General features: G+C 44.5%; 1 protein-coding gene across 1 annotated transcript; it reads right to left on the reverse strand.

Annotated features, from left to right (window-relative positions):
- Nucleotides 1-62352: 62352 nt before the first annotated feature.
- QSOX1 (quiescin sulfhydryl oxidase 1) lies at nucleotides 62353-415860 on the reverse strand. The gene is made up of 12 exons (XM_069232081.1): nucleotides 415576-415860; nucleotides 272069-272163; nucleotides 268700-268748; nucleotides 243118-243217; nucleotides 234366-234456; nucleotides 230251-230396; nucleotides 156251-156385; nucleotides 145282-145411; nucleotides 79246-79368; nucleotides 77246-77399; nucleotides 65695-65871; nucleotides 62353-64930 (listed from the first exon to the last, which is right to left on the reverse strand). Exons 1-12 carry the CDS (start codon nucleotides 415799-415801, stop codon nucleotides 64098-64100), a joined length of 2259 nt encoding a protein of 752 aa, XP_069088182.1. The 5' UTR covers nucleotides 415802-415860; the 3' UTR covers nucleotides 62353-64097.
- Nucleotides 415861-471858: the final 55998 nt, after the last annotated feature.

Below are 471858 nucleotides of genomic sequence, written 5' to 3' on the forward strand. Positions count from 1 at the left end.
GTAATATTGTGAGAGCTACAGTGGCTTGTGTGTCGCTGAGGCTGGACTCGGAGGCCTTGTGTCCCAAAGGACCAGGTGTAAGCCTCTGGGCCATCTGGTTGAATAAAGTAATTTAGTTGTCTTGTGTTGTTTGTCCACTCACAGGTCTATTCATCATTTTCAATGTTCGAGTAGTGTAATATTCGTAACAATTACTGGCAAGTGATACTTACCAGTCTATTACCTGGCAATATGTGTTCAAAAGCATGACCCCCTTTCCTGGCAGACCATGATCTTCTGCTGGCTTAAATTTATTTATACCAGGTGTGATAGGGGCAGTTGGGGCCCTGGTTCTTTCAAGATGTTTTTTTTCACTCCGTACTGTTTTATGTTCTCTCCGTGATACTCTACTTTGGTGGAATTGGTGAGTTAGGTCAGTTGGTTGAATGCTTCTGTTGGGACGTAACGTCCTCCACATGGTAATGGACGTGCACCCCTACCCTGAGTCCCCCAACTGTACTCATGTCTGGATCCCTAATGCTGGTTATTGTTATAGGCAAACACAGATCATGCATGTGTGCAGTGACATAGGCCTGTCTCACAGATTGCAGTCTTTTTGGACCAGGAGGGGCGTCCAAAGTGTTACACTCATAGTAGTAGTGGAAGGCTACTGCCTTCACCAGGAGTTAAGCAACACAGTAGTAGTAGCATAACGCTTAGTGATTAGTAGGAGTGAACAGGTCCTTCTTAACTCACAACACTGGAGGGAGTACTACAAGCTCACTCAGTTAAAGTTACACCGCTATGTACTTAACTCACCCTTGGCTTCATCAGTTTGGTGTGTAGCGTTGCTCAGCACATGAGTGGAGTATCTGCGCTGGGTGCATTTGTGCCTGAGAAGGGTACAATACAGGGATCATGCAGTGCGTGCATGTTGAATGTATGTGCTTGATGTGTGTGTGCTTCTGAGTGGCACAATACATGAAGGATTAGCGCTGTGCAGTGCGGGCATGGTAAATTTATGTGTTGGATGTATGTGTGCCTATGAGTGGTACAGTACAAGTAGGATACAGTGCTGTGCTGTGCATTCATGTTAAATGTATGTACTGGTTGTAGGCCTGTATAGTGAAACATGGAATGGAGGAAGAGTAATATCCCTAGACAGATTTGTGCATTGCTGCATTCCTGTAAGCTGGGTGGAACACCCACTGGAGAGGTGAGGGCCAGGCTTCTCCTATACACTTCAAAAGGTACAAGGAAGGGGCAGGGCACATTTCATGAAGGAGAGGGGGCTAATAAGAGAATCATGAAAAGTAGAGATGGGGCCTTGGGCTAACCTTTTGATACACATATCACTGTGGCTGACATCCAGGCGTAAGCTCTAGTCATTGCCATAGACTATGCTGTGGTGATGTCAACATTGGAGCCACTCCTGCTGTGATAGACTACTTTCAAGGGGAAGAGAGTGTGGAGCAATTGGATCTTCAAAAGAAGCAGACCCCCAGCATAAACCTCAAAGAATCTGACTCTAAATCACATTTTGTGCCTGGAAATGGATTATAAGAAAGGGAGCCTGAGACAAAAAACAATATCTGCCAATCAGCCAGACAGGCTATGTGAGGAGGGCGAGGAGGGGAAGATCTGCAAGACTTCTTCCTGTGACCAGGAATGGGGACAAGCCCTAATCCAAAACCACCTGCCCTGGATCACAAGTACCTGCCTGCTTCCAAAGACTAGTGTACCCTGTGAGGAAGAGGATAGCATTAGAGGAAGCAAGGTCCAATGGGGAGCCCTGTTGAGTGGACTCCCTTTGGGAAGTGCCAGAAGACAGCTTCTGCACCAATCAGGCCATTCCCCATGTGCGGATGAAGTTGGCAACCCTCGTATTTCATAGGAGGGCCACTGTGTATTGAGCCATGTGTATCGCTGTGCTGATTGGACTGGAGGCCGTTGGTGGAGCAGTGCCCCCATATACCAGTAAGGGATGCCGCAAGAGGATTGCCGAACTCTAAGGGCTGTAGCCCTTGTGCCATGGTGAGCCACAACCCTGTATGCCGGGAAGGACCGCTGCCAAGGACCTCACTGTGCTGAAGCGGCCACCGTTGAGGATTTCGCTGTGCCGAATGGGCTGAAGCCTGTGTAAAGAGAGGGTATTATGACCCTGTATGCCAGAGGGGGTCACTAGGAGAAACTAGACATACAACCTGGTCCACAGTCCTCTACCGGAGAAGTGAGGCTGCTGGTGGAATACCTATGCGCCCTCAACAAAATGAGGGACTTGCTTCAGGATTTTTGCATTACCCCACATTGTGGGACAGATCAGACACTTGCCCTGCAAGGAGGAGCCGCAGAGAACCTCCAGCCACTTTGGTGTCATGCTCATGTGAGAGGAACTCTGCACCCCTGAGTACAGCACGCTTGGGCGGCATTTGGTGAACTCAGCTGATTATTATTTACCGCCATGTACCACCTTTTTAGTTCCTGTGGAAATCTATTTTTCAGTGCGACTTCGTCTTAGTTATTATGGCCCATGCATCACCTGCTGGTGCCCGGTTCTCGAGTTGCATGGGTGGATTTGTCCACTGTTTAATGGCCTCCCCTCCTGGTCCATGAAAATGTCAGTACCCTCATGCCTCGGGTTGCCTACCTATATGCTGTTGGTGTACCCTTGGGTTCCAGTGGGTGTCAGTTTGAGTCGTCTTAGTAACACTGCTCTCCTGATGGTAGATGGTTTGATGATATGAATGTACATTTATGGGCAACGGTGATGTTTTTCTTTAGATGTTGGCTTTAGTATTTATTAGACACTTCTTTCCTTCCAAAGTGGTGTGTTGGAACTAGTATCACCAAGGGGTTCTTGAGTTGTGCATGCGTGGGTAGCTACAGGGGGTTGTCGGTTGAAAACTTCACATTCTTGCTATATCCTCATAATATATGGACCGTGACAAGGCTGAGAGAAAAGGTGGTACACCTCCGATTACTTACCAGTAAACCTCATTACCTGGATCCCTACTCATCTTTACCACAATCCTGACGAGCCTGCATCCCACCGTACTGTGCGGTTTGTCTTCAACCGCTCTGCTTCTTTCTGGGTATTTAAACAAGACTTCTGACTGAATTATTAGGTATTTATGTCCTGACAGGAGGGAATGGCTAGATGTTTTTGTGAACTTTCAGTGCCTAGGGCAGCTTTTCGTTTCCCTGCTATGCCTAACCCGCCTATTGTAAGGACTGATAGGAAAAAGTAAGGCTCAATGTAATGAAGGTTATCAGTAGGTAATCGGAACAATATGTGTGGGGTACTTTGTGTCATGAAACAAGTGCCACTTCTACTGATGGAGTTTTCCATCTGCCTCCCAATAACCAGAGTTTGACTGTTTGCTGCCAGCCCACTCCCTTGCTGTGCAAACGCCAGGGAAGAAAACCCAGAATGAAGCCTTCTGCCTACCTTGAGCAACAGTTAACATTCAAAGGTAGATTGCATTTTGGATGGTCCTGGATTCATGCTACTGTTCCCCAAAAGAGGCTATTTACTGCCCCCTTCTACCAGCAACGCGCAAAGCTAAATGAAGAAGCTCTTCTCAGTAGTAGAGCAATACGTTTGTTGGGAGCAGACACTGCCTGTTATGGTTTCGTATCAAGACCAATGCAAATCTAAGATTCTTGAAGGTGCCATGCTGCTGTGAAAGGAAAAAACAACAGTATTATTCACTGTGGAGAGGATCATGAGGTTGAAAGTAAGAAGCAGATTGATCGCTGTAGCATTCTTGGAGGTCAGCTCAAGTGTGCTGCCCAGGATCCGTGATAATCTTCAGCCAAAAACGAACCCAAAAATGTTGCCATCATCATGGAAATGGGAGATGCTGGAAGCACTCCATGGTTGCAGTGTAGGGATGCTGCCATTAACCCTAGGCCTTTGAGTAGTTTCCAGATGGCTGAAGCTGCTCATGTTGATTTAAAAAACAGTTGAACGACTCTGTAGACCGTACGGTACTGGCCTAGAGTTTGACGTCACTTTTGGACCATAAACCTACTTGGCGGTTTCCCTGTTCAAAGTGGCAAACAGGTGAGTTCAGTGGTTGCTCCCATCTGACAATGCTAATTACAATTAACCAGTTAAAAAAAAAAAAATCAGTGTTGGAGATCATTGTGACTTTATGTTTGCACGAATAATCGCAAACATCAGAATGCATATGAGTGAAGGGGTTAATCACGGTCATCTCCAATACAACTGCTAGGGTTACTTATAACTAGCTGTTCATGGACATCTCTGCACAAATAATGTCTGAAAGACAGAGGATAGACGCGGTGCAAACAGCTGAGTGTGCCATCCCCACTTCGGTTTCCTCTCTCATGCTAGTTTATTATCAGGGCCCGTCTTGAGCGGAATGCACAAAGAATCCAAAAGAATCCATCCAGAGCTGGCCCTGGAAAGAGTCCGTTCCTAACGAGTAGGCGGCATGACCATGCAGTGAACCCTGGATGCAAGACAAGTCTGATCTATCCAGCATGCTCTCCAAGAAAGGGAATCCAACTTGACCCAATTGCATGGATTTCTGAACTTTAAGAATGTACCCCAGCTGCCCGATAGAGGCCTGCTGCACCACTGTCGAGAACAACGAATGTAAGATGCATAGGCCTAGATTTGCGGTTAACCTATGACATTGCTGACTAAATATGGAGCCATGTGCTACCCACTTCAAGGCTAGGGATAATTCTAACACCCAGCAGTAGCACTACTAAATTGCCCTACTGGTGCTGTTGGCATTGCCTGTGTGAAAGCCCTCAACCAGCTTAAAGAGCCCACAGAAACTCACCCACAGCACAGGGAGGCCCTGCTCACTGCCGTTTGCAATTGAAGGAAAACATGAGGAATTTGCATGACCCTTAGTAGATACGGATTCACGGCGCTGCTAAAAATGTGGTCACTTGGTTGAAAGGTTAAAAAGCAGCCATCAGAAGGAACCTGCGCACATATCCTTCCGTACATCCATCCAATGACAAGGGCTCTCAGTAGAGGCAGTAGCCAAAATAGACGAGGGTGCTCAGGGGCTACTGGGGTTCAACTGTGTCAGTTCAAGGCTGTTGAGTTTGGTGTCCTTGGCCCCCTTAGTTTTGCTGCCACAACTGAGCACCAAATACATCACTTAAGTGGTTGTTCTTCAGATAGCTAGACAGAGTAGTTCAAAGCATTTTCAAAGAGATATTGTGAAGTAGAAACTCATACCTCACTAAATGGTGGTACAATTCGAGACAATGCTTTTACTTTAAAAAGAAAACATACTTTATTTTACAGACAGCTAAATACTAGGCATAAGAATATACATGAGCATGGACAAGCAATGAGCAAAGGGTGTCTAGAATTAATAAAAATGTCGTTGCCCATAGGCTTTCACACATTGTCACAATCAATAAACCACTATCTATGGACTTTGACAAATGTTTATTTCACAAGAAACTACTTTCTGCCTGCAGACTTTGATACTTTTTTCACAAGCAATAAGCCACTGCCTATTGGCATTTTTCAGAGGGTCTTTCACAATCATTCACCAATTGCCTAAGACCTTTGACAACATGGCAAATTAAACAGAGTTGGGCGGTTACTAAAGTTTGGTGGATGTCCCGTCCCATTTAGAGGTGGGAAACCTGTATGGTTTCCAACAGCAGACGCTCCGCTGTCTCCGCCTTCTACTTAATGTGTTCTTTTTCACTTCTACTGATACAAAATGCACCAGGATCTTTCACTTATTCAGATTATTAATGCTACTTTATTACAGGCAGATAGTTGTATGTTAAAATAAGCCAGTGTGTTAACAAAGAAATTTACTTTTTTGGACTACGAATAGTTTTTCATATAAATCAGTTGATCAGGAGATAGGCTGAGAATGGCAATTTGTAGATATTATTGTTTAATTTTTAATTCCAATTACTTATTTACTATTCTTTTGACACAGTAATTCCTACTGTAAAAATAGTTGGCATCTTTTAGTTTTTCCATGTTTAAGCTCAATGGTTCAGTGTAGCTGATGGGCCTTATCTTGTGTACTGTTTATTTAGCCCTTGAGAACACGTAACTTTAAATTTCTTTCCCTTCCCTTTTTTGTGGTGTGTCACAAAATCCTTAGTAACTTTCAGTTCTTCCGTATTGAAGGTCAATGGTTCCATCGACAGGGAAATGGCAGTAGCCATGGTAGAGTCTACATTAGCTCCAAACATCATAGGCACAATGACCACGCCCTTTCAACTGGCCCACAAATCACATGTGAGGATCGATGAAAACTATCTCTCCAGGCATTAACCCCTTAGCTGCTGGGCCTTTTCCCCCCCAGTGCCGAGCCCTTTTTTGGCTATTTGGGGTAGTTCGCGCTTAGGGCTTCATAACTTTTTGTCCACATAAGCTAACCACGCCAAATTTGCGTCCTTTTTTTCCAACATCCTAGGGATTCTAATGGTACCCGGAGTTTGTGGTTTCCCCTGGAGGAGACCAAGAAAATAGCCAAAATACAGTGAACATTTTGTTTTTTCCAAAAAAATGGGAAAAAAGGGCTGTCGAAGAAGGCTTGTGGTTTTTTCCCTGAAAATGCCATCAACAAAGGGTTTCTGGTGCTGAAATCACTATCTTCCCACCTTTCAGGAACGGGCAGACTTGAATCAGAAAACCACATTTTTCAACACAAATCTGGCATTTTACTGGGACATACCCCATTTTTACTATGTTTGGTGCTTTCAGCCTCCTTCCAGTTAGTGACAGGAATGGGTGTGAAACCAATGCTGGATCCCGGAATGCTAAACATTTCTGAAAACTAGACAAAATTCTGAATTCAGCAAGGGGTCATTTGTGTAGATCCTACAAGGTTTTCTTACAGAAAATAACAGCTGAAATAAAAAAATATTGAAATTGAGCTGAAAACAACAGCCATTTTTCTTTATGTTTTACTCTGTAACTTTTTCCTGCGATGTCAGATTTCTGAAAGCTATATACCGTTTTGTCTGCTGGACTCTTCTGGTTGCGGGGATATAAAGGGCTTGTAGGTTCATCAAGAACCCTAGGTGCCCAGAGCCAATAAATGAGCTGCACCCTGCAGTTGGTTTTCATTCTATACTGGGTATGCAGCAATTCATTTGCTGAAATATGAAGAGTGAAAAAGGGTATCAAGAAAACCTTTGCATTTCCAAAATGTGATCAAGATAAGGTTTTGAGAAGCAGTGGTTATTTGCACATCGCTGAATTCCGAGGTGCCCATACTAGCATGTGAATTGCAGGGCATTTCTCAAATAGATGTCTTTTTTTACACACTCTCTTATATTTGGAAGGAAAAAATGTAGAGAAAGATAAGGGGCAATAACACTTGCTTTGCTATTCTTTGTTCCCCCAAGTCTCCCGATAAAAATGATACCTCACTTGTGTGGGTAGGCCTAGTGTCCGCGACAGGAAATGCCCCAAAACACAACATGGACACATCCTATTTCTTTTGTAGAAAACACAGCTGTTTTTTCCAAAGTGCCTACCTGTAGATTTTGGCCTCTAGCTCATCCGGCACATAGGGAAACCTACCAAACCTGTGCATTTCTGAAAACTAGAGACCTAGGGGAATCCAAGGAGGGGTGATATGCGGGGCTCGGACCAGGTTCTGTTACCCAGAATCCTTTGCAAACCTCAAAAAGTGGCTAACAAAACAAGTTTTCCTCACATTTCGGTGACAGAAAGTTCTGGAATCTGAGAGGAGCCACAAATTTCCTTCCACCCGGCGTTCCCCCAAGTCTCCCGATAAAAATGATACCTCACTTGTGTGGGTAGGCCTAGCGCCTGCGACAGGAAACGCCCCAAAGCGCAACGTGGACACATCCAAATTTTTTGAAGAAAACAGAGGTGTTTTTTGAGAAGTGCCTACCTGTAGATTTTGGCCTCTAGCTCAGCCGGCACCTAGGGAAACCTACCAAACCTGTGCATTTCTGAAAACTAGAGACCTAGGGGAATCCAAGGAGGGGTGACTTGCGGGGCTCGGACCAGGTTCTGTTACCCAGAATCCTTTGCAAACCTCAAAAAGTGGCTAAAAAAACAAGTTTTCCTCACATTTCGGTGACAGAAAGTTCTGGAATCTGAGAGGAGCCACAAATTTCCTTCCACCCGGCGTTCCCCCAAGTCTCCCGATAAAAATGATACCTCACTTGTGTGGGTAGGCCTAGCGCCTGCGACAGGAAACGCCCCAAAGCGCAACGTGGACACATCCAAATTTTTGGAAGAAAACAGAGGTGTTTTTTGAGAAGTGCCTACCTGTAGATTTTGGCCTCTAGCTCAGCCGGCACCTAGGGAAACCTACCAAACCTGTGCATTTCTGAAAACTAGAGACCTAGGGGAATCCAAGGAGGGGTGACTTGCGGGGCTCGGACCAGGTTCTGTTACCCAGAATCCTTTGCAAACCTCAAAAAGTGGCTAAAAAAACAAGTTTTCCTCACATTTCGGTGACAGAAAGTTCTGGAATCTGAGAGGAGCCACAAATTTCCTTCCACCCGGCGTTCCCCCAAGTCTCCCGATAAAAATGATACCTCACTTGTGTGGGTAGGCCTAGCGCCTGCGACAGGAAACGCCCCAAAGCGCAACGTGGACACATAAAATTTTTTGGAAGAAAACAGAGGTGTTTTTTGAGAAGTGCCTACCTGTAGATTTTGGCCTTTAGCTCAGCCGGCACCTAGGGAAACCTACCAAACCTGTGCATTTCTGAAAACTAGAGACCTAGGGGAATCCAAGGAGGGGTGACTTGCGGGGCTCGGACCAGGTTCTATTACCCAGAATCCTTTACAAACCTCAAAAAGTGGCTAAAAAAACAAGTTTTCCTCACATTTCGGTGACAGAAAGTTCTGGAATCTGAGAGGAGCCACAAATTTCCTTCCACCCGGCGTTCCCCTAAGTCTCCCGATAAAAATGATACCTCACTTGTGTGGGTAGGCCTAGCGCCCGCAACAGGAAATGCCCCAAAACAGAACGTGGACACATCACATTTTTTCATAGAATACAGTGCCTACCTGTGGATTTTGGCCTCTAGCTCAGCCGGCACCTGGGAAAACCTAGCAAACCAGCACATTTTTGAAAACTAGAAACCCAGGGGAATCCAAGATGAGGTGACTTGTGGGGCTCGGACCAGGTTCTGTTACCCAGAATCCTTTGCAAACCTCAAAATGTGGCTAAAATAACACGTTTTCCTCACATTTCGGTGACAGAAAGTTCTGGAATCTGAGAGGAGCCACAAATTTCCTTCCACCCAGCGTTCCCCCAAGTCTCCCGATAAATATGATACCTCACTTGTGTGGTTAGGCCTGGTGCCTGCGACAGGAATAGATCACACAACGGTCAATGTTGGTCCTTACGTGAGGCAGCTGTTGACCCTGGGGTGATCCATTCCTGACACAGGCACTAGGTGTAGGCACTCAAGTGGGGTAGTGTTTTTATCTGGACAGGTGAGGAGTCACTGGGTGGTAGGAATGTTGTGGATCCCAGCATATTCCTGTAGTTTGTGTGACAGAAATGCGAGAAAAATAGAGGTTTTTTTCAACATTTCAGCTTTGCAGGGTATTCTGGGTAAGAAAACTTTGGGGAATCCACACAAGTCACACCTCTGTGGACTCCCCCGAATGTCTAGTTTCCAGAAATGTTTGGGTTTAGTGTGTTTCTCTATATGGCCCCCGAATCCAGGACCAAAAACACAGGTGCCTGCCTTACAAAACCAGTTTGTTTTGCCATAGACAATTTTGATGTCTCCACAATATGATTTGGGTGGTGGAATTTGGGGCTGAACTAAATTGGTGAGCTCCCAAGAGAGCACTCTCTCTCTGCTTGCCGCCGCATTCACCTGCTCTCTGGGTTGGCCTAACCCACTATTACCCAGTTGCACGAACAGCTTGCGAAGGGACAGCAGGACTGTCCTCATCACCTCCCTCATAATGTACTGGAAGAGGAGTTTTCGAATGGGACTCCTCTGACTGAAAAATCACTCCCAGAGTCTGCGCCATTGTCCTATCCCTCAGATGCTGTCTCAGTATCTGATGTCTCAGTCTCTGATCCTATGTCAGAGCGGTCCTCTATAACCCGAGTGCAGGCAGCAGTCATCCATCAAGATGCCATCTCTGCTATTGGCTAAACTGTTGCTCTAAAACACTAGCCTACGTAGACAGTCACAAAATCGATGGTGTGTGTGAGATACGTGCAACAGTAGAGGCCACCTTACCTGCGCTTCTTCCCTCAATCAGCACGTACTTTCAAGACACTCAAAAAACACCTTGTCACATACCATTCGTCACAGTCTTTAGCACCTCCTGCGCCCAGTCCAACAATCATTATTGGTGCTCCCACTCCCTCCTCCTCGGATTCCCTCATTACCACCCAGCAAAAGTGCCCTTCATCTCTCCATAGACTTTACTAATGTACTCAGCTATTTACATAAAATACAGATGTGCTCTTTGCAGTAGGCATATAAACCTTCTGCGCTTCTTTATGGCACTAAAACTGCCACTAGACAAGTCGGACCCTTCTCCCCCCAGGGAAACCACACACATATTGACAAAAGTGATATATATATGACAGCCAACCACCTCAAACTCAACTCAAGCAAAACCGAAATAATCCTCTTTGGCCCACACAAAAACACCTGGGACCCCCCATGGTGGCCCACCACGCTAGGCCCTGCACCCACCCCCGCCAACCACGCACGCAACCTCAGCATCATCCTAGACTCCTCCCTCTCGATGACCCAACAAATCAACGCTCTTACCTCCTCATGCTTCAACAAACTCCGTATACTGAAAAACATTCAAATGGATCCCCACAGAGACCAGAAAAACTGTCACTCACGCACTCATCAGCAGCAGGCTTGATTACGGAAACGCCCTCTACGCCGGCACCACTCTAAAACTCAAGCGCAAACTACACGCATCCAGAACTCAGCAGCACGACTCATCCTCGACCTCCGCCGACACCAACACATCTCTCCACACCTCAAATCCCTCCACTGGCTCCCCATTGACAAAAGGATCACCTTCAAGATCCTCATCCTCGCACACAAATCACTCCACAACACAGGCCCTGCCTACCTCAACGAGAGTCACATTCCACACCCTCACACGAAACGTCCGCTCAGCTGACCTCTCTCTCGCCTCTGTCCCCCGCATCAAACACACCACCACCGGGGGCAGATCCTTCTCCTACATTGCACCCAAAACCTGGAACGCACTCACAACCCACCTTCGCAAGACCCAAAACCTACTTCTTTTCAGGAAGGGCCTCAAAACCTGGCTTTTTGAACAGTGAACCTCCCAGCCCCTTTCCCTCCCCCCGGGCTCCCCCCCCAGCACCTTGAGACCCTCACAGGTGAGTAGCGCGCTTTATAAATCTCTTTGATACAGATCTACCTATATATATATATATATATATATATTTATATATATATATATATATATATCTACATAGATATATCTATAGATATATCCATGTACCTAGATATATCTATCTACATAGATATATACATAGATATATACATATATTTTTTTTTAGTAGTTGTATGGTTTCCTTGGGGGCCAAAATGGCCCCCAGGGAAACCCTACAACATCTAAAAAAAAAATTGCCCCCACAGGGGGTCACCCTGCCCACGGGCGACCCCCTGTCATTTCATTGTTTTTTTTAAACAAAAAAAATCCCCTGGGGGGGGCACGATCGCGCCCCCCCCCCCCAGGGGGCTCCTACCTTTTTAAAAAAAAAAAAATATATGCCGGGGGGGGGGGGGGCGGCCCGTTTTCCGGGGGGGCTGCCCCCCAAAAGTGAAATCCCTGGTGTCTAGTGGGGTTTCCTGGCCCCCGATCGCAGCTGTGCTGCGATCGGGGGCCAGAAACAGTTTCAGAAGGCCTCGTAAGAAAGGGGAGAGTCTCCCCTTTCTTACAAGGCCTTTTCAAAGTGTTTCCTGGCCCCCCCGATCGGGGGAGCCAGGAAACCTGAAAGTGTTTCCTGGCCCCCGATCGCAGCACAGCTGCGACCGGGGGCCAGGAAACAATTTCAGGAAGGCCTCGTAAGAAAGGGGAGTGTCTCCCCTTTCTTACGAGGCCTTCCTGAAAGTGTTTCCTGGCCCTCGATCGCAGCTGTGCTGCGATCGGGGGCCAGGAAACACTTTCAGGAAGGCCTCGTAAGAAAGGGGAGACTCTCCCCTTTCTTACGAGGCCTTCCCGAACGTGTAAAAGGCCGTTTTCCCCATCAAAGCAGGAAGCGGCCGCAAGGCTGCTTCCTGCTTTGATGGGGAAAACACCTTTGCAACGTCAGCGCGCCTCGCGGCGTGCTGACGTCACAAAGGGGCGGGTGGGGGGCGGGGGGAGACACGGTAGCTTCCGTGTCTCCCCAGGGAAGAAAAAAAAATAATAATAAATCCTCGGGTGCGACGCACCCGAGGATTTATTAATGCCCTTCCTGGTGTCGGCCACTGGTCGTGACCCGCACCAGGGAGGGTGTGTGGGCGTCGGCCAGTGGCCGACGCCCGCACCTAAGCGGTTAAAGCTTTCTTCAGCTTCACTGAAATGTCTCTAACAGAGTATTGTCAGCTCTCAAGTATTGGATCTTCCATAGATTCCTGTGCGTGAATCATTCCCTGTCATCGATGTGAGAGTCCCACGGTACCGTCTAAATCAGTGGAAGCAGTATACGTATCTTATAATGGCGAATTACATTGATTTTAATAGTTTATCTACATCAATTATCAAGAACCAAACTCCAGCCAGTCAGGCTATAGCACTCTCTAGAACACTCAATGCAGAGGCATCTTCCCTTGGATTTTCTACTGCACGTCGTGTGAAAGGGAGTCTCCCTGAGCTTTGCTCAGCTCTTTAGCTGTTACCCTGAGTTTGGTCATCCAGAATCACTATTGTGTAATTTATCAGAGCTTGATATTAACATGTTAGAACCATTCAAGAAAGTACTTTCCAGACCCTGTGGGACCTGGGGAAAGAAGAGGCTACGCTCTGACGATCCTCACAAGGAGTGTTATCTATTGTCTTTATCCTACCCACAAGGTAAAGGACTGTAAAATCTGTTGGACTTTTTTCATCTAAAATTCTCAAAGAGAGAAAGGAGAGGCTTTTATTGTGGCTACAAAAGGTGAAATCAAGAGCAAATGTCATTTCTGATGAGGAGGAATGTGAGAATTCCATTCCCTCACAGGAAAAGTCAAAGAAAAGGGAGAGGTCGCACCAGGGGTCAACAGAGCCACATAGAAAAGCCATAAAAAAGACTCACCATGAGGCTTCAAAGGGCCCTTTTGAATAGTGAAAAATGAAATAAAAACCTCCTCAGAGGCCACAAAGTCAGAGCCTACCACTCCCTCTTCAATCCTGGTTTTACATCCAGGGAAAATTCTCCTTGGAGCCACCCATGGTGAAATCTAAGCTAGCGATAAAGATCTCAATGACAACATCGCTGTCAAATGCAGTAGAATGACATCAACAACCACATCGACTACCATAGCCCTGTCGACAACAACAACCTCGTCGACGGCCACCTTGCCGTCACTATCGATAACATAGTGAACAAACACCCTGTCGACGAGACTGTTGACTATACAACCGATGACCAAAACACCATTATTGATGACAAAACCATCAAAGAAATTGCCAATTTTACACCTGAAGTCTGACCTGAAGCAGCATCATAGACTATACCGTCAACGATGCATAGACCAATGCACGGATATATACTCCCAGAACATACTTCACCTAGCAAGGTGTTCCCCTTGCCACCAAGTCATTTATTGGATGTAGAGAACTCAGATGAGAATGATGGAGCATTTAGTACAGCTCACAGTCCTTCAAAACTTAATGTTAAGTACCAGAAAGATGATGAAGGGTACTATTATGAACATGTCTACAACAGACAACAATATATAGAAAAACCTTGATAATATGTTGAAGAGTTTCAGCATTTTGCTCCACTTCCAACTCAAGAGGGCATGGATCAGGTTCCTGTGGCTCTACTGCAAGACATTCAGGGCATGTTACAACAATACTAGAAACACTATCTTGAACCTGCAAAGTCAACCTCTCTGATGCGTCCACAGCCTCTAGTGCCAAGATCACCTGATCCAATGACATTGTCTGCAGCTCCAAGAATGACCTGATGTCTAATATTGCTGGCCACCTGGGGATGAACAGTCCTCCTCGGATGATAACAAAGAAGGTGAAATCACAGCTAATCAATCTGTGCCCAAAATGTGGGATGATTCACAATCCCACACCTTCACCTCCTGGACTGCAACCAAGGGACTCCCCACCGGATAATATTGGTGGTTTCCATACTCTCATGGAGAGAGCAGCCAAACAATTTCAACTTCCTATATCAATCAGATTGCTTTCTATATGATTTTAAAGAACAAACAAGACTGCAAGAGCGATTCCAGTTGCTGACTACATCTGAGAGGAAGGAATAAAAATATTGAAAAAGGATTGATAAAAAATATAAAGCTCCTGAGGCTTCTCCGGCATGTCTGGTTGGACACCCGAAACCAGACTCAGTCCTAGCACAAGCAGCCCAGTGCTGGTCAAAAAACCCTTCCACTCCAACCTCAACCCCTCCAGCCAAAGAAGGCAGACTCCTCAATAATATTGGAAAGGAATTCTCAGCCATGTCAGCAACAACAGTCCGTGCGGCCAACTCGCTGGCAAAACTAGGGAGTTATGACTGCAAAATGTTGTTTAACATAGCCATTAATGTTGATTTTTTGCCAAAGGATAAAAGACCTGAAGCAAAAAAGATCCTGCAGTAGGGAGAGATATCCTTATCGGAGGCTATAGAATACACTAGGAACATAGCCTCAATAGGATTCTGTCAGCTTGTAGGATCAGCAGTCCTTGTCACCAACGCTTCCTAAAGGCCAAAGCATTTAGACAAGAGGTACAAACCAAAATATTGCACATACCATTCAAAGGGGACACCCTGTTTGGCAAACATGTAGATGACACCTTACAAACAATAAAGGATGATTCAGATACTTACAATTTTGAAAAATACCATTTAGAGGGGCATGTGGAAGAGGTGTTTATTCATAACAAGGAGGATACCAGAGGTATCAGAGTTATCATCTCTTTTGACCATCTTACCAACAACAGCTACCATACAAAACAGCACTGGCATCAGTCGACTCCCAACAACCACCAAGGAGAAAGCAGGCATCTCAGGCAAGAGAAACTGGCAGAAAACAGTGATGATGCTGTAGTGCCGGTTACGTCCCCCACGGAACACCACCCTCTGGGAGCCAATATTTCAACATTTTCTTATCAATGGCAAACAACTTCAGATGAATTGGTGTTGAATCTCATAACATATGTCCACACATTGGAGTGTACCCAGATTCTGCCCACCACTCCACCAAAACAAGCACACCCACCTCATTTCCATCTACCTCGAAAGAAAGTGCTATCCATGCTAAGCAAAGGTGCCAGAGAGAAAATCCTACCTTCTGAAAGAGGAACGGGCTTCTACTCTCGTGTTTTCCTCATAAAGAAATCAGGAGACTGGTGACCCATTTTGGACCTCAGAAAATTTAACAGATAGCTGAAATACCAATCTTTTCATATGATAACCCTTCAAGACTTCCTACATCTCCTCAGTCCCCGAGATTATATGACAATCCTAGATCTGCAGGATGCCTATTTCCATATCTCCAGTCACCCAAAGTATTACAGGTTTCTGAGGTTCACCCGGCACTCACAATCAGTTCAAAGTCCTCCCTTTTGGTGTCAGGTCAGCCCCTTGGATTTTAAAAAAAGTGTCTAGCCCGAGTGGCAGCCCACTTAAGTCAAAAACGCCTCCCGGTATTTTCTTATTTCAACGACTGGCTCATAAAAGGGCCATCTGTGCACCAAGCGCCGAAAGCTACAATGACCTGTATTCAGATGTTTTAATCCTTGGGTCCAACAATCAGCTGTCAAAAGTCTCTGCTACATCCGTTCAACAGAATAATATTTCTGGGAGCATTCCTAGATACAATGCAGGACAAGGCATTATTGTCAGATGACAGACAGAGGAAAGTCATAATATTAGCACAAAACCTACCAAATCGAAGATCCGTTTCTGTTCACCTTCTCAAATCCCTCCTAGGTATGATGTCATCAGCCATCTTACTAATACCTTGTGCCTGGCTAAGGGTGAGACCTTTTCAAGAAGGATTAGATAAACAATGGGTTCACAGAAGGGTCATTCGACAATATTATTGACTTCACACCAACTATGATAAAGGCCCTTCCTTCGTGGACAGACTCAGGCAATCTCTCATTTGAGCTAACGTTTTTACCCTGAATCATATTGTAGTTCACTAAATAACTGCCCACTATTCTGATTCAATACACCATTATCACTATACAGAGGGGATACATTTATATATTACAAATTAAAACATCAATTGATCATTGTAGACAACTGTATTTTTTTATTTTTAATAACTGTTTATGTTTTTGTGTCTCCCTATTAGACTCATATCAAAAGGTGGAATTGCATAATGAACACAACTGTACACATAACTACATCACTCTATTCCCGACATTATACAAATAAACAAATAACCAATAAACTAACAAACATCCTAAAATCACACAATTAAAATGAATGAAAATAAAGAAAAATGATTTTTAGCACTGAAATCAGTCTTTTTTTAAGTAAGCTGCTGAACCTTCTTCCTGCAAGCAGTCCTATACCGTGAGGTAATGATATTTGGTATCGTTTACTTTAGAGGTATTTCCTCCCAATGATTATACACAATACCATTTCATTTCCATTGTTCCATTACTCCAAAATTTCAAGAACATTCCTCCAAAAAAAATAGTTGATGCGTTTCGGCCTTTCAACTTCTGGCCTCCTCAGGACATCAGACATGGGGAAAGTTGTATATCAGCTTTGGGGAAATGCTTGAGCATTTTGGACTCCAGTGCCTCAGGACGGACTAGGTTCAACTAAGGGTTTAACAAAACATTGCTTGTGTGCATAACATTTTCATTGGAAAAGTTCATAATTTTGGGGTTGTCTTTACATACTGGAATCTTTGTTGACTTAAAATCATTTAAGGGGTTAAAAGAACATTCAAACAACAATGGTATTAGTATAAAAACAAAGATGTATTTTTTTGAAGCATTTCTATTGGTGTAGTATAGCATCTTCACGTTGGAACCTTTATTGACTGAAAATATTGGGACTTCTTTGGATGCACTCATTAGAATCTACAGTCCTTTTCTGGACACGTGCAGAATATGTCAGGGTCTGAATTCTACCCCTTCTTGCAAAGTTGGTCTTCAGCCCACATTAAATAGTCATCCCTTAATATTTCTATCGAGAATCATCACTTTCCGCAGCTTTAATCCCGCCTAATATTCCTTACCCAGCATGGCCCCACTGCCCACAATAACAAAAGGACTCGGGCAACTAGGAGTTAACTTGCAATCCATCTTTTGCCCTGCTAAAAATTATATAGAAGAATGTGTGAAGTCTTACCTCAAGTTCATTATGGGCAGTTTTCAGACCGCAGTAGGTATTTACACATTCAGAAATTCAAAGATAATTTCATAGTTTTCTGACCTTTAGCAAAGGCATCCCATAGGTGCTTTGAAGGTTCTTAACGTATTCATTAGTAGTATTGAACAAAACTTAAAACAGCTATGACAAAAGACAATCGGTTCATGGGCTTCAAAAGCAAATTCTCTAGGAGTCAATGCTTGTAATTACTAATTAGTGATTTGACATTCAATATACAGTTTATACTTTTGCTACAATTCCACCATCACATTTTTTGCAACCTACATAATCAAACTATTGCGTCCCAATGCCAAAAGATCCTAACAGCAGCATGACGACATCCTTGTGAACATAGAGCATTCTTATAGTAGAAGTCAGAGGTTTCACTCATTGCTTATTGCTGTTGTGGAACTGAGTTTATATCATGGCAGTTTTAATCTGTGATCAGTGCCGTGGGTATGATAGCCTAAGGTGGCCCATCAGCAAGGAAACAAAGGTGTTCAGATGGAGCAACACTTGTTCACGAGTTCAGCATACAAAGTGTAGATGTAGAGCCATCTTCCTCACGGTCAGTAATTCAAAAGGTTTTTGTAGCAGCTGCAGAAGTACTGCCTAGTGTAGACAGTATCAAAGGGAGTTTAAGCTTCAATTAGTACCACTGTCTTGTTCAAATTTCATGAGAATATCTGCAATGGATTGATTGTAACATTCCACCCTCCCACTGCTGGAGGGCTGGAAAGTGACATGGAGCCGTCCTCTTTACTTCGAGTATCTCTTGCATCATAGACATCTTCCCCTAGTAGTGACTACTCCTATTGGAGTCAATCAAGTCAAGCAATAGAACCATAGAAGATGGTGAATCATTGAGAAGGTCACTATTTCAAATTTACAGTAAGGTATCAGCAAACATTCCACCCACTTGGCAAACAGACAAGTGATATTAAACATATATGTATTTTCCCTGGCTTACACTCACAAGAATGATGAAGTCAGACCCAGAGACTATTCATTGTTGCAAACAATCCCTCTGCATGAGAGCATAGGGTAGAACTGCACAGAGACATAGTACTCTCAGCGGCACACTAATATATCTAGCAGAATATGGAGCCAAAATGTAATGTCCCTTAAGCTCTCAAAGGTCTTCTTAGATCGTTGGTGTCCAACACCTATTGTTGAGCGAGTGTGGTCTAAAATGACAGCTTGGATTGATGTCTGTATTACCTAGTGGACTGATACTGAGTGGCACTCCAATGTGCAATTGACATTTCTTTCCACTTCTTTGTTTGAGATTGTACCGCTAAAGCTTTTTGAGATTCTACTAAGAGATGTTCCATTTAAATAAACTCCAATATAACACACTATAATTTGTTAACTGATCTGCTTGGTCATTTCCACCCTCATGATGTTCCTTTCGAGTACACCCCATTGCCTTCTACCAAAAGACTGTACCAAGTCATCAATAACGTCAAGCAGCCTTGAATGTTTCAGGGGTCCAACTTTGTACAAATACTACAGCCCCATTTCTCACATATTGCACCACTGAAAGTTACCGGATAGTAATTTACCTGTTTGTTTCCACACCAGGCTACCAGTTGATCCCCTATCTATTTGGAGGCAAGAAAAGTACTGCCAGTCACCAACACAGTTGGCTTCCTCAAAATATGTCTTATGTGGGGATTTTTTGTAGACCTGGAGATTGCCACGTGAGCCACATTTATTTTTGCTCATTTACTTCTGAGAAACAGTCATGAAGGTAAGCCATGCCTTGTCCAACTTAGTTGGTGCTATAGGATGTGAAGTATAATTTCTCATTCCTCCAATTGTTTGATAATTTCCAGTAACAACTGAAACAAAGCCAGTGGCAGTTGGTATGGTTTACCAAAGTAGTTCGATATTTGACTGTGAAGTAGCAAAATGGAGGCTTGTTTTGAGAGAATCTTTAGAAAATGTATCTTCAACTCATTGGACAGGCCCTGGACGTTGAAAGTAGCTTTCCTGGAAAATAAGGAACCGGGTCCATTCCCATATTATATTGCATCAGTTACAAAATGCAATTTGATCTTTCTGGTGTTGGCCTTCAAAGTGCACTCACAGCCAACCCCCGTAAGATGAATGTAGCCACATTTGGTCGGAAGCAGGTGAAAGGAGGATGTAGTTTATTGGTAATGCAGCAATCAAATTTGTTTTTTCTTGTAATAACTTGGTAACTAGTTGGAAGAGGGTGGGCAACTTCGAGCCAGTTGAATAAATGAGCGAATTAAGAATACATCTGAAGTGAATCAGTGGCTACAACAAAGTACACTGTTGTAACAGAAGCATGGAAATTCCACCTGCAAGATGCGATCAGTAGAATTGAAGGAAAATACATTTTCATGTCTCTGCGAAAAGCAAGATTGAAAATACACCTGCTTGTGGATGACAAGTTGTTTCATACTTTTGCTGCCAGGATAGTAAAGGATCTTCCACCAAATCAACATCTCTTGACTTCTGTTCCCTGGGCATGGCCATTGGGCACAGTGGGATGTAGGGGGGCCCAAGTTAGGCCCCCCTATGCCAACTAAAAAAAAAAAATAAAAAAAAATTACTTACCTCTACTTACCGTAGATGGGTCCCCATCCATGGGTGTCCTCCAGGGGTGGGCGAGGGTGGCAGGGGGTGTCCCTGGGGGCAGGGAAGGGCACCTGTGGACTGCTTCCATGGTCAGAGACCATGGAAATGAGCCCACAGGTCCCTTAACGCCTGCCCTGACCAGGCGTTAAAAAATGGTCCACCTCCTCCTGTACGTCAAAATGACGTGAGAGGATAAATAAGGCGCACATGCCTTAGAGTCATTTTTTGCACGGGAACGCCTACCTTGCATGTCATTAGCGCAAGGTAGGATTTCACATCCAAAAAATGACTCAAACTCCATAACTTTGGCGTGGACGGGTCTAGTGCCAAAGTATAAATGTAGAGTTAAGTTTGCGCTGAATTTGTGTTAAAAAAATGACGCAAATCCGGCGCAAACAGAGTATAAATATGGGCCTAAATGACCAGGCATCTATGATTACCTTGTGTTGGAAATCACCCTTTTTGCAGAGTTATCTACAAAACATTTTGTCTACCTCCTATTTTTCTGACCTCTTTTTGTTAGCTTTAGGTCTCTGGGCACTGAACCACTGCCAATCAGCGCTAAAATGCATTTGATCTCTCCCCTGAAAGTTGGTATATTTGGCACATTTAATTTACCTGTAAGTCCCTTGTAAAGTGGTATACCATATACCCAGGTCCTGTAAATTGAAGGCTACTTGTGGGACAGCAGCGCAGATTGTGCCACCCACAGAAGTTGCCTTTCAAACCTGTCTCAGGCCTGCCACTGCAGTGCCAGTGTACGCAGTTTACTGCTATATTGTCATGGCATTTCAAACTAGTCGCAAAGGCCCAAACTCCCCTTTTGTTACACCTGTCACCCCTAAGGTAGGCCCTAGGTAGCCCTATGGGCAGGTTGCTCAGTATATAAAAGGTAGGAAATGTATTTCTATGTTTTGCATGTCCTAGTAGTGAGAAACAGCCTACTTCGTTTTTCACTACTGGGAGGGCTGCTCCTCTCATAGGTTAGCATTAAAAACTTTTAAGTGGTAATTTCAGATCCAAAATGAGTAGTGTTGCCATGTTTGGAAGGGTAGTGAGAAATCCTGCTTACTATTGCATTTAGATTTTGCATTACAATTCTAGAAATGCCACTTTTGGAGAGTGGGCATTTTTCTGCGCTTATAACTCTTTGTCTTTTACAGCCTGACTCCAATCTATGTCTAGGGCGGAGTGACAGTTACACGTTATGCTTACTTTCCAGACAGCCACAACACAGGAGGGGCTGGGTGTGACAGGAGAGGCATCTGCATCCATCCGCATACTGACAGTCTTCCTGTGCTGGGAGAGGAAGAGGTTGTTCATATCTTACATGTTAGTAGGCTGTGTAGGGCTGATTTACCATCTACTGATGTCTGGAGCCAGGGCTGGGTTGAAAGTGGTTGGTATTACACTTGAAAGGGTTCATTTGAACTCACCCCTTCCATAAAAGACATTTAAGAGTATAAGAACAGGGGCTCTGACCCCATGTTTTCAGAGCATTTTTGGAACTGGGGCTCAACATTTGCCAGAAGGACTGCTGCACAAATGACTCATCTGGACTGCTGTTGCCCTTCTGGGTGGCCTAAAGGACTCACTGAATTGCTTTTCTGCTTGTTGTTCTGCTGCCAGCTGCCCCTCGACTGTCTCCTGCCAGAGGACTGACGTTTTGCTAGGAGGAACCTCCATCTTGACTACCTGCCTTGTGTGCTGGCCTGCTGCTTACTAACCTCACCTCTATGTACCACACCTAGGCCCATATTTATACTTTCTTAGCGCCGCATTTGCATCATTTTTTGATGCAAAAATGGCGCAAACTTACAAAACACAGTTGGATTTTGTAAGTTTGCCCCGCTTTTGCGTCAAAAAGCAGCGCAAATGTGGCGCTAAAAAAGTATAAATATGGGCCCCTGTGTTCTCCAGGGGCTTCCTGGATGGCCTCTGCTCCCTCATTGTCCCTGTGCCAAGTGGGGCTGCTGTGGGGCTGTGAGGCTGACTGATCCTCAAAATAGCACATAAGTGTTGTGTATTCTCACTTTATTTGGGCCACTCAAGTTGCCTTTGGCAACGCGTAATGAGGGCTTTGGTCGCTCACCCCTTTGTGGAACATTAGCACCTGGTGTGCGCTTCATTTCTTTCCCCTTTCAGTGCATATGGAGCACTCCATTTGGGGCCAATTTGAATTAAGAGTACTGCCCCCAGTGCGTGGTAAGCGCTTGAGATTAACTAACCGGCGTGGGACAGAGCGGGTCCAACTTTCCCAAGGGTGGAGAGTTACCGCTGCTTCAAGGGAAGCCCCCATCAGTGCAAACCCACCAGGTTGCCCCAGTAACAAGGAAGGTTACGGCAATGGCCGCTGTGCACCCTCTTCCCATGGGCAGGGCCTGACCAACAGAAGATACCCCGCACCCACAGACTGGTTGCACCACCTGCTGCGCCGAGTGCCACTGAGGATTCCCCTTTGGTGAGGAGGAAGCTTGCACTGCCCTTCTGTGCCGCGTCCCAGCACGTTTCCCTTCCAACAATGCTGGCCCTGTACATGAGGTACACCAACTTCATGCAGTGCATGGCACTGCCTTGCTGCCCCCATGGTGTGGACAGCAAGGAAAGACCAAGGGAGGTCCCCCAGCCATCCGCACTTGTTTGCGGCAACTCTACAGTCCCCGGTGGTCTCTTCCTCGTGGCACCCAGGTACGGTGGACCACCTGCTTTCTTCTTCTCAGGCAGCTGCACTGCGCGATCACAGGCAGCTGCCCTGTCACCTAATTCAGCATGCGGGGGGCCAAGTGAGGCCTCCTGCCTTTGCGTTTAACTATGAGTGTTCCTTCATTGGACTGTGTTTTGGGGCACTGAGCCTCTGTAGTCTTGCGGGGTGAGACCTTGCAACAGGCCCCCTCTTTGCTGTATCTAGGAATTTACTAGACATTACCGGAAAAGGCCCAATAGGACCGTAGGTGCTCCTGGACTCTATATTACTCCCTACAACAAATGTTTAATTCTGCTATATATAGGGCTGCGTCCATGATGGCTCTGCAGTATCTAATCTATATGTATTATTACTGCACTACATGTGGTCATTTGTGTAATTGTGATGGCATCTGGGGATTTAGGTGTTTTCCCTAACCATACTGCTACATGTCATGCCCTGATGTCAGACTGTATGTTGTGTAGATACTTGCACTGTCAGGAAAATTAGTACTAGTCAGCAGTGGTGTAACATGCACAGGATTTTTGATATATGTTGTTTATGACCTATTGTACCTATTTCCAATATAAGATCCATATGTTATTATATAAGCATGTCTGAAGTGTCTTTTGAGTTGAATTTATTGTGTCAATGTTGAGAGTGTGTTGCGCAAACGCTTTACACATTGCGTCTGGGGAAAAAGCCTGACTGCTCTATACCAAGCTACCAAGGGAATGAGCACAGGGTACCTTTGGTTTGTAATTTACTTGTCGTGACTGAGCTGTCATGTGCTGAAACATCTGAAGGTGTTTAACATATAGTTAAATAAGCCTAAATAGATTGCGTTCCATAGTCTGGTTTGGACAAGTTAAATGCTTGAACAATAGTTTTATTGACCAGAAGTTATGGAGGGCTACATGACTAGGCCTAGGTGCAGATTAATCTGTAATCCCTCAATGTGCACAGTTTTTTTTGTCTCATTAAGTGACATTTTTCAGTATATGTTTGTGTTGGCTCCTCTTCCACTTGACTGTTCGCCCACTTCTGAGAGAGAGCACAAGATGGGAGTTCTTGTCAAGGCCTCTTTAGACAGCCGTGTCTCTAATGAGGCAGCTGCTTCGTGTCCTCGGTTGACTGAGGTGGCTTTTCTTAAGCAGTGACAGCTGTTGCAAGAGACTCTGGATCACACACAGGCAGAGTAAACAGGTGCTCACCGAATGGGCTCGGTATGCTGATGCCACTAACAGGATTGTCTTGAGGTCATGTGGCCATGCATAGGCTTCCCCAGTCTGCTTGCAAAGTACAGCCCAGGCCTTGATCTGGTGATTGTGGCTCAGGACATGCTGTGGGTTTGTCTTTGGTGTAGCAACTCGAATCACACTGCAGCTTGACCTGAGCCGTGTTGGCACAACGGCTTGTGTTATGCTACAACTTGTCTTGCACAACGCTCAGGTCACGCTGCTGAGGATCACAGCTCCAACTCGAGTGCATTTTGGTGATATTTGGTTGCACTGTATGATTTCCTCCAGAAGCCCCAGGGAGAGTTTCCTCCAGGAGCGCCAGCGGGAGAGCCTGCTGCCTGCTGACAAAGGACATGTAGATCCTCTTCTGCAGTCTTCCTCTTCTAGTAGATCCTACTAAGTCGGGGTCACACTACACTTCACTCCTCCTCGAATGACAGTCTTCCTGCAGAGTTGGCAGACTCCTTCCCTCTCGCAGCAGGCAGGCTGGCTTCTAGTCACTTCAGGACAGATGAACAGCTCTTGCTGCAAGGGATAGACTCAGTGATGTTCTCTCACCTTTGGGAAGCTGGTTGTCAAGCAGACACCAGCTGTGATTGCACAGCAGTCCTTTAAGTACTCTGCAAAGAACTTCCTCTAGGAATTGGAACAACAAATGGGTGAGTGGATCCCAATGTTATACAGCAAAAGCACATAGGAGATGTTGATCCTCTCTCTGTACTGTCAGAACTGGTTTGAGGGGGTTTGTCTTCCAGGTGCCTTTTCCAGGTGGATGCCCAGGCACAGCCTTGTGTACAGAGATGGTTTGCACAGGAGGGCTCTCTCAGGCCTGAAGTACCCATAATAGATGCACAAAGAGGTATGAGGTTTCTACACCTACAGGGAGTGCAGAATTATTAGGCAAATGAGTATTTTGACCACATCATCCTCTTTATGCATGTTGTCTTACTCCAAGCTGTATGGGCTCGAAAGCCTACTACCAATTAAGCATATTAGGTGATGTGCATCTCTGTAATGAGAAGGGGTGTGGTCTAATGACATCAACACCCTATATCAGGTGTGCATAATTATTAGGCAACTTCCTTTCCTTTGGCAAAATGGGTCAAAAGAAGGACTTGACAGGCTCAGAAAAGTCAAAAATAGTGAGATATCTTGCAGAGGGATGCAGCACTCTTAAAATTGCAAAGCTTCTGAAGCGTGATCATCGAACAATCAAGCGTTTCATTCAAAATAGTCAACAGGGTCGCAAGAAGCGTGTGGAAAAACCAAGGCGCAAAATAACTGCCCATGAACTGAGAAAAGTCAAGCGTGCAGCTGTCACGATGCCACTTGCCACCAGTTTGGCCATATTTCAGAGCTGCAACATCACTGGAGTGCCCAAAAGCACAAGGTGTGCAATACTCAGAGACATGGCCAAGGTAAGAAAGGCTGAAAGACGACCACCACTGAACAAGACACACAAGCTGAAACGTCAAGACTGGGCCAAGAAATATCTCAAGACTGATTTTTCTAAGGTTTTATGGACTGATGAAATGAGAGTGAGTCTTGATGGGCCAGATGGATGGGCCCGTGGCTGGATTGGTAAAGGGCAGAGAGCTCCAGTCCGACTCAGACGCCAGCAAGGTGGAGGTGGGGTACTGGTTTGGGCTGGTATCATCAAAGATGAGCTTGTGGGGCCTTTACGGGTTGAGGATGGAGTCAAGCTCTACTCCCAGTCCTACTGCCAGTTCCTGGAAGACACCTTCTTCAAGCAGTGGTACAGGAAGAAGTCTGCATCCTTCAAGAAAAACATGATTTTCATGCAGGACAATGCTCCATCACACGCGTCCAAGTACTCCACAGCGTGGCTGGCAAGAAAGGGTATAAAAGAAGGAAATCTAATGACATGGCCTCCTTGTTCACCTGATCTGAACCCCATTGAGAACCTGTGGTCCATCATCAAATGTGAGATTTACAAGGAGGGAAAACAGTACACCTCTCTGAACAGTGTCTGGGAGGCTGTGGTTGCTGCTGCACGCAATGTTGATGGTGAACAGATCAAAACACTGACAGAATCCATGGATGGCAGGCTTTTGAGTGTCCTTGCAAAGAAAGGTGGCTATATTGGTCACTGATTTGTTTTTGTTTTGTTTTTGAATGTCAGAAATGTATATTTGTGAATGTTGAGATGTTATATTGGTTTCACTGGTAATGATAAATAATTGAAATGGGTATATATTTTTTTTTGTTAAGTTGCCTAATAATTATGCACAGTGATAGTCACCTGCACACACAGATATCCCCCTAACATAGCTAAAACTAAAAACAAACTAAAAACTACTTCCAAAAATATTCAGTTTTGATATTAATGAGTTTTTTGGGTTCATTGAGAACATGGTTGTTGTTCAATAATAAAATTAATCCTCAAAAATACAACTTGCCTAATAATTCTGCACTCCCTGTAGTTATCATCTGCCAAACTGAAGTGTGAGAACAGGGAAAGACAAAAGGCCGGACTTCAACCAACAGTCTCCTCCTGCTTGCACAAAAGAATAAGCAGTCCCACCTTTCATCCCCACCATCTACCAAATGGCAGTGCTTCAGGAAGACTAATCAAGTAAGAAGAGGTACAGCGGGGCCAGAGCTGTTCAAGCTTCTCTCACACACAAATCAGATAGAGTATGGACAGCAGTGACAGTGTGGAAGCAGCATAGGCTTCACACAATGGAGAGAGGTAGGTTGCAGGCTTCTCTCACACTGACCAAGCTCAGCAGAGTCAGCAAGACATCAAACTTCACATGCAGAGACTGTATGCCAAAGGCTTCTGCTGCACAAGCTTCTCTCGTGGAGAACATACATCAAGGACATGAGCAGGAAAGTCTAACTCTATTCTACAGTAGTGGCAAAACAAACTTCACATACACAGAACGTACATCCCAGGAGGCAGCAGTGCAAGCATCCCACGCACACACAGGATGTGTACAGCCCGGAGAACAGCAGCACAAGCTTCTCTCTGCACCGGCACTGAATGGGGCAAGGCACTGCTCGTTTCAACCCTGTATAGCAGGAGAAGGATGGAAAGCAGAGCTCTCTGGGCTCTGACTCCAGCACAGCAGACAGAGGAGAGGAGCAGGAGAGTAAAGGGGGGTCTACGAGAAACGGAGGTGAGGTGGGGAGTGTCGTTGGATGAATATCTGGTTTATTAAGGCTATCACAAACATTATTACACACACAAGTAGACGTTAATACAGAAAACACAAACATACAGTGAACATCAGTAGCCACTAAAGCAAACAGAAATAATAGCACACTCACTGTAGATATCAATTTAGACACGGAAAACAGCAATCCGAACATACACAGACTCGGATATATCTATATACATAAAAGCTTAACGCCGACAGACAAATAAGTTAAAACATTTGTGGACAAACAAAAGCGAGTACTTGAAAAGGTAAAGATGAAAAAACACAGATGCACACAGCCGGACATAAGAACATACAAAACCATAATAAACATGCGAAGAACAAACCGAGAAAGACAGACGCATGACACAAAACAAGTACGTACACAAAATAGAAAAACATGCGCACAGACATCAATACACGAGCGGGAGGCAAATAAGGTGGAGTTAGTGCATCCTTGCACGAACCAATGCACCTACACACGTAAACACACATTCGGACACTGAGGCAGACAATTACGCAGCAATAAGATAACAGCCACTTCCTGAATTCACAGGCTGCTACGAAAAGATGGAGACGGAGCCAGACGACGCATCCATCAAGACCTCAACACATAGCCAGCAGTAATGTCCGCCACGCGAGGCCATCCCCTGAGCAGGTGGCGTGCTCGGCCCCTTCCCCCACCCGCGCCGCAGCCCCTCGAAGTAAGCATGCTAAAACACACGGCATAAATCGGATTGCCCTCTCCCTGCCTTAATAAAGTTTATTAGCAGCCGGCCTCTAATCCCCTCGAAGCCTGAGCCGGCCTGAGCGTGCGCGGTGCTGGGATTAGCGGAGCGGGCTTGCTCGCTGCTAATGCCGTGGGGCTGCTTACGGAGGCCGAGCAGCTGGGCCTGGCGGGCCGAGGGTGGCAGGGCACCCGGCAGCAGCGGGGGTGCAGAAGGGGCCGAGACACAGGGCTGCAGACCACAGGTCAGGGGGTGAGGCACGAGCAGCCAACTGCCTCCCTCGTCCCAACCTCCCAGTACTAGGTGGACATGAGGACACTAGCTTACGTATGTTACTACACATCCGTGTAGCGCCCAATCTTCCACAGGTGTAGTACCGCAGCGCTCCTCGATGGTCCCGGAGTTGCTTTAAAGATGGCTCCATGGTTCCAAAACCGAGACCGGTGTGAAATCGTATTTCCTTGCATCAGTGTTAAAATAATCGGATTCCGCCATATTCACATACTCTATCTAGCATTGCCCACTGGTAGTGCCCGTCTCTGACGCGGAGCTGTCTTTCCATCTTGGCCCCCGAGGCGCCAAACACGAGGAACATGTTCCGCTACAACCAGTGATCTTTCCGCTTCTATTTTAAGTCCGTTGTTTCTAGTTCCCACGATCTCAACATAGGTATTTGCTAAAGGTATTTGCTATTGATAAAGATATATATCTTATATTGTAAGATATAGACATGTGGTCACTCTCGATATTTATGTATCTTAGGGTATACATTTGCATCATGACTTCTGTCTGAATGCTTGCTCCACTAACCGTTGTTAGGAGACCGGTTGAAAATGTGACTCAGATTATTATTTTTTTGTTATTAAACCCTTTCTGATTCCAACTATTTGGCACGTGTGGTTGATGTACCGAACGATGGTGCATCACTGTCAAATGAATGTCTTAACCTTAAAGTAGTATTTCAGAGGTTGACGACAGACGACCAATTCATTTATAATGACTTGTCAATCAGTACCCTCACTTTAGGCCCAATTTAGATCATGATGGGAGTTCCATCGTCCAGCTGTGATGGTAGTTCCAAGTACTCCATCAAGCTGACGGAATTTCAACTGCCGTACTTATATGTATGGCGACTGAATCTCCGTCTGAGTCAACAGAGTGGAGTCCATCGTTTAAAGGGTTTACCGTGGCAGACTCCAATGCTGGCTAACAGTAACCCGTCCCCGTCATGGCGGTGGGATTGCGCCAAGCATATTTAGATTTCACTCTCATGCTGGCGTTCTGGCAGGGGATTCTTGACCGCAGGAGCCTACTGCGGTAACCAACCATCATTGTACTACGGCTGTGGCTATTGGATGGATGCCAGCAGCACACACCTGATGTACATTGGCCAATTGTGAACACTTGCATACCACACTATAAAACACACACCATTTCAGACCATGATCCTTTGCCATTCCACTACAGAACACCATTTTGCTGCTGAACTTGCCACTCAAAAGTCAGGTTAGTTTTTTTTTTTTACCTTCCCTCTGTTAATTTGTCATTTGTCTCCTTTTTAATTTTTTTCATTAACTTGGGGGGCACTATTTTGTTTATTTGTGGTTACTCATAATGGCAGGGAGGAGAAATCCCCATTTTACAGAGGAAGAATTGTCAGTCATGGTGGATGAAATCATTAGAGTAGAGCCACATAGATCCCAGGTACAAAATACAACCTTCAAAAGGCAAATATGGCCAAAATAGCTGACAGAGTGAATGCTGTGGCAAACAACCTGCGAAAACAGGAAAGAATTAGGAAGAAGTGGAACGGCCTGCAGGGAAGAGTGTTTTCGCTGGCCTCCAAGCGTCACCTGGAGGCCCAGAGAACTTGTGGTGGTTCTCCCAGCCCCCTTACAACTTTTTCTCTGGCAGAAGGTCTTGCAGATCCTACATCCTGAAGGCTAGAAAAGAATCCCTGGTGGAGTGGAGACTGGTAAGGTAGACTTATGTATGTCTCACTAAACATAAATGTAGTTTTTGTTTTCCACCTTTGTAGAACATATAAGTACAGTTTTAAAAATCACAAATCTGTTGTCATCAAATTATTAGCATTATGGTTCGATCACTCCTTTTACTACTGGGCAATATGTGTTCTGTTCTTCATTCATTGTATTTGCTTTTTTGTTTGAATGTATTTTGTGTTAGATAAGATAACAGATTCAAAACCCCATCCATTATCCCACGAAGACCTGGTGCTTGCAAGTTTTTTTTTCACCTTTTAACATATTTCACAATTTAGTAAATGTGTGTACATTTTCACTGCATATATGTAAGAACTCCACGGCACTTGGAAAGTGGAAATCCTTTATTCGTATAATTTCTTGTACAAAGTAGTATTGCGATAACCCCCAGATAGAGCTCCTCACTCTCCAGCTTCCAGTTCCCTTCTCCACTTCTACAATCTAGAATCCATCTCTCCTCACATTCCATTCTCATCCTCTAAGATCATCACTACACCATCTCCCCCCCTTACACATCCTAATCATTTACAAACACATATAAATCTAAACATGTACTAGTTACAATTTACCTAAGAATAAAATTCATTCAGCGACTGCGTTCACAGTCTATTCAACTTTGCACAAATTCCCCATACTCCATTCTCTCCCATCTTCCAACCTAACTATAGAATTAAATACTCTCACTACCATCTGTGGCTCACAAAATTTACTCTCTCCTTTCCTTATTACCCACACTTTTTCACTCTCACCCAATCACCTACCTCTACCCCAATGTCCTTCACCTTTTTTCTAGTTTCATAATTCAACTTGTTACGTTCTTGAAAATCTAGCACTTTTTTCACGCAACCACCAAGGAGATTCTTTCGTTGCCGGTTCCTTTCCTTTAAGGGCAACAAATGGTGCCACCCCTGTCACCGAATGCGGTGTTACTCTATGTGCCCATATCATCTTATTCAATTCCTCCTTCCAGTTCAGCCCACTTGCTAGAGATAGTTGAATATTTTCCATAATGATTTACCCTCTCTACCAATCCATTAGCTTGAGGACGGAACAATGCAACCTTTTCATGCTTAATTTCCAATCCAGTGAGGAACTCAGTCATTTTCTCTGACACTAATTGCACCCCATTATCCGTAACCAAGACTTTAGGTGCACCTTCCTCCAAAAATGTTTCTCTGAGGAACTCAGTAACATAGCTAGTTGTGATGTGTTCCATGTTCCTAACCATAAACCATTTACTATGGTAATCCACCAAAACTAATAGGAACAGATTTCTCCTACCAAGTTTATCCACAGGGCCAGTAAAGTCCAAAGCCAATTTCTCCTAGGGCCCCGCTGGAAACTGTACACACCCCAAAGGTGGCTGTCTAACAGTTCTTGTTTTGTCACCATTTCCACACGCTACACACTCACTCACAATTCACTCCCCATCCTTGTCGATCCCAGGCCACCAATAAAATTGTCTCAACCTCCTCTTCGTTAAACTTCTTCCTAGATGGCCTTCATGAACAATTTATATCAACCTCATCCTTAACTTTGTTGGTGGAACCACTTTCCCTTGTCTCAATATTTTTTCTCCATGAACACTAAGCTCATCTTTTACCTCTAGATATTGTTTCAAACTCTGTAGATCACATCTTACTTGATCAGAACCACTTATAAATGTCTTTAATTCATCATACTCCTTATAACCCACCATAGCATGTTCCCATTCTTCTTGTTTTAAAGTAAGTTCACTGTCTATTGTAAATGCTTCTACTTCAATCTCACTCATCATCGAAACTTCCTCAGGACACTCATCAATCAGCACGCGCGACAAGCAATCAGCCACAACATTCTTCTTACCTCTCACAAATTCCACATCAAAATTGAAATCAATGACATTAATCAACCGTCTAGAAATTTTGGGCGTCATACTCCCTTCCAAACCCCGACCACATTTGAAGACCTGAAGCAGAGGTTTATGATCCGTACGAGCACAAAAGGCAGTCCCCACAAATAGTATCTATAATGATTGATACCACAAACAGCAAGCTAATGCTTCCTTCTCAATTGCAGAGTATGACCGTTCTGCTCCCTGTAATCTACAAGACGCAAACCCAATGACTCTTTCCTCCTCGTCTACTACCTGTATGAGAACTGCTCCCAACCCTACACTATCTCTCAAAAGCTGTTTCACACTCTGTTTCCCATTCAAACACAGCTCCTTTCTTTAAAAATAATCTCGTGGGTTCAACTACTTCTGCAAAATCATGCACGAATTACGAACAGTACTCTACTAACCCCAGAAACGATTTAAGTTGGTCCTTATTGCTTGGCCTCGGAGCCTCACTAATCGCTCTCACAATGCTCCTTTTGGGTTTTATGCCCTCAGCAGACACCTCATAACCCAAATAGTTCACGCAACTCTTTCTCAGCTGACACTTCTCCTTCTTTACAGCAAACCCATGAATCTCAATTCTTTCTAACACCTTTTCAATCAATTCGTCATGCTCTTCCACAGACTTTCCAACCACTATAATATCATCTTGGAAGCACAACACATTCTCCAGGCCACCAAAAATATTCTGCATAACGCGCCGAAACACAGCTGATGCGGATGCCAGCCCAAAAGGCATTCTGCAGTAACGATAGGCACCTAAAGGAGTTACAAAAGAAGTCAATGGGCGTGAATCCGGGTGCAAGTTAACTTAATGGTAGACTTCCGACATGTCTAGAACGCTAAATACTTTGCCACCCCCCATCATGCTTAACATTTCTGTGATGTTCGGCAAAGGTTGTCTGTCAACCCAAATATTCCTGTTAAGGTCCCTTAAGTCAATGCACAAGCGAATCTTGTTTCCTTCCTTAGGTGCCACGACAATCGGTGCCAACCACTCAGAGTATTCTATTGGCTAGATTATTTTCTCCTCCAGTAATCTGTCAAGCTCTTGTTGAAGTGTTATTCTCACCATAAACGGTATTGACCTTACTTTGTGGACAACTGGAACAGCGTTCTCTTTTAAAATTATCTGGTGCGTACATTTTTTCAATTTACCTAATTTCTCGGTAAAGACTTTCATGAACTTTTCCATTAGTCTCTCACACCATTCCATTTCAATTTTTGGAGTCCCTATATAGCCTACATTCATTCTCTCCACAACCATAACTGGTTTGGTTGCGTTAGGATTCAGTACAATGTTCAAATCCTTCTGATGTCGCCATCCTAATAAATTCGATCCTTCATGAGTCACTTACACTTTTCCATGTACACCATTCCCCTGGAACACAATGTCCATCCATTTAATTCCCACAATGTTGATCCTCTTTCCACCATACCCAACTGCTTTCACATCCGCAGTCTGTAAATCTTCAATTTTCCCTTTCAAAGTTCCTTCATATATGTCTCTAGATATTAAGGTAAATAAACTTCCAGAATCAACCAACATCCTTACAATTTCAGATTCCAGCATGATATCACAATGAGGCTTTTCTAATTTATATGAACTTTCCTCCTTCAAATTTGTACTGTTTTTTTGACTCAACACTCCGCAAGTTGTCTTCTGACATACTATTAACAGTTAGTACAATTTCTTGTTTGTGTTCCTCATGTATACGATCTATGCTCAACAATGTCCTTTTCACACAATATGAAGATATTGTAAACTCACGGTTACACAGATAGAGACCACTTTCTCTATTAATTTTCCTTTCCTCTTCTTCGTATTCTGTCCAAATTCATTTCTCTCTTTCTTTCTTCTTTAATTTTTCTTTCTTCTTGCACCAGATCCAGGTGGCTGATCCAGGGGTTGGGAGTTATTGATATTGATTCTTCTCTGCCCCCTGCACAGAGTCCCTTGTCGCCAAAATATGTAAGAAATCCAAGGCACTTGGAAAGTGGCAAGCCTTTATTCGTATAATTTGTTGTACAAAGAACCCCCAGCTAGAGCTCCTCACTCTCCAGCTTCCAGCTCCCTTCTCCAATCTAGAATCCATCTCTCCTCACATTCCATTTTCACCCTCTAAGATCATCACTACGATATATTTTGCAAGGTACGTTCAACTTACAATCTTCCAAGTGTTGCAATGTCAAATATATTGGACAACTACTACTACCATGATGCCTTGTTTTTGCACCTGGAAAATATGTTCGCAATGTGATGTTGGTCTTTCTCTCTTTACTTCTATATATGCACATATGTCAAAATGTTTGGCATTTCTCAAACCACCTTTTATGCAGTGAATAAAAAGGAAAACGTGGATTATTTCATGTAATTCTTTAATGTTGTCACTTTCTTGCCATTTCACTGGAGTAATGTAATTGGTTTCACAAATCAAAGTATGTTGACTTAAAGAGTGTATATCATAATATGTTGTATGCAGAATATAAGTAGTCATGACAATAAATTTACTAAGTAAAGGTGGTATGAGGACCAATGCCATTAATCCTACTAAATTGTATAATAATCTGAACTTTAGCCTACTATGCCCTGGAATGGTTAACTTCTCATTTCTCCTCTATACTGAGCTGGGTTGAATATGTAGTATAATGTATGTATATTTTCTTAGTAATCTTTTTCTTTTCAGGACATCTCTTCACATGCCTTTTGTAAGTTTGCATGTGTTTAATTTATAATGCTTGAGTAATTACCAAAAAGCCACTGAAAGTCTAAATATCCTATAAATACCAATGTACTAATTTTCTTGTTTCATTTGTAACTCAAGACACAATTGATGCATAATCCAGACTTTCACAATTTGTTTTCTTGTAATTCATATTAGATCCTACACCCAGAGTATGTGGACAGCCATCTGCCAATAAGGATACTTTCCCTTCGGACCAGGATCAAGCTTTCACTGAGGTCTCCACTCCTACAAGTCCGGATGATGTGGAGCATCCTTGTTCATCTGGTCTGTCTGGGCAGACAGTTCCAGTGACTCTCTCTCAGCCCACACCTACACTTCCCACCCCAGCGGTTACAATACCTCAGCCAATGGATACCTCCGCTTCTTGCTGTGGAGCCAGTACCACCACCACCTTCAGTTCAGCCAGGACCCAGTGAAATGGGGCACACTGGTTCAAGGGCAAAGGTTAGTGGGGGTAGGGTATATGGGAGGTCATCTATGGGCCAGCAATGTGAGGCCACTGGTTTCATTGTCACCCAGACCACAATTGATCCCTACATCAGTCCCAAGAGGCACAATGTAGAGATGCAGGCTCTAAACTCAAGCTTGAGCTCCTTGTCTGGGTGCTGTTCGATATTTACCACCATAAGTGCAGTGCTTCCCCAGCAACAGCTACCCCTTTCTGTGCCCCTACAACATCTGGGCCCACTACACCTGCCGAAGCCACAGAAAGCGAGGACATGCCACAAGCAGAAACACCTGCAACCACCTCAGTCCCTGCAGGTGTGGACTCTCCCCTCAGGAGGGGACGTTCATCCGGACTACCAGAAGAGGATAGCAAGACCTCCACCACCACTTGCAAGAGAAGAACAACATAATTTCCTCCATTGTGTGACTACCATTCACTGTGTGGACTACATTCCGGGCACACTTACCTTTCAGATGGCAAATGCATTTCGTACATTGAACTTGAGACAATTATGCCTCTAAAATATTCATTCACCATGATTGACTCTTTTTTTGATTTTTCACGCTATTTGGTTTTTATCCTGTATCAGTTTACTTCTGTTTGTAAAATACATTCTTAACCCAGAATCAAAGACTGGGGTTGTATTTCTTGTAGTGTTTACTTTTTATTTCTTTCTTCCATCATTATTTTAAAAATGCAAATAATAAATAAAATTCCTCCCCTCCCCCCCAAAAAGGTTACATTTAGGTAACATTTCTCCCATGTTCAAAAAAGTGAAATATAACACCACCACACATCTTAATCTAATAATTTCATGCACTAGTAAGAATAGTTTGTCAACTGGAAAAAACATTAGAACACATGCATAAACAAAACAGTCTGGGTCATTTTTCTTTTTACAATTCCAGACCTTGACACCGTGGAAGAACACAATATAATCATATAAAACAGATTTAGTAGGCAAACTATTATTGATTCTTGTCTTCAGCTGGAGCCAGACCCGATGAAAGTTGGTTGTGGCATGCCACCAGATACTGCCACAGTGTATTGGAAGGATCCTGTGTCCACAAAATGGAGTACTGCCATGAGTTTCACTATTGGTGTTATTGATGTGGGATTCCTTTTGTGAGGCAGAAGATCTGGCTCCAGCTGATGACATAGATTGAGAATAGTTTGCCTATTCAATCAGATTTTTTTGATAATATCCCTTTCTTCCATTGTGGCAAGGTCTGATCACTTGAGGCTGTCGTTTTCTACCTCTTCCTGGGTTCATATGTCTGCATTTAAGAAACAAGCATTTGCAATGCAATGGGTCTCGCATTTGCTCGAGTTAGCTATTAGCGTTGTAAACTCCTAACGGGACTTTTCTTGCCACATAAACAGAAAATGAAAAGATAAACAGTTTCACATAAGTGAGCCGACGGCAGCCATGAGCGTGACGCAAACACACAAAAGGAAACAGAAGTTAGCTTGCAGTGAAACATATTGGCAAAAGTGCAATTATCTATGTAACAGGATCAATGTCATGAAAAGCACGCGACTAGTGCCCAGCGAGAACATGCTGCCTACGAAACAAAGCGAAAAAGTAGTCCAGAAACCATATGGAAAACATGGAGCCTCATATGTGTTCAGTAGTTGGCTGGTGCGCAAGCAGAGGGCTAAACACCTGAATAGGCATGATGTATGCATGCCTTTCACTAATCAAATCAAGCGAATTTTAAAAGGCAAGCCCACAAACCAACCAAACTGATAGGTGTGGTTACAAGCCCGTAGAGAGATAACAGGGACAGAGCGCTTTCTGCGCTTGACCCTAAAAAGACTAATGGCACTTTAAATGGGCAAACAATACTTTGATAATCCACACACATCCCATGTCGTTGTAAAATTCCATGTTTTGTGACATTGATGTACACTTAGAATAATTTTTTATATGTCTGATTTAAAAAAAATATATTTGTAAATATATTTTAAATGTATTATTTACACATTTCTTTTTATAAAATTCCGTCAACGGATGTATAAAATAAACCACATAACTATCACATTTAATCACAATAACGGATTACATTATACTTTTTCAAATTTTTCATAAAACAGTAATGTATGCATTTTGCTTAAGTAAACAAACCAGCCACCATTTTGAGTGGTGGTGACGCACTTAACACTTAAAAATTCACTGGTTCACATTCTAAAATGGATGCCGCCTGACCTTGCTATCAGGACATTTGCAACCTGATGGCCATCTGCGGAAGTTGACTGCATAGTGGACACAGCCATATGCTAATGTGTGTGGCAGTAAAGTACAAAAGCCAATGGCTGTCTGTCTCTACGGACTATCGTGTGGCGGCTTCCCAAAAAAAACTCACTTGCCTCCTAATACTTCAATCAACACCACCACCTCCACTTTTGCTGCTGTTAGCAACCCCTGGTAGCCACACTGCCTAGCAAAGAAGGTGAAAGGGCCCATAACCAAGAAGAAACTAAGCACATCGACTCTGGCACCGCTCTTCAACTCAATGCCACTGCCTGCAACGAAGCCTTGCATCTTCACCTGCTGGATTCACTGACCCCGCCAGGTCATAAGGAACTGATGCCCCATCACCTGCCCTGCAACCGTAAGGAACCAGTGCCTCACCTCCCCTGCCTAGCAGTAAGGAACCAACACCTCACCTTCCCGGTGCCAGTAAGGAATCACCGTCACTCTAGCTCCAGCGACACCTCACCTTCGCACCTTTATGACACCTCTTTGTTTCCTCATCGTTTTCCAAGTTACTGTACCTGGGGTCTGTGCCACTCCGTGACCAGCCTGCACTCCCTTGCGGGTGACGTTGGACTGTTAGGAACGAGACTGTCAAGACGTCATGATAGCCCCAGTTGGAGCTATTGTGTTTCTAAGCATTTTACTATAGCCTTAGAACCCGCCGTAGCGGGCTCTACCGGCTATTAAAGGCCCGCTCCCCGCGTTAAATGCCCGAGCCGAAGGCGAGGGCATTTAACAAGGGAGAGGGACTTTAATAACCGGTAGAGCCCGCTACGGCGGGTTCTAAGGCTATTAGAACATTCTGCCACACAGGGCAGAATGTTCTATTAAAAAAAACAAATGTTCACGGAGCCCGAGGGGATTTAAATCCCCTCGGGCTCCGTGAGGCTTTGTTCACAGCTGCTGCTGTGAACAAAGCGAACATTGGAATGTTGGCGCTGCAGGCTTTTACCGGCCTGTAAAAGCCCGCAGCACTCCATTGTTTTCAATGGAGCCTCCAGCATTCCAATGTTCTAATAAGATTTAATCTTTGAAAATTTGTATCTTTTCTTGTTTATGTTGGATGTTTTTCATTTTAGTCTTAATTCATTCAGATAAATATTGGCTATTTTTCTAAACTGGTGTGAAGCACTTTTTTGGTGTTTTCACTGTGTTAATGTGAGTGTGTGTACAAATACTTTACACATTGCCTCTGAGATAAGCCAGACTGCTCGTGCCAAGCTAACAAAGGGGTGAGCAGAGGTTATCTTATCTGTGTGGCTCCCTTACCCTGAATAGAGTGACTCTCTTACCCTGAATAGAGTGAGGGTCCCTAATTAGATAGTGTGAATACCACTCCCAACTAGAGACTCAATTTCCAACAATGAAGTAGAATATAAAGATTTGTTTCTATAAAGTCACCCTTCATTAAGGTAGATTAAACAGTGCTGGTGTGATAAGTCACTTGCACCAAAAAAAGATAGAAGTATAACTGTTGGAAATAACCATCTTTTGCGTGGAATTTACTCAGATTGTTGCTTTCTTTTACTGAAAGGTTTCTTGTTGGGCATAGGACTCTACAGCACTTTATTCCTGCAATCCAGGGGTAAAGTGCTTCTACCCTCCCTTTAAACATGTAGAAATTGTCTTCAGAAAACTACTCAAGAGTTTGCTCTTTCCTTCATAACCACCATATTCAAACAACTATGGACTGCATATGCCTATGTTGATAAATATTTTTTTCAGATTATGTGTATATTTCTAGTTATGTATAGTTCTTTAGAAAACATGTATCGCTACTATGTCATAACAATAAAATAAACACACACTCTTTAAACCTGTTTGACTAAGTATATTTTACCCATGGTTCTAATTATGTATTGTATGTGCATAAGTGTGTGTGTTTGTATGGGTGTGTGTATGTATATATATATATGTATGTATGTATGTATGTGTATATGTTTCTGTGCTTGGCATGTTCGTGGGTCATTGCATGGCTCCTGGGTGGGTTGTTATACTAGATATCTATGAATTCCTGCTCTCATCTTATCACACTTATCTACCCATCATCATATGTCATGTTTCTATCAAACTATCCTCCATTCTCACTCTGACTCACCCCAAATCCTTTCTACTACTTTAATCTCCTAAATAACTCTGCCTAAGCTCTTCCCTCTGCTTCCACATCTAACTCACCGTCTGCTACCGTGACCTCCCACACAACCCTACTAAATCCTCCCACATTTATCTCACTCTGCTACTATGCTCTCCCTAATCCTTCCACGTACTCTTCCCTCCTCCATCCCCCTTTACTCATCCCAAGCCTTTGGGTTGAGTAAATGAAGGATATACTCCCAATTAACACTTCTGTATTTCTTTCCTCCTCCACCCCTCCATTACTCCAGTCAATCTAACTAACAAACTCTCATATCCGCGGGTCAAATTAACTCATAATAATACTAAAACTGTACTCATTATTTCCTGATACTAATCCATCACTAATTCTTGTTGGGTTCCAGAGTAGCGTGCTACTCCCCGAAAAGCACTTTGACGCCTCGTCAGGGGTAGTAAGCGCTATATAAATACGATTACAGTACAATACAGTACAGTAACATCTCTGCAGTTGGAACTCCTTATCACAGAGGTCCTGTACCTGTACTGCCAGCCATATGATAACACAGAGCAACAGGTACATGTTTGAATGGAAGGAAAATGTTACTTACTAGTAGACATCTGTTTGTGGCATGTAGTGCTGTAGATTCACATGCTGTGCATAAGCTTGCCAACTAGCGTTGGGTTCGGAGTAGTACAACTTGTTTTTGTTCGAAGAACGTTTTCGAATCACGCGATCAAGTGACTCCTCCTCTCGGTAATACTGCGCATGGGCATAAAGTCCTTTGTTAGATTGTTTGTCCGCAGGTGGGAGAGTGAAGTAGTGAAAAATATATAGTAAGACAGAAAAGATGTCCATGCAATGTATTTACATATGTGTGTATGTACATATATGACTAAATTGCAACCTGTACAGAAGGGAGGGCGCATATGAATCTACAGCACTACATGCCACGAACAGATGTCTACTGGTAAGTAACATTTTCCGTTCTATGGCATGTTTAGCTGTAGATACACATGCTATGCATGGACTGTAAAGCAATCCCTCCATAAATCGATGGCTAGTGTGCAGAGTTTGCAATTGTCTGAAAAAGTGTTTTAAGTTTAGCTTGTCCAACATTTGTCTGTTGTCTGGCAAAGAGGTCTACACAATAATGTTTAGTAAATGTGTGTGGTGTAGACCATGTTGCTGTCTTACAAATGTCTGCTATAGGTATGTTACCTAAAAAGGCCACAGATGCACCTTTTTTCCTAGTGGAATGTGCTCTAGGTGGTACAGGTAACTGTTGCTTAGCTGTAGTATAGCAAGTTTGAATGCATTTGACTATCCATCTTGTTAAAATTGTTTGAGATATAGGATCTTCTTTATGTGGTAATGAGAAAGCCACACAAAGTTGTTTTGTTTTCGTAAAAGCTTTTGGTCTGTCTAAATAATACATAAGAGCTCTTTTTACATCTAGAGTACGTAGAGCTCTTTCTGCCACTTTCTATTGTTTGATTAATATGAAATTGCAAAATGACTTTTGGAAGAAATTTTGGATTTTTTCTTAATACAATCTTTTCTTTATGAACTTGAAAGAAAGGTTTTTCCAAAGTTAATGCCTGAAGCTCACCGACACGCCTAAGAGAGGTGATAGCAATTAAAACAACAACTTTCCATGAAATGAATTGTAAGGGGCAGGAGTGAAGTGGCTCAAATGGTGGAGCCATGAGTCTTGAGAGTACAACGTTTAGATTCCAAGATTGAGCTCGAGGAATCCTTGCTGGAATTATTCTTATTAGTCCTTCCATAAATGCTTTGATAACTGGAATTCTAAACAACAAAAATCTTGTCTATTTTGCAGACATGCAGCTATGGTGACAAAATGTAAACGAATAAATGTGTAGGCTAAATTTGCCTTTAGTAAATGTAATAAATATTGTACAATGTCCTCTACTGTTGGTTAAAGAGGGTTAATGTTTTTGGTTTGAGAGTAACAAACAAAACGTTTCCATTTTGCTGCATAGCACTGTCTAGTGGCAGGTTTGCGTGCTTGTTTGAGGATATCTATACATTCCTGTCATAAGGAAAATGTCTCTTACCCAGTGTACATCTGTTTGTGGCATGTTGCGCTGCAGATTCACATGCTGTGCACTGTTCCTGCCATCTAGTGTTGGGCTCGGAGTGTTACAAGTAGTTTTTCTTCGAAGAAGTCTTTTTGAGTCACGGGACCGAGTGACTCCTCCCTTTCGGCTCCATTGCGCATGGGCGTCGACTCCATGTTAGATTGTTTTCCCTGCAGAGGGTGAGGTAGGAGTTGTTAAAGTAAGGATATTAGAGGTGCCCATTCAATGGAGTAAATGTGTATGTACATAGAGTATTAGTCATTAAAAAATATACATATATACAATTTGAATGCAACTAAAACGGCTACAGGCTCCCCGGGAGGTGGGAGGGCGCATGTGAATTTGCAGCGCAACATGCCACGAACAGATGTACACTGGGTAAGTGACATTTTCCGTTCAATGGCATGTGTAGCTGCAGATACACATGCTGTGCATAGACTACAAAGCAGTAATCTCCCCAAAAGCGGTGGTTAGCCTGTAGGAGTTGAAGTTGTCTGAAATAATGTTCTTAGTACAGCCTGTCCTACTGTGGCTTGTTGTGCTGCTAACACATCTACACAGTAATGTTTAGTAAATGTATGAGGCGTAGACCAAGTGGCTGCCTTACAAATTTCTGTCATTGGTATATTACCAAGAAAAGCCATTGTGGCGCCTTTCTTTCTAGTGGAGTGTGCCCTTGGAGTAATGGGTAATTCTCTTTTAGCTTTTAGGTAACAGGTTTGTATGCATTTGACAATCCATCTGGCAATGCCCTGTTTGGATATGGGGTTACCTGCATGTGGTTTTTGGAATGCTACAATCAATTGTTTTGTTTTTCAAAATTGTTTTGTTCTTTCAATGTAATACGTTAGTGCTCTTTTTATGTCTAACGTATGTAATGCCCTTTCTGCTACTGAGTCTGGCTGTGGGAAGAAGACTGGGAGTTCTACCGTTTCATTTAGATGAAACAGTGATATGACTTTTGGTAAGAATTGTGGATTTGTACGGAGAACCACCTTATGTTTATGTATTTGTATAAAGGGTTCTTGAATAGTAAACACCTGTATTTCGCTGACTCTTCTAAGTGAAGTGATGGCTATTAGAAAGGCTACTTTCCAAGAAAAAATTGGATTTGACAAGAATGCATGGGTTCAAATGGTGGGCCCATGAGCCGTGTTAACACAATATTAAGATTCCACGAAGGCACTGGTGGTGTCCTTGGGGGGTATGATTCTTTTTAGTCCTTCCATAAAGGCTTTAATAACTGGAATTCTAAAAAGGGATTTTGTATGTTTAATCTGCAGATATTGCAGTGAGATGTATTTTAATGGCAGAGAAGGCTAGATTGGACTTTTGTAAGTGTAGTAAGTAATTTACAATGTTTTGTGTGGAGGCGTCTAGTGGCGTAATCTGATTAGCCTGGCAGTAACAAACAAATCTTTTCCATTTGTTAGCGTAACAATGTCTGGTTGTGGGTTTTCTTGCTTTATTAATGACCTCCATACGTTCTTTAGAAAGGTTTAGAAATCCAAATTCTAAGACTTCAGGAGCCAGATTGCTAGGTTGAGCGATGCTGGATTCGGGTGTCTGATCTGTTGTTTGTGTTGTGTTAACAGATCTGGTCTGTTTGGTAGTTTGATGTGGGGTACCACAGATAGATCCAACAGTGTGGTGTACCACGGTTGGCGAGCCCACGTTGGTGCTATAAGTATTAGTTTGAGTTTGTTTTTACTCAGTTTGTTGACCAGATAAGGAATGAGCGAGAGAGGGGGAAAAGCATAAGCAAATATCCCTGACCAGCTGATCCATAGAGCATTGCCCTTGGACTGAGGGTGTGGGTACCTGGACGCGAAGTTTTGGCATTTTGCGTTTTCTTTTGTTGCAAATAGATCTATGTTTGGTGTCCCCCAGCGGTAGAAGTGAGGATGTATTTCCCATTCGTGAGTCTGATGACCTCGACTGAGATTGTCGGCCAACTGATTTTGAATGCCTGGTATGTATTGTGCTATCAGGCGAATGTTGTTGTGAATTGTCCAATACCACATTTTTTGTGCTAAGAGACAGCTGTGACGAGTGTGTCCCCCCCCTGTTTTTTTTTTAGATAATACATTGTTGTCACATTGTCTGTTTTGACAAGAATGTCTTTGTGGGCTAGAAGTGGCTGAAACGCTTTTAATGCTAGAAATACCGCTAGCAGTTCCAAGTGATTTATGTGAAGTAGTTTTTGTTGATTGTCCCATTGACCTTGTATGCTGTGATTGTTGAGGTGTGCTCCCCACCCAATCATGGAAGCGTCTGTTGTGATAATGACGTGAGGCACTGGGTCTTGAAAAGGCCGCCTTTTGTTTAAATGTACAGGGTCCCACCATTAAAGCGAAGAGTGTGTTTGGCGGTCTATCAACACTAGATCTTGGAGTTGACCCTGTGCCTGCATCCATTTTTTTGCTAGGCACTGCTGTAAGGGCCGCATGTGTAGTCTTGCGTTTTGGACAATAGCTATGCATGAGGACATCATGCCTAGTAGTTTCATCACAAACCTTAATGTGTATTGTTGGTTTGGTTGCATGCTTGATCTTACATTTTGGAACGACTGAACTCTTTGTGGACTTGGAGTGGCAATTGCTTTTTGTGTGTTGAGTGTTGCTCCTAAGTATTGTTGTATTTGGGATGGTTGTAGATGTGATTTTTGGTAATTTATAGAAAACCCTAGTTTGTGTAGAGTATCTATGACATATTGCGTTTGAAATTGACATTGTTACTGAGGGTTGGCTTTTATTAGCCAGTCGTCTAAATATGGGAATACGTGCATGTGCTGTCTCCTTATATGAGCTTCTGCTACTACGGCTAGGCATTTTGTAAATACTCTGGGGACTGTTATTCCGAACGGTAGCACTTTGTATTGATAATGTTTGCCTTGTATTACAAACCTGAGGTCTTTCCTGTGAGATGGATGGATGAGTATGTGGCAATACGCATCCTTGAGATCCAGTGTTGTCATATTTTCCCCTTTTTTTAGTAAGGGAACTACGTCCTGAAGTGTTACCATGTGGAAATGATCTGATTTGATGAAGAGATTCAGTGTTCTGAGATCTAAGATAGGCCTTAATGTTTTGTCCTTTTTTGGAATAAGGAAATACAGGGAGTAAATAAATGCCTGTTCCCTTCTGCTGATAGGGTACTAGCTCTATGGCTTATTTTTGTAGCAGTGCTTGGACCTCTATATGTAATAGGTCTAAGTGTTGTGGAGACAATCTGTGTGGTTTTGGTGGAACATCCGGAGGGAATGTTGAGAATTCTATCCAATAACCATGTTGGATAATTGATAGGACCCACGTGTCTGTGGTACTGTGTGTCCAATTGTGGTAGTATTTGGTTAGCCTCCCCCCACCCCACTGGTGACAAGTGTTGGGGTAGTGTGACATTGAAGTCACTGTTTGCTAGGGTTTGGTTTGGCGGGCTGGAATTTCCCTCTTCCTCTTGGGAATTGTCCTCTATAGGAACCACGAAACCCCCCTCTTTGGTATTGTGACTGGTAGGTGGGTTTTGTTTGGGAGGTGGATGGTTCAGATGTCTGTTGCCGAAACCCCCCCTCTAAATTGTGGTTTCCTAAAAGTGCCTCTGTATTGTGGGGAGTAGAGCGCGCCCATGGCTTTGGCCGTGTCTGTGTCTTTTTTCATCTTCTCGATGGCGGTATCGACTTCCGGCCCAAACAACTGATGTTGGTTAAACGGCATATTTAGTACTGCCTGTTGTATTTCTGGTTTGAATCCAGAGCTTCGCAACCATGCATGCCTTCGAATCGTTACAGCCGTGTTGATAGACCGTGCTGCTGTATCTGCAGAGTCTAATGCAGACCGTATTTGATTGTTTGAAATGGCCTGTCCCTCTTCAACTACTTGTTGGGCACGTTTTTGGTGTTCCTTGGGCAAATGCTGGATAATGTCTTGCATTTTGTCTCAGTGTGCCCTGTCGTAGCGTGCAAGTAGGGCTTGCGAATTTGCAATTCGCCACTGATTGGCTGCTTGTGATGCCACTCTCTTGCCCGCTGCGTCGAACTTTCGACTCTCTTTATCAGGTTGTGGGGCATCCCCTGATGATTGTGAGTTCGCCCTTTTTCTTGCAGCCCCCACAACCACTGAGTCCGGAGTGAGCTGTTGCATTATAAACACTGGGTCTGACAGGGTGGTTTATATTTCTTTTCGACCCTCGGCGTGATAGCTCTCCCCTTTACAGGCTCTTGGAAGACCTGTTGTGCGTGCTTGAGCATGCCCGGTAGTATTGGCAGGCTTTGATAGGATGCGTGAGTGGATGCCAGAGTGTTAAAAAGGAAGTCATCCTCTACTGGTTCAGAGTGCATTGTTACGTTGTGGAAGTTAGCTGCCTTGGCTAGTACTTGCGTATATGCTGTACTGTCCTCTGGTGGTGAAGGCTTGGTTGGATAACACTCTGGGCTGTTGTCAGATATAGGTGGATCGTATAGATCCCAGGGATCAGCACCATCTTGGGTTATCTCAGTATGTGTGGGTGACTGCATTATTGGTGTACCCACTGGTGACAAGTGTGGTGAGTGCAGTGGGGATGGTTGTGGTGAGACCTGTGGTGGTGGTGACTTGTCTCTAACCACTTTGGCTTTTGGTTGCATTTCTGATTCTTGAAAGGCTAGTTTTCTTTTAGATTTGAGTGGAGGGATGGTCTGTATCTTCCCTGTATCCTTCTGGATTTGTAACCTTTGTTGCGTTCAGTCAGGTTCTTCTACATCCAGATCTTGCTCAAATCTGTGCCTTTCTTTGAGCTGCATCGAAGGCCCTTGCTCCTCAGTGTAGGATGATCGTTTCAGCTCCGAAGCCGTTTTTTTCAGTACCGAAATTCCTAATGTTATTGTCTTTTTCGGTTCCGAGGAGCTTTTTCGAGGCTTGCATCTCGACCGGAGTCAGAAGTCTTCAGCAAATCTTTGGCCTTTTTAGGTGCTGATGTTATTTTGTCACCTTTGTGGGTTGAGACATGGCCTGCTGGCGGTGGCGTCCCCGTCGCCTTGAATTTTTTGGTGTAACCCTGGGTTTGGGACGTGGCAGGTTTACTCACAGTTTGTTGCACCGTCGAGGGTCGTTCACCGTCGGATTCATCCGAGTCCGTTTCTTGGATGGAATTTTTTTTCTTCCTCCTCGACGTCGAGATCTTGTTTCAGCGCCATTTGTAGTCTTTTTGCGTGTCGATCTCTCAAGGTTTTCTTCGATTGAAATGCTCGGCAAGCTTCACAAGTATCCTCTCTGTGTTCAGGTGACAAACACAGGTTACAGACCCGGTGCTGGTCTGCATAAGGATACCTGGCGTGACACTTGGGACAGAAACGGAAGGGGGTCCGGTCCATTAGTCTTGGACGACGGGTGTGGTCGGGCCAACCAGGCCTCGGTGAAGAGTGGAAGCCCCGAAGGGCCGCCGAAGCGGTCTTGATGTCGGGGCTGATACACTAAAACTAAACCGGTACCGAACAAGAACAATACCGACAAATTTTCGATACTTAGCTAACTTTGCCGATTCGAAATACGGAGCGAAGAGGAACATGTCCGAACCCGATGGCGGAAAGAAAACAATCTAAGATGGAGTCAACGCCCATGCGCAATGGAGCCGAAAGGGAGGAGTCACTCTGTCCCGTGACTCGAAAAGACTTCTTCGAAGAAAAACAACTTGTAACACTCCGAGCCCAACACTAGATGGCAGGAACAGTGCACAGCATGTGTATCTGCAGCTACACATGCCATCGAACATGTAAATATCCAAATTCTATGACTTCAGGAGCCTTTTCGCTAGGTTGAGTGATTTGGGATTTGGATGTCTTATCTGTCCCTGTTTTTGTGTCAGAAGATCTGGTCTGTTGGGAAGCATTTGATGAGGAACAACCGAGAGTTCCAGAAGTGTTGTGTATCATGGTTGATGTGCCCATGTAAGGGCCACAAAGATCATGCTGAAGGAAGATTGTTTTATCTTCCGTACTAGGAACAAAATAAGGTTTAACAAAGTTTTCAAATGTCTGTAAATTGAAATGAAAAGTTATCTGGATGAATAAGGTGACTTATTTCAATTTACTCACACTTCAAAACAAAAGTTTCCATTTACAAACTGCATGCCCTTTACTTTCAGTGGCCAGTAGATACTGTGACACAAGTATATCTGGAAAATTCAACCACATGTTGAAATGAGAGATATGTAAAGTACAGGAAAAGAATATCAAGTTATGAACTTGTCTGAATATGTTTTGGGCCCCTTAAATTTATCCCATCTCAAAGTATCAAGTATCTGTATAAATTATACATGTAATGGTGCCACATAGGGGGTATGGTATGTCCTGTGCTTCAAGTACATATGACACAGGCTCTCAGTCACCCATACAAATATGTCCCATTCCTACAGAACCAAAAACTGCTCTCACTGACACGTTTTATGGTTAAAACAACACACTAAGACTAGGGGCAGTATCGAAGGATACTGCCCCTAGTCTTAGTGTGCTGTTTTAACCATAGTATCTGGCTCTAAAAACAATAGGCATTAAGCCGATGTACCTGGGCGTGGGTGTGTGTGCTAACAATGTGCAAGTTGTTTAGCTTTCAGTAGCTCACAATGATTTGTACTGATAGAAGTAGCTTTCGCTACAGGAAATTGTTTCTGACCCCTGCCCTAGATGATGTTGGTGGCCTGGATTTGTAAAATGAGGACATGAAAAGTGAAGAGTGTACTCAACAGATCCCTACAAATTATTTTCTAAAATGTATTATTTCCTAGAAAATATTTATCTGTACTACTTTTTTATAAATGCTTGTAAGAGTTTACGAAAATGTGTGACAGCAGTACAAACAAAACCTAACCAAACATTTTTTTAAATCTTTTTTTTGTATTCATACATGTCAACGCCCATCAGAAAAAGGTGATATGGAAGGATATCGACAAGAAGGTGCAGACCTGATGGGTTTGCCAGGGGCGCAGCATTCACTGCTGAAAGAGGTGGGAGGACCTATGGAGCTGGACCCGAAAGTAATCTGAAGTCCATCCCGGCCTGTCCTCCCAATGTAGGAAGCATTTGCGCTGCACCCTAATGGCCCGCATACTTGTGGTAGCATATCCAGACCTTGATGGGCACTTGAGAGGCCAACAGCAGCATAAAGGGATTAAGTTATTTTTTGAGCTCTTTTTGTTTGTTAACTTTTTTTTTGTTACAGCAATAATTTATGTCATCAGCATAAAGGTTGACACACAAAAGAAGTGTTCTGGAAGGTGAATATATTTCACAAGGTAAATGATGATGTGTTTTGTGTATTGATTTGTGATAAATGTTGCCACTATATTTCTTATCACTACCAAAGGGCTGTTTTGAGCAGACATGCCTGCCTAAGGAAAAAGAGGTACCTGGAGTTTGTTTGTATTAAAAAGGACAGTTTTAGCAAACAGGCCACAACTGATGATTCTGTCAGGTGCAATGCTCCATCTCAATTGTGAGAAGGTTATGTTGGCCCTATCACAGGTGACATACCATTCAATGCACTTAAGATACAGTAGATATTCCAAACTACACACTGGTGAGTTGGTATAATGACCAAATCATATTGAGCATGTGATCCAAAATGTCTAGGAACATAATAACAATGGGACATTTCTTAGCAAAAACACTTCTTAATATGCTTCCACTGCAAAATTCAAGTCCGTGCATGTTAACAGTTGCAGACTGGACTGAAGCCTTACTCCTTCAAAAATGTGCATGTGAGCCAGTCTGTTTCAACAGAGATGAAATTATTACGCAAACATTATTAATTGAAACAGACAGGAATGTGTACACATTGGTGACAGAGTAACACATACCCAAAACAACATTTTTATGTCCTTTGTTATGTCCAGATGATAAATCAAAGTTGAAGCAAAGGAGTTATTGAAAGGGACTTTTCCAGATGGACAATGTACTTGGTACAAAGTATTCTTGCTAGATATGCATTTTTCTGACAGGAGTTCACTATTCAAAGCAACCATTCTGTATAATTCAGAGGTGTTAATTCCATGAGAAATTTGAAGTGTTTAGGAGAAATGATCTAAAATAAAATGGGAGTAATGATGGTCATTTTCAAACCTGTCAACAAATGGGTCCATAATATGGTCCATACGTGCATAGGGCAATGGTAAAGTATACTTACGTTTTATAGCCTTGAAGCAGGTTACAAATTAAAATTAGGAATTTGTTTTTGTTAAAGAACAGCGTGATCATTTTTTTTTTGCATAGATATAGTAAAAATGTTGTATGTCTTTTTAGCATCTTCATGAGCAGGCAAAGGAGACATTGGCCATGAATGAGGAGAAGCAGCTGGCCACTGTGTGACGGTTAGAGAAGCATCGGACACAGTGATGTAGAGGATGAGGGGACTGACATGGAGGCCACTAGCTCGACTTCTTCTTCAGAGGCCTCCACAAGCGACCAGTCACTAGTGGTGGCGGACCCTACAGGATCTGCATCCTTGTCCGCCACCCAGATGCCCATCTCCATCCTCCCTCTTGGACCTCCCACAGTTAGCCAAACCCCCCTCCCCAAAGGACTGGGGCCTCCTTTGCCACACACCCCTGTCCCCCCAGCTGCACTTGAAGAGGGTATTGACCTAATGCAGCATCTCTGTAAGCCAGACAACTACCATGAATGGCTTCCAGGGGTTTAGTTCCCAAAGTGCAACAGATGGTTGCATTCCTGAATGCCATTCATAGTTCAGTGTCTGGCATACAGAGATTGCTAGCGAAAATAGCCCCTCCAACAACTGCAGCCATGAACCAGCCCAACCTTGTGCCCCTTCTCACACTTCCTCATCCCCAATCCCAACTCCCACCCCAATCTCAAGCACACTCACTTCTTTGCATGCACCCACTGCAGCAGACACAAGTAGCACACACACAAACACAAAACAAACAAGTTACTTACCTTTGGTAATGCATTATCTGGTAGAGATTACCTAGCTGCAGATTCCTTACCTTTGATTTTCTCAGGCATCAGGCTGGATCCAGAAACTTTTGCTAACAGTATCCTTTGCGCGTCATTGGGTGCCTCTATTCGGATCTCCGTTCCCAGTGCGGTTCTGCAGCACCATCAGGTCAGCCAGTTCGACTCCAGTTCTCCCACCATTTCCAGGGGCCGGGTCAACACCCGTTTGAATAAAGGAGTTTTACGAGGCCATGCACTGTGTACTTGAGCGGACCGGCCCTTCTGGTGCGCCTTTGGCCCCACAGGGTCGGGTAAGACTCCATCTGGGTCCATGCCAGTGGCTTTGGTCTTGGTGCCAGTGAAGTCTCAGGTATCCAAGTCTGGACCTGGAGCGGCGCCGGACATACCCATGCAACCTTCCCCAACACAGGCCACAACTCCGATGCTCTTGGTGCCTCTGGCTCCCACCGGTGCTGCCGGCCCCATTCCTATACCCAATGCCAGTTTCAACGATGCCCATAGATGCCAGATCATTGCCTGACCCTTATTTTACGATGCCAGGTATGTCTGAAGAGGGGAAGGGGTCCCCGGACCCTCTAAAACACCAGCTGGAATAATCCATGGACTGGTATGAGGAGCTAGAAGAGGCCAGTGGTCTGGACACCTCTCCAGACACTGGATTACTCTCTCCCTCCACTGTGGCTACAGAGGAGAGATCATCTTATGTGATGGTGGTGCAAAGGGCAACAGCGGCCCTTGACCTCAAACTGCCCTGAGTGGAGGTCAAGACCAACATCTTTCTGGAAGTGCATCAGCCGGAGGCTTCCACATCTGATCCCCTTTTGCCCTTTAATCAGGCACTTACAGACACCCTGCTGGGAACTTGGTCCAATCCCAGCACAGGGGCTCCTGTTAATAGGACGACTGCCTGTTGCCACTGGCCCCCTCAGGGTGACCCTAGCTTTCCAAGCCAACACCCCACCCCTGAGAGCATGGTTGTCCAAGCTGCTATTTCCCATGGCGCATTCCCTTCCTCTCCCACCGCATAGGGAATCCACAAGGCTGGACCATCTTGGAAAGAAGTTATTTTCTTCCACCAGCCTGGCAGTGAGATCAGTAAACACCTCGTGTGATTGAGCCGTTTCTCCCATTCCATTTTGCACACTGTTGCACAAGTTCTGCCTCAGGTCCCGAAGGAGGCCAGGGCCATAGTCTCCCAAGTGGTGAAATACGGGAGAGATGGAGTTAAGATCACCATACACTGTGGACTAGACACGACGGACTCACTGGTCAGAGCGGTTGCGTCAACAGTGGTCTTAAGGTGCCACACCTGGCTGAGGACATATGTTTTTTCAGGGAATGTCCAAGCTAATCTGATGGACATGCCCTTCAATGGCACTTGCTTGTTTTTGTGAGAAGGCAGACTTGCTGCTGGAGCGATTTAAGGACTCTCCGGCTATGGCCATGTCCTTGGGCCTCTCGGCAACCCCTCATCCACCATCTGCCTATCGTCTTATCAGCAGACGGACGAGGTGAAGTCAAAGTCCTCTTGGACTACTTCTTATGCCTCTTTCCAGGGTGTCTGAGGACCTTGAATGGGAAGGAGAAGACTTGCTCTTCAGATTACTGGCGACTTAAAGAAGAAGGACTGAAGAGTCACACCAGCAGTGAAGACTACAGATAACTACTGACTTGGCCCCAGCCCTACCGGCCTGTCTGCAGCTTCAAGACTCCTGCTACAAGAAGACAACTCGTCCTGCAGGATCAGCGACCTCTGCAAACCCTCAGAGGACTGCTTGCCTTCCCTAAAAACCAAGATCTCCTGGAGATAGTGGCCCTGTCCACAAAGAAACTTCCATTCCAACAAGTACTACTGAGCCCTCTGGATTGGCAAGTCCTGCCCACTCTGCACCCAACGCCCAAGTCCATGTGGTCCACCTGACCAGATAGAGTCACCAGGCGATTCGGACCTTGAGTCCACCCCGGATTGCCCCTCCTGGCCACCACAACGACGCGGTAGCCTGAATCCAGAGGACCCCCGACCACAACCAGATCCAGTGAGAATGCAGACACCTAAAGGTGCCCCTGTACCCATAGCCCCCTGGCATTGGGGAACGCAGCCGGTGGTCCATCAATATCCAGGGGAGCCCCGACTTACCTTTTAAGCTGTTGGCCAACTTCAGTCGACCTGGACCAAGCCTGCAGCCTTTCTGTGAACCCAGAGTTCCTCATAGGAAAGCATTGGGCACCTGACACTGTATTTGCAGCCTGCAGCCACTGAGTGTGTGTTTGGTGCTGACCTTTGGTCCCCCCGTGCTGATCTAAACCCCCCCCAGGGCCCTTACCCTGAGACTGCAGGTACTTACCTGCAAACTGTTTACTTCCGAGTGCCCCGGCTCTCCATAAGATTCCACTGGGCACCATGCACCAACTTTGCCCTGTGGACTCCTTATTCCCCAAAGACTTGGACTGTAATTCTAGTACTTACATGTAAACTGTGTATTTACTTTTCCCCCAGGACTGCCTTGCCTTCAATGACAATTTCAATGTCCACTTTTGATATTGAAAAGTATTACTTACCTGAAAACTTTTAACTGCGAATTACAAACAAAGTGCATTTGATACTCGAGAGTGATACATTCTTGAAACTACACTTATCTGCAACAAAGATTCTAGAAATAAAGTAACACTATATATTTGTTTATACATAAATACCGGAGTGGAGCTATTCATTCAGTGTGTGCCCTATTTCTTGAGTGTGTGTGTACAACAAATACTTAGCAATACCCGCTGATAAGCCTAACTGCTCTACCACACTACCACAAAAGAGAGAATTAGTATTATCTACTTTAGCCTCTGTAAAGCCTCTGGGGAACAACCACTGGCTTGGTACACACTAAACTTTACTTTGGTATAGTATATATAGAGCCAGCTTCTTACATTGGTGGATTAGCGGTGGGATCTACGACTTTGCATTTGCTGGACTACTCAGCCACCATCTGATCACTCAACTAAGTTCCAAAATTGCCTTTAGATTCAAATGATTTTTGAATTGACAATTTTTCCAAATTTTTAAAAGTCCTGCTAGGGCCTTGGTTTAATCCCCTTTAGCGTTTCTTTTAAAGTTAAAAAAGTTATTATAGTTAGGGGTAAAGTAGGTTTAGTTCCAACCCCCAACCTTAGTAGGTAATAGGCAACTCAGAGAACATGCTGGTGGAGCTCAACCTGACCCCTTACCTCCACCTCAAGATGGGAGAGCTAAGGTCTCATTGAAGACTCAGACAGATTAAAACTAGTTCCAACTCTACCAAGGTCCAGCCCTACGAGTTTTTGGCAGAGTACCTAAAGGAACTCCCTTCTGAGCAGGATGACCTCCCCTCAGAAGAGGACGTTAGGGAAGAAGATAACTCCCCACCTCCTACCCCAGCTACGGAGGGCGGGGCCTCTGTGCCCCTGTCCCCAAGGATAGTACTCACAGCGCCTAGACCTCACAAAGGTAGGCCAAATCCTACTGAGTCCACGGAGGACAGCCTCAGTGAAGAGAACAGCCTTTTAGCAAGGTTGGCCAAAAGAATGGCTTTGGAGGATAGACCTCTAAGCTGTAAAGAGGGAGAGGGCAGAATTTGGTTGAGCAGCCATTAATGGTGGCAGCAACTTAATAACTAGGGACACACAGCAATCTTGTGACTCTAAAATCTCCAATGGAATTTTCCCCACGTATGAGGATGGTGATGGCATCACCAAATGGTTCACAGCCTTTGAGAGGGCTTATGGAAGCTCTCCTTTGGGAACTGTTCACTGGTAAGTGTAGGGATATGCTCCTCACACTCCCTGGAGCAGATGATGAGTTCCCTTACCTCATGAAGGCTACCCTGATTGAGGGCTTTGGACTCACCGCTGTGGAATATAGAATTAGGTTTGGGGGGGGGTAACAAAACCTCAAGCCAGTCCTGGGTGGACTTCATAGACTACTCACTGAAAACACTAGAAGGGAAGTGCATGACTATGATGAGCTCTGTAATTTGTTTATGAAAGAACACATCTTAAGTAACTGCTTTAACAAAAAGTTGCATTCATATCTGGTAGACCTAGGTCCATTTCTCCCCAAGAATTGGGAAAGAAGGCAGATAACTGGGTCAAGACTAGGCTGACCAAGACTTCCACTAGGGGTGATCAAAAGAAAGGGGTTACTAAACCTCCCCAGACACCTAAGGATCAAAGTAAAGAGTCTTCTACAGGCCCCCTAAAAACTGTTCGGGGGGGCTTCTTCACAATCCTCTTGTGGGTACCAAGGCAAAAACTTTGATCCCAAAAAGGCCTGGTGTTTCAACTGTAAACAGAATGGACACCAAACCGGAGACTTGGTCTGTCCCAAAAAGAATCCATCTAGTACTGCACCAGCTAGCACTGGATAGCCAGTCTCCGGGTGGGATCTACAGTATGTCCGAAGTAAATCAGGGTTCATACTGAAGCTATTTTAGTCTCTGAGGGTGGGCAAGATGTTGCCACACTTGTTGTCTGGCCCCTTAACATGAACAAATTCAGACAGCATCCCTTGATTAATGGGACTAGAACAGAAGCCCTGAGGGATACAGGTGCCAGTGTCACAATGGTGACAGAAGAACAGTTTTCCTCAGGACAGTACTTGGCTGGACAAACCTATCCAGTTACCAATGCTAATAATGTATTTACGGTCCTTCCCATGGCTATGGTGTCCTTAGAATGAGGAGGGGTTACTGGCCTGAAACAGGCAGTGGTCTCTTCTGCAATCCCATGTCTGCTAGGGAATGATCTGGAGTCCTCAGCATGGGCTGAGGAAGACCTGAAAACCTATGCAACCATGCTGGGAATCCCTGGGGTGGTGTGTGTTAAAACCAGAGCACAGAGCTGAGCACCGGGCGAAAAAGAAGTGTTGAAGCCTGGAATAATGGCCCAACCTTCCAAGATGAAGGGCAAGAAGACTGTGGGACCAGCATTTAAACAGCAAAAAGCTCAAGACTCCTCTTCTCAGGAAGACGTCTTACCAAAACGTACCAATCCCAGAGGGAACCGTCCAGGGACCAGCTGTACCAAGGACAGAGGACCTGTCCTACTCTTGAAGGCCTGCGACAGCAAGCTGCTGCACAGGAGATGGTATGTGTCAGTGGTTCCCACTGGGTCTATTGGGAGGAGGGACTCTTGTACACTGAGGCCAGAGACCCCAAACCTGGGGCCACTAATAGAGTGGTAGGGCCTCAGCAGTTCAGGGAACTCCCCCTCACCTAGCCCCCTAGCCGGGCATCTGGACTAAACCAAAACTTGGAATAGGCTATTCAGCCTTTTTAATGGTCCAACACGTCTGAAAACGTGAAGGAGTTTTGCAGCTCCTCAATCACCTGACAAGCCAGTGGTAAGGCAGGTGGCCACTCAAAGTCCCTCCCCAACCCTTAATTTCACTATCCGTGGTTTGGGTTCCCTTTGAAAGGGTTGGTGTGGACATATTGGGTCCACTCAAACCACCCACAGCCTCAGGAAACCAATATATACAGGTAGTAGTGGATCATGCTACCAGGTACACTGAAGCAATTCCCCTTAAGTCTACTACAGCCCCTGCAATAGCAAAGGCCCTCATTGGTATCTTTACCAGGGTAGGGTTTCCTAAGGAGGTAGTTTCTGAGAGAGGTGCCAACATCATGTCAGCTTACCTAAAACTTATTGGAATGAGTGAGGGATGAGCTACAAGTTCACAACACCTTATCACCCACAAACCAATTAACTTGTTGAAAGGCACAACAAGACATTGAAAGGTATGTTCAAGGGACTCCCTGAAAAACTCAATAGGAAATGGGATGTCCCTCTGCCATGTCAGCTTTTCGCCTACAAAGAGGTGCCTCCGAAGGGAGTTGGGTTTTCCCTCTTTGAGCTTCTGTTTGGCCATCCTGTTAGGGGACCACTTGCTCTTGTAAAGGAAGGTTGGGAGAGACCTCTCCACAAACGTAAGCAAGATGTAGTGGACTATGTACTAGGCCTACATTCTAGGATGGCAGAACCTGCAGGCCAGCCAACAAGCTCTAGAAGTAGTGGTATGACCAAAAGGCTGCAGTGGTGGAGTTCCACCCAGGGCAGAAGGTATGGGTTCTGGAACCTGTGGCTCCAAGGACACTTCAGGACAGATGGAGTGGCCTTTACCCTATCCTTGAAAAGAAAAGTGAGGCCACCTATTTGGCAGACCTGGGCACTAGCAGGACACCGAAGAGGGTGATCCATGTGAACCACCGAAAACATTTCTGTGACAGGGCTGATGTAACCATGCTGATGGTTTCTGATGAGAATCAGGAAACAGAGAGTGAACCTCTCCCTGGTCTTCTCTCTTACAGTCCTAAAGATTGGTCAGTTGATAGAGCTGTCTACTGAGACACCCTCACTGCCCAACAGCAATCTGACTGCATGCAAGTCCTGCAGCAGTTTTAAAAGCTCTTCTCCTTAACCCCAGGACAGACATGCTGGTATACCCATGATGTAGACACTGGAGACAGCTTGCCTGTAAAATCTAAGATCTATCAGCAGTCTGACCAAGTTAAGGACAGCATCAAAGTTGAAGTCAATAGGATGCTGGATTTAGGGATTATTGAACCCTCTGACAGTCTCCGGACTAGCCCAGTGGCTCTAATCCCCAAGCCTCATCCCCAGGGTGGAAAGAAAGAAATGAGGTCTTGTGTGGACTACAGAGATCTCAACCCTGTCACCAAGACAGATGCTCACCCCATACACAGGGCTGATGACCTGATAGACAAATTAGTTGCAGCACAGTTTTTCAGTATGTTTGACTTGACTGCAGGGTACTGGCAAATTTGCATGGCACCAGGAGCAAAGGAAAACACAGCATTCTCCACACCTGATGGGCATTATCAGTTTAATGTTATACCCTTTGGTCCAATGAATTGCCCTGCCACCTTCCCAAGGTTGGTGAATAAAGTCCTTGCTGGTTTGGAGACCTTTAGTGCAGCATTTGTAGATGATATTGCTGACTTTAGCTCCAACTGGCAGGACCACTTGGTCCACCTTGGGAAAGTTTTGCAGGCTCTGCAACTTGAGGCCTCACTATTAAGGCATCCAAATGCCAGAAAGGACAGGGCATGGTTGTATACTTGGGACACCTTATAGGTGGAGGCCAATTGCAACCCTTACAGCCAAAGATCCAGACAATTCTGGATTGGGAAGCTCCTACCACACCAACTCAAGTTAGGGCATTCCTTGGCTTGACTGGATATTAAAGGAGGTTTGTGAAGGGCTATGGGTCCATTGTGGACCCTCTCACATAACTCACCACAAAGAAGATGCCCAGAAAAGTTAAGTGGACGGTTAGTTGTCAAAAAGCTTTTGACACCCTGAAGGAAGCACTGTACTCAGCACCATTTCTCAAAGCTCCAGGCTACTCTAGGCATTTCACTGTGCAGACAGATCCCTCTGAACATGGGATAGGAGCAGTCCTGTCCCTAACCAACAATAATGGCCATGACCAGCTTGTTGCTTTTATTGCTGGAGGTTACTCCCCAGGAAACAGCGTTGGACTGCCATCGAGAGGGAGGCCTTTGCTGTGGTTTGGTCCCTGAAGAAATTGATACCATACTTGTTTGGTACTCACTTCATTAATCAAACTTACCACAGACCTCTCACATGGCTTATGCAGATGAAGGGCGAGAACCCTAAACTTTTGAGGTGGCCCATTTACCTTACAGTGAATGGACTTGAAAGTGGAACACAGACCTGGGACTGCCCATGCCAATGCAGATGGTATTTCCAGGTTCTTCCACTTAGACAATGAAGACTCTCTTGGGAGAGGTTAGTCTCATCCTCTTCATTTAGGAGGGGGTTGTATAGGAAAGTGCCCCTTTTGGCATGGTTACCCCCTCCACACGCACTTTTTGCCTGAGATCTGATGCTAACTTGACAGTGTGTCCTGGGATCCTGCTAACCAGGCCCTTGCACCTCTTTTCTTTTCCTAAACTGTACCATTGCTTTCACAATTGGCACACCGTTAAGTTCCTTGTAAAAGGTACCAGTGGTACCAAGGGCCCTGTGACCAGGGAGGGTCTCTAAAGGCTGCAGCATGCATTATGCCACCCCAAGGGACCCCTCACCAAACATATGTACACTGCAATTGCAGACTGTGTGTGGTGGTGGGTAGAAAAAGGTAAAGTCAGCATGGCATCCCTGCCTGGGTGCCATGCTTACAAAACACTGCCTGACGCATACGTAAGTCACCCCTTGAGCAGACCTTACGCCCTAAGGCAGGGTGCACTACACCACAGATGAGGGCATAGCTGCATGAGCAATATGGCCCTACAGTGTCTAAGTCCATTCTTAGGCCCTGTAAGTGCAGGGTAGCCATATCGAGTACATGAGCTGGGACGTTTGTCACTACGAACTCCACAGCTCCATGACGGCTTCACTGAAGACTGGGAAGTTTGATATCAAACTTCTCAGCTCAATAAACCCACACTGATGCCAGTGTTGGATTTATTGAAAAATGCACACAGGGCATCTTAGCGATTCCCCATGAAATACAATCACCTCTCTAGTGTGTAACTGACCGGTCTAGGCCAGTCTGCCAACCCCCAGACAAATTTCTGACCCCATGAGGTGAGAGCCTTTGTGTTCTCAGGAGCCAGGGACCAAGCCTGCATTGGGTGTAGGTGCTTCACATCTCCCCCTTGCAAGAACAGTAACACTTGGAGGTGAGCCTCAAAGGCTCCTGCCTTTTGTTCTGCTGCCTTAGGGCACTATAGCTAGTGGAGATGCCCACCCCCCAGACCACGCCCCACTTTTGGCAGCAGGTCAGGTGGGAAAATTAGTAAACACCAGGAAGAATGCCCATCCCAGTGGGGACTACCACTAGGTTGCCCAGAGCAGAGGTGAACCCCCTCCTGGCAGAATCCTCCATCTTGTTTTGTAGGGAGATAGCCAATAGGGTTAGGTATGTGCCCTCCAAAAAGGGAATGGGTGCAGGAAGGGTGTAGCCATCCTCAGGGTCAGTATCCATTGGCTACTGCCCTCTGTCGACTTGAAACGCCACAAAACCTAGTATATAGGGGCACCCCTGAAACTTGATCTTCCGATTCCTGGTGACCTAAGGAAGAAGGTCTGAAGAGCCACATCAGCAGTGAAGACTCCAGACAACAACTGACTTGGCCCCAGCCCTACCGGCCTGCCTGAAGCTTCAAGACTCCTCCTACAAGAAGACGACTCATCCTGCAGGACCAGTGATCTCCACAAACCTTCAGAGGACTGCCTGCCTTCCCTAAAGACCAAGATCTCCCGAAGACAGCACCCCTGTCCACAAAGAAACCTACAACAAGGACGCATTTGCTGGGGTTCACTAACAGTGTGCTGAACTCACACCTGACTCCCTTTCAGCTGAGCTGTTCTGCACACAGTGCAGTTTCGGGCTTAACCTCCCGAGTGGGGAGTCTGGGATATTCAGGCTATGATACCGATGTTTCTGCCTCTGCCGTGGATTTCGGTGAGAATGACTGTGAGGATGCTGGGCCTCATGGCCTCCTGCATCTTGCTGGTGACACCCAGCCAGATAGCATATGCAGGCTTTGCAGTGCGGCCTGAAGTTACAGTGGGTAGAGCATTAGGGGAATCTCTCCGACGTGTTCCAGATCTTGGAGAGAACGGCAAAAGATCTGCAGTGGTGGTTAACGAACCTCGATTCGGTCAGCAGCAGATCCTCTCCCTTACCCAACCAGTTCTGACAATGGTGACTGATGCATCACTCTTGGGATAGGGTGGCCCACTGGGAGAGGTGGAGATCAGACTCCTCTAGTCTCCAACAGAATCTAGACTCCCCATCAACCTACCGGAACTCCAGGCGATCTGGCTGGCACTCGAAGCCTTTCTAACCACCGACAGGTGAAGGCTAGTGCAAGTGTTCAAGCACGCCACACCCGCCATCTAGTCCAGAAACAAACAGGTCAGGGTAGGGTTGTGGATCCTTTGTCAAGAGGTCCTGCATCTCTAAACATGACTGGAACATCAGGGCATATCCCTGGTGGGTCAACACCTAGTAGATTCTCTGTGCATTAGAGCAGAAAATCTCAGCCAAAGATGCCTAGCTTATCACAAATGGCATCTCCATCCTGAAGTGATGCAAAGAAGGAGAGAGCCTTGGTTAAATCTGTTTGCCACTGACAAGAATGTACAATGTCAGCAGTACTGCACACTGGAGTTTCAAAAGGTGTCTCTTGCTCTGCGTCACTTTTTGTCTTGAGTGGCGGTCAGGCCTCCTGTATGCCTTTACGCCCATACCACTCTTGCCCAGTGTTCTCAAGAAGATCAGAAACAACCAGGCCCAAGTCACCCTTGTGGCTCCGGACTGGACTCAGAGTTTGGCATGCCGAGCTGTTAAGCATAGCCATCGGTCCTCTGCTCAGGAGGATCTTCAGTTACAGCAGCAACTAAGTATTCTCCTGTCAACGTTCTGCCTTCTTGCGTGGAGATTGAGCGGTGACAGTTGACAACTTTTGACCTTCCGCCCTAAGTCTGCAATTTACTTTGGCAGTTAGGTTTCCCTTTACCAAGACTGTATACGCCTGTTGTTGGAGAAACTTTGTGGCAAGGGAGCAGAGAAACAGATTGACCCACTCTCTGCTTCCCTCTCTCAGGTCCTTCTCTTTATTCTCTCTGTCCCCCAGCAGGGCTCTGCTATGGTCACTTTCAAGGGCTATCTTTCTGCTATTTCAGCCTTCCTGTGGCTGCCTGAGGAGCTATCCCTCTTAAAATCCTCTGTTAAAAGATTTTTGAAAGGGTTGCAACATGTTTCTACCTTCACCATGCCTCAGTGGGACCTTAATCTTGTGCTCACTTTTCTAATGTGCGCTTACTATGAAACTCTACATAGTTGTCCCCTCAGGCTTCTTACCATCAAGACAGCTTTCTGCATGGCAATAACATCTGCCCAGAGGGTCAATGAGCTTCAGGCCTTATCAAAGCCTTCATTGCTGAGCATTCCAGACAACCTGCCTGCTAGAGCCTTTTTTTGTGCCGAAAGTCATCACTCCCTTTTATGTTGGCCAATTTATCATCTTGCCTACTTTTTTACTCTCTGCCACATCCCTCCAAGGAAGAGGAACAACTTCACCGTATGGACCCAAAGAGTGTGTTTTCATTCTACCTTGACCATCCTAAAGAGTTCTGGGTGGACGACCAACGTTTTGTGGGCTATGTCAGAGCATAGAAGGGTAAGACCTTGCAGAAATGGACCATGTCCTGTTGCATCGTGTGCTACATTAAAATCTGCTATGCATTGGCCAAAAACCAACCCCTGAGGGTTTGCGTACTCATTCCATAAGAGAACAAGCCACAACCACTACGTTAGTACGTGGAGTTCCAGTCTTGGAATCCGGTAGGCAGCCACACAGGACTTGTTACACTAGTTCATCAAGCACTACTGCTCGGGCAATCAGATGCCCTAACTTCAGTCAGACTTTAGGAGTCTGTAGCCCAATCCCAAAAATCGCCAAGGCTGCAGTTTGGCTGAATCAAAGTTTTAATAGACAATCCTATTTTTCCCATCATTTAAGGAAACTCCACTGGTTGCCCATTCATAAACACATGTTGTTCAAATTGGTGTGTATAACGACTGATAAGGTCCCTCCACTCAATCTGCCCATCTTATTTAAATGCATTATACATATGAGGTAAGAATGGGAGACTGAGCCTTCGTAGTGGTGGCAGCTAAGCCATGGACCGTCCTTTCCCTGGCACAACTCTGAACCACACTGCATTTATGTAAGCTTCTAAAAACCTGTTAGCCAGTTAATTGGTCTGATAGGTGCTAGAACTATGATGCTCCAAAACCCATTTCCAGAGTAGTTGCACACTGTACAAAAAAATATCATGATGCGGCATTCATGAACAACTGCAGTAAATGCACATTTCTTAATTACAACGGAGCAAAATAACTTTAACAAACAATAAAAAGTATCACAATTTTATTAATTACACAATAATGTAAACACAAGGTGAATAAAAAGAAGAAATAAGCATCAAAGCTGCAACCTCATTTTAGATCAGCACCTTAATCGAAGATAGAAGTTAATTCTCCCAAGCGCTTCACATAAGGATGGAGCCTGGAAATCCAGCTCCTTCCCAACGGAGGCTCAATCCACAGTGCCCCACCCATAGAATTTAGGGTTGATTCTCAAACATTTATTCCCCGAAGAAGTGACATATAATTTAGTAGTTCTCCAAGCTTCAGTACATGTTCATTTCTCTCAGCCCCCCTCATCAAACACATATAATAGATTTTCCCCCAAAACATACTGGTTCTAAAGCAGTTGTTGGTTTTTCCAAACATTCTCCCCCCAGTCCAGAAATTGATGCTCCCAAATAACCTCTCCGCATCAAAGCCGGAAATGGAAAGTCCCAATCACACCTGATCCAACATAGCAGTGGGTATGCGGGACTCTTCCCGTTGAGCAAGTGTGGATTATTTTAATCTCTTTCCTGTAACAAACATAAGCTCCTTTATTATAGTAGATTGAGTCATCCCCTTACTAAAACAGCATCTTTCTTCTGAATGAATAGCGGCTTACCGCTCACTATTGTGCATGAACAAAAACAGATCATCCCTGCTTCATACTCCCAGAAATCCAATGCAAAGTGTCTTCTCTTTCTTCTGGCTTTTTGCACTGGACATATCGCTAAAAAGGACAGTATGTGTTTATCTCTGGGTAAAAGTGACTTGTTGGAAAAGAAGTTTGTATTCAGGGGCACCGCTAACTACATCCAAAAGGCGGACCACTCTTAGGATTCCTAGCATTAAAGCTAGGAATGAGGTTAAGGTGCTCTGCCCTTCGTCCCTCCTGACATCTATTCATCATATTCTTCCAATTTGCCAACAATTGAGCAAAAAAGATGACCAGATGTCATGAGGGACGAATGCAGCCCAATCACGTAGCCAATCAAAAAGGAGCATAAAATGTCAATTATAATAGTCTTGGAGGTGTATAGTTTAACACCAAAATTTCCAATGAACTGCTATCAGCACACCAGCCCTTGCAGTGAGACACCAGTAAGAGCCAAAGGTTACCTAGGAGGCGTGTGAGGTTTCTGTGCAGTAACAGCGGGGCTCGCTATGCAAAGAACCAGGTACACCTGCCAGCCACTGCTGACTCAAATACGGCAATAAGGTTTGAGGAGCTGTGGCGGAGCAGTCAGTGGAGGTGCCGCAGATCAGGACTGAGATGCAGCAGTCAGTGGCATGCAGGAGCATGGAAGAGAAGTGGTGCTTGCGGCCAGGACTGTGGAGAGCTGGCAGGTATTCACATCTCTTCCTATTTAGACAAAACATGGATATAGCATGGGTCAAGCTGGGGTCAGGGGAGTACTTTGCTTTCTGCAGCACTAGTAGTTCGGGTCATTATGTGTCCGACTGCTCTAGCTCCGAGAATGTCAAAGATCATCCCATTTCTTCGGTGGACAGTGACTGGTCCTGATGTGCCTAGTGTCCAGATCTTGACGAAGCCCAGGTTGAAGTTTTCACCTGGTGTGCAGGACAGCACGCGTTTATGCTCAGGAATGCCTCCGCACATTACCCTACCGGCCACCAAGCAATTACTCAAAAATGCTGTGGAGACTACAGCCACGGCCAAGCACCATTGCCCAAATTACAGCCCAAGAAGCTTGTGTGCCAGATTTTTGTCCAGGGGCTCCGGTGGCCTCACGCCGACGGGAAGCCAGCCCTCTGCTTCCAGCAGCGTTTTTTCATATGGAAGTAAAGGTACATGGACAGCAGGCAGATGGAGGAGAGGAGGTAAAGCACAATGCAGAGACTGAGGTCCAGGCGGGAGAAACCTAGATCGATGACCCGGAACCAGCGCCGCTGGGAGACGGGCCCCTTTGGATAGCCTTCTTCCACTAAAATCCCATTGAGGTGCTTGGAGCCGGCGCCCCTCTTTCTCAGGCGCTCATGCACGGCTGCACTGTCCACATCAGGTAGCAAATCCTCCTCGAGCCTATGAGACTGCAGCCCTCTCTCACTTGCACTGCGCTTCCTCCTGGCGCTCTGCACCGCTTTCTGCTTGTAGTGTTCATCAATAAAGGAATCCAGATCCACAATGGCAGTGTCCTCACTTTTAGATTTTGCGCTCAGCCGAATGATGGTGGGTCTTTTGTTGTGCTTCCGTACTTGGTGCATCTCATTTACCATTCCACGGTTCTCCAACATGTCCTCGTTATTCTCATCCATCTCTTCCACCTCAGTCTTAGCTACATCACGCCTCTCTCTGGTTTCCATTGGAGCAGGGCTGTCCTGCCCCACTTCCGGTTTCTCAAGCGCCTCTCCCTCCGCCAGCCTTTGCCTCTTCAGTAGCTCCTGCTCGTCCTCCAGGTAGTCATTCACAATATTCTCTTTGCCATAATGCGCCTTCAGGTAGTGACGTACTTCGCTCACATCCCAATAGAGCTCTCCATCCTTCTCCCTCTGACAAAGGGGGCAAAGGTCAGGTGTAGGCCACTGCAGCTTGGGGAACCTTGGATCTTCACTCTTTTCCCCTGGGAAAACAAGAAAGTATGCTGCTTTATTCCACGTATTACAGTTCACACACTGTAGATCTACTGGACTCAGTGACATTCAGGATAATACTGTGCTAGGACGTCCCCAGTTCATGGAAACGAAATGCCTTTTCTGTGCCCCTAACTACCACAACAGGTTGCCGCACTTACATTCCTTATTTTGGCTTAATTTCCAACAGGTAATCCTCTCACAAAGTACGTACTATAATATACTTAGCATACCCCTCAACCTTTAGGGTGTCTCCCTCCTTGGAACCCTTTTCACTTGCCAAACCAGCCAAATTCCTACATATATTTCAATAGGATCATCTTCTTGGCAATTGTTCCCCTCTTATGGACTGTCACTAACATATTGAAATGAGCTGGATGAGGTTTTGGTCCTCCTGGAAGAGTGCAGTAAATTGAGGGAGCAATTTATGTCTCAGTCCCCACATGAACTGGTGAACGGCCTATAAGTAAAGCTAACAGAGTGGGACATATTCTTAGACTGTGTTGCTGCCAATCAAATAGCCCACAAAATTCAGAAATGTGAAATGAAAATGTCAAAAGAGGAAGAATCTGCAGAATTCAAGTATCTGCCAGGAACAAAGGGAAGCATTAGAGTCTCACGAGGAAGGCGGGTTTGACAGGAGAGAGAGAGAGAGACAACAACTACATGGTGCTTATGTTGCTCTGCAGAGGCAGCATTTTCTGCCCAAACATTTGGTACACACCTGGGCAAGACAGCATATATTAGAACTCACCTGCCAAACGAGCGTTCACCTTGTTGTGCCGATCCCAAAGCCACTCGATAGCCTCATCCTGAGTGCTCACGTTCCCCATGGACTTGCTGGCCATACCTTCAAAGTGCTTGGCACACTCCTCGCAGCCAAAGAAATTCTTGACGTAACTCCTCATGGCTCCGAGGATGTCCACTGCATCTGGAAAAAGGGAAAGATGGACATCAGGCGACCGAGTCACACTGAACCAAGGCAGGTGCATGAGGTGTCCTCAACCGTGGCATTCATTCCTCCTCATCGCCCCTGCCCCACTGGGAATGTCACCAACTCTCATACACCGTGATATGGCATGCTACAACATGTAACCAAGAAAAAATAATCTGATATCTGGAATCATGACTATCTTCCATCGGGATATCAGTCTGCAATTTTACTCTCTCAAATGCAGTGTCTTTTGTGCAGCTGAGAAAGAATGAGGACTGTTCATGGTCCACCTGGCCTTGATGTTGCATAGGGCCATGCACATTACCATTAACCACAACACCACATTGGATCCTGGTGCCCTACATCAACGTTGTCCTGTTCACTGCAGCCCCATTGCAGTAGACCCTTCAAGCTGGGAAGACATAACAGCAGATTCTGTGTTTTAAAATGATTAGTTGTCCAAAAAAAAAAAAACTTCAGGACCAGCACTGTAAAGAAACGAAATTGTTACATACCTGTCTCTTTTAATCCCTTTTCTCTCTCTGCTTTTATTTCGGGGGCATCTGCAAGTTGTCAACCATTTGGTGCTATGTCCCCCCCCTGCATGACATTATACATATGCTCTGGAAGCCCCTCATGAGGTCGCCATTTTCAGATTCCTTTTTCCTTGGCCAACCACCTGGTAGTTATGGCCAATGTTCCCTCTAATCCTTTTTCCCAACTTGTGGCAGTGATTGTTCTCTGTGCACTGCAGCCAAGGCTATGTGAGTTGAAGACTTGACTACTCTCTAGGCAGGCAAGCTACCAGAATCAGTGTTATCTGCCACACTAAGAATTGATTTGTAAATGAAAACAAAAAGGTGCATTTGACTCCATTTTAGCTACATGAAATTTATCACTGATTGCTGCATAAAAGACGATTCGAATAATTTACCACTCTTCCATCGTAGAATTAGTGAGATAGTCAAATAAAACAACAGCCATTGCCCTCTGTGGTTTAACAACAGCGGATCATCTCCATACATTTGTGCAATGTCCAAGTGTTGTACAGACTTGGTGTGAACTCAAAAAATGTAATCACCATTAAAGTGGATAATGCTGCCATGTTGTTTGGTTTGAATCCTGATCTCAGTGACTATTACTGGTTGTACACGTTAGGAATGTGGGTGACCACAATTTTCAAACTCAGACACTGGAAACCTAGTATAAGATGTAAATTAGAACCCCTCTGACCTGAGACACAATTCAGCAGTGCAACTCAGTAAGCCAGGTGACAGTCCGCAGGAGTTCATAACCAGGAAGTATGAAGTCCAGTATCTGACTATCAGTGTAGAAACATACAAGCAGCATCCTCAGCTTGCGACCTTTTAGTTATTAGCCCCTTGCATTCACTGTCTTGTGGTTTTGTTTTTGCGGCTGAAGTATACACTTGAAAATAATGGCACACCGCTCCAGTGGCATGTATTTTGCAAAGCACAAATGAAGTGCATTTCCAGTGTTGTTGGTACCTGAGCAACAAAAGGAGTTTTCTATGTAACACATCTCTTGATACAAAGCAAAACTACAAATGGAATCGTCTCTCTTCTCCAATAGAAAGGATGATGTGAGGCAAAACATATGTATATCAGTAGAAATTGTGGAGGTTCTCTTCCAAAATAGTTGGTGCTACAATTGAAGTCCATCGGCAGCGCCTATGTGTGGAGAGCTCATTGCTAGTATATTAGGGATTAGGCCTGGGAAAGAGAGGGAATGGCAAAGAGAATAGGAGAATAAGTGGTAAAATGCTGAAGAAGCCCTAGAAAAGAGGGGAGAGAAACTGGAGCATGGGGGCACTAAAAGGAAAAAAAAGCTACTCATGAAAGGGTGAGTAGAAAGAGTACAACAAACTAAGTTCGGGAGACAAACTGAACAGAGGTTACATTAATTTCTTTCTTTAGTGGGAAACTACTGAGGAGGGGTTGTTAAAGGGAGAGAAAAAATGTCGTTGATTGAGGACAAGGTATAAAAAAAAGATGAACGAAAACCAAAAATAGTGATAGGAGATTGTAAAGGATATTAGAGAGAGGGATATATAGGAAAGCACAAACACAAAAATTAGACACACGACAGAAGAAAGAAGTATCTTAGTGCCATAGAAAGGAGAGGAGAGAACAGGCAAACCAGGAGAGCTTTCTATAATATTGAGTGGTTCACAAGTCTGAAAAACTATAAAAAGTCCTTATAGCAAATTGTTATTTGGTGCAGAATGCTTCCTAGAGGCACTACTGAGACAGATGTTGGCAAACAGTACAAGAACAGAATATACATTGGGCAATGAATTATCAAGCATATGCAAGCATCATGGGTACACAAAGCGTGGATGACCAATGTAAGTCACTCAGCCCCTGCATTCCCCTGATGCCTTATTCTACAAATGTATCAGACAGACACATGTAGGTTGATGGAGGGTCTTCCGTCCTTCTTGAACGTGAAGCAGCTTTTTATTGTAACTCAAATCCCATTAGGTGTGACACAGACCCATGTGTCCAACTCTCATAAAACTCGACTAAGCGAACAAACTGGATATTTAGAGATGCTTTCCGCTGACATGGAGAGTGGATGGACTGCAGAAACCAGGGAGAAAGAGAAATAGCGGAGTCCCTTTGTGTGCTTGACTGAGGGGTAACATTCCAAAGGATGTGGAACAGACGAGCATTTCTATCCAATAATGGCATTTAAGCGGACAAAGGTAGCAGCAAAGACATGATGTGACCAAGCAGGAGTACCGAAACCTCAGTGCAGGACTCCCGCTTTCAAGGTCCATAACTTTCTCGCTGCACACAGTTTAATGAGTGGACTGGGCATTCTCTCCCTCCTGGGTAAAATTTAAGCACTGTTGAGTTACAGCCCTATTTTCTTAGCACATACCTACTACCAGTGTTTAGTTTGACTCAAATTGTTCTTACCACTGTAAAAAAATAAATAAAAAAAAAAGTGTGTTGAAAAAGTAATTACCTGATACCTCACAGTTTGTCACATGAGAAGGCCATAATTAACCAGTATATTTTGGCATATAGGGGGTCATTCTAACCCTGGCGGTCCGCAACCGCCAGGGCTAAAATGACGGAAGCACCGCCAACAGGCTGGCGGTGCTTCCCTGCCCATTCTGACCGCAGCGGTAAAGCCACGGTCAGAAAAGGGGATCCAGCGGTTTCCCGACGGATTTCCCCTGTCTGGGCTGAATCTCCATGGAGATTCCGACCCCCTTCCCGCCACCCTGTTTCTGGCGGTTTTTACCGCCAGGAACAGGATGGCGGGAACGGGTGTCGTGGGGCCCCTGCACTGCCCATACCACTGGCATGGGCAGTGCAGGGGCCCCCTAACAGGGCCCCAGCATGATTTTCACTGTCTGCTTAGCAGACAGTGAAAAACGCGACGGGTGCAACTGCACCCGTCGCACCCCTGCAACACCGCCGGCTCCATTTGGAGCCGGCTTCTGGTTTGCAGGGCCTTTTCCGCTGGGCCGGCGGGCGCTCCCTCGGTGGGCGCCCGCCGGCCCACCTGGAAAGCCAGAATGGCCTCCGCGGTCTTTTGACCGCGGTGCGGCCAAGTGGCGGTTCCCACTTGGCGGGCGGCGACTGCCGCCCGCCAATGTAGGAATGACCCCCATAGTCTCCTAGTGCCATGGCTAAAACGTTTGCACTGAACCACATTTAGTAGTGGAGGTTGGGCTTTTGTGTCTGCCCACCTCAGTGAAACGCACATCTTCTTGATGGGTCTTTGTCAATAATTTTTTTATGGTATTAGCTACATAAAACTGAGCCTAAGCACTAATAGGCCCAGATTTACTAATCTTTGACATAAGGCAATACTGATCAAAGTTGCTGTGCTGCCCTGCCCTGTGCCAAAGGGAGAGAACGAAAATATGTGTCGTATCTACTTAGATATGGCATATTTTCTGTCTCCCTCAAGGCTGGTGCACTTTGGCAGCCATGTACATTTGCCCCCTGGGAAAATGTTTTTGTTTACCCATGGTGTAAAATATTAATGTGAGATGGAGGTACACTGCAGACATGTAGGCGTATCTCACCTTTAGCCTGCTGACGCTTTCAAGAGATGTGACCTATTAGATTAAGGGCTTGACTTAAAACATGTGAACTAGAATCTTGAGATTCACCCAGGGTTTCTCCTCACCAGTATTTTGGAGCCTCTGAGTTTTCTGTTACTATATCAAGGCATATCATGCAACAAGCACACACCTTAATCAAGCAAGACCTATTAGCTTTGCAAGTGCTTATTGAAAGTATCATATAAATAACCAAGCATCAATAATAATGGGGTGAATTATTAGAACTGAAAATGTTTGAATTCTGAAACGATGAGCCTAAATGATAACATTACTAAGGTGTGAGGAAGGGGTAGTGGTCTTTTAGGTGCCTGAGTCACTCCCATTCTCCCGTTCACACCACTTTCTTCTGGTAGCTCTCCTTTGTTAGATTCTTATGCCTTTTTTCACCTTACACCGTTCTGATGTTCTCAGTCAGCATATGTTACACCTTATCTTTCTCTTCGTCACTCTTTCAACTCTTCCGAATCAACTCCCATTCACTCTCCTCACCTGTAAACATAGCATTTTCCTTTCCTCTAGCACCGTCAACTTACAGCTGTCTACACCCCATCACTCATGTTTGCATAAAATTGCAATTACAATTGGCAAATTTGTGACCAATGCTTTGTGCACTCTGCAGAGAGACCAAGGCTTAGATATACATGAAATATTAGTACCCATATGACCCAATAATAGGCAATGTGAAAAACTCACAGTACAGTAAGCTTTACCACTAGGATGGCTCCTCCTCAATGGCAGAGGAGCGTCCCCCCACTGCTCAGCGCCAGGACTCAGTTGTGGCTCCACACTATTTGTAGCCTGTCAATTTGTTTTTACACTAATAGTTAATAATATTACACTATTGGCTATGAATGTAAAATTAGCTGGAATATGACTTTCTAAAGCAGTTCAGGTAAGTAAAAAATTTCTTTTAAATGTATATTGTGAACATGCGTTGCAGGTAAGAGTGTATTTATGTGAGAGAAAGTGAGTGTGAAGGTGTGTTATGTGTAAGCATGTGTCTGTGAGTGAAGGTGAAGGTCAAAGGATGTGTGATGTCACTTCCGCTACCTCTGGCATTTTGGTGAATTGACGTCCATAAAAACACTTGTCCTACTTTTTAAATTGAGTGCACCCTGCCTCTTGGCTTTTTAGGGCCTACCTTAGGGCTGACATATATGTATTAAAAAGGAAAGTGCAGGCCTTGTAAAAGGTTTACTATGCTAAGTCAGACTGGCAGTTTTATAACTGCATCACAATCTGTAGTAGCAGGCCTGAGACATGTTTTAAAGTTTCTAATTAAGTTGGTGGCACAAGTACTGCAGGCCATCAACTAGCATTTAAATTACAGGCCCTGCGTAAATATAGTACAATATACTAGGGACTTGTAAGTGAATTAACTGTAAATTAAATATGCAAGTCAGGTGTAAGTTTTAAGGAGGCAGCACAAGCACTTTAGCACTTGTTAGCAATGGTAAAGTGCACAGAGTCCTAATGCCAACAAAAACAAAACAGTAGTTGTTAGACCTGGAATCTTTTGGCCTGTTTCCCCTGTCTTTTTGGCTTCTGGCCTCCTGTTTATATGGTATGCTGGCCTCTTTTTTGCTGGTTTATTGTCTCTGCGCACTTTAACCGCCGCTGATCAGTGTGGAAGTGCAAGTGCTCCCTGTGTAAATTGTATTGGTGATTGGTTTATCCATTATTGGCATATTTGAATTACTGGTAAGTCCCTAGTAAAGTGCACCAGAGGTGCCCAGGGCCTGTAAATCAAATACTACTAGTGGGCCTGCAGAACTGATTGTGCCACCCACATGAGTAGCCCTGTGAACATGTCTCAGACTTGTCACTGCAGTGTCTGTGTGTGCAGACCTGCACTGCCAATTCAACCTGGCAAGTGTGCCCACTTGCCAGGCCCAAACCTTCCCTTTTACTACATGTAATTCACCCATAAAGTTGGCCCTAGGTAGCCCCGTGGGCAGGGTCCAGGTATTTAAAAGGTATGACATGTACTGGTGTGTTTTACATGTCCTGATAGTGAAATACTGCCAAATTCACTATTGCAAGGACAATCTGTTCCATAGATTAACATTGGGACTGCCTTTAAAAGTCTTTTGAGTGCAGTTTCCCATTGGGAGCTGATTGAGATTTGGAGTTTGGGGTCTCTGAACTCACAATTTAAAAATACATATTTTGGTAGAGTTGGTTTTCAGATTGTCCGCTTGAAAATGCCACTTTTAGAAAGTGGGCATTTTCTTGCTTAACCATTCTGTGCCCCTGTCTGCCTGTGGAATCCACGTCTGGGTCAGACTGACAGTTGGGCTGTTTGTGAATTCCCTCTAGATAGTGACACAAAGGGAGCTGAGGTGTGTCCTGCATATCCCGATAAGTTTTCTTGGGCTAGACTGGGGAGGGAGGAGCCAACACCTGAAAGGACTGTGCGTGTCCTCACACAATGCAGTCTACGACCCCGTGGAGTGTCTGGGGCCATGCCTGGGTAAGGAAGGATCTTGTGAACAACAGAGACTGTACTTTGAAGTTTGCCAACTTCAAAGGCAGAAAGGAGTATAAGTAGTGGACCCAAAACCCCAGACTTTTAGAACACTTCTGGATCAAAATGAACCTCTGCTAAGGAAAAGAGAGGAAGAGCTGGAGTACTGCCTGTTGTGTGTGCATTACTCAGGGATATCAAAGACTTCAGGTTCATCTGCCTACAGCACTGGGAACTGTGTGTTTGGTGCTGTAACAGAAGAAAAACCACCACAACACCATCAACGATGCTGCTGCCTACACAGCGACCGGACAATCCCAGAAGGAGCCGTGCCCTGCTTCGCACCACAACCCTGGTCTCACCAGTGCCGCCACCAAGTTGATGCTTTCACTGTGACCTGAGGGCCCCCACTCCCCATTGCCTTGCTTACACCTTGGCATCCCGGGCGATGATGCTCTACACTGACACCAAAGCCCCTGCCTGCACCGTGGCCCAAGGACACCGATCCTGAGGTATATGAAGCACCGTCCCGTCCCACACCCCCGGTCCACTGACGCCAGCACCATCAGCTCCAGCAACAATGACGCCACTGCCTACATCATTACATCACAACACTGCACGTCACACCGCCCACTTCACACCACAGCCCTGGTCTCACCGACGCCGTAGGCCGGCACTGTGACCTGTGGGCACTGCACATCGCATCGTCCCACTTCGCACCACAGCCCCAACACCATCAACACCAGCGCTCCTGACTTTGTCATCAGCCCAGAGTTCGATCTGCAATGCATACAACTTCAAGGGCCTGACAACCCCTGCACAGACCTCTGGAACTGACGGCGCGGACGCCAGCGACACGACACTCCAGATCTCATCGCGAGGATCACAATGCCCTACATTTCCAAGGTACAGTTTGAAGGTCTTCCTGACACTATACCTGGCCCGTGACCCCACAGTCGGCCTGAACGGTTGGAATTGTTGTTCACGATGTCATGACAGCCCCAGACGGAGCTATCAACTTCAAGGAACTGTATTTGTAAGTAATTCTTGCAAAATTCATATCTTTAATACTGTATGTTATATTTTTCTCGTTTTGGTCTTGTTTTACACAGATTAATATTGGCTATTTTCCTAAAACTGGTTTGGTGTCCTTTTGTAGTGTTTTCACTGTATTACTGTGTGTTATGTGCAAATGCTTTACACACTGCTTCTGAGATAAGCCTTACTGCTTATGCCAAGGGGGTGAGCAGAGGTTATCTGAGCTGGGTATTTTTCTTACCCTGACTAGAGTGAGGGTCACTACTTGGACAGGGTGTAAACTGACTGCCAACTAGAGACCCCATTTCTAACATTAGTGATGAAGGCAAAATGGTTTGGGGGAAGACGAAACCAAGGATTTTAAGTCTACCACTGAGCTCAATTGTTTTCAGTGGGATGAAGGGTAGAATGTAGTATGATTCATATAACATTATGGTAGGTAAGGTGAATCTGTACCATATGCCATGATGCTATTTATTAATCTAAGTCTTCTGATAAATTCATGAGAAAAAAACTTTTTTTCAAGCAATGTGACTGATTATTATTTTTGCAACAGCTGAAGCAATAGAGAGTGGTCTCTTAGTGATTATTTTTCAGGTGATTTGTGTGTAAATATGCATCACTGTTCTTAATGACACAGAAGACACTTATTTCATGACACAGAAGACTCTTATAACTGAAGATTTATTTTGAGTTTTCTTTGTTTAATTGGGTAAAGTTTCAAACCAGGATAAATATAAACACTTTCTTTGATTTGACGCCAATCTATCAGGAAAGGTTTGTGACCCAGCAAGTGTTTTAATGGCCCTACAGGATCTAGGCTGGGCAACCTTCGCTTAGCTTAGTTCACCGGTTGGAGCCTTTTACAACATACACGTTTTTATTCACGGTTTATTCATATTTTTGAGCAAGCCTGCTTTTAGCAATTGTTTTACATATTTTATCAGCTGCCTCTTCTAGGAAGAAAGAGTTCACCCTGCACATTGTATCAGCCATTGTTTAACATGTAATCTGTACCTTGACCAAGGCTGCTTTGTTCGGTACATGATATGCCAACTTGTATTGCCAGCCAGAAGCCAATTTCTATCCCTGAGACACATTATTATTATTATGTCAGGCCTATTCTCAGAACACTGTATGGGCTATTATATAAACAACACATCAGCCAAAGGAGGGTAGAGGGTATTTTGCTCAGGACCACCTGGGATGCGAACCACACTGCAGAAAGCTTTGCTGATCCCGGCTCGGACTCTTCAGCTTCCTGAGAGGATTGCCACCCTGACAACAGAAAAACCCTTGCTATCCTATCCAGGAATGGGCTCTGGGCTGCCCCCTTAGTTTAGGCCAGGAAAAGGGTTACGACCACTATGCTCTCTGATCTAGACATAGGTTTTGCTGGAATCTCCAGATCCCCTAGGCTTTCTAGTGTCACAACATGGTGGGGGTGTTAATCCTCTTTACTTTGGTTGTAATGATGATTACCGTGCTGTGTTTCATATGCCTTATTATCGCAGCACATGCTTTTTACACTAGGATGCAATTGCCTCAATAATGCATTCAAATTCAGTTTGTATCTCGTGTCCTGCCTCAGATTGTCTGGTTTAGATTGCCACAAATCACCTCTCCCCTGATAGGGTTGGATGAGGCACTGCGAGTGCCCTAAACATGCAGTCTTATTACCAAAATAGGAACTGCACAACACAAGAGAATTGTCAGTATTGTGTCTACTTCACAGCTGGTCGCACCAATGGAGGTTCTGGGGGAGACTGCCTGTAATAATGGAATACTGCAGAAGAGGCTTGTTATATTTGACATGCTAGATATAATTACTAGAGTGTATGGACTAGTAGGTTAATTTATTAAGAAGCAGTAAGCTGGATTCAGATGATCAAGAAGACATTTTGGATAATGGTTAGTGTACTGAATTTATACCAGACTTCCTTTTCTTTATGCCTTAAGGTAGTTGAGTGGGGTCATACCAAATGATTCATTTCAAGTGAGATAAAGGGGTCAGAGTAATTCTTGTGACAGATAAAATAAGGTCAGACTCCATGCCAGGGCCATGTGAGGTGTACAGTGAGACCGCGAGATAGCTGAATGTCTGGCTACTAATATAAAGGTTTCCAGCATGCTAGACTGCTCATTGCAGTGCTATTTCCAGCAGTAGTCCGTTTATTTTATTTGAATGCTCTTACCTCTCATGTTCTGTGACCAGCAAGACCATTTTTCCAAGTTGTCCCTCTACAGGGCAGATTTCAGAGTCACTTTGCATTACTACACTAAGGAGGATGGAGATAGGAGGTCCCTGAACAACTGATGATACCAATACCCTAAGGACATAGGAGCCCCTCGAACAACTGATGATACCAATACCCTAAGGACATAGGAGGCCCTCAAACAACTGATGATACCAATACCCTGAGGACATAGGAGGGCCCTGAACAACTGATGATACCAATACCCTGAGGACATAGGAGGCCCCTGAACAACTGATGATACCAATACCCTGAGGACATAGGAGGCCCCTGAACAACTGATGATACCAATACCCTGAGGACATAGGAGGCCCCTGAACAACTGATGATACCAATACCCTAAGGAGGTGTTCGGTACTGAACTTCACATCATTGCCTTAGTGTGGCAGCCATGAGCATTGTGCATTTGCGCCCAGGGCTGTACTGGGGAACCAGAAGCATACCTGGTAACAATGCTCAAACCAGCCTTGCTCCATTCCTCTCCTCGTGCTCTCTCTTTTCTTCCCAACATTCTCTTTCTTCTTCTCTCTCTTCTCTCTGCTCATGTTCTCTCTACCTACACCCTTCCATTCCTCCTTTCTCTCTCGCTTGTAGCCTCACTGTGCTTGCTGCAATTAACCTTGGCGCACTGGGGAATGCGACAGAGGAACCAGGGTCCCCCCCCATTGCTCCAAAAACCAGCCTCCAGGGGCTTCAGGCCAAAGGGGAAATGCCCGGTGGAATTAAAAGCCCTGTCACAACCGGTTTGGGCCTTGTGTGGATTTTAGTCATTTTAGCAGCAGAAGTGAGGTTGTTCTACCACTGGGGGGTTTAATCTCAGGCGGATGGGCTATGAAGCACTAGCAAGTTGTGCAGTAGGTAGTGGAGATAGACTCTGCTGATGATTTATACTAAAAATGTTTGGACTAAAGAGTAGCAGGACTGCGTCGCAGAATCTGTGAGGAAATTTGTATAGATGATGAGTAGGATCTGGGGTCTGGGGGTTGCGATTAGAACATACGTAGAATGAGAAGAGGGAGCAGTGGTACTCTGGTGCAATGCTTGCTGGGTTAAAATTTAGGGTGAGTGTGTCTGGGAAGTCCCTGGCCTGGGGCACAGTATCTCACGGGTTTATAATGTGAGAAAAGGGACTGTCTGTTGCTTTGGATGTTAGGTGAGTGGCTGGCCTGACCACTGGGCCAGCTTCCTCTAGGATGCGGAGCTCGATAGTGGTAATTGAGATTTTAACGTCTGGATACACCCTGCTTTAGATGTCTGTTGCCGAACAGTAAGGCCACTGATCATCCATACAGGGTACTGGCACATCACAGGTGGTTACAAGTGCCACTGAATTCACTGTGATACACTTTTCTTCCTTTTCAAGGGTCAGCCTGTGAGTACAAAGCGACTATCCAGGAAGCCTGGGATACCTGGATATCGTATGGATATCGAACAGTGTCTGAATTTCAAACACTATCTGGCTATCGAACAGTGTATCTGGATATGATAAGGATGGATTCATACCTTCATCTTGAACTGGCCTGCCATCCGAACGCACAGACTGCGCCGTAAGCACGTGGAACAAGGTCCAGAGGGAGCAGGGGAAGCCCCTGAACTGCGGCTCACTGCCTTGACACCAGACCCACGTCGTATTAGCCATAAGTACAGCCTCCAGACCCTGAAAACAAAATAAAGTAGCAATCATGGGGATCAACAAAGCGGATGGAGGCAGACAAATAAAAAAACTAAGTTCAAGAAACCTGCACTGAGGTTGGAAGAAGGAAAATAAAATCAGAGGTCTTTATTTTCTCCAAAATCGACTCCAGTTATTCCCCAGAAGACGTGCCTTTCTACATTCTACATGCCACCTCTTCAAATGTCCACTCTCTCATTCATTCATCCTTCACGCACATCCGTGTCAGCTTATCTCCTGCACTTCGTCGTAGTCCGTTCTTACTTGTTATTGCACTTCGGTCTCCTCACTGGGCACACAGATCCAAAACAAGCTCAACAGAGGCTTTATGGGTTGTAGTCTACTTCCTCCCAAACCTCCATTATTTTCTTTTTGGGACTAGATATGGAGTTAAAATGTGTGCACTGGTTCTTCACAAGGGAGCACAAGGTTAATTATTGCTTTCTTATATTATTAACCAAGTTTGGGGAAGATCTAAATTCCAATACACTCCAGCAAGTGCATTCACTTGGGGGGCACTATCCAGCTTGTAGAGATGAAACATTAGGTCTGTATGTCGAATCCTTGGGGAAAAATAGCTAACAATATAACAAAATTCAAAGAAGGGCAAGACGAAAAAGAAAAGTAGGACAACAGGAACACAAAGTAGGCCAATTAAAAAAGCTCAACATGGCAAGTCAAACGGGTGAAGAAATTGGAGAAGCAGTAAACAGTTTGAAAAGAGGTAGGGAAAAAGCAGACCCAAAAAAGGCAAGGAAACCAAACAAGATTAAAAATATAGGGAACAAGAGGAAAGTGAATACCAGGCCAAAAAGAAGAAGGGCAAGAGATAATGAAAAACAGAACAAGTAGAAAAGTCACAAGGAGAAAACAGACGAGAAAAGGAAATGCAACAAAGTGCACAAAAAAGTACAAAAGGAAAAGCTTTACAAGAAAAGCAAAGAAAGACGAGCAATCAAACAGAAAAATGAGGGACTGAACAACAGCAAATTCGGAGAAGAAAAAGAGAACACAGAGTGCCAAGAAAAACAAGCATTGGCAAAGTCAACAGGTTTTGTCTAAGCGAAAGTTATTGGCATTGTAGAAATGGAGTGACGTGGAGTGCAATTGTAAGGCATGGGGTTGAGTGACAGAGTGGAGTAGAGAGACGTTGTGTGGCATGGAGTGGCACTGTTTGGAGTGTCATTGGTAGCGTGAAGTGGAGTACATGTCCCACAGACCGAAAAGGAGGTGGCGCCTGGTACACGCTAGCCAATTATGAGGCAGCAAATAAGAGTGACAATGATGAAAACAAATGGCAAGTGCTGGGGTGGCCCAAGCGCTTCATAGTAAACAATAATCCTCGCAGCTATAGCGCATGTGCTCCTGGCAGGCGAGACCTAAATAGGAGTACAGAAAAAACAGGAAAATAAAAGGAGACAAGGAAAACGCAAAAAAGAAAAAGAAAGTGACAACAACGTAAGAGAGAAAACACATGCCTAACAAAAAGAGGGCAAGGGGATACTGAAGGCGAGAGGAAAAGTAGAGAATGTGAGAAGGAAAATCGTAAAAGGAAAGGGATGTCTGGGAGAAAGAGAATGACAAGAAGAAATGCAAATAAGGAAAGTGGTACACTTACTAAAAATTAACTGAGCAAAGCAGAGCAAGATAAGTAAAAGTGATTTAGGAATGAAAAAAAGCCAGGCAGGTCAATCGAAGAAAGAGGAGGAAACACACGGGAGCATTAGAGGTAAAGGAAACAAAAATGATTATGGAAAAATATTTACGAGATACACATATGGTATGCAATGATGCTGGAAAAACTAGATACTGAAAGGGAAGAAGAACTTACACTTCCTCTATTATTGAGGACATTTTCAAAGTCACTGTAGGAAATTTGGTTCTCAGTCACATTCTGAAGCCATGAGTCCATAGCCAGAAGAAGATTCTTAACAAAAGGTCGTGCAGGGAAAAACTACAATAGAAAAAAAAACACATCAGCAGCGATAGGCAACAAAACCTTACAGCACTAAAGTTAGAACACTGAGGAACTAATTTGTTGGAAGATTGGCACACAACACCAATGTAAAAACACAGCACAGTCAACTGACAGAAACACACATTAAGACCTCACTCTCGCCCACAAAAATGATATCGTCCATCCAGTCTACAGAAGATTTATTTCAAGAGGATTGCTCATAAACATTCTGTTTTTCATATCACTTTGCTTGCCAAAAAAAGGACATTCTTTATACACCAGAAAGCCTCATGCCTGCCAAGGATGAAATAATTTGGGGTCATTTGTTGGTGTAACTAATGCATCTCTTCCTTATACAAGCTACCAACTGAAGGACCATGAACACCACAGAAAAGTAATGCATGGGAACTAGGAACTTCAGAAATACCTCAAGACAGGGGGTCTTCTAGAACTAGAATTTACACAGAAACCTGCAAGAAAGATCATGCACATTCTAAACGTTTATAGAGATATTGTGGGATCTACCTGAAATGACACAAGATTTGTGCACAAGTCAAATCATAAAAGGGAACATAGTAGGGCCACCTGCAAAGAAGAGATGCGACTGAGAAAGCAGAGAGGATGTAGATTGGTCGAATGGAGACATGGATTAAAAGGACAAGAGGCTCTGGAACCAGAATACCACAGTTTTGGAAAAGGGTGGTAGATCAGGCAAATGCAGGGCTACTGCAGTGCTATTAGGAAACAAATACACCATTCCTGGAAACTGAGGAATTTAGTCAGGAACACTCATCACCAAAGTCCAGAAAAGGGTAGTCCTTAAAATTCCTCAATACTGTAGAGAGAGTAGAGAGATACATTAAGAACTTATAAGTGAAAAAAGACATTAAAAGTGAGAAATATTGATGAACCGAGCTCCCTGATGTACAATTAGATTATTGAGGAAAACGACTGTTCTGGTTGGTAAATGAACTACAAGATAGTGATATATATGGCTTCCTAGAACAAATCATGTACATCTCACGTACTCAAAGAAACACTATGAGGCAGTCAGAACCCCCATGTTTGATAGTGCAAAATAACTGGAATTGAAAGGATAGTGTGCTAAAAGGCCTACTGGACTTGATATTCCATATTATTTTCTCCACAGAAATAAAGGACTCTGTTATAGAACATCTTCTACGAAGAAAATGGGAAAGATGAGGTAAACTAATTTTTGCATTACTGAGCTCAGTTTGTAATTTAATGCCCCTGAATGGTCTTCAGTGATTTTAACCAAAAATACGCTTTTCTAAAAATAGGGAGAAGTAACCCTGATTGAATAGAGGAGGCCTCACCCATAGGCGCTGAATGTACAAGTTCAGTGGTAAAATCAAAAAAAGAAGACAACGTTAAAGAAGGTAAATAACTTTTCACAGTTCTCTCGGCCAAGCAAGAAAATAACCAGGATTATGGCCTCAGTAAGCTTTTCATTACACTTTTCCCCCCCCAAAAGTCCTGATGCAAACAAAGCTATTGTTTAACCTAATTTAAATCTTGCGCATTAGTATCATTCAACATTCCACAGTGAGGCGCTAAAAAAAAAAAAAAAAAAAAAAATGCTTCTGTTGCCCCAAAGATATACAAAACGTCATACAATTCTCTACTCACTGTGTACAATTCTCAATGTGATCATCACTATTTGTACCTCACCTAACCCTTAAGGTGAAACCTCTAGCGTATCCTTTTCTCCATCTCACCAACTCCTTAATTTGTGTATAAATAAAAAAAAAACATATAGTGAAAATGAACCTTTTAAAAACTCACTCTAAAGGCAATTGCTCCTAAATCCAGGTAGTGGCACCAATTCAACTGTGATAAATTGCAACAGCATAAGAATACTAGTTTTAAATGTTTTTGTTCACTTTCCGTCAAAAGCCAACCATGCTGACCAAGGGACACACTTTCTTTTTTTTTAATACTTAATGCAAGAAAGAAGGAATCGACCAAATCAAAGAGGAAATAAAAAATGCATACCTCTAACCACTACAGATCCCCATACCAGCCAACCATCTTAGTTCCCAAACTCAACTGCGACTTGCCAAGTAATACTGCAAAGAAGATGTCCTTGCTGCACTGTCTTTGAAGCAAAATTGTAAAAAATAAAATAAAAAAAAATCACAAACCATACCACTCCAGAACTAACTGCTTTCAACAAATTATCTGACCAACGCAAAACTCTTAGGCAACCTGCAAACTTGAAAATGTGGCAGTTTGTTACGGGCGAGACAGTCACTTGAGTGTTATAATCAGTGATAACAGTGTGAGTCGTGGAGAACATCTTGATATGGTGGTGAAGTTGGTAGCTAGTCCGGGCTGCTCTCTGTCCCTGCAGCCCCCTACCTTTCCCGGGTTCCAAGGGCCACTGATCTTCTCCTGTGCCTTAATGCCTCTGTGCTCAGGGTATCTGTCAACTGGTTGTATGTTGGAGCAAAGCTATAGGGTCAGATTGAGAACTTTCTCCATGAGGGGACAGCAAATTTTCAGGCTGTATTCCAAGGATTTGGTCCGCTGCTTCCAAACTTGCAATTAGGTGGGTTCCCTCATTTAGTTCAAAAGGAATACAAAATGGAAAGAGATCTGCATTGAATATTATTTTACTTCAAATAATCTGTTATTGAAGCAGCATGACCAGGGCAATATCTTGAAACATCAGCTATAGTCCCTGTGTTTAAGCAGGTCTTTGCTGTCTAGCCTCTTTCAAAACCGTCTCCTTGCACTGATATTCATAGAATTTAGCCAGGATAGCACGAGGTCTGTTCATGCCTTCAGTGCGTCTTGGCCTGACGCAATGTACTCTGTCCAACTGTACTTAAGATGGGTCCATAATGGCAATGGTGGTGAAAATGGTTTAATACAGGTCTCAATGTCCTTGTCCTCTGGTCCCTCTCTTAGGCCCCTGATACATACATTATCTCTCTTTAACGGATTTTCCAAATCTTCAATTTTCCTTTCCATAGTGTTTGTTCATGTAAGGACATGCATTTGTCGAACAGAGGAGAGCTTTGGGCCTCCAAGGTCACTAGTTGGGTTTCCGTCCCACCACCGTAGCACCCACTGAGCCCGCTTCAGTTTTGAACATAACATGAGTTCTCTATCAATGCCTGCCTTCAGTTCATCTTGAAGTTCCTCCTTGAGTGTTTGCAAGCTTGCCAGGAGGTCTAAGCGCCATCCCTGTGAACATCTCTATTCCTCTCTCTCCTGGGCAGTTTGGGGAAGCATTTCCACTAGTGGATGGGGCTATTTCAAGAAACCCTGTGACCTTCTTCCGACCTAATCACTTCAGCGCCATGTGCAGTGTATGGATGGTACTGAGGGCCAGGAGGTCTCTGCTGCTATCAACTCAGCCTGTGTTCACCCTGCTAGCAATGTCTCAATATCTCTACGCAGGCACCTTATAGCACTTGATAAGAGATCATGTGGGTGGGAGGGGTCTCGAAGTAATCGACAGGAGCGATCTTCTGAGCATAGCCTCTTCAGACAGCTTAAAAAAAGTTGTTCTACTTTCACTTTCCTACCGTCATTCCCTAGGGCCATCACATCTCCCACCGCTCTCTGTTTCTCAGTTTTGAAATCTCGCCCCCGGTGGGTTTTAGTGTGGTTTAACCCCCACTGACGGATCAGTGGCTGCCCTTGTCAGTATTTGGGCCCAGAGAAAAAGTCAGACAGACATAGCAATTGAAGCTGCGAACATCATACATTTGGTTTTCTGAGCCCTACCTTCTCCACTCCGTCTCCAAACATTTCTCCTCAGTTATGAAGCAATCTCCAAACTCCTCTATTTGGTATAACCTGAAGCCTCCTAGGTGAACCTCAAGTATTTTATCCATGTCTTATGGCTTACTAAAGCAGACGCCTATTCTTTATCTTGCTGGCTCCCTGATCCTTATTCACCGTTATGGCACTGACTTGTGAGCCACAAGCCCCCTCTCCTGCTCAAACACCAGGCTCTTATGAGGTACCTTCCCGGATCAGCACCTTTGGTCTCCCTGAGGGTCCGGTGACGCTGTGGTGGGATCCTGGGGCCCCTAGGTCACCCTCATTGGTTCTGTTGGGCAGATGGATCACTGCAGTGCTGCAGGTTTGCCTGTCTCCTTATGGGCGGAACTATATTGGAAGCTACATGTTTTCACTCCAAGCCATCGGTGCTGCTGCTATCTCATTCCTGACTGTTTAAAGAGCGCCACTGCGTCCACAGATATGACAGCCAGCTACCCCTATGCCCAAGGCTCACCTCAGCTGCCAAAGGAGCCCTTCAAATTCAGGTTCAGGCGCGTAGCTCCATCAAGGTGCAGCGATCTTACTTGTTTTGCATTTTGACTTTATTACTGTTTTAGTACTGCATAACTACTTTACACATTGTCTTGTCTTAAGACAGTCTGCACCATAGCTACCTGGAGGTTGAGCACAGATACATTTATTGACTTTGAGGGTTCACCCTGACAAAGGGCTGTGATTATTTTTTGGGGCAGGCAGTTACCAACCCCAAATAATAATCCAATTTCTTCAAACTCCTAGTCTTGGAAAAGCTTGATATACCTCCAGAGCAACAAACACCCCAAACAGCAGTTTCAAATGTTCAATTTCTGTACCATACTTACTATAGATACCATATTGCCTCCAAATACCCGATCCATAGTCAATCTCGTTCAATGAGCTGTGTGGCGTTAGAATGCTCAAACCCATCTAAGCCATTGCCACGGGTTAGAGATTTACCACGACCTAACCTTTAAGTTGTCTTTCTAGTTTTTGTTTTTTAGCTTTCATTTTCCTCTATTTTATTTATTTGCTGACTTACCATGTGTATGAACCCATCCCTTTAAAATCTACTCACTAGCCTCTACCAAATTTTTAATATGAATTCGTTAATTCTCCAGTGATATACTATCTTTGATATCATTCAACCGCCCTAAAGAATATGTAATTGGGACCCTGGTTTTAAATACGTTTTATTTGCTTAGCTTAAGTGTTTCTATGTAATTTTCTGTCTAAAATCAAGGAAATCTTTGAAATGAAGGTAGTGCGCTGTGAGATAGGTGAGACCAGCTGCAAGAGTCAAACACCACTTTGAATTACATGTTAAGAAGTTTACTTTTATGTTGGTATGTGTGTGATGTAGAGTTCAGAGCCAAGACAGTAGGAGCAGGGTGCTCTGACACCATCATCTGGAAATCGGTTTAATTTAAGCACAAATGAATATCCTTCATTCAATTATACATGTGACACAGGCAGTTTGTGATTTCATTTCAATTTTCTATGAGGTTCTTCAGCTGGACTTGGATCTATGTGTTATCTGCATAAATGTTAAACTGTAGCTGGTGGTGCAAGATTATGTCTGCCAAGAGCAGCACAGAGATACTGCCTAGACATCACATTTACTGGCCAGCTCGCTTATACCATCATTTTATAATGAGCAGCTCTCTTAGGCTGTATATATTTAGTGCAGCCCTTAAACGCCAGCATGTTCCAGTCTTCATTCTGCCTACACAATTCTCTATCAGTGTACCATCCTTTTCCATTGCGTGCAGCATCTTAGACCATTCCTTTGCTTTGTGCACCCTTGCATCCAATGCTACCCCATTATTTAGGGCTCTTACACCTTCTACTGTGCACTGCTCTTATTCCAGTGAATTAATGTGTTGAGTGCTCATACACCATTTTCCTCTAGTTTGCAGACCGCTCATTATTCTCCTTCAGTATGCAGCAGACCTCCTGCAACATTCTCTTCCACTAGGCAGCCCTCTTACACCATTTTAGGTCTCACCTGCTAGTGCATGCACGGTCTTTTGCAAATCTTATTCTTAGCTTATTGTGGGCTTAGAGTCCGACCATTGCTTAATATTGGTTGGCTTCATAGTCCATCTCATTTGCTTGTCTCTTATTTGTTAGCTTATGTGTACTTTCCTTCTCCTTGTGTTTGTCCCTCCCCATGAATATGGATGCATTACTTGCGTCCACCAACTGCTTATTTTACAGATGCTACTTTTTTCTTTTTAAGCACTGTATGAGAGTGCATGTGTTTTTGATCTGTCTCCCAAGGGTTCTTTTCTCTACCCCCCCACCACCGTTCTCAGTGTTGCACTCTCTCTTGCCCGTGTGCTTCTCCGGTGCCCACTCCCAGTGCTCTCTCACTCATTTAGTTTTCCCCTCTGCGCTCCACTTTCCCTCTCTGTGCATTAGGTTGTTTCCCTCCCCACATCCTCTGTGTTCCTTACCCCACCTGCACCCACAGTGTTCTTCTGTCCTGCCTCCCTGTGCTGCTTCCCCCAGGTTTTTTGCTTCCTCCTCCTCCAATCTCTGTGATTCTGTCCCCTACCCTCTGCATTGCTTAAACACCTGCGTTCCCAGCGTTCCATGTTGTTGTCTCTTGCCTATGTTTTTTCCCTTTGTACTTGACTCCGAAAGAAGCTAAGGATATTTTGATCATCTGCATCAGGAACAATTAAGGCCTGCTCGTGCCCAAGTTATCCTTTGCTAAGGACAGAGGACTCCGGAGCACCTCAAGACTATGTTGTTCTTAATTTATACCTACTTTGGTTATCTTTTTTGTTGTTGTTGTTATGTGATGTTGAGATGGTAAGAGAGGGATATGGGAAGAGGCTCTATCTAGTACTACCACACACAGGACTTTCATTTTATTAGTTTCCTACGATATTGGAGGATGTGCCACGATCTCTAATAAGGGTAGTTTAATGGAAAGTAGATCTATGCTCCCATCCTGCCAAGTTTTTCCTGATTTATACTTTGGCAGTGGGTCCGTACTTTCCAGGGGGACTGAGTATTTTACTGTGTCACCATGGCAGAGGTCTTGACTGCCAAATTTATGAATGTACATTGAGCCGGTGGATGAATGCACTGACAAGAACAACCGTCAAGGCATTTCCTCCAAGTGTTTTGTAATTTTGCCATATTGTCCTGTCAAACGTGATGGAGCAATTCAGCAAATTTACAATTTATTTTCATTTTAAAAACCAAAATCTCTGAGCAGGATTTTTTTTTTTAAATAAAAAAAGCATGCCCCCCACCACCCACCATGGGAGCTAACTCCCTTACTGTGGAAGCTACATCCGATGGCGATAGGGGCATTTTGTAATTTTTACTGCCCTTACCTCCAGGGTTTTACTGGTGGTGAGGGGCAGTAAAAAACGAACTGTATGTTCGCCCATCTAAATTAGGTGGGTGGACATACAGGTCTACCATCGACGGCCCTTTTTCCGTTTGGCCATTGGAGAGGCCTAACCACGACAGAGACTCAGTAGTTTCTGCTGTGGTTACACCAAAGGTCCACCCAGTTTTACATCTGGCGGGCGGAGCAGTATGTTAGCAAGAAGGGTACTCCGTTGAATTGCGACAAAGTACTTCCTCCGACAACATACTAATCAGGATGTAAATTCTTCTCTTTAAATGTAGAGGATCTTAATCTTAAAGTTCATTGTTCACCAATAAAAACACACTTAAAACGCTCTGAAGGAATAAAATTTAAACATAAACATTATCCCCTGGCCTTTTATTTATCAACTCAATCCAAACGTAATGAAGTAGACCTCTTTTTCCATAGATGCTTATCTTTTGTTTTCATAGTCTTTATGCCCCTAATGCAGGGGCTTTATTTACAAAATTCATGATACACTGGCAGGCTTCGCAGAGGGAGAGATCATTCTACTGGGCAACTTTAACAGCGTGGGATACTAAATTAGGTAGATCTGGGGATATAACCACAAAAAGACTTAAAAATAAATTCAAGGAACTAGGCTTCCAAAATATCCAGAGAAACCAATATGAAGGGATGGACTACACGTTCTTCTCCCATCTACACAGAACATTTTCAAGAATTGACTATATATTCCTGTCCAATCCCTTGTTAGAACTAGTCTCATGCTCGTGACATTGGAGTGGTAGGTCTATTAGATCATGGCTTGTTATCTATTTAAAACCTTGACCAGGAGGGAGTGGCCCGTGGATGGAAGGAGATGGATATTTCAACCTTCCCTACTGTGGGACCCGGTTCTTTGAGATGAAATCAAATTCCACATCACTACCTACTTCCAAGATAATGATACGCAGGAAACTCCATTAGAGGTCCTTTGGGAGGCCTTCAAGTCAGTGCTTAGGAGCATCTGAATTGGTAAAGTGGCTTACCCTAAAAAAACTGCAGAAACAATAAAGGGAGTAGCTAAAACTAGAGCTGAGAGAGGACGAGAACTATAGAGCATTCCCCACAAAACCTAATCTTAGGAAATTGATGGTCATCAAGGGGCAAGTGAGGACTCTAGATACAAATAAAACCCAACTCTCCTTACTGAAATGAAAACATTCCTATTTTACACAGGGGAACTGTATAGCCCAACTACTGCGGGAGAAACAGGAAAGGTCCTACGTAAAGGAAGTCACCCTTGATGACAGTAAAAAAAAGTCTTTAGAGAGAAAGAAAATTTGGATGCATTCCATATCTTTTATTCATGCTAAGGGGACTTCACATACTGCGCAAGATTACTATTCAAAATCCTGTAAAATACCTACAATGGCATTAACAATATGAATAGCCTGAAGAATCAATATGGAAGTGGAGGTAAAAACAGCAATTAAGCCCCTAACATTACACACAGCGTCAGGCTTCACAGCTTTATGGATAACTTTGATAAGCAGTTCAGGCTATAAGTGACCTCTATTTCATTGAGAGTATGTAACTCCTTTTTGACAACCAGTCACCCCATCGTATAATGAAGCCACAATCTCCTTACTGCACAAACAGCGTAAAGAAGCAGACAAATGTCCATCATATAGATCCATATCACTCTTGAACTTAGATCTTGAGATTTTCATGGAAGTTTTAGCAACCTGTTTTTAAACAATTATGCTCTTCCTTATAGACCCCTACCAATTACTCATCACCAAAAAACGTACTAACATAAGATGAGAAACCGAACTGGTCGGAAAGCTACTGCTCGGAGCTGTTTAAGTGCAGCGAAGACCAGTGACAACCTTCTTGAAATAAAAAGTCTCCACTTACTTTATCCAGTGGCATAGTCTTTGGCACCTAAAGGTCCTGGAAAAACGTTCCTGTAATATACTTATTCACACCAACATAATCATATTCGGGATCCACTACTAAAGTACCTGTCTGTGGAACATTCTCTGAGAGCCTGTTCAGCTATACTCAAGGCACTGTGGGCCAGATGTACGAACGGATTTAGCATTTCTGGTCCAAATCACTATTTTAGTCCATTAAGAAATGCTAAATTGCCCTTTAAGATGTACAAAGGCCAATAGGGGATCGCAAAATGCGATTCCTACTTAGTAGAGATCACATTTTGTGATTCCCAAATAGGAATTCACAAATAGGGATCTCCTATTTTCGATTTCCTAAGCACATGTACAAACCATTTCCTAAACGTGAAATGGGCATTTCGGAACTGCTATTACCATTGACTCCAAGTCGATAGTAACCATGTGCAAGTTTTAAAAAGGCATTCAAAATGCATTTGTAAAGGGCCATGTAGTGTGCAAATGCCCCTTGGGCATTTGCACGCTTAACATTTGCACCTCATATTTTTGGGGTGCATCAAGGGGGACCATAGGCCCCTGCTCACCCTTGGGTTCGCATTTCCTAATTTGTGATGTCATATTAGGAAATCGCAGATCTGGAAATGCAAAAGCATTTGTATCTATGGGACTTTGGGCCCATAGGAACGAATGGTGTAGCATTTTTTAAATTGCAATTTACTAATAGTGACTCCTAGTCTGTTGGAATCGCTATTAGGAAATCTCTATTTTTGTACATTCCACTTTGCGTTTCCTAAATAGCCATTTCTTAGAATTCGCTATTTAGCAAATGCAAAATAGGAATTTCGTACATCTGGCCCTTAAACTGTTCTGATCAGGAAACATACTGACTACTGCACATCATAATCATACCCTGAAATTGAAAAGATACAGTATCAAACTCTCAACTACTGTTAGAAACATGATACTAGAAGTAATACTCCCAGACAATTTAACCCAGTTTACTCTGCCCCCACCTTGTCATGGTTACAAGAGGGAGCAGGTCCAGTCCTTCAGGGCTTCTCTCAGGTCACAAACAGCAGGTCCAGTCCTCTTCTGATCTTCCGTAGGCCCAGAAAGTGTACTAAAGAGGGTGCCTGAGGTACCACATTTGTCCCAGTCACCAGCTAGTGGGTGGGGGTGGTTACTGGGGTCTGCTTAACCAATGGGATAAAGGCTCCTGGGGCGAATCCTATCCACTTTTTCAGTAGTTACGGTTTGCCTTACTGAACACAAAAGTGTCCGGCTATACTAACCCTTGACTCTGAGGGCTACGGGTGAGTGTGAGGAGTGTACTATAATAATCATATTGTCCTCCTAAAGCTAACATCAAAATCTAGTTTGACTAGGCACGGTACCCGAAACAAACCCAGAGACAGAGCAGACAAAAGCAGGGTCCTTCAGCAGCCAGACAGGGGATTCAAAAGAACTAACCTGGCATTCTGTTCTCTCCCTTTCAAGTGCGCCTCAAGTGGCCTATGTGGCTCAACAGACCTTTCAAACATCTGACAGTTTGGTAGCACAGGATACCCACAGCTCCAACTCTTAAAATTCTGTGGGGTTCAGGGGAGTCATCCCTGGCCATTCGGGTCAGCATACTGTTTGCACCTGGGAGACATTTCACGCTTATCTCACACATGTTTATAGCCTTCAGATAGTTCAGGCAATTAAATAGTAATTTTCGAAACTGTCTAAAAGTTACTTTTCCTTAATATTTATTAGAAATCCAACTTCACCAATAACTATTAAAACTAGTGGTTACAATATTTTTCTAGCTGGGCCCATCCCTGAGGTACAGTATTAGTATTTTTTATCTTAATTCTGGTTTTATGCATGGAACAGCTAGGCATGACATAAGCAAAATAGCTTATTTGGCCATTTTTACTGTAGGGACATTACAACTTTAATTCTGTACATGCCCCATTTTTAAATACCACGCACCCTACTTTGTAGGTTGCAAGGCCTACATAGGGGGGTGACATAATATTTAAAAGGAAGATTTTCTCTGGGCAAAGAGGGTTATTTTGACAGGTCGTACTGTTGCGTTTACACTGCAGCGGTCAAGCTATGGAGGGTTGACCTGAAGACATGTTTGCCCTATGGCTGCAGTGAATGGCACAATAGGTGCTGCAGTCCTCTGATGGCATTTAACATCCAAGCCCTGGATCCACTTTCTAAACCATATTCCACCATATGCTAGGGACTTTTAGGTAAATTTAATGTGTTGACTAGGAGTACGCCAATTCCTCCATGTTTAAAGGGGGAGCACAGGCTCTACCAATGGTGAATAGTAGAATTCTAATTATGCAAGATTATCTTTAAGCCTAAAGTGACCAAAAAGTCATACAACTGAAATCTGAATTTTCCTTGATGGGCACATTTGGTGTACATTAAAAGGCCTACCCAAGAAACGTTTATGGGATGTCAGTTTAAAAAAATGTCAGATCAATGTATTCATTTTGCTTCAAAAATGTTTCAGAGGAAAGCAATTGAAAAATATGTTTTAAATCTCTGATGCCTTCATTACAATTCCAACAAGTATCATGGGTTTTAAGATGCATTTTAAACAAAGCCAGAAGCCCAGTATGTTGTGTGTTCATTGTTTTGTGCTAAAATCAAAGAGGTCTTGTTTGGAAAAGGTGATGGCTTGTGTTAAAATCTTTGCTGGGTTAATGGTTGTGCTGATTCCCATTTTGCGTTGGGGTAAATAGCACTGATTTGTTAGGGTGGAGTAGTCAATAGACTAAACTATATATTTGATCTTTTGTAGTGTTGCAATTAGTGTTGCTGGGCGGCATTTACATCCTTTATTATTTTTAATCAGCCTGCGTATGGTCCATCTGGCCGATTTCATCTATTTTAATTCTTATCAACAAGATATTATATATTTTTCACAATTAGTATAATTACTCTTTTTGGTGTACATTTTTTTATTTGTTTTCTAAAGAACAAGTAACAACCATGTCAGCAAGGGACACTACCACTCGTGAGCAATTTATCAATGGTAAAAAAGGTTACTGACTACTCACCCCTGCTCCCAACAACTAGCCCATGCCTCCCCCCCTCACCTCTATCCCCTAGGAGACAGAAAGAACCTGTCTGTCCCACAACTACCTGTATTATAAGTACAACACCTATAAGTTCATCGTCCTCACGCTGTGCCAGTCAGCAGAAAAGCCCTCAAAGAAGAGCATATCCCAGAATCTTAGTCAAAGATACCCAGTGCTTAACACTGAAGAGCGAACCAAGTACTCAGGAGGTGATTACACTTGTTGGTGTACTGGAATCCATTTAGCCTCGAAACATAGGTAAGTACCATTTTTAGGTCGAGCATAGCAGCGCACGAGTGCTGCTTTTCAGACATGTTGGTATGTATCTGGGCTTTTAACATCACCCACCGCACGCCCATCACTATCACTCATTCATGGGCCTGCCTTTCAAAAATCCTTTGCTTTCTTTTGTAACTGCTTTACGTTCGTCCCTCCTTAGGGCAGTTTTGTTACTGCCTTGGCCATCGACACTGTTGCGTGAATAAGTGCACTTTTACCGATAACTTTGACTACAAGGGAACTTCTTTTTCCTTTTGTCTCTCTCTTCGCGCTCATGGCGGCACTTTGAATAGGCTCGCTTATGTCAATTGTTTCACTTTTTATTTTCAGTTTGTGTGACACGAAAAGTCCAGTTAGAAATTTACAAGGCTTATAGCTCCACCTCGAGAAAACGCGAGAGCCATTGCATTGTAAATGCTTGTTATTACTGGCTGACAGTTCCAGTGCAAGATTTGATAAATTCTATGAAACAAGTAAAGGGAAGTTTATCCCTTTTCTTCCAATTATGAGTTATGGACAATTAAAAGCAGCTCCCAGACAATGTATTACCATGTCCCAATCATATTTTATCACTGCTTTAAATTCCTCTGGTTGCCGGTCTACAAGCATCACCTCCAGGGATAATGGGAGTGGGTAGCCTAGTATTTCCCTCATCGCGTTCACCACACCCTCCCAGAACACAAAAACTCCTGGGCATTGCCACCATGTATGCAACATATCACTCATGGATCCAAAACCAGTCCAGCATTTAGGGTTCACATTTGAGAACATTCGGTGTAATCGCAGAGGGGTGTGTTCCACAGTTTATAACTAATTTCTGTGTCCAATACTGAAATTGTTAATGAGTGTGCGTTTCTGCCTAATCTCTCACTAGTCAGGGCCCGCTCCTCATCGATATCATATTTTCAGGACTGCGGGACCTCTTATGTGATCAACACACAATATAAATTGGAAGCTGTGCCTTTGGGGGCCTGCGATTTTAATGACAAGTGTCTCAAAAGTTGTTTTATATCAGGGCACTGTGAAATGGACGCCCATGTTGTGACCCAGTTTCTAAGTTGAGCGTAATGCAGGCATTTGTCTATCGAAAGAATAAGATTCAACTTTACCTTGTCCAAACAGTTTAGGGGTGGAAGAGCTAAAATCTCAGAAATCATGCTACACCCTCCACACCTCCAGCTCTGGAATGGTAGGCCGTCCAAAGAAGAAGAGATTTTGCTATTATATAATCAACAGGAATTTTAAGGCGAGGGATAAAACTCAAGGTGTTTGGATGTCACATATGTTTTCCTTGTCCTCAATGTGGAATCGACTGGAATGCTCATTTAGACATTTGGTGGCCTGTGTGTTTTGTCCAGCCAGATTATATTCCACAGGTGCCGAAGAGAACTATAGTAAGGCACATACACATCCAATTCTTTTCGGACTCAGCGGTGGACCATTTTAGTGTCACTCACAACTGCTCTGCTGCATAATAATTAGGAATATTTAGCAAAGCCGGTCCCACAGCCTTTCTAGACTGTGTGAGAAACCATTGAGGGAGTCTAGGTGTCTTGCCCAAATATACAAACCGTAGTAATAACTGTTGAATAGGTTACAGATAAATCCTGCCCACCTAAATGGGGAGGGCTGGAACATGTACAAGAGTCACAGGAGGACGTTCATCCTAATGGTGTTAATCCTACCAGTCAATGAAATCATTAATTTCACCCATGATCCCACATTACATTTGACTGCTCCATTTAATGGTGGGTAACGGGTGTTGAATAGGTCACTGATGGTCCTAGTAACTCGTACACTTAGGTAACTGATTGACATCTTAGCCCAACTTAATGAAAGTGCTTGGTCCAATACGTCCACCTCAGCTTCTGGGAGGGTTAAGCTTTATGCTTCAGATTTCTCATAATTGATTCTATAACCCGAGACAGTCTCAAATGCTCGGAGAAGGGTCAATGCAGCTGCTAGAGAGGCCCTTGAGGAGTCCAACATAAGCCAAACATCATCAGCATAGTTTCAAAAGGGCTATGGGGCACACAGGGGCTACTGGGCCCAACTGTGTTCGAGTCCTTTTAAACCTACTGTCCTGAGGCCCAACCTACTATGGGTCTTGAGCAGCCAGGCCAAGTACCCCTTCTGCACTTGACTCTCAGTGGTAGCTGTGGACGAGCAGTCAACAGCTCCCTCGTGCATGGGGGAGAAGAGATGAAGTGTAGATATAGCTAAATGAACATGACTTATAACTCAAAGTAGAAGTAGTACAAACAATAAATCAAAATCCCCTCAAGTAATTGTTTTCCAAAAAAAGAAGTATTTTATTTCTAACGCTACACATGCATATGAATAACGACTTTCAGAAGCAATAACACAATCCCCTCAAGGTTGGGGCTCTAGTAATTGTCAGGCAAATACCTGTCCTAATCTCTTTGTAACATGTTTGGGGTTATTCAACATTCACTGGTGGCCGCAACCAGGGAATGCGCACTAATAGAAGGTCCATGCAGCAGGACCCAGGGCACAGGTTCTCTCCCCCGAGTGGTGCTGCCAGAGTTCTCCAGCTATTGGAGCAGCTCACAAAGATGCATTGTGACCTTCCACAACAGGGGATGGAGAGATTATTTCTTCAGCTCCCGACTAGAACCCAACGATGGTGCAACATCAGCTGCAATATCCTCAGAGGCCCATCAGGGCAGCTTTCTCACTGTGCGAGCTCAACCAGCTGAACGCAGCCTGAGTCTTTTCCTCAGGCCAATGACCCAAAACTTCTTGGCAACATTAGTACTGGCAGCCCCTCCTGGCATACGGGGTTGCCGCGGTACTTTACAGTACGGCACAAACACCTCCACCACGACTATTACCATTCTCTGCGCTTTCACCACAGCCACTTTTCCGGTGGCCTATCTTGGCATTCGGGGTCACTGCAGTGTGGTGGCACAGTTTTGTCAAGTCCTGCACAGCGCTATCTTAAGGCTTAGTCCCTGGCAACCCTCTTCTGGCTGATCAGGGTTGGTTAAAACAATCCTGCACACAGGTTCGGTCCAATCAGTGCGCAGTCCAGTCCCAAAACTAGGAGCCCTTATGGTAGGGCTCCCTAGTGGACCTCGTTCCTTCCAAAGCTCTCCTCTTCCTCACAAAGCACAATGGTCTTGGTGAAGAGTCGGGCACTGCTGCTCCAGAGCAGGTGGTCATGGTTTTCCCTTCGTGATATTCCCTCACCCAACTACACAGTACTGCTCTATCCCTGTACCTCAGTCTTACCAGGCACACACATCCAGCATAGTCACTACTCCTGCACTGTGCAGTACTCCACATCTATCTGAAGTAGGCCAAGGGTGAGTTAAGTACACTGCAGCAGAACGTTTAAAAAGGTGAGTGAGCCTGTAAGCCTCACTCCAATGATACAGGGTAAAAAGGAACTGTTCATTACTACTGATCACTTCACGGTATGCTGCCACCACAGTGCTTGTAGTGCTTAACTCTGGGTGAAGGCGTGAGCCTTCAAGCACTATAAAAGTAGCGCTTTAGGCACCCTTCCTGGTCCAACAAGGCTTCAATCCGTGAGACAGGCCTATGTCATGGCGCACATGAAAGATCCGTGTTTACTCATGACAAAAAAAAAAAATCAGTATTAGGGATCCAAGCAACAGCACAGTTGGGCATTCAGGGCAGGGGTACATGCCTTTAACTGCGCAGAGGACTCTTCCTTCCCAGCAAGCAGTTTTTGTGTTCCTGTGAGCCAATTTTACCACCAATTCGGACAGGCTAGGGGTTCCATGAAGAGGATGAATAGGACAGGTGAAGGCAGACCCCACTGTCTAGCACCCCTCTGAAACCCAAATGATTTTGCTGTGAGGCTACTGAGAGTGGTCTGACAGTCGGTTTATCAAAATTAGAGAATCTCAGGCTCAAAAAAGCGGACCAAATCCCATCTGCGGAAGGCTGAAATGTAAGAAATACCATTTCACCCAAGGAAGGCGTTTTCTGCATCCAGTGACAATAATACCTTGGGTATCTTTTTAAGCATGGCCTTTTCAACCGGCTGGATGGCAGCTATGATATCATATGTTTGGTGCAATGTACAAATCCAGCCTGGTCAAAGTGGACCAGGAAGGGTAAGATCTCAATGAGACAGGTAGCCAGAACTTTACTGTGGAGTTTAGTAACAATGTTTAAAAAGCAAAACGAGGTGGTATAAAGTGCACAGTCAGATATGCTCGCCTGGTTTAGGAAGGACCATGATATTCAGGAGTGTTGCTTCGGTGGGTGTTACACCAACCTAATAAATGAATTTTTGGGTAAATAGCTGGGTGTTCCTGTTCCTTTCAGTTGGGTATGGTGAGATGTCTGTTGGATTTCACATGGAATTTAAACATAAACACAGACAAAAACACACTCTCCCTCTCTGCTTTGAAAGTATTCAAAATGTTGGTTATTTTGCAAATTATGTTGTTTTTTTCTCATTTACTACCCTTAACAATCCACATTCGTCACCATTTTTACCACCCCTTTATTCTCTCTCATGTGCCAGGCTTACCCTATAATTTATTTTGACAATATATACCAGCATGTTTGTTGGAAAATCTGAAGCTCCCCCCCCCATCAATATGACTGACCAGCTACACCCCTGGTTATATTACTCCCATTTTTTTTTAATTGGGTGGGTTAATAAATTACTTTGTTAATCCAGTTACATCTTAAAGATATAGCTTCTTTTAGCCATATCTTTTTATTTTTGTTTTTTTGCTTGAGGAATGTTATAGTCTGATAGTTTTCCTTCTTTGCACTGGGTGATTGATACCCTTAGTGTTGGGAGAAAATATTTAACTGTGTTCATGGTAATGCTATTTTAATATAAGCTGAGGGTATCCATTGTGTTCATTTGAATGAAAGAAGGCTCTGGTGGACAGGAGCGGCTCCTCTATTAAGGCGGGGGAGCAACCCTCCTCCCCCGCCAGCAGCAGGCGCTGTAAAACCTTTGAAAATAAAATGATGAAAAACCACGTTTGTTATTGTTTTATTTTTAAAAGGGGGCAGGGCCATGGGGGTGATGAGCGTGAGGGGAGTGCACAGGGCACTCCCCCTCAGTGTGCACGTATGTCTGGCCGGCCAAACACACATGTGCACAAAGGCTCTTTCCAACTCGACACTGTTACGAGTTGGAAAGAGCCAGCCCAGGTTCCCAGTCTGTGTTGGAGTGCCAGGGCGCTCCAGCCAATCATAATGCTGCTTTGAGCAGCATCATGATTGGCCGCAGAGCAGACAGGGAGCCTGCAGTGCAGCGGAAAGCGTCGAAGACATCCAGGTAAGTTTTTTGTTTTGTTTCAATTTATATTTTATTTTTATTTTATCCCCGCCTGCCACTTTTCGAAGTGGCCAGCTGCGACTGCTGGTGGATCTTCCCTAATTTATTGTCGGTGTTAAGTGATAAAATGTTTCTCCTGGGCATTGGAGAACTGAATTAAAAATTAAAACTATGAATTTGGTGAATCTCATTTAGCCACATTTGTGAAGTTTGTGAAAATAATAGAAAAACAAAAAAGCTTGGCACAAAAGCAAACAAAAGGTCATGTTTCCCTGTAAACGCCCCCCAAATCAGGTGGAAAGTATAGCGCATATGTGAAAGGATGTGAAGGTCCTTCCAGCTAGGAAACTATTCAGATTGTTCATTCTGAACCTAACATGGTTCCATCCCGACCACAACAACAATAATACTACACTAAGACTTACTAAGTTACCATGATAAGCCTACTTTTACATTAAGGTGCATTCAACCATTTAAGTCTTAGCATTAAATTGTCATTCTTCTTGTCATTTCTGATATGTTGGTTATCCGCTAAAAGACACATCAAGCGTTTGCATAAAGAAAACAAATCCAAACATGATTAACTAATGTAATTACCTCACTTTATGTCAGACAACTTAATATATGTCAGTTGTACAAAGCTAACATAGTTAACTCATATATTTAATCGAATAGGCACCAATTAACTCACATAGCTAGACACTACCAACTTGCGGATCAGCGAAGCGTGCATTAATTGGTACAAGAATTCAACACAATATGTTTACAAGAGTTATCTCCTCAACAATTCATCAACGAGGGACCAGACTGTGCTTGTGTGGGGGCAAAAGTCTTTTGCATGGTTTGGAAAAGCTGCGAGTCATGTCTTGTCCATTTGTTTCAGGTACCCTGTTTTTTACTTTTGAAGAACTAGACCACCATGTGAGTCCAAGGGAGGTGTCCCATCTTTGTATGTCTAGGAAAAAAATGGTTATTTATTTGTAGTAGTAGCTTAGCAGCTTGAAGAACTTTCTGGATCCGCATGCTGGGAATCTTTCTGCCTTCTAGTGTTTGGGTGCCTCACCTCCCCACCCCAACCGTGCATCAACCACAAGATGTCCCTGTCCATCCCCTTGTGATGTCAGACCCACTTCCCAAAAAATATTGTCAGCAATTTCAGAAAAGTTTGTCCTTTTGGTAACTCTTATCCTTGTTAGGGCTTCTTATTTCCTTCTATACCTTCTTTACAATTCTTGGCTTAAAAGCCTAATTTTCAAGGAGGTGGAAGGGTTGCATGTGAATCCTGAAAATTCTTCAGGCTGCAAAACTACTCCTCCAGGTAGGTAACCATTTTGTTTTGCAGCACTAATCTTTTCTAGATTCACATGTCTGCATCAATAGTATAGTATTCTTCCCACTTGGGAGTCTGGGTTGAAATGAGTTTGTATTTGAGAACAGGTGCTTAAATACATTTTGTCCCACCTCTGCCTCCTTGTTAGCTTGGATATCCTGTGTTTTGTGAAGGTGTGGATGGAATACCACGTGGCTGCCCTACAGATGTAATTTATGGAAAGATTTGCTATGAATGCCATTGGTGCTCCGTTCTTCCTTGTGGAGTGCACTCTTGTTTTTCGTCCCAGCGCTACTCCATCTGCCTTGCAACATGTCTTGCTTTTTTGGACTACCCACCTTACAATAGTCCCTTTAGTGACTGGTGAGCCCTTTTTGTCCTGGTGCTAAGGAGATGACAAATTGGTTCCCCTACTTCATTTGGCTTGTTTCTGCAAGTAAGACATGACTGCCCTTGTGACATCCAGTGTATGACAGGATCTTTCTGCATGTGTTTTGGCTTTTAGAAAAAGGTGTATAGATTGGTTTGCATAAAAATGTGAAATTAACTTTGGAGGACATTGGGTTTGTCCTCATTAACACTCTGGCCTTATGTATGTGGAAGTAAGGTTCTTGTGTTGTGAGTGCTTGCAGTTCACTAACTTCACATGGCGTGATTGCAATCAGTAAAGCTGTTGAGTGTTAAACACTTAAATCTCTTCTTATGCTTAGGCTTGAAAGGCATTTTCATCAGCTATATTAACACTAGGTTTACGTTCCACAGTAGTGTGGATACTGGTCTTGTTGGAGTTACCATTTTGGCCCTTACTAGAATTCTCTTGATCACTGGCTTGTTGACGAAACTTCTTTCTGTAATGCCCCCTGTGTAAGCCACAATGGCTAAAAGGTGTACTTTTTTTTTTTAACTGCATTTATTACTTTTATCAGGTTTACAAGCATATTTCCATGTACATTCTGATCAACCATCAATGAACCACATAATGTATAGAAATATCACAAGGCAATACATACCTCATAGAAGGAGGCGACATCTGAACGTGGCTGCACAGAGCAGTGATGAGAGGTCCCTGGCAGGCGAGGAGTAGTGTGCATAGTTGGGCATGTAGGGAGCATCAGTGCAGCCCACGTGTGAGTGAGGGGTGCCATGTGTGTCTCTCAGTAACAAAGTCATCGCTGTTACAGAGGAGGAGCCGGACATCTAACCAACAGGGTGAAGGAGTCCCATAGGGCACTTAGTTATGCATTGTCTGGTTCCGTAGGGTGTTCTTGCCTTCTCAGGCATGCCAGGTATTTAACAACAGTACCCCATATATCTGCACGTCTGGATGTGTTAGGCATAAGATCCCAGTACCGTTCCAGCTGCTCATGGCAATATGCTACATCAGTTATCCAGTCCGACTGAGTACAGATCGTGGTACTACCGCCAAAGTGTTGCCACTCTGCTCTTGACCAGGAGGAGCAGCATTGTCGTGAATAGGCAGTAGGTGACAGGGATATTGTGGGATTAGCCCAGCAGGGATATAGGGAGTGGCCCGGGGACTTAAAGGTGCGTGATACTCAGGAGTGTGTCATATATATCAGACCAATAGGCTGCAATGTTTGTGTTATGTGGATTTGTGGAGCGTGGCTAATCACCTGTGTAGTATCCAGGCGCTGAGTACGGCAGGCCTGAGGAGAGAGAAGGCAACCTGTTTTGCCTGAAGAGCCATGTCGTGAGGTTCCTTTGGAGAGAGGGTGAGGTTCTGAGGTGTTGTGGGAGGTCGTTTCAGGTCTTGGCTGTGAGATATGAGAAGGAGCGGCCACCACTTCTGGCCTTCTTGATGCAAGGGAGATGTGTTCATGCCTAGGACTCAGATCGAAGGTGTTTGGTGGGTTGGTTGAAGTTTAGGTGGTGGTTGAGGTACACTGGACCCAGGTTGTGGAGAGCTTTGTAGGCATGGGTGAGTAGCTTGAACTTACATCTTTCCTAGACTGGGAGCCAGTGGAAATTGTTGAGGTATGGAGAGATATGGTTGTATTGCAGGATGTTTACGAGGAGTCTGATTGGCAGTGTTCTGGGTGGTTTGGATTCAGCGTAGAACATGGGCTTTGATCTGAAGTAGAGGGTGTTTCCGAAGTCAAGTCTACTTGTGATAAGAGCCTGGGTGACTGTTCGTCTGGTGTTAAGTGGGATCCACTTGAAAATCTTGTGTAGCAGTCACGAGATATGGAAGTATGATGAGCATTGATCTGTCTGCTCATGGAGAGGTTGGTGTTTAGGATAATCCTGAGGTTCTTGGCATGGTCCATATGGGCAAGTGGGGGGGCCAAGTACAGAGGGCCACCAAGAGGCATCCCAAGGGGAGTGGTTTTTGCAGAAGACAAGGACTTCGGTTTTGTCTGTGTTGAGCTGGAGGCAGTTGTTTGTCATCCAAGCAGTGTTGTTACTCATGCAGTTGGCAAACTTTGCTTTCGAGATGCTGGTTGAGTTGGTAACGGAGAGGATGAGCTGTGTGTCATCAGCATAAGATACTATGTTTATGCTGTGGGCTCTGACGATGTCCGCGAGGGGTGAAAGTTATATGTTGAAGAGTGGAGGGCAGAGCGACGATCCTTGAGGGATGGGCAGATGAGTTTTTGGGTTCTGAGGTGTACGGGGGGATAGAGAGGGAATGTAACTCATTGAGTTCTGTCTGTGAAGGAGGAGGATAATTACCTAAGGGCTGGTCCGCAGATGCCCAAGTGCTGAAGCTTTCCGATGAGTGAGTTGTGGGAGACTGTATTGTAAGCTGTGGAGAGGCTGAGGAGGATGAGTGCAGCCGTTTCTCCTAGGTCGAGGATACTTCTGATGTCATTGGTGGTCGCAATGAGGGCGGTTTCTGTGCTTCGATTGGTGTGAAAGCCAGATTGAGAGCTGTCTGGGAGTTGATGCAGTACTAGCTAGTCTGTGACTGAGAGCCAGAATGAGAGCTGTCTGTGTATTGATGGCTGTGATTTAGACCCAGATTGAGAGCTGTCTGTGTATTGATGGCTTTCTCCAGGACTTTAACTGGAGAAGGCAGGTGAAAGATGGGTCTGTAGCTACTGAGGGTGTTGGGGTCTGCTCTTGGTTTCTTCAATAGGGCATTGACTTCTGCATTTTTCCAACATGGGGGGACAGTAATGGTGGTTATGGAGGAGGTGTTGATAATGCTAATCGTGGAGGATATGATGGTTCTTCCAAGATTGTATATGAAGTGGGGGCATGGATCTGAGGGGGCTCAGGAGTGATGGCATTCATCGAGGCAATGGTGTCTTCATTCAGGAGGGGGTTCCAAGTAGGTTAGCTGTCTGGCAATGAGGAAGGTGTCCTGCTGGTCATTTGGATCAGTATGCTGTGGGTCGAATGTGTTGTAGGTCCTGGGATGGGATAATGCCGTCGTTGGCAGCTGCAGGGTTGGGAGAGCTCCTTGACGATTGTGAAGAGCGCTTTGGTGTTGTTAGTAACTCGAGTAAGAGAGTTAGGGCCTTTTTCTTAGCATCTCACAGTTGGTGGTAGAGGAGAAGGGTTCCTATGTATGTGGATTTTGTGGTGGTGTTTTTGTCGAGTCTCCATATTCTCTCAAGTTGGTTGCAGTGGCACTTGGACTCCCCGAGATCTTTTGTGTACCAGCTGGATCATTTGTTGTTTTTGGAGGTCTTGTTTCTGGTGGGGGAGGTGCAGTGGGCACATTCGGTGAGCTATTTATTGAAGATCTTGGTGTAGACATTGGGGTTCCCAATGTGGATGGGTGGGCGTTCCTGTAGGGTTTTGGTCAAGTTTTCTTCAGGTATTTTGTCCTAGTGTCTTGATTGTGCATTGGATGTTTCTGTTGAGGTGGGTTGGTAGGCGGGTATCATGAAATGTATGATGTAGTGGTTAGGCCATGTGAACAGGGTCGTGTGAGTAGTGGTGATTCTGTTGTTGGAGGAGAAAAGAGGGACGAGGGTGTGGCCTATGTGGGTTGGTCCTTGGACGAGCTGGATGAGTCCGAGGTTGCTGAGGCTGTCAAGGAGGGCTGTGGAGTTGATGTCTGTGGTGTCTTCCAGGTAGAAATTGAAGTCCCCGAGGAGGATGCAGTTAGTTGATCTGATGGAGAAGGGAGTGATGAAGTCTGCAATGCAACTGGCTAATTCCGCTCTGGGGCTTTGGGGACGGTAGGTGATGGTTCCCTTCAGGGTGGCGTCGTAGTCCAATCCGCATGCATACTCAGGCAAGGTGCAGAATCCCTTCATATGGACTGCAGCATTTCACACAGCAGCCCGTTCTGTGGAGCGGCACCAGGGAGCTGCAGAATCTAAGTAGGAATTAAATGTGGATTAGGCGCAGTCTATAATATGGCAGAAGAACCTTAGTGTGGAAGCAGCAATATTTCCACTGTTTCTCAGTGGGGGTAAGATCTCTCTGCCATTCTTGCTCAGCCCATGGAATTTATGCAGGGGCCTCAGTCTGCATGGTTGCATTAAGATGGGTAATGAATTTCATAGGGGACTGAGACTGAAGCTGCAGCTCCAGTGCAGCTAATATGGGGACCCGTGAGAAGGAGTTATGCAGTGTTTGGCAAGTAGCCCTACGTTTGTAGCATAGGAACGAACCAAGGGGGTTAGTGTGTGTGGGTGTTCAGTAATGGTTTGCACTTGGATGAAGTATCCCCCATCAGGGTGTAGATACCCAAACATGGTCAGTCTGAGCCATTTTAATTGTAGGCAGACTCAGAGCTCTGCCGTAAGGAGCATTGCCGGATTTTGTAGTGTAGGAACTGTGGGTGTGAACAATGCAGGGAGACCTGCGTGCCTCCACAATTTGTGCCAAATCCATACAATGCAACTAGTGGTATCAATTACTCGTCTAGGGTGCTGAGCAAGGGAGCAAATAATAGTATTAGGTGGACAGAGTGCAACATTATCTGTTTCAATAGCAACATCGTTAAAATGGCGTGGGCTTGTGCCATAAGTGTGCTAATTGTGCCTGGGCACAATAGTAGTATAGTTCCAAGTTGGGAGCACAGAGCCCTCCCTGAGTGTAAGGAGTGAGAGTACTTCCCATGAGATCCTGCATGCTTTGCCTGCTCAGACAAGGCTGATAAGGTTGGAGCGGAGGCAGTGCAAGAAGTGTCTGGTGAGGGGAGTCGGCATGTTTTTTGACAACTATAGGAATTTAGGGAGGACAATAATTTTTATGAGGGTGGTCTGCCCTGCCAAAGAGGAAAGGTGTACTTCAATTGAAATGTGTGAAAGGCCCTCAAGTAGTAGTTAGGTGAGGTACATAACAGTAGTGTCTCGTCTCCAACAGTTCCCTAACCTGCCTTCTGACTTCTATTAGGCCTTCCATGGATGCCTGTGAAAGTTCCAGGTGTCCAAACCTTAGATCCTCAGGATGCATGCCATTAGGCAAAGGTGATATACCCAACCCCATTTAATTTTTAACAATTCCTGATGATCTGCTAGCTTCATCACTCTGTCTTGTTCCATTTACCCCAGATCTGAGAACCAGATCTGCCTGGCCCATTGAAGTGTGATCAGGATTAGTGTCAGCAAACTATGGTGGGTGCAGCTGGATGCAAAGCTTTGTCATTTTGCATTCTCTCGTGTCACAAAGGGATCTATGGCTTTCCCCATTTCTGAAAAATTCTCTCTACTATTTTCAATTTTAGTTTCTGATTGTGTGGAACTTCCTTGTCTCCTTTGCCTTTTCAACTCTGTATTGTTAACCCCTGGTAGGAATGCCTTTAATATTATTATTCTTCACTGGCCAGCCCATTTCCATGTGCTTTGAGCTACCTAGTACAGTGTGTATGACCTTGTTCTGCCCCGTTTGTTGAAGTAAATGATCATGGTTCTGTAGTCTGTGTGCATTTGGACTCTGCTTCTCCTGATTTGTGTCTGAAAAGCGTTTAGGGCCAAGAAGAGTATCTTCAGTTACAACATATTTATATTTTTAATGCTTCTTCTGTGCTCCAAATGCCGCTGGTGTTCAGTTTTTCCCTGTGCGCCACCCACTATATGTGGGAAGCATCTGTTGCGATAGTTAATGAGGGAGTTGGTTGTTTTAAAAGTCTGCCCATTGTGATTTTCTTTGTGCTCCACCACAGTATCTCCCTTTGTACCTTCTATGCAACAACCACTCGATCCTTCGAACCCCTGGTTGCCTGTGACCACTGGCATTGTAGTCCCTCACAGAGTGACCTCATGTGTAATATGGCATGGTGTATAAGAGGTATGCAAGACGCCAGCATGCCTGTTAGTTTCCCCACTGTCCTCAACGTCAAAGGTTGCCCTTTACAGTAAAGCATGTTTGCTCTGAAGGGCCAGGATTCTCTTGGTAACTCGGAATGCATTTGCCTCTCTAGAGTTTAGCCCTGTTCCCAAAAGCATCTTCTCTCTCTGGAATGGAGTATGAATTCTCCAGGTTCAGCGAAAACCCCAATCTGTGGCGTGTCTTTATGACCATGTTTATGATCTCCTGACACTGCCTGAACAATGTCACCTTTACCAGCTAATCATCTTGCAAGGGATGGACATGGATCCTCTGTCTCCAAGTCTACTGGAACTAAACCAAGACATTTTGTGAAAAACCCTTGGTGCAGATTTTATTCCAAAAGCATGCATTATGAACTGGTAGTGTACACTGTCCATGAAAAACCTTAGGAACCTCTGGTGTCCTATCGGTGCATGCAGGTAGGCATCCTTGAGGTCTGTGTTTGCCATGTAGTCTCTTTTCCACAGACAAGAGATGACTTCCTGCATCATGGCCATTGAGAACTTTTGTATCTTTATGAACTTGTTCAAAGCAGTAGGTCTAGACTGACTATTTCTTTCTTTGAGACCCTCGCTATTGTGTGTTTGCTTAAAGGGTCCTTTGACCTGTTAATGCACATGTAGCATGTCTTTCTTGCTGCAAGTTCTTGCTTTCGGCCTGATGTTTGGAGGCCTTCATATCAGTTATATACAATGACAATAACCATGTTAAATTATCTTTAGAATCCATTTGCCTGAGATGATTTTCCTTCATTCCTGAAGGAACCCTCTGATTCTGCCTCCCCTCGTGCTGCATGCAGGGGTAGCTCAGTTAGCAAGTTAATTCCTTTTGAGTCTGGATTTCAGTGGAGTAATACCTCTCTCTCTGGCTCTTGCTCAAAAGGCTACCTTGGCATAGTGAGGTATTGCCATTGTGATGGTGTGCTTTGGGAGCTGGTTTGTGTTGTGAAGTTGGCAGTGAATGTCAGGATGCCATCCTCCTCTTGCAGGCATTTTTTTTTTTTGTGTGCTATCACTCCTCAAAATGGATCCCTGTACTGCAGAGTTTTCATCACCTTTGTTGCTGTTTCTCAGTCATTTTTCATCCTCTGCATTGAATCGACCACTGCAGACCTGAAGAGATTCTTGCTTGTGAAAGACACAAGCAAGCTGCCGCCTACACTGCCTGCTTGAACCCCGACAAGCTTACCCATTATTGCCTTCTTATGATGATACCTGCACTCAGCTGTCTCCTTGCTGTATCTGACGCATTCAGGTGCCAATTTTGTTTAAGTATGGAAGATGGTCTTTCCATCCTGGATGATCGGTGTTGCCCTCTTCTTTTACTGCTGTGGAAGGTGTTGCATTAACCCCACCTACTCCCATTCTTGGTGTCCATACATGTTGAACCGCACATTGGAGTAGGCAATGTGCTGTTGGGTGGCGTTGATCTCTTCATTTTATGCCCAACCATCTCCATCTTCTTGCAGTCCTTGCTCGGTGGAGGTCCTACGGTGTTGGGTGTGTTGTACCTTTCATGTGCAGTGGTGACAATAATGGAATCTTTTGCCTTGTTGCCCTTGATATAAGCAGGGTCCTGGGAAGAACGCCTGTACTTTGTCGCCACCCTGGGTTTTATGGCTTTGGTTCAGACTGGTCCCTAAAGGCCTCTAATCCCTGGCCCATGATGCTGGATATCATAGGGAGGAGAGATTGCACAAGCGCTCCAGGAGGAAACATGACTCTGCCTGTTTCTCATCCAATTGGACTCCTTAGGTGTTTGCTGCCCTTATACCCAGAGTATACAAAAAGTGATGGATGAGATGCTTGAATTAATCTCAGCCACTGGCAAATACTGGGGTTGCATTCCAGTCCATTGTTCCTTTCCACACCATGCCACCTCAATTTGGAACCAGTCAACTTGACCTTGCTCCAATGGGAATGGTCCAGGTCAAACTGCCAGGCCAAGTCCTCCCTTAACAAAAGCAACCCATGACTGGTTTTGTCCTAGTTATGGCTCACCAGCCAGGTATAACTTGGTTCCAGTGACAGTACCATACCTCTTCAGTTTAAGCCCCACCATATGCAAATCAGTCTTGACCCTGTTCCAATGGGAACACTTCGGCCTGAACTTTTAACCAGGACTTTGTATACTGCAATGTTGTCTGGAGGTGAACGTTTGAAGGGCTGTGTCAGGGTGGGGGACACACATTCCTCCAGACCTCCCTTTCCCCTCTCCCCCATGATATTGCCATGTATAATGCTTCTGGAGTTATACTTCTTCGTGGAAGTTAGACTCTATGTCCTGCTGCTGATTCCAAGTCCTGAAACAAACACTAAAAAATTGCTCAATGAGGTGCCCCTAAAATACACATAGAATCATGAAGTATATAGTTTACATATATATAGTTGCACACATCAGTCCATGATGCAACCTATAGGTCATTGAAGTCGACTAATAAAATTAATTAATCAGTCCAGAGTTTATTGAAGATCTGATTTCATATTGAATAATCAGCAATCCACAGAAATTTGTACTTCCAGCTTTCCAGCCAACACGTGTTTCGTCTTTGGGAGTTATTAACATCCCTTGCGACTTCTTCAGGGCTTAAAAATCCAATATCACTTAAGCACTAGACAGTAGTGTCAGTTAATTCAAAACCGATATGTTGCAATGTAACAATTCTCTGAATGGACGTTAAATACAATTCACCCCAATGTTCCTAAATCTTCACTCCGTAATCCCGATTTCGGCGCCTAAGTGTCAGGACGCCCAGTGAGTGCGCTAGCTCTGTATTAACGTCCATTCGGAGAATTGTTACATTGCAACATATCGGTTTTGGATTAACTGACACTACTGTCTAGTGCTTAAGTGATATTGGATTTTTAAGCCCTGAAGAAGGCGCAAGGGATGTTAATAACTCCCAAAGACGAAACACGTGTTGGCTGGAAAGCTGGAAGTACATATTTCTGTGGATTGCTGATTATTCAATATGAAATCAGATCTTCAATAAACTCTGGACTGATTAATTTATTTTATTAGTCGACTTCAATGACCTATAGGTTGCATCATGGACTGATGTGTGCAACTATATATATGTGAACTATATACTTCATGATTCTATGTGTATTTTAGGGGCACCTCATTGTGCAATTTCTGGGTTGTGAGGTTGTTTGACCTCTTTGGGTTGGGTGTTTCCCTATTGGGGCTCCCCGTTATTTACTTTGGTAGATTAGCACCCTGAGCGCCATATCTCCTCATATTACACCCCGTTCTTGTATTTCTGAAACAAACACTACCCTAACTGACCTTCTTTGAGATCCCCTCCTCCGTAGAGGATGTACTCTTCTACCTGGGACTCTGGCATCATCAGAGGCTCCAGCTCTGTATGTTCCTCCTCCAGGTCATTCTCCTTCTGAGGCTTCAGTGAGATACGAAATCCCTTGCGGGAGGCGTTGAACTCCTTTCTCCTCATAAGCACCTTCATCTTGGCCTCAAATTTACTTTTTTTCCTCTTGACATCAAAAGCTGTTTCTTCTGCATCGAGGCCTTCTGTTTCGGAGTTAAGGCCTCCTCTTGAGGCTCTTTGTCCCTCCTGATCCCCTTTCAAAGTGGAGGCGAGTACTGAGGGTCTACCGCAAACAGTGTCTTTCAACCTCGACCTGTGAGGCTCTTTATGTTTATGCTTGCCCTCTGCCACCCCTGGTGTCGGTGTCATGGTAGCCGTGGAGGACTTAGAGGTCCTGAATTACAAAGGTAATGGAATGTTGAGTAATTTACACTTTTGAGTAAGTTTACTACTTTTTGCTTATTTACAAAATGTGTGTGTAAGTTACTAAAAAAAAATAGCTGAAATTCCAGCACCAGAGGTCTCTGCATAGTAAATTATAGAGAAAGTTTAAAAAAAATGTATTTAACTTAAAAATAAATATTAAAATATGTTTTATGTGAAATACTAATGAAAATTAATTTGATTTATTTCAAATGTAGAGCACAAATAAGTCATACTGGCACAATTATCCTAATTTTCAGATAAATCCTTAATAGACGTATATAAATTAAAATTATTTGTCTGAAGTTCATATAAGAAAATAAATTCCCACTTAAAGAAAACAAATTAATTGTTAATTAGGCATTAATAATAATTAAAAGTGATATGCTGAGTTAATTAAAATTAATTTAGTTATATTTTTATAAAAACAATATTCTTACATTAATTTTTTAATTCAACATACGGTATTACAATATTTCATAATTAATACATGTTATATTTTATATATTTTTAACATTAAATTATATTTATATTATTTACTATTTTCCATAATGTAGCATTATTTACAATGTTTTTTTAATTCCCTATCTCCATTATGTTGTGAGGGAGGGTGCTGAAGTACCAGTGGTTGGCCATGTGTGGGGCAGAACCAACTATGGATTTTCCTTTTTTTGGTAGTAACTTACACTGAGATTTGGGGAATAAGCAAAAAGTAGTAAACTTACTCAAAAGTGTTAATTTATCAAAAGTGTAAGGTACCATTGTGAATCACGCCCTGAATGTTTTGGCTCAGCCCCACTGGTGCCTCTGTTTTGTTACGTGGTTCTTCTCTGCCTCACTATCTTTCGATGTATTTTTTGACATTGTCTCCCTCTCCATTTCGACGACCTCGTTTGTGTCAGAGCATTCTCCTTGGGCAGCTCCATTTCCTCAAGGATGTTCACGTCACTCGAAAGCCTGTGGTCTCTCAACAGTGTTTTTTACAGTGACTATCGTAGCATAGTGAGCCCACTCTGATTGTCCTGTGTCCTCAGGGTCTCGTGCAGGAAATACACACTTGTGTTACAGCCAATCTATCGTTGTTTTTAAGGCAAAAGTTGTAAACCTAGTGGTTTTCCTTGTAGGTGAACTTGTGGTGGCACTCTGGGTCAGAATCTAAAGCGGGTATGCTCCATCCTAGATGTTCATTCTCTGTCCAACGTGGTTGAAGGCTTTTCAACTAAAAACTCTTGAAAAATTCAGTTATCTTAATTTTTAACTAGCTTCCCTCAAAGTCAGTCTTTCCAGTTTGAGGTCCACTTCAGGTATTTCGGTTTTGGTCAGTTATCAATCGAAAAAAAAACGTAATATTTTCTCCACTGACTTGCTCACTTCCAGCTTTTTTTGCAGACCAGACAGTGGAAAAAAGAATCTTAAGTTGCCGACCAAGCAAAGGGGTGTGCACCTGACAACAGAAGGGGATGAACAGAACACCAGATGATCGATGCTGCTCAACGGGGAAAAAAGGGCGGGACTACAAGGGACAGTTCTGGACCGGACCCAGCCACTGCGTGGCAGATTAATGCACAGCATGTAAATCCAGAAAATAATTTCTAAAACCAGCTATCTTTACCTGTTTCAAAGCCCCTAGAAATCAATAAACTAAAAATACATACAAATATAAAAAGTCCTCAGATCAGTCCACTTCATCCATTGTTCTGCTCAACTGTCATTCACACGCCGCTTTTGGCCATTACAAAATGCAGCACTGTTGGGGGGGGGGGAGTGGGGGTTTGATCAGCCCCCTTCAATCACTGGCTTTCTCTTGCATTGTGAGTGAAGACATTTTGCCAGATCATGTGCACATCTGCCTGGAAAGAAGTGTACTTCAGTACCATGGCGGATTGCCAATGCAGTCCTTCTCCATTATTTTTTTTCCTTTCATCCTTCAGTATTGAAACTAGACCTTTAAATTGCAGGTATCCAAGCAATACTTTCTCTTTGCACTAGTAACAATTATATCTTTCCATAATCTACATTAAAATCATAAAGGGTTTCTATACTGGTTATAAATACATCCATCTGGTAGGAAGCACCACTGTTGTAGGTAAAATCACTTGCGATTTTTAATTTTGTATTTGTTTATTACAAGCTTGATTAGCAAGAGCATGAGTAAGATTCCATTTTTGTGGGATAATATTTGCAAAAAAAACACATTACATTAGCTTGTTAAGGCCAAACCTGTTGAATATGCCAGTGTTTGTTTCACTTTCCTGTTCATTGTCAATGTGGTGTCCTGATGATACACTGGAATCCAAACCATGTCCCCTCTCCATTTGGGCATTAGGGTTGCTGCTGGCTCATCCACTCAAACCACTGCCAGGACACTTCATTTTTATATACATGCTGCTGGCTTTTCATGGTTTTGCCTGACTTAACAAAAACCAACCAATTTCAGCAATGGTTCAACACCCCAATTAAATACATTTGCAAAACTGAGTTATGGTTCAGACTCAAACACACACAATCACTGGAGTTCACCAGTTGTGGTTTCTGGCACATTCACTGCATGCTATAACTCACGTGCCCCAACATGTTTTATCCTTAAGTATGAGTTAAGGCATGTGTTGCGTGGGTTGTGAACCATAACTGGTAAATTTCAGTGGTTTTACACATCGGAGTTAGAACCAAACTCAGTTGCTAAGTGTTTTTTCCAGTAAATAGCTAGAGTTTTTTATTGCATATCTTCTTCGAGCTGTACCGGGATTTTGAGCAAGGCCTTGGCTGCACGAAGGCTTGTTCCCAACCCCTACAGGCACCAAATTGTAGCTGCACAAAGTTTTCTGCACTGTGCTCAGGGGGTTGGCCACAGGGCCTGCAATGCTACCAGGTTCTTAGCCAACAGGCGGAGTTGACCACAAAGTCTGGGTTGTGGCTTCAGTGGCGGGGCTTGGCCAAATATGCAGACCAAAGGCCATGCGCAGCAGGGGTTGGCTATTGGGCCCAATGAGCTAGCAGTGGCCAATCCCAGTTTCCCCCTGTGTATGTCATTTGGCTGTACATAGTGGGGTCCATTTCCAATATTTGATTTTATTCTCAAAAATATTTCTCTGGTTTTACATTTTTCAACAAAAAAAAAACAAAATCACGATTTTCTGCACATAATTGAGTACTTTTTTTTTCTTTTTCCTAAAATGATAGCCACAATCAAAATTTTCTTAAAAAACACGATTGTATCTTTGAGAACTGTTTTCTTTTTAGTTTGTTATTACTATTTTTCAGACCTTTGAGTACCGGTTAGCACTCCCCTCTGGTCGGGCAACCTTCATGACCAACTCCATCCTAATTGCATTAGAAGAAATATAATCCACAAAGGTTAGGTGAAGTTCCTGAAATTATGCTGGTGTCATTTAAATTTCGCCAGGCCTACAGATTACCATAGTAGTCCCAAGCACTTAAGGGAACTAATTTGTGTGAGGATTTGCTTATCGTGAAAGGGCAGAATGTTGTACATTACCATGGAATTGCCCAAAGACTGAGGTGGGCTGACCCACTGCCCTAGAGTATATGCCATAGTGGGTGGTAGAAAAACATGAATGATAGAATAACAGACCAATAGGTGAAGGAGTATGGTTGAAAGTCCCTAAAATTATGTATGATATACATATACTTTTAGCAAAATCCAAGGTTTTGGCAACATTTTAAAAAACTTATATCTCCAAGACTACTGAATGAATTCAAACCAATGAAAGCACACTTAGTAAAGTTTTAATTTCATGCCAATTGCGGAATAAATTGGTTAAGTGGTTTTTATTTTTAATTTTGTCTATGAACTAAAATTGGAGAAGACTTCCATGTACACCTCCCCGAATTCCCCACTCCTCTTTTATATATTTTTTCCCTTGCATGGACCTAAACAAAAATTCACCCAGCACCACTGCTGATTTTGGTAAGCAATTGATAATTTTGGTTGCAATCTGTTAAAGGGAGCCAAAGTTTTAGGCAAATAAAAAGTACATGTCCAATGGGAAGTGCTTCTAAGCCAGTGCTTTCCAAACTTTTTAGAACCACAACCCAATTTTTAGAATGACAGACTTTTATGACCCACCTAGCTTTAATCCCCATGAGGTGGGGTGTTTTATTAAAGTAACAACACTAATTGTTTGTAAAAGTCACAGCCTTGACAAAGCCCTTTGATATAGAACTGTGGACAGCATGTTGATCTGATTATAAAAGTGGCAAATGGTAGGCTGAACTGGAGTCGGAATACTATTCAGAATCGGGTGCTGGCCTGTAGTATCCCTGTTCATAAAAAACACAAGGTTTCTAAGATTTTTTTTTGTGTTGATACCAGTGAGTTTAGTAAATTTGAGGAAAAAAATTATATATTATATATATATATATACACACACACACACATATTTAGCAGCATGGCATCCTGTAGTTATAAGTAGTACTGTGTTTCCATAGAAAATGGCTTTTTTGGTTTGCTAATATATTTGATGCCGTTTGACCTTCATGCAACTGTTTTTTTAAAGTGCTCTTTTTGCTTATCCTCTTCATGGAAAGTTTGGAGGTGATCTGTTGAGCGGGCCGAGAAAAAAGTGTGGGTCCCAAAACAAATTCCCAATGCATTATCAACACATATCTTTGAAAAAGACTATACCCCCCCAACGGCTAAACCAAACTACACCAAATTTTTCAGGAAGCTAGCTCTTGGTCCAGAAATCATGCTTTTTGTGATTTGGTATAAATCCATTCAGTATTTTTGAGATATTAAGGTTCTAAAAGATTTGTATATCTGGACAGTTGAGACTGCGAGAGTCCAGTGGTTGCACAAAGGCAAAAATGTAGTCACCTGATTAGTTGAGAGGGCTTATTTCCCTGTTAGCCATTTCGATCCCTCTGAAGTGAGAGGCTCCTGAGATTCCTGCGGGAGTTCACACTCTGACTGACTAGCTACAGCATGCAGAGAAATGTTGTGGCTGCTATTTGAGGACACGGGGACTCAGTCCCATTGTCCTGAAAATATATATTTAAAAAAGTGAAGTGGGCAGGGAGTGGATAACCTGACCTCCTCAACTATGTTGGAGAGGGGCAAATTAACAAAAATGAACAAGTTACTTACCTTCGGTAACACTTTTTCTGGTGGATACAGAGGCTACCTGTGGATTCCTCACCTTATGAATTCTCCCAATGCTCCAGCATTCGACAGAAACTTTATTCCCAGCTCTTCAGGTCGACGAGGACGTCGCAATTGCACGGCTCCGCACGCGACTCTGACGTCATCGTGGCAATAATAGGTCCTCGTCAGCGTGCTGATGTCAGTTTCACCCTTTTTTACGTGCCTTTGAGGCTAACAGGTGAAAAACGACCTCAGGAAAGCAAACATATATATATATATATATATATATTGCAATCCAAATACAATATAAACACAACACTTATTAATATAAAAAATACTCAAAAACGTATATACATTTATAGTAAAGAAGTCTTGGTATGACCAGACAGACAACTGGGAGGCAGGTGGGAATGTGAGGAATCCACAGGTAGCTACTGTATCCACCAGAAAAAGCATTACCGAAGGTAAGTAACTTGTTCTTCTGATGGATACAAGTACCTGTGGATTCCTCACCTTATGAATAGAGTCCTAAAGCAGTACCGCACTCGGAGGTGGGTGCCTGACTCATCACACCAAGAAATCTGGCAACACAGAACGTGCAAAAAAGATATCCCTCGTAACTTCCGAATCCAGGCAATAATTCCTCACGAAAGTGTGGAGGGAAGCCCAAGTTGCTGCCTTGCAAATATCCTCTACTGGAACACCTCTAGCTAATGCCAAAGTGGCAGACTTAGCCCTGGTGGAATGAGCTCTAATACCTTCAGAAGGAACCTTCTTTGCCAATGAATAACAGATCTGTATGCAAAGAATGACCCACCTGGATATGGTTCTCTTATGGACAGCTTTGCATTTTATCTTGCCCACATATCCAACGAAGAGTTGGTCATCCAAATGAAAGTCTTTTTTTCTTTCAACATAAAAACTCAGTGCTCTTCTCGGGTCTAAGCAATGAAGTCTTTCTTCCTCTTTTGAAGGGTGAGGAGGAGGATAGAAGGACGGAAGAGTAATAGACTGCCCCATATGGAAGGGTTTGACAACCTTAGGAAGGAAAGCCGCCCTGGTTCTCAACACCACCTTGTCAGCATAAAATGACGTAAAGGGAGGTTTGACACTAAGAGTCTGAAGCTCACTCACAAGTCTAGCAGATGTGATAGCAACAAGGAAAACTGTCTTTAAGACTAGCAGCCTTAATGAACAAGAATGCATAGGTTCAAACGGTGAACCCATTAAAAAAGTTAAAACCAAATTTAAATCCCACTGAGGCGTGAGAAACGGAGTGGGAGGAAACTTATTAATGAGGTCTCAAGAACCTAACAGCTATAGGTGATTTAAACAAGGAAGGTTGATCAGGAAGGCACAGAAAGGCAGACAGCGCCGCTAAATAGCCCTTGACAGTCGCAACTGCACAACCCTTCTGTGATAAAGTAAGGGCAAACATCAGAACATCAGACAAATGGGCCTTCAAGGAATCAATTTGTCTCTCTCCACACCAAGCAACAAATTTTGCCCATCTGCTGGCATAGACAAGTCTTGGTGGTGTGTCGCCTGGCAGATAAGATAACATCCACCACTTCTGGTGGGAAAGAAAAGGAACTCAGATTGCCCCATTCAATCTCCAGGCATGTAGGTGCAGGCTCTGGAGGTAGGGGTGTAGAACCTGCCCCTGCGACTGTGAGAAGAGGTCTGCCCTGTGAGGGAGACGGAGCGTGGGGCACAGTGAGAGTTGGAGAAGGTCTGAGTACCACACCCTTCTTGGCCAATCCTGAGCTATTAAAATAACTTCAGCCCGATCTTGGTAAATCTTCCTCTGAACCCGAGGAATCAAGGATATGGGGGAAAATGAGTGAAGTAGCTGGTCGCACCAAAACATCTGAAATGTGTCCCCCAATGCTCCTTGCACCGGATACTGGAGGCTGCAGAACGACGGGCAGTGCGCGTTCTCCCGAGTGGCAAACAGGTCTATCTGTGAAAAGCCCCACATCCGGAAGATGTGAATGACCAGGTCTGGATGGAGATAACACTCGTGATCGGCTGAGAAATGCCAACTGAGACTGTCCCCACAAACCTTTAGGGCCCCAGCCAGATGGCTTGCTACTAAGCAAATCCGATGGTCCTGAGCCCAGGACCAGAGCCGCAGAGCCTCTCTGCAGAGAAGGTACGACCCAACTCATCCCTCCTTGTTTATGTACCACATTGTGGTGGTGTTGTCTGTCAAGACCTGAACTGACTGACCGCGAAGGGACGGGAGGAAGGCCTTGAGAGCCAGACGTACTGCCCGCAATTCTAACAGATTGATGTGAAACATCTGTTCCACTGTAGACCAAAGACCTTTGATTTCCAGGTCCCCGACCCTAGAGTAGAAGCATCCGTTATGACCGTGGCCACCGGTGGCGGTAGAGAAAACGGCCTTCCTTGGCAAAGGTTGCTGTCCACAGCCCACCATCGTAGATCCGCTGCAGCGTCTCTGGAGATCGTTATCGACGCCTCGAGATCCCATTTGTGTTGAAACCACTGTTTGTTTGCAGAGGCACCACTATAGAGCCCTCATGTGCCAACGTGCATGAGTGACCAACAGAATGCAAGAAGCAAACAGACTGAGCACACGCAGGACAGTGAGGACTGGAACAACCACTCCATTTTGAAACATTGGAATCAACGCCTGATTGTCCTGAATCCGCTGAGGCAGAGGATAGGCCCAATTCAATGTTGTATCCAGTACTGCCCCTATGGACAGGAGGCGCTGAGAGGGCTCCAGGTGAGACTTGGGCACATTCACTGTAAAGCCCAGGCTGAACAACAACTGTGTTGTCATTTGGAGGTGATGCAGCACAAGCTCTGTGGACTTGGCTTTTATCAGCCAATCGTCCAGGTAGGTAAATACGGATACTCCCTTCCTTCTGAGATTTTCTTCAACCACCGCCATCACCTTCGTGAAGACTCGAGGTGCGGAAGTAAGACAAAAAGGAAGGACCGCAAACTGCTAGTGCTGCGACTCCACCATAAACCGAAGATACTTCCTGTGTGACTTGAGTACAGGGATATGAAAGTACGCATCCTGCAAATCGACAGACACCATCCAATCCTCTTTGTTCAACACCAGAAGCACCTGCGCTAGAGTCAGCATTTTGAATTTCTCCTGTTTGAGGAATCAATTCAAAATCCTCAGATCCAGGATAGGCCTCAAACGACCATCCTTTTTGGGAATCAGGAAATATATTGAATAGCAACCCTGACCCCTTTCCTGCTCTGGAACCACCTCCACTGCACCTTTTGATAAAGGACTTGAACCTCCTGCTGCAGCAACAGGATATGATTTTCTGAAAAAAGAAGGACAGGGAGGAATGGGAGGAGAAAACTCCCAAAAAGGAAGGGCATAACATTTACCCACAATATTTAGTTCCCTGGAGCCTGATGTGACTAATTCCCACTCGTGGAGAAAATGAAATATCCTGCCCCTATGGGAGAAGCATGACTTAAAATGGATGGACAACTAGGGCTGCTTTCCTTGTTGTGCTCCCCCAGAGGAAGAGGATGAGGGCAGGGTGCTGCTGGGTGGCTCCTCGTGTCCTAACCCTCCCCGCCCTCTAAAAGATCTATGTGGAAGGTTAGAGGCTGTTGAGTTGTGGATTGAGGCCTCCCACGATAAAAGGCTCCACGGCCAAACCCCCTAAGCCTCTGAAAGGATCTGAAGGGAGTAGATGTAGAAGCCTGCAGTCCCAAAGGCCTTGCTGTGGCCCTGCTATCTTTGAAGCGCTCTAAGGCAGAGTCCGCTTTGGCCCCAAACAACTTTTCCCCATCAAAAGGCAGGTCCAATAAAGTTGTCTGGACATCAGTCGAAAACCCAGAAGATCTTAGCCACGCATGTCGCCTGGTGGCCACTGAAGTACCCATTGCCCTGGCCACTGAGTCTGCTGTATCCAGACCAGACTGGATGATCTGTTTGGCCGCAGCTTGGGTGTCCAACAGGAGCTCGTCAAACTAACCCTGCATATCCTGCGGCAAGTTAGGCACGACAGCTCTAGCCGTGTCCATCAGGGCATGCACATATCTACCCAACACACAGGTAGCATTGACCGATTTTAGGGCCATACTGCAAGATGAGAAAGTCTTTTTAGCCGCTTGCTCCATCCTCTTGGACCTCCTGTCCGATGGAGTAGCAGGAAAGGAACCAGGTGCAGAATGAGCGCACAAGAAGCCTGGACCACCATGCTCTCAGGAGTCGGATGCTGCGATAAAATCCTGGATCCCCAGGTGCAACCCTGTACCTCCTTGCTACAGTTCTGGACACAGCTGGCGATGTAACAGGCTTTCTCCAAACCTCCAAAATAGACTCCATAAGAGCATAGTTGAAAGGGAGCAGGGGCTCCGCTGAAGTGGAGGAAGGATGTAAAACCTCAGTCAAAATGTTTGTTTTAACTTCAAAGGCTGGCAATGGAAGCTCCAAAAAATCTGCAGCCTTCTTAATGATAGGAACCCCCCCTCTTCCGTAAATTCCCCTGGGGATGAAAGATCCCACTCAGGGGAGGTGTCCAGCCCACTAGCTGAGTCCAGACCCTGAAACACTCCCTAGGGCTCAGCAATCTCTCCTTCCTCCAATAGTTGTTTCTGATATTCTTGCTCTTTCAAGAGCCTAAACGCTCTCCTCCTCGACCTCACCCTGGCCTCCATTCTTGGCGTCCACAGAGAGTTAGCCGACGATGCTGGCTTCAAAATAGATGGGTGCAGGAAAGGAGAAGAAGGTGATGCACTCCATCCCAACAGGGACCCCACCGGTACCGGAGTGGACTCCATCAGCGCCGTCAGCATATGAGGCGATGTCATTGGTGCCGAACCGGCACGGTCAGCCTCATAGAAAGGCACAAACTGAGCCAACTTGTATGGAGCCGGAGAGCCCAAGGAGAACGCCAATGGGCCCATGGGACCAGCCGGTGCACCAGCAGGGTCCATAGCCTTATTAAAAATACTGAACATGACATTCAGAAAAGCCGCCGGATCCGCTCTCGGAGTCGGGAAGGCAGGAAACTTTCTTCTTCATGCGGCGCTTGGGTCGGATCTGGAACCTGTGCCACGGACTCCTGAACCCCAGGTGAAAAGTGAGTTGGAGGACTCGCGGGGAACTCGACCACCTCAATAAGTGATGGCGCCGGTAAAGCATGAGGACTTTGAGGCTGGGGAGTTACAGTAGGACTAACCTCCCACGCCATCATCTAGATGGAGACCGAGATCGAGGCAGATCTCTAGAAGAACGAGGTTGAGAATCGTGCCAGCGCCGCTTCATGGGAAGACGAGTCCCTTGTCTTGGACCTTCAGTGACTTCTGTGTCCTTTCTTCACTTTAGCTAAAAAGAGCTTAGCTTCTCTTTCTTTCAACGCCTTTGGATTCAACCTTTGGCAAGACATGCACTCTTCCACGTCGTGGTCCAAACTAAGAGACCATAAACAGTTTTCATGAGGGTCTGTGACAGACATATGACCCCCGCACTCACGACAAGGTTTAAACCCTGACTTCTTAGGAGGAGGCATTGTAACATGTACAATAAGACACCTTCCAAACAGCAGCTTCTTGAGAGCTAGGAGAAAACCGTTAGCGTTGAAGTTACAGAAAAAAGGGAACTGACATCAGTAAGCCGACGAGGACCTCCTATTGCCACGATGGCTTCAGACGGAGTCGCGTGCGGAGCTGTGCAATTGTGACGCCCTCGCTGATGTGAAGAAAATTTCAGTTGAATGCTGGCACATTGGGAGAATTCATAAGGTGAGGAATCCACAGGTAGTTGTATCCATCAGAAATATATTTTATGTGGGATTTCAGGATCCTCAGGGTGTTTCACAGGATCAAGCAAACTCCCTGAACTCCTGTGGGAGTCCCACAAGCCTTCTTGGCTCCTATGAGTTACCCTGGGGATCGTGAAAACATAAGTTAAAAGAAAGTAATAGCTGGGCAGCACAGCAGGGGGTTGCTGGCCCACGGGGGTTAGACTCAAGAGTCTGAGCAGCTCAGGCCAAGCACAACTCCACTCTGCTCACAGACAAAACTAATGCACAGTAGGAGGTTGCCTGCCTGCAGTGGGTTGGATGCAGGGCCTGCCCGCCTACCCAAAAAATATATGTTTTGGCCTCTGGGGATGGTGTCCTCTGGGCCACTATTAGCGCGGGAATGGGGGGCAGTTTGTCGCCCTCCCCTTAAAGGCCCCAGGGGATGGGCTATCCAGGGCCCTTTATGACTCAGGGAGGGGAGCTGTGTGCCCCCATCCCCTTTACAAATATCTTTTGGCCCTGGCGATGGGGTCCCTGGGGCCACTATTGGCTCAGGGAGTAGAGCTGTGTGCCCCCTCCCCTTTAAAAAAAAAAAAGAAAGAAAGAAGACCTCAGGGATGGTGTCTCTGGATAGTGGCTCTGGAGGGGGCAGCGTGCTACCCTCATCTTAATAAAAAAAAAGACAAAGGCCCCGGAGATGTGGTTCCCGGAGCCCTAAGTGGCCTGGGGAGGGGGTGGTGCATGTGCGCCCCTTCCCCTTAAACGGGGAGGGGGCATTTGACCCTTCCCCTTTAAAAAAAAAACAAAAAAAAAAAACTGGATTCAATCCCCAGACCCATACTGGATTGGGGAGGGGGCTACTGTCCCCACCCCTCCCTGAAAAATAAGGCCCTGGGGGATGGGGTTCCTGGGGCCCAAACTGGCATGGTGAGGTGTGCTGCACCATGGTGGCCAGGCTCAGTGGTCAATTCCTCCACGTGGCAGGCACTGGTTGCATGCAGGGGTGGAACGCAGGCCCTGCGGCCAACACCCTGCATCTCACAGCCAAACGCCGTGCACAGCTAAGGTTGGCTTTAAATCCAGTATTAAAATATTGCTTTACGTTAATAAAAAAAATTAATTAAAAAAAATATATATATCACTGAAAAAAAGGTTAAATAACGTTTTTGTAGGTGAAAATTTCAGTGACGACTTATTGTTTTAAACTAAAAAAAAAAGTGAAATTCACCAGTTATAGTTATCTCGAGTAACTGTAACTTGTACCCTTGCCATCCAGAGCTCATTAGCCCACATATTACATCACTTGCGACATCTTCTATAACATCACTGATAACACCACTGTGCGAGTAATAGTTACCTTAGGGCACAAGTTCTAGTTACTTGAGATAACTATAACTGGTGAATTTAATAATTAAATCTACCCATCTTCCTCACTTGACCAAATTGTTTTATGATAGGCAAATCTTTTGTCTTGACAGTGCCTCATTTTCCTTGAGCAACCAATTTGGGCGCTCCGTGAAGTAATTCAGTTAGGATATGCGCTATAGATGAATGTTACTTGTTACTCTTGTATGGTTTAATATAATATGCAATAATATTGGTTTATATAACATATGTGGAATGTATGTAAAATGCACTGGGCAAACTGAGGCTTTTCTTTGTTGCTTCATGGGACCGTCATCAAGGCATAATTGTATCCTTAAATAATGCTATGTTTAACTATGCAAACCTTTATTTTTTATAAACAAATGCCACTCAGTGCACTAATATAATCTACTGTATTACACCGAAACACAAATGTACAATAAATATGTGTGTTTTGATTTCAAATTGTTTTTTATCGTATTTTACACAGTAGGTGCCTCGTGACCACATGCTACATCGTGTGATGGCGCGGCTCGTGCCTTGGCTAAGGCCCGAGTGAGACCCCTGCTTTGACTGTGTGAATTTGCTGTCTGGTTGGGAGTCGGGTAAACGCACTGCACCCTGGCGCAGACTGATTTTCGAGCCCAGCATACTTCAGTGTAGAGCGGGGGCGCTGCCAGCGCAGGCCCGGACAGCCCACGCATTACAGCAGTCCCACCCCGGCCCTTATTTGTATTCCAGACTCCGCCAGAGAGCCGGGGCCTCGGGGGACGCCGCGTGGATCGGGGCTCGAGCGTGACTTCAAGTGCTCTCCGAGGACCATCAAGGGCTGCTCCGACAACAACTCTGCACTAATCCGATTAGTATCAGCACTTTAAAACCACAGGCACTCCGTGGAGGGGAGGGGAGGGGCGGCGCAGGAGGGTAGACCGAGAGAGAAGGGCAAATAAAGAGAGGATGGGAGTGATGGAGACGGAGGGAAGTGTGGTCAGAGCGAAGAGCTCGAGAGGGAGGGAAGAGCGGAGAGAGGTTAAGAAAGAGATAGTGTGAACATGATTGTAAAAACGGAGGAGACGGATCGAGGGAAGAGGAGAGTGTGATAGGACGATGGAGAAAGACGGGTTCAGAGGCGGAGAAAGAATGAGTGGGCTTTGAGAAGGGTGACTGGGAGATGGAGAATACGAGAGAGCCATGGATAAAGAGGTAGAGGACGAGAGAAAATATGACAGACGGGAAGGAAGTTGTCGGAAAAATGGGGGATAGGGGACCGGGGAGGGGGGATTGCATGCGGAACCGCGGATGGGCAGAAAGATTAAGTGACAAAGAGACATAAAGCTTGTGACGGTAGAAGGGATCTGTGGTCTACGGCAGTGCCTGTCGCAGTTTAGAACCGCGGAGCTGCGTGTCCAGATTACTTTAGTGACACGTTCCTACTTCGTAATGAAAGCTTAATTAATGAAACAGCCCACACATGCACATTCGTATCTACTAAAAGTAAAACCAGACCCCCCCTCCCCCCGAAATAAAATTGAAAGGGCAAGTACACACATGCTTGTTATATCTACAAAAGTTCACATTTTCCGGGCCTGAGCGTAGAATGGCCCAAGGGCGGTTCGTGGTTGTGTGCTATATATTCTTGTCCCACTGTTCCTCAGGAGGTACCCTAGGTGCATCCAAAGCCACAGACACACTATGTTCAGCAGGGGCTCGCAAGCGCAGATCCGCGACATCTGCGTGGAGTCTTGCACAAGCGCGCCATCTAGCGGCCTTCCCTCGGTACTGTAACCAACACAGAACAAGAATCTCCAGAGGGTCATCACAATCACCTACCACAAACACGCCACCGCACAAGTGAGTATTTCACCCAGTCCAGAAACTTTCTTTGCATTCTAGGATTTAAATTCTCTGGTTTTGTAATACCGGAACATAAAGGATTAAATATCCCTATTGCTGCAGGGCAGTTTTGTACCCTCGAGATTAAGACAAGACGGTGGAAACTGGTCTGATCCGGGAGTTATTTTATTTGTCCTTCATTTCGGTGGGTTGATTTAGTGCAAAAAGAAAACAAATAAAAGGGCAACCCAATAGTCCCTAGCGAGCTTGAGTATGAACTATGTTGAAAGGAAAAGGGCTACCAAGGGAATCAGTTCTAAAGAGGGAATATTTTTGAGTCATTTACTTAAATGATCTGTCCCAATAGTGACAGCAGAAAATAAATCAGAATACAACCTTGCATGAAATTCGTAGAAGAACAAATCTTAAGAAAAAGGCGCACATTGATTTTACATTTGGAGCAACTTCCTTATATTCGGTATGAATAATATATGGGTACACATAATGAAATTCCATATAAACATTAATCTTGTAAAACAAATCAAACTGATGAAGTCAGAGATTAATGCCTGTAAAGTAGACTCTGACTGATATCAATATACCAAAAAAGATAAAACAATTCAGTGGTTAAAGTCCAGTAATCACACTTGGAAGGAGTTGGACCTGGGATCGACGTCTCAGTCTCTATTGTTCATAGTCCACAAGACCATCCTTAGGACAACCAATTTACACTGAAAATGCAACGATGAACCCACATGAAGTTTTTAAAGACCAATCATGATAGCTTTTACAATGAAAGATTGGTACTAAGAAAATCTATTACCTGAATATATCCTCTGTAAAGTTGGACAAATCATCAAAAATAGGAAGGCAATTTATGAAGACTGAATAAATCAGCTTGTGGGTCATCTCATGCCTATGGAACGAATCATGGTAGGTCGTTCTGGGCAGTGACTTTTACCCAGGGCTAGACAAAATTCCACAAGGTTGCTCCCCGTCCGTAGTGGTACAGCAATAAAAAAAGATGAACTGATAGGAGACCCAGAGTACTTATCCGCAGTTCAGGCTACTTCAAAGATTATTTTGCTTTTTGTTTCCAAGTGAGTTACCTTAGGTGAGACGCGCTCTCAGAACTAGGACCTGTAGGTTAGTGCCCTAAAGATTCAGACTGCACATCACTGATGAGGCCCAGCAAGTACGAAACATGAGGAAATGTTGTGCACCCATTTAGGAGTGGCTAGGCAGTTTGGGGCACACTGTGCCTTTTTGGTAGACAAAAACTGATTTGCAAATGGTTGGTTTCTTGCTGTTGTGGCACAGCAACAGAACAAAAGACTAGGGGCCATATTTATACTTTTCGACGCACAACTGCGCCAACGCAGTTGTGCGTCAAAAAATCTAACGCCATTCTGAAGCGCCATGCGGGCGCCGTATTTATTCAATGACGTTAGCCGGCGGCGCAGCCTGGTGTGCGTAAAAAAAAATGACGTACACCAGGCAGCGCCGGCGTAGGGGAATATGGAGCTTGGGCGCCAAAAAATGGGGCAAGTCAGGCTGAGGCGAAATTATCGCCTCAACCCGATTTGCGCCATTTTTTCCGACTCCCAACCCCCATTGAAATGACTCCTGTCTTAGCAAAGACAGGAGTCATGCCCCCTTGCCCAATGGCCATGCCCAGGGGACTTATGTCCCCTGGGCATGGTCATTGGGCATAGTGGCATGTAGGGGGGCACAAATCAGGCCCCCCTTTGCCACAAAAAAAAAAAAATAATTAATACTTACCTGAACTTACCTTATGTTCCCTGGGATGGGTCTCTCCATCCTTAGGCGTCCTCCTGGGGTGGGCAAGGGTGACAGGGGGGGTCCCTGGGGGCATGGGAGGGCACCTCTGGGCTCCTTCCGAACCCACAGGTCCCTTAACGCCTGCCCTGACCAGGCGCTAAAAAACGACGCAAAAGCGGCTGGACGTCATTTGTTTTGACCCGCCCACTCCCGGGCGTCATTTTTGACGCCCGGGAGTGTAAATACGGCGCACATGCCTCGGAGTCACTTTTATAGACGGGAACGCCTACCTTGCATATCATTAACGCAAAGTAGGTGTCCACGCTAAAAAATGACGCAAACTCCATGGACTTTGGCGCTAGACGCGTCTAACGCCAAAGTATAAATATGGAGTTAGTTTTGCGTCGGAACTGCGTAAAAAAAAACGACGCAATTCCAGCGCAAACAGAGTATAAATATGCCCCTAGAATGTGTGCACTTAAGTTGACACGTGGAAGGTTGCTAGTTTTTCCGATTAAAGAAGCTGACAAAAATCTGCAGTGAGACCTGTGTAAAAGCTTTCCAGTATCTAAATTTAGCTGAGTAAGAATATGGGAGGGGGGCAGAGTCTCCCTGGCTTCAAACTCTAACAGATGGTCTCCCAAAATCCAACACTAGTATTTCTCTGAGCTACTGGTGTATAGTGTCTACCTTTGTAGATATTCTATAGCACAAGAGTGAGCTTCTATTATTATTATATGAGAGCTTATAAAGCACATTATACCTGAAGGTGTCAAAGAACTGGTTAACCAAAGAGTACCAACCAGAGAGACAGCAAGACCTATTGATCGCCACAAGAAAAAAAACAGGTTTTCAGACTCTTACCAAAGGCAACATGAGAAGAAACAAGTGATGGGTGGGCAGGGAGTTCCATAGCCTGGCAGCAACTACTAAAAAAAGAATGTCCCCCCTCACCTCGCTTTCCATAATCTCTGAATGCTTTGGACCTTGGCAGTGAAAAGCACTGTGAACCATAGGGCTTTGAACCTTACATGCTTCACAACTGGCAGCCAGCACAGAGAACGGATGCCTCCTCTGATCAACAGACGTTTAGGGACACCCGAGATCAAACGTCCATCTCCATTCTGAATCATCTGGAGTCTGTTTAACCTCTGTTAATGTTGAGGTACAGAGCATTGCAGTAGTCAATGCGCAAGGTAGTAAGAAAAATGACTACAGCAACTCAGCTCACAGGGATGAAAGGAAAGGCCTTCCTTAAAATATTAATAATGAAGAAGCAGCAGGAATTGACAGTCCTCTTAGCCTGCATATCAAAAGAGAGGCAAGTATCAAAATCCACCCTTTGATTTTTTGCTTCTATGAGCAGGAGCAGAAGGGGCTGCAAGTCTCTGGCTACCACAAATCTGACCATAACAAATTTTGCTCACCAAAAACCAGGATCTCAGTCTTTTCACTATTCAATTTGAACCAGTTTTCTTTCATCCAATGACTGGTGTCTGCCATGCATTGCTTAAATCTCTCTGTCACCACATGAATATTGTCAGCAATAGAAACAATAATTTGCTTGTCGTCAGCGTACAATAGCACCTGGGAGCCAAAAGATAGGATCAGTTTGGCAAGAGGGGCTAAATAAACATTGAAAAAAATCAGGCTAAGCGAGGAGCTCTGTGGCACCCCGCACAGCAGGCTGAAAAGAACCAGACCGAAACTGACCACAGATCATTATATAAGATCTATTGGAAAGGAAGACTTTATCAGGGCCCGGGCGGTTTCTCTCAACCCAGCCTGGCACAATCTATGAACTAGGTGGAAGGGGGACATCATGTCGAATGCAGGTAAAAGGTCCAGCAGCACCAAAATGCAGAACCTCCCCGGTCAAGCTGACGACTAATGGTGTCAGTGGCAACCAACAAAGCAGATTCCATAAATTGACCCTTCTGGAAACCATTCTGCGATAGATCCAGACGATCCTGAGACTCTACCAACTCTTGATTCAAATACATTTCTAATATCTTAGATGGCACAGCAAGAAGAGATATAGGACGAAGATTATTCACGTTGTCAGGGTCTCCAATGGGCTTCTTTTTGAGGGGAACCACAATCGCCTCCTTCCAGGATTTAGGAAAGACTCTGTGGAGATGTCTTGTTAACCAGAACGGTGATTTAGAATGTCATGGGGCTATGAGGTCATATGGAATGTGGAAGGGATTGTAGGAGGTGACAAAGAGAGCTGAGGGGGAGGAGCTCTGCTGGAGATGTCGTGTACTTTTAACTTGGATGAAATAAAGAGATTAAGAATGAAGACACGTAGAGCTTCTTTTACAGGCGACGAGGGACCTATCTGCGCAGGGGGCGGATTAATACTGAAGGACATCTCGACCCCTGGAAACCTCAATCTTCAATGGTTGCCACAGTTGGACAGTGACAATACTATTTTAAGGCAGGCAAGTTTTTCTAACTTATTTGTAATAACAACAACAGCAATTTGGAGTATTCGATTATTGTGGAGATCTCCAAAGCTATTTTATATCTGATTTCATCTCATGCAAGCATTATTTTTTTTAAAGAGAAACATGCAGCATTTCGAGCGCGAGCACAGCGCGATATTAACGAGCACATTATGCGCATGGTAATTGCAGTGAACAGCGCAAGGGTGTCGCACGGTGGAGTCCATTCTGCGAGCTGCGCAAGGTTGTCGCGCGGTGGAGCGCATTTTACGAGCTGCGTGAGGTTGTCACAGTGAAAGTCACAAAAGAGAGTACGGGGTTTTTTGGAAATATAAATGGATTGGAAGTGTGCTAATTGCGTCACCATGCCAGTCCTAAATCTCAACTAGAGATACTACGAGGGGTGGTTTAAGGTCTGTGGAGGTCCTAAGCGGTCCTGACAGAGAGGTCGGTATAGGCGCACAGCGAGCGCCCACCTTTGATGCAAGTCTGACTATAAGGGGACGCTCCCTCTCCAGGATACCAGAGGCTAGTAGCCTTTATTGTTAGGGTCCTCCCCAGGTATTCCCTTGGCTAAGGTAGGCCCTTCCTTCCCTTCCCTCGTTTTTTCCTATTGCGAATTAAACTGCAGCGCGCTATTAGCATCCGCAACAGGGATCCAACGCCCTGATGAATGCCCAGAGACCCTCCATAGCTCAATCACAAGGGCAGAAACATGTCGGCTAGATAGGTGACCTTGAGAGTCATTGTTCTCACACTGGTCTCCCATTTCTTTTAATCACACCACACAGAACCTTCTATTAAAACTCACCCTGGTATCTGAGTAGGTGTTTTTATTCCCATAGCATAGCTGGATCCCTATTTTCCAGAAATCTAACTAATTTACGCACTCCCTCCTGTTCCTTTAACAGCGAGGTCGAGTCCGCCCAGGTGGTATTGCCTTACCTGGGTGGGGTTAGGTGGTCATATGATGAAGCATGACACTATATAGTGTGTGAGACCACCTAGTCCGTAAAGGAAATCCCCCTCCACAGACCTTAAACCACCCCTCGTAGTATCTCTAGTTGAGATTTAGGACTGGCATGGTGACGCAATTAGCACACTTCCAATCCATTTATATTTCCAAAAAACCCCGTACTCTCTTTTGTGACTTAGTATTGTGTTTGGGGAGTCGAGTACGATAGGTGTCTTTTCTTACTCCCTTATACTCTCTCTTTGTGTACTATCATGTCACAGTGAAAGCACAGGTGTTTTCAAACGCGGCGTGTGCGAAATTCAGAATCAAACCTGGAGATACGATCCAGTTTCAAAACCGGCTATTTGTGACGCCTTGTACGTGGAACAAGGAAACAGGAAGTGAAAATAGCAAAAGGACTAACGACAAGGAGTGAAATCAAATAAACCAAGAAGTGGAGATAGAAAAGGGACTAACAAAAAGCAGTGAAGAGAAATAGTAATAAAAAGAGGGCTAGCAACAACAAGGAGATGGAGTTTCTTATTTTAGTTCATTTTTATAACCTATTATATTAACTTGTTATATTAGTTTATTATTTTAATTTATTGTATTAGTTTCTTATATGTAATTAATGTTATTTAGGTAAAACAAGGGGGTAAAAATGGGAGATCAAAGCATGGCATCACCACCACCTTTTCTTTCAACACCGGGTGAACCTCCCATGCCATGGAAACAGTGGAAAAATATTTTTCTGACCTATATCTTAGCAATTGGTGGTGATCGCTATAGCCCTGTTAGAAAACAAGCTAGTCTTTTGCATCATCTAGGAATTGAAGGGAGAAGAATTTATGAATACTTACCAGAGGTGTCTTTAGGGATGGGTGATGGTCAACCCATGAATGTGTTCGATATGTCTATACAAATGTTGGACATCCAGTTTATCCCTAAAACGAACATAGTTTTGGAACGTCACAAGTTTTTTTCAAGAATACAAGGGGTTGATGAGGACATTGCATTGTTTGTTCAGAACGAAATGACAGTGCCAGACCCCTAATGCCGCAACAATTAACTGATTCATTAATAAGAGATCAAATTGTAAGGTGCTCCTATGATAAGAAGATAAAAGAAAAATGATTAATGAAAGATCCCTCCTTGGAAGAGGCCATACAGATTTCCAAAAGAATGGAACATGCAGCTGTGTGGTTGCAAGAATTTGATAAACCTGGTCAAGAAACCAAATACAGTGCTGTCAAGGAAATTAGAAATAAGTATGAATCGGACTAGTATGTAAGGGAAAAAAATATATAATAAACAGTGTAGAAAAAGGAAAGGTGAAGAATGACGAAGTTGGGGGACAGAGGAGATTTGATTGGAGAGAAAGTAGATGTTATCGGTGCGGAGCCCCAGGAAATATTGCTTCAAGTAAGATGTTTGCAGCTAAGAATGCGTTGTGTAGGAATTGTGGGAAGAGAGGGCATTTTGCAAAAGTGTGAAAGTTCAAGGAGACAGGAAGTAATAAGAGAATTCAAGTGATCGATCAAGAAATCCAAGATGTTTGCAAAAATATCCGTGAGGTGGTCTTAATGGTTAAGGGAGAATCTGAAGACCTGGTATCCGGTCCATTAGATCTAAAGGTTGATGATTCGCAAATAAGAGTTGAAAGTACTGGTGATTTGAAAAAAAACACATACCAAAATTAATTTGAACGATGTGACCGTTAATGTGCTAATTGATTCAGGGAGCTTATTCACACTGATATCTAAAGAAACATATGAATCCAGATGGGCGAGTGCACAGAGTCTTCAATTTGATAAACAAGACATAAAAGCGGTTGGTTATGCAGGGAAAAGAATTGAAATCCTGGAAATGAAATTAATGACGGTTGCTTTCAAAGATAGAGCCATTTATGGAAGAATCTACATTACAGATTATGGTTCGGATTTATTGGGATGGCGTCATCAAAAGGACTTGGGCATGATAATAAATCCTAATGTAAAGGAACCAGTGATGCTGACTGAGGGGTTCAAGATAGAAGTTGATGGGGAGGTTCGACAAGTTGATTGGGAGGTATCCTAAGGTATTCTCAAGTAAATTGGGTTTATTGAAAGGTTTTTAACATAAGATAATATTAAAGAAGAATGGTAAACCTGTCGGTCACAAGGTTTGGAACATTCCTCACATGATGAGAGAGCCACTAAAATAAGAATTGGACAAGTTGTTGAAAGAGGGTATTATTGAACCTATTGAAGCTTCTGAGTGGTTAGCACCAATTGTAGCGACACCGAAAGAAGGAGGAAAAATTTGTTTATGCATAGATCTCAGGGACTTAAATAAGAATATATGGGTGGATAGAAAACCACTACCTAATATTTCTGAAATGTTAACGATAGAGGGGAAAGGTGACGTGTTTACTGTCCTTGACATGTCATCAGCATATCATCAAGTTGAACTATATGAACAATCTAGACATTTGGCATCTTTTGTTAGGCTGTTGGGAGCGTTTTGTTATAAAAGGATGCCTTTTGGGATAGCCTCGGCGTCCTCGGTTTTCCAAAAAGTTATGACAAATGTTTTTGGTGATATGAAGCGTGTGCTATGCTTCCAAGTTGATATAATGATTGTGGGAGAGAATGAGGTGGAGCACGACTTGTTGTTCGAAGAAGTGATGAGGAGATTAGAGAAACATGGTTTAACCATAAAGATGGAGAAGTGTCAAATTAGGAAGCGTGAAGTAACGTATTTGGGACATGTTGTGAGTGGTAATAGGATTACACCAAAAATAAATATTGTGACAGCAATCGAGAATGCTCCTGTACCCTGTAACAAAGATAAACTTAAGTCGTTTGTGGGTCTCGCAGAATATTGCTCGAAATTAGTAAAGAATTTTACTGATGTAGTGGAGCCTTTAAGGAAATTAATGAAGAAAAATGTGTAATATATTTGAGATAGACATTGTGAAAGTGCTTTTGAGAAAATAAAGAAGTGCATCATGCAAGCACTGACATTAGGACATTTTGATGTGACAGCTAAGACTTATATTACGGCTGATGCTAGAAAAGTAGGTATTGGTGCAGTTTCAACACAAGTTAAAGACGAAGAAGAGTATGTGGTAGGATTTGCATTCAGAAGATTGCAAGATGCATTAATGTTGTATTCTGTCATAGAAAGGGAGGCCTTTGCGTGTTGCTGGGGAATCAATCATTTTAAGTTCTATGTGTGGGATATACCTTTTAGCTTAAGGATAAATCATAAACCTTTAACGTATATTTTTAAGGGTGGTAGGGGTTTGGAAGGAAGTGTTACACCACATATTTCAAGGTGGTTGTTAACAATAATAGATTACAATTTTCAGGTAGAGTTTTTACGAGGTAAAAGGAATGTAGTGGCGGATTGTCTGTCAAGGATGCTAGTAGAGATAGGAGTGGAGGAAGATAAAGTAGTACAGGAGACAGGTGGTATTTTGGAAAGTGTAACGATAAGCATCAAGGAGTGGGAGCTTGCTAAAAGAGAAGATCTGGTCATGGAAGAGGTTGAGAGGAAGGTTGTAGGTGGATGGAAGGATGAAGATAGATTAAGTGATGATTTGTCTAATTATTTTAAAATTAGAGAAAAACTGAGTATACAGGGTGGCAAGTTGATGAGGAGAGAACAGTTAGTCCCGCCAGTTGGAGTTTGAAAGCACATAATTACTATTGTCCATGAAGGTCATTTAGGCAGAGGAATGATGAAAAGGAAAGTAAGACAATTTTTTTGGTGGCCAGGCATAGATCGGGACGTGGAGGAGATTGTAAGTAATTGTGTGGCATGTGCAAATAGTGACAAAACCAAAGTAGTATGACAACCCCCTTTAAGGACAGTGCAGTTTCCTAGTAAACCTTGGGAGAAGCTAGCAATAGATTTCATAGGTCCAATATCTAAACTTGGTTTGAGGAGTAAATATATAATAGTATTGGCAGATTATCATTCTAAATGGTTTATGATTAAAGCAGTAGAGCAAGTGAGTACGTTGAATGTTATTGAATTCTTGGAAGGGACCTTTGTAGAGGAAGGTATTCCTAAGACTATTGTGTCGGATAATGGGATGCAGTTTGTATCTAAAGAAATGACTAGCTATTTAGCTAGGATGGGAATAACACATGAATGGGTTGCTTTGTTTCGTCCACAGGCTAAAGGCTTAGTGGAAAGGGTGAATCGGATTGTGCAGGAATGTATTCAGTTATCTTTGGCTAATCAACTTCCATGGACGCATGAGTTGAGAAGAATGACGTGGGCACACAGGACTACTACTCATTCTGTAACAGGGGTATCACCATTTGTGTCTTTGAAGGGAAGAGAGCCTGGAGTGAAGGAGTGTCCCATATGGTTGAGGGAAAAGGAAAGAGTGGCAGTGGATCGAGAACTTGTAAGAGTTAAAAAGAAGCAAAGAAAAGCTACTTGGTATTATAATAGAAGGATGGGTGTTAAACAGTGCCACATACGTGCAGGTGATTGGGTTGTGATAAAGAAGGGAGGTTTTGTTCAAAAAGGGGACATAAGTACTCAGTTCTACACACGGTAAAGGAAACCAAACAAAATGTGGTAGTTTTGGAGAATGGGTCGACGTGGAATTTTGGAAATATATGTAAGGGTAATCATTAATGAGGGTAAGAATACTAGAAGTATATTAGTCATTAATACAGAAATCAAATCTAGAAAATGTTTTTTTTATGTCGTGTTAGATATTGTGAAGCATATTCTTGGAAAAGAATATGTATTATTATGTTTGACAGTGTAACGGGGAAGATGTTTGGAGATGTCTTGTTAACCAGAACGGTGATTTAGAATGTCATGGGGCTATGAGGTCATATGGAATGTGGAAGGGATGGTAGGAGGTGAAAAAGAGAGCTGAGGGGAAGGAGCTCTGCTGGAGATGTTGTGTACTTTTAACTTGGATGAAATAAAGAGATAAAGAAGCTCTACGTGTCTTCATTCTTATAGATTCCTGTTAGCACATTATCATTATAGACCTTTTAAATAAAACAGGATATCTGATCTTAGGCAGGATACATGGAGGTCTAGGGTCTTCTGGAGAACTGGAGTTCAGCCGAAGAAGAAGCTGCTTCACGTGGGTACCAGAAACCAAGTGAAAAACAGACATAGTAGCTATGGGGAAGCTGTTTGTAGCCTCATTAGCAATACCTAAGGAGCTTCTAGAGATTTCTAATAACAGTGCTATCACAGAGGAGAGCTTCTGTACAACAAACAATTTGCAGTTAGCAAAATAAACTAGTCGGCAACAGGAGTTCAATAACCTATCCAGAGAACACCTTTAAAGACATAAAAGCAGCCAGATCTCATATCAGCAGCTGAAACACTTTAGGGAAGACATTTTCCTTCCAGAATAAGGCAGACAATTGCAGAAGAATGCTTTGAAAAGACTGCAAAGTGCAAAACATTAAAGTCTCTCATGCCAAAAATGAACTAAAAAAAGTGGCCTGCCCAAAAGAAACTTTATTAGCATCAAACCAATCAGCACAAGACTACTGTGTAGAACACATACAGTAAAGAACTATATGGGCTTTTTATGTCCTGAGGAAAGCATAGAAAAGTAGGTGCAGGGTTCCGAAAAACATTGACATAAAATTTCAGGGGGTACACAGAATCACAGATGAGCTAAAAAAGATGAACTATTGGAAACACTTTCTAGAGATAAATAAAGCTTACTTAGCATTACTGAGAAATACTGGTTAGCTATAGCCTGAAGATAATAAAACATAGGGATTACACAGCAACACAGCAGAACCTTATTCAGAAATAAAAACATTTAAGGCGGCTTTATTGAAAAACATTTATGTTGTAAAAACAAATGAGGACTTTTGTTGGCATTCTGGTTGTGACATAACCACAAGTGTGATTTGTGCAAACAGGCACAAATATGGACAATATGGAAAATGTCACTTACCCAGTGTACATCTGTTCGTGGCATTAGTCGCTGCAGATTCACATGCTGTGCACAGTCCACCGTCTGGTGTTGGGCTCGGAGTGTTACAAGTTGTTTTTCTTCGAAGAAGTCTTTTCGAGTCACAAGACCGAGGGACTCCTCCCCTTTCGGCTCCATTGCGCATGGGCGTCGACTCCATCTTAGATTGTTTTCGCCGCAGAGGGTGAGGTAGGAGTTGTGTATGTTAGTAATAGTGCCCATGCAATGGAATGAATACGTATGTACATAATAAAGGTTAAAGTAATATATTTACAAATGTACAAATGTTGAAGATCTACTTCTAAACGGCTACAGGCTCCCGGGGAGGCGGGTGGGCGCATGTGAATCTGCAGCGACTAATGCCACAAACAGATGTACACTGGGTAAGTGACATTTTCCGTTCGATGGCATGTGTAGCTGCAGATACACATGCTGTGCATAGACTAGTAAGCAGTTATCTCCCCAAAAGCAGTGGTTCAGCCTGTAGGAGTTGAAGTAGTTTGAAATAATGTTCTTAGTACAGCTTGACCTACTGTGGCTTGTTGTGCAGATAACACATCTACACAGTAGTGCTTAGTAAATGTATGAGGCGTAGACCATGTTGCTGCCTTACATATTTCGTTCATTGAAATATTTCCTAGAAAGGCCATGGTAGCACCTTTTTCTCTGGTTGAGTGTGCCTTTGGTGTAATAGGCAGCTCTCTCTTTGCTTTAAGATAGCAGGTTTGAATGCACCTAACTATCCATCTAGCAATGCCTTGTTTTGAAATTGGATTTCCTGTATGAGGTTTTTGAAAGGCAATGAATAGTTGTTTTGTGTTCCTAATTAGTTTTGTTCTGTCAATGTAGTACATTAGAGCTCTTTTGATGTCTACTGTATGCAGTGCTCTTTCTGCTACCGAATCTGGCTGTGGGAAGAACACTGGTAATTCTACTGTTTGATTTAAGTGGAACGGTGAGATAACCTTTGGTAAGAATTTTGGATTTGTCCTTAGAACTACCTTATTCTTGTGTATTTGAATAAATGGTTCTTGTATGGTAAATGCCTGAATCTCACTCACTCTTCTTAAAGATGTGATGGCAATGAGAAATGCAACTTTCCACGTTAAGTATTGCATTTCACAAGAATGCATGGGCTCGAAAGGTGGACCCATGAGTCTTGTTAAGACAATGTTGAGGTTCCATGAAGGAACAGGTGGTGTCCTTGGTGGTATAATTCTCTTTAGGCCTTCCATAAACGCTTTAATGACTGGTATTCTAAATAGGGAAGTTGAATGAGTAATCTGCAGGTAAGCAGATATTGCGGTTAGATGTATCTTTATGGAGGAGAAAGCTAGATTTGATTTTTGCAAATGTAGTAAATATCCTACTATATCTTTTGGAGATGCGTGCAATGGTTGAATTTGATTATTATGGCAGTAACAAACAAATCTTTTCCATTTATTTGCATAGCAGTGTCTAGTGGAAGGTTTTCTAGCTTGTTTTATGACCTCCATACATTCCTGTGTGAGGTCTAAGTGTCCGAATTCTAGGATTTCAGGAGCCAAATTGCTAGATTCAGCGATGCTGGGTTTGGATGCCTGATCTGTTGTTTGTGTTGTGTTAACAGATCTGGTCTGTTGGGTAGCTTGACATGAGGTACTACTGACAGGTCTAGTAGTGTTGTATACCAAGGTTGTCTTGCCCATGTTGGTGCTATTAGTATGAGTTTGAGTTTGTTTTGACTCAATCTGTTTACTAGATATGGAAGGAGAGGGAGAGGGGGAAAAGCGTACGCAAATATCCCTGACCAATTCATCCATAGAGCATTGCCTTGGGATTGATGGTGTGGGTACCTGGATGCGAAGTTTTGGCATTTTGAGTTTTCTTTTGTTGCAAATAGATCTATTTGAGGAGTTCCCCAAATTTGAAAGTAAGTGTTTAGTATTTGGGGGTGAATTTCCCATTCGTGGGTTTGTTGGTGATCCCGAGAGAGATTGTCTGCTAGCTGGTTTTGGATCCCTGGAATAAATTGTGCTATCAGGCGAATGTGGTTGTGAATTGCCCAATGCCATATTTTTGGTGTTAGGAGACACAACTGTGTCGAGTGTGTCCCCCCCTGTTTGTTTAAACAATACATTGTTGTCATGTTGTCTGTTTTGACAAGAATGTATTTGTGGGTTATCATGGGTTGAAATGCTTTCAACGCTAGAAATACTGCTAACAGTTCTAAGTGATTTATGTGAAACTTCCTTTGATGTATGTCCCATTGTCCTTGGATGCTGTGTTGATTGAGGTGTGCTCCCCACCCTGTCATGGAAGCATCTGTTATGACGTATTGTGGCATTGGGTCTTGGAAAGGCCGCCCTTTGTTTAAATTTGTACTGTTTCACCATAGAAGCGAGATGTATGTTTGGCGGTCTATCAACACCAGATCTAGAAGTTGACCCTGTGCATGTGACCATTGTGATGCTAGGCATTGTTGTAGGGGCCGCATGTGCAATCTTGCGTTTGGGACAATGGCTATGCATGAGGACATCATGCCTAGGAGTTTTAATACCATTTTTGCTTGTATCTTTTGTGTTGGATACATGGCCTGTATCACCTTGTGAAATGTTTGAACCCTTTGTGGACTTGGAGTGGCTATCCCTTCTGTTGTGTTGATTGTCGCTCCTAAGTATTGCTGTGTTTGACACGGCAAAAGGTGTGACTTTGCATAGTTGATGGAGAAACCCAGCTTGTGAAGGGTCTGTATGACGTACTTTGTGTGACGTGAACACCTTGTTAGCGTGTTGGTCTTGATTAACCAGTCGTCTAAGTAAGGGAACACGTGTATCTGCTGCCTTCTGATATGTGCAGCTACTACTGCCAGGCATTTTGTAAAGACTCTTGGCGCAGTTGTTATTCCAAATGGCAAAACTTTGAATTGGTAATGTATTCCTTTGAATACGAACCTTAGGTATTTCCTGTGGGAAGGATGTATTGGTATGTGGAAATACGCATCCTTTAGGTCTAATGTTGTCATGTAGTCTTGCTGTTTGAGCCTTGGGATTACGTCTTGTAATGTGACCATGTGAAAGTGGTCTGATTTGATGTAGGTATTTAGTGTTCTGAGATCTAGTATTGGTCTCAGAGTTTTGTCCTTCTTTGGTATTAGAAAGTACAGTGAGTAAACTCCTGTGTTTTTTTGTAGGCTTGGTACTAATTCTATTGCGTCCTTTTGTAGTAATGCTTGAACTTCTAGTCCTAGAAGATCTATATGCTGTTTTGACATATTGTGTGTTTTCGGTGGGACGTTTGGAGGGAATTTGTGAAATTCTATGCAATAGCCATGTTGGATAATTGCTAAGACCCAAGTGTCTGTTGTTATTTCTTCCCAAGATTTGTAGAATTGGCTCAGTCTTCCCCCCACTGGTGTTGTGTGATGGGGTTGTGTGACTTGTGAGTCACTGTTTAGTTTGAGGGGTTTTGGGACCTTGAAATTTTCCCCGACTTCTTGGGAATTGGCCTCCTCTATATTGTCCCCGAAAACCTCCCCTTTGATATTGACCCTGGTAGGTAGGTGGTCTTGTCTGTGAAGTGTTGGTTTCTGTGGGTTGACCCCGAAACCCTCCCCTAAAAGGTGTCTTCCGAAATGTGCCTCTGCTCTGCGGGGAGTAGAGTGCGCCCATGGCTTTGGCTGTATCAGTGTCCTTTTTTAGTTTTTCAATGGCAGTGTCTACCTCCGGCCCAAACAATTGCTGTTCATTAAACGGCATATTGAGCACAGCCTGTTGGATTTTGGGTTTGAACCCAGAAGTGCGCAGCCAAGCGTGCCTCCATATTGTGACTGCAGTGTTTATTGTCCTTGCAGCTGTATCGGCTGCATCCATGGAAGACCGTATCTGATTGTTCGAGATACTTTGTCCCTCTTCCACCACTTGTTGCGCTCTTTTTTGGAACTCTTTGGGAAGGTGTTCGATGAAATGTTGCATTTCATCCCAATGAGCCCTGTCGTATCTTGCCAAGAGTGCTTGGGAGTTGGCGATACGCCACTGATTTGCTGCTTGTGCTGCAACTCTTTTTCCCGCTGCATCAAATTTGCGGCTCTCCTTGTCTGGAGGTGGTGCATCGCATGATGTATGAGAGTTGGCTCTTTTACGAGCTGCCCCCACAACTACTGAGTCCGGTGTTAGTTGTGTTGTAATAAATATTGGGTCTGTGGGAGGTGCCTTATATTTTTTCTCCACCCTTGGAGTTATGGCTCTGCCTTTAACTGGCTCCTGAAATATTTGTTTTGAGTGCCTTAGCATTCCTGGGAGCATGGGAAGGCTTTGATACTGGCTATGGGTGGAGGACAGGGTGTTAAAGAGAAAGTCGTCCTCAATAGGTTCTGAATGTAGTGAGACATTGTGGAATTCGGCTGCCCTTGCGACCACCTGTGCATATGATGTACTGTCCTCAGGTGGTGACAGTTTTGTTGGATATGAGTCTGGACTATTGTCAGACACTGGGGCGTCGTAGAGGTCCCATGCATCGGGATCATCTTGGCTCATTGTGGTATGAGCTGGTGAGTGCGTTAGTGGTGGAGTTTGCGCCGGTGATGCATGTGTTGATTGTGGTGGAGAAGGTGGTGGTGTTACTTTCTTTACCACCTTTGCTTGTGGTTGCTTGTCCCCTTGTTGGAAAACAAGTTTCCTTTTCATCCTGATTGGGGGAAGAGTGGTTATCTTCCCTGTGTCTTCCTGGATGTGAAGCCTCCTTTGAGTGTAGTCAGTCTCTACAGTTTGAAGCTCTTCCCCAAATCTATGCAATTGGGTGTTTAGTCCTTGTTCCTCTGTATAGGAACTAATTTTCGGTTCCGAGGCTTTTTTCGGGACCGAAACCGTTTCGGTAGGCTTTTTAGACTCCGAAGAAGATTTCTTTGATTTCGGTGTGGGATCTCGGTGCCGAACATCTTCGGTGCCGCTGTCTCTGCGCCGAATTTTCTCGGAGCCGGTGTCTCGCCTCCGAGGTTGCTGTGTGGCGGTATCACGACCGGAGTCGGACGACTTCGACACCAGCATGCCCTTTTTCGGTGCCGTGGCTCAGTCACCTAGTTTTTGGGTTAAGCCATGGCCTGTTGGCAGTGGCGTCCCCTGGGCTTTTGTGGACTTTTCGTGAGTCCTAATTTTCGACGTCTTACTCACGGTTGTTATGTCTTCGGCATCGGATTCCCCCGAATCCGACTCGTGGATGGAGAACGCTTCCTCTTCGTCCTCGAACCGTTGTTGTCCTGTCGGCGTGGACGCCATTTGGAATCTCCTGGCTCTTCGGTCTCTGAGCGTCTTCCTCGACCGAAACGCTCGACAGGCTTCACACGTATCCTCCTTGTGCTCGGGGGACAGGTACAAGTTACAGACCAGATGCTGATCCGTATACGGATATTTATTATGTCATTTAGGACAGAAGCGGAACGGGGGCCGTTCCATCAGTCTTGAAGTCGCACGCGGTCGGGCCGACCAGGCCCCGACGGGGGATCGAAATTACCCCGAAGGGCCACCGGAGCTCTTCAAGATTCGGTGTCGATTTGTTCTAACTAACCCGATACCGAACGCAACAATACCGACGATTTTTTCCGAGATTCTAACTAACTTTCCGACCCGAAACACAGAGCGAAAAGGAACACGTCCGAACCCGATGGCGGAAAAAAAACAATCTAAGATGGAGTCGATGCCCATGCGCAATGGAGCCGAAAGGGGAGGAGTCCCTCGGTCTCGTGACTCGAAAAGACTTCTTCGAAGAAAAACAACTTGTAACACTCCGAGCCCAACACCAGACTGTGCACAGCATGTGTATCTGCAGCTACACATGCCATCGAACATTGGAAATCACTTTTAAGTATTGCGCATAACTTTTTCAAAAAAATCTAACCAATACAAGTGTTACCTACGGTCATCAGCTTTGATCTCAGAAAAACAAGTAAGGAAACAATAAGAGGAAACAACAATAATACGTAAGGAATGGGAGGCACAAAGTAAAACAACAATACCACCGAAATGCATAGGAATTTAATTCTAATAGGGTTCTATTTATCTAATACTGTATTTAGCCCAGTACCACTAAGGCAGAGAGGGTGACCCATTGCACAGAAACAACAAAAGTGGTGGAATAGTCCTAAAAGTCTAAGGCACTGACAATGATTTGGAAGCATATTTCGGTCCATTGGTTTTTGACCTCCGTGCTATTGCAAGCTGCATTCAAACATATGCAAAACAGTCTTGGTTATGTTTCCACAGGATCGGTACCACAGAAACTGTCATACCTATCACCTCTGAACAGGAACACAAGCAAACCAGATCATTTTCAACCATGTTGGGCCTCATCAGTGAGATGCAGCTTTGAATCCAAGGGGATAATCATCACAAGACCAGTCTGGTCTGATCTGTCAATACTGAGAGCATCCCATATTAAAACAGCAAAATGGATGGGTGCAATCCTGGCAAATGCAACACAAAACTGCTGGATTTTTCTAAAGGATTTAGTCATGTCGATGTAGTACATTATTGCACTTTTAAAGTCCAGTCTGGTAGCTCTACGGTTTGGTGTAGATGGAAAGGTGACAGAGCCCTGGGTAAGAACCTAGGGTTAGTTCTAAGACCAATTCTGATGTTGACTTGAAGGAAGGGCTAATCTATTGTAAGGACTTGCAATTCACAAATATGTCTTAGCAATGTAATAGGTATGAGGAAGGTGGCCTTCTATGAGAGGAATTGTAGAGGGCACAAGTGTAGTGTTCAAAAGGAGGGCCCATGAACCTGGTTAGCTGGTACCAATGGCACACTGGCTGGTATGACCCTTTTAAGGCCTTCCATGAACGTTTTGATGACATGGACTTTTAAGAGTGTTCCCTGTTCTGCACAGGAGATTCAATGGCAGCTTGGTTTAGGTCTATAATGGTGTAGACTAGACCTGAATTTTAAATATGCAGAGGTGGCTATAATGTCTTGGACAGCTGGCTTAAGGGGGTGTAGGTATTTTAAGAAGAGCAGACAAACCTTTTAGCAGGCTTGCATAGTTGCTCTGCAGGCTTTCTTCAGGAAGTCCATGCATTTCTGAGGTAGGTTGATGTATCCAAATTCTACGACCTCAGGAGCCAGTCTGCTAGGTTGAGGTGCCTGGGGGCTGACTCTGCTTGGTGATGTGTGAGATCTGTCTGTTAGGGATTGGGCATCCCTAGAAGAGTTGAGGACCATGACTGTCTGATCCAGGTGGGAGCTATCACGATGACACTGAGGGATATGTGCAGAAGCTTTTTTACTACATATGGGAGAAGTGGGAGAGGACGAAATGCATAGGCAAAGATCCCTGAGCAGTTAATCCACAGAGCATTGCCCAGGGAATGAGGGAGTGGAAACCTGGAGCCAAAGTTTTGGCATTTCACATTTTTGTGAGTTTCAAAGAGATCTAGGTTTGGGATCCACCAATGACCAAAGTACAGGAGTAGGACTTGACGGTGGAGTTCCCCCTCGTGGACTTGTTCCTGTGTCCTGCTGAGTAGCTCTGCAAAGTTGTTGTGCACCGTTGGGAGGTACTCCACCATGAGATGTATCTGATCATGAATCACCCAATGTCAAATTTGCAGAGCTAGCGTTCATAGCTGCAGGGAATGTGTGCGCCCCTGTTTGTGAGATAGTACATAGCAGTCATGTTGTATGTTTATGTCAGGACTACCTTACCTTGAATGTCCAGGACAAATGCTTTGAGGGTTAGCTGGATGGCTAGAAATTCCAGATGGTTGATGTGGAGACCTCTTTGGTCTGGGTGCTTTCGACATGTACCCTGAGCATGTGAGGGGTGCATCTTTGGTGACACTCACCTGGAGAACGGAGTCCATAAGGGGCATTCCAACAAGTTGCTGCTGTTCTACCACTGATAAGATCAATAGGTGCTGGCCCATTATGAAGTCTAGATCTTCCCAGCGACCATCCACTTGTGAGTACTGTGCCTAAAGGGACTCTTGTAGCAGGTGCATGTGCAGTCTGGCATGGGAGACCTATGGCCATCCCTCTGAGGTGCATTACTTTTGACTATGAGAGTGCAATGTGACTGAAAAGGAGGCAGTAGCTGCTGAAATTCTGCAACTCTTATGTTCGTAACTGTGTTTAGAATGGCCCGGGAAGAGCCGACCTTAAAGGGGATGAAAATGAGACTTGGTGGTATTCATGCTTAACTCCAAGCTGTGGAGCACTTAGATAGCAGCTTGTGTGTGAGAAAGGTAGTGCTGGTTGCTTGTGCTCTTGATCAGCCAATCATCTAAGTAGAGCAACACCACACCTGTGCCCCTGTTCTGAGGTTGGTGGCTACCACCACTAGACATTTTGTGAATATCCTTAGAGCAGCGGTGACCCCCAAAAGGCAACACTTTGAATTGGTAGTGCTAGCCACTTACCATAAAGCAGAGGTAGCAACGGTGAACCACATTAATGGGTATATGAAAATAGGTGTCCTTCTGGTCTAGTGTGGTCATGTACTTGTGGCAGCAGAGGGATGATGTCCCGTAAGGAGGTCACGTGGGAATGTTCCAAGAGGATATGTTTGATGAGAGGTCTGAGGTCAAGGACTGGGCAGGGGGAGCTGTCCTCCTTGCGAATGAGGAAGTAAAGGGAGTACAGCCCGTTTCCTAATGCTGCAGAGGCACTAGTTCTAACGTTCCTTTGAGTAGGAGCACTTGAACCTCATCTTGTAGGAGGTGAAGTTGCTGCAGGCAGAGTGTATGTGAGGGTGGGATTGAAAGGAGTTCCAGGCAATAACCACACTCCATGATTGGCACAACTCACCGGTCTGGGGTGATGTTCTAGTAGGTAGGAAAGAACTCTTGTAGTCTCCTTCGAAAGGTGTTGTGTGATCAGGAGGGATGTGAGGCAATTCAATATTTGAAAGGAGAGGCTTCCTTACTGGGAGTTCCTTTGCCTCAGCCTTTGTTGGATTTGTTATTCTAGAAAGTGCCCTGCCTGAACCCTCTACACCCTTGGTGGTGGGTAGGTCTGCTGCTGCATTTCGTACAGCTGGGTCTGGGTTGGGGAAGTTGTCTTGGATCCTCATTTGCGTGCAGTGTACTAGTCGGGGGGAACGTGCCCCTTGATGTATATAGGGTCACAGAAAGAAGGTTTTAACTTCTTCTCCATTCGGGTGCCCCTGAGATTTCACTGGCTCACTAAAGGTATAAGAGGCTGTTTTAAACCTCCCCTTTAATACTAGGAGAAACTGGACAGACTGTTCGATCCTAGAGAGCATCCTCACCAGAAAATCATTGTCCTCAGGAGTAGTGTGCATGTCCACATTATGCTATGCATCTACCCACTGTATTAACCTGTGGTATGCTGCAGTGTTGATGTGGGAAAATCTCACAGTGACATTCTCTAGGTGTGGACCCCAGGGGAGTCTATATCATAGCCTTTCCACAGGTCATCTGTGGGCCAAAGTTGGGGGGTGCTGTACTCCTGTTGGGGGGAGGGTTGGGGTCTAAGAGGCACTAGGACTGCCAGTGTCAATGCTGGCCTGGCAAGCGGGGAATCTGGAGGCGTGGTGGGGGTGGAGGTGGAGGTGAGGGAAGTGGAGGTGGTTGAGGGGGAAGTGGCGGACTGGTAGCTTTGGCTCTCGGTCATTAGGTCGGTACAGGTCATCCAATACCAGCATGTCTCGATAGAAGCCCAGCCTCCTCTTCTTAGGAGAGGTCACTGTGGTGCCAGAGGGATCTTCCCCATACAGGGATGAATAGAAATCTGTCTCAGTCTTTCATCGAGCTCTGCCTGGAACTTTTGAAGTATGGCACTGTCAAGAGTCCTTGAAGCTGGCTGTGGAAGTTGGTCTTGGCACCCAATGATGCAGGGCACCTGTGAGGCCTTTGTCTTTGAAGGATGTTTTGGAGTCTCTGTGCCAAGCTTCATCAGATTAGAAGGCAGATTGGGTTTGGAGCTTTTGGCTGGATACCCTCTTATGTCTGGTGTCTTGCCATAGTGCTAACCAGAGGCCGGAGGCTGCAGAGAACCATCTGTAAGCAATGGCTTTTGCACAGAACTCAGTGTTTGAACCCTACAGGGGCTGTGCTCGGTCTCAACATGCAATTTGGAGTGATGCATACATAGTTTGCTTTCAATCATACTCAGGGTTCTCTTGGTGGACTTTGTGTAAGGGTTGAGGTCGAGTGAGCTGTACAGAGCATCTTCATCCCTCTCTTCTTCCGGTTCGGGGGAGCAAAAATCTATGACCTCTGGGCCTGGACACCTGACAGTGCCACACCCTCTTCTTCTTGGGCTCCAAGGCCGTCGCCCTGTGTGTCTTCCCTGGACTGCCACATGCTGATGTGTGACCAGCATCAGTCTCTCCGTTGGCGAAGAGCCTTCTAGCACCTGAATGCCAAGCAAAATGTGCAGGTTTCCTTGTGTAAGGTCGGCCCAGAGGTATCCCTAATGGCATTTTCTGAAGAGTGTCTGTTCAGTCCCCTCTATGCCTCATTATTCTCAGGAGTAGACAAAGGAAAATGCGTGGATCCCCAAATGTCTGGGACCCAGTCTTCTAACTGCCTCTGAAGCAAGTTGAGGGAGCAGAAAAAGGATGACTATCGATGAAGAAAACTTTTTGGCAACGGGAGGAGCAGGCATGAAGAAATAAATGTTGACAATGTCGAGTTTGGGAGCACTGTTGATACCCATCTGAACCTAACAGCGGAGATAAAAATCTAACAATGGAATCTGTGCCCAAGCGCATTGCCAGTTAAGAAAGATGTCACATAATACTTCTTGACACAAAATACTTATTAGAATAAAAACACGTTACAATAGTTTGAGTCCAGCACTAGAAGCAGGAATATGCACAGCATGTGTACCTACAGCCACAAATGCTACAAACCACAAATTAACCCCAGACTGGTCCAGCCTTGTTGTGCTTCATTAATGAGGTGCAACTTGGATCCTATGGCATAGTTGGATGTGGCCCTAGAGGTAACAAGGCAGAGACTTTTGCAAGCATTTCACCTATCATCAGTTGTAGTTTCAATGGCAGGCCTGTGCATAGCAGATGGAATTGTATTTGTTGTATGCTGAATGGAACTAAGGAGGGAGAGGGAATCAGCTTTGAGAGGTTGAGGGTGATACACTTGCTCATGCAAGACAGATCCCAGGAGCCAGGCTGTCATACTTAAGAGGTTAAATAGCATACATTCACTTGTAGCTGTGGCCCACGTCTGTGCCCCCTGGAATGCATTCTGCAGGGATAATGAAAGCTGGATTTCTAATTACTGCCTCACTATGCAGCTGAACTGAGTGAGTTGGGACAGTGGGTGGCCTTTGAGTGCGCCAGGTGACCACACAACTGGTCACTGCCTTTTTTTTTTCCTCTTAGTGATAAACGCTGACAATTTGGTATATGGCGGCGGTGCTGTGATCAGCTGGCCAAGGCTTGCCTCGCCTGCCATACAATCAGCAACTGACTGTGTGTGCCTGTCTCTCTCACAATGCCCACAACATGGGTATTCACCATGCACCTACCACACAGCACACTGTGTTTTAATCACACTGCATGTGGGGAAGCAGAAAACACCCTTGCAGGTGGCAGAAGCAGCCTATCCCTGGTAGCTCCCAACATTTGTGGTAGTCAAGGGAGAACACTATAACTGGTTCATCTCCCAGGAGAATAGTATAGCTATAGGGGATGATGTACACTCACCTTGGCCAACACATGAACGTACTTCTTCAGTGCAGTTAGTTTGTCACCATCTAGAACTGGAAACTTGGCCACTTCCACCCGTAGAGTGTAATGCAGTGCGGATTCCAGGTCTGCCATGTACACCTTGGAGCTAAGGAGACAGAGTGAAGATCCCAGAAGGATGGTTAGAGGGAGAATTCAGAACTGACGGAATATTGTGAATGAAAAACAGAGGGCAGATCAGAAGACGAGAAGGTTGGTTTATTGGTTGTTCGATTTGGAATGGAAGATGGAAGACCAATAACAGGGAGGGATACGAGAAAGCAGAGAAAAAGTTAAGGACAAAGGGAGCACTATGCTGATTGCAGAACAATCTGGCTCCTCTCTTCCGCCAACCATTGAGACCCGTAGACCTTCTGCTGGTAAGACAAGAAACTGAAAAATATCAGTATCGCAAGACTGATGCGCATGGATACTAGGCCTCTTCCTGAATGCGCCCTCTTAGGTGCTTTGTGTGTCTAGCTCATGTGGAAAGCAGTACAAGGTAACACGAGATACCAGCGAAGTTGGGTGTGCTTATCATGGACACTGAGAACAGTCCTACGTACACTGCTCATGTTATGGTATGGTGTAATACAGTTGACTCTGCTTACTCCCCTATAACTGTTGTGTGTAAAAGTGAGAATGGTTTAGCTAGGAGTACGTTACTGCAGACAAGTACAATTCTGAAAACAATGGTAGTGGAAGTGGGTGATCGTGAGGGATCAAGGGAACAGGTTGTGGAGGACTGCCTGGCAAATCTGAGCAGCTGCTCTTGAGGATTCACCAGTAATGTGTTTACAGACTACATAGGGAAGGGGAATATAATTGTTCTGCCAACATTATATCTTATATTTTAACATTAAGTGATTCAGGACACAGCACGAATGAAAACCGGTTCTAGGAAGCTTTCATGCCAAATTCATTTCCCATGATGCAGTCAACATGGAATTTCAGAGCATATGCAGCTGCAAATTGCACAAGAAAGGACAGAAATGAGTGTAAGAAGGAGGCAGTACCCTCTCAGACGTCCAAGTAAACCACTGGGCCTCTTGGCTAGTAGCAGTCAATCCATGGATCTTCACTCCGCTTGACACACCCTCACTCAGGATAGACAGGCAAGCAATGGATTCAAATGACACCGGACTGTTATATAGAAATGGGTATAGAACACCCTCATGTGGCACACTCAGTCAGAAAGTTTGGAATGTGATAGGACCACAAAATACATGTAATGTGATGGGATCCTGATGAAAGCAACACTGCTGTGGGTAAGTCATTTATTACAGGAGCTAGAAGACTGCAGGTTTTTAAAATCTGAGACATAATAGGTGTTAGTAAGCTAGGAAACATGTGGGACTGAGGAAATTGTACTGTTTGAGAGCACCAACATGGTGTTATTTTGTTAATCTATATGAAAATAATGAATAATGCTCTAGATGCACTAAAAGCCCCAAAGGTAAAATAAGTAGACGACCTAGGAGTATTCCAGGATCAGAAATGGGTGGAGGCACGATGCGCCCAAGAAAGGTGTCTATGAGGACCGGTTTCCCACTGGTACAACTAAAACTTTTACACAAAGCAAACCTCACCCAAACACTACTGGCAAAGATTGGTTGTGGGTCACCTGTTGTTTCAGAGGATGTGGGAGGAGGGTGAGCTTCATTCACACACTGTTGGAAGACCCCCGATGAAGGGTCTAGTGGCTTGGAATGGAGAATTGTCTCAATGAACACACAAGTTTCCAGGGTTGCCATTCATCAAAATAGCTCTATCAGATATAAGGGAAGACATCCTACAGACATACCAGGGGGCTCTATTCACATTGGCCGATCATGGTCGCAAAAAGGAATGTGGTAAGACAGTGGGGTGTTCCCTCACCCTCAGAAATTGACAGAGTGAAGCTGTGCCTGTTTATTGGCATAACATTATGCAGAAAAATGGCTACATCAGGTACAGGTGTTTGTAGGAAGCAGGCTCTATATAGTGCACTAAAAGGAAGTACATGATGTAGAGAGTCCAGTGGATCCCCAATTGGTTTAGCAGAGGCAAAAGTAGATAGAACTAATGCTCTATTTTGTGGTAGTGTGGACGAGCAGATAGGCTTATCAGAGGGCAGGGCTAAGCATTTGTTGTAGTCACAGAGGCAATAAATGAGAGACACACTCAAAGAATAAATCCAAGACCAATTTAGAAAAATGACAATTCTTTTTATATATATTTCAAACCCAAGAACTCTATCATCAGGCAAGTAGACTTTTAAGCATAACTACTTTGCAGTTTCAGAAATCAACAGTGCACTTTTCAGAGTTCTCTCGATGTTATCCTATGGAGGAAAAACAATGTTCAGCAAACACAGGGCTAACAATGACTTACAAGGTCGAACTCAGGAAGCAAAGGTAAGTACTAGGCACTGAACAGAACCATACCAACAGGTCACATTGGGCAGCACTGGGGCGGCAGAGTGCAGGGGTGCAGTGAGGCGCCGGGATCCCAATGGTTTCCTATGGGAGTTTGGTCCTCGTGAACAAAGGCTGCAGGATCTGGATAGAAAGCCAGTCGGGGACAACAAACAGGTAGGTTGTAGACTTTGGGTGCAGGAGCATCTTTGGTCCTTTTCTCCAGGGACCAGGAGTGACGGCTGCAGGGGTTCCTTAGGCATCTGGTTTCGCCATCCAGGAACACTCACAGTCAGAGGGTCCTGCGTGTTGAGACAGCAGGCATTGTCAGGAAGTCAAGCAGGGGGGTATCCAGGGTGGGCTCGAGCTCAGGGGACATTGTTGGCACTAGTGACCTGCCTCAGATGGGGTCAGGAGTGTTAGATGCAGTGGCTGTTGGAGGTGTCAGGTTTTCTCTCCCCACAAAGCTGCAGGAGAGGGGGCCTGCATGCAGAGAGTAGGAGGCTGGGCTGGTTTGTAGTGGCTACCTTGGGTACTTACACCTTACACCAGGTCCAGTTATCCCTTGTTAGTGAATCTAGTAGTGTTCTAGCAGCTTAGGCTGATAGAGGTAGCTATAGCAGAGCAGCTTAGGCTGAACTAGGAGACATGCAAAGCTCATGCAATACCACTTACAGTTACACAGTACTTATACACAAGCAAAGGCAATACTCAGTGTTACTAAACATAAAGGTATTTATTTGGGTGACACAGTACCAAAAATATCTTAGAGACAATACTCCTTCTGGAGGTAAGTATTATACACTAGACACCAAAAGTAGACAAGTAAATAGTCATAGAACAATGCAAACAGTAGGAAATCCTATAGAATGCAATGGGAGAAAATGGGTCTAGGGGTAACACAAACCATATACTAAGAAAGTGGAATGTGAATCACGAATTCCTCCCTAGACAAGTGTAGTGTGTGCAGAATCGCTGGGAGAGTAAGAATACATTAAAGGTAAGTAAATTACCCCACCCCAGAGCCCAGGAAAGCAGGAGTAAAGTACTGCAAGTTTCCTTAGGACACACTACACCTCGTTTTTTGGGATTTTGTAGCAGCCAACTAAGTCTGCAAAGAACAACTGCTGGATTATTGGACCTGAAGACCTGCAAAGGAAGGGGACCAAGTCCGGAAGTCGAAAGAAGTTCCAGGAAGGACAGGAGCCCCTGCCAACCCAGAAGAGGATGCAAAAGAAGAGTCCCCAGTTAGTCAAAGACTGCAGAAATGCATCCTAGGAATATGCCAGTGGATTCCTGTGTGATGCAAAAGATGTCCCACGGCGTGAAGATCGTTGCAGATTAGATTTCGTGTTGGAAGGTGCCAACAAGCCTTTGCTATGACAAAAGTGCATTTTGCGTCAAAATTGTGCTGGATGGACCCAGGAGGGACCTGGGGGCCTGAACTCTGTGTGAGGGGGAAGAGAGGGGTCTCTCAGCACTTTAGAGAGCCCTCAGGATGCCAGCCAGCACCCCCATGAGCCACAGGACCCGGGTTTAAAGGAGGTGCAAAACACGGTTGATGCAGCACAACAAAAGAAGGTCCCACGCCGCCGGAGAACAACTCAGCTAGTTGAGCGCCGCAGGAAGGAGTGCTGGGGACCTGGGACAGGCTGTGCACGAAGGAAGTTTGCAAAGAGTACACAGAGGCCTCAGGAACCGAAGAAGATGCAGTACACAGGGGTACCCTTGCTCTCGAGGAAGGCAAGGTCTTACCTCCTCCAAATTGCGTCAGCAGGACCTCAGGACAGTTTATGTTGATGATGTCCACCCTCTGTGTCCTTAGGAGCATGCTCATCGCTGTGAGAGGAGTCCCAGGGTACCGGTCATCGTCTTGGAAGGTGCCTGCTTGGAGCAGGGGAGTGACTCCATCACTCCACAGGAGATTTCTTCAGTCCTTCTGGTGCAGGGTGAAGACAGGGAGTCCCCAGAGTGTGCACACCATGGAAACTGTTGCCGTTGCTGACTTGGAGCTGAGGTTGTAGACACTTTGTTGCAGTTACAGCGTTTCTTGGAGCAGGCTGCGGTTGATCTGAGGTCAGAAGAGTCTGAAGTTGTTGCAGAGGATTCCTGTAGGAAACTTGCAAGCAGAATCTGAAGAGAACCCACAGGAGAGTCCCTAAAAAGCCCTGAGAGGGGGATTGGCTACCTAATCAGGTATGGACCTGTCAGGAGGGGTCTCTGACGTCACCTGTTGGCACTCGCCACTCAGAGCCCTCCAGAGTGCCCCCACACCTTGCAGAGCAAGATGGCTGAAGTCTGGGACACACTGGAGGAGCTCTGGGCACCACCCCTGGGGTGGTGATGGACAGCGGAGTGATCACTCCCCTCTCTTTTGTCCAGTTTCCCACCAGAGCAGGGGACAAGGGGTCCCTGAACCGGTGTAGACTGGTTTATGCAAGGAGGGCACCATCTGAGCCCTTCAAAGCATTCCCAGAGGGTGGGGGAGGTTACCCCTCCCAACCTGTAACACCTATTTCCAAAGGGAGAGGGTGTAACACCCTGCTCTCAGAGGAAATGCTTTGTTCTGCCTTCCTGGGACTGGGCGGCCCAGACCCCAGGAGGGCAGAACCCTGTCTGTGAGGTGGCAGCAGCTGTAGCTGCAGTGCAAGCCTCAGAGAGCTGGTTTGGCAGTACTAAGGGTCCATGGTGGAGTCCCCAGGATACACAGAATTGGCTCCCCAACACCATATTTGGAATGGGGGGGACAATTCCATGATCTTAGACATGTTACATGGCCATATTAGGAGTTACCATTGTGAAGGTACATATAGGTATTGACCTATATGTAGTGCACGCGTGTAATGGCATCCCCGCACTCACACAGTCCGGGGAAATGGCCTTGAACTATGTGGGGGCATCGTTGCTAGTGCAAGGGTGCCCTCACACTTCGTAACTTTGCACGTAACCTTCAGCAAGTGAAGGATAGACATATAGGTGACTTATAAGTTACTTAAGTGCAGTGAAAATGGCTGTGTAATAGTGTGTGCACTATTTCACGCAGGCTGCAGTGGCAGGCCTGTGCAAGGGTTTGCCTGAGCTCCTTATGGGTGGCAAAAGAAATGCTGCAGCCTATATGGATCTCTTGGAACCCCAATGTCCTGGGTACCTGGGTCCCATATACTAGGGACTTATAAGGGGGGTCCAGTGTGCCAATTGAAATTGGTAAATGATGTCACTAGCCTACAGTGACAAATTTAAAAGCAGAGAGAGCATAAGCACTGAGGTTCTGGTTAGCAGAGCCTCTGTGGCACAGTCAAGCACTACTGACAACACATACATTAGGCCACAAACTATGAGCACTGGGGTCCTGGCTAGCAGGATCCCAGTGAGACAGGCAAAACACACTGACATATAGGTTTTTATCTATGAGCAATGGGTACCTGGCTAGCAGGATCCCAGTGACACAGTAAAAACACACTGACATACACTCACAAACAGGCCAAAAGTGGGTGTAACCATGCTGGAAAGAGGCTACTTTCCTACACAGAGGCTGCAGGCAACTTGGGAGAGTCAAGGATGGGTGAAAACTGAGTGGATTCTGACTCCAGACAACTCGGGAACTGGGCTGGCAGTGTTGGTTGGCTTCACCTTGGGGGTCAGGGTCTTCGGGTGCAGAGGTCACATTGAGTGCTGGGTCCTTGCTGTTCCAGGGGTTACAGAGTCCTTTCTTGAAACTTTGTTGCAGGGCAGTTCCGCTGCTCATGACAGTCATAATCTTTGTAGAAGCAGGCAGTCTTCCTGGGTTTCTTGGAGGCTCAGCTGCAGGGCGAGTCATCTTTTGGTTAAGGTCCATCGAGGTCAGCAGGCAGGTCAGACAGGCTGGTTCCAAATCAACTTCTTTTTCCTCTTCTGCAGATGCAACTCTTTAATGTCCTTTGCTTTGTAGGTAGTTAGGACCCAAGTTCTAGGGTTCAGGGGTGCCACCTAAGTATTCGATTTAGGGGTGTTACAGGGAGTGCCAGGTGATAGCCAATGAGCTGCCCACCTTTAGGGTGCCTCCACCCTTCTTATGACCACTTCCGCTGGGAAATGGGCATAACCCTAACCCTAGTGGCCTAATTCCTTCCAAACGGGATGGAGGAATTTAAAAAGTAATGTCCACTTCAGCTCGTCCACCTTAAGGATGGGACTGGCATGAAGTGGGCAAACCTCAATCTGACTAATTTACCAGTCTGTGCTGCTACCAAAAGTGGGGTCAGGACGGAGGGGGTTAGTCATCTCCACCATCTGGAGAGGCCTGGGTCACATTACAAAGGTGGCCAGGCCTTTGAAGCTTTCCACCCTGGAGTGTCCATCCTGCCTGGGTGAGCTGATAACAACCCAGCCCAGTGGAGACATATCTCTGGCCATCGAGAGTGCTGGATTTCAACATGGGGGTGGGGGCAGAAACGCGTCTGTGGTAGATGAACTAGTCAGGACCAGTTAGTCAACCCACTAGTAGCTGGTAGGTTTTCGGGGGGCACCTCTAAGATGCCCTCTTTGTGCAGTTATCAATAAATCCCTCAGCATCAGTGAGGGTTTATTAATCTGAGATGTTTGATACCAAACATCCCTATATTCAGACAAGCTACCATATAGCTGGGGAACTCGCAGTGAGTAGTGTCCAGCACATGCATTTAAAATAGCTTCTCTGGTCACTTACTGTGTCTGATGATCGACAAATACATGGCAGGGGCATATCTGCTTGTGCAAATATGCCCTCATGTAATATAATGCACCCTGCCGTAGTAAGGCCTGCTAGAGGAGTGACATATATATTGCATGCAGTGTTTAGGGGAGATGGCACCCAATTTTGGGAGCAGCTTGACACGCAGCCTGCAATGGCAGTCTGCATTAGGTTAGGTTTTTACTGGGTCCCTCAGAGTGGCACAAGTTGTGCTGCAGCTCTGAGGGGCCCTATTCAGTACGCATACCCTAGGTACCAGGGGTACCATATACTAGGGACGTACAGGGGACTGAAGGGCCTGGTTACTTGGGGATCAAGTGACCAGGTGTCTTGGTTTAAGGAAAGAACACTGGGGACCTGTGATAAGATACACAGTGCACTTCAGTCAAAGTTGCATCTAAATACCAGGCAAATTTTGAGAGTAGGTACTGCAACCAGAACCCAGCTCCCTAGTGTTGATCTTAGTAGGTGCCCAACAATTCTTACTTTCTGCATTTTTATTTAGAACTGTTTCAGTTGCAATAGAGAGGATATATCTTCTGCTCCAACAGCAGAATAAATAAGCCTCAGCTACATGCTATTGTTATTTTCTAAAGCTACTGCCAGTCTGATGTCTAATGCTTCAAGAACCAAACCTTTAAGCCCAGATATGCAATAAGGAGTAAAATAAATTTCACTGCTTCTGAAAACAGGAGGTTATTAGGGAAATACAGAAATCTGTCTAAAGGTACAAGTTACGATAATTAGATATACCGTTTTTGACCACAAGCACATTTCTAAAGGGCTTTAAGGAACATATGTGCAGGGGAAATGTGCAAAATCTATAAGGATTAGGAAATGTGTACAGTTTCCCATTTTAGACTTTCACCGATGGTAATGTTATTGACATGTCAATACCATTCCTTACTAAGGTTTTTTGGGCAAGTATAATTTGGTAGTTGAACCCTTTCTACTAGGGTATTTGGTACAACCTTCAGCAAGCATTGCTGCTTCTTTTTTTAAAGAAATTGGCTCACACGCCTACCGTTGAAGGGTCTGTGCTGAGTGTTCTGTGTTTGGTTACAGTAGGACTGCAGTATACTCTGGATTGGCAGGCCAGGTGCAGTATCTGATCAGGCTGTGCAGATCTTAATCTTACTTTACAGAGCAGATGGCACTGATGCTTCCTCTTTCATACATTATAAGTCTTCTGTAGCTAATGCTCATACCATCATCATGTTTCCACTAGTGAATTTACTAATGGGGTGAAATGCTAGGGTTCACAAGGCGCTCAGGATTCAAATAGGCTAGAGATCTCAATAAAAAAGGGGTGCCTGCACGAAGGTAATCACCCAACCCTCAAAAAGGTTCAAATGAACCTCAAACCTAATCACAACAATGTGCGGTACCTCTCAAATAGTGTTAGGATTTAATAATAGCACATACACTTCAAACAGAAAAATCAATATTGGTATAATTTCAATGTATCCAATCAAATCCAAACATTTATTATCGTTCATTTGAATTAGAATACCATGGATGATGTTTCCACTAGTGTTCTGTGAAAGTGTATTTTTTTGTTTTATAGTTTTTCCGTTTAAATGTTGTCCTATGATATTAATAAGGATGAATGAAGCAGGTGCCTGAGGTGCGTAGTTTGGTTTTCCCTTTACCTCCAGCTCCCCTAAAGGGTCTGCTCGCCTCTGGATCCTTCTCCACATCCTTGTTCATTAGCTGTCTAGGGTCCTTTCTTTGGTGCATTAGTCAGAGGGTGCCTCAGAGGTTCAACTAGAGATGGTTGGTCAAGTTCTTCATAGCATGTGGAGAAAATATGTTCGGTCTTGTTTTCTCTAGATTGCGAAAATTGGGGGGGGGGGGGGGAGGTAATCTAAACTGGATTGAGAATTTCACCTGTACCTTTCTCCCCAGGTCAGGAGCACCACAAGGTGATTTTCTGTTGCTTTTAGCATCTTCTGTATCTTTATGCTGGGCAGGTGTCTTTCAGATCTTTTTGGTTCCTGGGGTGTTCCTTTCATCCTTTTTGGTGTGACTTGGTCTCTGTCAGTATGATGTTCTTTTGGCCAGCTCCCAGACCCCACACAGGTGAGATATGCGCTCCCTTTGAACGATCTTACCTCTTGTTCAGTGGGCATCATAGTGATATTGTCACTCTTAGATGTTGGTTGACTAAACGAAACTGTCCGTGGACCTTGTGCCTCTGTGTTTGCTAGGGTTTTTGTGTACTTTCATGCCTACAGGTTACATAGTCGTCTTGTACCTGGATTGTTGCATGGTCCCAAAATGTGGTGTTGCATGGACAGTATTGTATGGCCGCTGATTGGGTGATTCCCTTAACAGTCCCTTAACTTGTGCACCATAAACTGCTGAACAGGGAAAACACAAACTAGAAACAGAATGCATGTGCGTCAACAGCCAGAGGAGCTGGATTTGGGAGCAATTGCAACGCAAAGTGGCTTTGGCATCAGGTCTTGACTTGGCCGAGCAGCTACAAAGAAGAAAGCGCTACATGGGATAACAAAGAAAGCACAGGTTATGTCTGTGCCCCGAGGTTACTTTTTGCCACTGTCCTTAGAGAATTTCCATTTTAGCCACTTAGCGGTGTAACATCCGTCAAGTTATGAATGGAAGAGCAGGGAGAGGACCCAAGGAGAAAAGGAATGACACTTGCTTGAGTTAAACCGAGACTGACTATGCTGCAACTTGTAACTCTCTCCATTAATTGGAGAGAATGTTATTGGGGCAAAGGAGCCGGGGAAACATACCGTAGGTAAAGTCAGAAAAACAACGGAGGGCTGTGTTCACTTTGGTCACAGAACAGCAGTTTTCAGGCCCATGGACTGTTTCAGAATGTACACAAAGGCAGTCGGTCAAAGGGCTGCACGGTTTTAAGGAGGACAAGTACGAGGGAGACTGGGGTGTTTATTAGGGTTCAATCGAGAGTCAACCCAGGGGCCTAAGAAGCAAGGACGGATGACTGGAGGAAGACAGCCTTTGAAAGCGAGCAGTCCTTCCCAAGAGCTGCCATTTCAGCATGGATTACTCTTCCAGAAAACCCCACAAAACTAACTTCATCCCCTGCATTCAAGAAACAATTCAAGACACACCTGTTTAAGCAGTTCCTGCGCGAATGATAACCTGTTTCCTTCTTTCACCCCTTCCTGCCTCAATACTGTATTACCTTGAATTTCATTGTCCCATTGTTTTTTTTACCATCATTCCCTGAAGGGTCGAGGGAGGAGAGGGTTTGGAGAGATGAGAGATATAGGAGGGAGACTAACAGTAGGGAGAAAGAGAGAACAAGGCTGACTACAGAGAACGGAGAGATGACAAAAGAGGACAGAGGGATGAAAAAAGCGAATAGAGAAATTAAAAAATTAAAACAGGGCCTATTAAAAGGGAACGGGTGCTAAACAGAGAACGGAGCTGAAAAAAGAGAACAGGGTGACAAGAGAAGAAAGGGCTGGCAAGAGAACAGAGGGCTGAAAAAAAAGAGAATCGAAAAGGGCTTAGGAAAAGGCGAGGGCTGGGGAAAGAGAGGTGAGGGCTAGCAAACCCAAACAGAGGGCTTATAAAAAAGAAGAAATGGGTGCTAGTGGGAGAGACACAGGAGGGCCACTAGGGCAACTATGGCCTCCTGAGAGAGCAGTGACACGGTGAGTGGGAATGATGTGGTGAATGCAGGCAGTGCTATGACAAGCGTCAGTATGCCTACCTGGAACTTGAGCAGCACAGTTATAGGGACTGTAAGCGGCACTATATTGAGCGTGGACAACGCTATGGTAACTGCGAGCAGACCTTCGGTGAGAACAGTGATCTGGCATCATGAGCGGTGTCCTGTCCTCACCTGTCTGCTTGTCTCCAAACAATGGTCTCCTTTTCGTCGGAGGTTTGCTTCTGCCCCAGAAGTTGGAAGGTCCCTCGCCGGACTCCACGTAGCGAACGCAGGAAGTTTCTATAGGACAAACGATCTTCTTTCCGCCTGATGAAGACAATACGATAATGCAAGCTTGACTGAGGCACATAGTAATGACTGTAGATACACAGAGACATACTTGTGGAGATGCAGAAATGACACGATAAAAATGGGTTGAAAAGAGTAGATGTGAGGATATAATGGTCAAAGAGACCGACAGAAAAGGATTGGAGACAAAAGACGTGTAAATAAGGCTCATGGTTAAGGTAGATGACATCTTCATAAAGACACCTGCGGATCCAGAAGTGAGACATATGGTAAAAGCTCAATAAGATATGGTGAGACAGAAGGAGACAAAGGACTGAGACAGAAGGTAAACAACAAGATAGATGGCAAGCGAATCATGGGGGTGCAGGTTTGAGGCATATGGTAAATGTTAGATACAAGGAAAGAGTTTGTGTAGGATGGGGAGTGAGGCACATGATGGCAAGATGCTAAGGTACACTAAAAAGGGTGGCAGCAATGTATGAGTGACACATGATGAAGGATGCTGAGATACATGGCAGGAGAGTGGTGGAGATGCAGAACTAATCCTCATGATAAATAAGGTTGGAGAAGTATGGACACAGAAGCATGGAGGTGCAAGCAAGAGACAAATGGCAGACAATTAAGCAATATGTGAAAACGGGCAGGTGCCCACCCTAAACAAACCCTTAGCATGGAAGGATGATGGGCCACATGTGAATCTATAACAAATACCAGAACCGAAGAATAGTATTTAAAGCTAAGTACATTTATTTACCAGAACCAGATTTTTAACAGTCACATTCTTTAACAGATTATCACACAGTGTTTTAAGGGAGAAGGGAGCAGCTGAGGTGACAATTTCATGTTACTGTGGTAACGCTTGAGTAAATACGTCTTGCCACATAACATTTAAACAAAACCAACACATTAATCTTTATATTCACTGCATTTGTTAATTCTGGCAATGCCCTCTTAGTTACGAAATCAAGACTCTGAAAGAATACTGATAAAAACAGAGTCTGATTCATGTGGAAGTCTAAGGCCATTCAAGAATGAACCATGGATGCTTTCTCAACACCGCATTATGCCTATGAAATATACTAAACAGGAACTAGGAGAAAACACCAATTTCACAAATCTGTCCTCTTTAGAAAGCGCCTAATATAAATCCTGCTTGTGAAGGATACAACATTCTTTAGTTTGTGAAATTCTTTATTGAGTTGATTAAGTCCCCGCTAGACACCCACGCCAGACTCAAAACGGAGGTCTGGAATGCTTGCCATTGTACCTGGGAACTGATGGTAAACAGGGCTTCAATTGGTGGTAAAATTTCTTTGAGCACAATAAGTACAGTGTGTGGTCCACTGAAAATGGAGAAGAACATGTTCCATACCGGCTTCTCTGCTGGTGGGCCTTCGTCAACAAATATTCTGACACGCCCAGTGGGCAGCCAGTACCAGTAGTTGGGAGACTACCAAAGGAGCCCTTTTGGAACTAGTAGGTTGTCTCCCAGCTTTATCGCAGACACCAAAAGGTCTGTCAACTGTGGTAGGTGCTGATGGCAAGTGGCAGGGTTTGAACGTTGCTGGCCAATAGCAGCAAGTGCAAAAGGGGACCTATATGCGGAAATCCCTTGGGGAGCTGCTGTGGGAGAACATCACAGGACCCAAGGGGTAGAGGAGCACATTCCAGCTCCAGCTGCACCAAGGGTCGCCATTAGGAGTCCAAAGTCAGGGTATGTGCGAACACCCCCAGATCAGGAGCTCGTGTAGCAGTCGAACTGCCCCTACAATGAGAGATGTGGGGTGTGGAGTGGCTGTAGATGTGAGCAGCGTTGCACTGAAAACCAGCTGAGGAGTGGCATGAGTGGGTTCATACCAGGGGCAAAGCCACAGAGCCTTGGCATACTTTTTTTTAATAACATTTTATTGTTTTATACATAAACAAAAATAGAAAAACATCAGTACTGTTACATCTGCAGCCCAAATGATCCCGCGTCCAAACACAGGATTTAGGATATTAGCTATACAGTGTAACATTAACACCATGGAAGCCGTACAGCATCTAATCAGGCCAATCACAGCACAGAATGCATCTTACAAATAAAATATATTTCTGCCTCGCAGCAGCCCAGAGGCAGATGGCCTTCCCAACATGCCCCAGAATTGTTCAACCAAGAAGTCCATGACAGTTCTTTCAAGGTACCCAAATGCGCTTGTATACCAGTTTTGCCATCGCAGCACAGTAGTCCATGCCTCTTGCCCACTCATGCTTTGGTGGAGCTAGTTTGCATCTCCAGTGCTGGGCCAGGTCTCGCTTGGCTACCAGGCACTCTGTGGCCAGGAGAGTGCATAGTACGGGTCTCCCCATCTCACCCATAATCCCCAACTACATAATTTTGGGGTCTAGCTTCAGCCTACGGCCAACAATCCACCCGATCATGCTGTTGATCTCCAGCCAGTACCCCCTCCCCACCGGGCAAGTCCCACAGCACACCGTAGAGGGAGCCCAGGGAGTGGCAGCAGAAAAGATACTTCGACTCCAGAGCAAGCACCATGTGCCAGAGTCTCTCGGGAGAGATATGGTGAACAATTTTGAATTTGATCAGACCCAAGCACATGGAAATAGCCAGTTCCTGTGAGGCCATATTCGCTTCCACTGATTCATCGTCATCTAGGGTGCCCATGTCACCTTCTTACATAACCCTAAGAGTGAGCAAGGGGCTCGGTGTGTTGGTTGCTAGTATCTTATAGAGAGGCGAGATGCCACCCCTTTGCAGTTGTCTATGATCAGTTTACAGTCCAGCGGGCTGAATTCCAGGAGGGTGTATAGTCTCGCCCTGTATTTGTCAAGGGCATGGCGCAGCTGGAGGTATTTGTTAAATTGGGATGGGTACAGACTGAACTCCACTGTGAGTTCCTGGACAGATTTAATTCCCCCCCCCCTCACCCACCAACACATCCCTTAGTGTAGGAATGCCAATGAGATCCCAAGAGCAGAAGCCAGCCAATCTGGCCGATTCAGATAGCCAAGTCCCATGGGGTGGGGGTGGTGTTGCTCCGGTATGGGTGCCCTACCATTTCATGTGGCAAAGCACCAAGTACTAACATTGGATGAGGGCGTGATCTGCCATACAGTAACTAAAATAGCTCATATGGGCGCAGCAGTTCAAACTCAAACCTATGCCCAGGCTCATCTCTGTCTGCACAGAACCAGTCATTAATGGTGACCAACTGCACTGCCAAAATATATTACTTGGCTTAATACTTGGCCATCCAAATCCCGCCTCAAATGGGAATTTTGTATTTTACGAAGGATACTCTAGGAGCCTGGCCTGCCCAGAGAAAACTAGAGATTTGGGCCTATAAGTCTGTAAAGAAGATGGGTTGTAGTGGGTATGTATAATGTTGTAGCATGCATAAAAAGTGGGGAAGGGCCGCCATCTGGAAGAGGGAACCCCTGTCCACAATCGAGAGGGGTAGTTCGACCACTCTTCCATGGCTTGCTGTGTTCTGGGCATCTGTGGGGCAATGTTGAGTTCCTAGTAGCTGCGCTCAGTGAGGGCCTGTGTCATACCCAAATAAGAAAAACTATCACCGGCCACTCTTAACTGGAAGTTAACCCTCCCTCCTAGTATCATTCCCTGCAGGGGCATCAGGGCCGATTTCCCCGGTTAACCTTGAGCCGGGAGGCTTCCCATAGATCAGGAATATCCCATCAGCCGTGGGAGCTTCTCACTAAGTCTCTGCAGGAAGAGGAGCATATCATCAGCATACAGTCCTCTGTACTCCCCTCCATGTAAAGCTGCCCCAGCTGGCATCAGCTTGGATGAGCTCCGCCAGAATCTCTAACACCAGGGCGAATAGCAGGGCATTGACACGAAAGGGCTCCATTCACGTAGTCCCAGGCATACACATCTGAATAAAGAGGAGACACCCAGTTCCTAAATCGCAGGCCAAATTGCATCTTTTGAAGAACAGCCAGGAGAAAGGGTCAGTGTACAGTCGAACTACCACTCTATGTCTGTGCGCTGCATCGTCTTGGAGTTCGTCTAAGCAGTCCAGCGTGAAGTGCAGTCACCAGAGGCAGTGCCTGGTGCTCCTCCCAGGATTAAAGCTTTTTTGGTCAGGGTGGACAACCAAGTGTATCACTGTGACTGGGAGCATTGCCAGCACTTTGGCCAGAATTTTCACTTCCAAATTAATGAGGGAGATAGGGCAATAGGACCCGCTATCTTTTGGGGGTGTTCCAGGTTTCAGAATTACTGGGATGGTCACCTCTCAGAGGTCCCTTGGGAGTTCCCTTCCTCTGCAGGCATCTTTATAGAGCGCTAGGAGGTGAGGGATCAATAAGGAGGAATATTTTTACATAACTCCAAAGGGAACCCATTCGGATCTGTGGTCTTCCCTGAGGGCATAGACGATACTGCCCATTAGATCTCTGCTGCAGTAGGGCCAGACTGTCGTTCTCCTTGATATTAAGCGTGCAGACCAACAAGTCATGAATGTCCCATTCTAGTCTCTGGCTGCCAAAAGGCTTTCTGAGTCTGGAAGTGGGACCCAAACTCCCTTGTTAAGCGGTCCGATTCCCTTAAAATTTCTCTCTGCGTGGACCGCAGCTCTGTAGCTAGGTTTTATGGGTGTATGGCCACCATCTTCCAGTACCTCCTCCCCAAAATCTCCTCGTGTAGCCCGAATAGTAGACTCTGGTATAGCCATGTCGCCCTAGGAAATAGCAGTTGGTTCCTAGCAGAGGTGCGTTTCCTGAAACAAGAGCGCCACAGGGCAATGTCTTCTGGCATATGGTAGGACCGACCCGCTTGATTTTGTCATTGAGACCATTCATGTTCCAGCTGACCATTGCTATGTTCCTATCCATTGCATTAGAGCAGCTATAACACGCCACCTACATGAGATTGGAGTGAGGCTCCACAATGTGTGAGCGTGTAACAGAACAAAACAGAAGAACATCGAATAACATTTCAGGCAGTCCGCAACAGGAAAAAACAGTAACCCAACCCTCCTTCCACCCTACACTTCCCACCTTGAAGCATCTGCTTTCCAACTACAAACACAGCAATAACCCCCCTACAGGTAAAACAGTGAGCAGGGGCGACCCTCTGTGGCCCCTGGCCGATTTCCAGCAAAAAAGAGCACTCTCCGAGCACGCTGTGAAGAAAGGCAGATTGTGTCCATTTTCTTTCCAGCACCACAATGCTTCAATCCTGCATGATTTACGGACAATGTTTTTGAAGAGGGAGGACGCAACTTCAGATTTTTAGGGGGTTCAGATATATAACCAAGTTACAGACAATAAATGAGCTACAAAATTAATGGGAGTTTGGGGCTCAATCTCATTATGGTGTATGCTTCCACTTTTCAGAATGGGCAGAAACACCCTAAATTGGTGATATTACCCGGACTGCGGTATTTTTTCATTACCACACCAATGGCTGCACAATAGATTATATTTAAGGACTAAGGGCCCGTACGAACGCTTTTTCCCATAGAGACAGAATGGGTAAAATCCTTTGGTACATCTGGCCCTTAATCCCCTTGTTAGATGATATGATCTGGAGTACTGGAAGACCCAAGGTGGCACTCGCTCATCTAAAGATACCAGTAGCTGAAAGTCTCCTCTGCTTCAGCCATCCAACGCCTCACATACTGCCTGCACGCCATCCATCCCAGTGTGTCACGCGCATACCCGAAGCTCAACCCAAAGACAGAATTCCCGTCATCGGCCAAAAACAGCAGTCAAGAAACAGTACAGTACAGCTTATCATAACGATGTGGTGCTCATATACTTGTTTGTCTTCAATATTTGAAACTTACACATTTCATGAATATTGTTATGCACTTAAATAACGTTGCCCATTCTTATTTCTTTCATCTTGTTTTAGCTTTAAATCTCCCAGTTTCAAAACATCAGTATTTGTCATATAATCTGAATGTATTCAGTTTTGCTTTTTTGCCAAATGTATCTGTAATGCAAAGCAAATATATTTAGTTTTAATTTGTGCCAACACGTGTTTCGCGTTCTGCTTCCTCAAGGCATTACTTATGTACAATTGCATCTAATGTGTTTCCGCATACCTACAAAATCCACATTGGTATTTTGCTTCTGCTTTCCTTTTAACTGACAAAAAGAGCAAAAGCGAGAAAGAAAATACAAAAAAAGGCTTGTCTAACTTATTTGTCCAATGCTCAATTACATTGTATATGCAATATTCTCACAATCATTTTGAATGATTCCAGTAATTCATACATGGTTGTTCAATTATCAAGAAAAAGGGAAATCCTGCATATTGTGCGTTTGTGTGGTCTTAATTATTTTAATCAAAACTACGGATTACCTTCATGAATATAAATACAATTTCACTGAGTTTCACAGATTCGTTGTAGTGCCAATAGATCAAGTTCAGCTCGTACATCCTCCATTATTCCCTCACAATATATCAGATTTTTTTTCTAATAATCTAAATTTCATGTTCAAATATTGTTTGTTATATACTCCCCAGCTTTGATCGCAATAACCCCAATGTGAAGCTAAACAATTCTATCTTGTTTATGGAACCAAAACCGCAATTTCTCAAGCTTGGCTTATTCTATCCACTGCAGGTAATAGGACATCCATTTGTGTTAGTGTAATGCTAGAGTTATAAAAAGTCTACTAAGTCCCTTCTTTCAGCACTTGGAGTAAAGTCATATCGGAGGATCTAATTAATTAGCTCTCGAACTCTCTCCGCACTCTTTCGGGTGACATTACAGATGACGTGGAGGCCGTGAATAGGTGGGCCACTCATAAGCCGGCCAGCTAAAACAGCGTTCTGATTTTAAACACTGCCCTTCAGCCCCCAGTTCTCCTCCTCGCTTGTGCTTGATAAACAACATCACAAGCACCTGGAAAGAGCCTTGCGGTGCACCATCGACCTTAGGGTAAAGCAACTCACATGAAGGCACTGAAAAAAATATCATGTGGCAGTAAAAATAGCCTAAACCACCTTTTTGAGCGATACATCAATGCAGACTCTAATAAACCATGTGAAATTTTTTTAAAACACAAAAACAATTCTTAATCTCGAAGTGTGCAAAAAAGGACAGTATTGCCTCCTCTGAGCTATGTAACAACTGATCAGCTTTTTTATGAATATAAAATCTCTAAAATCCATTTTAGCTAAGAGTTGATAACGGTGAAGTCTTTCTCCTTAATTGTCCATAGGACTTTCTGGTCTCTGTGCTTTATACAAGTTCTATGCTATTTGGGTCTCTAGTTGGCAGAGATATACACCCTTGTACAAGTAGGGACCAAAATCATAGTCAGGGTAAGTCACTACACAACCTAAATTATCCTGTGCTCACCCTGGTAGCTTGGCACAGAGCAGGCAGGCTTAACTTAGGAGGCAATGTGTGAAGTAATTGTGCAATAAATCATACAGTAACACAGTGAAAACACCACAATAAGTAGTACTCCACCCCAGTTTAGGAAAATAGATAACATTTATCTGAATAACTTGAGACCAAAACAGCAAAAATACAATATGCACAAGTCAAAATATCACTTCTTAAAGTTTTAAATGAGTCTCAATTCTTAAGAATCAGTGGTTGTATCCTTTTAACACACAATACCTGGGATGCCTCAAAAATAAAGACGCACGGGGCCGCGGAGGAGGAGGATATGCATTGAAAAATAAGGCGATGCATCATCTTTTCTGGTTTGGCACAGACGATGCGTTGTTGCTTTCCACACTGTAAGGTGATGCAACGATTTCCAGGAGTGTAGGCTTGGTTCGTTACTGCGATGTAGGTTTTTTTTTTTTTACACCCAGGAATGATGCGCTGAAAATCCTTGACGCTCTGGTAAGAAGGAGCAGGTGTTGCATCGATCCGGTAGGCAATGTGTCGATTATTCACCCGCGAGCCAGGTGCTGCATCGATCACTGCAGGCATTGCATAGATTTTCAGAGGCATGGGGATTTTCTTCTCTTTGGGTGAAGTCTTTGTGGTCCTGAAACTTCAAAACAGCAATCAAGCTCAACCCAAGCCCCTGGAGAGCACTTGTGAGGAAGGCAGAGTCCTTCCAATAGAGTCAGAGGCCAGCAGGCAGCAGGGTAACAAGCAGGGCAGCAATCCTTCCAACATAGCAGTCCAGATGAGTCCTTTGGGCGGCTGGGCAGCCCCTTTGACAGAGTCCAGTTGTAGATCCAGAAGTGTCTGAATTGGTGGGGTCAGAGACCCAGTATGTATACACCCTAAAGTGCCTTTGAAGTGGGTGAAACGTCAAAGAGTAGTTTTGAAGTGCACAGGGTCCCCTTTTCAACCTAGCCATGTCTGCCAGAATCCTTGGGGTTGGAAGGGGGGGGGGATGGTCATCAGTCCTTTGTGTGGGGTTAGGCAAGTGGAAGTGTAACTAAGAGCCCCTCTATCCTTCCTGCCCAGGAAAACCCATTCAGTATGCAGATGAATGCAGATGTTGCTGAGTGTCCTGTGTTTATGGCTGTCTGGGTGGAATGCACAAGGGGAGCTGTCAACCAGCACAGTCCAGACATGGATTGGAGACAAGGTGTAAGGCACAGAAGGCAGTAAGTGTAGAGAAATGCCCACTTTCTGTAAGTGGCACTTCTAAAATAGTAATATTAAATCCAAATTCACCAGTAAGCAGGAATTTCTATTACCATTCTGGCCATACTAAACATGGCAGGGCTATTCCTTTCAACTCAGAATCTACCACTTAAAAGTATATAAGGGCAGTTCTAATGAATTTGTGAGTTTTTCACTACCAGGAAATGTAAAACACACAAGTATATAGCCTCCCTTTTACTTACATAGCACCTGCCCTATGGGTTACTTAGAGCAGGGGCTACCTTAGGGGTGCCTTATATGTAGAAAAAGTGCCAAGTCGAAGTGGCAAACTGCACATACAAGCCTAGCAATGGCAGATCTGAGGCATGGTTAAGGGGCTACTTATGTGGTGGCACAATCAGTGTCGCAGGCCCGCTAGTAGCATTTAATTTACAGGCCCTGGGCACATGTACTGCACTTTACTAGGGACTTACAAAAAAAAAAAAATATGCCAATTGGGTATGATCCAAAGTAACCATGTTTTAGGGAGAGAGCACATGCACTTTAGAAGTGGTTAGCAGTGAGAAAGTGCCCAGAGTCCTAAAGCCAACAGAAACGAGGTCAGAAAAAGAGGAAGAGGAAGGCTAAAAGTTTGGGGTGACCCTTCAGAGAGGGCCATTTTCCAACACACCCCCTTCCAGTCTAAATCCGGGGTAGACTAATCAATACCTTGATGGACTTCCATGTTTAGGGTGACAGAACGTGGACAATGACCTACTACTGCAGGTGCAACAGCCAGTTCTAAGCCTTTCTGACCTCACTTGGGTCTCTCTGGCCATACTGTCTGGGGCCACTGAACTGACCCATGGAGAATTCTTCTCCTCTTCTGCGGACGCCAAATGTGAAGCTCCTAACCTTAATTTGCTCACAGACGCATCCCAATAGGCAGACAGTACCACCATGGCCAACAAAGTGATGTGGCCAATTCCACTCTTTGGGTCTGACCTCTGTCCCCAACCCAGGGAAAACTGTCCACAGGGACAGCAACCAACAGAGGCCCCTGACAGCTGTCAATGTGAAGAGCCAGGCCCCAGGCCACCCACTGCTAAGTGGAGGTCCTAATCAGGGCCATTGAGTAAGCTTCTCCTCCAGCCTTGGGGCTGGCAGGGAGTTCCCTATGGGCTCCTGAGGTTTCCCTGACCTCTGAGGCATCTCAGAGTACGGGGCAGTAGCCCCAGGCATTTTGTGCCCTACTTCCACTCTACCTCCAGCCAATTCAGGGGTGCTATCCTGACATTGGTCAATCAACCCAGGGTCTGTACCCTGAGGCTAAACAGGAGACAGGGATGAAGAGTTTTCAATCACCTTGCCACTTCATCCGGGCCTCTGTACCCTCCTCTGGGGAGTGGTACTTCCAGGCAACTGAACTGTTGGGGCACCCTTAGGGGGGCATCCTTCCCAGTTCTCTTGCCACCAGGGGTAACTCATGTCCCAAAATGCAGTCTATGGCGTCAGGGGACTAACTATGACCCTCCTCTGGGTCACTGCCCCACCCCACCCCAGGGATTCCAGGGCCATAGGATGGAAAAAAGTCCTCCACATAGGCTGGAGTCACCCTAACCTACACACCTGACCGGTGTACTTCTCTGGCAAAACTAGTCTCTCCACCATCATGGAATGACTAACCTCAGTGTCCCTCAGAGCAGTGACTGGTAACCTATTCACTCCCACTTGATGGAAGTGATGACTCCCAACCTCACGGATCACCAGCTCACCCTCTGAGTCGATTATGGTATGGTCTATGACCTGCCCCTGGGGACTACTTTCCCCAAGGCCACTTTGGCCACCCCTGTAGAGGTTTCACCAGTGGGTGGTTTCTTTGGACAGAGTCCACCCCCCTTGTTTGTATCCTAGCTGGGAGCACTCAAAGCGCTGAGGTTAGAAATAGGGTGCCCTGGGCAGGCCCACCAGAACCACCAGTCTGTTGGGACATGTGAACCCTTTCCTCCCCCTTACTCTGGGGTTTGTCTGGCTCATCTTTAACCTCCCCCTCGCTCTGCTGGGGGAAACCTGAATCACCCTTCTTGGGGTCATTCCCAGGTACCTTCTTGGACACCCTGGTGTTAGCTTGCTGAGGATGTGGACCGCTGGGCTACCTAGAATCATTCAGCTTACTGTGAACTAGGTGCTGGCGCAACTCTGTAAAACAGATACTGAGCAGGTGCTCTCTCATGATTAAATTGTATAACCCAACATAATCATTAACTTTGCTGCCTTGCACCCAGCCATTCAGTGCCTTACTGGAGTAATCAATGAAGTCAATCCAGGATTGGTTGGGGAGCTTGGTGGGACTGTTCATGAATCTTTGGCAATGCTCCTCAGGGGTCAGTCCAAATTTGACAATCAAAATGGTTTTCATTGGCGTGTACTTGGTCTGGTCCCCAACCTGTATTGTTAGAAGTGTGTCCCTCACAAGTATTGGCATGTGTTTCTACAGGCCTGCCCCCAGCCCTCTTTAGGAACCCTATGTACCCTCAGTGCAACTTCATAAGCAGAAAACCACTTATCAATGTCATCTCACACCAAATAACTGGACACCAAGTCCTTGGGTATACGAACCTTCTTGTCTCCATCAGGTACTGTATGCATGCTGCCACCATCACTGCTGGAATCTGCCTGTTGCTGAGTTCCAGCTCCTTTAGACTCAATTCATCAGCCAACAACAGTTTCTTCTCTGTGAAGGCTCTTTCAGCCTGCTTGGCTTCCCTTTCAGCCTCTATTTTTAATTTTGGCAGCTCTGGAGCTCGATTTCTCTCTATTTTCCTCTGCAGTCAGGCCATGACTGCAGGCACTGCTTCTTGCCCTCACAGGTAGCACAAATCTAGGGGTGTCCCCTCAACTGCTGCAGGTAGCTCCTCAGAAGAGCCCTTCTCAAGTAGAAACCTAGGGACCACAATCATAGTCAGGGTAAGTCACTACACAACCTAAACTATCCTGTGCTCATCCTCTGGTAGCTCGGCACAGAGCAGGCAGGCTTAACTTAGAAGGCAATGTGTAAAGTATTTGTGCAATAACTCATACAATAACACAATGAAAACATCACAAAAAGTATTCCACACCAGTTTAGGAAAATAGATAACATTTATCTGAATAACATAAGACTAAAACATCAAAAATCCAATATGCACAAGTCAAGATATTACTTTTTAAAGGTTTAAATGAGTCTCAATCTTTAAGAATCAGTGGTTGTATCCTTTTAACACAAAGTACCGGGGAATGCGTTAAAAAAAAACGCATGGGGGCCACAGAGGAGGAGATGCGTTGAAAAATAAGGTGCTGCATAGAATTTTCAGGAGCAGCGCAGACAGTGCATTGCTTCTTTCCATGCTGCAAGGTGATGTGTCGATTTCCAGGAGCGCAGCCTTGGTTCCTCACTGCAATGCAGGGATATTTTGATGCCCAAGGACGATGCACTGAAAATCCTTGATGGGCTAGTAAGAAGGAGCAGGCACTGTGTTGATTCAAGAGGCAATATAGCGATTTTTCAGCCACAAAGCAGGCACTGCATCAATTTCGAGAAGATTTTCTTCTCTTTAGTTGAAGTCTTTGTGGCCTTGAATCTTCGGAACTGGAGGCAAGCCCAATCCAAGCCCTTGGATAGCATTTGTGGGGAAGGCAGATTCCTTCCAGCAAGTCAGGGGCCAGCAGGCAGCAATCCTTCCAGCAAAGCAGTCCAGATGACTCCTTTGGACATCCAGGAAGTCCCTCTGACTAAGTCCAGTTGTCGATCCAGAAGTGTCAGATTTGGTGGGATCAGAGACCCAGTATATAAACCCAAAAGTGCCTTTGAAGTGGGTGAAACTTTAAAGAGTGGTTTTGAAGTGCACAAGTCTCCTTTCAAGCCAGCCCTGTCTGCCAGGATCCCTGTCGGGGCAATCAGTCCTTTGTGTAGGGTCAGGCTACTGGCCTTTCCAGCATAAGAGAGAGCACCTCGACCCTTCCCGCCCAGGGAAACCCATTCAGTATTTAGGAGAAATCCAGATGTGGCTGAGTTTCATGTGTCTATGGCTGTCTGGGTGGAATGCACAAGGGGAGGTGTCAACCAGCACAACCCAGATGTAGATTGGAGACAGGCTTTAAGGCACAACAGGCAATAAGTATAGAGAAATGCCCACTTTCTAAAATTGGCATTTCTAAAGTAGAAAATTCATCCAACTTCACCAGTAAGCAGGATTTTCTATTACCATTCTGGCCACACTAAACATGACAGGGCTACCTCTTTCAGATCAGAATCTACCACTTAAATATTATATAAGGGCAGTTGTCATGCTGGCCTATGAGAGGAGCAGTCCTCACAGTAGTGAGAAACAAATTTGTGAGTTGGTCACTACCAGGACATGTAAAACACATAAGTACATGTCTTGGCTTTTACTTATATAGCATTTTGCCCTATGGGTAACCAAGGGCCTAACGAAGGGGTGACATATGTAAAGTATTTGCAATGCAACGGGTCTCGCGTTTGCTCATGTTAGAGCTGATAGCATTGTAAACTCCTAACCCGACTTTTCACCTATCGGCAAAAGTGTACTTATGTACGTAACTGAAAAAGTGCAGCTAACTGTGTAAAGCGCCTGACTTCTGCCAAGCGAAATCGTGCTAGTAAAATAGGGAAAAAGCAGTCCACGAGTCAGACAGAAAACAGCGAGCCTCGCATGTTTTCTGTACTTGGTCGATGCGCTGGAGGAGGGCTAGCCACCGGAAAAGGCATGACGTGAGCATGCCTTCGACTAATGAAAGCAAGCAGATTTTAATAGGAAAGCCCACGAACCAATAAAAAACACTGACGTGATGTTGACAGGGCTCCGAGCCCTTTTCTAATAACTAAAGTGTCTTGCTGCGATACGCATGCAACGCAGGCTCAACCCTAAAAAGGGGAGTTTGAGGCTTGGCACATAGTTTTAAATGCCAAGTCGAAGTGGCAGTGAAACTGCACACACAGGCCCCACAATGGCAGACCTGAGACATGGTTAAGTGGCTACTTAGATGGGTGGCTACAGTGCTACAGGCCCACTAGTAGCATTTAATTTACAGGTCCCGGGGACATGTAGTGCACTTTACTAGGAACTTACAAGTGAATTAAATATGCCAACTGGGTATGAGCCAATGTTACCATATTTTAGGGAGAGAGCACATGCAGTTTTGCACTGGTTAGCAGTGGTTAAGTGCCCGGGTCCTAAAGCCAACAAAAATGAGGTCAGAAAAAGAGGAGGAGGGCAAAAAGTTTGGGGTGAACCTTCAGAGATGGCAATTTTTTAACACTATTTCTATGCCTGAGACAAAGAAGGGATCTTGGATTGTAAGTTAGGCTTTCCAGTTGACCCCTGCCCCCTATCGGTCTTGGCTTCGGCAGTCAAGGTCATGAACCTTGTCTTTAACCAAATCTTCAGCACATCTCTCGTCACACGTTTCATCTAGCTGAAAACGGGTACAAAGATTCAAACTACTAAAGACATCTATGGCTGATGCTTCTCAGCTATCCAATTTTCGACCCTTTAGGCAGCAGTCTCTAAGATGCTAGAGAAGGGTCTTAATTCTCAGCTTATCTTGAGCAATTTAGACTGCTTCATCCTAATCAATCAATCAATCTTTTGCCCATGTTGCAGTACAGAGATGCCGTTTGTGAAGATATACAATTACATCAAATGGAAATTAGATCAGAGGAGTAAAACAACCTTCCTATTATTAGATCTATCGGCAGCGTTTGATACTACAGCATTGTGACGACATTGGGACTGGGGTAATGGCTCTTGGCTGGATCTAGTCCTTCCTGACAATCAGAAGCCAAGCTGTGTGGATGGCCACTCACTTTCGCCTCCAACACTCTTCAGCTGGGTGTGCTGCTCTTTTTCATATCTATATTAGCCCCCTTGGGCCCCCTGATGGAATTCACAGGTTTCCAGATATTCTCAAACAGACAACATGCACCTGCTTCTCTAGTTCAAAAGTAGGAAGGAATCAATGATACAGAATTATTGTAAGTCCTTTTCAGGATCAGTACTGAATTGGATGCGTATTAACAATCTCCAGTGCAATTTAGGGAAGACCGAAATCCCGATATTTGAAGTGTTCCAGTCCAGGTGGTGGGAAAATTGTTGGCCTTATACCTTGCCAGCCCCTCTTCCTCCAACCACAGCGGCACAGAATTTAGGAGTGAAATTCAATCATGATCTCTCCTTTAAGTTGCAGGTGGCGGCAGAAGTGAACTCCTGTTTTGCGATGCTCCTGGCATTTGAAAAAATATATTTTCTTGATACCACTTCAATCCCAGAAAACATGCCCTTATTACATGCAGACTGGAGTATGTCCTTTAATTGGGTCTTGCTAAGGATCTGGTCAAGAGGCTGCAGGTGCTGCAAAATGCAGCAGTGCACCTACTTCTTAAAATGCCCCACCATGTGACACTATCTTAGAACCCATGACTAGCTGCCAGTCAAGCAAAGAATTCTGTTTAAAGCCTTCATGTTTGTAAATCGGGCCTTCAATGGCTCGTGCCCTCAGTATCTACTGGATAGGTTTACCAAGTACCAGCCACCGAGTTCTCCGCGTTTCTCTGATACACTGCAGTAGTCATCACCAAGGCCAAATTTGGCACTTTAGGCAATTCTTCGGTTTTGTTTTTGGCTGCTCGAGCCTGGAACCGGCTTCACAAACCTCACAAAACCAATACTGACTGCAGTTTAGAAAAGTATTTAAAAAACGGTCCTTGCATCAATATAAATGTCCTGGATCTCTAATATTGCAGTTGTTTATTCAGCGCCGGGACACTGAAAGTAATACTTAAGCTCTATACAAGTGTCTTTTCATTAATTCATTCATTTATTTCTTTTATCACCCGCAAAAAGGATACCGAGCTGTAAACTCCAGCTTTCACAATTGTACATTTGCATAGTGATGTGTGGAATCTCCTATGCCTAAAGGCGCATTACACGCCTATCAGTCTAACCGCATAAGGTTCCTTCTCATTTCAAGCCTCTTAGTTACAGGTTTATCATAACCGTGATTGAGAGAGGAAAAAAAGAAAAACAATTACTGTGCTGTTACACTGCATGTTGTTCCCACGTACATACGCCTTTACGGCTTCTCCACATTCATATTGACATTGTTCTGCACTTTGCTTACGCGTACCAGGTAAAGGTCTTTTGACCTAATGAAAGGTAGATAGGTTTATAGTTTAGGGTGACGGAATCCCAAAAGGGTATTAACACGAGAGATTGCCTAATGTCCCAGTTCGTATCAACACCTCCTTTGTGCTTGCCGATGCATTATTCTCCTTTCTACCTCGCGTGCATGTTTGGCTCCCAGCCTCGCATCTTTACAGATGGCCACTGACAGCAGAATGATTAACGTTGCAGCTTTTTCGTATTTATCTCTCTATGGTTGTAATTTGGTGCCAGATCGGCTCCTTGATTTATAAATATGCTAACTACTCATCTGAATTTATTTATGTTTACTCAACTCGGTTGCCTGCAGCCCCGCCAGCAGTGGCGGCTGCCACTCAACGAGGCTTCCGGGACGGGGCAGGATGAACATATATTTTTTTTTTAAACGCTTACCTTCGGGGGAGACATGCTTGTCTCCACTCTGTCCTTGTCCTGGCTGCACACAGGCTCCCAGCCAATCACAACGCTGTCACCAGCATGACAGCAGTGTCGTGATTGGTCTGAGCGGCCTGCTTTGCTGCTTAAACGGGTATTGGGAGCCTGTGCATGTTCTCCACTAAGTCGTGCATTACAGCTGGGTAGAGAACATGCAAAGTGTGCATGTCTGTTATCCCAGCCCAACACGGCCGGTCAAGCATACATCCACAGTTTGTGCTGCAAAAGCCACTTACTCCCAGGAAAAATAAAATGATAATAACATTGCGTTATTATCATTTTATTTTTCCTTTTCCCACAATCCAGTGGGGCAACACTCTTCCGCCTTAGCGGAGGAGCCACCCCTGCCCACCAGTAGTAATAAAACAAAGTGCTTGCGCGCTGGACCTAAAAAAGTGCTATAAGGTGACCAGCGCTGGCTGCCTTTTAGCCCTCCCCCCCCACCTTTTAGCCATGCTGCACAGTACAGCATGGCTAAAAAAAATATTCACAAAGCCAATAGCTCTTAAATAGGAGATAGCTATTGCTTTCGTCAATGTTTTTCTTTTTTGCTTCTCTTTCTCACTTTACCTCTTTCAGTCAATTAATTGGAGAGTATACGTGAATTGCAAATTTGTTGGACATTGTACATACATTTGTTTCAACACATTAGATGCAACTGCAGATATGTAACGTACTAAGGAAGCAGGGTGAAAGAACGTATTGGTAAAATGTTGCACTGCCTGACCGATACAATTGCCAAAAGACAAGAATTAATATATTTTCATTGCATGACAGACAGATTTATTATCATTTTTTTTTAAACTGGAAAAATTAAAGATTAAATTTACGATGAAAGAATTAAGAGTGGATAACGTTATTTAAGTGCATAACAATATGCATGAAAAGACTTCATTCACAGTACATGTGTAAATTTCAAAGACTGTCGAACAAGTATATGAGCACAATATCAAGCGCTGGTACTATATGATAATAAGCCCATAACACATTAAAGAATTCAAGTAACAGTACAAACCTGGAAAGAGGGCCCATGGCCTCGACCAAGATGGAGTAGGACGTGCGCTTCAGAGCTCCGTCTGATGTTTCCCAGCCCTGGTAAGGATCCTGCTCACAGACGTGCCCTCGACACGCAACCCCGCCACCCCCAAGAGAAGATGGATTTGAGAGCCTGAGAACAATGCTGAGATTGTTTGTAGGCGGTCTGAGAAGCCAGGGGAGCAAGAGAGAGCGGTGGCCTCTGAGAGCCAGCAACACTCAAGATGGTGGAGGACCACTGAGGATGTCCCCTGGGGAGACACTGTGGGCAACCGGCCTCCCGCAGGGATGATGGGAGCCCTTCTGAATTGATGAGAAAGTGGGGCTGAGCCTTGGGGATGCCTTTGGTTTTCGAGGGCCTGCTGGCTCAGAGACTGAAGCGGACGTGCATTCGCAGGCTGCCTTCTCTGACAGGAGAAGTGGACCCCGAGACCCACCTGCCTTGCTGTTAAAAGGCCCCGCCTGGGCTGGAGCCCTACCAGGCACACTTGGGGTCTTGCTGCTGGAGGTTAAGTGCATTGGGGGCTTCCCCATGCCAGCGGTTGACATTGGGCCCAGACCATCCTTGGTGGGTGTAGATCACCTCCACAGACCAGTACCGTAGCCAGACTACAGTCTGCACTGCTGCACCCTTCACTGGCTGAGGTTGTGGGCACCTTTGCAGCACCCACCCTCACAAAATGATATTCCCCAGCAACCACGCACTTTAGCTTGGACTGTGAAATGATTAGGCCTAGGGTGGACAAGGCCTCGGTTTTGAAGGGACAGCCCCAGCCTCTTCTAGGCGTTGGTGACCAAGATGAATCAATGCTGAAAACCATGGAAGCTGCGATGGGCGCACAAGCAGAAAAACTGGGGAAAGATACTGGGTACCATCATGAAGCCAAAACTGATGGAATGGCACTCAGCCTAGGCCTGCTGAGAATGGACCACAAAAAGCTAGTCTTCCAAAGTGTGTGCCCTGAAGACACAGGTCAAATAATTGACAACGGTGACACAGCTCTACAAGCAGGCAGATGATACTGAAGGTCATTCATGCTGCAACAACATTTGGATAAGTGGCTGACAGAGAAACTTGAAGGGCAATCTGCTAAATCTTTCCTTGAGCAGTGGCTCATCACGAATATACTTGATGGAACCCCTACAGCACTGCTTATTGTGAAGAAATCCCACTAGATGCCTGGACAGCCATCATCTGGAATCGTCCCCGAGGCCTATGGTAGCAAGGTTATTGAATGTTCGAGAACAGGATAGGATCCTCCAGGTCACACGGGCTCATGGTCCCTGTGTAGTAGACAACAAAAAGTTCACCTTTTCCCGGACTTCATGCTCCTGGTCCAGAGGCAGCAGATCTCATTCCTTGCTGTGAAGGCAAAATTGCAGCAACTAGGCTTATAGTATGCATTTGTATTTCTGACCAAACTATGGATTATTAAGGCTAACTCCTCATACTTTTATGTGATGCCAGAGGAAGTTTGGCTATGGCTTGACCTTGAGGGCCTGGTTGTACAGGCAAGCTCTAACTGGAAGACTTCCAAGGGATGGAGGACCCGGGGGTCAGGTAACGGAGAACTGCTTGGGTGAGTCGGCCTTTGGAGGTGCAAGACAGGTTGGAGAGTGCCACAGTGGTAGCTGGTATGGCAGATATCCAGTATTCCCGTGAGACGACAGTGGAAAGTCCCAGATCCTGCCGAAGGGATTCTGACTAAGAGGGGGCCTTGCCAGCTGCCCTCCTTGGTGTGTGGCCTGACCTAACCTCCATGATGGCAGAAGGTATCATCTTACCCATGGGGGAAGAGTTAACAGGGTCCCTGGGAGTATATGGGGGGCCTTGGTAGACATCGTCCCAACCTGCATCATGAGCGGTCCGATGTTGGGCTCATTCATGTACGCAGGAGGCGGAGGAGTCTAAATGTCGGTATGCTGTAACCTCATCCTGAGTCCGAATGCCAACAGACCACACTTGGGAGACTAGTTATCATGCTCAGCGGCTGGACTGATGTTGATTTTTCTTTACCTTAGGTTTTTGCCTTGCAGGTGGTGGGTGACATACCTTTCCTAAGGTGAGCATAAGCCATGTTTAGCTTATAAAAAAGGAAAAGTGGGTGGAGGGGGATTTTAGGGTTGATCAGGTGATTGACAGACATATGCTACCCAGGGTAGGTACACAGCGGGTGGGATGGCCTGGAGGCGCTGGGAGGTGACCAATTGGAAGGGCAGGAAAACTCTGTATGATTATGACGAGCACGGGAGATGGGAGCTTAAAAATCCTTACCTGGAACGTGAAGGGCCTGGGACACAAAATTAAGTGGAGAGTGGTAGCACAGTACATCAGGCAAACTGCCCCAGACATAGTCTTCCTGGAAGAGATGCACCTGATAGCGACAGAGAGCAGTTTTCTAGGACAGGGCAGGATTGACTCCCTTGGGCATGCAGGATTCTCTCAAGGACCCACAATACTGACCAAAAAGAAACCCCCTTTTAAGATCATTAAGAAGAGGTCTGACTCATGTGGCACAAGTCTTGGTCTGCAGGGTACTCAAGGGACACACGCCTACACCCTTGTTAATGTCTATGTCCCCCCTCACCTACAGAACGCCACTCTGGAGAAAAAAAAGTGGTGATACTACTGGCAGCAGGAGATAGTTTGTTAATAGTAGGGGGTGTACCTTCAATGACACTATGATCCCATGCATGAATAGACCGATGTCCGCAACACACTCCATTGTCATGATTTGTCAGAGAGCTGGGACCGACTGACCTCAGAAAATCTCGACACCCAACAGGGGCAGTTATCTTCAAATCTGTGGCATGCTCTAATCAAAGTGGTTTATAGAGGTGGTAAACCAAGATCTGGGTGTGGGTCCTCCTATCTAATCTTGCTATTAAAAATTGATTGGTATACTTGCCCAAATATTCAACAAAGTGATCATTTTGTTAATCCATTATGATCAGACTGGGTTTATGCCTACTAGATCCACCAAGAGAGCTTTCGGTGCCTCCACAATTGGTTTGATGTAGGGATGTAGAGTCCCACTTGGATGTGGTGTCTAATAATGCAGAGAAACCATTTGACTTGATTCTTTATCCCTACCTCTTCATGGTTTTGAGACACTTTGGTTGCGGACCTCGATTTTGAGGCTGGGTGGCACACCTACACATGGAGCCCGTGGCTGAGGTCCAGGTCAGTGGGATGACAACTGAGACATTTACACTGGAGCAATGATCTGGACAGGGATGCTGCTGCCCCCCTTACATTTGCTTTGTACATACAACCACCAGCATCTGAGCCAGTGCAGAAAGAGAGCTTGTCTGCAGTGGTGTACTGGCAGAATGGGGAAAAGATAAGTTCTCCCTCCATGCTGACAATATCCTCCTTTATGTAACAGACTCAGGGGCGATGCTGAGCCCTTTCTTGGAAATCTTTGAGGACTTTGGAAACTACTCAGGGTATAAGGTGAATTGGAGCAAGTTGGTACTCTACAGGGGGTGGATATCCCAGCCCCACTCAAGGTGGCGACAGACTGTTTCAAATAACTGGGCATTTATGTCACATCCTGAAACGATTTCAGGACAAGAACACTGGCACTCCTATTAATAGCCTGGCAGAAGGATGTCGCTCTGTGGCATAAGCTACTGCTGAAGCGCCTCAGGAGAGCGGCCATTTTTTAAATGATAACACTTCTGAAAATACTGTATGTAATTCAAAATATGCCCTTTCTGATCCAGAAACCTTTTTTTCACCAGACGTAGCACTGAAGTGCACTTGTTGCTGTGGGACATGGGCGGCCCAACGATTAACCCTGAAACCTCTCTATAGGTCAATCTACAATGGAAAAATAGCCTTCTCACAGAAGCAGGCAAACAATTGGGCCTCACATCTTTTGACTAAAAATGACTGGCTACACGCCTCACGAGAGGACACAGCAGCCAGGCTGGCCAGGCGCACTAAGGGTGAACCTCCTTGGGAACACAAAAAGACGGGAAGAGTAGATCAAACCTACTAGCCCCTGCATAGGCAGTCATGAACACTTGGGACTGGCAAGAGCCTATCCAGGCTGGAAAGGCAGGTCACAATGGAGACACCACTATGGGTTAGCTCTGTGTGGAGAGGTATTTAAGTTATAGGGATTTGCCCACAGAGATTTGATAGGCATCTCTAGACTAAAGGATGTGGTAGAAGATGGAAAGCCTAGGTCTTTCACACACCTTCAAGAAGAGTATGAGCTCTTGAATACACAGTTCTATAAATAAACACAACTTAGACACTTTATATAGACATTTACTGGGAGGCCCACTGGATAAGGGGCTGCTTCCTCCATCTACGCAGTAATAATAAATAGCATCCCTAACAACTTTGGGAAACTTAGAAAGAGATGGGATCAAAACGTGGGAGTGATGGATGACGTGGATTGGGGAGGCTGCCTTGATGCACCTCGTGAGGTCAGAGCATGCTTTCGCCCGATTCAGTTCAAGATGCTGCACAGAGTTTTCATGGACAAAGCCAAGCTGCATAAGTTGGAAAGGCACCCCCACACCTGAGTGCCTGCACTGCCAGGTTGCCCCAGGATCATTATTTCAAAATGCTTTGGGAATGCCCAGGAATTCAGAGATACTGGGATATTATCTTGAGAGAGCTGGGAGACATACTTGAGGAACTAATACCCCATAATCCTCAATATGCTCTTCTTGGAATCCCTGGAAAAGTAGACTTCCCTAGGAAAAAAGTGTTAATCTGTACACAGGGACTCTAAGTTGCATGAAGGGATATTGAGCAACTCTGGGAATCCCAGACTGTGCTAACTAAGACCACATGGATAGCTGGGATGGACAATGGGGGTGAAAAGGTGAAATACTCAGCTAGAGGACGCCCCAAGAAATTTGAGAGGATTTGGGGTAGATGGAGGGAGTTCTATGGCCTGGAAACTGATTGGGCACAATTATCCACGACTCAAGATGTGGGCACTGAATAATAGCTCGACATGGTTAGTCTGTAAATGAGATCTGTAATGGTGAACAGGGTGGGGACAGACTAACGACAGGCTCGAGGAGCTGCAGTGGGAGCTACCTATCCCGGAGGGACCTCCCAGAGGTCTGTTCATACACTGCCATGTTACTGTGTCCATTTTTGTACATTCTGATACTGCTAGGGAGCATTAGAATGTGTCATGTTACATGCTCAGTTGTAGGTCTGTACTCACTATGTTACCGATAAAAAGCAATTAAACAAAAAAGAAACAGTACAAACCTGACTCAATGACATACACCTTGACTGCTTCAAAACACAATTTTCAGTGAAAGCCAAATTACTTTGATTCCTCCTTGACACCAGCCTCATTGTTTAGGAACACAATGCCAAAAAAAGGCAGAAGCCTAGCATCAACTTTCTCCTCTAAAGATGCTTCCATGATGTTGTTCAAAACTGTGATACCAGGTACATGTTTGGAAAACCTAAACATGTTAGAAAATATACAAGACTAACGAGTACTGCCAGGTACTGGTTTGTAGAAGTATAAGCCCCCGCCCTCTCATTCACTGCGTCATTACCCTAATTTTCACCAGGTAGTAGAGATGACCAGTGTTTCGACATAAAAGGGTGCATGGCTATATCACGGCGTAGACATTTATGACAGTGGTAATGTACACAATTTATGACAGACTACTAGATGGCATACAAACAGGTCAAATTGCAGTACACAGATTCCTCAACAGGGTAGTTAGGCAGCAACAGGATGATATAGCCTCCAAAACATGGAATGCTGAACTCACTACTTACTTTAGGAAGTAGTAAGTTACCCTACTATATTAAGCCAAATGTACCGCATTGGAGCGTGAGGTGTAATAGTTGAGAAGGAAGTGTGTAAATGAGCTCTGACGGAAGATTAACAAATGTTTAACTCGGACACCCATCGTGAAGTCCAGGATTGCTTGATTTAAATAACTAGAATGTAATTATTTTCAACAAATCTACCTCACACTTGGAAGACTACATATGATATCTTCAAGTGCATCAGATGCTTGCTTCAGATGTAAAGGCAAGGCAGCTGGATTGTCTCACACTGGGAATGTTCAGGAGCTGGAAAGTATTGCGGGGGAAATGGGACATAAGATAGGTATACTAACAGAATCATGAGTTTTAAATATCATGCTACGAGAACAACAACCAGAATATCGACTACCAAAATATTTTGATAATAAATATATATAGGTATAGATTTACTAAAATTAACTCCAAATAAATGTTACTTGATGTCAAGGTATGGTGATTTAAGAATAGTAAATCTATACTTACCATCACTTTATTTTGGTAGACGATATTCTGGCACATTTATGATCCCTTTGTAGCAAAATCTCTGTGTGTTCCTCCTTCTGACATACAACTCTGATGCCTGTAAGCAACTCCACGAACCTAATAGGAAGGAGCTAAAATGCGGATTTGTCGATTTATGGCTTTTACTTTGCAACACGCAGAGAGCCATGAACTGGATAACTATATGCCCACCAGACAATGAAACCTGAAGGTCGGAATTAATACATTGGCAACAGCAGAGCAGAAAAGGGAGACAAAAAGGTTTCACATGGAGAAGGTATATTGCTCCAACCCACAGTCAAGAGGCTCTCAAGTGCCCATGAGCTGCAGAGCGCATGTGAGCGGCCAAGCATCACCGTGACCGTGACAAATGGTCGACAATATGCAGTTATGTAGTTTAAATGATATGCAGTGAAAATGTGTGGGACACTGGAGTACATATCAGAATTATAAAAATGTTGACTTGACACTCCGTGGCCATGCACATCACTTACGAACTTCATGTGACAGGGAGCATCTCCTCTATCTGGGCACAGAACGTGCTGTGGCTTTGGGTTATTTGTATTAATCCAGCTGGGACCTTTGAGTATGGAAGCCCCTGACAGGATATTTCTGTTTTCTTTATGACTTCCACTTTAATACCAAAGTTAAATGTTATTATAGACAATGTCGGCAATTGTTGTGATAATGAAAACACACGTATTGATGTTGAACACAATACTGTTAATCTGTTGTGAATGTTATAATTAAAATCCAGTAAACCTGTATAAAGCTATATATATATAAAAATCTTTGAGCACATTACATAAAAACGATTTAATTCTCTGGTATACATGCCTCTTGTGGACAACGTTTTCAACTTTAGACAGCCTTTTGCTAGCATCTGCTAAAACAAAATTCCAGAATCTTAGGATCTCATAGCCAATGCCCTAAATTCAAACACGCTACATAAAGATGAGGAATAGCACCTTTTTCCTGAACACTAGATATGGATGGTTCTTCACTTTGATATAAGGTTGTTCCCACAACTCAACGAGATCTGTGTACCAAATGTGATTGACCCATTTTGATGCAATCAGTATTAACATGTTTAATATTTTCAAAACATTTACTATTTATTGGATTGGGGGAACAAAATAACAAGGTTTGCTAACCCAGAGAATTGAGAATGTTTCTATCTGGGAGAGGTCTATTACCTCGGGTACTTGGAGGCTTAACATTAGCTTTTTGAGGGTATGCTTGTAACAGACTGGTCCATTAAAGAATTATGCCAATGCTGGAAAAGTTGTAATAAAAAAGTTCAAGCTGCAGATTCCTCGGCTGTTGAATATTCCTTAGGCATCAGACTGGATCTGGAAACCATTCAGTAGTATCTCTGTTCACTGTAAGGTGGTGCCATGTGGAGCGTATATAGGCACCACACCACATGCATTGATGTCAGTTCCTTTTGCGCGCCACCAGACACAGATCCAAAGCTTCTCTCGAATCTCAGAGACTGTTACATCATGGTGTTTTTTTCAAAAGTTCGTTATACTCCGTATGGAAGGGATGTCACCCCCAATACAACAGGTTTTAAACTTTGTAGGGACTGTTGAAGGCAGATGTTGGTGACAGACATGCCTGTAGTATCTGGGTTCGGACCACAACTTCATGACCTTTGGAGACTGCAGGTCGATGAATCCCAAGGCCATCAGATAGCGAGGGGCGAAATTCTACTTCCACAAGCAAAAAAAGATGTTGCGTCCGGCTACTTTAAGTCCTGTTCCAAGTCAAAGGCCCGGTCCCAGTCCCATTCCTGATATTGGAGACACAGAGCTGCTCACAAGGCGACCTGACCTTCTTGACAGCATCCTACTCCAAAGAACCTTGTGGTGCACGCTTCCACAATTTGGGCCATCCTCAACAATTTTCATACCACTCTCCCTGACAGGGAATCAAAGAGAGTAGCAACATTTGGAAAGCATCTCTTCTTAGACAGTTTGGCCCTGTTTTTGATCAGCACCTCTTGTTTGTTGGGCTGTTACTCTCATACCCCCTGAGACTCAGTGGCAGGAGTCCTCCCTGGTGTTCCAGAAGACCTTCAACCTGTTCTTTCTCAGGCCATTCAGGATGGTCATGATGTGGCCAAGTTCATGATCCGTTGTGGCTTGGACACCACTGATTCCATTGGACGGGCTATGGGCACCATTGTTGACATGTGTAGCTACCATCTTCTGGGTTCTCTTGAGACGTCCAGTCCTCGCTGATGGACAAACAGTTCGATGGAACATGCTTCCTCGGGGACAAGGCTGACTCTGCCCTTGAACTTTAAGAAGAGTAGGTCTACTGCTTACTCTCTGGGCGTTTTGACCCAGCCTCAAAAGGGCACATTTTGTGGCTTAGGATGAATTGTCACTTTCCGCCAGCCTGTCTTACCTAAGCAGGAAACCCAGCAATTTTGTGGGAGAGGCCATGGTGCCCAGCGGCCAAGGTCAGTGTGTGCCTGTGAGCCTGCCTCCAACCTCAACACCCTCCACAACCCACCCCCTCACCCCCATCCCAACCTCTTTAGTGTACCTTTACAGGGTCACAACCACCTGGTGGGAGGCAGCATCGACCAATTCCTTGCAGGCTGGCAAGCAATCACACTGGACCGATTGTTCCTTAAAGCTGTTTCCTTCCCGTCATCCCTGCTGTACTTTCCGCCATCTACCCAGCGATTGACAGAGGACCATCTCTCCATTTTGCAGCAGGAAGGGCAAGCCCTTCGAGCCAAAGGGGCTATAGAAAGGGCACCAGTGCCAGAGGCAGGACATTGTTGTTCCCTCTACTTTCTAGTGCCCGAGAAGGACAGAGGACTTTAGCCTATTCTAGATCTGTGCTCTCAATCTCTTCCTTCAGAAGAAGAAATTCAAAATGCTCATGGCCCAGGTCTTGTCTGACCTCAATCACAGAGACTAGATAGTGGTGTTGGACCTGCGTGATGCCTATTTCCATATTCGTGTTCTGCAGGTTTCACTACCTGTGATGCGGGGTAGGAGAGGAGCATTTTCAGTTGGCTGTGCTTCCCTTAGGTCTCACAAATGCCCCTTGGGTATTCACGAAAGTGATGCTGGCAGCATACTTTGAGGTCAGGGGTCCCAGTGTTTCCCTACCTTGACGACTGGCAGGCTTGCCCCAGGAAGTCATCAACCACCTCCAGACACAGCGAATCTCCTTTGTCCTTGGGGTTTACTATAAATGCACCAAAGTCGCGCCTGACACCTTCACAGATGCTCTCCTTCATCATAGCCATTTTGGAAACAATTTGGTTTCATGCCTTTTCCCCAGAAAAGAGAATCCAGGACATTACCGATATGATCCCAATCTTTCAGCCTTGGATTTCAGTGAGGTCGATTCTGAGGCTTCTGGGACTGATGGTCTACTGCCTCCTGCTGGTCAAGCATGCAAGGTGGCATATATAGACTCTGCAGTGGGATCTGAAGTCCCGGTTAGTACAACATCAAGGGGACCCCTCTGACCACATCCAGATTTGGAGAAGTGTGCGAAAGATCTTCAGTGGTGTCTACCAGAACATGATTGAGTCAGTAGCAGGTTCTAGTCCCTTTCTCCCCCATGGCCTATAGTGGTGTCTGATGCCCCATTTCTGGGCCAGGGCAATCATCTGGGAGAAATGGAGATAAGAGGCCTCTGGTCTCCAGTGGAGTACAGGCTCTATATCAACCTTCTGGAGGGGATGGCCAACTACCTGGCACAAAAAACCTTCCAGTCACCCATCAAGGGGAGGCTGGACAGGTGCTCACACACCACCACCACGTGGCCGGGGTAGGGTCACAGACCCTGTGTCAGGAGGCCCTGTGCCCCTGGATCTGGATGGACGGCCAGGGAATCTTCCCGGTGGTGAACTATCTGGCAGCCTCATTGAATGTCAGCGTAGCAAACTCAGCCGTCAGTGCCTAGTGGATCACGAGTGGCAGTTACCCATTAAGGTGGCGTGAGGGATTTTCCTGGAATGGTGAGAACATTGGCTCACCACTGAGAACGTACGTCGGCACTTCTGCACCTTGGAGTTGCCAAGGCGTCTCTTCTGTTGAGATACGTTCTGCTTTAAGTTGAACTTGAGACTCCTGTTTGCCTTTCCACCGATACAACTCTTGCCTTGAGTTCTCAATAACATCAGGACAGCCCAACCCAAGTCATCCTAGCGGCTCAGAACTGGGCATGGAATGTATGGTATCCAGAAAGGATCTCGTTTCAACCTCCACATTCATGCATGGTGATTGAATGGTGCCAGCTGAACACCTTCACCCTTCCTCTGGAGGTAGTTGATGTCACCTTGGCAGCCAGGTGTACCGCAACGAAAACTGTGTACACCTGATTTTAGGACAGATTTGTTGCTTGGTGTGGCACTCAACAGACTGACCCCCTCCAGGCCACACTGTCAGATGTTTTATTATTTGTTCTTTCACTCGCCCAGCAAGAACTTACTTGGGTCACATTTAAGGCTTATATTTAAGTATTCTTAGAGCTGCCTGATTAGCCCTGTTAGTTTAAATCATCCGTAGTGATGCAGTCCTTGAAAGGGCTATACCATATGTTTCCTCCTTCTCCATTTATTATGCCACCATACTGAAAAAAAGCAAGGCTTTGTATAAGTGTACCAATGCAGGCTGGATCATGCTCTACATTAGGATCTGCTATGCACTGGCAAAGACGCAGGCTGCAGAAGGACTGCAAGGCTTCTTTCACTGCGTTAGCATTCAGCGGTCCCTGTCCTCGACATCTAACAGTCAGCTACGGGGGCATCTACTGTCTGGGCACCAAGTCCGCTGAAAAGGAATTTTGCACTCTTGGTCGAGCAGGACTATGGTTTGAGTCAATATACAGGCTGCCTCCATTTAGGTACTGCTTTGTTATCTATTCAAAAGTTGAGAAGTCTGCAGCTAGAAGTCTCTGATAGAAAAATAAGTTACTTACCTTTGGCAACAATCTTCCTGGTACAGACTGTCAAATCATAGATCCCTCACTGCCCCTCCCACCCTCTCCGCTCTGTGATTGGACTCTTTCCTTTATTATTAAGTAGTTCCCAAGTCTAGCAATTTGCACACTGGTCTACTAATTTGCATTTAGAGCTCCACATCTGGAGGCACAGGCTGTTCCGAAAGCAACTGAGGTCAAGGCGTGAGGTGATGCCTATAAGGGACCCACACATCACTTCTGGAGCAGAACAGCATCAGTTTGGAGCCACACAGCACCACCTTCCGGCATGCAGAGGTACTGCTGAAAGGTTTACAGATCCAGTCTTATACCTGCGGAATATTCAAAAGATGAAGAGACTGCAACAAGATAGAGTCTCTACCAGAAAGTTAGATACCAACGATAAGTACTTTGTTCTTCTTGTCAATGCCTAGGATCTAGTTTCCATTAGCGGAAATCCAGAGTGTCAGCTATTTAGTCTTTTTTCGCAGTATGTACTGCACTAGCAGAAATACTGCAGGTTTCACTACCCATTACTAAGCTTTATTGCAGAGACTTTGGATAGTGTTCCTGCTTCTTGATGTAATACATTTTTGTTTTTGTCAGTCTGTAAAAAGCTCCTCCCTTGACCAATCAATGCCTGAAAAGACTGCAGGTCTAACCTGACAGCTTGTATTTGCATGATACTTAGGGCCATATGTACGAACACATTTTCCCATAGACACAGAATGGGTAAAACCCTTTGATACATCTGGCCCTTATTCACTTAAATTATTTATTGATATATCTGGAGGGCCAGTAAACTATTTGCCATTGTCTCTGTATCCCACAATTCTGAGTCTCTGCACCTTGGAAACAGTTGCATGTCATCCTCCTGACTGCCTGTTTCTAATGCACATCTACCATTTCCTGAATTACAAGGGTTCCGGGTCCTATGCCCTACAAGGCCTTGAACTGTCTGACAGTCACATACCCCAAGCCTCTGCCTCCATTCCGGTCTTGGAAAGCTTCTCTTAGGTGTATACACGTTGCGGTTATGAGAAACAACATATTTTTCTTTATGGGGAACCCTGTGGATGCTAGGTCATCCAAAATTGTTCTGAGCATGAACTTTATGCACCGATGAATGGATGAAGTAAACTGTTAATTTTATGATTTACAAAAATTCCTTATGACAAAAGAAGAGCAAGTTTAAACATGTGCTAGGCTAGAAACAAGCTTGAAGTTGATCTAAGTCTACACAGAGTGGGTATGATCTGAGAATACTGTCCCCTACCGTGGATCCCAGACATGTCCTCTGCATTCATGAGCTGCAATATGAAAGCATGTGTCTTGTAGGTCAAGTACGAAGAATACCTAAACTGTATTTTCATTTCCAATTTGAAAGTTTGTTTCCCAAGTTTTTTGTACATGGTGCTCTGGTACAGGAGGATCCAGGCACCTGCACCTTGTGTTTTAAAGATCAACAAGCCACATCAATGGGAAGAATAGAAGGAGAATTGCCATGACTGCCATCTGCCTGTCCTCAGAAATCTCTGAGCAAAGCAGCTCATCATTTCCCATATTTTTCCACCTTAACTTGATGAAGTTACAGCCTCCTTCCTCGTTCTTGTTCTGCTGAAATGCACATGAACTCAAGTGTTAATTAATGTGAGTATTATCATCCATCCTGTCCATTGTAGAACTGTTCTGTGCCTTTGTCTTTTAGGCTATGTAATATGATGGGGACAAGCAGCTTTTCTAGAGACCTCACCATTTGGGCTCACACAACATTGTGTACCTTATGATTGTCTAGCTATTGTTCAGGACTGGATGACTTTGAACTTTGAGACTGAATGGGAACACAAGAGAGATCAAGAAGCTAGACTGGGGCTTCCTTGCCTGTGGGGTCATGCCTCTCCCTATCGTCAAACTTAAGAACTTTAAAATTACCTCTTACTACAATAAATGTCAGTATTTATTTAGCTAGAGTGATCACAAAGCACAAGCACACCTTATCAGTTAACAGTAGTGCTTTGCAAAAGTAATAAATAAAGAAAATACCTCTTACCTAGTGTACATCTGTTCATGGCATGTAGTGCTGCAGATTCACATGCTGTGCATAGTTGCCATCTAGTGTTGGGCTCTGAGTGTTACAAGTTGTTTTTCTTCTAACAAGCTTTTTCGAGTCACGGGATCGAGTGACTCCTCCTGTCAGTGATAGTGCACATGGGCATCCAGTCCTTTGTAAGATTGTTTTCCCACAGGAGGGTCAAGTAAGGAGTGAAGAGTTGTATATAGTGAGTAAAGAACATGTCCATGCAATGTATATACACGTGTATCTGCAGCTACACATGCCATCAAACACATATTGACATAATACAGTACCACAACGGCTACAGGCTTCTAGGGAGGATGCATGTGAATCTACAGCACCACATGCCACAAACAGAGGTACAATAGGTAAGTGACATTTTCTGTTCGATGGCATGTGTAGCTGCAGATACACATGCTGTGCATAGACTGAAATGCAGTCCCCTCCTAGAGTAAGCCGTGGCTATCCTGAAGGAGCTGGAATAGTTTGAAATAGTTTTTTAAGCACTGCTTGACCAACACTTCCTTCTTGGCGAGACAACACGTCCACACAATAGTGTTTTGTAAATGTGTGTGGTGTAGACCATGTGGCTGCTTTGCATATGTCTGCCATTGGTTTATTTCGTAAGAATGCTATTGAAGCTCCTTTCTTCCTAGTAGAATGTGCTTTAGGGGCTACTAATAGTTGTCTTTTAGCTTTAAGATAACAAGTTTGCATACACTTTACTATCCATCTGGCTAATCCTGGTTTGGGAATGGGGTTACCTTTATGAGACTGTTGAAAAGCCACAAAAAGTTGTTTAGATGTTCCAAAATGTTTTGTTCTGTCTATATAATACATAAGAGCTCTTTTGAGATCAAGAGTATGGAGAGCTCTTTCAGCAACTGAATCTGGCTGTGAAAATAAGACTGGCAATTCCACTGACTGGTTGATGTGAAATGGTGAGACCACTTTGGGTAGGAGTTTTGGATTTGTCCTAAGTACTATTTTGTGTCTGTGAATTTGGAAGAAGGGCTCTTCTGAAGTGAATGCTTGAATTACACTTAATTGCTACTAGGAAAGCAACTTTCCATGAGAGAAACTGAAGTGCACAAGAATGCATGGGTTCAAATGGTTGACCCATAAGCCCTGTGAGCACAATGTTAAGATTCCAGGTTGGAGCTGATGGAACTCTAGGTGGAATAAAGCTTAAGGCCTTCAACAGAAGCTTTTATGTCAGGAATTCTAAACAGAGAGATATGCTGTCTGTTTGGAGGTAGGCTGATATTGCTGTTAAATTAATTCTAATAGATGAATATGCAAGATTTGTTTTTTGTAAATAAAATAAAGAGCATACAATATCCTGTACGGATTTTTTAAGTGGATTAATGTTTTTGGGCTGACAGTAATACACAAAACGTTTCCATTTTGCTACATAGCACTGCATAGTTGTAGCTTTACCTGCTTCCCTTAGAATGTCCATACATTCTGTTGGAAGCTGTAGATATCCAAACTCTATGACCTCAGGAGCCAAATCGTCAGGTTGAGCATACTGGGATTGGGATGTCTGATTTGACCTTTGTTTTGAGTCAAGAAGTCTGGTCTGTTTCGGAGCTTGTGGTGTGGTACTACAGATAGATCCAATAGTGTTGTGTACCAGTCTTGACGTGCCCACGTGGGAGCTATGAGTATCAGTGAGGGAACTGTACCAGATCTTGTTGACCAGAAACGGAATTAGAGGGAGAGGGGGAAAAGTGTAAGCAAATATCTGAAGTTTGGGCATTTTGCATTTTCACTTGTTGCGAAAAGGTCTATGTTTGGTGTTCCCCACTTTTGAAAGTAATGTTGGATTACTTGTGGGTGAATCTCCCATTCGCGTATTTGTTGCTGCGTCCTGCTTAAGAGGTCCGCTAGTTGGTTGTGTATCCCTGGGGCGAACTCTGCTAGTAGTTGAAAGCGATTGTGAATTGCCCACTTCCAAATTGTTTGTGCTAAAAGGGACAATTGGGATGAGTGTTTCCCCCGTTTTTGCAGATTTTATATTGTTATCATGTTGTCTGTTTTTATTAAGACTGTCTTGTGTGTGATCTGTGGTTGGAATGCTTTGATTGCTAAGAACACTGCCAGCAATTCCAAGTGGTTTACGTGGTAAGTCTGCTAGACTGAGTCCCATTCTCCCTGTTTTGTAAAATTGTCGAGATGGGCTCCCCAACTTGTCATTGATGCATCTATGGTGATTCTTGTCTGTGGTACAGGGTCTTAAAATGGCCACCCCTTTCATAAGTTGGTGTGATTCCACCATTGCAGAGAGTTGTAAATCTGTGGCAGTCCAACAACACTAGGGCCCTGATTCTAACCCCGGCGGTCTTTGACCGCCGGGGCGAGGGTCGGCGGGAGCACCGCCGACAGGCCGGCGGTGCCCCGCAGGGCATTCGGACCGCGGCGCTTTGGCCGCGGTCAGAAAGGGTAAACCGGCGGTCTCCCGCCGGTTTACCGCTGCCCTTAGAATCCCCCATGGCGGCGCAGCTTGCTGCGCCGCCATGGGGATTCTGACACCCCCTACCGCCATCCTGTTCCTGGCGGTTCGCCCGCCAGGAACAGGATGGCGGTAGGGGGTGCCGCGGGGCCCTTGGGGGCCCCTGCCGTGCCCATGCCAATGGCATGGGCACGGCAGGGGCCCCCGTAAGAGGGCCCCGCAAAGTATTTCAGTGTCTGCCTTGCAGACACTGAAATACGCGACGGGTGCCACTGCACCCGTCGCACCTTCCCACTCCGCCGGCTCGATTACGAGCCGGCATCCTCGTGGGAAGGGAGTTTTTCCCTGGGCTGGCGGGCGGTCTTTTGGAGACCGCCCGCCAGCCCAGGGAAAAACTCATAATACCCTCCGCGGTCTTCTGACCGCGGAGCGGTATAATGGGGGCGGAATTCCGGCGGGCGGCCTCCGCCGCCCGCCGGAATCAGAATCACCCCCTAGATCGTGAAGTTGACCCTGTGCCTGAGACCATTGCTGTGAGAGACACTGTTGCAGGGGTCTCGTGTTTAGACATGCATTTGGTACTATTGATATGCAGGATGCCATCATTCCCAAGAGTTTCATGATAAATCTTACTGTGTAAGTTTGATTGTATTGGAGTTGCGATATGACTGTGGAACACTTGCATTCTTAGTGGGTTTGGATAAGCTAAGGCCGACAGTGTTCAGAATTGCTCCCGGATATGCTTGTATTTGGGCTGGCTGAATGTGAGACTTCTGGTAATGGATTGTGAACCCTAGACTGTGTAGGGTATTGATTGTGTATTGTGTGTGTCGCTGACAAGTTTGAATGGTACTGGCTTTTATTAACCAGTCACCTAGATAGGGAAAAACGTGTATGCACTGTCTTCTGAGATATGCTGCAGCCACTGCTAGGCATTTGGTAATTACTCTTGGTGCTGTTGTTACTAAAGGGTAGCACTTTGAATTGGTAGTGCTTGCCTGCTATTACAAACCTCAGGTACTTGCGGTGTGCTGGATGTATAGGAATACGGAAGTAAGCATCTTCTAGATCTAATGCGGTCATGTAGTCTTATTTTTGTAACAAAGGGATGACATCCTGAAGAGTGACCACGTAGAAATGCTCAGAGAATATACTGATTGAGAGGTCTGAGATCGAGGATTGGTCTGAGAGTGCCATATTTTTTTGGTATGAGAAGGTATTGAGAATATACTCCTGTTCCTTATTGATCGATGGGTACTACTGCTTTTGCACCTTTGAGTGGAAGAGATTCTACCTCTTGTTTTAACAGAACAATGTGTTCGTGAGAAAGCCTGTGTGAACGAGAGGGAATGTTTTGGTGGAGTGGAGATGAGTTCTAGGCAATAACCACTCTGGATAATTGACAGTACCCATTGATCTGATATAATTTGTTGCCAATGACACAGGAGATGTGTGCTGTGTGGGGATGGATAGAAAGTCACTGCTTTGATGAGGTGGAGGCACCACTTGTGACAGTGGATTTGCCACTACTTCTGAAATTGTATCCTCTATAGGAGCCCCTGAAAGATCCCCTGGAATAATATGGCTGTCGCTGTTTTTATTGGGGTGTAAAGGCCTCCGATGTTTGGGGTTTAAAACCTCCTCTGAATTGAGGCTTACGAAAAGTGCCCTGAAAAGGTGTCGTGTAAAGGGCTCTTGGGGGCTAAGGGGACAAACCCAAGAATGTAGGTTTGTGCCTACGGCCTGCTGCTCACCAACAGACGAGCGGTGATGCATTAGGTGAGCTCTAAACAGCCCGAAATGTCGACATGGCTCCAGGATATGGTGTACTGTAATGACTTGATGGATAATTATGTCACTGTTTTGAACTTAGAAGCTCATCCCCAACATTTCCGGGAACCATTCTGATAATTTCTGCTACAGCAGTCATCTGAATCTACATTGTAAGACTGGTTTATGTTGTGTAACGTAGTGATATCTTAAGATGAGTAAACGTGAACTGCAGGCCTTTATGAATTAGAGGGCCCGAAAAATCTACTCTAGGCAAGATGGCGAGTCATATTTGATCAGGTCGAGCTATTTTTAGGACTTACTCACTCCTTCTGGTGAGTTGACAAAGAACAAATGCTCTGTTCAGTCAGAAAGTGGAGGGGCAATCAAAGATGACTTTAAATCTTGTTCTTATGTCACATTTGCTCTGCGTTCACAGACAGATGTCAAAAGTCAGTTTGTCTTCAAATTAATTTTCCTTCTGACTGCAGAGTTCCAGGACTCTGTAAGGTGAACTGTGTGACCTGCTGTTTAGAATGTAAAATAAAAGGATATAGGGTGTCAGGTTTTTCCTAACACACAACATTTAAATGACTAAGTCAACTGTATATATTTCAGTAGTTGTGAAAGCCCTTTTTTGTAATTCAGTGTGATGAAAAAATATTCTAACAGGATGAAAAAAAATCAGAATACTTTAAATATTCATGTGCAAAAGGATATGTTTACTGAAACCCAATCTTCACAGATTGTTAGTACACTATATAGTTTTATCAGTAAAGCTGCAAGGTTTCTGGACATTTGGTGGAAATTTACTGTGTGTAGATGACAATATGCTACCACGCCATTGTTTAGTAATATCATTATTAAAAGTGAGTGTTTAAACAAACTGAGAAACACTCCTGCCCTGATGGTAATGTTGTTAGTAAACTAAAAGCAAGTCATGGGGGCTAGATTTTTATGATACATAAAGCCAACATTAGTCTACTTAATCAAACACAATTTGAGGCCCGTTTCCGGGTCCAGTACAATACAGTTAGGTCAAGTAGATTATTTAAGTTACTCAATCTGCAGGTCTAGTAACATTTTTATGATTTTTAGAGGCCTGGATTACTAAATGAATGCACACAATGGTAAAGAGGGGCAGACATAATGGTGTTATACATGTATTCCCCTACTCACTGTATGACTTATGACTGAGGAGTACGTTACAGAGCCATGATTGTATACTTTGCTGTATTAAGTCTACGATAACACTTTGAAAAAATGGTTGCTGCTCTTATACCTAAAGGCATCCAACTTGATCTCTTTCTCATCATACAAAATAGACAATGTAACCAAGGAAATGAACATCGTGAATGGTGATCTGTTATTGTTACTGCGGGTGCTGAAAAAAGGGGTTTTCATTATCAACCTGCTAGCTTAACACGTGATATAGACCTGGGAAAGAAAGTCACAGACATTTTTGGTATTTTCTACAGCAGCAAAAAAGGAATCTTGCGTTCAGTGTTTTTCTGCATTGAAACTGGTGCACTGCTGTAGTGTCAAACTCAAAAAAGTAGGATTATTTGCAGTGGAGTGATTATGGGGTCACATCATTTTTACACTCGGCATTTGGTTAGGGTCCTTAATATATCACCCCTTGTGAACTGCTCCATTCTAATCATCGTCGTAATTTTGATAGGTAAGTCATCAGTCTGGTACCATCCTCATCCTCCTCTTCATTAATCGTAGTGGGCTAACTTGTTGCACTGCCCTGTGACACAAGGCTTGTAAATAAGCTCCTTAGTCCCTTTACTCATTGTTTCCAATGATAAGACATGCATCAGTAATGTTTTTGTCCTTTAAAGAAGTGCCTTGCTTTTACTAATTTACTTTAAGGGTTATTAATCTTAAATATTCCATCTACTTTACCATAGAGCAACATATAGAACAAAATACAAAACATGCTACAGCACTATTAATTTTGAACTAAATCTTGACGTACATAAATATTATGCAATAATTAAAAGTGGTGTATGGAAATATTTAAAAGTAATTTGATTATATTTTAATAATATATTATCTTACATTGTCATACATTCAAAAATGTCTTCAATATTTTGTAATTAAACAATAAATGTTTTATTTTTAACTTATATTTAACTGTTTTAAATAATGTAACATAATTTACTATGAAGATTAATATTAAGTCCTTACCTCCAGTATTTTCTACAGAAGAGAGTAGCAGTAACAGTGGTTGGCCATGTGTGGTGCCGGACATACTCCAGCTTTGAGCTGGAGTAATTTAGTACTGTTTGGGTCCCTTTTCAGGTTTAGTAAGTTTAGAAGAGCTGTTGGTAAATAGCAAGGTTCTTACTCTTTTGTGGGAGAGTGCATGTCCCTTTCTATAGTCTTCCCTAAACTGCTCCTTACTCCTTTCTGAACCCTTTCCACTTAGTAGTAGGCATTCCCTTTTTACAGCACTCCCCTGGTCCCTACCACATTTATTTACCTATAAGTAGTAAACTTACATGTGTTAGGATCTCCCCACAGGAAAGACACGAGAGGTGGACATTTACAACTGTAAGTTAGTGAACAGCATTTGGTACTACTATTGCAGTACTACTAAATGTGCAACAAAATGCAGTTTATAAGTTCACCCCATTGTATTTTGCTCAGCCTACTATAAATGTGTAAACCTCTCTAATTTTAGGATTGTGTAGGATGGTTGCATTTGGAGAAGCTTACACTCGTAACTGTAAGCCTGATATGTTTATGGTGACAAACTATAGGCTTGATTGGTGCATTGGGAAACTTTGTCCGGTGCCACAGATCTGCTCTGCTTATTATGAAATGGTATGAAAAAAGGCAGTTGGCTGAGTTTACTAATTGTGACAAGCATTTACTAAAGCGAGTAAACCAGTGACAGTTGGTTGTTATTACACTGTAGAATCAAAACAAAAGCACCTAGGAAGAAAGTAATAGGATTTGGGCGCTCACAGTGAGTCCATATAATAGCATTAACATTCCAATTGTGGCATGGTGCTCCTGGCAAGAGGATCTTCCTTAATCCTCCAATGTTTCAAGGGAAACTAACAGTGAAAAAGACAACTGTCAGGGCACTCATGATCATACGTTTAGAAGTTGGTGATGTATAGAATCTTCAGTGTGGAAAGGCAATCACACCATAAACAGTTCAGATTCAATTTATTTCTTGAAGCACAAAGTTTATCATAATAATAGAAGATCGTCCTTGTGTTCAATATTCATATAGCAACCACAGCCAACAAGTGTTTCGTCCTATGAGAGAACACTCTCACGGACTTCATCAGGGCTACAAAAAATGAGAACATAACTATATCTGTAGTCTATATTCAAAAGACTGTTCAGAGCAGAACATAAGCCACTATTTATCGTGATATTTGTGAGAGTCAAAACATGCCATATGTGACTTAGTGTGCAATAAGAATAGAAACTGTTCTGTTATCAATTAGCCGGACAGAGAGTTACCTACAAAAAGGATAACCACATATTCTTAGAAGGTAAAACATTAAACTGGAACCACAATGTGATATCTCCATGTGTAAAGGAAATCATAACATGAGTGTGCACGCCTCCATTTTGGAAAAAGAAGAAAACCGTCACCCCATAACCCAAGTACTAGAAGAGTACCAAAGAACAGAAAATAATTGAAAAAAGCCAAGAATTGCTTAAACCCACGCCCAAATATTTGATGAAAAGCCTTTAAAAAATCAACATTAAATATACCTTAGTTCAGGTAAGTCTTATGTAAGAAATAATCCTTTCCAAATACTTGTAAAGTCTGCGAAAACAACCATTAGTAAACCTGTCATTATCTAAATCTCATGCAAAGCCCGAAAACAAAACCCAATTCCTCAATGAAATCATATAAGTATAACCCTTGGACCTGGACTGACCTCAATAAAGTGCAAACAGTCTCAGAACAAATCATCTAGTGAAGAATTCCTCTGACGCTATCTAAAAGTGAGATACGAAGAGAAATGTAGTCAATACACTGAATAAAAGTCCGGTGAGCCTAAAAGAAAACACATATTCAAAACGAACCCCAATAGTAACCTAGAGTAAGACTAGGTCCTAAAGAAACCCCTCAGGATCACTCATCTTTCATCCAAATAAGCAACAATATAATAGGAAAAACACTCTGTGGTCAAATAATCCCACGGTGTTTTCAATATCACAGATCCATTAACGAAAGTCGAACGTCTGAGGCGGATACAATTTTATACGTCCTCACGTAAGTATTGAAGAAATAGAAAAAGGACTAGACCAAATAACGGGCGCCATCTTGGGACAGTGTATAACCTAATCCCGAGGTAAAGAACTAAACTCATTCCGAACAACGAACGGACAATAGTGCCCCCATGTACATATCCTTCTAATTATCAGGCAAACAGCCATTATCCAACTGAAAAAATTCTATAACACTGACCCTAATTTACAGCGGGTATTGACCACAGAGAAAAATAAAAAATAAAAAAACCAACAAATAAACAACATCCGGGCTCCATAGATCTAAACATAGCTGATAATGACCGCATCAAACATAAGGTCAAAATCTATATGTATACTGATGGAATGCCAGCTACACATGCCAAAAGGGAGAGAAATACCAAAATACCAAAAGGTGATTGAGTAACTCTATAGTAGAATAAAGAGAAAGAGGATATAAAGTAAGTAAATGTGACGTGCCACAATCATATCATGTATAAACCCCACAATGGCAGGTCTAAAATGTATAAAACAACGGAGAACAGATCTGAGATTGTGAATTGCTAATAATCCATTATAGTATTATTACTAATGATCTATTACAATAAATACCCATTAGTACATGGAGAGAAAAGTTTGTACCTACTAAATGTGTAAATGTAACACCTTCTGTTAAGCATCATTCCATAGAACAGCACATTTAACAGTGTACATAGCATCCTCATGTAGCTAAGACACAATATAAAATAGAACATAATTTGAAAAGGGCTAATGATCAATGCAAGTATTATTAAACAAGTAAGTAAATACAGGTAAAGAACACAATACACAAACAATATGTATCCATGTTAATTAACAAGAATTTTTATCCTATTCTCCCAAGTAGTATTCCATTTCGAAATTGGTGTTAAGACCATCTTCTACCGCTCTGAGTTTTAGGATCCAGTAGCATTCTCTTTTCCTGAGGGCTAACTCTCTGTTACCTCCCCTAGGATCTCTATTTATACGGTCAAAACCAAAACATTCGAAGCCACAAGTGTTATTTTGTTTAGGGCAATGCCGAATATGGTTTACTATAGGGTATCTCTCATCTTCCTGTCTCAGGGCTCTGAAGTGTTCACTTACCCTAATTCCCAGTGGTCTAATAGTGCTACCTATATAATATAGGCCACATCTACAAATAACCATATAGATGACAAAGTTACTTTCACATGTGATATTATAATTGATGTTATATTGCACACCAGTAGAGCTTATGAATGTGGTGATACCTGACCTGGCCCATCTACACATTCCACAGTGTCCACACTTGAAAAAACCTTTACCACGGTTAGTGAGCCAATTTTCTTGGTTAGGTTTATTGCGAAAATTGGAGCATAGAAAATTCTTAAGAGTTCTACCTCTTCTATAAGTAAAAACCGGGGTATCTGGAATCTCTTTTCTAAGAACAGGATCTGCTGTTAAAATATACCAATGTCTGTTCATACATTTACGTAGTAAGGTAGCGGTTTTCGTGTAATTGGTAATACAACGAATAACAGTATCACTTGGTCTAGATTTTTGACCCAATGTGTCAGACCTTTTCAAACGCATGGCCCTTGTAAGGGCTCTGTCTATCACCCGAGTGGAATATCCCCGTGCTTTAAATCTCATGCTCGTGTCCTCTATACATAGTCCAAAATCTTTTTCAAGACTACAATTGCGTCTTGCCCTTACCATCTCACCATATGGTATTGAGTTAATTTGATGGACTGGATGTGCACTCTTTGCATGTAAAATAGAATTGCAAGAAGTACTCTTTCTGTATAACCGACTCTCTATTTTGTTATTGCAAATGAGAAGTTCCACGTCCAGAAAGGGAATGCTGGTCTCACTGTGTTCTGAAGTGAAATGAATATTGCACTCATTCATGTTTAAATAGTTTATAAAGTTGTCAAGTTCTTGTAAGTCACCTGTCCAGATCATCAAACAGTCATCGATGTATCTGCCCCAATAGAGTATATCTGAAATCCACCTACTCCCCTCTTTACTCCAGATCTTATTTTGTTCGAACAATCCCATAAAGAGATTAGCGTAAGCTGGTGAGAATTTAGAACCCATAGCCATGCCTTGTTTTTGGCGATACCAGTCATTTTTGAAAAGAAAAACATTATTATTCAAAATCAAATCTACCATGTCTATTAACATTTGAGTATGGCCGTAAAGGCTTGCCGGTCTTCTGTAAAGAAAGTGAGGTAGTGCTTCCTTTCCTTGTTCATGGTTAATACTGGTGTACAGGGAGGTAACATCTAGTGTAACTAAAATCATCCCTGGTTCCCAAGTAATGTCCGTTAATATACTGAGAATATGTTTGGTATCTTTAATATAAGATGGTAAGTTCCCTACAATAGGCTGTAAAAAGATGTCAACATATTCTGAAAGTCTTTCAGTAGGACCACCAATACCTGAAACAATGGGCCTACCAGGAGGGGAAGTAGGACTTTTATGTATTTTAGGTAGTGCATATATACAAGGATTTCTGGGTCTATGAACACGTAAGTACATATATTCCTCCTCTTTCAGAAGTAAGCGATCCAAACACTTGTGTAGAAAGTTATTGATTTTATTCGCGAGTGCGGGGATAGGATCAGACGAGATATTTTCGTAGCAGGTAACATCTTCTAGTTGCCTATATATCTCTCGGTCATAGTCTGAGGTGTTCATAATCACGATATTTCCCCCTTTGCCTGCCTCTCTGATGGTAATCTCCTCATTCATATGTAAAAGTCTCCAATTGTTCATTTCTACCGGGGTGAGGTTTTGATGCCACACGTGTTGGCGAGTATTATTCTTTAACTCTAATTTATTTAAGTCACGCCAGACAACTTTAAAAAAAAGTATCTACACAATTGTCCTTTGTTAATGTTGGTATCCAACCCGATTTTCTCCTCAGGCCACTCTGGAGTGAATCTGATGGGATATCAAGATCTGATCAAATGCGTGTTATAGTGGTAGGATCCTGTTCACAGTCCGCAATTGACAGTAAAGTAGCCGTATCATGAACATCCATAATGGACAAGTGTTGACCATCATTGTGACCGTCAAATAAGGTACTAGTGTCCCTGATATCAGGGTGATTAGCGAAATACTTCTTCAACTTTAAGCGTCTAATAAATTTGAAAAAGTCAATTTTCGTTCTCTGAAAATCTCCAAAGTCTCCCGGGCAAAATCCCAGTCCTTTACTAAGAAGTGTACAAAATAACACTTTTGGCTTCGAATGTTTTGGTTTTGACCGTATAAATAGAGATCCTAGGGGAGGTAACAGAGAGTTAGCCCTCAGGAAAAGAGAATGCTACTGGATCCTAAAAATCAGAGCGGTAGAAGATCTTAACACCAATTTCGAAATGGAATACTACTTGGGAGAATAGGATAAAAATTCTTGTTAATTAACATGGATACATATTGTTTGTGTATTGTGTTCTTTACCTGTATTTACTTACTTGTTTAATAATACTTGCATTGATCATTAGCCCTTTTCAAATTATTTTCTATTTTATATTGTGTCTTAGCTACATGAGGATGCTATGTACACTGTTAAATGTGCTGTTCTATGGAATGATGCTTAACAGAAGGTGTTACATTTACACATTTAGTAGGTACAAACTTTTCTCTCTATGTACTAATGGGTATTTATTGTAATAGATCATTAGTAATAATACTATAATGGATTATTAGCAATTCACATTCTCAGATCTGTTCTCCGTTGTCTTATACATTTTAGACCTGCCATTGTGGGGTTTATACATGATATGATTGTGGCACGTCACATTTACTTACTTTATATCTTCTCTCTCTTTATTCTTCTATAGAGTTACTCAATCACCTTTTGGTATTTTGGTATTTCTCTCCCTTTTGGCATGTGTAGCTGGCATTCCATCAGTATACATATAGATTTTGACCTTATGTTTGATGCGGTCATTATCAGCTATGTTTAGATCTATGGAGCCCGGATGTTGTTTATTTGTTGGGTTTTTTATTTTTTATTTTCCTCTGTGGTCAATACCCGCTGTAAATTAGGGTCAGTGTTATAGAATTTTTTCCGTTGGATAATGGCTGTTTGCCTGATAATTAGAAGGATATGTACATGGGGGCACTATTGTCCGTTCGTTGTTCGGAATGAGTTTAGTTCTTTACCTCGGGATTAGGTTATACACTGTTCCAAGATGGCGCCCGTTATTTGGTCTAGTCCTTTTTCTATTTCTTCAATACTTACGTGAGGACGTATAAAATTGTATCCGCCTCAGACGTTCGACTTTCGTTAATGGATCTGTGATATTGAAAACACCGTGGGATTATTTGACCACGGAGTGTTTTTCCTATTATATTGTTACTTATTTGGATGAAAGGTGAGTGATCATGAGGGGGTTCTTTAGGACCTAGTCTTACTCTAGGTTACTATTGGGGTTCGTTTTGAATATGTGTTTTCTTTTAGGCTCACCGGACTTTTATTCAGTGTATTGACTACATTTCTCTTCGTATCTCACTTTTAGATAGCGTCAGAGGAATTCTTCACTAGATGATTTGTTCTGAGACTGTTTGCACTTTATTGAGGTCAGTCCAGGTCCAAGGGTTATACTTATATGATTTCATTGAGGAATTGGGTTTTGTTTTCGGGCTTTGCATGAGATTTAGATAATGACAGGTTTACTTATGGTTGTTTTCGCAGACTTTACAAGTATTTGGAAAGGATTATTTCTTACATAAGACTTACCTGAACTAAGGTATGTCTTGAATTGGATGGGAGATTTAATGTTGATTTTTTAAAGGCTTTTCATCAAATATTTGGGCGTGGGTTTAAGCAATTCTTGGCTTTTTTCAATTATTTTCGGTTCTTTGGTACTCTTCTAGTACTTGGGTTATGGGGTGACGGTTTTCTTCTTTTTCCAAAATGGAGGCGTGCACACTCATGTTATGATTTCCTTTACACATGGAGATATCACATTGTGGTTCCAGTTTAATGTTTTACCTTCTAAGAATATGTGGTTATCCTTTTTGTAGGGAACTCTCTGTCCGGCTAATTGATAACAGAACAGTTTCTATTCTTATTGCACACTAAGTCACATATGGCATGTTTTGACTCTCACAAATATCACGATAAATAGTGGCTAATGTTCTGCTCTGAACAGTCTTTTGAATATTGACCACAGATATAGTTATGTTCTGATTTTTTGTTATTACACTGTGTTACAGTCCAAGGTCAAGTATTTTGTTACATGTAATCTCACTAATGACAGTTGTAGGCAAGAGTTTTGGCAATTGCCATTTAATCTGACAAACCCTGGGAGGGTTCCACTGTGATTCTCAATTTGCCCTGTTGAGAGGAGTTGTGTACTGTTGTGCAATCAGCCTTACATATTTGCAGATCTATACCTGTAAGCATGATGGTTGTCAGTTTATATAGACTTGAATAGGTCTGTGTTGGGTAAGGTCTAAAGCCAATAGTAAAAGGTAACAACTTCATCTGTTTATTAGGAAAACTCATGCCAGATTTCATAGGTTTAAACATAGGTATGAAACATTATGACAAGGCCTGTAGAACTCATCAACACATTGTGAAAAGAATGTGTTAAGGACAATATGCCTCCAAGGATGGATTGTTACTACGATGTGCCAAAGCCTATAGGCAAGCATTCCGTTGTACAGAATTACAAGGATTACTGTAGTTGGCATGAGTTTTGATGTTGGTGACCCACCCAAGCAAACCGTGAGGAAGAGGATATGCACTCCAAGTATATCAGAGAAGGATATTATCACTACTACAGGGATGTGGAATTCCTATAGCCCGACGCCCGGGACATCTTGTTTGGGGTCAAGGGCAACAAGTTTTTATGTTTACTTTGTCCTTGGGACAAGTAGGCCCAACCCTCTGCAGCACAAACCCTTTAGCTGCCTGTTTACAGAGAGTGGAGCTCTCTGCAGTTGAGGTAATGTGTTTCCAAAAGATAATGCTGTTCGAACTTGTATTTATGGTTCATTATTTGAAAGCCTTCATTATTAGGGTGAGTGCTGTAAATAAATGTTTTAAGGTCACACTTCACTACTGACGTTGGTTCCAGTACAAAAAAAAAAAAAAAAACGTGTATACACATGTTTGAAAAGTTCAGGCTATGAGGCTAAGTATAATGCTCCCAGAATGCTCTCTGATTAGATGCAAATGAAGTGTCATTTAGTAAAATGTGTTGATGCATGCTAGTATTTCCCAAAAATATTTCTAATGGAAAATCAGTGTAACCATTTTCAACACGATTATGGGAAGCATGAAAATAAACAAACCCTGACAAAGCCAACTGATCTTACATATTTTTATAAGTCTTTTAGTTTCATCAATGCGTGTCTTGCTTTGACATGGCTTTTGTAACACTTTATTGTTGTGGGAGCTACCAGGCCCTCAACATTGTAACAAACACTGGCAAAAAAAAAAAAAAAGTTTTTGAACTCTAAAAGCACATGTTGCCACCAGTGTCATAACAAAGGCCCCACAGCCGCCCTCCAGGGGGCCCCTTCAGCACAGCACCTGCCCTGAGTGAGTCTGGAGAGGGGGCTCCTCCATGTTCTTTGCAAAGGGGCACCCTCCAGTTTCGTTACATCACTGATTGCCACTGTAGTTCCTGACACTGAACAAAACTACTTTGTGTGCCAATATGCTCCTTGTGGAAGAGCAGAATGTGATCACTCACAGTAAAGCCAGCCGAAAGAGAGAGAAATAGAAGTTTAATAAAAACTAAATGTCTTTGTTAACACCAGACCTAATTAGGGACCAAGACCCACATGTAGGTAGCTTTTTGCATGTCGCAAACAGCGATTTTCGCTGTTTGCGACGTGCAAAAAGCACATTGCGATGCACAAACCCAGTTTTGCAATTCGGTAACCTGGTTACCGAATCGCAAAACGAGTTTGCGACTCGGAATTAGGAAGGGGTGTTCCCTTCCTAATTGCGACTCGCAGTGCAATGTAGGATTGTTTTGTGACCGCGAACGCGGGCGCAAACCAATCGCAGTTTGCACCCATTTCAAATGGGTGCTAACACTTTAGCAAAAGGGAAGGGGTCCCCATGGGACCCCTTCCCCATTGTGAATGTCACTGGAAACATTTTTTCAGAGCAGGCAGTGGTCCTGCGGACCACTGCCTGCTCTGAATAAATGAAACGAAAACGTTTCATTTTTCGTTTTTGTAATGCAGCTCGTTTTCCTTTAAGGAAAACGGGCTGCATTACAAAAAAAAAAAAATGCTTTATTGAAAAGCAGTCACAGACATGGTGGTCTGCTGTCTCCAGCAGGCCACCATCCCTTTGAGGGCCACCATCCCTGTGAGGGCTGCCATTCGCAAGGGGGTCACAAATTGCGACCCACCTCATGATTATTCATGAGGTGGGCATTTGCGAAGCCCTTGCGAATCACAGATGGTGTCAGGGACACCATCCTACATTCGGATTTGTGACTCGCAAATTGCGAGTCGCTCTGACTCGCAATTTGCGGGTCGCAAATCTGAACCTACCTACATGTGGCCCCAAATTCTTAAAGAAAGTCACAAAAGTGCACCCATGGTATATGTTGTACCCCTATAAAATATTTGTGAACTGTATTTTAGCATGGGTAAATACGATGTGTAGATTTGCTCATGTGAAAATCTATTGAGCATTTGCAAGTTCATTTTCCCTCCAGCCACTTTCTTCCCAACCCTGGAAGAAGTTCTAATTCTGCCATTGTCAGGAGTAAATGTCCAACCTTTCTTATTATGGGAAAATATTAGAGAGAAGCTGGTGAAAATCTTTAAAACATGCAGGTTAGTAGGTTTGCAGACTCAAAGGCATTCCAGCCCTGGAACTATTGCTTACTGCTTCCTCCAGCCCCAGTATGCAGATCTGCAGAAAGGTGGCAAAATAAGGAAATTGCTACAGTAGGGATTGAAACTGCAAGTATTTAAGCCCTACTATGGTAGTAGCCCTGGCATAATCAGAGAGGCTATTATCAGAGCTCTTACATAATGAGATCGCTGCCATAATTTGTCGCCACACTACATGCACCAAAGGGACAAGTAGATCTTTTTACAGGACAAGTAGATTTGAGAAGCAACCAGTCCCCTGGACAAGTAGATATTTTAATAAATTCCACACCCCTGCTACTAGGAGAGATAGAATTATGCTTTGCCAACTGCAACTTGTATACATATATACTTTCATGGCTGTATGCTGGCCAGTTACCTTGTAGCACAGTATAGTAGGCTTGAGTTGGGTATGGTGACAGGCTATGGGAAAGGCTACAGGCCTGATTGTTTATTATGAAAAGTTATGATAAAGACAGTAGGCTTAGCAGACTGATTGTGGAAATCATATGTTAAAAGTCAATAGGCTTTTAAGGGTGGATTGTTATTATTCTGAATTAAAGCCTACAGATAGGTATTTTATTACACGGAATCTCACAGCTTGCCTTAGCAGTCAGGGATTTTGGAGTTGGTTACCCTGCTGACAAACCATGGGTGTAGAAGTTCTGCACTGTGAGAATCCCCATTAGCAGGGCTGTGCTGGGGAGCCAAAAGCAGACCTGGCAAAACTGCTCAAACCAGCCCTGCATCCTTTGTCTCTTTTCGCAGTCTCTCTCTTTCCATTCACCTCTTCTCATTTTCCTGATCTCTTTTTTTATCTCCCTTCTTTCTCTCTGATCCTTAACTTCCCCATCCCTCTCTTGTTCTCTCGCTTGAAACTTCCCTGTGCTTGTTGCAATTAACTTCTGGGAGGTGGGGAAAGTGACAGGGGCTCCAGCAGCCACTTTGGGCTTTCAAAACTGGCCTCAAAGAGCCCTGGGCTTCTGGGTAAATGCCTTGTGGAATAAATGGGCTGTCAGGCCCTGCTTGTGAGTAGAGATGTAGTATTTTGCTTGTCAACTGTAATTTTGTATTCATTTGTGGTTTTATGCCTGTATGTCTGTGGATGCCATTTGGAAAAATACATGCTCAATACAGTAGACTTAAGTTGGGTATTGTGACAAGATAAAAGATAAAGGCTTGATTAGAGTGCAGAGAAATGTTATGCCAGATGTTATAGGGCCAGCCTGTTTATTGTGAAAAGTTATTACAACAACAGTAGGCCTTTCTTATTTTTTGTGACACACATGTAGTAAAGCCAATAGGCCTCCAGCAGTGGATTGCTATCACGTAATGCTATAGGCCATAGTAAGGTCTCACTTATGACCATGGTAAACAAAGGTTTGGTGTAGGTCTCCCAATGTGACAAACCCTGGGAGTAGAATTTCATTGTGGTGGTTCTTGTTAGAGCCTGATCTGAGGAGTTGTGTAATATTTAGCAAATGTAATTTTATACATATTTGTCATTTTATAAATGTATGCCTCATATTTGTCAGCTTATGCGCACTTGAGTAGGCCTGTATTGTGTATATAGTGTCAAGCCATTGTAAAAAACTAGAGTCCTTATCGGTTCACTGGGGAAAGTTATGCCAAATTGGTTAGGTGTGATCTGTTCATAATGAAAGTTATAACAAAGCAAGTAGGCTTTACTTTCAGTGAAAATCTTTGAAAGTGTTAAAGGCATGAGGCTTTTTAAAGTGGATTGTTAATACACTGCTAAAGACCTTATGAAGGTATTTTGTTACATGGAATCTTGCATTTTAATGTGATAGGCAATTGTTTTGGTGTTCGTGACCCACCTGAATAAAGCATGAGGGATAATTTGCACTATGGCAGTGGCTCCCAACCTGTGGTCTGCAGACCCCTCCTCAGGAGGTCCGCGACTGCTTAAAAAATAAAATAATAATAGCAGAGTAGATCACCACATTTCAGTAATGACTCAGTGGGGGGTCCTCGTATTCCAATAAAGATTAAGTGGGGGTCCCCGGGCTACAGTAATGATAAAGAGGGGATTGACTGAAATCAAAAAGTTGGGAACCACTGCATTATGGTAATCCTTATTAGGCTCCATTGGCATGGATTTTATCTTGTTTTGACAACTGTATCTTGGACATATTTGCAATTTTATTTCTGAATACCCAATATGTTCCTTGTTGATAGGCTTATGACCAGAACATTTGGTCTGAGATTGTTATGGTGACAACGTAAGGATAAAGGTTGCTTATTAAGAAATGTTACAATAAAGGCAGCAATCCTGACATCCTGATAGTGAAAGGCATATGTATACTCTGCATTAAAGCCTACTGGGAGGTATTTTGTTACACAACATGTCATAGATTAGTTTTGTAGGGAAGCATTTTGATGTTGGTGCCACCTCTGTCAAGCCATAGGGGGAGAACTTTTGCACTGTAATAATTCTTGCTTGAAAGACTTCTAAACTGCCTGTCAGATTCTTGTAAGATAGATAGACAGATAGACAGACAGACAGACAGACAGACAGACAGACAGACAGATAGATAGATAGATAGATAGATAGATAGATAGATAGATAGATAGATAGATAGATGCTTTTTTGGTCAGGTCCGGTTATGTCACAGGTCTGTCATAACAGTAACTTAAACTTTGCTTCCATCCAAGACAGCATACTGCAAAGGGTAATAGCTTGGTCCACATCCGTCATTGGCTCTCCTGCCCTGTGAATTACATGTGTAGATCCATCTGAAAATGAGTACTCTTCAGTGTCAGGGCTGGTTGGTCAGGCCTTTGGCTTTTTAGTTTCTCCTTTTATAGTTCCGCTTTCATTTCTTTGTTTCTCCTCCCTTAATTTTAATGTTTCGTCAGAGTCTACTACTGCTCCCTATGTAGTGCTAATGGGTTGCTTGCTTGCCACTCATTTCATCTGCAGTGTGCCTCAAATCATGTGGCTGCTTCCACTAAACCAGGAGTACATTGTTTTAACAATCCAAGAAGGCCCACACGTTGGTTCTAAATATGGCAGCCAAGCTGGAACTTTGAAACAGCGAGAGACTAGTTACAATATCTTTGCAAGATGGACAACTGCTGCTATAGTTAGTTTTGTTATTGCAAGCACATGTCAGCCATGGTTAGACTGCAGCACGTTTACTTTTCTCTACTTTTATTCTTTTATCTTGCATGTTGCTGAGATTGATCGTGTTTTATTACGGTTGTGTCTGAGGGAGAATACAAGAATGAGTAATTGGATGGATGAATCGGTCCAAAAATGAGTGCCAAGGTGTATGTATGATGACTTACTGAGTGCCTAAACTCGTCAATGCTACAAAAGGCATCTTCATTCATAAACATTTATTTCATTCATTCAGACCTATTGGCATTGCCAATGCTTCAGTGTCAGTAACTGCTGGGTTTCATCCAAGATGGGATGTCCAAAGACGGGTTTTGTTATTATTGTCCAATGAATATAGTTTTGATGATTCAACATACCAACACTACATGTCTAGGAAGTAACACAAAAACACTTCATGGTTTGTCCCGCCTATTCCAATCATGTGTTGACTCAGCACCGCCTTCTGTGTCCGTTTCCACAAGAACCATTGAAAAATGAGAATGTCTGACTGTACTGTCTTTCCTCACTATCACGGACAGAATGCCACGCTCACATGTGTAGACCACACAATATGGTGCTCCAGACAGTGTGTACAGACGGCGAGTGGCTTGTTTCCTCTCTACAGTTTAAAAAAAAGATCAAGACAGCTTTTGTTCTTGCACAGTCCAACATTGCCATACCTCGGCTTTGTGATATGTGCAACAGTGGATATACAATCTTTCTTGAGCCTTATCAGATTAAGTGATGCACAACATCATCAGGTAAAACCGGTTATCAGTTAAAACTGCTCACAGTGAAGGATATGGATGACTTTCTAGTCGAAGCTGCGGGAGAGCAGGAGGTCTGTTACCTCCCCATCTTTAAGGGACTACTCCAGCCACCCAGCAACAACTTTCAGGAGCCAGTAAAAGCCAGAATGGTTACTCCCCGTGTGGAGAAAAAAAAACATAAGGCTGCCTCAGATCTTAGTTATGTGCACTGCCCATGAGAAGGCTTCTTCACAGGGCATGCACCTCCGCCCAACAAGCAGTATAAGCTAAGAGATGCCACAAGAAAACAGTTAGTGGTTAAGGCAACCACACACTGGTGCACTGGAAGTTTGGTTTTGATGCACCGGCTCGCTAGGTACTACCAGTACCACCGCTGGAAGATGGAAGAGGTGGTAAAACACCTACCACAGGTACACTGTAAAAAAGGACAAGAGTTGGATGCGGAAGGTAAAACCAGCAGCAGTACCCATTTTAAGCGTGCCATACAGGGTGTGGAAAATAGCATCCTCCTCCAGACGTATGCCTGGCTTAGAGTGTCATGGTTTAGGTCTGTGTTGCACTGCACTTCTGAACATCCCCTGTTGATGGGGAAGCATCTGTTTGTACCCAACGAGACGAGATGCTTGAAAAAATCAAAAAGGACATTGACAATGCCAACGGTCCTCCAGCAACAAACCAGCCTTTTGTAAACATTAAAGCACTGGAATGGCAAAACCTACTTGTAAAGTTCCCCATACCGACAGTACTGATAGTCCTTGCAGGACCCTGAGCAATGCAAGACTTTCCAGGGAGGGACCTATAGAGGATAACGTGCATGGGAAGTTGTAGCCAATCTGCTGCCAAACTGTCTCACTCCCTTCATCTCCCCAAACCAGATAACACCTGTTGGGGAAAGACTGAGGGATTTCCTAGCTCAGTAGAAATCATTACTTCAGATCAATGGGTCCTGATCATGGTGCAGGAAGGATACTGCTTCGAAGTTCTTACACCCCCTCCCCCCCAGCACTTCACACTGTATGTGTGTATGTAAGTAGATTTGTAGAGCGCATTCAAGCTCAAACGAGCATCGAAGCGCTAATCAAAGGTGAGAGGAAGAAAACAAACACAGTCCCGCCATGAAGAAAAAAAGAGGTCAGAAGTTAGCGCAGGAAAAGTAGAGTTTTAATCAATTTTCAGAAGCTCAAATAATTAGATTCCTTCCTGATATGGATGGGGAGAGCATTCCAATTTGAAGTGAAGGCTTTGTCCCCCCACTTGAAAGCTTCAATGGACCTTAAGTGCCACCTAGGTCTGTACCAGCGAAGGTAAGTGACCAAGTAATGAGCCAATACTGTGTACGGCTTTATGAGTCAAGCATAGTATTTTAAAGGTCACCCGTTAAGCAACTGGGAGCCAGTGCAGTTGATTGAGACTGCCTGTAGTTGAGGCAGAGCGCAGAAGATTTAAAATGGATCTTGCCACCATATTCTGAATCAGTTGAAGTTTTTTCATGGAGACACTGTCCAAGTTAGAAAGGAGGGCATTACAATAGTCAAGCCTGGATGTGATCAAAGCTAGTGGGACAGTAACTTTCCACTCCTGTTGTAAATAGGGGAACATTTTTCTTAACATTTTTAAAATCCATAGACATGTCGAAACAGTATGGTTGACTTGGGCATCAAAGGATAAGTGATCATCAAAGATGATTCCTAAATTTCTGCTGGTGGCGTTGGGAACAGGGAGAGAGCCACACTCATCGGGCCACCACTGAGAATTCCATCGCTCAATGCCAGATCCGAAACATAGGATTTCAGTTTTTGCCCCATTTAATTTCAACCAATTGGTTCCCATCCAATTGTTAATAGCTAGCAAACAGTTGTGGCAGCAGTCAGCCGCCTCCTCCCAGTTTTCGTCCACTGGTATAATAAGCTGAGTATCATCAGCATAAGACGTCGGCATAAATCCGAACGACCGTACTAGGTTGGCCAGAGGTGCCATATAAATATTAAACAGGGTAGGACTCAAAGCGGAGCCCTAAGGAACCCCACAAGGGAGAAGATAGGCCGCAGTTCTAAAGTCACCGTAGCTGACTGAAGTCCATCTATCAGTCAGAAATTACTCCAGCAGCGTCAGTGCTCGGTCTCTGATGCCCACCTGATATAGGCGAGTTAATAAAATTTGGGGTGAGATGGTGTCAAAAGCCGCTGATCGATCTAGTAAAATCAAAATAGCCCCTTATCCATCACCCACCATCCTTCGTATAGAATCCGAAGATGTAATGAGAGTGGATTTGGTGCTGTGAAATTTTCTAAAACCATGTTGCGAAGGGTCTAATACACCCTTTGCCATTAGAAAAGCCATTATCTCCTTTTTAATGTGCTTTTCACAGATTTTAGCCAAAAAGGGGAGGAGAGCAATGGTCCGCAAATTGCTTAAGTCCAGGTGGTCACTGTTTGCCTTTTATTTCAAAGGGGTGACCGTTGTTTCCTTCCAGGAGGCAGATAACTTCCTGATGATAAGAACTCCTGAAGAATGGGGGCTATTGCACAAGCAAAAATTTCAGGGGCTAGTTGAAAGATGGATGGGGGGCACGGGTCTAGAGAGGAACCTGACTTAATCTCAACAATTAGCTTTTGGATGCAATCTTGTGAGGGAAATGAAAAATGGGATATAATCATGCTGCTGGTGTTTGGTTCTACATCAGACATAGTGGCCTGGTCTACATCCTCCAAGATAGACTGGTTCTTAATCTCCCCATGAGGGATAAAGTTTGAATAAATATTTAGAATTTTGTTTTTAAAGTGTGTGGCAACTTTGTCACAGAAATTTTGGGAAATTTCCAATTCAGGTGTAGTAGGGGAAGAGGATAGAGCCTTGACCACTTTAAAGAGCTCTCTGGGTACATTAGTATACTTCCTTGATTTTAGAAGTATAAAAATCTGATTCGGCTTTAAAGCATGACATTTTATATGTTTTAAGTGCTATTTTCACTTTATCTTTTTCCACAAGGGACAGGTTATGCTTCCAATGTCGTTCCCGCTGACGGTATTTCCTCTGGAGAAGTTTAAGCTCCTTGGTATACCACGGTTGACTTGGTTTGTTAATTTTGCGATTCATAAAACGTTTGGGGGGGCTAGTTGCTTCATAGCCATTTCAATCCCTCAGTTGAAGCTCTCTAATAAGGGCAAAGACACCTTGTTAGCCCTATTCCATCCTTCTTCCAGAATGGGGGCCAGTTTTGCTAGCTTGACCTGTTTCCACAGTCTAATAGATTTACTGTTGGCTACAGGTACTTGAGAGAGAGGGCCAGCAGTGACCAGGAAGATCAAAAGATTGTGGCCAGTCCAGCTCTGCAGGATATTAGTTAGCTCCAGTTGAACTTTCATACGGGCGAAGACCCCATCTAATAGGTGTCCGGCTTTATGAGTAGCTGAGACGACCTTGAGGGTCCAGTCAAAAGTCGACATAAGATTTTAAAAATCCATGACAGTTGAGTTATTGGTTTTATCGAAGTGAATGTTGAAGTTCCCCAAGATAATAGCCTTGGAAGACATAACCAAAGGCTCAATCAGGTCAGCCCAGGTTTGAACACAGCCGGAACAATGACCAGGAGGGTGGTAAATTAAAAGGCCTTCCAGAAGTACTACATTATTAGAAAGAATTTAAAAATCCATAGCTTCACATGATGCCGAAGAAACATTCTTCCATGTACATGTGAAAATGGTTCTACAGATGATCGCCAGTCCACCTCCTCTTCTGGTAGTTCTGTCTACCCTGAAACAGGAGTATCCTGTGGGTGTCACTTCTATGAAGTCAGGTTCAGATTCGGGTTTTCCCCAAGCTTCTGTTAAAATGAGGCAATCAATGTTGAAAATATCGATCATCTCTCTGATTTCTAATTTGTGTTTGGGAAGAGAGCGGGCATTTATTAAAACATAGCGAAGGTTTTTAATATTAATGCCCTTCTCATTCTCCATCAATTTCACTGGGATGGGAGGCCTATCAAAATGGGGTCTTGCTTCCTGCAGGGTTAAGGGTGCATGTAGTTCCCAGCTGCAAAGCCCACATGAATGGCTGGAGACGCAACCAGGAGCCATCAAATGGCCGCAGCCTTTGCCTTCGAGTGTCCTTTAATTCGTCGGCGATAGGGTGCCCACTTTGATAGATTGGGCAGAGTTTCTGGCCCCTGACCCCATATGGGCGTGGACGGGCTTGCCTTAGGTGCGCCTTTGGCGCGCCAGCGGTGCATCCACTGCACGGCCGCTTCAGCCCTTGCATTTCTGGCGCTGGGTCTCGTAACAGAGACACTCCGGATGTCTAGACCGCTCAAAAAACGAGCCGGTCCAAAAAGTAAGTCGGAAGTGAGGCAACAGTGAACCCTCACTTCCAGAAAAAGGACACAAACAGTTTAAAAATTCGATTCAGAACAACAATAATATCCAATAAGAAGGGTCCCTCACAAAAAACAATGGTTTGGAAACACAGCAATCACCCAAGGTAAAAAGATTAAAAGCTCAGCCTTCAATAGTGTTCAAGTATGTAAAATTGTAAACACTGGCAGCAACGTGCTCACCTTTGCTGTGCGGCCGCTTCAGCCCTTGCATTTATGGCACCGGGTCTCGTAACAACAGAGAGACTCCGCACGTCTAGACCGCTCAAAAAACGAGCCGGTTCAAAAAGTAAGTCGGAAGTGAGGCATGTACTGAGTTTGGACCACATTTACCCTTCCTGTTTAAGGGATTCAGCACCTTTACAAAAGGATATGACAGAACCAATCCCTGCCCACCATCACACTGGTGTATACCCTGTAATATATTAATAAAGGACGGACCCCTCTGGTTGATCTTTGACTTCCAGCCATTGAACAGGTTCATCCTCTCCAAACACTTTTGCATGGTCACTTTACAAGATGTAATCCTGCTGCTACGTCTATGCGATTTCAAGTCATCGTTGGATATAAGAGAGGTGTACTTTCACATGCCACCCTGCGCATCACAAATACCTTTTACTCATGGTAAGTGCACAGCGCTACCTGTTTGAAGTGTTACACTTCGACGTCAAAACAGGTCCAAGGATGTTTACAAAGGGCCTAGCAGTAGCAGCATCACACTTGTGCAAAAATGCCATACACATCCTTCCATACTTAGTCTGGCTGATCGAGAGCAGCAGCAAGTGATATAGCCTAGCACACAATTAACCAGCAGTGTCCCTACTTCACAGCCTACATTTCTCCACTAGTGCGTAAAAAACTGCATCTTCAGCCACAGCAGGTTCAGACCTTCCTCGACTCATTCTTAAATGTGGTTACAGGCAAAGATGATACCAGCTAACAGAGAGTAATATTTCCACCACTGCTGTCTCTTCTTCAGACACACCGTCCCATTACTGTTTGAACAGTCACAAAGGGTAACCTCCAAAAATACATTTCGGTTCGGTCGAGCAATAATTAGACCATAAACGTATCACAAAACCAACCACTTAACCTAATCTTCCTTCTAAACAGCAAAATCTTCTAGCACTGATCTATGACTCAAATTTTATCAAAAATCCATTTTTTTATTTTTCATACAAAATCAATAGAACAGCTTTATATCGTTCGTAACAATATATTTTTTTTTCTTCATTTAATGAATTCATTCTCATAAGCTCCACATTCTCATATTATTATACATACAAACACAATAATTAAAAACGAAAACAGATCCAGGTTGCCGTTCATTACCCAAACGGGGGAGTTAATATAAGTCTCTCCCACACAACTGGGTCTTGGCCCATGGACCACACATATAGAGGCAATCAGCGCACATTTCCGTAGCATCTATTTGTTTGTGCCATTTTCTCGAGGACCAACTTCTGTAAGAATATTTCTTTTTTGATTGGCACAGGGCTTTTAATATCCAACAAAGAAAACCACACCTAAAACTCGAACACAGCATTACAAACCCTTTTCTTAGAGGTTATCTCAAATGATGGAGATTGTCTCCTTTCCAAGTTGACAACTTTACTCATCTTACATACTGATATCTTGAGGAGCACCACAACCTTCAGATTATGTGTGTGTATATATATATATATATGTATATATGTATATATATGCTTCACATGAAGTTCAAACAACGGCACTCCATGCAGATTACTGTCCTTTATTTAAGTCAAGAATTCCATATCAATCCAAAGCCTAAATCATAGATTTAGGGCGACGCGTTTCAACCATCACGGTCTTCCTCCTTGGCCTCCTAGTACTCAGGTCATGTGATCCAGATGGAAAATGTCACTTACCCAGTGTACATCTGTTCGTGGCATGAGACGCTGCAGATTCACATGCTGTGCATTATCCTGCCATCTAGTGTTGGGCTCGGAGTGTTACAAGTTGTTTTTCTTCGAAGAAGTCTTTGAGTCACGAGACCGAGGGACTCCTCCCTTTCGGCTCCATTGCGCATGGGAGTCGACTCCATCTTAGATTGTTTTCCCCGCAGAGGGTGAGGTACGAGTTGTGAGTATACTAGATGTGCCCATGCAATGGAGTAGGTATGTATGTACATAATGTGTATTAAAATAATATTTATTTACAAATTTACAATTTTCATTCAACTAATAACGGCTACAGGCTCCTGAGGAGGTGGGAGGGCGCATGTGAATCTGCAGCGTCTCATGCCACGAACAGATGCACACTGGGTAAGTGACATTTTCCGTTCGGTGGCATGTGTAGCTGCAGATACACATGCTTTGCATAGACTAGTAAGCAGTTATCTCCCCAAAAGCGGTGGTTCAGCCTGTAGGAGTTGAAGTTGTTTGAAACAAAGTTCGTAGTACTGCTTAGCCCACTGTGGCTTGTTGTGCTGTTAACACATCCACGCAATAGTGCTTGGTAAACGTATGAGGCGTAGACCATGTGGCTGCCTTACATATTTCAGTCATTGGAATGTTTCCTAGAAAGTCCATAGTAGCACCTTTCTTTCTAGTTGAGTGTGCACTTGGTGTAATAGGCAGTTGTCTTTTTGCTTTGAGATAACAGGTTTGAATGCATTTAACTATCCATCTAGCAATGCCTTGTTTGGAAATGGATGAGGTTTTTGGAAAGCAACAAATAATTGTTTTGTTTTCCGAATTTGTTTTGTTCTGTCAATGTAGTACATTAACGCTCTTTTGATATCTAATGTATGTACTGCTCTTTCAGCTACAGAATCTGGCTCTGGGAAGAACACTGGTAGTTCTACTGTTTGATTCAAGTGGAACGGTGATATGACTTTCGGTAAGAATTTAGGATTTGTTCGTAAAACTACTTTATGTTTGCGTATCTGAATAAATGGTTCTTGTATGGTAAATGCTTATATCTCACTTACTCTTCTTAGAGATGTGATGGCAATTAGAAATGCAACTTTCCATGTTAAATATTGCATTTCACATGAGTGCATGGGTTCAAATGGTGGACCCATGAGTCGTGTTAAGACAATGTTGAGGTTCCACGAAGGAACTGGTGGTGTTCTTGGTGGTATAATTCTCTTTAGGCCTTCCATAAACGCTTTTATGACTGGTATCCTAAATAGTGAGGTTGAGTGCGTAATTTGCAGATAAGCAGAAATTGCGGTAAGATGTATCTTAATGGATGAAAAAGCTAGCTTTGACTTTTGCAAATGTAGTAAGTAGCTTACGATGTCTTTGGCAGATGCGTGTAAGGGTTGAATTTGATTATTATTATGGCAATAGTAAACAAATCTTTTCCACTTATTTGCATAGCAATGTCTAGTGGTTGGTTTCCTAGCTTGTTTTATGACTTCCATACATTCTTGTGTAAGGTCTAAGTGTCCGAATTCTAAGACTTCAGGAGCCAAATTGCTAGATTCAGCGATGCTGGATTTGGGTGCCTGATCTGTTGTTTGTGTTGAGTTAACAGATCTGGTCTCTTTGGTAGTCTGACATGAGGCACTACTGAGAGGTCTAGTAGTGTTGTGTACCAAGGTTGTCTTGCTCAAGTTGGTGCTATTAGTATGAGTTTGAGTTTGTTTTGACTCAATTTGTTTACCAGATATGGAATAAGTGGGAGAGGGGGAAAAGCGTATGCAAATATCCCTGACCAACTCATCCATAACGCATTGCCCTGAGACTGATCTTGTGGGTACCTGGATGCGAAGTTTCGGCATTTTGCTTTTTCTTTTGTTGCAAACAGGTCTATTTGTGGTGTTCCCCAACTTTGGAAGTAAGTGTTTAGTATTTGGGGGTGAATCTCCCATTCGTGGATTTGTTGGTGATCCCGAGAGAGATTGTTTGCCAACTGATTCTGAATCCCTGGAATAAACTGTGCTATTAGGCGAATGTGGTTGTGAATCGCCCAAGGCCATATTCTCTGTGCCAGGAGACACAACTGTGTTGAGTGTGTTCCTCCCTGTTGTTTGTTTAGGTAATACATTGTTGTCATGTTGTCTGTTTTGACAAGAATGTGTTTGTGGCTTATTATGGGTTGAAATGCCTTTAAACGCTAGAAATACTGCCAGTAGTTCTAAGTGATTTATGTGAAACTGTCTTTGCTGAGTGTCCCATTGTCCCTGGATGTGTTGATTGAGGTGTGCTCCCCACCCTATCATGGAGGCATCTGTCGTTATTACGTATTTAGGCACTGGGTCTTGGAAAGGCCGCCCTTGATTTAAATTTATATTGTTCCACCATTGAAGCGAGGTGTATGTTTGGCGGTCTATCAACACTAGATCTAGAAGTTGACCCTGTGCCTGTGACCATTGTGATGCTAGGCACTGTTGTAAGGGCCGCATGTGCAACCTTGCGTTTGGGACAATGGCTATGCATGAGGACATCATGCCTAGGAGTTTCATCACCATTTTGACTTGTATCTTCTGTCTTGTATACATGGCCTGTATTACATTGTGAAATGCCTGTACCCTTTGTGGACTTGGGGTGGCAATCCCTTTTGCTGCGTTGATTGTCGCCCCTAAGTATTGCTGTGTTTGACACAGCTGAAGGTGTGACTTTGTGTAGTTGATTGAGAAACCTAGTTTGTGGAGGGTTTCTATGATGTACTTTGTGTGTTGTGAACACCGTTCTAGCGTGTTGGTTTTGATTAACCAATCGTCTAGGTACGGGAACACATGTATTTGTTGCCTTCTGATATGTGCGGCCACTACTGCCAGGCATTTTGTAAAAACTCTTGGCGCAGTTGTTATTCCGAATGGCAACACCTTGAACTGGTAATGTACCCCTTGGAATACAAACCTTAAGTACTTTCTGTGTGAAGGATGTATCGGTATATGGAAATATGCATCCTTTAGGTCTAGTGTTGTCATGTAGTCTTGTTGTTTGAGCGGTGGGATTACGTCCTGTAATGTCACCATGTGAAAGTGATCTGATTTGATGTAGGTATTTAACATTCTGAGATCTAATATAGGTCTTAGTTTTGTCCTTTTTGGGTATGAGAAAGTACAGAGAGTAAACTCCTGTTCCTTTCTGATGAATTGGTACTAATTCTATTGCTTCTTTTTGTAGCAACGCTTGGACCTCTAGTCCAAAAAGGTCCATGTGTTGTTTTGACATATTGTGTGTTTTCGGTGGGACGTTTGGAGGGAATTTGAGAAATTCTATGCAATAACCATGCTGGATAATTGCTAGGACCCAAGTGTCTGTTGTTATTTCCTCCCAATGTTTGTAAAACTTGGTTAGTCTCCCCCCCACAGGTGTTATGTGTTGGGGATTTGTGACGTGGAAGTCACTGCTTGTTTTGAGGAGTTTTGGGACTTTGGAACTTCCCTCTATTCTTTTGGAATTGGCCCCCTCTATATTGTCCCCGAAAACTTCCCCGCTGATATTGGCTCTGATAAGTGGGCCTTGTTTGTGAGATTGTGGGTTCTGTAGTTTGTCCTCGAAACCCCCATCTAAACTGCGTCTTGCGAAATGTGCCTCTGCTCTGTGGGGAGTAGAGTGCGCCCATGGCTTTGGCCGTATCAGTGTCCTTTTTCAGTTTTTCGATAGCAGTGTCCACCTCCGGCCCAAACAACTGCCGTCCGTTAAAAGGCATATTCAGCACGGCTTGTTGTATTTCCGGCTTGAATCCTGACGTACGCAGCCATGCGTGTCTCCTTATGGTTACTGCTGTATTTACTGTCCTAGCAGCAGTATCTGCTGCATCCATTGCTGACCGTATCTGATTGTTCGAGATACTCTGTCCTTCCTCCACCACCTGTTGTGCCCTTTTCTGGAACTCTTTGGGTAAGTGTTCAATGAAATGTTGAATTTCATCCCAATGGGCCCTATCATATCTTGCCAGCAGTGCCTGTGAGTTGGCAATGTGCCATTGGTTGGCCGCTTGTGCTGCAACCCTTTTCCCCGCAGCGTCGAACTTGTGACTCTCCTTGTCTGGAGGTGGTGCGTCTCCCGAGGTGTGAGAGTTTGCTCTCTTGCGAGCTGCCCCTTCTACCACAGAGTCTGGTGTTAATTGCTGCGTGATATATACCGGGTCTGTTGGCGGTGGCTTGTATTTTTTCTCCACCCTTGGAGTTATGGCTCTGCCCTTCAAAGGCTCTCGAAACACCTGTTTGGAGTGTTTTAGCATTCCAGGTAGCATAGAGAGGCTTTGGTATTGGCTATGAGTGGAGGATAGTGTGTTAAACAAAAAGTCATCCTCAATAGGTTCTGCATGCAGGGTGACATTATGAAATGCCGCTGCTCTCGACACCACCTGTGTGTATGCTGTACTGTCCTCAGGTGGCGACGGTCTCGCTGGGTAACAGTCTGGGCTGTTATCTGACACTGGCGCATCATAAAGATCCCATGCGTTGGGATCATCCTGACTCATTCCAGTACGAGTTGGGGACTGCATCATTGGTGGAGTGGCTACCGGTGATGTGTGCGTTGACCGTGGTGGAGATGGTGGCGGTGTTATTTGTCTTGCCACCTTTGCCTGTGGCTGCTTGTCTTTTTCTTGAAAGGCAAGTCTTCTTTTCATCCTAATTGGGGGAAGAGTACTTATCTTCCCTGTCTCCTTTTGGATGTGGAGCCTTCTTTGAGTGTAGTCTGGCTCCATTGACTCTAGTTCTTGTCCGAACTTATGTCCTTGCATTTGTGAGGACAGTCCCTGTTCCTCTGTATAGGAACCTGATTTCGGTTCCGAGGCCGGATGTTTCGGAATGGAAACTTTTTTGGCAGTCTTTTTCGGCTCCGACTACAGTTTTTTTATTTTCGGCGTCCCGGTCTCTCGGTGCCGACTCATTTCAGTGCCGCCCTCTCGGTGCCGAAGTTGCTCGGACTCGCTGTCTCGGCGTCGAGTCTGCTGTGTGCCGGTATCTCGACCGGAGTCGGATGACTTCGACACGTGCATGCCCTTTTTCGGTGCCGATGATCGGTCACCTATTTTTCAGGTTAAGCCATGGCCTGTTGGCGGTGGCGTCCCCTGGGCTTTTGTGGTCTTCTCGTGAATTTTGTGTGTCGACGTCTTACTCACGGTTTTAGGCGTCTGTTCGTGATCGACCTCGTCCGAATCCGACTCCTCAATGGAGAAGGTTTCTTCTTCCTCCTCCAAGTGTCTTTGTCCTGGCGGCGCCGACGCCATCTGCAGTCTTCTCGCTCTTCGGTCTCTTAATGTCTTCCTCGACCTAAACGCTCGACAGGCTTCACAAGTATCTTCTTTGTGTTCTGGAGACAAACACAAGTTACAGACCAGGTGCTGATCTGTATAAGGATACTTGTTGTGACATTTGGGGCAGAAGCGGAATGGGTTCCGTTCCATTAGCCTTGAAGAGACACGTGGTTGGGCCGACCAGGCCCCGACGGGGATCGAAAAACCCCGAAGGGCCAATGGAGCTCTTCAAAAATCGGTGTTGATCTGTTGTAACTAACCCGATACCGAACGCAAACAATACTGTCAAATTTTCCGAGATTCTAACTATCTTTCCGAACCGAAACGCGGAGCGAAAAGGAACACGTCCGAACCCGATGGCGGAAAGAAAACAATCTAAGATGGAGTCGACGCCCATGCACAATGGAGCCGAAAGGGGAGGAGTCCCTCGATCTCTTGACTTGAAAAGACTTCTTCGAAGAAAAACAACTTGTAACACTCCGAGCCCAACACTAGGTGGCGGGATGTGCAAAGCATGTGTATCTGCAGCTACACATGCCATCGAACATATATATACACATACACACACACACACACACACACACACACACACACACACACACACACAGACAGACTTAAGTAGTTGGGTAGTGCATCTTTTATTAATAATTTCTTCAGACTTTATTCGAGGCAGGCTCTCAACATGCTTCCCAGAGGCCAGCTTATTTAAAATGACTCCAGGAACTACCTCAGTTCATGCCATAACATTCTATTAGCTGACATTCTGAGTCAGCTTAATGCTAGAACACATCTCCCATTCTTATATACAAAGACAAAATAAAACATGGCTGTATATACTACAGGTACATATTACACAAAGAGTTAAACTATCACATCAAAAACAGTAAACAAAAATAAAAAAGAAGGAAAATCGTAAATGCTAAGAGGAAGTAATGGGCAACAACTATAGCACCAAACAAACAATAATAAGGTACTTCGTGATACGAATTCACTCAACCAACTGGGCGCTCTTCTGGCATGGAGGGAGGGTATGTGTTTGACATTATCCCATTTCTTATCCTTGCCCATCACCAGCATCTAGATCCAGGCTCCCACCCTCATATCCAATTCTGCCCAGCATTTCTTTATCAGTCATTAACATCAACCCATTGTAGCTATCCACACCTTCATGTACTTCACAATCGGAATCTTCCTTTTGCTACAACGTTATTCTCATATTATTCCATTTTTTTCCATTTTCCAGCTCAACCAAATTATTATAGACACTCCTCACCTTCAAAGGTCCATTAAACTTTGATAGTCCAGATGAGACACTTCCAGATTTAGTCTTGACCCAGTCTCCCTTCCCGGTCATCAACTGCGAATCAGCTGACTTGGTATTCTTCTTTACACCAGGGACCCATCCATGTAGCCAACATGGCACCATGTTTGATGCATCATTTCCACCTCTCATCTTATGAAAGGGAGAAATACCCATTTGATTTTTTGCTGTAGTATAAAATGCCCATACCATGTCCTTGACATCATCATGAACTTTCAAACCACACTTGACAATTATTTTTAGGGTTCCCTTGACCAATCTGTTGGCCCTTTCCACCCATTATTGGACTGAGGTTTATAAAGTGAAGTCCTTACATGCTTGATCACGCTCTGAGGAAGCAAAGATTGCATTTGGTCTGACACCAATTGTGTCCCGTTGTTGGTGACAGTGTATTGATTCCTGGCAAATACCTCTTTCAACATTTTAATGGCGCTGTAGCTGGTGACACTACTCATAAAAAGTACTTCTGGCCACTTAGAGTGAACATCTACTATGATAGCAGCAAATCGTTGTGCTTCTGGAAGGAAAAAAAGGGCCAATAAAAACCAAACAAAGGTTAACCCCAGGTAAGCATGGATCTTGAAAATACTGGTGCTGGTTACGCTCATTCACACCTGCTTTTAACCGCTTCTCACCTTCCTTACACACATGAGAACAGATTACACTTCTAGTAACCTCTGTATCCAGTCCTGGTCACACAAATCTTTCTTTGAACATATTGTTGGTCATTGCCTAACCCAAGTGCCCTTAATGGGACAATGTGATCATTTTCTTACTTAATTCACAAGAAGGAACACATCTTTCACTTCTCATGACCACCTGTTCATTGCACATTGTCAGGTCATCCAGAATGTTATTATAGGGCCTTACACATGCCGGAAAACAACTATCGCTTCTGGAACCCTCCCTGATTAATTACAACTTTCATTCCTTCATCCTTATCCATGGCTGAAACCTAATTCTTTAATGAAATGGCATCATAGATTCCATCTTTTGTATCACTAACACACAATACGACCACTTGATCAGATTCAAATTCCTTCACCACTTCGCTCTCACTGGCGGGTCTTGACAGACAGTCTGCCACACAGTTTTGCCAGCCTTCAATGTACTCCAAAGTGTACATAAAGCACTGCAATTTAGCAGCAAACTGGGCAATGTGGCAGAGCTTTTATCTAAATCTCCAGGTGACAAAATCGTGAAGAGGGATTTGTGATCTGTCCCCAACATGATTTCTGATTCCCACGCAAACATCTTAAAATATGCTACACCCCAGGCAGCTGCCAATGCTTCTTTCTCAACAACAAATATTTCCTTTCTAAGTTACTTAATGTATGGAATGCAAAGGCAATTGTGAACTCGAGTGCTTAATTTGAGCCGGTGGTTTCCGGTGCAGGGTACTTTTTTTTTTGAGGGCCGGCACTTATTTTTCTGCTTCAAGCATTTAATGTGAGCAAAAGACACATACAGGAAAGACGGAGTAAGAGAAAAATGAAAAAGCGTCACAAAGGGAGAAAGCAGAAAGCTGCTATTGTGAGCTGGAGCAGCAGGGAGTGGATGTAAATAGATTAAAGAGACACGAGATGGCTTCAGGATTACGCTGCTTCATTTTTCTCTGCTCGCACATTTAGTTGCAGCAGACGCATGTTTCAGACGAGAGCTTTGGGCACTGGCACCTTTTTATTTACAAATTAAGCACTGCTTGTGACAAGACTGTTACAGTTCCAGATGCACTGGCATTCACTGTGAGAATAGGGGCCATATGTACGAACACATTTTCCCATAGACACAGAATGGGCAAAACTGCTTGCTACATCTGGCCCTAGATTTCTTATTTCTGCCAGCATTGGCAGTAGCATGTCTGACATCTTCAAAAGCCTTAATTTGGGCCTCTTTCCCACACAAATGTAATACCTTTTCACACTAAAATTCTTAAATTCTCAGTTTTATCAGAAAACCTTCAACAAAATTGGCATAAAACTCAACCATGTTCAAGTGTTTATAACTATCAAAGTTCCTACGATACAGAAGAAAAGGTTACAAACCTGTAATCCACGTTCTGCATTATAGGAATCTTCATTAAAGTCAAATGATCCACCCTTCTCCCCGGCTATTTATACATATACTTCCCTACCCATAATGCAAGGAAAGTGTCTGGGAAACAACATGGCTGCCTTTTACGTTTTGTAAAGGCCGGCATAGGCCAATCACGTACTTCCTTCTCATCTGCATGTACCACGGTATACTGCAGCACAATATAAAACTAAATATCTAAACACTTATAACTTTAACACTACTTATATTATTTACACCTAGTACCAGGAATTACCATTTATGCCTTATAATCTAGATTTCTGCCACTTTCACACTACGGGGGTCATTCCGACCCTGGCGGTAAAATCGCCTGGCGGTGCATCCCTGGGCATTCTGACCGCGGCGGTACAGCCGCGGTCAGAAACGGGAAACCGGCGGTGTACCGCCGGTTTCCCGCTGCCCTGGGGAATCCTCCACGGCGGCGCAGCTTGCTGCGCCGCCATGGGGATTCCGACCCCCTTACCGCCATCCTGTTCCTGGTGGTTTTGGCCGCCAGGAACAGGATGGCGGTAAGGGGTGTCGTGGGACCCCCGTAACAGGGCCCCACCAAGATTTTCAGTGTCTGCCATGCAGACACTGAAAATCGCGACGGGTGCAACTGCACCCGTCGCACCCTTTCCACTCCGCCGGCTCCATTCGGAGCCGGCATCCTCGTGGAAGGGGGTTTCCCGCTGGGCGGGCGGGCGGCCTTCTGGCGGTTGCCCGCCCAGCGGGAAACTCAGAATAACCGCGGCGGTCTTCTGACCGCGCAGCGGTATTCTGGCGGCTCCCGCCGGCCCTGCGGTTACCGCGGCCGGCGGGAGTCAGAATGACCCCCTACGTCTGTTACAAGTACCATACCCCCACACAACACCACTTTATGACCCTTCAATCTATGCTATTACACACAATGCCACTTCAGGTCACTTCAACTATATACCACTCCACTATATGCTAATCAACTGTATGCCATTCCATTATACACCACTCCACTGTATGCCACTATATTCTCTACACTCCAGTGTACACCTCTCCACTGTAATCCCATCCAGTCTACACTAGTCCACTCTACAACACTACACTGTATGGTATTCCACTCTAAACTGCTCCATTGTACGCCACTCCAGTCTACACCTTCACATTATTCCACTCTACGCTACTACACTGTACCTCACTTCAGGCTACGCCAGTCCACTCCACTCTACACCACTCCAGTGTACGCTACTCAACTGTAGCCTCTGAAGTCTACCCCCATGCCACTCTATGCCGCTCCACTTTACAACACACCACTCTATTGTACGCTATTCGACTTTGCGCCACTGTGCACCACTACCCTGTACCTCACTCCAGTCTACGCCACTCCACTCTCCGCGTGTTCCACTGTAGCCTATTCACTGTACCTCACTCCCTTCTCCCCCACTCCGGTCTGCACCACCCCAGTCTATACTATTGCTCTCTATGCCGCCCCACTGTAGGTCACTCTACTATATGCTATTCCACTCTATTAAAATGTACACAACTAGACTTTATGCCACTCCACTATGAGCCACTCCATGCCCCTCTGCTGTACAGTATTCCAGTCAGTTCCACTCCTCTCTACGCTGTTTCAGGGTACCCTTCTCTGCTGTATGCTGTCCCACTATAAGCACTCCACTTTACACCACTCCCTGTACAACACTCCACTGTTCGCTATTCCACTGTATGCCACTCCACTCTATTCAACTATCCACTCCAGTCAATGCCACTCCACGCTGCCATACTGTACCGCACTCTCCTTCTCGCCACTCTACTGTAGTGCACTGTAATCCACCCTGTGGTACTCTACTCTGGTGCACTCTGACACTCTACAGCACACCACTCTAATCCACTGTATGACACCACTTCACTTTACAACACTTTACTTGACTGTGTGCTACGTCAGTCCACTCTATTTCCCTAAACTTGACTGCATGACACATTACCCCACTCAATGGCAATACGCAACACTCCTCTCTACCCTGCTCCATTTGACCACATTCTACTTCACCCCATGCAGGTTCAATTTACAACCCTTTGCAACTATACCATACTCCACTGTATGCCCCTACATTCCACTGTACAACACCATACTCCACACTCTGATATACCACTCCACTGTACTATACAACACATTAGTCCAAATTAAGAGTGTATTTGAGTCTTTGCTATACATGTCCACAATAATGCACTCAACGCTACTGTATACAAGATGCCACTACACTCTGACACTTCGGTCCACTATCCGTTGCACCACTCTACTCCACTCCACAATACTCCACTGTACACCACTACACTGTATGACAGTCTCCTCCACTCCACTGTACCGCACTCCACTTAATGACACTCTACTCAAAGACAGTAAACTCTAGGATTTCAATATTTTTATTTTAAAAAACAAACATTTAAGTTCAGAACAAAACAAAGATTAAACCTTTGTTATAGTTAGGAAAACTTTCATTATTCTTTCACTTAAACTACACAAATAATACAAATTCTACACTTATAATTATACCTTTAATTTATAATTTATGCACCACTTTTACATTACTAAAACTTTATTTAGGGCCCAATTTAGAACTCAGTGGATGGGTTACTCCGTCACAACAGTGAAGGATATCCCGTCCGCTGAAATCTAACTCCTATAGAATGGGAAAAGATTCAGATTCTGGCGTTCGGGATATCCGAAACTGTTGTGATGGAGTAACCTGTCCGCAGAGTTCTAAATCAGGCCCTTATTCTTTATCTCCAAACTAAACTAACTGAATAAAAATGTTAAATTCTAAACTTATAATAATTTGAAGGTGTTGCATAAATTATATAACTTGCAAGTCTCCACACAGAGTGCATTGAACTCTATAGCCACACGATCTTAAGTATAACGCTCCACTCTATCATGCACTGTGTTCTTACAAATGATGTGGTAGGTGATGGCATAAGTGTTATTGTAAAAACTTTTATTTTATATGGTATAAGTGATATAATATAAAAGGGCACAAGCAGTGCATGGAGAAGGAGTGATTTATAGCTATAAGTGTAGAATGTGTAATGCTTACAAAGATCACCTTTGGTTTGTATAGAAATAATAAACTTTTGATAACTGTAACAAAGGTTTAACATTTGTTTTTTTGATTGTATATATATATATATATGAACACACATTACTTATCCGTAACAGTTGGTTTAAAACCTTAAATGCTTCTAAATTCACATTCTGTTCATATTCTGCCATCTAGTGGTTACAGTCGGAAAATCCGAGTTGTTTTAACCTTTCCTTGGAGATGGGCGTGTCTGATGAGGTCAGATCTAGCAACAATAGGCTATTAAACTACCCCCTGCGTGCAGCTAAGTCTACAGATTCTTTTTTCCACCCTGGTGCTGGCAGGTGCCTGCTACGCTGCAGCAGGAGTCGAAGGAGAGAAGACCACTAAGAACAAATAACATTTGTGGTAGGAATAAATGCTGTCTGAGGGAACTATTTTGGTTTTGTATGTTGAAGATGTTGAATCACTTTCATGATGCCATAAAGGAGTCACCTTATAAGTAACAGTCTGCATAAGATCACCTTCCTCTAACAGTGAGATGATGACGGCCAAGTGCTGCAAATCCCACCTCCAAAATCCAGGGAGTCAGGGTACTCCCCACGTTGTACCCTCACACCTGATTTTTCTTCGTTTTCAGGACACATGCATCCAGGTCCTGTAATGGTGGCCACAACATTATTTTTTATGTAGCAGCCTAGCAATCAGAGCATGAGCTCCTGCATGACCTGCATAAAAGGGGAAAAAAGTCCCTCGGCCAATCAGATCTGTTATTTGAAGCTGTTGTCCTGCGAGACTCTCGCATGTGTCACACAAAATGAACTGTCCCATTATCTATAAATTTTGAACCTTAAATTCTCTAAAGCTATGGAACGGATTTACACCAAATCACATCAGTCACTGACAAAGTCAATATGTTTTGCCTATGCCAAACATAATCGCTTTGACAATGATTTATTTACATGTTATGCAGCAGTGTAAGCTGCTAAGCAACATGGCTTCAAGCAAAAAAAAAAAATCTCTGACTTGGTCAATGCTGGTCATGTCATAGTGCTTTTTTATTTTAAGCCATGTTGTACAGTCCAATATTCACAAATAAAACTGACAAAGCCAATAGATCGGGCATAGATGGAGTCTATGGACTTTGCCAATGCTTGTTTATTTTTCATTTCCTAGGAAAGCCCATTAATGTGTACTCATGGCAGTTGAGTTGTAATGGCATACAGAGCTAACTGTACATCAATAAAGTTGCTAGATGACTCCATGTGACTAAGGACACAATGCTCTTGTCCAATGTTATTTCAAATTATTGAGTTCAGGCGTGTTAGTTCTAGGTTAACTAAACTGCACCACAGTACAACTCCCAGAATTCAGTGGGGGTATTCATTTATAGCCTTCGAGTAGAGTCTGTGTCATCTTGTAATCTTATTCTTAACAAGGAGGATTTTTTCACACCTGAGAGCAAACAGTGAATTGTGTACAAGAAGAGGGGCTCTGTCCTGTATTTCCAGTTCAACTAGATTCTATAATGCGTAGTAGCTCATGGCCGTGCTACAATCCCGTAGCCAATATTTCTAGCTCAAACAGGCCAAAGGTTTTGCCACAAAGTGGAAGGCCCTTTGCAAAACTTAATTGATCGCCTTTCTGTTGCTAATTGTTACATGTGGTGTGTTAAACTTGTACTAATGAGGTGCAACCAGTGGCCAGACAGTGCTGACAAGTGCAAAAATGACCAAAAAAATGAAATGTGTTACATTAAGCTGCATAATTTACATTTCCTTTCTGCAAGATTTACTGAACATAATTTGGCCCTCCGCTGCCTCATAATTCCAGTGGCCCTGGTTTCTCCCTATTACCTGACATGGAACTTTCGGCAGGGGTGTCCGGTGTACGCGCAGCACCCGTGCCTGCCACTCTGATGTCAGTCTGTAGTCCGAAGTGTAACTGGTGATTATGTGAAGAGCTCCAATACCTGTGTGTCAAGTTTGCGCTACATAAAACTACAAAAAAGTGTTGATAAAAAAAGCACAATATATCTATAAGGAGCTGTGTATGATATTGTTTCTCACCATTCATAGACTTCTCTGTCAGTTTCTATGAGTCATTGTTCTAGGCGCTTTAACCACGATGGAAGTGTCATGAGACTGCATTGCAGGGTCTGAGCGCAGGTCCATGTGCCCTTTCAGGAAGGGCGTGAGAGCCCAGAAAAATCAAAGTATAAACATAACCTGCATGTTAATCCTGCTAAATGACCCTAAACATAGCCAGGCTTTCCAGGGGACACCTCTCTGGCACTCTGTTAGACCATAAACTTCAGCCAGTCTCCGATGGCAGGCAAGGATGGCAGGTGCAAATCTAGGGGGTCGCACCTCATGGGCACCATGTTGATACTATGAGGGGGAGGGCGGATATGTTTGCTCTCCTATGGCAGGTTGGGCATGACGGGTGCAAAGAAATCCTGGAACTCTGCACTGTTCTAGCACCAGTCAGAGACCGCGACTGTGGGGCGGCCATGATAACTCAGTTGGCAACTGGGCAGAAAACGCAGAGATCAGAAAAGAGATTTTACGCTCAGAAAATGACACGTGACTGCCACACACACCTTTGCCTCTGTGGCATTAATCCTCCTTTGGAGTTCTAAGAATGTGATTTCCATGCCCCGACCGGAACAAGCTACATGATGGAGAAGTAAGGGGGACGGGGTGGCATATAAAGCGTAGGCAGTTGACAAAGCAAAGTAAATACAAACAAAATAAAAAATGAAATATTACGGCCAGCATTGACCACACTGTGGTCCCCCCTTTTTATTTTCTTTTTTTCTTCTTTTTTTTTTACTTTTAAGACATGTTAAAGAGCAGCCTGCACTGGTGTGCAACATATAAAAAAACAGCATAGAGTTTTGTTTTTTTGTTTTTTGGAGGAGGTGGGAGTCAAGCAACATGAGGGGATGTGGATAAACACATCCGAGGGTGAAGGTCAGTGAAAAACAATGGAGGACAGCGGCTGAAGAAGAGGTACTGCAGAGATGCACTCAATAACAGTGCATATCAAAAAGTAACAAAAAAAGAGTGCCTGCAGGACCTGTGGCTAGTGGAAGGACACTGGCCATAGGAAGCTGTACTTGGTCCATTCCCCATGGCATGGCTGAAGGCTGGAATCTTAGAAGGAAGTCGGATGCATGAAAGAGGCGCTGACCAATGGAAAGCAAGGAAATGAGGGTGACGTGGAAAAACTGTAAACTGTAAACTTTGCACTTGTATAGCGCACTACTCACCCATTAGGGTCTCAAGGCGCTGTACGCATACCACTGTGGAACCCCTCCTGGCTTTTCCCTGTGGGGCTCCCTCTCCTGGACAGCCCCAGGGTGAAGCCAGGCATCCAAGTGCTGTGAGGGCCGTTATGGAGATTAAGCAAGCTATTGCCCAGAGTTACAGAGTGGGACCCATCGATTAGATTAGGCACTGAGGCGAGAATTATCTGGTCCAAGGGGATTGAGCCCAAGACCCGATGAGGTGGGAATTGAACCCTGGTCCCGGGACAGATTTCTGCATCACGGTCTGCCGTGACGTGGAAGCCAACTAAAGGTAAGTAAAGATAAGCAGTGGGCGGGCTCTAACCCCCTTTTAAGATTTTCTTTTCTTTACAAGAGATTTAGCTAGTGCTGTGCAGGCGAAACCTTAAAGGCACACTGTCTGGGTACAAATCTAGCTTTCTACCATATTTAGTGTAGTTCCAATTGGCCGTTTTGGCCGTCTTGGCTCTAAAATTCCCTACCCAAATTGTAAGGAAAAATTGCATTTTGGGACTCCTCTTTTCTCAGCCCCCACTTGACATAACCCCAAAGCTTTCAAGGAAGGAGCTGAGGTGGGTAATTTTTTTTTTTTTAAATGCTTTCCGAAACAGCACCAAATAGCACCAAAATTATTAGCAAACCAAAAAAAATCTATTTCCATGATAACTAGGTCCTAACTGTAACTACACCAGTATATTTACACGTATATGCATCCACACACGTGCCTGTGTAGGAGTGTAATTTGTTATTTATTAACATTATTAGGAGTGAGGAGGGGCCTTGACTCACACAATGTCAAACAAAGCCTTGAAGAGGATATGATGATATGATGCCACTCCCCTCCCTCAGAAATGGCAATAACTAGCATATTACATTCAGTGGATCTGAGTACATGGATTATGCCATATCTTTTTCTCAGGTGTGTAGTTTATTGACAAAAGTATTTAACCAGAACCCAGATATGTGGGGTTAAACCCATCAAAGCAGAGATGTTATATTAAGTGAAAACAGAGACAGTAAGCAGTGTTTTCTGACATCAGTTACATTGTATTATATGGTAATAATGCTGCCTTTGACCTGTGCACTGTAGTATGAAATGTGTTACTGGGCAACATTTATTTTCGCTGGCTTGAACAAAATATATTTATTCTACGCCAATCAAAATAAATTGGGCCCAATAACATTTTTTGGGACTAACTAAACTAATAAACACAGATTTATATATTGATTAGTAAGTGGCATGGTAAAATTCCAAGTTATTACTTAGGTACTGCGAAACTGACTAGAGAAATGCCTATTTTCTCAGATTCCAGCCTAGAATCAGATTATAGAAGTAAACAACTTTGGCAGTCCGCACAAGGCTTCGCTATTGTGATTCTGCTACATGGATTTAACCCCTTAAGCTCTGTTTATGGTAAATACCGTTGTTTAAAACCACTGCACATATAAAAACAGTACAAATCATACATGCAAATCCCTAGTCCATTATGCTGTTTATTACCACTATATAGAAAGTATCATGACCCATGCGAGGATGCGCTTCTGGCGGTACATGGCCCCTTCACACATCCGACAGTTGTAAACGATTATTACACTCTGTGCATCTGCATATACAATATATATGACATATATGGAAATGCACACATTTTTCTCCATTGCCCACTACTGATGACACAAGCAGATTTACCTTTCTTCCCTATTAATGATTTGCACAAAGGACTGACACCAACAGGCTTCTCCACCCCACCGCTTAACCCTGGTGATCGTTGTGCCAGTCCTCCATGTTTGGCAGGCTCCATACTTACACTCTGATGCGTGAGAAGGTGCCAGTCTTCTGAATTAAGTAGGCGGAGGGGAACGACTTCACGCCAAAGTGTGGCAACTGCAGAGCCTCACCAGGCAAAACTCGCCGCACTGCGAGATTGTCAAACTGCAGCATGTCCAGCGTCACCTGAAAAAGAAAAGAAAATTCAGGCTCAGGAACGGAGGACACCACCGTAATATACTCTGGAAACTGAGGTGCCACAGTCGTATACGGCATACTAAGGGAATGGGGGCACAAAATCATCTACTTTAGACTCATGGAATGGGGCAACAACATAATCTAACCCCGACTCAGAGAATGGGTCATCAAATTAACTCATCCCAGACTCAGGAAATGGGGTCCCTAGCATAATGTATACCACACTGAGACTGAGGTCACCAACATAATGTACCCCAGACTCAGGAAATTCAGTTACAATCACAGTTTACCCGAGACTCAGGGAATGGTGTCACCACCATAATATACCCCACAGTCAGGGAAATCCGATTACCAAAATACTCTACCTCAGACTGTGAAAACACCCAAGTATTGTCTCCTCTACAAACAAAGAATGTGAAGGAGGCGAAAACTGAGAGGCACATACGCTGCGAAGCAAACCTATTTTCCAAACTGCTGCTGGGTCGTCAAATTGTTATTTGGAAGAGGAGGTTATTTCTCCATTTGTAAGGGGGTTGATGCCGGGGCTACAAAGCAAACAAGTTTTAAACTAAACTCCTGATCAGGAAACACTGTGATTAGAAATGCGGTGAGCTCTACATGGCCTTCCTGCATTACATATTGGTATTCAATTTACTTCCAAGACACAATTGATGGCAGAAACAACAATGGATGGACGTATGCTTGCGTTGATCAAAGAAGTTTAGAACAATGAATTGGCCGAGTAAATTATGGCTGAATTAACAGAGGGGGGTGAGAGGAATCTTTAGGCCAAAGATTACCTCCTTCCCTTAAGGTCCTTTAGTGGAAACTGTGCCTTCGCACAGAAGGACACCGGACCCGGTCCCACAGAAGGGAGCATCTTTTATCATTGTGTCACCCCATCATGTGAGAAAACTACTGTGTTTATTGTTTTGTAGCATTTATATACCACTTACTACCCCCTATGTGGGAGCACTGAATCGCTTAGCCACACTGACAGCATGGTCAAGCCTGTGGGTATGTGGATGGAAGTGTGCTGTCCTTGCTTACAGCCTGTGTGAGGCGTGTTTCCATGTTGTACGTGATGACCACAGAGATATGTTTATCACGTTATCAGATGCTGTGCTTAGTGGTGTGATAGATGAGGAAACGTGATGGAGGGAGGAGAGAATTTTTACAGCATGTATTTCTCTTGTATGTTCTCAATCTGGTCTCCTGTGCAGGATGTGGCAGGAGGGCGTCTTCACTGAAATATTATGGGGTCGGGGGAGGTAACAGCTGTGGAGAAAGGGTGAGGAGAGTCAGAGTTCTGCCCCGATAAACTGCTTTATAGTACCCCTTCGAGGATTCCCCTTATGAAACATGGCGTAAGATTTGTCAAGATGCACTGCGCTATATTTATTCTTTTTGTCATTGACTTTATAAGATGTCGGTGCTCAGATTGTGCGACTACTTCAGGATAGAGTATGCTGGAGTCCTCTGTTAACCAGCAACGTGTGGCAGATCTCTCTGGCTTATCTGGCTATTATTTAGTGGTCAATTCAGCGACCTGGTGTAGCTTGTACCAGTGCCCTGCAGTTGTCAGCAAAGTTCCATAGAATTCTGAAAATGGTAGAGGAAAAATCGAGTTAACAATAAAAAGCCACAACAAAGAAGCACAAAGCCCAAAAGTGATGGAGGAGCAAAGGTATCCATAAAGATAAAGTGCCGGCTGGACGGCAGTGCATGCCTTCATTTCAATACAGTATGCACCTCCTTTCTGTTCAAGTACCCAGGGAAAGTGAATCAAACCTTTAAAGGAAGCGAACATGGCCCCCTAGCGGACAGAAGGATGTAGAATTATTTTAGCACTTGCTAGGAATATTACCCAGAAGAAAAGACTTCTCTATTACGGGTGCACTGACAGTCTCCGCTTAAGATCCCTCAGTAAGTGTTCTTCATGACTTGAATACCCTAACAAAGCCTCTGGAATTCCTCTGTCCACACTCCTGCTTGTGACATACATACACTAACCTAACCACCATTTTGATCCCTACGTACATGTTGTTCTCCAAGATAAACACTGACCTCCTAGGAGGGCCAAAAACCTCGGACAGGCGTCTCCAACCTGGCAACGAAGAACATGCACACTGTGCACCAACTACAGGTCCTACTACGACCCCTAGCCCCTCCCCAATAACCCTTGTGCTCCAATCAATCACAGTTTCTAATTTTGCAGATCTAACATCACAAAGATACTTGTAAAACTCCTTCTCCCACCATCCTTTCTGGGCACAGACCAAAAGGTTCATTTTGCAACACATTTGAGTTGGACCACCTCCTACCTCTCAATATGCTTTTTTTATTATTATTATTATTTTATTTTTTTTACATCGCAGGGACTTGGATGGCTATAGCAAAGGGGCAGGGGTTTCACATTTACCTGCAACATTGTTTTTACCTACGAAAAACTCTGAACGTTATTGCTTTGGTGTTTCATAGATGTTGCTACTATGACAAGGTAGAGTGGCGTGGGAGAAATGGCTGCTAGTAAGATACATCACTAGGAGTTGTGAGGTTTCTTGACACTATCCTTGCATTCCCTGTCTCCCATCAGCCACGTCCAACTGCATTCTCTTTTGAAGAACCAGTGAAATTGTATTTACATGTTATAGCACCTACCACCAAGGCTGGTACCGTTTAAACCTCCAGGAAAAAAAGCCAAAACGGACTAGAGTTCCAAGAATGAAAAGACCGTTACATAAGCCTGGCAGTCCCGCCAAGATTGAAAGAAATGCACCATTTATGTAAAGTATTTGTGTTGGTGTACCTCTGTTGTGCGGAGTTACATTTAAAGAGATGTCAGGCAGTTTCTGCTAGTAAAGTGTCCATATAGGCAACACACAGAGATCTCAGGCAGAGTCTGATTAATGTGTCCATGTCACGTGAAGCATCATGTACAGATCAGATCAGAGGTAGGCTCTGTATGTGTACCTTTGGTGCATGGATGAGAACCATGTACAGCGGATTACACGAGTGGTTTCATGAACATGTGCTGCCAGGAACAGCCTACAGAGAGGGAAAACTCAGGCTTAGTTTATGTACACACGTCGGATAGGGTGATCAGATTTTGATCACTAAAAACGGGTATATCCCTCAAACTAAAAGCGCTCACCAACATACAAAACACATACAACAAAGAACTTGGGAACATTAAATGCAACTTTTGCACACAGCATCATCTGTTAAGGCATGCTATCTAGCCCTGCACGGGATTACATGAAAACAGGCCTCTGTTCAATCGACTCTCACTGAAAACTGATTGGAAGATGGTGAAAAACTGGGACTATCCAGGCAAATCCGAAGGAGGAGCGTGGTATGTACTAGGTTATCATTGTCAGTGTGTCTTGAGGTGCAACATGTACGTAGGGATCGAAGGTGGTTAGGTTAGTGCATGCGTGTCACGAGCAGTGGTGTGGACAGAGGAATTCCAGAGGTTTTGTTAGGGTAACCGAGTCATGAAGAAGAGTACCTACAGAGGGATCTCAATCCGAGACGCGTCAGTGCACCTGTAATAAGGAAGTCTTTTCTTCTGGGTAATCATTCCCAGCAAGTGCTAAATTAATTACCTACATCCTTTTGTTATATCCGTGTGTTGGAGGAAAGCCCTTCCAGTATATTGATTCCTAATATTTTCCTTCTATTCAAACACCACCACAGTATCCGCCATCCAGGCTTTACTTGGCAGAAAGACAAACACACTCCTGTCAGGCCCAGGGATGTTTCTGCCAGTACTCACGTTGCTGGCCACAGAGAATGGCAGCTCCTGGGATCAGACCCCTGGAACAACAGTATGAAGCTCTGAAGCAGCCATGACCCTGAAGGCACCTAATGAAGTCCAGGACTGGACATCTCAAGGCTTGCGGCTCAGCGACGCTGTGTGTGGACATTTTTAATATTCAGCATCTCCGGTCTCACCTCTCTGCCCACATAAGATCTCTCATCCTCAAAAATCAAGGCCAGGTATTCCACGTTGTTACTGTTGAAGAATCCTTGAATCTCCGTCACGCTGGAAGAGAATGAGAAAGACAATTACAGGGGTCACTCCAAGAGAAGGTTTGACTGAAGACAGTCAAGAAAGTCTTTGATCATGACATTCCCTGAAGCTCCCTCAAGGTTGGTGATCATGTTCCCTCTATAGAAGCAGACAAGATCTATATCACTTTAATCTAAATATTGTTCCCCATATCTCTCACTAAGATAAGGCAACCTTGAGAGTTTATTTCTTCACTCATACCCTTCACCTGTGTTGTTTAATGGTCTTCTTCATATAAAGAGTGTAAAGAAATGGCTCCCTGTTGCAGTTACCCCCCACTTTTTGCCTGATACGGATGCTGACTTGACTGAGAAGTGTGCTGGGACCCTGCTAACCAGGCCCCAGCACCAGTGTTCTTTTACCTAAAATGTACTGTTGTCTCCACAATTGGCACAACCCTGGAACCCAGTTAAGTCCCTTGTAACTGGTACCCCTGGTACCAAGGGCCCTGATGCCAGGGAAGGTCTCTAAGGGCTGCAGCATGTCTTATGCCACCCTAGGGACCCCTCACCCAGCACAGATACACTGCTTGCCAGCTTGTGTGTGCTGGTGGGGAGAAAATGACTAAGTCGACATGGCACTCCCCTCATGGTGCCATGCCAACCTCACACTGCCTGTGGCATAGGTAAGTCACCCCTCTAGCAGGCCTCACAGCCCTAAGGCAGGGTGCACTATACCACAGGTGAGGGCATAGGTGCATGAGCACTATGCCCCTACAGTGTCTAAGCAAAACCTTAGACATTGTAAGTGCAGGGTAGCCATAAGAGTATATGGTCTGGGAGTCTGTCAAAAACGAACTCCACAGCTCCATAATGGCTACACTGAATACTGGGAAGTTTAGTATCAAACTTCTCAGAATAATAAACCCACACTGATGCCAGTGTTGGATTTATAAAAAAAATGCACACAGAGGGCATCTTAGAGATGCCCCCTGTATTTTACCCAATTGTTCAGTGCAGGACTGACTGGTCTGTGCCAGCCTGCTGCTGAGAGACGAGTTTCTGACCCCATGTGGTGAGGGCCTTTGTGCTCTCTGAGGAGAGAAACAAAAGCCTGCTCTGGGTGGAGGTGCTTAACACCTCCCCCCTGCAGGAACTGTAACACCTAGCAGTGAGCCTCAAAGGCTCAGGCTTCGTGTTACAATGCCCCAGGGCATTCCAGCTAGTGGAGATGCCCGCCCCCTGGACACAGCCCCCACTTTTGGCGGCAAGTCCAGGAGGAGATAATGAGAAAAATAAGGAGGAGTCACTGGCCAGTCAGGACAGCACCTAAGGTGTCCGGAGCTGAGGTGACTGACTTTTAGAAGTCCTCCACCTTGCAGATGGAGGATTCCCCCAATAGGGATAGGAATGTGCCCCCCTCCCCTCGGGAGGAGGCACAAAGAGGGTGTACCCACCCTCAGGGCTAGTAGCCATTGGCTACTAACCCCCCAGACCTAAACACACCCTTAAATTTAGTATTTAAGGGCTCCCCAGAACCTAGGAACTCAGATTCCTGCAACCTAAGAAGAAGAGGACTGCTAAGCTGAAAAACCCTGCAGAGAAGACGGAGACGCCAACTGCTTTGGCCCCAGCTCTACCGGCCTGTCTCCCCCCTTCTAAAGACACTGCTCCAGCGACGCTTTCCCCAGGGACCAGCGACCTCTGAAGCCTTAGAGGACTGCCCTGCATCTAGAAGGACCAAGAACTCCCGAGGACAGCAACTTTGCAACAAAGAAGCAACTTTGAAACAACACACGTTTCCCGCCGGAAGCGTGAGACTTGGCACTCTGCACCCGACGCCCCCGGCTCGACTTGTGGAGAACAATCACTTCAGGGAGGACTCCCCGGCGACTGCGAGACCGTGAGTAGCCAGAGTTGACCCCCCTGAGCCCCCACAGCGACGCCTGCAGAGGGAATCCCGAGGCTCCCCCTGACAGCAACTGCCTGCTTCAAAGACCCGACACCTGGTAAAGGCACTGCATCCCCAGACTCTGAAGGATCCGACCTCCAGTGAAGGAGCGACCCCCAGATGGCCCTCTCCCTTGCCCAGGTGGTGGCTACCCCAAAGAGCCCCCCCCTTGCCTGCATCGCTGAAGAGACCCCTTGGTCTCCCATTGAAACCTATTGAGAACCCAACGCTTGTTTGCACACTGCACCCGGCCGCCCCCGCGCTGCTGAGGGTGTACTTTCTGTGTGGACTTGTGTCCCCCCCCCCCCGGTGCCCTACAAACCCCCCTGGTCAGCCCTCCGAAGATGCGGGTACTTACCTGCTGGCAGACTGGAACCGGGGCACCCCCTTCTCCACTGAAGCCTATGCGTTTTGGGCACCACTTTGACCTCTGCACCTGACCGGCCCTGAGCTGCTGGTGTGGTAACTTTGGGGTTGCTCTGAACCCCCAACGGTGGGCTACCTTGGACCCAAACTTGAACCCCGTAGGTGGTTTACTTACCTGCAGAAACTAACAAATACTTACTCCCCCCAGGAACTATTGAAAATTGCACTGTCTAGTTTTAAAATAGCTATATGTCATTTATGTGAAAACTGTATATGCTATTTTGCTAATTTGAAAGTGCCTAAAGTACCTACCTGCAATACCTTTCATTTGAAGTATTACATGTAAATCTTGAACCTGTGGTTCTTAAAATAAACGAAGAAAATATATTTTTCTATACAAAAACCTATTGGCCTGGAATTGTCTCTGAGTGTGTGTTCCTCATTTATTGCCTGTGTATGTACAACAAATGCTTAACACTACTCCTTTGATAAGCCTACTGCTCGACCACACTACCACAAAATAGAGCATTAGAATTATCTCTTTTTGCCACTATCTTACCTCTAAGGGGAACCCTTGGACTCTGTGCATACTATTCCTTACTTTGAAATAGTGCATACAGAGCCAACTTCCTACATCTTGCCTATCAGTCCAATATACACTAACCTCCAGAATAAGAGAAACACTGGTAGGCTTGACCCTAATCCAGACGTACACTAAATCGTGCCTTAGTAATAGCAAAAATAATCAAGTTGTCCTCTGCAAGCAATGTCTGTTGATGTGACTTTTTATGTCTAAGGTGCATTTGAGCATGCCTTTCGAGATGAATCCAGTCCCTTTGTTTTTTGGAATAACTTTTAATAAACCTTTTTGCATTGCATACACTACTATTGATCCACTACAGCAGTTGCAGACGCTGTTTAAATACATAACGAGTAAAAAAAAAAAAAAAAGCAGACGAGTTAAGTGTACATGTACCATTGAATAATCAGCACCAGGTCCTTGCATATAATATGCAAATGTGTTGTGCTACCTTCTCCTATCAGGTATTTCAATGCTAGAACAGTTCCTGCTGCTTTGTTATGTGAAGTTTAGCCCTATGGTCCTTTAGTCGAGATTTGCATTTCTCAACACTTTTAATCTCCACTGAGTACAGGACATATCCCCTCTGCATGGGCAGAAAACAAGCTGATGGCACTGGGGGACTTAAAACCTTCTCCTTCGGCCATGGTAGTGGAAGAGTTATTCAGTACAGCCAAGAACATTAAGGCCCTCATTCTGACCTTGGCGGGCGGCGGAGGCCGCCCGCCAAAGTCCCGCCGTCAGGTTACCGTTCCGCGGTCGAAAGACCGCGGCGGTAATTCTGACATTCCCGCTGGGCTGGCGGGCGGCCGCCTTCAGGCCGCCCGCCAGCCCAGCGGGAAAGAGGCTTCCACGATGAAGCCGGCTCGGAATCGAGCCGGCGGAGTGGAAGCTGTGCGACGGGTGCAGTTGCACCCGTCGCGTATTTCACTGTCTGCGCAGCAGACAGTGAAATATATTTAGGGGCCCTCTTACGGGGGCCCCTGCAGTGCCCATGCCAGTGGCATGGGCACTGCAGGGGCCCCCAGGGGCCCCGCGACCCCCCCTACCGCCATCCGGTTCCCGGCGGTCGGACCGCCGGGATCTGGATGGCGGTAGGGGGGGTCGGAATCCCCTCGGCGGCGCAGCAAGCTGCGCCGCCTTGGAGGATTCAATGGGGCGGCGGGACACTGGCGGGAGACCGCCAGTGTTGCCGGTCCGACCGCGGCTTTACCGCCGCGGTCGGAATCCCCATTGGAGCACCGCCGGCCTGTCGGCGGTGCTCCCGCGGTCCTCCGCCCTGGCGGTCTTTGACCGCCAGGGTCAGAATGACCGCCTAAGTCTAAAGGGTAGAAAGAACACGCATCGACCAGCCTCCTTATATTTTTGCAGATCAACATTTGATGGGCTGCAGAGGGAAGTTTATTGTAGCGTGCCAACATGGGTAGAAACCATACAAACCAGTATCCTCATCACCATTGGATGCGTTTGTGTGACAATATTTGCATGAGTAATACATGTATGTCACCTAATGGACAGAATGCACAAAAGCAAGCTTGCAGGTTACCTTGTCATACATGGGGGAAGGAGTGGTACCACCCCCTTGTGTCACATGACTCAGTAACATATCCTGCACTGAACAGCTTCTAGAACATTGTCTTCTGAGTGTGCAGATTACTGCTTAATGTCGGCAAAAGTGCCATGTCTGAGTCAAATTATTTATTCCAGTAGAACCAACACTATCCTGTCTCTTTAATGCCTTAAATCATCTTTGCAATATTTTGGAATTGTGAACTTGGTGGAAAGCTTGCGTGGCTCAGATTTGGTTCACATTTTGACATACTCATTGTTCGATGAACCACTGCAGCCCTGACTCGTGACCTTCTTGTTAGTCCTCAAACATTTAGCAGAAAGTCCCAATATTGACTTGGAGGCCCGGTTATCACTGTTCCCCTTTGATGCAGTTTCATTTAAAAACAAAAACCCGTACAATTCCGCCCTTGTGGCGCAAATTAAACATGGAGTCCTAAATACACAGAATAGGAACGCTACGGAGAGAAAAAGAATGTCCACTAAAGGACAAGTACAGGAATGAAAGAAACTCCCTTTAAGTTGCCTCAGTTTCACACTAACCCGTCTCATTATCATAACTCCAGTTCTTCTCTTCAACGTGGAGTCCAAGAAGGGGATAAATACCACCAAAGGAGGACATGTGGGAATGCCCACTCTTCAAGGAAACATATACTGGTACTCATTACAGTGCCGCGCAATAAGGTTGCCACCGAGTCTCTTTGCAGCGTAACTAGAGGCAGGTTACGTTAACATACTGCAGTTCCCATCCAGTACTTTAATGACACATTCTCTCATAGCAGCAACAACTGCTCGCAAACACAACAGAGCATCTCCACGTGCCCTCGGAATCAAGTGACAAAGGGCAAACCACTGGTTCCCTCTGCGTAGAATTGGAAATACTAGTAATGTATACATGTAGAAACCAGCTGTACAGTGTGCTGCCTAGTTCTGTGCCATTGAGATGTTCTCACCTCTCTCCCTTCCTCCTCACCACACCCTTTGTTTCTGAAACCTAATTTCAACTGGACCCATCTCAACCCCACCACAGTTTTTGTTTCTCAATATGTTATATGAAAGCACTTTGTTCAACAGTGCATTTCTAATGGTGTTCGATATACTTAAATACATTAAAGAGTGGGACAACTTTGGTGTTCAATTTTCACAGGTTAAATACACACCCAGAGCAAGAGAGGGGCCTAGTTGTGTGCAGGGGTAATTATAAGAATTCTGGTCAATTTAGATCTTTCTTTATTTTTATAACTCTTTTTATTGTTTTAGAGCATAATATAAACCCAGTGTAAAAAGACCATAAGATGTAGCATCAAACACAGCAGACTTTACAGATATTTGTGCATACAAAGTCGATAGTACATAGAGAATGGGTAGGTACTCATACATTAAGAGATGTGGTCAGAGCCTCTATCCCATTGTCGAGAGGTCCACAGACCCCACACCTTATCATTTACATTCTCAGCCTTTTCCATTTGTAGACTAACTTTTCAGCCCTTGAACAGTAGTTCATGCCTCTCGACCATCCCTGCAAAGACAGAGATCTGCCCGCCGCCAATGCCTGGCATTTTCCCTCCTAGCTACCAAAACGCCCAGCCCGGCCCATATTAAGTGGACTCTAGTCTCCAACCAAACCTCCATTATTCCTAGTAGGGCTATCCTAGGATCCATGGCTACTAGGAACAGCAAAACATATGCAAGGGAGGCAAAAATCCCCTACTAGTAAAGCTGTATAACAGGACAAGTCCAGCTCATCCGATACAGCATCACTTCTGAGGGATGACACCTTGTGCACTCTGGGTTGTGGGCCCTTCCCATTTTCCGAAGTCTATCAGTCTATAGTGGATTCTATGAAAGTAGTTGAATTGGGTTAGTTGCAGGTTCGAGGGGGAAGGCCAGTATCTGGGCTACCAACTGGGCCTCTGTCATCTCCCATCTCCCCGACTACTTGTTCCCAGGCTTCTCGCAAGCCTTTGAGAGGATGAAGGCCATTAAACAGAAGGGATTGATAGTTTTGGTAGGCCTTTCCTGTCCCAAGCCTCCATAGTCAGTTTGGCTTGAAAGGAGTTGCACTCTGGCACTTCACATGGAACATCTTGATGTTTGCCCCGGGTGTGGCGCAGCTGAGGTACCTAAAAAATTTAGATTTCTGAAGTTCATGCTCCAATGAAAGGGGTTCAAAAGTATGGATATGATCATAGTTGCGTACGCCACCCAGACAAGAGATGCCTATAAGGTCCCACTAGTCCTCCAGTCCTGTTGCTCGCTTCAACCAGTTCCTGACGCAAAAGAGCGTTTGTGCAGTAAGTTTGCCTGACCATTCGCTGTGAGTGCTGCACCCCAGCTGAGGAAAGGAAACCTCGTGTGACCTGGGGAAGTGGGTACAGAAGGAGCCCCCCCCACACACACAATTAATTAAACAAACCAGGTCTCTCAAGGGTAGTCACCACCAGACTTCATGAGGAGTCTTGCTGATACCTAAACAACCACTGCTTTATCAGTACCAATTGTGATGCCCAGTAATGGAGAGAGAGCTCCAGATCCCCCAATGATGCCGGCAGCACACACTCGGAAAAACGACCCTGGGTTTTTCACCCGAGACAAAGCAGGTTACCAAATCCTGGAGAACCTGGAAGAAATCTGACTGGACAACAAATGGATGATTTTGTAGAATGTACAAGAACCAAGGAAGAGCTACTATTTTATATAATGTTCCCCCCCCCCCCCCAACCATCAGGTTCAGCAGTAATGAGGCCCATGACTCCAAGCCACTACATCTGCGGCGCAGGATAGGCTGTGCCAGGGTCTCAAGAGATGTGTATTCCCGGGCATTGAAAGGTAACCTTAGCATTCACGTATTGTGCATCTCGTGGGGGTTGGAAAGATCTGAAGGTTAAGTGTAAACATGTAGACTTGCCCCAATTCACAAGTCCTCCCCATTAATTCAGAGTACAGGCAGATTAGGTATTGCTGCTATTGTTGCCGTCACCGTCCTTTCAACCTTCTTTCTTTTCTCTGACATGTTGCACATCACCTGAACTCTACTCTTCCTAATTAGCAGGCTTTTTCCTTACTTGGGTTTTCTGGTGTTATGCTTTTTGATCTTCCCACTCCAACATTTACAGCTCCTGGAAAGGCCCTCCTTTGCCCCCATTATTACAAGGGCACCCACAAACAGCTACCAGGTGTTTTTTTTTTTTTTTTTTTTTTAAACGCACACAGCCTGCCCCCAAAGGAAGGATATGCACTTATCCATCTGCCTCCTTGGCTTTGCTCTAGACACTGGTCATTCCCTGAGTACGGCGATACTTGTCTTGCATCGTGGGCACCTTCGGGAAACCACTGGAGTGTGCCATGTCCTTTCTGCTTCCTTCTACACATTGTACTCTTGACTTTCTATAGAGGCCGCTCTTCCTCACCAAACACATTTGATGGCCTTTTAGAAAATTAAGCGTCCAGATTACTCAACATTTTGATACCCAATTTTGGAATCCTAAAACAATCCCAAACTCCATCCTTACTCAAACTCTGTGTCCCCGCTCCCCTGTTCCCCCAAGGCATGCCACCACCTTCTGTGATCCTCTATTAATTATTCCTGAACGACCATTTTGCCTCCTTAAATTCGACACAACGAGTAAAAGAGAAAGGGAGAAAGAAAAGAAAGCTAGCATGAAGAAACATAAAAACACGAGTTAAAGAATTCAAAGGAATGGAGAGATAGACACCAGTAACAAAATGCAAGCATATAACTTGCCATGCTTTGGCATTGCACCTGCGGCAGTGATCTCCTGTCCATAAAGCATGCTCTTGTGCATTGCTGGCACACGCACTCTACAGTCAACCTCAGTGGAATAAAAATATTGAAGCTCATGAACATCAGTGCGCTGGACATGAGCAGAATATGCAAGGGAAACACATTTGCTGGTAGAGTGCAAGGAAAGGGGATGGACTTAGTCAGTATTCAGCAACCTTGAGTTCTATGTTAGATCTGCTCCTCTTAGTACTTCTGGTCTATCCATCTATCTCTTTCCCATCTCAATCTGTGCTCCGTGTCTAATCAATCATCTACCTTTTGACATTCCCCGCATAGCAAACTGTTTCGCTTTCGCTGGATCAATAAAACTATGGTTTACAGAGTGAGTGTGCAATAAGACCATTATAAAATATAATAAATTAAGCAATATGAGAGGGACTGCCTGTTCCCAATCAACATGATACGATGCTTGGCTTTCAGATACCTGGCTGGTTCCAATGGTGGGCAGGCAGGGGGCCAGGACTCCTTATGCTCTTCCAAGTTGTCAATGATCTTCCGCCTCAATTGAGTAGCAGTACCCAAACCTGCAGGAGGAGAGTGCTCACATCATGAAATCCCAGAGCTGAACATACAGGGAGAATTAACCGTCATCTAGCACAATACAGACTAAAGTCAGCACTGCATAAAAATAAAATATATATAATTATGGGAAAAATAGTGATGAAAATAACATGAAGAACAACACTGACAAAACCAATGGGGCCTCCCCAATAAGAGAGCTACTGGCTTTGCCAATGTCTTTTAGTCATGTTGTACAGCAGGGTGGCGACTGTTAAACATGGCTAAAAGTTAGTGGAGTGGCATAGAGTTGAGTAGCATGGAGTGGCGTAGAGCTGTGTAAAGTGGTGTGGAGAGACTTAAGAGTTGAGTCATGTGAAGTAGTGTAGAATGGAATAGAACAGGGGATTACAACAGAGTGGAGTGGCACAGAGGGGCGTACAATAGTGTAGAGTGAAGTGGTAAAGAGTGCCAGAGTAGATTAGCATAGATTAGAGAGGTACAAAGTGGAGTGGTACAGGGGCACAGGGAGGTGTACCATGATGTGGAGAGTAGCGGCGTAGAGTGTCAGAGTGGCATTCTGTGCAGGGGGGTTGAGTGGCACAGAGTGGAGTGGCATACAGTGGAATAGACTTGAGTGGTTAAAAGGAGAATGGAGTGGCTTAAAAGAGAGTGACATGGAGTGTAGTAGAGTAGTGTAGCAAATAGTGGAGTGGCACAGTGTAGAGTGGTATGGAGTGGCGTAGGGTGTAGTAGAATAGAGTGGAATGGTGTAGAGTTCATTGGCGTATAGTAGAGTGGCATAGAGTGGAGTGGCATGGCGTATAGTGAAGTGGCATAGAGTGACACTGTGGGAAGAGTGGCATAGAGTGTCACTGTGTGAAATGCTGTGGTACAGAGTGGAGCAGCACAGACTGGAGTGACATCGAGTAAAGTGTTGAGGAGTAGTTTAGAGTGGTGTGGAGTAGAGTGGTGCAGAGAGAAGCGGCATAGAGTGGCGTCGTATAGAATAGTACAGTTGTTGGTGTACGTAACTTAAAGAAGGAAACAAACATAATAAATGCAAAAGTATGAGGTAAAAAGGGGATGAATGGCTTAAAGGCAACAAAAATGAGTGTGCAGCAACAAGCATTATGAAGGTTTAAATGTGTTCTTAGTGTGGCATTTATACATTGTAACATCTTAACCCAACTTACATAAAATGTAATTTCATTTTAGTTGTACGAGTAAACCAAAAGTTGTAGTTGTAGACAATGTCCAAAAATGCGTTTAAAAAACGAACAAATGGGGAAAGCAGCACTAGAACTGGAAACAGACAATATTTCCTGAAATGCATACATCAGTCCACAGAGGATTTGACACTAATAAGTTGAATCTATCTGTGCTTGATTCTTGCTCCAAAGAAAGAAAAGGAAGTGGCCCCGGGCATGCAGTGGCCAATTAGGAAGCAGCAAAAAAGAGTGACAATGAAGCCACCGAATGGTAAGAAAAGGGCGGGCTCCGAGATTTTGATTATAAACAATTCCCCTGCCGAGCAACAGCACATGCCCAAAGGTGAGACCAAAAAAATAATGAAGACTCCTCTCTTTCAGCATTAACAACAGTAAACATGAAATCACATTGCATGCTTTTTCATTATTACCGATTTTAGAATATACAGGGTCAAGGTTAAAAAAAGTCTAAAGTTACAATTTATGGTAGGGCAGCACAGCCTGAAGGTGACAACCTTTTCTTCCTACGCTCCAAGCATCAGCAGAACAAAAACCCAAGCTATGCATATTTTTTTATCAACTCAAGCAGGGGAAGCACCACTCACCAGCAATATGGAGCAAGTCCTCCCAGCAAATTACACCCGCTGCCTTTGTGTGAAAGCCAAGCCGCTCCTCCCCACAAATCAAGAGCGGCAGGTAAATACAGCGAGTCTGGAGCAGAACCCGTGGGAGAAACAGCCTGCTGTGGACCCGCCAAGTGAGTAGGTGAAAGACCCGCAGCCACTATAAGGTAGGGGAAAGCAGATGCGATGAAAGTTCAAGACTCTGGGGAGGAAGCCAGAGGCCTTTGAGCGAGATTTCATGAGTACCAGAGGCCAGCTAATAAAGGCCAAGGTACTTGGAGGGGGCAGGGAGTGGTCAGTAAATCAGACTGAATCCAGAGGCCGAAGAACGACAGTGGCACGGACTGAGAGCAAATAGAGGTATTGCAAACACCGCAAATGGAAAGTGTAGGGTGTTGCACAGCTGTACATCGAAAATCCTTCCCCACTCCCTCGTTCAATATAACAAGCCAACCAAAGTGTTATTCCTGGGATCAAGCTAGTCCTATATATAGCAAACCACATTAGCAACCTAGAGGGGAACATTCCTGCAGTGGAGACAGATGTTCCCAAAGACAATGACAAAAAGCCAAATGGACATCGTGATTTAGTAGACCAAACCCCGTACAGGTGTAAAAATTATACCTGGCACTTGAAGACGAATGTGGAAATGGCTAAAACACAGGGAACTCCACCACTGAACAAGGATCATTTAATAGATATACTGAAGAACTTGAGAGTTTAAAGAAGAACGCAAACAGAAATTGATCTAAGTCAGGCAAAGCCTGAAGGATGCTCTTACCAACTTAAGAGTGTATGTATATTCTTTTATGTTTTATTAATGCAAATCTCAATAAAATTGGTGGATGTAGATTAGTTGAGTCAAAGAGTTAAAATGCTGGAAGAAAAGACATCATATAGGTGGCAGGAAGGAACAAAGTTATTGGGAGAGATCAGTGGATTGGTGGAAAAGATTTTCATTCTAGCTGACAACAGTGAGAGAGCGTAGCTTACTTAACCCATATTGAAATTAAATGCTTATATCAATATGTAATGATTCTGCATGGAAAACCATAATAATATCGGTTTTGCTTAAACGCGCACCCGAATTGTGATCACGGTAAATGGCCACCAATGTATTACGCAAACTAATAATGATGAATAAAATGTTTATGTTATGTTTAATTAAGTTTAACATTCATAATCTTTATAGGCCTTAAGTTAGCGTGAGCTGCAAGATTTAGCTGCCCAGCTCTCATATTAAATGCATTTTTCTATTTTTCCAGTGTGCTGACTCGCAAAGGGCAGTGACTCTGCAAATGTTCTTTTTCTTCAACTTGGAAGATGAATGTATCTATGTTAATTCCATTCCCAAGCGCATATCAGTTCCTTGGTTTAAAAAGTATGAGCAAATTGAAACAAATGTAGATTTGATAATGAAATGTACAAGGTCACTTAGACCGATGGACAATGAATCTGCTGACCCAAAGACGTGCCAAAGAGTGAAGTAATGCCTGATGTGCCACCTCCGAAGACGTCAATTATGAAGACCAATCAAAGAACCATGAATTAATGTGGGGTGATAATTGGGATTACCAAATGCTAAATTTTATAGGTTGAAAATAGTGGGGTATAGTAAGTGTCCAATAGAATTTTGGGGGAATGTACTACGAAAAAGGGATAAAAACCCATGTCAAAGAAGGGTCATTAGAATTAGGTAGGGAATGCTATTGATTTTATCAAGAAACTGTCACTCTGTTTGGTGACTTTGAGACTTATTAAAACCATCCTCACCCATAGACTGCCCATTTACACTTTTCCTCCTTAAGAGGGGAGTGCCCCTTATGCCTTTAGTTGAACTTTGACTGATGGGGTTTTGATTGATGTCCTGGAGACGAAGACTGAACCTGTGCACTGACCTAATCTTTGGAGGGTAATTATGACAATGCAATTTGTAATTTGTCTGTTTGCTTTTCCTTTCTAGGTACCAACTGCTTAATTTTGACAGAGACCATAGCTAGATGTTTTCCAAATTGGTGTTCTAAATTGTTTTGCATGAAGCCCAACATGCCAATGCTAATTAGTGGTTAGGACAGGTGATCACTAAATTGACGCAAATAGATAAACGACTGACATTATGCTATGTTGAACTGACGCGTATTTGACACTTTGCTGTATTCAGATCTATGTTTGCGCCGTGTTATATTCTGATGTTTATGATTCGTGCCTTATTGAAATCTTACCAAAGTTGCCATATCATAACTATGCTATTGTGTTTCTTGGCTTTGAGACTGACGCACTTAGTTTTAGATTGTAACTAATAGGGAATAAACTTCATAAAATTCTATCAAAGGTGTGGTTATTCATGGCTGAAAGGTCATGGTTGCGTCGTCAATTTGATTAATGTCTTTGACCAAAGTGAAATGTATTGTGGTGATAAATATTGATGACATTATTGATATATTGATAGACATATTGATCAGCTATCTCGTCCTACGGTGTCTCTCAACTAGGTCAAAAGATTCATTGGCCTAAAACGAGTCCTAATGTGTAATAAATTAACATAAAAGGACGCGTTAACAGTTCTGGTAGCTGAGCGACGGTTTGGCCCTTTGGGGCCCTAGGACGGAGAATCATTGTTTAAATTGTTTTTCTGTGATGATGCAAATCGGAGGAATGATTGGTTTCTAAGTTCACCATGACTTTCCCGGGATCTCGGAGCCTGCTTAAGTGAGTTGGGAATCATAATGTGTGTGGTATAGGGTTTTGCGCTTGCTTAGCTTATGCCTTTTTGCAGGTGGTTGTGAAATTTGTGTGTATCTAGGCCAGGTAAATATTGTTTATTAGGAGTAGGCGTACTCCGCGGTATGAGAGTAAGGAAGTCGGCGTACTTCACATGAGTGTGGCGCTTTGTGCTTAAAATTATCCACGTGGTTGGTTGTTTATGTACGGACCCGTTGTGGTCTAAGACTCCGGAGTATATTGACAAGTATAGGAGACACTTGGATTTATGTTGTAATCTGTGCAGTTTAGTAAGTCAATCGGGCGTGATTGACAAGTCGAGTCTGAGTCAGAGAGTATGTGTGAAACCTTCGATGGAGATTTGGCAAGCTCTAAAGTGCACTAGGGCGAACCACTGAGCCGTCGAGAGTAGAATTTGCGGGTCGAATTCTGCTTGCGTATGCGGGGACTGAGAAAGAGAGAGTAGCGACCGAGGCTTCAAGTGAAATCTCTGTAAAGTTCTGAAGCGAATGTGTTACCCTTCCTGTAGTAAACCGACAGATTTGTGTTGTTATTAAAGGTGCTCGCAAAAACTTTGCATTAGGTTGTGTGGATTCAGTGAGGGGCAGACGAGCCGCAAGACTGTCAGCTGCAGTGTGTGAGTGTGACGTCAGTGGTGCCGCGCTGAGATAGGTCAGTTGTCGAGAGGGGTCGCGCACGGATTGGCTGCCGTCCGTGAAGGCAATAGGTTGAGAAAGGTGGGTGAAGAGTGTCCTGGGAATTAAAGTCACTTTCTGATTAAATACAAATAAGAAAAAACACAAAGATGAATTTTGTCAAGGCTTTTAAGAGTGCTCTGAAAGGAGACGCGTATATTATAGCAACTGATGGGGAGCCTACACCACCTGAGGGTACTCCAGCTTACATGGTTATGGAGGAGAAGGGTGTTGCGCCTTGTTTATGGATGAAACAGTGGCGCAAATTAACAGAGAAAGAGGGATGTTTAGCGTTCCCAGTACATGGGACGTTTAATCCAAAGGTACTAGAGAATTTAAGGTGGATGCTAAGTACACAAAAACCACCTCCAAGGCCAGCTCAACATGAGGCTTTAGCGATTTGGGACTTAATGGCTCTTAAACATAGACAAGAAAGGTTCCAGAGAAGGCTAAAAAGGGCAGAAAAATCCTATGCAGAAGCTAGGTGGGATAACAAGAACAAAATGTGGAGACAGGGAATTGTTGACAGATTAAAATTGTTCCCAGCAATAGCTCAGGGAGAAGAGTCACAGGGAAAGAAAGCCTCCTGTAAAACAGATAAGGACTCTAGTAAGTCTAAAGAGAATAAGAGACCTTGGGAAGAGGAAGACAATTCAGACGATGAGGAATTCATGGACCGATTATTACATGATCGCCCGCCACCTTATGCAGTGAGCGACAGTGTTCTAAGCACTAGCATGGGTCCTGGGAACCAGACGCAGGAGAAGGGAGTTACAATACGGTACAGACTAGTGATACGACTTCGATAAAGAATGGTGTCAGTGTACCCACTGCGCCAGACATGCAGATACAGTTGCAACCTCCACCGCAGATACAGAGAATCTATCCAGACGTCCCAGTACTTGAGACTACTACAAATCTGATAGTGCCGCCAGACCCGATATATACAAAACCAGGGATAGTGCAGATTGAGTCAACTCCGAAATTGCTGTCCCAGCAGCAACCACAATTGATACCAGGGTACAACCCAGTAGCTGGTCCTCCATTAGTACCTGTCCCGGGTACTTTGGAACAGACCTATGGAGTTACTGCTCCACGGAGTTTGGGACCAGGTCAGACACCTGCTGCAATATCATTACCAATTACTGTCGGTCCACCAGTGCCATTATATGCACAAGGCAAATCTGGCGCATGTGATCAGGGAGTAATGACCCAAGATGCGATAAGAGGAGGGCCCAGAGGAACTCCCCAGATAATGGCTCCAGGAGAACAAGCAGTCGAAAAGCCGAGGTCCTTAATAGACCTTAGCCAAGTAGAAGCACCCTTAGAAGCAATGCGTCAGGCAGGGTTAGGGGTTTTAACTCCACAGACGACGAGTACAAACACCTCACAGTCGCCAATGATACATGCAGGGAACATTTCACTGCAAGGTTTTACAGTGCAGCAGCTGAATGAATGGCTAGAAAAAACTTATACTTCGCAAAAGACTACAGTGACTGCAGTGGAACCGGAAAAGGTAGGGCAAGATGACTACCTACATTTTGTAAGACTGGGAGTGGAAGCTGCTGAATTAGTGGAAGGTACGATGGGGATAAACAGATTAAAGTCCTACACTGAAGCAGAACTGAGATTCATGTGCCCCAAGATTACCAAAGAAGTGGGCAAGGTGCATCAGAGATTAGCAAACCTGGCAGACAAATACAATATTGACATTGAAAACACTAAACATTTGAAAAACAGTTACAGATTAGACTTTGATTCGAAAGATTTTGAGCACATGAGGTCTGCTGGAATGAAGGCACACTTAAAAGAGCTATTGCAAAGTGCGCAAATTTGGGGTGCATTAGAAAAATGGGAAGGCAGATGGGCAAAGAAAAGAGATAAGGAAAAAGGTGACAGTCCAGGGTCAAGTCAGACCAAAACCTCACCCGACACAGAATCAGTAAAAATACTACCCATGAGAGAAACAGCTGGTGGTGTTTTAGTACATGTGCCATGGTCCAGAGGAGACATCCTATCCTTTACTAACGATTATCCCAGATTGAGGGAGAAGCCAATCGAGTGGTATCAGCAAACAGACAGGTTCGTGAAGCTTGCGAAGTGTCTCTGGGAAGACTTGAATACCTTGTTCGAGATCATTGTTCCACCTGATTTGTGGCTCGAGTGTAAGAGAGGGGTAGATTGGCCGACGAAGGAGCCGGCAAGGGATAAGGTGACTGGAGCTCCCTCTGAGGAGGTGATGAAGTACTATCATAAGGTGATTGAGTTTTTGAAACAAAAGGTGTCGCCAAAGGTGACTGATTGGCAGAAGATTGACCGGACCTCACAGGAAGTTAAGGAATCAATACATGCTTACTATGAGAGGTTGTTAAAAGCATTCAAACATTACAGTGGTACTGAGACTATTGAGCCAAAGGACATGAACCATCTCGTGTTCAGATTTGTTGAAGGGCTGAGACCAGAGGTCAGTCAAATGATTAAGAATCATTTGATTTGTTGGCAAGCGAAGCCAATTGATGAGGTGTTGCAGTATGCGAAATATTGTAGTGACGAGATTGAGTTAAAGCAGAAAAAGCTGGAAGAGAAAGTGATGGTGATGCAGATAAGGGCTGCACAGGCAGGAATACAGGGAAATGGAGTCCAGCAGATGATACAGCAGCAGCCGCAAATGAATGGTGTGTTTCAGGCGCAACCGAGAGGTCGAGGTTTTGTGAATCACAGTCCAGACTTGAATACCGTTGTGGTTCAAAATGACGTACAAGGGGTGAAAAAGATGTCACCATGTCACGGGTGCGGGCGTGGGGCACTGGAAACGGGAGTGCCCGAATGTGGTACAGGATGGTGTCGTTCAACAAAGCACTAATGTTGGTACATTGCAAAATGTAAAAGGCTCAAAACTGAGACATCAAAATCTGAATTTTCAAAATAACCTGGTACAGATGCAAGGGGTACAGCCCATGCAGCAGATGCATATGCCGCGTTTTCAGCCAGCGCAGATGCAGCAAGTACAACATCAGGTTCCCATGGTACCTAGACAGCAAATGCAATTACCAATGGCTCCGATGGGACAGACACAGGTCATGCTTCCTCAACAGGTCACAGGTCAGGTAATGAGTCAAAATAATACAGTACAGCAATTCCCATTAGGAGGTGAAAATGGCATGGAATGGTCGGATGATAGTTCAGATAGTGAAGAATGCAGGCTTGCAGCAACCCTAGAGGTGGATCAGAGGGGTCCCTATGTGGAGGGGAAGGTAATGGGTTACAAAGTCTCATTTTTGGTCGATACCGGAGCTACAAGCTCTACAGTCAGGAGTGCGGAGGTTCCGAAACTACCACTTTCGGGGCGTACCATAAGGGTAGTCGGTGTAGCAAACCAATACCTGACAAACCAGATTACAGATCCAGTGCAAGTTGAGATCGGCAACTTCCAGGGACTGCATAGATTTGTAGTCTGTGATTCAAGTCCGGTATCCCTACTGGGAAGGGACTTACTGTGCAAGACAAAATGTTCGATTACCTGTTCCAATGATGGACTCGAATTACAGACAAATAGTGATGATGAAGGAGACGAAGGTCAGTTCTCAGAGGAAGAGACAGGGACGGCCAATGAGGATTATCCTTTGATTACCTTGTTTCCGATGCTTACAATTACTGACCTACCTGTCGAGTTACAGGGAACAGTGACAGAGAAAGTGTGGAATCTGACAGGAAAGGAAGTGGGACTAATAAAAGGTGTGGAACCAGTTAAAGTACAAGTGAAGTCAAATGCAGTCTTTCCTCAGGTGCCCCAATATTATATGGCACAAGATGTTCTTATTGAAGTGTCACAAATAATTGCAGATTTTCTGAAACAGGGAGTTCTGAAAGAGGTGTTGAGTAGCCCGTGCAATTCACTGATAATGGGTCTGAAAAAGCCTTGTGGGAAAGTTCGAATTGTGCAAGATTTGAGGAAAATAAATGAGATTGTGGTAAAATGTTGCCTCATAGTGCCCAATCCAGCAGTGATCATGTTTCAGGTTCCGTGTGATGCTGAATGGTTCACCGTTATAGACTTGTCACAAGCATTCTTTTCGATACCTCTTCACGAGGACAGTCAATTTTTGTTCAGTTTCAAATTCCTGGATAAGGTGTACAGTTGGTGCAGAATTCCTCAAGGGTTATCTGAATCATCATCTATCTTTAATCAGATATTGAAAAAGGACTTAGAATCCTTAGTACTGCCTTTTAACTCGACTCTAGTGCAGTACATCGATGACTTGCTGATTACATCCAAAACAAGGGATAACTGTAAATATGATACGATTGCCTTACTGAATCATTTGGGAAAGAACGGACACAAGGTGTCACCCAAGAAGCTGCAAAACTGTCAGAAAGAGGTGAAATACCTAGGGCATCTAATTGAAAGAGGGTCCAGGAGGATATCGAAGGAAAGAATAACAGCCATTTTGCAAATGAACCCCCCAACAACAAAAAGGGATGTCAGAATGTTCCTGGGAATGGTGGGCTACTGCCGCCAGTGGATACCCAACTTCTCGATCATCTCAAAACCTTTGATAAAACTGACAGGCAAAGAGATCAAGGATGAGCCATATACCATAGCCTTGTCCAAAGAAGAGCTTTAGTCATTTATGGAATTGAGAGATTGCATGTGTAGGGCACCAGCGCTAGGTATGCCTGATTATACAAAGCCTTTTCTACTGTTCTGTCATGAACGTGATGCTTGGTCTTGACACAGGTCCATGGAGGTGCAAATCGCTCTGTAGCGTATTTTTCAGCTACTTTGGACCCGGTTGCAGCAGCCTTACCGGGTTGTTTGCTCGCAGTTGCAGCAGTTGGTCAGAGCCTTACAGTGTGAAGGCATAATTATGGGATACCCCCTAATAGTAATGGTTCTGCATTCAGTTGAAATATTGTTGACTCAAACTAAAACTCAGCACATGACAAATGCTTGTCTTACCAAATATGAGACAATCATACTGGGGTCACCTAATGTTTCACTGAAACGATGTACTGTATTGAACCCGGCAACTTTACTTCCTGCTGAGAATACTGAAAATAAAAATGATTAAGAATTAGAGCATGATTGTCTTGAGGTAACGGAATTATGTACCAAACCACGACCAGATATTCAAGACACACAGCTGAAAGAAAATGATTGTATCATGTTTGTTGATGGGTCTTGTTTAAGAGATTCCGTCGGAACACTGAGGGCTGTTTACGCTGTATGTACCATAGCTATTGTCATTAAAAATTCCTGGCTCGAGAAAGTGTTTTCCGCACAAGTGGCAGAATTGATTGCCCTTACTAAGTCATGCCACGCAGCTGTGACTCTGAGAGTCACTATCTATACTGATAGCAGATATGGATTCGGAATCGTACATGATTTCGGTCAGCTGTGGTCACAGAGAGGTTTTATGACCTCTTCTGGTTCTCCTGTGAAAAATGGTGAACAAATAAAGGATTTGTTGCATGCGATTCAGTTACCTCTTGAAATTGCCGTGGTAAAATGCAATGCTCACGCTAAGTCACAAGACTGTGTGTTCATGGGAAACGGTTATGCAGATCAAGTCGCAAGGTTTTGCGCATTGAACTGTATATCATTCAAGGAACAGTGGGAATTGTTACCGCAAACTGAAAATGACACGTTTGAACCTTGCATTAAGGGTGGTGGATTCCTTAGATGAGCTAAAGACATTACAGGGTCGTGCTAGCAAAGAGGAAAAACGTTCCTGGCAAAGAATGCAATGTGTACAGAGGGCTGATGATTTATGGGTCTCAGAGGAGGGGAAATTAGTCTTGCCAAACAGCCTTCTGTCACAGTTCGCCAGGCTGTACCATGGACAGGCTCACCTTGGGAGAGATGCAATGATCAGGTCATTCAAAATCTATTGGTTTAACCCAAAATTCAGACATGCCACAGACGTTACCTGTCACAGATGCATCATCTGTCAACAGATGAATGCTGGAAAAGGGACTGTGGTAACTTTGAGCCATATTGGGAGAGCTGGTGGTCCTTTCAGCAAAATGCAAATGGATTTCATTGAGATGCCTGTTTGTGGAGGATTGAAGTACGTGTTGGTGATTGTGTGTGTTTTCAGTCACTGGATTGAAGCCTACCCCACACGTAGAAATGACAGTCTCACAGTTGCAAAGCTGCTACTTAGGGAACTAATACCAAGGTTCGGGTGGGTTTCCGGTCTCTATAGTATCAGATAGGGGCAGACACTTCGACAATGAGGTGATTAAACTTCTATGTGCCACACTAGACATTGAACAAAAGCTGCATTATAGCTACCGCCCTGAAGCATCAGGACTAGTAGAGCAAATGAATGGTACTCTGAAATCAAGAATGGCAAAGATGTGGGCAGCTACCAATATGAAATGGCCAGATGCATTGCCCTTAGTGCTGATGTCAATGAGGAACACCCCTGATAGGAAAACAGGACTATCACCCCATGAAATCCTCAGGGGCAGAGCTATGAGATTGCTAGCAGTACCTGCGAATGCTCTAGTGAATAACACAGATGATATGGTGTTGGACTACTGCAACTGTTTGGCTAACGTGATTCGCTCTTTCTCTCACCAGTTAGAGGGTAACACATTGCCACCGATTGGAGATCCAGGTCACACCCTACAGGCCGGTGACTGGGTGGTTGTCAAGAAGCACGTGAGAAAGTCTTGTTTGGAGCCACATTGGAAATGGCCGTATCAAGTAATCTCGACAACAACCACTGCTGTGAAATGTGCAGGCGTTCCAAATTGGATACATGCCAGTCACACAAAGAAGGTAACGTGTCCAACTGACGAGGAACTTGAAGTTTCCGGCACAACAGTTCCAGGAAGAGAAGTCTTAGGGCCAGAAAGTAGCCAAGAAGGAACTGAGGCTGCAGGAGAGCCCACTGAGAACAGCCTCGTCCCTCGAACAGTGAATGAGTTCGAGAGAGGTGACAGAGTGCCTAACTCAGTAGAGGCGGCAGGAGAACTAAGTCAAGGAGAGGTTCTCCCAGAAGTAGACGGATACGGGTTAGAACTTGAACCCGTTACAGATCAAGAAGGAGAAGAAGGGGAAATAATAGAAAGAGATCAGAGTGTACCGACATCCCCTGAGCCAGTTGCAGGTTCATCAAGTGAAAACACCATATCACAAGAGGAGGGTGCTGTCCAGCGTCCTGAAAAGACATATCGGAAAAAGACGCATAAGGGTGATAACTGGCCAGAGAAACCACTTTTAAGCATAAGAAGCATACCAGATGAAACAATAACAGAGGAAACTGATACATCCCAAGTGGAAGGTCTAAGTGAGGGAGAACTGCAAGGTGAACGCAGTTTGAAGAGAAAGAGTCGCAAACAGAAGATATACAGGTCCTGAATGGGCGTATTCTACAACATCTGAATGGCAACAAGAATTCCTAGCATTCTGTTTTGATCGAGAAGTACCAGGTCAATACTACGGTACCTGAATTAACTCAAAGGAAAGACTTTGTTAAAAATCAAAATTGAAAACTAAGAAATAAATAAACCGGATGTGACATTAGAACCTGATTTGACTTTGAGAAACCTGATTATGACAAGCTGCTAACCTGATTTTACAAAGGGGGTCCCGGAGCGAGTGAAAACGCTGTAAATACACGCAGAGAGAGAGAAAAAAAAAAAAAGTTCTATATCATCCTTGAGTTTATTGTTATTCTGCTATTTGATTCTATACAGACATGGCTCATAATAGAGGTAGTAACAAGGGAAGTAAGGTGTGTGGTTGGTTAAGCCTTATAATAGGTATTGTGTGTGCAATAATAATTGAGGGAGTGATTGTGGGAATGCCGTGGTTGGAGAAAAAGACTATTAACGCTACTTCAAAACCTGAAACTACAACACTAACACCATGGGAGAGGTTTGAGCAAGATGCAAGTCACTTGCAGGAGGGAACTAATTCAAAGGGGGAACTTTCTACTAATGTCTTCTATCGCTTGGTGAATGAGCATGTGGAGACCATGGATGCGAAAGACTGTTATGTGTATACCAGGATTCCTTCATCTGTGCAAGAAGGGGTTACTTACCATAGCCTTCCTTTAACTTACAGGATTAGCTGTAGTTTGCTACTAACCAGATTCTATAATCAAGAGCATGTGCAATACTTTGACTCAAATCTGGATGTTGTGTTTTCCTTTGTGCCTGTGATTGAATTCTTGAACAAGCTAGCTAAGGAACATGACATAAAAATAGTTAGAGGATTCTTTGATCCAACGCTTACATTTGGAACTGCTTATGCACATCGCAACAATCTGACCTGCTTACTGTCACCTGCAGAGAAAATCTTTTTAGATCACACTGATGATAGACGCAAAGCATTAAAAGAAAGATTAGAAAAAGGATTAGAAAAGCGCACATATGCAAATGATTATGCTTACACCGGAATCAAAACGCAAGGCAAACTAGCTATAGATGCATTACATGTAGGAAGGCTTTGTATATATAGGCCGAAATCTGAGCAGGACAATTTTTTTGTGGGAACGAGTGAATGTAGACATGTGTTTTTGTTTTAAGAGTAAATGGACATTTATGTTGAGTGGACAGGATCCAGCGATCTCTGGGATTTATTACATCTGTGGACTTAATGCTTATTACCGTCTCCCTTAGGGATGGTATGGGACATGTTATTTGTGAATAGTTTTCCCAAAGATTTACCAGATTGATGACTTAAAGCAAATACCTAAAACGTCTGAATTACAACATGCTAGACAAAAACGAGAATCAGTGGTTGCTGTCATTGGTGATATATTTGGAGCTATAATCCCTTCAGTAGGGGTTCTCTTGAATTCTATGAAGATTCAAAAGTTGTCTACTATTGTGGATAACATGCTGACAAATTTTACAGGGGCTATACTCCTGATGGATACTGAACTTGCTGCAGAAAGAACTATGACTCTTCAAAATCGGCTTGCTTTAGACATTCTTTTAGCAAAGAGTGGAGGGGTCTGCAAGATGCTCAACGAGCGCCATTGCTGCTCATTCATTCCAGACAATAGTAAAAAGATTAGAGGTATGCTTACTAACCTAACTGGAGATAGTGCAGATTTGAAGGAACCCGGAGTTTGGGAGAAATTTGGAAAGGGAATTGCCAGAGTAGGGAGCTGGTTTACCAACGTTTAGAATGGGGTTCTTGCAAAAATACTAATGGGTCTATTAATTGTTCTGGCCTGTCTATTAGGATTATGGGGGGCATGCAAAATTAATGATAAAATTAAGAAAGATTTGACTAAAAGAACCAGGAGAAATGAAGAAAGTGAAAGAGAGAAAATGTTCAATGAAATCTGGGAAAGTTCACATAAGGGACAAGATGTTGAAATGCGCATTATGCGTAAAGTGAAAAATTTAAATGAAAGATTAAAAGGAAAGGTTTGTGTGATGACGAGCGTCATCAGAGGAGGGACTGAGAGAGCATAGCTTACTTAACCCATATTGAAAGGAAATGCTTATATCAATATGTAATGATGCTGCATAGAAAACAATAATAATAGCGGTTTTGCTTAAACGCGCACCTGAATTGTGATCACAGTAAATGGCCACCAATGTATTACGCAAACTAATAATGATGAATAAAATGTTTATGTTATGTTTAATTAAGTTTAACATTCATAATCTTTATAGGCCTTAAGTTAGCGTGAGCTGCAAGATTTAGCTGCCCAGCTCTCATATTAAATGCATTTTTCTATTTTTCCAGTGTGCTGACTCGCAAAGGGCCGTGACCCTGCAAATGTTCTTTTTCTTCAACTTGGAAGACGAATGTATCTATGTTAATTCCGTTCCCAAGTGCATATTCGGTGCCTTGGTTTAAAAAGTATGAGCAAATTGAAACAACTGTAGATTAATGAAATGTACAAGGTCACTTAGACCGATGGACAATGAATCTGCTGACCCAAAGAGTGAAGTAACGCCGGATGTGCCACCTCCGAAGACGTCAATTATGAAGACCAATCAAAGAACCATGAATTAATGTGGAGTGATAATTGGGATTACCAAATGCTAAATTTGATAGGTTCAAGATAGTGGGGTATAGTAAGTGTCCAATAGAATTTTGGGGGAATGTACTACGAAAAAGGGATAAAACCCATGTCACAGAAGGGTCATTAGAATTAGGTAGGGAATGCTACTGATTTTATCCAGAAACTCTGTCACTCTTTTTGGTGACTTTGAGACTTATTAAAACCATCCTCACCCATAGACGGCCCATTTACACTTTTCCTCCTTAAGAGGGGAGTGCCCCTTATGCCTTTAGTTGAACTTTGACTGATGGCGTTTTGACTGATGTCCTGAAGACGAAGACTGAACCTGTGCGCTGACCTAATCTTTGGAGGGTAATTATGACAATGCAATTTGTAATTTGTCTGTTTGCTTTTCCTTTCTAGGTACTAACTGCTTAATTTTGACAGAGACCATAGCTAGATGTTTTCCAAATTGGTGTTCTAAATTGTTTTGCATGAAGCCCAACATGCCAATGCTAATTAGTGGTTAGGGCAGGTGATCACTAAATTGACGCAAATAGACAAACGACTGACATTATGCTATGTTGAACTGGCGCGTATTTGACACTTTGCTGTATTCAGATCTATGTTCGCGGCGTGTTATATTCTGATGTTTATGATTCTTGCTTTACTGAAATCTTACCAAAGTTGCCATATCGTAACTATGCTATTGTGTTTCTTGGCTTTGAGATTGACGCACTTAGTTTTAGATTGTAACTAATAGGGAATAAACTTCATAAAATTATATCAAAGGTGTGGTTATTCATGGCTGAAAGGTCATGGTTGCGTCGTCAATTTGATTAATGTCTTTGACCAAAGTGAAATGTATTGTGGTGATAAATATTGATGACATTATTGATATATTGATCAGCTATCTCGTCCTACGGTCTCTCTCAACTGGGTCAAAAGATTCATTGGCCTAAAACGAGTCCTAATGTGTAATAAATTAACATAAAAGGACGCGTTAACAACAGCAAAGACATAAGAAATAGAGCATGACGAAACAACACAAGAGTCAAAAATATAAAGAAAGGGAGCTGAAGAATCCAACATTTTAAGATACGTCAGAATTGTATTTGCTCAATTTCATATGTTAAAGAAAGAGAGGAAGTGGGCTTCGAGAAAAAAAAAACAGGAGACAGCAAATAGAGATATCTGAGACAAATTATCATTATTCCCCAGAAAGATGATTCATGAGAGAAGCAATGCAATAAAACCCGGTGATATTTCATGGAGACAATATAAAGTTTCTACAAATATCATTACCAAGCCTACCCTCACAAGAAAAAAGTACTTTACCCGCTAATTAATGTCCTAAAAAAGAAAGAAACTAATAAAATACAGGTGGGCCTTCCCCTGTGAGGTTCCATTCCAACTGGGCGATACCAGATATTGCATCATTAAGATCCACAAGGACTCTGAAGTGACATGGATGGAACCAACAGACACCCGGAGCGAGTAAGAATCTTAATTCAGAAGTAAACTGCAAAAGAGGAAATGCTCCATAAGTACTTTATACAGAAAGTCCTCAGCTAGCTTAAGGGTGTCACACGGAACACATGTGAACTATTTGCAGGTCTGTCTCGCACGCTAACACAAGAAGTTCTGCAAGCCGGACAGAGCTGGGCCTAGCTGATACATGGTGAGAACTGCACTCCACAGAACATGATTACACACACACTACTACTAATGTACAGGCCTCGGGGCAAATCAAGGACAAGGTAGTGCACCCAAACATCGATTCTATGACACTATCGGTGTGATATAGCCACAATGAGAGACACAGTAAATAGAGCTGAGACAAGAGATACCATAAAAGAATATCTGCAATTTAACAAAACCCCAGGCACAACCAGGGTCATGCTGTGGCACCTTTCTCAAACCAGTAATGAGGGTGTAAAATATAGAAATGCCAAAAGTAGCTAAATGAAATAGGGATCCGACTAAGACCAAGTTCTAAGGAGAACTACATGAAGCAGATGAAGCCCATAAAAATACAGGAAATCATACAGACACTTGCCCGCAATAAGAGGCCAACTCAGCACTCTGCTGGTCAGAGAAAACTCTGCAAGCAATGAAGCACAGAATATATGAAACAGAGAACAAGCCTCATGCACTTCCTGCCTCTGCATTAAAAAGCAAGACACGCTATACACACTTATCTGAAAGGCCAACAAGGTACTGTAACATACAGGGAGACTCAAACGAACAGCAGCAATACCTGGGGAGGGTGTAACTTTCTAGGGTCTGCAGGGAACAGAGGGAAGTACTTTCAGTCCCACAGACCCACTGAAATTCCAGCAACCATTGCATTTTTAAAAATCATTTAAAGTCCAGAGGGCTAAGGTTTTTTAGGAGAATTCTATAAAGTTTGCTTCTCAGATAGCCCCAAGACAAGAGAAGGTTTTCTAATCTACAGCAAACTCAGGCAGTGCCACTCTGTCAACGGAAGAGGCTAAGTGAATAATGTCCCCAAAACCGGCAAAGGGCCAACTGGAGTGCTGAGCTGAGTGCACTTTTAAACCTGGACAATAAGATTTATGTGAGGATCCCAGCCACTAGACTGAGCAAGGCTTTTCTGGTGTTGACCTAAGAAGACTAAGCCAGATTCTTCAATAACCATCAAACCTTTGATAATATCTGGAGGACAGCTCACATTGTCGAAAAGTCTACTAGAAAGAAACTTCACTTTGCCTTAATAGCACTAGGTAGCATATAATGATATCTTAGAGGATGCCTGGTAGACTCCCTGGCAATAAAAATCCAAGAATCAGTCTTCAGAATTATGATAAGGTAGGCTAGGACACCAGATGAGGTTAGCTATATATTCCTGCAGACGTTGGGAGGAGGCAGTGGAGAACTTCACACTTGGTGGATTTGCCTAAAAGTACAGGATACTGGAAGACAATACTGGGAACCATAAAAGGTAAAGTGGTGCATCCTGGGCCAACAAACCCCAAAATAGCAATATTAGAACTGCACGCGGGAGTGTGGGATCGATCCCAAACTGAAGAATGGAAACAAAGAAAAAACCCCATCGATAGAATAATGACTTGGGAAAGTCTGGGAAACAAGGGCAACGGAGAAACTGTCTCACCAACTTACAGAAGACAAAGATGACTTTTGAAAAGTTTGGTATCCAGCAGCGAGCTATCGGAACGTGGAGTACAGAGACATTAAGAGCTCTTCACTTGTTTGACTAACCATCATCAAATCACCATAACACTCATCCCTGTAGTATCCAGAATGTTAGTTAAAGGCAGAAAAAACCAAGGTGGAAACCCCAAGGGGAGGAGGTTGCGGGAGAGGGAGGGAGAGAGGGAAGGATAAGGTATGGTTATAAGATTTAATTGGCTGTTTTATTGATACTGAGGGAGGTACGACGGTCATGACAAAAGCGTACAAGAGTATGCATAAAGGTGACGTATAGCAAAGAGACATGTTGAATTGGAAGCAATTGTTTTATGGACACAAGAATACCAATAAAAACAACTTGGAGAAAATATAGGTTTAACATTCGGGTGGGGATTTGATCTAGGGATAAAGCTAGGTTCAAGTAAGGGTCACAAAAAGGATCAGTCATACATTTTGGGTCTGGTTTAGGGCTGAGGGTTAGAGTTAGTGTCAGGGTTAAATTTAGTGTCAAGGTTAGGGTTTTGTTTTGTGCTGTATTTGAGCTCTTCCCCAACGGAACTTTTATCGTTCTGGTATTATACATAACGATTTCTTCATAAGTCAAAATATTGCAAGGACAATGTTACTCACCGTGTAAGCATCTGTTTGTGGCATATATTGTTGTAGATTCACATGCTCTGCATACTCCTGCCATCTAGTGTTCGGCTCTGACATATGCAACTTGTTTTTCTTCAAAGAAGTGCTTTGAGTCATGAGGTATAGAGACTCCTCTTATTACTGGTAATGTCTAAGGGCATCGGCTCCATTGTTGAACAGCTGTTCCGCACGGACGGTGAGGATTGGAATGATGCATAAATAAGTTGAAGAAGATGACCATGTGGGGGCCAGGAGAAGGGGGGGCCCGATCACCGCTGCATGAATACACTGAGATAACCACACATAATACACCAAGAAAGAGCACATAGGGAGACCGTTGCTCAATCAGATCAAATCATGGGCTAAATGAAAAAGTTGCGATAGAGATATCGGTCACCAGAAAATAACACAGGGTTATGTAATCACAATAACAGATATGATAGTCAACAAGTCAAAAACCTGCATATTCTATGAAAACAAATATCCCGGATGCATACTACATCACATGTTACTGCACAACAATCCACCAGTACACGGTTGTTGGAAAGTGGGGTAGATGGCTCCACCTAAAATATAAGATTGCAGAAACACCAGCAATTTTTGGTGCAGTTGTTTATTGATGAATGTAAATCCTACAATTCGGATCTAGACCTAGTTTGTTATTTTCCTATTATGTTATCATATAACGGCTGTCATTCTGATGTTTTACTACTTGTGTTCATTGTTGAATGCTTGTGCTGAAAACAATAAAATAGATGTTTAAAAAAAAAAAATAAAAAAAATAAGATGATGACCATGTAAGGAAGAATTAAGAAAGAAAGAAAGGCATCTGAAGCAATGTGAGACTTCCGGGGAGGAGGGTGGGCAGCACTACCTACCATGAACAGATGCTTACAGGGTAAGTAACATTTTCCATTTGTGGCATGTGTAGCTGTAGAAAGACATGCTCTGCATAGACTGCAAAGCAATTCTCCCATAAACAGTGGCTAGCCGGAGGATGCTGCAAATGACTGGAAATGTATATGTAATACAGACTGACCAATGTTAGCTTGTTGGCCTGCTAGTAGTGCTGAGTGAATCTGTGTGGAGTGGCCCAATTAGCTGCTTTACGTATGTCAGCTATTGGAATGTTCTGAGGAAAGCCATGGAGGTCCTCTTTTTGTGGGTAGAGTAGGGCCTAGGAGTGGCAGGCAATTGCCTCTTGGCTTTAACATAACAAGCCTAAATGCATTTGACCAGCCATCTGGCTTTGCCAGCTTTGGCAAGAACATGGCCTTTGTGTGATTTTGTGAATGAGACAAAGAGCTGCTGAGTTTTGTAATAGATTTTTGTCCTATCAATGTAATACATGAGGGCCTTCTTGACATCTGATGTGTGAAGGCCCTGCTCTACCAGGGTGTCTGGGTGTGGGAAGAACATCATGAGTTCAGTGGTTTGGTTAATGTAAAAAGAAGATACCATTTTATGCAGAAATGTTTGATGTGTCCTAAGGAAAACCTTATCATTGTGCATCCGGAAGAATGGTTCCTGAAGGGTAAAAGTTTGGACCTCACTTACATGCCTGAAAGAGGTTATGGCCACTAGGAAACCCGTTTCAGGAGAAACTACAGGTGGCATGAATAAAGTGGTTCAAAAGGTGGACCCATGAGTTGTGTAGGAACAAAGTTGAGGTTCCAGACAGTGACTGGGTACCGCGAGTGGAATGAGCCATTTAAGTCCTTCCATGAAGGCCTTGATGTCAGGGACACTGAACAGTGAAGTGTGCTCCATAACCTGAAGGTAAACTGCAAGTAAAGATCGCTAGACATGTAGGTGAAGCCTGAGATCTGCAGATGAAACCGGTTGCAGACTATGGGCCAGATTTACCAACTAGTCAAGCAGTGCAGCATCAAAAAAGGCTGTCTGTATGACAGGGATGGAGCAGGAGAGTGCAATAGCTACAGAGATATGGCTCCCTCCTCCCATCTCCCTAGTGGTAGTGCTAAATTTAGATGACGTGCACCAGCCACACACCTTTGTCCCATAGTGCAAGGGTGTGTGCATGAGTCTAGCACAGGTTTTGTACTGGAAGGCTATCTTTCCAGTACAAAATACTATGCATAGACAAACTTTAAAACTTTTCCCACGTTGTATACGTACTGCACAGTGCATCATGCATGCAAAGTCGGAAAAGAAAGGAAAAATGAAATAATTTCGCCTTTTAATGTCTGCTTTTAAAAGGTGCTAACTTTTGGCGCTAAACCCCATCTATTCTTTGTAGAAAGGCTTTTGCTTCAAAAGGCCTGGGGTGGGAACATGGGAGAGTCCATGTGATGTCCTCTTGGCGCTAACCAATGCAAATCAGTGCTTCATGCTGCTTTGTGTTACTTTTAGGGTACTTCCCTGTGCAAAACGAGCTTTGCACTGGAAAGTAAATTAGTAAAAAAAAAAAAAAACAACAAAAAAAAAAAAACAACAAAAAAAAAAAAACAACAAAAAAAAAAAAACATTTTGTGCTGGTTCACGTCACATTTGTGATGCTAATCCATGCCTGAAGGAGGCATGGATGTTCTGGGGAAAGAGTACGTTTGCAGGGATGGATGTTTGATGGGGTTGCAATGAGTTGTAAGCAATAACCCTGCCCGATGATGTGAAGAACCAGTGGAGGTAATTTCTACTGGCTGCGAGAGCAACCCCTTCAGTCTTCTCCCAACAGGTGTAGTGTGATTGGGGGAAGGGACAGCGAGTCACTGTTTGACGGGGTTGCTCCTTTATTTTCATCACCCTTTCCTTTGCCCCTGGAGCTGTTACCCCTGTAACTTTGCCTGGAATAACCCAGTGTAGGGGTCTGTTGTTGCTCTTGTCTGTGGTTTGTGGGGAGGGAAGTGACCTTGGAACCCCCTCTGTACTGGGACCTTTGAAAGGAACCACAGGGAGAAGGCATTTTATACATCCCCAATAGTCTTGGCAGCAACCATGGCATGCCAAATGGTGGTGTTTGAGATAATCTTCCCGTCCGAGACAAGCTCACAGTTGCATTTCTTGTACTGGTCCGGAATCTGTTGGAGGAGCTCCTCCATCTCATCCTTGTGTGCCCAATCACACCTGGAGAGCAGTCCAATGGAGTTACTGATGTGCCAGCGAGTCTCTGATTCGACGGTGACCCGATTACTGGCCGATCTTCCAGCTCTCCTTTCTGGTAGAGGAGCATCCCCAGTGCCCTGGGCTTTAGTCACACTTGCACACCATATGGACCACTATGGAGTCCAGTGGGAGTTGGTCCTGGATGTATGGTAAGTCTGAAGAGGAGGGTTTATACTTTTGTCTACGTTGGGGTAACTACCCTGGCCTTACCGGGCTCTTTGAATGTATCAATAGCGGGTCTGAACATATCCTATAGCACAGGACGGAACTGTAGGGAGCCCTGGGTAGTGGACATCATCTCCACAAGGAAGTCCTCATCCTCCTTTACCTTGAGCATCTACAGTTTATGAAAGCTTCATGGTAGGAGAAGTATCATCTGAGGGATGGTTTAGTGGGGGCAGAGGTCAGGGTCGATGTCAATCATCCCACAGGTCATCCCAAGACTTAGGATCGAATGAGGTCTCCTAGATCCAATGGGTAGGTGGGACTTCCCCCACTGAAAGATGTATGTGGGGAAACCTCTGGTGAATCATGTGGAGGAGGTCCCTGTGGATGAGATAAAATAGGAAGAGGAGGAGGGGGAGAGGATGGAGGAGGAAGAGGATGGGAACTCGGAGGAAGAGGGCTAGTGCCCTTGTTCTGGTGCCTCTTGGTCTTGGCTGGTGGTGCAGGCTCCAAGGCAAGACCTCCTCGAAAGTCAGCTTCCTTTTATAAGGAACAGAGTCCTAAACCTTTGGAGGGAGTTGAGTGGCAATCCGGCCGGTCTGCAGGTGAATGAGGATCTGCTTCTGCTGGGGGTTGAGCTTCGCCTGTAAACGTTGGTCCTCTGCCCCAGCAGAAGGTGGTAGGGCTCTGGGTGCTTCAGCAACAAAGGTGCTTTGTGGCATACTGGTGCAGAGAAAGTTTTTGAGGCATCCTTTGAGGGCGCTTTCAGTCAAAGCATTAAAGAGGATGCTGGTGTAGAAGATGTTCTTGGTGCCAGAGGATGGATCTTGTGCTGCTGGCATTGATGGTGGGTGACAAGTTGGAGCTGAGGCCTGTTGTCACTGCCGACCAAGGCCTTCAGGTAGTGGTGGATGGAAGCCTGATGCTTAGCTTCTGAACTTGGTGCCTGACCCACTCAAGCGCTGTGCTTGGCCTGAATTTGATGATTTTGGGGTGTGTGTGTGTGTGTGTGTGTGTGGAGGGGGTGGAGCGAGGGAAGTCATACTCATGGTCGAGGTCGTCCGTGGTTGCATCTCCTGAGGCTCCTCCGAATTGGAATCCAAATGGGAGTTTAGCTCGGGCCTGAAGTGTAGGGCCTGCTCGCCAGAGGGCCAGAGCCCTGCTTCCTCGCGGAGGTTGGGGATATCATCTCCTTGCCTCTGTATCACGGTCTGTCATGCGAGCAGTTGATCGCATTGATTCCACAAGGTCTTTCTGGAGCAGAAGGCAAGTCAAACAGAGTAAGTGGCCTTGTCATGCTCTGGAGACAGGCAAAAGTTGCAGACTGGACGGGGTTCTGTCCAGAGGTACTTCGATTGGCACTCTGGACAGTACTGGAAAGCAGTCCTTTCCATCACCATGTCTGCATCCTCATTGAAGGAAGATGAAGGAGAAGGCCCGAGAGGGGTGGCAAATCGAACCTGGTCCCTGAGCCAGACGCAGGTCATGACCTAACTGAAAATACTGCAAAGAGCAATTGTTTTCAACAACAGGAATGTAAAGTCCTAAAGCGTCCCACGAAGAACACTGAGAGGCATCAACCAGGAACTCACTGGAAAAAGGTCCGAACCTGATGGAAGAAATAAACCACAATCTAACAATGTGGCCAATGCCCATGTACATTACCAGTAATAGGAGGAGTTGCTATACCTTGTGCCTCAAAGACTTCTTGGAAGAAAAACAAGTTGCACACTTCCAAGCCCAAAACGAGATAGCAGGAGTATGCAGAGCATGTGTATCTACAGCTACATATGCCACAATTAATGCATTTTCTTCCAAACAAGTTCTTCTTAAGTCCTTCTTTTCAGGTGCAGAGTTCCCCATTAGCACTTCGATTCCCAAAAGCCAAGTCAGCCAAACAAGAAAGCCAGCACTCTCCAACTTCTAAACCAAACTCTTAAACAGTTGGCCAGCAACAGCAGTGGGAGACAATTGAGTCGAACAAAGCCAGAAAAAAGGCCAGGCACAGAGAACCTGAGTAACGCCAAACAAAACATGACAAGGGCGAGACACAGAGATGCCTCAATTAGACCTGCTACCGAATAGATACAGAGTCAAGTAGGATGCAAATTCAAAGGACAGACAAACATAGGTTAGAAAGGCATCAGACTCAACATAAAGAATCTGACTCAAAATAAAGAGCCATGCCTCCGAAACAGATTTTCGAGCAAAGATTTTCACATCCAGAACCACTCTCTTTTGTAACTCACAACCAGCTTAGGAACAGAACCAGAGAACCTGGGTTTAAGCCATTGACCACTGCCTTGACCCCAGAAAATGCAGTACACAAACAGGCCTTGGTCTATAACCATTAGCCTGCGTGGGATGAAGAGCCATTACAAAGTGCAGATAGGACCGGTTCGAGCAAGGACCCCCAAACAAGACCTCATTGTCTGATACAGAATCAGCATGAAGGGAACCAGAAAAGGACATTAGACCAAGTTCAATGTAAGCATCTGTGCATAAGCAAGCCCAAAAAAAAAAAAAAGGGGGTCTAGAAAATTTATTTCGTCACTTCTAACTAGATACAGAAGCCGAAATCAGAATACATTTCTTGCTAAAATCCTGAACTAAAGATATATTGAAAAAGATAAAGCATGACACCACAGATGCTAGGGACAGAGGAGGCATCCAGATCAGGAAGCAGCACTTGGGCAAGCAGTAATCCAGAGTCAGTCAAGCTGAGCACAAATACTGGCAGCTAACACAGTGCAGTGCAAAACCTCAAAGTAGCAAGAGGCCATATCCTGACCATCAAAACTGAATCGAGAGGGATGTGTTTCATAAGCTTTAAGTAAATTTAATTCACATATCAACACACAGAGAGAGAAAGAGCGAGAGAGAGAGAGAAAGTCAAATAAAAAAGCCCTTCAAAGCACGCTAGAGATATCTCTTCAGTGGTGAGAATAAAATATAACTACAGGAGGTGCACGCCACTTGGAAGACCCGCGTCCCCTATAGAGCTCGTGCGTTACAAATACAAACTCATCTTAAGCACCAACTGCTTTGCCTAGAATGGCTTCCGGTTCAGACCTGGCCACGAGAAGCATTTTCCTGAATATGCACAGAATTAGGTTTATGTTCTATAGTTCACATTTCTGCTTAAAACCAAACATTGGAAACATTTTGGACACTGACCTTTTACACGCTTCCCACTGGAGACATCCGCAGAGAAGGCTTTAAAAAACTATGGAAACAAGAAAGAAAACAAATGTTTACACTCAACTTACGATTTTCTTTAACACACAAAGCTATGTCAGCTGTGGCGGGACAGACTTCTAGTCTGCCAGAGGTAGGTGGTCTATCATGGTTAAAAGTTGCCGCCTATGTGATGTTGTGCTGTTGGGGGCACGTTCTGTTTTCTCATCTCAAACCTTAATTAATCATTAGGTCAGGCCCTACCTCAAGAGGCCTCCAACTCACAGTCCACAAAAATAAAAAGAGAATTGCGGTAATGATGGAGAAGAGCCACAAAGCACTAACTTTCCCACAATGCTCCTTAATTTTCTTTGTCTCCCCAGGATCCCAGGATTCTTCCAAGGTTCGCTATAGTAAAACTTCAGTTGGGCCTAGGGCAGGAGGATGTAGGCTACTGGGCACAACTACCTGTTTGTTGTAGGCCTGAAAGCCACCATGGCCAGGCGAAGCTTTTGTATGTTAGGAAGCGGTGTACGAAGGTTCATGTGACTAATGCCAAACTTGGTGCACTCCTTCATATTGTCTACAGACACCTTTTTCTCTCGCAGTTGTTGACATAGCAGCATAACCACCGAGACTAATCCCTGTCAGAGATGCACAAGGGCAGCTAAGGCATTCTGACAAGCTAATCCTATGCGGCACATTTGGTAGCCTAGAGCAGCAAACTGGATTGCTAAGGTTCAGAAAAGAAAGGCCGCAGTCTTAACGTGAGCTGTGGCTGAGCTCCCACAAAGACAAAACAGTCTGACTAATAGGTCCTTACGATGTCCTTTTTTAGATGCAGTTTCCTACACTCTTGTTTGCATATTTACCTTTGAAAAACGACACAACTGGCATAAACCTACCAACATGATGCTGGCATTGCAATGTGTGCATATGCAGCAGCACTTTCAAGGCTGTGTCTTGGCGCGCATGTGAGGTAAGGAAAGTGCAAAACAGGCAAAGTATATTACTTTACTACATGGATTATTTTAGATACTGCAGTATGGCCCACGGAGAACAAAATGATGGGACTGCCTGTTCTTGAAGGTTGTAGTAAAACAATGGTTTGCCTCTACTGAGGGTAGTATGAACCAAGACACATTTGGAAAATGAAAATTTAGAACGTTGTTTTCAGGTACTCTCTTTTGGAGCAGTATAAATAACATGCAATTTACTTGTCATACCTCAACGTATCTACTAAGGAAACCCGTCCAAGTGACAGTGAGGGCTGTTTTTAGGTCCTGCATAGCATAACGCACAAGCTGTCTGTGAAAGTTTATTGTGTGCTTACCGAAAACCTGCAGTGGGTTGACAGCCTGCCCGTTGCTTACCATCGGTTGGCTTTATTGTCACTCATTTGCTTGCTTCGTGATCAATGGCTTTCTTGTTCTATCTTCTGTTTGTCCCTCCAGTGGATGTCAGCCTCTTTACTAAAGGCCCCTGCCATAGTCCTGCCCCAAAACTCTGTGTTGCTCTGTCCCTTATGTGCTTCTCCTTGTCCTGTGTTGCCCACTCCCTTGTGTGCTTCTTCCCGGTGTTGCTCTCTCCCTCATGTGCTAAATGGTTGCAAACCCCACAATGTTGTAACTTGGGGTGGTCTCTCCCTCAAACGCTTCCAGATCTAAACAGGAGTGACATTAAGAACAGTAAATATATACTGACCTATATTTACTTACCCTAATGATACAGTGGTATTGGATATAGTGGAGTATTGAAGTACAACTCCCATCCACCACTGCCCCGTCCCGATATTCTCATGCGGTAAAAACCTTCATCACTATCCCCTTGGGGAATCATTATATGTCAGCCTCCATCTCAACTTCTCACAATATTTTCATACACAACTGCCTTTATATCTACAAACTGTCTTATCATAAGCGATGCCTCCATTATTACTCCTTCCTGAGATCCTATCATGCATGGAGGTCTCTTCCTCCACTTCAGTTATCTTTTCAGACATTGTTGATTGATTTTAAGACCAGGGATGGCTGCTGACAAATTAAAGTGGTGGGGCAAATATTCCGTTCCACTGACAAGCACTGACGAAAACCAGCAGTGCTCTTAGACTCAATGCCAAATCTCTCAATTGTGGTCCACTTTATACAGTGTATATAATGGTTCATGATTGAGAGCCCTGGAGTGCCCGTCAGCCAGTGAAAATAAAGTTTTAAGAAAAAATAAAGAGCGTACTTACCCTCTGCCTCTGCGTTCCTTTCTGCCTCTGCAGTCCCTGACCCTGGATGCAGGCTCTCAGAGTCAACTTCCCTAACCAATCCAGATGCTGCTCTCATGCTGTTAATAGTATTACTCAGCAGGAGAGAAGCACAAGGATTAGTTTGAGCGGGCTGGCTCAATGCTCCTTTAGGCACTGGGGGCTTGTGTCAACCCTGCACCCAGCTGTCGAACACAGCTCGGGTCGGATTGGTTTAAAGTGTGCATGTCAGGCTGTCCGTCGCAAGACAGCTGGACAAACTGACATGCGTATTTTATACTGAAGTACCTACCACTCCTCCCTGATAATGCCAATCACCAGCAGTGGCCCTGCCCTCAGATTGTGCTCAGCTGCAGCATAAAAAATAAAATGACTCATTTATTTCATGTTTGATGCACTCCCAGCAAAGGGGGGGGCGACACTCCTCAGTCCTACTTGAGGTATTGTCACTGTTTAAGACTCAGTCTCAGAAATATAATTGCACCACCTCCTTACAGCACACTCCAAAGGAACCTGTCAGATTATATATTACTTTTACGCTTTATTCACAAATCACAACTATCATTTACTCACAATGGACCTCTGGCTGCAACTCTAAAAATGTTACCATACTTACTTGCTCTCTCCTAATGCCCACTTCAGAACTTGCCACTCCTGTTTTCCCCCCTGCTCAGGAATATCTTCAACCCTGAATTCACTCTGTCATGTGCCTGCCCTTGTTCCACACCTGCCATGCCTTTCTATGATCTCACTGGGCCTCACGCCAACCTTATCTGCTTCCTCATACTCCTGCCAACACAACATCCTTTTGCTGCTTCTCGCTCTGCACGCCTCAACAAACACTGCACCCCTTCTTCTAACAGTTGCTTTCTCTGTGACCCCCTCACCGCCCACGTTGAATCTTGTTCTCTTTCAGCTTCCACAGCACCCACAACCATCTAGTGCCCAATTCTCAAACCCGCCTCCACTCTCCCATCTCCGCCTTCAATCTGATGAGAAATACAACATCTGAACTTCCTCACTTGCTCTCGCGCCCCCCTACTCGTCATGCCAACTCTCTGTACACAGCTCTCCCTCTGCCATCCCTCCAAGCATTTCCTCAGCGTGAACCTTACCTTCAGGGTTGGATATGCAGTCACATCGAAATTGGTACATCCTCGTGAGTACATAGCACAGTCCAGCACGGCCAGGTAAATAGCCGGCCTCCAGTCTGAAACAAAACGTAGAAACAGATGAACAAATCCAGGATGAGGCTAACCAGGGTTGGGTGTTTGACAAGTAATTTCCACCTCCCGGTACAGTAGAGTGTAACTGGGTTGAGGTGTACCTTCCTCATACTTCACCCGGGGCCACCTTCCTACACTGAAGATCTTGCTGTGGCTGCTGCGTCTGGCCATGGGGTGTTCACAAGGAGAGAGAATGGAAGGTGTAGGAGCATAGAAAGTGAGGTCAGGGATATTGGGTTATCATATGGCGGCACTGGGAAGTCTAACTGCCACGGTATAGAGTTAATGGCGACAGAATGATAAAATGTCACATCGCAGCTGGATTGTGGGGGTGTTCTGGGCTTGACAAAGGGAAATCGGGGATTCTGCATTCTTTGCTGCTGTGCATGGAGTGGGTTACTCAAGTAGGGAAGAGGCACTGGTTGTGGGAGCTGGGAATAATGGTATTAGAGCTAGGGTGACCAGACATCCCGGATTTCCCCGGACAGTCCTGGTTCATAGAGGACTATCCCGGTGTGCCGACAGTTCACTTAATTTTATGTAAATGTCCCAGTTTTTGGGACAAATGTCAGATCATTAAATAAATGTCCTGTTTTTTGGGGTAAAGATCAGATAATCTAGGGAAGCATATGTTAAAGGTATGCTCTCCTTTAACAGCCGCCTACAAAGTATGAAATTATTAAAGTAATTTATCTGTTACTGTCAGGCAACACAGTCCCCTGTCTGCTCCCAGCAGAGAGAAGGAGGGGGCGGGTTGGGATTGTAGTGGGAGTCAATTTTGTAGTCCTTCTTTTATGTCTGAACTGCGTCAATCATGAGAGAATAAAGGCAAGGGAAAACCTATCACATTCAAAGGCGAACATTAAAAATATATTGTTTCGGACATAGCTGTGGAAAGAACTGTCCTTCAAAAATGAAAGTTATTATGCAGCACTGTGACTGAGGAGCAGTAAGGGCCAGAGAAGGGGAGGGTGGGTTCTTAAACACCGAGTGCTGCGGACGCAGAATGCCAAGAAGCACCTGGAAGTGCGAGCGTCAAGGTGCTGCTGTGAACACAGCTCAAAACTTTGGGTGGAACTGGTATTGGTTTTTTTTTACTACTCAGAAAATGATTTGCTCAGCGGTTCATAGCTAGGGGTCCGTAACAGTTTAGAGAAGTAAAGAATACAGAAAGGTAAAGAATATTAGCAGATTAATGTGTTATACATACAAAAAAAGGCAAAATATAAAATTGAACATTTTAAAACGCTTTGTAAATGTGAAAATGTTTGAATTAAGCTGCTATCCTTTGATTTGTGGGAGCAAGCAAACAGAATCTAAAATAGAAAATTGGTGGTCAAAATGAAATACTGAAGTCCAGTATATCGAGCTACAAACTTCCTTCAAAATAAAAAAAGTAGTTTTTTGTGTTTTTGTTTATGTACTAAATGCAATTTCATTATTTGTTTGATGTATATATGTGTCTCTGATTAGCTTCTTTACCAAGTGGAATATTACAGTTTGTGCCTGTTCCCTACACAATGAGGTGCACCTCTGTTCCTCCTGGCTGGCAAGCAGACATACAATACATCTAAATTGAGCATTTATTTACATATCATACCAATGTGAGCAGTAGTACGGGAAACAAGGATGAGAAGCAGAGGGACCAGGCATAATGGTGAGCCGAAGAAAAAGGAAATCCCAGAGAGAGGGGCAGACGTCTGGAAGAAGGAAGATGCCCACTCACCTCCCTCCCCTACTACTACCAAGCTGTCTTCTCAGCAACCACCCAAGTCTGTAGTGCTTAGACGTTCAAACCACAATTGAAATAGTGGAAGAGCCAAAAGTCATATCGGGGACTTAAAGTGGAGAGTCACTTTTTTAAAATTCCAAAGTATCAATTGTACTAGCAAACACTGGTGATCACTGTGGTCCCATCCCCCCTGCTCAGGTCAAATAACTGTTACACCAAGGGAGTCCAACGTTGATTTAGGAAGTCCTACTCCAGGACACATTTTCTGAATAAGCAATACCTAAACCAAAGCACCTTTTTTCAGATTTGTTGCATGCACTTATATTTCATGGGATATCCTGAAAATGTGGCATTTTTTCAGCCTTCATGGTCCAAGATTAGAAATCCCTACATTAAATCCTCAAGTCAGGCAGTAGTAAGAGAAGTAACTTCTGGCTATTCGCCTTGAAAAAAATATGACACACTAAAGTATAAAAAAAAGTGATGGGTGGAATGCTTGAATTAATCTCAGCCACTAGTAAGTATTCGGGTCGCATCACAGTCCATCATTATTTTGCAAACCATAGCAACTCAGTTTGGACCGAGCTATATGCAAATCAGTCTTGACAATGATCCGCTGGGAACAATTCTACATGTGTAGAGAGTGTTCTATGACTGCCACATTTAAAATTGTTTCTCGCTTGTATCAAACAGAGAGAAAAAAACACAAAATCACCCTAGATAAAACAGCATCACACACAGCATACCTTCAGAGGACAGGATGAGAATGATAGATCTGGAAAGGTATGGGTATGGGGTGTAGGATGTGGAATATCTGAAGAAGGACAAAATCTCAGAAGGTTGGACAATGATGTAACTGCGGAAGAACATGAATATTGTAATTGTATTTATATAGAGCTTGCTACCCCTGACAAGGCGTCAAAGCACTTTTCGGCAAGTAGCACGCTACTCCAGAACCCAAGAGGAATTAGTGGTGCATTAGGATAGGGGAATATGAGTACAGTATTAGAATTATTAGGAGTTAATTTGAGCAGAGGATATGTGAGTTTGTTAGTTGGATTGGCTAGAGTAATGGAAGGATGGAGGAGGGAAGAATCCCAAAGTGTTAATTGGGAGTTTATAGTGATAGGATGAAGCTTGGGATGAGTGAAATAGAGATGGAGGAGGGATGAGTGAAATAGAGATGGAGGAGGGAAGAGTCTGTGGAAACGGTTAGGGAGACCATAGTAGCAGGAGTTGTTTTGGATGAGTCAAAGGTGAAATAAATGAGGGAGAATTTAGTAGGGTTGTTTGGGAGATCATGGAAGTAAACTGAGGTTTGGGGTGAGCTAGATGTGGCAGAGAAGGATAAAGCTTAGACAGGATTATTTTGGAGATGAAAGTATTAGAATGGGTTTGGGATGAGTCAGATTAGGGATGGAGGATAGATTGATAAAGACAAATTGGTGGGGGAGACAATTTATATTATTTTTATTTATTATTTTATATAATTAATTTTTATTTTAGTTATTTTTTTAATTATTTATAATTTGAATTGTATTTATAGTTTTTATTTGATTTATTTTTATTTAAATTTTCTCTAGTACAGTAGGAATAGATATGTAAATACATAGTAAGGGAATATATGTGCAAGGAATATAATGATGGGTATAATATGAAGAAAAGTAGTACAGTATAAACAGACTTTCAGGATTTGTAATATTTGAAGTTAATTAATAAGTGTACTTTTCTAATATTCATTTATCTTTCCTCAATTATTGAATAGCGGACTGCTTATGATAACAAAACATTTTACCATTGTGATATAAAAAAAAGTAGGGATTCATAAGTATCTAATAACTTATCTAAGAGCTGTGCAGTGACCTATGAACATGTTAAGCACAGAATAATATACACATATATGTATATATATATATATATATACACACATATACATACACATATGCGCACACACACACATATATATATATATATATATATATTCATTCATGAGTAAATCTACATTTGTTAAACAGGCTTAAAGAGTGTGTGTGTAATTTATTATTATGAAATAGTATTGATACATATTTCTTAAAGAACTATATATATCTAGAATAGAATATACACATAATCAGACTATAAATACACCAACGCCACAAGGCATTGGGAACCAGACCATTGTGCCCTGAGTGAACACAAGGACATGACCACAAACGCTGCATGAAAATGGGTACCAAACCAGTGTGCCCTGAGCGAATACAAGGAGATGACCACAAACGGCACAAGGCATGGTAAACCAGACCAGTGTGCACTGACTGACAAGGGCATGACCTCAAATTCCGCATGGCACTGAGAACCAGACAAGTATGTGCTTAGTGAGAACACAAAGACACTGCCACAAGCGCCGCATGGCACTGGGCAGCACATCAGTGTGCACAGTCTGTGAACACAAGGATATGGCCACAAAACAACACATGGCATTGGAAAGCAGACCAGTGTGCACAGATTGTGAACACAAGGACACGAACATAAAAGCCACGTGGTAGTGGTAACCAGACCAGTGTGCATTGACTGTGAACACAAAGACACTGCCACAAATGCTGCATGGCATTGGGAACAGACCAGTGTGCATTGACTGTGAACACAAGGACATGAACACAAACGCCGCATGGCATTGGGAACCAAAGCAGTGGGCACAGAACAAACACAAGGACACTGCCATGAACGTTGCATGGCATTGGGAACCAGACCAGTGTGCATTGAGTAAGAACACAAGGACATGACCACAATCACATGGGATTGGGAACCAGACCATTGTGCACTGACTGTGAACACAAGGGCATAACCACAAACGCTGCCTGGCACTGGGAACCAGACCAGTGTGCAGCACTGAGTAAGAATAGAAGGACATGACCAGAAACACCACATGGCTTTGGAAACCAGACCAGTGTGCACTGAGTGAGAACACAAGCATATAACTACAAACACTACATGGCATTGGGAACCAGACCAGTGTGCAGCACTGAGTGAGAATACAAGGACATAACCAAAAACACCACATGGGATTGGAAACCAGACCGCTGTGCACTGACTGTGAACACAAGGACATAACCAGAAATGCTGCATGTCACTGGGAACCAGACCAGTGTGCAGCACGGAGTAAGAATAGAAGGACATGACCACAAACACCACATGGGATTGGGAACCAGACCAGTGTGCACTGAGTGAGAACACAAGCATATAACTACAAACACTGCATGGCATTGGGAACCAGACCAGTGTGCAGCACTGAGTGAGAATACAAGGACATGACCACAAACAGTGCACACTGGTCTGGTTTCCAAAGCCATGTGGTATTTGTGAACTCAAGGACATGGCCAAAAACGAAGAATTGCATCGTCATAGGTATGGTTTGGGAAGTTTCTAAAATGGGGGTGGATAAGAGTGATATGGCGCTCCTGCCTCTATAAATTTAATAACACTAATATTATAGTGCACGGTGCCAAATACTGGGGTTGCACCCTCCAATCTCCCCTAAAGAGGTAACCCAAAGTTACCTATACTAAAATACACGGTATTAGCACACATGCAATAATATATATAAATTCAATAGTGATGAGTAAGTTCACATGCTGATTATTTGCATATAATTATCCACATCCCAAAAGAAACAACAAATTACAGTTTGACCAAATTAGCATGCTCCAAAAAAGATTTCATCAAACCATTATATACAATATAGTTCATAAAATTATTATCACTTAATCCAGTTCTAGAATAAGTAATCCAATTCACAAATTCTTCACAACATTTTTTTCATTTCATTGTCCTGCTGTCACAATTGCATTAATTAGATCCCAAAAATTCATTGAATTCACGTGGACAGACATTAGGTTGGGGCGCACCAAAAAATTATACTCTAGGTAGAGATGAGGCTCGAAAGATTAGGATCATTTTAGATTATACTGAGAAATCGAAGAGATTACTTAGGAGTATGAAAAAATATTGGTCGATACTGACTCAGGATGATACACTCAAGAAGTACATTGGCAACAGACCTGAGGTTGCATATAGAAGGGGTAATACCCTTAATAATATATTGAGTCCAAGTTACCCTATGGAGAGAGTGAATTTGGATTGGCTAGGGAAGCGTAATTTAGGTTTTTTCAAATGTGGTTCGTGTACAGTATGCAAATGGGCATGGCAGCCTAAGACGGAATTTGTGGACTACTATGGTAACCCAGTGTCTATCAAATCACATATTGATTGCAATACGAAATTTGTGATATATATGATCATTTGTAATTGTGATAAGATTTATATAGGTAGCACGATTCGTCCATTAAAGGTTAGAATTTCCGAACACTGGAGGGCAATTAACTCAGAAGATGAACGTTACCCCATAGCCTCACATATTAAGATTTGTCAAGCACAAACTAAATACAAAAAGTTTACATTTTTTGGTTTTGACCATTGTGCAGTTAATCCACGTGGTGGGAATAGGGAATTAGCCTTGAGGAGAAAGGAGTCTTATTGGATTTTGAAGTTCAGAGCTGTAGAGCAGGGTTTAAATACCGATCATGAAATGGAGTACTTCTTGGGAGATAATTAAGTAGTAATTGTATAAAATTATATATTAGGTAAGGTAGGGCTATACCCTACTACATAATAATTTAATGCTTAATAATTATTTAGGTTCAATTCTATTTATTGGCACATTATAATATGATTAATGTGATACTGATTATAGGGGGTTACCTATTCAATATAGTGATAATGACACTATGAAATCGGGGGTCCATAGGGAGTTAAAATTTTATTAATACATATTACTACTATAGTTAGTTTTAGGATGTTTCCAATATACCACTTGATAATTCAGATGATAGCTCATAATTTTGGGAGCTACAGTGAGCCGCGATATTTATTTGTACAAATATTGATGATTCGCTGATACGGGAGTCTTTCATTTATTTCTATCATTTGGAATACATGGACGCTTCTGAGTTGTTGTCCGTTTTCTATTTCTACATCTTAATGTTGTATTTAACGCGGGCAGCTGAGGCGCCGCGCTGCTAGATACTGCAAGCCGTCGGAGCGGCGTACTCGCGCGACGAAGAGCATATCAATAATATATAAAATAGAGGTAAGCAGTTTGTTAGAACCCAACCTTAGATCTCTTGTGATATTTCAATGAGTGAATATTAGAAGCATATACTTTAAATTATGCTCTCTCTTACCAAAGGATCGTGGATTATTGGACAAATGACAAGGGACAAATCATCAATTTCAATAGTGGAATAATTAGCGAAAGGTACGACTATGGCATGAACTAATTATTAAATAGTATGAGGTTAAGGGTCACGTTATAATAGCACTAAATGACTTGCTTGATCACAGGGTTTGCTTTAGTCACAGATAATAGTAGGGTCACCTATTTTTATGATAAATATTAAGAACACACAACTTGGGGGTGATGAAATTTAATTGGTAATAATTGGGTTCTCACAGTACACCCATTTAGATGCAAATATAAATAATTTATTATGACTAAGTATATTACTCGATTACACACATAATATTGTTGTAGGAGGTCCTGAGAAATCCGTGGGCACTCCCAGGATGAAACACGTGTTGGCAGCAGGGACAGCGTGACGATAGGATGGATATTCACACATGAACCATATTGTATTGGATTATACCTAATTTGAAATTTGAAGAACTTTTGGGATTTAAATTGATGCAACTGTGACAGCGGGACAATGGAATGGAATATTTCTTTATTTGGATTATATACATTTTTGGAATTCAATGAATTTTTGGGATCTAATTAATGCAATTGTGACAGCAGGACAATGAAATGAACATTTTTTTGTGAAGAATTTGTGAATTGGATTACTTATTCTAGAACTGGATTAAGTGATAATTTTATGAACTATATTGTATATAATGGTTTGATGAAATCTTTTTTGGAGCATGCTAATTTGGTCAAACTGTAATTTGTTGTTTCTTTTGGGATGTGGATAATTATATGCAAATAATCAGCATGTGAACTTACTCATCACTATTGAATTTATATATATTATTGCATGTGTGCTAATGGTTTGGGAAGTTGTATGTCTACAGGGAAATAGTATATTGGTAATTTCTCAACCTGTACCTCTTAAGACTATTTCCCATTACTCTGCGGAGAAACCATTTCCCATCTCTTCCCTCTTAAAATGGACCCTTTCCCTTTCCTCTGCTTCGAAATTGGTACATCCTGGAGTGTAAGTATAACCGTCCCCATCCTTCTTCGAATGTAACTGTTCCTACCCCTGTGAAGATGCATCCTTGCTCATGCTATCTTACTGCATTTAGACCATTACCCTATCTGTCGCTATGCAGATGGACAATTTCACATCCCTCTGAAGATACAATCATTCACCACTGTCCTTCTGTAGACAGGCCATTTCCTAGCTCTTTGACGATATACCAGTTGCTATCTCTCTGAGCATGTACCAGTTGCCATCCTGAAGTTTATACAAATAGGCACCCGAAAATACTTGGCACACAAAGTTACCATCTCAGAAGGAAACATATCAGTAAAAGTAAAATTATCTTTACCTCTAAAAATGCCAGATGCAAGAAAACATCTACCCAGAAGAGTTCTTTCTCAGGCAATGCCCCTAAAATAAGGAACTCTAGCCCCACAAATATGTGCCTCACCACTTCATACAAAGTATTGAAGACAAACGTAAAGAACCTTTAATAGCCAGCTGCTACTTCAAAGACCCACCAGCACATATGAATGAAAATTCAGTATTACTCCGAGAAATCCAGCCTGAAAATGAAGCAACTGAAAATTCTTGATTCTTATTCACAATTACTTTCTTTGAGTCCTTATTACCTAGAGGTGAGGAGTGGGAGCCAAGTGATATTTGTTTCGGCTCCGGGTTACGTAATAATTTAGGGAACATGATGAAATAAGGGAAATAAGTTAAGGGTCTGCACACCAATTTTAATCACCAGAAACAGGAGATATATAATTAATATGCCAATACTCAGCCTTAATCCTTTAAGGGTATTTGAAGTCTGATAAGATATAATTCATGAGAAACGCTTTAAGTGTATTATCATTATAACGTTAATATCTGGACTCAGTTTTTGTGCCTTGGAAAACTCAATTAATTTTGTGAAACACGTAGGCCAGAATCAAAACTGTTTTAGTTCTTTAAAAAAAGAAAAAAAAAAAGGTGAACTGTGAAAATAAATCTATTCTGGTCGAAGTTCAAATAAAAACTAAAACAACTAAGTAAGCTTCGAAAACGTAGTGCCCTCGGCAATTTGTTTTTACAGATTTACATAAGGACTGCACTAATAGGGTGGCAATGCAATTTGAGCCTCATTTTCACTTTACACTAAATTGCTTTTAAAAGGATGTTCTAGTATGCATCTCTAATTTGTTAAAGCTATAACACCCTAGTGAGAGTCTGAGTCACACTAGATACTGACAAATAAATATGATTGTTACTGTATGCCATTCTGTGCATTTCTTTATGTTGTACTTCTAATGTCTATACAAGGATGTACAGCTGCACATCCCTTGTACCTGTGTGGACTATTTTCTATATTCAAGGATTAATGCACCCTTTTTCTATCCCAGTTCTTTTTTGTCCTTGGATAGACCATACTGCCCTTTTCTGTTCCTCCCACCTATTCTTCTATTCAGTGCTCCAACACCCCTTAAGGCATTATAAATAATATATTTTCTGTGAGGAACCCCCATGAGCCAATTAATAGATGCTCCTCCTAAAAAGAGGAGGGCATTTCAGCCAATTAGCATACAATACAGATGTTTGCTGGAGTCTACCTTCTGATGTATAGAAAGTTGTTTCGCCACCTACAATGAGTTCAAATCATGGTGGTATTGTAGGATGTGTGTCAGGTCTGAAGCAGGGCTTCCAAGTAGTAGGTGCTGTCAAGTGAGTAAATGTTACATAAAGGATCTGGTTATGTTCATTCTTTTTATAGTACTTTATACCATCTAGGATCCACTTTGGGCATTGGTGGGGCAGGAGAAAAGGAAAAGAGAGGATCCGTTAGGGAACATGAGGAATTCACCGTGTAGAAAGTGTAGACTTTACCAAAAAGCTGAGGAGTCACTGGACAGAGTGACACCATGTAGGATATATTTGTAAAGTGCAGTGTCTGCCAGTGCCTTGATCTCTTTGTGCCAATTGTCTGTGTGATTACTCTCTTGAAATCTCAACAATCCAGTCAAATTATGCCGTTTCAGTAGATTTGTCTATAAACAGTGTGCTTTTAGATAATGCTTATCCAGTTTTGTGAACCCACCCTCTAACCTCAGAAGCCATGAGAGTATCTCCTTTTTTTTAGCACTTTTGTATCTGGGAATCTACCCAAAATATTGTGGGTGTTCATGGAAAACCTCGTCATCATAGCAAGTGCATGCAAAAAAGCATTTCAAATGCGAAATCAATGTAAACGCACAGGCCCTGGATCCTCGATGTTCATCAACTTTGCAAGCTTTAAGAGACTTTCAAGGCTTTCTTTTAGTTCTACACACGCCATATAGTGTTACATGCATGGAGACCCTCTACAGAGTCTCTAGCCACCTGCCAAGGTGCTCCTAGATCCTCCAAAGCAGTGAAAAGCTTGAGGAAGTCCACTTGAAATTAGCTAGTGGGTACACTTGTATAGCATGACTTCGCTTCCCAAGAGCCTCTCACTCTCCAGGAGTGAAAAGTTTGCTGAAGTGAGCTGCGATGAGTGAGGGATAAATACACTTCCATAGAATGTGTACTTTCCCGTTAGGCCACCTGGCTCCCAGTGAATGAGAAGAGGGATTGCGATTTTGGGATTAGGATGCGTGCAAACAACATACTCCAGAAAAGTGAACATGATAAATCCCTACATCAAGACAGAGCGACTTTTCACATGTTGCTTCTTTTCTCACCGACACAAGTGACAAACCATAGAGACTTGAAGGACACTTCCACCCCTGGACTCGATCTCCTCTTTGGTGTATACAAAGCAATGCTCTGACATGACATACGTTCCATGGCATAATGAAAAATGATCAAAGCCCCCGACCCTTAGAATGAGATGAGGGCTCCTTCCAGGATTTCACAGCCATTAATTGACTGTGGGCTGAATGCCCCTCCCTTGATGGTTTCAAGGCTCAGTAAAGTTTGGATCCCCACCCACGTCGCCGTCATCCCCCTCTTCCCCCAGGGTGCAGCAGGGGCTGCAAGAGTCTTTGTGACGCCCCTGCTCGAGGCTCCTCCTAAAATACACTTATTGACCAGTCAAGGCTTATATAGATATCGCACTCGGCAGAAGGAAGCCAAAAGAGACTCTTCTCAGTCTGTGAAAGTTCATGGCCTTGCTAATGAGAAGCCCTCGAGTACCTCCTTCGTGAGAGTTATCCTTCGAGCAGAGTCCTGCTCTTTTGATTTACAAATGATAAACCTCCGAGCAGTTCGCAGACAAGCCTTGGAGCGGAGGTGCTAGAGGAGCGAGCCATAGGATGTCCTCAAATTCCATCTCGTGGCAGCTCTGCCCCACTCCAGGGCAACCAGGCAAAGGCAGAAACCGACAAAGGAAAACCCACACAAGACGGCCAGAGAAAAGCCAGAGGAATGGAAAAGACAGATCAAATCAAAAAGGAGCCATACAAAAATACAAAAGGTACAAACGTACCAGCAGAGAAACTAGTTGTACAATGTGGGAAAGGAATTGCCAATACCCGGGAAGCAGTTGCAGGAAGCTGGTAAACCAAATATAAAGTATGACACGTTGACGATTGCTGGAGAAAGCCTGTGTGTTTGCCTTTCCAACAGAAACCTTTTCAGGGAAGTGATTTTTTGCTTATTATCTGTCAATATTTGTTTTTCGGTCAGATTTCGCTACATTGCACATCTGCAAAAGAAAAGTGTGCCAGTGTGGTTGTTTGGGATACCAGGGCGTTTACCTTATGCACCAGTTTTCTTTCCACCTTGCTGACACTGTAAGCAGGAATGAACAGCTCTTCCAATGTGTTCTGCATTACTGCTACCAAACAACACAGTGGTAGGACACCCACAGGTCCTGAGCAAGAGTGACACACTTGTTGTGTATGCTGTCATCTTGAATGTATGCCAGCACTTGGTTACCCTGGTATACAATAACTAGCGATTACAAACGTCAATGTAAACTCCTCTCTCCATTCCAAGCTTAGAGCACGCATATCAAAACAGACTGTGTAGATTTATTTTGTAAAAACAGACTCTAACACACAAAGTACAAAAATGCAAAACTTGTGTAAATCTCTCCCCCAAAAACTGTTAGCGTTGAGGTAAATCCACTATCAAGTATTTGCCATGAAACATGCCAAGGGTGGAATTAGAACAGTAAAAGTAGCCACATGGACGTCAATTCACCAAAATACCAAGGGTAGCGGAAGTGACATCACATGCCATTTGACCTTCACTTTCACTCATACACACATGTACACATACACACACACACTCACTCTTTCATGTAAACACACTTTCACCCGCAAGCATGTACACAACATGCATTTAAAAGCATTTTTTTTTAAATACAGCTGCCAGGTGAGGTCATATTCCAGCTAATTGCACTTCAATGTTGTTATACCAATAGTGTCCAATGAAATACTGTCTAATGTAAGAGAAAAAAAAGAGTTGAGCACCAACCGACCTCCCTAAGGACGAGCTGTCACTGTTCCTGGCACTTATTTTACCACCTCCGAAGCCAGGAGTAACAACTAGTGGCCGACACCAGGGAGGGGGTTAAAAAAAACAGGGAGACATGGAAGATCTTCCGTGTCTCCTCCCTGAACCCCCCACCCGCCCATATGTGATGTCAGTGCGCCTCACTGTTTGTTTTCCCCACCGGAGCAGGAAGCAGCTAAAAGGCTGTTTTCCTCCTCTGGTGGGGAAAAAGGGCCCAAACGAGCCTCCTCGACTTTCGGGAAGGCCTTGTTTGAAAGGGGAGATCCTCCCCTTTCAAACAAGGCCTTCCTGAACCAGTTTCCTGGCCCTTGATCACAGCACAGTTGAGATAGAGGGCCAGGAAACCCCACTAGACACCAGGGATTTCACTTGAGGGGTCAGCTCCATCGGAAAATGGGACGCCAACTGGGCATTTTCATTTTTTTTTATTTGTTTTTTTTAAAAAGGTAGGTTGACCCTGGATGGGGGGCGCGAGTTTAGGGGTGTACAAAATTAGGTGTTTGATGGGGGTGGTGAAAGACCCTTCTCAAGTAACAAACAATCCTTGTCAGCTTGAACCACGATAGTCGCTAATTAACCTGCGCTTAACCTTCTGGCAGCTTGGCATAAAAAGCAGTCCGGTTTAACTTGGAGGCCCTGTGTTAAGTACTTATGCAGCACACACACAGTACTAAAGTGAAAACATAAGAGATATCCACACCAATTTAGAAAAATTGAGTAAAATGTAATAAATAACAGAGACCAAAATAACAAAAAGTCCAATTACAACTTGAGATATGCAATTTAAATATTTAAGTAAAAATAGCACCAAAAAGCTGTGATCGCGAACTGTGGGTATGTTGTTGCAGAGGACAAAGTCACGAGTTCAGGCCAACTGAGACGGAGTGCATGCCGGATACAAGGAACATACTAGTTCCCCTGAAAAAGTTACTTTCTCAAAGGCGAGTGTGCAGAGTTCAAAACTTAAGGATTTCATAAAAGCAGCTCAACTGATGCCAGCCAAGGGTCCAGGACCTCAGGAAGCACCTCTAGGAGATCAAGAACTCACTTCAGCAGAAGTCAGCAGGACTCAAGAAGGTCAAGTTGCAGGTACATGAAGAACCAGTTGCAGCATTTGCAAGGAGACCTCTGGAGTGTGTTGTGTCATTGAACTTGAGATATGCACTTTTAAAGGTGTAAGTAAAAATAGCACCAAAAAGCTGTAAGCGCTAACTGTGGGTATGTGGTTGTGGGGACAAAGTCACAAGTTCAAGCCAACTGAGATGGAGTGCGTGCTGGATACAAGGAACACCCTAGTTCCCCTGAAAAAGTTAATTTCTCAAAGTTCAGTGTGCAGAGTGCAAAACTTCAGGATTTCATAGAAGCAGCTCAACTGATGCCAGCCAAGGGTCCAGGAAGCACCTCAGGAAGATCGGGATCTCACTTCAGCAGAGGTCAGCAGAGTTCAAGCAGGTCCAGCTGCAGGTACAGGTAGGACCAGTTGCAGGGAGGACTCTGGAGCGTGTTGTGTCACTGTAGCTCTAAACAGGATGTCAGCCAACTGCCCCTTGGAGTCACTCAGGTTAGCTTAGGATGAAGGAAACAGGTCTAGTCTTTCCTCTCAGACAAAGGGGCAGGCTTCAACAGCGGGGCAGTCCTCTGATAGCAATAGGGCAGTTCTCTGAAGAACAAGGCAGGCCTCAAGCAGCAGGGCAGTCCTCTGGGGGACTAGGCAGTCCATCTGCAAGTACACTGAGGAGAGGCGGCTCAGGAGGTCCAATAGTGCACTGATGAGAGGCTCAGGAGGTCCAATACTGATACGTAGCGCCACCCTTTGAAGTGGGGCAAACTTCTAGTCCTCCCCCACATCTGGGTCTGGAAAATTCCTTCCTTACCATTTCTCCGACCACCTAGGCTCCAAGAGGTTTGGGGTGACAAAAAGCTGGTGTCCAGTTCCTTTGTGAGTGAGCTAGAAGCATCCCTTTATAAAGTATGTGGGGCAAGAAACAGCTATGCCTCTCCCATCCTGGCATGTGATGGCCTTTTTCCAGCTACACCCAGGCACTATTGTGAACTGCCAATAAACATTCCTGCTGAGGGAGTAATTAACAGGCCCAGGCATCTTGGAACTACTAGGAGGCCTCACAAAGGTTAGGCCAGGAAGTGCCAACTTTCTAAAAGTGTCATTTTCAAAACTGTAATCTGAAACCAGACTTAACCAATAAAGAGGATTTTAAATTATAATTCATCTGAGTCCAAACGTGACATTTCATCTAGTTACCAATCAAAAGTTAGCACTTATTAAATCTAGTAAGGTAACCCAATGTTATAGTACGGGAGAGGTACACCTTACAGTAGTGTTAAACGAAGTTAGGAGCTTTTCATTACCAGGACATGTAAAACTTAAAATGCCCATGTCATACTTTTTAAAAACAAGGTACCCTTCCCTATGGGCTGTTTAGGGCCTACATTAGTAGTGGCTTATATGTTTATGAAAGGATATGTTCGGCTTCGAAAAAGGTTTATTTTGCCAAGTCGAATTGACAGTGTACAACTGCTGTACAGGCTGCAATGGAAGATCTGAGACATATTTAAAAGGCTGCTTTTAATAAATGGCACAATGAGATTGCTGATGTCCACTGGGAGCATTTAATTTACAGGCCCTGGGTACTTGCGGTACCATATGTGAGGGACTTACGAGTTAATTAAATATACCAGTCAGGCATAAGTCAATCAGAACCATGTTTTAGGAGGAGAGGAGTTAATTATGTAAGGTGAGATTTTATTGGTCTATACTTTTGACTGTATGATTTTGTAAAAGATGTTAATGCAATGCATAATTTATAATGGATCAACTTTGAGATACCCCCGCCTGTGGTATATAGTGATGTGAGACCCTTTTTTTGCACAGTGTGAGCTGGGTCACTATCATCTTAAAGGAGCTTATTACAAGAGAGGGGGTTACTGCTCGTCGCAAATTATATTTTCTTTAACTTTCTCCAACTCTTCCTTAAGTTCCATCGCAAAAGGAGGTTCTTCTACCTCACACCAGACACCTGATGTCAAACACGTTTACTGACCTAAAGATATTGTGACAGACCACCAGATCACACCTACGCTCTATGTACAAAAGTCCCAGCCAACCCATGCCCCACACAGAACAAAATGTCTACAAGCAACACTGAAGAGTGAACACAAGTGCCAAACCGCTGGGTTACAGCCTCAGGTGACTGAGTTCTTGGCACAAGCATGATTTCACAGTGTGCTCAAGCAAGCACTGCACATTTAGATGACATTTCTCCAAACTGTTAATAAATCTCAGCCAGCTCAGACCGTTTAGTCCGACTTAACACAGGTAAACGTGTACCTGCTAAATTAACATATTTACTGGTGATAGTCCAGACTCACTCAAGCTACTGTGACAGAAACCATTGCCTGGATATTAAAACACTCCTAGAAATCAAATAAGCAAAATCTCAAATGACTTTGAAGACCCAGTACACCAACAAAGGATATTTTTGCTCGCTATCAGTGCTCACACAAATTAATGTTTGGCTTAGGTTCACTTCTAAATCGGTAATGTCTCATGGCCGCCAACGTTATACTGTGCTCAGTCACAATTGGGAAGAACCAGACAGTGGAGACACGTGAATAACAGGCGAAAGGACAACATGGGAAAACAAAGATACAGACACATATAAAGAGACATTGACACTGTGTGGTTAAGCAGCAGCATGCGATGAATCACAGAGACATGGGGAGACCCAGACACAAATCAAGACACTGTCAAATTAAGGGACATACATGGGGAGGCAAGAACACACGCATCAAAAACTATACTAAGAAAAAGAAACTAAGATAAGCGCACAAAATGAGATAGCAACACATATAAACTTAAGGTTGCTACCCCACAACCCACACACCCTTCAACAGCCATCAGATCTAGAAGACCAAGGCGGTGACTAGACAATGTGCTTAGCAAATACACAACCACAGAATGCATTTTTATGGTTTCCACAGAAATTTTTAAGCAAGTCCTTCCTCGTATCCATTTTATTATTTTGTGACTTTGTATCTCATCCTTCCGACTGCCACACCCAAAGAACTCTCTCCACAAAGGTCATATGGTTTAGAAAAGTCTTCAGAAGGTATTCCAGGGAACCTAGTAGGCTCCATATTAAGCATGACGAACCAATATCGCCACCTCAATATTTTCTCACACTTTCTAAATGTTTTTGCCCAACTCTCCAATAGTAATACATTGTCTTTCAACGCAATGAGAAGGAAGGGAAAAGAGAGGTCTGAGCCATTGCTGTGACTCACTGTCAGCCTGCATTCAGATCGACTGAGTCTTATTCAGACTACCACTCAAAGTTCTTTTGGTACGTGTACCCCCCATCGGCTGAAAGATTTAATGACACTGAAGCAGACTTCTTTCTTGCAAGACATCTGGGGGTGGAGGTCCCTTTAACCCCTCATTCCCCTCCTGGAATTTCAGCCTCCTACCACAGATCCAAGGCCTGAAGTCCTGTGATTCTGGCTGACTCCAATCTCCTATCTGCATACTACCAGACCTTCCATGATACAGAGGAAAGCCAATTGTAGACCAACAGTATCCTATCTCGCGCGAAGTCTAATGCTGCAACACTACTCATGTGGAAAGGTTGTGATGATCAGCACTGACAAAGACCATCAACGTGCGGTCGCATCAATAACACCAACAGCTTATTAGCAACCAGCCTCGTAGCTAATAATCTTTCAGGAGCAAGTCTTCTGTTATTTGCTCCTGAAAAGCATCCAAGTTCCTTTGGAACGCAAGATAGCTGCTGGAATGCAAACAAATTTAAAAAATTTCAATACGTCATTGTAAATGTCCACCCCCACCCCATCGGATTTACATGATCTTGTTCCCAATGACCTTGTTGAAGCATACCCTAGACCCCTAATCCTTAAACCTTTAGCTACATCTTTGCTAACACTTGTATCAACTTAGCCTACACTGCTAGCCCTCAAAAGCTACACCTATGCTGACATCTTGGATGAACTTTCTTTCGGTTTTCGATGGACTCTGACTTCAGGTTCAAGCAGCAATTCCTCCTGCCTGTGGCACAATAACTGACTCTATGGACATGCATCAGGACGTGTTCAGTTCTGGGTGCGCTGCTGACCCCCTCTGCCGCTACTCTGTACTAGACATGCTGTTCAAGGGTGTGATGCCCCTTCTTTCACCTGCTCCTCCTGTAGAGCTGCATAGGCGTGTCACGCTCTAAAATCCTGAGGGTGCAAAGAATTACTCCACTGCCTGCTACTCCTCAATCTGGTTACCTCAGCCAACCTCCTGGATGGTCAGGCTAAGGCCAAGAAACTGGTGCATCACTCTCCCACTCTCTGAAATCCTAACCGTATGAGGAACTTCATTTACCTAGCAGTCCTTGGCTGTTTCTCTGATCATGGAATTTTCTTTTTAAATAGATCCTTTTGGGAAGCTAGCTTTTCCACATACTATACGATGACCCTTTCTCCTCCGTCAGTCATCTTGAAAGTACGTACTGTGAACTGAAATCATCATTCCCTTCTACATTACTTCTTTTTTCCTCCAGACATCTGTCTCCACTTCTTGTAGCCATCTTGATGGGTAATGTTCTTCACCCTATTTACATAGCACTCACACTCACCAATAATTACTGTGATGCCTTTACGACAAACCCCCATCACACTGCTTTCCTCTACTATATTATTATGCACCTACCCCTCCGCAATCCACCTGCCTCCTTTACCACAACATGAAGGCGTCATGCTTTTCCTTCCATGTTCCACTAACCACGCCCTGTCTAAACACTTCCTCATCTGCAGCTTCACTCTGCCTTCCTCCTCCTTACTGTATTTCTTCAGTGTTCTTCCACAATTCTATCCCTCCTTAATCTTACAAATCATCTACGTAGTGCCCTCTTGCATTCTCCAAGGAAATCCTCTCTTGCCTACCCCGCGGATACAATGTGAATTCCATCCACCACAGTTTCTTCACCCATTTATACTTGGCACAGTATCCACCAGAATTTCAATCTGGCATATCAAACAGGTTCAGAGGGCCCATTCTTTATGAAAATTTTGTCAAGGGGTGTGGTGCCATGTTCCCATAATATATCAGGGGTTTAAATTTCGTACACAAGGTTTGAAATCCATAGAGGAAGATATTCTCTGTGTAGTGATGAAAACTGACTTATTTTCATTACTGTAGGCAGCTGGCTCTGTATATACACTATATCAAAGGGAGATATGGTGTGCACAGAGTCCAGGGGTTCCCCAGAGGTTTAACAGAGGCTAAAGTAGATAATACTAATGCTCTCTTTTGTGGTAGTGTGGGTCGAGCAGTTAGGCTTATCAGAGGGTAGTGCAAAGCATTTGTTGTACACACACAGAAAATAGAAGAAGCACACACTCAATGACAACTCCAGGCCAATGGTTTTTAAATTGCTAAAATATATTTGTTTAATTCATTTTTAGAACCACAAGATTTAAGTTGCAGGTCAGTACCTTAAAAGTTTTGTATTTCACACAGGTATCAACCGTACTTTGTTTGAAATAGGTAAGTAATACCGTTTTTGAATTCTTGGCAATAATCTGTTTTAAAAATGGACACTTGCTACAATTTTCGGAACAGTTCCTGGGGGGGAAGAAATGTTAGGTCGTTTTACAGGTAAGTACAACACTTACAGTTTCAGTCTCTGAGTTTTAGGAAGTTACTGGTTGGTTGGGGTTCAAGTTAACCCCAAACACCCACCACCAGCAACACAGGGCCGGTCAGGTGCAGTGGTCAAAGTTGAGCAAATTTAATGTGGGCTCCTATGCAGACTGGGTACTCTGAATCACGCCTGCCTGCAAGTAAGTACCTACAGCTCGGAGTGCAGACCAGGGGGTATTAAAAGAGAACTGAAGGAACAACAAGTAGGCACCAAACACACACCCTCAGCGGCACAGGGGCGGCCTGGTGCAGGGTGCAAACACGACGTCAGGTTTTCTATCCTGGTCTATGAGGAGACTCCAGGTGTCACTCAGAGGCTGCAGGCGAGGTCCAGGGGGGTGTCCCGGGCACATCACCAGTTGGACAGGGAGGAGGGCCGACTACTCAACATAGAGACACTAAGGGTCGGGTTCTACAAGGCCTGGGGGGTGCAGTGCGACTTTAGGCATCGGATATCTTCATCTGGAGTTTCGCGGTCAGGGGGGGGTCCTCAGGATTCCCTCTGCAGGCGTCCTCCTGGAGGGGTGTAGAGGTCAACCCAGGGAGGACACTTGTCCACAATCGCCTGGGGACCCTCTCTTGCTGGGTAGACCACCTGGACATGGGCCGTGGACGTCGGGTGCACCGGAGTCAAGACTCACGCATCCGGAGTGAGGTGGGAGTCCTTGGTTAAATGTTTTCTTAGACAGAGCCACTGTCCTCTGGAGTTCTTGGTCCTTTTGGGTACAGGGAAGTCCTCTGGAGTTGCGCAGAGGTCGCTGGTCCCACTGGACACATGTTGCAGGTCTTTCTCAGCTTCTTTGAAGCAGGAGACAGGCCGGTAGGGCTGTGGCCAAAGCAGTTGTCATCTTCCTTCTTCTCTGCTGGGAGTTTCAGCTTAGCAGTCCTTCATCTTCTTGTTAGGTCGCCAGGAATCTGGTAAGCTGGGTTCTGGGAGACTCTTAAATACTAGTTTTAGGGTAGTTTTAGGGGTCAGAGGGCAGTAGCCAATGGCTACTGTCCCTGAGGGTAGCTACACCCTCTTTGTGCCCACTCCCTTTGGGGAGGGGGACACAAACCTACTCCCCTATTGGTGCCTGTCTTCCAAACCAAGATGGAGGATTCTGCAGGGAGGAGGTCACCTTAGCTCTGAACATCTTAGGAGTTTTCCTGGCTGGGGTGGTCACTCCTCCCTATTTTCCCTAATTTTCCAGCCAAACTTTCCGCCAAAAGTGGGGCTTTGTTTGTGGGGGGAGAGGGGGCATCTCCACTAGCTGGAGAACCCTGGGGCACTGTAATCCACGGCTTGATCCTTTGAGGCTCACCGCCAGGTGTTACAGTTCCTGTAGGGAGGTGTGAAGCACCTCCACCCAGGACAGGCTTTGTTTCTGGCCACAGAGTGCACAAAGGCACTCACCACATGTGGTCAGAAACTTGTCTGAAAGTGGCAGGCTGGCACAGACCGGTCAGTCCTACACCAGCAGTTTGGCTAACATACAGGGGGCATCTCCAAGATGCCCTCTGGGTGTATTTTGCAATAAATCCTACACTAGCATCAGTTTGATATCAAACTTCTCAGTATTCAGTGAAGCCATTATGGAGTTGTGGAGTTTGTAATGACAAACTCCCAGACCATATACTCAATATGTCTACACTGCACTTACAATGTCTAACTAAGAATGGACTTAGACAGTGTAGGGGCATATTGCTCATGCAGCTATGCACTCACCTGTGGTATAGTGCACCCTGCCTTAGGGCTGTAAGGCCTGCTAGAGGGGTGACTTACCAATGCCACAGGCAGTGGTTTGTAGGCACGGCACCCAGAGACGGGTGCCATATCGACTTTGCCTTTTTCTCCTCACCAGCACACACCACCTGCAAGACAGTGTGTATGTGCTTGGGGAGGGGTCCCCTAGGGTGGCATACATGCTACAGCCCTTAGAGACCGTCCCGGCCCACAGGGCCCTTGGTACCATAGGTACCTTTTACAAGGGACTTTACTGTGTGCCAGGATTGTGCCAACTGTGTAAACAAAGGTACAGTTTTAGGGAAAGAGGGGTATGGGGCCTGGTTAGCAGGGTCCCAGCCCACTTTCAAACAAAGCTGGCATCAACACTAGGCAAAAAGTGGGGGGCTAACCATGCCAACAGAGGCACTTTCCTACAATTACTATGCACTGAATACTCTGACCACTGTACTGCAACTGAGCAACTGTTTTCATTGAAAGAGGTTAAAAAAAAATATATGATTTTTGTTTGAACAATTCCTCTACAGGATGCTGCCCTCTCCCCCATATGTTGCTGGAACCATTGGCCGTCAGTGAGCTTGTGAGAGCAGAGATTTTACTGATGAAATTCATAATTAAATATGTACTGATCTTGATGAACTAATGTGTGATTTTTTTAATAAATGCTAATAAAACATGTGACTTTTGTAAATGGCCACCATAATCCATCTTGTTTTCTACTTCGGCTAACTTTAGCTTATAACGCAATTGTGTTTTTCATTACTCATAGCTTACTCAAATAGAGTGTTTAATAGTTTTTAGAAGTGTAAACAGCTACGCCTAGTGGAATTTTGTGTTATGCCTCACAAGGTCAGATTTATTAGGTCCCTGCTAAAGTTTGACTGTCCTATTGTTTAGAAAAATGTCAGTAACACGTGGTTTTTCCTTGAGGATGGAAGTGAATGCAACATTGTTAGAAGTTTCTTCCTGAATATGAAATTTTGATGAGACGGAACAATGGATCAACAGACGAGACGGAAGAGAAAACGAAATTGTTATAAATTGTGTTTAGTTAATGATGTTGTCAATTACATTTTGGCAAATTAAAGTTTAGTGTAGTATGAATGTGTAACTTTTAGTTATCTAACAGTAGTTTTATTGGTTGAATATATAACATCCCATGTCCTGACCAATCATGAGGTTTGTGCGAATTAATTTAACACATTCTGTCCCTTATTCTTTGGGTCAGACTTTCCAGATATATTTTCAGATTCAGAATAATGACGGAGTTTTGCAGTCATGTAGATTTGGGGGATTTACGGATCGTTTCTTCTGATGGTGTCCCCTTGCTGAAGCGATTCCTGTTGTTATTCATTGACCTTATGGTAATGTATAAGGTAAATTGTTATGTGTCTTTTGTTTTACAGGTACCAGCTGCAACTCGTAAATGAATTGCTGCATAATAATATTATTTTTAATATAACCTTACATAGAATGTTTTCTAAATTTGTGTTTCTAAAATGGTTACATGAAGCCCAACATGCTAATGCTAATTAGTGGTTGGAAAGGGAGCTTGTCTTTCCATGCTCATGATTTGTGTTGATGTTCTTTGATTTATTGTTTCAATGTATATTATCTCACTGACGTAGATTTTGGTGCTATTAAGTTGTGTCATAATTCTTGTGTTTACTTGTTTATTTGCTGTGATTAAACTCAGATATATAAGACGTTCTAACCAGCCATTGATGATTCCTTATATGTATCATTTGTGTTTGAGAATTATTTTCGTGACTTTAGCATTGATAATATAGGGAAATAAATTTACAAACCTTTTGAATAAACTGGTGTGGTCATTGCAGTCTAATCAGATTATTGATTTCTTGTTTTTGTTGTTCATTGTGATGGTTATGACATATACTATTGACATTCCCTCTGACCTGTTTCGTGTTGGTCCATCGGCCTGAGGCGCGAAATCCACTATTTGGTTTGAGATAATAGCTAGGATTTCTCCGCGCTGCAGCAAGCTGCACCACTAATACAGACATGAACTCTCTCATGTTTGGAGGGTTTCCGTTTGACATTCCCATGTACAGAGTATCTACAGCGTATTGTATCCTTGTGGATCGTTTCAGAGTATTTTGTCTAACTGACTGCAAACACCAAGATTTAAAAGAGTCTTTTGGGCATTTGTACACAGGGCCTTGAAGGGTACAAGGCCATAAGCCGGAGAAGAGAACAGGCAAAATGGAAGTGTTTGGTACTCTAGTGATAGCTCCCCACAGTGCTGAACCTGAACTGCTTTTGGGCCTGTCCGATAAGAGTATGAAAAATAATGTGTGTTCCAGCTTTCATGGGGGATAAATGGGGGTTCCTAAGTCTGTGGCCTGTCAGAGGGAAGTGAATCAAGCTCGGTTGCTCCCATGTTTCAGACCTCAGATTTGCCTTGGTTCCTTAAAATGTAAAGTTTTTTCCTTCACATGAAAGCATAACTGAGGCATGAGGTGATATTGGTTGGGTTGTCAGGGATGCAGTCTAGTTAGAGGTGGACTTGCAGATTGTCTGCATACATTTGCAAGGTTGCTAGCTGTTGCTGTAGCAGATGACGCAGAGAACCCATGTTTGATTATCTTTGCATAGTGAATATTGACAGCTGCAGCACGTCGTTTGTGAGAGAGGCAGGGCCCTGAAGTGTTATGAGAACTTATGTGTATCCAACCATTGAACTGAGAAAACATTAGAAGGTTCCCACACCACCTAAGGTCATAAAAGAGCTTGCTTCGAGCTCTGAGGATTTATCAAAGCTGCTTGAACATCACGTGCTATGGGTCTTGTTGAATTTTCAGTTGCTCTTATTAAACAAGAGTTGTCTCTATAGGCCACTTTTTATGTCACTTATTTCAGCATTGTTATTTGACTAGTGACATTCCATCTTCTTGAAAGGGTAGAATTATTGTACCCTTACATAAAAAAAAGGGTCCTAAGGTCTCTCCTGCCAGTTACAGACAAATTGTCTTTGACACAACAGGCAAATTATTTGCTAAAAATTTAATTTCTTATCTTCAGGATTGGACATTTGGCAATAACCTTACTCCAGCTGGGCAGGTAGGTTTTCGAAAGAATTGTGGCACTTTGGATAATAGTACTGCGGTTGAAACTTTGATAGAAAAGTACCCTAAGAGTAGGGGCATGTCTATGTACTGTGCCACTATGGATTTCTCCACAGCGTTCAACCGGATAGACCGGGGGATGCTGTAGAGAAAATTATTCACCTTAGGGATTCTGGCCCACCTTCTAAGGTTAATTATTGCTTTGCTCTTCTCTACTTAGACTCTGGTTCTGATGGTGGGGAAACTGAGGTCTGTCCAGGAGAGAGGCAACACAAAATGGTTTAAAGCAGGGCTGTCTGCATGTACCGCTTCTCTTTTCCCTTTACATACACGACTTGCCTAGCTGAGTTGGCAGGGTAAAAGGAGATCCTTCTAAACTTGGCTTGTGTCAGCTGTCTCCTTTACGTGGATGATGTTATCCTATTGGATTTAACTCCAATAGGTCTTCAAAGATGGCTCTGTGCACTACAGAAATATGCCGAAGAGCACTTCTTAAAGACAGATATCGCTAAGAGTAAAGTCATGATCTTCAGAACAAGGGGGGTGAAACCAAGGAAAAAATTCTGTGGGATTCTGGGGAATACCGGGGTGGAAATAGTGCAGTTTTTATCCCTACTTCGGAAGAATATTTTCGAGTAACTGTTCAAATGCTGATAACATAAACCATTGTAGAAGTAAAGCATTGTCTCAGTCTTCGGCTATTCAAAGATTGTATAAATGTTGTGGGCAGAGGCATTTTGCACACATTTTATCTGTGTATAAGTTAAAGATCCGGTCTACTCTGTGTTATGCTTGCGATGTGATGGATGTTTGGTGTTGGGCCTTCTTTGAAAAAACAGAGCAGCACACTTGGCATCGGATTTGCAACTTGAAATCCATGGTTTCCGATCCTGCTCTAATGCTCGAATTGATGCTATTTTCCATTTATGTGCTTGCTCTGACAGTGTCCTGGGGGAGTGGGGTGGGGACAGTCTATTGGGCGGCAAAATAGGCTCTATTCGAGGTGCCCTAAAATTTGATATTGTTTCCCTTTCCACCCCTGACCCCCCCCCCGAAATCCTCATGGCGTCTGATGTCAGCGCGCTTTTGCGCGCTGACCTCATCAGAGGCCTTCCCCTCAGCTTCCAGCACCGATCAAAGGAGACATGCAAAAGCATTTTTCCTCCTATTACGTGGAGGGGGCAGAGAGGCATGAAAGAAGAGGAAAAGCCTTTCCTCTCCTTTAATGTCTCTGAGCATTTCTGCTGCCCTGCAGCAGAAATGCCACTAGACACCAGGGAAGTTTTGGTTTTATGAAATAAGGGGAGCGGCCCAGGGGGGCAATTTATTTCTGGGCTATTACTCCCTCTCCCCCCCCCCCGGGGGCCGATCAGCCTATTATAATTAGGCCGATCTGCCCTCAGGGGGGGCAGAAACCCCTAGACACCAGGGATTTCTTTTTTGGTCAGTTTCACATGAGGGGAGTGACCCCTTAGGCAAGGGTCGTTCCCCTCAGAAGAAAATTTATTTTAAGCCATTTCTGCCCCCCTTGCGGGCAAGGTTGGCCTATTTTTATTAGGCCGATCTGCCCCCAAGGGAGGCAGAAACTACTAGGCACCAGGAATTTTTATTTGCATCAAATTCATGCAAGGGGAGCGACCCCTTAGGCAAGGGTCACTTCCTCTGGGGGGCAAATTTATTTTAGGCCATTTGTGCTCCCCTTGGAGGCTGATCGGCCTATTTCTATTAGGCCGATCTGCCCCCGGGGAAGGGGAGGGGGGGGGCAGTAACCACTTAGGTACCAGGGATTGGTGTGTATGTGTGTGTTTTGTTTTGGGGGGGGAGGAGCCCCTTGGGAAACGGTCGTTCCCCATGGAGGCACATTACTGTTGGCCATATCTGCCCCCCTGGGGCAGATCAGCCTATTTTTGGAAGGCCCATCTGCCCCCAAAGGGGGCAGAAAGCCCACTAGAGACCAGGGAAGATTTTTTTTTTCAAAATAAAAGGGCGGGGGTATGGCCATACCACCACCCCAAATAAATGGGACCAAAGTTGTTCTGCCCACGAGTGGGCAGATGGGGAAATTACCCCCCGACCCACACCCCAGGGGGCAGAAAGTCCGCTAAATGCCAGGGAATTAAAAAATATATATATAGTGTGGTGGTGGCTACCAACCAGAATGGGCATGGTTATGCCCCCACCCCAACTGAAGGGGGTAACAGTCTTTCAGCTCCCCCAGCATACTAAAATATCTTATCCCACAGCAAGCAAGTGGACATTTGATTATTTGGGGTTTTGGCTTTACATTTGGGCCATGAGAGCATGGCTAACTCTCAAAAACGTCCCACTTGGAATGGTGAGGGCTGCACTTTTTGGACTCTGGGATGCTGCCATGTAGAAAAATCCACAAGACCTAGACACATCTGAAAACTAAACATCTGGGTGAGTCCCAGGTGGTGTGCTTCACATGCAGCCCGCACCATTTTCTTACCCACAAAGCCCTGCAAACCTCCAACTTTGCTGGAAATCACACATTTTTTTCCTCATTTTTGTGATGAACCTTCCGGAATCTGCAGGAATACACCAAATTCCTACCACCCAGCATTGTCTCATCTATACCAATAACATTTCTGCTGCACTTGTCAGCCTAAAAATGTTTTTTTCCAAACTGCCCTTTTGGACCCACTTTGGTTCCCCATCAATTTTTACCTGTTTTTGGCTCTTCCCTGTTACAAGCACTTGGCCCACCAACACACGCGAGGTATCATTTTTACCGGGAGACTGAGTGGAACATTGGGTGGTAGGAAATTTGTCCCGGTGCGGTGATCCCACACAGAAATGTGGGAAAATGTGATTTTTTTTTTAGCTAAATTTGAGGTTTGCTGAGGATTCTGGGTAAGAAAACATTGGGGGATCCACGCAAGTCACACCTCCCTGGACTCCCTCGGTTGTCTAGGTTCCAGAAATGTCTGGGTTTGGTAGGTTTCCCTAGATGGCTGCTGAGCCCAGGACCAAAAACGCAGGTGACCCCGCAAAAACAGGTAGTTTTGTATTTGATAATTTTGATGTGTCCAGATAGTGTTTTGGGGCATTTCCTGCTGCGAGTACAAGGCATACCCACACAAGTGCGGTACCATTTGTATCGGGAGACTTGGGGGAACGCTGGGTGGAAGGAAGTTTGTGGCTCCTCTCAGATTCCAGAACTTTCTGTCACGGAAATGTGAGGAAAAAGTGATTTTTTAGCAAAATTTTGAGGTTTGCAAAGGATTCTTTGTAACAGAACCTGGGGAGAGCCCCACAAGTCACCCCATCTTGGATTCCCCTAGGTCTCTAGTTTTAAAAAATGCACAGGTTTGGTAGGTTTCCCTAGGTGCCGACTGAGCTAGAGGCCAAAATCCACAGGTAGGCACTTTGCAAAAAACATCTCTGTTTTCTTTGGAAAAATGTGATGTGTCCACTTTGTGTTTTGGGGCATTTCCTGTCGCGGCACTAGGCCTACCCACACAAGTGAGGTATCATTTTTATCGGGAGATTTGGGGAAAGCTGGGTGGAAGGAAATTTGTGGCTCCTCTCAGATTCCAGAACTTTCCGTCACCGAAATGTGAAGAAAAAGTGTTTTTTTAGCCAAAGTTTGAGGTTTGCAAAGGATTCTGGGTAACAGAACCTGGTGAGAGCCCCACAAGTCACCCCATCTTGGATTCCCCTAGGTGATGTGTCCACGTTGTGTTTTGGGGCATTTCCTGTTGCGGGCGCTAGGCCTACCCACACAAGTGAGGTTCCATTTTTATCGGGAGACTTGGGGGAACATAGAATAGCAAAATACGTGTTATTGCCCCTTGTCTTTACCTACATTTTTTTCTTCCAAATATAAGACAGTGTGTAAAAAAGACGTATATTTGAGAAATGCCCTGTAATTCACATGCTAGTATGGGCACCCCGGAATTCAGCTATGTGCAAATATAACCACTGCTCCTCAACACCTTATCTTGTGCCCATTTTGGAAATACATGGGTTTTCTCGATACCTATTTTCACTCTTTATATTTCAGCAAATGAATTGCTGTATACCCAGTACAAAATGAAAACCCACTGCAAGGTGCAGCTCATTTATTGGCTCTGGGTACCTAGGGTTCTTGATGAACCTACAAGCCCTATATATCCCCGCAACCAGAAGATTCCAGCAGACGTAACGGTATATTGCTTTAAAAAATCTGACATCGCAGGAAAAAGTAACAGAGTAAAACATAGAGAAAATGGCTGGTTTTTTTTCACCTCAATTTCAATATGTTTTTATTTCAGTTGTTATTTCCTGTAGGAAACCCTTGTAGGATCTACACAAATTACCCATTGCTGAATTCAGAATTTTGTCTACTTTTCAGAAATGTTTAGGTTTCTGGGATCCAGCATTGGTTTCACATCCATTTCTGTCACTGACTGGAAGGAGGCTGAAAGCACAAAAAAAATCATAAAAATGGGCTACATCCCAGTAAAATGTCAAAATTGTTTTAAAAAATTGGGTTTTCTGATTCGTCTGCCTGTTCCTGAAAGCTGGGAAGCTGGTGATTTTAGCACCACAAACCCTTTGTTGATGCCATTTTCAGGGGAAAAAACACAGCCAAAACGAAATTTTCACTGTATTTTGGCTAATTTCTTGGTCTCCTTCAGGGGAACCCACAGTATATGGGTACCTATGGAATCCCTAGTATGTTGGAAAAAAGGACGCAATTTTGGCATTGGTAGCTTTTGTAGACAAAAAGTTATGAGGGCCTAAGTACGTCCTGCCCCAAATAGCCCAAAAAAGGATTGGCACCTGAGGGGGAAAACACCTGGCAGCGAAGGGGTTAAAGAAAAAAGGTGCTTTTTTTTTTTTTTTTTACACCCTTATGAAAGCATTGAAAATTTTGAAATTGCTCAGACTGGGGATTTTCCTTTTCCAAAAACCATGATTAAAAATGGATAAAAAAGCTATTCTTTACAGTAAGTAGGAACAGAGATATCTCACTCTGTAGTCAGTTAGTAAGGAACTAAATAATAATAGGTAGTATTATTAATAAACAACCCCAATATTATCTTTTACGGAATCTTCTGCATGGTGTATGCAGAATTATTTTGTTATCAAGGTTAAACCTACTACATCTATGTTATATCAAGGGAGCATGGGAAGGTACTCCAAAGGATGAGAGGTACTGTGACCTTTGCCACTCCTGTGCCCAAAATTTGAACCATGTGATATTTGTATGCCAAATCTGCACATCATCACTTTTTGAGACCAGTCTTTTTGAAATATAATATAAAACTTTGTTTGTCGATGCTAGACTTTGCTCGTTTGCCCCTCTCTCATAAATGGCTTGTGGAAAAATCTTCAAATTTTTAATATGCTTTTTAAATGGGCTTTAAAATTTTCTCCTGATTTGTTCTAAAGCATTTTGATTTGCAGTATATTTGTAGGGAATTGTAGATCTTGTTTTAAACTACAGGATAATGAATTCGATAATGATAATAAGAGTGTCAAATGTGTGCATATTTCTTTAGTTATTGTCTGTATAGTATATTAATATTGGATTTGTATTTTTTCTCTCAAGCATATTTCTTTTCTAGTTATTTGTTTTTACACCATTTTGCCTGCAGATTTGCACTTAATTTTCTATTGGCAGCATGGAGTGTAATAATTTCAAAATTGCTCTACAGCTTTTGCACATGAGTTTTAGTTTTGATTGTTATGTGCGCTTGTATTGCTCTGCTTTTTGCATTTTATATTGGAGTATGTAATGTGTAATATACACGCATGGAAACAGCATTCCTCACCACTTTATGGAATTTTATTATTGTTATTATTGTTAAGTTTTTTAAATGTGTTCTACCGGAGTTGGTATTTGAATTGTGGCATTGTTGATGCTTTCTGGGTGTACTGTTTTATTGTGTTTTGTTATGTGGACCTCGTTTGAGATCCAAAACATAAATAAAACTAATTGAACAGTGTGTGTGCCCCAGAACCCAACTGCAGAAAACAAATATTACATATTCAACTATCACTAAATATGGCGTGGTACTTATGAATAATAGAAAGCTCTCTGGTGAGCATTTACTTCTAAAAGGGAACATTGAGAAACAGCCTCCCTGAAGTAGCAGCAAAGTGTAACACAAGAACAAGTTGTTCTAAATATGGATACTTTGGAGACATACTGGAAATAGGACAATCAGGAATAAAAGGGAAGGAGAGAGGAAACAAATAGGGCAGTCACCTTTTACAGCTATGTTTTAGTGAATACCCAAAAGGTACGCTGATAGCTAAGGACTGGCATCAAGGATTCTTTGGAGGGGCATTTTATGGCAGAAGCACTTGGAACACTTTAGCCAATTCAGAAGAGCACAATCCTTTATCCTGTACCAGCCGTTCTGTCCCATAACTCTGCAAAGAGCATATGGCCAATTTGTGCAGAAGCATTATATTCAGGCCCACTAGAATTATGCGGCAGGGGAGCACTGGATTATGCCGAAGTGATGACTAAATTGTGTAGCAAGAAAAAGCTAATTATGCAGCATAATGCGGCACATTGTTTGATAGTTTCACTGCATTAATTTGTACTTTTTACACATGGTAATACTATCTGGGCAAAGACGTCACCTCATTAGTTGCAATTTAACAATCAAAACACAAAAATAAGCAACTGAAACAGACTAGTTAACCTTTGTGAAGAGCCTTGTACTGTGCAAAAACACTTGTCACCAGGTTTTTAGTAACTTTTGATCCGTTTAAGCTAAAAAACATTTTTTTACCAAGACACTAACTTCTTAGAGGGAGAGGAGAAAGTGTTTTCCCTGAATAGATCATCGTATGTTGTAAAAAAAGAAAAAAAAAAAAAAAAAGATGGTGCCTTAATGTGGGAATGATGTCCTGGCATGCATCTTGAAAAACAACAGATGATGGACGGAATGCAAAACAAATCAAACATTCAACCCCAGTCACAGATCTGGGTTTAATCCATCAGTTCCTTTGCATGCCATGCCATTCTAGTTTGGACCCAGCCATATGCAAATCAGTCTTGACCCTGTTCCCCATGGGAACAGTGCAGCCCGAACTGCCAGGCCAGGTCTTCCCTGGACCAGAAACAAGCATCCTAGGACCAGTTTTAGGTTATCACCCATCATCAGCCAGGCTAGCTTGAATCTGGTGGTGGTGCCAGGTATGCTCAGACGTGAGTCCCGGGCTCACTGTGCCACTGGATGCAAGCTAGCCTGGCTGATGAAGGATGATACCCTGAAACCGGTCCCAAGATGCTTGTTTCCGATCCAGGGAGGACCTGGCCTGGCAGTTTGGGCTGGACTATTCAATGAGGAACAGGGTCAAGACTGATTTGCACATGGTGGGGTCCAAACTGGGGTGGCATGGTGAGCAAAAGAATTGATGGATTAAACCCAGATCTGTGACTGGGGGTGAGTGTTTGACTAGTTCCGCATTCAGTCCATCATTTGTGTTTGTTTGGTCTGGTGCCCTTCCTTTTTCAGAGATGAAACATTTTTGGAAGTATTGACTGGCCCCCCTTTTGACAATATTTGTTTTCACATAGCACTTGATATTATTTTTTGCACTTTGCAGTGCCGTACTTCACAGGTATTACTATACCAAGCTCAGTTGTACCCAGTTTAAGGCAGAAAGAGGAAAAGACGAGCCGGCCATGCCCGGATTTGAATCAATCAAGTGGTGGACACTGTTCCCAGCAGCGCACTGTAAATCATTAAACTGTCTTTGGGGCGTATCTAAACTAGTATTTGTTCTCTTCAAGCTTCATTTTAGCCGAACATGTAAATATGTATATGCTGGAGACCTTAATCTGTGCGTGGCAGCAACTCATTTTTACGATTACAACTAAAAAAGTTCAAACAGATCCAACAGGATTGATGTGCCCTGGAACACGTTTGCACAGGGAGAAGAAGGCATGTTTGGACATTTAACTATAAAATAAACTGGCCTTTTTCCTGTACCTGAAGGGTTAATATCGTGTACATCCACCTAGGACGCACCCAGTCTAGTCATCTACCTATTAGGTTTATAAATCTGGTATAGGGAAATGAGTACCAAGTTACACTGGCCAGAATAATTAAATAGAAAAAAAGTTCCAGGTAAAGCTGTACAAATAACGTGGGAAATATAAAAGAATGAGTCATTCTGTCAAGAAACGTGCTGTGCACGTTATGGTACTTAAGTCAATATATAGGTACAAGCACAGGTAAAGCCAGTAGATCTGCATTTGTGATTTACATGCTACACACCATCAGTTTTTTGCAGCTGGAGTAAGTCATAGGATTCACCTAACAGCAACCTGGCTGCAGACAAACCAGCAGTGTGAGCAGCAGCCAGAGGGAGCACAGTGGTGCAGCCAGACGTGCACTGTGTAAGCAGCGCCCAGGGCCGGTCCTAGAGTTTGGGAGGCACCGGGCAGAATAGGAACATGCGAGGCCACTGTAAGATGCGACACAGGAGGGGACATCAATTGAACATTAGTGTTCAGGAATTGCTGAAGCACCCTTGTAAGAAACTACCTACCTAGTGTGGATATCTCTAAAATGGTTCAAAATATAAATAATAACCCTAGTAAAAAATAAAATTAGATTTTGTAAAGCTTTATCACAAGGAAATACATGACATTAATTAAACTGGCAGAAAAAGCTAGGCCTAGGTCTCTCCATAACTGATATGATTGCTACAAGGTTCACTAATTGTTTTCAGATTAGGGAGCAATTACAACTCCAAGTTAGATTGTCTCAGAACTATACAGCAGGACTTCAAGTGACTCCTGAGCCCCCCTTTATGCTAGTGAGGTTCAAGACAAAGCATGTAGGTTTTAGGTTTCCACAGATGGGGGATCAACACAAATAGCTGCATGCTAGATGGGATAAGTGACCTGCAAGAACTGCAGCAAACAGAATACAAGAAGAGGAGGCAACACAAATGTTATACAGAGGTGCTTCTGTCTGCTACTATATTAGTCAACCCACCTAAGGCTGGCCCACACCTGCTCACAGAGCACTTAAACATAGCAATTACTTTCCAACTCCATTATTAAAAGATAAAAAGTACTGAAATAACTTAAAGATATATATAATGGATGGCTTAAAGGGAAAACATGTGTGACCTGGGACAAAAATACAGCCAAAACTATAGTGGGAACAAGCCACTAAAGAGATACATTAAAGCAACAAAACAAAAAGGGCGTACTAAAGTAGACTTTACACAGTTTACAGCTAAATGGAAAGGAAACATAGCAATATAGAATAGGCAGGTTTTCGGGAGTAGGTGTGTGACTTGCAGACTAACACTAAGGTAATACCAGAGACTTTCAGTTTAAAAATAATTAAGTCACACGTCCTTGATATGAGAGAAGACATTTGCCAAATCCAAAGGGACAGAACCATGCCACTCGGTTCATATTTAGCCTTAGAAGTAATAATTAAATTGTGCTTGCCCTCAGGTGAATCCATGGAATCTTGGTTAAAGAGATAATTGAACGCAAGACAATTTCCATTTTTCACCAGTCAATATAGTCACTCCCCAGGTACCTAACCAAACACTTTTGATCTTCAGCCTCCAATGTAAGATCTCTCTTCCTGAACCTGCTGGTTGCCTACTTCCATATGTTCAATATTTAGCAGATCACTCAGTGTGCAATGATGTACTATATGGAATACCCCCTCGCTTCTCAGCTGCTCTCCTACCCCAATGCTCCATTTCCTGTACACTGCTCCATGTTCCCCTCACCTCCCACAGGAGGCCAGTTCTAACTGTGCTCCTGAAAAGCAGTCACTTTCCCAGGCCTTGCTGTCACTCCTTGAGGTTTGGGATTATTTGTTGTGGGAAGAGGCACACATCATACTGTGCTGTCATTTTGCATACAACAATGAGCCAGATGTCTTTGTGAGCACAGTCAGACTATCTGTGTGCACACCAACCTTAAGGCTGTTGCATCCTTTTGGGTTGTGCACCAGCGGCCAAGCCAGCCTAAGCAAGAAGTTTATCCACAGTAATAAATACATCTTCTGGCCTGGTCATAGGCCCGTTAGTCAACTGTGGATTCTCTGTCTTTCCTACTTGACTCTAGCCCCTTCTGTGGGCCTCGCAGCACTTAAGACTTGAAGGGGGACTACGGTCCATTATCACTTTGCAAGACACTGCACACACACATATATTTTATGATGTTTGTTTAGTACTGTGGGACTATTAGTCACAGAACACAATTTTTGATGTTTCATTTCATTACCACCTGCTCTAATTCATTCACTTTTAAAAGCTAGGCTGGATGAATAAGGTGCTAATCTAGTATGAGAAATATAACATACATATTTGAGTTACAATACAGTTATCACCTCCTGGAGTAAGCTTTGACTGCCCACTATTGCCACCATTAGAGAGACCCGTTTCCAAAAGAAATAACTCTTAAACATATGAAATGAAAGTCTTAAGTTCTGAAACAGCAATCGTAAACAACGGTATCTACTACAGATGCTGTCAATTAATCACCTATTGCCCCTGAACCAAAAAAAAGTCCCACAATATACTTGGTGGGGCATTTGAGAAAAAGGTAGCAAAAAATGTGGAGAAGTTTTGAGCCACCTGAACATTGTTTGAACAGAGAAACCACAGCGTGTTTAGTTTTTACATTAGTGGGAACATATGACAAGCTAAGGATGATATTGCAAAGGGAGGTGATGGGAGGAACTATGATCTCTAGATCTCCAGTCAGGACATGTGCAGTAAAGGGTCTCACTGGAAGTAAGATTTAATAGAAAGGCAGAGAGCAGGCTACAATTTAGCAAATACACCGAGGATGGTTCAACATCACAACCTTAATGAAGGATAACTCATGCATCTCAAAATTAAGACATTTTGTTTATATTTTTTACAGGAAAATAAACAGATTTTTTTACTTCTTCTCCAGCCTCTTACTTTTTTGCTGATACTACTCACTTACATCCACCTCACCCCTACATGCTCTACTTTTAACCTGATCTCTTGCCCAGCCGATTACTTACTCTTGCGGCTTCAGCCTTCTCTTATATCCGCTTCACCCTTGTATTATCTCCTGTTGATGTATCTCTCCACAAGCATCTTACATTCTCTCTTTGATTCTGCCACTCTTGCATCCATCTTTCCCCGCAATGCTCTACTCCTTTCCTCTCATCTTTCCACCCAACGTCTTACATCAACATTTTTGCTGGTCTGCCCAGTTTATATCATATCACCATTTATATCATATCACTCCCTTTTCCCCAGCCTCTCTGTGCTGGTTCTGCCCCTCTCACATCCACTTCTTCTCTTCATTTGCTTCTCTTTACCACTCTCCCACCGGCCTCTTATCTTATTTCAGCTGTTCTCTTCCTTGCATCCATCTCGCTCCTCCTTCCACCCTCGCACTTTCCGAATGTTTTTTTACATTTATGCATGGATTCTGCCCCCCCAACATTACTCTCTTTGGCATGCTATTACAGGTGGGCAAGCCACTGAAAACTCAAGCCAGAGGCCTGGCTCTGCTCAGTTCAAGGTAGTTTTGTAACCTGAGCCCAAAAAGAGGCAAGCTTTCACAGGAGGCAATGTTGCCTAGTGCCTACAGCTGTCCACCGTGCATCAAGGCCGGGGCAAGGCTTCAATCCCTACCTCAGCTCAGCATCCTGTGAATCAAGGCAAATCTCTGTGCTGGAAAAATATTACTGTAGTTTGTGTCAGTTGTGAAGGACTCATGTCCATGGCCAATGTCGTGCTATGTAAAACTGTCAAAAATAAAATGTGGACCTTGGTGAAGCGTTAAGCTTTAAAACCATAAAGTGATACTCATATAAGGGCTGAATTGCACAGTGACAACCTGGAAAATCTAAGATCAATCCCGGCTTTCTTGCTTGATCCTTAGCAAATGGTTTAGTTGAACAACCTCTATTTTGTTCATTATCGAACATCAGAACACATTCAAATACGTGCAGTCAGGGTGTGTTCTGTACGACACTTCATTTGTTTGATGTAATAGACTGCAATTTTTCCACATGTTTAATAAGAATGTTGTTCACATACACAGTACACATGAACTGTGAAACTGTGAAAAGCCCTTTCCAAAGCTAACTGGCCATTTTTATATTGCTTATTGCTGTATTTGGATGAATGACAAAATAATGAGGTAATACTAGGTAATACTATCACAAAATGTGCAGCATTATGTTACATAATTGCCCTTTTCTTGCTGCATAAATTAGTAAATCCAGCTACCTAGCGTGGTACTTTCTTGCCACATAATTCCAGTGGCCCTGCTCTTAGTTCACGAATACCATTACCATCAGGGAAGGGCCAGCAATGTTTCTCGATTCATGTTTAAAAACTCTCACTTTTACATAACACATCTTAACGCAGTGATATAATACCATGTACCAAAGTAAAACGCTTCTTTGTATTAAAGAAGTGTGTTTTTTTTTTTTTGATGATGCCTGACTCCCTTTCCTCCATCCTAGGTAATGGGATGTTTTTATTTCTTTTTTGTGACACCCTGCTTTTCATGCATGCAAGGGCAGGGCTCACTTCACACCTAAGGGCCCATCTAATCACTGTTATTAGGCAGATGCAGCAATTAGATTTTGGATGCCCTTTCAGCCCACGGCTGCGAGGCCCCCCTCCCCTTGCACCTTGCAGCTCTACACCACTGCTGCTCCCTGAGCCTCGTAACACTGATGTTTTTTAAAAGGTGGTGCAAGGCCTTTTAGTTATGAGGAGGCGCGGGCCCTGGGCAGCGACCCACACTGCCCATGCCTAGCGCCGTCTCCAGCAGCGTCCTGGCAGCAGAGGAGAGAAGCAGCTGGGCTGGGATTAAAGCATAGGCGCCAGTGTGCAGAAAGAATGCAGCAGCCGAGCCACATCCCGGCCAATGGTGCTGGAACAATTTTCAGAGTTGCGGTGCTGCCATCAATTCAATGTTTTGTCACTGAAGTACTAGGAATTGTGAAAAATCCAAGTGTTACACAAAGAACAAGTGTAGCAAATGTATTTAGCAAGAGAGTGGTAAGGGTTTAGTATGTGCCTGATGGTGCACTTTAGAGCGCACTGTATTCGCTTGGTGTTTAGAGGGCTTGGTGTTTAGAGGGCACTGTTATTTACAGACAACACATTTTCCATTGAAATGGCCATTAGATTTCCCCTGCCATTCAGTTTGACTGGTAAAATACAGCATACAAACAATGTGTGGCAAGTGGATTTTCGGTGAATATTTCATTTGCAAAATATTTGTTTCCGTAACACTTCAGAATTATTTAAAAAAATGACCTTCATTTGTGTTTTCCTATCTGCTGATATATTCTGAAATATTTGTACAATTCATTCACATGTATTTAGATCTGAATTTTGTTTTGTGTTAGGAAAAACATGACATCCTACAGCTTTCCCTCCACAATCACTTTACCCAGCAAGATTGCTGCATAGATCACTTTACAAAATCCTCCAAGATTTCAGTCAGAGAAAGAAAAGTAAAGACCAGCTTTACTTTTAAAAGAAGCAGCAGCAATTTGTCAAACCGCGTAGCCTGACACTTGACCTCTGCCTTTGAAGGCACAGCAAATGTGGCAAGATAAATACAAAACTCAAAGGCAACTTTATTGCTCATTTGTTTTCTGAACTCCAGCATGGCGGTTTTGGGGGCTGTAGCACTTTTTGTGTAGTCTGGACACAGCTCCTCAGATTTTCAACCAAGTCCCAGAGACCCCTGCCTTATTGAGATTCAGCTTCCTGCTAGTCTGCCTCATCCTGAATCAAGTTACAATCTGCATAAGAACACAACTGCTCCAACAAAATCTGCTATAACTTGCAGAGGCACAAAATGCTTGCACAATAGAATGTTGGCACTGCCACCACAGGTGTCGGAGCAGAAGAGGGTGCACAAATTGGAAGTGCAACACAGAAAAATAACTGGGTCCCTCATTTGTGCCCGGTGGGAAAGGCAGAGGAAGAATCCGACCATTATATGCAGGACCAAAATGGAAATTCCAAAGAATGTGTACAATTCTTAAGGCTGTGACTGGTGGTAGATATAAGGATGTGAATGTCTGGTGTAGTGGTCCAGCTTGGTTCTTGTATGTTCAGCATATTAAATAGCCTTTATACTGAATGGTCAATGACAATATAGAATTTTACCCTTTACCTTTTGTTGTTTTAATGTGACATCAAACCTAGGCACCAATAGCATTTAACCTTATGGTAACTGTTGAAGAGGGTATATAACAAAGATGCCCTTAAGCAGTCACGCTAAAACAGATGTTTCTTCAATGCATCCCTGACACTGATGAGCGTCATGTTCTGTGAAATCAGCTAGGGAGAATGGATCAATTAAGGGATTTGGGGAAAGGGGAGGGCAATAATGAATCCTTTCCACATCTTTTCCCTCTCCACTCTTTGGAACAAAATGAAGCAGGTGTGCAGGGCAGTTTTCTTACTTTGTAAGAAACCAATCACTGTAGCAATTGTGCCAGAAATGTTTATGGGAGATAAATCCAAGCCTACTGTCTCTGGCCCACCTCCAGACTTCACTTTCTGCTCCTCAGGCCTTGATTATTGCCACACATTATGCTTTTCCTGGAGCCTTGGAAGTTTCCAAGATCGGCAGGTGTATAACTTACGGAGAACTGCTTATGCCAGCTAGGGAACCTTACGGAGAGACGCTTATGCCAGTCAGGGCATGGGCTGGAGGTGGTGCTGAAGGACCTGAAATTAATTCAACCATAAATCGCAAACACACTCATCACAGGCCTCAATCCTGAGCAGCAACATGCCACCTGATGGATGAAGCCACATCATCATAATTTATCTGTTATTTGTTACAAGGCAAACTGATTGAATAACGTAATGGTGCAGCTAAAATTGCTTTCTCTGGGAATAAAATCTCATTCTCCAAAAAAATAAAACAGAAAGGGAGCTTTTTAAAACTGGTACTAGTCGCCTGAATCTGCAAGGTACTTCAATGACAAAACTCTTCCAAGTTATGTATAGCAAGCTGGCGCTCCAAGCCAATCCTGACGCTCCTCTGAGCTGCATCATGATTGGCCGCATGGCAGGCTGGGAGCCTGTGCCTGCAGCCAGCAGAGGAGCGGATGGAGAGGTGCAGCGGTAACTGTTTTTTTATTATTTTCAATGTATCCCTTTCCTTCTCCACACTGCCCTACCCCGCCCCTTCTGCTTCACGCAAGCCGAGACTGCTTGAATGGGTAAGTATGCCACCAGAAAGTACCACATCGTGGACCTACTGATTATAAACGAGGCTCTGAGAACCTTGTTACTAAGACGTTTAGACCAATATCGCTCCTGGAATCCCATTGGTCCAGTTCTGAAGCCCTGCAAAGCGACAGCTCTTTTAAATATTATGGATACTAACTGTGGCGGTGGACAAGGGGGAGGTGACAAAGAGGCAGTGATGCTACTGAACACACTGAATTTGGCAGCATGTTCAAACTGAGTGTCCAACACTTGTGCATTTTAAAAAGGCCTTCAGTTACAGTCATTTAAAGCCAATAGTACCTTTTCTTTCTGCCAACAATTGCAAACCTATGACTGCCATGTTTAGACAGTGGCATTTTCTTTTTGTACCTGTGGCATAAGTGTGAAATGAAAATGTAGACATCTATCCAGCTTACTAAGGTCTAAACTATTGGCTTTGCCGTCACTTGCGTGCCCTGGCACTTTTCACTATTTTCTCTTTCCTATCAACTCGTTTTTAATTTGGTTAGCCTCCATCATCACCATTAACTATATGTAAAATATCTACTACTAAATCAGAGGCATCAATTTATTTAACAACCACATGAGGCAAAACATAGGTAAGTCAAAAAGAGTACATTTCACTATTTTAAGCCAGTTTTTACCTAAAATGATCAAGAATGCAAAACTACCATCTTAAGCCACGGTCTCTTTCAGATTTCCTAAAAAGAGTTTATTTGACCTACCTAATAAGTAATACATTTGGTTTAAAAAAATTTACCTTTAAAATCAGGGCTCCTGGTTTTATGGTATTTATTTTTTTAGTATTGCTATCTGTATTTATCCATATTTTGCTATTTTTTTCAGTATGTTTCCATTTTTATTTGGTGTTCACTGTATAAATGTAGCTGTAATAGGTATTTTACACGTTTAACTGATAGATGTATACTCGCATTTGAATGTTCAAAAGGTTTCAGAAGTAAACAGTGCTATAGCGTTATCTGAAAACACTTGCATCGTAGAATACCATAACTAACTGTAGATCTCCATTTAAATAATCTTAATTATGAAACGTATTGCCTTTTTTCGTCTCTCCCCTACTCTCAATCCGTACACCTACAGATCTGGCACACATGATTGAGAGTAGAAAAAAAAACCATTCACAGGAGCCCTATTTTCCGTATTTTTCTGTATTTAAAAATGAATACAGACAGGAAAATAAATAGTATTAGGTCTGTATTTATCTGCAAAAATCAGTAAAAACGGGAAACTGGGAGCCCTGTTTAAAATCTAGTACAGCTCATCCCTCGCAACAAAAGATGCGCACCTTCAAGATAGTCCTCAAATATTTTCTCTGTATACCTAGTATATATCATCATGGAAATAAAAAGCGATTCATTTCACCTCTAAGTGAGACAGCAGATGTGGAAATAATACACAAAACTACAGTTTTAATCTGCTTAATGTAAATATCAAATGGAGTAGGAATTTCAGTTTGGTTGTTTTGAGTTTTCCTCTCCGGACAAATTCCCACTTCAGGAAGATAATTTTCTAGGCACATTTTCACTTTTCTTCAAAAAAGAAAGAGTGAGAAAGATTAAGTCCCTTGGCCCCTCACTTGCCCATCCTACAGTTACTTAGCAAACCCTGTTAGTGACATTTAGATATAACTACATTTAAGACCTTACAAGTACTATAATCAATTTCCCAACAGATTGTTAAAAAGCTGAAATTGCTAAAAAAAAAAAATGAAATTGTTCAACTGATTTGTGATGGGCTTTGCTGCGACAGTTGTTTCTAACTACACTAACACAACACCTTTGCCATACCTTTTCAGGTCAAGCCTATCGGACAGCTGTGACATATCAACTTACCAAGAACATGCAGTGGGTCTACAGCAAGCCCATTGCTTACCTTTGTTTGGCTTTATTGTCACTCACTTACTTCGTATTCAGTAACTTGCTTTGTCCTTGTTAGGTCTCGGCTCTAGAAGGTGCGTATGCGTTGTCTCCAACCAAGACATGCTTTATCTATTCCTGGGCTTACAGTCCACCACTAGGCTTCTTATTTGGTGGCAATATCGTCGCTCCATTTTTCCTTCTTCCCATTTGACAAGCGCATGCTTATGTCATGTCTTCTGTTCTTTAGCGCTCCCCGAGAGCACCGGCCAAGTACTATAAAGTTACACAGCAGCCATTTTTAACTATTGTTTCAGGACTACTTTAAATTGTGACCGGTCCACCACACACTAGGAAGGCTGCAGCTCACGCTGCATGATTATTTTGTTTCATTTTTATTTGAAGTTTTTATATATTACGAACTCAACCTGAAGGTATTACAGTGCTTTACACTAGCACCAGCTACATTACACAATGACACATTCATATTTTTGTACATACAGGGAGATTAAGTGATGTGCCTACAATCACAGGATATGAAGCCGAAGCAGAGATTCGTTTTAACATACTTTGACCGCTGGTCTGCCGTGTTCACCGTATGACATTGTGACCTTTTTATACATTATACCATTAAAGCAAGGCACGCGACCTGCAAGTAATATGCCCAAAGGCATCTGTGCATCTCCAAAAACCAGAAAATGGGTAATTGGTTCACCTAAGGCCCCTCGATCCAGAAGTTCTCCACCAAACGCTGCTTAGGTTAATAGTAAGAAGACAATTTTGAGGTTATGCTATTCAGGTTTACCGCTCTGACATATGCGTCCACCGCAGACAATGCCCAGGTCGCCATTTCCACTGATTTTCAAAGACAGCTCAGAATGAGAGTCTGGTTGGTAAAAGTCCCAAGAATATGGTTTGGTTCACTGTTGCTGACTTCAAAAACATCCTAAAGACCAGGACGTTTTTAAACACTAGAACGCTTTGAAATGCTGACAGTAAGTCTTCCATATCTTTTGAGTTGTCTTTGTTCCTTGTCAATAGTGTGTTATTTTATGTCTGAGGGGTGCATCTTTTTCTGTGTCTATGCCCACACTCTTGCCTGCACTTTACAGTCTTGTGGCTTGGTTCGCTTTAGTTACCTAGGTACTTCTTTTATCCCGGTATTTATAGCAGACCGCCAGCAGTCGCGCAAGTGAGCATAGGTACTGTACCTGCCTTCTGGGACACCAGCAGATAGCGGTTACCCCCTGTGGCTCTGAACTGCTGCCACAGGCAGCGATCTCCTCCTTCCTTGAGCCATTATGGTGAAGAACACTCCAAAAAAGCAAGGCAAGAGAAACTAGCATTGGCAAAGCCAGTAAGTCTGGGCTATCCGAGAGCTATAGACGTTGGCAAAGTAAATGTATTTGGGTATGGCTCTAGAACTGTTCTTATCCATATAAACAAATGCATATACATTGCCAACACCTATAGCTCTCAGATTGCAGAAACCTAATGGCTTTGCCAATGCTTGTTATGATTGTCTTACCCCTGGAGCATATCCTAGTTACTTGTATCCTTCCGCTACTCAGTTTTAGGGAACTATTTTTGCTTTTCACTTAAGCACTTCATAAGGGTGCATGTGTTTTCCAGTTGCCTCCCATGTGTAGTTCTCTCCTTCTCCCTGCTTTCTGTATTGTTCTCAGTCATCTGTGAGCTTCTCTTGCTCCTGGTTTTGCTCAACCTCTCAGGGGTGCTTGTCCACCTCCCACCACGTTCTCTGTTGCTTTCTCTCACTTGTATGTTTTAATAGGACTAGCTCTAGTACTAGAATCAGTTCAAACAAATACCACCTTCTCTTTTCTGGCATGGAAGGCAATGTTGCAACAGCACAATAAAGTTATTTGGGATTAGAGCCCTGTGATTTTGACAAAACTAGGCTCCAGAGCTTGAAAAACAAATTGGACTAATTTAAAAAAAGATTTAATGTAACAATGCTAAGGAATGGCCATTAAAGTAATTACATTAGACTACTAAAAAAACATTCTATTTGGTGGCATTACGCAACCTTTTCAGAGATACTATGTATTTTTGTTGGACCTTAATTTATCAGGCTGGAACAGGTTATGGCATAAGGGAGGGGCTGTCCCAGACAAAGAAACAGAAACGCAAAGTCACTGGCAGTGATCCAGGGCATGGGGCATGCATGTCCCTCTTTCCCCTTGAGGCATGTTCTAATACCAAAGCCATTTACAAAGTGTTAAAACTTCTAGTCTGAATTAAATAGTTATTGAGCAGCTCAATTTACAGATAGAATTTGAATTAGTTGTGGTCCTAGAGGTAGCTTCAACTGTCTGACCAGCCTTATGTAATAACAAAATAGTACATTAGCAATGCATACTTGTGTGCTTATATAAGGGTACTATGGGCCAGTTCTTTTGTCATTAGTCTGTTAACTATCATTCCCATTTTGCTTCCACCCACCACAGCATACACATGGATAAATAGGTCAGCCCACTTCAGCCACTGAAGCAAGAAGGTGATGGATGGAATGCTTGAATTAATCTCAGTCACTAGCAATCACCCCAGCTGCATCCCAGTACACCATGTCACTCTAGACAAAGGCTCACTTTATGTAAATCAGTACCGACCCTGCTTTTCATACAAACAGTCTGTCCGGAAATACCAGACTATGTCCCCTCCAGAAAGAACCACAAAGGTCTCATCACTGAGGGACAGTTTGAGTCATATGGCACAGAGAGCACAGAACCCAAGTCTGGGCATACCCATCACACATAGGGCATACCCATCACACATAGGGCGTAAAAGGGCATATCCTTTGCACGTCAGGCATAAACTGCAAGTACAACAAGGTGATGGATGGAATGCCTGAATTAATCTCAGCCATTTCAACCACTGGCCCCTTTGTGTTATGAGTGACAGCATTTTGCTTCACATGTGCATATCCTTCTACAATGAGGCATACTTCTTTGTTAGGGCTAGGAAACCATTTATTGAAATAAATCTTTTTATTGGTCAAAACAACTGTTTGACACCACACATACACAGATTTCAGGGTTTTCAGCCTCATTGCTCTTATATAGCATTCACTGGCCTCATTCACCACTTGCAGAATAGAGCCTTTGCAATTCACCACTCAGATATCACTATAAACTTACATCTCATTTCGCGCTGATACACTCAAATCGGTGGTAGGTTTACCATGCTTCCCAAATCTTAATCCAATTGTTAGGGCAACCTGTACTTTTGTCGATTTACTTTTCTGCCAGCTGCACCAGTCCAAGTCTTCCTTCCAATTTGCCGGGACTGGCAGCTCCAAGGACATGATTGGTTGGCTCCCAGATTCCTATTGTCTGTCAAGGTTTTTCTATCGCAACCACCCCACCTAGATTCACCACAGTTTGGAGTACTTGAGAAACCCATCATACTCCCATATATTTAGTATACATCTTTGGCAGATTCCTCCATTGGATTTCCTAGAACCAAATCCATACATCAGAGTATTTCCTCCTGAACCCCTGGACATGACCATCTAATGTCACAAGAGGAGCCCAGGTGTGCGCAGCCTCTGAGGCAGTCAGTTCTTCCCATTAGTGTCTGCATTGTTCTGGAGTAGTATGACCTGTGCATAATACGCAGATTAATCATAAAACTGACTGGATTGCAACTTCCCTTGGTGCTTCCAATGACTTGAACCACTCCTCCTCAAGGTCTCCCACATTTCTTTGAGTATTTATATGACGTCAGGTGAGATGTTCATTATCTTTTGTAAATGTTAGTGATACTGCTTTCTTGTGTAAGGGCTCGCTCTGCATCCTGTCCTCTAATGGGGATGATTCAGCGAGTGTTGTACCCTTTTTAATATGGTACTCTAGTTATGTGTCTATTCCGCATATATTTTAGATACCAGCATCTGGAACTACTACAGAAGAGTACTGAAGGAAATCATGCCTAGACCTGACCAAATATCTCCCAGCCTGCGTATGTCAATTTTGTCCCACCCGCTGAGGCCTTTATGGTTACCCACCCCTGACAGAATATCACTTCCCCACAGGCAAGTGTCTTATGAGAGGGTCTCCTCCCATCCCAAAAACCTTGTGGCTTCCCTCCAAACTGTCACCACTATTCGAGGAAGGGTCTGCAAAGTTCTAGCAGGCCTGCGTCTGTACAGTGCTGCTGGGTATCCCCTGTTTTCCCATTCCATTCCTGTTGATTATAATCACCGACTCCTCTTAGGTTGTGAGCACCCAATCAACTGCGTGCCCCAGTAGCATTATTTGATATCAGGAATGGATATGGCCTTGACATATACTACCTTTGCAAATGTATTTAATGCTGTGCCTGGCCGCCCCACCCCATTCCATAGCAGCAGCTGAATAGCCGTCTCTAATTTCTTGAAGAAGTAAGCAGGGATCCTAGAGGGTGTATTCTGAATGGTGTAAAGGAGCCTTGGTGGGTAGATCATCTTAAATATGACCTGACCGGATTCCCATTAACAAAAGCAGCAGGAATTGCCAGTGTCCCATATCTCTTCTAAACCCCTCGAGCAAGTTATATAGATGTAGTTTGGAAAGGTCTTGCTGTCAATGGTTCCGTAGATGCCTAGGTATCGAAAGCCCTTGGTGGCCAACTATATCATGCAATATACCAGCAATCACAGTGTCATGGGATTTAATGGGTATAAGTGCAACTTACCCACATATTATTTTGTATCGTGAGTGCTTCCTAAATATCTCAAACACTTGCAGCAATCTAGCGATACTTAGTTCAGGTTCAGCCACATATACCAACACGTCATCTGCATACACAAAATTCAGCCCTCTAATGAGAGGATCCTCCATGACTCATATTGCCAGAGGTTCCAACGCTAGTGTGAAAATCATGAGTGATAAGAGGGTGAATCAATTCTTTAGTGCTTTTTTCATTGCATTCTTTACATTTTTTCAGTCATCCTTGTGTTTGACTTACTATATCGTGAAGAACTTGTTTTGAAGTTGGATATCTTATCTAGGTGCCGACGAGATTCCTATTTTTCTGTGTTGTGTAGGAAAACTAGAAAGGGTTACTGTACACGTTCCAAGAACATGTGGTTGCTAGTAATTACCCATACTGCTCTGTTGAAATTATTAGGATTGTTAACTTATTTAAAAAAAAATAATGGAAGCATATGGTGGCCATGGTTAAGCCGCACAATACTGGTTTTTTTCTTTTTAATTTTACGTCATATGCTTGTAATAAAAAGTGAGAACACTGTACCAGATTGCCAAGGACAGACCTGTTGGCTTTGCCAATACTTAATGTTCTGTAGGTGCCACAGTGGCAAGGGCAATGGCCATAACTTTCTTCATGTGAAAGTAAGGTTGTTCACTTCCGTCTGCCAGAGGACCAGACAAATGGGAAGAAGCTGAAATGAGTAAACAAGATGGTTTTCCAGAAGGGAAAAAAAGGCACCAAATGCGAGTGAGAACTCCTGAAAGGAGAAAAAGAATGCAGCTATATAACACAGTGAGGGAGAGGAAATTAAATAAGCCAGACCCAAATACTTTCTTTGCCAACTGCTGTGTAAACACGAGTCTGAGTCCCATTTAAAGCTCAGCAAGAAGGCTGACCATCCAGTCATAGATCCGGATATGTGGTCTGTCGCTGTAAGTGAGTAGAAGGCACACCTTCATCCATAACACAGGACATGCTTCATCAATGGGCCTGCTCCTCTCAGGGTGAGTATTGCATCTCATTTCTCGCACACCATATCTATGATGCACATGTGGCAAGAATGCAGGGTAAAGAAGACTCAGGTGGTGGCTTGGGTACCCCTTTGTTTGAAATCAGTCCTTGTTCGTCACTGGTAGTGGTGCCTGGTCTACAAGATGCAGGGACAACCCTATACCAAGAACCCCAAGTCGTCAATAGTGGGCTTATTGTCAACCGCCAGAACTAACCGACAATCTGTAGAAGTTCACAAGGGATCCATTAACTTAAAATGAAATGATTTCTTATTAAGAACTTAAGTGTAGAGGTTTCTTTCTCAACCTCACCGCCTACAATCGGCAACACCCCGATTCATGAGGGGCTAATAATCAGAATTCATGATGGAATATTTTATTTCTTGGTGCGTCACTGTTTATAGCCACTGAGCAAGCTTGGCAAAACTTACAAGCACTCAAACAGGGAATACAAGAAGCTGCCTGGTGTTCTTCTATACAGGGGTGAAAAACGCGCATTGTAAGCCCAAGTAATGCTGTAGTGTTGCGTGTTGCTTCAAGCAGTCACTGCTTGCAGGTCATAGCTGCGCGCCTCCTACTTCCTCCTCTGCTGCACCGTTGGTCACCAGAAGAGGCCGAGCACAGGCAGTTCTGCTCAGTTCCCGGGGAGCTGCCTACGGAGGTGCACGTGCTGACTTTAGGGCAGGGATACTCAAAGTACGGCCTGCGGGCCTCATGCGGCCCCTCTGACCTTTACATGCGGCCCCTGGGGCAACAGGAGCACTGGGCAGCTGTTTGCTCGACTTCACACTAACAAAAATATTAAATACACACACAATCATTTATTTCAAACTTAATTGTTGCTAACGAAAGGAAGTAACTAGGGACTCCTGCACTTAACTTTAGAAACGCCTTCATTTTTAAAGACATCTTGCAGCATAAGTGTAAAACTAAGACAGTCTCTTCAAAATTAATTAAGTGTATTTAGTTAACATGCAGAACCTTTTCGCCTTAGTACAATTTATTTTATCAGTGCATTGAGATGTATTCCTTTTAAAGTGATAGTTTTCAAACATAAGTTTGGAAACATTAATTATTTCCCTTACCCTGAGAATGCCACCAATAGTAAATTAAAGAGGCAAGTCACTTGGTATGTGCACTTTATGGGTCGCTTGGGTTCCTATCATACATAAACAACACTATAGTTTATTAACTCAAACATAGAAGCAGGTCACCCCACCCGACTGCCACCGCCCTGACATCAATGCGGCTCCCAGGCCCGTCACAGACCAAACATTTTGGTCCCTTGGAAAATGTTTGCGAGTACCCATGCTTTAGAGCAAATCAACTTTGGATTCCATCAGATATTTGGACTGGGTTGAATTTATTCATTGGTTTTTTCTTGTTCTGCTGAATGTGTCCAACCAGCACTAAGATGGCCATGTAAAGTGAGTAGTTTTATACAACTGCGCATCAGTTCCAGTAGTCGTGGGTGCGAAAACCAGGTTGGACTGAGTTTACATTTAGACTTTGTCCAGTTCTGGTGCAATTTATACCTGTTAGCACTGGAGCTATCAGGTGAGCCTGGAACAGTAGAGAGCTCTTTGTAAAGCGCTATGGTGCTTCTTTCATCTAGCATCACGTTGTAACGTTTATCGCTAATACACCAAAAGAAAGTGCTGCTGACAGTATAAACTAAGTCAGACGAGCACGTTTGGGTTTGGGAACCTTAAACAATGCCCGGGTGTGCTATCACAATAGAAGGGAAGCTGGTAATGGGCACTGGCCGCTTTTCTTTTTGTTTATAATGTATTTTTATTTCCAGTAATCGGTTTAGGGGTAAAATAGTATGACTTGCAAGTAAAGTAAATTTGCATTTATGTCAGACAAGTTATACATCTCAGAGTTGGCGGCTTCACCTCCTCCCCCACACTTGGCGTGTGAGGGGAAAAACACAAAAGAGACATTTATTGTTCCCTGTGGCCGTACAATCCACGCGCCCCAGTTTTTTGTGTGTTTCTTTGCACATCCAGTCATTTTACAAACCGTTCTCTCTGCGGACGGACATCAGTCCATACAAATCTGGCAATCAGTCACACTGGGGCGCGGGGGCTATTTAACATTCCATTTACATGCCCATGTCCTGTTTAGCCGCCAAGAACCTGAGTCTCACCAGAGTACTGGTGCCAGTGTTCCCCTCCCAATCGCCCATTATGGCCAGAAGTGTCATCTTGGGGTTCAGGGGCATCGGGGGCCAAGCACTGCCATCAATTCTCTGTGAATCAACTGCCACTACCCCACCACCTCCAGTCAGGACCATACCACATGCAAAAAAAAAGTGCCCTGTGCGTTAGCGCATCTGAAGCAGGTCGGTGAGGTTGCCCTCCCCATCTGCCACAGCCTGGTGGGGTGGTAGTAAGTTCTCCTTAATATTTGAAATGTATTAACCGCAGACGGGCAGAGATTGTCAGACAATGTAGAGACATTTTTGCCACCAACCACTCATCAGTACGTGGGCCTTGTGTTGTGACGGCAAAATGCACACAGAGCCGTCAAGGGTAAATTTCTGTAGTTTTAATATTCATTTGTCAACACCTTCGTCCCAGAACATGCTCCAAGCTCCGACAGTCAGCCAACTGCCAAAACCTCCAACACTATCAGCACGCCAACACAATCAGAGGCAAACATTCCATAGCTAACATTCTTATTAACTTCTGTCATATGTAATACAGTAACATGGCAGCAGAAACAGATAAAACATGGTAGAATAACACAACGTTTCCCTCTTCATAACCTAACAAAACCAAAAAATGAACGAACTACCCCACTATATATATATATATATGGAAAATGACACTTACCCAGTGTACATCTGTTCGTGGCATGAGACGCTGCAGATACACATGCTGTGCCAATCCCGCCATCTAGTGTTGGGCTCGGAGTGTTACAAGTTGTTTTTCTTCGAAGAAGTCTTTTCGAGTCACAAGATCGAGGGACTCCTCCCCTTTCGGCTCCATTGCGCATAGGCGTAGACTCCACCTTAGATTGTTTTCCCCGCAGAAGGTGAGGTAGGAGTTGTGTATATAGTAATAGTGCCCATGCAATGGAGTAAGTATGTACATAATGTGACTAAAAGTGATATATTTACAGATTTACAAATGTACAAGTTTTATTTTTTGTCAACTTCGAACGGCTACAGGCTCCCGGGGAGGAGGGTGGGCGCATGTGAATCTGCAGCGTCTCATGCCAAGAACAGATGTACACTTGGTAAGTGACATTTTCCGTTCGATGGCATGTGTAGCTGCAGATACACATGCTGTGCATAGACTAGTAAGCAGTTATCTCCCAAAAGCGGTGGCTTAGCCTGTAGGGGTTGAAGTTGTTTGAAATAATGTTCTCAATACTGCTTGTCCTACTGTGGCTTGTTGTGTTGTTAACACATCCACACAGTAATGCTTGGTAAATGTATGAGGCATAGACCATGTGGCTGCCTTACAGATTTCAGTCATTGGAATATTTCCTAGAAAAGCCATGGTGGCACCTTTCTTTCTAGTGGAGTGTGCCTTTGGTGTAATAGGCAGTTCTCTCTTTGCTTTTATATAACAGGTTTGAATACATTTAACTATCCATCTGGCAATGCCTTGTTTGGATATTGGGTTCCCTGTATGAGGTTTTTGTAAAGCAACAAACAACTGTTTTGTTTTGCGAATTTGTTAGGTTCTATCTATATAGTACATTAGTGCCCTTTTGATGTCTAATGTATGTAATGCTCTCTCAGCTACAGAATCTGGTTCTGGAAAGAACACTGGAAGTTCCACTGTTTGATTTAAGTGGAACGGTGAAATGACTTTAGGTAAGAATTTTGGATTTGTGCGTAGAACTACTTTATGTTTGTGTATTTGTATAAAGGGTTCTTGTATGGTAAATGCTTGTATTTCACTTACTCTTCTGAGAGATGTGACAGCTATTAGAAAGGCTACTTTCCATGTTAAGTACTGTATCTCACATGAGTGCATGGGTTCAAATGGTGGACCCATGAGTCGTGTTAATACAATGTTGAGGTTCCACGAAGGAACTGGTGGTGTTCTTGGTGGGATAATCCTTTTCAGACCCTCCATAAATGCTTTTATGACTGGGATTCTGAATAATGAAGTTGAATGCGTAGTTTGCAGATAAGCCGAAATTGCAGTCAGATGTATTTTAATGGATGAAAAAGCTAACTTGGGCTTTTGTAAGTGTAGTAGGTAGCTTACGATGTTTTTAGCAGATGCGTGTAATGGTTGAATTTGATTATTATGGCAGTAATAAACAAATCTTTTCCACTTATTTGCATAGCAATGTCTTGTGGTTGGTTTCCTAGCTTGTTTTATGACCTCCATGCATTCTTGTGTAAGGTCTAGGTGTCCGAATTCTAAGATCTCAGGAGCCAAATTGCTAGATTGAGCGATGCTGGATTCGGGTGTCTGATCTGTTGTTTGTGTTGAGTTAACAGATCTGGTCTGTTTGGCAGTTTGATATGAGGCACTACTGACATGTCTAGTAATGTTGTGTACCAAGGTTGTCGTGCCCAAGTTGGTGCTATTAGTATGAGTTTGAGTTTGTTTTGACTCAATTTGTTTACTAGATACGGAAGGAGTGGGAGAGGGGGAAAAGCGTATGCAAATATCCCTGACCAACTCATCTATAACGCATTGCCTTGAGAGTGAGCATGTGGGTACCTGGATGCGAAGTCTTGGCATTTTGCGTTTTCTTTTGTTGCAAATAGGTCTATTTGCGGTGTTCCCCATCTTTGGAAGCAAGTTTTTAGTATTTGGGGATGAATTTCCCATTCGTGGATCTGTTGGTGATCCCGAGAGAGATTGTCGGCTAACTGATTTTGAATTCCTGGTATGAACTGTGCTATTAGGCGAATGTGGTTGTGAATCGCCCAATGCCATATCTTTTGAGCTAAGAGACACAATTGTGTTGACTGTGTCCCTCCCTGTTTGTTCAGATAATACATTGTTGTCATGTTGTCTGTTTTGACTAGAATGTGTTTGTGGGTTATTAGTGGTTGAAATGCTTTAAACACTAGAAATACTGCTAGTAGTTCTAAGTGATTTATATGAAGCTGTCTCTGTTGAGTGTCCCATTGTCCTTGGATGCTGTGTTGGTTGAGGTGTGAGTCCCACCCTACCAAGGAAGCATCTGTTGTGATCACGTATTGAGGCACTGGGTCTTGGAAAGGCCGCCCTTTGTTTAAATTTATAGTATTCCACCACTGAAGCGAGGTGTATGTTTGGCGGTCTATCAACACTAGATCTTGAAGTTGACCCTGTGCTTGTGACCATTGTGACGCTAGGCACTGTTGTAAGGGCCGCATGTGCAACCTTGCGTTTGGGACAATGGCTATGCATGAAGACATCATGCCTAGTAGTTTCATCACCAGTTTGACTTGTATCTTTTGATTTGGATACATGGTCTGTATCACATTGTGAAATGTGTGAACTCTTTGTGGACTTGGAGTGGCAATCCCTTTTGCTGTGTTGATTGTTGCTCCTAAGTATTGCTGTGTTTGACATGGCAGAAGGTGTGACTTTGTGTAGTTGATTGAGAAACCTAGTTTGTGGAGGATTTCTATGACATATTTTGTGTGTTGTGAACACCGTCTTAGCGTGTTGGTTTTGATTAACCAATCGTCTAGGTACGGGAACACATGTATTTGCTGCCTTCTGATATGTGCAGCTACTACTGCTAAGCATTTTGTAAAAACTCTTGGTGCAGTTGTTATTCCGAATGGCAACACTTTGAATTGGTAATGTATCCCTTGGAATACAAACCTTAGGTACTTTCTGTGTGAAGGATGTATTGGTATATGGAAATATGCATCCCTTAGGTCTAGTGTTGTCATGTAGTCTTGTTTGAGCAGTGGGATTACGTCTTGTAATGTAACCATGTGAAAGTGATCAGATTTGATGTAGGTATTTAATGTTCTGAGATCTAGTATAGGTCTCAGACTCTTGTCTTTTTTGGGTATCAGAAAGTACAGGGAGTAAACTCCTGTGTTTATTTGTTGTTTTGGTACTAACTCTATTGCTTCTTTTTGTAGCAATGCCTGAACTTCTAGTCCTAGAAGATCTATATGTTGTTTTGACATATTGGCCCTCATTACGACCCTGGCGGTATAGAACCGCCAGGGCCGCGGCACGCGGGAGCACCGCCGACAGAGAAGGGAAACCGGCGGTCTCCCGCCGGTTTCCCGATGCCCCCAAGGAATCCTCCAAGCGGCTTGGGGATTCCGACTCCCCCTCCCGCCATCCAGTTCCTGGCGGTTCTCCCGCCGGGAACCGGATGGCGGGAGGGGGAGTCGCGGGGCCCCTGGATGCCAACAGCATGGGCACTGCAGGGGCCCCCGTAAGAGGGCCCCAAAATGTATTTCACTGTCTGCCTTGCAGACAGTGAAATACGCGACGGGTGCAACAGCACCCGTCGCACCTTCCCACTCCGCCGGCTCGATTACGAGCCGGCATCCTCGTGGGAAGGGAGTTTTTCCCTGGGCTGGCGGGCGGTCTTTTGGAGACCGCCCGCCAGCCCAGGGAAAAACTCATAATACCCTCTGCGGTCTTTTGACCGCGGAGCGGTATTATGGAGGGCTGAATTCTGGCGGGCGGCCTCCGCCGCCCGCCAGAATCAGAATGAGGGCCATTGTGTGTTTTCGGTGGGATGTTTGGAGGGAATTTGAGAAATTCTATGCAATAACCATGCTGGATAATTGCTAAGACCCAAGTGTCTGTTGTTATTTCCTCCCAATGTTTGTAAAACTTGGTTAGTCTCCCCCCCACAGGTGTTATGTGTTGGGGATTTGTGACCTTGAAGTCACTGCTTGTTTGGAGGAGTTTTGGGACTTTGGAACTTTCCTCTATTCCTTTGAAATTGTCCCCCTCTATATTGTCCCCGAAAACCTCCCCGCTGATACTGGCTCTGGTAAGTGGGCTTTGTTTGTGAGGTTGTGGCTTCTGTGGTTTGCCCTCGAAACCCCCCTCAAAATTGTGTGTTTCGAAATGTGCCTCTGCTCTGTGGGGAGTAGAGTGCGCCCATGGCTTTGGCCGTGTCAGTGTCTTTCTTAAGTTTTTCGATCGCAGTGTCCACCTCCGGCCCAAACAACTGCTGTCCGTTGAATGGCATATTCAGCACAGCTTGCTGTATCTCTGGTTTAAATCCTGATGTACGCAGCCATGCATGTCTCCTAATTGTTACTGCTGTGTTGACAGTTCTAGCAGCTGTGTCTGCAGCATCCATTGCTGACCGTATCTGATTATTGGAGATACCCTGTCCTCCTTCTACTACTTGCTGCGCTCTTTTTTGGAACTCCTTGGGTAAATGTTCAATAAGGTGTTGCATCTCATCCCAATGGGCCCTATCATATCTGGCTAGCAAAGCTTGCGAATTTGCAATACGCCACTGGTTTGCTGCCTGTGCCGCCACCCTTTTGCCTGCAGCATCGAATTTTCGACTTTCTTTATCTGGAGGTGGTGCATCTCCTGAAGTATGAGAGTTGGCTCTTTTGAGCGCTGCTCCCACTACAACAGAGTCTGGTGTTAGCTGTTGTGTAATGTACACTGGGTCTGTTGGTGGCGGTTTATATTTTTTTATCTACTCTTGGAGTAATGGCTCTCCCTTTAACAGGCTCCTCACACACTTGTTTGGAGTGTTTTAGCATTCCGGGTAGCATAGGAAGACTCTGATATTGGCTGTGTGTGGACGACAGTGTATTAAAAAGAAAGTCATCTTCAATGGGCTCTAAATGAAGGCTGACATTATGAAATGCCGCTGCTCTTGACACCACCTGTGCATAGCCTGTACTATCCTCTGGTGGCGATGGTTTAGCTGGATAGCATTCTGGACTATTATCTGACACTGGTGCGTCATAAAGGTCCCATGCGTCAGGGTCATCTCGACTCATTCCTGTATGAGTTGGGGATTGCATCATTGGTGGAGTGGCTACCGGTGATGGTTGCGGAGAGTGATGTGGGGATGGTGGCGGTGTTACTTGTTTAGCCACCTTTGCGTGTGGCTGTTTGTCCTTGTCTTGGAAGGCAAGCTTGCGTTTCATTTTGACTGGAGGAAGAGTGCTGATCTTCCCTGTATCTTTTTGAATAAAGAGCCGTCTTTGTGTGTGATCTGGCTCTATTGCCTGTAATTCCTCTCCAAATCTATGTGTCTTCATTTGTGTGGACAGTCCTTGTTCCTCAGTGTAGGAACTGTTTTTCGGTTCCGAGGCCGGATATTACGGTACCGAAACCTTTTCGGCTGCTTTTTTCGGCTCCGAAGAAACCTTTTTTACTTTCGGCGTCGTGCTCTCTCGGTGCCGACCCGTTTCGGTGCTGCTGTCTCGGTGCCGAATCTTCTCTGAGCCACTATCTCGGGCCCGAGATTGCTGTGTGCCGGTATCTCGACCAGAGTCGGATGACTTCGACACCAGCTCGCCCTTTTTCGGTGCCGATGAACGGTCACCTACTTTTCGGGTTAAGCCATGGCCTGTTGGCGGTGGCGTCCCCTGGGCTTTAGCGCTTTTCTCGTGAGTTCTTGGTTTCGACGTCTTACTCACGGTTTTAGGCGTTTCCTCTGGATCGATCTCCTCAGAGTCCGACTACTGGGTGGAGAATGTTTCTTCCTCCTCCTCGAAACGCTCTTGTCCTGTCGGCGCCGACACCATTTGCAGTCTTCTTGCTCTTCGGTCCCTGAGTGTCTTCCTGGACCGAAACGCTCGACAGGCCTCACAAGTATCCTCCTTGTGTTCTGGTGACAAACACAAGTTACAGACCAGATGATGATCTGTATATGGATACTTGTTATGGCATTTTGGACAGAAGCGGAATGGGGTCCGTTCCATCAGCCTTGGAGAGACACGTGGCCGGGCCGACCAGGCCCCGATGGGGATGGAAAAAAACCCCGAAGGGCCACCGGAGCTCTTCTTAATTCGGTGTCGATCTGTTGTAACTAACCCGATACCGAACGCAAACAATACCGACGATTTTTCCGAGATTCTAACTAACTTTCCGACCCGAAACACGGAGCGAAAAGGAACACGTCCGAACCCGATGGCGGAAAAAAAACAATCTAAGATGGAGTCGACGCCCATGCGCAATGGAGTCGAAATGGGAGGAGTCCCTCGGTCTTGTGACTCGAAAAAAGACTTCTTCGAAGAAAAACAACTTGTAACACTACGAGCCCAACACCAGATGGCGGGATGTGCACAGCATGTGTATCTGCAGCTACAGATGCCATCGAACATATATATATATATATATATAAATAAAATAAAACATTTTATAAACATCTTAATATTTGGGTTTGTTCATGTTCCTCCTGAGTCTACCCCTTAAATCATCGGGGACAACATCAACATCAGTACTCTTCCTCCTAGTTCCACATTTTGCACTTCACTCCTCTCGTCTAAACTCCAATTTATTTGGTCACCACAAGCTAGATTCATCAAAAATCCACTATTCCCATAGTTTCGTCCTACTGCACCTTTCCTAATCGGATCCGTCCAGGAAACTCCATTTCCATCTGAAACCTTAACAACATCTCTCTTATTCCACCACTTACAATTTTCCACTTGGACCACATGTCTGGAAACACTCACAACCTTGGTTTCAGGATAAAATTTTGACCACTTCGGGCTTAGCTTCCGAGGCCTTCTCACTGTAACTTCCTCTCCTAATTTGAATTGCACATCTCTCACATTTTTAAGTAGATCATATCTCGCTTTGCTTGCAGTTTGTGATCCTTCCATCTTTTCTCTTATTTGACTTCTATCAGGAATTTTATCATTCACCTTAGTCTATTCCACTACCCACTTCCGAGACAACTCATTACATGAATGCTTAACTCTTGACATCACAAACGGAGGGACCTCTGTTGTGGAATGTGGCGTATTATGATAGCACCAAACTCTCTCTGCCACTGCATCTTGAATAGGCCTCCATTAATGTTAGTCAGTTGAATAATCTCCTTGAGCACTGTATTAACTCTTTCTACTAATCCATTTGCTTGTGGACTATACAAAGCAGTTGTAAAATGTTAAACATTCATGCTTTTCAAAAACTCCATCATAGCATGTGAGACAAACCGCACCCCATTATCCGTACATAGATGACATTCTTATTAACTTCTGACGTGTAATACAGTAACATGGCAGCAGAAACAGATAAAACATGGCAGACTAACACAACACCCTGGTCCCCTTCCCTTTATCTGTAGGGACCAAAAGGGGATCTAGAGTATTTAGGAGCAGGAATCTATGAACGTGGAAGATGCCTTTCTTCCCCAGTGCTCTACTGTTACCTTAGTCTCTAGAGCTCTAAGTTCCAGCACTGCCTCAAGTTTATCTTTATAGGGCTCCAAGGCGTGGCAAAGTATTAAATATCTAAAGAATTGTGTTGTGCTAAGCTCGAAGTCTTCCGTTAGCTGGTCAAACGTCTTTATGTGGCTGTGTGACCATTCATTTCCCTGTATGGATATACTTCTGCATTCCCATGTGCGGAAACACTTCAGGGCTCCCACATGTGGGGCTAGTGCCCTGTGCCACAGCGGTGTTTCACTGGTGATGGGCTGCCGTACAATAAAGCCTGAAGGTCATGTGATTCCAGTAGATCTAAATCCAGTCGCATAGCAGAGACTGATCTGTTGCAAAACAGTCATTGAGTCTGACCAGCTGCAAAGCCCCATAGTACTGCTGTATGTCTGCTATATTACAACCACCCTCAAAAGTGGACTATACACACTTCAAGAAGGGGCCTCGAGGAGTGCCATTGGCCCAGAGAAAACAAATGAGCATTGTTTTCAGGGGTTGGAAGAACTGTTTTAGAAGTGGATAGGGGTAATTCTAGAAGTCATAAGAGAGGAGTGAGACAATTTTGTAAATGGCACTTCGCCCCATTATCGATAGAGGCAGCTTGCCCGACTTGCCAGTTTGTGCTAATTGTGGTGGAGCAATGGTGCAATATGAGGTCCCAGCACTTTTTTTAGTCCATTGATGACCTAAACATTGAATGTGATCTGCAATGACTTGCAGTTTAAAACCTAAAGCAACTCCAGCAATTCATCCTCCACCCTCAGTTAGGTGGGCTTCTCCCAGTTCATCAGTAGGCCTAAGGTATCTGCAGAAGGCATGGGATGGACTGTGAAGGCCGCTGGACATAAATGAGCAGTTTGTTAGCATATAATGATACTGTATCTTTGAGTCCACTAGGCCACTGGAAACCAGACACCTGTACATCCAGGTGCATCCAGACAGCAAGGGACATCCTTGGCGTGTGCTGCACTTTATGGGTAAGGGTGAGGACAGGACCTCTGTTCATCCAGATATGACTCCTGGGATTTTTGTAGAGCACCTTGACATGTTTCAGATATTGGGGTCCAAAAGGTTGTTTCAACAGAACCTGACACATGAAGCATGATAGCCTTGCTCTCCTCTGAGACATAGTTCTACAGAGGCATGGTCCGAAAGTCCCTTTGGGGAAAAGCATACCTGATTCATGGCAGCAGCAACCTGAATGAAAATGTTATCTGTGTGTATTTGGGAGCTGTGTTCGTTTGAGTAGTAGGTGAATTGTCATGTATGCCATGTGCCAGTTAGTTCCAGGGAAGTCGCCGATTCTATCAGGGGTCCAGTGTGCTGCAAGGGTCGGTGCATCATACTTCACATTACCAAACTAAAGTCACCTACCACAATTATGATCCTAGGCAGTGCACTCAGTAGTAGTGGTGAATGTTATTTAAGTGTGCTCTCCTGCAACCTGGGTGGGTGTTAAGCTCTGAGTGTCCACAAATGTCCGTCCACCTGCCCCTGGATCATCACATAACTTAGGGATTCAGTCTGTATGTCTGACAGAGTGAAGGGAAAAGTATTTTGTAGAATGGTGGCCACTACCTTGGTGCCTTGTGTTAATCCAAAGTGAAAATTCTTGTATCGATATGCCGCCAAAGGAAGTCGCATTTGGTGCCCAATAGGGGAGTTTATCAGATTTGGAGGAACTCCAGGGCACGTTTGCGAATGAACAGCATGGCCGCACTCATTCTGATTTTACTGTTCAGTCTGTTTACATTTCAGGAGATTATGGTGCATTGGTAAGGTTGTATACTCTGAGAGGTAGAGTGCATAGCGGTTGTGGGTCCCACAAAAGACCACCATGTATATAACTGTGTGGGTGGGCAGCTGCCTTGACCCCTGACCAATCCCGGTGACTGGGGTTGTGCCTGTTGTAGAAAGTCATAAAGCTGGAGGGGTAGCGGGGGATTTGCTGCCTGACAACTTGTTTATTTTGCTTACAGGTACATCACACACCTCAACTCCCTGCAGCCAACTAGGCTGCAACACAGTTGAACCTTTCCCTTTTCCCTAACAGCCCCCACCCCACACTTCAATCTAAGACGTATATGTTGCCTCATTAGCAGAACTGTTAATACAACACTTTATAAGCCAGGTTTACACTGTCTACAGCGGTTCAGGCAAAAGGTGTTGGGTTATCAGTCACTGTTAAAACCCTTAGTGCATGAGTACTCACAAACATTTTATGAGGGACCACAATTTTTGGTCTGTGGTGTGACCGAGGGCCACATTGATAGGTGGCAGTTTAGTGGGAGGGCAGGGGTCGAGTGTAGGGGAACCGAAGCATGAATATCTAGTGGCTGAATTTCACAGTGTAAAACTAGAAACCTGAGCTCAATCTTTGCTTTTCCAGTTCACCAAAATCTGTGATCCTAGGCAATTGTTTTATTTCACTTTACTTCCTTTTGCTTCATTATTACACACAGGAGAACCTCAAAATACATGAGTTTAGGATCCCCAGAGTATAAATCCTTTTCCCTTGTGTGATTTAATAAACGAATGTGGTTCAGGTATAAAAGCAACCCTGGCCAGCTAAAGGGTGCAATGACAACTAATTTGCTCTTAGCATTGTCAGTGTGGGGGGCGGGGGTGGAAAGCATGAACGCTTCTAATTTCATATTTGAAAACTATCACATTTTAAAAAATACTTCTCAATGCAATACAATGATCTAATCTGATCTATTAAGGTGAATTATGAAGAAATATTATCATATTTGTAAAGGTTTGCTGCAAAATGTCTTTAAAAATGAAGATGTTCCTAAAGTTAAGCAGTACTGGACACCATAGTTACTTCTTTGTCTAACTTCAATTAACCTTTAAATGCTGGCCAGTGAATTTGATATATATTGTAATATTAGCACGGAGTAAACAGCAGCCCAGTGGTCTTGTTGAGCAGGGGGCAGTATGTAAAGGTCAGGAGGGCCGCATGCGACCCGGTGTCCGTACTTTGAGTATCACTGCCTTAGTCAGTGCCAAGCAGGTACTTACCTATTTGCATAGCTCTGTGCATACAGAAGATGCAGTGGGCACCATTTCCCCATGCAGCCTGGAAATAAGAGTCCTCATGTGTGAAGAATGCACATCACCTGCCCAGTATTATCACTTTGCTTCAGTTTTCACTGACCAGGGACATCTCCCCCATCCCAGGCATGGCTGGATGAAATCGTCCGCTGGTGGCAGGGTTTGGTGGCGCAGCCCCGTCCTCAGCTCATGCTCAGCCGAGCCACTTGCCTCCTGGTCAGAGGCCCCGGGCACAAGCAGAGGGCTACTGCTCCAGCGCTTCACATGCCTCCGGGATCTCTTTTGCTGTGGCCTGGGTGATCTTCAAGGCACCAGGCTCTACATCAAGATTCATTTGTCGCTGCTGCAGGATCTTCCTCTCTTCCACCTAGCACCATACAGATTTTGGCATACAAAATAAGAATGATTTATTGTTGTGGTGGACTGAGTTTTGCTCATCAGGATGTAGTCGAGGTGCATCACATGCAGTTTTTGCTTGTAATCTTGGAAAGTTCGTCTCTGCTGCTGTACCGTCCTGATGGAATCAGGGAAGAGCATAATTTTGTTGTTTTCGTGGGTAACTGTTCCCAGTTTGAGGGCAACACTGAGAATAATGTCTCTGTCGTGGCAGTTGAGGAGTTGTGTAATAACTGGTCTCAGGGGTTGGGGAAACTTTCAGATGGGACCCATGTTTTAAGCCAGTTAGTGAAGAAGCATTTGGCACTCGGTTCCTTGATCCTCTCATCAGGAGTTGTTGGCATCTGGCGGCATCAAGTAGTTTGGATATGCGAGTTTTGCATTTCAACAATTTGATCCTCCGAAGATTAAATATGTGTCTCCATTGCTGTGACTCACTCTGTCGTCTTGTGGAGGTCCTGCCTGACAAAAGGGGCGATGTGCGTCACCAGGCTACAACCATAGCAAAGGGCATCTCAAGGGTGGTGTTGCTGCCAGGAGAATTTCTGAAAGTATGGTCACATGGAGAAACCTCCCCAGTCTATTTAGTCCCAACACATCCCAAGTCGGCCACCCAACAGGAGGGGGTGCAGTGAACCAGGGCATCCACAGCCGCTCCCCCATGCTCAGACGGGCCAACAAGTAGCCAAGAAGGCCTCAGAGAAGCACCCTAGGATGCTATGGTGCTAGGTGCGCCTTGCTCATCTGTATTGGGGGAGGCCCCGCCAGACGGAGTCTCCACACTGCCACATTCACCCCATAACAGCATGGCACAGGAATTTCCCGGCAGCATCTTTTTTGTCACCTAGGGGCCCCGCAGGCAGGGCCAGGCCAGCCAGCTGCCAGGACCGAAGGCAGTATTTCGAAAGTGAGCAGAAGGCAGGACAACTAGTATCCCATACTCCGTTACAGCAGGGGGTCCCTGGTCTTAAAGAGCTGCCACACGGTCCCCCACATGCCTCAGTAGAGATGATGACGTCCATAAGTGAAGTGGGAGGTTGTTCCAGGGCTTTGCAGCAAGGTAGGAGAAGGGCCATCCTCCACTGTTGCTGCGGCTGATGCGGCTGAGGCAGAGGGAGGTGGAGCGCAGGTGCCTGCAAGGAGGGTGGAAGCGCAGTCGTGGATGATGTCTGCTGATCCCTGGTTATGGAGGGCTTTGAAGGTGTGGATCAACATCTTGAATTGGCATCTCTTTTGAATCAGAAGCCAGTGGAGCTTCTTGATGTGGGAGTAATGTGGGTCCGTTTTGGGAGGTCTAGGATGAGTCTGGCGCTGAGCTAAGAACCATTTGAAGTCTCTTGAGGAGGTGTGAGGTGATCCCTACGCAGAGTATGTTGCCGTGGTCCAGTCAGCTGATGACCGAGACTTGTGTGGCCATGTATCTGGTGTCGATGGGGAGACATTTGAAAATCTTGTGGAGCAAGCGAAGGATGACGAAGCAGGCGGATAATACGGTTGACCGGTCTCTTCATAGTAGACTTACTATCCAGGATGATGGCATGGTTGCGGGCGTGGTTGGTTGGAGTAGGTGAGGGTCTTAGATCAGGGGGCCACCAGGCGCATTCCATGGGGAGGTGTTATTCTCGAAGACCAGCACTTCCATCTTGTCTGTGTTGTGTTGTAGGCAGTTGTCTCTCAACTAGTCGGCAATGTTCGTCATGTACATGCGGAAGTTGGTTAGAGTGGTCTTCTGATAGCAAGAGGATGAGCTGGGTCCCATTGGCGCAGGATATGATGTTCAGTCCATGTGATCTGACAACGTTGACCAAGGGAGTCATGCAAGTATTGAACAGGGTAGGGCTGAGGGATGAACCTTAAAGGACGCCGCAAATGGTATTCTTGGGTTCTGAGGTGAAGAGTGAAAGGGGGATTTTCTGGGCTCTACAGTGAGGAAGGAGGCGATCCACTTGAGGGCGTCTTCTTGGATTGCAATGTTGTGGAGCCCTTTGAATAGTGCATGGTGTGATATTGTGTCAAACACTGCCGAAAAGTCGAGGAGGATGCATTGAGGATGGCAGTGAGCTCTTGCTCCAGAGGTTGAAGAAGTGGTGGGGCAGGAGTCCGTGGGTGCTCCTGAGTGGACAGAGATCATGATGGCTGTGGTGTCTTGCGTGATGAGGTGGTCTGAGGTGGGGAGAGGTTGGTTGCGTTCCTCATTCGTGGAGGTGAGATGGCCGAGGAGGTCGGTGGGTCGGGGTTTGAAATTTCTGTAGCTGGTGATGATCTTGTCTTGGAAGAAGTTTGCAGGGAGTCACAGAGTTCTTGCAAAGGGGTGATGATGTTCTTGGTGGCTGAGGGGCTGGAGAAATCTGATGATATTGAAGAGTTTCTTGCTGGGGTTGGAGCCTCTTCAATGCGACTAGTAAGGGCGCTTCTTTTTGTCTTTTTCAGGAATTGGTGGTATTGGTTGAGGGCGGTTTCAAAAGTTCAGTCCGTGGGCTCCATGCTGGTGCGCCATATCCTTTCGAGTCATTTGCAGGTGTGCTTTATGGTCCTTAGATCTGTCGTATACCAACAGACTTGCTTGGATGACCTTTTGAGGTTGGTTGGTTTGCTGAGGGAGACTCAAGTTCTCGACCGCCTGTTCTAGGTTGTTTTTGGTGTGGGGTGGTGTTAAGGCGTCAGTCACTTGGCTAAGAGATCTAGTTACAGCTTCGGTGTGATATGCTGGGTGGCTTGGGGGTGGTGCCAGAGGATCCTGTGATGGTGTGGTCGGTCCAGGTGAGCTAGGTGACATGTCTGTACTTGAATGTGTTGCCAGACATGAAGATCGGGTCGAGTGTGTGTCCTGCAATGTGTGTGGGGTTGGTGATCATTTGGATGAAGCCAATGTGGCTCAAGCTTTCGGGGAGGCTGGTGGTGTTGGTATTGTTTGGGTCAGTGAGGTGAAAATTGAGGTCATCGAGGAACATGTAGTTCTCAGGGTCGATTGTGAGTGGAGTGATGAAATCTGGAATGCCATTGCAGAAACTGGGGCGAGGTCCTGGGGGTGTGTAGGGGAGGTTGCCTCTAATGGTGGTTTTGCTGTTGGTTCTCAGTTGGAAGTTGAGGTGTTCCATGATGGGGGTGACGTCATCTGCGTTGGTGGTGCAGTGGATGGTTTTCTTGGGAATGATGGCAATTCAACCTCATTGCTTGTTGTTGTGGTCTCAGTGCGCAATCTTGTAGCCATCAGGCGTGGCTGAGGCGATGTACGGTGCAGAGGTGGGGTTGAGTCAGGTTTTGGTGAAGAACATGACGTTGGGGTGAGGGAGGTGATGGTATCCCAAATTATGGTGGAGTTCTTGCTCACAGATCTTGCGTTGAGCAGGAGGTAGTGGAGATTGTCTGGAATGGTTGTGGTAGGTGTGGTGGTGGTCGCCGTACATGCAGGAGCTTTGGTGTTGCATGAGAAGAGACAGTGCCAGCAGGTGAAAGGTCCTACTGTGGTAAAGGGGGAGGTGCAGCAGCTGTTGTTGCGGTGTCCTGGGTCTAGGGGCTTGGACTTCGGCAGCAGTATATCTCAGGGAGGCAGTAGGACCAAGGTTCCTGGTGCTAGGCGCTGTCAGGTGCAGAAGGCTTACCTTCGGTGCGCTTTGGTGCAATTGCAGCACGTCCATGCTGCGGCCTCCATAAGTAGTCCTGGGAGGTGGGCAGGGATAGTGGGAGGGCATAAAGCAGGTGAAAAATGGGACTAAGCAACAGAAACAACAAAAAAACAACTAAATGCATGTTGTGATAAGTAATTAGGTACAGGTGTTTTCAGTTTGGTATGATGAGGTGTCTGTCGGATTTCACCAGGAATTTTTAACCACAGACAGTAAACACAAGCACACACTCTTTCCCTCTCTCAGTTTGGAAAGACTTAAAAAATGCTGGTTATTTTACAAAATAATGTGTTTCTCTTACTATGTACTCCTACCAATCCACATCCCTCCCCCTTTCTACTGCCCCTTCTGACCCTTTAGGCCCTCTAGTGCACCCTGATTGTCGTAAAATATACTTTAACATTATGTGCCAGCGTGATTGTTGGGAAATCTTAAGCTCGCAATGCGCCCCCCACCACTCCCCTACCAAATCATACTGACCAATCTACACCGCTGACTTGTTATTATGAAATTAATTTAGCTATGTAGAAGCAGTCTCCATTCCACAATGACTGCCCCTTTTTTCCTTGTACTTGACACAAACTATTCGCCTGTGTGTGGAGCAGTAACTTCTTTTCTTCCTATCCTCTTCCTCCTCTTTCCCCTCGGAAACCAATGCCCCCACACCAAGACCATCCATGTGAACTGGGACCTCTGAGTTTTGCAGTCACAGGTGGTGGAGGGACAAGGGAAGACCTCCAGTTTTCAGGGTCGAGTGCACAAGCGCTCTGCCCCTGTTGTAATCTCTCTTTGGGCTTTTAACCACGCTCATGTCACGCCTGTCACTTTTATTGATTCGTGGGCTTGCCTTTTAAAATCCGCTTGATTTAATTAGTGAAAGGCATGCATACAACATGCCTTTTATGGTGTTTAGCCCTCCTCAAGCGCACCAGCCAACTACTGAAAACATACGAGGCTCCATGTTTTCAGCATGGTTTCTGGACTACTTTATCTTTTTATTTTCCGCGTAGTGCGATTGCGCTGGGTTTTACATAGCGCGAGCGTGCTCATTTAGTTCGTTTTCAATTTTAGCGCAATTGTGCTGCATTCAACATAGCGCCATCTCGCTCGGTTTTTTCCTTTTAATTTGTGTGGCAAGAAAAGTCTGGTTAGGAGTTTACTACGCTAATAGCTCTAACTCGAGCAAATGTGAGACCCATTGCATTGCAAATGCTTGTTGTCTTTGTCATCCGATTACCATCCCCCTTTGACTCTGTCCAAACATTTACTGATCTGTCGCAGTAATTAAAGAACACCACTGAGGCATCTAGAAAAGATAAAGTAGGGTCAAACATTTGTGTGCCAAAAGCTCTCTTGATGGCTAGTACCCAGTGGGAGCTGCAAGGAGAAGTTCCTGATGCAAAGGCATTGAATGAATTCCTAGAAATAAGCTGACTGTGCATAAATAACTCATGCAGCCTGACATGATTAACTGGTAGCCATGAAAACATCCGGCCACAATTTCACATTGTACTTATCCAGCCTAAAGACTTGCCTTAATCTCTTTCATTAAAACTCCCAAAATGCAAGGGAGGTCCCATTTTAGTGATATAAATGTCACACTAAGCACCCGTGAAAACAAATGTTGAAATTATATATATATATTTTTTTTTAACGAGTTTCAGCATACCTCAGCTTCAAATGCCAGGGGTAATTATGAGGTGGATAACCATTTAAAAGAAAATAGTTTCTGATTAATTAAAAACGTTTTGAGTTAATTGGATGATTTGTGTATGGATGTCAGAAACATCGATCTTTCAAAACGCCCTATAGACATTCTGATAAATTATAAAAATTAGGCATATAATTGCTGTTTTTGTGTTTAAACACGCTCAAAGTGAACAAGACAGTGCCCTTTTTTCGATAACGCGTTTGAATATCAGTGGGAAAATGTTGAGTCAGTATGTGTACGCAATAGAGAAACTCGGTGCATTTTTTAAATGGGTGCTGGATACGCCTCTACTCCTAATCCCCGAGGCTCCATTCCTGGCACACACTGTGCGCCCCCCCCAAGCCTGGGGTGGGACCAGGACTGGCAGCTACAGAACTCGCCTCGGTGCTGGGGATTTCTTGTGCCAGCACGGGCAGAGCATGGAGGCGGTGCAGAGGAACTTGAAGAGCCTGTTCCTGCTGGGAACCTAAGCAGCACCTGTCGCAGGACACGCAAGGGAGCAGTGAGGCACCGATTCTGGGCAGCAACATGCACTCAACCCTAGAGCATGCAGCTGTCCGACCCCATCCTAGCACTCTATATAGTGAGAAATCCAAATGCATGAAATGAGAAACTGACCACTGTGTGTACTGAAAAATTAAGCATGACATGCAATGAGAAAGATTACTGCACAAATTGAGAATCCAACAACGGCATGAAAGGTGAAACAGCACTACGAGAAACGTCACTACATAAAATGAGAAATCTCACTGCATTCATTGAGAAAGTGAACTGGGCTTTTCTTGCCACATAAATTGGTCAACCTGCCTTATAATTTGGTCTTTTTTTTCCTGCCACATAATTCCAGGGGCCCTGCATATCACTTAAGTACTTCCATTTACCTTCTTTCTCTAGCTGCAGCCAAAAATTAAAATGTTGTCATTTAGCATCCCAATTCAAATCTGCCATGCTAATTCCAATAGAATACCACTTTCACCGCCCCACCACCAGAGTTGGTGACAGGCTAGCAAGATTCCCAAAACAAGGCAGTCACAGAGGATTAATAAGATAAATAAACTAGAAGGGTCACTCAAACTTATCAAGGGTGTTCACTCATAGTGTAACAAGGATGTTAAGTTAGCTGAATCATGGTCATAATTGCAATAAGAAGAAATTAATAAAACATATACAATTATCATAAAAACCCAACAAAAACCTTTATCAGAAATAAACATTTGGCATTAGACTGTAATGCTCAGAACAGCCCAGAGAGGACACTACATTGAAAATAGGATTTGTAAGAAACATGTTACCTTGTAGTTAGCTTCTAGGGGGCATAACCACATGAAAAGAAAATGACAAAGTACTGCAGTGTAGCCATATATTTAGCTCCTAGACGATGTAGTGCATTACACATTTTCAGGGCTAGCAGGCCTATTGCAATGATAATACAAACAAGACCCTTAAAACACAAACTACTCCCAGCTGTGAAACAAAAGCTCCAGCCATGAGAGAGGTTAAAAAGATGCTGAATGGAGGAAGGGGTTATTATTTTGAGGTCTCCACTAACCTTGCATGGGGACCCAGAGATGATCTAGACAGAAAGAGCAGGTTGTGGTGGACATCTGGAAGGTGCCCCCATTACCTTAGGACCATAACAGGCAGAGTTATGAGCAAAAATGTTTTGTAAATGAATGCTCTGCAAAGCATTGTTGCACAACAGAGTGTAGAAAATATTGTAATATGTTTAATCAATCAATCAATCAGTGTTTGTTAAGCGCAGCTACTCACCCGCAAGGGTCTCAAGGCGCGAAGGGGTGTGGAGCGTCCATCCATGCAGAGGTTCTTCAATTAGCCAGGTCTTCAGCTCCTTCGTGAAGTTGAGGAGGAGTGTAGGCTGTCTGAGGTGGAGCGTTGGGTTCCAGGCTGTTGCGGCGAGGTAGGAGAAAGAGTGACCCCTTGTTCTTGTTTTCCTGATGCGGGTTCTTCGGCGCGAGAGAGCTGGGCTAAGCGTAGGGTCCTGTGGGGTACATGGAAACTGAGTAGCGTGTTCAGGTAGGCTGGTCTGGTGTCGTGGAGGGCTTTGTGTGCGTGGGTGAGGATCTTGAAGGTGATTCTTTTCTCTATGTGAAGCCAGTGTAGTGTGTGCAGGTGCTGAGAGATGTGACAATGTTGACGACCAGTCTGACGGTGGCATTCTGTATGTTCTTTAGTTTGTGGGTGAGTTTATTGTTGATACCGGTGTAGAGCACTTTGCCGTTGTCCAGTCTGCTGGTAACAAGGGTGTGTGTGACGGTCTTTCTGTGTTCGAGGGGGATCCATTTGAAAGTCTTGCGTAGGAGGCGGAGGGTGAGGAAGCAGGTAGATGTGACACAGTTGATTTGGCGGTCCATGCTATTTGGAGTCCAGGATGATCGCGATGTGGGCTTGGTTCGTGGGGGTGCGTGGCCACCAGGAGTCGTTCCATATGTCAAGTTGAGGGCCCATGATGGGTACTTCTGTTTTGTTTGTGTTGAGTTGTAGGCAGCTTTTTTTCATCCAGTTGGCGAATGCTCCCATAACTTCGCGGAAGTTGTGTCTGGCTGTGTTCGTTGGATAGTGACAGGATGAGTTTGGTGTCCTCAGCATAGGAAACAATGCAAAGGCAGCTAGAGGGGCCATGTAGATGTTAAACAGCATGGGGCTGAGGGAGGATCCTGGAGGAACTCCACAGGTGGTAGGTGTGGGGTCGGAGAGGAAGGGGGAAGGGGGGAGTCTCACTCATTGGGTTCTGCCGGAGAGGAAGGATTGGATCCAGTCGAAGGCCTGGTCTCTGATGCCAGCCTCATGAAATCTGCTTGTCAGGGTGTGGTGGGAGATTGTGTCGAAGGTCGCCGATAGGTCAAGCAAGATGAGGGCCGCAGTCTCTCCCTTGTCCAAAGCGGAGTGGATGTCGTCTGTTGCGGCTAGGAGGGCTATTTCGGTGCTGGTTTTTTTTTCTGACGCCAGATTGGGAAGAGTCAAGGATGTTGTGGTCTTCGATGTAAGTGGTGAGTTGGCTGTTGATGGCTTTCTCAATGACCTTCGCTGGAAATGGGAGCAGGGAGATGGGCCTGAAGTTCTTGAGGTCATGGGGTCCACCAGAGGTTTCTTGTGGAGAGGGTTGATCTCGCGTGTTTCCAATCGTCGGGGAAGGAGGCGTCTGCTAGGGAGCAGTTGATGGTAAGGCAGGGCTTGGGGGCAATCATGTCAGCGGCTCTGTTGAAGATGTGGTGGGGGCATAGGTCCGTGGGGGCCCCCGGAGTGCATGGTCTTCATTGTCTTCAGTGTATCTTCTGTGGTGAAGGGGTCCAGTTGCCGATCATTGGTTTGTTGGTGTTGGTTTCCGGTGGAGGGGGTTCTGCCGTGGGTTGTCCTAGTTGAAGTTGTCGTAGATGGTCTTGATTCTGTGGTGGAAGTATGTGTTGAGTTTGTTGCAGAGATCTTGTGAGGGTGGGGTGTTTGTTGTTTCGTTGTTGGGTTGGGTGAACTCCTTGATGATGCTGAAGAGTTCCTTGCTGTTGTGTCCATGTGAGGAGATTTTTTCTTGTATTGCTTTCTTTTTGGTGCCTCTGATGAGTTGGTGGTGTGCGGTGATGGCATCTCTGAGGTTGCTTTGGGATTCTGTAGATTTAATATTTCTACAGATTTTCTCTAGGCGTCGACATGTGCTTCTGGATTCTCAGAGGTCTGCGGTGAACCAGGTGGCTTTCTTGGCGAGGGTGCTGTTGTTCTTTTCGTTCTTTTTGAGGGGGGACTACGGTGTTGGCGCAGTCAGCGATCCATTTGTGAAAAGTGCGGACTGCGGTGTTAGGGTCGTCGTTGTGTGCGATGGAGGGTGCGGAGTTGGAGAGGGTGGCGGTGAGCTGGTCGTTAGTGATTCTTGCCCAGCTTCTACGAGATGGTTGGTGTTGGGGTCTGATGATGGTGGGTGTGTTGAAGGTGAAATGGATGCAGCAATGGTCTATCCATGGAAGTTCGGTGGTGTGGCTAAAGGTGACGGAGGTTCCTGGTGTGTCCTGCTGAATGCCTTGGTTCCGTCACTATCTGTCACAGTCCTATGTTGTGGAGATGGTGTAGGAGGAATGCTGTGTTGGGGTCCTGTAGGTTGTCGAGTTGGAAGTTGAGGTCTTCCAGCAGGGTGTAGTTGGTGGCTTCGATAGCTTGTGCAGTGATGTCTGTGATGGAGTCAGAGAAGGGTGCACGGGGGCCAGGTGAGCAGTGGATGAGGGTTCCCCTGAGGGTGGATCTAGGGCTGGGTTGAAATACGAAGTGAAGGTGTTCCATCAGGCTTGTGGGGTCTTTGGAGTGTGTGCTCAGTCGGATGTTAGACTTGTGGATGATGGCGATCCCCCCTGGGAGACTTTCTGGGTGATCTTGTATCCTTGGGGAATGACGATAGCAATATCTGGGCCTGAGGTGGTGTTGGTCCAGGTTTCGGTGAGGAACGTGAGGTGCGGGGTAATGCTGTCAAGGAGGTCCCAGATTTCAGAAGCATGTTTATGGAGGGAGAGGACGTTAAGGAGGATGCATTTCAGGATCTTCGGTGTGGGTGTGTTGTTGCAGGTGGGTTGTGCTGGGTCCAAGGTCTTGGTGGTGGTGGTGTAGGATTGGCGGCAGTGGAAGCAGCTGAAGGGTCCTTGGGTGTCGGTTGGTGATGCTAGTTTGCAGCTGTTGGTGCGTCCTGGGTTGAGTGCGTGGAATGCTGCTGGAGTGTAGAGATGGCAGGCAGGAGGTCCAGGAGTCCTGGTGCTGGTCGCTGTTGAGTGTAAACAGGCTTCCCGTTGGCACACATTTGGCGCGCCCGCTGCGCACAGCCGCCATTAAGTAGGGGGAGGAGAGGACAGCTGAGAGGTGGGAGCCGGAAAAACGGGGCGAAAAAGGGGGCGGGACGCGGGTGCATCAGCAGCAGAGATAGGGAAGAGTGAAAGGAGAGAAAATGCGAGATAGACAGAAATTAGAGAGAATGTGAGAGTAAGAGAAAAAAGAGATAGAAAACACAGAAAGCGAAAAAGCACAGAAAAGGCACAAATGGCACAATAAAGCACAAAAAAGGCACAATACAGCCCGCTAGAGGCAGAAAGGCACGAAAGGGAGAAGACGGAACAAAGAGGCTGAGGGCCTCAACTTTGACCACGGTCAAACTTCAAGTCTGGCTGCACTTACCGGTGGAGCTACACAGGGGAAGAGCAGTTTACTGACCAGGTCAATGGGGTTGCTGTAATGCTCAGAACAGCCCCTAGAGGGCACCACAACAAAAATATAATTTGTAAGAAACATGGTCTTGTAACCATATAATTAGCCCCTAGAGGGCATAACTACATGTAAATAGAATGGCCCAAAGTAATGTAGTGCAACCATATACTTAACACCTAAAGGGGGTAGTGCCTTACTCGTTGTCAAGCCTAGCAGGGCCACTGCAGTACTAAGGCCCGTAGAACACAAACTACTCCAAGCTGTAAAACAAAAGTTCCAGCCATAAGAGAGCTTAAAAAGGGACTGAATAGTGGGAGGGGTTATTATTTTGGGGACCCCATTAACCTGGTACAGGGACTCAGAGATGACAAACAGAAAGAGTGTGTTATGCTGAACATTTTGGTGGTGTTCCATTGTCCTAGGACCACCACAGACTGACTTATGGCCAAAAATGTTTTGAAAAGAATGCTTGCAAAGCATTATGGGGCGACTTTTCCAGAGTGCAGTGAGTATTGTAGTATCGGCTCTCCTGCCGTACCGGGAGAGCTGCGTGTGGATTTCTGTGTCTTTTAGTAAAGCATGTATCAATTATAAGTGTTTTGGGAAGGCTATGGAGCGTGAAAGGAACAACCAAAAGAAATGACTTTGATTATGTAACAGTGTGAATGAACAATGTGACCAGCTCCAATACTGCCGATGGACTTTGTGCTGTTGACGCTGTAAGCCCTGTGAGGGCCATGGAGCACAAGGCGGAGATACAAATTTAAAAAAATAGTTCACCCATGCTGAAGTAAGTCAACAATTGTGCAATTATCCAGGACCACTGCATGAAATGGTATCTACTAGTGCATGTAGGGACACCGGGCACTGCAAGAAATAACTGTCAAGACTGTCAGGATTAAAAACTTCCCTTTCATCTTCTATAACTGCATGGAAGAAAGGGCACTCCAAGGCATTTTTAGCCTGTAACTCTCTGCCTCACTGCATGGAATAACGAACACCCTACCCTACACGTGTCTTACCCTGTAATTTACCTGCATGCAATAAATAACACCCCAGACAACTCTACCCTCTTTTCTCACAGTGTCAATGTCTGAAAGAAAGAAAGCCCAGGTATGTCTAGCCTCCTGCACCTCTGCATGCAATGGATAGCGTCCCAGATATGGCTACACAATTCTCACTGCAGACAAAGAAAGCCTTGGCCACATGGGACTATCATGCCTATCTCACTGCATGTACTACAAAACAGCCCAGCCAGGTCCCCTTCCTAACTCACTCACTACATGGAATAAGGGAAACCCTGGTCATGTTCCACCATCCTACGTCTCTGCATCACAGCCTTCAATAAAACACCACCCCAGCCAGATGTGGCCTCCTACCTCACTGCAGATAATAAAGAACACACTAGGATGTTACATTCTGCCGCAAATGCTGCATGGAACAAGCCACACCTTTTAGCGGTACTGTTACTGCTGTAAAAAGCCACCAGGGTGGAAACTCCAGTTCACCAGGTACAAATGGTTTCTTCTGGAACCATGTGCTGGTATGTGGTGATTTGGAGGACCAATGAATAAAGAAAGTTGTATCCTCTGTGAGCCAGCCCTAAACTGCCCGGCGAGTCACTGGTAGCGTGTGAGGCAGGTTAGCCCAGACAGGCGGGAGGCCTGCTTCTTTGCGATGGGCCTTCCAGCCTAGCAGAGGGGAGCTGTGTGTCTGGCCACCTGCACACTTCAGCTTCTCACTCATGCATCACTTTAAACGGCCTTAAGGAAGGACTTTAGTTGACTGTAACTAGCTACTTATAACCTTTGTACTCATCAAAATGCGCTGCAGCTAAACTACGAGTCTGGATTGTGTATTACTTTGTAAAGCGCCGTGACACATCAGGGTTAGCTCGCTTTATGTAAAAATCCAAGAATCAATAAACAACCCTTCCATCTCGCAATGTCCGTGCATTGAAAAACAGCGCATGGCGTGCAATCCCTTTGTTAATGGAGGTGAGTTCCTGGCACGGAGCACGGCTTGTTGTTGGGAGGCAGGGCGCGGGTGCTGCCCAGCCGCCTCCAGCCTGCCCTTGCACGTTGGCTTTGGGTTTTCCGGGCTGCCGTGGGAAAGCTCTGAGTGAATGAAGAGGCATTCCCTAAACATAACACACTTAACATAACGTGTATTTGTAAAGCGCAGATTCACCCGGGTGTTAATTGTTACCCATCTAGATAGTGCTCATTAATCAAGTATAGTGTGTGTGGTCTGCCTCTAGGATGCCTGGGTGTGCCTTTAAGGGGCTTGTGTGGAGGTACCACTGTATGGTGAGCAGGGCTGCCCAGTGTAGCAGGTCACCCCTGCGCCTGGGCTGACGATGGCTGCAGCAGGCCAGAGTCTGCGGCACCGGACTTCAGCAACGAGGGAGGATGAGTCTTGGGAAGAGACACACAGAGGCCCTGAGGAAACACATGAAGACCGAGGGAGAAATGGGTTGAGCGAAATGTATGCAGGGAGAGGGGATAGGGGTCCTACTCATTTCTACCTCGCGCTGCCTCGTTTGCTCCACTGTCACAGGGAAGATGAGGGGGGTAGGTTGTTCTCCAGGCCACACAAGTGCCCCTCCATGTAAGGTTCTACTTCATGCACCTACTTGTACCTCGCTATAGCACCAAAGTTCATACTGAGCAACAGAGATGGAGCCTAACAACTTGGTCATGTAGCGCAGTGTTTCCCAACCTGTGGTCCGGGGACCCCTGGGGACCGCAAACCCTCCTCAGGGGGTCCGCAACTGCTTAGAAAATTAAATAATATTAACAGATGAGATCCCCAGCTTTCAGGAATGACTCTGTAAGAGGGGGGCAGATTCCAATAATGGTTCAGTGGGGGGCCCCGGGTTCCAGTAATGACAAAGTAGGGGTCCACAGAAGTCAAAAGGTTGGGAGCCACTGATGTAGCGCATAGGTGTCCACAGCAAATTATCTATGTTTTGAAGCTACCCGCCAAAATTAGAACTTGACTGCAGCTGCCCTAAGCCTTGATATTACTTGAGGCTGGACATGTGTTCAGATCAGATTCCCGATCTGCTTGTTTTCGGTGTGACATTCTAACTGAATTTGTTTAAGCCACTCTCTTGTATGAATGTGGTGCAGTTGTCCCTCTTACTGCAGGTTACAAAGTGACCCATCAACATCACACATTAAACTGCATCAATAAAATATTTCCCCCTCACCACTTGAAGCAGACAGTATACATTAGCAGGGGGAGTAATTGCTGACAAAGTTGCAAGGATGAGTAGTGTCTTCTCAACTGTGTTTGGCTTACACTTAGTACCACCAAGTGCTAGCAAGTACAAATGTTATACTAAAGAAGAGGAGTATACAGCGTATAGTTTTACCCTCCCATTCTCCTGTGCAAGAGATTATCGGGGGTGGGGCTGTGGTTCAACCATTTAAGTACTGTCAGTCTTCATGAACCAGGAAGGAGTGAAAGCAACCAATGCCCTGAGGAGTTCACTACTGCGCGGTCAAAGAGGGCAGACCTAGAGTTATCGCCCAGTATCAGAGATAGCTATAAACACAGACCAGGTATAATGATGTGCTCTCAGTGGAAGGGTTAAAGGAATGTCAGAGATGACCTGCTGCAAAGTCACTTTCAGTTCTATGAATCAGTAGATTACTTAAGACTCAATATACAAACAATAAGTGTTTATGGGCCATATGTACGAACACATTTTCCCACTGACACAGAATGGGAAAAACCCTTTGCTACATCTGGCCCTATATCTCTTTTTTCACAGTAGCTCAAAATACAGTCCGCCTATAGAAATGTGGTTTCTGAGCACAGTTTGGACAATGGGGCTGAATAGGACATCCACTTTCAATTAACTCAGTGTGTATGCCCGGACATTCACAGAGAAGAGATTTAAGAATTCAAGGATTTATGATTTTCTCAGGGGAAACAAATCTTTAGGTGACATCTAAAACAACTGTGATATTCTCTAGCAGTGACAGCAAAGAGGTGTGGTGGTGGTGGTTAGAGAGGTAGTAGGTATTATGCTTCGTTGGGATGTGTCAAATGTAGTAGCAAATCTAGAAGCCGTTTTTGTATGTATGGGGTTTTCTGCTCCAGTATATCAGTTAGCCTCTGAAAATGGTAGAAACCAAAAATAACCCTGGAGCCCACGTGTACTAAAGTGGGCAAGACACTTATGTTACAGGAACAAATTCTGAGTCCAAAAGTGTTCCTTATCTAGGAGCCTTATCTAAGAACCTTATACAAATGTCCCGTGTCAATCTAGTTGTACAGTTTGAGCATCATTCTCTTTAAGGAATATTATCAAGTTTTCCACCTGTTCTATTGTATGTAGGACGTCCTGGACATTAGACGTTTGTATATATGGTTCTTAGATACGACTCCTAGATAAGGAACACTTTTGGACTCAGCATTTGTTCCTGTAACATAAGTGTCTTGCCCATTGTAGTACACGTGGGCTACAGGGTTATTTTTGGTTTCTACCATTTTCAGAGGCTAACTGATATACTGGAGCAGAAAACCCCATACATACAAAAACAGCTTCTAGATTTGCTACTACATTTGACACATCCCAACAAAGCATAATGAGCGGCAACAGTTACTTCTTTGGTTCATCTTGAATACACTTCTGTTCCATGCGACTGCTTACACTGGAGCATGTATTGACACTCCTATTCAACATAATTTGGCCTTGAAAAAGTAATTACGTTAAGATACATGTCAACTGTTGTTCTATCACGAATACACTCAAGATTACAGAATGTATCTTCAATAAAGCATACCACTGAAATACCATACAAATCCTTACTCTATGGACTTCTAGCATATTTTGGACTTCTATTTGAGTGCTGTGGTATCTTTGTTTGCTTATGATACACAATGGAACTGTGGATTCAATGTCAATTTGCACCCATGGCAGTAGGGTGCTTGTTACCTATAGAGCACAAACCCAAAATGTTTTCAATGGTCTATAATTACAATATACCCATTCATACACAAGTATATAGAGGTGCGATTGTTAACCACTACTACCTACCTGTATTTTCATTGTGGTTAAGGTGGTGTTTAAGGTGATGTAGTTAGGGCAGGGTAATGGTGGTAGTGTGGAGAAGTGGTGGTGGTGCTAGGGTGGTGGTGAGAGTTGTGATGGTTAGGTTAGTGAGGCTTAGGGTCGGGTGATGGTGGGGAATTGAGTGGTCATGGTTAGGGTAGTTTGGTGGTAGGGGTAGGGTGGTGGTAAGGAGGTAGAGTGGTGATGGTTCCAAGAGTGGTGGTGATAGTGTGGTGTATAGTGGTGGTAGCAGTGCTTAATTTGGGCCAGTGGTTTCCGGTGGGGGGGGGGGGGGGGGGGGGGAGTGGCCCTTATTTTTGAGCACCAGCACTTATTTTTCTGCCTCAAGCAATTACTGGGAGCAAAAGAAACATATGAGAAAGGCAGAAGAAAAGAAAAACGAAAAACCTTCACAAAGGGAGAAAGCAGAGAGCTGCAAGAGTGAGCTGAAGTGGCAAGGAGTGCCTGTAAATGGATTAAAGAGGCCTGAGATGGCTTCAGGATTGTGCTACCTCAGTATTCCATGCTCACACATTTAATTGCTGCAGCCTCATGTTTCAGAGGAGAGGTTTGGGCACAGACACATTTATTTTTACAAATTAAGCACTGGGTGGTAGGGTGGTGTGGTGGTGGTACACATACTGATACGGGAGGGAGGTGGAACAAACAACAACAAAAATGGGGGAGAAGAAAGAAAGAAAAAAGTACCTAAATCCCAGCGTAATCTGCAGAAGGACACTAAGCAAATATGAGTGACAATGATACAAACAAATAAGATGCAATGGGTGGGCTCTAAGCCCTTTTTAGTTTATAAAATGTCTCACAGGTGACCATGCATGCACTGTCTCAGGCAAAACCTAAAAAGGATGCACTGAAGAGGATTGGCAGAGGAAAGGGGGTGAATTTACGAGGGGGGCAGGGATTGAAAAGGAAAGTCTGATAGTCAATTTATACATTATTATTATTATTATTTTAAACTGCTCCAAAGAAAGTTGCAACCAGGGCATGTGTGACAACAAATCATTCTAGCTTACTTACTTGGTCAAAACGAGACTGTATTTTAAAATATCTTAGAGGGTAAAGACACCTGCTGCAGAAATGTCTGTCTGCCCAGTAATTTAGAGGGGATTAGATGTGTTGTAAGATAATTCTGGTGGTTAATGCTGTCCTGGGAGAAATCTGTGTTTTGTCCAATCACAGTTTTGCTTGATGAAGTAGCATAGAAGGTTAATGTGTGTGCTGTAATGCACATTGTGCAACATGCAGATTGCAGATTTGTATTTTATGTAGATAGTTAAGTGAGCTACTGCTTTTGACACACAGATAAATGTTATTACTTTCAGTTCATAAGTTGCAATCGTTCTACTTTGGTGATCTAATTACCAGCATCAAGGAAGTGCCTGCAAACTTAAGACATTGCTTTGGATCTTTATCGTTTTTTTTTCCACAATCTGTTGTTATTCTAAGATTCCTAAGCAGTGTTTCTCTGGGAATTAATAAAATCTTATTAGTCAGACAACCCCAACCAATGCTTTCCATTTTATATCACAACTTTGTGCTTCTCCCAGCTGTTCACTATTTACATATAACATCTACTAGTATGGGTGATATGTGATTCGTACACCTTATAACCCTCCTTCTGTTAAGTACCATTTCCTGTACATTGATTTACACACTGTTATGATTTATTGTGTTTCTGTGAGTAATGTAAAGCGGTCCAACATCCTACACTGGGATAAAGATGAGTTAGTAGGTGTCATTTAAAGCATTATTAGTGTAATCACTCATACTCCGAGATAAATGATGGATTCATAGAGTGCATTCACATCTCTTACACATTAGGTTTAGCAAAGTCAAAAACCTGTCTGTAAGTCATAGTGTCTCTAAAATTCTTCTTAGATGATCAGCTGTGTGCCTTTGTTTCCTTCCATTACATTGGCATCTAGGTACTGGGATCCATATGGCTACCCCTCGGATGATATTTGAGCAAAAGAAGAGCCGATCGCCCTTAAAATGACGCCTTTGTACCTGGCTGGAAGAGAAAAGAAGAAAGCCATGTTGTGGCTCCAACAGAATGCAGACAATGTGCGGGTGCGGCTGAACTGCGCCCCGCACTGGCGTAACAAAGGCCCCCGCAGCCCCCGTGAAGCAGGGGTGGGGTGTGGATCACAAGCTCCAGGGGCGCCCCTCATCATTGCACCTGGTCTGAGTGAATCTGGAGGGAGGGGTGTCCTTTGCCGGGGGAGGGGGGGGAGTTTGTGGCTCCAAAGGCCGTCCGGCAGCTTGTGCGCTGCGAGCCAGGCGAGTTCAGTGACGAAAGTGAGAAACAGACGATCAATGGAGGTTCATAGGATCCAAGGCCGCGGATACAGGTAGCTACACTGTAGCCGAGTGTTAACAGTGACTCTTCAGTGGGTTATAGGTTCCTACAAATACCATCCCATAAAAGGGGAGCCCGTATGGAGAACTTTAGCGCATCTTTAAATGTGTCTTAAACAAAGAGCATATGTGTGACGAGCTCCTTAAAAGGTATGCTTTCCTTGCTGTGCGACCATGGCAGGTGTTGGCAGGAATGTGCGCCCCCTGCACTGCAACAGAACCACTCCAAGAAAACTTCCACCGCAAGTTCAAGAGTTCAGTTTGCAGATACTGCTAACATAGCTCCAAAACTGTGGATTTTCACTCACCCATCACTAACCAGATATCCTTTTCACTTAAAAATGACGTCTCTGAACCCGCTATAGCCCCGTGGTCCTCTGTTTCAACAGCCTCATGTGAGCTCGGGTTGTATTTGCTGAAGCGCACAGATGCACCCTTTCCAGACAGTCGTCTTGCATAGCATCACAATCTCCCTATGGGCAGGTCCTGCACAACCTTGGCTAAATAGAGCCGTGTTTGCAGAGCCGACAATTTTCTGTTTCCTTGTGACTGTAACCACGTTTACAGTGTAACTAACCTGCATCAATCCAGGCATTATCTGCAACCATTACATCACCGTCAAGCGGCACACAACATTCCTGACCCTGCACATCATCCCAGAGGCAGAGCCGTTTGTAAAGACACTGGTTCTGGAACAGTACAGATGTGCTGCTGGTCAGGACTGAGGTGCACTGGCAGAGCCGCTTGTAAAGACATTGGTTCTGGAAGAGCAGAGGTGCGCGGTGGGAGGCCAGGACTGAGGTGCATTGGCAGAGCCGCTTGAAAAGACACTGGTTCTGGAACAGTACAGATGTGCTACGGGAGGCCATGACTGAGGTGCAAAGGCAGAGCCGCTTGTAAAGACACTGGTTCTGGAAGAGCAGAGGTGTGCGCCGGGAGGCCATGACTGAGGTGCACTGGCAGAGCCGCTTGTAAGACACTGGTTCTGGAAGAGCAGAGGTGTGCGGCGGGAGGCCATGACTGAGGTGCATAGGCAGAGCCGCTTGAAAAGACAATGGTCCTGGAACAGTAAAGATGTGCTGCAGGAGGTCAGGACTGAGGTGCATTGGCAGAGCCGCTTGTAAAGACACTGGTTCTAGAAGAGCAGAGGTGTGCGGCGGGAGGCCATGACTGAGGTGCACTGGCAGAGCCGCTTATAAAGACATTGGTTCTGGAAGAGCAGAGGTGCGCGGTGGGAGGCCAGGACTGAGGTGCATTGGCAGAGCCGCTTGAAAAGACACTGGTTCTGGAACAGTACAGATGTGCTACGGGAGGCCATGACTGAGGTGCACTGGCAGAGCCGCTTGTAAAGACACTGGTTCTGGAAGAGCAGAGGTGTGCGCCGGGAGGCCATGACTGAGGTGCACTGGCAGAGCCGCTTGTAAGACACTAGTTCTGGAAGAGCAGAGGTGTGCGGCGGGAGGCCATGACTGAGGTGCATAGGCAGAGCCGCTTGAAAAGACAATGGTCCTGGAACAGTAAAGATGTGCTGCAGGAGGTCAGGACTGAGGTGCATTGGCAGAGCCGCTTGTAAAGACACTGGTTCTAGAAGAGCAGAGGTGTGCGGCGGGAGGCCATGACTGAGGTGCACTGGCAGAGCCGCTTGTAAAGACACTGGTTCTGGAAGAGCAGAGGTGTGCGGCGGGAGGTCAGGACTGAGGTGCATAGGCAGAGTTGCTTGAAAAGACACTGGTTCTGAATAGCAGAGGTGTGCTGCAGGAGGTCAGGACTCAGGTGGATAGGCAGAGCGGGATTCTAATTCAGTAATTCTGGAAGGTATAGTCTTCATAGATGGTTTTTAAAAGTCAGTGATAGAGAAAGGTTACCCCTAGTGACATAGGCCGCCTTGAAAGGTTCTGGGGGGGATGGAGGATGGACAGTGGGGATAGGAAGAGGAGCACAACATGTACCAGAACCTCAGAGAGTTTATGTACCTTCCCGTGATGACAGGAACAAAGGCCTTATATTTAACACCATAATACTGTCATTACGAAAGATCCTTCCTCTTTTGGTGAGAGAATGCTGGCAAGTGTGCACTTGCAGATGTAGTGCCAGGAGCTGGTACAGTAGGTAGAATGCAACTGTTTAAAATTTGAGCCCAGCCCCAGGCTGGGCAGCACAACATGAACTCTTGAAAAATGTTCCCAAGGCTCCCCCTGAAATTCCCACCAGCTACAGTATACACACTCACACAGACCACATCTCAGATACAGATGTTCTGAATCAGTTAAAATGCGGGGTGCCATCGTACACCACAGACTGTAGTCTAAGTTATAAGGCAGTGTTGGACCTGGCTCTTTTTGCAGGGTTATCCCCAAACTTTTTGCCTTCTTCCTACTATTTGTTTTCTGATCTGTTTTTGTTGGCTTTAGGACTCTAAGCACTTCACCACTGCTAACCAGTGTTGAAGTGCATATGCTCTCTGTTTAAACCGTATTGGTGATTGGTTTATCCGTGGTTGCCATATTTGATTTACTAGTAAGTCCCTAGTACAGTGCACATTGTGTGCACAGGGCCTGTAAGTCAAATGCTACTAGTGGGCCTGCAGCAGTGATTGTGCCACCCCACAGGAGTAGCCCTGTAAACACATCTCACACCTGCCACTGCAGTGTCTGTAGTTTCAAATTGCCATTTTGATCTCGCAGGTGCACCCACTTGCACACCCAAACCGTCCCTTTTACTACATGCAAATCATCCCTAAAGTAGGCCCAAACCACCCCCTTGGGCAGGGTGCAGTGCATTAAAAATGGTAGTACATGTACTGGATTGTTTTACATGTCCTGATCGTGAAATACTGCTACATTTGTTTTTCACTGTTGCAAGACTTTTCTCTTTGATAGGGTAACATGGGGAATGCATTGAAATGTCTTTTAAGTGTAATTTCCGATTGGGAGCAGATAGATATATGGAGTTTGGGGTCTCTGAACTCAATTTAAAAATACATATTTTGGTGAATTTGGTTTTTGAATTGTCAGTTTGAAAATGGCACTTTTAGGAAGTGGGCATTTTCTTGCTTAACCATTGTGTGCCTGTGCCTGTCTGCTGAATACTTGTCTGGGTCAGGATGACTGTTGGACTGTCTGTGGTTTCACTCCAGACAATCCCACACAGGGAGCTGAGGTGTGCCCTGCATTTTCTGGTGGGCCTTCCTGAGGCAGAGTGGTGGGAGGAGCCAACACTTGCACCTGAATAGAGCTGTGCTTGTCCTCACGCAAAGCAGTCTCCAACCCGCTGGAGTGTGTCTGGGGCCAGGGCAGGGAAAGGTAGGGTCTTGTGCACTACAAAGACTTCTTTTTGAAGTTTGCCTACTTCAAGGAAAGAAATGGATATAAGTACTGGACCTTTGATACCACACTTTGGAACACTTCTGGACTGATGACATACAGCCAGGAAGAAGAGCCGGATGCTGTAGGAGGGACTGCCCCTCTGAATGTTGCATTGTTGTGCTGGCCTGCTGCATCTGTCCTGGGAGTAAGAGGCCTGAACCTTGTTTTGTATATCCTGATTTCCAAGGTTCTCCAAGGATTCAAACTAAGCTTACCTCCTGTTAAGAAGTCTCAGGGACATTAAATACTTCATCTACCAATGCCTGGGCTCTTCTGCTCAGAGTCCTAACTTGCCAAGTGGTACCAATTCCAGTCCCTGGGCCCTTGGAATTGTGAGCTGGTGACCTGAATGATAAAATTCATGCACCTTTGCACCTTGGCTGAAAAATCAACGCAGCGCCTGTCCCAAGCCTGGAGAATCGACGCAGCGCCCGTTTCACCACAACTTCATCAACACAGCGCATCTGCATTTTCCACACATCGTATCTGGAGCGTCAGTTTCTCACCGACCCCGCACCTCAGTAAAGAACCAAAGCTGCCTGTCTGGAAATCAACGCATCATCTTTCATGCAAGGAAAGAATCAACACATCACCTCCCCTTTGCCGTAAGGAACTGACGCATCGCTCTGCTTTTTGTCGCTTCACCTCCCCTGTGGTCCACATCGTCTTTGTATTTGAAGCATTTCCAGTAACTTTGTGCTAGAGAGATAAATACATTGATTCCTACAGATCAAGACTTGCTTAAGCTTTGAAAAAGTGATATCTTTACTTGTGAATGATGGATTCTTTTTGTTTTGGTCTTGTTTTACTCAGTTAAATATTGGTTATTTTTCTAAACAGGTGTAGAGTACTTTTGTAGTGTTTCCACTGTGTTACTGTGTGATTGTACAAATACTTTACACATTGCCTCTGAGATAAACCGGACTGCTTGAGCCAAGCTACCAAGGGGGTGAGCAGGGGTTATCTTAGCTGTGTGGCTCCCTTACCCTGACTAGAGTGAGGGTCCCTACTTGGACAGGGTGCAAATCACTGCCTACTGGAGACCCCATTTCTAACAGGCGGGCAGCAGCAGGTTTCTACTGACAGCACTTAACTTGTTCTACTGACTGACACCATCATCTACGCACTTCTGTGCTTTGTCAATGGCAGGAGTAAACCCTCCCATTTCTTAATTTGCCTTGGGGCTGTGTGAGTAGAATAAGAAAAGGAGTCTCAGTCGAGCTGAACTCTTTAGATACTCTAATGATGGTATTGGTTTGTATGTATGTATATATATGTCAGAGTTAAGAATCTACGAATGTTAAATGCATGAATCTTACTGCTGCCACTTGGATACTTTGGTAAGCGTGTGTTAACCAATGGACAAATAAATTAGGACTAGAATAGGGAGAGCCGTAGTGCTGGCAAAAAAAAAAATATTATTTCAACTTTACCCAGGCAACTGAAATTATTTAGCCACAGAACTCTGAAGGGTTGTAACTGTGGTTATATAACGAGTACTTTGCACCTCATATTTACCTTGTGGCTCTAGCACTACCATAAACTTCACTTATATTCGACCATCAGCTATCTCTGTTCGAGAGTTAACTGGGCAACAATGTGATATTTATTTACCATTGTTTTAATGTGAATAAATGGTCCATATAGAACAACTGTGTAAGGAAATGCCTCCTTGGCATGGTTACCCCCTGATTTTTTGCCTTTGCTGATGCTATGTTTTGAATTGAAAGTGTGCTGAGGCCTGCTAACCAGGCCCCAGCACCAGTGTTCTTTCCCTAACCTGTACTTTTGTTTCACAATTGGCACACCCTGGCATCCAGGTAAGTCCCTTGTAACTGGTACCCCTGGTACCAAGGGCCCTGATGCCAGGGAAGGTCTCTAAGGGCTGCAGCATATCTTGTGCCACCCTGGGGACCCCTCACTCAGCACAGACACACTGCTTGCCAGCTTGTGTGTGCTGGTGAGGACAAAACGAGTAAGTCGACATGGCACTCCCCTCAGGGTGCCATGCCAACCTCGCACTGCCTATGCAGTATAGATAAGTCACCCCTCTAGCAGGCCTTACAGCCCTAAGGCAGGGTGCACTATACCATAGGTGAGGGCACCAGTGCATGAGCACTGTGCCCCTACAGTGTCTAAGCAAAACCTTAGACATTGTAGGTGTAGGGTAGCCATAAGAGTATATGGTCTGGGAGTCTGTCAAACACGAACTCCACAGCACCATAATGGCTACACTGAAAACTGGGAAGTTTGGTATCAAACTTCTCAGCACAATAAATGCACACTGATGCCAGTGTACATTTTATTGTAAAATACACCCCAGTGGGCACCTTAGAGGTGCCCCCTGAAACCTTAACCAACTATCCGTGTAGGCTGACTGGTTTTAGCAGCCTGCCACACTCGAGACATGTTGCTGGCCACATGGGGAGAGTGCCTTTGTCACTCTGTGGCTAGTAACAAAGCCTTCACTGGGTGGAGATGCTATCACCTCCCCCAGGCAGGAGCAGTAACACCTGGCGGTGAGCCTCAAAGGCTCACCCCCTTTGTTCCAGCACCACAGGGCACTCCAGCTAGTGGAGTTGCCCGCCCCCACCGGCCACGGCCCCACTTTTGGCGGCTGGAGGAAATAATGAGAATAACAAGGAGGAGTCACTGGCCAGTCAGGACAGCCCCTAAGGTGTCCTGAGCTGAGGTGACTAACTTTTAGAAATCCTCCATCTTGCAGATGGAGGATTCCCCCAATAGGGATAGGAATGTGACCCCCTCCCCTTGGGAGGAGGCACAAAGAGGGTGTACCCACCCTCAGGGCTAGTAGCCATTGGCTACTAACCCCCCAGACATAAACACGCCCTTAAATTTAGTATTTAAGGGCTCCCCTGAACCTAGGAACTCAGATTCCTGCAACCTAAGAAGAAGAGGACTGCTGAGCTGAAAAACCCTGCAGAGAAGACGGAGACACCAACTGCCTTGGCCCCAGCTCTACCGGCCTGTCTCCCCCCTTCGGAAGAAAACTGCTCCAGCGACGCTTCCCCCAGGACCAGCGACATCTGAATCCTCAGAGGACTGCCCTGCTCTAAAAGGACCAAGAAACTCCGAGAACAGCGGCCCTGTTCACCCAAGACTGCAACTTTGTTTCCAAAGGAGCAACTTAAAGGCAACAGCGTTTCCCGCCAGAAGCGTGAGACTTGCAATCCTGCACCCGGCGACCCCGACTCGACTGGTGGAGAAACAACACTTCAGGGAGGACCCTCTGGCGACTCCAAAACTGTGAGTAAACAAAGTTGTCCCCCCTAAGCCCCCACAGCGACGCCTGCAGAGGGAATCCCGAGGCTCCCCCTGACAGCGACTGCCTGACTCCCAGATCCCGACGCCTGGAAAAGACCCTGCACCCGCAGCCCCCAGGAACTGAAGGATCGGAACTCCAGTGCAGGAGTGACCCCCAGGAGGCCCTCTCCCTTGCCCAGGTGGTGGCTACCCCGAGGAGCCCCCCCCCCTTGCCTGCATCGCTGGAGACCCCTTGGTCTCCCATTGATTTACATTGGAAACCCGACGTGTGTTTGCACACTGCACCCGGCCGCCCCCGTGCTGCTGAGGGTGTACTACCTGTGCTAACTTGTGTCCCCCCCGGTGCCCTACAAAACCCCCCTGGTCTGCCCTCCGAAGAGGCGGGTACTTACCTGCTGGCAGACTGGAACCGGGGCACCCCCTTCTCCATTGAAGCCTATGCGTTTTGGGCACCACTTTGACCTCTGCACCTGACCGGCTCTGGGCTGATGGTGTGGTAACTTTGGGGTTGCTCTGAACCCCCAACGGTGGGCTACCTTGGACCCAAACTTGAACCCCGTAGGTGGTTTACTTACTTGCAAGAACTAACAATTACTTACCTCCCCTAGGAACTGTGAAAATTGCACCAAGTGTCTAGTTTTAAAATAGCTATATGTGTTTTATTTGAAAAGTATATATGCTATTGTGATTATTCAAAGTTCCTAAAGTACTTACCTGCAATACCTTTCATGCAAAGTATTACATGTAGAATTTGAACCTGTGGTTCTTAAAATAAACTAAGAAAATATATTTTCTATACAAAAACCTATTGGCCTGGAATTGTCTCTGAGTGTGTGTTCCTCATTTATTGCCTGTGTGTATGTACAACAAATGCTTAACACTACTCCTTTGATAAGCCTACTGCTCGACCACACTACCACAAAATAGAGCATTAGTACTATCTCTTTTTGCCACTATCTTACCTCTAAGGGGAACCCTTGGACTCTGTGCATACTATTCCTTACTTTGAAATAGTACATACAGAGCCAACTTCCTACAAACTGTATTCATTTTTCTTTTATAGGTGCGGTGTCCCAGGGACTATGGTATGCAACATTCTCTTGGTTTCACTCTCTTCCACAGCATTCTCCCAGTTACTCTTGGCCAGGCAATCGTCAGGATAATGTTGTACCTTAATGTTGAGAATCTTGGTGGTTCACCTGAAATACTAGCTATCTCTGGGTGCTCCTTCCATCTGGAACTCTTATTAAGGAGGAGAGGAGTCTAGTTCACTGAAACACCTACAGTTGTTGCAGGAACCAGGGCCCTTCTTGGGATAGCCAAGAGAGGCCCAGCATAACGTATAAGGAGCTACTTGTACAAAGGCTTCCTAAGACATCCTGTGGCTGCTGGGCTTTGCTTCTTCTGCCTACACCAGAGCGGTCTCTCCTCTTACTCCTGCTGCCAACTGTCTCCTCGCCTCATCTTTCTATTGATGACATCAGAAGAGATCAGCACTGGCTGACTCCAGACACTTTTGCAGAACATCACTCCCACAGATCGGTCATACCGACACAAAATACACGTAGAAAACGTTACATAATACATGTTGGACAAACATTCCAGTATTACATGAAGGCTGTTCAAAGTAAATAAGAGCGATACACTTAGTGAACCGTTACTCATACTCTGTCAGTTACTCTCCTGTAACTACAAAAATTGTTATGCTGACTTCTGGGAAAGAAAAGGGGTTGGAAGAGACATTTAGATTTTAAATGTGGGTTTCAAGTTGGATTTTGCGTAGAGGCAGAAGAACTGCAGGAACAGCCTCTGCACAAACTCATCCCTCCGCCCACACCTCTCTCCTTGCTTGGTTTTAAATCCGTGGGCCAAAACCTTGCCTTACGAATCACAGCCACCATCCTCTGGATCCCAGCATCTCATTGGCAACAAGCGAGCCTGATGTACGTACCAAAGGGCCCAAACAGAGATCAGCTTCCCGTGGAACACACACTACTCTGACTCACATTTGTTGTGCAAATTTCTTTATAAGTCTGAATTTTTAATGCACGTTTTACAATTGGTAACACCCAACACAGTCTGACCAGACATGAATTATTGACTGGATACATGGTCAATAAGGCTAGCACAGGAATGACTGGACTCTTACCACCTCTTACCCGGTCCATCTAAAATGGGAGTTGACATGAGAGCTGCAGCTGAGGGTGAGTATGGGCAGTGCTTTATTTGAGCCAGTGGTTTCCGGTGCTGGGCACCGGCACTTAGTTGTCAACACCGGGTCATATGACAGCCAGCCACATGGTGGCGCTATTTGTCCAATTTTCTGGAGAGCCTAACAGTTTAATAATTCTATATACAATAAAAATGAGTAACACCTGGCACTCAAAGCTATAAAAATAGCTTGAGAGGCAGATTAGCCATTTTTTATGTCTAAAAAATCTGAATTGTCATAAGTAGCGCAATGGGTGATGGTGCAAGCTGCAAAGGTCTCCTGACAAGGGCCCTGGCACTTATTTCTCTACAAATTAAGCACTGCGAGTATTTACACTAAACATTCAAACAATGTGCCAAGGGCAGTAGTTCAGACAATCAGCGGGCTTACAAAGCTGAGGCGGACTTAATATGTTGGCTAGCAACATGAGAAAGTGTGAAGCAGAGACATGAAGTGGACGGAGTGTCTGGATTGAATGTCAGTGGGCGTGAGATATAGGGGCAGGTACAACTGGCCTTAGAGCCCGCATGCAGTAACAGTGATTAACTGCTCTTTTCCCTTGTTATGCATCCTTGCCCTTGGCTCATGCATAATTAACAGCGGTTAACACCCGCAACCCAGGGCAATAACTCTTAATGCATACTCCAGGGCTTCTAAAGGCGTAACTTGGCTCCTGGAAACAATGTACACATGCCGCCTTGTTCCTTACACGGTAAGGACCAGATGTCTTACGGCAGGGCGCTGTGCAAACGCTGCGTTTATTTTACGAGCACACACAGAATTCTTTTCGGAGCTGGTTTCAGTTTGTCCAGGCTTGAGACGTGCTTCAGAGCCAGCGGCGTCAGGGGCGCTGCGTGTGTTTTATGGGCCTGCCCTTCACCGCTCCACTGACTTCAGATAAAACAGACACGGAGGGTGCATTTCATTCTTCTGGCCACCGTGAGAAGTGAGACACGGAAGGTCTGAAACTTCTGTCTGAACCAAAACCATACTTCCCTCTTCAATCGAGGCCGTTTATTTCAATTTTAAGGTCTGGTGAAGTTTAAAAATCACATCAAGACAGACGTTGGGCAAATAATAAAACACGTTTGAAGTGCATGGTCAGATGAGCTTTTATATCCACGGTTTGAGATGAGTTTTTTTCCGAGGGGGAGGAGGTACCATTGGACTTTAAACACATTTAAAAAAATATATTTTGCTGGAGATCCCTTGAATGGCCACAACCTTTTGACATTTTACTGCATCTCTTTTTTTCGAGGTGATTCATACAACGTTATGCAAAGTCCATTGGGTTGCAGCAGGCCCATCTCAAAGTCCAGGTTCTTTAAATAAAAAAGTGGGGTCAGGTTGACTGTGAAGGGGAAAAAAATTGGCAAAGGCATGAGGGCTGGGTTTAATGTGCTAATATAGACACCAGGCAGCCAGCAGAAACGAGCGGAAAGGGCTTTACTTTTAAAGAAGTTCGTCCTGCTGTTGAATGCAACCACTCGTGTAAAGGAGGAAGAACACACAGAATGAACCAATAGCATTAGGCGAGCCATGTATACTCGAGTGCAACATGATATGACTTACAAAGTCTCAAACCAATAGCTCAAAAGAAGGTGGTTGAAGAAAGCCAATGGTTGAAAGGGGAGGTCCTAGCAACTAGTCCGTTTGACAGCTGTACTGTCAAAACCGAGACTTAACCAGGACATACACTAGGGGAGGCGGTAGCGCTGTCAAGTTTAATGTAAATATAACTGTCAATGCTACTCACTATGTGCTGTTCCAAACATTACATATATTTAGAATATGAGGTAAAAGAAGATCTAGTGGTTTGCCCAGATTTTGGTCAGTGCTCAAGCCTTAGATATGCGGCCTTCACTTTACAAGTCTGCAATTTCCCCCACTCGATCACACGCACTCCCCCAAAGAGAGTCTGTTCCGTTTCCACTCGTTGCTCTATGGCCATATGGTGGTACAGAGTGTCTGGAATTTATAGTGTCATATGGTAAATATGGTTTAGATTTTTGCACTCCTCGTTAAAAACAGTGCCCCCACACTGTGTGGTTACAGAATATAAAGTTAATTAATCTACTATAATTATGCTGTACCTGCTATTATTATAAATTATTATCTTACCTACTGCGTCAGCTCAGTCCCCTACATTAACCAGTTCACCCAATATTTTGGAGGCAATTACCCGTTTCTGTTGCTGTAATTATCTTATTGCCCTGCATTACCTTGGCCACACTTATACGCTCCAAGTAAATCATTGTAGTGTTCATATACTTACCTTTAGGCACTATTATTATTGTCTGATACAAAACAAGTACTGCAGAAACTTGAAAACCTTTTACTTTAACTGCTGAAATTGCGCTGCAACCCATATAGCTGGTGTTTACAACTTTTATTACTGTAAGATATAAAACAAATTGTAGCAACTTATGAAACTGTTTACCTACTTATAGAAATATTTGCATAATTTATTAAAATAAAGGCTCTGCAGATGCCCTATACAATAAAGAGCATCCCGTGGGTAGGTATGCGCAATACAAATGCAATTACAATACAGTACAACAGAAAGATCCTCATTGTCCCTTGAATATAAAAAATACAATAAATAAGCCTTTGTACTTTACCTCACAAACGGATACCACATATTTACACCACACAGTACCTTCACATACCCTGACCACCAACCCAAACACACACAGCACAGATTAATAACACAGGGATTGGTGGAATCACAACTGACCTATTTTATTGACCAACTACAGTCCCTCTAGGTTTTGTACTTTTTCACGTATCCAAGATCTCTTAAGTTCCGTAGGGGAAGACGTTTTTAACTTCACAACAAAACCATAGATTACATATAAAACACGATATTGGTAAAATCGTGATTCAATCTTCAGATATCAAGTTACACATCTTTTTTTACATTGTTCAACTCGAAGGGCATCAAATCCACTCCCCTAGTACCACCGATGATTACCTTCCACTGTCCCATCTCCTACCTCCCGGCACAAGGAAATGGTTCCTCCGTGCATCCTTCATACACATCAGCCAGAAAATGATCGGTCACCTCAAAGAGGACTCAAACGCGCCTGGAGCTTCAGACTCTTCTCACCCCATATCAGACACAGGGTACAAATACTACATTACAGATAACCCTGCAGATACAGACCTGATCACAAAATCCAATAACAAGTGATTATCTTGACTTCACAACAGACACATCAACACTCGCATACCTTCTTCCTTTTGCCTCGTTCATAAATGAGGAAAACTCAAAAGTATTTTTTGTCAGTGCAAATAAGGACAACAACCTCTAATGCATGACGTTTTCAGCACCAAATAAAGCGAACTCCTCACCGTCACTGAGAATCACAACCTCAGTAGCAATGCAGCCCACTAAGCACAGAAGACTCTTGGTTAATCAAACATAAGCACACTCAACTCCCTGTACAATTAACAGTGCTGCTCCTCCCTCTAACATCACACATTACAGTGAATCTACCACTTTACACTCCTCTGACAACAGACACACCTTTGAAAAACACTTTCAGACATGGGACCTAACTGATGACATGTATTAACATTAAATGGGTCACCCAAGCTACTCCCGTCCTAGAAGGACTGCAGAAAACCCAATGTGATCTATCATTACCTAAAGAAGTATTCAAACAACACTGTATGATCTAGGTCCATTGAAATTGATATCTAATCATAATGCTTTTGAACCATCCCACAACTGATGCAATCATGAAAGGCTGCATCAGAGGTGGCCTTATAAAAACTGTTGATCTGCAATTGCCATCGCTACATCCATCATTATCAACATTTTTTGCAATCTTGATATTCTCGCCCTTATCATAACACTGTTTAGCCCTGCATTAGAGCCTGTGTTTGGGCCAATAGTACTAGATGTCTAAAGAATGATATAACCTAATAGTACTAGATTTGGAGAAAAGATCTCTTCTACAGGGAAAACCTCAAGCACAGCTGTCCTAAGACATCCTTAACACACTCCCCTTCCAAGACCTTATGAGTTAAGTAAAGATTCTCTCATCAAACCCATATAGGTACAATATCTACAACATCACAGAAACAATAAGGGCTTTAGAGAGAAGCGCTTTGACTCATGACCAACCAAAAGATCTAGCCATGCAAGTATCTCTTAACTAGAGACTTAAATTTAAACCTGAACAAAAACAGTTTAACATGGAATGCTCTTCTCAAATCCTCCTATAGGACAACAATTTTACACATTGCTCTTGGCCTACAAATCTAGGGATCCACACTTGACTGCATTACTGATCAAAAGGATTGCATTCAAGTCCTGCAGGAGGATTTGAGATAAGTGTTGCAAGTATAACCGCCTTTATTCAAGTGTACACAAATATCAAACTGTGTACTTGTGAGTAATATCTTCTCAGTCTCTTAGGTGAAACCTGGAAAGTCTTGAAGACAATAACACATGTCTAAAGTAGTGGTAGCTACTTGGTCGACTCCTGGTTCCATTCTATTCTCTCTACTCAACCGTACATATTCTTCCAAACTACTTCATAATTACAACTGAATTCTCGATGGATTTCAAGATGAACGTGCCCTGCCAACATCAAACTAAGATGTCTGGAAAAAAAAACCACAGAAACGTGGTTCTGCAAGATCTCAGCAACGAGAAAATAGCACTTTTCACTTTGGAAAATAGAGGAAATCCATAGCCATACACCCATTACCAAAAACCTACAGCTAAAATCTAAAAGAAAATAAATCAAACACACTCAAGACTAAATACTCTTTCAAAGCACTAACCAAAAATGCAAAAGTAAGCAACACGAATGTTATCATAACTTGATAAGAACCATCTCAGAATACTCTACACTTGCTCAAAATAAAAGCAGGATGCAACAAAGTAGCAAAGCACTTAAAAAAAATAATCCAGAGATTAAAGATTACAATGACAGAAAAAAATCAATACTGCTTGGATAACTATCTGCATCGTGGACCGCCTTTAATACTATAAAAGAAGGTGAAAATGAAAGACCAATTTAAAACACCTAACCTTCACCATCCACCTATGCTTACTAAACAACATGCTGATTGACCTCATACCTGTATAACTAGAAAACAGTAATGCTTACTCCAAGTTTCCATGTAACAAAATCCCTGCAAACAGGCTTTAGCACAGTGCAATAACAATCTATCCTTAAAGGCCTATTGCCTTAAATTCTTCTTGGGCATGCCAGGCCTACTGGCTTTTTCAAATGGTTCATAATATCTTAGGAATCTGACACAATGTTTCCCAAATGAACCAGCTTGGCCTATAACCTTTTCCATTGATTTGGCACTATAACACAAAACTAATCAAATGAACAAAAAGCTGGCAACCATCATGTGTAAAGTTCTAACATTTCAATATACAACCCCTTTCATTCAGTAGAGCTTACAGAGAACCGCCAGAATAAAAACCCACAGGGCTGTCACAGTGGGTGGCAAACACCAAAAGTTTTGTCTACTACAGTAATCTGTGAGATTACATGTAAAATACCTGTGTATAGCTTTTAACACAATGTGACAACAAAACACTGTTAAAGACACATGCTTTTCACAGTAAATAAACTAGGCCTGCTGTCTTTGTTATAGCTTTTCATAATAAGCAGAGCAGGCAGATAGCACTGGACATAATCTTTACCCGGCACATTAATCAAGCCAGTAGCTTGTCACAATAGCAAACTCAGCCTACTATTTTGAAAGTAAGCTTTTCCACATGGCAACCATAAGCTCGCTTATGAGGGTCTGCCAACAATTCTCATAGAACAAACCTTCTGTGTCCATCTTTTGTTGCATGGGGTAACCAAAATTACTGGCCACAGTGGTAATCTGTGAGGGCCTGGCTGTTGGCTTTAATACCGGGTGATAACTATCCATACTTAAATGTATATTAACTTTAACATATGCTTTTCACACTAACTATATCCGTCTACCACCTTTATCATAACATTTCATAATAAGCCAATGATTTGGCTATAGGTCTGATCCATAACCAAGTATAAGCCTTACCACAAGGTACAAAGCACAATACAAGGAGTCTTCAGTGGAAGTACAGAAATGGGGTACAATCAAATCCTGTACCCAGGAGAAAGGTTTGGATGGCGCCTAAGCCATTCTCTCAGTTGTACTCTGAAAGCTTTTTTTTCTTGATCACATAAGGTCAAGTAACAGTTGCACTGTCAAGTCAGACAAACCTTCTGCAAACTAGTGTGGTTTCTGGGCCTTCCATACTACTATGAATCATAAAACTGCACTCCAAAATCTAAAATGAATGACGAAAGTAAGGTTGCCGAGCCTGCAATACATTCCTCGTGAGAGCACTCCTCGCATCTGTGCTGCTCCAAGAGAAAAGCAATCACTGTAAACATCCAGTTATCCAGCATTACAATGTTGTGTGTGCCCCTAAAAGCTCAAGCTCAGTCAGCCCTACTGCTGCTGGCTCAGAAAGCTGATACATAAAGTAATCAAGCTGTGCTGAAGGGAAACACTATTTTCAGTAAAGGCACTTCTGCACAAAGAAAACCTACTCATGGCTACCAACATGTGGGCACCGCAAAGCCTCTCTGTAGAACTACTGAAAACTATTTTTTAAGTTGATCACAGTACATCTAGTGACAGCTGCATTGTCACAACAAATCTAAAAATGATACAGAATGAAAAATAATTATCTACAATAGGCGCACCAGCCCTGGCACCTTAGGGCACTTCTTTGTAGGGCGATGTGTACAAGTACTCAAGCCAAATGCTGCCACGCACAACAACAAAAAGTCGGTGGCTAAAACAGCGGACTCATCTGCCCATACTGTACGTTGTAGTGTGCACAACCTAAATGTGAATGTCAGCTGAACATATCAATGAGTAAGAGGATTGTCCCAAAGCGCTTCTATGTATGTATGTATTTTTTCTCTATAAATGATTTTGATTACATGAGGTTGGCGAGGCAGCTAACAATGTCTGAAGGCCAGACTTAAAAATGAGAACCGTGCCCCGATCACCACTGCAGCGCCAAATTGAATACATGTAGCAGGAGGAATAAAGGTTTTTTAAAAACACTCATTTTCACTAAGTAAATGCTCAAGTCCGGAGTTTCGCCATTACTTCTAAAGTCAATGAGTGTAGTTTGATTGACATCAGCCCCCCTCTTAATTGAGGAGGGATAAGGCTGGTGCCCGACTAAGCAGCTTAGACCTTTTTTAAAGTTGGGATAAAGCATAATGCCTGGAGGGGATAGGTTTAGAAGATTATCTGGAGCTGAACAGTTCTGCAGTTCTGAAGGCAGATTAGATGTTATGTACTGGGTTGACAAGACAAGATACAGCCCAGTTTGGTCAGCTGCCAGTTTCACCACGTTTCCCACCTCTGCGGGCTCACGTCCTTGGAATCTTTTTGTTGGGTGGAAAGAGCTTGGTTGACTTTTTCATATCAGTTTTCAGTTTTTGTGCTCTCTTGTTTAAGTAGACCTATCCTTCAAGCCCTACTTTCTCTTAACTTCCCATCATGCTGATGGTAGCCACCTGCTCATACCCCATGCCCATTGTCCTGCAGAGGTCCTAAATTTTAAGCAATCCCAAAATTAAACAATGTCTACTTGCGCAAGATCATGGGGGCCATTTGCTATCGCAGTGCACTTTTCTTACAGCTATCCTCATCTGCTGACCCCTCAACAATTCAATCACTGGCTCTATAGTTTACAGGGCAATTTTGGCATGTCTCCACACAGTCCAGATTTTCAGGGCCCCTAACCTGTAAACCACTGCTCATTAACCTCATTAATCTCAGATAAGCACCAAGTTTCTGGTTTTGTTTATGAGTCACGAACTTTTTCTTTTTCACTTTTTATTACCAATTATTCATTACCAAAAACTTTAGCAAGTACAGAGGGCGAACGAACAAGAGATCTAGAGTGAGCAAATGAACAAACAAGCGCTGGCGAACTGGAGTGACAGAATAAACTACAATGAGCAAACAAATGAGAGCAGTGGAGAGTCCAAACAACGCATAAACAATTCTAGTGAGCAAACAACAACAGCACAAATAACAGAAGGGGAGAACGTGCAAATAACACGTAAAAAAAGAACTAGTCAAGAGGTGATAAAGGGCAACTCAGCAGGACATGCAAAGAAGACATGTAAAGGGGCCAGGGATTTCGAACAACGGAAAAGGAGTGCGACAAATGTGAAAAACAGAGCAGACTAACAGGGTCAAAGACTGTGGATGACAATCGTATCTCTGTAATCTAGCAATAACTGAACTTCTTTAGCCAATCTATACATCCCACCATTTTATGAACTCCCACTGACAATCACACATAACTCCTATTAATTTAATCCATCACAAAGACGCTGAATGGTTTCCCTAAGAGCACCGATGAATCCTAATAATCAACGATAACCAGAGACACTGGAATTATGTGATTGTGCGGCCGCAGAGATTTTCACATAAATGTAGATTTGCCACATTACCCACCATCTGCCGCATAATGTGCAGAATTTACCAAATTCAAACACTTTAAAAGTTACAAAAAATGTGACAAAAAGTGTTGTTGCGCAGTGGAAGACCCTTTGCAAAGCTGGAGTGGTCACCTTTCTGTTGCTTATTGCTATATTTTTATGTTAAACTGGCACTAATGAGGTGCAACCGATGCCCATAGAGTGTTACCAAGTTTAACAAGCATTTGCAATGTAATGGGTCTTGCATTTACTCGAGTTAGAACTATTAGCGTTTTAAACTCCTAACTGGACTTTTCTTGCCACATAAATTGAAATTGAAAAGTAATACAGTTTCACATAAGAAAGCCGATTCAAAGCACCATGGCATCAGTGTGAAGCAGCACACAAAAGGAAAAAGTTGGCTCACAGTCAAACGCATCGGCAAAAGTGCAATAAGCCATGTAACAGGGGCGATGTCCAAGGCGATAACTAAATCGCGCCAAGGAAGGACAAACGTGAAGCATTTACCAACAAAAATAAAGGATTTTTGAAGGGCAAGCTCATGAACGAGTGATAGTGATGGGTGTGCAGTGGGGATAGTTGAAGGCCCAGATACATACCAACACATCGGAAAAACAGCACTTGCGTGCTGCTATGCTCGACCTAAAAATGATGAAGAACATTACAAAATGTGGTGAATTTTGCCACACAATTTGCCTTTTCTTGCAGCATAATTTACTCAACCCTACAGCATAACTGGGCCCTCTCCTGCCGCATAATTCCAGTGACCCTGACTATACCCGATAACCACTAACCTCAGGTTCCACAGTAAAGTGCTACCTGCCGTAACAATAACAATGACTTTAGAGACAACAGCACAGGCTAAGCGACCAAAGCATGAGCCATGGGGAATACACAACACATAGAAGGAAGAGAGCAAGGACTAATGGAAATACAAAGAGGGAAAGTGGATGTTTCAAGCAGGGTTGCTGGAATTAAGAGATTCTGACTTGTATAAAGCTAACCCCCAGTTATGGGCACCTATTCTCTTAAATGTCCTCAATGCAGCAGTTACTGTGGGTATTCCTGCCTCTTGGAGACAGGCATGTATTGTCCCAGTGTTTAAAAAGGGTGACCAAAATGATCCTAAGTCTTATCGCCCTATTTCTCTCCTGGACTCTTCTGTGAAGATTCTGGGACGGATTATTTTAAGGCGTCTGGAGGCCTGGATGATAGGGAATGATATTTTAAGCCGGGACCAGTATGGTTTTAGGGAATGCCTCGGTACACGAGAACAATGTCTCAACCTACTGATGATGATCGGTAAATACACGCAGGCCAGGAAAGGTACGCTCTATCTTGCTTTTATGGACCTTAGTTGTGCCTTTGATAAGGTGAACCGGTCTATATTATGGGAGAGGTTAAATTAGCTAGGGTTGGATCCTAATATTGTAGAGCTGCTCCGATATCTCCATTCTGGGACGGTTGCAAATGTGAGGGTGGGGCCTAATGGGGAATGCTCAGAGGCTTTTAAGCTTTCAAGGGGTGTGCGCCAGGGGTGTGTTCTGGCTCCTTCTTTGTTCCTTCTATATACAAATGGATTGTCTGATTTTTTGGTGGAACATTGTAGGGATGTCCCAAAGGTGAATGGTACTGATATCCCTGTGCTGACATACGCGGATGACGCGGTCCTCATGGCCAGCACTATGAATGGTCTCCGGGAAATAGTTAGAGCTTATGCCTCCTTTGTGTCAGCTTTGGGTTTAGAGGTCAATTTTAAGAAATCACATTTTATGGTTTGTGGAAGACCCTTGAGGCAGGATGGGGGAGCTAAGGGTGGAGGATCAAAGTATGAGTAGGGTCCATGAGTTTCCATACTTAGGGGTTATTTTTGATGAGAAAGGATCTTGGAAACCCTGTATTGCCAGAAGGGGTGTGCTTTTTCATGCAACAGTTGGTGCGACTTTTGACTTTGCTCTAAGGGTAGGTAGTAAACCTATCAAGCCTTTGCTTGAAATCTATAGGCGGAAATGCCTCCCTGTCCTGCTGTATGGTGCGGCACTTTGGGGGTATAGGGACACCCGAGCCCTTACGGTGGAAGAAAATCGGTTCTGTAGAAGGCTATTGGGAGTTGGACAAAATATCCCTGGTTTTTGCTTTCATCTGGAACTGGAGCTTGAGTTTGTGCAGGACACTATCCAGTTGGCTCCCCTTCTGCTATGGATCTCAATTTGGAGTAATGAACATGCCACTCCTAATAGGGATATCTTAAGGGATTGTTTGGCTTGCGACAATGTAAAGAATATTCCCTGGCTGATGCACATAAGGAAGATGGCTTATGATTTGGGGCGGCCTGATTTGTTTGATTATCCTGAGGGCCTGACTAGTAGTGATAAGAAATGGGTTAAGGACAATTTTCTGAGAATCCAGGAGACCAAGAGGGAGGGGGAGGCCTTAGGGAAAAAAATTGATCAGGGATTTCATCATGATAAAGATGTGGGTGGGTCCTGAGCGCTATCTCTTAGAGATAAAGGATGTGAGGGAAAGGTCTCTTATAACCCGATTCTGTCTGGGGATCATCAGAAGTAATCTGTGCTTCCCGCTAGGTCAATATGGGGAAAAATGTATTAGACCCTGCCCCTGTGATGGGGTGTCCCAACAGACCTTGTCCCACTTTACATTGTTTTGTGTTTTTTATGCACCGTTTAGAACTCGATTTTTATTACCTCTCCTAAGGCCCAAGGGTTTCGTGCAATATCGTCCTGCTTTTATGTGGTGGCAAATGGCCTCAGATGTGTTGGTGTGGAAGGGCCTGGGATCATTCCTGAAGGGAGCTATTACTTGGCGTAATAATGTAGAGTTTTTAGAATGAATTTTTCTATCTTATTGTTTTCTATGAATGAGGTTTTATATGTTTATATTCTTGATGGGTGTTTTTATTATATGTGGTTTTACTGCTATATCAACAAATGTATTGGTGATTATATGGATGAATTCTTTAATACTGAATAAAAGTTATTATTATAAGAGATTCCGAATATTTTCCGGCACAAATGTGAAGTTCCCACACTCAACGCATAATTTTCTATTTCCTATATAATTTGCTGATTTTAACAAATAGCTCAAAAGTTTTAAAACTTCATTTAAAAAAAAGTCACGCTGAGTAGACCATTCGCAAAGGTTAACTGCTAAACTTTCAGTTGCTTATTGTTGTATTCAGAGATTTAGAGGGTACTCATACCTTTGTCCATAGTGGTGTTTGTTTATTTAAATGATAAGACTGGAACAATACTGCCACACATATGGTGCATAATTTGCCTTTTTTGAGGCATAAATCAGTCAACTGTGTTGAATACTTAAGCCCCCTACTATCCCATAGCTTTTGGGTCCATGATACATGCAAAGTGTAAGGATTGGCAATACAACACCATGAGTAAAAGGAGAGCAAAGCTCAAATAAAGAGAATTAAAACACAAAGCATTTGCAAAGCAATAAGTCTAGCATTTGCTTGAGTTAGCGCTATTGGTGTTGTAAATTCATATTTTCACCACCCCACAAGCAGAATTGTTGGCTGGCTAACAATTCCCAAAATAAAGAGAGACAGGACAGCCACGGAGGAGTAACAAGAGAAATAAACTAGAAGGGTCACCCAAACATACAGAGTGTTTAAACTGTCAAAGTGTAATAAGGGACAAAACAGACCATTCAGAAACAGTCAGATGCCGAAATTGTCTCCAAGTGATTCTGCTCTGTGCTTAAGCTCGCTATTGGAAAGGACCATTCATTTGGGATTGGAGATGCAGTACTGATAGCCCAGGAAATGAGTTTAAATATCACTGTATAACCGAAGCGCTTCATTTCTATAAAAGATGATTTTGCTCTGCCATGAACTGCGTAAAAGGATATTTACTAAAAGCTCCGATCAGCAGCTTCACCAAATGGAGCAAATGCATATTTTCGAGAGAAATTAACTATACTGAACTTGGCTGGCTAGAAAACTCACCAGCAAAATGAGCGGAGATTTCCACATGTGCTATGACAGTAGTAATTGCTCCTCCAACATGGGCATGATTGGCAGTGAGAGCACCCTCTCGTTTTCATCCGACACGCTAAACACAGCAGATATAACAATTGCCCGGTCGTACAAGTACTATACAAAGAAATGGAATTTCTTTTATCTGATGTTTAATAATTGTTTTTGTTTAGAAACAAACCCATATATCACATCTTTCAGAAATGAGAGCACTTTGAAGGTGCTTACCTGGGAAAAAAAATTCCGCCTGTTGATGTGGTCTACTACTGACACTGCCTTCCCCTGACAGAACTGAGTTGACAAATTAAACGGTGTAATTGAAGTTAAACTGGCCCAAATCAGGGTGTCGCTGACTCTAATGAAGAATCTTCTGTCGGTTATAACTATGAGTACTAAGGAACTCAGGTTGCTAACAGAGGACGGCTTCTTGTGCCAGGAGGCCCTGGTTAAGCTTTGCGCGACTACCTCTGGTACTGGGAGGTGGAGGGGCATATACAAGGCGTTGCTCGGTGCTTTAAAATGATATAACACATCATGCATTTTAAACAATTTTGTAAACTGAGTGGACAGGGAGGGTTCCGTCCGCTCTCAAAGCCAAACAATGACATTAATCTGGAGGCTTGTATTTATGTACTGCTGCAGCATAACAACCTCTTAACAGAATGGGTCCGTCCAAGGAGACTCCGATCGCTCCTCTAAATCATGGCCGCAACTGATGAAAAATCGGAGTCAAGAGGCAGACAGAAGGACCTGGTGGTGGAGGGCGGCAATGGGGCACTGAAGTTAAGCCCATGCTTACTGGTGTTCAAACTCTCCCTCGAAAAAGAATAAAGTAAAGAGGCACCAAAGGAATAACAATAACAATAAAGAGACACTGTACTGAAATTATGTTTAACAAATAAAAATGGAGGTGGGCGAGCTGTGCCATATGTAAAAATAAAGCGTGGCAAGCCGTGCTGCAGCACTGAAAGGAGCTGGAATGCCTCATGTGCTCCGCGGAAACCTTATAGAAGAGGGAGAAGGTGTGGCACAATGACTAGAGCTGCTGACTTTGGCTCAACATCACTTAATCTCCCGTGCCTCCAAAAAATGAATATGTCCTTGTGCAATGTAGCTGGTACTTATCTAAGGCCTCCAATACCTTTGGGTCGGGCTACCTTAGCTTTGCAAAGATAACACAAGTAATTAAATAAACAAGTACTTAAATAAACAAGCCTCCGGCTTCCCTCTCACCACCGGAGGCAGGCACACGTGAAAATCCATGTTAAAGAATTGCAGGAGCAGGAAGCCGAGAGAGGGCGCAGAGAGCCCACAGAGACCAAATGTGACTAAGATAACAGCCTGATTTATAGCCTTGTTTAGAACTAAGCTAAACAGAGCAAGAATGCTCTGCAAACGAAAAGGGAAGAGCCCCTGAAGAGAAAGAAACTAAAAGAAAAAAGTCCACTAAAGATCAGTCCACTAAAGATCAGGTAAACAGAACAAAGTGTAATTATACAGTAGTTGGTTCCAAAGAGAAAAAGGAGGGACTGACAGGCATGACTGACCACTAGCAAGGAAGGATTTTTAATTGAGACTCAAATGAGCAAATGAAATGGCTTTAAGTCCACAGTATACAAGAAGCCGTTCACTTATGCTTGACCTAAAGAGCAAATTATAGAGAGTTAGCCAAGGGGGAAAGAAATGGGGAAGAGTACAAGAGATGGGCAGAGATAGTGAAAAAAAGGTGGAGCGAAAGCATTGGCAAGTGAGGGAAGAGACGAGGAAAGGGTCATAAATGTAACAGAGCAAAGGTGGGAGTGAGAAAAGTATAAGAGAGCTCAACAGAGTACGGGCAGCTGGCGACAGCCCAAGTGAGCTAAAACCGCAACAAAAGACTGAAAAGGAGAGAAAGGCAACACCAGAAAATAGAGTAAATTAACTTTATGCAAGAGGAACAAGCCAAACTGAAGACCGTGAGATGGAGTGTAAAAAGGTGCTAATGAAAATTGCAAAGGAATAACTGTAAGCAAAGGGGAAAGAAAGAGTGCAAGTTGCTTCTTTTAGAACCCAGTTTGGTGCAACATCTTTCCCGCTCAAAAATCTAGGTAATGTAATGACATCAGACATACGAGTCAAATATTTTTTTTTAATTCACAAAAAGTAATCTGTGGCATTGTTCACATGCCCTGCTCGGATAGGATTCTGTACGGATTTCAGCATACACTACATACTGAATTGACCACAGATGACCAACCACTCACAATGTTCTGAAATGATGTGTTGTCACTCATAAAACACCGACAATTATTCCCATTTAGAGACCAAAACTCGCTATATGTAATTTATAAATGTATATTGGCCATCTGCCCTTGTGCACCCTAGCACTATACACCTGATGCTCACTCTAAATTATACGCCATGATGTCCAGCATCTAGTTACCATACTTAATACTCTATGTTCAGACCTGATGTCCCAACTGCCCTCTTTCCTGAAGAGTTTTATCCTCCTAGGTCCAGGGACCCAATGGCTCAGACGTGGATGTATCTTTACTCTATAGACCCTCTGGCTCACTCTATACTGTGTACTGATGCACACGGGACATGTGGACCAGCAAACTGAAGTATCCTGGCTACAAACACTACAAAGGTCACACTGCACTCTTCACTGATGAACTTTGACCATACACACCCTACTGCTTACTCTATACTGGACTGCTGGGCCCTGATTCTCTGTACCCCAGTGCTCATGCTGTGCTGATGTAGCCAATCCCAAGAGCATTTAAGGGTCACATTGAGTCAACTGCCTTCACACTGTTTAATTCAGTGCTCCCCTTGTATAAATAAAATAAAATATAAATAAAAATCAGCAGCTTCCAGAGAGGGACACACGAATTTTCTCGCAATTCTATAAAATTGGCAGCTCAGAACATATTTTAGGTGCGCCCCACTCCATTAGCGTTCAGTTAGCCTTTTTAACAATTCAGTCAAATATATGATTGCCAACTTTGTTTTGGCAGTCAGGTCACCATAAAAGTGTAAAAGTATCAACAGTCTAATCTTTTATCAGGAGTAGGAGGAGGCACTTTAAGGGATATTTGGAGCCCCTCACCCACCTCCATAATGGCACTGCCTTCCAGACAAAACACGAGGAGCTAAGGACGTTACTGATGGCCCAACATAGAGCAGCTCGCTGCCACTCTTCACTAAAAACAGCATTTTCTAAGACTCGTCTACTAGACAGGACACACTTTCTGATTCTGAAATACCTACTGTGAGCTACAGTGGGCTTAGAGCTCTCCCACTGCTTGCCATTGGTTAACCTATTTTCAGTTTGCTTTTTATTTGTTGCTTTGTGAGGGCTTGCCTTCCTCTTCAGCGTTTGCCCCTCATCACTGCATATCCTCTTTACTTGTGTCCTTCCACTGTTTACTTTGCAGGAATTAAATGTTTCTTTTTGGTTAAACATCCCATGTGAGTGAATGTGTTTTACAGGTGTCTCCCTCATATACCTGAATTCTCTCCCCTCTTGCCACCCTGATCTTGCTTTTCCTTGCACATGTGCTTGTCCCCAACTGCTCTATATGTTGCACTCACTCATGTGCTTCTCCTCAGTGTTGCTTTTCGCTTGTATGCTTCTACATGAAGTGCTGCTTTTTCCCTCCTGCTCCCACTCCCAATACTGGCCCTCTTATCCTCCTGCACCACTCTGCTGCTTCTTCACTCCACCAACAGTCTTTTTAGGTCGAGCGTGCAAGCGCTTTGACCTGTTGTAAGTATTATGGGCTTTTAACCATGACCATCGTACACCCATCACTTTCACTTGTTCCTGGGCTTGCCTTTCAAAAATCCTTTGTTATCATTGGTAAATGTTTTAAGTTTGTCCCTCCTTAGAGCATTTTTTCCCGCCCTGCGGACTGCCCCTGTTACATGGATAATGGAAAAGCACCCCCCCACACCCCAACATGGGGGGAGCGCGGCCCCTTAGGGGTTGGGGACGCTGGGGGCCGGACCCTCACACTAGTTGTGCGCGGGCTGGCCTGCGGCTTCCGCTCGCATGCCTCGCGAGGTGTAGGAGCGGAAGTAGCGCAACTTGGGGGAACGTAGGTCCGACGACAGAGCTGAACCAGTTTGGGCCGCCGCGAGCCAGTGGGGGGCATAAAAGCGCCCCCCCCAGAAGGCTCGGCCTTCTTCTTCCTGGCGCGGCGGCCTGAACGGTCAGGCTTTTTGTTGACGCGCATTTTTCCCCATTTATCGGATTCCTCGGGGCTTCGGAGCCAGGCATCTTGTTATCCCGCTTCCGATCTCGGAGAAGGAAGAGGAGCAGAGCCAGCAGCAGGCCTCGGGGCCACGTGGAGCAGGGTTCAGGACGCGCTAATCTTTGGTAGTGGTGCGCGTAAAACGGGCAAATAAGGTGAGTGTGCGCACGGTGGCTGGGTTCCGTTTTTAGGAGTAAGTGGTGTGTGCGCTCTCACCTGCTAGGGCTTCCATGCGCCCATAACACTTTGTTTGGGGGGATCCGGTTATTAACACCGGTAGTGGTTAACTTGGATATTTTAAGCATCGATAGCCTGCATTGCTTTGGTCTTTCTGCACAGCGCGATCGTTTTTCAGTAGTCTGTTTTCAAACGCGATGGTATTCACAAGCTTTTGGTCCAGCTGATGTTTAGACAAATTGTTTAACAAATTGTTTTTCAATGTTGGTGTTATTTTAACGCAAACATTTATTTCGGGGGAATTACTGGGTTGATTCCGTGTGAACTCACAAGCTTTTGGTCCAGGTGATGTTCAGACAAATTGTTTAACCAATGTTTTCAATGTTTGTGTTATTTTAACCCAAAAATTTTATTCCAGGGGGAATTACTAAGTTGATTCTGTGTAAAAATATTTGCTTTGTTCTGTGGCTAGGGCAGGGGTAAACACTAAGATATTGGCCTGCTAGTGAACTGAGAAATTACTTTTAAAAGCCGGTCCTTCGAGTTTGCTGTTTATGTTATTTTAACAAAAATTTTGCAGGATAACTGCTGTTTAACTGAGTGTGTGTTGCACCTTAGGACTTGTTTTTCACCTGTTTTTCACATTGTGGCATCCAACAGAGCGCGGGTGGGCAAGAGGAAGGCGGAAGAAGACAGACTAAAGTAACCTGAAGCAACAGAGGGGACCCCAAGGGTGGAGCCCCGGTATAACAACAGAGATAGGATCCTGAAGTTCTGGAACAACCTGCGGATGGACACACCAGATTGGGGGTAGGGAGCCCAGATGACTGGGGTGTTCACGGGGCTCATGCCCTGGGACACCCCGGTACACCCCTTGGCTGATTGGTGTTTGGAGAGGGTGCGGAACACTGAGCATGAGGGGAAGGAACAGAGGAAGCAGGGGTACCGCCCACCCCTCCCCCCAGGGAGGGATACAGGTGACGACCAGTCCCTGTGTGGTCCAAAGGAGGTTCAGGACAGGAAGGGATCCTGTCAAAAATGATTTATGGTTACAAAGGAAAAAGTACCTATAAAAGTATTTATTAATTGTGGAGGTGCAGTGAAATGTTTAATAGAGTATTTTGCATAAAATGATTTGCATAAATGTATTAATGGTATTTGATTTTAATGTAAATATATAAAATAAATACTTCTTCCAACTAAATAATTGTCTTGTCGGTTGGTGTATGACCAGTGTTGGGGTAAGGGCCTGCTGGCGGCTTCTGAGTCCTACTGTACGATTGCTGATACGTTTGACTGTGAGCGAACTTTTTTTCCGTTTTGTGTCTCTCCTTCACGCTCATGCCCATGGCGGCCAAGGCGCTTTGAATCAGCTTGCTTATAGCAACTGTTTTACTTTTCATTTTCAATTTAAGTGGCAAGAAAAATCCAATTAGGAATTTACAGCGCTAATAACTAACTCATGCAAATGCAAGACCCAATGTATTGCAAATGCTTGTTTTAACATACTTTTTGCCGATGACCAAACAGCAAATTGCTGCGGCCCATCCACCATAAAAGTGTGTGTTTTTTTCCAGTTCACTTTTCCTCATTCAGCACAGCATCTTGCCGATGATGTACAACACGGGTAAAAGCATTGTCAAAACAAATAGGCCTCAAAGGAAAAACCTATTCTTTCCTAAGGTTGCTTTAGAATAGAATTTCTCTCTGTATATCAGGGACATAATAAACACCCCACCTGGCCAGAGCCTGGCACCTCTCCGCTTACCTCCCCTCTGAAGTCAATTAAGGCCCACCAACATAAAATCATCTGCTCTAAGCTTTTGTGCCCTATAGTTAGGCCACTCCCCTAGGGGAAAATGCAACCACACCATTTTCACATACTTATGAATTCACTGCACTTTCCACAAAATCCAATCTCCTACAAAATGTGTTGGTTTCAACAAAAAAGTATGTTGCTTGCTAGTTTGCATTAACAAAACCTGTTTGCAGTACAGCAGCGTTACACTGATACTAATAAAGTGAAGCTATTGAACACAGAGTGATAATTAGTTAAAAAGACAAAATAGCGAAACAATGCTGTGGAATGTGCCACATTATTCAGACAACCCTCCCTCATAAATTGGGCCTCCATAACCACACAATTCCAGTGGTCCTGCCCATCAATCACACTGTCCACTCAATACTCTGAGGTGACCGGACCCACATATTACAGGCTCTTCAGATGTTTTTAGGTCAGGAGCGCAAGCGCTCTGACCTGTTGTAAGTATTGTGAGGTTTTAAACATGCCCACCTCACGCCCATTGCTTGCACTCATTCGTCTGCTTGCCTTTCAAAAATCACTTGATGTCATTGGTGAGTGCTTCATGTTTGTCCCACCTCGGGGTGGGTTGGGTACCCCCTTGGACACCGAACCTGTTATAGGGATAATTGCACGATTGCTGATATTCTTCAGCGTGGGCAAACTACCTGTTTCTTTTGTCTGCACTTTGTGGCTGCGGTGGCGGCTACAGCGCTCAGAGCGTGAACTCGATCGGGGGTATCAGAGCGCTACTCACATTGTTTACACTGTTACATAATTAAGACAGCACCATGTATGGAATAAGGGAAACAGCCTTTTTAAAGCCAGCTTCAGAACGCAAAACCTTTACAACGAAACCATCAAAACGACAGTCATTACCACGCTTGTCTTTTTACCATTTCATTCAACAAAACTAACGTCTTCCACGGGAGGCATTACAACGAAAATGTAAACAATGTTTCACTTACCATACTATATTTGTGACCTTTGTTGTTGAACCACAAAGCGTAACTGCTTTGGGGATTGAAATATTAAAACTAGTAACAAACAGCATTGCAGTTTTCATTTCGACGCGTTTATACAGTATGCAAATGTAGGTATAGTCCTAACTTACTGTCCAGTAACGATCTGTAACATTCCCCTCCACCCCCCCCCAAAAAATGGCAATGTTTGTATGCTTGTTATAATGAATATCAAAGTAGAAATACGTTATAAAAAAATATCTTTGTCATGTTTTAATTATTTTTTAAAAAAATACACTCCGAAACATATTTAAACATTGACATTTTGGTTTGTGGAACGTTACAGATCATTACTGGACAGTAAAGGAGGAGTATACCTATATTTCCATACTGTGTATATGCGTCAGAATGAAAATTACAATGCTGTTTGTAAACTCTTTTAAGGATTCACCCAAATTAGTTACGTTTTGTGGCTCAACAAAAGTCACAAATAAAAATATGGTAAATAAAACGTTGTTTTTATTCGTTTAGATGTTGCAGCCGAGAAGTACTCTTTGTCGTCCTAATGGCAAACGAAGCAGGGAGTAATCAAATGCTATAGTCTTTCTTGGCCCGATCCTTAAAATGGCTGCGTTCCAATCACGCCGGAACACCAGCTCAGCTGTTATCTGGAAGTGGGCGTGTCTGTATCAACTTCCCTTAGGGACAATTTCCAAGTGTGGGTGGCGACTTTAACAGGCATAATGTGTGGGAGCCCATCATAAGTTCTACCATTATTCAGAAAGACTGGATTTGTGTGGGGCCAATTCTTGCACAGGTGTGTGATGGGCCTAGGATCAGCGAACATGCGCAGCCCAGGCATTTGGAAGAAGTGGCTTGGTCACACCCTCAAACATGCAGAGTGACTGCAGACAGAAAGCTTGCAATCACCATTCAAGAGGGACACCACACTAGGGAGAGAGAGAGACACTGATTCACATGATGACTTTGCTAAAGCCCCAGCATGTAGGTCATAAGGCAAGTTTGCGTACGGTGCGTACGGTACGTACTGGAAAAGAATGACAGCTGACACTGAGGTCTGGTGGACGCAAAGCAGGGGTACTGGAACAGGAGCTGAGTGTAGGAGATGGGTAAATGCGTGGTGTGATATCCCTATTCTGCTACGTCCATGGCAGACAGTGTGCTCCTTGCTTGCAGCCACCCTGTGGCATCAAGTGGGCCTCCCTAGCATACAGAGGCAGTCTCCGGCATGATAGTGCTGATACCTGGGATAATGATAACTGTATCTTGTTGCTGCCATTTCTTTGCAAACTGTGGGTATTCAAGGCATAATAATAACTTTCCACGTTAAACTGTAGGCATCCCTGGAATAGTGCTTGCTACCTCTAGCACATTGGTGGCTGTGCTCTGCTTACTGTTGGCATGCTGGACGTTAGTTACTGAGTGGTTCATGGCCTACTGGAGGCCTTCGCATTATAGTGGTGGGCTTTGGCATATTTTTGATACTCTTAGCTAAATGGTGGTGGCAACCTTCATCATATGATAGGTATCCTCAGCATGTGATTGTGATTAATGTCCACATAAGACTGAGCCACAGTTGTCCACGTGAGCACTGACAAGCTGTTAAGTAATGTATGTTTGCTATAAATGAAAAGCTACTATTTCACAAAGAAAATATTTTTTTTCGAAAACATTACAGGTTGTTGTATGGTTGATTAACATTATTGATGTAAAACGAAATGCTTGTATTTGAAAGCTAAACGTGTATTTTATTAAACTGACTAGCTATTGCGTGGAGTCAAAATTATTGGGATTTCTAAACTATATTTGAAGATGATCTTTTAGCTGTAATTCATGTTGAGTTAGAGGCACTTGTTGGTATTTTCTTGGAGCTGGAGCGCACATGCTACTAATTTAGCATTGTTGTGGAACCTCAAGCCCGATCTGTACTGGTACAACGTCTCTGGAGACTGAACCTGTAAGGTCTCTGTAACCTTTGGTATGACGTTTAGCTCGTTATAGCTGTCTAACAAGAGGATCAGCTCGATTCGCTAAGCTTGATATCGTTAAAACCACACAACATTTAATTTTCCGGCCTGGTCCTTCCAAAGCAATTCTCAGTCACGACCTATAACAGTAGGGGGACGGAAAAATTAAAGAAAGATGAGAAATTCATTTTGCAAGTGTATGAGCCATTTCAATGTGCATTCCCGGGTCGTTTTACCTGCATGCAGTAATATTTATGTGGCAAGAAATGTCCAGAGATTAATTTACAACGCCAATACCTGTAACTCGAGCAAATGCGAGACCTATTGCGTTGCAAAGCTTGTTTGGCCTTACTGCCCTTACAGCGGACTCCACAATGCTTTGCTCTGGCAGCCGGCTCCCCGCGGCTCCCACAGCCCTCAGGTGAGGACGGCAGGACTGTTGACACAGCTTGTCCCCAGAAGCTGTGGCTGCTTCAAGCTGGGAGAGCTCTGGAGAAACAAGCGGCCTGTGTTCTCCTGAGCTCTGCGGTCCTCTCTGATCCCCCGGGACGCTGAGGTGAGGAGAAAGCTAATCCCCCATCAGCCCGGACGTGTGTCCGCAGACCCGGCGCACTTCCCCGGCGCCACGGGCTCGCGCTTCTGAAGGGGAAGGAAGCAAAACATAACCAGCCCCCTCTCCCCCCCAAAACCGCACCCCACCCCGACCGGAGGACGCGGCCACAAGATAGAGCTTTTTCCGTTTCGTTGAGAACTGAGTAACAAGACCTTGCAGTAAAACGTATCACTGGAGTGCGGAAACCCTCACTTAAAGAAAAAAACACACACATTCTCAAACAAAACCACAGTTTTCGGACCCCGACCCATGGCGGGCGTCAGAGACCATATGTAAACAGATAGGTAAAAGCACTTCAGACCCTAGCAGCGTAAACCATAATACCGGACAGACGACAGGGCCTGGGCATTACCAGCGCATACGAAAACGGACCCGGCACCAAAAACCATAACAACTTACTGACGAGAGTGTGCGCGCGGACACCAGGGGCACGCGTCAGACAACAAACGAAACAACACACCAAAGGCGGAGGGCGTCAGATACCACGAGAGTTAAATGAAAACGCACAGTGGACGCCGCCACCTCTTCGTGTACCGCTCTCCCTCTCTCTACATATCCTTCTCCCTCTACATCACGCCTCTATACCTCATCCCCGCTTCTGCTTCTCTGCTCCCTCTTTTGCACCTCTCTCTAGTCGCTATACAATTCTCTTTACTGCTCTTCATCCTCCGATGTCTCTCACTCAGCAGCACCAGAGGTCACTGTGTGAGGAGAAGCAGGACCCACAGAAAGAAGAGAGGAGGCTAGGACTGGAATTAGGGAGATACTGCTTAGATTTGTATCCACTGGAATGATGGAATTTCTCAAAGCAGTGCTTTGATTTTCCCTTTTGCAGCAAGAATGCCAGTTGTGAAGGTATTTTTATATTTATGAGTATGATGCAGTTAAACTACAATTTCAAGCAATATGGCATAGGTCTTAATGAAACAGCCACTAAACTTTAATTTCTTTCCGAGAATGGGAAGTATCATTAGGGACACCTAAAATATTTAGTTTGCAAAAAAAATCTAGATAGTGCAACAATGTGTGTCATCAATGCCTGCTCAAACTTTCTTTTTGCACTATATGGCTGGTGAACGCCTGGTAGCTTTATCTTTCGGCTGTTTTTCTGTGCTCCAACGTCTGAAAGTTTAACATATAATTCAAAAATGTTTATTAACATGAGCGATTGGATGATATAAAAGTGGATCATAAGATTAAAGGGTTTCAAGCAGAGTGTCGCCAAACACATCTTGCCTGGAGCCCCCAATACCCTGAGAATGGTACAAAGTTGTTCTGGTTATTGCTCCTGTTCACTAGAGAACAGTGCTTCTGGACCCTACAGCGATCACTGCCTGGGCACCTTCAAAGAAAGAAACAAGCTTTTGCGGTCTTGCGTTTGCTCGTGTTGGAGCTAGTAGCATTGAAAATTATTAACTGGACTTTTCTTGCCACCCAAACTGAAAATAAAAAAGTAAAACAGTTGACATAAGCAAGCCAATTTGAAGCGCCGCCGTGAGCATGAAGGAGACAAACAAAAGGAAGAAGAAGTTCGCTCAAAGTCAAAGTCATCAGCAAACATGCAATTATGCATGTAACAGGCTCGGTCCCCAGGGCGGTACCAAAACCGCCCTAAGAAGGGACAAACGTAAAGCAGTTGCCAACTAAAAGAAAGGATTTTTGAAAGGCAAGCCTTTTAAAAGCCCAGATACATGCCATCACATCAGAAAAGCAGCGCTTCTGCGCTGCTATGCGCAACGTACAAAATATATTAAAATACCTTTAACCAGAAGACACCCTAGGCATGCGGTTTCCAATACCCAGAAACTTAAGACTAGCGCAGCTACTCCACAAGCAGTGCTGATTTATGGGAAACATACCATCAACCATCCACCAACCACCGGCTGTAATGCATGGTTTGTTGTCCCCTTCTAAACTGGTTTCTATATGGATGCCACTGCTAGAGAGCAAACATTATTAATAAAATTGTATCAATGCAACATAATGTGAAATAAATGTATTAAAAGACCTATCTGAAAACCATGTGTTAGAAAAATAAATGCAGCTGATATGGTGGACACCATAAACTATAAAGTATTACTAAATGAAATAATGTCAAATGCAAATATATTTTATCATAATTAAATATACTAACGATTATTATTATGTACTAAAAGGTTAATAGTTTAATTTTAAGTAAATGTTTTATTCTTCATGTTTTATCATAATTTTAAAGGCCTCACGTTTTAATAATTTTCCAGAGGCACAATGTTTAAAAGAATGTTAACTTTGCAAAATAATGTTTCTTCAAACATCCTTTGTGACTTGCACAGTGGACATTTCTATCCTACCTTTACTGCTCATGTTGTACATTTCTTTGAGATAAAAATAATTAATTAAAACAAAGAACCTCAGTGCTCTATGTTGTGTTTTCATGTTGCATATTTTGTTCTTGCTCGAGTTTTAGTTTTTGGCAGCAAGTACGTTATGTTTCCACATTGCTTAAATGTATTTTTGTACGGAAGAAGGTGACTGGACACAAGAGGAGTGACAGCGTAAACCAATCCTGGATGCAGAAAACATGAAGAGATACATCTGAAGCACAGATGATGCTTATTGGCTTCAAACTAAAGCACCTCATAGTCATGTCCAATAGAGGCTTAGTTAGTAACTTTTGGGATTTAGCAAAGTTTTAGGTGATGTAAGTCAGATTCCATCTAGCTTCAGTTCTGTTCAGATGTTGCTTAGCTCTTTGCCTATGATTTTAACAGTTCAGTTATATTAGGCCCAACATTGCTGAACTGTTTCCCCTTCCTGTCCTGATGCTGTTGCTTGAAGACCTGATGTTCCAGGGCTCTGCTGATGAAGAGTCTGATTGCTGATGCATTTAGAGAGGTATAATCAATGTGCATTTGTCTTTCTTGCAGGCTTTTCTCTCTTAGAAAATCCAACTGCTTATTTTGGTTAGCGCCATAGTTAGATGTTTTCTAAATTATGATTACTTTTATTTTTGCATGTAGCCCACACATGCTTTTCAAATTAGAGTGTTGGTTAGGGACGCCAAACCTAATATCTAATTTTGAATGTATATTAACAAATTGTGATTCATTCAGCCGCACAAACTAAATGTATGCTATTTCTAGTTTCCACTTAATTCTGTTGTTATTCCTCATTATTCTTTTGGAGTGTCTAATGTTAACTGCTTTAGTTAGAGTGAGATTCTTCAGGCGTTTTGGACAGCCTGTGATGTTTCTGTATTTCTATCATTTAGTTCTGCACATGATTTATGTGATCTTAGCATTGTTAATTTAAAGGACAATAGATGTTTAAACTTTACTAAACTGGTGTGGTGATTCATGGCCACATAGGTCATGGTGTGTTTAAATTACTGACTCCAATTGACAATGTTGATTATTTGATGTTACACTTGATGTTTACTGGTTCGCAGTGTCTGACTGAATGATTTCACACTCCTGTCGAAGTCAAAAGGTCAGACTCGACCTCTGAGGGCGATAGATGTTTTATCCTGTAAGTGCCACCTTATCACAATGATATACGGATGATACTTAATTCCTATCTTGCCATTATTCTGCCTAAAATTTCTGGTCCAAATACTCAAGCAATCAAATAAATTTGAAATATTTTACATTAAAAAGCAAAAGAGTACAGCATGATCTAGCAACAGGTGTTTAACATGTCCCATTCCCTCACGTTCTGGTAAAAAAAAAAACACCATGTGATACACGGAAATGCACCACACCATCCTGCATACCTAGCAGGAAGAGTCACGTAGAGGGACATTGGCAGCCCCTAGATGAAATGTTTGCCACTTAGACATGCTCCCCGATACAAAACTCTGGCTCAGTTATTTTCTGGTAATTCCTTAAAGTATGGAACGTTCTAATTATCAGTCTGGGTATCTTGCATGAGCAACCTCATGATACAAAAAGAAAACAAGTGACACATTCCCTACCTGCAAGGCCTAACAAACCTACCCAAATGCCAACCATCCACTCCCACAGGTGTCAACTCGTTCCCATTCAAACTACCTAAACTCAAATGGACTTAACTCGCTCTCAATTGTAATTGCTTCGCCTATTTCCACAACTCTTTCAAAATTATTCAGGTGCACTCCTGGATCAGTTTAACAGGAATTAGTTGTCTAGGAACATTTTGGAGCTTAGGGAAAGAATTTGCATTGTACAACACACAGCTTTACTGCTATTTACAGGTGAAACATCCCTCAGACGACTACACAGGCTCAGGTGGATCCACTCCAGGCACAATTAAATCTGGAACCCCTGGTGGGGAAGGGGTTTTCCTGTATCTGTAAGTTAGTGGTAGTCTGTAGTCAATACCCCGAATTTTCCTGAGGAGCTGCAGGAAAAGTAAGAAAGGGACATTGGACATTTAGGAGAAGCCAGAACAGTCGAAGTGAAGATGATACCAAGAGTTATCTCAATATCAACTCATTTACAGTGAGTGCATTTTAGATACTGAGGTGGCATGGGATTGAAGTATTCCAGATGTGCGAGAGGAGTGGCCACCTTGAGTCACATAATGTGGAAGTGTCTGATCAAAGAAATACTAGTCCCACATACACACAATACTTTGTAAAGTGGTCCTGCAGCTATCAAAATGACTCCCAAGTTCACACTTTTGGGCTTGATGGATGAATGGCAAGGGTCCGGAGTATAGAATCCTGGAGGGAATAGGCCTTATTGTCACAAAACAGGGTATCACTCGTTATTGGAGATCTGATGTAGCCCCCATCGTGGTGGAGTGGTAAATAGGGGAATTAAATATGTGCCACAGCAGAGGAAGTATATTCATGATCAGAGGGTACCCACAAAGGCATAGCAAAATCCGAGGACCTTGGAACAACACCTGTTCGATGTCACCAGAGCTATGTGTAAAGGCTTGGAGGCCATAATACAGCTCACAGTGATGCACGACTTGAAAATGTTTAGCAGGCAAAAATATCTATGTTCTTTTTTGCCTTTCACATGCATGAGAAAACCAATATAAAATCCATTAAAAACACCAAGTATTAGTTTTAAATAAATAAAACATTAACAGTACATAGTAGCCAGGTGATACACTGACTGAAAGGCCAGAGGGCCACCTTAGGTACGCAAGAACTTACAGTCCACTTCTGCCAACACACGAGGGGCCAGAAGTATCTCATATAAGACAAACAGCCTGTAATTGAACTATTTGGAGATTTTTAAAACACTGAAAAACACTGCCGCAGACCTAATTGCATGCACTGCTCACTGTAAAATAAGGTACATTCCATTAATTTGCCCCTTACAGGGGTTCTACTGTGCAGGTTAATAACACAAAGAGATTCTTTTGAATTCAGGTCTACGTTTGATATTATTCGTTTCAAGAAACATGGCTGGTGGAGCATTAATTAATTCATTCAGGTACGTACATTTAGCAAGAAGATTTTTTACCGTTTTGAAAAGTCGAAAGTGCAATTTTTGGAAGCTGCAATATTATACTATGGAGGGCAAACAAAGACGGTAAAACAGGTACAGTATAGTGACTTATAGGACCAATCTCCGGGACTCAACGTGAGTATTGGGCAAGGGTCAGAACCACACCAAAAGGTCACACTGGGCGGCTGGGTGCAGAGATGTAGTACAGCGTCCGGTGCCCAATGTTAGTCAATGGGGATCAGTCTAGTCAAAAAGATGCTGCAGGTGAGGACTGGGGATCCAGCAGGGGGAATAAACAAGTCTGTTCCAATCCTGGGATGACCGGGGATGTGAAGACACCTTGGGTCCTATTCTCCATGATCTAGGGGCGACGGGTGCAGGGGTGTCTTGAGGCATCAGGGTTTCTTCACCGGAACACTTGCGGTTGAGGAGGCCTGCATGCAAAGGCTGCAGGTGACGTCGGAGGGTCCATAGTGGGCAAGTCCTCGGTGGGCTTCGTCTCTGGAGGGCTGGGGAACCGTGCTGGCACCGGTGGTCCACTTCAAAGCTGGATGTGCAGCACAGATGCAGTGGTGCTTTCAAGTGTCTCGGTTTGTGGTCTGGAGTCCTCTCAGGTCTCCTGGGGTTGCCTGCAAGATGCAGGGAAGCAGCTCTGCTGCTCCACAGGAGTCCCTATGTATTTGTTGAAGGCAGGCAGTCCTCCCAGGCTTTTGGAGTCAGAGCAGCTTGCAGGACAAGCCGACGTTGGCGCAAATCAGCGGGAACAGCAGACAGGCGGTTAGGATTGGGGCCAAGTCAGGTGCTTCTTCCTCTGGCTTTGCAGCTCTCGAGTGTCCTTTTTCATAGGGCAGCAGGAATCCGCTTTCCTGGTGTCAGGGGCTTCCCTAAATATTGCATTTAGGGGTGTTTCAGAGATTGTAAGGAGTAGCCGATGGGCTACTTACTCCTGGGGTCACTACACCGCCTATATGACCACTTCCTGTGGAAAGTGGGCATAACCCCATCCCAGAGTTCCTAAATCTGCGAACCCCAAGATGGCAGATTTCTAAAAGTTGTGTCCACATCAGGTAGTGCACCTTAGGGGTGGGACTGACCTGAGAGGTGGACACAACTTCCTGAATACTATATTTCCCAACTGTCCAAGTACTAAACGGGCTTTGGGGCAAGGGAGGCAGCAACTCTCCTGTGAGGAAAGCCAACTGTGCTTATCAAGGGCAGTGGGCCTCTTGGAAGCACCTTGCCTTGGAATGTAGATTCACAGGTCATCCTGTTGGGTGGGGTGTGTAAATACCTCTCCCAGAACAGTTTTTGTGATTGGCCGCCCAAGAGAACAGGCTCTCACCCTAGGAGGTCAAACTTGTGTCTGGTGGTAGCAGGCTGACTAAAACTAGTCAGTCTCCACACAGGTTGTTGGTAGGTTTTCCAGTGGCACCTCTTAAGGTGCCCTCGGGTGGCATGTATTAATAAATCTATCACTGGCATCATTGAGGGTTTATTCATATGAGATGTTGAATACCAAACATTCCTGTTTTGAGTGAAGCCATTATGTAGCTGGGGAACTCGTATTGACCAGTGTCCAGCACATGTACTTAAAATGGCTTCCCTGCTCACTCACTATGTCTAAGAATCGACAAAGGCATAGCAGGGGCACATCTGCTCATGCAGATACGTCCTCACATGCAATGTAATGCACCCTTCCTTAGGGCTGGAAGGCCAGCCGTACGGGTGACTTACATATATTGCATGCTGTGTTAGGGATATGGCACAAAGGCCACATGCTTGGTCTTGTTTTCACTTTTAGCTGCACCAAGACATGCACCCTGCAATGGCAATCTGCAAGTGCTAGATGAGAGGTCCCTGAGGGTGGCACAATACATGCTGCAGCCTTTGCGGACCCACTTCGGTACCCATGCCCTAGGTATCAGGGGTACCCTTTACTAAGGACTTACAGGGGGCCAAAAGTATTGCCTATTGGGGAATAATTGTAGAGTTTTAAGGAAAGAGAACTCAGCTTGAGTTGGATAGGAACAATCCCCAGGTGACTTTAATGCCTAAACTTCCTTTCCAGTGCTTAGTGAGGCCCTCCAGGATGAAGAGATCACATTCTGAAAATGACTGATCAACTGTGTTGAATAAAAAAATAAATACTTTTTTGTTTTTTAAACCACTTACTCTAGAGACTTAGGCACAATTTGTGTCCAAATATCTTATCAAAAGGCTCAACCTTACCAACCTATGTTTAGGACAGGAGATTCCACCACCAATATCGATTCAATCTTAGCAGACCTACTTACAGGTGAGGAAGAGGTAGATTTTCTTTATGCAATATCACTAGACAGTATTTTATGATCCACTTGTAGTCCTCCTCAATGACTTCTGAGACACAGTCTCGAAAATGCCTACACTTAGTACAACACCAGATATTTGTCCAAGTAGGCTGGGGTCGGATTATGATACAGAACCATCAACAATCTTTGCAGTAGTAACTCTGTATCCTTCAAACCAGTTGGCAAAGCTCTCAAAAGAGTCACAAACTCAATTAAACAGTGTTGGTATGTTTGAATCGCTAGCAGATGCTCTTTGGAGGGCATCTGTTCGATACCAGTGAAGTATGAGGCCTGCGATCTAGCAGGAAGGATTCATGCATCCTGGCTTGATAGAACAGTTGTGATATGAAGGCAAAATCAGATTAGCATGTTAGAAACAATATGCCCATTGCGTAAAATTACTCTTGAAGTGCACCCTACCCAAAAATCATATTTAAGAGTGCGCAGAGTGAAACTGCTCATCCAGAGTAGGTTGTTCTGTGCAACAACCAGGGTAAATTGCCACAAGGTGGGGCACTTATCACACAATCCAGACAAAGTAGGAAGCGTGACAGAACGGGCATACTACAGAATGATGGACCGAGCCGAGGTTTGGTGGAAACAGGTTGGTCACAGTTTTGTTGCATTTTATACTGGCATGTACATACCTTCAACAATAACCTTCACCTGCAGTTGTATTTTGTAAGAAAGGGGGCAGCAGCCTGTGGGACCCGTGCCATCTTCCTTCCAGCTCCTACCTGGATTTGCTGCAGAGCACCAGTTTGAAGCAGCATGTACTTAGGCCCAACTTGTGATTACCTAGACAGGAGGAACCTGATCTTTGGAAACCCTTCAGTGGTGTCCTAATTTGCAAAAATAATTTTTAAACCGAAATTCAGAATACGAGGGGCTTTGTCAGGTTTTAAACTCCCACCTTCTTTCATAGCACCCATGTAATTGTAGAGTTTTTTTTTTTTTAAAGTATCCGGGGTACTCCTCGAACCATTCTACAATGCCTGTTTTTTGCTCAGTGCTTATCTAAGAATTGAGCCACTGAAATATTGGACAGCTAGTAGCTTTGTATATTTGGAAAGCCTGCACTTCGCTCCTCTCCTCAACTGTCCTTGAATACTTCGGTCATTCTCGGTGGGAGGTAGAGGGAAGGAAAGAACGGGTGAGAGTAAGAAAAGAAAAGGAATATCAGATGTTAGAAGGCAAGTGACCATACTGGAGGCAGACTGCAAGCTGCTCTGGCTGGTCAACTACACTGCCACCCCTTATTATAAGTATGACCACAGGGAAATTGTCACCCTTTGCCTTCCCCCACCACTGCCTCCCACAACTCAGCAGGACTGGTGTGGTCTTCTCTGAGCACCTCTGCAGGTCCACAGCACCTCAGAGACCACTGAAGACAGGCGATGACAGACGTCGAACCTGGCTCTGGGATATATAGAGATGAATGATGACTGAGAAGCAGACAGTTATGCAATACTGGTAACCCACTGATAAAGGTCAGAGGCTGATGGAGGCCAGTAGAGTAACACCAGATAAACTGACCATTTGCAAACCATTAAAAAAAACCTGGGAGCCTCGGAAGTTGAGATCACTGGGAGTTGAACACCTCCTAGAGGCAGGCAGTACCTGGACCTCCACACCAACTGTTTGAGTACGGTATCTCCAGAATACACCTTCAAAATGTATCACACCATCTGAACTAAGTTTGTGAGCAACTAGCATGTAGTTAAAACTAAACCTTCATGTTAAGGTTCCTAGCTCTGCAGTGAGGCGGCCGCGTGTCCTCGTTGCCTGGCTTTGCCAATTCTTTTATCAACAAAAATCTGGAGTACACATCAAAGCAGCATTTAATTATGAACTCGGTTGTTTGCGGGCCCACATAAGAATAATAAAATAATCCGGCCTGAGGAGCAGGACAAGGTTTTCAATTCCTGGGACTGTTCCAACATGTCTGCGGAACCCGTTTCAGATTCTTACGTCCTCTTGTGCAAGATTTTTAAGCTCTGCAGCGAGAAATTACTTGGCTCACCGTGGTATTGACAGCGCATCTGGATTTCAACAGGTCTGTGCTACAATGGATGTAGAAGGTGTAGCATGTAAAATCTGTTCCTATGAATGCTGCCTCTACCCAGGGACATCATAAGGATTTTGAGGGCCCTGGGCAAAACATAATTTGGGACCCCTGCTCGCAAGAATTCTGAATTTCTTATCCTACTAGGAACAACTCTGAATTTATTATCCATTTTCAGCTCGTTCAGGCCCTTAATAACTATGGTCTGATCATCAACAACCCTCTTCACTGGCCCCCAAACCTTTAAGGGGACCCCGTGCTGGGCCACGGGGTGACGAGTAGTGAGGGGAGTGCACTGTGCACTCCCCTCAGTGCGCATGTATGTGTGGCTGGCCGTCTCAGGCTGGCCAAACACATATCCGCAGTAGGCTCTGGAGAGAGCATGCACATACTCCCAGCCAATCCTGACGCTGCTCTGAGCAGCATCAGGATTTGCCACAGGGCAGGCCGGGAGCCTGTGCCTGCAGTGATGGGAAAAAGAGGAGTAGCGCGGCAGATCAGGTAAGTTTTTATTTATTAAATTTTACCCCTTGAAAACTCTCAACCTTGCGCGCCGCACCCGTTCTCCCCATGTGAGCGAAGCCGGCTACGACTTGCCTGTTGTCCTGTTACAGAGATGGTCAAGCAGCCCAGATGTTGTATTTGGCTTCCAGTGACAAGTTTCAGGTCCTGGCAAATTACACCAGCAGCAGAAATGTAACAAAGAATAAGATTTCTTTGCTCACGAATCCTATAGGACCACCGAGAAAAAAGATTGAGAAAAATGTCCATGGGCTGGAGAGAGGGGCCATTTAGCTATCCTCCTTTCACTAACCTGGCCTGTTCTCCCCAGTTGACTGTGCCCAAGAGTCAGGCCAATTTAGAGTTACATACAATCTCTATTCATCCAACAAATCCCCAGTCAGTGATGCAACTGACTTCATTATGCACAGTCCCCTATGCCTTACTTGCCCAGGCTGTCAAAATATGAGGGCATCGGAAAGGCCATATTGATGGCTAATTCAGACATAGAATGAGGCCTGTCCACCCGGCTGATTTCAGTCTGCTAGGTTTCCAATTTTGAAGTGAAGTTTTACTTTGACAAGTATACTTCAATGGTTTGTGCAGTGTCTTGTGCGCACCCGTGAGTGCTTTAGTTAATTTTTGGTGGGGGTGGTCAGAATGGTTTTTGGTCAGAATAGAGTATTCATTTCTTTGATGAGTCTCTCCTTGGAAACAAGTGGGGTGGACTTCACAATATGTGGAGATTTTTGAAGTTCTTGTGACACAAAGGCAAAAGCTGTCCCAAAACACATGGAAAAAAAACACCATCCCAGCTATGGAACAATCATTCCTAGGAATAAATCTTGACTCAGTCAAGGAACAGCGTTGGTTGCCTGAGGCCATTTCATGAATCTATTGCCACCTACTATAAGCCAAGGTCACAGCACACCATTTATGTGCTTTTGATAGGACACATTTGAATTTTGCCCTATTTATTTTTACCGTGGGTAAGTCGTTCTGCTTCATCGCACAGGCAATGTCAGACTCAAAGTGAAGCTTGCTTCGGCTCTCCCATCACAGAATGTAGGAGCTGAGAGAGTGGGCATCCTTGAATCATTCCCATCCGTACACCCCGGGATGGAGGTAGTGCTCCTCCTTACATGCAGGCTGGTGGGCATGAGTGTTGTAGTAGTAGTAGTAGTAGTAGTAGTAGTAGTAGGAGGAGGAGGAGGAGTCATCCTGAGATTTCTCACCCAACCCCCAGTTTGGCAAAACAACCACTCATGCCAGTGGTAGCCACTACTTGCAACTTGGCCATCATAAGAGGGTTGTTCATGTATGTGGAGCAATCGCTGTGTACCTGCCTGATTAGTTTGGATGGATTGGGTCCAGTAAGACTCTTGCTATCGTGATATCCAGGTTTTTTTGTGTATGATTTTGCAGCCTTGGTTCAACATTAACAATGGGTGGTAGGAGGCTGTCTCTGGTGGGTTCTTGTTTGGCTTTGGGAGTGCCACTCATAGCATCCCTGGTGGTAGAACGTACAAGCTCCCACTTTAGTTGCTGCCCAATACAGGTCTAAGAGCTGTTGCACTAGCCTGGAATATCAAGTCTTAAACTCTTTTGTGAAGTTATCACTGTCTGACGTTCTGCCCCTAGTCAACTGTTTGATTGCAGTACTATTTCTCAGACAGTTAAGAAGAAAATCAGCTTATGCCATATGTTTGAGAGTTACTGAAACATATCTCCTTTGTGTGCATGTGTGTGTGGGGGGGTGGGGTTGATGGAGTCCCTGCTTTATGGATCAGCACCTAAAGGCGACGTAACGTGAACTGGAAGAAAAAAAAAAAAAAAAAACATTTCCAGATATCCTAGGGGGGCGTGGCCAAGATCATGTCGTCAGGCCCTGGTGCCATAGTTGCTGACGTAGAAGGTTGGTGCAGGTCTTTTACACAAACTGACACATAGTTTCTAATCGGAATACAAGCCTGGATTCAAGAAGGCTAGGTCTTGGCCTCCTGGATTAGGACAGGGTCCTAACCCCCAATGGTCATGGCAATGGCAGAGTCTTAGGGCATTGTCTTGTACCTTGTGGGTGCTAGTCTGGTTTTGTATCTCAAGGCTTTGACCAAAAAAAGGTGTGCAGTGCAAAAGAGAACAGTGCTTTGTAGGCTTGCTGCATAAAGAACTGTGTTCGAAGCCAGTGCATCTCATAGTGGGGGATATTATTACAAATAGGCTCAGCTACGGAGAAAACTCATGTGAGCAACCACATTTAGTCCAGTCCGCATGTATCAGGTGAAATGGCTGGGCCAGCAGTCACATTCTAATCAACGTGAAGAAAAGCCGGTCTACAAAAGAGTTCCATAACCAGTCACATTTTGATAACCTGTGCAGCACAGAGAAGCAACTGCTGCGCTAGCGCAGCCTCTTCGAATCAGAGAAGAAACTTGCCTTCGGAGGGTTAGCTCCTTAAAGGCTTTCCGCTGGGAGCTGTAAACGTGAGACAACTGATCAAACCCTAAGACTTGAGGGTGTACTCATTGACCAGCTAAGCTTAGATTCTTGTTTTAGAATCCGATCATCACCCGTCTGCTGTACTTCAAGCTTCTGCACACAGTGCCATCCTTGCCACAAAAATAGCCTCTGCTGGAGCCAGTTCCACAGGATGGGAAGCATAACCTCTACTCGTTATGGTGATCAGAAAACCGATGACCAAATGTTTGACTTTGAACGAGCCCACCGAGTGGCATCACAGGCAAATCAACGATGGGAAGGGAAGAAGCAGAGCTCAGTGCCACATGTGGTCCTGGCCTAAAGCAACATTTGGTTAGACCCCTGCTGAGATTACTACCATGAACAATCAGATCATGACCAGGGTGATCCTTGTGCAACTTCAGAATCTGGTGCACGATCCCATGGCCAACTACACTGAAGGCCACAAGGGTAGGCCTCCCCAGGATAGGGCCCAAGAAGGAACTGTTAAAGACTGTTTCATGTTAAAATCCAGTACTCCAGCAGTGGGCAGACGTGCACCGGTGTAATGCATAGCACATGCTGCCTTCAGGCACGAAAAGCATTTCCACGTTTAGCAGTCTGATGCCAAGGTTGGGTACATATTCACTAGAGCCCTTGGACAACTGTCTAGTTTCCAGAATTCAATGTTTGTTCTGTGCACGAGGCTTGGAGATTAGAGGGGGGGGATCACTAGCTAAAGAAATTACACAATAAAAGATGTGCCAGGAAAAAGTACATGGACAGGTGGGCGAGCTGGGACAACTGAGGATTGGGTTTAACTTAATATTTTTAAATTGCACGATCTGTTGTGTGTCTCCAATGCTCAGATATGCTCAACGTTTTAAAAAAATATATATATTATATTATAATTAGCTTGTCAGGTGTCAGTTTAAGATGAGGGATCGTTAATAGAGTCATTAGTAATCTTCACAAGCTGACTATTGGCAAGCCGTCTGGGGCGCTGGAACAGAGATGTACACATCTACAAAAGAAGAGGCTGATATAGCCAGGCAGCCTTCCAGGATCTGGGCAGAGCCCGAGCTGGCAGCTCTGCCAGACTCCTGGCAAATGAAGTGGAGTGTTCTCTATCTTCGTGCCAGCACAGAATCTGTGAGATTCTTTCAGAGCATTCAACCAGCATGAAGCAGATCGGTCAAGACAAGTGGCCATATATCACAATGTCCCTGGGGGAGGAAGGTTTAACGGGAGAGCAAGTCGACTGCACCTGCTGTTTGAGGACCGTGGGCAGGATTGGACTGGCCTATGGGGCAATCAGGTAGAGCCCGACAGGGTGGTCTGACAGGCCAGTGTGTGGATCCGTTTTTTGGCCTCCTGGACCAGTTTTCAGATCGAAGCTCACTAGTCAGCACTCGTGCCTGGTTGTAAGGACATACTGAGGCCAGGTGAAAGATGACCTAGGAACGCATCACTCCTACTGCTTACCATTGGCTTTTTTGTTTTGTCACTCAAAGGTGCTTTCTTTATATTCGTTGGTTCTATTTGATTCAGGCCATCCTGCATGTCTTTGTCCCTCCCATGGACCATAGCCCCTTTATCACCTCTCTCATTAGCTTCTCTCATGAGGGATTGCTTCTCAGGAACTCTTTTTTTCTTTTTTCCCCTCAAGCACTATCCGAGAATGCATGCTCTATCCATCTGTCTCGACTGTATGCTTTTCCCCCTCCAATGTTGCTCAAAATCACGAGTTTCTGTTCACTCTCCTTGTTAGTATTTCACCCATGTGCTTCAGTTCCCTCGCATGGCCCTACTGAATGGCTATAGCTTGGCCCCACGGGCACTGGAGCGCTTTGCATTGAGAATCAGTAATATTACACATGGTCACATTTATTTTAGGCACTGGGGAGAACAAGTGATGTGCCCAGAATAATAGGACGTTGAGTCGACGCTGACACTCGAACCCGATTCCCCAGTTGCAAAGTCCTGGCCCCCAGGGCAGATCATCTGTACCCCTACAGTGCGCCTAGTTTCAGTGTTCCCCTGTTATTGTGCATCTCTAGGGAAGGGATGCGCAGCGCGCTTGGTCGTTAGTTAAAAGTCACCAAAGTGCGCCTCTGCGTAACGCAGAAGTGTATACTGCATGAAGCCATGCCAATGGGGAAAGGTAACACGTAAATGTCAGTGGACGAGCATCAAGTGTGAACTGTAATACTGGAACAGTGTGTGGAAGTTCACATTCCATACATTTCCTGAGTTTTGATGGAGCGGTGTTACTTACACAGCTCAGGTTCTATTCCTCACCATACTCGTATTGTACTGGTGCCTTGTTTTTCTCCGTTGCCTGTATAGCGGTCAACCCTGTTTTGTTAATTTTGTTCTATACAGGTAAAATATGAACACCAGTCTTTAACACAAAACAGCAATGCACCCTTAAAAAAAATAAAAGATTTTTTTTTTTAAAAGATCGACATTTCTTGCAAGGTGCAAAATAGCACTTCCTAGCAAATAATAGTAGACGGGAGATACACACTCACCTAACCTGAATGTCCAAAGTTGGCCTGCGCTGCCCACAGCATGGCTTTCTTTTTTCTTTTTTTTTTTTTTTTATTGCCAGCAATGCTGCACAGTGGTCTCGCTGCTCTCAAACATGGATAAGAACACTGACAAAGCCAATACCTTTCACAGGCGAGAACTACTGGCTTTACTAATGCTTGCTACTTTAGATTTCCCTGATAATAAAACAAACATTGCCTGCAACAAGCTCAAATCCATGCAGCCGCCCATACCTTACAAAACAGTTATGCAGCACGTCTTTACAAGTTCAAAACAGCCCCAATTTGCTATTATCAGTCACTCTTATAGCTATCTAATTCACCAATAGGGACCACTTGTTTTGGTGACCCTGCCCATGGAAATTTTGTTATTACAGAAAGTATCCCCCCCCAGGCTTGAAAATGGATTGCGCCTGGGTGATTCCAATTGAGCATTCCCTAATTTGCGAAGGGGCATTTCCCAATGCGAATAAGAGCAGGCATTTCGCCCTTGCACCCGCACTGTATTAGAGATGCACGTTCAAGAGCAAACAAGCATTTGGGAGGAGTACAGATTGTGAGTAACACTCACACACACGTAGCTTGAAGCCCTCCTTAGCCGCCCCTCCCCCCCAGTGCGCCGATTGGTACCCCCCAAGCATCCTCCTCACTGGTGGGTGCTCCTCATATGTGTTGCATAATTATCACACCTCCCAACACCTTTGCCCTAAAGCCCATTGCTGTAATACGGCATCAACAAGAGGGCAAACGAGCAATCTCATTTGCAATGGAGTGTGCACTCCCTAGAAATCATCTATATTACAGAAGGTGCAGCAGAAGGGTCTTTGGCCACTTCTGTGATATAGAAGTTGCCCGGTGCCATAAGAAGCTGGTGCATATACCCGCGGTGCTCCCCAGTCATGTTGCATAATATGGCACCTGATGTGCCACGAGTAAGGTTACCAGATGGTTCCATGACATTAGGAAGGTCATAGGCTTGTCTTTTGCATTCCACTGTCATTTACACAGGTAGTTCAAGGCATATAAAACAAAACAAGCATTTGCAATCCAATGGGTCTCGCATTTGCTCGAGTTAGAGCTATTAGCATTGCAAACTCCAAACAGGACTTTTCTTGCCACATAATTTAAAAAATGAAAAGTAAAACAGTTTTACATAAGCGAGCCAATGGTCGCCATGAGTGTGAGCGTGAAGAGATCCACAAAAGGAAAAAAGTTTGCTCGCAGTCAAACATATCAGCAAAAGTGCAATTATCCATGCAATGGGCGATGGCCAAGGCGATAACAAAACCGCCCCAAGGAGGGACAAACATAAAGCATTTACCAACTAAAGGATTTTTGAAAGGCAAGCCCATGAACGACTTAGTGAAGGGCGTGAGATGGACATGGTTAAAAGCACAGATACATACAAACAGTAGGAAAAGCAGCGCTTGTGCGGTGCTACGCTCGACCTAAAAAAGGACTACAACTCCTAGAATGCAATGTGTTGCTAAATGCAAACCCAGGACTCGTACAATGCCCATGGTGAAATGCCGTCATCTGGTAAACCAAACCAAAGGGAACTGAGACGAGGCTATTCTCTTACGGGTAATATAAGCAGCACCCACTTAAACAATTTCCACATATATTGGTGGAAAAAGATGTCAACACAATGGCACAGAAGAGCTGTTTTCGTAGAGGGGCCACAAAAGTCCATGAAAGTGATCTGCCATAAACCATTCCAAAAGACCAAGTTCAGCTCCAAACTTTGAACAAGTAACTGCACCTCAGGAGAAGAAGGAAATGCTTAAGGTAGGAGATTAAAATATACAATAGCTGGTCAAGTGGCACTTTAATATTTTAAGAAAAAAACATTTTCTAACAGGGACAATAAGAACTGAAGTGCTTTTCAACTATTTAGCAGAAATGTAAGCAATGTTAAATCATCAACCAATTTAATGTTGCCATCACATTAACCTCAGCAGGTTTTGTTTTGCAGGATGACCTGACCAGATCTGACTACTTTATCCAATTTCTCATCAAAGTAAACACTTATTTTGCCATGACCATTTTGGCCAATCAAGAGTAAAGTTTCAGAGGAAAAGAAATCAGTGTTGCCTGCATCACCCTTACTTTAATTTCTGGAAAAACACCGCAGCAGAAACAAGAGGCAAAGAAAAAGAGCCACAGATCATTCACTGCTTCCAAGGACCACACTGTGCACGCACACCTTATCAAGAAATGTCCTCTTTCACAAGCGGACGGTTGCCCAACACTCGGGGTCTGTCTGAAATCTGTTCTCCCAGACAGATTAGAACGGGTGAAAGTAACATTTGAACTCCACAGATCAGGCGGTATAGCTCAAGAGATGCTCGCACGTACGCAACTGACATCAGAGTGAGGCATCCTATGCTGCATGCTGATCCCAGACATACTGCCTAGGATTTGGTGCTTGTAATTTGTATAACACTAAAAGGGACGACTGCTGAACTATGCTTCTCTGATGGGCTCCAACAAGAGCGAAATGTGTCGAGAGCTGCTTTTACTTATTCCAGGTTGACTTGGATGGTATTCTATCAGTCTAAAGCTGTAATACTGTGCCTGAAATCGTAAAATGCCTTTGTAATTTTTTGGCTTGGCGTGGATAGCACGTGCTAATCCTAGGCTAAAGACACTGCCAAAAAGGATTTGCCACTTTTCTATCTCGATGTATATGGCATTGGGCTTCTCCTATGTTTAAATATTCTGCTAAAAAATACGTGTCTGAGGTGAGCAGATTTCGAATGTCGGTGTTGTACAGTGCTCCATATAAACAGAGCTGCTCTCCCACCTTAACTTGGGAGCCACCCAGCGTACCCTAATTTTTTAGGGGATAATCCCTTTAGCAGAACCCCGAGCATATGGGATTTGAGGCTTTTTCAAAATATTGACTCTATCATGTCCATGGCACAGTGGAGGGAGGGAGGGAGGGAAGATGTATGGAAGCGGGGGCCTTGTACCCTGGGGACACATTTATTATTTTCCAGGAAGCTCAGGACACCTTTGGGATAGGCCCATACCATTTTCTACATTACACAACGTTGGCGAGTGTAACATGGGAGATCTGGGTGGGATTTCCCGTGGCCTCCTTGAAGGGGGCGAGGGTAGGCACCTAATAACACTCTTTTTCAAAGCCCTTCGATCCGATGTGGTGTCATGCCGGTATCCCACATGGAGTATGTGGAAGAGGGACCTGGGCGTACCTATAGATGCAGAATGGGAGAAAGAACTGGGATTGGTTCGTAAGATATCCTGTAATAATAGATTTAAACCCCTGCATTTAAATTATTTACATTGTACATATAATCATCCCACAACGATTAAATAAAACAGATCCAACTAGGCGGGCCACCTGCCCACGCTGTGGAACGATTGATGCAAATTTTTTGCACATGGCCTGGTGTTGCACCCAGGTTCAGGCTTTTTGGGGACAGGTTGTGGCACGTATTGAGATAGCTATGGAAATGCATGTCCCCCTGGAGCTGCAGATCTGTCTTCTGGGGGTAATGGAGCGCCCCAGGGGGCGCAAGATTCACTGTAGAATGATCCAATTAGCTTTATTACTGGCGAAAAGGAGTGGCGAGAGGCTGGATGAGCACCAAGACACCACTGTTTACAGAAGGGTTACGAGACATTCTGGAATGGGGGGCAACTGAGGAAACCCACACGAGAATATCACGCACTGTTGAGGGTGAGAATGCAGCTGTCCAACTCTGGGCATATTTGTTGGGAAGGCTCCCTGAGGCGGACACCTTGACATCAGGGGAGAGCTCAGATGGGGAGGTATAATGATTGAGCGGGACGTGACCTGTTCCCCATAGGAGGATTACTTGGAAACAAAAAGCAAGCTCAAGGGGTGCCTTAAATGTCATATGAGAGTTGACAACTTGTGGAAAGTTAATGATTGGGAGATGCTCTAGGTTCTGCAGTCTGTTTTACCAGACACAGGATGGTGTTATTCGATGTTTTACATACACAGATTGGCCCTTTTACAGTACCTGCTGATGACATAATGTTATAAAAGATGCTGGTAGTATACCTGTTGGAGTCTTCTTTCACCTCACACGCAACCAAAAAGAAAAAAAGTACAGAGAGAATTCTTGGCCCGGATACGGAAATAGCACGCAATGTAAAACCATTAGTCCTATCATTAATGTTACACTCGTTCACATATATTGGGTTACACAACGTTCCTATATTGTGTAAAGCACTTTAATGTGTAACTCATCACTCATAGCGTCTCAAACTGGAACATAAAATTAAATCCCATTACTAATTACCGCTCATTGTTCTTGGGTGCGGTAAGCCAGTGCAGTCTTCGAGGCAAAATGCTGCTGTTCAGGAAGGCACATCACTAGAAAATGCCCAATTTATTACGCTTGCTTTGAGATCTCACGATTTAAATGTTTTTTTTTTTTCGTTTTGTTTTTTTAATTCTTGCTCCACCTAATGGCAAGAACGTTTTCAAGTGTTCAATATCTGCTGAAGGTACAAATCTGTCTTTCAGGGTGGTGACTTTTTCAGGTTTTCTTCTGTTACCAGATTTTACATTCTCACATCTACTGAAGGTAGCTACAAAGCTGGAGTCTTTGGATAAATAAATAAAAATATATTCTGGGAGCAAGTAACCCTGAATTCAACAAGTCTATGAAGAAACATCCTGTGTGACCTGCTGCTTAGTAGGTATGCACAAGATGGAACACTGCAGGTGACTATGGTGTGATTCTGGCTGCTCCATCTTTGGTTGCTTTAAGGTCACCCTGGGCCAAACCAGGGCAAGACTAATAGACTGGCACTGTGCTCATCTCAAACAGCTGCGAGACGCTTGGCAATACTAAAGCACCTACAAGGGATTCAACCCTGGGACAATCACACACCTATCTGAGCGTGGTTTTCAGGGAGCTCCAATGCAAGCCGTCAGTCAATTTCTGAGTAGGAAAGACTTTCTCAACTGAGAGAGAGATTGACATTTCCTTTGCGGCCAGCCATCTCTAAGACACAAACGAAGAAAAATGTGCAGACTCCTTGTCAGCCTCCAGCCACAAGACAAAGAGGTCCACAAATACAGCATTGTGGCCTGCTGCCGAGGGCTATACAGTCGAGGCAGAAGTAAAGTAAGGCTATTCGAACATTCCACCCACTTAAGGTAGAATGTTCTAAATCAGAAAGGGAGAAACAGGAGGACAAACATTGGAACGTTAGCGCTCCGGGCCAATACCAGCCATTATAAGCCCGGAACTACTCCATCGTCTTCAATGTAGCTCTCAACATTGTAATGTTCCAATACTGCTTACAATCTAACCCTTCTTCCACAAGTAAAAAGGATTAAAATCAAGGTTCAGATGGGCTACGTTTTACACTGTAACAAACAAAAGATGCAGGCTTTAAAAGGTATTAATGATAGATGTAATCACAAAAAAAGGCCTTGCCGTGAGATATTTCAGATTAACTCGGATGATGCTAACAAAAACTCTAATTTCCAGTAGCGCACAAAGGAGTATGTCCTTAAAGATTGATCTATTTGTGCAGGAGTCCAAGCTCTTTTACCCTGGCTGGATAAAGACGGAAGTCTAAAAGAACAAACAATAATTAAAAGGGCAGCACAGTCCTCTCACTAAGATAACAACATAACATAACATATATTTATCTCAGCAATAATTTTACTGCAAATGTTACATTGATATGATCAAGGATGTTATAAAATATGTTATGAGTGATGTAATATCTGGGGTAATTAGCAGTGCATGGTGAGGGCGCGAGTTATAGTTACCATAGGGCACGAGTTATAGTTACTTAAGATAACCATAATCATAACTGCTAAATTTCTATGAGTTTGTGCAAGAAAAATGTAAACCTAATTTATAACGTCCCTGTAACCTTTGGTTTTAAAGTGAATTTCTATGTTTTGTTTTTTCAATTCTGTTTACCAACTCTAACAACCCTGTAACCTTTGAACATTTGATTTGTTTTTTTCCAGTGATTTTTTTTTTTTTTTTTTAAACGTTAAGTAATATTTAATTACTTTATGTTAATCCAACCATTGCCGTGCGGGGCCGGGGTTGGCCATATAATCTGGCTATGGGCTAGGCCCTGCGGCTAATAAGCACCAAACTAAGTGCCACGCATGGGCTTTTCCCCATGCGTGGCGGGGATTGGCTACATCCCCGCTGGCCATGTGCCCCCCTCATCCCACACAAGATGATTTTGGCCCTGAGGTCTCCATCCCACGGGGCTAGCCCAACCCAGGGCAACCAGTGTGCAATGATGAGAGTGTGAATGTCCCCACGGTCCCAGCCGGGCTCCCCCTCATGCATTAGCCGGCATTGTTCTCACACGTAGGAAGCTGCAAGAAATGCAGCTCCCTGCGTGCAGGAGCAATCCTTTCATCTGTTTCCCTGCCTTTATGACAGCGGGCAGAAAAACAGATGAAAACTCAACTCCCGGTGAGCGGGAGCAGTTTTACAGCTCCCGCTTGCCGGGAGCAGTATTAGTGTTTGCTCTCACTTTGCAGGAGTCGTTGCAGCTCCTGCCAAGCGAAAGCAAACTGCCATGGGACATAGCAAGAGGCAGCCCTGAGGTGAGAGGTAGGTGGCGGTCCCCAAAGCACTAATGGCCCCAGGAGGAGGGGGGGTGGGGCACAGAACCCTTCTTTAATTTGAACGAGCCGGCTCCGGGGAGATGGTGGTCCCCAAGCTGTATATAAGGGAAGGGGGGGTTCCCAAAATGGCTGTCAACACTTTCTGGTTTAAGTGATAGCAACCAATTAGATATACTGTCATGACATTGGTGGGATTCGTAAAGTGTTCGCGCCTCTAAATATACAAATTTGATTTTCTTTTTTTCTTTTAAATATATCGATAACTACTGAAAAGATTTACAACAAATCATAAAAGGGCTCTTTCCAGACCAAGAGCAACATTTCTGCAAAATTTGGAGTAATACCATTCAGTGACATGGGGTTTGTTTTCAAAATCCCTATGGGAAATTGCATGGGGAGAAAGCGTTTTGGGGACCCCTCCTTGTTCTTACCTCCCCACTTGACGAATTACCCTGAAACTTTCCACACAGCAGCTGAACTGACTGCCTTACTAATTTTGAACATTTTGTGACGATTCATCAAACGGCACAAAGGTTAGTGGCAAAACAAAAAATGCTTTTCCTCTGGAAACTAGGTCCTAACGATAACTACCTACTGTTGGACCTGGCCCTTTTTGCAGGATTATCCCCAAGCTTTTTGCCTTCTTCCTACTATATTGTTCTGATCCGTTTTTGTTGGCTTTAGGACTCTGGGCACTTTACCACTGCTAACCGGTGCTAAAGTGCATATGCTCTCCCTCTAAAAAGGTATTGGTGATTGGTTTATGCATAATTGGCATATTTGATTTACTAGTAAGTCCCAGGGCCTGCAAATCAAATGCTGCTAGTGGGCCTGCAGCACTGATTGTGCCACCCACATGAGTAGCCCTATAAACATGTCTCGGACCTGCCACTGCAGTGCCTGTGTGTGCAGTTGTGAACTGCCATTTCGACCTGGCAAGTGCATCTACATGCCAGGCCCAAACCTTCCCTTTTAGTATGTGTGAGTCACCCGTAAGGTAGGTCCAAGGTAGCTCCACGGGCAGGGTGCAGTGTATTTAAAAGGAAAGACATATACTGGTATGTTTCACATGCCCCGATAGCGAAATACTGCTGAATACGTTTTTCTCTATTGCGAGGCATGTCTCTCCAATAGGGTAACATGGGGATTGCCTTGAAATTTATTTTACATGAAATCTTTTAAGTGTAATTTCCTATTCGGAGCAGATATGGAGTTTTGGGCCTCTGAACTCACAATTCAAAAATACATCTTTTGGTGAAGCAGATTTTTTTAAATGCAAGTTTGAAAATGCCACTTTTAGAAAGTGCAAATAATAAGGGCTTCTAGAGGAATTATTTAAGTACAGTTTTTGCAAACATCATTTGATTACTTGGGATTCTTCTCGGTTTAGAATGGGCTTTCACAAGGATAGTGATACTCGGGACTAGAGAGTGGATATTTGAGGGGATAGATGAATGTCTTTCTTCCTCTTTCGGGAAATGACAGCCGTGTTACTAAGTTCAGCCATAACGTAGCAGCCTCTTTTTGAATATACTCTAAAGGTTGAGGATGCAGATTTTGATACTACAAGATGGCCGCCCTAGTTTCAGTGGAGGTCATGTGACTTCATGGGCTCCACTTCCTGAATTGAGCGTGCACGGTACGAAGTTAGCATTTGTTGCAGACTCATCTTTGCAGATCAAACATCATCTGGGACAGAAGCTTGCAATTTTACGTTAGGAAGGTGAGCAATATATTATTCATCATGCTTATCCTTTAGCAGATATCATCTGCCTTTAGGCTGATTAGAGTGTACTCCTGGGTTTTCATTTTAGGTTGAATCCTCCTGTGTTTTTAGTGGCAGTGTGCAGCAAGTTGAGCCTTTTGTGTCTAAGTAGATTTATTTATGGACAATGTCGGGGATCTCTAGACAAAATAGCACATATTTACTTGTGCCCCTTAAACTTTAGGTTTTAGGCGCTCACATTTGATTAAGTCATGTGGTAAGACTTCTTGTTTTATTAAGTCTTCCTTTTTGGTGTGATCTTTGGTGTTTACTCTGATAGGTGTTGGTTTGGTGGAGTATCCATATCTTTTCCTTGGGTGTTTCTTTGGTTTAACAGGCAGGACACACAGTGTGATTTGGTTCATATCATGTACTGTTTTACACTGAATTTTACTGTATGTAGGTATGACGCTGGTTTTACATCCTTTTCCAGTACTGAGTCCTGATGATGGTCTGAGTGACTCCTGATTGCCATGACAGATCGAAACGCCGACATTTCAAACTCATTGACACGCTGGAATGTAACACCAAGACACAGCTTGGACTGGAGATTAATTAGCCTGTGTCAAGAGGCGACTCTCAATCCCTCCCTGGATCTTCAGATAAAACGGTTTATAGTAATACATTGTGATCTATGCAGGGGTGTGCACAGTGTTGATGACTACTGATTTTACATTTGTTATATACTGCTAGCCATTTGAATTTAATTTGTTGTTAATACAGTTGATCTGAACAGTACAAAGGTGTGTTTTCCATTGATTGGAGCTTGGATATATGTGACCACTGGGATTTTTATAAAAACTGTACTTAAATAATTCCACTAGGAGCACTTAATATTTGCATGTTGTCTGTACCCAGTACCTAGGGGATTAATGGGTAGCCCCATATTTTGTTGACTTTTAGAAAGTGGGCATTTTCTTGCTTAACCTTTCTTTGCCTCTGCCGGTCTGCTGAATACACATCTGGGTCAGGATGACAGGTGGGCTGTTCGTGCATTCGCTCTAGAAAGTCACACAAAGGGAACGGAGGTGTGCCCTGCATATCCTGATGGCCCATCACCAGGCTGATGGGTTTTCCAGAGCTAGAGTGGTGGGAGGTGCTGACACTTGCACCTGAATAGGGCTGTGCCTGTCCTCCCACAAAGCAGTCTCCAACCCCCTGGAGTGTGTCTGGGGCCAGGGCACGGAAATGCAGGGTCTTGTGCACTACAAAAACTTCTCTTTGAAGTTTGCCTACTTCAAAGACAGAAAGGGGTATAAGTACTGGACTTCTGACCCACAGAGTTAGAATACTTCTGGACTGAGGACATTCTGCCAGGAAGAAGAGCTGGATACTGTAGGAGTAACTGCCAGTCTGCCTGTTGTTTTGTTGTGCTGGCCTGCTGCTTCTGTCCTGGGAGTGAAAGGACTGGACTTTGTTTTCTACATTCTGTTTTCCAAGGTTCTCCAAGGAGTTGAACTGAGATTGCCTCCTCTTTAGAAGTCTCAGGGCCATCAAAGACTTCACCTGCCAGCACCTGGGCTCACTTGCTGAGAGTCCTGACTTGCCAAGTGGTGCCAAATCAAGTCCCTGGGCCCTTGGAAGTGAGCGCTGGTGCAATTAAGAAGAAAGCAAACACGTAAACTTCAGAGCGACTTTGGAACCGGCGCCGCTGTCTGACTGCCGGACTCCGCGTCACTGCCTGCACCAGGGCAGTGGTGCCAGCTAAGTGCAATGACGACAACCTGCTGCAAAGGCTCGACGCTGCCGCAGTGCCTCCAAAGTCCCACCACAGCATGAGTTCTGAGTGCCGTGTCACCAACAACCGTGACAAACCGACTCAGACTCTGCCACAGCACCTATGGCCTCAGGGTGGGATCGCGCACTGCAAAGTTGCCTCTTCGCATCTTGACCTGCTGGATTCCTCCACCCTGCCTTGTTGTAAGGAATCAATGCCTCACCACTAATGCAGCATCACCTCCCCTGCAACTGTAAGGAACCAACGCCTCACACCTCCCCTGCTTGCAAGTAAGGAACCACACCGCACCGGCTTCAGCGACGACTCACCTCCCCGACTGTGCAATGTCCTTGTTTCCTCTTCATTTTTTAAGGTACTGTACTTCGTGTCCGTGCGACTTCTTATCCAGCACACACTCCCTTGCGAGTGGTGTCAGACTGTGGGGAACAGCACCGTCAAGACGCAATGATAACCGCAATTGGAGCTATTGCGTTTCTAATCGCTTTACTAAGATTTAATCTTTAAAAATGTGTATATTTACTTGTGTATGTTGGGTTTTTGTTGTTTTCATCTTTTTTGACCCAGATATATATTGTAAGTTTTCTAAACCGGTGTGGAGTACATTGTGGTGTTTTCACTGCGTTACTGTGTGTGTGAACAAATACTTTACAAATTGCTTCAGAGATAAGCCTGACTGCTTGTGCCAAGCTAACAAGGGGGTGAGGAGTGGTTATCTTAGCTGTGTTGCTTCCTTACCCTACTAGAGTGAGGATCCTTACTTACTTAGACAGGGTCACTAGAGTCCCTATTTCTTATATATATTTTTGATTTTTTAAGGTTAGGGATGGGTGGGGTATAGTGTGGTAAGGGTATTTTTAGGGCTTAGGAGTGGGTAACGGTATTGGGTTGGGTTGCAATGTGGTTTTTAGGGTTTAGGGGTGGGTAAGGATACAACGTGGTAAGTGTGTTTCTAAGGTTTGGGGATGGGGAGGTGCATATGTTGATCAGAGTAATAAATAAAGGGGGGGTTTGGAGTTGTTCCCCCAATAAGAATATATATATATATATTTATTTATTTTTAAAGTGTGGGGGGAATGGGGATCTCATATACACACACACACATATATAGACAGACAGGTAGACAGATCTGTTTAACTTACCTTATTTATACCTACTTGCGTGGTGAAGGTATATGCGTGATAAAGGCATGTGTTGTAAAGTTGTGTGCAACCGAATAATATCACTGCACCTCACAAGCACCAGAATCTTCACTCCCAACACTAAAATCTCATCCACATCGTTCACATATACTAGAATCTCATTCAGATAGTTCATGTGCATAAGAATTTCATCCCCGCACCTCACATGAGCCAGAATCTCACCGCTGTAATTCACATGCTCCAGAACGTTACTGCAGTTCACATGCACCTTGACAACGTCCTGCATTCTGCACTTATTACTGAAACCACTAAAGCTCGCCTCCAATAGGCCTGAGTGAGCAAAATGCAAGCACTTGCATCAAAAATCAGAACATCTGCATCGTATGCAATCTACTGCTGAACACCGAAATTGAGAAAGTTGCAGAAGCGCCGTCCATTCACCAAAAACAAAATCATACTCTTGCCAGTTACAATGCAGACTAGTTAATTTGTGCAGAAGTCGCGCCAAGAAGCTGCAGCGCGTGTACGCTTTATTAATAACCTAAGTAAAAGCTATGCTGTGCAAGGACTAGTGGGACGAAGTGCTGTACAGATGTAGTTTCAGGAACGGCTGCCCGAATTCTTATGCCCCTGGAAAGGATTACCGCTCGACCTTGCTCCATGTCAATAGGACACCATGGGCCAGATGTATCATCACGGCCCTTTGCGATTCGGAAATAGCGATTTTTAAGAAATCGCTATTACCGACTCGCAAAGTGCCTGCCCGATTCGCAGCTATGGGCCTGTTGGCCCATATCTGTGAATTTTTTGCACTTCCAAAATTGCGATTTCTGGACCAGCATGATGCAAAACCCCAGGGTGCTGGGGGCCTAAGGCCCCCTCTGCTGCACCCCAAACTTTTTTGGGGACATGTGAGGTGCACACATGCCAAAAGGGCATGTGTGCGTCACATGTACAATTTAAAAATGCATTTAAAATGCATTTTTAAATTTTGCACCAGGTTACCACCTGGTTTCTTTTCATGGTATTTTGCATGTGCAAAATGCCATTCTGCGAAAAATCAGAATTTGCGATTTTTTGCTGCATCTCCTTGCAATGTGGATTTTGCGAATCGCAAAACCAGGATGCAACGCAAGAAATCTTAATTTTTGCGATTTCTTATTTGTGGTCTGAGAATGCCTTTCATGCATCGCAGACCACTTTTTTGCACTTGCAAACGGCCGATTTTTGCGATTCGCACCGTTTGCGAGTGAAAAAAAAATTCATACATCTGGTCCCATGTTTCTAATCTAGGGCTTTCATTTGACAACATGCTGTGTTCCGGGATTTGTCATTTTGGTGTACTTCTATTGAATCAATTGAACACTCCCAATAGCAGTGATTTTCAAAAGAAAAGCCCAGTACTGGAAACAGGGTAAGGTGAGAACATTTAAATAGGTAGCAACCCTAACCTTATCTGCAAAGGTGGTACCAGTGAAAGAGCATACTTTTCCCCCACATGGGAGTCCACTGAACACCACTGTGCTCTCCTCCCAGGTGTGCGCATCTGGCTGCTATAAAGCTACCGTTCCACTGGATGATGTCAGTCTAACAACAGGGACCTATACCTAACGCAGAGATACCACTAGTATGAAAACATATTACTGCAGGCCTGCCTTCTCATGGTGCACACAACCAAATGAACACACCGGTAACCTACCTGTACCAGTAACAAATCTATCTCAAGTATCACTGGATCCGAAAAAGTTTGTGCACAGAAGCAACATGGAGGGGTGGTCTCGCCGGGTGGGTGAGGGGATTTACGATATGGTCTCTGTAAATCACGAGTCTCTGGCTCCATTTAGAAAATAGTCCTCTCTGTGGAAGGGACAGGGTCTGGTCAGTGGGAATAACAAGGGCCCACCATGTCAGTCTATGTAAAAAGACATACAGGAGAAGGCTAGACCTATGGAAAGAGTGCCTTTCTGCTTAACAATAGGGGCTGCAATGTAAATTGCCGAACCCCTGGATATTTTACCATCAGGTGACGATTCTATACAAGCTATGGGGCCTGGTGAGCAAGCAATGCTGAACCGGTGTGTTCAGGCAGCAAGCCAATTCCACAGGGGAGGGGCCTTCACTTGTGCTTGCACGTACCTTCCGTGTCACCGCCCAGCTTCTTCCAGGAGTAGCTACAGAATCAGCGATCACAAATGTTTGTTGTGTTCTCAACAGATGGATGAAAATGTAAGGGACACTGTTGATGGGTGTTTCTTTTGGTACAAAGAGTGTAGGGGCCTTGGGTTGTGGTGTTTCATGGGGACCGCTCTCTTTCTAGATGGGGAGCTTGCCTCTCCATTAGGTGCTTCTTTTTGGACGGGGGTCTCTAGTTGGAATGATTGTGGATGGAGTCTTACCTTACAAAGTTCAGGTTGGCCCCCAGAAGCTCTCATTTTGCATGTAGGCAGAAGGTTCCGCAATTCTTCTGTTTCAAGGGGGTGCATTAAGTGTAGTTTTCCAGGAGGGCATAAGGGGGTGTGGGATCAATGAGCTGATGGAAAGGCGTTGGCTTAAACTACATTGTGAAATCTGAGCTCAGGTAGCAAGCATTTGCAGGATCTTTAGAACTCTCCCCTCTAACTCCATCTCTTGGGAGATCTTTTAACTCCAACTAGAAGAGTGAAAATAATGTTCTTTAAATTGGACTTGTATCTCCAGTTGAAAGACAAATCTCTGCTGTCTCCTATTTCAGTTGAGGCTGTCAGGATTCAGGGGCGGCCCATCCACTATGGCGGAGGAGCGTTGCCCTGTTGTTGAAACAGAAAAATAAAGTGATGATAAAAGTATTTTATTATCACTTTATTTTTCTGCTTAGTGAGGGCGGGGTCAGCCATCCCCACATCGCCGGAGAGGAGGAGTGGTACGTACCCTTCTAAGTGCGCGTGTCAGTTTGTTTGGCCGGCCATCCAAACCGACATGCGCACTTAGAACTCTTCATTCGGCCGTGTTGCACAGCCAGGTGGAGACCAACCACTGGCTCCCACTCCCTCCCTGAGTGGCACTTCTACCCGCTTGGGCCACTCCTTATGCTTCTCTCGTGCTGATAACAGCATGAGAGAAGCATCGGGATTGGGTGGGGAGGAGGAGGAAGATGAGAAGAATCAAGGTGGTGGGAGCGGCAGAACACCGAGGTGGCAGGTAAGTTTTTTTTTTTGGTTTCCCCCCTGCTCCGTGCACTGCCCCACGCACCCCACCGCTCAACCCCTTCCTAGCAGCAGCTGCTACTGCGAGGATTGTGCCTTGTTTGCTGGAGGCTGAACTCGCAAGGTTCTCAGTGGGTGTTTACAAACCCCCGATGAAGAACCCTCACACATCCAAAATGCATTGGGGATTTTGAATTATAATTCATATGGGGGAACAAGTAATACACATCTGGAAGTATTTACAATGAATGCAAAATAATAAAGATGTAAAATAACATTGGAGAACTCAGTTGACTATTAAAAGGATGAAAAAAGTGAAAGTCTAAACCTTTATGATAAACGAATTTTGAATCTAGTGTTAGAACAAGAAACCCCTTGAGGACAACAGGTGGTGCCAAAGGTAAGACACTATCCTAGATTTAGGATTAGTGCCATCAGGATATTCAACTGTGGTGGTGCGTAACTCATGGCAACGCCTCTGCCTTGGGATAGCTAAATAATTAGTTAGGCAACTTAAGGTCACACAAAATAACACTGTTGGGTTGGCAGTCAGAGCCCTCTCGTTACCGGTGTGTCTCCTATCTTGAAGTAGCAGCAGTGGCTTCCTCTCCAGGACAGGGTTACCTTTAAAGTTTTCAAAGGTTTATTTTGGGGCTTAGCCTGGGCTCCTGGAGAGCAGGCACAACCAGTACTCCGCCTCCAGACTATTGCACTCTTCTGTTTCTCAACTCTAGAGAAATCTTTGTTTCAGGACTCAGAAGTGTTGGTGAAGGACTTTTTGTTACTTAGCTCCCTTACACTGTTACACCTTACGTATCCCTGGAGTTAAGGGAATTCCACATCTCCTTGCTTTAGGAAATAACTTAAACATGTTTGTCTGACCCTCTGAGGGCAATTGCTGAATTTGTATACTGTGCTTTGCTAGGGCTGAAAAAACCCTTGAGCGTACAAGCACTGTATCAAAGCTATATAAAACATAACATGGTGTTGAAGGGTTTTGGAACTCTTGCGTTGGATGAGGGCTTCTATAATTGGTGCTAGAACCATTCTGGACAGGATTTCCATGTGTGCCTCGAAGTATGGGTGGTAAGTGCCTGTGATGGGGTCTACAGCCCTAAAAAGACCTTCAATTGTAAAAGCCCATCCCTCATTTACATTAAAAATGACCAGTGTTCTGCTACAACACACCACGTATTCGAATACATTTAAAAGGACTTGGAAGGAGGATCTCTTTTGGTGTACCTACTCTTTGCAGATATCGTGGACAGAAATCTCTCTGGAAGTACCTCTCGCTCTCTGGTGGCTGATCTCTTACGTAGGTCTCTGTGGCCCTAGGGAGTTTTGTGGATGAGGTCCCTAGGTGGACTCTAAAGCTGTGGGCTTACTGGTTTGGAAAATGAGTTTAGGGTATATGAGCGGGTGGGGTCTCCCTCTGTGGTCTCTTTGGGTGGTTCCTATTACGACCACAATGAAATGAGGCAATGCATTAGAATCCAAATTGGACATATTGCTGCATAATGCATAACATAAGAGGTTATAATAAGGGATGGACGGATCAGTTTTCAATTATGATCAGCTGGTTAATTGGACACCACAATATCATAGAAGAGACATAAACCTTTTACTTTTAAGGAACTACATGTTGAAATGGAAATGTCCTGAAAATTAAAATATGAACTCCCAAAGCAATATAACCAATTGAATAGACACAGTTGTGAAACACACTAGCTGTCCTTCGTTTTTTCAAAAATTAAAAGGAAGCAAAAAATATTTAATTTGCTTGGGTTTTGTGTAAAGCACATCTAACCACCCTGCAGTGGCACCAGAAAGCTTTCTGCAGGGCACATGTAAGAACGCGTGTGGCAAGTTAAAAACTGTACATTTGCAAGTAACCAGTAATGCAGATCTAGTCAATTACTCAGCAGGGATAGAGAGCCCTGGCAATACCTGAAGTCAAATATGTCCCCAAAATGAGGCTTCCAGAGGAAGAGCCAGAGTCCTGCAAGCCTGAGTGAGGAAGGTGAAGCTGGTTTTAGGTGTCTGAGCAGGGAGGGCTCGAGTACAGCTGGAAATGGCCATTGTGGAGAAGATAAGATTATCTACATGCCAATTCCATGTTTATGAAGAAGTCAAGAAAAGATGCTGTGGCTGGATAGGCCACATCCTCTGCAAGCCTGCAAACACCACCTGGCAAGCCCTCATCTGGCACACTCAGGGTAAAAGAAAAAGAGAAAGGCCAAGAAACAGCTGGTGTTGAAGCCTTGAGGCTGACTGCAAGGAAAAGGTTAACACCTAGAGTCAAAGAAAAGCCCAGGGCAGAAATGGCTGGGGTGTCCTCGTTAATGACCTATACCCCATGAGGAGTAGTAGGCGTAAGTAAGTAAATGGCAAGGAAAAGAGGTGGGTCTTTCAGAAACTTCTCAATTTGTGGTAGTCATTTTCTCGTCTCAAATACAAAGGTACAGTCTTCAACAGGGAGAAGCCCTTGACATAGAGCGACCGACCATCATCCCTCTAATCTGAATGGTCAGGTCAATAATAGGCCTGATGGGTGGACCTCGAGCTCCTATTCAAGTGTTGTGGGACAAGCTGTTCTGTGAGGGGCATGGAGAGCCTTGTTATACAACACAAAGGGCTTTAAAGTGTCACTTTTTCTTTCATTGAAAACCAGTAAAGGGGTTTCAGGCCTAATGTGAAGCTACCTTATCATTTCAGAACAAAATGCAATCTATGTGGTTTTGAAGTCTTTCCCTATGTGTGACAGAGATATACAGTGGAGACCAGTGTATAAACCACAGCTTCACGTGGCTACAGTGAGAATTAGTGTGATTTTGTGAGAGTAATGGAGCAGTGGGAGAACAACATTTAGACAAGGATGGTGGAATGCTGAGTTGAAGAACGACTTGATTTGGGGGCAAATATTAAGCCCCTGTTTGAGCACTCCTCCAAATTGTAGGCTTCATCCTAGGAAGGGCTGAGGGAAGAGTGCCCAATTCCCAAAGTAAGAGATGTGAAGTTTACCAGGTCCATGCACTAGTAACTCACCCAGTCAGGTTTTCCCCCATTGCATTACGGAACTTGTAGTTCCGTTATAAAATAAGGATTACAAATCTCAGAATTAAAAGCAAAACATCTGAACAGGTAGCGCTATTAACGCACAGACATGGGAAACCTAAAAGGTCTACAGAAGTAGAGAAACGAGGGGCAGGATTGTCAAGAGTCTTGAAACAGGATTTAAGGTCGATTATTACAATAAGATGGAACTCGAATGAATAATTAAAATCAATAACATTTTCATGGAGATACACATTTACTTTGAGGTAAAGTTTCAATCCAATTTGGTAGAGATTTGGAGAAGTCTTGTCTTGCTGTGGATTGCCACTCGTTAAGGCTCACTGAACTGAAGCAAGTTGGGGAGTCTGTTTTAAATATCGTCAAGTCTGTGTGGGCTTGCTGTGCGCACACTCACTCTCAGAGTGGAGGGTCTCAGATGTCTCTCGCTGTAAACGGTATAATGGAAAGTGGTGTCCACTGCTGGTCTGAAACATGATTAGGGGGTGTCGGTTTAGAAGGAGTGCAGGGGTGGGCTATTCTGCGGGGGTCTAACTCGAGCACTCTCTCTCGCCTTCGATAGTTTTAGCAGAAAGTGGTCTTTTTTTGTGGGGGGGGGGGGGAGCGGGAGGTTGTGTTTAGGGAAGAGCCCGTTTGTGTGGGGGTGACTCGCTGTGCGCTGGCTCTGGTGTCGCTGTCAGAGTGAAGAGTCTCCTTCTGGGGGTCTCTCGCTGTGTGTGGTCTAGTGGAAGTGGCCTGTCTCTTCTGGGTTGACATGTTTGTGGAGTTCCGTTTAGAGAGGTGCGTCTTTAGACGCAGTTAGCCTTCCGGGGGTGGCTGCGTGCCTCGCGTTCTCTCTTTGGTGGTGGTGGGGTGTTTGGAGAATGAGGGGTCTCTTACCCTGCACGTCCAAGGCCAGCTGCTTCCAGGTGGGGGCAAAGTTCTGGCAGTGTCCGCACCAGGACGCATAGAACTCGGCGAACCAGGCGCTGCTGGAGTTGAGCAGGAAGGTTGGGGCCGAGTCGGAGTCCAAGACGACCAGCGGGTCTTCCCGGGAGTACAGGCCGGCCCAGGCGGGGGCCCACAGGGCCCAGAGGAGCCACAGCACGCGCATCTCCGGCATCATTCTTCGGGGCCAGAGCTGCAGGGTCGGCCGGAGACTGCGGAGACTGGAGATGGAGAAGGCGGAGCGTGGGCGGGATAAGGGAGGATCTCTGATGGGACCCGCCCGAGGGAGGGGCAGTGGTGAGAGAGCGAGCCTGAGTGACAACCCTGTGACAGCTAGTAAGGCCGGAATACTGGTGGAAGAGGGCCAAAGAGCACACGGGCATTGGTAAAGCAAGGCAGACAAATATATTCATAGTCAATTCGGATGCAAACATATAACAAAGTCCATGTTTACTTTACTTTAAGCGCCAAGAACTCGCTGGCACTGGTAATACTTCCAGCTGGCCCTGGCTTGTATAGAATAGCAGTCTGACTACTTGTTTTTTTTAAAAGACACTTGTAATTGTAAAAAGACATATGTCCACCCATCTGAATGGTCATTGAGCCCACTTGTCTACATTTCCCAAGCTCCCCTTCACTTACCATTTGCAGTTTCTGTGCACACGCAGTTGCGTTGCAAGGGTTAAATGGGCCCAAATGCAACCACGGAAACTGACCCCCTTCCCTTAGCTTTGCAGTAGCAGGCATTTGAAATGCAATATGTTTAACATTTGCTTGAGTTCGAGCTATTGGCACTGTAAATTCAGAGTTGGACTTTTCTTGCCAAATAAATTGGTCAATCCTGCCTCATAATTTCGCCTTTTCCTGCCATATAATTCCAGTGGCCCTGCATATAACTAAAACACATCTATTTACCCCCTTTCTCTATCTGCAGCAAAAAATGCAAATGTTTTCATTTAGCATCTAAATTAAAATCTGCGATGCTAATTCCATTAGAATACCACTCTCACCACCCCGCCATGAGAGTTGCTGGCTGGCTAACACAATTCCCCCCAAAACGACATAAGACAGCCACAGAGGAGAAATAAACTAGAAGGGCCACCCAAACATATCAAGAGTCTTCAAACAGTCATAGTGTAATAAGGATGTTAAGTTTGCCCGAATTATGGTCATAATTGTAATAAGGAGAGATTATAAAAACATGTACAATTATCTTATAAACCTTTATCAGAAATACACTGTTGGCATTAGACTGTAAGGCACAAAACAGCCCCTAAAGGGCACCATAACAAAAATATAATTTGTAAGAAACAGGGTCATGTAATCATATTGTTAGCCCATAGAAGGGATAACCCCATGAAAAAACATACAGTGTAACCATATTCTTAGCCCCTGGAGGCTACAAGCCTTTAAAACAAAATTTCTACAAGCTGCAAAACAAAAGTTGTAGCCACGAGGAAGCTTAAAAGACACTGAATGGTAGGAGGAGTTATTAGTTTGGGGTCCCCACTAACCATGTGTGGTCGGACCCAGAGATGATGTAGACAGAAAGAGAGTTTGAAGGTGGTCCCATTGACCTAGGACCACCACAGGTTGAGTTATGAGCAAAAATGTTTTGGAAAAGTAATGCTCTGCAAAGCATTATGGGGTGGTTTTTGTGCCCCAAATATTATAACTTGTTGACTGCAATGCTCAGAACAGCCCCTAGAGAACACCATAATAAAAATAGCATTTGGAAGAAACAAGGTCATGTAACTGTACAATCAGCCCGGGAGAGCATAACCACAAAAATGAATGGGAAAAGTTATGCAGTGTAACCATATATTTAGCCCCTAGAGGGCATAGTGCATTACAAACGTTTAAGGCTATCAGGACTATTGACTATTAAATGTTTTTGATTTAAAAAAACTAGCATTTCAAAATCACATGTTAATGATATAAAATGAATTACTTACTCTTTATAGTTCAGGCTATTGCGTATGGATTTTAACTAATAAGAAGTCTAGGAACAAGTATGGTGTATTACAACATAACATAGTATTCAGGACTTATCGCTAGTGGTGGTATGTGGTGAAAGAACAAAGTCATTTTGAATGAGCATCTGCAAAACATGAGGTGTTCTGAGATCCAATGTTCATAGTTTGTGACAATCCAAGTAGGCCATACTCACACAGATGAAATCCTGGTTCTCTTCCTTAAAAGATCACTCATTTGAGTTTTTCTGAGCAATCATATTAATTCCAGACAGTTGTGTTTCTGTTCCACATTGACCACTTTTAGTAGGGATAATTCTTTAAGATTTCCAGCACAAATCAGATTGATATGAATACTTCTATGTCTCCTTTGGAACTAATCAGCAAAATTCCCCCTGCAATGTTCCTATTGTGTACACATAGTGCAGTTGCACACTCATCTTGGATGTTTTACTAAAGCTGAAGCTGAACCCTCATCACCTCAGGGGTTCAAAAACACACATGCACTGTGCATAAAATTAATTTGCCAGAGCAACACCATTCTCACTTTTATTCCTCTAGCATGACTGGCATTTTAGCTTGAAAGTTGGTAAACTGAAATCTTTCACAACCAGTGCGGATTTCCCTCAAAACCATTAAAAAAGGCTACTCTTCAAATCTTAGTATGACATTCGTGTAGTAGGGCATCCTGTATTAAAGTTAATTCTCTATTGTTGTTACATTGCTAGTTCTTTTGGCCATGCTACATACTAACATAGCATGCTCAATTAAGTCTTGACTGAGGATAACTATTGAACTCTTTCATCCACTACTTTCAGCAAAAGGTTTTGGTTGTGTACTCCTCGAAAATCCCTTACTCGCAGCTCACCACGGTGATATGGCACTCTTTGATGCCTGCTCCTTGTAGTGTAATAAGGCAGTGGTACATCACTTATGAAGCATTTGAATAAAGTCACTATAGGTCCATAGAAAACTCTTACATAAATTCACCAATACTAACAACTCAGGACATGATTTCATGCATTATATAGGAAAAGGTATGGCTTATATAGTGCTATTTCTTGTATTAGAAAATCACTTCAGCTGGTTTGTTTAAGTATTTCTAAACTTTTCTTTCTTTACATATTGTAGCCTGTACCCACTGTAAGACTAACTTTTATTGACACATTGTTTTTGATGAAAGAAGTATTACGGCCTTGGAGCCAGATGTACGAACCATTTTACAGGTCACAAATGGCCATTGAGCCTTTTGCGACCGGTAAAATGCATTTTGCCATGTACAAAAGGCAAAATGTGATTTGGTAACTTGTTACCGAATCGCATTTTGCTTTTGCGATTCGGTATTAGGAAGGGGCGTGTTTAGGGCATCTCTTCCTAAAACCAAAAAGCACTGGCATGTTTGAACGTTTTGCAACCGTGAATGCGGTCGCAAAACATTCACAGTTACCACCAACTTCAAGTTGGTGGTAACCATTCGCAGACGGGAAGGGGGGCTCAAAACTTTCTTCAGAACAAGGCAGTGGTCCAATGGGAAATGGGCTGCTTTAGAAAAAACATGCTTTATTCAAAAAGCAGTCACAGACATGGTGGTGGTGTGCTTTCCCCAGCAGGCCACCATACCTGAGAGTGCGGCCATTCCCAATGGGGTCGCAAATTGTGACCTATCTCATGAATATTGATGAGATAGGTAATTTGCGACCCCATTGGGAATTGCAAACAGTGTGCTTCACACCGAAAGGATTGCAAATTGTGAGTCGCAAAACAAAATGTCATACATCTGGCCCCAAATGTACAAAATGTAAGAATTGTGATTTCCAAATTGTGATTCTTACTGAATCACAATTAGGAAATCACAATTCCTCATGTATGAAAACTTTGTACTACTAAATAGCACTTCCTAGTAGGCTGCAATTCGACCTACCTCACAAATATTAATGAGGGAGGTTGCAGTTTGCGACCAATTAGCAATGATAACCATCACAGGGATGTTGGCCTGCCAGGGTCAGCAGACCACCATGTCTGTGAGTGCTTCTAAAAAAAGCAATCTTTTTTTCTAAATATAGCCTATTTTCCTAAGGGACCACTGTCTGCTCCTAAAACTATTTTTGTTTACATTCTCAATGGAGAAGTGGTCTCTTGGGGAACTCTTTTTGTTCGTGAATGGGTTACCACCTTCTTCACAGAGGTGTAAAATATTAATGTTCTGTGACTGGAATTCAGTCATAAAACATTAAAGCAAATCTCTGCAATTCAGGATTTGGAAAGGGCGCTCTAAACACGTGCCCTTTCCAATACTGAATCTCATAACCAAACTGTGATTCAGAAACAGGTTACTGAATCACAATTTGGTATTTGTACATTACAAAATGCTTTTTTGAGATCGTAAATGGCCTGATTCTCAGAATCGGGCAGTTTGCAACCTCAAAAAATGTTTGTACATATGGCCAATAGGTTTGTGTTCTAATTGCATTTATATAGCACTTACCATCCCAGATGTTGTGTTAAACTGCTTTAAGGTGAATAGCCCACTACTCCTGAAAACCGAGGTTAACAGTTAGTGAAGTGGAATATCAGTTATTAGGTTTAGGCCTCTGCTTTCAGAAAAACAGTTCCACTCATTTATTTGTGTATCTTTGTTATAAATCAAATCGAATAAGATAATAGCATTCGTAAGGGCTTTGTGGCATCATTCAAGTGATTGGAAGAGATGAACTGAGTGGCTAGAAGGGACTATGTATTATTGGTTTTAATTGAGGTGGTTTTGTGAGCTGTGGATTGGGGTATAATCGTTCGCAGAGATTCTAAAGAATGCTACAGTAGATTTTGTTATTTTACAACACTGTAATTTTCAATTGTACTGCCATCAAATAAGTGAAACCCATTTCATTAATCTTGGATGAAAGAATGAGATGTCCCAGAAGTTGATTTGGAAGGCACAATACTGGTCATTATACCCCTACCATACACGAAAACATGCACATATACATTATAGGTGGCCAAGCTACTGAAAGCTTGAGCCTGAAACCAGGCTGTGGCTCAGTTACAGGTCCTGTTGGAACCTCGAGCCGATAACAATCCAAGCTTTCCTATGGGTTCTGCCTCCCTCCTTCTATCTGGGATATAGTGTTACGGCCAGAGCTGCCCACTCGGGAACCAGGTTTAAGTCTCAGCATTGGTTCAACATCATATGATTCTGGGCAAATCACAAAATCTCCCTGTGCCTTTAAACAATGCATGTGACCTTGTGTAATGTAACTGATAGTTACATAAATCGCCAATACTCTCGGGTCGAGTTTGCACTCTATTTTAAAAACTGAGGCAGAATGCACTAATCGGTAAAAACAAAGCCTTAACATGAGCAAAAGCAAAAGCAAATGCATACCCATATACTGGTTGATATGTACGGAGTAAAAACCTGGATAAATCACGGCTTCCTTACTTAAACTGTATTATCTTAGACAAATATTTTATTTCACAAAATCTCTTTTTTTCTTCATTATCGCCTATGAAAGCACTTTCGAATATGTGAGTTCAGACTACCAGTTGTACAAAACTATCACTTAATAAATACTACTTAGTGAAGTGCTATAACGTGCCCTAATGATATCAAAGCTTCCATGTGTTAAAGAAATACACTTTTTTTTTTTTTAGCTTTGAAGAGAGTTTGTTATATTTTATGTGATTTGGTGGATACATTTACATAACATGTATTTTCAGGACTCTGCTCATCTGAGATCCCCCTTTGCTCGGAGCTGGCTCTGCTCTCCCTGTTAGTTTGTGACTCCGCTATCTCTAGTATGCATGCACACAAACACACATGCATTAACAAAAAGGCCGATAGAACAGTCTTAAATAACTACAAGCCAGAATGCAACATTTCTTTTGTTTTATTCTCATTTAAAAAGAGTTGCATGATGTAGATGATTTCACAGTAATGATAAAATAAAACAAATGGCTAAGAACTATAGAGTTACATTAAAATGTCATACACATTTTGTTAAATTTAATTGAGGAAGCAAAATACCTCTAACCTGCGTTAAACTTGCATTTTTGTTGTGGTGTGACCTGATAATTTCACACACAGCATTTAGCTTGCTTTGGTGTGTTTTGTTTATGCAGATATCTCGATTGGGCAGAAAGTCCAGGGGCTGCAGGGGGACGGGGAGCCATTCAGAGAGACAATGAAGGGTGGGTGATCGGTAAACGGACTTTAGAGGAAAGGTCAGAGCAGATCCATAGTTGAGATGGCATTTGGCATCCTGACTGGCAAGCTCAACCCAGTCCACGGAGGCTGGTAGGGGCGGGAGGAGGGAGAATGGGGGTCTAAAGCCCTCTCAGCCCAGTGGGTGTTGCCCTCTTACCTACTAGGGTAATTCTACTTCTCAATATGTGGAAAATCAAAGAATCAGCATAAACTACTGTAATTTGTAAATGGCCCCAAATCTTAATTGTTCCATTTTCACAACTAAATATTCGTTTTTCATCTTAAAATCATCCCTGTATTGGCTTAAGTCTGCAATCATTCAACAAGCATCATTCTAAGTCGATAGTGCCTCATTCTGAAACATGAAAGTGCTAATTAGAAAGTGTAAGTGAGAAAGAAATGGACAGGAGGAAGAGAAGGCACAGTGTAAGGGGGTACAGCATGTGAGAAGGGCAAGAAAGTGGAATTTGCTAGGGAAAGAATGATTTGAAAGAGGGAAAGTAATGTGTGCCTATTTGCTTGTAAAAGGACCATGTAATTGAGATCTGAGAGTGGGAGGGTGAAAACAAACAAACTGTGCAGAGAAAAAACGAGTAGCATAGTGGTATGCCATCCCTTGTGTTTACCTTTTTGTCTTTAAGTGGCAGTACTGGGCACATGTCTCTCCCGCCATTCTGTTTCACACCAACGACTAGAGAGTGTCTTCTCTATTGGTATAGCAAAGGCTCAGCCTTCGAGCTCTAAGTGTGCATGTGAATGGCAGCAGGTAGATCTGAAGGAGGTGACGACAGCAAGACTGTAGGCTACGACACCAGGAGTTATAGCAGTGACTGCAAGACTTTGAGTGAAAGAAGTAGGATTACCAGGATGATGGTATGGAAAATCACCTAAGAGACACCTGCGTCAGAACTCATATATTTACTCAGTCATTCACCTCTACAGTATTCTCAGTGATTTAAGCACCCGCTCCAGAGATGTGTTTGTAACCTACACGTAACTCATGCCTTAACTGTACATGTTCTGTGAATGATTAAAGCTTGTCTAGTCTACCCTGCTGAATCTGTTCTGCCACCAATGGAAGATTCCACTTGCTGATTTCTGTAAGAGAGACAACCTTTCTTTGCTACTGCCATTCTATACCTGTTCTGTGACAATTTGTATGTGTCCAGGGATCCAGAAAGCTTGCATTGCCTCTGCTCTAGCTGTACTTGTCCTCTGAAGGATGAAGCTTGCACTGTTCCTGCCAAAGAAGTACCTGTTCCACAAAGAAAGGGTGTTTCCACTGCTGCTGCCTCATCTTATGAAAACACAAAGGATACATGCGTAATATGCCTATGAACCGGACACTTTTCACAATAGTTTGTGTGAGGTACTGGGACCTGTAGGCCTGAAGAAGATGCCTAACCCTAGGGGCAATATTCGAGCACTGAAACACACTGACAGAAAAGAGAACCAGGGTTGCTTGACTCTCTTGCTTTTAATGTTGTGGTCAGGAGACATTAGTAAAAACACTTTTATCTCACCCACATACAGTTTTAATTTAGGTATGACAGTTCACCAAAGGGGAGCATAAATATCAATATAAAGCACATAGCCTCGCCCAAACTTCACAACCCTAAACCAGGAGGCTGTACAACCAGTGAACAGTAGTACTCTCAGACGCTTCCTAGAGCTAAATGTGAAACACCCTGATGATGCATACACACTAGGCAGGTGAGAGTTCATAATCCTAGAGGAGTACATGAATATAGGGCGATTCCACAAGAGCTTTGGTTGTTTCTTTCATGAGTGATATACTTCTTGTATGTTTGTGTCTGTTTTCCAGTGGACGTACAACAGTTTTTAATTGCTCTCCCTATCTCTTTAGTGTGTTAGCTATTGGTTTTGTACCTGTTCTGCATGTATGAGACAACAGGGCCCTCCTTAATCTGTCCTTTTCTTATTCTTTGTGTTAGGGAAGGGTTATGCTGCAACTACACATGTTGTACCTTTGTTGTGTTTTGAAGCTCAGTATACAATTTTCCTCCTAAACAATTCCCATTGCAAGTGCTTTTTAATGCATGATGTAAATGACTAAATGAACCCTCCCAAAATACGTGAGCAGAGTTTAATATTGGGTGCACATGTAAAACAAGCAATATTGATATGGACGAGATGATTTTGTAAATTGTTAAGAGAGCTGACAAGTGACTCCATGTCATGTATAGCACAGTCAACAAATTCTAACATTTCTGCCAGCAGCCCTTTGCATGCTGAGGTTTTGATCCCATAATAACAGTGTTAAAAGCAAAACTACAAGCCCCATAGTGCAACATGCTCTTGGTCAAAAAGCCAGGAACGGATAATATATTACTTGGCAGAGTTAGGAAATGCAAAATAAAACTTAATTTCTGACTTTGTGCCTTTTTAGTTTTTTAAGTTAAGACTACTGTACAACGCAGGCGCTCTCTGTTGTGAGACATACTTAGTGGGTATACCAAGAACATACAGGGACTTGAACCCTCCCCGTTGTTTACCACTGGTTGGCTTTCAAGTCATTCGCTTGCCTGCTCCTTATTTGTGTCCCAGCTCATCAATCTTCTGTTTGTCCCTCCCATGGAGCGGAGCATATCCTCTGTACCGTCTCATTTTATTGCCTGGCTTCTGTGCTTCCCCTGCTTGCTTTTCAAGCACTACATGTTTTTGGGGGTTAGGTACGCCAAAGGAGCGCATGTGTTTTCCATTTGTCTCCCTCATGTCCTTCTCTCTCCTTGCACTCTGTGTTGCTGTCTGTCGCCCGGTGCTTTTTCCCATTTCCCTCCTTCTTGCGCTCACACTTGTGTACTTCCCCTGTTGCTTTTGCACCCACGTGCATCTCCACAACCTGCTTCATGTTGCTTTCTCACCCACGTGCATCTCCACAGCCTGCTTCATGTTGCCTTCTCACCCATTGCTTCTCCTCCCCACTCCTACCCCCCGTGTTGCTTTCCTCGCTTGCGCCTTCCTCCTTTCTCGCCTCTTGTTACTCCTACCTGTCCTCTGTGCTGCTTTCCATGCCTGCACCCTCCTGTCTTTTCCCACATCGCTTCTTCTCCTCACACCTGCCCTCAGTGTCACTTCCCCCACTCTCATCCTCCTCCTTTTTCACCTGTTGCTTCCCCTTCCCTCAGTGTTGATTCGCCACCTGAATTCCTTCCTGTCCCAACTCTCCATGTTGCTCCCCCACCCACGTGTAAAAAAACCACTTTTGTGCTACATAATTTTTTATATTTACCAATCGAAAACGGTAAATAAAAACTGTTTACCTAATTTTGTAGACGTTTGTGCCTACATATTGATGCAACCACCGCATCATAGTGTCTTTTTTCATTCAGCAATGGTGCACACCATTGGGAATCCTGCACAGCAGTTCTAAAAACCATTAGCAAAGCCCTTACTTAGGTCCATGCATTCTTAATGAAAGAAGTCAAAGGTTAAACAGCCCATTCGGTGAGGTGGAACCAAGAGACTTTCAAATGCAGATACAAGTATCTTAGAGCTAATGGTCCAGCGTCAACACTCCTTGGAAAAACAAAAGGAAGTTAAAAAAAGGCATTGCTTACTAAAAACAATGCGAGTAGCAGGCATGTTTTAAGAGTCACTAAGAAATTAAAAACAATACGCTGGCACCCATCTTCCCGAGCACACCCTCAGCCTAGAGACTGGCATGATTTATGGGGAGCACCTGTAACACTACTGTCATGTGCCTACCTTGGACAGGTACTGCTCCACGAGGGTCGCCAGTGCAATGGGCCCCTCAAACCTCTGGGTCCCGGTGCCACTGCACCTGCTGCACACACAGTTTCCATTTACGTAACTGGAGGTTGAGCGTTTTTGTGGCAGATTTGTCACATTCTGCATATTGTTTAAGAAAATACTCCACACTTCACCCTTATGCCGTTGGGGGGGGAGGGGCTTTCAGATATAATCAAGTTTACTGCTGGATTCCTGGTGGCCTACACTGAGCCAACGGCATCGTCTTCAAGTGTTTGTTATTAACTGGTAAATGCTTCCAGGTGGTGTCTAAGCACGACCCCGGAATCAGAATGGGACATAACACATATGTTGCAGCAGAGAGAGGGGCACTAACACTAGAGAGAAAAAATGATTAGTAGCATTTATAGATGACCACGTCACCAAGGGCACAAGCTCAAGTTCTGTCCTTTGCTTTTACATTCTTCCCACCAGGGGGCGTTCCATGCTCTGTACTTGGGCGTTCCCATGTAATCACCCTTTGGTTGAGGCAAATCCATTTCTACATACATTCACAGACACAGATTTGCCCCAAAATTGTATGTCTCCTCACGGCAGATGTAACAAGGAGAAATGTTGTGATTTCTTATATTGTTTTCCCTAATGTGCATGTGGGCTGCCACATGTACAAAGCAGGAAAAGTGTTAAAGGGTAGTTTCAAAAATAATTCTTTACCGAACGCAAGCACGATGCACTGTCAGAAGGATGCGCATTTTGGCGCCAGCACTGGGAGAAAGGAAACAGCGCCTTATCTTAGCAGTCCAGCCTTCTCCTCTTCATGCAACACAGCGCATGAAGTGTACTTGCTGCATTGCAGGAATTATTCATAAATCTGCCCCTGTGCATGGAAAACCAAGGGGGTGTAGATTCAGTAGCAGGAGGATGGCGGTCAAAAGACTTTTAGGGGCATTTTGAGGGACATGTCTAAAGAGGCATTGATTTGATAGAGTTGAAATAGCACCCATTTAAAGAGAGATTGCACAGAATGTAGTATTTGCCCCCAAAATAGCCGCAGTACCCCTAAAACCGGGATATGTGGCACATGCCCTCAAAGAGGAAACAAGAGCTTCCAAATTTCCCAGCTCAGTGCAAGAGTATCTCATCAAGTCCTGATTTTTGCTTTCCATTCTTGGATTTGAAGTATTGATTTTATAATGAGTTAATCAAGGCTGCAAGCCCCAAAATGTAAAGCAAAGTCCATGCGTGGGTAGCTCACCTAGTTCATGGTTTTACTTTGCATTCTGCGACTTGTAGTCCTGATTTTATACTGTGATAAACAGGACTACAAGCCCCAGAATACAAAGCAGGTACCTAGACTGGATGAGCTACTCGTGCATGGACCTGGGAAATTTGACATCTCTGAGGAGAGCACAACAGTATCATGAGTGATGGGACATAATGGTAATACCCCCAAAACAAAGAGCTCGCAAGTTTTCTATGTCCATACATGAGCAGCTCATCCAGTTGAGGATTTTACTCTCCATTCTAAGGCCTGTGGTCATGATTTTATAATTGCATAAATTGGACTACAAATACAAAAAGTGCAAAGAAAAAATCCTGGACTGGATGAACTACTCACTCATGGAAATGGGAACCTCGAGAGCTCGATGAATCTGATTGGTTGGAGGATACAGACCAGGGGCAGCATCAGTCCATAGCCAGGGAGCAGAAAAGGTAGCACACGCCACGGAGCAGGTGCTTGGTGCTGGGGCATGAAAGGCACAGCAGTTTCCAATGACTGCATGAATATTAATTTTACTCATACCTGTTATGTTTTAGGCATCTGACGAAAGACATCTTCTCTGGACCCTGGCACGGCCTGGGATTGCTAGTTATTTATTGCTGTTGTCCCAGGGCTGCCCGAGTTACAAATCTCCAATTGGACAACCAAGTCACTCCCTTTGTACACTTAACTCTAAAGATAGCCAGGTAGAGCAAACATGGCTTATTCCTGCAAGCAAAAAAGGGACGCATTCCGATACAGCATGGCGTAGGCAGTGGTGTAACACAGAATGATGGGGCCCTCCCATAATGTGAGTTGGGCTGAATGGGGGGAAGTGAAGGGTCAGCTAGCCCCCAGCATTACGGGCCCTGTGTTACGTTCCTGAATGTAGTAATCACAAATAAAATAATTCCTTTAAAATGTATAAATAGCTCGATAACTGGCAAGGTGCAGTAATGCAGGGACTCTTCTAAAGTGACCAGTTTTACACAACTGAGTACATTCTGTAATTTAGGAGCATTGAAAGGCGTGGACGTGTCCCCTATTTTTTTTTTGTACATATAAAACAAGGTAAAAAGGAAAAAAAACTTGAAGACCTAGATTTAGAATCGTGCGGGTAGATTTTTCGTCCGCCACTGTGGCAGATTTAGGTCCACAACCAAACTGACATTTAAAAATCCTCTGTGTTTAGACTGTTCTGCCATGATGGTGGTGGCTTATTCATCAAAATGGTTGTCTTCAGCATTAGATAAACCCTTTGGGTCCTAGAATAAATTACACTAGCGTCAGATTATTACATTTCTGTAACCAAATGTGGACATTGAAAATGTACCTCTACACAGGGGTATATTGCTAGTGCCTGGTTTACATAGCATGACTTGGGGTGTTTGGCAGCAAGGTAAGGAAGAACCTATAGAGAGCTTTAACTGAAAATCCACTATACCTACCTGTCAATAACTTTAGCATAAATGACAAATCAGGCTTCTCTATGCGCATTTATGGTAGATTTAACTCTAAACTTTGCCAGACAAGATTGCGGAACCCGAGGCATCTCTGCTAGAAGGATATCCACCAACTATGGAATGCCACATAAGGTGATAAAAGTAAGACTGCAAAAGATGCAGCTGTTGGAAAATCGATCATTTTCTCTGTCCTCTCAATCTACCCCTAGGTCTTTATTTACACATTAAAAGGTAGGGCAGATAGAATAATGAGCATCAATACACCATCACGTTCCAGAAAGTTCTGAACGCCAGAGACGACCCCAAAGAAGACGTTTATAAAACTTATGTAGAAACATGCTACACATCATCAAGGGTCAGATTTAATGGAAAAAGACGCTGCATGGCTCTGCGACAAATTTGGCAGCATCATGCACCGTCATTTTCACAACGCAGGGATGCGCCATATTTAATTGAATATGGCGCACCCCTGTGTTTCCGCTGCCGCTAAATTGCAGCCATGCGCCAACGCAGCCATCCTTGCCCGTAGTGCAAGGATAGCTGTCTTGAAGGGGAGATTGTTTTTGTGCAGGAAGGAACACCTTCCTGCACAAAAACAATCTCCAATGGCAATTTGCTCTTTCCATGTGTGCTGCAGAATGCAGCACACATAGAAAGAGCAAAAACGAGGAGAAATTATAGCATTTTTCCTTGGTGTGGCACTCTAATGCCACACCTGAGGTGGCCTTAGATTTTGGCGCTACCTCAAGTTTACGAAAACTCGTAAATCTGGGGCAGCATCAAAATACAATAGGTGTTGCTGTGGCAAAGTACACATGTTGCGTGTGAAGTGCTGCGTGTGAAGGGCCGTATTTACAAGGTGACGTTAAGCCACAAAAAGTGGCTTAACGCCACCTTGTAAATACGGCGCAGGGCATAGCGCCACCGGAGCTTTACAAAAAGTGCCGCTCCGGTGGCGCTAGGGGCTCTTAAATATGCCGCCAAGTAACATGGGGGTTTACGGAATGTCAGAAAGTCTGCAAATTCTTGTTTGTCCTCTTGGTATCAGTCCTCTTAATGAAGCTTTGTTTACAGTCTGTGGCTGTCAGAACCGGTCCAAGGGTCCCGAGATATACAGGAGCTACTGGGATTCAATCTAGGGCCGTAGCCACGTGTGTGGGTCGGGGAAGGGCGAGCCCGGCCGCCCATCGTATATTTACGTCTGGCCCCCCTAAAATACCCTAAAATACCGAGATCAGATTTGTTGAGCTTTTCTTTCTCTTTAATCACGGTAACGTTTTCTCTGCCAGCTTTAGCCCAGTGCCTGGCTGCGTACTCTCAGAGGCTGCAGCACTGCTCCTCTTTGCAGGGATGGGTAATGTGGTAGTGAGTGAGCAAATTGGGGGCTATCTGTCGACCACTGCCTAAGCGGGGTTACACATACGCCAGGTTCCTCCTTCCTGCCTCTTTGGGAAATAAACTGGCTCAGAAAGTAAGCAGATGCAGAGTGAGGTGAGACAAGGCGCCATGGGGTCGCATCACTAATACACTCAAAGAAAAGATGTATCAATCCAACAATTTCAGTCGGCTGGATGAGGAAGGAAATAACGACAGGCACACGTTCATTGCCAGTGTGTAAGGAGCACAACTATGAAAGTCTGCAATATATGAATCAGTGAGTGCCCTCTTGCATAGAAAACTGGAATTCTAGACCTCAGACGGAGTATCTTTTCTACAGGATTACAATTCATAACCTGTGGCCTAGACCCTATCACCAGAGACCAGATAGCGTGGCATACTCTCATCCAGGCATCTCTCTCTCTCTAGTTGGGCATGCTAGCATTGCTGCATCCAACGTGCACTTTCTGTTGCTGCCCGTTGCACACACTCAGCTTCAAATCTAGTATGGCCTGTGCCTGCTTCAGCTTAAGGTCCACCAACACCAACTTCTCTCCCTGTGAAATTGTGTGTGAAAGCGTCAGACTGCAGTGGGGGCACAGCAAGCAGGAGATTGTGTGTCTGTGTACCTGCTTGGGAGAGTGTGTATGTGTGTGTTTGCAAGTGTGCTTGTGTGAGTTTGTGTTCCTGATTTGGCTACCTGGAGCTTTTATTCAGTGATAGCTTGCAGTAAATACATTATTTGTTGTCATTCGATTTAGTGTTGCACCTGCGAAGAAATTGGGCCAATATCAGGGCTCACATGCGCAAAATTACGTCTTTCTTAGATTGATAGTAAACATGACGCCAGAGAGAATGGTCAAAGAGTTATGCTTGCCTCTGACATTCAACAGTCATCTGCAGCTCACAAATTCGCATGACAACAGAGCAGACTCAGCGTTCCTGCTTCCCAAAGTTGATAAATTTGTTAAGTCACACCTGTTATTTACAGTGCTTTGAAATGGGAAAGGAGCGGCATAGGGTGCTGTAAAAATATGTTTTTATACAATTCGTGTGTTATATAGTCTTGTTCACGTATGTGTTTTGGCCCTGAAGTTAGGGAGTTACTGGAAGAAGGTCACTGACTGGCTAGTGGGGGGTTTTATTCTAGAAACTTGCCCTCGCTGTTTGGTACTGGCACTGATCCTGTAGCCTTCAATGAGAAACTGCCACTCAAGTCTTTCAGTTACTAACAAATGCACACTTCCAACAAGCTGACAAACATTGTTTGTGACACAATTTGAGTTAGCCCCCACATTTAAATTTTGACCAAAGCCACACAAAAGCCTCTGCTATGCTGGCATGAGGAATACCGAGCACTCTTATTCAAGATGCTCTACACGTGTTTTCAAAATTTTCTACCACTTTCTGCCATTCTCCTATTGGACAACATTGAAGCAATCACGCAGTCCCTAAATATTCCATGCTGCTGGATTTCTTAATCTTCCTTTTTTGTGTAGGCCTCCAGAGTAGCTCCCCTCTGATCGATTTCTTGGAACTGGTACCCAGCATCTCTTTCACTACGCTGTCTATAGCTACCAAGGCTACCTGTGATAGCTCATCGGTCTTTCAGCATGTCCAATAGGGATTCACCCAAGGTCAGGTTTGCAGTCTATCATCATCTACAACCTGTTTCATTACTTTGGTGTTATGACAGAGTGTGTCTAATGGTAAAGAAATAAGAGGCATGGTGCATGCTACGCTAGCTGGTGGTGGCACTGTCTTTCCTTGGGTCTCTATGAGGTTTCATGTGTAAAATCTAAACTCCGTTCTGGCCCCAGACCTACCAGAGATGGTAAGGGCAAGACTGTAAGGCCTACAAGAAGTTGCTGAATTCCAGCCCACAGCATTGCTAATCCTGAGGGTAGTGAGCCACAGAGGTGGTTATGAGCAGTGATGTAGGTCTGTCATGTGAAACTTGAATTGAACATCAGATGATGGGTAGCATGAATCAACGTATTCACCAAGGCAGAATTTGTCTGCTTTATCCTTTTCTCCCCTTAGCAATAGACATATAGCTGTCTTAAATACACAGGTTCCAAGCCATGAATAGGGACAAATTCAGTGTAAGACATTTTGTCCCAGAACCTTTCAATTATTCATGCCATTCTGCAGCTTAGCCTCCCTGATGCCATCAGTCTCATATATTTTCCCTCTTTTATAGCAAGTACTTCTTGAACCATTTCAAACACGTTGTGGGTTGTATAAGAATACACATCAACACTTCATGCAAGTTTAGTTTGCTGTTGCTTTCCATTTGGATCACTGTCCTGGTGCTGGAGCTTGTTTAATACAGGGAAACTGAGGCTGAATTCATCTTTCAGCATGTGCCTGGGCGAGTAGGGCATTTTATGAATAAAACAATACTGTGCAGCCATGGCTACAAGATCTGGTGGCACCAGGTTCAGAGACAATCTGCCTAGTTTCAACCTGATCTGTGGCCCTGCTAATGTCAGAGCTAGAGATTTTTTTGTGGTTGACTTTCAGTCTGTCACTACAGAACATTCATGGCCTCCAGTACAACTTACAGCCAAAAAGGGTCTCTTCCACTTTTTAATTTTCCCTACTTCACCTTGCAATGTCACAGGTAAGTGGGAGTCTGGTGGGGAACAGACTGGGATGAGAGGTGCCTTAAAGCCTATGCATATCTTTGGGTCTGTGCCTGTGTTCCTTTGTACATGGTTACTTATATGTAAGTGGGACTATCTCATGCTGCTAGACCTGCATGCCTGTATGATATTAGACATTAGGACTGGCTTTCTTTTTCCATCTCTACTTTATTCTCACTGAGAGAGGTGTGAGTGCTCAGGGGTGAGAGGATGAGACTTTCCACGTTCTCACTTCCTCTTCTATTTCGTGTATGTTTCAAACGAAAGAGAGGCTTCATTGGTATTTATAGAAGGTGCCTCCTTGAAAAAGGTAGGGAGCCCATAAAGTACTGTTTATGAGTACTACCAGATGTTGCCATTCTGGAAATACTAAATATTAAGGGTTGCTTTTCAAAAATGAAAATACAAGTTTGTGTGAATGTAGGAAATCCGTGTTTTCTGTGTGGTCACCACAAATGTTTCATCTTTTGCTGGGCCCTATAATTTGCTGGCTTTAGATCTCTATATGCTTTACCCCTGCTAAACATCAGTTGAGAGCCAGTGTTCCCTTTTAAACATGGTTGAATTGGCATACTCATGTTGCTACAGTTAACTTATCTATAAGTCCCTAGTATATGGTACAAGGTGCACCCAGAGCCTAGACGTAAAGTGCCACTAGTGGACTGCAGCACCTCTTGTACCATCGATTAAGGTGGCAGTGCAAACATGGTTTCAGTCCTCGACTGTGACAACTTAAGAACTGCAATCCGACAAGTCATAATAAATACAGAACAAAACCTTACTTTTAAATATTAATAAGTCACCTTTATGTAGGATGTGTGACCTACAAGGCAAGGTTCATTGTATTTAAAAGTAGGACATGTAGAAATATTATGTTAACATGTCCTTATAGTGATTAGAACCTAAAAGCTCTTTTTCACTGCGGCTGGTCTAGATGTCCCATAGAGAAAACTAGAGTACAAAATAAAATGCTAGCACTGTATCTCAGGAATGGGAGCTGCAAAAATAATGAAATAACTGTTTTTAATAGTTATTAAATTCCAATTAAATAATGAAGTTGGATTCTTAATAACTATTAAGGGAAAGTAACTTCTAGAAATTTACCTTTTCCCTGCCTGCAGTTTCTGGAGGCTAAGTTGCATTAGCTGTCCGACTTCTCCTAGCCTGGGATTAGCATCTGAAAAGTTGTGAAATGCCTCAGAGGAGCTACACAATGGGTTGTTGTGATTGGCAATGTGACTTGAATGGACATGGGATGACTCCTTTGAACTCCACAAAAGGGTAGGGGCTGCCAGCATTCTTTTTAACATTACAGTCTCAAATCCTGCTTAAGTATCAACTCCTGCTTGACATGGCTGCTGGGTTTACATATAATACTAGGGACGCACTTGAAAGGAAGGGAAGTGGGATGTCAAGACAATTCTTATGTATCCATTATCTGGTTGATGGAAAATCCTGCTTTTGTTGTTCCAGACGTCTGTCTCAGGTTTTATTGGGGGTCCAGTGGCTGCTACAAGCTGGATATTGGTGTTAGAAATGTGAGGACACTAGGATTACCATAATGCCCTCCCCTACTCCACACCCAGACCTCAGAGACCATGTTTAATGTGGCAGAAGACTTTCACCATCCTAAAAATGACCAAAGTGGGTTGGGTTGGCCCCAGAAACGTTTACTCCATTGGTTATGGGATACCCAGGGGTCATTCCCACTTACTAGCTGGACCCAGCATTAAATGTGGCACCTCCAGGCACCCAATTATAATTGCCTTCTGGACATAAAGAAGAGCAGAAGAGTACTGGACCTGTTGTCTATGACCTTGGAGGAGCCCTGAAGGCCTGGACCTGCCTTTCTTCATCCCAGGACAAAAAAGTGGACTCCAAGGTGCATAAAGCTGGCCTCTTGTTCAAGCTACAGGGTTAAAACTGCTGCAGGGGGGCCTTTTCCTGGAATTACCCATCTGACTAGTGACCCAGCCCTTGGCCTCTGCCTGTGAGACTCTAAGTGCCTCCCCTAAGATACTGGGGTGCTTTAAAAGTGTACTACTGCCCTGGATTGGGACTTAAATTACTAAAGTCAGAAGGTAAAATCCTTGACCAGGACTTGGTTGATATATTCAACCTGCTTTCTATCGCGGCCACCCTCAAATTGCACCTCAGTCTCGGTCTACCTCAACCATTGACTACTATTGGCAATTTGCACTTCTTAGCGCTATGCCTACTTACAATTTTAACATCTCATGTCTACGTGTCCCCTTATTGGAGTGTTATAATTTTGTCTGCATTTTGTTTATTAAATTGTGACTTATTTTTTTTTTATTCGGTTTGGGATTTTTATCGTTTTACATCTTGATTCTATCACTGTTTTGGAACTGCCTAAATATATTATACATTATCCTAAGTTCAGCCTGTCTTCACTGTGCCATAGTTACCAGGGGGTTGAGCTCAGATTAATTTAGTGACATTTAGGGTTCACCCTGACAAGGGTTGTGATTATTCCTTCAATTGGGTAGTCCCACACCGCAAATAACATTCCAATTTCTTACAGTAAGCATTTAGAAAATGTTACGTTTTTTCTATGACTGATAGAAAAATAGGTATTTTGCAGTAAACTATTAATGGTAACGGAATAACATAGCTCATCAGGTTGGTGGGTCTGGAGGAGACATCTTTGTGTAACTTGCAGTCCACATTTTTGACTCCCTTCCTGGCTATCTCAGACTTTGACTTCCGCAGTCAAAAGCATGTATACAATTAGGTTATCCAACAGGTCTGTGTAGTTCTACAGGTATATAAAAAAGATAAAGCTAAATATGAACAAGCAACATGTAAAATGCAAGTTATTTAGGGGCATATTTATACTCCGTTTGCGCCGAAATTGCGTCGTTTTTTTTGACGCAATTTCGACGCAAAACTAACGCAAACTAACGCCATATTTATACTATGGCGTTAGAGGCGAATAGCGCCAAAGTTCCCGGAATGTGCGTCATTTTTTAGCGTGAACCCCTTCCTTGCGTTAATGATATGCAAGGGAGGCGTTCCCGTCTAAAAAATGACTCCCAGGCCTTTACGTGGTATTTATACTCCCGGGCAAAAGAGACGCCCGGGAGTGGGCGTTGCTAAAAACGGCGCATTTGCGCCGCTTTTTAACGCCTGGGTCAGGCATGGCGTTAAGGGACAAGTGGGCTCAAAATGAGCCCAGAGTGCCCTCCCCTGCCCCCAGGGACCCCCCCCTGCCACCCTTGCCCACCCCAGGAGGACACCCAAGGCTGGAGGGACCCACCCCAGGGACATTCAGGTAAGTTCAGGTAAGTTTTTTTTTTTTTTTTTTTAATAATATTTTGTGGCATAGGGGGGCCTGATTTGTGCCCCCCTACATGCCACTATGCCCAATGACCATGCCCAGGGGACAGAAGTCCCCTGGGCATGGCCATTGGGCAAGGGGGCATGACTCCTATCTTTACAATGATAGGAGTCATGTTGATGGGGGATGGGCGTCGTTAAAAAATGGCGCAAGTCGGGTTAAGACGATTTTTTCGACGTAACCTGACTTGCCCCATTTTAAGACGCCCATGCGCCATTTTCCCCCTACGCCGGCGCTGTCTGGTCTACGTGGTTTTTTCCCACGCAAACCAGGCAGCGCCGGTCTGATTGCGCCGTCTAACGCCATTCCATAAATACGGCGCCCGCATGGCGCTTCAGAATGGCGTTAGACGGCGCAAAACTTTTTGACGCTAAACTGCGTTAGCGCAGTTTAGCGTCAAAAAGTATAAATATGGGCCGTAATTTGTGAGAATTGGACAAATGCAAATGAGCTTCATGGGTTTGTGGGAAGGTGTGTGAATCAATGAGGAAAATATAACTCCGCCCAGCAAAATATGTCGGAAGCATGTCCTTTTTCCTCTACTTAATTTATAATTCATCCAATCTTCTGGAAAAAAAAAAACTTTAGTAAGAATCCGGCAGCCATGCTCTAAAATTATATTCGAATGCCACCCATTTTTCACAGGTTTTACGGGTAAAGATTTGTGAAAATATAAAGCTTGCCACTATTCTTCCCATAAAGTCTTTGGAGAACTGCAGCCTCAGGTAAAAAAAATATTTAAGATTCGTCCCATTTTCACCTGTGAACAAGGCTAATATTCTTTGATATGTATATATGTGTATGTATATATATATATATATATATATAAAAAGGTTCCTAGTGGGAGAGACTTGCTAGAGCCATCTTTCAATCCTTCCAACTTGTTAATGTTGTGTTGGGTTCACTGGGCTTTAAAATGTACCAGATGCCAATTTTGGCCCTGAACCTTATTGGGTTAAAACTGCTGTGGACTCATTTAAAAATGTTGTAGATTCACTTTGATTTTCCCAGCGATTCTTTGGGTGAAACTCAGATGCAAATGTCTCAAAATTCCATTAAATTTTCACTCAACACACTTTACATGTATTATTTGTCTCACACATTTACCCAAAAATCTTAATTGAAGAATAGCACCATAATGTAAAATACAAAAGTAAAAGACATTGTAAAATCTCTCAGTATTGAAACTTTGTTTAAAAACAAATTGTAGGATGCTAGAAACCCCTCCCACCCACACCACCATGGCCGGACACTTTCCTTCATATAATCATCACCGGGGGCCATGTCCCCCCCACCCCCCAAAAAAAAAAAAAACTTGTGGCTACGGGCCTGCATTTGACTGTCAAAAGGTTTTATTTTGGCAGGTTATATTGCAGTTTTTAGACTAGTACAGTCATCTACGCAGGGTAGGCTTGAAGCCATGTTTGCACTACCACTGTAGTGGATGGCACAATAAGTGCTGCAGTCCCCTGGTGGCATTTATCCTCCAGGTCCTGGGTGCACTTTGTACCAATCAATCAATCAGTATTTGTAGAACCTGGCACTGTCACTTTTGGAGGTAACTGGACACTCTGATGCGAGGTGTCTGTCGAAAAGCGAGGTCTTGAGTGTCTTCCTAAAGTCTGCACGGGAGGGTGCTGTTCAAAAGAGGAGGGGTAGGTCGTTCCAGGCATTGACAGCGGTCTAGGGGAAGGAACAGCCACCGCTGCAGCTGAAATGCAAGACAGGATGAAAGGCAAAAGCTGAGAAAAAGTGGCAGAAAAAGCTGAGAGGCAGAGCAAGGAGCTGAGAGGAGAGGCAGGTAAAGGTGGAGAGAGAGAGGTCAAACAGCAGTCAACAGTGGGAATGCGGACTGCAGCAACAGTCAGGGAGACCTGTTGCAGGGGAGCTGGCACAGGACCTGCTCCCTCTATACTATGCACCTACACCATATACTATGGATTTATTTGCAAGTTAAATATGCCAGTCAGGAATATGTCAATTATACCATATTTAAAGGGGGGGGGCACAGGCACTTTGCTCCTGTTATTATAGGTAAAGTGCACAGAGTTCTAAAGCCGGCAAAAATATAGGGTCCAGGAAAAGGCATAAAATCTGAGATGACCAAGCAGAAAAGGCGGATTTCCTGCAGTGCTGATTAGTGGCCTATGCAGGCAGTGGTAGTAAGCTGATTAGTGGCCTATGCAGTCAGTGGTAACAAGGCAAAGGCAAACACATATTTCACTGCAACCTAACAATCCTGTATCAATGTGGTAAGTGACACCATCAGGTACATAGGGATGACTTGCAAGATCTTGCTGACCATGTTCCACAATGCATGTGTGTATCTACCCAGAAGATACACTGCATTCAAGGAGTGTAGGCCAGACTGACTCAGGAAAATATCTTCTTACGTAAAGCATCAATACCCTTCAATTCCATGTCTGTAGAATTAGTAGGAAAGGTATTGGGGTTCACTTTCAATGCCTGTACTACAAGGCTTTCAGGTGTAGAGGTTCTTATTAGGTAATTATGGTTGCCAGGGTCTCAGGCCTTGCCACAGACTGACTGACTGCAGGGGATGAGCATTGTTTTGAACAGGTGGCAATGAAAATGTCAATGAACATGTCATAAAAGGGCAAAAGAGACTGAGCAAGCGTGCCTTGGTTAGAGAATTTCAGTTAGCAAACTGGATTTAGTCTCATCCCAGCTGCAGGTAGTTGGAAATGTGTCCTTTCCTGCTAAAGAGGTGCTTTCCTCCTTTGGTGAACCAGTTGGTGAATGCAGTGCAGTTTCTGGTGAGGCAAAGGAGTCCAACCCAATGGTATTCTGTAAGTTCAAGAAAAGGCCTATAGCCACTGAGTGAGGGGGGACCAAATTGTCTGCCTCCTAGTCATCTACAGCATCATGGTGAATGTTTTTGCAGGCCCTGAATCACGTAGGAGTCAGAACCAAAAAGAGCCTCCTGCCTCCGGTAATACTTGTGTTGTGGAAGGGCCCAAAGGTCTCAGTCAATCACTACTAGCTGCGGTTTGGTAATTTCACAGCCTAGCATGGGGCGGGCAGACACAGGTTCGGGGTTTGAGATCAGCTTTGAGACCAGTTCTGGTACAGACACCACTGAAGTCAGCTTTGGCGTTGGCATAGAAGGGACTGGCATGGACCTTGGAGTTGGAGTGGAGGCCTGGCCAGCATTGGTATGGGCCTGGCTATGGGTCCTCAGGAAGCACTTGGTGCAGACGCAGAGCCAGCAGAGCCAGCTGCCTGGAAGCCTGACTGTAGGTCCCTGCAGCTCCATGGGGCCCGAAAGTGCTCTGGTCGGAGCCAGCAATGTCTTGAAAATCTGCAGCATAGCCTCTTTAAAGGCCTCTACCTGCTACGGGGTCTACAACGGCCTGGAAAAACCTGGGAACATGCTGTGACTAACTATGACTAGCTATGGAACTGAATCCGAGTCTGAAAATAAAAATAAGGGCCAGTGGGATTGTTGGAGGCCTTCCTCGCAATTTCTAACCTGACCGGTGAGGAGGAGTCATATCCCACTCGCCTTTCCTGCACTTAGGTGGCTTATACGCTGTGTCCTACAGTATGACAGCTGTTAGCTATTGTACAATGTAAACCTGCATCTCCTCTATAGCTCCTGTCAGTTTGTGTGCCACTCTCTCACAATGAGTTTTGGCTACCTAAGGACCTTGTACCCTCCTACACCATTGTTGAAGATGTGTTGGCATGACCGGAAACGTAAAACTCGCATATTCACCTGCTATGGTCCTGAGCAGGAAGCAGTGGAAATTAAGTAATTTTAGAGTTAAGTGATGCTGAGAAAATGGAGCATAGCTGTATGATTATGTTGTGTTCTGTTGGTCCGGGTAGGCTCCAGCCCAGTACAGGAAAAACATAAACAATCAGTTTTTGTAAAACTATGCTATCCTTAAGGTAGCGGTCTAAATTTTCTGCTTGCCCATTGCAGTGGGGGATAATAGAGGTCTGTGGTAATGTGAGGAATATCATATTCTTCGGAGAAATTTGTAATCTGTATGGAACTGAGTTTCACTAATTTGTCCACAAATAGAGTATCTGAAATGTCTCCCTTATTGAAAACATCTATTAGAAAATCTGAGACATTATTACTGTTGAGCTGTTCAACAAATTTGATTTCTGACCACTAATGTGATGTTGTTGCTACAAGGAAGAACAAATCTCTGCTTAGGCAACCTCACCAACCAAGCGCTGACAGAGGCACCTCCACCGATACCTCCTCCTCCTTCAGAGGGAACAGCCTGCCACACGTCAGGTTGGTACCAGACATCAAGCACTGAATGTCACATGCTGCCTTGTCAGAGAGCTGAATCCTGTCTGTGAGGCGTCCCTAGTGTTGGGCTCACTGCATGCATATGAAGACCAAGCAGCTTCTCAACTGTCAATGTTGTGGCATTAGTTGTTGTTTGAAACATCAGGCTCATAGCCTGAAAGTCCTGGACCCTCTGCAGCAATAGAAAAGCCTTCATGGACTGTAGAGAAGCCACTGAAAATGTTGAAGACAGGACTTGGGCTCACTGATATAAAAAAAATCCCAGAGAACAGAAGAACAACACAGATGTCTGAAGGTAGTGTAAGACTAGATGAGCGAGCTCACCCTCCCAACAGCCAGCTGTTTAGATTCAGGAATACATGGATCCCTGCCCTACAAAGATAGGCTGATATCTTCACAGACACCACAGGGGCCTATGTCATGCCAATAATAGGACAGTGAATTGGAAGTGGTTCTACCCCACAGAAAAAGTGGGGATACTTCAGTAGGTATGCATGAAGGTATGCATCCCACAGGTCCAGGGACACAATCCAGTCTTCCGAGTACAAGGTCAGCAGAACCTGAGCAAGTGTAAACTTCTATTTCTTGAGAAATGAGTTCAAGACTGAGGTTCAAAAGCCACTTCATGAATTTGTCCTTCTTGTGGACAAGGCAGCATCAGGAATTACAACCCACACCTCTCTCTGGCTTGGATAGGATTTCAATCGCTCCCTTCTGGAGCAACATCATCGCTTCTTGGGAAAGAATAGTGGCATGTTCAGCTGATATCCGAGCAAAACTGGAGAAACCTGGGGTGGGCAGCATAAAAATGGTACAGCATAACCTTGTCAAACAAGCTGAAGGACCCACTGGTCTGATGTAACAGAGTACTGATGGGGGAGACAATGCTGAATTTGGGCCCTACTGTCCACAAATGGCTGATAGAGGGCAAACTAAGGAGGCATGGCAGCGGTACTGCCAGGAGAGAACATCTGCTCGTGAAGTCTTCCCTTACAACCATCCATACGCTTGGATCCATAAAACGGCCACAATGGTTGCTGAAAAGACTACCTGTGAAGTGGCATGGACATCCCTGAAAACCTATTGGTACATATCCAAGCATAGTGTCTAGTGCCAAAGCTAGTTCCCATAGCCCAAGGATCAGAACCTCAAAATATTTTTTTGCTGTGTCCTGGTCATCCTGTACTGTCTAGATCAGCGTTCTGCAAAGTCGGTCCGGGACAGTCGGGTTCATGCCAGATTTTTAGCATATCCACATTTAAAAAAATGTAGATTTCTGAAACATCTTGTTTCTAAATGTGGATATGCCAAAAACCTGGCATGGACCCGGCTCTCCAGGACCAACTTTGCAGAACCCTGGTCTAGGTGATGAAGCTTCAAACTTCTTCAGGTATAGTGGACAAAACCTTGCTCACCACGCCACAAAACCTGTAGTGTAGTGACCAAGGAGACTAACAGCATTACATTTTTTAATCTGTATTATATTGGTTTCAAAGAAAATAAACAAAGAATCATACAGTGTCAAAGTGCAGTCACACACAAATTATTCCATCAAGTACATATTGAAAGTGGTTACAGATTTGATCTCTTCACATTTGCCACAAGTGAAAGGTACAGGGCAGTACATATAATGATCAATGCACTTTGTGGAATGAACCTTGGTAAAGAACTAAGGCTTCATAAAGAAGAACAGTAATACTACACTTGGTCATCAGAAAATAGACAAGAGTAACATCCCACCTCACACTCAAACCTCACCCTCAGAGGTATTATCAGAGCTCTGTTCATTTTGCCTGGGAAACTGTTCTAGCACCCGAGCACACACAAATATCTCATCAGTGGCACCTTCATCAGTACGTGAGGGACTCATAAGCTGCTCTGCTGCCGCCCCCCCCCACGAATCCAGGAGATCTCTCAGCCAGTGATCCATCATTAGCACCCTATTGTCCAGCCATACAATAGCCACACGGCATTTTGCCAAAAGAAGAGCCACTTACATACGTTTTAGGGGATTTTTCGACCTTAAGCCAACACCACCACTCCCAGTAAGCAAGCCAGTGGCATTAGAGGGATCTGTATCCCAGTAACAACCTCAATACGTGGCAATACTTGTCCCCAGTATTCCTGAATCTTGGCACATTCCCAAGTCAGATGCAGGAAGGAGCTGCCTTTCTCACCACAGCATGTGCACATAGCTCCCCTAGTGCAGCCCATTCTGTTCAGCTGATATGGAGTGATATATATACCTTGGAGGAAATTGAAATGAAGTAGCTTTAATCTCTGATTGCAGCACACTGCGTGCCAGACATGTTGCGCTCGCCCAGTCAGAAGCTGTGATGAGTAGTCCTAACTCTCTTTCCCAGGCCCCACATGCTGCAAAATGCTCATGTTGTATGCCCCCCCCTTAGGCTTTTGCAGAAAAGAGTGATGAGGTGTCGTCCGTCCCCCACATCCAATCTGGAAGGATGCAGCTCTGCAGGAAACTCAGTCCAGAGTTCCCTCGAAACGTTCTCCAATTTAGCGTAGTGTACGAATTTGGCCAGCCCGATCCTAAAAGAGTCCCGGGCCTCCTGAAAGGTTATAACATTTTTTCCAGGGTAGACATCTCCTGCATGTTGACACCCTCCCAGTCTCCAGTGCTCCATAGACATATCATCATCTATGCTTTTAAAGGGAGCCATATCCCACTAATGTAGTTTCCTACTAAAAAGGGCTCTAAGTAGGACCTTCCGAGCCACTCTCTCCCAAACCTTTGCAGTGGTCTTGACTAAATACGGGACCGGGTGGTCCGATTTGACGCCATGCATCAGCAGCTGCGGCAAGGTGTCTCCCCCGTCAAAGTCCCCAGTGGTCGCTTCTCCTAATTATTTTAATCCAACAGCTTTAAAAAATTAAAGTTTAGGGTTGCCAATGAAAAAAATCCCTTTCACACAGAGTCTATTTCTTTCGATTCTCTTTCTGGTGGAGCTCCAGGAAAATATTTTGGATTAAATATGCTCTTAGAATACTGAACTCTAAGGCTCTGGGAGTAGGATGTGGCGTTAGTTATGTTGGATCACCTGGAGCAGGTCTGTGTCATCATGCAATAGGAAGCCTGACTAAAGCAGTAGAGCAAAATTTAAATCACGCCATCATGAGGGATTCAGACAGAGTTTCTTTAAAGGGGCATTAAGGGCTCCAAATTTGAAGACCTGGACTGTAAATTTCCTGTCAGCAGGTTGGCCTTATTCTTCTATAGGGAGCTGCAAACAGATACCTCTCTGGCTCTGCGGACCACAGCCACAGAGTAAGCACTTTTTTCTGTTGATGCCCTATGGGTGAATTTAGTTTAATTTCCAATGAAGTGTCCTAGCCACAGGTATGTTTGAGATCAAGATACAAGCCAGCCTTAGTGTAATCAGGGGAGGAGGCAAATGGTCTGCTTCCTCATGGTCATCTTACTATAGTGAACATACTCAAGACTTTCCAAAGCATCAGATTCAGAGCAAAAGATGGCCTCCATCACTCAAATACTGCCCCCGAAACAGGAGGACAGAGACTTTCTCAACCTGATGCTGGACCATGTGATTTTACAGCACACCCTAATTGAACCCTTGACTAGTTCCGCAATCAGTGTAGACTCTAGTACTGGCGAGTCTGGAACAAGGCTGCCACAGACAAAGGAACAAACCAGCAGAGCATGCTGGATGGAGATTGAAACACATCCTTGCACCACACTGGGCTGAGTTTGTACAGGGCTAGTCTGCATCAAGGGAGATCCCACTAGCAGAAGTCCAAAAAGAGTCCCCTGTGGATCTGTGGGGCCCAGATACACACCAGAAAGGTCTGGAACCATCTTAAAGAGCTGCAGCATGTCCTCCTTGAAGGCTGTGATTTGCCATATTGTCAACAATGACCTGGGGAACTCATGGTGCATCAGCTCCTCAACTGAATCAGGTAAGAGTCAAATGTTTAAGCCAGTCATGCCCTTAGTGTCCCAGCTTTGAGTCATCTTGTAGGAGCATTAAGAAGTCAAAGAGTCTCACTTGGACTCCTTGTGTTTTTTTTTCCAACTTGTCTCTCAACTTTGCTTTAGACTTACTTGAAGATGGGGAACAGGACTGGGAATGAGACTGAGAACGTCCCCACGACCAACCTGGTTACTTGTGCTTGGCAATGTAGAGTTTAGCTCCTGGCTCCGTAGTGGCCTTTCAAAGAATAATGAATCATTTCTTGGAGGATTTAGTATCATGCTTATTGACGAGGCATGAAAGGCAGAAGTCATGCAGTCCATAACTGACATCCTGGAAAGGTTTAAAACTATTTGTTTTTATAGGGAGGCGGGCAGTGTCATCCCTGCACACTGTCAACAGTTTGGGGAGAAAACTTTGGTAAAGAAGTTGAAAAACAAAAAAGAAGAGCACTGGATCTGCGCTGAAGGGTGAGGAAATAGAACCAACATCAGCATGCAGGTGTAGTGCCTAAATGTGGCTCTGTGTCAGCATGTGTGGAGACAGAACTGAATTATGACAGAGGTCAGTGGCTCCACCTGCCACATATGCAAGAACTATTACAAGAGTTTCCCAATCCAGTTTGGTTCTGGGGGAGATTAAAAAGGTGAGGAATCTGTAGTTAGAAGTGTCCATCTGAAGACAAATAGATATACAAGCTAAACAGTGTAAAACTGGTGATGAGTCTGAGAGGTCTGTAGGGTTGTGGCTACCTTTTTTAATGTTACTTAAGGACAGTGAACCCATTGCCAAGGGCTGCTGTATGTCTTCTGAACTAGCTCTGTTTTTATCCCAAGAGCGAAGTTTAGATATCTACATAAGCTTATGACCTGGTTGTTAAAAGGGAATGTCTGTAGAGTTGGTTATAACACTCAAAAGCTCCCTTACAGGAGTGGAGAACCACATTTCATGTCATTATGTGGTATTGTAAAATAATCACAATGTGTCATGATCTGGTTTGTTAGGATGTCTTTCAACCACAGAACATAGTTGGCCCACAAATTCATTGCACCTCATCTGCACAATGTGCAGCCAGTGATGGATGGTGGGTTCCCAAGGTGTGGTGATATACTAGTGACTTTCTTCTATTTTGTGGAAATGTTCCTTTTTAGTACCTCTATAGACAGCGTTGTCCTGTCACAGGTAGATTTCGAAGTCCCCCAAAGTATAGTTATTGGGACTTCTACTAGTTTGAAAATGTGCCACAGTGTTCACATTCTTGGCAATACAAAGGGTGAAACCTACGGGCTTCTGAGCCCTTTGAAATATGATGGCAAGTTCAAGCACTTAGGCCCATATTTATACTTTTTTTGTGCCACATTTGCGCTGCTTTTTTACGCAAAAACAGAACAAACTCACAAAATACAATTGTATTTTGCAAGTTTGCGCCGCTTTTGCGCCAAAAAATGATGCAAAAAAAGTATAAATATGGGCCTTAGTATAAAGCCCTACAGCTGAGAAAGAGCTAAGCACTAGAGAGTGACAATTAAAGCCGACGAATGGTAAGCAATGGGTGGATGGCAAGCCCCTCTATTTTAATGGTAAGTCACAATGGGCCTGATGTATAAGGCAATTTTACGGTTGCAAAAATCGATTTTCACTTTTAGCCTTTTCCAATGTTCCATCCCTATCCTGCGAGCCGGCATGCAAATACGAACTTGCAAAATAGGGATTGTGACTCACAATTAGGAAGGGGCATTCAAAGTGCGTCTTTCCTAATTGAAAGTCGCAGTGGCATGTATGATTGTTTTGTGACCACAACTGCAGTCGCAAAACAATCTCAGTTAACACCAATTTCAAATTGGTCTTAACCCATTTGCAAAGGGGAAGGGGTCCCTAAGGGACCCCTTCCGTTTTGTGAATGAAAGCGAAAATATTTTTTCAGAGCAGGTAGCGGTCCCACGGACCACTCTGAAAAAATGAAAAGAACACTTTTCTTTTTTTTTTGTTTGAAATGCATCCCAGTTTCCTTTAAGGAAAGCGGGTTGCAGTAAAAAGTAAAAAAAAAACTGCTTTATTTAAAAAGCAGTCACAGACATCATGGTGTTATGCTGTCCCCAGCATGCCCCCATCCCTGTGAGTGCAGCCATTCCAATGTGGGCGCAAATTGCGACCTACCTCATGAATATTGATGAGGTTGGACATTTGCGATCCCATTGGGAATCGCAAACAGTGTACTTAACAATGTTGTAATTTTGTTTTGCGACTCGCAATTTGCAATTCCCAAACGGATCACAAATTGCGAGTCGCAAAACAAAAGATCATACATCTGGCCCAATGTGCTTCGCAGCAGACAGAGTGTGTAATGTCACGTAGGCCTGACCTAACAACAAAACTTTGTGTACATTGTTCATTGCTGCATAGGTAATTTGCCTTACTGGTATCAGGAACCAGATGCATGTTTTGCCTTGTATGTGTGCACATTAGGACCTGTTCTTGGACTTTTATGTATGTTTGTAAATTTGTCAATAATGGTCTTCCATCATGTTTGTGTTCTAATTTTTCCTTTCGTTATTGTTTGTTACACCACATGATGCTTCAGGGCACAGGCTGCTATCGGGATAGATTTCAGTGTAAAATAGAACCTTTCACTTTATATGGGCAAGTTTAAATTGTAGAACTATTATCAGTTTTAATCATGAGGAAACCTGGGATAAACAGCTTTACAATCAACTACATATATCATTTAAGAAAGCAGAGACACACCTTTACATGCATTTAATATATTGCTAGTTTAAAGCACTAGTAGACCCGGGTGGTTGAATCACAACACTTGTTGAGCAATGGAATGGGGAGGAATTAGAGAAACACCAAGAGAATACTTGAATTGAGTCAAGTTCTTATACTTGCCAAAAGATATGGGCATTTGAAGGGGTTGGTTTACTGCTTTCAGAACGGCACCTCGAGGTGAAGAGGCAAGGATATCGTTGAGTCCTAAAAGAATGAACCAGGGAGACTGCCTCATGAATTGTTACTGTCTGCCTTCAGACAGCTTTAGCTATGTATTGCTAAATGCTGATGTTACTGATCAACCCTTACAGAGAACTGGCACATCAAGGACAGTTACATCTTTACACACTGTGCCACCGAATTTGTTCTTTACTTTGTTGTGACAAAGTAGTGCTTGTAATTTCAGATGCATGGATTAACGGCACCGCCATATGGTTCACTGAGTGTTTTACCAGAATTGAATAAGAATGCAAGCAAGACCTGTTGCACTTGCTAGTGCTTGTTTCATCGTGACAGGAGCAGCAAGAGATTGTTTTCGGAGGCAGACCGTAGGCGTATGGTCGAATGGTTTTGGAGCAACAAATCAGAAAGGTGCTATGTTGCACTGCAATCCATACTTGCATGCTTTCCTATGCAAGGCGACAACTTTACAATGTTACACTGGAAGTAGCTTTGTACAAAATATCCTACAATGGTTGTGGGTATCATTGATGTACATGTGGTAATGGATGCTGAGCATGGGTTTAAGGAAAGCTATGTAAGGGTTGAAGAGGAAAGGACATAGGTGAAAATCCATGAGAGATGTCGCAGGACACTCCAGTAGTTTTTGGAGAAGCGGGCAATTATTTTCACACAATGGGTATAATTTGATAAGAATGATTTTAATCGCAAAAATACCAGCCCCGAATTCTATTATGGTCTACTTTGTTAAAGGTCATGGATAAAACAAGGAGAATAAAGGCACAAACCAGCCCTAGTCTCTAGAGGGAAACAATTCTTCCTAATTGTTCATAAAGTGGCTTTAATCTTACTATGTGGACTGGAATTGGACATAAAATCATTGTACAAAGTGGCAAAGTGTTGAGACATAAGCATCATTTTGGGAATCTTTGTGATAAATGTGACCTTTGCTAGAAACTCTGAATCAGCAGTTGATTCCTATTGTAGATGGACGGTAATTTCACACTCTTCTTTCTGGGAGAGAAATTATGATATTAGCAATGCATTGATAAACTTTGTGACAACTGGCATGTCAGATTAGCAAAATTAAAAAGTTATTTACCTTTGCTAACAATATTTCTAGTGGGTACTATGGGGGTCATTATGACCCTGATGGTCACCAGGCCGCCAGGGTCACAGTGGCGGTCGGACCGTCGTGGTCATTGCGGTCCGACTGCCACAATATGACCATGGCGGAGCCGCCAAGGTCCAACCGGGGACACCGCCAGGCTCCCGCCAGCCTGCAGCCTGGCGGTCCCGGCGGTTGTATTCCACCAGGACAATGCTGCAAGCAGCGCTGCCCTGGGGATTACGAGTCCCCATCCGCCAGCCTGTCCATGGTGGTTTATACCACCATGGACAGGCTGGCGGAATGGGGGACTCAGGGGCCCCTATGCACAGCCCCATCGCGCATTCCACTGCCTGAATTACGGGCAGTGGAATGCACAACGGGAGCTGCTGCACCAACACTTTGCAGCTGGCTCCATTATGAGCTGGCTGCAATGTTAAGGCCCTGTTCCCTGCTGGGCCGGCAGTGTTCAGGCTGCCCGTGTGGCCTGATGGTGGAAAAACATTGGTGGGCGGCACCCCCGTTGCTATACTGGCACTGGAAACATTTACTATAGAGACAAATTTTCATGGACAACAGGTCGGGTCATATGATTCTAGTCACAGCTCTGCCCACACAGAAAATGACAAGCCTGGCTTATATAGGGTATTGTCTGACACACTGGTGTCGGGTGCTTACTTTCTTCTCCACCAAACATGGCGTTCATAGAGGAAACATTAAAGCTTAATGGCAGTAGAAAGTAAGACATCAGAATTAACAAGTTGGATACCGTGGAAACATAATATGAACTGGATTGTCTCGGAAGGGAAGGCTAGTGAGGAATCAGTAGGAAGATACAGTATCCAAGAAATACTGTTACAGAAGTAACCTTTTCTTCAGGTGAATTCCTCACTTTTTAAAGGAGTCCAAATGCAGTACATGCATTGAGAGATGTGACAAGGTAGCTCTGGTTAACTCATTAAACCATTAAGAAAGTATCCCTCAATCTGCACTGCACCAGAATCACCTTGCATTAATACTTAGCAAAGGTATGCATTGAAGACCAAGGGGCCGCCTGGCCAATTTCCAGCTCTGGAACACCGCCGGGGAGGGGAGTAGAAGCTACCATGGCTTTCACAGAGTTCCACAGCAGAACATTTGCTGATTTTTGGAGAAATCCAGTTGATAAAGCAGATTCACAGTGTGCCCCGATGGTCTGAATCTAAGGCATGGGAAGCCGTCTTCACCAGTCAGTCATCAAAGTATTGAATTAAAAGGACCCCTGATCTTCTGAAGAAAGGAGCCACCCAGGCCCAAAGCCCGGAGTATTTGCTTTGGGGTTCATGGCCTCGGTGATAATAACACAAAGGAAAGAGTCAGGCCATGGTGGTGTGGGTGGGAGGGGTTTCTAGCATCCTACGATTCTTTTTTTAAACAAAGTTTCAATACTGAGAGATTTTAAAATGTCTTTTGCTTTTGTATTTTACATTATGGTGCTATCCTTCCTTGAAGGTTTTTGCGGAAGTGAGTGTGAGACAAATAATACATGTAAAGTGTGTTGAGTGAAAATTATATGGTATTTTGAGACATTTTCATTTGAGTTTCCCCCAAAGAATCGCTAGGAAAATTAAAGTGAATCTACAACATTTTTCCATGGGTCCATGGGAGTGTTACCCCAACGAGGTTCAGGGACAATATGTGGCATATGATACATTTTAAAGCCCAGTGAACCCAACACAATGTTAACAAGTTGGAAGGGTTGAAAGGTGGTTCTAGCAGCTCTCTCTCACAAGGAACCTTTTCGTAAATTTGTGATATCTGGTATATATAAACAAAGGTGAAAATGGGACGAATCTTAAACAATGTTTTACCTTTGGCTGTACCTCTCCAAAGAATATATGGGAGGAACAGTGGTAAGTTTTACATTTTCGAAAATCTTTATTCTGTAAAACCTGTGAAAAATGGGTGGCATTAAAATATAATTTTAGAGCATGGCTGCAGGATTCTTACAATTTTTTTCTCTTCAGAAAATTTGATAAATTATAAATTCAGTTCAGGAACAAGGACATGCTTCCAACATAACTTTGCTGGGTGGGTTATATTTTCCTCATTGATTCACACACCTTCCTACAATCCCATTCAGCGCATTTGTCTAATTCTCACAAATTAAAAAAACGTGCATTTTACATGTTGCTTGTTCATATTTAGCTTTGTATTTTTCGTATCCCTATAGCACTACACAGTCCTGTCAGATAACCTAATTGTACCCATGTTATTGACTGCAGAAGTCAAAGTCTGAGATTGCCATGAAGGGATTCAAACATGTGGACTGCAAGTTACACACAGATGTCAGCTCCAGACCCACCAACCTTATGAGCTATGTTATTAAGTTACCATTAATAGTTTACTGCAAAATATCTATTTTGTGTCAGTCATAGAAAAAGTGTAACATTTTCTAAATGCTTACTGTAAGAAATTGGAATATTACTTGGGATGCATGACTACCTAATTCATGGAATAATCACCCGTGTCAGGGTGAACCCTCAATGTCACTAAATTATTCTAAGCTCAACCCCTGGTAGCGATGGCACAGAGCAGATAGGCTTAACTTATGGCAATTTATAATTTATTTGTGCAGTACTAATGCAGTAATAAAGTCAAAATGGAAAAATGATAAAAATCTCAAAGCGAATTAAAACAATTAGGACAAAATGTAATAAACATAATGACAACAAAATGAAAACACTCAAATAAGGGGACCTGTAGGAATGAATTTAATTTTTTTAAAGTAGGCATAGTGCTAAGAAGTACAAATTGCCAATGTTAGTCAATGGTCACAGCAGAACGAGACTGAGGTGCAATTTGAGGGTGGCCGTGATGGAAAGCAGGTCGAGTACATCAAACTGGTTTGTCCTGGTCAAAGACCTTCTGACTTTAGTCATTTATGTCCCAAACCATGACCGTAGTACACTTCTAATGCCCCCACTGCCCCCAGTACCTTAGGTGAGGCACTTAGAGACTCACAGGCAGAGGCCAACTGCTGGGTCCAGTTCAGGTCCAATTGTCACTAGTCAGATGGACACTTCCAGGAAAAGGCACCATGATGTAGTTATTTTAACCCTGTTGCTTGAACAAGAGGTCAGCCTTATACACCTTGGAGTCCACTTTCTTTGTTCTGGGATGAAGAGGGAGCAGGTCCAAGCCCTCAGGGCTCCTCGCAGGTCATAGACAACATGTCCAGCACTCTTCTGCTCTTTTTCAGGTCCAGAAAGCAATTATAATTGGATGCTTGGAGGTGTCACATTTAATGCTGGCTTGAGCTAGTAGATGGGAAGGACCTCGGGCATCCCATAACCAATGGAGTAAAAGTTTCTGGGGTCAACCCTACCCACTTTGGCCATTTTCAGGATAACAAAAGTCTTCCCCCACACTAAACATGGGCTCTGAAGGATCGGTGTGTGTGAGGGGAGTGCATTTTTTTTTTTTTATAAAGAAGTTTTTTATTGTTTGAAGTAAAGAAAACTTAACATCATAAGCATCTTTCAACCAAGTGACATACAATACTGTATAACGTCTTACTATGAAAAGGAAACAGAAGTAAGATCGGGTAGAATCACCTGAATTAAAATAAATTAAAATAAAGGCAATAAAGGGGATTGCTCCCAGTCCATGAGTGCTGAGTGGCGTTTGTTATAGGCGTTTGGGTTGTCCTGGTGCTGAAGGACCAGTTCCAAACGAGGGTTTAGCTTTCGGTGACCATACCTCACAGTAGTGGGGAGATAGGTTTCTCGGGATCCCGGTACATGACCGGGGGAGGGCTCAAGGTCCATGCGGGTATGGGCCCGTTTGTGGGGTTGGTGTTTCAAATGTGTTAGGTTCTTCTATATTCTAGTCACCCGTCAAGGCCTCCCATCCTCCTCAAATCTTATCATATTTGCCCGGGCAGCCCCTGGCCTCATATACCAGTCTCTCCTGTTGTGCACACCAGTCCATTCCCTGCCTCCATTTGTTTAGGGATGGCGCCCCTTCTGTCATCCATTTGGTCATAATATCTCTTTTGGCTACCAGGCATGCTATTCCCAAAAAGGTTCTTTTCGCTCTTCCCTGGTCAGTGTCCCACATCACCCCCAAAAGGAATGGAAGTGGGTCTGGGGTTAGATCAGTCTGTAGGGTTCTGGAGATCTGTGTTGCAATTGCTCTCCAGTAGGTCTCTATGACTGGGCATAACCATGCCATGTGATAGAAGTCTGCTTCCAGCTGGGGGCATCTTGGGCAGGTAGCCGTGGAGCGGAGACCTGCTTCGTGTAGTCTCTTGGGTGTCATATATGCAGTGTGTAGAAAGTAGGACTGCACAAGACGGAGTTTGGAGGATATAGTTAGGGCTCCTGGCGCCGTTAGGGCCTCTTCCCAATCTCCCTCTTCAATTTTCCCCACCCATCCCTCCCACCTTTCGCAAAGTCTATCTAGAGGACTGGATGTTTTGGTTATTAATGAGCAGTATATCTGCAAGATTCCTCCTTTGCCTAGGTTGCCCATTAGTACCTTCGCCTCCATTGGGGAGTGTTCTGGGACAGGCGCGTCAATTTGTATGTGTGTCGCTAAGGCGTGGCGGATCTGGAGGTACTTATAAAATTGCACTTTGCTCAGGGAGAAGGTTCCTTGGAGATCTTCACAGGACCTCATGTGCGATCCCTCCCAGACATCCCCCAGCGTGGAGATCCCGATGACATCCCATTTCCGAAACCCCTGCAGTCCCGTGACCTCGGCAAGAATGTTACCATGCCACAGTGGAGTTTGTTTGGTAATTCGTTTCCACCAACCAGTGATTCTCTGGGCGTCTCTCCACCCCATTAACGTCACCTTAGTTACCTCGGGATGGAACTGGGAATTGGGCACCCGTAGAGGGCGTCGAATACTCCTGAGTAATTCCGTGTGCGGAGCTCAAGTCTGTAAGCAGGATCTGACCAACCGCCTCCGACCCAGTCATTGACCACGATGACTTGCGTTGCGAGGTTATAGTAGTATAGGTTTGACATCGCTAGACCTCCATCGTATACACTTCGCTGGCATGTAGTGAGTGCCAGTCGGGGGCGGGAGCCATTCCATAGAAATTGACGGATTGTTGAGTCCAGGTTTTTAAACCATCTCTTGGGGATTGAGTATGGGAAGTTCTGTAGCAGGTAGAGGAGTCTAGGGAGAACCATCATTTTGAAAAGTGCGATTCTCCCAAGTAAATTAAGAGGTAGGGTTTGCCAACGCTGGAGGTCGGCTTTAGCTTTGGTTATGAGTGGCGTGATGTTGAGTTCCCATGTTAGTTCTGGCATGAGGGCAACAGAAACTCCCAAATACTTAAAACTATTTCGACGGATAGGAATGGTCTGCTGCCAGTCAATGCAGTCCCTAGGGGATGTAGTGGGATCAGTAGGGATTTGCAGTGGTTTAATGTGAGGCTGGAGGCCTCCGAGAAAAGGTCTAAGATCTGTAGAATACGCGGACTGCTTGTGGCCGGGTTAGCAATGTATAGGAGAACGTCATCGGCGTAAAGCGCCACACGATCTTCTGGACCAGAGGGCCAGGACCATCCCTCGATCAGAGGGTCATCTCTGAGCAGTTTTGCAAGCGGTTCTATTACAAGCGCGAAGAGTAGTGGGGATAGGGGACAACCCTGGCGTGTGCCACGTCCTATGTGGAAAGGGTCCGACACAACTCCATTTACCTGCACTCTGGCCATTGGCTGGGAGTACAGAAGTTCCACGAGTTTCCGAAATCTGGGACCTATCCCGTTGCTCTTTAGGACCTGGTGCAGGTATGACCAGTCCACCGTGTCGAAGGCCTTTTCGAAGTCTAGGAGGAGTAGAGCTTTGGGTGAGTCAGTTAGGGCACCACGGTGTGCCAGGGCCAAGTGAAGGCGTCTAATGCAGTGTCTGGTGTTCCATGTGGGCATGAAGCCACATTGGTCAGGGTGGATTAATGGTGGGAGGACGGGTTTTAATCTTGTTGCCAGGATTGAGGAGAGCATCTTAACTTTGGTATTTAAAAGGGAAATGGGCCGGTATTCTGCGCAATTTCGTGATGGAGGTTGGGTTTTAGGAATCACTGCAATTGTAGCTTGATCAATGCCTGGGGGGAAGTGGCCCTTACTCTCGGCTTCTTCATACATGTTAAGGAGGCGCTGCCCTAATATGTCGCTACATCCCTTATATAGCTCTGTTGGAAAGCCGTCCGGGCCGGGGGTCTTGCCCGAGGCCAATGCGGCTATTGCAGTGGTCACCTCTCTCATGTTAACGGTTCGTCGAGCATGTCTCTTATTGTAGGAGACACTCTGGGAAAGTGATTTCGCCAAGGAGAGGGGAGTCTCTCTCCACCTGGGCCCAAGAGTGTTCTTTGCATAGGTGCGCATAGTAAGTCGTGAGGCTCCGCACAATGTCTTTAGGGGTTCTAGTGAGTGCTCCGGACTTATCCGAGATTTTGGATATGATTCTATTGACCATTGGCCGCGTGGCCAGCCAATGCAGGAGTTTTCCATTTTTGTCTCCCCACCCGTATATTCGGGCGGTGGAGGCCCTCCACATATGTTTGGCGGATTCCAGGGTGAGGGCTTCAATCTCCTCACGCACCTTCAGGAGCTGGCGGAGGTCCTGGGTCGAGGTGGAGGCAAGATGTCTGCGCTCTTGGAGCACTGCTTGTGATACTAGTTCGTCTACTTTGGAGATACGGGCGCGTTCTCTCACTCGGATGAGATGCTTGGCATGACCTCTAACTGTCGCCTTACATGCTGCCCAGATCGTGCCCGGAGATTGCACTGATCCTATGTTTTCTTCAAAGTATTGCATCAATCGAACTCTCACTGCTTCCTTGTATCCCTCATCCTGCAAGTACCAGTTGTTTAGTCTCCAAGTAGGTCTGCTACTTGGGTCGGTTCCGCCCAGGCGTACCTGCATAGGTGCATGGTCGGAAACCCCGTGGGGAAGGATCTCGACTCCTGTAACACCAGCTATGTCTAGTGCTGGGGCGAATATGAGATCGATCCTGGCGTGTGACCCATGTGCAGCTGATGTGTGTGTGTATTGTCTGGTTTTGGGGTGCCCGGCTCTCCATATTTTGCACAAGCCGAGGCTGTCAGCCCAGTCCCTAAGTGTTGATGCTCTGGATGACCGGTTGGCCGTTCTAATTCCTGATATGTCCAACTCAGGGTGTAGCACTGCTTTGAAATCGCCTCCTATCAACGTGATACCTTGGGGGAGGTCCACTATGGTCTGCCCGAGAGAGGTCAGAAGAGTCTCTAGTCCTGCTAGGGAGGCATATATACTCACCAGGTTAAGGGGTCGTCCGTGTATTAGCCCAGTTACCACCATATATCTGCCTAATGGGTCAGTGTGTGTGGCTGTTATTGTAATGGGTAGTGAGTGGTGAAGTAAGATAACTACTCCTCTGGAGCCTCCGGAGAAGCATGCGTGATAGACTCTGTCGTATCCCCCTCTGGCTAGCATGGGGCATTTGGTCCCAAGGAGATGTGTCTCCTGCAACAGGATCGCAGCAGGTGTGTCTCTGCACAAGGTGTTATATATCGCTAATATTTTAATTTTGTCCAGGAGGCCGTTTACATTCCAGGGCAGAATTTTAATCATTGGGAGCAACACGTGAGAAGGGTAGAGTGTGTAGAGGCCGGGCCACGTACCAAGTGTATCTGTCTAAGCAATTCACGTCATGGATCAAGAGAAAGAAAAATCCTCATATTTAAGAAAACCTATATATACATTAACTTGTAACTGAGATGTAAACGTAGTTTCCCCCAACTCCCCCCCACCCCATACTTCCACCCAAGAAGCATCTGTCACCCTAGTGCCCATTTTAGCTCTAGTGTGGAGTGGTGGACTCCTCCTGGTGCACGGATCTCCTGCAATATTTGTTTGGAAAGTTAACCGTAATACATCCATCAATTCGGTTCGGGCCCAGTCCATCAGGGCTCGGCGGTTTGGTACAGGTCAGGTAGTTCTTGTCAGCCCAGTGTCGGGGACTGACTTAGATTGACCTCCTTAGTTCCTTGCATCGAGTCACCACCACTTAGGGTGGCTCCCGGTGCTTCTCCCAAGTCAGACCCCGGATCGTCTTCCTGGCCCCCGTTTGCTAAGTCTATGGGGTCTGCTCGATCTCGGCACCCAGGTCCAGAGTGTCATTGGCTTCTTTTCCGCTCCCTTCGGGGGAGGGAGTGGTCCCCCGCCGAGGCGTCCGTCTGTTCTCTGGGTTCTCTACGGGGTTTAAGAGCCTCTTCCGTCAGCCAGGTCCATGCCTCCCTCCGGGGAGTCGAAGAAGTAGGTCTTTCCATTCAAGATGACTTTTTGGCGTGCGGGGAACAGCAACATATAGGAGCGATGCATGGCTCTAAGCTTTTGTTTGACTCGCTCGTAAGACCGACGCCTGTTCTGCACCTCTCGGGTGTAGCCAGGGAACACCAGGATTTTGTGATTGTCCCAGAGGAGGTCGGCCGCGCGTATGGCCTCTGCAAGGACTGTATCGGTCTTTGAAGTTGAAAAAGCGGGTGATCATCGGCCTGCGTTGGCCCCCAGGAGGTGGTCAGGGGGGCCAGTGACCGGTGTGCCCGTTCGATCGAGAACCATGGTGACAATGTCTGGTCGGGCATGCAGGACTTGATCCAGCTCTCTAAGAATTTGGACGCTTTGTTCGCCTCCACTGAACCCCATGAAGCGTAGGTTGTTTCTTCTGGAGCGATTTTCAGCATCCTCGGCTCTTTGGTGGAGCTCGCTAGTCCGGGTTTGCATTTGGGCCACCTTAGTTTTAAGTTCAGCGGGGTCGTCTTCAGTTTGCGAGACTCTGGTTTCCACCTCCGTTATGCAGCCCACTGTGTTTCTGAGGTCTTGTTTAATGAGGCCCATATCCACGCGCACCTCTCCTATTTTGGATTCTACTGCCAGCTGTGAGGACTGGATAGCCATGAGGATTGCGTTTACTCTGTCCGGTGTAGAGGCCCCCGGCGGCACAGTGGCATCTCCATTGGGGGTCGCAGGGATGGTGTATTGCTCGATTTTCTGTTGTGAGGCAGGGGGTTGCCTGGCAGCCCTGTCTTTTCCCATTTTGGTTCCGGATCCCCTCCGACTCGAGGAGAGTGTCCCTCGAAGCACCGGTGCTCAGGTGTTGCGCCGTCCGCGGCCAAAGGCCAGGGAGGGTGGGGAAGCGGGCTCCTGCCCTGGTCCGGTTTCTTTGGGCCAGACACGTGCCACTCCGGCACACAATCTGTGGCTCCACAGGCCCCCACAACAGGCCGGGTTCGATGTTTTTGGTGTCAGGGCTCCCCGCGGCACCCCCGGGGCAGGTGCAGCAGGGCCCCTGCGATCCCCGGATGGGGCCGCGGCCCGGCTCCCCCAGAGACCCGCTCCCTCGTGGGGCAGAGAGTCCGCTCAATGGGCCCCCAGTTGTCTTCTCAGGCGGCCCTCCCGGGCAGGAAGAGCTGAGGCCGGTGTCCCAGCCCCAGGCGCCTTTTTTATTGTTCCCCCCTGTGTCACCAGGGGCCAGCCCACTCACCACGCGGGCCCGGCGTCCAGCTCATGGTCCGTCTGCGAAGGCTCCGACGGCCGTGCGCGACCTGCTGGAGCCCCGCCCGGCAGCTCCTCCCATCGTCCCCTCGCCGTGGGCTCCGGGGACAGGAGATCCCAGGATTCGCTGCCACTGGTCCACCGCTCCCGCCGCCGCCAGCGTCTCAGAGCAGGCACGGCCCGTCAAGGCCCCCAGACCCGGCCGCAGGGCTCCTCTCTGTCGGTGCTAGATCTAGGCCGGCGATGAAGGAGCAGGCTCGAACACAGGGCCTAACCCTAGGCTCTGCGGCCCGCAGCTCCTCAGAACCAAGTCGCCGGCACGACTCGTCAGCGGCGCCCGGTGCAGCCCCTTCACGTCTCCGGCTTCACCGGGACAGGATCCGTCCCCTCACGACTGGCACTCCCTTTCGCTCGGCGCCTGAACTACTCAGCCTGACCCCACTCAGGGAGCGATCTCCCTTCTGCCTGCCACTTTCTCTTCTCCGTAACCCATCGGATTCAAGTTTTGGTCCGGCTTGTTTCTCCACGGGGTCACACCTGGTGAGTGCAGACCCCGCCCGTCTCACAGCTCCGGCCCTGGATCGCCTCGGGCCTATTCCGGAGTCGGATTTTCTCCAGCTCTTCGGCTCTCGGTCCAGCAGCACCAACAGACCCTCGGAGGGTCTTTTAATCTGTCCCTTCGGGTGTGGAACGGCTTGGCCTTCTAGGCGGATGACGGAGGGGTCCAGAGCACTCTCAGAGTGCGACTGCCATCTTGACGCCCGTGGCCACGCCTTTCGAGGGGAGTGCATTAACGTAATCCTAGTGTTCTCACATATGTAACACCAATATCTAGCTTGCAGCAGCCACTGCACCCCCAATAAACCCTGAGATTGAAGTCTGGTAGAACAATGAAATGATTTTCCACCAACCATTTAGTGGATATATAAGATTTGTATTGACATCCCACTTCCCTTCCTTTCAAGTGCATCCCCAGTATTATATGTAAACTCAGCAGGCTTGTCAAGCAGGAGTTGATACTCAAGCAGGATTTGAGACTGTCATTTTAAAAAAAGGGTGCTAACAGTCCCTGCCCTTTTGCGGAGCTCAAAGAAGTCATCACATGCCCATTCAGGTCAAATTGTCAATCACAGCAACCTCTTGTGCAGCTCCTCTGAGGCACTTCACACCTTTTCAAATGCTAATCCCAGGGTAGGAGAAGTTGGACAGCCAATGCAAATTAGCCTCTAGAAACTGCAGGCAGGGAAAAGGTAACTTTCTATAAGTTACTTTCCCTTAATATTTATTAAACATCCAACTTCATCATTTTATTGGAATTTCATAACTATTACAAACAGTTTTCCAGCTCCCATTCCCGAGATACAGTACTAGCATTTTAATATGAATTCTAGTTTTCTCCATGGGACGTCTAGACCAGCCGCAGTGAAAACAAGCTTTTAAGTGATAATCACTGTAAGGACATGTTAACATAATATTTCTAAATGTCCTACTTTTAAATATAATGAACCTTGCCTTGTAGGCCACACATCCTACATAAAGATTACTTATTAATATTTAAAAGGGAGGTTTTGTTCTGTATTTATTATGACATGTCGAAATACAGTTTTTTAAGCTGTCACAGTCAGGCTATACAGTGTAGGACTAAAACCATGTTTGCACTACCACCGTAATGGATGGTACAATAGATTCTGTAGTCTACTAGTGGCATTTTACTTCTAGGCCCTGGGTACACCTTATACCAAATACTAGGAACTTATAGGTAAGTTAACTATACCAACAGGAGTATGCCAATTCAAGCATGTTTAATGGGGAACACTAGCACTCAACTGCTGTTTAGCAGTGGTAAAGCGCAGAGATCTAAAGCCAGTAAATTATAGGGCCCAGCAAAAGATGACAAATCTGTGGTGACCACGCAGAAAACGCTGATTTCCTACATTTACACAAAATTGTATTTTCATTTTTGAAAAGCAACCCTTATTGTTTCCAGAATGGCAACACCTGGTAGTACTCATAAACAGTACTTTAAGGCTTCCCTACCTTTTCCAAGGAGCCACCCTCTATAAAAACCAATGTAGCCTCTCTTCCGCTTGAAACATACATACAATAGAAGAGGAAGTGAGAATATGGAAGGTCTCTAAAAACCTGTTCAGAATCCTCATTGTCTAACCATCAGCACTCGCACCTCTCTCAGTGAAAATAAATAAGAAAAGAAAAAGTCAGTCCTAATATCTAATATCATACAGGCATGCAGGTCTAGCAGCATGAGACAGGCCCACTTACATATAGGTAGCATTGTACACAAGAACACAGGCACAGACCCAAAGATATGCATAGGCTTCAAGGCACCTCTTATCTCAGCCTGTGCCCCACCAGACTCCCACTGACCTGTGACACTGCATGGTAAAGCAGGGCAGATCGAGAAGTGGAAGAGAAGAGGTCAAAAAAGATTATTTGTGTCTGTAGGTTGTACTGAAGGCCCTGAATGTTCTGTAGTCATAGACTGAAAGTCAACCACAAACAAATCTCTGGCTCTAAGGCTCTGACATTGGAAGGGCCACAGATCAGGTTGAAACTAGGCTGATTGTCTCTGAACCTGGTGGCACCAGATCTTGGAGTCATGGCAGCACAGTGCGGTTTTAACAGTAAAATGCCCCAATCGCCAGGCACACGTTGAAAGATTAATTCAGCCTCAGTTTCCCCCTCATGAAGCAAGGTCCAGCACCAGGACAGTGATCCCCATGGAAAGCAACAGCAAACTAAACTTGTGTGACGTGTTGATGTGTATTCTTGCACAATCCACAGCATGTTTGAAATGGTTCAAGAAGTACCTTGCTATAAAAATGGGAAAAGACATGAGACTGATGGTATCAGGGTGGGTAAGTTGAAGACTGGCATGCATATTTTCAGTTCTGGGACAAAATGTCTTACACTGAATTTGGCCCTATTGATGGTTTGGAACCTGTGTATCTAAGACAGACATATGCCTATTGCTAAGGTGAGATGAGGATGAAGCAGACAAATTCCACCTTGGTGAATAATGTGATTCATGCTACACGTCATCTGATGTTCAATTCAAGTTTCACATGCAAGACCTACATCAGTGTTCATAAGCACCCCTGTGGCGCAATACCCTCAGGATTAGCCATGCTGAGGACAGGAATTCAGCAAATTCTTGTGGACCTTAGGAATCTTGCCTTTAGCACCTCTGGTAGGTCTGGGACCTGAACGGAGCTCAGATGTTACACATGAAACCTAACAGAGGCCCAAAGAAAGACTGCGCCACCACAAGCTGGAGTAGCATGCACCATGTCCCTTGTTTCTTTATCATTAGACACACTGGTGGTCATTACAACCCTGGCGGTCGGTGTTAAAGCACCGCCAACAGGCTGGCGGTAAAGAATTTGGAATTACAACCGTGGCGGAAACCGCCAACAAAGACAGCCACTTTAACACTCCGACCACCACGGCGTTACAAACAGCTTGGCGGTCACCGCCAACAGACAGGCGGGAGACAATGTACCGCCCACACTATTATGACAGGCCAATCGGCCACCTTTTCTGGGGCGGATTCACCGCGGATAAAAACACGGCGGAAACAGGAATCCTGAAGGAAAAACGCTCACCTCTACACACTCCACGAGGAACGAGGACGCCATGGACCCGGAACTCCAAATTCTCCCTGCAAGTCTTCCTGCTCCTCTACCAGGAGGACGAACGCCGGCGGCGAAGACCACGGTGAGTACTGCACCTACGACACAGGGGAGGGGGGAGGGGAAAAAACAGTGACACACACATGCACCCCCACCCTCACCCACTACAACACACACACTAACGCATATCAATACATCACAGTTACACCCCCCAAACCCCCCGGAAGAATGCAAAGACAATAGAAAATGAGTGTAACCATTGTAATATATTAAAAGCAAGTATGCAGAAATATATATATATATATACACCATGTACATAATATATACCAAGCATAGTAGTCCATGTAGTGCTCTAAGAACGTCCATGGAACACTGGGACCACACGGTACGGGCGAGGCCCACACAAGATCCCCGACCATGACGGAGAGAACACTGCAGGGGCATCAGACAGCAACTAAACAGGCACCTCAGGGGGAGGGAAAGGGGGGGCACCTCAGCCGCTTGAGTGCACGACCTCAAATCCACGAGGGGGCCACATGCCCACTGTTCAATCCTGGGGAGTGCAAAGCCACAGTCTCTCAAGTGGATAACAGTCTCCACTGGTTCTGGAGGGGGCTTTGTGCCCAGAGTGCTTCATCCTGCCAAGGACTGAGGGAGTGGATGCCTTTCTCCACTGGTTCTGGAGGGGGCATGGTGCCCAGAGTGCTACATCCTGCCAAGGACAGAGGTAGTGGATGTATCTCTCCACTGGTTCTGGAGGGGGCTTTGTGCCCAGAGTGCTTCATCCTGCCAAGGACTGAGGTAGTGGATGTATCTCTCTACTGGTTCTGGAGGGTGCTTTGTGCCCAGAGTGCATCATTCACCCCGTGACGGACTCAGTTGCGTCTGTGCCCTTGCCGCTCATGAGCCAGCGGTGCTTGAGATGGCGGTGCCCTGTTCAGCGGTGCTTGAGATGGTGGTGCCCTGTTCAGCGGTGCTTGAGATGGCAGTGCCCTGTGCAGCGGTGCTTGAGATGGCGGTGCCCTGTGCAGCGGTACTTGAGATGGCGGTCTCCATTGCAGGGTATCAGCTGCTGGCGGTCCTTCATGGCCCAGCGGGGCTAGTGCTGGCAGTCCTTCATGGCCCAGCGGGGCTAGTGCTGGCGGTCCTTCATGGCCCAGAGGGGCTAGTTCCGGCGGTCCTTCATGGCCCAGCGGGGCTAGTGCTGGCGGTGGCCTCCTGGGCATCGGGGATGATGGCGGTCTTCTCCGTGCTGCTCTCCCACCGGGCACTGGCCAACTTCTGATGCTTCACAGGTGGGGGACTGTCTGTGCTCTGGCTCCGTGCCACACTGGCTGCCCTAGTGGCTGGTGCACTCCAGATTCCGGTGACTACAGGCACCACTGGTCCTGGAGATGTTGTGGCTGAGGTGCTAGTTCGGGACCTATGAGATGGACGGGGTGGGGGAGGTGTGGGAAAGAGGTCAAGGTTGGACAGGAAAAGTTTTTTGGACACACTGGGACGGGTAGCTGGAGGGGGTTTGGGAGTGGAGGAAGAGGTGGTGGTTGTAGGAGGTGTACGTTTGGTGACTTTGGGTGAAGGTGCATGCGATGGAGGCTGTTGTGAGGTGGATGGCTGTTGGGTGGGTGTGTGCCTGCGTTTGTGTATCTTGGGAGGGGGCGTCACAGACACACTGGGAGAGGACACAGGGGACGTGTGAATGGTAGTGGGGGTGGTGACTGCACGTGAGCGGGGTGTGGTGGTGGGTGTGCTGGAGAGGGACGTAGTGGCTGTAGATGTAGTGCATGCAGGTGTGAGTGTAGACGAAACTGGGAGGGAGGAGGGAGACGAGGAGGAGGGGGACACAGTGGAGGCACTGGATGTTGGTGTGTCTGCATGTGTGTGATGCTTGCGTGAATGCCTGTGGGATGTGTGGTGCTTATGTTTGCCTGAGCTACCCTTGGGTGTTGACGTGTGTGCATGTTGGTCTGTATGTGTGCTTGGGATAGGCTGAGGTGCAGGGGATTGGGTCGGGTGGAGGAAGTTGGAGGGGGGAGGCTAGAGATGGGGACAATGGCTGCCATCAGTGCTGAGGCCAGAGTCTGAAAAGCTTGCTGAAGGGCCGCCTGACCAGAATGAATGCCCTCCAGGAATGCATTTGTTTGTTGCAACTGCCTCTCTACACCCTGGATGTCATTCAAAATGCTAGACTGCCCAACAGTGAGGGACCTGAGGAGGTCAATGGCCTCCTCACTGAGGGCAGCAGGGGTGACGGGGGCAGGGGGTGAGGTGCCTGGGGCGAAGGTGATGCCCACCCTCCTGGGTGAACGGGCAAGGGGCAAAGGCTGAGGGGCTGCTGGGAGGGCAGTGCTGGTAGGGGGGGGTGGCAGCTGTACCTGTAGATGCGGGGGGCACAGATGTTGCCGCCACCACAAGGGAGCTCACATCAGAGGACGAGTTTGTGTCACTGGTCTCAGCTCCTGTCCCCGCCGTGGAGCTCCCCTCGCCCTCCGTCCCACTGGTGAATTCAGACTCCGTAGTGTCGCCCTCCAGGGCCATGTGGGATGCAGCTCCCTCTTGCTCCGGTGCCACTGCTCCTCCGCCTGATGATGCTAATGCACACAAGAACAGAGAGACCACAAAAAGGGGGGGAAGACAGAAGAGAGACATGTTGAGTGCATGCATTACTGCTACCGTTGGCGGACACGACAGACACAGAAGCCCCCTGTACTACGCCGCCCTCTTGGGCTCCACTGTTCAATTCCTGGGAAATGGCCTACAAGGCTATGGACGACATCTGCGCACATAGATGACACAGGGGCAAGACTAGGTGTACTTGGCACTCTACAGAGGTAGGCTGGGGTGCCACATGGCCTGCCTTACGGAGGGGTCTTGCCTACGGAACTCGTCCTGGCCTAGGGAAACCCACAGCCCACCTCTCCCACCCAGACCCCTCCACTGCGCGCAAAGTCAGCAGAATGAGAGTGTACTCACCCCCTTTTGGCTGCTGTGATGCCCTCAGGCGTCCATCCAACTCCGGGTAGGCCACCGCCAGGATCCTGAACATCAGGGGGGTCATGGTGCGACGGGCACCCCTCCCACGTTGGAAGGCCATCCCCAGCTGAGCCTCCGCCGTCTTCTTGCTCCAGCGGCAAATGTCCTCCCATCTTTTACGGCAGTGGGTGCTCCGTCTGTGGTAGACCCCCCAGGGTCCGGACGTCCTTGGCGATGGCACGCCAAAAACTTTTTTTCTGGTGGCCGGTGACCAACATGAAATGTACAGGGGAAAAAGAGAAGTTATTACCAACTGCCACGTCAAAGTGATTGGCCCCCATCCCTACCCTTCCCATGTGGCACATGCATTCACCGTCTTTCATGCACGCAGCACTCTCCCCCCTTCCTTCTTACATCCAGCCCTCTCCACACAGGCATAGCCCATATAACATGCTCCCTGTGTACTCTACCAGGAGGACAGTAGAGTAGCGTGTACTGGGGGAGGACCCCATCCACAAGCTTCTCCAACTCCTCCGATGTGAAGGCAGGGGCCCTTTCCACAGACACTCGAGCCATTGTCTCTTCCAGACCGAGGTCACAGCAGCACTTGCAGTGTAGGTCCTCTCCTGTCGAAGATCAGGTATCAAGTGATTGAACAGATAGAAAATGGCAGTCACGTCCGCGGTGGTGCATACCGTCACCGTCGGCGTACATCGTCATTGGCTCCTGGGACCCATAGGGTGCAATGTTAACCAATGCAGCATTGCGCCGCGGTCTTTGACCGCCTACCGCGACGGTGTACAACACCAGCGCAGTTACCTCACATCCCATTGTCCCACTTTAGAGGTCAGGCAGCCGCCATTTCAGGAGCCCACATGGCTTCATTTCCAACTGCGTCACACATACCTAGGCCTAGACTCAACACACATACAGGCCACCTTTTGTGTATGATTGGTGTTCTGGGTAAACTGTGGGTACATACCTCTGAGTTGTTTGACTCTGTGCTCGCTGTTGTCCTTCATAGGCACCGTCCGCTGGGACATGTGAGAAGATGGTGGCATCCTCCGATGTACCGACCGTTGGTGGACCTGTCGACAATGGAGGAGCGACATGTGATTATCACATACAGGCTTGACCGTGCCACAATCCAGGAACTGTGTACCGAGTTGGAGCCAGACCTGACGTCTGCAATCCGCCATCCCACAGGAATCCCCCCTCAAGTGCAGGTGCTGTCAGTGCTCCATTTCCTTGCAAGTGTGTCTTTTCAAACAACAGTGGCCATAGCATCATGGATGTCCCAGCCTATGTTTTCCAACGTATTGTCCAGAGTGTTGTCTGCCTTTCTGAAACAAGTGCAGAGCTACATCGTTTTCCCTCAGGTGGAGGATTTGCCTACAGTGAAAGGTGATTTCTATGCCCTGGGACATATCCCCAACATCATAGGTGCCACTGATGGGACCCATGAGGCTTTGGACCCCCCCCCCAACAGGAGTGAACGGGTGTACAGAAACCGGTATGTTTGGCCGACCAGTACATCTCCCATGTGAATGCCAAGTTCCCTGGCTCAGTGCATGACGCCTACATCCTGCGGAATAGCAGCATCCCCTATGTGATGGGTCAACTCCAGAGGCACCGTGTGTGGCTATTAGGTGAGCACCTGGAGGCAAGTCAGTGGGAATGGTTGTCTGGGTCTGGGGTTATCCCTACAGGTTAGTGTGTGTCTAACTGTTGTCCCCATTTGCAGGTGACTCTGGTTACCCCAACCTGTCATGGCTACTGACCCCAGTAAGTAATCCCAGGACAAGGGCAGAGGAACGCTACAATGAGGCCCATGGGCAAACTAGGAGGGTGATCAAGCGGACCTTCGACCTCCTGAAGGCCAGGTTCCGGTGCCTCCATATGACAGGTGGATCCCTATTCTACTCACCAAAGAAGGTGTGCCAGATCATCGTGGCCTGCTGTATGCTTCATAACTTGGCATTGCAACGACAGGTGCCTTTTCTCCAGGAGGATGGTCCAAATGGCGGTGTTGTGGCAGCTGTGGAGCCTGTCGACAGTGAAGACGAGGAAGCAGAGGATGAAGACATGAACAGCAGGGACTCAGTGATCCAGCAATATTTCCAGTGAGACACAGGTAAGAGTACAGACCTGCCTACTACATGTACTTTAACACAACTACCTCTCTACTGTCTGTCGTTTTCACCCAGTGTACGGTCACTGAGTTGTCACTTTCCCTTACGATTTCACAGATGTGGGTCCCACTGTGTGACATCTGCTTAGATTCCTCATGGACTAGAGCTGTGTGACATAGGTATGTTGACATTACAATTGGAAGAGCATTTTGTCACTGTAATTGCTAATACACTATTTCGAAATCACAGACTCCAGATTGTTTTGTGCTTTAAGTGTGTTTATTTAAGTGCTCAATATTGGAGAGGGTAGTGAAATGGTGAGGGGTGATAGCGGAGGAATGTCCATGGCAGAGTCTAGTCTATTAGTCTCACAGGTGCATTGTCCAAATGGGCATAGGAAATGGAGCTGGGGCAGTTTAAGGATGGACAGGATGACAAAGTGGGACAGTAGGATGACAATCAGTGTGGTCTCATTTCTAGGCGGGGGTCTTGGCTTCATGCTCTGTCTTTGTCCTGGATCTCAGGGACCGTTTGCGGGGTGGTTCTCCCTCTGCAGGGGGTGGGGTGCTGGTGTGGTGGTCCTGTGGCGGGGCATCCTGTCCACTAGCGCCGGCGGAGGTGGTGAGCAGTCCATGCTAGTGTCAGGGGCCCCTTGTACTAGCCACAGTGTCCCTCCTGGTGTTGAGTACTTCCTTCAGCACCCCTACGATGGTGCCCAGGGTGGAGCTGATGGTTCTGAGTTCCTCTCTGAAGCCCATATACTGTTCCTCCTGCAGGCGCTGGGTCTCCTGAAACTTGGCCAGTACCGTTGCCATCGTCTCCTGGGAGTGGTGGTAGGCTCCCATGATGGAGGAGAGGGCCTCGTGGAGAGTGGGTTCCCTTGGCCTGTCCGCTCCCTGTCGCACAGCAGCCCTCCCAGTTCCCCTGTGTTCCTGGGCCTCCGTCCCCTGGCCCATGTGCCCACTACCACTGCCCCCAGGTCCCTGTTGTTGTTGGGGTGGTGGGTTATCCTGGGTTCCCTGTAGTGGTGGACACACTGCTGATTGACGTGTCCTGGGGACGGAAGTATGGGCCCGCTGGGTTGGCCCTGTGCTGGTGTTTCCAGAGGGGGGAAGGTCTGTGGTGGCCTGTGCCAGTGTGAGTGGAACCGACTGTCCTGAGGTCCCCGATGGGCTGGGCTGGTCATCTAGATCCAGTTGGACAGAGGTGCTGTCATCACTGTGGGCCTCTTCTGTTGGTGGTGTGGACATGTGTGGACCCTCTTGCCCGGTGACGGTGGGTAGGGGTCCTGCAGGGGTATAAAAGAATGGTTATTACTTCTGTATGTGTCTTGGGGTGCAATGGATGGGTGACCGTGTACCCCAGTGCTTGCATTCCTATGTGGGACCTTGTGTGATGATGGTTTAGGGGGTTGTATGGGTATGTGCAGTGGTCATGATTTAGTGATGGGTGTCCATTCTTTGTTGTTGCATGCATGGCTTGGTGTTGGGATGGGTGGTTTGTGATGTTGGGACATATGTGAGGAGTTGGGAGTGCCAGGGGTGAGGGTGGGGTATGTGATAGCATGCAGGTAGGGTGGGGGATGTAATAATTTAGATGTGTCTTACCAGAGTCCATTCCTCCACCTACTCCTGCGAGGCCCTCAGGATGCAGAATCGCCAAGACCTGCTCCTCCCATGTTGTTAGTTGTGGGTGAGGAGGTGGGGGTCCGCCGCCAGTCTGCTGAACCGCCTGGTGGTGTCTTGAGACCACGGAATGCACCTTCCCCCGTAGGTCGTTCCACCTCTTCCTGATGTCCTCCCTATTTCTTGGGTGCTGTCCCACTGCGTTGACCCTGTCCACTATTCTTCGTGATAGCTCCATCTTCCTTGCAATTGAGGTGTGCTGCACCTGTGCTCCGAATAGCTGTGACTCTACCAGGACGATTTCCTCCACCATGAGCCTGAGCTCCGAGAACCTGGGGTGTCTTTGCCGTGCCATGGGGTGGTGTAGGTGATGTGTGGGGTGGATTGTGTGGTTATAAGTGTGCTGATATGTAGTGGTGTGTTGTGTGAGGTGCGTGGAAGTTCTGTGGGTGATGGTGTTGTGTGCCTGTGGATGGTGTTGTTCTTGCTGGTGCTGTCTCTCTCTGGCCTTCTTTCTGAATTTTTGGTCGTGGGGGTTTGTCGGTGATGTGGGTGTGTGTTTTATATGGTAATGGGTGTGTGTGAGTGGTGTGTGTATGTGTATCAGGTGTGTGTATTTCGAATTGTCCAATGTGGCTGTGTTTTGTAAGAGTGTGTGTATTTTGAGCACGGTGGTGTGTACCGCCAATGGAGTACCGCGGTTGAAAGACCGCCGCGTGGATTCGTGTGTCGTGATAGTGTGGGCGTATTTCTGTTGGCGTGACGGTGGGGGTTTTGTTTTCGCCAGTTTATTACTGACCTTTGGTGTGGCGGACTTGTGTGAGTGTCTGAATTTTGGCAGATTCCGAAATGTGGGTCATAATAGCTGTGGCGGAGATCGGCGGCTGCAGCGGTGTGTTGGCGGTCTTCTGTACGGCGGTAAGCAGCTTTTACCGCCCATGTTGTAATGACCGCCACTGTGTCATAACACCAAAGTAATGAAACACATTGTAGAAGATCCTAGATTGCAAACGTGACCCAGAGTTAATCCCTCATGTTGGACATGCTGAAGGACCTATGTGCTATCACAGGTAACCTTGGTAGCTATAGACAGCCAAGTGAAAGAGCTGCTGGCTACCAGTTCCAAGAAATTGATCAGAGGGGGGCTACTCTGGAAGCCTACATAAAAAAGCAAGATTAAGAAATCCAGCACCATGAAATTTTTGGGGATTGCGTAATTGCTTCAATGTTATCCCACAGGAGAATGGCAGAAAATGGTGGAAAATTTTGAAAACACAGGTAGAGCATGCTGAATAAGAGTGCTTGGTATTCCTCTTGCCGGTGTAGCAGAATCTTTTGTATTGCTTGGGTCAAAAGTTTAATGTGGGGGCTAATTCTAATTCTGTCACAAACAATGTTTGTCATCTTGTAGGGAATGTACATGTGTTTTTAACTGTAAGATTTGAGCAGCAGTTTCTCACTGAAGATTAGAGGTGTTGTGTAGCCATTTTAGTTATAGCTTCTTACACATTATTTTAGCAAACTAGGCCTGACGCTGGGCACTTTAACCTAGATCAGCTTTGTTTTATTATTTTAACAATAGCCACATTTGCGGTCTTTTTTTATTTTCTCTATCTAGCTGTTCTTTGTCTAGGCCAACACTGCGTTCTTAAACAAGACATTTCTTTCATTCCGTGCTTTTCTCAAGGCTGCAGTAAGGTTGCCAGCAAACGTGGTAATACTTTGGGGGTGATTCTAACCCTGGCGGTCGGTGTTAAAGCGGCGACCAACCCGCCAACAGGCTGGCGGTAAAAAATATGGAATTCTGACCCTGGCGGGAACCGCCAACACAGACAGCCACTTTAACACTCCGCCCGCCACGGCGGTACAAACAAACAGCGCGGCGGTCACCGCCAACAGCCAGGCGGCAGACAATGTACCGCCCACCCTATCACAACTCACCAATCCGCCACCTTTTCCGGGGTGGGAGCACCGCCGATAAAAACACGGCGGAAACAGACTACGAACGGGAAAACGCTCACAACTACGCACTCCAGGAGGAAGGAGGACAGCATGGAACCCGAATTAAACATCCTACCTGCTCTCGTCTACCTTCTCATCTACCACAAGTACGAAGTCTGGCGCAGACGACAACAGTGAGTACTGCACCTACGACACACGGGAGGGGGGAGGACGAAAGGTTACGGGCACACACATATGCGACCCCCCCCCCAACTATGTAAACACCAATGCAGAGCAACAAGTCACAGTGACACCACCCAAACACCCCTGAAAAATGCTAGGACATAATCAAATTTGGAATAAATATTTATGTACCAAAAAGCTCCTGAAAAATATCGTACAACCATGAAAGATATTCACAAGAAAACAAATGACATACACATCAGTGTATAACTGAAGTAACAAGTCCTGCACATCCTACGAATTCATCATGTCCGTGGGCCAAAGTTTTGAGAAACAAGGGCAAAGCCCACACAGGAGACCTGAGTCCTTTGGAGAGAACACTGCAGGGGCATCAGATGTAAAAACTACAGGCACCTCAGGGGGAGGGGAAGGGGGGGCACCACAGCCACATGAGTCCACAACGCCAGATCCACGAGGAGCCACCATGCCCACTGTACCATCCTGGGGAGTGCAAAGCCACAGTCTCTCAATGTCTCTACAGTGGGTGGGCTGCCCACTGTACCATCCTGGGGAGTGCAAAGCCACAGTCTCTCAATGTCTCTACAGTGGGTGGGCTGCCCACTGTACCATCCTGGGGAGTGCCAAGCCACAGTCTCTCAGTGTCTCTACAGTGGGTGGGCTGCCCACTGTACCATCCTGGGGAGTGCCAAGCCACAGTCTCTCAATGTCTCTACAGTGGGTGGGCTGCCCACTGTACCATCCTGGGGAGTGCAAAGCCACAGTCCATCATGTGGATGACAGTCTCCACTGGTCAAGGAGGAGGCATGGTGGGCACAGTGAACCATAAACAGTGATTAAGATGGCGGTGCCCAGCGGAGCGGTGCTTGAGAAGAAGGGCCCAGCGGAGCGGTGCTTGAGACAGCGGTGCCCAGCGGAGCGGTGCTTGAGACGGCGTGGCCCAGCGGAGCGGTGCTTGAGAAGAAGGGCCCAGCGGAGCGGTGCTTGAGAAGAAGGGCCCAGCGGAGCGGTGCTTGAGACGGCGGGGCCCAGCGGAGCGGTGCTTGAGAAGAAGGGCCCAGCGGAGCGGTGCTTGACAAGAAGGGCCCAGCGGAGCGGTGCTTCAGAAGAAGGGCCCAGCGGAGCGGTGCTTGAGAAGAAGGGCCCAGCGGAGCGGTGCTTGAGATGGCGGGGCCCAGCGGAGCGGTGCTTGAGAAGAAGGGCCCAGCGGAGCGGTGCTTGAGAAGAAGGGCCCAGCGGAGCGGTGCTTGAGACGGCGGGCCCAGCGGAGCGGTGCTTGAGACGGCGGGGCCCAGCGGAGCGGTGCTTGAGAAGAAGGGCCCAGCGGAGCGGTGCTTGAGAAGAAGGGCCCAGCGGAGCGGTGCTTGAGAAGAAGGGCCCAGCGGAGCGGTGCTTGAGACGGCGGGGCCCAGCGGAGCGGTGCTTGAGAAGAAGGGCCCAGCGGAGCGGTGCTTGAGAAGAAGGGCCCAGCGGAGCGGTGCTTGAGACGGCGGGGCCCAGAGGAGCGGTGCTTGAGAAGAAGGGCCCAGCGGAGCAGTGCTTGAGACGGCGGGGCCCAGCGGAGCGGTGCTTGAGAAGAAGGGCCCAGCGGAGCGGTGCTTGAGACGGCGGGGCCCAGCGGAGCGGTGCTTGAGAAGAAGGGCCCAGCGGAGCGGTGCTTGAGAAGAAGGGCCCAGCGGAGCGGTGCTTGAGACGGCGGGGCCCAGCGGAGCGGTGCTTGAGAAGAAGGGCCCAGCGGAGCGGTGCTTGAGAAGAAGGGCCCAGCGGAGCGGTGCTTGAGACGGCGGGGCCCAGCGGAGCGGTGCTTGAGAAGAAGGGCCCAGCGGAGCGGTGCTTGCGAAGAAGGGCCCAGCGGAGCGGTGCTTG

Source organism: Pleurodeles waltl, chromosome 4_2, assembly GCF_031143425.1.
Source record: "Pleurodeles waltl isolate 20211129_DDA chromosome 4_2, aPleWal1.hap1.20221129, whole genome shotgun sequence".
NCBI classification, from domain to species: Eukaryota; Metazoa; Chordata; class Amphibia; order Caudata; family Salamandridae; genus Pleurodeles; species Pleurodeles waltl.

Coding starts and splice junctions, on each gene's coding strand:
- QSOX1 (XM_069232081.1), bottom strand. CDS start 415,801: ATGATGCCGGAGATGCGCGTGCTGTGGCTCCTCTGGGCCCTGTGGGCC. Junction 156,386..230,250: donor ACCTTCTCACGCATCAGAGT/GTAAGTATGGAG, acceptor TGTCTTCATCAG/GCGGAAAGAAGATCGTTTGT. Junction 65,872..77,245: donor CAGGCCAGTTCAAGATGAAG/GTATGAATCCAT, acceptor CCCTTTTTCCAG/ATGCAGTGGACATCCTCGGA.